The sequence below is a fragment of the Pogoniulus pusillus genome, chromosome 6, assembly GCF_015220805.1.
Source record: "Pogoniulus pusillus isolate bPogPus1 chromosome 6, bPogPus1.pri, whole genome shotgun sequence".
NCBI lineage: Eukaryota > Metazoa > Chordata > Aves > Piciformes > Lybiidae > Pogoniulus > Pogoniulus pusillus.
In genome coordinates this window covers 21,396,672-21,897,898 of record NC_087269.1, presented here as the reverse complement: position 1 = coordinate 21,897,898, position 501,227 = coordinate 21,396,672, and the positions used below count along the sequence as shown (strand labels likewise).

Sequence of the window (501,227 nt, the reverse complement as noted above, 5' to 3'; positions counted from 1 at the left end):
TGCTGTGCCTGTACAGGGAAAGTTGCTTCAAAGCACCAGCTGGATTGAGCTGTCAGTTGTAACTAATGGTGCGTGCCACAGCCTTCCACTCTGAATGCGATGCTGTAGAAGGTGTAATACTGAAGTTTTGGCAATGGATGCAGATAACATTGTTAGCCTTGCTAGAGATCAGCACCTGCCTGAGCAAGTGCTGGGAAAGGGAAATGCTTTAGAAGTCTCAAAGCTAAGTGATGCTTCCATGTGCTTTGACACTCCTAGGGAAAAGCTGCTCACTCAACAAGGTTTTGCATCCACTCTGCTGCTGTCCTGGTGTAAAGGAAACACTTCTGGAGCATGTAGGCCTTGTTTCCCCATACATTGCTGGTGTGGGTTCAGCTGTGGTTAGTGCTGGAGCTGAATTAGGATTTCCCCTCTGGCATGTGCTGTACCTATATGTTTGCCTTAAAACACTCTCTGGCATGCCTGTTCCCCTTTGTGCCATCCTTTCCACTTTGCTGTCTTGCCTGCTGGGTGTACAGCCCCCTGTCCTTACCCTCTCGCGGACCCCTCAGAGGGTCTAGCAGCGGTCCCTGGAGCGATGCTTTTGACACCCTTCAGACACGCTGTGCTGACAGAAAATACAAGTGAGAGCTACCTGGCTTTGTCCAGCGGCCGGAGCTGTTCTCCGCCGCGGCGTTCATTCTACCTGCGCGGCTGAGCGCATGGCTTGTCCAGGGAGGGACGGCGCCTGGGTGCGGCCCGTGGGCCGGGGCTGCCCCGCCCGGCCCCGCCCGCGCCCTCCGCCAGCCGGCCTGAAAGGAGAGGCGGGCGGCGGCTGCTCCGCTCCTGCCGCCGCCACTCCGGCCTCTCTCCCAGCCGGCAGGACTCGCTGCAGGTGGGTGCCGGCATCGCCGGCGGCGGGCGAGGGCGGTGGAGGGGTCCGGGACGGGTGGTCCGACAGCTGCGGTCGGAACTACTCACGTTTCGTCCCGCTGGGGCCAGTGCTGGGGAGCTTCCCGCTGCCGAGTCGAGTGCGGTCGAGGGTTGCGGCCCCTGCCTTGCCACCGCCGTCCTGCCTGGCTGCCGTGCGAGCAGGAGGGTGCTCTGCCTCTGGGTGCTGGCTACGGCAGCGGGGTTGGAAGGCTGCGCTGGAGAGTCGACGAGAGACGCGGGCGGTAGTCTGTCTCGGTTCGGGCGCACGCTGAGGGGGCCGACCGAACGTGGTCAGCTAATGGCACCTGGCTGCTTCTTTGCTGCAGACAATGAGAAGCGGTTTGAGCCCCCATCTGCCAGCTTGCCCCTGGCTCTGCCAGGACGCGTGGGAGCAGCCTGGATAACCAGCGGGGCTACTGAAGGGCACGAGTTAAGCATCTGCTCAGCTGCGCAGGATCGGAGTCTTGGCACCTGAACAAATGTTCAAAGCGCTTTTGTGTAACTTGCTTCATCGTCCTCTACGAGATTAGATCTCAGGAGTGTCTTCCTTCTGTGCTGCCCTCTCTTCCTATGCACCTCTCCTCACCCTTTGTTGTGGCACCTCAGCCAGGTCTCATTCCTCCATTGTTCTCAGAGCCAAGGAGCTGTGTGGTTTGGTGTTTAGTTTTTGGGTTTTACTGAAGATAAGACTTATCTCTAGCCTTTCTGCTTTAATTCTATCATATGCGATCAGACTTGACTGTCAGGACTTTATCAATCCCCAGTTCCTCCTACACAAGGTTTCACAACCTTCTGAGATGTTTAATGACTTTTCTTTTTATGTAGTGGTGCTTTACAGATAGAAGCTGGAATGACAGGGCAGTAAATGGAAGACTCTTTTCCTCCCCACTTCTCTTGACCACTTGTCTAAAGTTTAGTGCACTTGTGTTTTCCAGTTTTCTCTGCAGTCTCAAGAACTTCAAGTTGACAGTCATACAGGCATTGCCCTTTGTTAAAGCCAAAATGTGCACTGCACTGTCACGTGCTGTCACTTCAAGGTTTATGGCTCATATCGATATATGGGAATGACCCCAAGCCTTTCTGTTTCTTGCATCAAGGGGCTACGAGTAATATTGGCAAGAACTTCTATGCTGCAGATCTGACAGTGCTCAGATGGAGCACAGGTTCACATCAGCTGCTTCTGTCCTGCAACCCTCTTGCAGGCGAGGGTAAAGGCTCTCTGGAGAGCTTCTTGTTTCTGACCACCAAGGTGTAACAAATCGTTGTAGAAGACAACCAAGAAGCCCATGGATATGGGATAGGAGGAAAAACCAAAACAAATTTAATGAGAGACCAGACTGGGAAACAGATGTTTGACACTGTAATCCAGCTCAAGTTCAGGAAGATGTTTGTAGTTTCAAATGCATTCACAAGCTGAGATATAGATCTTTATTTCTTTTCTCAGTTGTTATAGGCAAGTATTTTCTTTATTACCATGATTTCCTGGCTGAGACCTATGAACTGTCAACCTCCTGCTGGTCCACAGATTCTCACCTTGCCTGCAGAACTTCCTCCATAAAACTCCAATGAGCCAAGAAGGATGCTGAAGATGGCTTAAAGTCCAAAAAGTTTTGAGCTGACTGGGGACTACATCGATCTTTGTCCAAAATGGGTGAAGATAAGTAGAGTGCTTCTGATGCCATCATGTAGAGGCAGTAGCACAGAGTGTTGTGCAAAGTATGAGTTGTTGTTCTGCTGACCTGGCCACTGCTGTGGTTGTTCCCTTCGGTCTTTTGAGCATCTGGGCTTTCTTTATTCTTTGTGTTTCATCACAATCACCATCAAGATGGCAAAAGAAAAATACTAGAAAGGTACCCCATTTTTAGCACTCTTCACTCTGTGTATAAACAGTATTTTAAAAAGCTCAGGGCTGTAGGCTGCTTAGGGAGGCCAATACTTTGGAGAGCTTACTCTTGCTTATTGTGTTGTGCACTAAAATACTAGTATTAGTATACTATAATACTAATATTAGCATATCATAATACTAATACTAGCACGTTAGTGTTATTTACACAGGTGACTCATGAAGCAGGAGACTGTGATAATCCAACACCTAAGTACAGAAGGCCACCAAGGGCTGAATTGGATGTAACTGATGATTAGACTTCCCTGCTTCAACATATGCTTTATTAAATTTACTTTGTACAGCATTGTATCTGTTAGGTTTTTACTCAAGACTCCCCTAAGAAGCTCCTGCTTGTAGTATGGCATCTTCCTGCAGGGCAGAATTACTCTGAGATGCAAAGCTGCCTGGTTGCCTTAGGTTTTGTCTTCCATAAATTAGTCACAACTGGATTGTCTGTCATCACCCTGATGGTAGCAGATGGGCCTGTTTTATTCTGGATCATAGCCAACAGATGAGGCAAACTTTAGTTTATTTCTTGGAAGAGTTTTGAGCATGCAGGTGAAGATGCTGATTCCTGCCTTCAAAAGAATTGTGCTGCTTTGTTAAGTCTTGATTAGTTTGCAATGAAAACATTTATTCTTACTGTAAGCAAAAACTCTATAGAGACTAGGATGCAGGAGGAGAAATAATTCAGCCCCACGGACACGGGCTTCCAAGTCTCAGACAGGAACTATATAATACAAAACACTGGAGGACGGGGAGGTGTAAGCAGGGGGGCTCTTGCACTTAAACTCTCTTCACTGCCCTTTCTTTATGGACTTGTTTGCCAAGGCTGCTTGCTGTCAAAGGCCTTAGTACTTTAACCTCATGAAAGGCATGCAGATTAAACATCTGTCTTCAGATCTGTAACTGTTCAGTTACTTAAGTGAAATTGATAAAATTTTCTGTTGATGTCATAGCCATGCCTTATCAAACAGGCTGTTCTCTCTCTGCTCCCTTTCTACTGCCTCCCATTTCAATTTCTGTGAGTTGCTGTGGCTTTGAAAGCAATCTCCCAGCAACTGAGAGTGGCTAGACATGCAAGACAGGGGCATGCTGCTCCTGCAGTGGCAGTCAGAGAAGACTTCCCCCTGCCCACTTCTGCAGCTGGCTTTGGTCATGACACTTACTGAAGGGCCAGCCCTGCCCTACCCTGCCTACTGCAGCAGTGAACTCTAAAGCCTCTGTGCCATAGGCTTTTTAAAAGAGTTTTCTTGAATGCAAACTTTTGGCTCTGTCAGCTGTGGTGTTAAGAGGATTGCTCTGCCTCTGGTAAATCTGCCAGTTGTCATGGCTTTACCAAGCGTTTGTCATGACAACAGTGATGGATCTTTTCTCTAAGAGCCTTCTCCTTGCAGTGGCACTGTTATTTCTTGCAGTAGTTATCTAACTTAGCCCCTAGCCCAGGATTTCTAGGCCATAAACAAGGAGGTGGTTCTGTCTGCTCTGGATCTTGTGTGGCATCTTTTGTTTACTTGGATTTCACACCTCTGCGGAGTACAGGCTGTGAATTCACCTCCCCACAGAATCTCATTCCTCTGCCCAGTGATTTGGAGGTTTCTCTTGATGTCTTCAAGAGAAACCTCCAAATGTGTGGCCAGCAGGGCAAGAGAGGTGATTCTCCCCATTTACTCTGCTCTCATGAGACTCCTGGAGTACTGTGTACAGTTCTGGAGACCCCAACACAAGAAGGCCATCAAACTGTTGGAGAGAGCCCAGAGGAGTGCCACAAAGATGCTCAGAGGGCTGGAGCACCTCTGCTATGAGGATAGGCTAAGAAAGTTGGGGCTCTTCAGCCTGCAGAAGAGAAGGCTTCGAGGAGACCTTATAGTAGCCTTCCAGTATCTGAAGAGGGCCCACAGGAAGGCTGGGGAGGGACTATTTACAAGGCCTTGTAATGACAGGATGAGGAGTAATGGGTTTGAACTGACAGAGGGGAGATTTAAACTAGGTGTTAGGAAGAAGTTCTTTACAGTGAGGGTGGTGAGACACTGGCTCACATTGCCCAGGGAGGTTGTGGATGCTCCCTCCCTGGAGGTGCTCAAGGCTAGGTTGGATGAGGCCTTGAGCGACCTGTTCTAGTAAGAAGTGTTCCTGCCTATGGCAGGGATTTGGAACTAGATGATCTTTGAGGTCCCTTCCAACCTAAACCATTCTATGATTCTATGACCACCTGCCTGGAACCTAACAGTGGGCGAGGGCAGCTCAGCTCCCTATGCTGCAGATGGTGTTGCACTGGCCACAGCACCTGCTCTTGCTGGAGGATCCTGCTGCAAAGCTCATCAGGAAACTTTGTTGTTGAGTATTGGCAAGAGGTAAAGCAGGGAGAAGGGATTCCTGAGCCAGCACCTTCAGGGATTGCTCCTTGTGTTGGAAGGGACGAAGCAGCCAAGGGCATTTTGCAGATCTCCTCTGTCAGCACCTGCCCCAGACCTGGGCTTGACAGATTAGTTGTCATTTGGATCTTAGTAGGTCCCAGAGGATTCCAGCAGAGCTGAGGGGCTCAGTAATGTGTGGCATGTGGGTTCTTGGCAGGATGTGGCCCTTGCTGAAGGTGGGTGACTAATTTTTTCATTGAATAACGATTCCTTTCGCCTGCACTGTTTCTTCACCTTTTACTTGTTGCCCAATGAGAAAACACTCCACCCCACAAATAAAACCACTCCTGCTCTTCGCAGTATATTCATGCATGTGTATGACCTACCAGGTGCCCCGGGACAAGCCTGTACCTGTTCCTGTCATGGAGTCTGTCCTGAGCTTCCCACAGTGCTAAAGAAGGCCAGTAATGGAGAGCTGCTGCCCCTCCCTCTGTTCTCTGGAAGCTTCATGTGCTCTGGATCTCCTGTGCAACATCAGCCAGATGCTTTAGCTTCTTAGGCAATGAGCAGGAAGCCCTTTGGGCTTCTCAAGTAGATTGAGAGCTAGACCAGCTTTGTGGACTGTAGCTCCATAGCAGCCAGTGCTTCTGGCATGAGCCAGCCTGTTCCCACTGGCAGGGAGGCAGAATGCTGGGTAGATTCTTACTTTTCTTGCAGCCCACCACCTTTGTATTCAGCCTCCTGGAGCTCTTGCTTTCTGGGTCCAGCCATCTTCTTGGTGTCTGCTAGCATTTTGTGTGCTATTCTTATTAACCTTGCAGGCCCAGCCACCTGGTTGGCCCTGAATTGGAGGAATGGGAGTCCAAGCACTAGTAGGAGTTGCTTTTGAAACAGGAGAGGGTCTCAGCCAGTGGCTTCTCTGTTTTTGTTTGGTTTTTTTTTCCCATGAGCCAGGAAAGCAATGGGTGTGGGAGGGTGGAATATGGCACTTCTACTCTGATGTCTGCGTTCCCACCTAGCTGCTGAGGGGAGTCTGAAGACTATATTTAGCAGGATGCTATCCGTGGCTTGCTTTCTTGCCTCTTAACTGATCAAGCAACAGTGGAGATGCTGGCAGAAAATCTTGTATCAAATTTTGCACTACTACCTCCCTGCAGTCCCCTTGGGGCTTAGCAGGTGGGGCCATCCAAACCCATCAGTAACTGCTCCTATTGTAATTTCTTGCCCCCTCCCTTCCTAGCATGTCTGAACGGAGTCCTCAGGACACAACTCTGCTTCTGATTATTCCCAAATAATTATCGCATAATTCTTCTCCCAAAATAACGTCAGGTGTGGGTGAGGCACGTTCGCATCTAGTGATGAGGCAACACCCCTTACACAACAGAAACATTGCACGTTTTACCAAACTAGAAATGGGGTGATTGCTGTAGGAGTGTGACTAAGGGGCATCAGTGTGTCACAGGTGTTGCACACAGTCTCAGGGCTGCTTGCTGGGTCTGCCACTTTCCAGTACATAAGTATCTTGGTGCCTGCTTTCCTTTCCCAACCCTTTCCCTGAAGACTCCCCATCCTCCTAAAGCTGATTCACAGCCGAGCAGCTCCCCATGCAGACCTCTGCTATGATTTCTGGGACTGTGTTTCCTTTTGGAGGGTCCTGTTATGACCTGGACTTTCTCCGGTTCTATCTGTTCTGAGCAAGGTGTCTTGCCGGCCTTGGAAGAATCAAAGCTGCAGCATGCCTCTCAGCATTCCTATCTGGCTCTGCAGACCCCCAGTGAGCCTGAACACTGATCCAGAGGGAGCCAGCCATTCTGTCTTGGCAGAATTAGAAATTAAATCCAGCTGCAGTGGTTCTGTAGTGGCAACTGGGAATTGAGCAGCAAGTGTCTGTGCTGGTGCTGTGACACAGCCAACCTCCTCTAGCTGCTCTAACTACAAGTTGGTCTGCTAGTTCTTGCACCTTCGGAGCACAGAGAAGAGGGTTTGAATTTCTGGAAAGCTCCCCTGATACACTCTCATATCTGTCTGTAGTTGTTTATTTTTTATTATTAGTTTTGTAACTTTTTTCCTTCCTGTTTTTGTGGTTTTTCTTTGTTTGGTTTTATTTGTGGGTTTTAGTTGGTTTTGTTGGGGGTTTGTTGTTGTTGTTGTTTTGTTTTGTTTTTCTGGTGTTAAGCTCTAAATTGTTCTTCTCTCCAAACTCAGGTGCTTGCAGCTACAATCCATGTTGTTAGTTGCCTATGTTCATGACAAAGCATTTTGTGCTATATTAATAGCTTGTTTCTTTCCTTGCAGCAATGAAAATGGCGAAGGTGCCACCATGCCCTGCTGCTTTTCTCTTCTTAGTGGCTGCATTCAGTGTGAAGTCATCTCACTGTGCCAAGGTGCTGATTATGCCCACCATAGTCTTTGACAGCCACTTGCGAGTCTTCATGCGAGTAGCAGAGGCACTGACTGACCAGGGCCATGATCCTGTGCTACTTCTTCATGAGGGTCGGGATATAGATATGCACCTGCCTGGCTTCCGCATGCAGAGGTACTGGGGTATCTTCAGCACAGAAAGCGCAGATGCCTGGGTGCAGGAGAAAATAAAACGTGTCTTCCAAGGGAAGATGACCTCTTTGGAGATCTTCTCCTTTTTGGAGAAGTACCTGGAAAACTGTGACCTAGTGCTGGGAAACTCCACCCTTCTGCAGAAACTTCAGCATGAGCACTTTGATCTGCTGTTGGTGGACCCAAATGAGATGTGTGGCTTTATCCTGGCCCATATTCTTCATGTCAAATATGCTGTGATCTCCACTGGTTTCTGGTTCCCAGCGGAAATTGGTGCCACTTCCCCTATCGCCTATGTCCCTGAGTTCAACTCCTTGATGACAGACAGGATGGGCTTCTTTGGTAGGACTTGGAATCTCCTAGTCTACATCATCACTCGCATTGCTACGAAGCTGGTCATCCTGCCCAAGTTTGAACGTCTCATGGAGAAACATAGGGTGGAACCCAAGACATCCATGTTGGACCTTGTCCATGGAACCAGTCTCTTCTTCCTCTGTAATGATGTGGTGTTGGACTTTCCCCGTCCAACACTCCCCCATGTCATTTTCACAGGCGGGATCCTTGCTGAGCCTGCAAAGCCCCTTCCAGTGGTAAGTGTGGAAGAGCTTTGAGCTGTGATTGCAGTTAATCTGGAGAGTTGTCCAGTGTAAATATTTTGAAGAACCTTGTAAGAACTCTGAAGCCCCATAAGCCTGGAAAGCTGCTGTGTTTTGGTGCAGAGAGACAAGGAACGCTGAGGACTGGATTGCAGCAAGAATATAGAATGAAGTTGGCCACTCTGAAGCAGGATTTAGCTTCATTGTCCATGTAAAATGGTGTGTGGAATTCCTAAATTGGCAGCTTTGTCCCTGGGTCTCTTTGTCCCTATGACTACTTTGTTCTGATACTGGAAGCAGAAATGAGAAGAACAATTCTTCTCCATTGCTTCATCACTGTCAGAACTTCCTCTGTAATCCTATTTCTCACAGGTCATTTCTGCCCTCAAGCTTATAGTCTAAAGTACCCATAGGGAGAGCCATGATTGTTCATTCATGAAATTCAATATGGAATCTCAAAGTGTACAAAACTGTGCATTGTCCCCTTTTTCTCAAGGTCCAGCCCCAAGGGAAACCTCTTCAGTCACCCCAGAAGCTTTCTCTGGCCTATATTTTGCTCTAACTAATAATAAATTCAGAGCTATCCCTAGCAAAAAATTCAGAGGGCACAAGCCCTTCAAGCCTCTAAGGGGAAATAAACCTGGATAATTACCCTTGGACAGTCAGGTCATCCTGGTGTCCTGACTAAGGGACTGAAATGGGTATAAAATTCAAGTTTCAGATTATTAAAGGCCTGTCAAGATCTTTGATGGTAGCTGTAACTAAAACAGTGGGTAACCTTTCTAGTCAAAAAGAAGCGAGGTCAGGTCCTTTAGAAGAGAAGTTGTCCAGATGTGTATATGGTGGCACATCACCCTTTGCCATGTGGCACAGCACGCAGGAAATGCGGTGCTTGTAGGGCGCTCCAAAAGCTGTGTCAGAATGGCTGCCTCACAGCTCTTGCCTAACACTGGCTTGGTCAATCCGGCCGCATACGTGCCTGGCTTGTAAAGAAGGAACTTGTTTGCTGGGACATTATTCATGTGCTTCACAGCTTCCAGAACAGGTGCCAGAGTGCCTAAGGGGAAACAATGGAGATAAGTCTGGAGTCCTACAGTAGTCAATGGGTGTCATGATAGCAGGTAGGCACATCTGTGTCCACTTTACAAGACACTAGCAGAAAAGAGGGCCCCTGTAAGTCTAGAGGTAGCTTAAAGAATCTCTCAGGTGAACTGGAGTAGAAATATGTAACTAAGCCATAGTTGAAACACTATGGTTTTTAATTCTTCTAATTAGGACTCGTGAAATACAGACATGTATTTGAGAGGTGGTGAGAACTTTTTGTCATCAGCCATACTTCCCTAGCAACTTTAATACTGTTTCAGAAAGACAAATGTTAAGATGCAATTGCAGATGATAATCATAGAATCATAGAATCAACCAGGTTGGAAGAGACCTCCAAGATCATCCAGTCCAACCTATCACCCTGCCCTATCCAATCAACTAGACCATGGCACTAAGTGCCTCATCCAGTCTTTTCTTGAAGACCCTCAGGGACGGTGCCTCCACCACCTCCCTGGGCAGCCCATTCCAATGGGAAATCACTCTCTCTGGGAAGAACTTCTTCCTAATATCCAGCCTATACCTACCCTGGCACAACTTGAGACTGTGTCCCCTTGTTCTATTGCTGGTTACCTGGGAGAAGAGGCCACCCCCCACCTGGCTACAATGTCCCTTCAGGTAGTTGTAGACAGTAATTATCTGTTTAGGATTTGTCATGTTTTTATTCAGGAAAGTAAAAGCAGCTCTTTCTCCAGTAGTTTTAGTGGTTGCATTGCTCAGAGGATGTGAAACTCAAGAAGATGAAAAAAAAACCACAAACCAAAAAAACCCACAAAGTTCCTTACTTGAATTTTTGATATTTACTTTTGGCTGTTGGTTTTTTAGGGCTCTCTAGGCATTCCTGCATAGATTGGTTTGAGTCTCTGAAGCATACAGCAAAGGACAAGCATTCCAAGAGAGTAAAATGGAGATGTGTTTTGTAACTCCTCTGTACCATAATCCTGCAACCTGTAGACCGCTACTATAAGATATTTGGAATTAATCATCCTATTTTTCTCCTTGAATAACATGCTCTTCTTTAGGTGTTTATTTCAAGGAAGTATGTGTATTCAAAGACAGATTTTATGAAACTTCCCTAAAATGCTCCTGATGTGATATATGGGAAACTTGAAGCAGGACAGAATCCATAATAAAAAATAGGCTCATTGCAGCCTGGCGTAGAAGAAAATAATCTGTGTTTGCTCCATAGCAACTGTGATGGCTGATTTCTTCTCCCTGCTGCCTTCTGGCTCTGGTTGAAAAATGTATGGATTCTGTTCTAGGTATTTAAGTTGTTTGTGTGACATTGCAGTAGCCTCTAAATGGAAGATAAGCAGTTGGGGGTTTTGATGGAGCTGTAGCTATCTCTCTGTGACATAATTAAAGACTAAATCTGTGACCTTCAAGTAGCTGTCAAGGATGAGTAGAGGTTTCCTGGCAAGATGGCAAAACATTTTGCTGCCTCCAGGAGCCTTCAACATTGGAGAGTTTGTGAAGAGTGTCCAGCAAGTTGTCCCCGCCTCTGCCTGCATGATGTTTCATCTGTTTTATCAGCCTACAGCTAGATACCCCAGCAGGTTGGCCTTCTGCTTTAGTGGTGATAGAAAATAGTCTTCCACTTTTTACTCCTATTGCCTTCTCTGCTCTGTCCACTCCTGTGTGGCGCCTATGCTTTCAGAGTCCTCCTTACCAAAGAGTGCAATGTCTCAGCAATGCAATTGTTGCCACCAAAGGAGGAGATAATGCTATGAGATGAAAGTTTTGGACACCTCCCTGCAAGCTCCCAAGCCCTGGAGGTTCTAAAGTAATTTCTGCCTAGATGGATGTAGAAATCCCAGTGCCCGGTGAAAACTATGTAGTTTTGTGCTTTTGGTGGATATGGTTTCATCCTCTCAGTAGACAACATTCTGCTGGCAGAGGCAACAGTGGGAAGGGCCTTCCTCCAACAAGACTTAAAGGCAGCTGTGTGTGTTTTTTCCCATAGGGTCTGCGTCTTTGGGTGGAGGCAGCAGATGCAGGTGTTGTTGTTGTCTCATTTGGCATTGGAATTCGAGCTCTCCCAAGTGATTTGGTAGAGAAGATGGCTGGGGCTTTTGCTCGTCTCCCGCAGAGAGTAGTGTGGAGGTAAGGAGGGAATGGGATTTCTCTTAACTCCAGTTTGGTGAAAATCACTGTTGAGTAGTGAATCTTCTCAAAACACAGAATTTACTTGCCATCTCTTGATCTGACTGGATTTATAATTATTCTGTGTGTTTCTTTTCCCTTTCTTCCCTCTCCTTCATCTCCTCCCACAGATACTTTGGGCAGAAGCCAAGAAACCTGGGTGAGAATACACTGATAATGGGGTGGCTGCCCCAGAATGACCTGCTAGGTAAGGCTGGGCTCTGTGTCTGTGTGTGCTGCTAGCAGCATCCCTGGAGTTTAGCCCAAACCACAGCAAAGGCATAAGAGGACAACAGGTCCTGTCTGTGCCTAGCTCTGTTGCTCATTGCGAGTTTCATCTGTACAAAGCATGGTCCTCACCTAACGCCTGCTTAAAAGTGCACCTTGGCTGCTGCCTCGCTCCTCCTTCGGGTGTTGTATTGCAAGTTCTGGGCTGCCAAAAGGAAGATGTGTTCGCAAAGGGTAGCATCCTCTCTGCTCAGCATGCCTGGTTTTCTCTAAACATATATCAGTGCTGGATGTTGAGGAAGCCACCAGTAGCCCTGGTTCAGTGTGGGAGATGCTGACCTGATGCTATTTCTTTGCCTGTAGGCCATCCCAACGTGAAAGCCTTTGTCAGCCACTGCGGGATGAATGGCATATTTGAGGCCATTTACCATGGTGTGCCAGTGGTGGGATTTCCTTTCTATGGGGACCAGTTCGACATCATGACCAGAGTGCAGGCAAAGGGTATGGGTATCATGATGGACTGGAGCAGAGTGAAAGAAGAGGATCTTTACCAGGCTGTTGTCACAGTTATCTCTGACCCCAGGTGAGGCATCCAGAAGCATCAGGCTCTTCCTTGGTGCAGGCTGTATGTAGGGACCGGTATGTCTTTGTACTGATCTCTACCATAGCCTGTGGCGGCTTCTGAATCAAGCAGAATTTAAAGTATTGCTCAGCTGATGAGACATATTAGTGCCCCAGTATTCTCAGATGTAGTCCTCACCTTGAGATCTCTCTGGACGTGTTCAAACAGCTTTCTGCAGAAGCACTTAATGTGGAGAGTGAGCTGCAGGTAGTGTTCCATCTGCTCACTCTGGCAGCCATATACTCAACTCTTCCCTAGATCTGCTGCAGTACAGTGACACAGGAATCCCTCTTTGTAACAGGAAAACTATAACTGCTGGCATTTGAAATGCTGTCTGAGAGCTTGATTTTTATTTTTATATGGTTGATACTTGTTAGAAGCTCTCAACTACTGACCTCATTGTAAGTTGTTAAGATGTTACAGATCAGCACCTTGAAGGATTTGGCCAGTCAACAAGTGTGCAGATGTGGCTTGATGCTGAGTGAGGCCTTTGGTTGCATACTGCCCTCAGAAAACCACAATGCGCATGAAACCACTGAGCACAGATTTGAGAGCTGTCAGATTAGCATTGCTAATAAAACATAAAGTAAAACGGGCTCTGGTGTGTGCTGCCATGGCTAACAATTGCTTTCAGAGGCATAGATGAAGAGAATCTTGGAAGAAATTTTGCATTCTCCCGAGGTGTCACTTGGAATTTGAAAGCAGCATTGGACTTCCCAAAACACTTCTTAGCTGTGAAGCTTCTGTCAGAAGGATAACTTCTTGTCTTCTTCCATTGCAGCTACAGCAAAGCAGCCAAGCTCATCTCAGCTCTGCACCTGGACAGACCAATGCATGCTCTCAATAGGACAGTGTATTGGCTGGAGTACATCCTTCGTTACGATGGGGCACCATATCTTCGCCCTGCTGTCTATGATCTCTCCTTGTATGAGTACTTCTGCCTGGACATATTGGCTCTTCTGTTGTTTTGTCTGGCCAGTACTGGATTTATGCTCTACAAGTCTGTGGTGTGGTGCAGAAGGAAGGGGGGCAGCCCTGTGTATCAGAACGGCAATTGCATGAAAGGCCACTTCACAGAAGAGAAGAAATTGCAGTAGTGGCTCAGCGTGTTCTGGGGCACATCCTGTCACTGTGAAATTAACTGCAGCTGTGCCAAGAAATGTACAGCATGCAGGCACGGAGAAAGGTGAAAGATCAGCAGGTCTAGATGAAAGGAGAGCTGGGAGGGAGTGGTATTGCAAAGGCCTGTGTGCACATCTCTGTGTGCAGAACCTGTGGGCGGGAACACGAATTCAGGCATGGGTGGAAGCATTTGGCCAGGTTACTGGGAATGGGGCATGGGTAGGTAGAATTCCAGGGAGGAGTGCAAGTTGTTCCCTTTTTATTGCACGTTGGTTTAGATGCTGGTGTTGCTCTTCTGTCTTTTTTTGATCTTCTGTAGAGGTTCTGGCAGTAAGAATAGCATTTCACGTACAGCACATACCATTTCTCCTCTGCCTTGTTAACGAGAGCCCCAGGAGTCAGGGACTCCATGTGCAGGTGAGGACCTGAAGTAGAGCTGTAGACAGGGAAGGGCACTGAAAATATCATCTACAAGGCAATGAAATTGGTCTGTTTAAAGTTCTGTGGGTAAATATTGTTCTTCCTGCTTGGATCAAACCTCTGCAATCCTGTTTGTTTGTGCTAAATTATTATTTTTTTTAAATAAAGTTATATTCTTTCCCTTGTGTGGCAGTTCTCCAGTCTTGGTTTAATGTGAACCCACAATCCTCGGAACAGGTTATTGTTCAAGCAAGATTAAAAAGATTTTTCCTTCTCATTACTGCCACAGTGGTTTCTGTGTACTTTTGGATCCCTATAAACACAGGATCACAGGTTGTTAGGGGTTGGAAGGGACTCAAGGAGATCGAGTTCAACCCCCTTGCCAGAGCAGGACAATACTATGTAACACAGATCACAGAGGAACACATCCAGACAGGCCTTGAAAGTCTACAGAGATGGAGACTCCACAACCTCTCTGGGAAGCCTATTCCAGTGCTCTGTGACCCTTACAGTAAAGAATTTCCCCTTGTATTGAGGTGGAACCTCCTTTCTGCAACTTACACCCATTGCTCCTTGTCCTGTCACAGGGAGCAAGTGAAAAGAGCCTGTCGCCCCCCTCCTGGCCAACCTTCAGATACTTATAAACATTTATCACATCCCCTCTAAGTCTTCTCTTCTTCAGTCTAAACCTCCATCAGCAATTGCTTTTGATCTTCCTACAGGGTTTCAGACAGTGCTTTTCCTCTTCTGCAAGGCATGTTACACATGTGCATGTCCGTGGAGCCTCCAAACTTGTGATAAAAGAAGAATTTGGGACAAGTGTGAGTGCCAGTACCACAGTAAGAGCAGCCAGTAGCTGGAAGAGCTAGTCACAGGCAATGGGCCATATAGCATGTTTATGGAAGCAACAACCTCTGCTCTTTCTGAAGAAAAGAGAAAAGCCTGCTTGTTTCATTGTGAACAGGGGCACTGTTGCCCCACCTGGGGACACGATATAGAGTGATACCTAGGTGCTTCTACTCAGTCTGGACTCTAAGGCAAAACACACCTGGGTGGAATTGCACAACCCACCTATAGCACTGGTTGATGGTCCAACTGGCAAGGCCCTACAGTGAGGGTTAAGAGCTCTGTTCTGTGCTCTCACCTGGGGCCACCACAGTGGTAGCACAAGCTGGAAAGTAACCTCATTACTACAGCTGCTGTGGCTGGTGTTTCCAGGCTGTTCCTGCTTGGTGTTGCATGTGTTTCTCTTTTCAGATGGAAGGTACGTTACCACATGCAACCTAATGAACAGCAGTTTGGTTGAGTTCCTGGGATGCTCTGGGATGGGGCAGTGACAAGCTCTGACTCGGTGGCTCCTCTGAAGCTGGGTAGTGCTGCCTTCCTTCTCCAGCCCTCAGCTTGCAAAGAGGCTGTGATGAAGAAGACTTTAGACAAGAATCTCATTTGCCAATAAGGATAGATGAGAGTAGCCCATAAACCTCAGATGGGACCTGTAACTGCCCCATGGCAGAAACTGCTCTTCCTGGAGCTTCTTGCTACCTCGTGGGAAGCCCAAGCCTGACCATGGCCAAACATGGGTAAGGCAACCCACTCTTCGTGCCAGCAGCCCCATGTGGCTTCATGCCCTCCAAGATGAGGATCTAGAGTTAATTGTCCCCGGTGGGAGGAAATCAGAACAAGGTGAGCTCCTAACAGGGAGTAGGGCAAAAGCAAGGATTGTAGGTAAGTGGTAGGAACAGTGGCAACCTGGCATTTTTCTGCCTATGAGTTGAAATTGAAAATTGGATGAGGTTTGGAGTTTTCAAGGGGGAAAAAAACCATACTGCCACAAGTTTTGCAGCATGCCTGCTTATTGCTAGTTGCACTGTGATGGCTTTGTTTTTATCTCCTAGGAGATAAGTGTGGACAGGGGGGTGGAGGTGGGGCATTTTGCTCAGTTCTTTGTCATCTCTGGGGTGGAAGAGGGAGATCATTATTGCTACCTACATGAGAGTTGGGTTATTTAGATTAGCTTGAATACAGCAAACAGGTTGGGAAACTTGTGGCTTGGTGATAGTGCTAGACTGCTTTGAACTTAAAGAGAAAAAAAAGTGAGAGGACAAATGTGCAACGTTTGCAGACTGATGTTCCAGTGGAGTGGCTTGTCTTTGTCTTCTGCAGCCCACCTATGTGGAAAAACATAGTGCAGGTGAGGGACTGCTTTGGTTTGGCTGTACCCCACAGCAGTCATCACTAGCTCTGGAGGAGCTGCAGGAGAGGGTACCATCATCAGCCTTACCCAGCAAAATCCTCCAGGCCAGATGCAGATCACCAGTGCTGGCAGCACAGAGGTAACAGTGGCACCGTGGCCCAATGGGACCAGAGACCTCCATGTTGTTTTGAAAACCTAGAAGCTCATGTGGGGTTACAAAAATCCCAGAATCACAGAACTTTAAAAGTGGGAAGGGACCTCCAGAGATCAAGTCCAACCTCCTTGCCAGGGCAGGATTCCCTAGGGTAGTTTGCACAGCAACACATCCAGGTGAGTTTTGAAAATCTCCAGAAAAGGAGACTCCACAACCTCTCTGGGCAGCCTGTTCCAGTGCTCTGTCATCCTCACTGTAAAGAAGTTTCTCCTCATGTTGAGGTGAAACCTCCTATGTTCTAGTTTGTAGTTGTTGCTCCTTGTTTTATTGCTGCTGACCAGAGAAAAGAGATCAGCCCCATCTGCTTGATACCCACTCCTCAGATATTTTCATACACTGATAAGATCTTCTCTCAACCTTCCCTTCTCCAGACAAAAAAGGCTCAGGGCTCTTAGTCTCTCTTTGTAGGGGAGATGCTCAAGTCCCCTAATCATTCTCGTGACTCTATGGAAAATGCAAGTCTATTTTCCACCTTCCTGAGAACATTGCCACCTTACTGTTCACAACTACAGGAAGAAGTTCAAGCCAGCACCACATAAAGCATTACCATGTTATCTCCTATCAGATATGTCCTTAACTCCTTGGGCTTTTCATGGTTACTTTCATGTCTAAATCATAGAATCAACCAGGTTGGAAGAGACCTCCAAGATCATCCAGTCCAACCTAGCACCCAGCCCTAGCCAGTCAACTAGACCATGGCACTAAGTGCCTCATCCAGACTTTTCTTGAACACCCCCAGTGATGGTGACTCCACCACCTCCCTGGGCAGCCCATTCCAATGGCAAATCACTCTCTCTATGAAGAACTTCCTCCTAACATCCAGCCTGTACTTCCCCTGGCACAACTTGAGACTGTGTCCCCTTGTTCTACTGCTGGTGTCCTGGGAGAAGAGGCCAACACCCACCTGGCTACAGCCTCCCTTCAGGTAGTTGTAGACAGCAATGAGGTCACTCCTGAGCCTCCTCTTCTCCAGGCTAAACAACCTCAGCTCCCTCAGCCTCTCCTCATAGGATTTGTGTTCCAAGCCCTTCACCAGCCTTGTTGCCCTTCTCTGGACAGGTTCCAGCACCTCAACATTTCTCTTGAATTGAGGGGCCCAGAACTGGACACAGTACTCAAGGTGTGGCCTGCCCAGTGTTGAGTACAGGGGAAGAATAACCTCCCTTGTCCTACTGGCCACACTGTTCCTGTGTAACAGTTAGGAGGTGTGCATGTCCAGGGACTCCCAATATATATATGTATACACATGGTATTTAAAAAATGATTCAATAATTTCTTGAGAACTACTTCTAATAGAGTAAAGCAGAAATCTGCCCAAGGATCCTGTGAGTAAGAGGTGGACATTCAAAAAGCACCCCCAAAGTGAGAAGAGTCTGTCAGGAACAGTTCTCTGAGTTGCAGGGTGCTTTTCTGGAAGTTATTGGATATACTCAATAAAGACTGTTCTTCCAGATTTTTCCAGCTTTATTGTCATCCTCCATAAATATTTTGTCTTCTTCTTAAGCCTATGCTTTATCTCTTTACTTTTCTACTTGTTATTCTTTCACTATTAAATACAGAAGGAAAGTATAACAGACTTAAGATAGTTATTAAGTTCAATTATGAATAATGAGTAGCCTGTTCCACACATTAAGAGCCTTAGTGGGGGAAGGGATGTAGGTGAGCATTATCCTTCAGGCAGCTCTGCCTTCAGCTTAGTACCTGATCCCTGGGCAAGGTGCTGCTCAGTTACCATGTGCCCTCCCATGTTGCAGGCAGGTAGGGCTGTGGTGAAACTTAGGAAAATAAAACTATAGTTTATGAGTGCATCAGGCAATGAATGAGCTTTTTTTTTTCCCCTCAAGGAAAAGTAGGACATGAGTCAATACTTTTTGGAGGACTGAAGAAGCCTCACCCAGGAGCTGCAATCCCAGCTGAGCCCTGCGCAGTGCCTTCTGCCTCTTCACCTTGCTCTTGGCAAGGCACGGGGAAGCCCGAGCGGGATGCTGAAACGTCAGCGTTCTGCATTCAGAACTCCTTGCAAGAGCCTCAAGCGGCTCTGTGGGCAGGAAGGTGTTTGGGGCACACATGAGCCAGCTTTTCAGGTTTGTCTGGCCCTGGCAGCTTCTCACAAGCCTGCTCTATGCATGAGGCACAGCAGCCCTTTGAGTGGGAGCCATCCCGACATTCGAGACGCCCTGGGTTTGCAAATGAGAGTGTTTTCCATGTGGTGTCCAGGCAGCTGTACCCAAACCCCGGGCTGGGAGGAATTTCTTGCTGGGAATAGGAAAGGAATGACACCACACACTTGTACCGCTCCTGTTGTGACCCCTCTCTAAGCCTAGCATCAGTGGCACTGCACTGTTTGAGCACAGATACAGGCACCTGGCACTGCCTCAAGTGCTGCTCTCCTGCAGGACTTTGCATAGAGCATAAGCTACTGCTGCTTCACTGCCAGTGCTTCTGCCTGTGGCAGGCTCCTCGCACGCCTGTTGGCAGCAGCCTTGCAGGCGCGCCGGGTGGCGAGCCACAGCAGCGCTACAGGAGCTCCGTGGATGGTTTTTCCGGCCTGGTAAGGTGGCGACCAACCAAACTGAGTCAACAAAATTTGGCTACTAAAGAGGAGCTGTCTCCCTCTGCGGGCAAGTGGGAAATTGCTCCGGCTGTTAAGAGAAAAGCCAAGAACGATTTGCCCCTCCTGCACCCATGTTGGCCTTTCCTGATCATGTGCTTCAGCTGACTTGTGACAGTCCCCAGGAGGATTTGTTCCATAACTTTCCCAAGGATTGCAATGAGGCTAACGGGTCTATAATTACCTGGGTCCTCTTGGGAACCCTTCTTGTAGATGGGGGTGACACTATCCTTTCTGCAGCCTCCAGGGACATCTCCTTATCTCTGTGATATCACATAGATTATGGATAGTGGCCCTGCAACAACATCAGCCAGCCCTCTTAGAACCTTTGTGTAGGTACTTCCCACAGAGAAATCAAGTCATCCCAGACTTCGTGGGTGTCCATTTCCCAGCAGTGGTCATTTGCCACTGAGACCATTATTAGAGTGGGCATATTCCCCTGTCACCACAGGGACTGTCTTGGGGCTGTGTTACAGCAGGTGGAGCTGTGCAGCAGGGCTTCTCATGATGCCTTTAACCACCCCTTCGCCCGGGAGCAGAGGATTATCAGACTGGTGTAAATGTCCCAAGCCTGGTTTATTTGAGCTGTATTTCAGTGGTGGGGATTACCTGGATCACCAGCTGTGTTGCAGAGGCCAGAGTCCTTTAGGCTGCTGGAGTTGCATGTAATCTCCAAGAAGTATCTGTTGCTATTCCTTGTTCCTGGCAGAGAAAAGCCAGCTGTTCAACCTGGCACAAGCTCCCAACAAGGTATGTAAGGGACAATGTGACACAAGACACCAGCAGTACCCAACAGTAGTATTCTCACTGTTTTACCTAGGTAGTGGTGTCAGGGAAAGGAGATGAAGGGGAGTTACAGAGCTGCAGTAAGCATGGCGGTATGGCAGGGATTCTCTGTGTTTGGCTTATGGCAGAAGCCTGCTTGGTCACACTGTGCAGGGACCATGCAGCAGCATGTCCTCAGGTGGCCTGTGCCCTCTCCTGGTACTGGAAGTCAGAAAAATTTCACCTGCAAATAGGGCAAAACTTGTTGACAGTGATGCAGTAAATGTTTGGTGGGCTTTAGTGGAAGCACTGACACTTTGGGGCTGGTAAATCAGATTCGGTGCCTTCTGAGGGGAGAGACAGCATAAGTTACAGGTCAAAACATGCATCATCCTAGGGGTGCAGAGGACTTTATGAATAGGCTACCCTTGTTGTAGTGCAGAAAGGAATGTCTGCTTTGTGAGGCTCAAGGAGCCTAGTGTGATGGCAAGGTTGGTGGGGCAGCACCACCCAACCCGGGCCAGCCAAACTGCAGGATGAGGGAAGGTGATGATTGACACTCATAGCAGTCCCTGTTTATCTGGAGAGTGAAGGAAGTGAGGCCTGAAGGCAGTGTAATGGAAGTCAGCTGTTTCCCAGGGTGCTGAGGCAATTCATGGCCTCAAACAACTGAAAGACCTGTGGTCCCTTGCAAGCTGCACTTCAGAAGGGCTTCTCAAAGGCCTGCAAGTGCCAGGGAGACATTACACAGCAAGAGTGCTCCTGTTTCACTCATCTGGCCAGGAGCCTGATACCATGCCTTTCAAGACAGCTGAAGGTGGCTGGTGGATTTGGTTTAGTTCACAAAGTTCCTTCTTCCTCTCTCAGCCTCTTCCCCTTTGCTCAGGGACTGTTGCTGGGTACAGTGCCTCTTGCCCTCCTGCTGAACCTGTTTACCTGTGGCAAGCCTACTCTGCCTGCTGCTGTATCTGATGCAGCTGAGGCTAGTGCCCTCTCAGTTTCTTACAGCCACCCTGGCTGGTGTCTGTAGCAGGAATGGCTGTGCAGCAATCTCCTTATGGAAAACTTTCAAATTATTATTTGGTAATAATTTTGTAACAGTGCTATGATAGGCATGCCATTGACTAACCTAGTCCCCATCTCCTTTGAATTCAGCTATGTGTCTCCCTGTAAGGCAAGGTCTTTCAAGACTGAACCATATGCTGATGTAAAATTCAGTAACCTCAGTAAAGAGTTTTGCAGTGCTGAGTTTTCTTCTGTTATTGGTGATCCTGGAAGACTATAGTGATCCTACTTCACTGCAAAGAGGTGAGTGTGCTCAATGGGACATGTGGAACCATTTAGTAGTTTAAAGGAAACAAGATGACTTTTTGTTTTTATGAAATCTGTGAGAAAAAGGAAGTTTGGAGGAGTTAATGAAAATAGAATGGTAGCACTCATGAGGGTAGGGGCAGCCCCATATATCTAATATTTGCTCTTAGAAAAGTATGTCAAGTAATAGAAGAGTAAGAGTTCAGCCATTCTCAGAAGTGCCATAGATTAAACTGTGTATCTTGACACCAAAAAAAGAGGGGGAAAAAAAAAAAGAAAAAGAAAAAAAAAAAAGAAACAGCATTACACATTCTGCAGGTGGTGAACTCAGCGTTGTACTCCCAATGATACAAGTTCAACTAAGGACTTAGACGGACCCAAACATCAGAGTCCTTCATGTAAAGCTTCAGGTCAGATATCTATCAGTTCAAGCAGTGTTAATGCTGGATTTTGGACTCTAAGGAAGCAAACATTAATGGTTGTGCCCTGAACCAATTATGTACTTAGACTGCTATTAGGGGTGATCTTTTAAAAATCTGAACTAACTGGGAAGAAGGGTTGAATAATTTTCATTAAAACTAAACTGACAAGAAGCTGAGGATCTCAGCAAGAACAAAATACAGAGATCAGTGAAAGATGATCTTAAAAATTAATTGTTTTGCTTTGTTTTCTCTTGTACTTGGTCCCTGGACTGACAGAGTGAAGGATGTGGCTAAAGATGTATTTTAGAAAGAGATGAATGAACAAAGCTGAGAATAACTACAGATGGCAAATTTGACTGAATTAGGATCATGTCTGGAGGTATCTCAGAGGAAGTCTGAAATAACTCTAAGCATGGGTAGGGTAGAAAGTTAGAAACAGGACAAGGCTAGGGCTGGAGCTGGAGAAGGGAGAGCCCTTCAAGCCATACAAGAGCCTATATGACATGCTGCTGCCACTGCCTAACTATAAAAATACCTCCCAGCTTGTCCCAGGTCTGTCTGAAGCAGCCTTCAGGGCCGTATTTTTGTTTCAAAAGAAATAATACCCTGCACTTTCAGACCTGTGTTCATTCCCTTGAGCCTCAGATCTGAATTTAAATCTACTTTCTCACAGAAGAAGCTTTAGTTTCTGTGAGTCAAATGGGCCATTTCTGCCTATAGTTTGGACTAGGAAGTGAGAAGAAGCCGAAAAAACAATTGCAGACCTTTCACGTGGCATGTAAACACATTTCACAGCTCAGTGTTTGGATTACAACCACTCCATGGTTTGTCAGAACTTCCCAGAAGCAAATGGAGCACTTACATTGTAAGAAGAGGTTGTGTGTGCTTAGGGAAGTTATATTACAGTAAGCTTTGTACAAAATGGGTTGAAAAAAACCCAGCAACAACCCAGATGTCATTCCAAAGGCTTGGAGACTGTCTTCCTTCATAGATCATAACGTGACAACCAAGGAACCAACAACCAAGGTTGTATCAATTCAGAGCTGAATAAAGGAGCTTGAGGTTTCATTAGCAGTACTTCCCAAAGACATTGCATGAGGGGTTCTCCAAAAAAATACAAAAAAGGAGACAAGTTTTTGGCAGCAGTGAACAAAGCTTTACCAGGGATTAAAATATCTCTGAGACAGAATCAAGTATGATAAACACTGCGTTTGTAATTTTGTTTCATTCTTTTGAAAGGGCAGACATGGCCACTTCCAGCTCTGTTTACAAGAACAGCATTGTAATTCCACTCCTGAAGCAGGTGAGTTTTACAAAGCTAAGTGATGAGCTGTCACTGTGTTCTCTCAATTTTGCCTGTGATTGGCAAATAGACCAAGACCAAGCCTCAGTAGACTTCTACTGGAGGAAAGAGGTGTGTGTGTGGTTTTTGTATAACTTCTATTCACTGTAAGTGCAGATGCCTTGATTGGGCATTGGAGCAGGAGAATGAAGTGAAGAGGGGCTGATACAGAGCTACTGCCAAGGTCTGCCTGGGCAAAGGACCTTGGGGCTATTCTGTTCAGCTTAGCAAGGAGAAGGTGATTCATATAGAATCATAGAATTAACCAGGTTGGAAGAGACCTCCAAGATCATCCAGTCCAACCTAGCACCCAGCCCTAGCCAGTCAACTAGACCATGGCACTAAGTGCCTCATCCAGTCTTTTCTTGAAGACCTCCAGGGACAGTGACTCCACCACCTCCCTGGGCAGCCCATTCCAATGGGAAATAACTCTCTCTGTGAATAACTTCTTCCTAATATCCAGCCTATACCTATCCTGGCACAACTTGAGACTATGTCCCCTTGTTCTATTGCTGGTTGCCTGGGACAAGAGGCCACCCCCCACCTGGCTACAATGTCCCTTCAGGTAGTTGTAGACAGCAATGAGGTCAGCCCTGAGCCTCCTCTTCTCCAGGCTAAACAACCCCAGCTCTCTCAGCCTCTCCTCATAGACTTTGTGTTCCAGGCCTTTCACCAGCTTTGTTGCCCTTCTCTGGACAGGTTCCAGCACCTCAACATTTCTCTTGAATTGAGGGGCCCAGAACTGGACACAGGACTCAAGGTGTGGCCTGACCAGTGCTGAGTACAGGGGAAGAATAACCTTCCTTGTCCTACTGGCCACACTGCTCCTGATGCAGACCAGGATGCCATTGGCTCTCTTGGCCACCTTGGCACATTGCTGGCTCATCTTCAGCTTACTATCTATCAGTACCCCCAGGTCCCTTTCCTCCTGGCTGCTCTCCAGCCACTCAGTCCCCAGCCTGTAGCGCTGCTTGGGGTTGTTGTGGCCAAAGTGCAGAACCCTGCACTTGGCCTTGTTAAATCTCATCCCATTGTCCTCTGCCCACCTATCCAGCCTGTCCAGGTCCCTCTGCAGGGCTCTCCTACCTTCCAACAGATCAACACCTGCTCCTAGCTTGCAGGGTGGAAGGTTCTTGCACACCATAACCAATATGGCCAACAGCTCACAATGGTCAATGCAATATTCTTGTTCTTGTGCTGTGGTTTATTTCACTCTGAGAAACTCTGAAAGTTGTTTTGTACAAAGTCTCTCTTTAATAAGCAGATCAGAAAACATAAGTACTTACATGAGTGCCTGTAGATGCTAGTAAATTCATCCTGAGCTTTGAGATTCTGTGATAAGATGCAGCTGATCAGGCTGCTCATAGGACACCTTCATTCTAAATCAAAAGGATTTTTTGGTCCATGGATTTGTTCAAGAAATTGTTAGGTAGTTAGATTGGTCTTCTTCAACCTCTAAACTTTAAATTGCAAACAGAAACACTGATTAATTTAATTAGATTGACAAATTGTCTGCTAATCTCAAATTCTCCAGATTCTGCATGTGCATTCAACTGTTGTTTTCAAACTGAAGTTTGAAGACAGAGCAACTCTAGCCAAAAGCCTGCCTGCTCAATGCAGTTGCCTTAATCACTGTTTCCAAACACCACTGGACCTACTTACAGGCTTTGAAAAACAAATGGATTATGGTACCACAAAACCAACAAGTAGGCAGCTGATTTTCATCATTAGGGTTTTATATGGGCTTTGTAACCTTTAGCTTGCAGCCATGATAGCTATCAGCCAAAGGTAATTGCATATTGTGACACCTTTTGGATTAATGGCTCTTGATGTTAGCATAATTTTGTTTCACTTTCAGGACATTAGCTAACTCTTACATTATTTTCCCTTTGGAGGTGTTCGAGTAAGAGCAACTAGGTCAGAGAGCAAGAAGTAATTTGAAGCACTAGTAAGGACTCCAATTAATCCCTTCTGAGAGGCTTTATCTTCTCATTAATTTGGTCTGCTTTGGTTTTTTCATGTTTGGGAAACAGCCTTGCATGGCAGAGAGAAGTCAGTCCCATACAGTGTGTTCCCTAGAAGCCATATTTTAGTGTATGTATGTATGGAAGGACAATACTCTAGCTAGTTCTTTGCAAAATTTCTTTCAACTGTCCTGTTTTCTTGATCATCACATGGAATGACCATGCCCAAATGTTGTATGGTGAGGTTCTGGTTCACACATGAGGGATGTATCTTGCCAGTGTAAAGAAGAGATACTATTGCTTAACTGCCTCTGAATGACTGCCAGTCAACCATTATTCAGGAAGCTACAAAGAGGGATGATTTTCTCTGGTGCAGATGTTAAATTCCATACTATTTGTATCAATCTATTGGGGTGCCTCCTGCAAAGCAATGTAGGCGACCTGAGACTGTGGAAGGAGAAGGGAGACTGATGGACTGCTCACAAGGAGCAGAGGACTTTCTCCCTGGGCCTGAGAGCTCTGCTACTTCAGGAAAGAACTGTTAACAGCTCAAGAGTCTCAGGAAAGTACAATAAGACTCCTGTCTGCTCTTGCTTTTGGAGAATGAACGGCTCTGCAGGCTTTTGCTCCCATCTAATGGCCAAAGAGCTGACAGACACTTTTCTGGAGACCGTGAAGGCTCTGGTAACTGGTGCCAGGGGGTGCCCATGTGCAGGTAGACCTGTGAGGCACCAAACTAACTTGAGCTCCAGGCAGGCTCACGGTTACCAAGCACTGCACTGGGCAAGAGACCAATTGGGTCTCCCCCAGCTCTTCCTGCAGCTCCTATTGCTGGGTTTTACTGTCCTTGTTTTTTGTTCCACCTTTCAGTAAACATACCTATGTCATCATGGCTGGGGGAAAGGGTTACAGATAAAACTGAGCAAGAGAAACAATGCAGACAAATCTGTAAATGTGCACAGATGTCCGAGTCCTCCCTGAGTCAACACCTCCTCCTGCCTGCACCAACAACTGAAGCTCTCTGGCTTGAATGCTTGCACTGAAGCTCTGCCCTCTCATTGGAACATGTTAGGCTCACTGCCTAGGTTTTACCCAAACCAACTATAACTGGTCTTTTATAGACTGGTGATTATAAAGCTTCAATCTGCACAAAAAATGTCTGTTTGTGTGCTTGAACTTCGGCTTTTGCACAGCTATGCTGTTTACTGTCCTGCATTACCTGCTGCTTCCTTTTTTGAATAAAGAACTCTTCACTTGAAGTGCCATAAAATGTAAATACCTCCTTTTGCATTTTACATCTGGGAATTATCACAGAATCACAGGTTAGGTTAGATCGAAAGGGACCTTTAAAGGTCATCCAGTCCCAACTCCCCTGCACTGAGCTGGGACACCTTCAACCAGATCAGGTTGCTCAGAGCCCCATGCAACCTAATCTGGAATGTTTCCATGGATGGGGCACCTACTGACTCTCTGACCAATCTGTTCCAGTCTTTTACCATGTATATGGTCATAAAGCTTTCAGTTAACTGAGCGTAAGCCTAACATTCCTGGGTAATTCCTCCAGCGTCTTCTGACAAGCTCTTTGCTGCAATATTTGTTAAACTTGGGTTGCTTTCCAAATTCAGGGAACCAGACAGGAGGGAGGTTTTGTTTCCTATCCTTACCATTTCTTCCCATCTCCAAACCAAACTGCAGTAACAAAATTATGGTTTACCTGCCATGCCACTTAGGTTGGTGTCAAAAGATATTTTGATCAAGAACAAAAAGATTGTTCTTTCTTTTTTAAGTGGAGTCAATGTGACTGCCCCTGGGAATATCCATATATGAAATCATATTGTCCACAGTCAAGAGAGATGTGTGGAGTTGGGGTATTATCCTAAGCTCTAATGACATCTTACAGTGCAAGGATATCTCTCAATGGCTTGCACTGTGCTCTGATGTGCAACCCACAAGTAGTGACCACAGGTTGTACAACAAGCTGATTTGGAGGTGTTTATGTGCCATCTTTGACCTGTTCACCTTTGGCTCCTGTGCAGAAAACTGGCTGTTCTCTGCACTTGAGGGGATAGCAGTGTAGCTCAAACCAGTGTGAGTCTGTTAAGACGAGGCTGGTTCTGCACGTGCTTCTGCAGAGACTTGCAGTCTTGTCCTGCAGAGACTGCCAAGGCTCTCTTATACCAGCTTGAACTGGTATATCCTACCTGGAATTTAAATTAATAAATAATTATTGGTTTAAACAATTAAACTATTCTGTCACATGTTTCCATGTCCCCATCAGTATGAATCGGCAAATGAAACTATAGGTGGTGCTCAGTCACAGTACCAGAAAATAGTCATAGAATCACAGAATCATAGAATGGTTTAGGTTGGAAGGGACCTCAAAGATTATCTAGTTCCAAACCCCCACCATAGGCAGGGACACCTTCCACTAAAACAGGTCACTCAAGGTCTCTTCCAACCCAGTCCTGAACACGTCCAGGGAGGGAGAATCCACAACCTTCCTGAGCAACCTGCTCCAATGCCTCACCACCCTCACTGTAAAGGACCTCCTACTAACATCTAGTTTAAATCTCCCCTCTTCCAGTTCAAACCCATTACTCCTCATCCTGTCATTACAAGACCTTATAAATAGTCCCTCCCCAGCCTTCCTGTGGGCTCCCTTCAGATACTGGAAGGCTACTACATGGTCTCCTTGAAGTCTTCACTTCTCCAGACTGAAAACACCCAGCTCTTGTAGCCTGTCCTCATAGTAGAGGTGTTCCAGCCCTCTGAGCCCTCATGGCCCTCCTCTGGACTTGCTCCAACAGTTTAATGGCCTTCTTGTGCTGGGGCCTCCAGAACTGTACACAGTACTCCAGGTGGGGTCTAATGAGAGCAAAGAGAGAGAATCACTTCCCTTGCCCTGCTGGCCACTCTTCTCTGGATGCAGCCTAGCACACAGTTGCTGTCTGGGCCATGTACACACACTGCCAGCTCATGTTGAGCTTTTCATCAACCCAGACTCCCAGATCTTTTTCTTCAGAGCTGCTCTCTAGACATTCACCACCCATCCTATATTTGTGCTTGGGATTGCACCGACCCAGGTGCAGGACCTTACACTTGGCCTTATTGTATTTCATGAGTTTGGCCTGGGCCCATCTCTCCAGCCTGTCCAGGTCCCTCTGGATGGCATCCCTGCCCTCTAGCAAGTAAACTGCCACACAGCTTGGTATCATCTGCAAACCTGCTGAAAGTGCACTTGATTCCTCTGTCCATATCACTGACAAAGATGTTAAACAGCACTGGTCCCAGCACTGACTCCTGAGGGACGCCACTTGTCATTGGTCTTCAGGTGGACATTGTGCTGTTGATCACCACTCTCCGCATGTGATCATCCAGCCAATTCCTTATCCAGCAGTGCTCCATCCATCAAGTCTGTGTTTTTCCAGTTTGGTGACCAGGATGTCATGTGAGGCAGAGTTAAATGCCTTACTCAGGTCCAGGCAGATGATTCCAATTGCCCTTCCCTTGCCCACTGTTGCTGTGACTTCATCATAAAAAGCCACTAAATTTGTCAGGCATGATTTGCCCTTGGTGCTGCCATGCTGGTTACCACCAATCACCTCTGCTTTGTTTTCCATTTGCCTTAGCAGAGTCTTCAGGAGGATCTGCTCCATGATCTTGCCAGGCACAGAGGTGAAACTGACTGGTCATCTTTTTTCCCTTCTTAAAGATGGGCATTATGTTTCCCCCTTTCCAGTCAGCAGGATCTTCATCATTCTGCCAGGACCCTTCAAACATGATGGGCAGTGGTTTAGCAACTTCATCTGCCAGCTTCCTCAGGACCCATGGGTGGATCTCATCAGGCCCCATGGACTTGTGCATATTCAGACTCTTTAGGTGCTCATGAACATGGTCTTCAATTATAGTGGGCAGATCTTCCTTCTGCCAGTCCTTTCTTTTACCCTCTGGGACTCGGACATCGTTGCAGCCCCTGCCATTGAAGACTGAGGCAAAGAAGTCATTGAGCACCTCAGCCTTATCTATATCTTTTGTTACGGGTTCTCCATTTCCCTTCTGCAAGGGTCCTACATTCTCCCTAGTCCTCCTTTTCTCACTAACATACCTGAAGAAATTCCCCTTTATGTCCCTAGCCAGATTCAATTCTAGCTGTGTTTTATCTTTCCTAACCTGACCTTTGGCTGCATGTCCCATATTACCTGTCCTTGTTCCATTCTCTGTAGGCTTTCTTCTTACATCTCTAAGTGTCCTTCCTCCACACAAAGTGAACTTTTACCTGAAAACTGAAACTCTTGATGCAAATAGCAATTTGACCTTTAGATGAACATTTGGGGCTACTGTGAACAAGATTTATTTCTGGAATGCAGTAGAAGCAATCTAACAGGAAACTGCCTCTCTCCAGGAGCATTCAGTCTTATATCATGATCCTTAGGAAACTGTCTTTTCTCTTTCAGGTCCTACCTAGCCAACATGAGCTCAGATTGAAGCATTGAGCCTTCCACTCCCCAGTAACCTGGAGGACAGAAAGGTAAAGTCCTCCTCTCGCACTGATTCAAGAATGCAGCCCTGATGTTCTTGAATGAGAATGGTTGTGTGCGAAGTGTTGCTGGGGCTCTGCCTCCTCACCTGCAGCAGCTGAGCTCTGTGTGGCTAGCTGTAACATGTGGAAATAAGCTCCGCTGTTTCATTGCAAATCACTTGGATGTCTAAACCATCCTAAGCCCAACAGTGGTTCTGAGAACAGTGCTAGTGAGAAGGTGCTGGAGTTGGCAGCTAACTGCATGCAGCCCGCTAAGAGCTCGGAGCTCAGGCAGGTGTGTTCTGCATGGAAAGAGGATAATAGAATGTCGTCGCTGTATCTGGGTTGCTCAGGAGAGTTTTCGGCCCGTCAAAGAGAAAGCCCTGCTTTACCAGGCAAGATAGGTATCTCGGAGGATGCTGATGGCCTCACCTCTGCTGACTGTTTCTGCTCTTTGTATGTTTCAAGGAGAGGGAGGCTCCCAGTCCCGCCTCCCAGTTGCGGTACCGGGGTGGAGCGCAGCGCCGTGGGTATGTCAGCCGGTGAGGGCAGAGGAGCGGCAGCTTCGGCGCGCTCCCGAGGATGCTCGATATGGAGCTGAGCTTAGACCCGTCGGAACTGCAGCCACTGGGGGAGTACGACTTTGAGAGGAACTTCAACGAGAGGGAAGCTAGAGAATGGATGCGAGAAAACTGGTAAGAGAAGATGTTGCACTTCTGCTGCATCCCGCATCCCCAGTAGCCCCGTGGGCTCCTGCTGTTTCTTGTGCAACAGGTACGAACTCCTCAGTCTCTAGGAAGAAGAGGTCGTAGGGCTCTGGCTGCACGGGAACGGCTGTGGTTGCATACGGGTCTGAGCAAATGGTTGTTGAAGTCGTGCTGCAACGTGGAGGGAGGCTGCAATGTGGCAAGGAGGAGCCCTGGCACTAGTAAACAGAGCCGTGCTGCCCTGAAGCTTTGCTAAGGAGTAGGACACAGCAAGCGGCCCTCGGGCCTCTAGCTTTATTTTTCTGTTGGAGCCATGCTGCAGCATGTAGGGAGGCTGCAATGTGGCAAGGAGCAGCCCTGGCACTGGTAAACAGAGTCATGATGCCATGAAGCCTTGCAGAGGAGTAGGACTTAACACATAGCACTTGAGCCGCTAGCTTTCTGGTGCAATTGGCCTATTTAAAGCATCCCCTGCCTGTAGACTCACATGTCTGACTGCATTGCCCTGTTTGCTCATGATCCTTCTCGCAGGTTAATAGGTCACATCTTGCCCCATCAAGGTTCTGTGGAAATCTTCACAATGTACCAACTCACTTTATTTTCAGCATGCCCCAGAGATTTTCCTCTCCAGTTCCACTCACTGTCAGGGTGGGCTTCTTGTGATGAAGCCCAGGCTTAACAAGAGAATGGGAGGTCTTTTTTGCCTGGTTGGAGCACTCTGCTGGGGCTACGGGATTTCAACTGGAAACAGGACAGTCTGAGGTTTCCCTGAATACTCCCTCTCCTCTGCCTTACAGGCACAAGTCTGTATTTTTTGCTGTGGCTTATCTGATGCTGGTCTTTGGAATCCAGCATTTCATGAAAAAACGGAGAGGCTACCAGCTGCGTACACCACTGATCCTGTGGTCCTTCAGTTTGGGCTTGTTCAGGTGAGAGCTTTTGTTGAAGTCGGGGACAGCTGTAGACCTTTCCTAAGAACTTGATTCATGGGAAGTCTTGGGTATGCAATATGTCATTAGAGAAATAAATGTGGGGGTTTCTTTTTCCCTTAGATGTCCCATCCTATAGGAAAATTGAAGTGCTCATATAGGTTGTTGGTTCTTCACCAGAAATACTTCAGCAAGTCAGAATAGTTCCAAAAGGAATTAGGAGGACTGTGCTTGAATATCATTAGTGGCTAGATTTGAGTGTGAAGTCTGCAAGAACAGAGATCTTCACTCCACAGGGTGCCTGACAACTATAGGTTTGATTTGAGGTCTGTTACTTTTTAAAATGTAGATGAGTGGATTTTTCCCCTATTTTTTTTTCTAATCATATTGTGTAGAGGTGGGAAAAATTCTAGTATACTCACAGAAGCACCCTTCTCATTGTAAATCCTAAGAGCATGAAAGAGGCTGGGAGGTCCTCTGTGGCTAGAAGCATAAACTGGTTGAATGTGTTAAAGTTGCTGACAATCACCAGCCCTTGGTTTGTCTTCTGGAGCATATGCTTTCATAAAAAAGAACAAAAAGGTGTGAGTAGTTTCAGTGGCAAGAGAATGAAGGTATAAAGGCAGATATATACTGCTGCCCATTTTTTACAGATATCTTTTAAGAACAGCCTGGTACTGTTGCCAAGTTCTAGCTCTGATATTTTTTTTTCCCCAGCCACACAGGATACGAAGATCAGCCTAAAATACCTTATTTTCAAACTATCCAGACTTACTGTACTGGTTTCCTGCAGTGACCATGAGAATGATTCATCTCATGCTCTGTAATTAAACAAGCAGATGTAAATTTTCCAACATTCCACTCATCTCCACACCTTTTCAGCATGTTTGGTGTGAGAGAGGAAAACTAGACTGCTACCTCTGCAACTCCAGAGGACTGTCTCTGTCTATGCACACAAGCTGGCTTTGGCCACGTCTAAGAGGTGCTGGTTGCCCACTGTGAGGATAGGCCAAGCTGTGGTCTGAAAAACCACAAGTTGTGGAAACATGATGGGATCAAGAGATGATCATTCTTGGAGACAAGATCATGCAAATGAAATGTATAGACTGATAACAAAGGAAAAGGGGTGCTTCTTCTCATAAGCTGGAGGAGCCTCCTGCCACAGGATGCTGTAAATGTACCCTGGGCGTGCACTGTTGGCCACTGTCAGGACATGGGACACGGGACACCAAGACAATTGTCACCCTTCTCTGACCAGACATGGCAGTTGTAACTCTTGAACGCTTCTTCAAACAGTGGGAGCGGAGGATTTAAGGAGGGAGCATTCTTCACTGCTCAGACCTTGGCTGCTGCCATCCTCCAGGAGCTGCTGCATGGAACCTTGCAAACTGAAGAACCATGCTGGTGGCTCACAGTCTACTTAATTCTTGTGTCTTACTGTTGTTCTGGCATGAGCAGCAGCATTTCCCTGCTCTGCCTTGCAGAAATGTATGTTTGGAAGGCTGGCCAAGAGGTCTTGGACAAACCCATGCCCAGCAAACAGGGGGCTGAAACCTGCTTGAAAATCTAAGATGACAACAGTTTCTTTAGATGTCTCTAAAACTTTCTTGGGCATTAAGATGGAGTTAGCAGAGTATTTTTGAGTGCAAAGCTGCTGGAGGCTTGGGTGAGGCCCTGGGCATAGAGTTCAGCTCTACTCTGGTTTCCTTGCAGTGCCATTGGGGCTCTTCGGATCTGGAAGCAAATGGCCTTGATCCTGTCTACCAAGGGACTTAAGCAATCAGTGTGTAGTCAATCTTTTTATGTGCACCCCATCTCCAAGCTTTGGATTTATTTATTTGTGCTGAGTAAACTCCTGGAACCAGGTGAGTCTGAAACTTCTCCTTATCCCACCTGTTCATAACTTCTGTGGTTTTATGAGGAGGTGGGTTTTTTTACAGGTCTCTGTCCAAGTGTTATCTGGAGAACAGGGCTGTCTAGCCTTGCACATGTCACTCATTTTCTGACTCCCTGTTGCTCAACTAAAAAACATGCCTGTGCTCTACAGGGTTGCAGCCTGATGTTACTGCCCTGTTTGATCCTCAGGCTAATGCCTGGACTAGGCAATTCTGCACTAGGATGAAGGTGGCAGGCAGGCAAGGGAGGGCTGTGCCTTCCAACCAGCTTCCATCCAAAGAAAGTACAGAAGAGCTGATCTGAAATGCTATGTAGGGAATGTTAGGTACGTAAGGCTGGAGCAAGCGGCTCATGTACCACCAACATGCCAGGAGGCAGATGCCTACATGGGCTTTAATGACACAGACAATTCCAGTGGGAACCTAAGTTTTGCTGGGACCAAGCTGCTAAATAGCTTCAGCATTGCAGCTTGCTTGCTCTGCCTCACATGAAAAATTGTGAAACTGTTGTGCTTTTACCTGACTGATGATGCACCTCTCCCACAACCAAAGGTGATACAATGTTCATCGTTCTCCGGAAAAAGAAGCTTATCTTCCTCAACTGGTACCACCACTCTACCACACTGATTGTCACCTGGTATGGCTATAAGGATATGGTAGCTGGCATTGGCTGGCCTGCAGCCTTGAACTTCAGTATCCATGCTATCATGTACTTGTACTACACTGTGCGAGCTGCAGGCTTCCGGGTACCCCGCTCCATTGCCATGGCAATCACCATTTCACAGGTGCTGCAGATGCTGGTATATGTAATAATGAACATCTTGATCATCTTCTGGATAGAGGATAAGGCCTGCCACACAACCTGGACAATTGTTTTCCTTACATCTGTTCTGTATGTCAGTTTCCTAGTGCTCTTCTGTAACTACTTCTTTCACACTTATCTGAGGACCACCCAAAAATCAAAGAGGGAATAAAAGCAGGGAGGGAAGAAGATTCTGGGGTGGAGGGAGTGGAGAAGCAAAGGAAGTACTTTCAACTTTTCTGGAGCTCAGGTGCCTGATGGCTCTGGTGGGGGTTAGGAGGTCACTCTGGATAGCAGCCTTCATATGAACTTGTGCATTGGCCTTTGGTGTGTCTGCTTCACAGTGAGCAGCATGCCAGATTGACATGCAGATGGTTGGAGGCTAACAGCAAGAGGAGAGGGGAGGTGGCTGGGATCTGGAGGTCTCAGGGCTTTGATTCTGCTTTCTTTTCTCTTTTTGCCTCATCTCCTTTCTGCTTGGATCATCCTACATGTGGCAAGTATCTCCTTGGGGAAAAAGTAGGGAAATCCCTCTCAAAATAGTACTGCACACTCTGTGGTCCCCAATTCCAGGGAACATCAGAGCCCAGTCTGTGGCTAATCTGTGTGTGGAACACCTCAAATATGTTGCTAGTGGAAGCAGCACCAAACTGGAAAATTCCTGATACTTTTTTAAAGTCATGCAGGGATGAGAATTGGGAATGTCTTTTTCATCCTGGAATGACACTTGTAAACCTCAACCAGAGCTGTTCTTCCCCTTCAAATCAGCGCCTGCTTCTGGCCAATACAATGCTACTTGGATTTAGGCTCATTTGGCTAATGTAGGGAAAGAAGGAACCTACTTCATCTGGTGCCCTTCTCAGTTATGTCCTGGGCTATGATAAGGATTCTGCTCTGCCTATGTATGCTGGTACTAGGAAGGCAGGATATGGGCCAAGGCACTCAAGTGTCCTGGAACCAACCTTACCACACGTTTGTATCTTAGCCTTGCACAAGTCCTTTCTTCCACCTCTGTGCCTCAGTGCCTTTCCTCTCGTATACTGAGTATGCCCCTTGCATGGTGTTAAACAACCTGTTTAACCTGGCTATCTACTGCCTCAGACTCTGGGAGCTGAGCAGGGGCTTGATGTCTCCTGAGGAGTGTGTGAGGTCTGGTCTATGGTCCCAGGCCAGAGCCAACCCTGTGGCCTGGTGGCAGAAGGGTCCCAGAGCCAGTTCCTCTCAGGATGCCTCTGCCTCTGTGTGGTGTGTAAAAGTGACTAATAAATGCTGTCACTTATGTACTGAATTATTTGATGCCTTTTTAATAGACTGCCTTAATTCTAAACCACGAGAAAAGTGTTGCATTCTCTGTCTAGATCCTGTCTCTTCCTGAGGACTAGTAACAGCAAGATACCTGGCAGGGTCTGTCCCTGAGTTCTTCGCCTTTCTGCAGCCAACCTCTGGTACTTCTGCCTGAGCTCCTTTGCTTGTCACCAAGAAACTAGAAATGAGAGTAAGATCTAAAAAACAGCATTCTTTAAACCATCCCAACCAAGTCTGTGGGCTGCACAAAGGCTTGACAAAGCGACAGTGAGCCTTGAAGCCTGAGTCTGGCCAGGATGACCCTAGTATCTAAGCTTCTGAGTAGATGCTGGCTCCTACCTGGTGAAAATGGGGTTTGGCCTCTCAAGGCAGGGGGCTGGAAAGCTGCCTCAGAGCTGTGAGCAGCAGGATGCACTTCCAACCCTAGCAGATAGCAGAAGCCAGTGCCCTGTGCAGACTACGTGGATGAGCAGGGCCTCTGCTCTAGACTCCCCAGTGTGGTGGGTAGGAGCAGAGCAGCACCTTCCCTGGCTTTGTGAAATGCAGGAGCTGAGGTGATGATGTTTGGGGAAGAGGAATAAAGTGACCTGCACCTTTGGGAGCTCTTATTAGAGACAAAGTGATGGTGAACACGTGGGAGCTGTGGGGTGACCTCTCTCTTGCATGGCACTATTTGGGGCACTTTCTCTGTCAGCTGTGGTCCTGGTGAGTCAGTCACTGGCTCCCTCCTCACACACACACCTGCAGCTGTTTCAGCAGCTCCCTCAGCGGCACCAGGCATCCCTGCACCTACAAGAGCACTGAAGAAGCGACGTGGGTCCACAGTTGCTCTTTCCTGCCTGAATTGCCTGACGTGCTTTTGGTACTTCAGAGGTGGTGCTCTGTGGAATGAGGTCAGCTGCCCCACTGCCCTTGCTTTGCCAGCACTGCCTCACTCAGCCCTGCACAGGCGGAGCAGGGGACACGCTGCAGAGAGGAAGACCTGAGAGGCAGGAGGAGACGAAGGCCCAGGCTGTAAGAAGCGGTGAAGCAGGGCTGGAGTGCCGTCGGGGACTAGGAGAGGAGAAGAATTTGCCCGAAGGCTTTTCCCGTCCTCCGGGCGCGGTTGGGAGTGCCCCGCGTTGCCCAAGCATTGCTGCCGGCGCAGCCACCACCTGCCCTGTGTGCTCTCAGCCGCTAGGTGGCACCACCGCTCTCCCTGTTCCCGCCGTGGACTCGCTCCTCCCGCCCAGCGAGGGGCGCTGGCCCCAGCGCCTTTGTGGGCCCAAGCCGGCGAGGCCAGCTGCGGCGTCTCCCGTGCCTGACATAACCAAGGCTTGAAAGGCAATCAAGGCAGAAGCTGAGTCCACAGCCATCTATCTACATCAGCCCACGTTTTAATTTCTCCAGCAGGCGTTTGGATATTCACATCACAGAATGATTTGGGCTGGAAAGGACCTTAAAGATCACTCAGTTCCAACATCCCTGCCATGAGCAAGGACATGGTTACCTAGGGTAGGTCGCTCAAAGCACCATGCAACGTGACTGTGAACAATTCCAGCGAGGGGGCACCCACAACTTCTCTGAGTAACCTGTACCAGCCTCTTCCAGTGCCTCACCATTCCCATGGTGAGGAAATGTGTTGCTTAGAACTAATCTAAATCTACTCTTCTTCGAAAGTTTAAAACCATTACTGTCTGGTAAAGAATCCCTCCTCATCTTTCCAGTAGGCCCCTTTTAAGTACTGGAGAGCCTTCTCCTCTCTACACTGAACAACCCCAACTCTCTTAGCCTAACTTCACAGGTGACAGCCCCCTGACTATGTCTGTGGCCTTCCTCTGAGCCTAATCAAGCAGTTTCATGGTTTTCTTGAGCTTGGGGGTCCTCAGGCTGGACACAGTACGCCAGGTGAGGTCTCACTAGAGGAAAAAAAGCAGAATCACCTTCCTCAGCCTGCTGAGAACACTTTCCTTGATGCAGGCCAGGATGCGATTGGCTTTCTGTGCTGACTCACAGTTTTTTCACCCACCAACACTCATAAGTCTCTCTCTTCTACTGGGCTGCTCTCAATCCATTTACTGACCAGTCTTCATCCATGTTTGGGATTGCTGCAACCCAGGTGTAGGACCTTGCACTTGGCTTTGTTGAACTTCATAAGATTTGCACTGGCCCACCTCCCAAGCCCAGAAAAGTCTCTCTGGATGGCATCCCTTCCCTCCAGTGTGTTGACCACGCCACACATGTTGTGTTACTTGCTGCAAATCTCAGTCTGTAGCTTGGAGCTCTAATGAGAGATGATAGTAAAAGCTATCATGCAGCAAGAAAGAGCAAATGTCTTTGTTGTATTAACCATAAGAGAGTAATCAAGGACAGTGTTGTGCTGCTTTTCAGCAGAAAGGGTAAACACTGATGGCAGCCACTGAGAAAACCCAACTGTTTGGTGCACTTCTCATTAGCCTTCACATAAAGACAGCTATGGGGAAAAGGATTACACAAGCCATGCTTATGATAGCAGCTGAAAGCCTGGCCTTGCATAAGGAAAGTGCAAGTAAAATAGTATTTAAATACATGGGAATTTTTCAGATGTGGTGATCTTCGTACAAAGCAATCCCAGAAATATTTGTTCTTATCTGTGAGAACTACAGTAAAATGCAAGTTTTGTACCTTTCCTTCAAAAGGGAGACTAGGGACAGAAGTCAGGAACTCCTGGTATTTAAATCCACTCACCCACCCACCACCCCCAAAATACTGGAACAAATAATCTCACTACTTGTAAGAAGTGAAGATGAGCAGGTGACAAATAGACCTGTCAAGAATAGAATCTGGTCAACAGAATTTAATTTTCCTCTATAGCAAGGTAAGGGCATGGCAAAGAAGAGCCTTGACTGCTATTTAAGTGGTTCTTAAGAATGGTGTAGATGAGATGTTGCGTAGGTACAAAACTAATTAGATAATTGTACTCATAGTGTTATCTACAGTTCACTGTAGAAAGGGAAGAGGCCTGTTGAGTAAAGTTCAGGGACATCTGTTCTGGTCCTGGTTTTACTCAGCATTCCCAGTAATGACCTGGATGATGGAGGAGGAGGTACACTTGCTAAATCTGCAGATTGGAAAGTATCCAGTGACAAAGCTAATGGCCTAACCGGTCTTTAAAATCATCTGCTAAAAATCACCTGCTTGGGTTGCAGTACCAAGGAGATACAGCTAGGGAGGTACTGGGGATTTGTGAGAGAGCTATGTCCTGAAGAAGATCGGTAGGACACCTGCTGTATTTGTGCTGGACCAAAGAGCATGATATCCTGTCCTGGCCCCATGGGGAGGGAGCCGGATGTGGGAGGCTGTATTGGCTCAGCTGCATCAGGAAGGTACGTAGCATTTAAAAAGTAGAGGACCTTTCCCAGAAGTCTCTGCTTCCCACTTCCTCACTTCATTATTTACTGTTGTCCACCTCTCGTGTCTGCAGATTTTTAGGCTTTCCTGGGGTTGTGTCCATTATTTGGTTGCATTGTACAAAGCAGTCTCAGTTCAGAGCTGGTGTGTGGTTTGCCATCTGATTTAGATCCTTCATGAGGCAATACCTCTGACTGTAGAAACAGACCTCGCCATCTTCTTGGTATAGGATTGAAAAGGAGAAACTTGAACCTACTTAGCCAGCCTGCAGAGCCACTGGCCACACACTTGCATGCATCAGTTGCCTCATGCGGGTACTGAGTGAGTCTGTCCTGCTCAGAAATAAGAATGATCTGGTGTAACATTAACTGAAATGCCTGTATGGAAAACCTCAGTCTGAAAAAACAGCACCTAAACTATGTCTTGACTATTTCCCACTATCTCAAATCATGAGAACCATGTACTGAATTTGGCCTTCTGCTTTGTGTATTTGGCTATATCTTTCATCATCTGAATGCTGCAACAGTCAGCAGCAACCTACCCCCAGCTGAGTCTCATCTTTTCTGGGAGACAAGTAGAGCATCTTCACAAGCATCATAGCAACACGGAGAACAACCAAAGCTGCACAAAAACTGCTCAAAGCAAAGAGCAGCTGCTAGAACAGGTTAGAAGGGAATGAGGAGCTCATGTTGCTTTTAGCTTCAGCTGGGGAGAAGGGAGAATTTGCATTCTCTCCACAGACACATCACCCAAGTTAAAGGAAAGCTGGGTCTCCCTTCATTTTTTAATTCAAACAAAGCCATGTCTTCATGAGAGATTCCTTTTCTGGCTTTGCCATGTTCTGAGCTGTGCTTAAGATCAGTGCCAGGTGGAGGAGCAGGGTGAGCAGAAAAGGTGTAGGGAAGTACCATGTGTTTGAAGAGCTCCGCTCTTTCATGAAAGAGGAGTAGAGGATTGTGGCACCCCCTGGCCTGGGTTATCAGGGAGAGGAGTTGAGCTCAGCTGTAAGCCATGCCCAGTGGAGAAGAGGATAGCAGAGAGGAGCTTGGGTCCTTCTTTCTTCCCTTATGGTAAAGAGCCATGATGGAGAAAGGAGTTAAGCACAGTAGTACCAAGATGAACTATGTGTTTGGTGGGAAGGCTGCTGGATGGAGGCTTTGTCTTAGAAGTGCTGGTTTAGATGTTTACACTTGATCTTTGAGTGTATGTTGTAGATAGGTTTGTGCTTCCAGTGGTAGCTGCTTCAGTGCAGGGTGACTTGGCTCCTTTGTTTTGGATTAGCTTGGAGCAAAGAATAATTTTGTTACAGTGAAGTTGGGCTGACACCTGTGACTGTTTTCAGCATCTGCTTACCAATACCTTCAGCAGCAGCTGCTCCCTGTGGAATAGGCTTTAGCAAAGACTGAGTGGGTCATATGTTTTGCTTGTGAGACTTCTTACTGTGACTTAGTGAGGGTCTGTTCTTAGCAAAGAACTTGCTTTCCCTCTGCATGCTAAGAACATTGCAGAAAAATTGTTTATGCCAAGTTTGCCTGTTCCATTCACCCAAGTAAGGTAGATTTTTGTGGTAATGTGGTTTGTTTACTATTTTTTCTAAGAGAAAACAAAATATTTGGATTGGGCTTTCCCCTTGGACCATGTGCCTGATGAAGGAAAAGGGAGCTGCACTAGGTAGTGATGTCCTGCTTACCTGCAGGACTTCCTTAGGCCCTTGCAGGATCTGCTGCACCCCTCTGCATTGGCAGAAGTAGATGTCCCCTTAATGCATGTACACATCAGGAGAGCTACCTCTGTTTTACAGCTTTTCCACCAGAAAGTGCCTGTAGGACAGACTGCTGCAGCTGGCTTCTCCTCTGGGGACCACTGTTGAGAGTGGGAGTGCTTGGAAAGGCTCCCCTGCTCTGGGCTGCTGGAAATCCAAAAGCATTGGCCCCATTCAGCAAGATGGGAAAGCCTGAGTTAACAGAAGCTTGACCTTCCTGCCACAGCAAGTGCATGCTGACAAGTGAGCAGGAAGGGGGCTTGTTTTCCCTGTCACACTATGCCTGTGGGCTTTTGCTGTCCTGAGAATCCAGGTGTTTGATTTGTTAAGTGAAGAAAAATGATGGCTCCCCCACGCTTCAGATCCCTGTTCAGACATAGACTACCTTGAGTGTTGGCATCGAAGGATGTTCACTTCTGCCTGAGCTGCTGATGCTTGATTTCTCAATATGCTCTCAATAACCAGACAGGCAGAAGCCTTAGAGGGATTGTGCCAACTTTTACTTTATTCTTTTTTGGGAACGAGATTTGGAGAAGGGAAGAGAAGGGAAAGAGATGTGCAAGGGGGAGCTGATTGTTGCAAAAGGAGATGCTGTGGGTGTACACTGGCAAAGGTGTTCCTGTCTGACTGGAAATGACTGAAGCAGTAAAGTGTGACAGGCAGGATGCCACCTCACTGGATGTGCTTGGTTTATGAGTTTTTTGCTTTTAAGGTCTACTTTGTAAGTTATTTCATGTACAAAACAAAAAAACATATTTTAGTGTCTACATATGTATTTGCATATATATAATATACATATATATATATACACACACATATTTTATATCCTTGCAACTCCCTGTTCCTAAAGGCTTCAAGTCTGAAGGTCCATTTATATATCCGCACTATAAAAAGAGAGACCAATCAACTGAGATGAGGCTTTCCTTACTGGCTGTGTGATAAGTCATTGGACAAGATGCCTTTAAATGAAATCTCACACATGTGCCTGGAGAAGGAGTCATCCAAGCCCTGAATGGCAGCCTCCTTATTGCCCTGTCCCTGGTTGTTACCTGCTAGGGTGGCATCTGACTGACCATACTGTCCTGGGGATATTGGGAGCTCACACTTGTGGGGCTCAGAGGGGCAGACTGAAACACATTTGGTTCTGCTGCCCCTAGGTCAGGAGCCACACATGTCAAGGCTCCTGTTTCCAGTAGACTGCTTTGGTTTCTTTATCATGAAGGAGGAGGTTTGGTGAGCAACAGGGGAAGGGTTTTAGGAGGGGAGAGACAGTCAAAATTCACCATACGATAGTTAGACAAATCTTCATAGAGGTCCGTCTGCCTGCTCACCACTTGCTCTCTTGCTGTCTAGTGTTGACTCCCATTCTCTGCAGGACGAACGCTGTTGTAGGGCTAAAGGTCTCCTTGTTTCAGGCTAAAGTCAAGTCCCTGGTTGGTGGAGGTGCAGCCCTTCATACAGGCCTGTCAACGGCATATTGGCAAGGGCTCAGATTGGAAGCAGCTGTCTGCACTGCTGGGTAGGTGAAGTTAGCATGCTGCTTGGCCTTCAGCCGCAGACTGGCCAGGCTGGAGTTGCACGTGTCCCTGTACATGTAGGGGCTGGCTGTTGAGGCATAAGGACAGGCACTAGATGAGACAGCAGAGTTGAGGCTCGGGCTGTTCAGATTATTGATATTTCCCAGGTTGTTGAGGCTGGAGGCTGGTACTCCAGTCACCGCAGAAGGGACCATGGAGGAAGGCATGGTCATTGAGGCGATAGAGCTGGGTGGGGAGAACATGGGCTGGGAAGAGAGGGGACTGACATTCATGGAGTTGAAGAATGGGAAGCTCTTGGCTGAGAGTGGGCTGGTGGTGAGCCCCTTGGTGGCCCAGTTGTTGTAGGAATAGCTGGAATACATGTCGTCATAAGGCTGCATCAGTCCATTGAACTGGGCTCCAAAGCTGTTCTTGCACAGTTCGGCCTGTTGGTTCCTCTCTCGCTTCCTCCACTTGGCTCTGCGGTTTTTGAACCAGACCTGCAACAGAGACAGGGAAGGGATGGGAATTACTCTGGGATTCCTGGAAAGGACCTTGCCACAGTGTCTTTCTCCAGCAAGGCAAGAGCTGTTGAAGGGCCAAGGGTGCTCCCCACAATGCAGGAAGCTGAGCATCAGGAAAAGGTTGCAGGAAAATGCCTGGGCTACAGGGTCACACTGCAGGAAGAATCACCACCTAGATCAAAAGCCAACCACTGCCATTTTGCAACACACAGAATAACCTAACTCACTCAAGAAAAGGACACCTTTTATATTGAGAAAAGGAGAGAAAATACTTGATGTATTCCCACGTGACCACAGCCCAGAGGAGGGCTCAGAATTCTGTGATTTGAGAGCAAAGTATTTGGAGATGTGATTTGAGAGATGTTGAGTGAAGGAAATAACCTCTATCAGTCTGACTTTACCTCAGGACCAGTTGGAAGTGGGGTGTTAGACATCTGTCTTCTAAGAGGAAAATCTGTTAGTGTTGGACGGACTCAAACAATCTAATTTCCTAGAGCATGGAAGCTGCTGGAAGGCTATTTAGAGTGCTGCTAACTCATATTTCTAGTAGCAGAGAGAAGCTCTCATTCCAGCTGGAGTGCTGCCACATTATGCCTGTGACTGCATAGTGGTCTGGGAACCCCAAAGACTGTCCTCCAGCAAGGCTAAGGCTGGGCAATGATGGCACTGCAAGCAAAGGGTCTGCTGGGTTGGGGCACTCAGCTGGTGGGGCAATCTGGAGCAGAGCCCAGGCTTTGTATCTCACTGTGTGACTGCAAGATGGAACTGGGTGGGGAAGGTACCACCAGCACAGGCTCTGTGTGTGTGTGTATGAGTGGATGTGTCAAATCTCGGATGTTGAACTGGTGAGGTGTTTTCAAGATGGAAATTTTCCTGATGCCCCTAATTCCTTCCTTGGTTTGAGGACAGCTCTGTGGCTTTTAGCACAGTCTGCTTCCTCCCCCAAGGGTTTGGCCTAGGAAGAAAGGTGGGCTGCTGTCCTACCCGGACTCGTGCCTCTGTTAGGTTGGTCCAGACTGCAATCTCTTCCCTGGTGCTCATGTCTGGGTAACGGTTTCTCTGGAAAGTAGCTTCCAGCTCCTGGAGCTGCTGGCTGGTGAAGTGTGTCCTCTGTCTTCGCTGCTTCTTCTTGAGTGAGCCTTCTTCAGTGTTGGAGTCATCTGTCTGATTTTGCTGGGACTTTTCAGTGTCTGTGCAAGAAATAGAAAGGTGGGAGAGATCCTTTGGTTAACTGGAGCACTTGGATGCATTTGGGGTGCCCATTCTTGAGGCAACCAGTATATGCTCATTGAGGTCCCCCTCCACCGCAGCCACCAGCAGCTCCAGCCACACCCACAGGTGTCTTCCTCACCCATGTGGATAAGCATCCACTCTGCACCAAAACAAACAGCCCCTTGATACAGCACAGCTTGCCTTTATTTAACTACTATAATGGATGTCAGCTTCCAAGTGACTGGATCTGGATTTTCTAAACTTCTGATCTCTAGTTTTCATTTGTCACAGTTAAGGTGGGTCATAGCCACTTAGTCATGCTGTCAGTTTCCTACTCAAAACTCTCTGCCTATTGGAAAAATGGAATGGAAATTGCCATTTACAGCACAGCAAGGGATCCAGTGGTGGCTTCATGGGCAAGTGGTGAAAAATGGAAAACTGCCAGTGACAACAATTAACTAAACATGAGTAGCACAATTTTTTATCCCTCCTATTTACTCCTTTACTGTCTTACTTAGGAGTATGTATTTTTATTTTTAAGAAGTAGGAAAAGACCTCTCTTAGACTTTGCCATGACAGCATCTCCCTATCCTTCTACCACTGCCCTCCTCTTCACTTGGAGATCCCTCTCCTAGAGGCAGTGTTTTTTCATTTTGTTGCCCCTTAAATGAACATCTTTAAATTCTCCAGTGTTCACAATGGTATCCAAATGAAAAGTAAAGCTCAGCCTCCTCCAAGACATTAAATTGAGGCCTTAATGCTGATCTCTGGGCTGCTGCGGATGGAATTGGGCAGCCAGGTACTTCCCTATGCCACAACCTTTCCTAGGGCTCTCAGTACTCTGAAAATGGGCAAAATGCAAATATAGCTACATAGTTTATATTACCAAAAGAAAACATCACATTTGAGCACTTGGGCAATCTATGTAGTATGTTAAATCAGAAACCTCTCCCTGCTGTTTCTGGGAAAACCTTCCTTGTGCCTGCCTTCCTCCAAGGAGAGCAATGCTGGAGTTATAGAAAGCAGCTGCAGGAAAGGCACTCACTCTTCATGGAGGAAGGCCCAAGTCTGTTCAGAAAAGGTTTCTTTCGCTTCACACTGACTGAAGTGCTGTGGGTTCCTCACAGGCTCCCCAACTCTGCTGCTGTGGCACAATTCACGCTATCTACCATCAGGAAAGCTAAGGCAAGGAGAGTGAGACGGCTATTGCTCATAACAACATAGTGCAAGCTGGTTCTGTTGAGCAGGAAGGTGCTGTCTCCCGTTCTCAGTGTTAGGACCAGGTTGTGTTTCTATCCAGGGTGTACCTACACAATATTTTTTTCCCGTGCACTCCTTACACAACCAAAGCCAGAGGATCTGAAAAGTGGAACCATAGGAGTTGGCTGTGGTCTCATGGTACTCTCTTCATTGCCATGAGTATCTTCATGTGGGGATCCCACATTCAAAGAACTCTTGGAAGCACACTCCTTATGTGGATCTTTTTAATAGAATTTCTTGCCAAGGAGATAAATCTGATTTCTCTAGCTCAGTGCTCTAAGCTGCTCTTAGAAGAGGGAGATTCCTGCATTATCCATCCTTAAAACAGAATGAAAAGGGAGACATGCCACTATGTCTGAGATAGTTATTAGGAATGGCTCAGTACAGAAGAAGGTACAACATTTGATTTGTTTGATCACCTGCTAAGTCTGGGTTAATTAAGAGTACAACACATACAGTGGATATGATCCTGCAGGAGCCCCTGACAAATGCATATTTCCAGAAGGGCTGCTGCCAGACAGGAGTCTGTGCCCTGACTAGGAGCTCCAGCTTGGGATTGCCCTTCTTCATGCAGGATGAAATTAGACTGAGAGAGAAGGAAGATGGAAGTAGCAGAAGCATATGCACTCTGTCTGGGTGGAGAAGCTCACCAAGTTGCTTGCTTTGGCATTCACCTTCTTAATCCCTTTTGGTGTAGAAATTCCCACGAATCTTATGAAGTCCAAGGAGATGTAGGAATCCAGACTTTGAACCTGTAAAAATCACTGCAGCTACATGTTCCGCTTACTGCCCTCCTTGTTTGAATGTTGGCTACCTGTGGACCTTCCTGAGAATTGCTTATAGGGAGTGTCATCTTCATTTGTGTTTCTTCCTTAGACAATGCCCTCTGTAAATGGTGCAGACCTTGGGCATTGCAATGAGGACCAAAAGCATAGCAATACTAGGAAACAAGGGACACTGCAGGAAGGACAAACCTTGTGGGTGCCCTGAATTCATTCTGAGAAGCAAAATACAGGGAGCTGCAGAGCAGTTCCTCAACCTCTTCCCTCCTCATCCTCACTCTCCCTCTGATTTGTGCTGCCTGATGAAACATAACAATTTAGGCTCGAGGTGAGGAGAAAGTTCTTCACTGAGAGAGTCATTGGACACTGGAATGGGCTGCCCGGGGAGGTGGTGGAGTCGTCGTCCCTGGGGCAGTTCAAGGCAAGGTTGGATGTGGCACTTGGTGCCATGGTCTAGCCTTGGGCACTGTGGTAAAGGGTTGGACTTGATGATCTGTGAGGTCTCTTCCAACCTTGGTGATACTGTGATACTGTGATACTGTGATAACAGAAAAGGGTGTCACAAACTATGCTACACCATCAGAAGACACTTGGGATCTCCAAGAACTGTGCCCAGATGAGCAAGGTTTGTGCTCCGTCTTTGGTATCTCTTACTCTGTGAGTGAAGGAAGCAGAGTCAGGGACGAGCAGGAAGGTATTCTCTTGAAGACAAACAAGTGCAGGAAGCGCAGCCCTGCCCCATCTTGGGCAGACCTCAGTGGTACATTCCACTCTGCCTGACACCAGTGATGTGTGGCTGTCATCAGCCTCTGTGGTGTGAATGTAGGAGCTGCCAGCCTCTTCATGCAGGTAGTGCAAACGCTACCTCCCAGAACCATTTTCTTTCTAGGTTGTTTAAGACAGCGGGGAGTGACGTAGCCAGGCACCCAGTGTTTATTGTCAACCCAAAATAGGTTGTGGAATATATCTCGTGCACGTTCTCCCACTCAATGAATGACTGCAGTCATAGCTGGAATTAGCTGCTCATGCCTAATGGAAAAAAAACTCAGCTCCTAAATTGGCAGTTCTGTGGCATGCCAGGGTGGGTTCAATCAGGAAAGCCACTTGAATGGAGATGACTGCTGTGCATCCAAAGCAGCTGAAAAGGAGCCACTGAGCTTGGGGATGTGCCCAACTAAGGGACGTGTGCAGTGGGGAATCTAGTGGGTGGATTCTCTGCCCATAGTTATCCCAGTGCAAGTCCCTTCATGATACTTTGGGGAATTTTAATCTGCAACATTATGCTTATTAGCTTTTACAGGTGGGTGAGTCTGGAGGCTTTACATGGGGAGCAGCAGGCTGTCTCCAGCTCTCACCTCTCTTCATGATAGCATTAGCAAGAGGCAGCTTTGCATTTGTCTGGCCACATCCAGAGCAACAAGGAATGGAGCAGTCAGAAGACAGATGTAAAATCCAGAGGAAATCATAGCACTGGAAGTTGGAAGGGACCTGTGAAGATCATTGGGTCAAATCCTCCTGCCAAAGCATTTGGTAGCTGACTTCTGAACAGGTTTAAATGGTGAAGTTTCTTCTTCAGAGCATGATAAAGAATGCAATAGGACTGGGAGTTGTACATCTTCTGGAAATGGTCAGAGGCACCTCCCTGGACAGGAGCAGCCCATTGTGGAGCCTTGCACCAAGGCAACAAGGCTTTTCCAGTTAAAGCATGGGCAAGACACTATTTCAATTCATTTTGGTTGCCTTAGCCTGGAAATTTCAGCCCAAGGTTAACCCATAGCATGGAAGTTTCAATCTAAGCAATTTGGGTTGTGGTATGAGAGGAAGCCCATTCTGTCCCCAGATGCATCACAGCTGCCTCCTGCAAACTGCAGGCCACTCATATCTGCCCACAAGAACAGGTTGGCAGTTCTCTTGCATCTTGAGACTTGTACTCACCACTGTGATCCTGCCCTTTGCAGCTGTGCTCATGTTGAGGAGTTCCAGAGTCCGAGAGAGACAAGTCTGGGCTGCGAGCTTCTGCGTCTGCCAGCAGGTTGAAATCCATGGGGCAGGGATGGGTGGCAGAGTAGGAGGAATCTGAAAAAGCAGCAGGCATAGGGTGATTAGGGAGATAAATCTGTGTGTTTGACCTCTCCCCACCCTCTCCAGGAGGGACTTGCCAACCCTTGATGGAATGTCTAGGAAAAGCAAAGGATCCCAGTGTGATCCTTGAACACTTAAGAGTTTTCTGGCTGGAAAATGAACATTCCAGGCCTTCTGCTGAGCTTCCCTATAAATCAAAAGTCATCTAGTGACACTTCTATTTGCAGCCTTCAGAGAAAGAGCCTCCAATTTATAGGTGACATTCAGACTGAAATAGCAACGCCAGGAGCATGCTGTGTAATGGAGATCTGAGGAAGTGGTTCTGGGCCAGCCAAGGGCTGTTAGCACCTTCCCCAGACATCCCACCTCTCCCATCCTAACTGACCAGTTTCCCTCCTCTTTTTCCCTTGTTTCTCAACAAACCAGTCAAGCTCAGGTAAACTTGCTCAGAGAGCACTAATGCAGATCCAGAAGCACATATTCTAGAAGAATAGCACTCCTGTGCATGGCATTTAAAGGAAAGCACATCTGCCTGCATGGTCACTGGCATAAGCAGCGACCCAGGCAGTGCAAGTGCACTCTTTCAAGGCATGTAAGGACCACTGGAGCCCAAATTAACATTTGGGTGCCTGCAAATGACCTTGACTGCAGCAACAGCTTATTTCCATCCTTAGGTCACCTGCAATGAAGGTTCCCCATGTCCCCTGAAATGACTATCCTGTGCTTGTAAGCAACTTCCCCAGCTGAAAGCATCCCAGCTGGGAAGCTGGAAGTGCCACTTTTCACCACTGGGACTCTACTACCATCTCTTTCCACACCTCATGAAGACGCAGGCATGAAGCATTGAGTGCTGCAAGCCCAGCCACATCACCTTATAAAACTGAGCTGACTCTGTGATACTGTTCTGAAGGCTGGCCCAGTTTGAGAGGACCACTGCAGCTCCTAAAACTCTGGTCATCTCAGCTAACACCTCACCTTCCCTGCTAGGGAGCCTGTCGCTCTAAAACACAACAGCAGATGATGCACTGTGCCAGGATCTGGGACCTCCAGGCTTAAAGGGGCTTGGATCAAATGTTTGGAACTTCTAAGCTGCAGGCGGAGGTCAGTTGTGAAGACTAGATTCTAGCTGGTGGACTGCCTGGCCCCTCAAATCTATGCATGTCAGAAAGGGAGCCTGCTGAAAGTAGTATTTTGTCCGGACTGTTTGCACATATAAACAAGAGATTAATCACATAGCTCTTGCACCTCCTTTGGAGATGGATGACAGTGACTAAGAATGTATTTTCAGAGCTGTCTAAAACCTCCTGTCAATTTGAGCAGGGCTGCTGCCAGGCCCCTTGGCAAGGCTGACACCCATACCTGCAGCATGCTTCCCAGGCCGTAGAGAGAGGGCAGGAAGCCATTTCTAACAGTTGTCTGCCTGGTTTCTGCAGCAGATCTTGCTCACAAAATCTCCAGCAGTTTCCCCTGATCTCTCCTTTGCCTGACCTCCATCCCCAGCCTTTCCCAGGCACTAATGAGTCTGACTCAATACTGGCCTAAATCAGTGCTCTCAAAAAGCAGCATCTAATGAAGAGACCTGGTGCTGGTTTCCCAGACCAGGGAAACCAGCACATCACTTCTCCTCTCCTGTGGGAGAGAACTGGTAGGGGCTCCATCTTTGCCATGAGGTTGGTTTCCATCTCCACCTGACCTTTGATGTCTGCTGGCTGTGTAAGCTCCTGGCAGCATCAGGGCACTGTCCTGTTGCTTTCTGCCATGTGTATATACAAGAAGTGATGTGACAGGGGCTGTGTTTTCTTTAATACCTTTGCATGGAGTTGGGGGAGTCCATCTGCTGCTGATATTGCCATGGCTTTTAGCATTACTCTTGGAATTATGCAGAAACGCGCAGTGAATTAATTCCACGGATTAAGTCTTGATTAAGATGTGTGTCACTTTGCTGTCTCAGAATTTATTAAGAGCCCTTCTTCAGGCTGCGGCAGATGGAATTTCTGCCCAATGTTTGTAGATGATAATTTCCCCTCTTCTACAGCCATTTGCATATGATTGCATCTGTCAAGCACAATTTCCTCTCTTCTAGGGCTTGACTCTCTACTGGACCAGATTTAAGGAGGAATTGCCTTGCTGTAACTAAAGGACAGGGTCCTTGTGTGCAAGGTCCTGTTTGCTTTGAGACTCTTTTTTGCACATCTTGCACTGCTTTAATTGGTGCAAACCAGAGTGGAGATGAGAAGGCCAGAGAGTATTTTACAGTTGGTTCCATAGGTATGAATAATAACACAAGCTACAAAGCTCAGGGGAACCCAGTCCCAGTAACTAAAATTCATGTCCCATGCTGAAGCACACCATTGCAGTGATTACAAGGTGGTCCAAGCTGCTGGCACAACATAATGTGCTTGACCTGCCTCAGATATACAGTAGGCACCCTAAATTAAAACCAGCTTTTAAGTTTGGTCCACATTCAAGGTGAAACCGGGATGTGCAGCTCCAAACAAGGTTGCTTTTTAACTGAATTTTAAACTAGGAGGATTTCAGAGAGGAGTAATGACATACCTACTGCATGTGCTCTTCATGGTGGCATAAAGACAGCCCTTCTTGGCTTGCTGTGAGCAGGTCATGGAGAAGCAAAAGCGAAGAGAGAGGGGAAATCTGCTCAACATGATTATGAAGAACCACAGGAAAAGTCTATGATGAAGACAGCATGAGAGCTCTGTACCAACATATTTACCTAAAGGCAACCCCATGCCACTGACACAAAAGGCTGGAGGTATTATTCTAGATTATACATCCCTTTTAGCTTTAATTAAAGAAGCCTTCTTCCACACTGCTGTAGGCAGAGACATTAAGAAAGCCAACACTAAATCTTCATGGCATTTCTGCTAAGTTGTTTGCCTGGTCTCAGGGAGTTACTGAAACTGGCATCTCAAAAAAGTGTTTAGACAGAATCTTCATCTAAGTATTCATCTCACTTTCTTTTAAAATAAAGGAGCTGTTTATTCTAAGGACAGCTCCTGTACTAGTACACCCAGCCAGGCTTGCTCAGAATTCAGCTCCTAGCTTGCTCTGGCACCTGTAACTCTTTCTACTAATGAATGTAATTGCTCTCAAGACAAAGGTTCCCAAATTTCTAATAAACCTGTCTTTTCTTCCAGTTGCTAACCTTGCTTACAGAAGAAATTTTTTCACAATGAGAACAGGTAGATGTTGGAATAATCTCCCAAGAGAAGCAGTGGATTCTCCTACACTGCTCAGTTTAAATACTCAGCTTGACAAGGTGCTAAGCCATCTCATTTAAATTACACTATCACCTAGAAAGGTTGGACCAGATGACCTTAGGGTTTCTTTCAACCTGGCACTCCATGATTCTAGGAAATGTGCATCTTCTCCCTGGCTCCTGTGCAAAGGTGCTAGCAGCCACCTGCTCAGGACCTTTCAACCAAACAGGAGCTGCTGTCCCTGCTGCACGGGCAGGGGAGAGAAAGGGGAAGACAGCAGTTTTGGCTCAAGGCTTTTTCTCCTTTCAAATTCACACCCTATTTCTCCATCACTGCCAGGCTGCCCAAGCCAGAGCCATTTAGGCAGGAGGAGGACAACCCTACACTAGGAGGGCAATGCTGTTTACAGAAAAAAGAGGAAGTGAAAGTCCCCGTGACCCCTCTCCTGGCTCTCAGCCACATACTGCTCCATCACTCAAGAGCAAAGATGCCTTTGCTTGTTTGGCTGTTTTTCAGTTGTTTGTTTGGGAGTTTTGGTGTGGTTTTGGTTTTGTTTGTTTTGAGGGACAGGAAAGAAACATAAAGGCTGATTGCAAGCTAAGTAAGGCAAATTACAGTGGTAGCTTTTCATAGAATGGCCCGGTTGGAAGTGACTTAGCCCAACTGCCCTGCTAATGCAGGTATGCCTCGACCAAACGGCACAGGAACGTGTCCAGGTGGGTTTTGAAAGTCTCTAGAGAAGGAGACTCCTCAGCCTCTCGGGGCAGCCTATTCCAGTGCTCTATCATCCTCAAAGCAAAAAAAAGTCTCCTTAACTGAAACATGTGTTACAGTTTGTCCCCACTGGCCACCATTGAGAAAAGCCCAGTCCCATCCTTATCACCTCCGCCCCTTGTAGATATTTATATGCATTTATTAGATTGCCTCTCGGTCTTCTCTTCCCCAGGCTTTCCCTCAGCCTTGCCTCATCAAAGACATGCTCCACTCAGTCATCCTTGTGGCCCTCTGCTGGACTCTCTCCAGTAGTTCTCTGTTCTTCTCTAACTGGGAAGCCCAGAACTATGTGATATGGATGTTACCTGCAGAGACCCGCTTTCAGATAGACAAATATGTGCTGCTTAGCACCCGGCACTACCATCAGAGAGTAGGCCAGTTGATCTGGAGAGGAAAAGCTGTCTCTTGAGTTGTTTTAATGTGTTTTTGCTCCCCAATGGAATGTAGACATTACTCAGAGGCAACCTGATAGTTGGGGTTCCTAGGCAACAGCACAGGGTAGGAGGGAAACCCAGGTAGTGAAGCTCGTCTCTGCATATTGGCACAGCCCTGGAGTTCTGTGAACTTCCCCTATTGCTTTTGCCTCCAGCCAAGGCTACAGTAGCTGCAGCCTGTGCTTGGGATTGCTGATCTCTACAAAGGATTCAGAGTTATCCCTTAGGCTGAAAAGCGCTCTGCAATCAATTGAGAGGGTGTCTTCATTCTTCCATCCCCTGAGGTGAAGGTATGATGTTACCTTGGGTGGCTTAGGGTCAGAGCTGTCTTCCTGCTCCATCAATCCCAGAAGTCAAAATGCTGAGAATAACTAGATTCACAATGGCAACTGGCCAGCTGCTTCACTCCTCTCAAGCTTGCATTCCCTGTGGGCTAGCTTGCTTTTAGCAAAGATAAACATTTGGGACTTCATTCAACTGTACACTTTCAGAAAGATGATCTGTCTTGGTATTCAGGTCCCCAGCAGGAGCTGAGCTAAGGTGGAGTAGCCTCTGCCTCTTCCTCTGCCCCATATCAAGGGGGAACTGGCTGAGGCTGTGCACCTGTACCCTCCTGGCAAGTGCTTTTTTCTCTGGATACATGTGTTTGTTCAGGGGTTGGTACCATCAGAATCCCTGTGGGCTGGGATTTCAGGTGCCACAGAGGACACAGCACACAAACTGCATGGCAAACCAAGAACCTTGCTCTCTTTGCCATCTGACAGGAGTGCTGCTTGTGAGGGGCTCTTTCTCTGTTACTAAAAAGCAAAAACGATGGGACACAAGACAAGAGTTAATCTTTGTTTTCTCAAGACTACAGAAGTACAATTATGGGGAGACCAGGGTCATCCACTGCTAAACATCTCAGTACAGCTTTAAGTCTCTAATCTTAATGGAATTGCAGCAGGAACCAAGAGCAACCATTAATCACTGGAAGATAAACAGCAGCAGCCAACCAGTGACCCAGAGCACACAGCCATTACAGGACAGGAGAGCAAGCTGCCTGCCTTTAAAAATTTCAGGCTGTGCACAGCCCCAGGCTGGCTAAGCAGCACTTTCGGGTGCATACTCAGACCTCCAGCAAGAGTTGAGTCACAGGTTATAATGAACTTTATTTCTCAATGTAGTCCTTGCAAGTTGGGCACTAACCCCTGAGCTCCATCACTGGGAGGTTTTGTGATGATGCTTGTTGTTTTGAAGCCTGGAACATGGTTTGGGGGCTTTGCCTCCAATCAACAGGAACTGCCAAAGCTCCCTTGGTCACTGTGACAATGCTGTCAGAGCAAGTTGCCTGTTTTGGCTGGCACTGCCCTGCACATGCTGTGGGCTGCAAGAGCATTGCTGGTAGTACATGCCAAGCTAACTGTAGCAGCCTGGGCCCTTGCTGCTGGGCTTCCTGCCTGCAGCCAGCAGCAAAGACTGCCTCTCTGAGGAGTGTGTCCAGGCTGTTTCCACTCTCTTCTCTTTCTATGCATGGCTCCACAGAGAAGTTCCTGATAACATGAAACAGGGAGAGATAAGACACTATGGGTGACTTGGTTTTACCTACATCATAAGCCATTCAGCTGTTCTGAGACTCCATCCTTCATCTCAGAAATGATGTTAATTACCCTATCTGAGCTGCTATGGGCAATGAAACAAAATTCCTTTAAGTGCTTCCAGATTGTTAGATAAGAGGTGCTAAGGAAATGCCCAGCATTTCTGGACACTACCTAATGCATTCCCCAGGGGCTGGTGGCAGCCTGCAAGGTGAACGTGAACCAGTCACTCTGCATTAACAGAAGCCTCCAGCCGCAGAGGGCAATGGCTGAAACTTCTGCTCTGGGCAGCAGAGAGTTAATAATTTGCCTGTATTCCAGAGGATTATCACAATGGAAATGTCCCAAGGATTGACAGCTACATACCCGTGTCCACAGCAAAAAATGCCTACAATAGAATGTGTCCTGTTCGCTTATTTGATGGGCTGCACCGTGCCCCTGCACCAGGGAAGCGCCCTGGTGTAACCATGATCTGTATATAATGCATTGTCCTCTTACATGGGTGCATACCCTGCTGGGCTGAAGCATGGGAGTCTGCACAGACAGTGCAATGCACTCGGTCTTGGCTTAAAGCAAGGTATCTGTGTTATCCCTCAATGCTGCCCTTAGTCTACCTGGATAGTTTTTTAAATGGTGCCAATGAAGAGTTAATCCTAACACAGAAGGAAAGTCCTGCCAGACTTTCTGCAGTTGCTTTTTTCCTAAACTAGATGTTCATGCTTCTTGCATTCTTGTAAGCATTGCACTGCCGGTCTTGCTGTGTTTCCGGTATCCCTTGGACACTGCTTCAGCAGGCTTTCAGCACCTTGGCTCCATCAGCCTGAACTGGGATTTTCTTTCCAACAGACTATGCAGTTATATTAATAAATCCATGCTTTGTTATAGCTTATTTTGTTTGTTAGGCATCTGGAACAAAATAAATCAGCAAAGGCTCAGTTTTGCCCAAACAAATTGCGATCACACAAAGCTGCTGGTGTGGTTGAGGCTTCATGGTGCATGAGTGCTGGGAGTTAAGAGTGTGGCCTGCAATTATGGGGAAGAAAAGTCCTTCAGGGAAATCAATCCCCTTGCTTGGAAGAGGGAGAAAAAGACTGATTTCAGAAAGAAATTCTACCTGTGAGAATACTGAAACCAAAACAAAGGACTTGCTAAAGCAGAGTGCTAACACTGGCCTGGGCTGCATGTACCAGCCCTGCTTGTCCCCAGCATTGCCTGCTTCAAAGGCACTCATGCCAGTGCTGCAAGATCTGCCTGCATGTGGGCAAAATACTTGCACAGCCACTGCATATTAAGGGACTGTAATGTCCCCTTGCACTCACAAGCTAAGCAGAAGCAGAGACACACGAGACAGTTGCAAATCAGGATCCCAGGCAAAAACAAGAGGCACAGGCAGCCTAGCTGCAGCTTGGGTACCCAGCATGCACTGCTTGAGCAGCAGCAAAGGGCAGCAGGGCTGCAGATCAGTATGTGTCACTGTATTTATTTGGGTGATAGTATGAATTTGACTAACTATTCCAGTAAAGGAAACTGGCCAGATTCCTGTGGCTACTGCACTTGCAACAGCATGGCAGGGTCATTTCTGTATCTCTGTGGCCATAAAGTTGGCCCATTTTTGGGAGGCTCAGATAACAAGATCAAGGACTGAAGCTCTGTGATTCCAGCTGCTGTCAGGAGTTCTGTATGCAGATAGAGGGCAATGGATGACTCAGACATTACCGAAGATGTAAATTACTCTCACAATTAGTAAACGAGCTCAAGAAAGCCCCTAATCAAGTGGGTGATGTAAAGGGTTGAAGGTCAGGAAGGATCCCGCCATGCCATCGGCATGTCACACCATTATGGCTGACTGACCTCAGTGCAGCGTAGAGCTGACCACATCCACCATCCGTCAGCACTTCTGCTAGAGATCCTTTCTGGAGAAGTTCAACTGGATCATAAACATTTGTTCTCTGTCAAAACTTGGCAAAGCCAGCAGCTAGAAAACTTTCTTTTTATTTTTTTGTTGTTGGGTGGAGGGAAGTGGGGAGAGGCGTAGTGGTGGTGATGAATCATTGTTTTAAAACAGCCTGGACAGGCAACTGCAGGGCAACAAATGGAAATATAGTGGCTGCTTAGGGTGCCCTGAGAGACCCACCAGCCACCACGGCCAAGAAGTGGCTAAGGCAACGAGAGCCCAGAAGCAGCCGGCTCACTCCAACGGATGTGTTGTCTCACAGTGCAAACCCCACAGTGCCGGAGGGAGCTGACTGTCTGCTGCGCCTTGCTAAGGTTTCCTGGTGATTTGCCTTTTTTTCCCCTCCAAGCAGTTTATGGGGGGGGGTGGTGGGGATGGTGGTGTTTGTGGGTTTTTTGTTTGTTTGTTTGTTTTTAAAGCTCTCTGGCAGAAAAACCCTTTCAGGACACAGGCTGCTATGAATAAAACAAGCGTATGACCTCAGCCCGCAGTATCTCTCCCTCTCCTCTTCCTTGGGATACTGCAGCTGGTAGGGCTGAAGCAGAGACAGTGGCTCCAAGAGGGATGCTGGAGCTCACTCTCCCCCACTCTGCTTTTTATGGACCTTGCAACATGCCCTGAAGGTCAACTTGTTTACCCAGACATTGTTTGAAGGGGGACGAGGGAGGCGATTAGCCTTCCCTCCCCGCTGCAAACACTGCCGGGCGCGACCCCGCAGCGTGTTGCAAGCCGCGTACGCCGGCAGGATCAGGCCCGCAAACTGCCTGGTTTTCGTGCGGCGCGCTCGCAGCGGACCGCGCAGTTGTGCGTACCGGGGGCAACGAGAAGCGAAGGCGGGTAGTCGAGCAGGGAAGGCTGGCAGCTCTCGCTCAGCTGCCCCGCTCTGAGCAGTGGCACAAGTCCTGACATTTGTGGGCACAACGGACATCGCAAGCAACAAGAGGTTTGAATTTCAAAATCCTGAAACGCTCTGTTACAAAATTTAGTAGGTGTACAAAATCTGCCTTACCTACACCTGCCCAAATTCTTCGTTTTTCCATCTACTAGAGGATGCATCCCAAGCAGAGCCTTGTGAGGTGGGCAGTTTGGGTGGGTAGCTAAGCAAGTTGCAGAGCCCTAATTACTTATCCAGCCTGGCCCTTAGGCCATCTCGTCGAAGTGGTTCCGAGAGAAAAGGGACAGGATACCTAGAACTGAGCTGTCCCAAAACACTGTCGCTTGGGTCACATCATCTCCCTTCAACCACACAGCCAGCCTGCCTGCTCTGGGGAGGGGCACCTGACACCCAGAAATACCTCTGCTTCACCCACACCCCTGCGACAGCCTGCAGCAAACTCCACCGGCAGATCCAGGGTGGTAGGAACAGCCTCCCACCATGGCCTAGGACTAGGGGCACTTCTAAGCTTAAGCACTGGATTTTTGAAAACACTGTTATTAAAACACAATCAACACAAATTAAGCTGAAACCCCCTTTTAAATGAGATGTGAAACTGCATATTATCACCTTGGAACTCTGTGGTTACTTATGGGTTCATATTCAGACTGACCTTTAAGTAAAGATTTTTTTTTTTTTTATTGTCCTGGTACACCCAGTCCTCTATAAAGTCCAACTACTTTCTTTTGGAGAAAAACTTCCATGAGCTTACTTCAAAAAATAATGTTGAAATAAATGCATACACCAAAAAAAACCAACGTAACCTCAACTTGTAGAACTGGAAATAGGGAATGTAGTGGCACCAAAAATGAAATTGATGGAACAAAAAGGGAATTTCATGTGGTTTTCATTGTCAAGTCTAAACTCTCAGAAACAAACAGGAAATAAAAATGGCTAAAACAAAAGAGATTTCTTTTAAAGTGTGTTCAAATCTAAGTGGGAAGCTGCTTTATTTTGGAGGGATTCTCTGATTATTTGTTTTTCAGAAAGAGAGGTAAATAAAAATGTTCACACAGGGACAGGTCAATCCCATTCACAGTTAAATCCTCATTCTTCTCAGTGGTCATTTATAAAAAGCTTTTAAAAGAAAATTAGGCTTGCATAATTGGCAGCACTGGGAAGGTTAGAAAAGGCAATAAGGTAGTGTGGGAAAATGCTTCTACCTGAGATGAAGTTGGGAGGGAAAAAAGGAATGTCAAGGAAAAAGAGAGGCAAACTCTCTGGGCATTCACTTTGTTTATTCTTTCAATTTTTGAAGGCAGCTCTGCAAGCGCTGAGGCTTCCAAGCCCATGCCATGTCACTGATGCTCCCCAAGTAGCAAATAAATGCATTTGTTTGGTAAGAGCAGTCTGCAGGATCAGGGCTCCAAGAAACAGAGCAGAATGTGTGCTGTATTCTGCAGATGGAAGTGTTTCCCAGATTTGAGATTGTGGAAGTTCTGTGACGGGGGTTTACAAACAGGTGTCTCAAACACAGTAGCAATTTTTAGGGGTTAATTTAATGCATGCAGGATTCAGCTCAATATGTCAGCTGAGATCCTCAGCAGCTACAGCCCTGTTAATACATCCCTAAGCACTTTGAACAGATGAAAAAAAATCATCATATAAAATTAATATTAGATTCTGCAAATACAGCTCTGTTTCCCCTCCTCTTTTGCACTAGTTAAAAGGGTTTAAATGTTTGTTTTCTGGCGGAGCTGGCATTTGGGAGATAGGCAAGAGCATCAGATTGAGGGTCAAAGAATAGCAGTTTCATTTTGGCTCAGACCAGGTAATTCTGTCAGAGCTTAGTTTCTCCTCAGCACAACAGGGATACTCCCCTTTGTGCTAAAGCATCCAGAGATTCACCTATAGAAACTCTAGGTAGCTCCCAAGAAGAAGTATCATAAGGTGCAGCTCTTCAGAAATGAGAGCTCTGACCTTGAAGTTGTACCCTGAAAATCAGCAGGAAATTTCCTATTCACTGTGCAGATGACTGGCCCTCTTCCCAAATCCACTGGACTTCACAGGTGGAGAGAGAAGAGGACCTCCCTTGCTCACTCCCTGTCTCCCTTTAAAACCTAATAACAACAGAATCATCTTTCAACTCTGGCCATCTAGATATCCTAATTTCTTCCTGAAAACAACTTTTAATATTTAATTGTTGCCAAAAAAGCAGAAGATACATCATTAACTATCCTGCAGGAATTTGTGGCTCTGGCTAGATTACCCTATCCATCTGCCTCTCAGGAGGGAGGGAGATGAGGATTTCAAGCAAATCCATTTCTACAGAAGCAAACCCCTCTGCACTGAGTCCAGCCCCAGTCCTTTATGCTGCCAACCCTTCAGGAACAGCCTGTGGACTCCCTTAAATGCCCCAAGGAAGCCCAGAGCTAATAACCAGCTTCATTCAATTCCCAGTCACATTATTATCCAATCTGCCAGAGGCATTAATATTCAGGTGTGAGGCAGGAGGAGGGCAGGGGTGCTGGTGAGGGGGAACAGTACACAAAGGGGAGGAAGGGAAGCACAGCAGGCTGGCCTCAGAAATCCTCTTTCTCTAACCAGTCCATTTCAGCCAGGCGTTGACAAGAGTTTTCCTACAGCCTCAGCACTAACTTTTATGACAGTTGATGGAGACTGTTCCCGTACCAACAGCAAATGTCCAGGCTTGGTGCAGCCTGATTCCCTTGCCCTCTGTGGCCCACAGCAAGAGGGTGAGCTTTGTACTCTCTGCCATCAGGCCCTAAGTAAATAGCCATCTCCCATTTTCAAACAGCTGAGCCTTCTCAGAGACACCACAGCCTTCCGTTTCTGATCCTCCTCCCTGTATAGCTCTACAATATCATGCCGCTGCCTTCCCAACACAAGGCACACAGCACGAAACCAACAGTTCTCCCCATCTGGGACTTCATTCGCAGCCCAGGTATGTCCCCTGTCCCTAGAGCCAGGGCACATGTGCCAGGTCACGAGACAGACCTCATGTCCCCAGCTCATCTCATCTTCCTTTTGGAGCGGTCTCCTAGATCAGGTTTCTGGCTTTTTCTTTTTGGCAGACTCCAAAGTCAGCCTCACCTCTCAATCTCAAGGTTTTGGGTAGCATCTGACAGAGATGCCACTCCTTGTTGCCAACTCTCTGCAAGGTATATTAACCAACACTTTTGCAATACAGTCACAATGTGCAGATCTATTAATTGCCTTAATTATGCCCTTATAGAAATGTAATAAATATTAAGTGAGGTTTGTGACAGTTTCTCTGGGAGAGATGCTTTTTTTCAAGCCAGTGCCTCACAGAGGAGACAACTCAGAAATACAGGTGAGCTTTCATAGGAAGAGTCTTGGCTGCAAGTTACTCAAGTCTAGTTAACACCAGTAACATCAGGAAAAATACCACTCTTATCCAGACCCCTTTCCAGGGTGTTGGGGAAATACATTTTCCCATGGGGGCTCCCTGTAGGGAGTATTGGGCATGGTGCAACCATTTGGCAATTTACAAAAAAATGTTCAAAAATCCAAAACCACACTAAAAAACCCTGCTCCATTTCTGCAGACATTTTTGGAGACTGAAAGCAGCTACCAGACTTTGCTGGTCCCCCAGGAGCCAGCATGCATCTCTTTGTCCCTCACAGCAAGGCACCGTTGAAGCCTGCACAAACACCCATCCCTCTGGCTGACCAAGGGGCTGGGAGCATGTAGAGGAAGCCAGGGAGGCCCTGATTCCACTGCTGGAAAGCCGTTTCTTTTCCTGCCTTTGGAAGGTGGGACAGGAACAGGGGTGGCAGTCTCGAAAGGCACCATCTTTGACTGTTGTTTTTAGCATCTTCCAAAACTGCAAAGCGCATAGAATCATTTCATCCCGAGCATTCTCCAGGCCACAGACCAAGCATGGAGGACCTGTGCCTGAGGGATGCCAAATTCCCATCTTTGCCTTCGGCGCTATTCTCCACTTTGGAAGTGCTCAAATCATAGGTCCATCAGTCAGGAGGCTGGTTCCCTAGTCTAAAGCAAAGGAACTGGCAGGCAGGAGAGAGACTGGTTCCTATTCCTTCACCACCAGCTCTGTGTCTCCTAAGTCGCCAACACGGGTGAGAAATGCACGTGGAGTCTGAAAGCTCGGGCCGTGGGGCTGCTACTCCGAGTTGCCCAGCCCTGGGAAGAGGCTGGGGCTGCACCAACCTCTGCCAGTGCCTCTACAGAGGCCTGCCACTGCTGGGAGGGGGGGGAGGGAGGTGAAGATGGGGGGTGACACCCACCCAGCCAATCTCCTCAGCTGTCCAGCCGCGGGGGCGCCGGCAGAGGGACTGACAGGTGTGCCCCGCTCAGCGGCACCGGGCCCGCCGCCCCCCCGCCTGGGGCCAGCAGCTGCGGCGGAGCGCGGGCGTCGGCCCCCCGCTCCGATCGCCCTCCCCAGCGAGAGCCACGGCGGAGCTGTCTCTCTTCTCTACCCCAAGGAAGAGGGTAGGGGGGAGAACGTGGGGGTGCCGCGGTGGAGCGGTAGCCCTTCCCCCAGGGCCACACTCGTTGAGCGGTAATAGCTGGAGAAGCTGCCTGTACCTGGCTCCGTCGGGCGCCCGCTGCAGTCGGCCGGGCTTCCCAGGCACCTGACGGGGTACTGGTTCGCAGGGTGCCCCCAGGGCCGGGGAGACAGCGGAGCCCGTGCAAGTGCCCGGAGTTCCAGCAGCCGGCTCTGACCACAGCCTCACGGCGCCGGACGGCCGCGCTCTGCCGGGGCGACTCGGAGCCCTCGGCAGAACGGCCGTAAGGGTCAGCGCTCCCGTCACTCCTCCACTCGCAGCCCGGCCAGGTCTGTTATTCCTGGCCCGGCCCCTGGGAGCCCAGACCGCTGGAGAGGAGCGGCCAGCGGCGTCCCGGGGCAGGTTCGCCCGGTCTGCAGCGGCCGGCTGGCCCTGTCCCCGGCGCTGCAGGGAGGTCGGCTCTACTGTAAACATGAGCCAGCCCGTTACATAAATATCATTTATCCAACTGTCCAAAACCCGTCGGGCTGCCTTCCTTTTCCTCAGCGACGGCTCCCCGTGCCCTTCTCCCCCGGACCCTGCAGACAGCTGAGCCGCAGCGCCGTTATTTACAGCGAGCCCCGGCTAATTTAAACAGCCCCGGCACCACTCGCCCGAGTGGAAAATGGCTAAGTTTAGCAACGGCGAGAGGCTCCGGCAGCGCTGGACGGGAGGGGCCCGTGACGGCCTCGAAGGGGCGACCGGTACTGCGGCACTCCCTCAGGGACCACGGGTCTTGTGAAGTCGAGAGCTGGGGAGGCGCCGCGCCCTGCCGCCGATCAAACGCCGGTGCTGCCGGCGCTATAGGGCATCTCCGCCACACATGGCCCCGGGAGCCCATATAGCCATCAGGGCAGGGCTCGATCCGCCCGCTCTCCCCCTGCCCCTGGCTGCTGCTACCCCTTGCCCCACAGGAGACGGCGGGCCCCAGGCGGGGGCGAAGCTGTCCCGCGCTGCCGGGCACCGCGCGCCTAAGCCGGGGATGCTCTTACCCTATGCCAGCGTCCAAAGGGCTGCGGACGGACGGCGCCGCCCGCCCGGGCTGCTGCCGAGGGGATCACGGGCAAACAAGGGGAAAACCTCGCCTAGGAGGCCGGGGACGGAGGGGCACTTACAGCGGCTCCAGATGCGGGCTTGGCTGGGCAGCCTTAATCCTGCGAGAGGGACGAAGCTGGCCCCCGCCCCGCGACCCGGCCTGCGCTGCAGCTGTCAGAAAGTAAATCCCCCCGGCACTCTGCGCCTCACTGCCGGCCCGAGGCTCACGGAGAGGGCGGAGGGCGCCGATCGACTGCCTCCCATTCACGCTGGCCATTCACTTTATGGCGGGTGGCCGGCGCCCCCCGCCAGCTGCACCGGGTGCCCCGCTCCCGCCCGCCCCATTCCAGCTGCGCGCCTGCCGTCGCCCGCCCCGTCCAGCGGTGCCCGCCCCGCACCCCGCCCCGCGCCCCGCTCGCCCAATGGCCGCACGCCTCGGTTACATCCCGCCTCACTCACGTCCCCGGACTCGCCGAGGAGGCCTGCAGGCCCCGCCCCGGCCGCGCTGGCCCTGCCCCGTCCCGCTGCAGCGTGGCCACCTCCCCGGCTGTATCTGGGCCACGCCGAGGCTGTGGAGCGGTGGTGGGGGTGCGTCCCGGGCGGTGGGCTTCCGCTCTGCCAGTCCTGAGGGCACGCAGAGAGTGTCTGTATGTGTTCAATATATTGTTACCGTAGCTTGGCCATCCGGTACCCTGAAGCCACCGTAATAGACATCCACCCTGCTCAGTGTCGGCGCGGCGAGCCTGTCCGGGCTTTACCAGCCGGGCACAGGTTTTTCAGGAGCCCGGTCTATAGTCGGTTGCTGGAGGCACACCCCTGCACGACGGAGAGGCAATTGCAGGGAACGCTAATACCGCACGCCCGCGTTCCGGCTCTCGGCCGTACCGGGAAGCGCTTCTCAGGAACACCGTGCCGCTTGTTTCTGTGGCACGGGGGCTGCCAGCTGCACGGCAAATGCCGCGCTCCCTCCCGCTGATGGTTCTCTGGGAACTCACATGCTACTTGTACTTGAGACTGCAGCCTGGCTCCAGATGAGTTCACGGCAAAATCGTGGTGCAGGGTGCGATCTCTCCCTGAAATGTCCCCAAATACTCGCCCCGCTGCAGCAAGCCCTGGACGTGTTTGCAGACACATTTCGGTCCCAAAGTCACGTCCTCTCTCTGTTAGCAGGGAGACGTCTGCAGAAGTCGGGCTTAGCCTCTCTTGCCCTGGGATACCAGAGCCTAGGGGAGAACGTTATCCCTGGCGGCTCTTTAGAAGTTGGATGCACGATTCTATGATCTGATTTTCTTGAAGTCATTTCCATGTCGACCTGCTTTCTGATTTATGATGCCAAAGGTCACCCTTAAGCTCTTCCACTGACATGTTTTAGAGATTAGGAAATAATGTTGTGAGAATAGGAGTGAATTGTACTCCTGAGTGATTTATGAGCCATATTTAGGGAGCCTGCTAAATGCATAGCCATGGCATATAGGTATGTATGGGAAGACAAATGTACACAAAGAAACATAAGATGTAAAAAGAGGTTAAGTAGACCGAGGCTTTATGGATTGCAGTTCAAAAAACATGAACAAATGTGTTAATTCAGTACAAATTAAGAGAGTTGAAAAGGAATCACAATGCCACACTTGTAAGAAATTATGGTATTTTTTCAGTGGTAGTTATCTGAGGGTTGTGTTTGCCTGTTTGTGTTTTTTTGCCTGCCAAAACTGACAGCAAGCTAGACCACATGTTTTTCCAGACCAAATTGTAATCTGTCCCGGCACAGGCTTGTCTCCATCACACAGTATAGCAGCACTAGCACTTTCCACAGGCAGGCAGTTTTTCTCACAGCATGTTGCAGGGAAGGTGAAAACCCTACTTACGGTCTGTAGCAGTGAAGGGACCACCTTATTTTAAGTTGCCTCTTTCTCCCTTCACCATGAGTAGCCTGCAACAAATACAGTTGTGCTTATGCTTTCAAGTAATAATGAAACAAAGGTAATTTAAGCTGTTTCCCTTGGGCAAAGAGAAATACGACCAGCGCTGTGTTCAAGAACAAGCTTGTTCCCTGTGAAGCGCAACATGAAGACTGCTGTATTAGACCATCCAGGGACCTGCACTAGGTGTCTTTCACTAGGACAACTGTAGTGTAACTGCTGGATTGACCCCTTGAAGGGTCTTTTTGGGAGGAAATGCTCTAGCGTTTGTGTTTGGAATATAGTAGCAGCTCTTGCTGGTTAATGCCAAGACCTTTTAATTATAGTGTGTCTTATCTTGCCATCTGGAGAATTAACTTCTGAGGAAGAGACCAAGACCTTTACCTGGGTTCAGGAGACAGATGTTATTAATTTACATAAAATAAACAAATAAAAACAAAAACAAAAGCAAAATAAACTCACAGTGAACTTGACTCACATCTTGTCAGAAAGATGGGATATGCGAAAGGAGGGAATTACTCAGCATCTTAGACATGTTTCACTTTTGACCAGCCAGGAGGAGTTTGTCCTAAGAGAAAACTCTGTGTCTGACACATGCTATATGGGTCCACTGCTCATGGAGAGTAGTTGAGTTGTTGATTGTTGATCATAGTTTCCATCTTTATGTCTTAACTGATCTTTTAGCCACGCTGTATCCATGCCATCAAATGCCTTGAAGATCAGGACTCAGGCTTGAATTCAGTTGGCTTCCAAGCCAAAAGGTGGTCCAGGGAGCAGAGGGCAGGTTTTGTGGGAGCCAGGCTCCCACTGCAGCATGCTCTTCTGGTTGGCATTTGCCAAGTGCTGTGGGCTTTGTGCCCAGGTGTATCACGTAGCTATAGTCTAGCCAAGAGTTGATGAGATATGACTAACTGCACACGGGATGTGCCTGCCAAAAAGGCATGGCTTGCCTCAGCCAAGAAAAGACAATGGAAAGCATTACATTGGGATGTTCACTGGAAGAGTTTCATGTCACTGGGAAGTGCGGGAGTGTTCCTGAGACATGGGCTAAGTAGAACAGCTGGCACAGTGCTGTAGACTAAGGAGGTTGCTCTGCAGTTTCAATATTGTACTTTGTATAGTTTCCAGAGAAGTATTTTGGTATTTCTGACCATCTCCATTTAGCTTTGTGGCTTCAATTGTAGGTCCTGGTCCGAGTGCACATTGCACCAGATGAAGCACATCGGTTTTCATTGGGAGAGCATTCAACTGGCTTTGGGCTAGCCTCTACCTGAGCTCGCTCTGAAAAGCAGCAGCTGTTTAAAACTACTGTGTTCAGCATTCAGTAGCATTTTTTGGATGCTCAGCTCTGGGGAGAGTGACTGCAAGTAGTATCTAGCTGTGACAGATGCTTGTACCTTCTGAGTCAACTCTTTCTATCTAAATTTTTTTCTGGAGACCTTACTAAGCCCCTGATAAATAGCAAAAGCTTGCAAGAAGAAAGGATGGAAACTTAACCTTTCTCAGACTAACCTCCTGGAAAAATTCTAGTTTGCAAGTGCCTGTGGATCTAATATCTGAGCTCTGTAGATGATCATGAACTGGCAGGGGCTGAGCAAGAGTAATGGACTGTGCAAAATTGGTCCCGTCCATTGGTGTAGATTGCAGAGGCACAAGTGTCTGGCAATATGGATTTGTGACAATTTCATTAAAAGCTTGTAGGAAGCAGGCTATTACACTGTCAGTCTGGACCCAAATGAAGGCAGTTGGTGTTCCCCATGAAGAAGTTGCTCTTTGCAAGGAGCTGGCTGCTCAGGTGGTTGGGTGAAAGCAGGTGAACTGACCAGGTTGCCTGGTCAAGACCTGAAGGAATAATTGTGAGTTTGCAGCCCCTCTATATGCTCCTTGTGGGTTAAGGAGGAATACTCAAGATGAAAACTTTGCTGAAAAGCTGCATCTTTGCAATGAGGATAAAGTCCAGCTTTCTTGACTAGCAGAAGGAACCTGAGGGATGTACATAGACTGTACTTATCTGATCTTTGATTTCATTGTACCATGCAGTGTATAAGAACTAGTGCATTATCTTAGGAATAAAGGGACAAGGGACTGTCCTGTGTCCTGGTCCTACTACCTGAATCCATTACTGTAAATAGAGTGCTCCAGCTTGCCTACACATGATCTCCACAGAGTTGTGCACTGCTCTGGCAAAGAAAGTGCTGCTGGATCAGGGAGTTCCGGCAGCCTGAGTTTACCGGGTGATGCTGAGCTGGGGGCGTTGGTGCCACACTGTCACATCAGCAGGATTTTCTGTGTGGCCAGGGTGGTGCTGGGCTGTCTGAGGGTTGATTAACACAGTGCTATAGTGTGAGTGAACTCTCCTCTCCTCAGGCAGTGCAAGGCTGTACTGTGTTGTTTTTCTGTCCAGACAATGCAGTACTGGATTGTAAGTAAAAATGCAAAGCACACTGCAATGTTTGCTCTTTATTAATGCACTAAGATGCATTTGGGTGAAGCAGAAGGCTCCTGGCTGGCTTGGTTTCAAGCTCCGTGACAAGCTTCCATAAATAACACCTTAGCAGGGTCTGATTCACCAGATCAGACTGAGTAGGGAGTCTGATCTGTGCAGCTGGCATAGGAAGGGGCAGGAAGACATGGAAAGGGCCCCAGCCCCTTCTCCAGGAGGGCAGGCAGGCTTCATTGACCTGGACTGAGCAGTGCTGTGTGCAGTAGCTTGAAGTCCCTTCCCTGACAGGGAGTGCATGAACAAAGTGGCAAAGGCAAACACCTGTAAATTTCCAAGTGCCTGGCAGGTACCAGAGGAGCTTTAGCAGCTGCTGGAACAGAACAGAAGGGGGGAAGTAAACACCAGCAACGAATCTGCTTGTTCTGTAACTTTCAATCATAGCTTAGGTGGCTTTTGCAGTCTTTCTGTGATAGGAACAAATTTCCTGTTTTACAGCTGAGGAACACAAGCTGTAAAGTGCATGTACCACAGCTGCAGCAGAGGCTGAGGTGATGCATCTTAGCTTGAGCTCACAGTTAAGCCACTGCAACATGCTGCTTCTTGTTCCACTGTTGGGGAATAAACGTGCCCACTTAATGCAATTACGGCTTCCTGAACATCAAGTAAAGCTCAGCTGAAGAAGATGCCCTCACCTCCAGCTGTCAGAGCTGGAAGATAAGGACACATTGATTATTGATTGGGAAATACTCAGGCAGCTATTTGTATAGAGAATGAAGAATATGGTGACCGCTGTCTCCAGAGTGTCCCATCTCACAATCACCTGTCTGTAAGTTGTGCCCTCAAAAGAGGGACATGATGATGTCTGGCTATCTTTTAGGGTGGCACTGGAGTCAGACTTAAGATTTGGGTTTGGCTGGCCTGGAAATAACCCTGCTGCATGTTTCTTTGGGCCCTTGTCCAAGAACTTTCCTCCTTCACATGTGCTGCAGCAGATGAAATTGCAGTTAGGACAGTGAATGGATCTGACTTTCACCTTTCCTTCACCTTCACTTTGTTTTCATTGCAGCAGACACTGCAAGATTTTGGGGTAGCTGCTGCTCTTATCACTGTGACACTTGCCGCAGTAGGTCCACAGGGTGACATGGCTACTCTACAAAGATGCTAATGCTGTAAAACTATTAGGTAACTGCAAGGACCTTTTGTCTTCTGCCTGAAGTTCAAAGGGCAAAAGAATAAACAAGCAGAGCGACCCCTGAAAATTACTTTCCTTAAAGTACATAGCATTGATACCATTACACAGAAAGTGACTGAGGGTTGGACCAGCACAAAGACTTGGTTTTGCTAAGTGCCACACAGTTGCAAAGCGGTAATAGCTTATGCTGCAAAGAACTGGCTAATAATCTGCCTTCAAAGAGGAGTTAAACCAAACTGTGGTCCCTGGCTGCTAGGTTAGCTGGGCTGGATGAAATATGGCTGTAGCATACAGCTTGTAGCCCAACTTGGGCAAGGCCTTCGTTGCATTTATTCATTTGAATTTTTCCACCAGCCCACTGAGAGCCTGGTCTCGGGAAGCTGTTCCAGCAATAAAAACAGTAAAACTGACCCAAGGATGCGTGCACGAAGAAAAAAGGCTCTTGCTGGGCACCACCTCATAGCTGGCTCCAGATTAGAAACTGGGAGAGGCTGTAGCAACAGGCTGGGAAATGCTTGCTAAGCATGGAGGAGAGGCACTGCTGCAGCCACCGCTTCACCTTTGCCACAAGAGACGTCTGGTCTTCACTCGCTGTTTCTCCTCCAGGGACGGGTCTGAAGGACCCCTTCGCGATCACCCGTCGTGCCCAGACAGCCGTCCAGGCGGGGTGGCTAGGAGCCGCACCCGCACAGACGCACACCAAGCGGCCGGGCTCAGAGGCATGGGAGCTTCCCCACCCAACACGCCCCGGACGCGCTGCAGACCGACAGCGCAGCCCACAATGCTTTGCGAGGACAGCCCTCACTCCGGCTTCCGCTCAACCACCCTCGCTGCGCCCGCTCCTGCGAGGCCTCACCCTGCGACCGGAGGACGCCTTCGCGACTGGTCAGCACTGCGCTACTTCTACCCTCTCTGCTCTGATTGGTCTTCTACCGCTTGTCACTGGAGGGGCCGCCTCCTCCGGTTCTAGAGCGTGGCCCCATTGGGCACCTCTGGAGACAGCTGGCCGCATCACGCCCGGGTTGGCTCTGCGGGCTGTCTGTCGGCGCAGTAAGCAGGTAGCGGGCTGTGGTGCGCATGTTTCCACGTCAGTGGGAACGGTGCGGAGCCGGTTTCTCTTGCCAGTGCCCGGGAGGACCCAGCGCTGCGAGGCCTCGCCGGGACTGTAACTGCCTCCCGCCGTCGCCGCCGCGGGGAGGGAGGGGCGGACACGGGGTGGGCCGAGCCCTCCCGCTCCTGGCGCCGCCCGCCTGACCGATATGTGAAGCGGCCACCGCCGTGGGGAGCAGGCGCCGCCATTTTGGATGCGGGGGTCAGTGTTGGGCGGCGAGCGCCTGTCGCGATACCGTTGCAATGTGGGGGCGGCGGGGAGGGAAATTGTGCCGGGGGGGCCTTGCGGTGCCGACGAGGAGCGTAGACAGAGCTTGGCAGTCCCAACGGCAACCCTTGGCGGGGGGTGCAGCAGCCCGCAGCGGGGAGGAGGTGGCGGAGGTTGGCTGCTTCCCTCTCCGCCCCTCGGCGGTGACGCGACACGCGTGACGTTCTGCCACGGGTGTCTGCAGGACGGGGGGCGGCCGGGCCGGGCCGTGGGGCTGCCCGGCGTTGGGCAACCTGGGCAGCGGGGTGGAGGCATAAGGAAACAGAACGGTCAGAGTTCGGAGCCCTGCGGCTTCTGGCCGCTCCGCAGCGTCCGGGGAGCCCGCGCTGAGAGATGCCATGTGTGCACTGCTGCACTGCTTCTACTCACGCATCTTCTTACCGTGTGGGAAGTTGGCTTGCTGAAAAAGCCATGGAAACAGGCTTTTCCCAGCATCTAGCCAGCTTCCTAGCTGTTGCAGAACAAGGGCTCAGATCTAACTTTGGGTGTATGTTGTGAGTTCAACTGGTACCACGTTTCTTAGTTTGAACAGTGTAAAGTAACGGAAAGAAAATCCCTCTCTCCATATTTACCCTAGATTTCACTCTGCATTTTGACTTATTAATGTCAGTTGCCTTCTCTTCGTTCTCAGGTTCACTGTTGCAACGAAGTGTGGAAGCTTGCAGAAAAGCCTATCACACCTTCCTTTCTGATGTGTCTCCACTGTCATGTCGTGTTACTGCTGCTTGCCTTTTAAAGAGTGTTTCTAATGCAGTCTGCACAGTTCCTTGCCATGCTTACTTAGTACTTCTTTTGTTATTTTTGTCCAGTCATTGGAAACTAGCCTTTGGAGAAACATCTTGAGTCCTCTGAACTTTTACTGTCTATAGTGTTAATTGCAGAGTAGTTATTACATGAAAAACTCAAGCAAGTTAATTTTTCTGGTAGAGTTTCATGTACCTTCTGTGTGTGTTTTAGAAGGGAGGAAATGAAATTTTTCATTGTCATCTAGATTTCTGGATAGGAACTGTTAGTGATTCATGAGCTGAAGTGAGGTGTGTGTTCTGTTTTGGTAGCAGATTATTGTATCAGGACTCGAGAGGCCAAATCTAGGTCAGAGACTATATAGATCATGCATTATCATAAATGATGCAAATTTAGGTCAATAGAAGCTTACTTTGAAGTGCTGCCTTTCTTGCATATTTAGTGATTATGTTGTTTATTATTTCTGTGTATTGCAGTAGTTTCACAGGATTTGAGTTAGTTAACCATAGCTAAAGGCTAAAGTTATTGATAGGAAGGAGTAATTTTATGAAAATCTGCCAGACTCTGTCACTTTTGATGATAACTCTTGCTTGTTTCCAGGAGAGTTGCAGATATTTCCCAACCAGGAAGGGAGTGTTTCCTTGAAGTGTACCTGACACTTGGAGTAGTACTCCAGGAAAATTTTGTGTTTCAGTGCACTGGGATGTGTCAGGGTAATGAGTTCCATGTTTGAGCAGCGATGTATTGTGTGCACGTTTGGTATAACATTGGCAGATGGATATTTTCTTAAGTGTTTTTATGTGAAAGTTTAACATCTGACACTATTTTGTCAGTCTCAGAATACTGATAATGACTGTCCACAGAAAATTACTGAAGGCTTTGAGAAGCACAGAAATGTTAGATTGTTCTTTTACGACATGCTTACGTGTCTGTCTTTTTCCATTCATAGCGTTCCTAACCTTGTTAGCAGTAAGGCTGTAAATGCTAACAGCATCCTTGTTTCTCATGGTTATCTGGACAGCTGTGTGGCCTTAGTTTGGAGCTGTCATTTTTATGAAGCTGTTCATCAAAGTTCTGCTCAGGTGTGAAATCTGAGGGCTGGTCTGCAGATCCAAACAAATGTATGAACATATTGTGAGGAACTAGAATTATGCTGTATTAATTGAAGAGATAAAGATCTGAAAAACTTCTGAAGTTTACTGGGTGCCTTTCCTGTTTTGTTTTGTTTTCTATTTCTGCATAACTCAAGACCTCAGAACTTAATCCATTTGTTTGTGTACTGACTCCACTATCTTGAGTTTGGTCAAAGATTGCTCTCAAGAAAGATATCCAGTCTTGACCTAAAGACATCAAGAGGTGTTGGAACCATGGCTTTGTGAGGGAGGTTATTTCAACTTTTATCTTTAGCATTATTAATTCTGTTAATCTGTCCAACCAATAGTTACATAATATCTCACTCTTCAAGCCACACCTGTGTAACATGAACTCAGGCTTCATGTTAGCAGTTTGGGTTTTTTTTTTTTTTGGTAACTTGAATAAGCATTTAATGGTTTTGCTTGACTGCCACCATGCTCTGGTAAAACCAACCAATCATTTAGTGCTGGTTTAGTAAATCTTGTAACTTTTTCTTTGCAGCTTTGGAGTGTTAATTTTGAACTTAAAATTCTTTCAGTTTATACTGAGCTCTAAAGTGATAGCAGTTGTTATGTGTGGCAAAGATACAGTTGAAGGAATTCATACTGAAATTACCTGATAGCTTAAAAGGGTTTGGGGAGTGTGGAGTTTAGAGAAGCTGTTTCTGTAGTTTGAAAGAAACTTTTACAGGGATGGACGGTGCTTCTGGTGAGTTTAGCTTTGGAAGTAGTTGATCTTTTCTAGCACTCAGTTGCAAAATTTCTGTGTGTGAATAAAGATAGTTGACTATGGTGTGCACTATTGCGTGGTTGGCTTCAAGCTTAAATGTAGAGCAGAATACCCTCCACTCGGTATCCAGTGTTTGTGGTGAAGGGGGCTTTTTGTGTGATGTTCAGAGATCTCAGTGTTAAGTTTCTGTCTCCAGCATGATAGGTTGTTTCACTTGCATTGGAGCAGTAATTTCTTTTACTTCTGAATAAAGTTACATTAGTGAAATCTGCAGTAAGGAAAGGAGTGCATTCTCATCCAGTCATCTCCAATAGTTAGTGTTGAAAGAGAGTAACTTCAAAAACGTTTGCAGGATTTTAATATGTTGGGAGAGCCCTGCCAAGCAGCATGTGTTTTTTGCACCCTTACTTGAAAGGATCAGCACATTCAGTTTCCCAGCACGTTAAAATGAAAGGGTGTGTTTTGGAGGTTTATGTCTGTCTTTGTATTTTGCTGTTTGGAGATAGGACCAGATCTGGGAATAGCTGAGCATTATAAGACACTCGTATTCATGAGGGACTGAATGGAATAAACATTTCTGTCTTGATTTTTTTGTTTTGTTAAAAGTAGAGGAGAAGAAATAGGAGTGCCACAGGCAGATCCAACAGTATGCAGAATAGCCTTTAAGCTTTGGCATCACTTTAATGGCAGAACTATTGAGTATCTGTGTATGTGCAAGGCATGCAATACTCTTTACATGCTTTTCCAAGTCAGGCTGGGGAGTCTTTGTTTCCACGTCAGTTTGCTAAATGCTTGGAATAGCACTACAGAATTTACATGCTCAATATTGTTTTGTAACAGTGAAGACAGGAAAAACGTGTTTACAGGTTTGAATGTATAGAGTATTTCCCCAGAAGTACTTCTGTGAATCAGTTTGATCCTTGAAACGGCATACACAGAAACATGGAAAACAGTGAAGTTACTGAAGGAATAAATAATGGGAGAATTTTCTCCTCTGTGTAAAGTTCTTCACTATTTAATGCCTTGTAGTAAAACAAAGGCAATACACTAAAGTAGGAAAATATTGTGACTGGGGTGTTTTTATTTTAACACATTCATATAAATATGCAATAAATTACTATTGAGAACAGGGGCGTCTCTCGAGCACTAAGCACGTGAGTAGGAAGAGTATCTGTGCTTCTGTTATATGCAGCTGTGGAGGGAGAATATAGTACTTTGTTCTTCAGGACAAGCTGCTTGGCAGAACTGTTTGTTTATTTTTTGAACCATTTAGTAGTGAATGAGATGAACTACTGATTGGATCTGTCATAGCAGTTCCTATATTATAAAATGTTTTGTCTTTGGCCCTAAATTATTTTATAGCAATTAGAAATACCGTATGTATAATTAATCCAATGAAGTTAGAAATAGTTTTGCCATAAGATTATTCGTTCTGTTGCAGACAAGAAAACCCTAAGCCAATAAATCTTGTTCTCCTTTGATAATATATTTTTTTATAATAGTTTGCCTTCTTTTCATTACTTACGGACCCCTGAAGGGAAATTAGTCTCTTGCACACAGAGGATATTTTTGTACTTGACGTGTTGTTGATAATTTAAACATGTTAATGCGAATATTGACAGATTCATGATGTATACTCTGAAATTTCTGTGCTGGTGTTTCTGAGGTTTGGAGTAACAAAACTGTTTCGTTACAGCTTTACTGTTGTTACATGGGCAAAAACCTCGTGTTCCCTGTGTTCTGGTGCTTTTTCTCCCTATATTCCATCCAGTTGTGTCTCTATTTTTGTTTACGTCTTTGTGGGGTCTTACCTATGACTCTTGCCTACTTTCAAGAAAGCTTTTTTCATGAAGCAAGTGTGAAACCAACGTCTGTTATAAATTACTTAATTTTGTCAGAGTTTAAAATCTGAGATTTGCTTCGGCCAGTTTATTCCGCCACTGATGCTTATTCGACAGAGTACAAGACTGACTGTGTTCTGTGTATAACTTTTTGATTTTGTGTAAGTGTTGGAGATAAGTGTGTTACTGCATTGTCATGGCTGCCTGTCCTGGTACCCTAGAGCTCATCTGTATGTGAACTTATATAGACTGGAAAAAAATGAGGAAGTGCCATAGCAAAGTTCTCTCTTGCTTGACAGATGCACTATCATTACTTTCCTCTCATCATCTTGAAAATACACTCTCTGGAAGAGTATCTTCATTTTGTCTTCCTTGTACCTAACCAAGAACTGAATGAGTTTCTTGTGTCCCTGTGGTCTTCCTGCTTGATTAGGGCCAACTTGATGTTGAGGAAGAATATAATTCTGAGATTAATTTGAATTACCTTTGTTTTCAGGATTGTCAAGATGGTGGATAAGAACATATACATTGTACAAGGTGAAATCAACTCAGTGGTGGGAGCCATAAAGCGTAATGCCCGATGGAGCACGCACACGCACTTGGTAAGTTACCTTGATTCGTTGCTACCTGTTCTTGCAATGGCAGAAACCACCTGATCTTAGAAAAGTATCTCTTTTTTTAGCACTCGTTGGAATAACTTTTTACATTTGTTTTATGCTGAGCAGCTTTGGCTTTTGTGTGCTAGTGACTGCAAGAGGTACAAAGCTGGAAATCTTCTACTTGTGTACCCTGTAAAAGCAAAACCCTCACATTGTATTCAAGATGGGAATCATCTTCTTTAGGCTTTTTTTTTTTTCCTGATTTGTCAGAGTTTTTGAATATATGCATTATTTTACATAGCACAATTATATATCTTTTGTGCCCTCTTGGAGGAGAAAGACTTCATCATGAAAGGCATAAAATAAAAATCTGGGAAGTCATTGCATTGGATATTTAAAAAAAGCATGTAGTACCTTTTTTTCAGCTCTGTTTTGTGACTGCTAGATGTGTTCCAAACTGAAACTTGTTAAAAGCCATTCATACGGTGTTTCCAAGTTTAATGATCCTAAGTCAGTTTGTGGCTTCCACAGTGTAAATGTGTGCATGTGGCATACTGTATCTGTGGTGCACTTTAGAATGTCACATGTATAGCAGGTGGCTGTCATCCAGCACAAATGGTGGCAGATTGTCAAAGGGCAGGGCTCTTTTTGTTTCTAACAGGCATTTCTTCATTAAAGCTCCCTACCACCTAGTAGGTGTGGCTGCTGGGTGTACTCAGCTTGGAGAAATAGCTGATTCTCCTTATTTTAATATTGTAAAGATAGGCTATACATTTTGCACTGTGATTCTTTCTTCAAGTTATTTTAATGGCACCAAATGTCATTGTATTTCTGTTCCCATTACAATCTGCATAGATTAACATTACAGCAAATCCAGATGAGCCATTTCAATATAGTATGAAGTAGATTTGCTCTGAAATTTATTGAATAGCAGAAGGCTAATCAGAAACACTTCTAAGGGCAATAAAACCAAACCAAAATGCTCAGTCTTGAACCTATGCTTTGACATTTGAGCTGTATGACATTGGGGAGCACTATCAGGGAAATAAAAATGCTTCTCTTGATTTTGATGAAGTAAACGTGGTGACAGTGATAAACTCAACCCAGTGTACTTATTTCATGTAAAGGTGAGGTCTTTACAGACCCATTATTAAGATTTGTCTTCAAGAGTGTGTTTGTCTCATTAATGTCTTCCTATGTACAACCTGTAGGATGAAGAAAGGGATCCCCTGCTGCATAGCTTTAGCCTCTTAAAAGAAGTGCTGAATAATATAACAGGTAAGCTTATACAGAAATCAACAGGTGTGTGTACCTGCTAGTATATATGCAAATAAATGTACAGGTCTACTTACTTGTCTTATTTACTACCCAGAGGTCATATATTGAATAACAAGAGAAGAGCAAATATATATATAAAAATATAAAATAAATTTAGACAAGTATTACCCATATAGCTCAGTACACAAATACCACTGCTGCCATTATCTGGATATGTATGTGTGTGTATGTAGATTTTTATATATGCTTGTATGCATACACACATCTTCATATATAAATATGTTTCTTCAATATACTGAAGCTTGTAATAATGTATAAAATCTGATGTATTGTTGTGCATAGTCTTTCTGTGCTTTATTTATGCTTCCTGTTCTGTGAATGATGGAAAAAAAAATCTGGTTAGAAAGTAGCCTCTTAATTATCTGTTTTCATATTCGCTGGTTTGTTGGTTGTTATCATCTGTTACCTGTAACAAGTGAAGTGCAAACTTCACTTTTCCGTTTGGGTCTCTTGAGTCTTGATGTGAAAGCCTTGCTTTGTGATTAATTGCACTGGAAAGAGATGAAAATCTATATTGATTACAGAAATAGAACACATGGCTGTGATGTATATTCTGACAGTTGACTTTTTCTTCCCAACCTGTCTTTCTTCCTTTCCCTCCACATTTGGTCTTTTTGTAGTTTCAGGAGTGGTTGAGTGTAAACTAAGTATCTGTTGAGAGTCTGGGAGTGAAGCTAATTCTAATATGCAAGTGGCATTCTGCTGGTTCTTCCCAAGATTTGTCTTCCTGATTGTAATATTTGAAAGGAAGCTTTATTTCTGATCCCTTTATTACAGCAAGTATTCAGAACTATGCTCAACCTAAGTTTGAAATGGACTTTTTTGTATTTCTAGTAGTGAGCTGTAACCTGTTCCTGTGCCACTACTGAACTGGGAATTCTATAAAATATGTGTTCCCTAGAAGTACAGTAGTACTGCTTCCAGGTGCTGATGAGAGGTACTGAGGACATGTGCACTTCTAAGCCCTCATTCCTTCCTTTTTGTGGCTTCTTGTAAGTGTTATGCTTCACTTTTCTTTGCCAAGTGAACTTACCTTGGTTGTGAGCAGGACTCTTCTGTCAGGTCATGACATCTTAAAGAATTCCTGCACAGCTTGCATTTCTGGATAGTGTCTTTGTTCTGGATGTTATGCTTGTACCCAGACTGCAGAGTGTTCTGGGTTTGTGTGTCTTTCATAAGTTCACTCTTCTATAGGATATTTGTGTAGTTACCACAAGTATTTTGAGAAGAAATTTTCCTTCCCTTTCTCCTATGTGGAAAAAAAATCTTTAGAATAAGAGTCTCAAAGTTCTTTGCCTTTATTACAAATACCTGTTCTCATCAAGAAGAGCAGGGCATGTCTGGATGCTCAAATAAATGCAGTGCAAGTAAATGTCAGAGACTGGTCATTTACCTAGAGTAGCTAGATACAATGTGCTGTTGACTTGTGGAAAAAATGCAAGCTCACTATCTGCTTGTGTTAGAGAAAGCAGTATTTAATGTACTGGGAGATTTAGGGGCTTCCTGAAGTCATCATGTAAGTGTGGTTCATGCTGAGATAATAACTGCTTGTATGATGATGATAGCATGTTGGTTGGACTACATGGGGCTCTCTTAAACATGTAATTTCAGCTTCAGTGGCTGCTGTTTGCTGGCCAGTGTCTTGAGATAGGACATCATTGCCGTGCTCCGCTTCTTCAGTTTTAGGCATGGACAGGTTCCCAATGATATGGTCTTCTGCCTCATCTTCCAGGCAATGGAAAGTCCAAGCTTAGTTTTTTTTGTGGGTCATGGGGTTTTTTATTTTATTTTTTCTTTTTAACTTAGACCTTCCTTTCATGTCTCTTTCATTAGCTCATGGAAACACATTGCTTTTATATTTAAATTTATTCAAGCTGTAATCTTTGACATTTGAGTTAGCTTTTAGTACAATTTTGCATTTATAGTAATATATATTATGTATTTTCTCAATCCCCCAAGAACCCATTTTAATCTGTTCCGGATGCAAATTTCAGGCTGCCTTGTCCCATCTCCCCTCTTGCTCTCGCCCTCCCTTCCCCTCCCCCATGGAGCATGTTTGATCAGGTGTGGCAGGAATATCCACTGTCAAGCTGCGCCCTTTATATTAGTCAATATTATCCTTCCTTCCCTCCCACTCCCTACATTCTCCTCTGGGCTTTACCAGTTGATTTATAATTTTGGAATTCTCATCGGAGTCTGTAATACAGTTTGTTCATTATTTAACCAAAACCTGTTTAATGAGCAAAGAGAGGCAATGTAAATGTTAGGCATGTTGCAGTGGAGTACCTTTTGTTCTCCTCTGAGCTAGTGGGTATTAACTCTGTCTTGACTGTGATGCTGAAATACCCTGGTCAAGGGTATAAAGATGCATTGTATGCCTCCAGTAGCTAATGATTCCTATTTCAAAGATTGCTCCTCAAGAGTAAATTATGTAACATAATTTTATTTGATTACCAAATAATGAAAGCTTACCTGCAACTAAATAGTGATATGCTATCCCATTGTAATGTCTAAATGGGTTCTTGAAGAAAGCATCTGGAGAAGATGCTCTTGATCAATGCAAACCAATCCATGATTATGATAAGAGTGCCTAGCTGAAGGGCTTGGACCTGATTTGTTTGGAATGGTGTTGATTTTTAAAATAACGATGGAGAAACTTAATTTGTGGCAATTCAGTGTAGACATAAAAGCAGTCTAATAGTTAGAAAATAGGAGCATGTCTGCATTCATTCACTGTCTTTAGTTTTATTCTATGCCGTTTTTACAGTTTTATGGGGCACATGTATTTTAATTTCGCTTGGTAATAGTTGCATGAGTAGCATAAAGGAAAAACAGGCATTCTGTTGTCTTGAGGGATGCCTAAGTTATTCCAGGATAAATTTAGTAGCTGGATGCAAGTTTCACTAAGACAAGCACTCTTAAGCCCAAGTTTGGTGTGGTGGCATGTCTTGCCAGTGCTTAGAAAAAGCAAAAATTGGTGTCCTGAGCTATGATCACAACAACTCCAAGCAGCACTACAGGCTGAGGACAGAGTGGCTGGAGAGCAGCCAGGAAGAAAGGGATCTGGGGGTGCTGGTAGATAGTTGGCTGAAGATGAGCCAGCATTGTGCCCAGGTGGCCAGGAGAGCCAGTGGCATCCTGGCCTGTATCAGGAACAGTGTGGCCAGTAGGACGAGGGAGGTTATTCTTCCCCTGTGCTCAGCACTGGTCGGGCCACACCTTGAGTACTGGTCCAGTTCTGGGTCCCTCAATTCAAGAGAGATGTTGTGGTGCTGGAAGGTGTCCAGAGAAGGGCAACGAAGCTGGTGAAAGGCCTGGAACACAAACCCTATGAAGAGAGGCTGAGGGAGCTGGGGTTGTTTAGCCTGGAGAAGAGGAGGCTCAGGGCTGACCTCATTGCTGTCTACATCTACCTGAAGGGAGGTTGTAGCCAGGTGGGGGTTGGTCTCCTAGGCAGCCAGCAACAGAACAAGGGGACACAGTCTCAAGTTGTGCCAGGGGAAGTCTAGGATGGATGTTAGGAGGAAGTTCTTCAGAGAGAGAGTGATTTGCCATTGGAATGGGCTGCCCAGGGAGGTGGTGGAGTCACCGTCCCTGGAGGTGTTGAAGAAGTGACTGTATGAGGCACTTAGTGCCATGGTGTAGTTGACTGGCTAGGGCTGGGTGCTAGGTTGGACTGTATGATCTTGGAGGTCTCTTCCAACCTGGTTGATTCTATGACTGTGTGGAAGCACTGATAATCAAACTTTGCCCATGCATACAAAGTTGAAATACAATTATATCTTCAGAAGTTATTTTAAAACTGGTGGAAGCCTTAGTGCAAATCTGTTCTAGGGTCATTCTCATCACAATTTCCATTTGACTGCTTTTTAAAGTAATCTGAATACCTAGAAAATGTGTCTGGATGTTGAAATATTTGTTCCTTTCCTCAGTTTTATTGCTGATTTAGGTCAACTATGCAGAGGGTTTATAACTATGGCTGGAAATAAAAGTTAATTGTATGCCTGCATTTCCATGATCTAATGAAGATTAGGTTTCATTAAACCTTGGTTGGTGTCTTCAGTTCATTCCAGTATGATGCAGAGGCAATGAGAAGGTACATCTGTAGTTGTTCTCACTGCATAATTTGTGCTTTGCTGTGACTGGGGGATGAGCTAGTAACCAGTATTTTTGTGACTGACGTACAGCTTAGTGGTGTGTAGGAAGGCTTTAGGAAAGAAAATGACTGAATACAACTGCCTTGTACAAATCAGTACTGTAGTGGGAGAAGCAGGTGTTTGTGGTAAGTGTGTGCATCAAAAGTCTATTTAAATAAGGTTTAAACTAGGTAAACACACCTGTGAAGAGGTGCTTGTGTATATTTTAGGTCCATGAGTGCCAGACTTGAAGGTTTGAGTCCTTTTATCCTCTGGTGGTTCAGAGTTAGTGCATTTAAACAGAAGCTGCAAAGTAAGCTGTTAGAAGCACTCTGATTTCATGCACATTCATGACATTTTAAATGAATACTTGTATAGTGGGTTCAGAAGAATCCTTTCCTGGCTTATTTCACACAAGGAGCTGCTGAAAATCTCCATCTTTAGAGGGTTGGCTGGGGCATTAAGAGCTGGCTAAAGGTCAAATGGCTGTAACTGTAAGAGAGCCTTTGCCCAGTGTACTGACTTAATATACTTGTTACTGTAGCCATCAGTTTTCTGGTGTGTAGATTTGATTGCATATTCATTTTCATGTGTCTGAGCTCTAGAAATTCAGTTATAAAACAACGAAGGAATTTTATCCTTATGTGGGGTTAGTGTCTGATTTTTTTTCTGAAAGATCTAGTTTTAAGAAGCGGTACATTTGTAGTAAATACAAATGTGTGGCCTGTTCTCAGTGCTGGTGGGTAGAATCTGAGATGTTTATTGTAGTCTTCTCAAGAAATCAGGAAAAAATATGTTGTGGGTTTTGTTTTGGTTTTTGGTTGGTGTTTGTTGTGGTTTTTTTTTTGTTAAAGGTTATTAATAATATATCAGGTTTCTGCAAGAAGTGCCTGGATTTACCATGAAATGACAAATACTAAAGATCTGTAATATGTGGTGCTTCTCCCTTTGTTTGCTTTGAAGGATTGGATGTTATCTAGAGCAAGCATTAAAAAAAGCCTAAGCTCTCTTCTATTGCCTATTAGCCTCTTATAAAAGATCTAGAAGAGTCACTGGTATTCTGGATGGTGTCTATTCCTGTATTTTGGAAGAGCAAGCAGCTTGAGCTAACATTTTGCTATTACTGCATTCTCTGTAAATTTTTCAAGAATAGAAAGGGTGTAAGAAAGGTTAGGAAATTGATAGAGTAAGTTTTCTTCCATAACTAACTCTAGAGCTTTGCTCTAATTAGTGAATGGCTATACAATTCTAGTCCATTTTAAGTAATTTGACACAGTGTACAGAAGTGCTCATTAATTTGTCTTAATTTCTGTCATCTTCTTACTATAAGAAATAAAAAAATGAAGGTGACAGTCTTAACTTGATGCTTTGCTTGTAGGCTGAATTCAGACTTTGTTTTTGCAGTTTTAGACAATGCAGTAGCAATCATTTTAAAAGCAAGTTCCAAGTCTTCATGAATCCAGGCATCCTTGCAAGTGCACACAAAATGTAAACTAATGTGCAGTATTTTTGCTTTGAAGCTGCAGGTGGTTCCAGATACTCTCTCTAAGAGAGATTTTTTAAAATCTCATCGTAGCATGAAACGTCTGTCTTATGGCTGAGGTCTTTGAATTTCCTTCTGGTAATAGGCTTTTATTGATAGTTTTGGCATATATTTTCTTGATGTTATTGGAGAAATAATAAACCAGACTTGTCCCAGGTGGTTGCTAATTTTGTACTTTCTAAATAGTTTTCCTGGAGTGACACTAATGTGCCCTAAAAATGGTAGCTGCACTGGGAGACCAAGGATGTAAACTTCTCAAGCCAAAAAACTAACAACAAAATTGTCCTAATTTTACTTAAGCTTTTGTTTATGCATAAAGGAATAAAGAGGAGGAATGTGCTTGATGAAGAATAACTTAATATTTGTGAAGCTTATAGATGCACCAAGACAAGCACTATAACCTTTTCCAAGGCTTTTCTGTTGTGTGCAGGACAGCATTTGTTCAGTGTATGAGGAATCAGTTATGGATGGGGTCACTCTCAACTCCTAACAGATTCTGTTGAATTGTTCATTGATCCCTTTGACATAGTTACTGCATGAACCCGGGACTTCAGATGTGGAGAAGCTTGTAATTGAGAGGTTGTGTAACTAAGCCTAAGCAGGCAGAAATGGCTAAGCTGTAGTTGTGCGTGGTCCTTAATTTGAGAACTCTTTAGTTTTAATGCTCATCTTCTATTTTGTATTTCTGAGTAGGAAGAACCTTACTGAATGAATCCAAAAGAACTGGAGTTACTGTAGGAAAATCTAGACAAAAAAACCCTCTCCACCCACTCAGTAAGATGATCTCCACACAAGGTATTTCTCTATTTCTCTTAAAGTCAGGACCCTTCTGCAGTCAAGCGCCACCATCCTTGCAATACCACCTAAGCATTGTTTTAATACAGTTCTTTGGGTGCAGCTTAAGGCTACAGCTTGGAGCTTAACAGTACTTACGGCTCTTGACTGGCAGGTACAGGCAGGAGGTGGTGCTGTTAGAAAGAATCGTTTCCTGACCCCTGAGCCGTAAGGACTCAAGGATTTAGATGGACAAGCACTCCTGGCTGTTGCTTGGCAGAGTTCCCACAGTGGACTTGTTCTGTAACACCAGCCTTCTGTTACCACTGTGGGGCTGGGCTCTGAAGAGCTGCCACATGTGCACTGCGTGCAACTGACTCTCTCTTGTTCCACGCTTGCTGAGCAATTACTTTCTCACTTGCTGAGTACTCCATTATTTCCTTCAGTTACTGCTTCTGTGTGAAGTGGAGCCATAAAGGAAATGGCCTAATGTACATACATTACAGGGCAATAAATTAAAGTTTGATTTGGTAGAAATGCAGTACCAGATGCTCTGTTGAAGCTAAGGTTCTTCCTAAGTCATCCATGGGGGGTGGTGTTTTGTTGATGGTGATGATTTTTTTTGCATCAAGACTAGCTTAAAGAATTGTGGCCAATTGAGAGACATTAAAGCTGTTTGCATTTTACCCTTCCAGAGGGTAAAATCCCTCTGGAAGTAGGAGTGTACATGAAATTGTTGAATTTCAGTAGAAGTTCAATAAATATGACTCTTCTGTTACTTTTCCTTCTTTTATCTTCTCCCCTCACTAAACTCTCCAACCTGTCAAGAAACCAATATCTCAGAGGTGTTATACTTCAAAGAAGCAGTACTTGTATCGGAAAGTGCAGGTGCATATTTCTGTAGTTTAGTGTTGCAAGACTACCAAGAAGTATTGGTTGTGTTAGGAAAAAAAATTCTCCCAAAATACTGTTGACCTCCTCATTGTAACTTCTTAAAAAAAGAAACTGATGGGTAGTTAAGATCTCGTTGGGTTGTGATGTCTGGGTTTTGGTGGGTTTCTGGGTCTTTTTGGTTTGTTGTTGTTGTTTTTTCCCCAGAAGAGTTTTGTATCTGTTGCTTATAATATAGTAGCTTAAAGGTAGGGTTTGAGGTTGTGTAATCTGATGGATTCTGAGGTGAAAGAGATGGAAATGTCATATCATGGCTGAGTTTGAAGTGCATTAGTTGTAGTGTTAGTGATATCAACAGATATTCTTGGGAAAAACTTTGGAATTGAATGGAAACCTGTGAATTTGTTAATAGGGTGAAGACCAGGCTAAATTGTGAGTGAATTTACATGTAAATCTAGGGACAGTGATCAGTGCATGTCATTACAAAATTGTGGGAAATACAGCTTTTCTTGAGAAGGAACATTTATCAACCAGTTAGAGCTTCCAATTTTCTGCACTAACTCTACGTTAATATTGTATGGTATACTGTATCCATGTGAAGTGCCATTGGAAGTGTTAAAACAACCCGCTCTTGTTTTGAACTCTCAGTTTTATGTGGACATTTCTTGTTTAGTTTAAGGACATGCATAGGCTTCTCATCCTTTGAACTAGGTAAAATGAATGTGTCCATGCATGGTGCAATTGTGAAGTTAAAACCTGTCATTTCAAGCAAAGGGGTGTATAGTTATGTGACAGTTGAGAAGCAGCATGAGACACTATGGAAAAAAAATCCCTCAACGTGAAATGGATAGAAATGTAAAAGTAAAACATGTTAGATGAAAGCTTGCAATAGAAATTTTGTGGTGATATGGCTTTAACTGCCTTCTTAAAATGGATAAACTATTTCCATGACAGCTTAGGCCTAGCGTGCTTTGCAATGTAATCACATTTACACAATTGTCATACCCCACAGCTACCCTTAATTCATATTTGTTATCCAAGTATATTAAAATTTTCAGTGATGATGACACTTTTTTGGATCCTCTATCTACCCTAATGTAAACACTAATTTCTAATTTCACTAAGTTCTAATTTCCGTTTCTGCCCTTGTAGCAGCAGTAAACTGAAACTTATTCCTAGCCATACTGAAACAGTGAGTTAGAATAGTCTTTCAGGAAGTTTGCTTTGTGCAGGAGTCTGAATGCTTGCATGACTGTAATTTTTGGGATGTACTGTTTAAATGAGAGACTTCAAAACAATGCTGTTCACTTTTGATTATGTTTAACTTAATTCTGGGAGGAAGATTTTATTAAAATCTTTGTGTCCTATTACTTTTCAGAAAATTGTTGTTTTTCTTGATACAGTGATGAAGTCTGGCAAATTGACTGTTGACAGATTTTGTTTACCTCTTGATTAATTGCTTTAAACAATTTAGGTGGCAAATTGTAAATATGAGGTAATACTGAAATAGGTCAAGATGTAGTTATTAGCTTGATCATGGCACTCTGAAGAACAGTCTATAAGGTCTGGCTATAGCCTAGGGAAGGGGCTTTATGCTAGAAATAAAATAAGTGGCAACAGTAAAATATGTTTGCTTATGTAAGCATCTTTAGTAACTGCACTTACGAACTTGGATGTTCTTCAAAGTGGGATTAAACAGTTTATAGCGGCCTACAATACTTTAGTAATAACTGTCATGGCAGCACGGGAGGAGACGTCATAAGCTGTTTTCCACTTCAATCTGAGATTTTCATATTTGTTGTTTAGATACACTATGTTTTTCTTCATGTACTCTGATCTTAGTTAAAACATTTATTTTTCCAGTATCCAAAGTGAAAAGACATTTGGACAGAGTGGAGATCTAACAAGCACTATCAAATTGTACTTCCGTGCTTCTCCTCTCTTAAATACATTCTCCCTCAGTTTGAAATTAGCATTTCAGATGTAATCAAACTGGTACAGGGAGAACACAGTCCTGGAAATACTTATGTTGGTGGCATTGTTCATGATGAACACAACTGTAGGAAATAATGTTTGCTCAAATATTTACCAGTCTGTTAAAATATGGTGAACAGGAAGACACTTATTCAATTGAAACAGGAGTATTAGAATGATGTAACAAAACTAGATTTTTGGGTTTGCAAAGAGAAGTTCTAACCCCCAAACTTTTCTGAAGGTGTATGACTTTTTTTTTCCTTATATATGATACAAGGGTTTGAACAATTTCACCATGAAGGCTTCTGTTACGTTACCAACATAGGGGGAAGAAAGAAATATATTTGATAAATAACAAAGTAAGTAACCTTTCTTGGGGAAAAGGCTTTGTCAAGTGTATTGGAAGTGTAGCAGAGGAAGAAAGCAATAGAGCAACTGTAACAGTAACTGAACAGTTGTTAAATAATTGAAAAAGATATTTTCTTCAGACAAAAAATAATGTTGAAGAAATATTTGGCGTGGGGAGGATATAAGCACAGGTATCCCTGAATGCTTAATTTAATGGTTGTTCGGTAATTGACTATTAAAGCTTTGTGTCAGAGGCAACGTGACTTTAACACTTGCAGGCTGTTTTCTTCCTTCTGTTTTTACTAAAAATCCATTAAATATCTGAAAGTAAAGTTTATTCACACTCAGCTGCCTTTAAATTGTACCTTCTTTTTGGATGGTGGTTCTTAATTCTGCTGAGTTTTGCAGCTCATACTGGTACTTGTTCACATGCATAAGACCCATGTGCTGCAGCGGAAGGTCACACGCTGCCTTTCACTCTGCTGGAACAGCAGGTGATGGTACCAGCTGTTCACATCCTGGTATTAGATGCCTGAATTTGAGCAGCTGTATGAGGCTGCTAATAAACTCTAACATGTAAGACAGTTCATGTTTTGCCCACATTTCACTTGATCATACTCGGCACTGGACAGTATTATTTCTTTTAAACATCTTTCAGTGCCACCAATAAGATGCTCATTTTTCTTTCTGCTGTGCTGGTCTCCCCACAATCTGACAATGTGCCATTTAGATGCTTGAAATGTGTTCCAGTGGGAAGGGGTACCAGAAAGCATGCAAAAATACAGGATTTAGGGAAGCAGGACTAATCTTTCTAGCAAAAAGTTTTAAACATTTTTAAATTGCAGTGCTGTATAATCTATGTAGAATAAAGGATGTACATCTAAAGGATGTACATGTCCTTAAGCAATACTAGTTTTGGATACAAAGATAGGTGGAGTTTTATTTGTTTGTTTGATTTAGAAAAAAGGATCAAAAGCGCTTTTGTTCTGAGGAACCTCTATCTGCATTCAGCCAGCCAAAGAGGTCTTATGTGATTCTGCTATTAAAAGAAGGTTGCAGTGGTTTTTAATTCTATCTTGAGTAATAAAATTGGCCTGACGATGAGTTTTGTTATATCCACAGATGATTTCAACTTGTGCTTTTTATTTAAAAAGCTTATTTGTGACCTGTTAGGACCCTCTGTTAAGCCAGTTAAATAAACGGTGGAAAGGTTGAAACTGTCTGTCTGCGCTTTCCAGAAAAGAGGAGGAGGGAGCCAAAGGAGGGATATTTACAATTTTAAACCCTTTCAGCTCCTCAGTTCACCTCTTCCTCCAGCATCGCTGATTTAGCTCCCATCTTCTCTGGAAGACTCGTAGTACCTAGAACTGAAAAATACCTTGATTCCACTGATGACTGCCAATGTGATGACAAAATTTTCTTCCTGATAAGATTTTGAGAGGTGGCTTAAGTATATTTTTTTTCATTATTTTTATTGGTCTAGTTGTTGTTTTTTTCTAATGCTGTAGTTTCAAAAATGCCATTTGGAGTAGAAGCCATATTAAGGTAGGAGCCGTGAAGAGTGTATTTAGGAGATTGAGGTGGGCAAGAGTTGATTTGGCCCTTTTCTCAAGGGCTCTCAGGGAAATCAGGAATTCAGTAAGAGTCAAGATAATTATCAGAAATCAAGTGTTGTCTTAGTTTCTTGTATTTTCATAATATTATATCTGTTCAGTTAGGATTAGAGGAGATAAACTAGTGTAAGAGACTTAGCTCAGAAGAAATAAAGCTGGCTTTTCATTAGATCCTGTTATTACTGCTCCACCACTCAACTTGGTCTAGCTGGTTCCATATTCTTAACATGATCTATTTGAAATTTAGAACTGATTTTCCTTGCTTGGTCTGTGTTGCAAAGATGCCACTTTTTCCCCCCTCCTTTCCCCCCCTCTCTCTCCCCCCCCCGCTTTTTTTCCCCTTCCCTGGATGAGGAATTGGCTTTCCCATGGCAGATTAGATCTGCGAGCTCCTTGTTTAGCATCTAGTCTTTTTTTCAGACAGCCTTACAGTTTCTTTCTAGACACTCAGTATTAAGTGGTTGAAACATCCAGTTATTTATAACTGCATGTTTCAGATGACTACTTTTTTCTTTTTTTACTGTTCAGGTGTCTTTGTCAGCCATAAAGAATGTACTTGAAGAAAATAGCTGTATCAAATGAACTACCTCTTGTTCCCACAACTGCTTCCAAAATAAACTGAGAATAACGCTTTACACATTTTGTGTCCTTTAACTCTAAAGGCAAGCAAGAAAGGAAGCATGGATTAACATGTAGTGATTTCTAGGAGCTGTTCTCTGCTCAGATTCCTCTCTGCTTGGGCTGACTGGCAGGGACATGTGGCTCAAGTGCATCTGGAAATATATCACTGACAAAATTTGGTTGGGTAAATATAGCAGGAGTAGGTTGTCAGGGCGGGAGACAGATTGTTCTGGGAAAGGAAGTTCTGTCTGTCTGTTGTCTGAATAACAATTTCCTGTATTTCTGAGACTTAACTATATCTTTCAGTGTGGCAAAGGTACCAGCCAGATCAAACACATTTGCTGTGGTGTTATATATTCTGTCGATGGAAGTATTACCAGAAATGGTAAAATAGTAGAAGTTGTTATAGAGAACTGATACCAATATGTCCCATGGTACTTAAACAGTAGTGGCAAACACTTTGTTCTTCTAGTTTAAGCTCTTTTAGAAAATAGGCAGGGACATCAAGTGTGAAAAGTTAACTCCTGGAGTTTCAGGTCATGGTCGTACTGAAGAATCCTGACTTTTGCTTAGGTGCATAATTGTTTCTAGGAAAAAAAACAACCAACCAAACAAAAAAACTATCCAGCCCATATTCTAAAATTACTTTATTTGCTTTGATAAATTAGTTTATTTGATAACAATGATAGAAAAAGCCATTAACAAGGAAGAGCTAGATAGGCAAAGACAAAGCTTCTTGAATAGTTGTGATACTGATTCAAGGCAACATAAACTATATTGCTTGTGGAAAAAAATGAGCCAATGGCATTGGAGTGGCCTACAGAAACCTATGCAATCATGGGAGGGTCTAGGCTATATTTAACGTAGAGAGATGTAATCATGGGCAATGACAACTGAAATCTTAACAGATGCAAACAGTACAAAATGGAACAATAGATTCGAAATTTCTGAAGTTTGTCAGGGGAAACTGGAGGTGACTACAGATTGGAAGAAAACAACTCCAACTAAAGCCCTACTTAAGCATTGGTAAGACATTGAGTACCTTCATCTATACCATTTGCAGCAGAATCTTGTTTCAGGAGCCTTTTTGTTTTCATCTGCTTGCTCCAGGATTTGTAGAGGTTGGAACTCCTGACAGTTTTGCATACGTGAGTTGCTGAGAGACTGCCCACTACTTTACACTGTAGTGAGCTCTCAGACTGCAGCCCTGTGATGTGGCTGTGTCTGGGGTGGGGTTTGCAACCGACAGGTGCACAGCATACCACATGAGTGTGGAGGCAGAGAATTTGTGTCCAAGGGCATTGGGGGTAAATAACTGTAGTTGTAAAAAGTGTTAGAAGAATGCTAACGTTTTCACTGAGCAATGAATCTAAAATCTGCCCCACAAACTTCTGTAAAATATTCAGTTTTTATTCTCAGAAGTCTGAAGAGCTAAACTGACATTGGAGTTTTCTTTAGAGTGTAGGAAAAAAATAAGCAGTTTTATGGGGTATGCAACTGATTCAGACTAGAGGTTGTTCAAAAACTCTCTGTAGTCACAAGCAGTAGGATAAAATAAGGGATTCTGTGGTTTTTGAGTAAAACCTGCATGACTGAGTAGAGAAAACTGTTTTGTCAATGTACATTGTTTTTGGAAACCCTCAGGATTACTTCATTATTTCTTCTGATTACACCAGTTCCAAATACGGTGCTGTTTGTCGTGACTTACAGGGATGAAACCCCATCTTTTCTCATTGACAGCGCCTAATCCAGACTTGGTACTCGGTTTATTATCTGTGTTACTTAGCACACCTGACTTGCCTTGTCTAGGCCTTTTGCAATGCAAAACTCATTAGAAGGAATGGTATATTTTTAATTTTTAAAACAATATGCCTCTTATCCCAGGTGTTCCAGCCTCCAGCAATTGAGATTTTAAGTGTATGTCTTAAGTTTTTGTTGTCTTTCTGACTGCCCAGATGCTGTTCCTTAAAGGCCTTTTAAATCTATTTCTTTATTTCAATTTTTTTTTGCATGGGTCACCCTGGAATAAAACTGAAAGAGCTGAACTTTGTGTTGCAGGTAAATTTCACATCAAAGGACACTTGTATTGTGTGATAGTCTGGTACTAGTAAACTGTTGTTTGTTTTTCTGTGCATCAACTTGTCAGTATGTATGGCAAATACTTTTTAATCTGGTATCTAATAAGAGAATTAAACATAGTAGGCATTCAGAATATATTATCTTCATATGTCTACCAGAATTTAATAGAAAGCTGTTGTTCCTTTCCCCAGTGTTTGTATTTTGTTTTGAAATGGTTTTAAAGTTCTGCTGTGAAGACAAGCTGAGATTTGTCTACAATGCATTAAAAGAATCAGGCTGCAGTATTAACAAGAAAATTTGAAAGAAATCTACAAGAACCAAAACATGAGATTATGTGTAGGGCTTTGAAATTGTATAGTATTGTAATTGTAAAGAAATTGTAAAAATGTGTAAATGTGGTGCTTAGGGACATGGCTTACTGGTGGACTTGTCAGTGCTGGGTTAATGGTTGGTCTTAAAAGACTTTTCCAGCCTAAATGATTCTATGATTCTATTACGTGCAATGAAATATGGAATAGTGATAAGAGGCATGTTAGTTTGAGGAAGAATAAGAAATGGGAAATCAGTGTATTAGCAGAGTTTAAATTTCCCACAGCGTTTCTGAACATTTTAAGTTGTGGACAGAAAGCCCAAGTATTCGTAGTCAGAGACAAGTAATCTATTTCCTTTGACTTGTTAATGAGCAAGTACAGATTTCTGTTGCTTAATTTTTATTTTTTACCTATCTCTTGAATGGAGTGCTCTGCAACGTTGCAAAGCAACCAAATATGGATTCAGAGTTAAAGCAGGAAGAATAATTTGTGCTAGATGAAATTGGAAGGGAAGGAAAGAGCTAAAGATTTGGTAATAACCAAAACCCAGAAAAATTCTCAGAGACTGCAGTTGTGAAGCAATTATAGAAGTTTTTGAACCTGATTCTGTAAGGAAAGTGACTAGAATAGTTAAACTACTTCTATAGGATCTTTCTCTGCAGGGATTCTGTCAGGATACTGTTCCACAGTAAGAACTGCCCTGGATGTGTCTGCGTCACAATTTGTTCAGGATGGCTGTAGAGTTACATGTAACTCTGATCTAGCTGTGTGGATAGGTGTTGTCAGATAAATATGAAGTATTTAATCTCTCTAAGTATAACTATTTTATGTTCTTCATCAGTTGCAACTATCAAGGTGAGATTGAAAGCTTATGGCATTCAAGCCTTGCTTACTGGCAGTAAATGCTGAATTGTTAACCTAATAATCTCAGCTGCTTATTTATAACATGAAGATAATTGTTTTATTTGGAACCTTTAAACTGTTTTACTGTTTTGGTTACTAATGCTGGGACAAGAATACGCAGAATAATATGATGAAAGAAACAAACAGGAACATATAGAATGTAAGTGAGAATGTAGTTATTTTTTTCCTGAACTGCTCTTGAACACCTTTGTAGGTGGTGAATTGTATGGGAATGAAGATGATCATTGCTTTGTGATACCTTATTGTCTGTTACTTTTTGAGCTGAAATTTCACTTTGTGAAAAGCACCTGAAGCATTACCTTTATTTCATCTTTCAATATGAACCCACAGACTCAAACTGCACAGAATGTTATTAGCTACAGTAGGCTACTGTAAAATATTTATGCTGTTACTTCATCTTTTGCTTTGAGAGAAGAGTCACCTGGAGATGGAGATGCAGTGAAAGTTTGGCAGGACATAGACCTTTCAGGTGCACTATATAAATGTGTAACTGAGGGTTTATGCCATCAGAAGTTGCCTGAATTTCTTTTACTTCCCAAATAGCCACTTAGGGCCAGATGTAAATGCCACAGAATCTGCTCTGCAAAAAGATAATGTGTTTCCAATTTTTTAAAAATTACTTTTCTGGTTGTTTTGTGGTTGTTGTTTTTGTGGTGGGTTTGGTGGTTTTCTTGTTTGTTTTTTTTTTTCGCGTGTGTGTGTGTGTGTGTTTGTTCCCATGTAAGCCCACTAAGACTCTAATCCTTCTGTCAAACTTTACAATCAATGTCATTTTTAGTAGGAAAACCTCTGTATTTGTCTGACAGTTCTTCTCACTTCCTATTCTTTATATCCCTTTGCACAGTCAGTGCTGAGATTTGGTAGGGCTTAATATAAAGGGGCTTAGAAAGGCAGGTGTTTCTGGATTTGAATTTATGAGACTTCCAGACATGGAGTGTCATATGTGCTTTATTTTTGCCCCCCCGTCATCTTCTGTAATGCTCTGTAGTCTGTACTAGGTTGAGTTGTAACATTCATTAAACCATTCCTCACATTCCCTACTTTGAAAGCTTATCAGGATCGCTTTGATTTAGTTATCTTAAAAAAAAAAAAAAAGCCATTTGTGAAGGGTGGAATGGAGCTCTGGAGCAGTAATATATTGGGAGTTCAGATTCAAGTCCCAGTTGTATTATTCCTAGGGATTTATTTGCCTGTGTACACATAGGAGCAGAGTGATGTGTATGGAAGGCTTGCAGGAATGCAAATTGGACACATTTTGTTGGGACCTGTAGGGGATTTTCAGTGCTTCATAATTTTTCAGAGGTTTGTTATACACCAAGCAGTCACTGCTTCTTTAAATCTTTAAATCCTCCCTATTTTTCATGTTCTAAAGGTCAGATTTTTTTGACAACTGTGTGCAGGAACAAGATTTGTTAAATCCCTTCATTTTTATTCATACAAATATCAGCATTTAGTGAGAAAGAGTCAGGATTCACACCAGGATTCAGAAGCACCTAAAGCTCAGTACAAGCCTTCTGAAACTGAGTTCAGTTTAGAGGTGCACCTCTTCAGGACTGAACCTGCAATCTAAGTGTTGAGCCTTGGGACAGCACTGAGAATGCACAATAGAAATTGCATTTCTTTGTGTCACTGAGTGGGATGGCTCCATAAGGTGACTGATATTGTCATAGCTGTGGAGCCATGTCCGAAATCTTGTCCTGGGTGCTTCCTGGATGTAGGGCTCAAGGCTGAAGAGCTGTCATATGGACATACCATATTTACTCATCTACTATTAGCGCTTTCTGGTGGTCCTTCATTTTGAGCCTTTTCTGTTCTGATCCAGCTAGTAAAGTAACAGTGTTAAGTCAGTTATATAGTCAAATACAACACAACGTTGAGAAAAGCTGTGTGATGTGCTTCTGATCTTTGGGATGTGAATAAAGACTATGCATCTCCTTTTCTTAGAGATGACTGGCAGTGATTTGCTTCCTGGAGAACTAGTCATAGGCACCATTAAGTAGTTGTGAAGTCCTCCTTGCCTTTCTGAAATGTAGGGGAAAATAAAAGTTTAGGAAAGAGAAGCTCCATTAGCTTCCCTTGACTAAGGTGGTTGACAGATGACACTTGGCAAGTCCTACTGTGATGTTTTATGCAATATTGTAAACCATTCTGTTGAGCAAAATGCAGTACTGGCAGGGTGGAGGGTTTGTTGTGTCATTGCTCATTAAAAAAAATCTGTTAATGTAGGGATAATGGTCAGGGGGTTTGCCTTTTTGTCATCTGATGGACTTCATACTGAGGTGGCCATGGAGTGGCTGTATGTTTCTTTTGTTTAAGCCTGCTGTAGCAGTTGATAATCTTGGTGGGAAGTGCAGTGGACAGCTGCAAAGGCTGGTCTGGACAGAATTCTAAGGGCTTATTTCATCACAAGAGGATTCTCCACAGCTAGCCTATATGCTCCTCAAGGTTACCTGTGATGTTTATGTCTCTTAGTACATCTGTGCTAGTTATAAATAAGAACTGTGTTCCCCAACTACTGTTGCTGTGTCTGTGTAAACTTAAGGATTGTTAGATGTGCATAAGTTATTCTGCTTACACAGCACATTTTGTGCAGAGTTGTGTACAAAACAGTTTTGTAGCTTTGGTATGCTAAAAGTTGCCAGTGTAATATACAACCTCAGGTAATGCAGATATGCAGTGTATCCAGAACCTTTTCTATTCAGAACCATTTCCATCACAAGTAGCAACATAGTACACTTCCACAGTAACTTCAGGGCTTTTTGTGTACTGATGCAAAAGCATGGAGTGGAGAAGATGGTTGTCAGAGCTGTTTTCATGACTTCCCACATTTAGCATACCTGAGATAACAGAAATTGTTAGGCTGTGAGCTGGCGTTAGGAAAAATAAAGAAAAAAATTAAATACTTTAGCACAGTTGACTGTCTTTTTTTTTCCCATTAATTATTGCAGAGACACTTCTGGAGATGTTTTGCATCAAGACAAGAGTTTCTCTGCTGCTCTAGATGTAAATTGGATAAGTAGGTGCAAACGTTGCTGGTTGCTTCTTGCAAAATTCTCAGCCCCGTAATAAGAGTGGCAAGGAGTTATTTTGGAGCCCTTGGAGCTGCTCTCTGAAGCTATGCTTACTCGTTCCTGTTCAGAGAAAGGTCTTGATTGTGACTGGCCTTAATGCCAGGATAACAGTTTCATTCTTGAGTGGGGTGTTCTGAAGCAGAAAAGTGATGGTGTGTTGTTTAAAAACCAGATAGATATAATTTTATTCCTCCATGAGAGTAAAATAAAATGCTCTCATGTTGGAGAGAAACAGATTCTAATCAAAAAGACACAGAAAAATACAGAACATGTGAATCCTTAACACCTAATACCTATACAGGAGATAAACCCCAAAACCTTCCCCCAACTCAACTGAACCACAAGCCCAAGTGCTCCTTTTCTCACCCCACTGCCTCTGCTGCCATTAGGCCTGAACAGGCCAAATTAGCCAGGCCTCTGCAGGCCATAAGCAGGCCTACTCCCCTGTGTTGCCAGATAAAGGGCTCTCCCCAGAGAGAGCAGATAGGAGAGAGAAAAGGAGACCAAGTTGGCCGTGCTGCCAGTTGATAAAGAGCAGAATTATGGGATCAAATAGCAAAATGACAATTTTCCTGGGCTGTATAGCCCCTGGAGGACATTTCAGATTTATGGTTCTTAAACCTACAGCGTGATCCAAAGTATTTTAGTATGCTGCCTGCTAGCCAAGTGAAGCCTGCTTAAAGGCTGGCTAATGAAGAACTATTTTGGCAAGCACATGTGATATGTGTGAACTCATCACCTCTCCTGTGGAGATGACTTCTGGCTGCTAAGTGACAAAACACGGTGGGCAAGGATGACTTGATCTTGATACCAGTACTGTGCTTAGTGTCTTACTGCTGTGTTTATACCTCTCATACCTGGATTGGGTAAAGTCTGTGTTGGGTTCCATATTGTCCAGGATGAGAAGGACTGGGTATGGGAGCTGAAGAAATGAACATAGTCTGCTTTCTCAAAATAACAGGACAACTAGCACCGCTTTGGAGAAAGACCTGATGAGTGGAGGAGATGTGTTCAGACGTTTCTGCTAGAACAGCTTGAACAGAGTATAAGGGAATCTGTTGAAGATTAACTTTAGTGATTTATAGACAACCCAGACCTTTAGAAGGGTTTGACTTGAGTAGCAGTTTTAAACACGAGGTCCTGGTTAATCAGTTAGAGTGAGAAGGAAATGGAGTGTATAAAGCATGGCCTTTTTTGGTGATTGCATTGAGAGACTTTGGTACCTTGCAGATTTTATTTTTTTTCTTCTCAATGAGCAGTTTAAATGTGTTCCACTCAACTTAGTGGAGCCTTAGAAAACCAGTAGGGAAGGCCTTTTGGTGAGCATTAAGGTAACAGCTAACTGAAAAGATATGAATAAAATTAAAACAGGAGGTAATTGCCTTTTGTGTAGATAACCTGGCCTGCAGAATCTTTATTGTGCTGATAATACATGCCAGATGTGACTTGAAATAAGCCATGAGAAAGAGATTTCTACTTGGATAATGAGCTGTCTGGAAGCATAAAGGATCAATCTGTTAATTTGTTAGAATGTGGGATGCAATTTATGTCAATGAGATGCATATTTTACTCTTGTCTTCACTGGAAAATATTTGGGATGACACCCCCACCCACTGCCTCTTGAGAGACCAATGGGAAGGTTTCCTTTGGATTTGTGTAGCAACCAAGACTGATAACAGCTGCCTGATTTGACTCATCTCCAGCTTCATCCTGGCCACTTCTCTTGCTTGGAGATGACGTACATCTATTGAAGGTGTTCACAGGTCATCTTGTCATTTTCTTTTCCTTTTTTTTTAAAATTTCAGTCGCATTGATGGATCCCTTATATTGTCAGCAACACATCTGTAAAGAAGAACCTGGGGTAAATTAGTACTTAAAGTCTGATGAGCAGGTAAATAACCAAGTGTAGAAAGGATAGTACTGAGTTTTCTTTTAAGCCATCCAAGGTCACACTTTTAAAGGTTGGGGTTTGGTCGTGTGTGTGTGTGTTTGTTTGTTTTTAATTAGGCTTTTTATGATCTCAAATTTTGATTTCTATATATAAATTATTGAAATGTCATAATCCCTGTTACTGCTTTTGTTACCAGAAACTGAGATAAATATGCATGGACTTGGGAGTGACTTTTAGGTAAGAGCAGAAAGGTAGTGTTTTGGGATGAAATGTTACCTTTGTATCCCAGACTGGAAGAAGCAGAAGACTGCAAGATACCATGTGACTTGGGGAAAATTGCAGTGATTAACAGAAGTCATTACAATAAGCTGCCTTGGAACAGCTGCTCAGAGGCTGTGAATCTGACCAGTTAATGGCACTTTAAACAGGGAATGACACATTTGGCTTATACCTGGTGTAAAGTAGTGTGCAACTGTTGTATTGCTTCAGCACCTTTTAGCAATATCCTGTGTGGATAGTGGGTCCTAGATAAATGGAATTAATCAGATTTGGGGTCTCTGAAGTGTTGACAGAAGCACTGTGTAAGATACAAAACCAGCTTCTGAACTGCAGCCACTGTATTGTTGGATTAACTTTAGCCAGTAGTTGCAAGAAACTAAATGGCAATTGGTCAGCTACAGGGGGTTTTGATAGTAGTATAAATCAGGTTGCAAGTAATTCCAGTTGTGGCTGGTGAAGCAGTGGTGAGACAAGGTCTCTGTTCTACTTCTGTGTATCAGAAAGGAGATAGGGTTGTGTGTTGTGTCTCCCAGATTCTGGATGGTTGGTAGTTACAGCAAACAAAAAATCAAGCGTTCGTGGAGGCTAGTAACTTCTAGGATACTCAAGTCTGACCTCATTGTTCTTTGCTCATGTTGAGTCTTCACTCACAATTTATGCTTAATCTTGTGATTGTTGAAGTAGTCAGTATTTGAAATAACAAGCATGGAAGCTTTCAAGCAGATTACATAGTGATTGGTTTTCTTTTTTACTTTGTTGTGATGGAGTTAGACTTGGTGGTAAGGAGAAGCACTGAACTGGCTAACCTAGAGAATTTCCTCTTTAACAAAATTGGGACAGTTTCCTTTTTAAATATTTAAAATTTTGAAGCTTGTGTATGAGCTGCCTTTGGGAGGGAGGAGTGAGGTGAGAGGCTTTGTTTGCTTTATAGGAAAATCCAGTTTAAAGTCTGAAAGATTGGATGTGTTTATGTTAGAAAAGTATTAAGTAAATATTGCTTTACCACTGCAAGTAAAAAATTGTCTCATCTACTAGTGCTACCTTCCTGTTCCACCTCAGATAACTGTAGTTTTAAACAGAAGGCAAGGATTTGATTATTTTCTGTCTGTCACAAGAAATTCAGCACATCCTCTGAATGTGTAGAGTGTTGAGTATAGAATGGATTTCAGAGATTTTTTTTTTGTAAAGTTCTTTACATCGAAATTAATTAAAAATGGAAATTTAGGAGTTTTGTCTTGAGATGAGTTGAGTTTTAATAGAAGATGACTTTTTCAGGCTTGGAAATGAGAGGGAATCTAGCTAGTCTAGGCACAAATGGCAAAAGCAGATTTTAATAAAGAAGTTGTCCTTTAGTAACTTAAAACTTCTGTAGCTCAAGATGTGGATGGTTACAGCTGTGGAAGTCACACTTCCAGACACACAATGGAGATAACCATTATATTCCTGTTCAGCAGACACCTATGCAGAAATTTCAAGTTAGTGTAAAGGAAAGTGTGAACTGGGTATAGCTCCTACTTAGCTTTGAGATTTTTGTGACCAATAAATAATGTTGCAATATGCAAGTCATTCTGCTCTTAGCTCTGCCTCTAACCTTTTCTAAACCAGGACATTATCATAGTATACAAAAGTTGATTAAAGTAACCTTCAAGATCTGCCAATAATTCAGTCATGTGATGTGGTCAGTGGAATGCAGCAAATAGCTGATGAGTTGCTCTGAGGGGCATTGGATATGGGCCTTGTGCCTCCAAAAATTAGCCCTATTAAAACAGTCATGCGTTAAATAACACATCACCAGGTCCTTTTGTGTTTCTTTATTCTCATCAGGTGTCAGAAACCATTAGGATCAAAGTTCTCCTTTTCAGTTAGATAATAGGCATGATAATAGGCATTATGAAGTGGAGGAGAGGTTGTGGCCAGCAGTCCTGGCACTGATTAAGGGTACCTTCCTAATTTCTTCCCCCCTCTCCCTCCCCCTTTGATTTCTGTCTAGCCAAAAAAGAAAAAAAAGAAGAAAAAAAAAAAAAAGAAGAGATTGTCCCTGTGCATCTTGCAGGCAATAGAATTAGGTGTTCATTCTAGTCTTGTAGTGTCAATAAGTTGTTTCTAGCACTAATTGTATATTGATAGGCAGACTGTGTAAATGAAGGGTCGAGTGTGAGATAAAGGTCAATATGTAAAACAAGACATGTGAATATAGTTTTGCTGCCAAATTATGATTCTACAGGTGGTGTTTTTTCCACTTTTCCTTCAGATTTTAAAGATTGGTAAATTAGACATTCAAATGCAAGACATGCAGAGTGCACTACAATAGTGTGTTTACTTATTCATGAAAATACTCGGTTTTCTACTATCTTTGTACAGTTCTTGTATTATGTGCAAGTAATACCCCCCCATCCCAAACACCTTCTGTAAGCAATCACTTTGCTTCCTGGTAAAAATTTATCTATAATTTGTTTTAAGAGAGAACGTGAATTTAAAGCTCAGTACCTTTTCTGCATATACCATGTATAGACTACCTTTCTCCTGTTTATCATAGTACATTTTTAAAGTTAGTATTGAATAATAATGTGTAAACAAAGCACTGATTAATGTCTCATTCCTATTCAGTAGGTTGTTTCTCTTCCTATCTCTTAGAGAAGAGATGAGGTAGCAGGTATTGGTGGGTCATCAACCTGTGCATTATTGCTGTCCTGTAATGTCCACTTGGTTTCAGAAAAGAACTGAATGCCTCTCTTTCTTGAATGGGTAGGTAGATCTAACATGAACTAGGATATTCTTTTCCTTCTCCCCATGCATCCAAGGAATTCTTCTGAGTCATGAGGTATTATTGCTCTGACTTTAGGTATTATTCCTCATACCATGTCAGTTGCAGTTATTTGTAGGATAACGGAAACAAAGTAATTGGGGAGTAATTTGACAGTCTCTCCTGTTATTGGGAGTTTACTTGGATGAAAGTAATGCACATGGAGAGGATAGGGGATTCCCCCCCCCCAACTTTTTTGGTTCATGTAATGACTTAAACTGTGTTTTCCTCATGAGAACAGTTATTCTCTGTATGTACCCTCAGAGGGAGAGTTGATATTGTAAGGACTTTATCTCCTGGGAGAAAAACCCTCATATACTACTGGAATTATAGAGCTATGATCAGTCTCCAATATTGTGCATTCAAGTAGTTCTCAGACTGTTGATTACAGAATGTTTGGAGTCTGCAAAGCCACACTTAGTGATTTGCAGTGAATACAGAATGGTATTCAACAGTGATTTCAGTGAAAATATGTTTCAGAAGTGTGGTGACTAATTGAATGCTATTGATCCAAAGAGTTTGCTACTGCTTTAATATATTTTAATAATATTATTTGTACTTTGGTAGTTCTCAGAAGCTCCAAGTGTAGTTAGACTACTTGTTTTTAAGTGTTGAGTGTGCATAAGTATTGAAGTTAAAAGTAGCACAAAGCAGGAGGGGAAGCATTGCTTCCACTTTACAGATGGGGAACTGAAGCACAGAATCAACTTTCTAGGATTCCTTGGGAATTCTGTTGTACACACCACAAGGAGTTCTATTTGTGTTTATTGTGGATTTAATCTGGTGTGAAACTGCAAAGATACCTCTTCATATGAGCATGTTGAAGTAAATTGAAATGAAATGGGATTTCTTTTACTGGCAGTTTTTACTTGTCACTTTTGCTGCATTTTCATTTAGCCAAATAGAGAGCTAAGAATAGGAGATTAAAATGAAATGTAGACATATGTGTTTCTCTATTCCCCTTGTCTCTTGAGATCGTAATATACTTCTTGCAGAAAAATTAAGTCAGTTGTGGGGAGAAGAATTTAGTAACTTTTTTTTTAGTATTGGCTAGAAAGACTCTTAATAACTTATTGATTTCAGTGGCATCAAGTTGTCATGGCAGTGTATGTTCGTAGGCCACCACTTCTGTCCTAAAATATTTCTTTTATAAAGAATAGTTACTGTTCAGTATTATTGTGGTGGACTGCACTGAAATTTTCTGAATCTCTTGGACTTTTGAACATGATTTGTTGTGAATGCATGATGCTAGAGAAGCAAGTCTCTAGATTTGAGCTCCTGAGCAGATGAATTGAAAAGTAACAGTTCTCTCCTTGACTTTCTCTGCTTTTAAAGTGGAGATATGATAGTGGAAATTTCTTCATTACTTGCAGATTTAGGGCACCATCCTTTATCAGTCATCGCGCATTTTGATCAAAGAAGGAAATAAAGTACTTCTCATGGCTGGAAGATGGAGACGGGATTCTGCAACAGCTGTGGCTTCTGGAGTCATTTCCTGCTGTCCGGCTTATGCTCTCTATTAGAAGATGACAGCACTGGGCAAAGCTGACTCATGAGCTAAAAAAAATCTAAGGTCATCCTGGCATAGGCTTTTTGCACTCGTGGTGGGAAGAAAAGTTTTCTGGAGCTTTGACATTATTACTGATAAACTTAGTACTGAAATGACTAGATGTGTTTTATTTGGGCTGTGATGCTTGTTTTGAAGTGATTGGTGTGAGCTAGAAATAGCACAGTGTAACACTTCCTTACCTGCATATGTTCGGTGCTGCCTTGGTGATGCATCGTGACAAGATGCCTGTGTCTTCTTCCTGATAGATAAACATGCTAGATGAATTATATGGAGCCCTAACTGACAAAGACAAAATCAACTAATATCACAAGATTTAACTTTCTAAATAAAAATTCTAAATTAATTTTCCTTCATTGATTCACATTTAGCCAAAGTCAGGGAGCAAGTGACAGGGAAAAAAACAAACATGAAAGATTTAAATTTCAGGCCTACCTTCTGAACCTCCAAAACCATGTATAAATAATGTTTTCTGAGCTGCTTAATGGTCTCTTTAGGGCAAATTGTGCCATTTTGTTTCTACTGTAATTTTTCAGTTTGTATATTGCATTTGGTGCAAAAATTAGTGCGTTTGGGAAGGGACCAGTCTTATTTTCAGAATGACTCTGTAATCTCTGATTTAAACTTTGTAGTGGGAATTCAAGATCTTTCTCCCTGGTGTGTTTTGGTTTGGTTTTTATTTTGTTTCCTCTGAGAGTCTGCAGAAGACTTTTGATCCTTTGACTGATTGCTTAGGGTTTTTGACTTGAATTGTTTACAGAAAAGGAGGTGATTGTTTTCGCAGTTATTGCTGTTCCCACTGGCCTGTTCTTAGTGTTTGCAAACATGATAGCACCTTTGTCATAAACAGTTAAAGCTGCCTTCTGCTAACACAGGCATGCATTTGTTAGGCTTCAGGGACTGATGCGTAGATTGGAGTCTAATCGTATCTGGTTGTCAGGAGGAAGCTCTATCTGATTTCTGTGCCTGATCAGTCACTGACTGATATGACAGCCCATGTGTCTGAAGTGTTGAGCAGCAGGTAAGTGCTGACACTTTGATTGGACAGGCCACAGTTTGGGGATTGACAGCAATGTCTGCAATGACGTTGGAAGAGCAGCCAAGAATTTACTTTCAGTGGACAAATGGGATTAGTTACTATGTTTAGCTGACATTAAGCTATAAGTTATCTGAAAGGTGGAAAGAGATTCTGCTCAGAGTTCATGCAGAATTTCCATTTACTGAACTGATTGCACTGGGTTTGACTGTTTACAAGGGTCTTCCTATGCCATGTTACATATATCTCTGATGGATGGTCTTAGTATTTGTTTCACTATTCAAAGAATCCAGTTAGGCCTGGTCATCCCAGGTGCTGTGTAAATCCATGAATTCAAGACTTGAGGAACATTATACTATGCTTGTTCTGAAAGCAGTCAGCTATTCGCTTAAAATTAGGCTGATAAATATTTGTGTTGCAGGTGATAGAGTTTCCATTTATTGATAATTTAATTTTTAATGTTTGTTTCATTGATTTTTTTCCCCCCCTTTGTTAAAGGTAGTCATACCCACATGTTTATTACAGTAATTTGTAGATTGTTTTCAGAAGTGACAAACAGTCTGGTTTGTTTAACTCTGAGAAGGTGAATGGCCATTGGTGCTGTATAGGCCTCTCCAGCCTTGAATATCAGCTTGTAGGAAATTCTCAGCACTGAGTCACTCTTTGTCTGTTAGTGCAGTAAACATTCTCAGCAATCCTCAGCTTGAGTTTTGGGGTTTTTTTAATTCCTAATATTCAGCCTCCTTCCTCAGCAAAATTAATTGTCTCTTCTTTTAAGATAAAATACGCAAAGCAAGTATAGCAGAGCTAACATCTTCTAGGTCTAATAAGAGTTTACCTTCAGGGAGATGTTTATCACAGTCCTTAGGTGACAACAACGTTTTTTCAGGTCATGGGGTTTTGCCTCTTAATTCACCTTTACACAATTAACAAGTGTAGATTTTTTTTCCTTGTCTAATAGGTTATATCTTAGTCACTAAAGTGACTTTAGTCATGGAAGTTTGCTGGTATTGCTTCTTAAATTTTATTTGTTTATAACTAGCTCTGTCAGGAAACAGAGGGAAGACCCAATCTCTGAAGAATAGGCAGTAAATGTAACTGTTAGCTTCAGTAAAAAAAAGTGGTTTGTGAATTAATTTCTGTTGGTTGTTGTCAGGAATTTGTTGAGTGGTTTGGTGTATTAAAATGTCAGAAATTTTGCTCCAAGATGTTGTATTTGATTACTTCATCAGCTATCTGTGAATTCTGCAGCCATAATTAATTTTTGAAGTGAACCTTAGGAGAAGGAGTTCAGTGTACTTGCTCTACAAGCTTTTCCTGGGTGTCCTTTTCTGTCCCAAAGTTTTTGTATCAGAAAAGGGACAGATTTTGAACATTGCTGTCGTACAGCTGCCAACTGTTCTGCACACGTCACATTTTCGAGTTGTCTGAACAGCTGATTTGAAGTGTTCTCTTTTCTTGCAGCTTTTTCTCTATTGCACTTTTTCTCAGACTTTGTCATCCAGATTTAATTTTGTGTCTGTGTTATTAAGGATGCCCCTTGGTTTGAGTGAGATTCTTTGAGGAGTTGGAGCAACTGAGTAGGAGAGAAAGGAAGAAAGGCTATTTGTTTTTACAGTGAGCAGATGGCAGTTCTTTACTGTATGCTTTTTGATGCATCTTTATTGGTGGTCCTGGTGAAAATTTATTTCAGGAAGAGTCTGTTAATGAACTACTTTTAAAATTGGCATGTTGCAGGTTGCAACAATTGTAGTTCAACTATTAGTGTACCAGATTTTGTAGAAATTTTTGATACGCTGTCTGATAATTTGGTATTCAAAATACTCCCTATTCTTGAGAAATACTGGAATTTTTCATTAATTTCTTTCCAGTTACTCGTCTAAACCTGTAGTTGTTCAGACTGACTTGAAGTCAGAAATTACCTATATATTTTTTGCTGTGCAGAATCTAGCAAGCCTATCTACAGAGAAGTAAAATCTCAGATCCCAAGAGTTGTCTTCACAAGTGTAAAGCAGTATTTGCTTTCCAGCCTCAAGCAAAGATTGTGATAAGTAGAAGAACAGAAGGCTAGACTAATCATTCCCATTCTAGAGCTGGTTCTATGCAGATGTTAGCTGTATCAGGGTTTCCCGTATTTTGACTTGATGACTTTCTGATTTCTTCCTTTTCCGTATGAAGTGCTTTCAATCACCATTATTTTTCTTAATTTCACATTAAACCATCTATTAAAAATCATGCTAACAATGTGTTGCAGTCCTTTGGCATTTTGAATCCATGTTTTCTGTTTTATTTGAGAGAAGTTGCTATGGCTAAATCTGTTTCTCAGAAACAGGAGTGAAAACCCTTTTATATATGAGTGAGGTGAACCAAACTTCCTGTTCATTGTCCTTTTTAAAATTCCTTTTATTTTTCAGCTCTAGCACTTGGGCAGTACTGCTTAAGAACAATCATTCATGCAAGTGCAGTCATTTAATACATGACTACTTAAAAGAACTTGCAAATCTAGATAATTGCAGGTGTAAGAGGCAAATATTTTCACTGAGTTAGCTTTTTTCTGCAGATATTTCTTACTTAAGCTGACATCCACAAGGCTCTTAGTCTGAGACAGTAGATGAGACTTAATATAATCTACTCATGTTAAGTGGTAAATTAGCAAGGGTCACTTGTATTTTTTTCTTTTAACGGACAAAGACTTCCCTCTGCAGTTAGTTTCACTCATTACCTCACGCTGACACTAAATAGCCTGCAAAAAATGTCATTTGCTGGGAGATTGTTTTTCTGTTTATTGGAGGTGACATGAGCAATGGGGCAACGGCAAAGAGGCTGTGTTGCCATTGCTAAATATACATCCCTGACAGTCTGATAATAGGTTCCAGGAAGTTCAGTGGAAAATTAAAACAAAGCAACATTTATAGCTGATTGAACTTGAAAAGCAGTTTTCATGTTGAATGGCAAATATGTGGACTTCAGCATTCCAGGAGACTGATGCAGCTCCACTGGATGGGCCTGACCTTGCGTGCAGAATGGACTGTGGACACAGCAGCAGGCAGAATGGCTTCATCTATAGAGGACTTCATGGGGAGGAAAAATTTGCTATCGTGCACAGAAATAGTTCTCACATATGCCTATATTTATACAGTGCTCACAGGTCTGAATAGCATCTTTCCTATGAGAGTTTTTCAGTGTGTTAGCACTACAAGAATGTCTGGTACTGGAATTGTCTTTGTGCCTTCCAAAGTGCTAAAAATACCCTGTCATCTACCCCCCTTCTGAAGCTGTAAGGAGAATTTGCTTTTATTGATTCTGTAAAGTAAGGTGGAAGTTGAAGAATACATTCTTAGAAGAAGTAGGGGACTTAAGTATAGAGGGTTTGATTTTCAGTGTCTTGCTTTCATCATTTAAAAGAATATCTTCCACCAAACCATAAAACCCTAGAAAACTGTGGTAGTTTGACCTAGGTCCCCTTAAGAAGGCCATAGAGGTTCCTTGTGAACCTGAGGAAGAATGTTTTCACTGTGAGGGTGACGGAGCACTGGAACAGACAGCCCAGGGAGATTGTAGAGTCTCCCTCTCTGGAGGTATTCAAGAACCATCTGGATGTGTTCCAGCGTGATCTGTTCTAGGTGATCCTGCTCTGGCAGGGGGCTGGACCAGATGATCTTTCGAGGTCCCTTCCAGCCCCGACATTCTATGATTCCTTTCAGCACTCCAGAGGGAGTCTTATCTGGGGAACTAATGGGGAAGTAAACTGCCTGTGGCCTTGAAGGCTGCAGTGAATTTCTAGCTGCGCATCAGACCTGTTTGGGTAACGGGAGACAATGTGGGGGGAGGGAAAATGAGTGCTGACGTTTTGGTGGTTTAGCTTGGTTGGCAGGAAAGGTTTTGGGGGAATTCTCATGTATCCTGTATCTGTATTAGGTGTTAAGGATTCATATATTCCGTATTTTTTTATTCCTGCACATCTTTACACTTTTCCATATTCCTCTCCAGTTCAGTTAGAGCATTTTTATTTCACTGCGTTTGAGACTGAAATGACTAAGTCTGTCTGCTCTGTAAACAAAACTGTAGACAAAACCAACTTAGATGATGTAACAGGGCTAGAAATGAAACTTAGAAGAAAACTAGTTTCTTGCTTACATCATAATCTACATTGCTACAGTTACAAGGAAATGGTGTCAGTTTGTCTCACTTGCATGTTAGTGTAACACAAGTTCAAGACGTTCTCCCTGTCCTATTTAAGGCAGGGATCCTTTTCTGTTCCATCGGTTGTGAACCACTTGCTTCCCAGCAGTTGTAGCCTGTTCAGCAATGTATTGTATCCCACACTGAATTTTTCAGGCTGCTGTTGTGTTTGGAGGACCTGCTGAGCTGTTAATAGCTTGTAACAGGCCCACACTCCAGTTTAACCTGATATATGACCCTTTTTTTTAGGGTCTAGAGATTTTCAGTGAAAGCAGGTATACTGCTGACTCAGCTTCCCCTCTTCCATCTAATGTTTTTCCCAGCCAATCTCCAGGATGCACCTGTTTGACTGACTTGTAGCTTCTGTGGTGCTGTGAATTAACTCTGAGCTCTAAAAGGCTACTCCTTTTTTCAGTGCTCAGCTACATCTAAGTTTGCTGTAGACCAAGACTGAATTCTGGAATTTTGCATTAATGGTTGCTACTCTTACATAGCAATGAATGTGAGGCCAGGGCTCCTCACTGGGATCTTTGCTGGTGCTACAATGAAATGTAGCATTCTCTCAGAAAATCAGTTTATTTAGTTCTGTCAGTCCTGGGTTTTATTTCAGTTTAATACCAACACTGTAAGATGAATTTTCCCTCTCTTTTTAACTACTTCTGCTCACAATAATCATTCTTGCCAAGAATGAAGCGGTTCAAATCTGTTGGAGTCTGACATCCTTTTTAACCTCAGTGCAATGTTACCCTTCCAGATTCCCCTGCTGCTCTCATCCTCTCTGAACACAGCTCACTTTAAATGAGTTTGTGGAACTAAGAGCTAAAATGAGTACTCTGTTATTAGTAATGAGGTGTGTGCTTTTATGTGAAAGAAAACAAATCAGCTGCTGTGCAAGCCTTTGAAATTCCTGAGTGTGCTTGGAGGTCTGGGTTACTGGCGATGCAGATAGTGAGTGAAAACTCTGTGCCGGGCTCAGCTGCTCAAAGTATTTGTGGTGTTGTGTGTTTATTTATGAGGCTGTCTTTGCTGGGGATTCACTGCCCTATGTCGTGGTAGGGAAGACTCGCAGGCAGAATGAGGAAGCCCTCATTAATCTTCATGCTCTTGTGTAGAATTTCTTGTGCTGCCTGCTGTGGCTTCTGTTGGAGTGAGGACTGGCCTCTTGCAGTGAATTGAAATGGCTAAGATTAATATTAATCCCTTTAATACTGCAGCTCATGATATAGTCATTAGGTGACTTGGAACTAATCCTGCCCACCTAACTAGTGTGATTTATTAAATACACATGGAGGATTTAGTGTGAATACAGCCTGGTGGAATAGGCATCAAATAAATACCACTGTGTATCTGTGTTAATGCTGGCAGATTGGGACACAATTGCAGGACAGGCTAGGAAGAAGCTGGAGTACAGGGATGCTTGCCATACACTTCAGTGGACTTTACCTTTTCTTTTTTTTTTCATTAGTAATGATTTTCCTGGCTGGACACAGCATGTACCAAGAGGTAACCACAACTTGAACAACGTTTAAAAATTAGAATTAAGACCTTAGGGACAGCATAATTACAGTCATACACTGAACTCAACGGCAGAAATTGCTGCGTTCCTTGCTTTATTGTGAGGAGGTGGCACATCCTCTGCTGTAATCCTCCCGGTGTGGTGTGTCCATTAACATACCATCTGCAAGCATTCAAGATATAGAATAGGAAGATGGTTAATTAGTACTAATTAAGATATTGACCATTAATCTGCTCTTTAAAAATACCAGAGTTTCCTCTTACAAGTGTTTGGAAAAATAGCTGGCCTTTTTCCTCACATGTATGATAGCGGTCTCTCTGGAGTTCTTTCTGATTGTTTACTGGTTCTTTACAGGTTTTAATTAAGAAAGATTTGTTTAAAAGGACAGTAAAAAGTAGTGGTCAGTGCATGTGTGTATCGCTCTGAAGAGAAGGCTTCCTGACAGCCCTTCTGGCATGCTCATTTTAGTATGGTAGCAAAGAGAGATAATGGGTATCAGTTTCTAGATGCTGGAGGTGGAAGATCGTGAGACTTCAGGAAATTATCTAAATTCAACTCTGATCAGTGCCTGTTAAAGCTGACAAGCTATGAGGTGCTGCATTGTGAACAGTACAGCATTACTCGCTTATCCTTGAAGAAACCTTAGCATGAGCTGAAAAGACTATGCAAAAGCGGACAAGGAAAGCTTAAGATTTTAAGGTCTCTATGTGTATCATTTGCTTTTTGCACTTTAAATCTTTTTAGTTGAAACCACAAAATGGTAAGCTTTTCTTGAGACTGTTTGTTTCTTTTAAGATGCTTTCAGTACCTTGTGCATGGAGAAAGGATAAATATGGACCCAACACAGCTGGACCAGTAGTATTTACCACAGTAAACCTGGTTGTGGCCAGATTAATCCTTCCCAAAATACGGTGCAGAGGGGCAGATTTATTAAACCAGACCTGCAGGCTGCAGAGACAGAGCTGGATGTCACAAATTCAGAAGTTATTTATTAGTAGACTTTATTTTTCACTCACATTTTTAGAAGAATTGGAGTCTGATGTCTAAAGAGTACTTGAACTAAAGAGGCATTATCTCTATGCAAGGAGGCCTTGCAGTTCATCCCATTGACTTCTTTAATGAAAACAGAAAGTTGCATTTCAAGTTGAAATGCTTACCTAGGCAGAGATTTGAAAGATGTCTGTTTATTATCACACTAGTGTTTAACAAATTATTATTTCTCTACAATGGCACAGATAATGCTGACCACTTGCTAAGTCTTGGCCAGTGTGTTGCTCAAAGTATCAAAGTCTGATACACTGGTCATGTTAACCATAAGTTCTTCCAAAAAGATACTTTTTTTTTTTTTCTCCTTCCTGCTACTTCTGGGCATTTTTAACCATATTTATTCTAACCATCTATTTTCTCCTTTCTTAAGGAAAAAACAGAGTTTCTGTACCTGGTATTTCTTCCCAGCTTCAAAGACTTCTGGTTTTGGACTGAATGTTGCTTGAGTCCTAATCTGGTTCTGACCTGTGTTCCTGCTACATTTGCTTTTAAAAGAAGGTGTATGACACTTCATGTTATTTTTTTTCCTTTTGTCACTTGGGATTGAAGTATGAAATTGTCTGGCACTTTAAGTGTGATCTGTTTTGTTCTTAGCCATCTAATAGAAATCTGAAAATGCTTCATTACAATGGCAGCAAATAAATTTTCAGTGAGATGAGTTAAAATGTCTGGTTTGTTTCAAAGAGAGGATGGGACTTTGCTTGCCTGTTCAGTTGTCTTTATCAGTCAATGTGGGAATACAGCTGTGACTTCTCATAAGAGATGCAAGGTCATGCACTAGTTCTTCAGAGACCATATACAATTTCTGATAGAATAAATCTGGTTGCAGCAAAGGAAATTCAAAGTATGCTAAATACGAAGCTTGCTGAAATGTATGTTTTGGTCTTGTGTGTTTGGCAGTTTTTGTTGTATATTGTCATTGGTTCTGAAATATGATTGCCTAATAGAAAATGCTAAGATTGTAACAATAATTGCTCTCCTGTTTATTTATCATTTTGCATTGTTTAATTTTGTATAGTTTGGAGGTTTTTTAATTTTACTGAGTAATAGGTCCCTGACTTTCTTTGAGGTACTTTCTCCCCAGCCTCACCCCAAGTCCCTTCCTTAGCACTGCTACAAGCTCTTCAGAGGCTAACAGGACAGTGCTAAAGCTTTGTTTGGATGTCCAGTATGTATAGGAGAATCCACCTATACTCTGAAGTCTCATCTCTTCTGGATTGATGAGATGTTCGTTATTCTGAAAACATACTAGAAAGCTAAGAAACTGCTAGGCCTTATTCCAGGAAATTAAAATGTTAATGTAGAGCAGAGCAAAATACATGATTATTCCTTCTAAAGCCTAATAATGAGGAGGTAGGGGGTTTTGTTAGCTTACATGGTGGCTACATTAAGCAACTATCTCAGAAATAATTTGACTAACTCAGTTAAGGTAAATTTCATCCTCTCCTTTCTAAGAGCTACTTTTAGTGCCTGAAATTCCTCAAATCCAAAAGAGCCAGACCCAAAATCAAATGTGCTTGAAGAGCATTCTGAGATGGTGTTGTTAATAATAACTATTAATATCTTGCATTATAAGTCAGTTTGTAATTTGTTCTGAAGTCCTTTTGCTAGACAGCCACACCGAGTCATGCCTAAAAGTGAAAGAATAAAAACTGCGGAGTCTGATACGCTGTTAAGTAATTTACTCCCTCCTCTGTGCGTATTATATGAGGTATCTTAAAAAGAGCAGCTGAATAAGCTCTCTAGTTTGCTTATGGGTTTGATAGCCTCAAGCATTGGAAGCCATGAGTAAAGCCTAAATCATGAGATCTTAATTTTAGAGTTATTTAAAGTAGTTTGAGATTTGCATCTTTGAGGTTTCATTTTTCCAAGTGTCTCTCTGTAAATCTAGAGGAGAGAAACCCTTAGCAGAAAATTAAGCTGCTGATAATCATGGGATTCACCTGAGAACTAAGCCCTTACGAAACATTTTCCAATAGCATGGCTGTCAAGGTAGAACTGTAAGTATTACAGAATGTCTGAGATGCCAAGGGAACTCTAGGGATCAGCAGGTCCACTTACCCTGCTTAAGCAGGTCCATAGAGAAGTGGTTGTTCAGGACCATAGTATTTCCAGGGTTGGGAACTGCACAACATAATTTGAATTACTGGGAGTTGCCTACCTGCACCACTGAATCTGAGCTTCTTCCAGTGACTCCTCATTATAATCAAGACTGTGACTGGCATTTAGTATTCTTTTAAAGGGTTTGTTTTTCCGTGGTGCATGGAAATGGAATTTATTTAGCCTGGGAGCGTCTGAGAGAGGCTTAGGGGTAGTCCTCCCCATCCTCTAAAGAAGGATCACAAAAAAGAGAGACAGACGTCTTAGAGAGGTCGTGAATTTGTAACAGGAGAAATTTCATTTGGGCATAGGGGGAAATTCTTTCTAAACAGAGTTAAATACTGGGGCATAGGAAGAGAGAGTGGAATCTCCAACCATAAAGACTTCTTAGAGAAGTTTGACTGAACAAGGTCTTAAGCAGCCTAATACAACTCTAGAGCTGTCCTTTGCATGAGGAGATTGAAGTAGGTGACCTCCAGAGACCTCTTCCAGTCTAGACCTTTCTGTTACTTTGCGCTAGTTGATCTTTGTAATTATTAATCTCCATTGTGTAGTTATCTCTGATCAGCTAAGCGCTACCTGTTTGTTTAAAATGTGATCAAGTTGATGTTTAGAAGCTATGTGTATGTGTGCACACACACGCTCTCCCCTCTTCACTCTGTACACTTTCTCTTTTTGTGTACTCAGAAGGTACAGGTATCTTCACTGCCCGCTCAGGTGACTTCTGTGCTGACAAGTTTAGTCTGAAATGGCAGAATCAATTCTGCCAGACTACAGGTTTGGTCTTTCAGTGTATTGCAAAAGGTGTGAGAGCAAGGAAGGGAAGGTTTCCTTCCTTTCCTTTTGATATCCCCTATCCTCCACTATGGCTCCTAATCTCTGCTTGAAAATGTGAAGTGAATCTGAAGGATTCTGCTGTTCCTAGAGCATGTCACTATCTGCTTGAAGGAACCTAGCAGGTGAAGCTAATATAAAAGGAGCATTTCTTTTTCTCTGACTCTCTCAAATGCACACAGTTGTGGATGTTTGTACTCAACAGAACCAGTGTGAAATTTAGTCACAGCCACAGCATGTGTTCCAATTTTCCAGGGAAAGTTTCTCCCAGCTGTGGGTTAACCCTTTCTCCACTCTTTCTGCTTCTCCAGCATTTTGTGAAATTGCAGTGACCAGTTTCTGTGACCAAATAAGCCTTGACAGCTAGAAGGATAAGATCTCAATGATCAACATCCTACTTATTCCATTCCCCAATATGATGTGATGTATGTAAAAGATTTATGTTCTCTAAAATAATCAAGACACTTGTACTTTTGCAGACTTATTGTACGATCACTGCACCCCTCCGTTTTATCCCTTTCCTAGTGACACATTTAAACTGAGGTTAGACTGCTGCCAGCAGTCTGCAAGTGCAGCTTACCGACTGTGTGCACTCCTGCCATACTGATGCAAATGTTCTTAGCCTAGTAAAGCTCCATTAATCTTAGAAGTTTTGCCATTCTAACTCCTAGCCTCAAATTATATTCCCAAGTGATGATATAGATGCTTCGTTGACCAGGGATAAAGGGAATACCGTTTTTTAAAGCAGTCTGTTTTGCTTAGAGTGAGGATTTCTTTTCTTTTTGTGAAAGGAATGTGCTTACAGGAATATTCTTGCTTCAGTTTTGCAATCACTTAAGAGGCCTATTGTAATGAGGGATAAATATGCTTGACTTTATTGAGAAAAAGTGTTGAATTACATTTTTGAGTTATCAGCGTATCCTTGTGGAAAAATGAAAGAAGCTTCGTATCAACATGCTGGTATAAAATGAATCTGCTGGCTTTCCTCTCAAGAGGAACGTATTCCGTATTTCTAGATATAAAATCCAAATGTTACTGTGGTAAACAGCCCTAGTTCTTAATGTCAAGTAATAAAACAATTCCAAATCACACAAAAGCATCGAGTTATTTTACACCATTCTGTGACAGGGTGTTGTCACAAATGTGGAACATAATGCATACTCAACACTGGCCATAGTAATCATCATGAGGCAGAGGATGAATAAGATAATTGTGGAGGAAACATACTGCTTAACACACTGTCGTCAGCTGCTCTTTGGCCATATGAAGTTATCTTGTGGCTTCATTTGCCTCCTGCTGCTTTCACTAATTTCTATATTGAGATTCTTTTCATGGTGCGATTCAGTATTTCTCAGAACGCAAAAATGACATCTTCAGGCTGCCTGCTGCCAGATCACAGCAGTTTCAATTGGAAACTTAAAAGCTGAAGCAGGTGCTGGAAACTCTATTCCCCCTTTGGTCTGATTCATTGAGTGCCAGCCTTCAAATAAGGAATGGCGAGGGGAAGAGAATTGATTTTATGACTAAAATCTTGGACTGATTAATATTTACAGTGCTTCAAACAGCAGCATGAAGCTCCATAAAGTAACTCTGAATTTAGTGGAATTTGAGGTGGTTGTAGTGCAACTGGAGGAATTGTTCTAGGTCTGAAATTGTTTGATGACCTTAGTATGTGCAGCAGATGCTTTTTTTTAAAGAGAAGACAGGAGCTGCATGCTCTATTTCTGTTAATTTTCTGCAAGTCCCCAAATTTGGTAAACTGGGTTTATTTGGTGTTCTTTCTTTGTTTTGGCTTGTGTGGGTGTGTTTGGTTTGATTGATTGTTTCAATTTGGTTTTGGTGTTGGTTTAGTTTTTGGGTCGGGTTTGGGTTGTTAGGTGTTTGTTTTTTGTTTTCTTTTTGTCTTTTGAGTTCATTTGCAGCCTGAATCTGCAGCTTTTGTTTAGAAAACTGATTTGGAAAATCATTAATGCTTTCTAGGGATGGTTCTGGAATGAGCTCTTGCTTTGTATTTAGGTGTTGCTGCTACTAACCAACGGAAGATCTGAGAAAGAGAAATGTCGTTCAGTGAAGTTAGAGTGATTACATTTGCAATCTACAGTATCAGAGATGTGGGTAGGGTAAAATTGCTTCTGCTGTGGAATTTTTCAAGGGCTAGCACTGATTTAAATAGAGCCTTGTAATCTCTGGGGTTTCTTAACCTCTGCTGTGTAACAACTGTAACACTTGTGGTGTAACAGCAGGCACTGAGTCTTGAATACGTTTATCAGCTGAATTTGGATGCTTGATTCCAGACCTTGACTGAGAAATAACATTTGAGTGCAGGTCATTTACTTCTCTGGTTTATCACTCAGCATTGACAGGTGAAAGCAGTACTAGGAGAAGACCCCACGGCTGATGAAGATTTGTCTGAGGAATGATTTTTTTAATGTTGAATGGGGATTAAAATATTTTGAAAGGTTTATCTTCAGACACTGCTTAGATATTAGCCTCAGCTTTTTCAGAAACCTAATTGTGCTGTTAAAAGGAGTTTTGCAGAAACCTCACTTTCTCATGCCTCCAGTAGTCTGGACCAGGACTTGTGTTCCAGTGTTTGCAGAGAAAATACTAGCTTATACATAATTTCCAAATATTATTGGAGAGCAGTGAAAGAGTTAAAGTGAAACATCAGTTCTCTTTTTTTAACCTCCCTTAACAGGAAGAACTTTTGCTTCTGCTCATCACTGATCCTCCTGTCTGTTGCCTTTTTTTTTTTGCCATTTTTTAATACAATGTGATAAAACATCCGTTATTTGTAAGTTGATTGAGCATAAAATATTTCATTATAAAATGGTCATCCATCATTGGAGGCTGGGAGCTGCAAAAAACATTAACTGTGCACTTTTGGCTGGAATGCAGCTTCTCCAGAATAATGCAGCTTCTGTGTAAAGTATGCAGCATAAAAAAATTGACTGTTCAGGAAAACAGGTGCTTGCCTTGCTCTCCCAGAGTTTTGGGAATTCATCCCAAGTTTTTGGAAAGGCCTTCAAAGTCCTTATGTTACCTAGAGTCACTTTCTGGTTTTAGGCACTGGCCTCAAAGCTGAGCAAAATGCTGCTCTGTCAAGCATTTTTATTCTGACAAGGCCGTGAGAATTTACTAGCTAACTGCTATGTGTTAGGAAATAATGTACATTTTCTTCCCCACACTTGTTAGGTCCTCTGAAAGTTAAGTTGCCTTTTTGGGTTTTTTATTTTTTTCAAAATATAGAATTCTTAGTGACACACCAAAAAGTGAGTGGATGAGCACTGCCAAGTTGTTTCTTGATGTGACTCCAGAATGTCCCCATTGATTTCTTTGACACTTCACAAACTGAACTACTGGTTTTCTGTGTAATAGATTAAGATTATTTTGATTTTAACTTGTGTTATACAATACTTGTCATATTTCCTTAACTCAAATACGAGCTTGAAAATTAGCTCCCTTCACAAAGAGTCTCAGTTAACTTTTGGTTTTTGAGGAAACAGGGGATGATAGGGCAGGAAGCCTTTATTGTATTGCTCTTGCAATGAGCTGCTGGTTAGGGTTTTTTTGTTGTTTGTTTTTTTTTTTTCCTGCTTATTTTCAGGTTAGTGTAATGGCATAGCACTTAAACAGGCCAAACATGCCCCCTTTTCTTAGGAGAAATTGAAGCAGAAAAACAAGTGACTTGTTGAAATAGATGAAGAGGAGACAAGTGGCAGAAGCAGAGATTTACCTTCCTGTAGTTAAGGACCTTGCTGTTAGGTGATGCTCAGTTCATTTGCACATATGCTTGTATCCTGTCAGAGCAAATTCTGTAGGTCTAGGCTTGAAAATCAAAAGAGTTTTTATGTCTTAGCCTTTTTACTAAATCTTGGGAACAAATGCTATTGAAGTATAATGGTTCCATCCCACTGGTCATGGCAGCAGAAATGCTAGAGTTCAGAGGTTAAAGCAGAGTTATGTCCACTGACCTCTTTGGTGTGTGTTCTATATTTCAGTCAGGGAGCCAGGCTGTGTTGTGCCCTAAGGGAAGGAGAGAGTAATTGAAGAGGTCTACGTGAGTGTGTGAACTGGGGACTGGCTTGAGCAAACAGCTTTGTTTATCTGAGTCAGTTGAAGTTTTGTGCTGTGCTGTCACTTTTAGATCACTCTTGCCGTACAGCATGCAGTCAGTGATGACCTTTATAAAGTTAGGATAGGATCACTTGTTTGAACTTCTGAAGCACATTAGTGGTCCTGTTTGTCATGGGCATGATCAAAAACTTTTGCAGCAGACTGAAGTAGATCTATTTGGCACTGCCTTACATGCTCTAACTAGTATTTACTTCTTAAAGTATAGTGCCAGTGGCCTACGTACCAAGATAGTCCTTTTGCAGGTCTACTGCTCAGGATACCTGTTACTTATCTATTAAATGACTGCTTTAGAGAAGCTGATGCATGACCATGGGGTTGCTAATGTCAAGCCATACGGTACGTGGTCTTTCCAGTCTTCCTAGAAGAGGTAGGAGCTGTCAGTATGCAAATGTCAGTTTATGCTCTAAAAAACTAAGTTGGGAATGTTAAGGATGTGAGCAGAAAAAAAATTTCCTGGATTGCAGCTGATCAATGGCCATAGATGTGGCACAGGAAGCTTTGACTCAGTGTGGTGCTTGAGAGTATCATGTCACATAGTTTAATTCATAGGCTAGCCATACTTGTTTGCATTGTGAAATAGTAGTGTAAGAAGGATTTGTAGTATTGTTTAGACCTCCTGAGATGACCATCAGCATCCCGAGTAAGATTTTAGAACTGGGTAGATCACAATATGAAATCCAAAATTCCTAGCATTCTTTAATTTCTATCACATCAGTTTCTTCAGACAGTGCAAGCAGAACAAAATCTGTAGTGTTTAACCATATAGGTTGCAGGAAAAAGTGAGTTTTGCAAGTTTTCTTGGACAAAACTGTGCTTTAAGAATGCCAGTTATGGACCTTACTTAGGAAGACCATGTCCAACAGCTAGTTTGGGTTGAACCCCAAATGACATCAAAGTCTTGCTGCTTGGGAGAGGAATCATTCCAAACTACCTGTACATTTTTTTTTCTGATGGAGGCATATAATTTCTGTTTAAATAAGTATAGATCCCTAGAGTCTGGAGGAGCAGACAGAATAGGAATGAAAAAATACTCCACCTTTCACCTGTTAATAAACTTTGCTCTTTCCTTTGGGTTGGTAGTTTGACCCTAGTAGTTAATGGAGTTTGTTAATGGAGGCTGAATTACTGTCTCCATATTTAGATATGGTTAAGTAGAATGTTTATTTTCCCAACTGGTAGAGAGGGTTACTGCATGTGTATTCCTCTGTCCAGGCTGCAGTAAGGGCAACTAACTTGTTTTACAAATGTGTGGAATCCCGTAGTTTCTTCACATAGGTTTGGTGGGGTTTTTTTAGGTCACTGATCCTTCACAGACATTTTACTGTATTACATCTGATGCATGATTCCAGGACATGAAAAAAAACAAACAAACCATGTTTAATGGAGTTGGGAGGAACTGCTACAATGTGGCTTCCATGATGCCTGTCTTAGGAACCAACTTGTTTGGTTGTCACTGAAGATGAATTGCATTCATAGATCTCGTCAGCTGCAAAAACTGTAAATGTGTGTTAAATCTCAGGCTTCTGCTTCCCTTCACAAACCATTGGCACCTTGTATGAGTAGATCACTGTGGCCAAAAATAATTTCTGTACCTGCTCCATTCTCAAGTACCTAATATTCACTTGCTTTCATCATTCTAGAAATCTGCCTTTTAATGGAGGCAGCCTGAATTTCTGCTTGTGAGTCTGCACTGATTGCTGATTGCTTCAACTGTTGCTGGAGGTGTGGGGAGGAACTGGCTATTGTTTTTGCTGTTGCAGAGTCTTAAGGCAACATCTAGATTGACTGCCACCAACCCAATCTCTTCTCCCTTTGCTTCTGCCCTCTTTCCACTCTTGTAGGTTTGAAACTAATACTCCCATGATGTTTCACTCCGATCTTTCCCCGAGGCTTCCATTTTGCATGTGTGGTAATTTAGCATGTTGGGTTTTTGAGCTCTGGACAGTTGTGTTTTGCCACTACACTTGAGAATTTAACTTTCTGACAATAACATGGTGAAGCACAATGTCTCCTAGATTGGCTCAGGTTGGATAGAACAATTTGTGTAAATCATAACAGCAAGGTACGTTAAGCCTTTGAGAAATTTTTGTCATTAAAGGGGTCTCTTTCCTCTAGAGCCATCAGAATTTTCTTCATTCTTTGAATTTTGTGTGACTCACTGACGCTTTTAAAGTTCTCTGGCAACACAAGAAATGTCTTGGCTTGTTTGAGATTTGTTTTTCTTCAATTTACTTTAATTTTTTCCCCTTGGCACTCATGAGTTTCCCTTGAGGAAGGGGTAAACAGAACAGGGTAACATACAGACAGCTAATTGATGATAAAACTATAATCTTTTTCTCAAGCCTCTTAGAAATAGTGAAGCTTTCCTTTCCACAACTTGGTGAATTTGCAATGAGAGAGTTGTAGACACACAAAGCTGTGGAGAATTGCTGTGCTTTAAAATACTGAGGAAGAAGTTTTAATTTCTCCTGGGCTTTTAAATTGCCTATTTAGTTTGGGCCTGGTACTGTGCAAGATGTGTAAAATACCACAGTGAAGCAAGTCCGCTGACTCAATGGAGTTCTGTAGAGTGTCACAGACTAATTGCTCTGCCTTCGACATATGCCGATTTCTTTTAGAGGAGAAAAAAAGTGCTTAAACTTGACATACATCAAACTTGTGCTGTCAGTAAGATGGACGGATCAGTCCATCCTCTGGACTTGCAATTCCCTATGGCTTTCATTTAGCCTAGTTGGCCTTGTTAGAGTGGCCATGCTTTCTTTCTCGTATTAGGAGAGAACCTTGGGAAACCTGGCCCTAATTCACAACAGCAGCAAGATCAATAACTATCAGCGTTTGGTCAAGGGTGGATGAATTTGTCATGGGATGACTGCTTTTTGCTTTGGTTTAGTTTGGTATAGTCATTTATTTTAGAGTTGAATGTCACAGGATCGCAGGAGTGCCTGAAATTCAGGGTTCATCAGAACTGCCCATTACTGTGTTTGCTGTGGTTTACTGTAAGAAATATTTCAAAACTATTTCACCTGGTTCTAAAGGAAGACAAGAGGTGAAGCTTACCTGCATTTTATTTGCCTTTTGTTGTGGGATGGTGAGTTGGCTTTGTGAGTCCCCTTTTCATGTTTTGTGGGTTTGGTTTCTTTTTGGGGGATTGGGTGTTGTTGTTGGGGGTTTTGTTTGTGTTCTTTTTTATTTTAACCTTCTAGGTAGTCATAGACTCACAGAATCATTTTGTTTAGAAGAGAACTTTTAAGATCAAGTCCAGCCATTAACCCAGCACTGACAAGCCAACTGCTAAACCACATCTCTAAGCACCACATCTACATGTCTTAAATACTTTTACAAATGGTGACTCCACCACTTCATAGAATCATAGAATCAGTCAGGGTTGGAAGGGTCCACAAGAATCATGTAGTTCCAACCCCCCTGCCATGGGCAGGGACACCCTACCCTAGATCAGGCTGCCCACAGCCTCATCCAGCCTGGCCTTAAAAACCTCCAGGCATGGGGCCTCAACCACCTCCCTGGACAACCCATTCCAGGCTCTCACCACTCTCATGCTGAAGAACTTCCTTCTCGTGTCCAGCCTGAACCTACCCATCTCCAGCTTGGCTCCATTCCCCCTAGTCCTGTCCCTCCCTGATATCCTGAAAAGTCCCTCCCCAGCTTTTTTGTAGGCCCCCTTTAGATTCTGAAAGGCCACAATAAAGTCACCTTGTAGCCTTCTCTTCTCCAGACTGAACAGCCCCAACTCTTTCAGTCTGTCCTCATAAAAGAGGTGCTCCAGCCCTCTGATCAACCCAGTGGCCCTTCTCTGGACATGCTCCAGCACGTCCACATCCTTCTTGTAATGGAGACTCCAGAATTGGATGCAGTACTCCAGGTGAGGTCTCACCACTTCCCTGGACAGCCTGTTCTAGTGCTTAACAGCCCTTCTGGGGAAGAAGTTTTCCTGATACCCAAATCTCTCTTGATGCAACATGAGTTACGTCAAGGGACCTGGACCTGAGTAAGGCATTTGACTCTGTCCCACAGGATATCCTGGTCATCAAACTGGAAAAATGTGGACTTGATGAGTGGAGCAGTTGCTGGATAAGGAATTGGCTGGATGATTGCACACAGAGAGTTGTGATTAATGACAAAATGTCCACCTGGAGACCAATGACAAGTGGCATTCCTCAGGGGTCAGTGCTGGGACCAGAGCTGTGTAACATCTTTGTCAGTGATATGGACAGAGGAATCAAGTGCACCCTCAGCAAGTTTGCAGATGATACCAAACTGTGTGGCTAGAGGGTGGGGATGCCATCCAAAGGGACCTGAATAGGCTGGAGGGGTAGGCCCAGGCCAAACTCATGAAATTCAACAAGGTCAGGTGTAAAATCCTGCACCTGAGTCGGTGCCATTCCAAGCACAACTCCAAGCTGGGCGATGAATGGACAGAGAGAAGCCTGGAGGAGAAGGATCCAGGGATCTGCATTAACAGTTTAGAGCAACAAAAATAGTTGTAGATTCTAGATATTAGAAGTAAATTGGGTCAGCTGTATTCCTCCATCTCCTTTGAGGAAAAACAAACAGCCTCTCTATTACAGAGATCAAAATTTATTTTAGTTCTGAATTTGCATACATGGCTGGGATAGGCTAGTATAACCAGGTGTTACTCTAGTGCTTCTCTGGTATAACATAGGAGGAAGAGTTTCTAGAAACAGGGATGGATTAACACTGGTATTACACTTAAAGGTAAATGAGTAGTATTGTTCACACTGGCAATAAACAAACTCATGGGAGGCCAGTCTGGAATAGGGTGGCTTGGAATAACAGTGAAGATACAGCTAGAATTTTTTTGGTTTAATTTTGGCTGAGTATCCTCTACCAAGTACCTACTTGTGAAAAATACCCAGGGAATTTTTAATAGGCAGTCAGAACAGCTGAAGTTGAAGAATGGCACCAGATGAAACGCCTGATAATTAAAGGCTTACACTGGTGGGACTGCCAGAGCTCCTGCATCACTGGTAGAAATGAAATATTTTCACAGGATGTTAGAGTTTGGAAGAGATCCAAGGAGATCATTAAGTCCAACCCCCCTGCCAGAACAGGACCACACAATCTAGCACAGATCACAGAGGAACGCATCCAGACAGGCTTTTAAAATCTCCAGAGAAGGAGACTCCAAAACCTCTCTGGGGAGCCTGTTCCAGTGCTCTGTGACCTTTACAGTAAAGAAGTTCCTCTTTGTATTGAGGTGGAACCTTTTGTCCTGCACCTTAAACCTGTTGGTCCTTGTCCTATCGCAGGGAGCAAGTGAGAAGAACCTGTCCCCGCATCCTGACCATCCCTCAGATGTTTATAAACATTTATTAAATCCCCTCTCAGTCCTCTCTTCTCCAGACTAAAAAATCCCATGTCCCTCAGCCTCTCATAAGGCAGTGCTCCAGTCCCCTAATCATCCTTATAGTATTCATCTGGACCCTCTCCAGCAGATCCCTGTCCCTCTTAAACTGGGGAGCCCAAAACTGAACACAGTATTCAAGATGAGGTCTCACCAGGGCAGTGTAGAGGAGGAGGAGGAGGAGGAGAACCTCCCTTGATCTGCTGGACATGCTCTTCTTAATACACTCCAGGATTCCGTTGGCCTTCTCGGCCACAAGGGCACATTGCTGTCCCATGGACAACTTGTTATCCGCCAGCACTCCCAAGTCCCTCTCCACAGGGCTGCTTTCCAGCAGATCACCTCCCAGCCTCTACTGGTGCAGTTTATTATTCCTCCCCAGGGGGAGGACTCTGCACTTGTTGAACCTTTTTTGGTTCCTCTGTGCCCATCTCTCCAGTCTGTCCAGGTCTTGCTGGATGACTACACAGCCTTCAGCTGTATCAGCCAAGCCTCCCAATTTGGTGTCATCAGCAAACTTGCTGAGCAGACTGTCTGTCTCTCTCTCGTCTTCAATGTCATTGATGAAGATGTTGAACAGGACTGGACCCAGCACTGATCCCTTGGGGGCTCCACTGGTTACAGCTCTCCATCTGGACCTAGCACCATTGATCACCACTCTCCTGAACTCTACCTTGTAACCAGTTCCTAATCTACCTCTCTGTCTGCCCTTCCTTCCCACACTTCCTGAGCTTGCTCACTAGAATGTCATGGGAGACAGTGTCCAAGGCCTTGGTAAGATCCAGGTAGACTACATCCGCTGGTCTCTTTGAATCTACCCATTCAGTTGTGTCATCACAGAATGCTATCAGGTTAGTTAAGCATGACTTCCCCTTGCTGACTACTGCTGATAACTACCTTCTCTTCCAAGTGCCTGAGATGCCCTCCAAAAGGAGCCCCTCTATCATTTTTCCAGGGATGGAGGTGAGCCTGACTGGTCCATAGTTCCCTGGAACTTCTTTCTTGCCCTTTTTGAAGATTGGAGTGACATTGGCTCTTCTCCAGTCCTCAGGCACCTCTCCTGTCCTCCACGATTTGGCAAAAATGGTGGAGAGTGGCAGAGCAATAACATCAGCCAGTTCTCTCAGCACCCTTGGGTGCATCCCATCAGGGCTCATGGACTTGTAAATGTTCAATTTGTGTTGCTGATCAGTCTGCACTGAGCAGTGGGGAGCATTTCCTCCAGGCTTCCTCTCCTTTATCCAGGGTCTGGAGTACATAGGGGAGCTCAGCCTTAGGTGAGGGAGTTCAGCCTTAGTTCAGCCTTTTCTCCTATAGGAAGTATTTAAATGAGTTTGTGCTGTACTGAGCAGAGAATATCAACAGTCAAGTGCTCAGTATGCGTTTGGTCATCCTTCCCCAAAATAACAATCTCAATTCTGAGGTGTGCATGAGATCTTGGCACTTTGGAACAATAATTTTGTTAAAGTCATGTTTATTGCAAGGGAGATAAACACATGAAGCTGGAGTGTGACAAATGAAAGAATTTGTACCATTGTAATTGAATTAGGCAAACAGAACAGGCTTGACGGCTCTGGGTTCCCCCTGTCAAACTGCATTTGTAATTCTAGCCTTGCATTCATGTGTGGCTGTGAATGGCACAATTTCCCTCTTGATACAGTGGGCTTGAGCCCCTGTATGACCACTTCAATTCACAGAGAAGTAGCTTTGAAGAGTAAATTTTACAAGCATACTGAAAAGGACTGCAGTTAAGTCTTGCTTCTCATTCATTGGCTTGACTGTCCGTAATTGTGAGCCTGTGTTTACTTCAATCATATGTAAAGCTTTTGATAACTTACAATCAGGTATTGATTTTAGCAACCTGCAACACTTGCATCCCCATATCCCCATAGCGATCTTGTATGCCATGTTGTGCAATTCCAGCAGCCTTTTAAAGTAGCTTGCAGTATTTATGCATTCTAGAAATTGAGATCTAGATTTACGGCTCCTTCACTTTTCCTTAGCTGTCAGAATCCAGTTCTCTTAATCTGCTAAAACCTTAGACTGGGATAAGGCAAAGATAGGTTAGGGATCCTGTAGGTAATGTCAGATGGTTACTGGTTTTGATGATCTCTTATTTGTCAGGTTCAGTGGACATTGTTATCATTGGCTTCAGAAAGTAGAGCTAGAGATTTCTCTGATGTTAGGTCAAACCATATGAAACAGTCTGTTCTCGTTTCAGCTAAGGAGATCTCCATAGATCTGCTATGCATTGCACCATATTGCAAGGGCTGATCTGGTCTGAATAAGACCAAAACAACTCCTCTAAGAGGGAGAGATGGAAGAGGATTATTTTTGCTTGAAACCTTGACTGTACTAGGGCTGTGCAGAGGGGAACGTGTTCAGGGACAAGTTAATTTGGACCATCTATCTTAGTTTTTTACACTTGCTACCCTACATCAGTTGGCCCTTACTAAACCAGAATTAAATGTTGGACTAAACTTCCATTCTGCAAGAAGCTGGGTCATGTCTTTTGTTCCAGGTGCAGAGTGGTATATGTTCCAGTCAGTCTGGAGAATTTTTTTGTGGAGTCATCAGACGTAGAGCTGCTGGAGTTGTAGTTTTGCTGAGGGTCCTAGAACCAATATGCATAGACTGTTCTGGACCTGTTACATGACTGACTCTATATAAAGCAAATTCGAATTTTAACGGAGCAAGTTACTGTAGTTCTGTTTGCAATATTTGTTAATCTCTAAATTTGTTAACAGAAAATCACAGGATTAGCAGAATCTAATGTCTCCTTTCCTAGTGATCCTTCATTATAAACTGGGTGAAATTAAGACAGAATTTAAGCAGTTCAGACTTCAGAAAGATTTTCAAAAATTTAGTGTGACTTACTTAGGACTTCTGGTGGTGGTTCTGCAGTTTCCCTCCCCACCTGGACTTGTAAAATTACCAAGCTAGCTCAGACAATTGGAAGGTAGGATGAAGCTATGTATTTACAGTGTAGCACACATTTACAAGCACATATATACAATATTTACAATTATATGCAAGTTTAAAAGTAATAGAGGAATTCAAAATCCCTCCCAAGCAGTGAGACTGCCCAGGAGGGCTCCCAAATAACCCCTCTTTTCCTTTCCACTCCACCCCGTGTCTCAGAAATAACCAGAAAAGCCCTGTATAGCTCATGTGATTAATTTGCAGAGATCTGAGGTGAGATGCCAAAAGCTGACAAGGGGTTAGAAGGAAATGATTAGATCAGGTTACAGAAGTTTCATGCAGAGGAGTGAAGGAAAGATGCATCCAGGCACACAGATCAAAGAAGAGAGAGACTTTGTTTATATTTTGACTATTTATGTCTCTCAGCAGAACCGATGAGTGATATAGACATGTCTATTATTTTCTTTTAACGGCCGATGATATAACTTCTCTCATTAAAATATTCTTATTAACCTCAAACCAGTACACTTTTCTTCTCTCTAACTTGCTGAGAGACTTCAAGGGCTTCTCGTCCTTGGGTGAAAAGATGAAATATTTAGCTGTTTGGTAGATGAACTGAGTTTGTATAAAGTCACAGAGGCCAGAAATGCAGTCTTTGCAGAAAGTGTGGTGGTGAGGCAGGAAGCTCTTGCTGGTACCTCAGTATTCTGTGGCATAGACTCACTGAGTTCCTAGGCAGGAGCTTCTGCCCTGTTAGAGTGTTATCTTTTTTTTTTTCCTCACTTTGAGAAGAAAAGAGAATGCCTATTCGTTATACAGTTCATCTTGCAAGCAGTGAATGTAACAGGACATGCTTGGAAGGGTGCTCTTGTCTGAGCTTGTCTGTGTTGGAGGTGCGTGGGATTCAACTGAGACAGCCTTTCTGAAGGCTGGGCGTCAAAGGCCAACAGCTGCTGCATAAGAGGAGTCCAGGTCATGTGGTTTGAGTTGCAGTTGCCTGTCCTGGGGACAAATGATGTTGAAATAACTTGTCATAAATAATTTTTTCTTGTTCATTTACTCTGATTCGGAACGCGTAGTCAGTCCTGATGAGAGTCATTCAGGAGTAAAGAGTTGAACTGCCAGAGAAAGCAGCTTACGTGAGCGTTTTAGATCAGGAATGTGCCAACAGTGTGCTAACACTAAGAAACCTCATCTGAGGGGAACCTGCTTCAGTACTTCAGGAGAAAGGGAATGCTGGAGGTTTAATGCAGCTTGTTTGCTGAAGTGTCAGAATGGCTGGATGGGATTGCTGAAATGAAAGTTAGGGGCTTCAACACAAATTAGTTGTTTAAATATCTTTATAGACATATGTGTCTAAGCATAAATAATCCATAGGATGAATGAAGAAAAGCACTGTGGTCCCAAAGGAATTCTGGCATGTTAAAATTGCTAGCCTGAAGATTTGGCTTTCTGATACGGTATTTAAGATACTCTTTCATTCTCAAGCTCTATACATTACTTTGGACTAACTGAGCATTTTTGGGTGTAGTGTTGGGGCCGGTCTCTGCTTCCCTAGGAGTTGGACTGTGTGATCTTTGGAGGTCCTGTGTAACCCCTACCATTCCGTGATGCTGAGATTTTGTTACAGGAAATTGTACAAAAAGAAAGGGAAGTGCTTTCCAGGTAGTCCCCAAAGCAGCCTAGGCTCTTCATGTAAGACTACATAATGTTTTAATATAGTTTTACCTAGCTTTGACTAGATGGAAAGCAAAGGCTGCTTAGAGTCCCTAGTGAAGTTTAGGTCTCTCTGTGTATGCTTGTTCACTTTTTCCCCTTCTAATACCTGAGGCTGAGGTCATGCTTGCAGGGCTGGTAGGTTTTAGGGTAGGTGTTCTGGTTGGCTGGTTTTTCTTGAGAGTTGAAATAGTCCTCTGCTTAAGTAACTGTCTGGTGTTTTCTAGTTCAAACACTGAGAAATGTCTCTCTTCCTAGAAAATATACCTGGAGAAACATCTCTATCAGCAGTTCTGAAATATCTCACTGGTTGTGGTGTCCTTGCTTGTAATGCCTGAACCTGAATCTGGCAAAGCAAGAACCAAAATGCTGAAAAATCAGAGCTGCTTTTTTTTGAAAGCTGTTGTAAAAGTTCAAGTATGTACTGTCAGGCATTCAGTATTGACTTTATAAAGCCTTTGTTTTGGCAGTGGGATTATTAAAGTTATAATTGATTTTACTGCACTTTCTGAGGTTTGTGGATATTTTCAGGAGAGCATTGCAGTGTTTTTGCTGGTAGGTGCCAAAATGTCATCAAGACTTAAGGTAGTGTCTCTTTCATGAAGATTTAACTTGCTACGCAAAACAATTTCCTGTAAAGATTATGATCCTGCCTTACCAAAATACTGTGAAAAGAGCATAATTGTGTTCTTACTATTCTGTGCTCTAGATAGAACTCAAGTTCTGGTAGTAAAAGCTAGCATGGAGTACACCTTGCTATTTTAGTTACTGCTCTGAAAGAGCTGGCAGGTTTGTTCTGGGCACTATCATGGTCAGTATATAAGGCTGTGAAACCTTTTTGAGACAGGGCTTCTGAAATAACTTCACTGAGCAAAATAAAATTGGAGGTAAAAGGACTAATCTTTGGTTCACTGACATGATTGCAAAATTTTTACTTGGTTAAAATCTTCCAAGTAGCTTTAATGCCATTTTCAAATGCTGAACTCGTGCTTCAGCCAATGAGAGTAATCTGCTTCAAGACAGAAGATATAGCAAGAACAGCTACAGCATGAGTGTTTTTCTGTGCTCCCAGTCTTCCTGTTGAAGCAAGTGCTGCTACTGAGATGGAGTTCTGCTTTGAAAAGGGAGCTGGTGACCCCAGTAATTTCTCAGTGCCTGCAATTGATTGTGGTAATGAGGTGAATACTCCTGAAATGCAGACAATTAGTGTGCTTGGTGTTTCACAGAAATTTAGATCGTTCAGACCCTAGTGCTTAGTGGGTACATCTTGCAGTAAAATTGTTATCATCTTGTTTAGTATGGGGATTTTACAGGTTTGTTTGTTTGTGGTGGGTTTGTGTTGTGGGGTTTGTTTTTGTTTGTTTGTTTGTTTTTTTAATGGCAGTGGGGGGTTTTGGTGGGGTTTTTTTGTGTGGTTGTTTTTTTTGTGGATTTTTTTTTTTTTATTAGCACAGCATCAACTACCCACTCTGAAACAGGTCTACAGCGTACACATTCAATTTGAAAGCTTAATATATATAAAGTGCTTTCTTACTGTAAGAGTCTGAATATCAGGGAAGCTAGCCAGAGTTGCTCTGTAATCAACAGTATGTACTTAAGTTAAGTCCTAATTATGACAGTCTGATTTGTGATTTTCATGTAACTTGGGAATTTCAGTTGAACTGAAACTGCAGAGGAACCTATTGTTTAATGACATCAAAATTCACAACTTTAATTGAAAGAAGAAACTTGGTAAAAGGAGTCTGTAAGAATTGACAAGATTGTAATAGTGATGACTGTTTTATAGAAAGGATCAATTTGAGTAAAGAAGAGCTCAAGTGTTGATCCCTATTTTTTTGCTGTATTTAATATGATCCAAGTGCTTGTAACTAGACAAATGTTCTGTAAAACACACTTAAATTAATATTGAAAGCATGTCTTATGACCCTCTGCATTTCCATGAGCTGTTGAGAGGTGATGTAATTGTAATGTCACACCAGAATATTATCTGATAAATTGAGAGAGATTGAATCATCACTTTCCTTTTAACCACTTGCAAGTTAGAAGTCTTGGCCTGATTTGAACTGGTGTCTGAAAGGTAAGAGACCACATAATGACTTGCAAGGTTCCTTTCTTTAACTGCAGTTTTGCTTTAGTTAAAGCAAAACTATTGCACTTTGATGGCAGTAACTATTTAAAATGGAAAAAAAACAACATAGCAATATTGTTCTTGCTTTGCAGCCTCACCATAATTTGTCACAGTTGTGACAAATGCTAGCTTGCTTTTTACTTTGTTACTCAAAGTACCAAATGCTTTTTACTTTGATACTCAAAACTTTTCATTAGAAACTGTGATGAAATGAAATTTCCCTTATATTAGATTCAGTAAGGTTTGCATACATTTATTTCGATGAGTTACACTGGTAGACAGAAAAGCAGCATTTTGTCTAAGGTTTCAGGAACTACAGGTTTTCTTTCTCCCCCACCTTAAAGAAACTCATACGACAGATAAGTGCAATATTGGATCATCAAGAACATAAATGCTGGTGTTTCTGTGACACTATTAACCATTAGACTTTTTACTTTTATTAGGAATAGAACATAGCTGTCAGCAGCTTGAGCCAAGTATTTGTACTTAAGTATTTCTGGTCTCAGGATTATTAAAGTTACTTTTAATACACACTTCTTTGCCAGTGTGCTGGCTGTGTTGTGGCTGCCTTCAACCGCTTCTTAATGAGTTTTCTCCTGAATTGCCCTCAGGACTCCTCTTAACTTGATTCCTTTATTCCCTGTTTTGGTGGTGGGTGTTTTTTTTTTTTGGTTTTTTTTTTTTTGTGTGTGTGTGTGTTGTTTGGGGATTTTTTTTTGTGGTGGTGGTTTTATTGTTGGTTTGGTTTTGGTTTCTGTTTGCTGTTCTGGTGGGGGGAGTGGAGGGGCAGTGGTGATGTTGTCACTTTCCATAGTTCTGACTATTCTTTTCTGTGGATTTTTTCATCCCCAAATCTTTCATTGATGATCCTTAGAAGTTTGGAGATCTCCTTTAAGTTGTTCTTTCACCAGCTTGGCAGCTCAGAGTATCTATCTTACTGTATTGCAGCTTTAGAGAGAATACTTGCTATACAAAGCAACAAGTAGTGAAGAGTGCCTGTTTTTCCACTTTGAGATGCTTATACAGATATTCTTAAAACTAGACAGAGAGATTTTTTTAATTTGTCTTGTGATTTTTTTCCCCTCTTTGCCAAACAGATTTCTAGTATTGCAGAAATACAGTCTGTATCCAAAGATCTACAAAAGATCCAACTTACCTGGTTGTATATTTATACTATGCATATAATTAGCATGAGGCCTTATGTGTAGTAGGATTACAGAAGTGAGGGAAGGTGGGCAATGTTTATGTAGTTAATGTAATCATACAATCCCAGGAGCACTGGGAAGGTGCAACTGTATCTGCCAGTTAATTAAAGCGTGAATTTAGGCAGCAGTTCCTCTGTGGTATTTATATAATGTTCTTTTGAAGATCATCAGAAACTGAACTTCACAAACCATTGTTTTCAAAAATATATACATGTATGTGTGTGTGTGCATGCATGTGTGTATATTTAAAAGCAACCTTGACCTTCCCATTAGCCTTCTGAGACTAAGCAGGCCTCATTCCTCTGAGATTAAGCTTGCTGTAGATTTTTGGAGAAAATGTATCCTAAAGATTGAAGTGTAATTTAATGGCTCTTTGAAATTATTTTTATTTTAACAGAGCTTTCTGAAATAGAACCCAACGTCTTTCTTCGGCCTTTCCTGGAAGTAATCCGTTCTGAAGACACTACAGGCCCCATAACTGGATTGGCCCTCACCTCTGTGAATAAGTTCCTGTCATATGCACTAATAGGTATGTCCTGTGGCATCCTGGGATTTGCCAAAATGCCAGACAAATGTGTCTTCATGAGATGTGTCTTTGGTCAGGATACACACATGCAGTTCTAATGAGGAGATTGTGGAAATAAGAAAGCTGTCATTAATACTGGGGAAATGGGCATCTGCATTTTGTTAGTATCATATCTCCTGGTCTTTCATGGTGCTACAGCAGTGGATGAAAACAAAACCAAAGCTTCTGGTCTGCCCTAACTGCCTTGTGTGCTTACGGCCTGCTGCTGAACTGTAGTGGTCGCCAACTAACTTTTTAATGCAGTCTGGTCAAAAAGGGAGGGGGGAGTCCTATCTTGGACTGTTCTAATGTACATAAACACAGCAGAATTTATTTAGTTTTGTGAACTAACGTTTCTGCTCTAGAGTGAGGATGTTTTTTGGCCTGGTCCCAGACCCTGTTCAGTGGTGTGCCAGTACCCTTTGCTTGTCACAATTGTTGTGGCAGAGACAATTTTGCTGTTGCCTAGACTTTCAAATGTGCGTGGTCTCCTTTATATTTGTGAAAGAACAATAATGTGCATGTGGTCAGTTCCCATGGCTCAGCTGGCTTGTAGTAACTCATTAGCTGGCTTGCTTTCTGCCTTCTCGGTTGTTACTGGTGCTTGACTTTTTTTTTCTCTCTTTTTTTTTTTTTTTTTTGGTGTAAATTCTGTTAATACTTTCTGATCATGCCTTTGTGAATTACAGAAATTGTTATCTATGTTTGTTTATACGGTCTCATTTGGAGAGAATTCTTTTCCCTGTCTTGTTCTCCCCCAAGTCCAGACTTCTCAGTTGTTTTTCTCCCTTACATTGTTAAGTGAGCACTGTTGAATTTTTGACACTATTGTTTTAAATATTTTGTTCATTGCAGTTAACATAAGCTGAGTTAGAAAAAGAAAGGGCTTGATGTAGGGCACTTCTGTGGGGAAGACCTCAAATTAAAATAAGCAAAATTGGAGACTTGTAGGAAAAAAAGTAGAGTTTGATGGAAGTGTTGTGTATGAAGACATCAATTAGTGGGTAGTATTTGGTATAATTAAGTGGCAAAAAATAATGAAAATGATGCACTGAATTGATGTCACTTCATAGGACAACAAAGAAATCTTAGTAAATAAGCCTGTAAAACATGTGCCTCTGAAGGACTAGGCAATGATGCAAAATATGTTAGTCTCAGCATAGAATGAGAGTTGAACTCTTCTTTTGTGGTTTGGATACGATCAGAACACCAGATAGATATCACGCATTCACACAAATGTCTCTGCAGGCAACTGACTAGAAATACTTGATCAGAGGCAGAAACAGGTAAAAATGTGGTTCAATGTTGTAGCCTTTCTCTACCTACTTGTTATTTAGAATATTGCTTAGGTCACTCCAGCAAGAGTGCGTCCATGTAATTGTTGGTGAGCGTGTGTCTGTGAGGTTGATAGAGGAAAAGATTCTTTGCTTGGTCTTTGTGGAGATGAATTTGTAATCTAAGATGTCTGTTGCTGCTTCAGGTGACATTCACATCGGCCTTGTCCTTTCTGCTGCTGCAGATACCAGTGAGGCTGGGATTAGTGATGCTGACTTGAACATCTGGCTAGGGTTGTGTTGTTAAATTAAAGCTTTTGGGTTGTATATTTCTACTTGTAATATAAGACTGAAAGTAGTCTAAAGACTGTTTGCCTAAAAATAGGAGACACTTAATGCTGTCCTTAATGTATTCATCTGTTTCAAACTTTATGGAACTAGCAAGGATGGACTCTGGAATAACTACAGTGGAGAAATTTCAGTGTGGTTGATATTTGTGGTGTGTTTTGGAACTGCATAATTGATAGGTGAAATCAGCACTTTTTCAAAAACATCATTATCTGTTTCTATTCTATGAGTGGATGGCTTTTGCTGTACACACTGGGTCAAAAACCAGTGGGCAGTGAAAGAGACACTTCTCTGATAATTATCTTTGCTTAAAATTGCTTTCTCTTGTTATTTCCAAAGCATTTATTTGCTAATCCTTAGGCTTTTTCACTGTTTTTCTTATTCTGTCATACATCAGCAGGTGGTTATCTGTCTACTTTTCAAGCCAGTATTGCTGACAAGTATATTTTAAAACCAGTTAGAAGATAGTAATTCTTGAGTAGCCGTGGAGACTTCTCATCTCTATTAGTCTGAAATGCAAAGATCTGTTCTGAGATTCTTTGGTGCAGCAGTCACTAATAGTATATTGTGCAATCACAGCTCAGTTAGACAAAATGACTTGGTATCCACGATGTGTGTGGTTTAGTTGGAAGAGTTTGCCTTACAGAGATTATCCTCTGCTCTGAAATAAGTACTACTGTTTCAAGAGCTACAGTCAATAAATTACACAGCAATTTCTGACATACAAGAAGACTGTGAAACAATGCTAAACTCTTGAGTTTTTTTATCCCTCAGATTAGTTATTTCATTATTCAGCAGTTTTACATTAGCTAGCTTGTCAGCTTTTTTGAGGAGCTCAAACCTTAGCTATAGAAGACTGGTAGCCAAATTTCAGAATTGTTTTTTTTGCCTTTTCTTCAGAAAAGGTGTGTGCTTTTCCTGCAGTTGCTGAAAACTATATTTGTATTTGAGTACCTGTTGTTCAGCTCCCAGCAAGAGGACTTGCTGTTTGAGGAGTTTGAAGCTTGTTCTTCCATCTAGCTCCACTGTCTCCTTAGTGATTTATTTTTGTTCCATTTAAGGCATTACTGAGCAGGCTTTTGGCTTTCTTGGTTTTCCCTGATTATGCAGGAGAAAAATTAGAGAGGCTAAGGCCCAGCTAGAACTTAGGCTGGCCACTTCCGTGAAAGATAACAAAAAGCACTTTTATAAATTTATCAATGCTAAAAGGAAGGGCAAGAAGAGCCTCCACTCCTTACTGGACCAGGAGGGGAACACTATAACTGATGACGAAGAAAAGGCTGAGGTCCTGAATGCCTTCTTCGCCTCAGTTTTCAACAGCAAGGAGGGAGGAGGAGGCAAGTGGCCTCTTGAACTGGGGGATGGGATCAGGGAGCGGTGTGTTCCCCTGGAAATTCATGAAGAATTAGTTCAGGACCTGATGAGCCATCTGGACACCCACAAGTCCATGGGACCAGATGGGATCCATCCTAGGGTGCTGAGAGATCTGATAGCTGAGCTGGCCAAGCCACTCTCCATCATTTTCCAGCAGTCCTGGCTCACCGGAGAGGTCCCAGGAGACTGGAAAATGGCCAACGTGGTCCCCATCCACAAGAGGGTCGGACGGAGGAACCTGGGAACTAGAGACCTGTCAGCCTGACCTCAGTGCCAGGGAAACTGATGGAGCAGGTTATCTTGGGGGTGATAAGAGCGCACCTGAGGGATGGCAAAGAGCTCAGGTCCAGCCAGCATGGGTTTAGGAAGGGCAGATCCTGCCTTTCTAACCTGATCTCCTTCTATGATCAGGTGAGCCGCTTGGTGGATGTGGGGAGGCCTGTGGATGTGGTCTGTCTGTACTTCAGCAAGGCCTTTGACACTGTCCCCCACAGCAAACTGCTGGCTAAGCTGTCAGCCCGCGGCTTGGATGGCAACACTCTGTGCTGGATTAGGAACTGGCTGGAGGGCCGGACCCAGAGAGTGGTGGTGAATGGTGCCACATCCAGCTGGTGTCCCTCAGGGATCAGTGCTGGGCCCCATCCTCTTTAACATCTTCATAGATGATCTGGATGAGGGCATCGAGTCAGTCATCAGCAAGTTTGCAGATGACACTAAGCTGGGGGCAGATGTGACTGGGTTGGAGGGCAGAAGGGCTCTGCAGCGGGACCTTGACCGCCTGGACAGATGGGCAGAGTCCAATGGGATGGGGTTCAATAGCTCCAGGTGCAGGGTGCTGCACTTTGGCCACAACAACCCCATGTAGAGATACAGGCTGGGGTCGGAGTGGCTGGAGAGCAGCCAAACAGAGCGGGATCTGGGGGTGCTGATTGATACCCGCCTGAACATGAGCCGGCAGTGTGCCCAGGTGGTCAAGAGAGCCAGTGGCATCCTGGCCTGCATCAGGAATGGTGTGGTCAGCAGGAGCAGGGAGGTCATTCTGCCCCTGGACTCTGCACTGGTTACACCACACCTTGAGTACTGTGTTCAGTTCTGGGCCCCCCAGTTTAGGAAGGACATTGAGATGCTTGAGCGTGTCCAGAGAAGGGCAACGAGGCTGGTGAGAGACCTCGAGCACAAGCCCTATGAGGAGAGGCTGAGGGAGCTGGGATTGTTTAGCCTGGAGAAGAGGAGGCTCAGGGGTGACCTTATTGCTGTCTACAACTACCTGAGGGGTGGTTGTGGCCAGGAGGAGGTTGCTCTCTTCTCTCAGGTGGCCAGCACCAGAACGAGAGGACACAGCCTCAGGCTGCGCCAGGAGAAATTTAGGCTTGAGGTGAGGAGAAAGTTCTTCACTGAGAGAGTCATTGGACACTGGAATGGGCTGCCCGGGGAGGTGGTGGAGTCGCCGTCCCTGGGGCTATTCAAGGCAGGATTGGACGTGGCACTTGGTGCCATGGTCTAGCCTTGAACTCTGTGGTAAAGGGTTGGACTTGATTTGTGAGGTCTCTTCCAACCCTGATAGTACTGTGATACTGTGATTGAGAGCCTGGATTTTCTGCTTTCTACCACTGGTTGTGAGATCACATCCCACATGGAATGTGTATCTCTAGAAGGGGTTTCCAAACCTTTGCATTGTAAGCAGCAATTTTCAAACTGATATTTTGCCTCATACAAACTTTTGGGTTTTTTTGTTAGCGATTCTGAGCAGGCATTGACACATCTTTTAATGGTGCTTACTCACAAGGGAAAAAAGAAGCAGGCTGATCTTTTCTGTATCTTGTTTCTGCAAAGAAGTGTCTTTGCTTTTAATTGAACTCAAGAGGCTTTATAAATTGACCGAATTTGTGGAGCTGTTCCAAGAAGGCAGGACTGAAGTAGTCAGGCATGATGTGTGTCAGGAGAGGTGTGCGTGATTTTTTAGATAGGGGCTAGAACAGCAAGAGAGTAGTCACATATCTGTCAAAGCAGCATAGGCAAAACTTGCATTTCCTTTTCACACAAATTATTTCTCTGTGACTATAACTAAATGTATTGCTGTCCTGGTTTCAGCTGGAGTACAGTTACTTTTTGTACTAATAGCTGCCACAGTGTTGTGTTTTGGATTTAGTAGAACCCTGGAGCAATTTACCTCCTCTAGAATAGGTGACAAAGGAATGAACTGTGTTCTACCTGTGGGAGTCTTTCCTCCAGCAAGTGTCTTTTTATGTACACTTAGCTGCTTTCCACTGTAGCTGTTTAGGTTAGTTAATATTAATGCTAATGTAGGTACTAGCGCTGTAACACCACTGACCCTTGCCAGGTTTAACTGAGGCAATTTAGAATAACCCTACATCATTACTGGTGGCTTTATAAGCTGTTATTTCCATTTGTGTGTGTATGGGGCATCAATATATGTTGGCTGATTATATTGCCTCTGTTTTTATTGCTTTTGATAAAAGAGTGGTTGCTTCCAACTGGGTTATGAACCAGACATCTGCCTTTGATAGCCAGGCCTCTTATCTAATGCTTCCCCATATCAAGAGTTTGGTATCCTGTTGAGTACTGCTACAATAGCAGGTAAAAACTGACCTACTGGTCTAAGAACAGAGTCCTGGACAGCTCAGTGAGCTATAACTAGTGAACCATAAGAGGAACTACTCTCAGATATGAAATATTATTTTGTGTGTGTGTCTGTCTGTGTGTGAGACAAAGAGAACTATGTCAGAAGTAGGCAAGCTCTCCTCTTACTGGGAATGTCTAACAGATGGTAAAAATGAAGTGCTGTTTCTACACAAATGTATAGGATTCTGAAGTACACCTATGGCATTTCATTTTTGTGCAACTGTGAGATGTTTCTTGTCCTCCAGCCTCTCAGAATTCCCACAATGTGATGGAGGCTACTGTGTTGGAACTACAGTGAGGCCAGCTTTCTTTATTGCCTAGAACTTTAGCCTCTTCTAGTTGTGAGCATAGTTGGAATCAGAGAGAGTCTGCAAAACTTCTCTGCAAAGTACACAAGGTCTTGCTTGATTCTTATGTCAGCTGCCTTCTTGCTGGAGTTCGAGACTCCACTGCTAATTAATGAGGTATTAGCCAGTGCTTAGGTTGTCTCTTTTCTTTCCTAATGACTGTTTAGGTAGGAAGGTAACAAGATTCTTGCCCAGTGATGTATTGTTTAAGTGAGAATGAAATCCAAGCTGGAGGCAGCTTTTCTGAAGCCGCTGTAATGTGGCACAAGATACAATTACTAGCAACAATCTCATCCTAAATGTTCTCTCAACTGCACCATTGTTTGTAGCTACAAAATTCTGAAACAGAAGGAAGGTTTCTTGATGAATGATTGAAGTGAGAGGCCTGCAACTCTGATGTCTGAACTGTGGTGTGTCTGTCCACTGTTTTCTCTGGGGAAAGCTACTGGTCCATTCCTTGGGAGGAGTACAGAACAAGAGACGATTTTTCCTTCTCAATCTAGTGGAACCTGCTTGGCATGTTCTCTTCGTGAGAGTAAATCTGAGGTTCCCTATTTTTAAGAGCTGTTTTTGCTTCATTCCCAGGGAGCAACTGAGTGCATTTAACAGATGATTGTGCTGAATTGTGCGGAGCAGGACAAAGTCTTACAAATTGACATGTAAAAACATACTGATCCAATAGGAGCTATAATTATTTTCTTTGATGAGTTGCATCTTTTACAAATGTAAATAGCCTCTTAGAATCAACCAGGTTGGAAGAGACCTCCAAGATCACCCAGTCTTACTTATTGCCCAGCACTATCCAATGAACTAGTCCATGACATTAAGTGCCTCTTCCACTCTTTTATTGAACATCTCCAGGGATGGCAACTCCACCACCTTCCCGGGCCGCCCATTCCAATGGCAAATCACTCTCTCTGTGAAGAACTTCCTCCTAATACCAGCCTACACTTGCTAAAGTGTTTCTGAAAGCTACCTCTTAAAAAAAAATTGGTTCTGTTACTGAAGGTTGAGTTTTACTCCTGCAGTGTCAACTCACTGTAATCACACAAATTAAGAAAGCAGATGGCAACAAAGTATCTCTGTGTAGATGTCTCCCCACAGAGGTGGTAGGCTGTAGGTGGCCTTTCTCTGTCATGTGTTTTTATTCTATTACTCAGATCCTAGCCATGAAGGCACAGCAGAGGGAATGGAGAACATGGCAGATGCTGTCACGCATGCCCGATTTGTGGGCACGGATCATGCAAGTGATGAGGTTGTCTTGATGAAAATTCTACAGGTAAGTGGATAGAAAATGGTAATTACCATAATGGTTGCTGCCCGTTGTGGAATATATCCTGTTACATGGAGATGAAGAGAAGGGAGCAATGTTTTGACTCTGTAGGAGCTTAGTGACAGACTTTATTTTTAAACAGATGGCTCATATACCTGTGGTAAAAGCTTTTCCAAATGAAAATAATTAAAAGCCTAAATGAAATTATTTTTAAATTAAGGGCTTGATAAAGTAGTAGTGCTGATAATCCTACCTTGTATGTGGTCTTCATTAGTGAGAAGTAAATTAAGCATATGGAGCTCTCAAATTCATTTTTCAGAAAAATCCTTTGTAGAGCAAGACCTATGAACTATGCATCTCTTTGGTCTGTGTACTTTTGACCAGTCAGCTAGTTACTGACCTTAAATATTGGATAGCATGCAGCATATTGGACCATTTTTAGAAGTGAGTTGGAAAATTGTTCTTATCTACTATCTCTGTTACTTGACGACAGCATTCAGTTTGAAATGACTCCTGGAAAACCTTTATGGCAATCCTTGAAGAAGTCAACCTTCTCTCAGAAATGCTTGCAAGTGTCATTGTACTTCTGGGACATATGTACACTGTTCTTTGCAGGTTTTGAGAACCTTGCTGCTCACTCCAGTGGGAGCCCACCTCACCAATGAGTCTGTTTGTGAGATCATGCAGTCCTGTTTCCGCATATGCTTTGAAATGAGACTCAGCGGTACGTTTGTTCATGCTTCCATAGCTAAGAAATGCTTGAGTTACCTCAGCGTTAACTGGTATTCTTGTACAACACACGGCCGTGGAAAGCTGCTGAGCTTGATATGATTGTGCATTTCTACAACTTTATGGAAGAAGATTCGTTAGTTCACTGCACAACTTTTGACTGCTCTTTTTCCCCAGCTTTGTGGCGCCACCGTGTGATTCCCAGGCCCTCTTGCAGTAATGTGGTGTTGGAACTGGTTTTAATAAATTTGCTGTAATCTCTGTAAACAAGGCTCGGAGGGGAGTCTGCTTGAAGAAGCCTCTTGATAATATCACACTGAGTAATGACACCTGTGTTATTTGTTTTTGTCTTCACAGAGTTATTGAGAAAATCTGCAGAGCACACTCTGGTCGACATGGTGCAGCTGCTCTTCACAAGGTAAACCTGCTTGTGTTTGCCTCAGCATTGCCGAGATGGCCCTCTAAGGACAGAAAGATTCCATGCTTCCACTTAAGGGCCCTCAGAAAAATCATCGAAAATGGTCATTATTTAGAGGTGGAAAGGGATGAAGGATTTGGTCCTTTTCTCTTGGGCTGACCCTGTCAGACTGCAGGGGGACTGAGGTAGGGATGGTTACCCAGTTTAAGATGTCCTTTGAGGAGAGATGGACAGCCAAGTAATGAAGAGCTTTAAGATAGGGAACCAGTTTGAGGACATAGAAGGCAAACTTCACTCTAGAAAAAAAAACAAGAAGTGCTCTAAAAATATAGCTCTCTTCAGGAGAGAGAGCAGAAATGGTGAATAGCCACATGTTGATTTCAACCTGAGAGCTTTGACCTCACATATCAAAGATAATTTTAAACTCTTGAGATCATATGTCTGGGACAAATGTTCTGCCCTTGTCATCACCCTTCAGGTAATTAAGATTTACTTCTTTTAAACTCGGCAAGTTATTTAACTTCAAAACACCTTCTCTAGGCAGTGAAATAATCATAGACTTTCTCTGGGTATTGCAGAAAGGAAATGTGCTGATAGAGAAATACTTTGAGTAGAAAAAGATCATAGTAAAACTGACGGTTTGTGAAACAGCTCTTGTAATAACTATTTTTCCCATTGTCACAACTCATTCTGTTATTTTTGTTTTCCTCTGTGTACCCTGTGTCCTGTAGTGCACTGGATGAGTATGGGACAAAGTCAGGATCAATCTATCCAAGGAAGAGAGGCTGCATTACTTTTTTTCTCTGAACATGTGTGAATTTTGCTTAGTTGATTCATTTTGATTCAATTGATTCACTTCTTACTGTGCATCCTCTTTTCTGTCCTTAATGATAAGCATTAGAGATGACATCACCATCCACGTTAATGGACATTTGGATAGAAAAGCAAGGCAAACACAACAGCAGCTGGTTTGGCCATTTTGCTTTCCAGAAAATGTGACAGCCAAAGCTATGCTGCAAGGCTTTTATTCCTTCAGCAAGACAGAACTGTAGTAAAAGTAACAGAAAAGAAAGCAGGGTGTATGAAGTTGTAGACCTGTATACTTTTGCCATTTTATAGCACAGATGAGGGCAGTCTACCTCCTTCTGAGACAGGAACTGCTTAGCTCAAAGTATTCAGTTTAAACTTAGATCCGTTGTGCACCATAATCGTTGTTTGTGTGATGCAGAATAGAAGATAACTATTGGGGTTTCTACAAATTCAATGAAATAGCTTGCCAAGACTAGTGATAATATGTACACTACAAGAGTCCTAGGGCAGATGACACTGGCTCAGAAATTGTTTTTAACAGCATCATAGAAACCTCTTTTGAACCAATCTAATTAGTTCACTGCTGAGAACATACTTGAAAGAAAAGGAGCTGTACTTTCATGACTAACTAACAATGAAAGTCAATATTGCAAAACTGCTATTAGCAGTAATAGCATGCAAAGCACCTGTCATTGATGCTTGGTTTTTTTCCTGTTAGCAGGTTTTGTCAAGAAGTTGAATTGAGAGCATCTCATTGTGGAGAAAACCTAATTTTGGGGTTCTAGTATTTGCAGCATGAGTGGAAAGACCTTTTTTCCCCTCTTCTTTCTTGCTAGCCTATAAAAGTTTATATATTTTGACTTGTTCTTTGTCTTTCAGATTGCCTCAGTTTAAAGAAGAGCCTAAAAGCTACATGGGAACAAACATGAAGAAGGTAAGACTCAGCTCTGTGGTGGCTATTCTGCTCTTGTCTCAGGCTTGCACTCATCATTTGTTTTCTCACTTGTGTTTCTTCATTCCTGCAAGTCCCTAGCTGACTGAAAGAGCATGTTTAACCGCCTGATTGAGAAAGCTTCATTAATTCTGTGAGATTAAGCCCACATAGTCTAGTAGTGAATCTTGTTAATGATATTGCTGCCTGAATCAGTCTGAATTCTGGGAACAGCCATCAGCTGCTGTGAGCCAGAAAACTCCAGCAAGTTATGGGACCTGATGGTGATGTCCTATGATCATTTGATGTTTTCTGCTCTCTCTCCAGGTTCTTTCTCATCTTTCTTCATTTGCTACAGGTCTAATACTTAGCTCTCAGGATGTATTTATCCAGTTCTCCTTATGTAAAAAAGAAACTTTTTGAGGCTGGTGAAACAGCATGAAAGCATTACGAAAGTGGACTGTTGTTGAAAAAGCTGTAGTGCCTTCTAGAAGGGGCAGAATTCTGTAGTGAAAACCTTAGTTCACAAGGACAATACCATCTCTGTTAGCATCCAAATCAAAAGTATACTAGTCATTTTCTCCCTTTCTCTAAATGCAGAGTTTTCTGAGGGTGGAAGGTCCAAGTTTGTTCAATGCCACCCTTTCCCTTTATACCACAAGGTATAGCATCTGGAATCACAATGGCAAATAACCAGAAACGTGACCTTACATGATTATTAATGAAACAGTTTCTTAGGTGGAGAGAGGACCATTTGAAGAACTCCATATATACTTCCATGCATGTGTATTCTTCATGGTCTCTGTATAAAGATTGTCAGTAAAGATGGAGGATTCTAATGTTAAGAGCAACAAGTCTGCAAGGGTGCTAGAGAAGAAATAACCACCTTTGAACTTATGCTGAATGTACTGTTTATAACATTATAACTTCCACTGTGTTGTGTTTTTTCCCTTTGAGTTGACAACATTGGTTAAATATACATTTCAGAACCAATATAGCAGTGTTTTGAGAGACTGAATGTTTACTTGTAGGAATCTGAAACTAGCTTGGGGCTTTACTACTTGTGTAGTAACTGCAGTATTGACTGGTAGTTTCCTTAGCTGTGGGAGAAAAGTGGCAAGATTTGTGATGATGGTAGGCTGGCATAAGGAAAGCTCCCTACTGTACTGCAGGTGTCAGAAATTGTCATGGTATGTGCACAGAAGGTGCAAAGTGAAGGTGAATTTGAATTTAGGAAGACTACCCTGATCAGGTGATGGCTGCTTCCAGCTTGGTTAAGTGATGCTCTGTCTTGTGTCTGATCTGTGCAGTTACTTTGTGACTGTCTCTTTGCTCTGCATGCTAGGAGTCTGCTGTCCAGTCTTGCACTCTGACAGGTTGTTACTCTCTTTGGGTTTATTTTGCTTTATTTAAACCATGCATTTGCCTATCTTTCACAGATGTCTTCATATCTCCTCAACAAACTGGAGCTAAGTAGTGGGGAACAGCCCAAAGCCCTGAAACAATTAGAGAGGGTATTGCTCTTTAAGAACCTGAAGGTCTCTCTCTCTCTTCTCCCTTTTTACCTTACTCCCCTTTTCCTTCTCTTGTAAACACCCCTGGAGAGATAGTTATGTTGTGTGCAGCAAATCTCCTTTCACTCATTTGACTCAGCATGGCTTTTGGGGACAGTGCATGCAGTGATTGCTTTGCAGTGTTGTGGCTGGAGCTGGGGCAGGCTTGGGAGGGAGAGAGACTCTTGGTTTACTGCAGCATTCAGTGTCTTGGTGAGTGCCACCTAAGACACTATCACAGCATCCTCTGAAGCAAGGAAGTGGGAGTAGGAGGGCAGGGCAAGATTTGAGTCCTCTATGACAGTGAAAAACTGAAGAAACACAAAAAAGTACGTTGTTCTCTGAAGGCCCAGGTGTTGTCTGTTGTAGCTGTTGATACTGGTTATAGCTGTAGCAGCATACCTCAGGGGTCTCTTGACCCAGCATGCCTTAAACAGTTTTACTCAAAATGAATTTCTGAGCTTTGTGACTTAGTAGAGTGACACAGAATTCAATGCTTGCTTAAGCTATTTGGGGACTGCTGCATGTTTTCGACATGTTTCTAATGAAATTAAATGCAGTACCCAATACAGTATTTACTAATGGAGCAATGAATTATGAAATGTGTTGGTTCCTGCTAGTTCCCCTAGAAATTTCTTGTAAAGAACCATTGTAGGCTTGCAGATGATTTTGGACTGGTTATAGAGATTCTTGGAAACTAGGTTGGATGGCACCCTTTTCAGTTTTCCATGCTGATTCTTTATGTAGCTTTAGTTTTTGTCTGTCATTAATGTTACTTGGTACAAAAGGAGCTGAACAGAACATTTAGAAACACATTTTGCAATCTTTTGTCCTGTGTCTGTGGTCAGGGTGGGTTGGAAAGACAGTGGCTATAGACTTACAGTATGAAATGTTTCCCTTTCCTATAGAAAACATTGTGGCTAAACGCTGAGTTCTGCAGTGGGAGTCAGGAGGAACCTAAATCAGAGTTTTCAGAGATTTTAGGGATATAGTATGTTCATAGTTGCCATAAATGTGTTTCACCAGGTTATCTTCGCTTAGTTGTTTCAGTACAGGCAGGTAGGTAAGTGAAATGACTGGACCGTATTAAGGTCTCCAGAACTTGGATCGTGGACTGTGTTCTCTCTGCATGCTTTTGTGTCTTGAACGCTACTTGGTGTGCTGACCAGTTCCATGCTGCATCTAGAATGAGCTCATATTTTAGTATAATCACTTTAGTTACTAATCATTGGCCCCTGACCTTTTCTCTTGAGGCTTACAGTATCTTATGGAAAAACAAACGAGTGCAGGTAAGGTGGCTTGTAGAAAGATGAGATCTCACAGACCCTTTAAAAAGAATCTTGTAGTATGTACACCTTCCTAGACTTAATTTTAATGTTAAAACCTCACTTATCAAAGGAAGCATTTGGAGTCTTCTAAGTATTTTCTTCTTCCACAATTTGGTGTGTGCATTTCTTTTTGCAAAGGTAACTCAGATAAGTGAAATGGAATTTGTACTGAGTTCCAAGATGAATGAACTATACCTCTGAGCTCCCTCTCTAGTCTGATTTCTAGAGTGTTTTTAAAATACTCTATGACGAACCAAACCCAACAAAACCCAAAACCAACCTAAAAAACCCACAGTCAAAAAGCCAATACCAAACCAACTAATCAGCTCACAAAAACAACCCCAAATAAATTTACTCTTTCCTGAATGTGGTGTACTTTGGCTAAATGTTTCAGATTCTTTAGAAATCAGCTGAATCTTTTTGCTTGCCTGACTAAATGTTGGAGGTTTTTTGACTCAACCTCTGAAAGACAGCACAGGTTTGTCAAAATGGTAACAGATGGGCACATACCTTACAAACCTCGGCAGGAGATGTATCAAGAGGGTTTGGAGCACCTCTCCTGTGGGGACAGGCTGAGAGTTGAGGCTGTTTGGCCTGGAGAATAGAAGACTTTGGGGACCTTATAGCAGCCTTCCAGTACCCAAAGGGTGCTTACAAGAAAACTGGGAAGGGACTTCTTTACAAGGGCCATTCTGGTAGGATGAGAGGCAATAGACTGAAGCTTGAAGAGAGTTGATTTAGAGTAGATGTTAGAAAGACATTCTTTAGAGTAAGGTTGGTGTGACAGTGGAATCAGGTTGCCCAGGGAGGTTGTGGATGCCCCCTCCCTGGAGGTGAGGTGTTCAAGACCAGGTTGAATGAGGAGCGATCTTATCTAGTGGAAAGTGTCCCTGGTCATGGTACGGAGGTTGGAACTAGATGATCTTTAAGGTCCCTTCCAAACCATTTCATGGATCTGAGAATACAAATAGAGAACATTAACTAAAAAATGGATACTGTCATAGGAAAAGTGCTTTTTTGAAAGGGCTAGTGTTGAAGTAAGCTGGTATTTGGCATTGTGTGAAAGGAGAAGACAGAAATAGTGTTTAAACTGTCCACTCTAGCCTTCTGATAGGGTGGTTCAAAAGTTACCTGTTTCTCAGGAGCATGACTTAGGGTAAAAGTAGGGGGACCAAAATGATTAGCTCATAGCACTATCTTGGCTCCATTTTGTAGTTCAGTTCTGGGCCCCACCCCAGTTTTTAGTAACTTTTTGAGGTTAGAAGTGAGGTCTGTTATTTTGAACTTATGAGAAATAAACCTTCTTGGGTTTAACACATAATGCTTCCAAGTTTCCTTCCTTCTTGAAGTAGTTTGGTACAAGGAACCATAAATTTTCAGATTCTATTTTTAAAGTTACTGAAAAGGGAGAAAAAGTAAATACAGCTATTTTTAGAATAGCTGGTAGGCAAAATTGCCTAATCCAGTTAGCAGGTTAAGTCTTTAATGAATAAAACTGTTGGTAATATTTAAAGGTCAGAAAGATTTTTAAATGGAAAGAGAAACTGGGAGACAGAACATTGGGAACCAGCAACACACACAAAAACCAACCAACTAAACCCAAACAAAAATCCAATAAACACAAATTTCATGTAACCCTATGAAGTAGTAAATGTGAAAGATGAGAATACTGACAATTTTTACACTAAATGATTGCATTCCATAAACATTTGTACATTTCAAAATGTTACTTCTGGCATGTGATTGTGACAAATTTTTGTCAGAAGCTATGACTTAGTAGATTATTGTTGCAAAATATGTAAGAAATAAAGAGAAAAGTAATTCTGAATCTGTTTTTAATTAACAAGATTAAGAAAACTGTAGCATGGGTAAAAGTTAAGGATTAGTCATTAAAGAGAATTTGTGCTGCAAATAAATGCAAGCAGTGTAGGGTGAGTTAGAATTCTATCTGGAAAGGGGAAACAGAAAAACAGTAGCAGAACCTAGAAGGGGTTGCCATTTAAGAAGAGTAGTATCTGGAAGGAGAGTAGCTGCAGAAAAAAAGGCACAAAAGAATATAGCTGTCTCCTAGAGAACTTGAATCTGATGCTAGGGATATAAGGAATATTACAGCCTAGAATGTAAATTCTTATTTAACTGTGATGTATTTATAAAGAATACCGTGTAGGGATAGATAAGGAGACTTGCTAACTGGTTTACACTACGTGCCAGATACCTGACCAGTGGTTAATTTTTTCACTCCAAATTGAAGAGGTCTGGCAGTATTGGAAAAATTGACTGCAGCTACCAAACCCAGAAGTGCAATCCTGCATTCAGAGGAGCTTTCTTTAGAAGGAAGCTGTTTTTAGGCCTGCTGTTGCCATTGTCTGTGTGACTAAATACCATATTCTTTTTAGGAAGTTCTGGAGCATATCTCCACACCTGCAATAATGTCACACTGCAGCAAGTGCCACACAGTCTCCATTGTTCCTGATGTGTTTCTTGTTTGCTCAAAGATCTGTATAGGATTCTGGTCAAGAAGGTTGTCAAGGGTTAGGCTGGACTTAGATCTGAAGAAGGGTAATGACAGAAAACAGGTGAAAGCAGAATGTGATTGGTTTCTACACCACTGGAATGATACCAGGAGTGAGTGAAGTCTTGGAAAACACAAATTAATAGTGAAAGATACTTTAAGGAACATGAACTATGAAGAGGCATAAGTGACGAACTGCAGACTGAAGTATGGGACTGGCTGCTGAGGCTTCACTCTCAGCCTTAGTATGTAGGTGTCGACATTTTAACTGAACATCAAATGTAACTAGTAGTTGCTTATATACTTTAATTCATGCCCTTTAGCAGTCTGGAAGCATTAATAAAAGGAAGGAGATTTGAGATGTGCCTTTGGGTCTGAGAGAATTCCTTGTCATGGAATCACTGGAAAAGACCTCCAAGGTTATTGAGTCCAACTATCAACTTAAGACCACCATAGTCATTAAACCTTGTCCATGCGTTTGTTGAATACTAGGATTATCCTAATGCAAAGTTGGTGGCATTGATAGGAAGCAGAGTAACTGCAGTAAATTGTCCCTTGATTTGCACAAGGATTTTTTGCTCGTCTGTGAGTAGTGGGGAGTCAGGGGCTGGTTTGCATGGTTTTGAGATGCTGAATAATTCTTGTGGTAAATTAAGTGCTGTTGCTGGAGTTTAAGGGTTTTGAGGCAGCCTTTGTGGGTTGGCTTGCATAATGCTTTATGCTGTGTAGTTTTGTTGTACTGATGTTCGTAATGGTTGTTGGTTTTCAGCTGAAAATGAGAGCAGGAGGAATGAGTGAATCCTCAAAATGGAAAAAGCAGAAGAGATCACCCAGGCCTCCTCGCCATGTAACTAAGGCATCTCCTGGAACAGAACAACCAGCAGCCAATGCTAGTAATGCTGCAGGTAAGCTGAAATCCGTTTCCACAGACCAGACTGCAGCTGTTCTAGAGCTTTTTTGGAAGCTGCCTTTAATTCCTCTTAACATGTTGTTTTGCATCAGATTTTTTTAATCTCAGTTATCAGTGAGTATAGCTGTAAAACTTAATGTAGCTTGTCAGGTCCAGGAGAAGGTTTGAAGGAGGTGGAATATGTATTGATGGAGGAAAGCATGGTCATGTGTTTAACATGATAGCAGTTTTCTGCCTTCAAGGTGCCTCACACGTTTATGGGGACCTAGAGAGATAGCTGAGGCTGTGGGCAGTGGAGGGGAGGAGTTGAAGGGTACAGCACAGATATGTGGAAGAGACTGAGAACAAGAACGCTTGACAAGAAGAGAGCTAAGGGGAATGGAGCTGAAGAAAAGGCTTCCTGCAGCAGGACATTGCTGTCTTAAGTGATATATTCTTTCCTATGTTCCTGAAGGATCTACCAAAGTGTGTGAAATTGGTGGTAATGAGGGAATAGCAAAGTGTGGCAGAACTGAGAGATATGCAGAAACCTAGGTATGAATGATGGGTGAGGGAATTCAGGTGTCTCACTAGAGTTGTAAAGACAGAAGGTGTGTGCCCATGATCCATAAAATTTGAATAGAAGTTTATATTCACTAAAGGCCAGGGAAATGTGGGATGCACTTACAACTGTTAAAGGGAGAACAGAGGCCTTGTTATGATTACAGGGCATGAAGAGTTTTGTGGGGAAAAAAGTAGAGGTAACAGCAGAAGTACCTGAAAAGGAATTGTGTATGGGAAACTAACAGATACACAATGAATCCTTCTTCACATGCTTTGATGCAGCCTGCAGAAGTGGTGTAGTATGTAATTAGTGCTGTAAGCTCAAGAATATAATTTTGGGGGCTTCCATATCCTATTGTTGTGTAGGAGTAGACTAAATAGTTACAACTGCAGTTAGCCTGCCCTCTGAATAAATGAGTCCATCTGGCTGCAAAGTATTTTGTGTCTTGTGCACTCTACATTTTGACAACTCAGACATAAACATTAACAGTGAAAGGAAGCAGAGAGGAAAACAGAAAGGAGCTGCATAAAATACACAGTTCTGACACTTTGTCACAGGAAACTATTCTGTGCAATGTAAGTGATTCCAAGTGTTATTTTTACACAACAGCGTGATTGTTGAAAACCAAGGAAACAGTAAATGTGGTCAAATTGCGTAGAACTCAGAACATCCACACAGATGAGAACCTACATAAATCACCATGGTATTTAAACTTTAAAGTAGATACTGAATTCTGTTAAACAGTATTATAAGTCCTGTAACATTTTAGGGAGAAAGTTGAATTGCATTACAAAGCGTTAACACTGACCTTGTACTAATGATTCATTTTAGGCCAAAATCCTGGTTTAGCAGGTGAAGACTGGTGGCCAGTCACTAGTGGTGTCCCTCAGGGGTCAGTGCTGGGCCCCATCCTCTTTAACATCTTCATAGATTATCTGGATGAGGGCATCGAGTCAGTCATCAGCAAGTTTGCAGATGACACTAAGCTGGGGGCAGATGTGACTGGGTTGGAGGGCAGAAGGGCTCTGCAGCGGGACCTTGACCGCCTGGACAGATGGGCAGAGGCCAATGGGATGGCGTTCAATAGCTCCAAGTGCATGGTGCTGCACTTTGGCCACAACAACCCCATGCAGAGATACAGGCTGGGGTCGGAGTGGCTGGAGAGCAGCCAAACAGAGAGGGATCTGGGGGTGCTGATTGATACCCGCCTGAACATGAGTCAGCAGTGTGCCCAGGTGGTCAAGAGAGCCAGTGGCATCCTGGCCTGCATCAGGAATGGTGTGGTCAGCAGGAGCAGGGAGGTCATTCTGCCCCTGGACTCTGCACTGGTTACACCACACCTTGAGTACTGTGTCCAGTTCTGGGCCCCCCAGTTTAGGAAGGACATTGAGATGCTTGAGCGTGTCCAGAGAAGGGCAACGAGGCTGGTGAGAGGCCTTGAGCACAAGCCCTATGAGGAGAGGCTGAGGGAGCTGGGATTGTTTAGCCTGGAGAAGAGGAGGCTCAGGGGTGACCTTATTGCTGTCTACAACTACCTGAGGGGTGGTTGTGGCCAGGAGGAGGTTGCTCTCTTCTCTCAGGTGGCCAGTGCCAGAATGAGAGGACATAGCCTCAGACTGCGCCAGGGGAAATTTAGGCTCGAGGTGAGGAGAAAGTTCTTCACTGAGAGAGTCATTGGACACTGGAATGGGCTGCCCGGGGAGGTGGTGGAGTCGCCGTCCCTGGGGCTGTTCAAGGCAAGATTGGACGTGGCACTTGGTGCCATGGTCTAGCCTTGAGCTCTGTGGTAAAGGGTTGGACTTGATGATCTGTGAGGTCTCTTCCAACCCTGATGATACTGTGATACTGTAATTGCAAAATGGATTGTATATTCCATTACATTTCTTAAAAAATCAAGTAATAATCTACTACTTGTTTAAGACACTTCCAAAATTCAGGTTAGAAATAAAATACCAGTGCAAAACCATACAAGTTTTTACATGTAAATTTATAACATAACTCTGGTTTGTGCCTTAACTACCATGCCCTGCAGTGCATCTTCTCTCTTAAAAATAATTTGGGTTACAGATTTTAAATTCTCAGAAGCATGAGAGTGGCATGTTTGTTTGTTTTTCTAAAGCAAAACTTAGATTCTTGGAGCATTATCTCATATTTAGAAATAGAGCAGTTAAGGATTATTACCGTTTCAGATCCATCTGAATCTATTGCAATTCCATTTTTTGAGGAAGAGTTAAAGAAATAGATCTTGCCTTACAGGCAAGTTAAAATTCTCACTTTGAAGGAATGACTGATTCTCAATGCACATCTTTAAAGTGGTTGTGCCAATTGTATCAAAGAGTAGAGTACACCTCTTTTCCCTGTTTTCAAAGTCCTTGCCTACAGAAACCCACTGCACCTTTAACTACCTTATTTGCTGAGTCTGTTAGATTCCAACTACGGTGTTTAATTTGTAGAACTGCTAGTATGTCACCTGGTCATCCATTTAATTCATTAATGCCTAGCAAAAGAGAGCTTAGTTTATCAATGTTCTCTATGTTAATGTGTAACTATCTGAGATAATTTGTAGTGTAAAGTAATGATCAAAGCAAATTCTGTTGCTATATTCAATGTATGATTTTTTTCTGAGGTATAGAATAGTACTGATCTGTTTGCTTGTGTTTCTCATCAGCAAGTGGAGTTACTTTCATAGATGCTCCTGCTCCCAGCTCTTCTGGAAGCTCAGAAAATGTTTCAGCTGTGGTTAGCCCTGCTACAGACAGTGGTTTGGAGTTGTCTTCACAGACTACCTCCAAGGAAGACCTCACAGACTTGGACCAAGTCACTTCTTTGGGACTTAATGCAGGAACACTTTCAAGTGAGGCCAGAGTCTCTGAAAGTCAGAATCAGCCTGAACTCCAGGTACATGGATGTAATTTATAAAGAAAAGTTCCAACTCCAGATATGGGTTCAATACAGTTACTCTTTTTCTGTCCCTCTTTCTAGACATAGAGTATATGTTCTATTTCAAGGCTTAGGGTCAGAATAAAACAATCTTTGCTGTAAATGATTTATAAATTCATAAACATAGATTCATTGTTTTCTCTTGAGACCATCCGCGTTACCTCAGAAATAATAACTGTGCCACACAATAATGCACCTACTAGCTAGCTGTATTCCTGCCAGTGGCATTAACCTTAACTAAAGCAGAAACATGGATGAAATCTGCAATACTCATTACCTTAATTTTACTTGAGTTTGTAGAAATTAATCTATTCGAATTTGTATGCATGTATTACTATTGTTGTGAAGTACAATGAACCTGAAATAAGGCCTTTATTAAGTTTTTCTCCTGCTATTTCCACTTTCCCTGCAATGATGGTGCTGTTGAGAAGGTGAATGAGAGCTGCAGGGAATCTTTCAGAGCTGCAGATATTTTGATGTGAGAAATGCTAAGAAGGGATATCTATTTCACATGCTGAAATGATGTACCATTTCAAACCAAAAATATGAGCAGAGTCTTAACCTCATGGGCAGGTTATAGGAGTATCTTTGAAGTAAAATCCTTAGTCTCATGACTTAGAGTTAGGTGAAATGGATAAGAACTAGATGGAAGTGAAAGGGCAGAGAGTGCTGTAGATTATCTAGAGGCACTATTCTAAGCTTTATTTTATTGCTCCCTTTGCATTAGTAACCTTTGTATTTTTAATAGTCCTAAAAGAATTGTGAAAAAATAACCCTTCCATTTAACTTGTCTAGTGCTTGTTAACTCTTGTTTTGCTTCTTTCATTCTTAAATGACTTGTATCAATGAAGAATGAAAGTCTGAGGGAGGAGAAGATCCAGTCAGCTTCTGTTGAGTCTATCCCTGAGGTCCTAGAGGAATGCACCTCTGTAGCAGAACATTCTGACTCTGCCTCAGTTCATGATATGGACTATGTAAATCCCCGAGGTGTACGTTTTACTCAGTCTTCCCAAAAAGAAGGTGAGAGTTGGGCAGTGTTTCTAGACTTTTCTTTTTTCCACTGTTCTTTTTCACTTTCTGCTGAGAAGGTGATAAGCTCCTTCCTACTCTTTAGTGGGTCTGTAACAGTTTCATTTGTAATGGTTGTTAGGCACCTGCAAAAGCGAAGTTAAGAGCAGTAATCTCTCTTTTTTTCTTTAGGAGCAGCACTACTCCCATATGGGCTACCGTGTATTAGAGAACTATTCCGCTTCCTTATCTCACTCACCAACCCTCATGACCGCCACAACTCTGAGGTGATGATTCACATGGGGTTGCAGCTGCTAACTGTTGCACTGGAGTCAGCATCTATTGCAAACTGCCAGTCCCTCTTGGGGCTTGTAAAGGAAGAGTTGTGCCGGCACCTATTTCAAGTGAGTCTGGCTTATGCTCATGTGGCATGCAGCAGTGGAGAGTCAGATCAAAGAATCTTTTGGAATTTAGTATTCTGAGTTTTGGCAGGTCTCAGTCTTCCACTGCATTGCAATGAGAATTATGAATTGCACCAGTGAAACAGTGTTGTTGCAAAGCTATTTTGCTATTTGTTGCCATGTGCTATTTTCTTCAGACCAGGACCAATAAGGATGAAGGTGATTTAAATTAACTGTTTCTGTGGAATACACTGTGCTTTGATATAATTGGCTTTGTGATAATTATGGATGTAATTTCCTAGTGTAATAGCAGGCAGAACCTTTGGTGTACCAAGCTATTAGTTGCAAAAGGGACATCTCAGGGGCAGGTCTTCTCCCAGGTTCCTTCTCCACCAAGCATCTGTGGGCTCAGCAGAAGAGAGAATTATTACCACACGGAGAAAGGACTTAAGTATATTCATCCTTGCTAGTTAAAATTGAGACTGGAGGTTGAAAAAGAGTTCATTTCTATGAGAGGCAGTGTGTGGATCTTGAGGGTGTTGCAGGAAGTGCTTGCAGAGGTACTGCTACTGAAAGCACATAATGGCTGGCTTTTGTAATTCTTAACATTTGGTTTTGTTTTTTGTGCAGTTGCTGAGTGTTGAGCGGCTCAATCTATATGCAGCCTCCCTCAGAGTGTGCTTTCTTCTCTTTGAGAGCATGAGAGAGCATTTGAAATTCCAGCTGGAAGTGAGTATTTTGAGTATCACTAAGTGGCTAGTAAAAGGTTTATTTGGCTTCCATTACATATAGCTCGGCAGTAAGATACATGTGAAATATCAATTCACTTTTGTGTAAATGACACAATGAGTTATAGGCAGGCCACGTAGACCTTTTCTTGTTGTGTGATGTCTTTGAAACTGGTGTGCTGTACTACCTGCCTTCATATTGTTATTTTAGAAAGGGAAATCCAGGTGCACTGAATAGTAGAACTATCTGAAACCTTTTTACAACCTCCTTCAGAATGAGACATCATTAAAGATGGAGTATCAAGTGGGAAAATGAAGCTTAAATCTATTTCTGTAGTCCTCAAAGCTATTCACTGTCCTGCTTTCTTTTTTCTTTTCTTAAACTGAGCTGCCATATGTTTCTGCCAGATGTACATCAAGAAACTGATGGAAATAATCACTGTGGAAAACCCAAAGATGCCCTATGAAATGAAGGAGATGGCTTTGGAAGCCATTGTTCAGCTGTGGAGGATTCCTAGTTTTGCGACTGAGCTGTACATTAACTACGACTGTGACTACTACTGCGCCAACCTCTTTGAGGAGCTCACCAAGCTGCTCTCCAAGGTGCTGAACAGAGGGAGGCTGGGTGGGGCAAGTCGCTCAGAACAAGAGTGAGCATAGATGCAGAATTTCCAAACGGGGAGTGGTCTAAAGATCTGGAATGAGTAGTCTGTAAAGATTAATAAAGCCATTTAACACTTGGAAGCAGAAGAGGAAAGAATAGCTATTGTGCTATAATAATGTCAGAGCAGATAAGCCACTGACTATACGCTAAAAAGCTTTGCGTGGAAAAAAATGAGGTGTTCTGTTGAATCCCTTAGGCTTCCCCAAACTGTTGGGGAAAATTTCTTCCCCTAAGTTAATGGGAAAGGCATGAAAGTTGACTAATACTTAACATTTTATTTCCCAGAATGCCTTCCCAGTTTCTGGACAGCTGTATACTGTCCATCTGCTGTCTCTGGAAGCGCTGCTGACAGTGATAGATAGCACTGAGGCACATTGCCAGGCCAAAGTGCTTAGTAACATACATCAGCAAGAGAAGGAAGCTGTCAAATCCAGCCCAGAAACCACAAACAGCACCAAAGAAACAAGTAGTGGTAAGACCCTTTTCTTTGATATTTCAATATTAAGCTTAGTCTTGTGCTAAACTTGCAGATTTTATTTTGGTAGCTAATGTCAGCAGCACTTTATATGTTTTCTGTTTTCCTGTTGCATATTTTATAGCTACACACTGATATTAAATACCTTGCTACTTGTAAAATTTACAGATATTAAAATGTGCCACTCACGTGAAGCTTTATACAAAGGTCGTGTCAAGTCCAGCCGTCACAACAGAAGGACACTGTGGAATTCATACAGAAAAAATTGAGTGTGCTGAGGAATCACAGTTCACAGGGGCACTTAATTTTGAATAAGCACACGCACAGTTTAGAGTCATCAGTTTATTGTTTCTCTGTTGCTAGCGTTTTGTGTGTGTGTGTTTTAACTTTGACGTTTTTTAATTTCTTCAGATAGTGAGAGAGTACTCAGCGAGGGACATTCTTCCACTGTAGTCCCTGACCCCGCAGGTGCACGTTCTCCCACCAGTGGATGCCTTGTGGCTGACCAGATGAAGGAGGGATCCATAGAATTGGAAGGAGGAAATGAAGCAGGTAATGATAGTCTCTGTGACACCTTGACACTCTTGAGAGCATCTATGCTGAGAATGGTCCTGAATGGCTGCACAGCCTTCAGATGTGTGGGAGGCTTGGCTGACACACCTGAAGGCTGTGTGGCCATTCAGTGAGACTTGGGCAGGCTGGAGAGCTAGGCAAAGAGGAACCTAATGAGGTTCAGCAAGGATAAGTGCAAAGTCCTGCACCTGGGAAGGAGTAATAAACTGTACCAGTACAGGCTGGGAGATGATCTGCTGAAAAACAGCCTTGGGGAGAGGGACCTGGGAGTGCTGGTGGACAACAAGCTATCCATGGGACTGCAATGTGCCCTTGTGGCCTGGAAGGCCAATGGGATCCTGGGGTGCATTAAAAGGAGTGTGACCAGCAGATCCAGGGAGGTTCTCCTTCCCCTTTACTCTGCCCTAGTGAGACTTCACCTGGAATATCGTGTTCAGTTTTGGGCTCCCCAGTTCAAGAGAGACAGGGATCTACTCAAAAGAATCCAATGGAGGGCCATGAAGATGATTAAGGGGCTGAAGCACTGCCCCATATGGAGAGGCTGAGGGACCTGGGGCTTTTTGGTCTGGTAAAGAGAAGACTTAAAAGGGGTCCAATCAATGTTTTTCAATATACGAGGGCTGGGTGTCAAGAGGGAGATGACAAACTCTTCTCAGTTGCACCCTGTGATAGGACAAGGTGTAATGGATATAAACTACAGCACAGGAAGTTCAACCTCAATGTGAGGAGGAACTTCTTTACTGTAAGGGTCATGGAGCACTGGAACAAGCTTCCCAGAGGGGTTCTGGAGTCTCCTTCTCTGGAGACTTTCAGGACCCATCTGAATGCGTTCCTGTGCAACCTGAGCTAAATTCTATGGTCCTGCTCTGGCAAGGGAGTTGGACTTGATCTATGGAGGTCCTTTCCAACCCCTAACATTCTGTGATCCTGTGATACTTGCTGACTGGTCCTGCACCTGTAGACCCCTGTGGTGAATATTTGTTCATTATGCGTGCTATGTGTGCTTACTGACTGTTGCATTTCTTCTGTGAGGGGATTAGATCTGCATTTCTTCTGTGAGGGGATTACTTTGAGGCAAAAATGTGTGAAATTCTTAAAAGTGCTTAGTATTTTTAAGGTAGTCTCAGGTTCTCCAGGGAATCATTAATACAGGTAGTCAGAATAGCCAAAGAATTAAATCTTGTGAATGTGTGGAATTGCCTATGACAAAAAGCTACTATGCTTTTATGCCAAGGAAAAAGTGGATGGTAGGAGTACAATAACTGAGTAGTAGGAGTGTGGCTATCAAATACAGGGCAGCACATTGTAGCAAGGCTCCATGACTGAAAGTTTTGATGGGACACCGTAGTGGGCTGAGTGCTGCTCTGGGGATAGGTTTGACAGTAATGATGCTTTGTCCTTCTAGCTGAGAAACATATCTCCAGGAAGCCTACTCGATTTTCCTGCATCCTTCCAAGCCCTCAGGAACTTATGCAGATTAAGAAAAAAAAGAAGGTATGATTTGGAATATACTGCAAGTGGATCATTGAGTGTTCTGCTTGTTTCCCATCCCACATGGGCTTTATATAACTCAGAAATGTTGAGTTCTAGTCCCTCCTGGTAGGAATTAAATAGCCACTGAAAAATCTGCTATGCTGCAGAGACAGCAGTCATTATTAGCTGTGCTGGTTTACTTGTCTTAAAAGTTGCAAGATGTTGTGGCACAATTTGTAAACTAGGTCCTGATTTCTGGGTGGGAAAGTTGCTGAATTTGCTTTGCCTTATAATGGAGATTATCAGGAACTTTCATCAAAAAGCACAGGTTCCCTACTCTTATCAAGGCTATAAATGGGGACTGTATCAAGAACAGAAATTAACAGTCTGGCCTGGTATTCTGATTTGTTTATTGCCCTGTTTACTTTGTCTCAAGGATAACTGAAAAGGTTGCCTTCATTGTGGCAAAGCCACAGATTGTCTAGGTGACTGTCTCTTTGAACCAAGTTATGGCCTAAACTTTGTACCATTCTCTGAGTGGTTCTGGTTTAGTTCCAGCGTTTACAAAGGTGCTGCATGCTGATGGCTTTGTATTTATCTGCTATCTTGTGTTCAGGTGTTGGCCTACAAGTTCACCTCCAGAGACAGCCAATGAACCTGATGGGTTACATGGGACTGTCTGGGGCTTTTTTTATGTTGGGTTTGTTTATTTTTTTTCATTCATGATGTTCTTTTTACAGATTCTTAGCTTTTTTGCATGACATATACATGAAGTAGTTAGGTTATTTAGGAAGAAAGAGACTACTAAATTTCAATATGAAAATGACAGATACTGTGTTTGAAATATCAAGGGCTATGGTAGTAGGAGCCAGCTGATGTCGTGGGAAAAGAAATTAATATCTTTGAATCACTCATTGGTGGTGAAAAAGGCTTTTGATTTGTGCTTGACTTCTCTTTCTTCAGTGTAGGTGTTTTTATTTTGCATGATTCTATAGGGAATAGTGCTCATCATGTTTGTTCATTAAAGAAAGTTTCAGGTGGTCTCAGAAAAAGAGCAGTGCCTTACACTACAGCAGAGGATGGAAGGATGTCCATGAATCCTGCTGGTTTGTCCAGAGAATGTCCTTTCCTGACCATAAATCTGCTAATGTTTTCATCTCAAGCACGTAAACAGGGCACACAGAACATTCAGCTTAAGTAATGTTGACCATGACATGACACCAGAACATTCTGCTTTCTTTAACCTCTGAAGTACTAAACATTGCCACAACTGGAAGGAAAAGAGATACATAAACCAAATTATACATCTAATGGAAAGTTTTCTTTGCTTCCAAAAGCAGTGGCCAGAAGCTCAGAAGCACAGGACTGATGTGATTATAAATGCAGTGCAAACTGCCAGCAGTCTGGTCTCCTTTCAGGTGGTCTTAAGAAATATAAGCAGTCCATAGAATACCCTAGGGCTTGGGTTACAGGGTTTGCAGCCAAAGAGAAATACTGCTAGAGTCATACAGTCCCTTCAGACATGTTATGCTGGTGCAGCACATGGTTATTACATTGTTATGTACTCACTGGCTCCTTGTGCGCTCCAGGCTATTTCAGAGTCTGTTTCACAGCATTTTGAGGATGCTCACAAAGGCAGGGGAAACAGAGAACAGAGGGCTGGTGGCTTCTGAGATACTGAGAAACTCAGGGGAGCTAGTAATCATGGTGGTCACGAATTTAGTTCACTAGGTCATCACCAGCAGTTTGATCGTGATAGGGAACTGACATTTATTCTGGTGCCTTTAGTAAAGTTCATACAGTTGTTTGTGCTTTTGGTTTTTCTGAACACCACCAAGCTCATTCAGTTAACCCTTTCTTAGGTGTTTTATTTTTCTGTGACGCTGGTCTAGTGTCCTAAAACAAGAATCACGGAAGGCACATAGGAGTTGACTTTGCTTCAAAACCAAAAATGCACATTCTCTTTCCAGCCTACCACCTTGTAATGCTGGAATGTTACATGTTCCTGGGACTGTGTCTCACTAGCAAAATTTTTTTCGGTTCTTAGTTTAAGCTTTTGTGGAACTTCTCCTTGCACCTGCTGAATAAGTGCCAAGGATTCTTGCTGCATGTCTTCTGGCAGTGAGGTAGAGTACCAGAGCCTGGGGCCAAAGGGGAAAGAAGAGGGCATGGAGCATTACCGCTGTTGTAACTGGCTAGAGGTGATCTTGCCCCATGTCTGAAGTTCCTAAGAAACCTTCCTCTGCTCTGTTCACATCTTGGAGCAGATGAGGTGTTTTAGTTAGCAAAGGTAATTGCTTGTTGAAATGTCAAAGCCTTTCAAAGATGGCAGCTCTGCTCGGTATAATTTGATAGCAAATCCTTGTGATAAATGCAGGTTTTCTGGCCTTGGTTAGCCTTCTTGCTGGATTATAGAGTGCAATGAGCTTGATAGCATTGAGGTTCATCTATTTTATACTTTGCTTTTGGTTCAATGCCAAGGACAATCTAAACTAAGAAATGAGCTTCAAGCTTGTAATTATCAAAATGTCTCCTTCAGCTCCTGATAACTGGCACAGAGCAGTTCAACCAAAAGCCAAAGAAAGGGATACAGTTTCTGCAGGAGAAGAACCTCCTTGCCACTCCTACTGACAACAATGAAGTGGCCAGGTGGCTACGGGAAAATCCTCGCCTGGACAAGAAGATGATTGGGGAATTTGTGAGTGACCGTAAGAACATAGACTTGCTGGAAAGCTTTGTTGGGTGAGTATCTTTCTGTCTCTCTTCAATCAGAAAGGAGTGGAAGTTCAAAGATTTCTCTGGTTTTAAAAAAAGCAGTAGAAGAGTAATCCCTGGAGGCACTGGATTTGTCTCGCTTGGTTCTCTGTGTACCACCATGCCTTAATTCTGTGCAACTCTTGCATATTGTAACACTTCAGGTACATATAAAAGTACAATACTTAAACTCCTTTAAGTCTATGTGAAGACTGGAGCGATGATTGCATACACCTATATTGCACCTATAGGATTGTTGACTCCGTTACTGTCTCTTGTCTATTCATCCTATATTTATTTTCTCCCAAATTTCCCCTCTTTACTGTCTGTTCTGTTTGAAATGTAGTACTCTGATGCTGAAGCAAACAAGATCATAGGCAGTAAGTTTATCCTATCTGTCCCATCCTGTTGCAGTTTCTCATTGTGGTTTTTTTTTATTCTTGCAGGACTTTCAGCTTCCAAGGTTTAAGGTTGGATGAAGCTTTAAGACTTTATCTAGAGGCCTTCAGATTACCAGGGGAGGCACCCGTAATCCAGAGACTGTTGGAAGCCTTCACTGAGCACTGGAGGGTGTGTAGTTGGTGGGCAGAAGGCTCACAACTATGTGTGTCAGTGTCAGATTAGACTGCCTGTGTAAGCATACTGTGCCCTGCAGGCAGCAGCTGTTGTTTTGTGGAGTATGGCAGTGACACGGATTTCCCATGTGCTTCTTGGAATTTGGAGCCAGAGCTTAGCATTTTTCTTTATCCAAGAGATGATTCAGTACCATGGGTAGGAAAATGGCTATTGTGGGTCACTGATATCACTGTTTCTGTAGAACTAATTTGTGCATATGTTTGCCTTTCAGAAATCAAATGGATCCCCATTTGCTAATAGTGATGCCTGCTTTGCCCTGGCCTACGCAGTCATTATGCTGAACACTGACCAGCACAACCATAATGTCCGCAAGCAGAATGTCCCAATGACTCTTGAGGTGGGTGTTACTGTTCTAGACACCTGTATTCCCTGGTTCTGATACTGTTGTAATATCTGGATTTATCTTGATGACATTTTTTGCCGCTGGCATTTGTCACTTGTTTACACAACAAGTTGATGTGCAGCACTGAGTTCAGTACAGCTGGAGAGGAGAGCTGTGGGCAAGAGGTAGTCTGAGGAAATAGGAGCTTAGGAGCCAACTTTCCAAGTTCATCAAGAGACTTCTGTGTGTGTGAGCAAAGTGTATTTTAAGACACAGTAAGAGTGAAAAGTTTGGTCTGCTGTGGGTTTATAGAGGATTCAAGTCTGTGAGTGTCTATGCAGTGGCGCAGACCTGTCATTCTGATGTTCCACCTGAATCAAGCATGTGTTAATGTGTCTCTGTTTTGTCCTTGTGAGCAGAGATGGGGGTTTGCTGCACACTACTGCTATTAAGAATAGCATTTGATCTTTGAACTTGGAGGCTGAATGTTGAAGAATGTAGGAAAATCTCCTTCTGGTTCCATGAGAAAAAAGTGGAGTACTGATCCTAGCCAAGCAGTTAAAGCTGGAGCTATTAGGAATAAATGTTGTAACTTTTAACAGGAATTTCGTAAGAACCTGAAAGGTGTGAATGGAGGCAAAGACTTTGAACAGGACATCTTGGAAGACATGTACCATGCCATCAAGTAAGAATCTACCTGTTGTTTCCTTGTATGTAGACAGCTACCTAGAGTTGTTTGGTCCATGACATCTCTGGAGGGTACAGGGAGAGAGAGAGACTATCCAGTCATGTGCCTTTTGCCTTCAGACCAACTTCCAGCTACATGTGGGGCTGTGGTAACAAGCCTGTGACAGTGAATGCCCTGGATTTGTATCTTTGAATTCTTGCCGTGGCATTTTAGTCCACGAAGTTAAAGCTAAAGTGAAAAAAAAAAACAAGAACAAACAAACCCCCAAACCAAAACACATTACTTCTATTAGTGAGCCAGACCAGCACACGTGAAATGCTGTATCTAAGAAGGCTTGATTCTCTAGATCATGCCTTTAGACTTATTTAGAAATGTAAGTGTAGTGCTGGAGATGGTATTTCATCCCCAGGACAGCACCAGTGCCTTGACATAACATGTCCAGGTCTTGATTTCACATGTTTGCTTTTGAGCTCTTCACAGGAGGCTACTGTCTGGGCCAATCTCTTCTGCCATCCTGAAGCTCTTGGCACTCTAACCAGTATTTGATGAGAATTCCTGGTGGCTGAGGCCCTTTTGTGCACAGACTAGCTCTGGGAAGGGAGCTTTAAAAATAGCTCTAAAGTCTAGCCTATCAGTAAATCCAGGCCCAGCCAATTCGAGTGTGAGAGAATTACATCTCCGAAGAGACAGGATATGTCTCTGACTCTCAGCTTGTTTCAGTATGCAGTGGCTTGGGCTGGAAGCAGGGCAGTGCAATTAGTTTGACCCTTCTCTGTTTTGGGCATTTTCTGGGAAGGTATGGGTGCTTCCTGTACTAAATATCTAGAAATTCTTCAAGAGGTAGCTCTGGCTTTCTAATAGAGAGCTGGGTTTGATTGATTTCTCTTCCCTGAGGGTATTTATAAAATTTTAAGTAGTTCCCTGAGAATGTCCTCATATCTTCCAGTAATCTGGTCCCTCTATCCCAGTCTATTCCCTTTTATCGTCCCTTCAGGAGATACTTCAGCTTTTTCAGTATATTCTATGAGTGAAACAATTGGTGTGTAATTTCAGTATCACTCCATCTCAGATTGCCCCAGTGTCATAGCTGAGATGGAGGAACTGTTGTTTGCCTTGTGTTATTAGAGGGGAAAAAAAAAACCAGACTGTGATCTGTACAAAGTAGTTCTCAGTTTTACTTTTGAGTACAGTTAATTTTCCGAGACTTTCCAAGTAAACTCATCACTTATTTCCCCTAATATTAATCGAATATGGGGTCTTAGAAAAAAATAAGCTCTTGGCTGCAATAATTTTCCTATGTAATCTCAGTTATGATTGCTCTTGTCAAAATGAGCGAAGAGTTTATTTCTTATGCATAAATAGGGTTTTTGTAGTTGTCATTAACACATGAAAATTGCTTCTCTGGCAACTGAAGCATGTTATTTTTTGATTGTTGCAGAAAGACCTCTGTTTTTCAGGTGGACTCAATCTGCTATTCTTAGTAGATTTTAGGCTGTTGTTCAATTAGTTGCTCATTTGCAGCAAGTTCTCTCTTGTGCTATGTTACCTATGTTTAGGGAATATGTATTTATAGTTGATATCTTTTAACCTGGAATTGCAAGTACTACTTGACATTAATTGCAATTGTATTATTGTATATCTTCCAAACAGTTAGGGTAAGAAGCTGTGATGGTCTGGTTATGAATCACTCATCATACATTTGGATTCTTGATTTGTCTTTAATTTGGTACTACTTGTTTTTTCTAATATTTTATTTTGGCATAATATGATTATTTGCATTATGCTTATACAAAGTACTTATACCCAGTGTTCACTGCAGTATAGTAACATTTTTTTTCAATTTTTTTTTTTATTTGGAGTAATGGGGTAAGTGGAGCACTCTAATAGGCTGAGAGGTGAAGCTATACTAGTGTACTGACCAAAATTTCCCCTCATTTAACTGCACTAAGTGTGGTGTTTTAACTTGTAGCATTGGGTAGCTGCTTCTTCAATGCTGTCCTTAACATGGCTGCTGTTAGGTGCTGCTGAGAGCCACCAGACCATATCCAGGATATAAAAGAGGAGCAGGGGAAGCATATAGGCCTAGGAAAATAGAATGTTTCATGAGGTGGCAAAATCACTCTAGGGAAGGTGTCATTTAGTTTCGCGGTCATGTATTTTCATGAAAGCACTGTGTAAATGTTAGATTTGGCCCAGAATGAAAAATTCACCCTTTCTGCCTTCCTCCCTTGTAGAAATGATGAGATAGTGATGCCAGAAGAACAGACAGGTCTGGTGAAGGAAAACTATATCTGGAATGTCCTGCTACATCGTGGTGCCACTGATGAGGGGATATTTCTCCATGTGCCTCCTGGAAGCTATGACCATGACCTCTTCACTATGACATGGGGGCCAACAATTGCAGCACTTTCTTATGTGTTTGACAAGAGCTTAGAAGAAACAATAATCCAGAAGGCTATCTCTGGTTTCAGGTAATTCTCGCACTCATGAAGACCCAGAAGAGTTACACTGTGGCTGTTTGGTCCTGTTACTCACTCAGGATATCACAGTGAATCTCTGGTGTCACTTTTTGTAGCAATTGAAGAGCATTTTATTGTGAACTATGGTTCTCTAGTTTTGTTTCCTCATTTGTATTGAACTATCCCACCTTGACCTCTTGGTTGCCACTCACTGTTTGGCTTGACTGCTATGTCGTAATAAAAGAAAGTGCCTAAAATATGTATTGTTAAGCTCCAACCGAGTTATATTTAAGACCTGGTGATACAGTTGTGCTGATTAGAAGTGAGGGGGAAAAGTCGCTCTTAACTTGCTCAGGGATGCTGGCAAAATCCCTGTAAATGAATAAAATCTCCATAGCTGTGGCTGAATGGGATGGGGCCTTTTTCTTTTCTACTTTTCTTTCCCAGATGATAGCAAGGTTCAAAAACCTTGCTATCTGTGAGAAGCTGTTTTGGGGTGATCTTTGGTCATGCTTAGTTTTGATTGAATGATACTTTGAGCATACTTCTAAAGCTCCGTTAATGTACTGCTATAGCCATGATCTCTTGGAAACTAGACCCACAATGCTACTGCCACTCTCAGCCACTCTTCAGTCAAGATAAGAGATTAGGTATTTTGGCTCAGGTGCAGTCTGTCTGTTTAGACTCACTTCTTTAAAGTGATCCTTGAATCATCACAGACTCTGTGAATGAGGATTAAGATTATTTGAGGAATAATAGTTGATTTTTATACATCAGCATTCATTGTAAGCTGGTGGGAAAAAAGATCTAGAAATTCAAAAGAGATGCTGTCTGATTTGTTGTCCTGTAGACAAATATGTCTGTGCTGACTTATTATAGTATTTTCTGTTTTCTTCCTTCCACAGGAAATGTGCCATGATTTCTGCTCACTATGGCCTTAGTGATGTGTTTGACAATCTCATAATTTCTCTCTGTAAATTTACAGCCCTCAGCAGTGAGGTAAGTTTGCAAGGAGGGAGAAGAAGCATGGTTTTTAGTATATCTTCCTCTGTTAAGCACTAATATTTGCTTATTCTGGTTATCACAGTGTCTGTATGTGTCTGTCAGCCTAGTTTTCTGGAGGAGGCAGTGAAAAGTGTGTTGTGAAGTAGGATTTCAGATACACAAATTTCCTCCTGTTCTCTCACAGAGCAGAATGCCATTAAGTGCCATTAAGTAGAAGAGTTTATTCCATCTACTTGATCTGAGGAGACTTAGATCTCCCTATGATCAAGACAGTGATCATCTGTGACCCCAAGAAAGTTTATGTATTTCAGCTGTTGAGTATTTAGTTACAGGGCTTGTGATGTGGTACTAAGATGGGCTGCTTTGTGAGCTGTTCTTCCAAAGTGTAGAGACTGTGCATCCACCCAGCATAAAAGGGTTAGAAAATAAAAATGCTTTGAATTATTAATTGCTATGTGGAGTCTGGTAATAAGGTCAGCTGTTAGCCACGCTTCTAGCAAACCCTAAAGACTAGTTTCATGGATTGTATTTTGATAATAAATTCAAGTTACAGAAGTTATTGCAAGCTTTTTTTCACCCAAATCTGTGTGTGTGTGTTTGTGACAGCACAAGCCTGTTTTTCCCCTGAGTGTGTGGCAAACAATGCTTTGTGCTAAGGAGAAGGCAAAAGCAACTCCTTTAAAGGGTTAGAACACACAAAGAATCTCACAGCATTGCTCTAAGAATGCAGAAGACCCACAGTCAGCAGGATAGAATTGCCATGCATACCAGAAGAGGAAACAAGATCATTCAGGACTGAAAACTTGGGAGTAAAAAGACCAAAACAGGTGGTTTTTTTCCAGTCCCTTGAAGGGATAGCAGAAAGGGTGTAGTCCTGAAAATTAATTTGGTTCATGGGGTTAGGCTGCATTGAAATTGGATTGTTTGAACTGCATGTTTTGTATCACTTGCATTCTGGCATTGGTGACAGAAAAACGTACTAGGCTGACTATTAAAAGACAAAAAAAAATCTCGAACTGTGAGGTTGCTTTAGATTCCCTCTTCTTTCACAGCTCACAACAGTAGAGATGAAATACTTGACACACTCCAGGCATACCAGACCTTGAGACTACCAGTAGATAACACAAGCAGAGGAATGTCTGCCATGAAACAAATGTTTGACACAGATTTCCGTAGTAGAAGTAACTAGACTAAGCCCTCAGAGGCACCAGCTCTTGCCAGCTGCATCCCATCTAGTTATGAGAGTGGAATCTGGAGCAGTCTGAGGTCTCTGTAAGTTAAGCAAGCTTGCCTTTAGGTGACGACATAGAATCGGGGACTTCTGGATTTGAGAAAGCTGTGAGTTCTTATCTTTGGCCAGATTCCAAGTACATCAATTACCTTCTGCTGTTCAAAATTCCTGTGAGCCTTGGAGACAGTAGTGGAATAGGACAACTGAATAAATACTTGAGAGTCTGGTGAAAAGGGAGAAGGAGGGCTCTCTTTAAGGGCTGAGGAGACAAAACAAAGAACAACTGTTGGAAAGCAAGGGAAGAACATCAAAGTGTCATTTAGCTGCTAGTCACTTCCCGGGTCAGATTGTCTTAGTCATCAGGCGTCCTCTCCAAGCACTGCAGTTGCTATGTGTGTCTGCTTTGGTAGAAAGAAGAGAAAGGGAGGGGACTCACACTGACTCAGTAGTAGCATCCAAACCCCCTGTATTTTTTTAATTGAGAAGCTGTGGCGGCTTGTCACAGTGTAAAACCAGGCATATTGCCCTTCGCACTCTGACACTTCAGAGATATATGTATTCATGTGGTTTCCCCATAGCAACAATGGCAGAAACAAACTGGTTGTCATGTTTCTGCCAGACTTCCAGCTTGGCACTTCTAATGGATTTCATTTCTAGATCAAAGACTGATTTTGAAAATAGTTTTGCCAACAGTCTGGCTGAAGCAAGACCTAGTTTTTTCTGAACTTCAGGTCTGAGATTGGAAGAGGCGCATTTTTCAGTCCACCTTATTGCCAGTCTTTCTCTCTCCTTTCTTGATGAATGAGTAAGTATGGATTTTGTCCACATAAGCAAGAGAGTAACAAAGCCCACTTCTTGTTAAAGGAACATTGTAGTGAGCTGAAGTAACTGCAGAAGCATGGAGCATGTTGGAGTGTGTGATAGTAGCTCACATGCTTGCTGAGTTGTTCCTTGTTTTGGCAGCATGGACTTGGTTCAAATGGACTTAGCACACTTTCTGTATTTTGAAAAGCTATAAGGGCATTGAACAGATTATAAGGAATCGTGATGCAGCAGCTCTTGGCAGAGATGTCTTGTCTTACCTTGAATCTTGCTGTTAAGTAATGGTAGGTGCAGCTTTGCAAGTCAGTACTGCTTTTGTCCAGTTTTCTTCTTTAAGAATGGAGTGGAGTAACCGCCACTTCTAGAGGAGATGTGTTGTAGAAAGCTTTGATCCTGGAGTGAGTTACTATAGCAGAATAAATTAATGCTAGTGAGGTTTCAGCAAGCACTTCCGAAATGCTCTGTATTGATGTTGGAAAGCTTACATCTAGGTGGTTCAGTGATCTGGCTTGTATCGGGTAAGCCGTCGTGTCCTTGTTTTTGTGCAGAGTGAATACGATCTGAGGAGGTACCCGAGCATTGTACACAGGATTGTTGTCTTTCCTGTAACCAGTTCTGAACAATCTGCCCTCATTTCTGTTGAAAAGAAAACATCTCTTGCTGACTGACTGCCACTCCCTCTTCTTTCCTGCAGTCTATTGAGAACTTGCCCACTGTTTTTGGAAGTAATCCCAAGGCCCATATTGCAGCAAAGACTGTGTTTCACTTGGCCCATCGCCATGGTGACATTCTGCGGGAGGGCTGGAAAAATATCATGGAGGCCATGCTACAGCTTTTCCGAGCAGAACTGCTGCCCAAGGCCATGGTGGAGGTAATAATAGCTGGGGGAAGGTGTTTTTTCATAGAATCAGTTGAAAGAGGAGGAGAGCTGTCTTGCAAAGGCCCAACTGATAAAGTCTGTGTAGAGCTAGAAAGGGTGTAGCTTTTGAGTTATGTGCCAGTTCCAGCCTCTTTGGTATAGTTGCCTTTTTTTCATTTTACTTCTTGTTGGCTTTAAGAAATTGCAGCATTCATCTTAATAGAACAGATTTTTTTCATATTGTGGAGAAGAGGAAAATACTTACAGGCACAAAATATTAGAGCACAGCATTGATATTGCCAGATGAGCATGATGTTTTTCTGAACAGGTGAGGGGTTGAAGAGCTGGGGTTGGTGGCTAACACATGGGTGGTTGGATGTAGTTCCTGAAACTTAGAGAGCTGGCAAATGATGGCTACAAAGCAGACAACTGATCCTGGAACATGTTTTGATCTGTCGTCCAGGTCGAAGACTTTGTGGATCCTAATGGCAAAATCTATCTGCAACGTGAGGAGACACCATCTAACCGGTGAGTGGTGTAGATGGCCTAGACAGTTGTCCTTCTACCAGAGCTGGAGAATAATAGGATTTCTCATTTTCTGACTGATGCTGGTGTCTTCTGGTTTGCAGTGGTGAATCTACAGTGCTGAGTTTTGTTAGTTGGCTCACCTTGAGTGGGACAGAGCAATCCAGTATGAGAGGGCCATCTACAGAGACACAGGAGGCAAAGCGAGCAGCTCTGGAATGCATAAAGGTAACATATGGACTGTTTGTCTGTCCCCTCATCAGTGTTATTGATGAAGATGTTGAACAGCACCGGACCCAGCACTGATCCTGGGGAACTCCACTAGTTACAGCTCTCCAGATGGACCTGGCACCATTGATCACAACTCTTGGATTTCTGTCTTGTAACCAGTTCCTAATCCACCTCACTGTCTGCTTTTCCATCCCACACTCCCTGAGCTTGCTCACTAGGATATCATGGGAGACAGTGTCAAAGGGCTTGCTAAGATCAAGGTAGACTACATCCACTACCCATTCAGTTTTGGCATCATAGAATGCTATCAGGTTAGTAAATCCATGCTGACTGCTCCTGATAATCTTCTCTTCCAAGTGCCTCAGTGTTTCAGGAGGATCTGTTTGTTTGCCTTTCCCATTCCCCACACACACACTTCTTTCCTCTCTCTTGCAGCAATGCGATCCTGAGAAGTTGATCACAGAAAGCAAATTCCTCCAACTTGAATCTCTCCAGGAGCTCATGAAGGTGAGAGAGATATTGTGCAAGGAATTGGACAAGTATGCTGTCATGCATATGTGCTGCAGATTTGCCTAGCTCCTATGTCCCCAGAACTGGCCTCATACCTATTTAGGATATGAAATCAATCATTACTTCATCTGTTCACATGTAACTTCTGTGCTGGCAGCCACAATTGTTTTAATAGCAGAGGAAGACATTAAATTATGTAATGCATTTTAATAGCCTTGAGCAGGTCACAGTGTTTGAAAATATATGTAGCTTTGTGTAGCATCATCAGCTTATGATTTTTCAACTTCTGGTATGCTGTGTGCCTGATGAGAACATTCTAAAAGGCCACTGTGGAGGGAAGAGCTGCACAGAATAATCAGTTGTGTGCCCCTAGGTAATGTGGTACCTATGTGTTTTGGGAGACATAATAAGGCTGGGCATGCTAGCCTTTGGACTAGAGAAGCTTATCTGCCTGGGTGAGGGTAGTTACTTCTCCGCTTCTTGTAGCGGTTTCTCAGGCTAGTATGGAGTTGGAGACCACTTCAGGGTGTGGAAAGAATCTGGCTGCTGCTCACTACTTTCAAAAGCAAATAGAGCACTTCAGTGCTTACAGGGATGTGCTGTGAGCTGCCAGTGTGTGTGCTAATTCTACTGCTCTTCAAGGTGCAAGTACCTTTACCTTCAGGCTGCTGGAATTGCGGTTCACTGGCTTCATCAATAGAGCATATGATACTGTTGAGACTTGTGCTGAAAAAAAAGGGAAAGGTTTATTTATCAAGGCTTACTGCAGAGGTTCAGAAATACTGAGTTTCACAGTAAAGATAAATGAGTAAACCATGAAGAACAATACTTAAAACAGCTGAAGCACAAGTTGCTGTTTGAATCACACAAAGACCCACATGGAGAAGCAACAACTTCGATCCAAGAAAGTATTTTGCTCTTAGTCCTATTATGTCAGGAATTCTCTCTTCAGTTGCAAGCTGATGGTTTGATACAAGTAGTTCCAATATTTATAGCAATTTCTAAGTATGTCTTGCTTTTTCTCTGCTTCTCTTATTTTTGGCAAGAAGCTGCTGGCTTTCAGAATTCTTCTCTACATGAGAGACTTCTTCAGAGCCTAACATCTTTTAAGTTCCTAGTGTATCTTGCATAATAAAATAACATAATTTTCCACATACTTAACATGACCTCTATACAGTGCATTTTTGTAGACTATGCATGTCCTCACCAGACAGCAAAGTGCAGTTTTGCCTAGACTCAAAGCATTCTGTTGGTCCTCACTTGTTGGTCTATCGTTTTCAGGGGCTTGTGACACACAAACATTTCCTGTCTTTTCTAGGCTCTAATCTCTGTGACTCCTGATGAGGATACATATGATGAAGAGGATGCTGCCTTCTGCTTGGAGATGCTTCTGAGGATTGTGCTAGAGAACAGGTATGACCTTGAAATATGTGAAGAGTCCCTCTTTGTGGCAGCTGTTGCCTGGGTCCAGGGAACAACTTCTGTATGTGTTTGGTTTGCCAGCTGAAGCAGCATGTGGCTGTAATTTCAAGGCTTAGCAATTCTAGTCTAGCATGTGCAAACAGAGGGGCTGTTCACCCATGAATTATTGCTTGGTATCCTGAGATGTGGAGAACGTAAACTAAACTCTGGAGGAAGATTGCCTGCTCCAGAATCCCACCTGATTGCTTTGCAAGTAATGAAGTAAATAAGAAATTTGACAGCTTTGTTGTCTCTCTGTGTCTGTTCTTATGTCTCCCATCTGGAGTGTTTCATTGAAATGAGGAAACACTGGGTTGCCTGGAGTTCTGGGAGAAGTAGCTGGGCTCCTCTTGTTTCATCTCCTTTCATCTTACCTTTCCCTCATCCTTGCTGTGTCTAGGGACCGTGTGACCTGTGTCTGGCAAACTGTGAGAGACCACCTCTATCATCTCTGTGTCCATGCAGTGGATTTCTGCTTCTTGGTGGAGAGGGCAGTGGTGGGGCTGCTGAGACTGGCAATTCGTCTCCTTCGCCGGGAAGAAATCAGTGTGCAGGTAAGGGGTTTCTGAAAGTCAGTTACTGGGCTTTTGTGGCTACACCTGGCAATGTAGAAAAACAATTGCTGTTGGATGGACCCACATTGTTACAGGTAACAGCAAACAGCAGTTCTAAGTAGCTCTAAATGAAGGGGTGCTTTGCTGGAGAGTGGATAGGATCTTTTTTTCTTACCTCCTTTTCTGGCCAGGTTCTCCTCTCATTGCGTATCCTGCTCATGATGAAGCCAAATGTGCTGTCCAGAGTTAGTCACGAGGTTGCCTATGGTCTTCATGAACTCCTGAAGACCAATGCTGCCAACATTCACTCTGGGGATGACTGGTATACGCTCTTCACCCTCCTGGAGTGCATTGGGTCTGGGGTGAAGCCGCCTGCAGCCCTGCAGGTTACAGCAAGGACAGATAACGACACAGGTAAGACAGGCCAGCTTTTGCTAGGAAATCTGATGCCTGCCTGCCAGATAAGCAGCTGCTTCCTCAAGCTTTTCAATTAGCAAAGGGGACTGCAAGAAAACAAAGCTGATATTAAACTACATTAGTGAGATTAAAGATGAGCACCTGCTGTTCACTCCTACCCCATGATCTGTCCCTGTCTCTACTCTGCCATCTCTTCCTACTCTGTGCGCAGCAGTCCAGGTGCTAGTCTCTGGGGGAGCAGTGGGAGGAAAACTGATATCAGTTGTGGCAGCTGTAGAAGGTCTTTGCTCTGCCCAAGGAGCGTTTTCTGCTGGTTGTGGTATGGTGCCTTGGGTAATATAGCCCTAATCTCTCATCTGGGCATGTAATGTAAACCCAGCTGCTGTTTCTGTCATACTTGCTTCTTTTGTGGGACTGACTCCTTTCTGTCCCCATTTGAAGCATCTCATAAAATCAGTTGTTCTTCAAAATTCTTTTTCCAAATCCATTTGTGCTCAGAATGCCTGACCAACATACTATTTTCCCTTTTCTCTTGACTGTTACAAAGTTGGCTGAAAAGATCATCTTTCTATTTCACTTTAGCCAGCTGGCAGTATATTTGAGGCTGACAGCTTCAGACTTTTAAAGCAAGGATCAAGAGGAGACTTTACCAGAAGCCTTCATTTTCATCTTTGCTTTTCTAGACTTCCTTCCTAGCTTCTAATACTTTGTACTAGATAAGTGGGAGAAACTTGATTTTGCAAATACCTATGGCCTTTATCTTATGGGCTGTCATCTTTTTTTTTTTTTAACTGCTTTTTTCTTTGTTTATTGAGCAAACTACTTGACTGTAGTACCTTGCATATCATAGCATTAGCTCTATTTACCTTCTCCCAAAATGCTCGGTGCACTGTGTCCGTAGCAAGTCTATCTCCTTGCTGGTGAGTTTCTAGGAAATGTTGAATGATGGAGAGAGTTAATTCTTGTTTCTAACTAACAGTATATTGGTAGCTTAAATTTAGCCCTTGCAGAGATTTCAGTGCTTGGGACACATCAACTGTAAGGCTATCCTAAAAGTCAGGGAAAGTAGATCTGACAGATGTGGATCATGCTAATGCACATTGCTGTTCATGAGAAGACTTGACCAGTGCTACTGTGGAGCTGAGTGAACCCAGAGGCACTATGTGATTCATGTCACTCTGTGTCTTGCTTTTGCAGTTGTGTTGTCTGAGTCTAGCACCTCCAGTAGATCCTACAGTGTGTGGTGCATCTGATTCTTCCAGGGGGACAAAGCATTGGACTTCTTGCCTTTTTAAAATTAATCTACAGTCAGGCAGACAAGTGACACAGCAGAGGAGGGAAAGCCCCTTCCCTTTGAAAGGGAAATTCAAACATAACCCCAGAAGAGAAATAGTGCAGAGATCTGTGTTTCCTGCTGTCTCCCGTCATGCTCCCCACAGTCTCTTCCAGAACATACTGGCGGTTCTTACCTGATGCTGATCTGACTGATATGGATTTCTGCTCCCTTAACTACAACTACTCTTTCAAGTTCTTGATTTGGCTTTGATCTGAAACCTATACCTTTGTTTTGAAGGTGCTCAGTCGGACAGTGAGGTTGTCTCCTCCTATCATCCAAGTGATATGAGCCTGGACCGTGGCTACACCTCTGATTCGGAGGTCTACACAGATCATGGAAAGCCAGGCAAGATGCATCGCTCAGTGACAGATGTGGATGTCATGAACAGTGGCTGGCTAGTGGTGAGTAGCCAATGAGTTTCTGGTACCTGGTGAAGACTGCTCCTAGCATGATTGTGGGCAGTGTGTGTAGTAGAGAGAGAAAGGATATGACAGTAGAAAAGAGAGCTAAGATGAACTGACAGTAGAAAGAGGGGATGCAGATGAACCTTGTAGGCAAGTTAGGAAGACAGGGAAATGGATCCTAGAAAAACTTTATCTGTTGGCTTCAGAAGAAAGGCCCTTTCAACCATATGCATAAGTTGCTGCTTGTTATGTTATCCCCTTTTGCTACCCTCTTGCTGTGCTTTGCAGGTGGGTAAAGATGACATTGACACCTCCAGATCTACTGCTGTTGTCAGCCGGCTGGGACCGTCTCCTCTTGTCAACCAGTACAGCCTGACTGTAGGGCTGGATTTGGGCCCACATGACACAAAGTCTCTCATGAAGTGTGTAGAGTCCCTGTCCTTCATTGTACGAGATGCTGCCCATGTTACACCAGAGAACTTCGAGCTCTGTGTCAAAACCATCCGCATCTTTGTGGAAGCGAGCTTGAATGGGGGTAAGATGGCCCTTGGATTGACAGTCAAGATTGGGTTTGGAGTAGCCAGTCACCAGAAATTGTGAAGTGTGCTGTCAGGAAAGGATCTCTAATGCCCAGAAAATGGTCTGCTGTGAGAAAATATCCTGGCTTCTACTTGAAACGGAGACTTTACTTTTACCCCTCTTTCTGGGCTGGAGGGAAGTTCTAGAGCTGATGTGGAGGTACCAGTATCAGCTGTTGCTGAAGGCTCTTCCTGAGGGATGCTGGGTACCTCTAGAACTAAGTAGCTGTCATTTCATAGGACATGGCTCTCCACTTGGGATATCAAAAAGTGTATGTTGAAAGGCAGAAGATTTTGTGGTGGAGTGCGTGGATGGTATGTTGCTGCATCTTGCTTTCTAGGCTATAAGTCCCAGGAGAAGAGGGGGAAGAGCCACAGGTATGACAGTAAATCCAGTCGATTAAAAAAGAAGCCAAAGGAGAGCTCCACGCGGCGATCGCGGGTCTTGAGCCAGCACCAGGTGCACACACACAGTGATGAGGATGAGGATGAGACCATCCCTGCTAGCTACCACACTGTGTCTTTACAGGTTAGTCAGGACGTAAGTATAGCAAGGATTTCCTCCTCTCATTCCCATACTCAGGGCCTTGCTAGGGACTGACTGGAATTCTTCATGGGGCAAGGGGGGGAGCTGCATCTTGGCCACTGGATGACAGAGGGTGGCTGTGGTGGTAGTGTGTGGTTCTGCAGTGAAAGAGGAAGACTGCAGTTTGGACAGGCAAAAGCAGAACAGTAGTGAAGATGGAAGTCCTCGGAAAAGTGAGGAGGGTGAGATCTGAAGCTGTGAGACACTATGGTAGGTAAGATGGATGTGGACCAAGGTTTGGAGGTGTAGGGTTCATGTAGGGTTAGTGGGGAGTCTGACTGGTCATCCAAGCTTGTGGAGAGGGGAAAGCGCTGTGGGCTGAGGCACTGTAGTTTCAAGTACAGAAGATGGGATGAGGGAGTAATGTCTCTTGCTGACTGCCTGGCTGCTGGGCCTCAGTTCAGTAGCAGAGTGACTGGAATGTGGTCATTTGCTCATCTGGAGCTGTTCTGAGAGAGCTTTGCATCTCCCTCCTGGTTTTTTTTTTCGTTCTGGAAAAAAAAAATGTTGCAGAGATCTGTCCCTGGACAGCACAGCTGAATCATTGCATTTCTCCATCTGCCTGGGAATATCAGTCACAGAAGACTTCATTCTGGCTTCTGCAAAGACTGGGATGTTGTTCCTCAAAAACAGGATTGACAATGGCTACTGAACCAACATAAATCCTCCTGAAGCTGCCTGCCACTTGGAAAGCAGACAGCAGGGCCTGACACCATCTCCATAGCTAAGCACAAACAAGAAGCAGACCTGGGTTGCCCATAGCCTTTCTGCATTGGTTTGGGGAAGAGCAGGGATCAGAGCTGCTTCAGAAATTTGTCCTGTGCGTTAGTTAACGTAATGTTTGACTTTGCAGCTCCTCGACCTCATGCATACCTTGCACACACGAGCAGCCACCATCTACAGCTCCTGGGCAGAGGAGCAGCGCCATCTAGAGACAGCAGGGAGGAAAATCGAAGCGGATTCCCGAACACTGTGGTCGAACTGCTGGTGTCCCTTGCTACAGGGTAAAGTCAACTCCTTATGATGAGTAAACAGACGCTCCCAAAATAATGGCAGCACTCAGAAAAGTTGAGGAGCCAAGAACTAACTGCAGAAAGCAGTCAGACATTGTTTCTAGGGTCTGTTGTAATTGAAAAAGAAGTTGAATTATGTATGGAAAGGTAGCTTTATCATGAAGTAGCAGCCATCTTGCTTCAGGAGCTGACTTTAGATTCCCTGTTTGTGGCCTAAAACAAGTGTAACCCTTTTTCCTTTCCTCCCTGCACACTTTTTTCCCTACCCACTCTCTTCTTTTTCTCCCTCATTCTTTTTTTTCCCTTCCTTTTTATTTTTTTCTCTTAAGACTGCATTTAACCTTCAATAACAGTTTTGCCCTAGACAGTGGAATTAGGGATATAACACATCCTGCATCCTTGTCTTGCAGGAATTGCCTGGTTGTGCTGTGATGCCCGGCGCCAGGTACGGATGCAGGCACTCACTTACTTACAGAGGGCTCTCCTGGTACATGACCTGCAGGCCCTGGATGCCCTGGAATGGGAGTCCTGCTTCAACAAGGTAACCTCTTAGCAGGCCTCAACATGCAGACAGGAGACCATTGTCATGAAGAGCAAAGCTGTATGCAGAAATGGTAGAATGGTGTCCTACTTCACCATCATCTCATTGAGCAGCTTGTGCACCACAACAGACAAGTCATTCCCTACTCTGATCCTGTGAAAAGTTCCTCTTTGCTTAAGCTTTTCACAGAGGTTTTTGGCTCCGAATCCACTTATTCCTACTTCCATTGCTTCTGCATTCCCTGCCTAGCAGCCACCAGTCCCAAAAGCTAGCTCCTTCCAGTAAGGCTATCTATACAAATGTTGTCAGTCATTTTTCATCTCTGGAATGTCAATGTATCTGATTCATCAGGTGCTGTTTCCTCTGCTAACCAAGCTACTTGAGAACATCAGTCCAGCTGATGTTGGTGGAATGGAAGAAACTAGGATGAGAGCCTCAACACTACTCTCAAAGGTGAGCATGCTGCTGCTGCCTGAAAGATCAGGGCAAGCCATGTGCCTGAAGAAAAAAAAGAATATTCTATTAGCTTCTCAGCATCTCTGATGTGGGTAGGTGTCAGCTTGCTAGTTTAGCTTTCTTCAGTGCTGGGCTTCTGCACCACCTTCTGCTGTTGGGAATTCTTTCCAGAATTGTCTCCATGTTCCTGACCTTTGGAAAAATTGTCGGGAAGAAGTTTGTGACTTAATGAAGGACAGAGAGAGCATTTCACTTGACATCAGCTGAAGACAATCTGTTCTAATGGAGAAATGAAGCATGTCACAAGCTGAGAGTACTATCAACACCTAAGGCAGAGAGTCTAAAAGGGCTGGAAGATGCAGTGATGTGCAGACTAAAGTGCAAGGGAGTCAAGATCCGCTCCTCTCCGTGTACAGCTCAGAGGAGTGGAGGCCTCCGGTGCAGTCAGTCTGGGCCTGTGCATGCTCCAGGCCTGCCTCAAGAGGGGGAATTCCAGATACACAATATTAGTGTGTCAAGCTGTAAGCAGCAGCCCTGATGCTATTTGTTGACAGTAGCTGTGTTTTTTTCTAGGTGTTCCTACAGCATCTCTCCCCACTGCTGTCACTGACCACTTTTGCTGCCCTGTGGCTGACAATCCTGGACTTCATGGACAAATATATGCATGCTGGTTCCAGTGACTTACTGGTAAGGTGCTGAAAGTGATGCTGCAGTGCTTTGAAAAAAACATTAGTTGATTTTAACCTTCTAAGCTTGAAAGGTGGTTTGTTGTTCTGTTGGTGGGGGTTTTTTTAACCTTTTAATCCTTGGAAATAAAAACTGTATTCCACAGTGTCTTCCCTTGGCCTCAGTTTCCAAGGCAGCCCATCAGCTAGTTTGAGCTTTTGTTCATTGCTATATGTCCATTCCTTGTGTCCTGAGGAGTATCTCTGATTACAGCTGGAGGCCATCCCAGAGTCTCTGAAGAATATGCTGCTTGTAATGGATACAGCTGGGATATTCCACAGTGCTGACTCAAGGACAGGATATTCAGATCTCTGGGAGATCACCTGGGAGCGGATTGACTGTTTTTTACCTAGGCTGCGGGATGAGCTCTTCAAACAGACAGTCATCCAAGGTACAGGGGGCTTAAGAAAATAAGTCTTAGACCCAGTGCTTCCCCCTTGTCCACTACCCAGTTGCCACTGTGCATGGATGCTGATGATATGGTAGACACATGAGACTGTGAAAATTTGGCATAAGGAGGGCAAACTGAAAGTGGACAAAAGGAATCGGCAAACTGATGCATGAGCTCACTGCTTGTTTTGTTTTCATAGATCCTGTCCCCAGCATACCAGTTGAGCAGCAGCATCAGAAGTCAGTAGTGTCTGCCTTGCCCCCTTCTCCTGTGGGGGATGTGAGACCAGCCACCCACCTGGTTCCTTTGGAGAAGTCCTGTGAAGTGGGTGTCAGTGGTGAGTCCTGTTTTCTTCTTCCTGGAATTGTTTTTCCAGCATGGTGACGTGGTTCTGCATCATCTACAGTGACCAGGCCTCTAGTGCTGTGGGACTGTTCTACTTCCAAATGGATAGACTGTGGCCTTCTTGCTGAAGTTATTGGGGTGGGCAGAAGTTGGGGCAGAATGCTTGTGATGAGTACCTGCTCCTTGGAGCCTTCCAAAAAGATATGCAGAAGGGACAAGTCTAACAAGGCCCCTGAGTTGACCTTCAGACCTACTTAGCTTCTAGCTGAAAGGAGACTTTGTCAGAGCCTGAGAAAGGATTTATTTTGTCTCTTTCTTTTTCCAGAGTCTGAGAGACCCACCGCATCTGCTTCACCCACTGTCAGCAACTCTACCCCTCCTTCCTTCCCAGCATCGGCTCAAATAAAGACAAGCCCCGTTACAGACATACCTCCTACAGCAGCACAGCCACCACTCATCCTGCAGCCTCTTGCCTCTCCACTGCAGGTTGGGGTGCCACCCATGACTCTGCCAATCATTCTCAACCCAGCTCTAATTGAAGCCACCTCTCCTGTTCCCCTGTTAGCTACTCAACGGCCCACTGATCCCATGACAACCTCTGAAGTCAATTAGTATGAGAATGTCCATCTGCTAAGGAAGTCCTGTGGGTGGAGGACGCTGGCCAAATGTTCTCTGGTAGTGGGCATGTTTGGTTTAGAAGATGATGCTAACCTGAGCAGAAGGGCTGCTGCCACAGTCTCCGTGGAGAGCATCACATTTTACTCCCTTCTTGTGGCAATCACCTAGAAATCCACATAGAGATCCTTGTCTTCTTGGAGGGGTGCCCAGTTCCACTGCCCAGTCTCCTTCCTGCCTTCACAATATCAGGGGCTGGGCAATGCCTGCAGCCAGCAGCCTGGGACCAAGTGGCCACCAGTTCATCTGGTGAAAAGGGAAAACTCTGTCACAGTAGAGGGACTGCAGTACAGGACTGCCTGTCAGACTGTTCAGTCCAGTCCCGGGACAATTCCCCAGACATTCCCTAGTTTCCCTGCCCATGCTTCTGGTCATGCTGCTTCGTTTGGGCTCTGGGCATGCCTGGGTTCAGCAGGTTGAGAATTCTGTGTAGAAACATTAGTTGCTTTACAGCACAGCTCCCAGCTTGCTACACAGAGCTTCTTGTCTGCTGCAGCCATCTGCTTTCCTTCTGCAGCAAGGGTCACAGCAATCTGCATGCCAGTTAGGAGGCAGGGGAGCCTGGCAGGAGCAGCCCAGCTTTCCTCTCTCCTCTTATGAAGGTAATCAGCCTTTCTGGTTGGAGGGAGCAAATTGATAAAGCTCTGGCTAGTTGAGCAGACAAGGAAGAAATGCAGCCTCATGAGCTGAGAGCAGAGCATCATGGCCATCTCCAAAACACTGCTTGGGGAGCCACAACACCGGGGTTCACAGCAGTGATATATTGTCCACCATTTGCTGCATTGACCTGTTGGTGTCCGGCTCCATTCCATAGGAGAACATCCTCTTGAGCTAGAGAAGATGTGGGGATCTGTGGCACCTGCTGACAGATGCCCAGCAAGTCTGCTGTGCTTTCTCTTGGAAGCTGTGCAGAGATGGCACCCTTCTGCACCTTCTAGTTGGGATCTCGCCGCCGCCTCCTCCACTGCAGCTGAGGCCCCAGTAGTCATTCTTATGCTTCTGCCTTGCAGCAGGGATGTCCCACTCTTCCACCCCCTCTTGCCCAAAACAGAGCTGGCTGCCTGGCATGTGCTGCATCTCCTTTCTGCCTCCTCTCGTGATTAGTTGGCTAAACTCTCAATATATCAATCTTGGAAATCCCACTGGTGACTGGGAGGAGTGTGGGCAGGACTCTGATCCAGTTTGTACTGTACTGAGAGGAACCTGCTTTTGGCATGAGAGTACAACCTGTGTACATACAGAGTAAATGGCTACAAATCCAATGGACTTTTTACAGTGTAATAAATACATCCTGTAAATGAGTGCTGCAGTGTTGTACTCTGTTTCTGTTATGGTTCTGTGGCTCGAGCTTCAGGAGGAATGAAATTTAGTTGTTAAGCTGCCAGCCCCCTGGCTCAATATACCAAGATCCTCCAACAGTGTGCTCTGTCTGCAGGGAGCATGGAGAAACTTGCCCTGACAAGTGGTCAACTGCTGTGGAGGCTTAGCCGTCAAGGGGCTAAGCAGAAATGGTTCCCATCATGGGCAAAAAGGAATGGGAACAGCTGGATTGCTCTTGCTTCTGGCAACAGTTCAGTGATGGCCAGGACTGAGGGCAGAGACAAAGGCTAAGGAGCAGGTGCCAGAACACAGACCTTAGAGACAACCTGGCTGACTTCAAAGAAATGAGCATTTTCTGTCTGATGAGGAAGAAATCTTCATTTCCACTGACAGGACTTAGGGTGTGAGAGATCCTGGGATGTTCCAAGGCTAATGCTTGCCACAGATGTGGACAACCACACGTTTCTCTCCATATTTTCTACTTTTTGTCTCGAGGCAAAGATCCATGCAGTGCCAGTGTCCTTAGAGCTGTGTGAGACACCAGTGCCTTCCTTATCACAAAGACTGCAAAAGAACTCTTCGTAAGGGAGTTAAAAACCTGATGTTTGTTTGAATTGGATGACCAAAGGTCCATACTGAGTAATGGAAGAATTATGTGCCTACTAAGAAAGTCACATTACTAAATTCTGGTGTCCTTACTCTAATTTCCACCATTCTTGGAATACTTTCACTGCTCACCCTCCACTGCTTCTAAGTCGGTTCCTTACAGCCCTTAAGATACTTTTGTTCAGGTATTTGAATTTTTGTGCTGCCCTTGACCCTTGTGTATCCAGCCTGTCTCTGTCTTGTATTTCAGAGTCTTTGCTCATACAGCTCTTTTCTGAGCTGTCTCCAAAATGGCCACTGAAACCTTCAGGTGGTTAACTCTTTATAAACCATTGCTCCTTTTTCAGGTTCCTTAATGTTACCCCTACTGCCCTCTGATCCCCAGATAGTCTTTTCGATGCTGAAACCAAGAGTATGATTGCAGGGTTTGATTCCTGGGTTTGGCATCACTTTGACTGTTTAGAGGAGTGTCAGCTAATGACAAAGCCCATTTTTTTTCCCCACTGCCTTCAGATAGCTGCTTGGGGGATGCTGTATTTTAGGCTGTATGTGCAAACCTAATTCCTACTGAGAGCATTATGTCTTAATTCAGACAATTGTTATGCAGAGCAAAAGCCACAGAGGAAACTGTTGGAAGTGGGACTGGAATGGAAAGAATGTAGGCTGGAAAAAGACAGACATAATTGCAGTTTAAACAGTTTTTAAACAGGTTTCTCTAGGCTGTAAATAGGAATGGACTGGAAAACCAGGAAAAAATTCTTTGAATGTGGTTTGGATTTTGCAACAATAAGGTTTCATGTTGATAGAGAAAAAAGTAACTGGGAAAGTATTCTCAAAAGGAGAGCAGATTGCAGTGATGGGTAGCATGCACTGTGATGCTAATAGTTATCACTAAGTCTCTTGCACTCTACTTGCAACAAATTGTGGAAGAGGCAATCATACACTGGCCATCAGGTCTTGTCCCAGTATATTCTTTCTATAGTCTTGGACCTGTCTAATTTTCACGGATCTGACTCCCTACTTTCCAGAGGAGGCTAGACAGGCGTCACCATAGATTAGGTTTACGTACCTCTCTGCTCCCATTTCCATTAGCAATTTCCACTGCTGAAACAGACTCATCATGGATTTACCATGTGTCCATAGGATGGGTTGCTGAAGAGCCAGTGCTTTCTTTATGGATGTGAAGCTTCCTAAGAAAAACAAATTTGGCACTGAAACTTGTGTAAGTGGAGCAATTATGCTTTTAGATTGAATCTGAAACTTGAATCTGTGCATATTTAGAACACTTGAGCCATAGGGAAGATGTCCATATTAACAGTTAACATGGCTTGTTTACTCCTAGAAATGCCAGCTCTTCAACTCCCTGGAAAAATCTACACCACTTACAGCACCTAGGTCACTCTGAAACCCCAGTGCCTGGCTCCGTCACCCCATCTGTGCCGAATGTAGTGTGGCAGGGTTTGTACCACTTGCCCTGCGGCCAGGAGCCCTGCCAAGGCTGCTGGAGGCAACAACAGCTGCATTGCTGGCTTGGTGCCATTGCTGCCATTGCCCTCTGTCCACACAGCCGTGGGGTTGCTGGGAAGAGGAGGGCCAGGCCCCTTGTCTCCAGCGGACAGATAGGAAGGGGTCAGTATGAGAGCACAGCCAGCTCTGGAGCAGAGCTCATTCTGCAGGAGGTCTGGGAACTGATGTGCTGAACAGATAGATGAAACCCTGGGCCTGCAAAGAGGCTACCTGGAGTGTGGTAAGAGCCTCCGAGCCTACAAGTCCCAGTATGCAATATTACTTCTCCAGTTGCATAACCTGCAGTCGGGCCTGTGTGAGGTAGTGGACAGCTGGAGCTCCTTCTGGTTCCTGATAGGGAAATGGGATTGCTGTGGCCTGCTGGCTGCTCTGCCGGGGGAAGCTGAACTTCCTCTTGCCAAGTTTTTCTCGTGAGAAAAATGGAAATGTCTCTGGACAGCAGGTGGGTGGGTGGCAAGCTTAATGCCAGTGGAGTGTCTTGAGAAAGGTCAGGCTAACCGGGGCAGAACAGTGCAGGAGGGTGGGTGGGGGCTTGCACAGTAGGAGGCTATTTGGTGAGAGTGCAAGTTCAGTCAGCGCTTTGTCCTTGGGAGGGACAACCCAATAACCGTGAGGAAGAAGAGAGGAGCAAGGTCCTCTGTGCCCACTTGTCACCTGATGCTGAAATGCAGTGCCTTTCGGGCCATGCTTGCTCGAGGAGCCCGCAGCCTTGGGGACCAAGGGCACAGGGGTGCTGGTGGTGGCAGACAGCACATCATCTGGGGCTGGGGGCGAGTGAATCCCCATAGCCCTGCAACCCAGCTGCTGCTGTCCACTTCAGCCTTCGTAAAAGTTGTTCCAGACCGCAGGTCCAGGGAGGGGGTGTTTGCTGCTGGGCGGTCCCGCGAAGGACCGGGCCCAGCGCTCGGAGCTCTGGGGGCCGGCCGCACTGCCTGCCCTGTTGAGCTGAGCGGCAGCGACTCCGTGCAGTTCCCCGCTCCCTGCCTCAGTCTGCCTTCCCCAGAGTTGCCTGGCCGGAGGGTGCCGCCGTATCCCCCTCCGGACCGGCAGCGCGGCCGCCACGTGGCGCCCGGGGCGCAGCCGAGCCGCCCCCACTCTTCGCCGGACGGGGCGGGCCCTGCCCGCCGAGCGGGGCCCGCGCTGCCCGCGGGGCGGGGCCGGCCTGGGTTGTCCTGGCACGGCTCGTCCCAGCTCTGCACGGCCGGATCTCGCTCCGCCCGCCCGGCCCGCCCCGGCCTCGACCTCAGCCCCGACCTCGGCCGCCCATGGGGAGTGCGCCCCGGGGGCGGCTCGGCAGTAGGAGGCAGCGGAGAGACTCCGACTCCCTTCGCGGCCCCACTCGCCCGTAGCCCGGCGGGGCATGCCCGGCCCAAGGATGCCGGCCTGGGGGATCCTGCCCATCACGCTGCCCGCCTTCACCATCACCGGCATGTGGATCGTGTGAGTGCTGCGGGACGGCCCAGAGCCGCCGCTAGCCCCTCGCCACCCCGGCGAGGGGGCCGAGGCCCCCCGGGCTGTGGGTAGGAATGCTGTGGGTTGCCGTAGGGCAGATGGCTGCGGGACGCCGGGGCCTGGAGGATGCTGTGCGCTGGAGTCTTGCGGGACACCTCTGGGCCCTCGTCGTTTTGGGGCGCCTCTGCACGCTCAGTTGCTTCCACACCTCCCCGTTCCCCCACAGCCACCATGTGTGGGAGCTGCGTCCCCTGCAGCAGCGCCGGTGCCCTCACACCCCTGGCACCTCGTGTGACCCTGACCAGATGTGAGTGCGGCTGGTGCTCAGGTGGCACGGGAGTGGCCCTAGGAGCAACGTCACCAGCCCAGGTCCTGTAGTGCCATAGGTATCCACCTTGTGTGGAGCGGATGGGAGGGACGAGGAACATTTGTCGCTCCTGCTGGAAGCAGTCAGTGTCATCTGGGTGAGCAATGTTAGCCCACCCTGCTAGTCCCTTCCCTGGGCCTTGACCCTGGGATCTCAGCTGGTCATGTAGGGCTGTCCGACTCTGGTCCGTTAGGCATCTAGTACCGCAGCCACAGCGGCAGTGAGTGCTGAAGGAGAGACTTTTCCCAAAGGCACAGGCATCCCCAGTGTAGGTGATGGGGCTTTGTGAGGTGCAGGGTGGAGCAAGCGAACCCCAGCCATGCAGGCCCCTCTGAGTGCTTCACCCCTGTGGAATCCCCTGTCCTCCTTCATGACAAAGCCATACGCTGACTCCAGTGCGGGGAACTCACGCTTCAGGTTTTTCTCTGGGATGCCTTGCAAAGCCCTCGGCTCCTGTGAGTGACCCTGGAACCCCTCCAGTCCTCATCAGCGCAGGTGGGAAGTTCGGATCATTGTCCTCAGAGCCAGAACTGTCCTAGAAACGGGAATCTTGGGTCCTTTTTGTAGCCACAAGCAAGTCCTGCAGCTGCCCCGGGGGTGCAGTGTCCCTTGTCAGCACAGTGGCAGGGTGAAGCCAGGCTGGGGCCGTGCTGGGATGCAGAGCACTGAGGCGGCGACACATCCTGCTGGAGGAGGACAGTGCTGTTTGTGCCTCTCTTAGCTTATTGCCCCTTTCCGGGAAGGTCGGGGATGGGGACTAAGTGCTTGGTGGACCATCCGGGATGTGGCTGGTTAAGGGATCAGGAGGAGGGTAGTGCTCTTTTTGGATGGCCTTCGGGTAGGCAGTGCTGCTGCTTGGTTCCCGCAAGCTGTTCCAGTGCCCTGACTCCTCTCTGCTGACATCATCCTTTTCTCAGACTGGATGTTACTTGGCTAGCAGAGGCAGGGAGGGGGTTTCTTACCGATGTTTGGGCCTGTTTTTAACCTGAACCGTTTACAGCCACAGTGGCAATTTGAACAGTGTGTTGCCAGCTGCTGCTGTAGCTGCTAGGCAGGAGAGCTCCTTACTGGCTGGACTGGACATGGGGCTGAGATCCCCCTAGAGCTGAGTGTAATGCATGTCCTGCACCCCTTGTCACACTGACGGAGGTGCAGGGGTGACTCCATAGAGAGCAACAGAGCTAATCTGACCAAAGTACCCTGCCAGTGTGCCAACTGTTTATCCAGACTTCTTTTAGCTCTAGGTGTTGGCCAGCCTGGGGCTGGGAGAAGCAAGGCAGAACCCAGTGGCTATAGGTTGACACCTTACACAATTGCAAACTGGTAGAGAGCCCCGGTGCTGGGGTGGAGGGCTTTGTGACACAGCAGCCCCTTGAGAAGGGTCATGGCAGCAGGATGTGGAGGAGGCTCACAGGAGCAGCTGCAGGCACACTGAACTGGAACAGGAGAGGGCTCTCGGCAGGGATGAGGGTATCAGGAAAGGGGGCATGGTAGTGGGAGCTCCCTGGAGTGTGGGCAGGGCTCATGCGTTTAGTTTTCTTTATTCTGCTTTGTAAAGCCAAGAGGTGCCACGGAGCAAGTGCTGACCCCTGGCAGGCAGCAAGGGCTTGTAATCCTGCTCCTGCAACTAGTCAAGTGCTAGCCAGGAATGGGGATACAGGGAGGTAGGTGGCTGCCTGCAGTAACCCTTGTTATTGTCTCCCTTAGGTATGCCATGGCCCTCTCCAACAACCACATTTGCCCTGTCCACAACTGGTAAGGCCTGGAGGGGCAGTAAGGGCTCTGTACCATGGACCAGCTCAGTTAAAGACCCTATAATGCCACATTCTCTTCCAGAACTGTCCTACTTGAACCATGCCACTGGGTAGCTTGTAGCCTTCCCTGCACCACCTGCATGCTGAAAGGGAGATTGGGGACCAGATTGACCCTGGGAAAGGGCCTGGGAATAATGGGAAAGATGGGAACATTGAAGGGAGCACAGAGCTCCCTTCTGTCCCAGCAGACACCTTAGTGACAGTGAGTTGACCAAGGGCATGTGTCTCCCATCTAGCGCAAAAGCCACTTTGGAGAGCAGAGCTGCTTGGAGACTAGCTGCTGGGAGGGTTGGAACCCATATTTGCAAAGCAGTGAGGATGCCAGGGCCAAGCAGGGCTATCAAAAGTCTCTCTCCCCCACCTGGGCTTGTGGGTGGTTATGGCTGCTCCAGCGAACAGTCTAGCCCTGCTATAAACCAGACTGGGAGAAGGAGGCTATTGAAAAAACACAGCATCGTGAAAGTATGAATTTAAGTGGTCAGGGAATTACAGAGGACTGTGTGTCTCCATGGGAAAGGTTGAAGCTTGCTTGCTTTCTTGAGGCTAAATCTGGCAGTACCAGGGGGACGCGATGGCCCCATAGCTTTCAGCCACCCCACAGGCAGAGCTGCCAACAGCACCCTGGGATAGGGGACAACATGCAGGAGAGGCAAGGGCTGGGAAAAAAAGCCCTGTTTGCTCTCTTGGCAACTTGTTCTGCAGGGTTTTTGGCTGCTTATGTCTCCTTAAAATTCTGCCCAGAAAAATCCATGTTAGTTTAATTCTTTCTGGAGTGTTTGAAGAAGAAGGGAAAAAAAAAATCTGCTGCCATTTCCTGCCTGATGGCTGCTTCTGCCCTGGGAAGAATGTGTGTGTTGGGTTGTCTCCTGCACAGCCAGCCCTTAATGATGAATAATGCTTCCTGGCCTTGGGCTGCTTGCTTTAAACAACATAATAATAAAAAAAAAACCTCCCAAACCAATCAGAGCCCCAAGAGCAGCCCTTGAGGAGGCCATGGGGCTCCATGCCTTACTGGAGTTTCATGGCTGGGAAACAAAGCCACCGGTAAAAGAGGAGACTGAAAAAACACCAGAGCCCAGACAGGACCTTTCCAAAAAGCCTCTTTAACCCTGCACTCGCCGAGCAGCTGGAGGCAATTGATGGACAGCCTGAGCCAGAGGCAGTGTGGCATTGTCCTCCCAGCATGGCTTCTGACCCTGCCATGAGGCTGGAATAGCCTGAGGGGGCCCTTTGTGAGCACAGGGATGGAGAGGAGGGATCCCTACCCGCGGGATGGGGAGGGAGCCCCATTCAGCCATGTCAGGCAGAGATGTTGGCTGCCTAGGTAATGCTGCAGGAAAGGGGAGCCCAAAAACCTGACAAAGTGTGTGCCAGCTCCCCTGTGAGCTGGACGAATGAGGAGGCAGGGACAAACGTGGTTGTGATTGCTGGCAGCAGCTGTGGCACGGGAAGGTGTCTCTGGCTGATAAGAGCTCTTAGTCCCTGGGCCCACTGGGTCTGTAGCTGCAGGAAGCACTTCTGGGGTACTGTGGTGGCTGTGGGCAGCAGGGCCTTGCCCCAGTCCATGTCACCTGCTAACAGGCCTCAGGGCAATGCTCTGTCCATGTGCCAGGCTCCTCAGGAAGTCTTGGGGACTTGCCATGCCCACACTCTCCTCCTAGGCAGGGTGGCGCTGCTTCCTTGTGCTTGTGGCCATGGGGGCCACTTCCTGCTCAACTCAGTGTTCTGCCTGTCCCATGCAAGCCTGGAGCTGTTGGTGGCAGTGTGCCTAGCTCCACCCTGGGAACATGTGTGGCAGGGCTGGCAGGTAGGTGCTTCCATTCCTGCCTGGGGCATGGGGCTGCAAGAACCCCTTGAGCCCAGTGCCCCAGCCCATGGACCTATCAGGTCCATATAGCCCCCTGCCTCATTGTGGCCTCTCCCTTGCAGGCACAGGGACTCTGGGTAGGCAGCAGAGGCAGAAGGTAGGGGACATGCTTCAAAACCCAGGTCTGTTGTTCCTGGAGGATGCCATTGGGTGGTGGGTTGCTCCCTAGAGGGGCTTGGGCCTGGGGCGTGGGCACATCTCTGGCATCAAGCTGCGTTCACTGGGGAGCAAATCTGCTGTTCTTGAAAAGCCTTTGAGCAGGAGGCAGGAGGATCCTGGGCAACAGCTCAGCTCTCCTAGCCTGCGCGTTTGCTCGTGGCAGGAATTACAACCAGTCGTGTGGTGTGGACGGCCCTGGCTCTTGCTGCACACTGGACCACATCCCCCTTGTCAGGTGAGCAGCCATGGGGTGGGAACGCAGGGCCGGCCAGGGGTTGAGGCTGCTCCAAGAGCTACCCTCAGGCAACCCAGGAGCATGTCCTTGGGCGTGGGGCAAGCAGTGCATCCCAGTGCCTCCCAGCTGAGTGCTCTCCGGGCCTTGTCTTGTCCCCTCAGCAAGTGTGGCACCCTGCCTCCTGAGAGCTGCTTCTTCAGCCTCATCTGTAGCCTGGACTCCTTCATGGGTAAGTGCCTGCCATGGCACCAGGAGTGGGCCCTGCAGAGCTCACCCCTCAGCAGGCAGGGGCAGGTGATAGGGGGGTGGCAGGCAGCAGAGCGTGACGGGGCTGTATCTCCTACAGTCATCCTGGTGGGGCTGCTGCGCTATGCCCACCTCCTGGAGCGCCTCGGGCCGTCCCTCCTCAACACCCTGGGGTTAGCTACTGGCTGGGTCTGTGCTGCCGGCCTCACCATGGTTGGCAACTTCCAGGTAAGTCATATCCTCAAGGGGTCCTGGGGGGTGTTGGGGTGAGAGGGGAACTTAGCTGGAGTGGGTCTAGGACAGTGCTTGGCAGTATAGGATTTGAGGTGCTTGTTTTGGTCCACCCAGCCAATCCTTTGCTTCTGCTGGGTACTGAGCAGGCACTGGGATGCTTCTTTGGTGATACATTCACAGTTTTCGGGTCCAGATTAAGCTACTGGGTTTGGTTGAACTCTTATCTGAGACCATCTGCGCAATCTGTCCCCTTCATATTTGTGCGGCAGGGATGTGCCGGCCAGGAAGAGAATGTTCTGGCCTGGCCAACCTGCTGATGTTCCTCCTGTTTGCTGCTCAGGGGGCAATGTCAGGAAACCTGTCTGGCCAGAGCTTGTGCTTCAGTGTCGGGAGCAGTCCAGGGCTTGGCAACAGAGAGCAGCTCACCTCTATGCCAGCACTGCCAGCACAAGGCTCCCGGCAGCTGCCTGCTCTCTGCCTGCCACAGCTGGTCACTTCCGCTTGGCCAGAGGCAGCTGCTGACACAGCTCTGCAGGAGAAGCTTCACTTGCCCTGATCTGCCATGTGCTTCAGTCACGGCTCAGCAGCTCTGCTGAAGGCAGGGCTCTGACCCCCAGAACGGGGTGCAGGCAGCCCCAGATGCTGCTCAGGTACAGCAGGATTGCTGGCCCAAGGGGCTTGAGAGCTACCACCCCAGAGAGGGGAGAAATAGAAGCGTTATGAAATTCCTGCTGTAAGAAGTGGGTCTAAATCTGCTCTTCTGCTGGGAGTTGGACACAGAGCAAGTTCCCTGGATCTGCTCTGGGCACTGCCTGCACCCCTGCCGGGACACAAGCTCACCCCCTCAGCAGAGCCATGCCAGCACCTGTGGTCTCTCCCTTGCAGGTGGATCGTGCCAAGGTGCTGCATTACATCGGGGCAGGGGTGGCCTTTCCTACCAGCATGCTGTTCCTGCTGCTTCAGTCCATCCTCACCTACCGCATGGCCAAAACCCGTGGACAGTACTGGACTGGCCACTTACGTAGCATCCTCACCGCTGTGGCCTTCCTCACCCTTGTCTTCAGTATCCTTCTGAAGAGTGTGGGGATGAGACCTGGGATAGGCTGGCAAAAGGTGGTCTTTATAGGGGGTATGCACCTCATGGTGTCCCTGCCTATGCTGGGGGGGTGGAACTTGATGATCTTTGAGGTTGCTTCCAACCTAAAACATTCTATGATTCTATGATCCTTTGGTCAGGCAGCAAGCTACAATGCCAGGAGAGAGATGGGCAGGGGACTGAGGGTGGGCAGCTTGATGGCTGGAGGGGCAGCAGTATTAGGGCTGTGCAGGGGCTGAGGAGTGGAGAGGGTGCTGGTGAGCATCTCTTGGGGCACTGGGATGTCCCATGTCAATCCTGCCCTGACTTGCTGCAGCCCAGCCCAACCACTGCTGCAGAGTAGAAGGACCAGTTAATTGTTTTTTTTTATGAGACAAAGGTATATTGAGCCCTTGGCACTGCAGAGTTCATCTGAGTTACTCTGTGAAACCCAATACAGAAGTTTCTCTGTGCAGGTGCCAGGTGGGTGCATGGCAGCACCTCTGCCAGCCAGGGCTCACCAGCACCTGCTGTCTGACCTGCACATGGGACAAGGGAGGGTTTGGTGAGCTGAAGTCTGCAAACACTGGACCAGGGAGAGAGGCAAAACAGAAGGGCTGGAAGAATGGTCCAGGTGTGTGGACAGGGAGCCAGGGGCTTATTTGAAGCTGAGGTTAGGGATAAATTTGGAAACAAGGTGTTGGTTACTGGGCAGGAAGGGAAAAAACATGCAGTGTACACAGGTCCCAGAGATGTTGGTGTGGGTCTGGCTGGGAGTGGGCAGCACAGAAGCCTGAGGGGGGTGTTGATGGGCCTGGGATGTGCCAGAGGGTCTGGCTGTGTCACTGCAGCAGGCAGGCAGGCTGGAAGGAGGCAGGGAGCTGGGAAGGGCAGGAGTGTCATGAGGCTGTGCCAGCTGGAAGGGGCAGGCAGGGCATGTAAGGACAAGAGAGAGAGGACTGGTGCTCATCTGCAGTGGTCGTGTTGCTCCATAAGTGCTGGGGACTAGGAGCAGGAAAGCAGCAAGCCATAGTAGGGATGGTGTGAGGAGTGGGCTGAGCCATCTCCTGGTGGGACTGGAGGAGTAAGCAGAAGACTCGACTCTATGCAGGTGAGGTCCCTGCCTTTTCAGCTTCCCCAAATCTTGGTCTTGCTGGCAGAAGGCAAGCAAGGTGGAGTCTTCACATGGAGGGGTAGGGGATGCACCTTTCTTCTCTCTCACCTATGGTGGCCCTGGAAGTAAGTTTCCCTAAAGATGCCCAGTGGGCATGAGAATGGGCATAAAGAAATGGGCATAAAGAAACTGATGCCAGTGGGCATAAAGAAACTCTGGCAGAGTAGGACTTGGTGGAGAGGGAGCAGGCACCCCTTCTGGGGTGAGCCAGCTGGCAGCACAGAGGGACAGGGAGTGCTGCAGGACTGGGATGCAGCAGCCCAAACCACCTTACTGAGAGGATGGAGGGACAAGGAGTTTTATCAACCTTGACTGCATGCCAAGGGAGGATGGGGATCATAAACCTGATTTTAGGAATGAGCACCCAGGATGAGGCATCTAGGCACCTAGCTTGCCCTGAGGACTGCAGCCTGAGTTCCCTCTGCCCCAGCCTCTTCAGAAAATCCCTTTCTGGCATCAGAACTGTAATTAACTGAGGCTGGGTTGGACATGTGTATCACCACCTCACCTGTGCCAGGGCCCTCCTCATGCTGGAGGAAGCATGTAGAGTTATTTGGGTTTAAGGGTAATGATGTGTTTCCTCTGGAGGAGGGCTGCTCATGGCCACCCCAGCATTCAGTGGTGGTGGAGCATGATCCTTCATGGGGTGATTTGGATCCATCTGTGCTTTCCTTGATGGGGATGCCCTCAGGTGGTGTGTTCTTCATCCAGGAGAGCTTCGTGCTGCAGCATGTGGCAGCCCTGTGCGAGTGGATGTTCATTATTGATGTCCTGGTCTTCTATGGCACCTTCACATTTGAGTTTGGGACCATCTCCACAAACACCTTCTTGGTCCTGCTGAAAGCCAGTCAGACCCCTAAAAGTTATAAGGGTGAGAGTGGCATGTCCAACACAGCCCAAATCCAGAGCCACTCAGAGTCCCTGGCCATGGCCTGACCCCATAGGAGACAAGCTCATGGTGGGGACCCCCAAACTAGGCTCTGCCAGTAGCTCCTCTGCCTTGACTGTCTCCAAGACCACAGCTGCCTTGGAGTGCATGTGTGCATACATACGGGCATGTAGTGCCCTCCCCTTCTGGTGACAGCTGCAGCTGGAGCTCCTCTGGCAGCGAGTGTTGCCTAAAGGAGCTACATCCTCCCTGCCTGCAGCGTTTGGGGCCTCTGTTGGGGCACAGGGATGCTGACCTGGTGCTGCTATTGGCAGAGCTGAGATTTGCCCCTGCACCTCCCTCTAGGCTTGCCTCATCTGAGTCAGCGACTATTCAGAGGCATCCTTCTGTAAGAGACATGGGGGAATGGGGGATCACCCTCCCTTCCCGCTCTCAGCCTGATGGGAAGATCACTGTGCCTCCCTCTTCTGTGGCCATGCACGGTGGGAAGGTTCAGCAGAACAAGCCTTCCAGACGGCTGCTGTGACTGTCAGAGGAGCCAGAAAACCAGAGTGCCTTTTGCCCTTTTCAGGGAGGTGATGGCAGTGCTAATCTGCACCCTCAGTGTCAGTAACAGTGAGGGGTCTCTCCATGCCTGCCTGCAGAAGTGCTTTCTGCTCCTGCAGGATGGCACCAGCAGCCCCGGCTGGGCCACACTGGCCCTTCTGGCCAGGGCTCTCACCGCTCAGGGCCTTCCATGCTTCCACCTGGTGACTTTACCGTATTTTTTCAGCTTCGAGAACTGCTGAGGCAGGTTTCAGCTCCTAGGCTACAGCGTTCCTGTGCTCCCTGGTGGTCGGTTAGGTTAGGGAATGTTACCTGCATTTACCGGCACACCTGTAAGCGGAGTGCTCACGAAGCAGCGGGGTTCTCCGTGGTGCTGCTAAGCTGAGGTGTTTGGCAGAAAGCCTGCACCCTCCAGCCCTGGCCTCCCAGCCCAAGGGTGGGCCACTAGGGAAGTGCGGGCACAGAAAGAGAAACCGTTTCTGCAGGGACCGAGGAAGCTCATGCCCTGCTTTGGTGATTCTTAAACTCCCAAGTCCGTCCTCCGGTGCCTGTCCCAGCACTCTGCCCAGCCTGACCTGGGGCGTCTTGGGCAAGGGCTGGAGTGGAGGCCTGGGGTGCAGCCAGCTGAAAGGTGTGTGTGCGTTTGTATGTGTGTATATATATAGACCTACATACATATACGTAAGATTTCTCTTGTCCCGGGAGAGGGACGTTTGCTGCTGCTGTGTGCATTGATCAGGTTGGGCTTCCTAGTTTGCCCACCTTCTCAAAACTGGCCTTTAAATCCACCAGTATACGTAGTTCTGACTTTTATATCTAATATATGTTTAAATGTATATATATATATAAAAAGAATAGTAAATTTACAATAATAAAGGCAAAAACCAGCGCAGGGCGAGGCAGATTGTCCTTACCCCAGTGCAGGGCTCAGGAGCGGACCAGCTTTGGGCCCACGGTCCAAAAGGATGTAGGGCAAAAGGTCCCGCGGCTCCCAGGCGACAGACGTGACCATGGAATGTGTTTCCCTGTCTCGAGTGTCAGGCAGGTGAAAGACAAGCGGTTTCACCTGGGTGCCGCAGCCTGAAGCTGCATGTCCTGTTCGGGCATCCCCTGGCGCCCCCACTCCGCTGTCCGCCGGGCGGAGCCGGGCCCGGGAAGCACCGGGAGGCGGAGCCGGGCCGGGACTTTCCCGGGGCCGGGGCCGCGGCTGGAGCGAGGGTGTCGCGCTGGGGTCGCGGCTCAAGGTAAGCGGCTAAGTCGGTGGGGGCCGGGTCGGGGGAGGGTGGCCTGTGGTGCTGGTGCCCCGGAGCTGGGGTGAGCGCTGCTGAGCCGTGCCGGTCGGGTAGCGAGCAAGGCTGGCTGCATCAGTGGGGAGGGCACCTCAGCCGAAAGCTCTGTGTGCCGGGCCCCGGCTCGGAGATGCTTCCGGGGAGCCGAGAACGAATACAGGGCATGGTCCTGTGCTGTGCCCCAGCCCCGCTTCTCAGCCCCCACCGTGGGCGCGCTGGCTGACCGCTGCAGAGGTATCCTGATTCCCAGCTCAGAGGGAGCCCAGCTGGTCGAAAGGCATGGTTTCAGTGGCAGGACTGCCCATCCTCGCTCAGCAACCTGTAGCAGTCCTTGGTAGCCGCTCGGCGGCTGCGGGGCTAGCGGGAGGAGATTGCAAGAAGGTGCCGGCTGGAGTCGTGTCTGTTAATGTGGGGAGGCGGAGGCAAGTGCCAGCGCTGATGCTAGCGTCCGTTTCCCTGCCGGCGGGGAAATGGCTTGTGTGCACGTGTCCGTATGGCCAGTAAATACTGGTGCGTACTGGTACCGTGCAGTGGTTCCCCGGCCGGCGTGGTCAGCATGGCCACGTCGTTACCTGCTCTGACGAGAAGGGGTCCGCGTCCGCAGGCTCAGCCGGCGCTGCCCCCAGAGGTGCCATGAAGGCCCACGCGGCAGCAATACCGCGGGCAGCGGGCACTGGGGAAAGCGAGAGACGGCGAAGGCCCGGACGGTGCGCAAGGGGTTCCTGAGTGCGCAGCGATACAGCCGGAGCTGCGGCGCGTAACACCACAGCAAAGCGGATTATTTGCATGCCCTAAAGGAGAAAAACAGATCAGTGGGTGGCTGGGGTTTGCTAAAACCGACCTGATAGCCACAGGGCGAGTAAAGGCATTTAATGCAGTGAGATACAAAAGGTTTCAGTGCTCGGGGGCAGGTTATAAGGAAGGGGATGGCTTAGCGTTCAGGGAGAGGGAATTTCTCTCTGCCGTGCTTGTATGTCAAGAACTCAGTTTCCAGGGAGGGAAAAAAACATTTAGAACAATGTCCCTGTGGATGCTGTGTGAGAGGGACTCGGCAGCCTCTTGCCAGACCCTTGCATGACTCCGTTATGGAACAAAGCAAGGTCAGGTATTTAGAGCAATTATTTGCAGGCACTAGCAGGCCGCAGAGAAAACAAAATGTGCAGGGAATAGTACCTTAAAGGGGCAGACAGCTAGGTAGCTGGAACATGTCAGCGGTACGCCAGCACAGTTCAGAGCAGAGATAGGCTTGTACCACCTCCTGCATTCTGGAGCACCTTTCCCCATAGCTGCTAAATGCTCCCACTGCAAACAGATGGATTGGACATTTCTCTCCTGCCTGCAGGGCATTGGCTCTGCAAGTTAGCCAGCTATCATGGGAGGAAAGAAAATAGCACCTGTATTACTAGGTCATGTTCAAGGAGCTGCAGGCATGGAAGAACAACTTTAACTTGTGTCACTGCTGGCAGCTAGCCCCTAATTGAAGCAGCCTGGCTGGCATAGGGACAGTATGCCATTCTGCAAGAGTGCTGTGGCAGTGCTGTGTTCTGGAGTAGCACAGCACAGCTGAATTGCTGGTTCCTTCCCAAGCCCTAGGAAGGTTCAAAGACAGGGAGGAATCAGACCAGCAAAGTGGAAGCTGCAGTGTGTGTGTGTAAACTCAGCGTCCAGGCCAGATGCACTGGGTATGACAGAGCAGGGGCTGCTGCTGATAGCAGGAGGGGCAGATGAGTCCTCTTCTGGGATGTGTCAGGGATAAAAGCCAGGTGTGCTGCACTCCTAGGGGGAACCCAGGGGCCTGGGGTCCTAAAAGACATGGACTATTCAGTACAAGAGGAGGGACTTACTCTGAAGGCAACTCTGAGGTTGCTCTTCCAGGAAGAAGGAAGTGAATGATGATGCTTGGTCTCCAATGAGCAAGGGGGGCTTCCTTTAGCGTGCGCTGTGCAAGGGTGCTGGTATACGGCCAGCAACCTCCCAGCTGAGCCAGAGCTGTGGATCAGGGAGATGCCAGTGCAACCCCATGATGTTCCTTAGTCATGCTGTTTGCTGCAACAAGTGGAAATGTGTGTGACAGTAAGGAGTGAGCAGTGAAAACCTCCCTAGAGAGGATAGAGATGATGGCACCGGAGAAGGGGAAGTATTCTCTTCTGTTTGTTCTCTAACATCTTCAAGTCTGGACTTGCCCACCTGCCAGGCTCAGTGGCAGAGTTCAAGCTGGCCATTCCCAGCACACTGAGGAAGGACAATTGTCCCCTCCTTCACCTCTCTGGGAAATTTGTGCCAGCAGATAAGGTGGATGGCTGGTAGTGGAGCGCTAAGACTGCCCAAGCAGGATGTCTGGTGATATCCCAACAGCAGGCAGTACATGCACCTTCCCACAGGCAAGTGGAGGGTTGTGTCCCTGCTCCTAGACTTTTGGAATCCCCTGTAGAACAGCAGGAGAAAGGTCCCACCTCATTTTGCAGTGCTGGATCTCTGCTTTCACCCTCCTTACACTCTCTGCTGCACGTGCAGATCCCTCAAACTCCCTACTGCACCAGTATGTGGGCTGCATCCCACAGGCAGGCTGGACCTGGATGCTGAAGCTCAACTGGGCTCCAGTGGCAGGTCAGCTGGGAAAAACCTCAGGCATGGCAGCACAAGGCAGCCTCTTTGGAAGACCTGAGTGGCTGGAAAGTCTCCTTGAAAAGGTTCTTTTCGGCTTCGGAAGAAGATGAGTCACATACAGGTTGAACAATCCCCTTCTTCCCTTCTCCCACACACACAAAATCCCCTGAATGGGACTTGCAGCAACCACTGATTCAGAAATTCATGGTATGAGGGCACTGTGGAGTCAGATATGTTTTAGTTGGTGTTGTGTTTTTTTTCTTTCCATTGCTTAATGAGAAGCAGCGTGGAGCAATAGAGCATGCCAGAGGCTCTGCTCTGAACCTGACCCTTTGCTAGAAGTCTCCAGTGGTTTCCTGTGGTTAGGCAGACCTTGATCCCAGCAGGAGGACTTTCATCTGTGATAGCCTGCAGACTCTGCATCGATGTTGAGGTTGGATGGGTTACTGAGACCAGCCTCTTCCTCCCCGGTGAGTAGGAGGGTATGAGTGCTGTAGGTGGCAGGGAAGGGGTCCTGCTGCTGGCCGTGCCTTGCCGGCGTCGTCAGGGAGCATGCCTGGGGGTGGCGAGAGGTGTTCCTACGGGGGTTCTGGGCTCCTGCTTTGAAACCAGGTGCTTCCTAGCAGGAAAGAGGGAATGGGAACATGGACTGCAGATGCCTCTCTCAGGCCACGCCTGCCGAAAGGATGCAGGGGCTGCCATGTAAGTGGAAACTGGAGGAGTGGGAAAACCCCCTCTGGGCTGCCCCGCTGGCTTTGGCTTGCGGAGCCCAGAGTGCTTCCACCAGGCAGCGGGGAGGCAGCGATGCTGGGGCAGCGCTCTGAGGGAGCTGCCGCGTTTGGGTCCAGAAGGGCTTGGAGGAGATACGCCTCTATGGGAGCTGAACTATCAAGGTGAAGTGCTGCAGGGCAGGGACCTGGGAGGCCCCTGGTGCTGGTGCCGGGCTTATGGCAGGGTTTCGGTGCTCCGCACGGCTTGAGAAGGGGTGCCATGGCTGCTCAGCGAGGACTGGTGCCCAAAGCGGGGCAGAGGCGGCGCAGAGGGGCAAACCCCTCTGTGCTCCCAGGGGAAATTCGGGACCTTGGGGCGGCCCGAGGGGGCCGGGATTTCCCGTTCGTCCGAAGCCCAGAAGTCCCAGGTGGCGGGGAGACGGCCGGGCCGGGGGAGCCGCCGGCGGGCGCGGGGTCGGCCGTGCGAGCGAAGCGGCGGAGCCCCGCGCAGAGCCCGCTCCGCGGCGGGGCGGGGCGGTGACGTGACGCGGTCCCGTCATTTCCCGGCTCGGCGGGGTTTCTAGGGACTTTCCGGAGCGGCGGTGCCTTCCTGCCGCCGCCGGACCCGCTCACCCCCGCGCTCTCCCCGCAGGCCGGCGCCCGGTCCCGCGCAGACATGGACGAGCATTTCCAGCCCGTGAGTGCCGCACGGATCTTGCTGCCCCGTGGCGGGGAGACTTGGCCTGGCTCCGGCCGGGCTGGAAGCAATGCCGGAGCTCACGGGTTGGGGAGAAGTGGGACTCTGTGTCCAGCCCCAGGGGGCTAACGGAGATCTGCAGGTTCCACTGGGAGGGGTTGTGGAGGAGGGATCTCTCTCCCCTCAAGGTGGGCGCAGGGGCTCAGCTGGTGTCTCTCGGGGTGGTCAGTGAGTAGTTTACCCCTGCCCAGCCTTCTTCCCTGTGAGAAATTTGAGATATGTGCGTGCTTCCCCCTCTGCCCTGCCAGGTGGGCAGTGGGGGTCTGTTCCAGACTGCTCACCCGGGGTGGGAGATGGAGGTCTGTACCTGCCCGCGAGAGCAGCTGAACATTCCAACCTAAACACACTCATCTCTCTCATCACCCAGTGCCTAGATGGGATTGACTACGATGACTTCAATTTCGGCTCCCACATGATGGAGCAGAAGGAGCCCCTGATGGAGACTGGTAAGGTCCCATCTGGCTTTGCCCCCCTCCCGGGGCAGTGGGGTTTCTCAGGAGGCTGACTTATGCTTCACAGTCCCCAGCAACACCATGGGCTGTATCCTGACTGGCCCACTGTGGGCTGCCTGGGAATCTCTGCCCCGTGCCACCAGGACAGGCAGGGACTGTTTGGTCTGGTCCCATTGTTCAGTATACCAGCGACCTGAGTTTGGACTGTGAAAGGTCCCCAGGAGTTCCTGGCTTCCTGAGTGCCAGAGCATCCTCTGGCTGATTTCTTTTCCCCCTGCCACTCTGACCTCTTCTCCCAGCTGGGCTTTAATGGCACAGAAGCTGGGGGCCCTGAGGAGCACCATGGGACAGAGGTCTGTGCTCCATCAGCACTGTCCCCATACCTCTAGCATCCTTGCTGGGAAGCACACACTTTGGTTATCCAGTCTTTCTTACCAGTGCCTCTCTGTTCTCCAGTGGAAGGTCCCTATCTTGTCATCATTGAGCAGCCAAAGCAGGTAAGGATGTCAATTGGGTAGGGGCAAGCATAGCTGTCACTTCCTGCTCTCATGGTGTACTGTTTGAGACACCTTTGGCTGACTCTGTCTTTGTCTCCACAGCGAGGGTTCCGTTTTCGGTACGGCTGTGAAGGCCCTTCACATGGGGGGCTACCGGGAGCATCCAGCGAGAAAGGGCGCAAGACCTATCCCACTGTCAAGGTGAGCTTTGCCCTGGGGAGAGGATGGGACAGCATCTTCATCTGATGTGCACAGACACTGGGAGGTTGTCTTAAAGGAAGGCGCTGTGACGCTGGAGGCATGGGAGGCTGTGGCAGGAGGGGTGGTAGCCATAGGGAGGGAAAGCAGGGGTTTGCAGGGAGTCCTCTATGCTTCTCAGCACTTGACTTCCATCTCGTTTCTTCCCACAGATCTGCAACTACACAGGGTTGGCCCGGATTGAGGTGGACCTGGTGACGCACAGTGACCCTCCCCGCGTGCATGCCCACAGCCTGGTGGGCAAGCAGTGCAATGAGGCTGGCAACTGCATCGTAGTTGTGGGACCTAAAGACATGACGGCTCAGTATGTGTGAGGGAGACCTGGGGTGGCCTTTTCTATGCAAAGTGGTTAAAGGGCTGGCCGCAGCTTACAGGCTGGTGAGAAGAGAGAGGAGCTGGGTTTGCTGACTGGGGCCAGGAGTGGGTTCAGGCCAGGTCGTTAATACAGCTCTGTCCCTTCAGCATTTCACCCAGTTCTGGATCCAGCACAGGCAGCTTGTTTTGGGCTTCTGTTTTTATGGTTGCAGCTCCCCAGCTTTGCAGATGCCTTCTGTAGCCAGCCTGAGACTGGTGTTATTTGGCAAGTGCTGCAGTCATGCTGCTGACTCATCCTGGTCCCCTGTGCTTCCAGCCCTCCTGGTCCTCTCCTTTGGTCTGCTCACTTGTGAGAGTCTGGAGTTACCCAGCCACTTCTTTCCTGGGCTCCTTTGCTCTCCTCTGTGATTTTTCCTCATATGTCCTGCACACATTGACACCTTACTGCCTGAGTGGCACTGCTCTGTGGTTTGCTCGGCTCCTTCCCAGTCATGGGAGTCCATGTGCTGCCCTAGGCTGTCTGCTTCCAGTCCTGGCACTCCCAGATCTCAGTGGGATCCCTCTTCTCCAGGTTCAGCAACCTAGGTGTGCTCCATGTCACCAAGAAAAATATGATGGAAATCATGAAAGAAAAGCTAAAGCAGCAGAAGATGCGCACCAGAAGCCATCTGCTGACGGGTGAGGGCAGCCTGGGGGCTTGGTATGGCTCATGGTACCCCATGCTAACCCCAGCGCCCCAGCATGGGGAAGGCAGGGGGACCGGGAGCCCCGTTCCCTCACCTAGCTTGTGCCTTGTGCTTTGGCAGAAGCGGAGCTGCGTGAGATTGAGTTGGAGGCAAAGGAGCTGAAGAAGGTGATGGATCTGAGCATTGTTCGGTTGCGCTTCACCGCCTACCTCCGTGACAGCAGTGGGAACTTCACACTGGCCCTCCAGCCTGTTATCTCTGACCCCATCCACGACAGCAGTAAGCGTGGGGCCAGGCTGGGGAGGGAACAGGACAGGACAGGGTAAGGAGACAAGGGATGCTCTGCCTGCCGCAATGGCTCTCAACACTTCCACTTCCTTTGCAGAGTCTCCAGGAGCTTCCAATCTTAAGATCTCAAGAATGGATAAGACAGCAGGCTCTGTGCGGGGAGGGGATGAGGTCTACTTGCTGTGTGATAAAGTTCAGAAAGGTAAAAGCTGTTCACTCTAGCAGGCTGCTGTGGGAGAGATCTGGGGCCACTGACTGGTCAGGGGTCCATCTTCTGGAGCCTGGCTGGGGCAGGGAGATAGGTGGTGCAAGCCTCCTTCTGTTACCAGATGACATCGAGGTGCGTTTCTATGAGGATGATGAGAATGGCTGGCAAGCCTTTGGGGACTTCTCCCCCACTGATGTACACAAGCAGGTATGAGGGAGGTAAGGGGGTGTCCCGCCATGCATTGAGGGTGGGGGGTCTCCTGTGGCGTCAGGGAGTCCCATCTCTTCCTCTGAGGAGGAGTGGGACTCCACGTCTGCCTGTGCTGCCCGCAGTATGCCATCGTCTTCCGCACACCCCCCTACCATAAGCCCAAGATCGACCGTCCAGTCACCGTCTTCCTGCAGCTGAAGCGGAAGCGGGGAGGCGATGTGAGTGACTCCAAGCAGTTCACCTACTACCCGGTGGTGGAAGGTGAGCACCCCCTGGGCAGGCCGGCATGCCCCCTGCTGCCTGGGCTGCTGCTCACCCTGCTGCCCCTCTCTCCCTGCAGATAAGGAAGAGGTGGAGAGGAAGCGCAAGAAAGTCCTGCCTCAATTTCCCCAGCACTTTGGCGGTGGCTCACACATGGGGGGTGCTGGGGGTGGTGCTGGGGGCTTTGGCTCTGGAGGAGGTGAGTGGGGACTTCTCTTCCCCCTCCCTGCTTGGTGGCCACAGACTGGGCCTGGGGGCTTCCCACTTCCTCAGGCCTCACCTATCCTCCTGTTTGCTCTGCAGGTGGGAACCTCAGCTTCCCCTACTCCCCTGGGCTGGCTTACAACAGCATCTACTCCCCTGGGCCCCATCCAGTGACAGGCTACCAGGGGGGTGTACAAATGAAGAGCCCTGAGGTGGAGGCACCCAGGAGCGACAGGCAGGCACCTGCAGAGAGGACAGAGGGCACATACTGCAAGGAGCTGCAGCAGCATGGTACGAGGGGGCTGGATTGGAGTGAAGGCTGGGAGACATTGCTCAGGAGAGGTGGCAGAGGTCTGAGAGTTTCAGGGCCAGGTGTGGCTCTCTTCCACACCTGGGGGGATTGCAGGAGGGTGGATGAAGCTGGGGGGACAGACCTGCTGCTCCTGGCAGTGACATCATGCTTCATTCTCCAGCCCAGCAGTGCCAGTTGTGGATGCTGTCACTGGCCCGTCGCAGTGCCCATGCCCTCCTTGACTACTCGGTCACTGCTGATCCCCGCATGCTGCTGGCAGTCCAGAGGCATCTGGCTGCATCGCAGGATGAGAATGGAGACACGTGAGTGCCCAGGGGGTTTGCAGGGAGAGTGTGGAAGCCTAGTTGACCATCAGAACCATTATAGGGGGTGGGAGGTGGCAAGGAGGACTTGGAGAAGTGTGGAACTAAGCCACGGGCCATCCTGCTCTCTCCTCAGGCCTTTGCACCTTGCTATTATCCACGAGCAGACAGCTGTGATCAAGCAGCTGATTGAGGTCATTGTGAGCATCCCCAGCCAGCAGATCATCAACATCTCCAACAACCTGCAGCAGGTATATGCCCCCCAGAGCAGCCAATTCTGCTGTACCCGAGACTTCCTCCTATTTCCTGACTACAGGCTCCCACATAAGGGGAGGCTGCAGGGCTCAGCATGATGCAGCCACACTGGCAAGGACAGTGGTGCAGAACTCAGCTCCTCTTGCAAGAGCTGCTGAGGGGGTGCTGCTGTCCTGCAGACACCACTCCATCTAGCAGTCATCACCAAGCAGCCCCAGGTGGTCCAAGTCCTGCTGCAAGCCCGTGCTGACCCCACTTTGCTGGACCGCTATGGCAATTCGCTGCTGCACCTGGCACTCCAGGCTGGTAATGAAGAGATGCTGAGGACACTGCTGGCCCACCTGGGCTCAGCTGCCCCTTACTTGCTCCGCCTCCCCAATTTCCACGGTGAGTGCAGCTGGGAGACAGTGAGCAGAAACTTGGTGCTACCATTGTGGCTGGATGGCTGCTGAGTCTCTTGCTGTTGCAGGCCTCCTGCCTGTGCACTTGGCTGTGAAGGCAAAGAGTTTGTCTTGCCTGGACCTGTTGGTCAGGAAAGGAGCAGATGTGAATGCAGTGGAGAGGCAGGGTGGGAGGACCCCACTGCACCTGGCTGTAGAGATGGAGAACCTGAACATGGCCACTCACCTGGTGAAGAAGGTATGAAGGGGACTGGTGGTTTGGTGGCTGTGGGACTGGGATGGTGTGCAGTGTCCTACAGGGCTCTGGCAGAAGCAGAACAGCCTTTGTGGTCTTAGGGTGACAGACAGTGGGGGAGGCAACATGTGGCAGACCATCCTCATTGTTTCATGTTTTTCTTCATAGCTGGGAGCAGATGTCAACAGCAGGACGTTTGCTGGCAACACACCCCTGCACCTGGCTGCCAGCCTGGGCTCCCCAACCCTCACCAAACTGCTCCTCAAAGCAGGTAAGATGCTGTCCTCCCTTCTCTTTCTGTCCCCACAGCCCTGGCTGCCTGCACCAGCGAGTGCCTGGGCACAGAGAGAGACCCCTGGGCCAACTTTTCATTTTAGGGGCTCAGTTCACTCTTCCCTGACAGGGGCAGATGTGCTGTGTGAGAATGATGAGCCTGTGAGCCCGTCCTCATCAGAGGCCAGCAGTGATACAGATGCTGACCCCGAGGAGCAGGAGCTGGCCATGCAGCTAGGGGAGCTGGCCACAGCAGTGGAGCACAGCATCAACCTCAAGCCCCGCGCACATGGGCAGTTGCAAACAGGGCACAGACAGCACCGCTGCCACACACCCCTGGACCTGACTCGCAGCCAGAAGGTGTGTGGCACAGCACAGGAACGTTACTGCAAATGCCACAGCACAGATGGGGCAGAGTTCCAGGAGATGCTCCTGCAAGCCTCTCTACGTCCCAGGAAGAGCTGTGGTATGGGGAAGTGAGGTAGAGTTGCTTTAGGGGATGCTCACATCTGTGTCTGTCTGCAGGTGCGGGAAATCCTGTTGCAGGCCTCCCAGCAGGGCCCTGAGGTGGAACTGCCTGCTGCCCCCCAACCAGGTGAGCAGCCCCTCTTCCCCTGACAGCACCATGGCCAGACATGGCACACCCTTCTGTGCCTGGGCACACCCAGCTCTTCTGGTGGTGAGGATGGGCAGCATGTGATGGCGGTACCTCTCCTGCACAGGGAAGGTCCTGACACTGGACAGTGAAGCGCTGCAGGGACTAGAGCAGCTGCTGAACCAGAACTGCAGTGGGTCAGACTGGATCGAGCTGGCCAAGCGCCTGGGGCTCTGTAGCCTGGTGGAGACCTACAAGGACACTCCATCACCCAGTGTCAGCCTCCTGCGCAGTTACGAGGTCAGTCCCTGGCCAGGGTGTCCCCATCCTCTCTGCCCATCCAGACACTGGCCCCGCTCAGTGCTCTCTCTCTGCAGCTAGCAGGGGGCACCATGGGGGGGCTGCTGGAGGCACTGGACTCCATGGGGCTCCACAAGGCCGTGAGGATGCTCCACAAAACGGAGGCACTGGAGAAGCTGCAAAGCACAGGTATGGGGAACGAGGGTCTGTGGGGAGCACCACTGCTGCCCTCAGCATCACTGACGGCACCCTGGGGCTTGCTTTGCAGAGCTGAAGGAAGACAGCGCCTATGGCAGTGAGTCAGTGGAGGAGGAGCAGGCACCCTGCTTGAAGCCAGGACAGGGAGGCGAGCTGCCACACAGCCAGCAGCCACAGGTGCACTGAGGAGTTGGCAGCCCCCCACCCTGCCCTGCCCACACAAGTGCCTTTGAGACTTAGGGTCTGTCTGCCTGGAGTCAGAGGGACAGGACACAGCCAGCTCCTGCCCTTCTCTGCTCTTATTTAATTGTCTCTCCTCTGAATAAAGGGACACTCTGTCCTTTAGCCTTTGCCCTCTCTCCAGCCCCAGCCCTGAGCCAGCAGGCACTAAGACCTCTGAGCTCTGCCTGGGGCTGGGAGTCCAGCAGGAAGAAAGAAGCTGCTGGCCCTCCTCAGCATCACTCCATGCTAGGGCTGTCCCCAGCCCTGGGGGAGAAACCACAGCACACAGAAGTGAAGAGCCAGTTTTACTTCAGTAACTGAGAGAAGAAGCTGTACAAAGGTTTTTTTCTCCCCGAGCCACCTCGGGCAAGGGTGGATTTTTTTTTTCTGAATATTTTTTTCTTTTCTTTTTTTTTTTCCCCAGTAGACTCAAAAGAGCAGAATAAAAAGTTTGACACATTCGCAAAGTCAGTGCTGAATCCAGCCAGGTCCAGGGTGGCCCCGTGCCTACAGCCCTTCTGTCATGCCTCCTTGCGCACCCTGGGCACTCCTGTGTCCCCTGTGCCACCTGCAGCACTGTGCTCTGGACACGCATCTTCCAGCCCACCCCAGTGATAAGGGCTGCCCTAGTCTGCCCCTTACCTTGGCAAGGAGGGAGCCCATGGCCAAGGAAGGACTGCACCACTGCTGCTGCAGACTGGGCTTTGCTGGCAGACTTCAAGGCCCTGGCCAAACACTAGAGAAGTGGCATGGAAAAGAAAGCTGGCTCTGGCCTGTGTCAGCCCTATAGAGCTGTGGGGAGCTCCAAGTCAACCCTGACTTCAGGGGTTCTCTCCTGGGAGTACTTACATGCTGCTGCCCGACATTCCCCAAGTAGGATGCTCACAAATAAGGCTGGTCCAGGCTGTGGGAGGGCAGGTGACACTGAAGCACCTCATGCAGCCAGAAGTGCAGCAATGGGTGCTGCCATCCCAGGGCTGCCTCCTTGGTGCCAGTGGCCACAAGGCTGTCTCTGGAGGGTTGGTTGCTGGTGCCAGAGCAAGGCTGGGGAGCTGGCAGCAGCACACACAGGAGCCCGTGTTCATCTTGCTGCAGGTGTGGGGAGCTTGGTCTCCCCGAGTCTGTAAAAAACACCTCCCCTCAGAGTGCAGTGCTTACGGGATATGGCTGAGTTTGTTGTTTTGTTAAACAGTTCCCAAAAAGCATCAAAAGTAGCCCCAAAAAACCTCCCTGGTGGGTCAGCTTCATCTGGTACTAAAAAGTGCAAAACCGTATCACAAAAACCGTTCAAAAGTTGTAAGAAAGCGGGGAAGGTGCAGAGGTGGCTCGGATGGCAGGGAGCGGGCCAGGTGCCATTGCCCTGGCTCCTCTAGCCACCAAGGGAAAGGGTCCAGGCCCCCTCCAGTCTGCCCCCATGGCACAATGGAGCTAGAGGAGAAGCGGCCACTGGCTTTGTTTTGCTGTGCCTGTTTTTTTTTAACTCACTGAAGAACTGAGCCCAGCGGCTGGGTTTCACTTGCTTCCCCTTCCCCTGAGTAGGGGAACTGTCTTGCAGCCAAGCGCAGGACAAATAGGGGAAGGAACGAGTCTGATTGGGCCAATGGTGAGGGCAGCTCCCGCGGGCAAGGACTGGGGCTCCTCCTGCTCTGACACTCGCCGGCAGAGGGGCCGCGGCCCTGCATGGCTGGTGCTGGCAGCTGGAGAAGGGCTGTCGCCCCCCCTCGGCTTGTGCCACAGACGGACGGACTCACGGAGGGTCTCGGCAGACATGTGGCCTCCATCCTGGCACCAGAGGGCAGGATCGGAGCTGCAGCACGGGCCGCTGATGCCCCTGGTTTACGACTTCTGGGGGTGGCCAGAGGAAGTGCGGCCAGTGCGCTCTGAGACGTTGCGCTTCACCTTGGTGGCCGCGCTGGAGGGCTCCACGTTGAGTGAGGGGCTGGAGCGAGATTTTTTCAGGCAATCATCCTCCCCGCCTGCTGCATCAAAGAGGGTGGACTCGAACGCTGCCAAGTCCTCAGAGCCGGCTTTCAGCTTGGCCCGCAGCAGTGTGGCATAGGTGCTGTACCGGGATTTCTGGGGGGGCACAGCGCAGCAGAGAGGTTGGTGAGCTGAGTCCTGCTCCTCAGCCAGCAAGCCAGCGTGGGAGGAAGATCGTGGTTCCTCCACCCCACCCAGCATCCCAGTGCCAGGGCAGATGGCCATGGTCCCAGACCACAGCGCTGGCGGAGTGTGGTTCAGCTGAGCGGGAGGGATGTCCCATCACTCAGGGTGGTGGGCAGAGGCAGAAGTCTCACAACTTACCTCAAATTCCAGGTATTCTTCCTTCTGCTTCAGCTCCTCATACTCCTTGCCCTTCACCTTTTTCTCGGGCAGTGAGGAGCGATGCTCCAGCAGCTCTGCTGACAATGTCTTGCACTTAGTCTCATGGCTTTTCACCTGCTCCTCCTAAGGAAGGGTGGCATCATATCAGCACCCAGCTGTGCTCTCTGCTCTGCCCTTAACTCCAGCAGTGTGAGCTGGTCAGGGCCAGAACAGGTTTTGCCCCTCTAGGTCCATCCAGGATCACTGCTTCTGCTCCTGTGTTTGTTTTCGCTTTGTTGTTTCTTAAACAGCAGGTAAAAGCACAGGCCTCTGGGGGCAATGTACTGCCTTGCCAGGGACTGGCTGCAGTCTTAAAGCAGAACAATTTAATCTCCTCTAAATCAAGGCTGGTGGGTTTTTTAATCCTTTCTGCTCTATGAATAACTGCTCTGGCATGTGTGAGTGCCAGCTAATCCCCCTGGCCAGTCTCCTTTCAAGGTCCTGGTAGGATCCTGCAAACTATGATGTGGGACTACATTCTTGTCCACAACCTGACCCCCACTGCCAGGAACAACACCTTGCTGTCCACCCCTAAGCTCAGCACTCACTTGCTCCCCATCTCCCTGGCCATGCTTCCTCAGCCCCATACCCTTCTTGGAAGGCAGGCTGCCATATGGCAACACATAGGCCCCTCCCGAGGGAACAGTGCCACCAACAGACCCAGCGGATGTGTCCCATGCTTCCCCACACCAAAGATCACCTGGGAAAGCCTGGTGCAGGAGCTGGGTAGCAATGGACGGCTGAACTTCTTCTGGGAGCCAATGGCTGCAGGGAAGGGTGGTGCAGAGAACATGGCTGCCACCACATTGATCCGTGTGATCCATGAGTGCATCTGTTCAGGGTTCCTGGAGGAAAAGGCCAAACCACAGATGGGCTCTAAGTAGCACTATCAGTGTCACAGGCAGAATGACCTGTCCTGCAGCCAAGATCTGGATCCCTTAGGCCTGGCCCTGGCAGCCATGGCACCTAGGGCTCTACCCACAGTGACTCGGGCCATGGGGGTGGGAACAAGAGGAGCTGTGCAAAGCACAGTGCTGACACTGGGTTGCTTTCCTTCCAGAGAGGCCTAGGACAGGAAAGAGCAATGTGCCCCTAAGCCCCATCCCACTCTCCACTTCAGTCAGACAAACGTCTGTGCCTCAGTATGGGGCCCAGTCAGTGATTCTGGGGGGCTCACTGTGCTTGGAAGAGGAAGACCCTCCAGTCAGCTGTCCTGAGGTAGAAGACGTTGGGTCGCTTGCTGTAGTCAGATGCCCGTGTAGCAAGCGAATGGTGGATGCTAATAGCGTTCTTCAGCTCCTCTTCTGCCAGTGCCTTCCCTGGCTTATACTCCTCCTGCAAATCACAGGCATTTCAGAGCCAGTTTAGGGATGCACCCTGCCATGAGTCAGTTTTGAGGTCACAGGAACTGCAGGGAAGTGCTAGCAATAATGGGGGTTAGAGATCACCCTGCATCAAACTGCTGCAGGCTCAGCCTCCAGTTCATGCTACACCCATGGGAGGATGCTGCACAACCTTGGGTGCATGAGCGCAGTGATAACACTGTGACTTTTCCACTGCCCCACAGCTGGACATCATGTGTGCCTGCAAGAGACTCGATGTGCCTCCCCTTCTCATCAGCCAAGCCTGTGCATGCAGGGCCCTTGGCTGGCAGCTGCTTTCACTGCCCAAGCACCCTGGAAACAGGGATGCCAGTAGGGTCCCATGCAACCACCACTCAAGCAGGCATGGTGCCGAGGCTGCTTAGGCCAGGCTTTGGAATGACAGACACTTGAGCACCTCCCTTGCTGTTGTGAGGACTTCCAGGACTTACCCCCTGGGATGGGGACAGTTCATCCCCTGGCAGGGATACAGGTGGCCCTGCTGCTGCCTACCTTCTGCAGGTAGAGAATCATCCCCTTCAGGATGGCATGGAAGGGCTTCCAGCCTCGCTTCCCTCGGGGTGCTGCCAGGGAGGAGAGAGCAGCCAAACATCAGCCCCAGAACCAAGCCAGGGAAAGGCATTCCACACCCCTGTCACATCCTCCTCCAGCCAGCCCTGCCACAATCCACATCACCCCACCCTGGGGACAGGCAGCATGCCAGGACTGTCCCTGTGCACCTGAGCCTGTGCTGGCCTCGTGGCTGGCAGATGGTATTGCTGGCAGGAGGGCTGCCTGCCGCCTCCTGGGGCTGGCACCACTGTGCTCCCTGCCTCGCTGTCTGCACTCGGCCTCCCTGCCTGGGGAGTGCTGCCTGCCAGGTAATACTGGCTTTGGAGGGCAGCTGCATCTAATCAGATCAAAGCAGCTTTAGATGGCCAGGGCTTAGAAGGGATTTCATGGTGGAAGCTGTGAACGTGCCTGGCAGCGTCCAACCAGCAGCAGCTGCCCACTATGCTGCTTGTTTGCCACATGACAGGGCACCTTCCTTCATCCCTGCCATCCAGTGGCAAGGGTGCATCCCCTGGGGAACTCACTCCACCTTCCTGCCTGCCCTCTTCCCAGCACTGTGACCAGGGACTGCACTGCCCACTGCTATCTTGACCTCTGCTTTGCCCTAATGGTGGGGGCAGATTGGCAGGGTGTGGCTTTCAGGCTCCCCAGCCTGAGGCCTGAATTATGCCTAACATAGACAGGGTCACAGGGGGCTGACACTGGGTGCTATAGTCAGATGTCATGTAGTGACACCAACAATGCTCCCCACTGGCCTCACGGAGCTTACTGATGCCCTTTTGTCCCAACACCCCCAGTGTGGGCACCTACTTTTCTTGCAGTCAGGATCAGCGTGGATCTTGCGAACTAACAGTCCATGCTTGTAGGTGGCAATGCTGGCATCTTGGGAGAAGTCCAGAAAAGGGTTACTGCAGCTGCTGATTCGCTTGATGGACTTCGGGTTGGGATCTGCCAGCTCTGAGAGGGACTTTCTCAACTCTTCCTCATCTCTGCCAGGCACAGATTTGGTTGGGGAAGGGTTTACTTTGCTATGGACAGAAGATACCAACAAGCCTCCCACTTGTGCTAGTGCCCCTTGAAGGCCTATCTTCTAAAACGGGAGTCCAAAGCAGCAGACCAGGCTGAGTCGTCTCCAAATACCATTGGTGAGCATCCCAAACCCAGCCATGCCTCTGTGCCCCTGCCCCTTTAGGCAGCTGTGGCACTGACTGAATCCTATAAAGACCCAGCTCAGGGTGGGGCCCTTGCCTATTCCATGAAGCTAGAAGCCCTTCTAGACAGGGCTAGGACTGATGCCAGCCAGGCCAGTGGGTCAGGTGCATGGGTTCACAGGTCCCCAGCTAGAAGTAGAGAGGGTCTAGAAAGGGAAATCTCCCCAGAGAGAGACCCACACTTTGTTCAGGTGGCCCATGGTGGGGAGGTCTCAAGTACCACTAGTGTGAGGCTGAATCATGTGTGGTCAAGGTCCAAGCAGCCCCAGAAGCTACAGAGAACAGACTCCTGCTTGTGCTATCCCTCCAAGTCATGGCCCCTCATGCTGTGGGCAGGCTGCTGCGGGCAGGCTGCATCAGTGCCACCACCCCCCTAGCCTGGTAGGAAGATGTGGGAGCCCAGAGCTACAGCTTCTCTCCCTCCTCAGAGCTGCTTGCTGCTAATTAAACCCCTCAGCATCTGCCAGCGTCTCCATGGCAGCAGCCCGAGTGCACTGGCTCAGCGCTGGCGGTACTGCTGGGCTGATTAATCCCCGCAGTGCGGGCGCTGCCACTCCTGCTGCTGGAGATGGCAGATGTGGGCGAGGGTGCAGGCACCCTGTAGGGCCCTGGCACCCTGTAGGGCCCTGGCATATCCACTGCCTCCCCACAGCCTGCCCACCTCCACCTTGGGCATGGCCACCAGGGCATGAAGCAACAGCAGTTTGAGGAAGCTGGCCTCAGGCAGTCTTTCCCCATGAGATGTCAGAGAAGGGGTTCCCATGGAGCTGCTGAGGGTGGCTGTGTGTGTGTTGCCTGCACCCCCCATCCTGGCCCATCCCAAGGTTTTCCCCACATCATCACAGGAGCATCTGCCCTACAGCATCACAGCGAGTGCAGGGCAATGCTCACATGGGGAGGACGGCAGGGGCAAGGAAGATCCCTGCCCCAGCAGAGTGGCCTCACTGCCTACCTAATGCCAGACAGCAGCATCCCCTGGGAAGGATACTCACATGGCCCACTGCAGCTTCTCATTCTTGATGGAGCCGTATAGTGTCTGCAGAAAGAAAAGCAGGCAGTCAGCAGGAGAGCAGTGCTGCAGGTCAGGAGGCTGCTCTTGGGAACGCAGAACACACACCAGGCTGGCCCAGAGGTGATGGAGTTTAAGACAACCTCAGGTCAGCTCATTCTGGTTCAGCCCTGTCTTGGCTGGGCAAGCCAGCTGACCTTGTCTCAGGGCTAAATACACCTCCTGGGCACCACAAGGCCTGCAACCCCACTCACACCCTTAACACAGTGCAAGGGACAGTTCTGGCTGCCTCACTTCTCCTCCCCTCCCTCTCTACCTACCTGTGATGGTGGCACAGCACTAGCAGCATGATGGCAAGCTACACCAAACATTTCCAAGTCCTTGAAAGCCACCTCTTGCTCCAAAGTGACCCAGACTAGCTAAAGGGACAGCTTTCAGGCCTGGGCCCTAGAATAGCAAGCCTTCAGGCTGGACTTCAGTGGTATATGCCCACACCCTGCTCAGTGGGACTTCAGCTGGCTCCAGGATCTCCAGCAGCTCCAAGCAACAATACACAACAGCCAGCAATCTCTTTGTTGTTGCCTGCCTGACCAGGGTTGGCAAAGACGGGCTCATGGCAGCTTCCAGTACTCCACAGTAATGCAATGCTCTTGCAAGAGCACACTTAGGCTCCAGGAGAGACATGCATGATGCTGGCCCAGCACTCACAAAGACACCAGTACGCTGTCATTTATGAGGCCTGTAAAGGACCTCGAGACTAATCAAAGCAGAATGGATGCTTGCCTACTGCTGGTCTGCTGCTGCTATTTAAGGTGCCCATAGACTGTCCCTAACCCCTCCCCAGCACCCTGCCCTCCCTGGGAACCCAAATGCTGCTGAGTTGAGCAAGGCAAGACCTGCTGTCTGCATCTCAGCACAGGAACGAACTAAGCCTGCCTGCAGCAGGATGTTCCAAGACCCCACTCCCAAGTGTTTGTCCAGTTTTAGCTGGATGCAAGCCAGAAGTACTCAGCACTGCTCTGCAGTCGGGATGTCTCCAGAGAGGACTTCAACACAGTGCTCACATAGGGCTTCAGAGAAAGATCTGGAAGGCATCATCCTCAGAAGGAAATAAGCTAGCCTCACACATGCTGATCAGACAGCTGTGAACATCCATCACTGGGCTGGAGACTGCTGCTTAGAGATTTTGCTGGTGGCTGAGAAAGTACAAGTGGAGACGTGCAGGGGCCTGGAAAAGCCAGCCAGACAACAGGCCCCAGCAGCACCTGGGGAAAGACATCCATTATTCCCTTGAGAGGCACATTGGCCAGGACAGAGCAGGGACCTGGTTCCTCCACTTGCCTCTTGGAGAAATGCTAGCAACATACTAGCTTGTTTCTCAGAAGAGGAAAGGGATTGCCCCTTTCTAGCAGATGGAAAATAGAGTTCCCTTGTATCCTGGAAAGACAGGAGGCTCATGGCAGGGGTACAGCCTCAGCACCCAAGAGATCTGACTCTAGCCCCATTGGTGCAACCCCAGCATTGAAGGGGAAAGGACAGTCAGGTATGATCAGGGTGTACCTGCCAGCAGGCTTGCAGCAAGGCAACCACAATGAGCACAAGTTACAAAGAGACTGAGAGCAGAGCCTGGGAAAAAAAAATCAACAATCCAAAGTCCTGCAGAACGTAACTTAACGAGCACAGCAGGAGGAGAAACCAGTATCTCAGAGCAATGTAGATGATAAGGACTCACTACAGGAAACAAAAGGGAAGGGAGCTTACTCACTGCTGCAGATGCAGCCAAGAAATGCTGAGAATGAACGGACACAAAAAGGATGACTGGAAAACCAGCACAGAAAAGTGAGGACAGCAAACTACAGAAAAGCGCCTTGGGAAGAGCGGGAAGACTTGGTTGCACGGCTTGACTTTCACTCAGCTATGAGGCCGTGCAGAGAGTGGGCAGCTCCCTGTCCCCAAGGGAGATGTGAGCCATTTGAGCTGGGATTTTGGAAGGCATGGCAAGGTAATGCACCAGAGAGGACTGCAGTCCCCAGCCCCACACAGGGATAGTGGGAGGATTGCTGTCAAACACTGACTGAATGAGCTGATGTCAGAAGATACTCAGGGAGTAATTCTAGATGGCACAGTGCCAGAGAACAGCCTGGCAGAGTACTGCACTACAAAAACCTGGACTCTGGGATGTCAGCAGACACTTCAAAGGCTGAAATACTTTATGGCTTGAAAAAGCTCCAGACACTCTGCTACAAGCCCTGACAGCATCACACAAGCCTGTTGCAGACAGGAGGTGCTAAGCACCCCCATCTCAAAGAGAAGTTGCTGCTCAGCAATTCACTGTGGGGGGACAGTGAAAGGCAAACAGGAGCACTGGGGAATTGAGAGGGCAATGCAAACCTTTATGCTTACACCTAAATCTTGCCAAGACTCAGCTTGGCTAAATGCTACCCCCAGATGACACCCATCTCAGGAACAAAGCTGGCAGACTCAGCCCAAGTCTCAGCTGAGAAGAAGATGCACTCCACCCACAAAACCTATCCTGCCTTTCTAGTCCCACTGCAGTACTGCCACGTTCCAGTCCACTAAACTTCAGGTTCTCTGGTGCGTGGACCATTTCCGCTGGGGAAGCACATGTGGTGCAGGCTCCCAAAGCCTAACTCACAACCATGTCAGTAGAGATCAGATAGACTAATTTCATTACTCAGCAGGTCTGTCTCTCTAAGCTGTCTTTAATTCATGTATTTGACAGAATCACAGAATGTCAGCGGCTGGAAGGGACCTCAAAAGATCTAGTCCAACATCACCGACAGAGCAAAATCACCTATACCAAATCATACAGGAACACGTCCAGGTGGGTTTGTTGTCACTGGGATGAAAGGATGGCACCTCTTGGCACCTCTGACCTTGCAAGTACTACCCTAAAGAAAGCATGGTCCTGGCCCCATGCCACTTCGGTCAACCCCAATGTGGCTGGGGTTTTGTCATTGGCTGGTTATGAGCTCACTGCTTCAGCATGCCAGGCCAGCCCTAGACATGCATGATGCTGAAGAGACCTAGGAATATGCTGTCCCATCAGGATTTCTAACTGAATCAATAACATCCCTCTTTGGTGACCTCACTCCCAAAAGCAGGCTGAGAGGACATCTCTCAGTCCTGCTTCAGCAAACATCTCCAAAAAGAATTGAGAGCTGCCCTGGGCAAGAAGCAGGTGGATCTGATGCTCCAGCCTAGCCTCAGTTCCAGCCCTACACGAGCAGGGCAGGGAGAACTTATCCTTCAGCTCCTCACTTGAGAGCAGACCGGAAGGTAGATCCAGTGCTGGTTCGGGGAGCTGAGCAGCAAGCTGACCTGAACATAACTTTGGCACAGACAAGCCTGTAGCAGGGGCTGCAACCTACAATTCAAGTAACAGAGGAGGGTTAAGGCAGAAATAGAGGCAAGTGCAAAGCTTTAATCCTTTCCAAGGTGCCTCTTATGAATCAAGACTCTTACAGACACATTCCTTTCCCATTCTGCTGGTTCCTGTGCTAAATAAGACAGTTCTCAGCTCTTGGCACTGCAAAATGTCCTGTGCAGGTCAAGGCTCCCCTTCCTCCTGCCAGCCCTGTGACCAGCCATGACTGTGTGATGTTCTGCAAGACAGACTTCACAACCACCAAGTGCCCTCCCTGCAGTCATTCTCCCTCTGTTTGTGCCTGCAGTCTTTCAACGTTAGAGCTTAATTGTTGCCTTTCCCCAAGTTTTTCTTAGCAAAATACCTTTCTCTACACCCAGTTACAAAGCTGTCAGGTTCCCTAGGCACCCAGAGTGCCAGTTGTGTGGATACAAATAACCTGGTCAGATCAGAGCTGTATATCAGATGGAACTGTATGTCAGGTCCCAGATTCACCTTGGCAGCTGCCCCTGCACCTCTGCTGCCTGCCTGGCACACGCCATCCATGTTTCAGAACAACTCATCACTTGTCACGCATTAACACTGCTGTACACACCTTGTGTCACCCCTCCACTGCAGAGTGGCTCTTGTGTGCATACACAGCAGTGACTTGGGGACAAGCTTGTTTCCCTATAGGATGGGCTGCCATGGGGACAGTGTCCTGTCATTTTCCACCCTGCTGCAGGCAGCATAGCAGGCACTACGGTATGACTACCCATCTCTGCCCCACACTTTCAAATCGTCAACATCATAAACTGCACATTCTTTGCCCAGTAAACTGCCACCCCCAGAACAACAGACTCCTCTAGTCCTCCCCGCGCAGCTCCATAGCGCGGGAAGCAGCGATCGAGCGAGCACCTCCCTTTCAACTGCATGTTTCCATCCGAGTGCGTCACAACTTAATGCTGCCCCCAGACCGTACTGCGCTAAGGCAGCATCGCCGCTTGGCACGGCCCTTATGTCCTCGCCGCGCTAGTTTTCACCACGGGGGCAACCCAGACAACTCTCGAGTACTCCTGTTTTGCCCCTAGCCTGCCTGCAAGGCTGGGACCGACGAGGCCTCTTACCTGGCTACTACACCGGACAGAGGTGGGACGCACCCAGATACACAGCCTAGATACACTTCTCCCTACCTAGGACTGATGAATACCTCCAGAACATCCCCAGAATGGACTGCGGCTCAGAGAGCAACCCCTTGGCAGTAATAAGCCCTTTTTTGTCCAGGTAGCCACTCCTTCCTCGGCTGGGAGCCGGGGTTGCGGCGTTGCTCCTCCACATTGCTTTACAGGTCTCCCTGTCGCCCCAGCCGGGCGCCAGGCTAACCTGGCCAGGCTGACACGGCTCGGCACAGCCCTTGGAGGGGAGCCCGCAGAGCTTGTCACTTATGCTAAGCCGGAGGGCAGGTCCCAGCGGTACGGCTCTGTCCTGGATTCTTCTCGCAGTGGTGTTTCCGAGCGAACGTTGTTGTCAAGCCATCGTAAGCGGTGCAATGTCATCCAGGTCTTGCCGCGCTACCCCCGCGTTCGGGGTGGGATGGGGGAAGGATGGCAGAGCTAGAGATGGAGACCCTCGGGCAGAGTGGGGCTTATGGGGACCCGGCTGCGCAGACAACAAACAACGGGAGAGAGAGAAGGCTGCTTGTTCGCTACAGCCATGCCAATGCTGAGGGTCTCACAACAGGCGCAGCAGCGGGTGTCCGGGCGTGTCTATCCGTCTGCCTGCCAGGGGTCCCGTCGGCGCTGCGTATACCCCCGCGGAGCCCGCCCTGCTCCCCAGCCCGCCGCTTACCGGCTTCTTCTTGCGGCGGTTCTGGAGGCGGCTCACCACCAGGTCGGTGTAGAGCACCGGCTTGAGGGTGCGGGAGCGCTGGGGCCAGCCGTAGCAAAAGGTCTCCACGCCGCGGTAGTTGCGTCCGTAGCGCACAGAGCACATGGAGCGGGACCGCATGCGCCCCGCGCTGCTGTTGATGCTGTTAACGCCGATCATCTTGCCGATGGCACAGACGGGGAGCGGCAAGGTGCCCGGCGGCAGTGCCCTATCTGCCGCGGCCCTAGCCGCCGCCGCCGCCGCCGCCGCCGCCTGTTGAAGCCGGGCCGGGCCGGGCAGGGCAGGGCTCGGCGGCGGCTGCCCGATTGAGGCGGGGCCCCGCCCCGCCCGCCACAGCCAATGGCGACCCGCGGCGCCCGGGCCGAGCCGAACCGAGCCGAGCCGAGCCGAGCCCGCGGAAGCAGCCGTCGGCACCTCGCACAGAGGACACCGGACCTGGCGCCGATGGACGCGGGTTGCTGAAGCTTCCCCCCGCTGTCCATCCTTGCCTGCTCTATGCCCCAGAAGGGAGGGTGGGAGCAAGTGACTCTCCTGAGCTCAAAGGACTGGAGGGCAGCGGTGGGGACACCTAGGCTCCAGCGGCCAGCTGGGCAGGTTTCAGAGCTGGTGCTGCAGCCCAGCCCACACAAGGGACCTCCAAAAAGGTTAGGAGCTACGAGGAGATGGGCCCAGTGGAGATATGCTCAGACCTTCCACCATCAGTGCTCACCTCATATTTAACTCTCCTGCTCATCCCTTCGAGGTTACGCCAGAAGAATCACCTCGCCACCTAGCTCCAGTACGCAGATACTCCAGTCAGCTAACTGCTGTGAAGGGCTGGGCACCCTTGCAAAAATCGTGAGGATCAATGTGTAATTTAGTTAGGCTTCAATGAGTAGAAGATGTGGCTAGTGGAGAATGGGAAATTTTCCATTCTGTTCTGCTTAGCACAGTGATCACTAGGCAAAACTTGTCAGGGAGGGGGCATAGGTATCTGGCACATCAGATGCACTGGGCTGCCCCTGCAATCGGGGGTTGGGAGAGCAGAGCCAAGGGAGAGAGAGAGCAGGGCAGCGTATCACTCCCAGGGGAAACAGGCAAAAAAAGAAGGAAAAAAAAAAAAGCCCAGAGGATTAGACTGAGCAAGCGTTCCTGTGATTATAGCTCAGAGGTGGGAGCTTGGGCTTTCTTCCCACATTACTAATCACTTACCCAGCACGCTGAGCGTCAGAGCCCTGCCATTGTGCCTCCAAGCTGAAAGGTGGGGGCCCATCCTACCTTCCTCCCCCGGGGACCCAAACTACATTGTCAGACTTAATTCATTAACATCTGCGAAGTGCTCTGGGCTCCTAGGCTGGAAGGCAGCACAGATTTGTCTCACTCCTGCAATCACTAGTGCTGGGGGAAAATGGGGTCTGATTTGGATATACTGTGTTGCTGCCAGCCAATAAAGCACATGGGCAAGCAGAAAGAGTAAGGAAGATGAGGAACTCCAGGCTCCATAAAGTGACCAATTACATGCAGGTCAAATTTACATCTGAAATGTAGCGGGCAATCAGTGAGTGAAATCCCAGGGGGCCCATGCTAAAATCACATAGGTAAGAGAAGAGCATCACCTCAAGAGCTAACCAAAATATCAGCAACTCCAGGATGTCCTGCTTCACCTCTTTCAACTGCAGTGTGGGCAGCTGCCCTCATTTGGCCGCAGGAGTTCAGGTCTAAGCCTGCAGATGTGAGCATCCTGGGGCATGGCATTATATAGGTTCTTACATCCCCAGCATGGCTCTCTGCCCCACTGGGGAGGACACCTGACTCAGAAAAGCTCGGCAGCCCTGCCTGTGGAGTGCAACTCTCCAGGCTAGCTTTCAGAGGTAGAGAAAACGGTAGCAGTAGCGCTGGTAAGACACAGCTGCATGCCAGCAGCACTGCCATGCAGGACACAGCAAGGCACTGTTAGTGAGGGGGATGTGGTGCTCAGCTGTGAAAGCACAAGCTTTCAAGTGTTTTCATTTCTTCTGCAGAAAACTGGGATTGTTTACATGTATTATCTAGTAGCAGATAAAGTTCTCGTCTGACTCAAGCTGCCAGTCCTTCTCAGACATCATGCTGTTAGACTTAGGACTCTCTGCAGCTATAGACAAGGGGAGTACCCAAACTCCACATAGGTGTATTCCTGATGCTGTCCCTGGAGTCACAGAGGTTGGTGGCCTTGTATCTCCTGCCCTGCTGTTGTCATTCCCCAGTTGTGAGTGCTGTAGGTGAGGGCCACATCCAGCTTTGAAGCCTGTGGGTTAGCAGCCTGCAACATCACCCCAAGCAGCCTTGGAAGAGCCCCCAGGACAATTCTGCAGTGCTGGAGCTAAAACATAGCCCTGAATTTTGGGAAGCTCCTGTGAAGCCTGCCAGTCCTTTCCCTCCCCTGTTACCCTTAGGAAACATATGTGCTCCCAAAGAGCTAAAATTAGCCAGCCAGCTGTGCAGTACACTTGCATGGAGCCTCAGTCCCAGGCATGGCCTGCCAGCCAGGTCTGCCAAGGAGAGAGCATTCTACCCAGGGTAACTGAGCTAGCACATGCTGACATAGGGAGGGCAGCAGGAGAGCCTTTCTTCATACCGCTGCCTCCTGAGACTCTGTGAGAACCAAAGCACCAAGCAGCTGAAGGCAGTGGGTAGAAAGGATAGAGTATCTTATCTTATCACTCCTGCAGGTGCTGTTCTTTGCCAGCTCCCTTCCTAGCACAGGCTGACAACACTTTTCCCATCTCACTCACTTTAGGACTCGGCTCCCCTTTGCATAGGCATGGGCCCCCTGAAGCAGAGCAGTGCTTTAGGCAAGGAGCTGCAGCCTGCTCTGTGCAGGGTTACTGACTCTACCTTTTGCTCTCCCTCCTCAGCATGGCTCCTGTACAGAGGCGGCTGAAAAGCGGCGGTGGGAAGCACCGCAGCTGCAGAGGGAACAGGCCATTTTTAGCAGAGCAGCTTCCCTGCTGCTGGGCCACCGGCAGAGCTGTGTGGGGCTGTGCTGCAGCACTGCAGCCTCCCTCCATTCCTTCACACCCAGCAAAGGCCATGGCCTTCACCCATGAGAGAAAGCTTGTAGCTTTATGGCATTTTCTTGCTGCCCTGTTTCTCACTGGCTGAGATCTCAGGGGATAACTTGCTCTCATGTGCTTAAACTGCTGGTATTTTAAGGGGGGAAGTTTAACAGGGATGAGGCAGTCCTCAATGTGCTGACACCCAACTATGGAGTGCCAAGGGCTGCAAAGAGGGCTTGCTAAGGAGCTTGCAGAGCTGAGATGGTCCAGAGCAGAGCAGCACTGAAGGGCAGCGAAGGTCCTCATCTTGGAGTTTCTGATCTTTTTTTTTGGGTTTTAAAGCCTTTTCTGAAGCTAGTTTTGAAATTAGAGGAGAATTCTTCCTAAGTCCTTTTATTGGTGAAGTGTGGGCTGAGAGGGAGGACAGCCCTATTGAGAACTACTGGTAACCCCTTAATGATGGGGTGTGCAACACAGTCAGGAATAGACCCACAGAGGCTGAAAAGGGAGCTCAGCTTTTCAAACTCCGTTGCCTTTTTTCTCCCCTCCTCGTGGCTCTAGCACCCTATGGGAACTCATCTTCCTCATCATGAATATTGCCAACTGTAGCACTTCACCGAAGGTGATGCCTTTTGTGAGGCAGGTCCTGTGGGACCTAAGCCTATTCCCAGGGCCCAAGATGGGAAAACAGCAGCTCAGAAAATCCTCTGAAGAACAGGCAATGCCAGAGAAGAGAGGCAGACCAAGGTCAGAGGTGTTCACTGAACACTGATCTCCCTGTTCAAGCCCTGCTGGGAACTGGGTCAGGCAGGGAGAAGACAGGAATCCCCAGCTCACACAAGTACAATGCATTCCCAGCTCCACAGCTTTAGCTACAACCTGAACCCCCACATTGTCATGCCTTGCCCATGTTGCTAGAAACATTCCCTCTGCCACTGGAGATGGATCCAGTCCCAGGGCCTGGCCATAGCTTTGGCCTCCAGTGCTCTAAAGTGCCAGAAAAGGTGCAATCCAGTGAAGTGAATATCATGAAGCCTCTGTCTGCAGCTGGGCAAAACAACCCCAGTAAGCTGCCTCAACATGTGTCCCCTTGCCTGTGATGCAGGCTCAGCAAGAGCAGCAAGGAAATCAGGACCTCAGCTGTCTTTCCAACATCCTCCTGGGGGAACAAGACAGCCCAGGTTCCCCTCAGCAAGGCAGGTCACAGAATCACAGAACTTTACAGGTTAGAAGAGATCCAGAGATCATTGAGACCAACCTCCCTGCCAAGGCAGGGAGGCAAACTGCAGGCCAAGGGACCACCACCATTTCTGCATGAGGATATGAGGATGGACACATTCATTACATCCCATGTAACCATCCATGTGACCCTGCCCACACCTCTCACTTCTGCTTCTGCTGCTTGGCTGGCCAGGGGTAGCAACTAAATTTACCTTAAGCAGCTCCTTGGGGAAGTCAGTACCTCCGTTGAGTCCCTCCAGATTGCCAATGAAGTCAGCACAGGACATTCGCTTCCCAATGTTCTGGGGCAGCCAGGAGGAGAGAAACGCAGGGGTTACCTTCAGGCCAGGGGCTGGTGCTGGCCTGAGAAGGTTGCACAGCCCTCATCTCTACTGTGGGGTGAGGGAGGCTGCTTGCAGGTGTGGGGAAGCTGCCAGCTTCACCTAGACTCTGGAAGCTTTAAATAACCATTTTCTAAGCTGAGTGCTACCTGCTCCAAATCACAGCTGATTTTTTTGTCTCACTCCTGCCTTTTCTCCCTGTCCACTCTTCTCTTCCATCCTCATCCCACCTCCATATCTTCCAGCTCAGTGTATCTCCTCCAAAGTCCCACTCTCTTCTTTGCCAGCCCCTCCTCCAGCTTTTCTCCCCTCTTCTGCCCTGACACATTAGGATTAACCAACTCTTACAGGCCCAGGGTTTCATGCTTCCTGCTCATGTGGATTTGTCCTTGCAAGTCCTCACTCCTTCCCCAGCATCTATGGTTCAGGGTGGTAAGGTCAGATAGATGGGACTGACGGGAGTGGGGACTTACATGTCCATGCAGATCTGTATTTAGCAGCATCAGGGCACAGGTGAGGGTGTGGGCTCCATCTGCAGCACAAGCACAGGACAGGAATGAAAGCCCCCAGGGTCAGCCTCTCAGCTGGTGCATCGTTCCCTTGGTATGTCAGGCAGGGTATGTGGGCTCTGAGCGCCCAGGACAGCCCCAAGCCCACTCCTCCCACTTCAGACACAAGGGGCACAGATCAGTCAATGTGGTGCTGGCAGCAGGCAGGCAATTAGGTAAGGAGGCCACCGAATTAAAGCTGTTCCCAAATTTGAGCATACACAAACTCCCTTACAAGCCTGCATCCCCTTCAGTCAGGCAGCAATGCTGCAGCTAACCCTGCAGAGCTTCTAGCACAGCAAGGTGGGACACACACAGCCTTCTGCCAGCCAGGCAGCCCAAACCTCAGCTGCTCCAGAGCCAGCCCAGAGCAGACCTAGCATGTGAACAACACACAGAGGAGAGGCACAAAGACATGAAACGGTACAAAGTGGGTATGTGTGCCGCCTGGAGTGCCAAGCACCCGAGTTTTCTCACTTGGCTATTCCCTGAGCCGACAGTCTGAGAGCTGGGGTGAATTTGGTGAGGAGGGCCTTCTCTTGCCTCTTGTGCTAATCTGCTCAAGGTCAGAATTAAGTATGGGTTGAGCCCTAATTATGCATGAGCCAACTGAAGCAGGCTTTTAAAAAAAATAAATTGTAAAGCATCTGTCATTTGAGGGAAATGACATCTCTGTAATCGGGGCTGCTTCCTAAGGCCTCAGTACAGGCTCAGTCTGCTCTCTGGTTTCTGTTTTGAGTACACTGACAGAGCTTCTGATGCATGGCCTTGCTTGAAATGCACACACACATGGACACATGTAGTTTCTTACCCTCAGAAGAGATAGCATTGGGATTACACTCATAATAGCGCTGGGAAAAATGAGCCAGCACTCGCTCTCGCTCTTGTGTCTCTCCCATCAAGGCCAGCTCCTTTAGAAAGGACCTGAAGAAGTAGCAACAGTGTTTGTCACATGTGAAACTCACAAGCAGCTTCTCCAACCCACCCTGCACAGGACTGGGGCGTTGCTTTCTGGTTTGGACACTCTTTGTGCTGGATGAAGTCCTGCAGGCACATCCTTCTCAAAAAGCTGAACAACTCTCCTCCAAGCCCACAACACCATACCCTGCCAGCACACTGCAGAGACTTACATCCACCACACACATGCACATGTGCATGCACTCAGCTCTGACCTGAGAGCCTGGTCCAGGCTCATCCCTGTGAAAACGAAGAACTTCAGATATTCCCCTGCCACCATCCTGCTGAACTCATTGCTGAAACAGAAAAGGGGGAGAGTGAGAGAGGGATAAACCAGACTGTGGGGACAAATGAAAGCACACAGGAGCAGGGATGCATTCTAGGAGGCTGGGAGCTTCCCAGACCTCTGGGAAGCATGATGAGAACACAAATATCTCACATTGCCATGAAACTCAGAGGAATCATTCATAGATCCAATGGGAATACTGGCATGTAAGAGAAACCGGAGAAGCTAGAGCTAGAAGTGCCCATGACAGGTCAGCTAGCTGTCCCCTTGCCCCAGCACTGTACTGAAGCATCCAAGATGCAGTCATGATAGGAAGGCATCCAAACCTGGATGTCTCCTAGGTTTCAAAACCTTTAGAAAGAACATCTGGATCAGATGTACCAGCCACAGGCAGTGGATTTTGGGTCTCTGACAGCTATTCCCTGCCAGCTTAGTGCCCTGCAAGGGCAGCAGCTGTGAGGGCACTGTAGGTGCAGGTGGGCCCCTTGCAGAATGGAACATTCCTTGCAAATACCCTCACACATACTTCTTCCCCAAGTGACGGGCCACGTCTGCTTTTTTAAAGCCATCCAGGTTGTACAGCCTCTTGGCCAGGCGTTTGGCAGCCTCCAGGTCAGCCTTGTGCCCGTTGGAGAGCGTGTCTGTGCTGCCCAGGGCCAGCTGCTCCACACTGTCCATCTCAGAGTCCAAGTCCGAAACTGGCTGGCTCAAGGGGTGGTTGCTGCAATGGGAAAGGACACTCCACATTAGCCTGCCTACAGATATTCTCATTCAGCTTCTCAGCAAATGCAAGTTCCTCACCTGCTTTAGGGACCAGCTACTCACTGCTGGGATCCTAGATAGCCCTGGGTCCACTGGTTATAGAGACACTCTGACGTCAGGTCTGGGAGCTAGGGAAAGGTTTGGGGATGTAGCTGGACAAAAGGTGGTGTGACAGGACAGCTTCAGTGACTCAGGATCAAGGCACACAAACATACAATCAAACTGGATGAGGAGAAACAGGACAACTACTCCAGTATGCCTCACCATGAGCCTCTGAAACTGCAAGTGTGCGCCCAGACTCTGCCAAGCTCAGCTGTAGTGGAGACTTGGAGCAGAAATGTGTGTGCAACATATACTGTCCAAAAGAGCCACACTCATTTTTTAACAAACTCTTCACGGTGCTCTCAAGTGCAGTTTCTACCTGAGACAAGATGACTATAACTCCTTTACTCTTTTGCTTGTCTTTTCCCACCCACTGACTTTAAAACACTTCACAAAATGGAAAACTGAGGCAGAGGACAAAGGAAAACTGCTCCAGCCTCCCCACTCACAGTGGGGTGTACCATCTCTTTCAGGCTGCCCGTCAGCTCTCAGCCTATCATGCCTTAAATGGCCAAGTTAGGAGATACTCTTGGCTCAGACCCCAAAGCAGTCTGACTCATCAGAGTAGAAGTTATCCCAACCAAAGTGCTGGTTGAGTCTAATCAACAACAAATGTTAAGCAACTTTGACCTCACCCAAATTTTCTGGCAGGCCTCACAATGTTCCAGTTGGATTTATTTTTAAAAGTCTCTAATTGACTTTAAAGAGGCCTGCTCTCCTGAACCAATTACTCAGGACAATCTCCTTGAGGCTCTGCTTCTTTCAAAAAGGACAAGCCTCCTTTCTGCTCAGTGCTGCCTATCCCAGGGGAGCCCTGTGCAGCACTGATAGGCGGCCCTGTGCCTTAGATGGCTCTTAGGCACCTTCCTCCCACCTCCCTGGCATCCCCATCTGGTTTGTTTCAGGGAAAGCTGCTCTGTGCTCAAACCCATGGGCCAGACACTTCCCTGCTGAAAGTGGTTCTGACAACCAGGGAAATGCACTTGGCTTGGACCACTGCTGAGCTTGGCAATACTAGGTGGTGATTGTAGTAAAACCTGGATGTGTGGTCCAGTACAGATGCATGCCCATTTGGCTCCAGCCCTCTTCAGGAAGCCTGCCCTTCACCCCATGATGCCCGGGTTATAGCAGCCATGAGAGTGGCCATAAGGTCACTAAGAGCTCACAAGCTCTGAATACAGCTGCTCTGGAAAGCAGTGCTGGGCAGACAGATTCCAACAACACTGTCCACATCCCTAGCATGCCCTGTTCTGTGGGCATCCCTCTGACCTGCCTAAAACCTCTCCTCTACCCAAAATAGGGTGGCCATAGCCAAATGGGCCCTGATGCCTGTTGCCCTCCAGTTGTGCCTGGCTATGCCTGCACTGGCTGGCAGGGCGAAAGCTGCCCCAAGGATGGGTGCTTCTGGGCCAGTGCTGGGCACATGCCTCAGCCTCACTTTAGCTCCTTGTGTGGCTGCAGATGCTGTGCCCTCAACCAAGGACAGGGGTCACAGGCTCTTTGCTTCCCAGCAGCAGTGCATATTAATCCACTCCAGCAACTGTCATCTGCCAGCTGTGGGCTGTGGTTACGGCTTTTTCACTAAGACTCTATCTGGTATCACAGTGCACAGGCACTATCCCCTTCCCAGCCCAGCAGTCCAAAACTGCTTTTCCAGTCATAGGCTGAGCTATAAAACAAAAAGCTAAAACAAAGAGCTACAACTCTACATGCTCCAACTGCACCTTCAGAGCAAGCACCTTTTCAGTAACCCTCTGAAGACCTTTTCATTCTTCTCAACCATCATCACTAAAAATTGATATCCTTCTGGACTTTGCCTGTACTGCTTGAGAGGTTGTCCTCCCTCACACAGACAGCTTCTGGAGCCTTCAGGGGCAAATCTAAAGTTCTGAGTTCCCCCACCTCTTCCCTGCCTAGCGCTGCGTAACTGCACATGGGGCCAGTTACAAAACTTGTCTTTGTCCTTCAGTATCTGTATCTCCCTGCAGACTCCCAGCCTGTGCCTGCAATTCTTGCCTTGCATTTTGAAGTACCTATGCAGGGTCTCAAAGCAGCTCTGTCAATTGTACCTGTTGTCCCACCCTTCACCAAGTCCCCACACTGATCTGGGGTTTTACATCAGCAAAGCATAATCTTGCTCTTAGGATGAGGGACTACCCACCATGCCATGAAATGCATTTTTGTCCAACACTCAAGCCACTCTCATGATGTTAAATATGGACCATCAGTCTTGATAGGCTGAGAGAGCCTCATTCATGGCACCTGTCTGTCAGCACTCAAGGCCCCAGTTTGCTTGGATAACATGCAGCTTAAAGAAAGGAAACCAAAAGCCCAATTCTCAAGCAAATGGAGAACAGAGCAAAAAGATGTGTCTGAGGCAACAGAGGTGATGCTAATTTTCTTGCCAATGTGCTAATATCTTGGGGAGGTATTTTGTAGTGCACTTTCTAAAGTGACATTTCAGCTTGGCTTGAAGAAACACTGAAATAATATTTTTTGCATCAGATACATTTTTGACACAAGAACTGGCCCATACTCAAGGAATAAAGATCAAATTTGGTATAGTGCAAGTATCCTCAGCGTGCCTGAAATGAGTCATCCCTGATCAGATCCAGTGCCTGCTCATCCCCCCTCCCTGTTGCCCACTTAAGACAGTCACTGCCACCCCAAACAGGTCCCTCTGCCACCTCAGAGGTGTTTGCTACAGAGCCCAGGTCCCCAGGGCCTCATCAGCAACAAGGTGCTTCTGGGGGTATCTGTGAGGAAAGTATGTGATCCAGGACAAGGCTCACCCTGGGACCCCTGCACCAACCACCTCTCATGGTAGCTCAGCACAAGTACCGCATTGAGCTTCCAGCCCTGGGCAGCTGCTACATGGCCATGGTCCCACTCAAGGCCACTGCACCAGACACTTGTCCAGGGCCAGATGCTTCTTCAGGGTCCATTTGTTCCTCTTCAGGGCCAAATGCTCCTTTCCTGGAGCACATCTCGACCCAATATTCCTCTACTGCCCAGAGCCTAGCAGAAGAGACTGCAGCACCTTCCCTCCCTGCAATGCAGCATATCACTGCAGGAGCCCTGACACCCTCTCCACCTTGCCATCACAAACCAAGCTCACTCAGACCCATGTTCTCTCTGTGGGTGACAGCAACCAGGAACAAATCTCTCCTGGATGTGGGGCACCAGTAAGGCACCAGATCAGCAAAGCCATTTCTAGATGACTGACCTCCAGCACTTAGCTGTCAGCTAGGATATATCTGCATGGTGAGACCTTTCCCATGGTGGGATCTTTCTTGCACCAGTGCCCTGCTCCCTGTGAAAAGTGAAGGAGCAAAATCCCTGGGGACAGGCTGGGCTGTGTGGCAACTGGTTTCAGCTATGGGTGCTTAGCTGAGCTCCTGGATTGTCCAAGTCTTGCCTGACACTTTTCCAGGTGAGACATCTGCTGTACGAAACTCAAAACCTCCAACCACAATGCAAGTGGCACTTGCTCCCCGTGGGAGGCTGGTTTGCATCCTGCACCACAGAAGAACAGGGCAGGAATCTGGTCTGAGCCCGAGGGACAGATGCACGGGGCAGAGCAGCACTCTGCCCTCAATTCCCCCCCACACGGCTAGATGCTAGATGCCTGATGTCTCCACCAAGTGAGCTCAGCCTGCCTAATATTGCTGCTAAGAATGTACCAGACTGGATCTTTGGCTGAGCTAAATAAACGCAGCTCCCTCCACTGGTCTCAGCAGAGTGACTTTGATTTATGACATCCAAGATCTGGGCTGGTTCATTCCTCACACAATTAAAGTCAGAGCTGGGAGGACACTTGAAGGTCAGCCAGGCCAGCCTCCAATCACAGGCAGTGCTGGTTCTGCTTTCTGGCAGCCTTGGAGTCCAACCTGGTCCTCAAATCACCCAGCCACAGAAGCACCGACCAGCGTTACTGCTGCCAGACCCAGACAGGACCAAACTTTGGGTTGCTATGGCCCTCCTCAGTCCTCTTTCTCTACAGACTTTCAAAGCCTCCCCTGCAATGCAAGCCCTCTTTGGAGATGCCTGTCTGTCATCCATCAACCCACCCCACCAGCCCCTCTTGTAGGGGACACAACCACTCCTGCAGAGAGAGCTGCTGGCTTTGCAATCCCACGACAAAATTTCTGGAGCTTTAAAACGTGGTTACTTACCTGCTGGTTGGACGGTTGTCTTCTTCAGAGACAGAGAAGCCATGGTGTCAGCACAGGGAAACCTGGGCCTCTTGGACCTTTGAGCAAAGTCCAATCTAGGGGTTCTGTGTCAGACCCATGCCTGGAATTAACACCTAAAACAAGGGGCTGCATTCCTGCCTCTGTGTGCAGCCCTGCCAGCCCTGGGACCCTGCCTGCTGCCCCAGACCTCCATGCTGCACAGCACTGATGTATCCTGTTTCCCACCTCTTGCTGCCCTTCATGGCTCGACATGGAAACCCTTGGGAGAAAATCCCCTCAGGCTTGTGCCCTATTTATTGCCATGCCAATGCTTGTAGAGAAATCTCTTCATCCTCCACCCCATATCTGTCCCACTCCTGTGCTCCCACTCTTCACTCCACCCCATCCCTCCCTTCCCTTATCTTTATCCCTTCCTCCTTGCCCTCCTTCCTCTGCTCAGCTCTCATCCACAAGCTCCTGCATCACACCCGGAATTCACCATACGGGGCCCCAAACTGGGAACAGCCCTCAGGGCATCATCTCACCAGTCTGCCCAGTGCCAAGTGGGAGCTCAGCTAGCTGACAGACCTGCGTTTGGCCTCGGGAAGGGGAGGGGCACAGGCTCACCGACTGCTGCAGTAACAAAAGGGACCTTATACAGAAACGCAGCAGAGCTGACTGGCAGGGCCCCGGCGCTCCAGCACACGCAGGCAGCAGCGCTCTGGCAGGGAAGGTTTCACTCCCTACCGGGCGGCTGCCAACCCAGGAGCTCCACGGGACTCCCACGCAGCCGCAGCTGAGGGCTGAGCTCTCCCTCTAGCGAGGCTCCGGCTGTGCTGCCCCTCGCTATGGTATCGTGTCCCCCCTCCTTTGCTGGTGCTTCTCCAGCCTGCCCTTCTTTCCGTCCCCCCTCGGGCGATGGCCCCGACTGCGGGTCCCGGCAGAGCTTCCGCGGGAGACAATTCCCATCTCTTCTCTCGGCTGGCCCTCATCTGGGACTGGAATGAGGAGGCAAGGGCAAGGAAGAGTGGGAAGGCAGGAGAAGCTGGGCGGCTTAATTTCAGGAGGCTTGCATCCTTAGGGAGCTGCAGGTTACCCACGTGCATCCCTGCAGCCCATAATGCCTGCCCATGGGCACAACACCTGCCCCTGCCAACCCGGTCTCTGTCAGCCCTACCTCTGCCAGCCCCGCCGGGACTCTGTCAGCCCTGGAGGGTCCTGCCCCCACATACGGGCACTGTCAGGGCCTCAGGGACAGGCTGCCTGAACTGCACCCTTCTCTCAGTGAGTGCAGGGGATCTGTCCTGTGCACCTTCACCTCTCACCCAGACAGTAGGATAACCTACTCACAGAGCCTCTGTCTCGTACTGGGGGTGCTACTGGGGGGTGTCCAGCTGTGGAGAGGTGGGGAAGAGGTCAACTCTTGGACCTTTGCTTTTCAGCCATTGTTTTCTTCCTTTCAGCCAAGGCCACCAGAGAAAGTACAGGCATCCCAGCATCCAGAGAGGCCTTGATGGCTCTGCATTTAGTCACGCTCCCCACATACAAGGTCAAGACAGAAGTGTGGTCTCAGACCTTCGTCTGCTAAGGGTCACCAGAGCCTTGATTTAAGTCACGAGACTGTGTCAATCAAGGCCACTGGGACAGGGCACAATGCATTTCCCCGGTAATGTAGGGGACATTACCAGCTTGGCCATCCCTGGCACCAAGAGATGGAAAGTCACAGTCTGCAGGACCATCCACAGCCCAGACCCCAACACCAGCCATTCCGATAATTAACACCAAGGGGTTTGGGGAGCACAAGGAGAATGGCCACAGAGCAGCACACACAGGCCTAGCCCTGATGGTGTTGCTCACCCTTTATGCCAAAGCCCTGCAGAGTGAGGTCATCTCTGACAACCCTGAGACTGAAAACACAGCCTCTACCAAAGAGGTCCCCTGCCTTTGGTCCCCATTCCATCTCAGCTGGTGCCAGTTGTGCTTGTGACTGCCAACAATGATGAATGCCCTGCTCTGGCCCTGTCTTGTATTGTGATGACTGCAGAAATTCCTTAGCTTCTTTCACCAGCTACCCCTTAGTGGAAGCATCACGAGAATACTCCCTGCTGAAGCAGATCAGCTTTACCAGGTACCAGAATCACAGAACAGTAGGGGTTAGAAGAGACTTCTGGAGGTCATCTAGTCCAACCCCTCTGCTAAAGCAGGTTCACCTAGGTCAGGCTGCACAGGAACATGTCCATGCAGATTTTGAATATCTCCAGAGAAAAACAGTCCATGACCCTCTCTGGGCAATCAGTTTCAGCATTCTGTCACACTCAAAGTAAGTTTTTTCTTATGTTCAGATGGAACAGGGGCTGCTGGTTCCATCTTGTAGGAATCTTGAAGCAATCAGTTCAGATACCTCTTTCTCAAACTACATGGCAAACCTTAGCTTCATGGCCAGCTACACTCAGTGTCTAGAAAGTTGGTAACACCAGTGATGGGGAAAGAGGAAACTTCTTGTACCTCTTCCTTGCCAGAAAGCCCTGCCGCCTGAGGACTGACCCTGTCTTAGCTTAGGGCTGTCTTAGTTCCTGGTACTTCATGACTTCTGTGCTGTCCTGTTGAGTTCCTGCTCCTAGTCCCAAATTTCCACTCTTCTGCACTGCACAAGGCAGCATATGTCAGCCACACCTGCCTCCCTGTCTGCTATCACCCACTGGGGCTGCAAGGGGAGGCTCACTCCATGCTGGTGAGCAAAGAACTGGGCTGCTGCCTGCCAGTAGCCTGTGGAAGGGCCCTGCCTACCCATCCCTCATTTCTCACTGTCTTTCCTGCAGCCTCCACTTCAGGTCACTACTGGAGCCAAAGCAACTGCTCTCAAACTTTGGGGCAGCATGGCAAGTCTGAATAGCCCTCACAGCCCAAGAGATGGGCAAGAAATGGGGCCTGAATCAACCAAAGAGCTGTGCAGAGACCTACCAATAATAAAAAAAAAAATGTTTTTTAAATAGAAAAGATAGTTGCTTGGGACATTTTGTGTGTATGTAATAGAGGGCAAGGTTGGTGCTTATGGGAAGCCCAAGCCTCAGCATCCCCAGGCTAGGGAGTGCTGTGATGGTTGCAGCTGGGTTTCCTCTGTGCTCCCCTGCCACCGAAGGAGAAATACACCTGCTTGTGAGGAGTGGAAGAGGCTCAGCAAAAATGGATTCAGCAAAGATCCAGGGCAATTTAGAAGGACACACAACAACCCTCCACGGCCTGTGCCACAGCCCAGCACAACTCTGAAAGCAAGCTAGGAGGGAAGAGCAGTACTACAGCACCCTCAGCACTGTGCTCTGTGCTCCACTGACTGTAAACCAGCCAGAAAAAAATCTCACCTCAGAAAAAAAGTCATCTCATTGCCATCTTGCCACCAGCTGCATCTCTTGACACCTTCCTGCGCCCCTGCAGTGGTGCTGCTGTGGTATAATGGCATCCTGTGGATGGTTAAGTCAGTCACTGTCCATTCAGTTTCTCCAGGCTGCTGTTTCAGGCCCTTGTCTTGGCAGTGGTCTAGGAAGCCAGTTCTTCCTGTAGAGATCACTTATCATGGCTGAATATTCCCACCATTCACTGCCTTTTGCCTCTCATGTATCACCAGTTTTACTGCACAAACCTTGCCTGGCCTCTGTGCCACCATGGCCCTGGCTTCAGTGTCCCAAAGAAAGAGAAGGCCTAACATGGGGTTTCTCTGTCCCAAAATGACCTTGGAGTGATCCAGGGACCACAGAGTAGATGTGATATCCCCTCTCTTGACTGCAGACACCAGAGACAACACAGAGCTCAGGTCCCCACCTGGCCACTCCAAGCTGAGCCTAAAAGAATGGCATGGGTTGCAAATGAAAGTGACATAAGTTTCACCTCAAAAAGACTAAACCCAAAAAGCTTGATGTGGAAAAGGTCAAAGCCTAGAAGGTGGGCAAAGGATACAAGAGCCTCTGGCATTGCACAGGTCACTGGGAGAAAAGATTTTTCAGGAGGGCAATGCAAACAGGAAGGTCAGCACTGGCATGACTGAGACACTAAGTTCTCTGAGAGTTGCCAACTCTGCAGCCAAACCACTGGACCGGATCTGGCATCCAGACCAAACCTGACCACAATCTGTATGAGTACCCTGCAAAAGAGAAAAGATGCAGCCTGCCAACCTGCCCCACCAGACCTTGCTGGAAGGGTAGTAGTGGTGCAGGATGGTAGCAGCATCTCAGCCTGGACACAGCCTCACACAGAGACTCATCAAAGTCTGTACAAAGAAAATCCAGCGCGCCCAGTCCTGACCCTTCCCCTCTTTCCCAGCAATACAAGGTAGGCTCTGGAGGCAAAACATGATGCATAGGGTCAGACTTTACACCCAGTCTTGGCTTAGCTGGACAGCAAGCAACTTTGGTCACTCACCTCACATTGGAGGCCAAGGGAGTACCAAAGCTTTCCTCTGAGCAGCAAGGGCTGTGCCGAGCACCCTTCCTTCGTTTGCCCCGTTCCTCCTCTCTCTCCATCCAGGGGGCATCTGTGGCTGAACTGGTCCCAGAGTCTGGCTCCAAGTGAGCCAGAGGAGCAAAGTTCTCCTCAATGAGCTTAGCACTGTCCCGGATCTGTCCTTGTATTTCTGGGGTGAGGGTTGGGAGGTCAAAAGTGAAAACGGTCCCATGCGTACAGGCTGGGGAGGAGAGAATGTCAATGGAGTCCAGGCTGGTGTAGGATGTGCCTTTGGCTCGATGGGACTCCATGATGCTCTCAAAATGCTTGCTGAAAGAATCCATACCATCCTTGGAGAGGCTATGCCCAAGGAGGAAGGGCACTGGAGACTTGAGCATACCCTGCGTGTCTCGGTCCATAATCCTAGAGGGGAAAAAAAGTGAGGAGAACTTGTCACTAAGGAGCAAGGGATCAAAGCCCTGAAATAAAAGCTCTTGTGCTGTTCCAGAAGGAAAATGGGAAGGGCAAAAATATCTGAACATCTTTAGACCTCCAAGGAGAGGCCTCATCTACCCAAGACATTATGGGAACAGGGACTGGGCTGGCCTCTCTCTAGACATATGCTTCTCCTTTAATGCGCCACAGATTTTTACTCCTTTAGTGGCTCATCTTCATAAGAAGCTTATGAGATGGCTACTGCTCCCAGTCACTTGATTTCAGCTTACATCCAATAAAGGGCTCAAGCAGGATGTGGTTCAGCTCCACATCCAACCAAATCTGGAAGTGCCTGAATTTTCTATGAGCCTTTAAAGCTCCCTGCACCCAGAAGGCTCCTCCTGTAGCTGCTCAGACTAGTGTTACACCTTCCTCCGTTAACACAGCACCATGGTCGCTGACCAGCGCACTCAGAGCATGATCAACAACCACCTGCAAGGCCTGCTGGCTACTCCCAGATGTCTGGGACCTAGCACAAGGTGATGCAGAGTCCCAGGAGATATAAAGGACCCAGAACAAGGTGATTCTGAGACACAGGTTTCCCAGACAGTACAGAAAGACCCTCACACCCAGCTCTGGGATCAGGGACCTGAGCTGGCCCACATCCTAGAACCCAGCCTTGGCAGTGGCTCTTCGTCTTGTTAAGGATCAGTCCATCAGGAAAGCCCAGCCTGTCCCATACATAGGTCTGGGTCCAGACCAACACAGGAGTTTCCAACCCTGAAGTCCTGAGTATTTTGTCCTGTAAATGAGGTTAAGTGTAGCCTGCCCATCCATCTGAAAATGTGACAACAGGGACACTACCAAGCCAGGGAACATCAAAGCTTCAGCTGTACAAGCATAAACACAGCCCTAAAAGCTTACTTTACTCATAAGCCACTATCATTTTATTAGCGTAGCAGAAAAGCACTTGTTATGCCACTCTCTCCTGTGATTAGAGAGGAACTGCTCCAGCTTGTCATAACATTTGTTATGAACAAACAGCTTTGCACAGAGGGCTCAGAAGATGTGTTGCTGTTACAAGTACCAAATAATTTTCATTCATTAGCCTTTGCATACTGCTCAAAAGTCTCACTGTGATTACTTCTTCAGGCCAAGAAGTGTCAGCTTGGTTCCCCCAGAGTGCTGGCTGGCTTCAAGGGCAGCACAGACACAGGTAAGCAAGGCAGGGTGGAGGCTACTCTCACCCATCCACCAGCGTTCCTCTGGCACTGCAGCACTGCTGCATGTTCTTACCATTGCCATAGAAGCCCCAGGATCAGCCACCTCTGGGGTGGCTTTCTGATGAGGACAAGGCAGAAAAGACCTCTTTAACATTTGCAGATGAGCTTTACAGATGCAAATGTGCATTCACTGTCCTTACTACCCAGCTGCTGCACACAATTAAAGCAAGCTAATGTTGACTTCATTTTGTGCCTCAAAATCCGTAAAGAGGGTAAGAGGCAGGACAACACCAGTTGATGGAAAGGACCTTGCTCCCAGGAGAGGGAGCTGGGCTCCATTTTATGATCAAGTATATTGTCACCAAGACACAAAAAAACCACAGTTGGTTTTGTCCACACCCTCTGAGTTCTGGAAGCAACCTCTCCACTGTGAAATACCAAGCACAAAGCCGCTCAGTTCCAGAAGGAACTAGTCGCAGCAGCACAGACGCAGTGTTGCCCGCACATACCACTGCTGCTTGGACCTAGATGCTGCGCTGCCCAGCCCCCTGTACGCAGCTGCACCCCCCCAGGAGGGGTCACCACACCATCACCAAGTCGAACGCAGCGGAGTGGAGTGGAGCAGAGGAGAAGAGGCAGAGGCTCTAATCAAGTATCTGCGCAGGGGTGACGGGCAGCGGGAAAGCAAATACATTTCTATCCTTGAGCTGGGGCGGGAGAGGAGCTGAACTTTCCTTGGGAGAGCCAAGTGCATCCCGGGAGCCGATGGCCACTCTGCATTGTATGTTAGTGCCAAAGCCAGCAGCACTTCAGAAGGGCTTTCTGCACGGACTTACAAGGGCTGTGCAGCTGGGCTTCTGCACTTGCTTCTGATGGCTGAGGGAGGGAAAGGGGCTCGCCTGGTTCTCCCCATCTGCTCTTGCAAAGACATGCTGTCCACAGTGCAGGGAGAAGAGGGGAAAGCCTCTCTCCTCAGGCCCTCAGCAGTTTTCTCTCTATCAAATACCCCTGTGCCCCTTCAGATCCTGACTGTCCCAGACATACCCCACATAGGTGCTGTGTGAAGATCCCAGCATGGCTCAAAGATGAGGCCCTACAGCACCACACAACAGCCCTTCACTGTATTCCTCTCTGAACAGAGCTTTTATAGCCCTCCCTGTTGAGCTGCAGGTGCCTCACCCAACTCACTGGCAGTTGCCTGTTGGTGTCACCTTGAGCATAGGTTCTCTAGCTCAAGCCTGTGTAGTGCAGGAGAATCACACTGAGCCGCAGCTTCATGGCCACGTTGGGCTCTGGGAGAGAGACTTATTTCAACACGCATCAGAAGCTTGAGACTACTGAGGCAGGTTAAGCACATGACAAAGCATTTGTGAAATTGGGGTGTAACCTGCAGTTTTCTTACATGAAGGCTCTGGAAAGGCTCCCCAGGTAGAAGATCCAAGGGCTTTCCTGAGCAAGAATGCCTTGCTTGAAGGGACAAAAGGCATCTCTGCCTCCTGACAGCCCTCTATGCTCTCAGGGGAGCAAAGCCTCTTCTCTCTTACCCGTCCAGGTACCATGCTGCAGGCCAAGCCAGGCCCAGGCTTCAGCTTAGCCAGCACATCTCCCAGTGCTTGTGGAGGAAGGGAATTGAGTCTATTCTTGCTGCCAGGTCTCAGCTCTCTAGGACTATTTGGGATAAAGGCAGTAAAAACTTAGACTAGAGCTGGTAGATCTGACTCTAAATATATTTAGGGTGTGAATTTGCTGGAAGAAGACACTCTTTCTTCCACTACTTTCCATGTCTTGTTTAAATTGGCGCTGGATGTTTTTAGCTAGCTCTTAGCATGCTCTCTCATTTTGGGAGGTTAAATTACCAAAGAAGATGCCCTTTGGACAGAATATGAAGAACAACAAGATAGCACCAAGCCAAAATATCCCTTGAAGAGGGTACTAAAACCTTGAGACTAGGTTTTCAAAGGGATTTACAAGTCTAAATGCTGCAAATTAGCATTCAAAGATGCTTCAGTAATTTTGTAGGGCTGATCCTTACCAGCTACCAAGATGGGCTGGGGATGCAATAGCAGCAGAGCAGAGCCAGCTCTGGGGAGCCCAGAAGGCTTCCTAATTACCCCTCCTGTGAGCAGGCAAAGCAGAAAGCTTGAAGCAGAAAACATCAATACTGGTGACTGGTAAACAGAGAGGACAACTGCAGCTGCAGAGCTGAGAAACAGCGCGTAAGCAAAAACTTAGGCTGTGATGGAAGGGCTAAACAAGCTTGTGGTTTGAGGCTTGTGATTTTCAAGATTCTATCAGCAGTGTCTGCACCTACCTGGGGAATATTCAGGGGTCCGCAAAGCAAAAAAACCCCAAACTTGTCATAGTGGCCATGGAAGCCACGTAAAACAAACATGAAGCCCCTATCAGCAATTATACCAGGAGCACCATCTTTAGGAGCAACAATGCATTTAAGGACACATTGAGGATTCAGTGCAGCCTAGGGAGATACAACAAGGTGTCTCAGAGGACAAAAAACAGGTCTAGGCTTAGAGCTCAAAGGATTCTTAGTGGCCTAGAACACACTTGAAAATACAGTACCTCTATGCAAGACAATAGTTACAATAACTTGAATTTGCTTGCAGTGAAAATAAACCTTGCATTACTATTAATCTGGGAAAAAAATATTAAAAATAGTTTTTCAGCTTTTCCCTAGAATCCAAAGCTTTTGAGAATAGGAAGTGATATATCCACTCCCTGTACTATAGATGCAAGGACTAGACAAACCGTCAGGAGCCCAGCTCCTCTTGGAATACCTTCCCTCTCATCAGCCCAGCACCTTCATGCTTCTTCCCAGCACAGGAACACCACTATGTTTTCATTGTATTTTCCTACCACTGCCATCAAAACCTCCCTTTTCATTTTCTTCCACCTAAATGCTCTCCCACCTGTCTTTTGCATGGCTAGGTGAGTATGTGCTGCCATGTGGCATCCCAGGCATTGCCCTGGCTTTGCACTTCCCAGGCAAGACCTCCTCACTTTTGTGGGCCACTTGTTGATGATGCTGAGCCCACTCATCTCACCCAAGACTCTCTGCTTGTACCCCTGTCAGAAGATGCCCTTGGCTGTTCTTGCCTGCACAGGCATCTCCTGCTCCTTCTCAGGGCCTTCCCCCTCCAGGCAGTTGTCCCACAAAGGTCTTTTTTAAATCCTTCCCTTCCTGGTGCCTCCTGCAGCAGGCAAAGGATGCCTGTCAAACCACCACTCCATAGGTCAGAGCCCTGTGCCACAAGACCAAAACACCATCTCAGTATGTCCTAACTGCCAGTGTCTGGCACAGAGCAGATGACAACCTCAGTTTCACATGCTCCCAGCACAGGGTGATTTTCCACACAAGTGAAAAATTACAAGAAAGACAACAAAAGGTTTTGTCCAACCCAGTATATCCCTTGCACTTTCCCAAACATGGCAAATACCTATCGAGGCCAAGAAAAATGGAAGCAGAGTCAACTGTGGAGGGGAAAGCAGCCTAGCAGCACCTATCAGCACACAGCAATTGCAGGTGCCCTGACACCATCACCCCAATGTCCAGCAGCACTGGGGCAAAGCATATTGGGATGCCTCAGATTAAGTGGGTGACCTGAGCCGCAGGCTCATCCCAGAGGACCAAGACCCATGGTGTGTTGTCTAGGGCTGGACCATTTGTTCTGGCCTACACTTTCTGCAGGGCAATGAGGGCCACCTCCTTGTTTCAGTCCCAGACCCAGCAGGGTGATCCGGAACGCCATCTGATCCACACACACAGCTTGCATGGAGATACTGAGATTTTTGATTCAGAAACTATTTCAGCAGAGCCCATTTTGCCATGCAGTGGACAATAAGAAAGGCAAGAGGAGCCTTTTGCCCTCATGCACAATGCCTCACCTTTCCCTGTTTTCCTTCCTCGTTGCCTCAAACACCTCATCATCTTCATTTGCGTCCCCATCCTGCAGCCCACCCTTTGGGAAGCTGGTGCCCAGGGTAGGGGGCTCTTCTGGTGTGCTGTTCCTCCTGCCTGGGGTGCCCCCAAAGCTTGGGTTACTCTCACTGTCCTTCTGGCTCTCAATTGCCGAATCCACCTCTTCCTTCTCAGCCAGGATATCATCGATGTTGGTTTCACGATAGCACCTCAGTGGCACAGTGTCCAGGTCTGTCTCAGAGTACTTCACAGTCCTCCTTATAATCCCAGTCTCGCAGGAACCAGGCATCTGGCTGCTTGGAGGAGACATCTCTATCTCCACCTCCACGTGGCTCAAGCTGTGCTCGGGCACTGACCTTGGTGGTTTAGTGGGTGGTGGGCAGACAGGCTTCTTGGGGGTCTCAGCCAGGAGAGAAGAGTCAGGGGCGGAGGGGCCTGCAAGGAAGTCCCAAGCACTCAGAGTTGCAGGGAGCTGCACTGGGGAGTGCTGGGGAGCTGCTCCTGCAGCATCACACACACACACACACACACCCCAACTGTGGGGTCACACATGTGATAGACAGCAGGGAATAGAGGAAGGAAGCCAGAAGGAAAAAGGGTAGGAGAGGCTGAAATAGGGTACTATCAGTGCTAGTGTACCCCACAGCCAGCCATGAGCCCCTGCGAGCCCTGGCGCCCTTCTGCAGACAGCCAGGGGCTGTCAGGGGGCAGAGCTCTGCGTTATCTATCCACTCTGCACAATGCTCTGCATGATCACAGAGAACGCCGGGGGGAAGCTGGTACATGCAGAACCTGGCTTCAGGAGGGCACAGACTGGCTGATTTAGGGGAGATGTCGGCTGTCCCATGGGATGAGCAGCCCCAGGGCAGTGGTTACACTTGCAAAGGAGACAGCAGTCCAGCCAAGAGCATCCCTCCCCAACTTCTTACCTGTCTTAAGAGCATCCGAGGAGCCGTAGAAGAATTCCCACTTGGCCCTGGCAATGCGCTGCGCATGGGCTGAGCTCTGACGAGGGTACAGCCAGGTGCTGCCCTGCAGAGAGAAGAGCAGTGAGTGTGCAAAGGACTCCAGTGCAGAGCCCATGCCCACTCAGGACACCTTGGCACCTACCTGGGGTCGGGGCTCTGGCTTCAGGGGCCTCCTGGTGAAGGTGGAGAAGTCTTCCGGCAGCCCGTTGGTGAGGGAGCGGCCCAGGCAGTCGGAATTGAAGGCGCAGGGCTCCTTCCCACAGGGAGGCATCACCCCTGAGGCCCTTCTCCCAGTTAGGAGGGGGTCAGAGGCTGAGGCCTCTAGCTTCAGTGTGCTCAGGAGCTGTTCCTGGGGCAGGAGCAGGGGCTGGGACCTGGGGGACTGCACGTCCCTGCCAAGCTCTAGGCTGCGGCTGAGGCTGCGGGGCCCGTTGTCCCTGTGGGGCTGGGGGGGGCGGCATGCCGCCCAGGGTCTGCACGCTGGCCTTCTCAATGAAGCGAAAGGTGACCACAGAGCTGTGTCCCTCCGGTGCAGCTGCCATCGGCGGGCTGCGGCTGCCGCTGCCCAGGGAAGAGAGGGCAGGCCCGGGCCGGCCCCGTCGCGGGGTGCAGGGAGCCGTCAGGCCACCTGCGCCAGGGCAGCTGCCATTGCCGAAGGAAGCTGCTTCCACCGGCTTGCGGGCCAAGGAGCCGGTGCTGTTGTAGAGGCCAAGGGGGCAGCGGCGGGCGTCGAGGGCCAGGCCCTTGCGCAGGAGGTGGAGGCGGCCGGCGTTGAGGTTGGGGGTGAGGCAGCGGGGGGGGCTGTGCCTGCCAGCCTTCGGGCTCTCTCCGGCCAGCCAGGGCCTCCGGTCAGCCCCACGGGCAAACGCTGGGGGTGAGGCAGCACAGCCCTCCTCGGGGTAGAAGCGGATGGGTCCCCCCGCCTGGGCCATCCCACCAGAGATGGCCACGAAGGCGTCAGGTCTGGAACCCAGCAAGGTGGCACAGGGACAGTGAGGCAGGCTCTTGGCACCCCTGAGATGATGGCCAGGTCGAGGGGCAACGCATCCTCAGGCAGCCCTGAAATAAGGGCAAGGAAAGCTGGTTAGGGGAGGGGGAACATGAGGAGTCTGGGGCCATGGGAAGGACAGGCAGTAAGTGCCCTGCCCTCGCAGGAGACAAGGAGCATCAGAATAAAGAGATGCTCCAGGTGAGACAGCCCCCTTTAATCTCCTGCTGCAAGAAGCAGGCAAGGTTCATTTTGAAACCACCCCACCCCACTGCAGGGACACTGGCAGCCCTTCGCTCAGTTTCCAGGCTCCCAGAGCATTTGCTTTCTTCCCAGGGTGCCAGGATGCTCAGGCATTAACCCCACAGACGAGCACCCAAGAGACAGCATGAGAGCACACTATGTGCTTTAAAATGAGTTTCATTCATCCTGCTTCAGGTTGAATACATTCACTACTCACACCCTACTAAAATCACTTCAGTAAGAGGAGAAAAAAAAAGATATACTGGATTGCTAAGACATCCTCCACTTACACTTGCTCAAGGAGTTTAACAAAAGCAGCATGGGCAAGGAGCCTCTCTCTTTGGAGGTCAGCCTGGGTTGAATGTGTGTCACGTTGGCACACACTGCATTCGCCACTGGTGGCACAGACAGAGCTGTCAACACCTGCAGACCCAAAAAAGCAATGCTGCCCTAGGGAAACAAATATGCCCACCCTGCACACAGCTCACCTGTCTGCCTGCCTCTGCCAGAAATGTTTATCCAAGTGAGACCAGCCACCCCTCAGCAGCAGGCAAGCAGGTGGCTGCAGGGGAAGGAAGGGCCTAGAGCCCTCACCAGCACTGCTGATAATTTTCTTTCTCCTAGTGGAGCTAAAACTTCCTCAAGTTTCTCTGAATTCCTAGTGTGCAAAGAAGATTCTGCCTTGGCTGCTTTTGCCTATTGACTGGTGCCAAAATGCTAAGTCCTTCACTTAGATCTCATAATTTGAAGGTAAAAAACCACATGCCAGTAGTGAAAAAAGAGGAAAGCATAATTTCTTCTTCCTGTTTCCAAGTATGAACCAGATTAAATTCTGAAGGATGTGGGGCTAGATTTTCAATGGTGTTTAGGCTTCAGAGATGCAGAGACACAACGCTTAATAAAATAGCCCAAATTATCCCTGTGAGGCAGGAGCCCATCTATCTGCACTATCACACTTCTAAAAAAATCTGGCTCCTGCTGAGCAGCAACAATCTGTAATTCACTCACCACAAAAATACACTTTTCTGTTTAACAGGTCAGTTACTGTCTTTTTTTTTTTCCTGTTGCAGTTGTTTTCACGCTTAAAGTTGCTGAAGTTAACTGATAAATAATAAAGATGTGGGGTTTATATATTTGAAATTAAATTCCACTTATTATCTCAACACAGACTGACACCCATGCCAAGGAAAAAAAATATCACTAGGAATAGTTGGCATTTGCTGTAACACAACAAATCTACAAAAAACAGTCTGTCTCAATACATGTGAGTTATTGCTAAAATAAATGGGATAAGCACAGTGTGTCCTCCTGGTTATCAAAGGAGAATTATCAAATTCAGAGTAAAGGCCATGCCCATCTGCAAGCCACTGAAGCCAGATGGCTACACTATCCAGCAGAGTGAGCTTTTCTTTAATAATAAAAGGTAAAAAGCACAAATGCAACACAGATGAAAAATCAATGATGGAACTAAGGCTTCCTGCTTGCTGATTTAAGTCATGAATCAAACCAACGCTTTTTAAATCACTGTGATGAATGGGCTGGGCTGTAAGGCACTGGTGGGATGGAGGGAGCCTTGCTGGTCCCATTGCCTGAAGGCGGGAGAAATCCTGCAATGTAAAGCTCAGAGGGATACTGCCTGGTCAGCCCATGGCACATGTTCAAAGAGAAAAACTCAAGAGCTACAGTTTGATAGCCGAGAGCTGCACACCAACTGGGGATTTAATTTATTCAAGAAAATATACAGCTAGAAACTGGCTTCTCCTGGCTGGCCCTTCTTAGTGGCCAAAGGAATATCCAGGGATTTTCCCTGTGGCCTTGTTTTGAGCTGTACCCCGTGCAACAGGGAATGGCTACTCCCTGGGCAGGCACTTGCCTGGCTGAGCAGGGCGATGTAGGGTGAAGGCAGCAGACAGCAGGCGCTGCTTACGTTGCGGGGGAAGCAGGCACCCACGCCAGAAGCGTGTGGGGACAACACATAGGAGCCGGAGAAGCATGCAAGCAGAATGAGCAAAGAACGGGACCTGGATGGGAGGGAAGCAAGGCGTGCAGGACTGGTGGCTGAATTCACACAAGGGGCTGTATTTGTGTGCCAGACACGATACTGCTGTCAGGACTGGTGGCAGAGAATGGGGGAAACCAGACAGTGGGTGCCAGAGTAGGATGGCCCCCAGAAGGTGCCACTGCACCCAGGAGGGACACAGAGCAGTTTCAGAGGGTGCCCTGGTGACTGAGGAGGGATGCCCGGTGGCCCTGAGGCTGTGGGACAAAACAGAGGATCCCTTTCAGAGGGGGTATCAAAGCAGGCAGGGGACGTGCCACCCCCATCCAGCCGGTGCCGATCCTGCCCTTTCCTCCCCGCTCCTCTCCAACCTGGCCTCCTTCGTCAGGCACCTCCCGTCTCGGAGGGATCAGACCTAAGTGGATGTGACATTCATCCGGATGAGCAGGGAGCCCCCTTGGCCAGAAGGGCGGACAGAATAGCCCACTCCCACCGCGGAGCCCTCCGCCTCTCCCCCGCCGAGCTCCTCCGGTCCGAGCAGGGGCCCCGTGCCCGTCGCTCATTACACCGACACACTGAGGCCGCTGCAGCTACGAGCAGGTGGCGGCACCGCCAGGCATCCACTGTTGCCACTACAACACGGCGCCGCCGCCCTCTGGTCACCGCCGCCGAGAGGACGCAGAGCCGCCTCGTCCCCCGCAGCAACTGCTGCAACTTTCCCCGCCGATCCGCTCTGGCCCCCCGCCGCGCCCCGCTCCGCTCCCCGAGCCTTACCGGCAGTGCCACAGCCGTAGCCGCATCTTCTGCGCCGCTGTTCCGCGCTGCCGCGGCACGGCACGGCTCGGCTCTGTCCGTCCCGTCGGGCACGGCACAACGCGGCGTGCCGTGGCGCGGTGCGGTACGGTACAGTACGCTACAGTGCGACTGGCCCCAGCCCGCCGCTCCCCGCCGCGCTAATCCCGGCCCGGAGCTGTCACTCCGCTCCGCTGACACGCCCGGCAGCCAATGGAAAACCCCCGCCGGGGGCTGCGCCCCACCCAGTGGCACCGGTACGCCCTCAGTGAGGAGCGGCCGGACCCACGCCGGCCTCCGGGTGCACGTTCACGTGTGCGAGCGGGCGTCTCCCGTGGTAGCACCCTTCGGGTCGTGGTGCACTGTGGACATGCAGAAGCATGTCCGCGGGGTAGCACCGTGCAGGTCCTGGTCTCCCGTTGTGCACATCCTCACGTCCCTCTGTGAACTTGGCCTCATGCACCGGCATCGTGACCCCGTGTGCTGGTGTGCATGTCCCAGTGTAACACTACACAGATCCCCATGTCCTGGTGTGTACACCTCCATTTGTCACCGTGCACACTGCCATGCGTGACAGGTCTGCTCAAACGCATGTGTGACTGTGGGCATGACCATGTATAGCCTTGCCTATTGTGCCTTGTGGTGCAGGGTATAGGCTGCTCCCATGTCCCACCACCGCTAGGAGACCACAAGGACAAGAAGACAAAAGCTCCTGTGTTGCCTGGACCACTGGCCACCCTCAGTGGGCTGTGGGCTCTTGCTTTAGGGTACAGACCTCATGCTGGGACTCACCTCTCAGCTGGCCTTCACCCTAGGCACACCATAGCCACAGATGCCAAGGTATCCAGGCCAACAGAGACATGACATCACTGTGTCACCAGTCACCTGAAGGATGGCAAATGCCATCTCAGGAAACGACTTTGTGCTATGAGAAGAGCAACATCCATCCTTTGTGTCCTGTGCAGGCATGGGAAGCTTTGCTGCACCAGAGGCATGTGCTTGCTCAAATGTAGCAGCTGGGTGCCCAAGGCCATCAGTGCACTAGCAATACCCTGGCCTTTATGCTGCCACCACACCAGGTCTGCACATGGCAGCTGCTGGAGCTGGCAACCAGCACTCCCTGCCTGCTCAGGCTGCCAGATCAATTCACTATTAAGCAGCACTTTATTACCCAGCCCAGCAATCGTTATTAAAAGTGTGTGCGAAGAGAGGCCCAGGGGAGGTAGGGCCTCATGTGCATGCCGTGCCTGCAAGAGGAATTTGGGCAGAGCTGCCCCTCCTTGATGCTTTCCCTGCCTGCAGTGAGCCCAGCTCCATGCCTGCCTGCTCTCAGTGTCACTCCTTCCAGGCATGGGGACATGAGGAGAAAATAGGTGGCTGAGCAGCCTCTCTTCATATTTAATGCATTGAGGGCTTGTAGTTTTCTCCCTCCTTCTCCATGCTCCTGCTTGTGCTGGGCCCCACTCCCCCACGCCAGAGACTGTGGGTCCCTGAGCTGCCTTACACGCAGCCAGCTTTCCTGTCAGACTTCAAGAAGCTGGGCTAATTAGGGGCCTTGTTGCTGCAGGATCAACGACCTGATTCCTTCAGCAGCTTCTTGATGCCAGGAGGGTGGGGAGGAGGAAGGCTTTTCTCTAAGCTGGAGCTGGAGTGACAAATTTAACCAAGTGGAAGAGCCCAGAGCTTTCCCAGTGTGTACTGGGACTAGCCATGCCTTGTGCCTTCCCAGCACCTGCCCACAGCTGTGCTGAGAGATGTAGAGGGTGAGGGAGGCATCCTTTCCTGTCACCTACCCTGAAGATCCAGACCATTTACAGAAAATGTTTCCTTCCAAACAATGTCTGTTTCCCTGACAGTAACTGTTGCTCACCCTACCACACTCTGCTCCATATCCCACTTGTCTTCCCACAGGATGTGTGCCATGTAAGTGAGTCCAGGGAACACTGATATAAGCCCCTCTCCAACTGATGCAGAGCAGGAGGGAGTAGGAAATCCCTTGGCCAGATGACAGAAGGGGACAAGACAGTTCCCCATGCTCTAATCCACAGCCGAAATGCACTGGGTTTAGCTAGAGAAGTAGGAGTCCAGTGTATTGGGAACCCTCTTTACTGTCACTTTGGCACTGCAGCACTTCCAGTCTTTTCCCACAGATAATCACATTATTCCTGTGTGAGGGTCCACCTAACTCAATGTCATCCCTTTCAGCTTCTTGGGCTCTGACAGTTTCTTAAGCTCAGTCATAGGCAGCTTCCAATTTTCTAACTATTGCCAGCATTCCCCTTGCTTTTCTTCACAAACCTGCAATGCAGCTCTCACTCCTGAGACCAGAAGAGTGTGGGTGTTGCCAGGGCAGTACAATGATGAACTTGTAGCTTGGAAGAGACAAAGATCACGATATTCGGGTTAGGAGTGGGTAGACAGGAGCTCCTTTCCCCAGCTGGCTCCAGGAGGGGCTGATGCTCAGCCTTTCCTGAGGGACACAACTCAGTCTCTAGAAAGGCACTTCTGCAGCTGCAGCTCCACTTGGAGTAAACACTCTGGTTCATGTTCAGGCTGCTCCCCTGAACACAGAGGGGCTGTCAGAGCTATTTCCTTTGGAACTGCTTGTGCATAAGGCACTGCAAATATGGTACTGCCATATTCTGTCTCATTGCTGCCAAAGTCAGCTGGGCTGTGCTTTGGACTCAGGCACATTTGCAGTGTAGCTCTGCAAGTAGGTATAGCCACTCCTTCAGCAGATGGGTGCTTCTCATCTATCTCACTGGAAGTTCTGTGGAAAGAGTAACTCCAACCCCAAAGGAGATGGGTCTCAGTGAGGGCAAGGGAAACTGAACATTTCTTCTGTTTTCATTGAGGGCACCGGGGCAACCAACTAGGTTGCATGTGTTCCCTCAGGGCCTAGACTTAACTACAGGGCTCTAATTAATGCCCTTTGCCTCCAGTGCCAATACTCAATCAGATCCTAGCTATATATTAAAAAAGCCACTGCAGTATGAGCAAGTCTTCAATGGGGTGATCCACTTCTCTGTTATTCCACCAGGCTGGCAGTTATGGACAAATGGTGAAAATAGCCTCCCTTGACAGTTCATGATACAAATGCTGCTTTACAGCTTACTCGTGACAAAAAGGCAATGCTGGAGTTTCTGCTCACTCCCTGCTGAAACCTCAGGCTTCTGCCTAGACCTGGATCAGGGGAGAGCACACCTGCACCACCCTGTGCCTCTTGCAGCTGCCTTGTGTGGGGCAGGCACAAGGGACCATGACAGGATTTTCCAGGGTAAAAGGTGCTCTGGGAGAAGATAGACTGTAAAATGTCTTACTAGAAAGAAAAAACAGTGCAGACTGCATTGTATGTGAGGGATAGCTGCTGCCTGCCTGCCCCCCACCCACAGGAGGGACAGAGGTTGGAAGAGCAGAGGTGTAGAGAGGAAGTAGAAAAAGCTGCTTGCTGGGACTCAGAGGGAGCTGTAACAAAATATTTGGGCTATGCCCTAGGAACACTGTCTGTTACAAGAAGCCCCTCAGACTCCATTCCAGCCTTAGGCAGCACCTGCACAGTAAGTGGGCTTTCCCCTGCATTGCTCAGTTAAGATGAAGGTAGAAATGCCTGTGTGGTAAAACTTGTCCTGGGGATGTGGGAGGTGTGGCCTCATCACAGCTTGAGCCATAAATAATCTCCCTACACAGCAGTTAGGGGAACAATTGTGTGGGAGTATCTCTTGGTAGAAAGATGCTCAGTGAAAAGATAGTCTTGAAGGAAAGCAGAAGATTTGTGGATGGTGGGATGCACTCTCCACTGGGGGCAGAGCTTCTTAGGTGCCAGCAGGTCACTCATCAGACCCACCTCAGCACAGTGAGTGTGCACCAAAGAGACAAATTCAGTCTGAAGCAACCAAATCACCAGTAAATCACCAGTTCTCTGATTTAGTCTCCCAAGGCATGGTTTGTGCTTCAGCACAGATCTCTGGAGCTACTCTCCAGATGATCTCTGAAACAGTAAGTTGTGATGTCTTCCCCCACCTTCAGCCTTAGGATTCACATGTGGAAAGGTGAAAGGTGTAAGAAGGACTAAAGACAGTGAATATAGGGAGTACCTTATGCAGAAAAGAAACGGCAAGCTCCAGGCACACAGCCTGGCCCAGGAAAGGGGAACATAGATACATAGAGAATTGTATAAATGGTGTGGAAACTCTATGAGGTCAGTTAAAAAGGAGTTCTTTCGAGCACGGCACAACTGAGCAAACCCTGCTACCATGAAGATTTATGAAGACACACGCAAAGGATATACTGTAAGCTTGTAAGCAGTAGATTCATGAGGGGGATGCTGCAGAACAGCCCTGCATTAGTCTGTAGGTGGGCATTCCTCATGCACGTTTCTCTTCCAACCCTGAGTTGCACAATTTGGCCTTGCTTTACTTCTATTTATTTTTTCTTCTATTTTTTTTAAGCCCTGACTGTATAGTTAGATCCCATTCTCAGTAAGAGAAAGAGGAATGTGATGTGTACATGGAAGAACTGAACAGAAGGCATCACAGGTTCCTGTTTCACCATTTTAAAAATGGCTTGTGGTGGCACTGTGCAGTCTCAGCACAAACTGAATGCCTGTGGGCTCAACACCTCCTCCCACGCAACCAAGAAGTCCAGCTACAGTCCACTCCAACCCTAAGAGCGATAATGGGTGTCAGGCTTATCCTGCAGCCAGGGAGAATGTGGAGCCAGATCCTTTGAAAGAACATGGTGAGAATCCAAGGGAAGCCAGTGTTGAGATACTCCTGGGGTGCTGCATACACTCATCTTAAGAATCTTACATCTTAAGCAGTGAACACTGCAGAACTACTGGTATTCTTGAAAAGACTTTTTCTGTTGCCCTACTTGAGACCAGTGAAATCTGTAAAGCAAATGCTCCCTGTATCTTTGCAAGGCTAATGGTGTCTAGCCAGAAAGGTGCCAAGACATCTTATGAGATGATAGATCTTGGGACAGCAGGTTAGTGTTTGCTTGGCACCATACCAATCTCCTAAAAGTAAGTTGTACCTTCCCATGGCACCAGCCTCAGGGAACCCTGCAGGAAATGCGCTGCCAAACCTCTTAATATGCTTTTGATGTGGAAATAACTGCATTTTCAATGGAAGTGAAAAGTCAAGGGCCACGGGTAGGAAAACTTGCCTAAGATCAGCCAATAAATCAGAACCACCTCTGGAAACAAAAGCCTGGGATTCCTGACTTGAGGTTAGCCCTTATAACTACAAGAGACCCTCCCTTCAGCTCCAGATTCCCTAAACCTCACCCCTACTTTCCATAGGATGAAGTCAAGACCAAACTGCTCCTCTAGACTCTTCAAAAGTAGTACAGATAGGCACCAGCACTGTTTGTCAGCAGTGGAACTGTGTGAAGTCTCTCTTCACTTCAGAGGAATGTTCATGAAGATGAAGGTGCCAGCAGGATCAGACATGAGGCCAAGCCCTGTTTCTGAGATCAAGCCAGCACCATATGTTTCTAAAGAAGACACAAGAAAGCTGCAGCAGCAGTTGGGAGCTAATCTGCTTCCTCCCCCCAGGGCTCAGCTTGGTCTCTCATCATTATGGATCAAGGCCTGATGCAAGAGCCCTGCTTTCTCTCACAGGACATCAGTAGCCGCTGGAATAACAGAATAGCCATGAGATTGACCAGTGTCCCTGCCTGTTGAAAGTACCTGTGCACTTCTCCAGCTGCCCTGCAAGCACTGTAGGTGTCACAATCCAGCATTGCTTCTGGGAACAGGCAGCTTGAGACACACTTTGTCCAAAAGAGTGTCTTAAGGAGGGAACAAACTAGAAGTGATTGGCACGTGCCTAGTGAGTCATGACAGATGCAGCTCCCCCTTGAAGGGAAAACACATTCAAGCTCACCTCACTGATCTTGCAGCAGGCACCCTCTTTAAGCCAGGAGCTGGGGCTGCCTGAATAACACCAGGCACACAGTGTGCCATGGAACTAACAAGGCATATGTTGAAACCATGCCATCTGGGTTAACTTAAACACTTCTCAGCTCCATTTCCCCATCTCTTATGTTCTGTCTCCAGCAGGCTTACCACTGAACTCATAGGACTTATGGACACCAGTAGACAGGGCTGGGTGATAGGTTGGACTGGATGATCTCAGAGGTCTCTTCCAACCTAGTTGATTCTATGATGCAGCCCTTTTATTTCTCTTTCAACATAAATTATGGGAATTAACTGGTCTTCCAGGAGCAGTTGCAATTATCTTTCCCACATCCTCTTTAAAATCTAGAAGCTGGCAGTTCTCCAAGCTTAAACAAGGAAGTTTTTAGCCCAGGCTCTGCCCTCATCCTTTTTCTTGACTAGCAAGGTGAATCTCCCCGGTCTTAAGGGAACTTAAGAGACTGTTTTGCCAGACCAGTTTGTAGTAACAGGGCTCTACTAGAAATGTGCATCTAGCTGAAGCTTAGGAAGGAGACTTACAGCTACTTGTCAAGAAAAATCCAGACACATCTTAGGCGAAGCAAATGCCACCAGAAAGGCAGAAGCTTGCTGCAAGTTTTGACTGAGTTGAGTGGAACAAAAGTCTGGTCCTTCAAACTCATTTGCTTTGAGTTATTCCTTCACTGCTAAGTTATACTACCCAATCCTGTACTGCAGTGCTGTACAGCCATACCACAACCACTCTACATACAGGAAAACTTTACAGACTCTAGTATGAAACTACTGATTTGGGATCCTTACCATTGGTGTAGTTCTGGGTTGCTAGCTCCACTGGACATCCTGATGGTGTAAATCTGTGTTTCAGTACACAACCCAGCAATGCAGTAACAGGCTATGATGCTCTTTATCTGCAATCAACTATGGAGAAGAAAGAGAACAGTCTTGAGCATTTCACAGATGCAAACAGTCCATAATTTGTAGTACATGGCACATGTTACATTTCAGTAACCATAGCCTCAAGCCAACATATTGATCTACTAAAACCACCACAGATGAACAGATGTCTGGTTGCCTGACCCTGGTTGCCCTCACTGGCCAGGTACTGAGTGGCTGGACTCTGACTGGGGAGATCCATGCCCTTCCAAAGGCAGCCACCTTTGTTGTGTCCCAATACAACTGGCACGTTCAGCTGTCTTTTCCCCATCTTGCTTGCACTCCCCTAAATACTAAGACAGCAAACTCAGAGCTCCACTGGTGTCAGGGGCTAAAGAGGTTTGTTGTGGCTAAAGTGCAGAACCCTGCACTGGAACGTGTTAAAACTCATGGCATCGGACTGTGTCCATCTATCCGATCTGTCCTGGGCCCTCTGCAGAACCCTTCTACCCTCTAACAGATCGACACATGCCCTGAACTTGGTGCCATCTGCAAACTTACTGATGGTGGACTCAAACCCCTCATCCAGATCATCAGTGGAGATATTAAACAGGACTGGGCCCAGCACTGATCCCTGAGGCACACCACAAGTGACTGGCTGCCAACTGGATGTAGCTCCATTCACCACCACTCTCTGGGCCCAGCCATCCAGCCTGTTCTTAAGCCAGCACAGTGTCCCTGGGTTTTCCAAGGCAATGCTGACCATGCCAACCCTGAGAGCTTCATCTGGAAAACAGACAGTACTGCCTGAGAGGCTACAGTGCTCCAGCCCTGGCACAGTGACTGCTGCCCACAAGCAGCAAGTAAGCTGAAGTGATTCCTGAATGATGCTCTGTGTGGCTTCTTAGAGGTGGTCCTGCACTAACCAGCTCTTGAGGCTCTGCCTTAGCATCATATATTAAGGAAAGTAGGAAAGTCTTCACCTTCTCCACGTGCAGCACAAGACAGGAAAAGGTTGGGATGCAATGAAGGACAGATAAACAAAACTGCGTCTTACTTTTGCCTCTATTTTGACAGTGCTTCTGTGCCTCCCTGTGGTACCAAATTCTGTCTGGGCTGACTTTCAGCCCTTCTCTGCACCCTGCTACCAGCAGTCTCCTAGGGAAGTGACTCAGACAATCCAGCTAGATCAGATAAAATGAAAAACATAAAGAGGCTGGTGTGGGAGCAGAGCAGGTCCCACTTGCAAGCCCAGCAGACATGTTGTTCAGGAAGGATAACAAGCAATCCACAGCACAGCTTCCTCAAGCAAGGACTCGACACAAGCTGGGGGCTCTCAGCCAGGACTGGCTTGGCACAGGAAGGCCAAATGTAATTGAGCATTGAAATTTCTTGTTCACTCTTGCTTCCTCACCTCCTATTCAGACCAAGATTACTATTTCAAAAAGCCTCCTTGTAGTCAACTTCAGTCACAATCATTCACTTACAGGGGCAATGTTAAGGGACTCTGTTACAGATGCCACACTTCTATTCTGCAGCAGACTGAACACAGCATTGAAACCTCCTGAAAGCAAAAACAAACCTCCTGGTCTAGAAGCAGGATCAGCACTCCCAGACCTTTCTGTGTCTCCATCACAGGAGAAGGAAGGACTAGCCATTGCTGGGGACCTCGGCATCTCCTTTAATAAACTGAAAATTCCTGCTTCACATGTCCTTATGTAAATGAGATAGGAACTGTGCTAACTCAGGTAGCACAGGGACCCTCAAAGGACAGGTGCTACATGTTCAGAGGCAGACAGGTAGCATCAGCAGCTACCTTCAGAGAACAGGGACTGGGGTAGGAAGACTTTTCCCCAAACTAGCTCAACTGTGGGAGACAATGAGCAGACCAGGGTCTGTAGGAAGGTCATTCTTTCCCAGGGAATCTGGGACCAGGGATCTGGGACTTGCTCAACTCTTTGTGGGCTCTGGTCTCCTGCCAGGTGGATCTTGTTATAGTTTCTATTGCCAGCACTGATCAGCAGCTTGGCAGGGCTTAGATATGAACCAGACATGGGGTCATCTGTCCAGAGCCACCTCCAAGGTGTGGAGTTCCATGTCCGCAAGGGGTACAGGTCCTGCACACTGGCAGCAGGGAGGAGAGCAGCAGGGAAATCGCACTGTATTTTTCTGCCGGATCCCTGCCTGGAGTTGTTATGGCAACTGTGCCGGCAGAACCTGGGTCGCTTCTCCGCAGGGGCTGCCAGCAAGGGGACGGATTCTGGGTGATCCCCGGGCCTAGAGGAGTAGGTGGGTAACCGTAGGAGACGAAAGGCTTGAGGAGCTTGTCGGCAGGGTAGGGGGATGCATGCTCGGGGCGGCGGGCGTCGGCAGACAGTGCCGTACCAACCCGGGCCTCGGTAGGGTGTTGGGACGCCCGGTACCGGCGGAGGAGCGGGGCCTGCCGGGTGCGGATCAGCGTGCTGTGCGAACTGTGAGCTTCAGGGACTGGCCTTTCCCGGGGGTGCCTCAGCTCCGGCGGGAGGGGATGGGGCGGCAGAGACCGCTAGGAGAGCAGCGGGGGAGGACAAGGGGCTTAGGGGGCCAGGCCGGGGGGATCTGGCGGAGCCTGAGGGCAGCTCCGTCGCTCACCGGCAGTGGCGGGTCCCGACGGGTCCCGTCTCCGCGTGGTGCTGAACGGACAGCGCCGCGGCGCCGCGCATGCGCGGGGCCTCCCGCGGGGCAGGGGCGTGCGCCGGGGACCGGGCGGCTGGGGCGCATGGCGTGCGCTGGGGAACTGAGGTAGCCAAGGGACTGGTGCCCTGGGGACCCAGGATCCTGGGGAACTGAGCTGACTAATGAGCACTGAGGACCTGATGTGCGCTGGGGAATAGGGATAGCTGGAGAAAAGGGACAGGCGGCATGCACTACGCAGCTTAGCGCACACGGGGAGTCGGAGTACTGGGGCCGGGGTAATGGAGGCGCTGGTAGCAGCTTGCAGGAGCCGGTGGGCATTAGTGAGACCTGTGCCCGCCGGGCCCCGCTGGACCATGCGCAGCGCTCTCTTCTGCCCAGTGCCTCCGCCTGGCACGGCCGAGCACCCCACGCCGCCCTGAGGGCTGCCGCTACCGTATCCCCCAGCGCCTCCCAGCCAGCCTCCCAGCCAGCCTCCCGCCACCTACGCGCCGCCGCCGGGCGAGGGGAAGGGGCGGGGCAGCGGCGCTGGCGCACTTCCGCTCGCCGGCGTGGCGTCACTCTGCTGTCGGTGCCGCGGTGAGGCGCAGCTGATGGAGCGGCTCAGGGAGCTCCGGTGTGGTGGCAGGTACCGGTCTGGGAGCGGCGGGCGGAGGCTGCGGCAGGACTGTCTTTTCGCCGTGGAAATCAGCGGCATTGGAGGGTGGGGTGTGCCCACTCCGGCGGGGCTTCCGGGGCCCCCTCCAGCGGCGGTGGGGCAGTCCGGGAGCCGGGCCCGGAGGTGGCTCTGGGGCCGAGTGGGGCTCCATGGGGTGGGAAGGGGGTGTAGTAGCCGCGGGCGAGCCCTCTAGGCTGTAATTGATGCTGGGGCTGAGTCGAGCTGCGGCCTCCGGCTCGGGAGCCTCTGTGAAGCCGAGACCACTTTGCTCTTCCTCAGCTCCCGTTCTTCTCGCGGCCCGAGGCTGAAACCTCTGCAGCGGCCTCCTTTCCGAAGAGGTGCTATGTTCCCGCTCCCCGGAGGGTCACCTCTTTGGAGGGAGTCTGGAGCCTTGTTGCCTTCTGTGGGAAGGAGCAGGTGCCCATCCTGTTCTCCTCACAAGGTGCCCTAATGTCTTGGCACTGCATGCAGAGTAGTAATTGCCAGGTAGAATAATGCTTATACTTGAAAGCAAAGTCCAGCTGACTTGTGGATGGTGTGGTAACACTGGAGCAGGCACTTGCTGCTTCACTGAGAGACAGGGAATCCTTAAGCAGATGCTGGAAAGCCTCACCCTGCAGGGCAGTTCAGGCGGGTGGACTTGGATGCCTAAGCAGTGAATGTCTGAGGCTGGGGAGGAGGTGACGTGGGTGGCAGGTGTGTGTCCCACTGACGGCTAGCCAAGCCATCCTGTGGGGTAACTATGGGAGACATTGCTGAGTCTTTCTTTTTGGCTGTTCCTCCTAGAGGCACCCAGCAGTAGGTGTGAGGTGATCTAGCCTGGCTGTCACTGTAGCCTGGCTCCCTGGCATCTGATGATGAGTCTGACCCCCTCCAGGGGATGTCTCCTGGACCTGCCCTGGGAAGACATCTTGGTTCCACATATCCTCTGTCATCTGCCGCTGCAGCAGCTCCTGAGCCTGCAGAGGGTCAGCAAGTCGTTCCAGTCTCTCATACAGCTGTACCTGGCCAACATGCGCTGCTTCGACTCAAGCCAGGTACTAGATGGCTCTGAAGCAGGGGGAGACACAGATGTCCTACTGCTCTGGAGCTAGAAAGGGAGCATCTGACTGTATGGAGAGGAAGAAACCCTGGGAAAGAGGCTGGCTTCTGATCAAGGATATGGGTTAACATCTTGGGTGTCAGACTGGACAGATGTAGCTCAGGGAGGAGAGGCAGTGAGTCAGGGCCAAACAATGCCAGTGTCTTTAGCAAAAGGCGTTGGGAGGAATGAAGCTGGAAGCCCCACCCAGGCCATCATAGGGCACTTGGCTGGCAGAAACACAAGTCATCTTTGGAGTGGCATGACCTGTTGGTACCTCAGAGAGGTTGTGCAATAGGGTGAATCTGACAGGCAGTAACTCTCTGCCTCGTCTTCAGGGAAGACACTGCCTGGAACTTGGAATGACAGGAGTAGCTACTGTTCTGAGGACACAGAGTGGTCTTGCAGAATTTTTGGAGGGCAGAGGTATGGAGCTAATCACAAATATGTAAGTGCAGGGGTGATGATGGGGACTGGGGAAGCCAGAGTGTCTTCTAGCTTGTCGCAGTAGTTTTGATATGAGAGGAGGAGAACATAACGGCAGATTTGCACTGGAATGAGGAGTTGAGGTGGCTTTGGTCACCAATGTCACAGTGGAAGAGAGATTATTTGGTGAGGATCAGGCTGATCAGAAACCCTGGTGGATGTCTCATTCTTTCTGGGTTCCCCCATGCAGATTGGGCCTGCCATCCCTCGAGCTGCATTTGTTAACCTGCTGAAAGACAATGAAGTACTGCAGCAGCTGGCTCTCCAAAACTGCTGTGACTGGCTGACAGATAGGGAACTGCTCCCAGTCATCGGGCAGAATCACCAACTGCACCAGATCCAGCTGAAGGGCTGTGCTCAGCTCAGCCGCCATGCACTGGTGGCCATCTCGCTGAGCTGCCCCAACCTGCGCCAGCTCTCCCTGGCTCACTGCGAGTGGGTGGACAGCCTGTCTCTGCGCAGCCTGGCTGACCACTGCAAGGCACTGGAGGCTGTGGACCTGACAGCCTGTCGCCAGCTGAAGGACGAGGCCATCTGCTACCTAGTGCAGAAGTGCAGCAGGCTCAAGTCTCTGTCACTGGCTGTCAATGCCAATGTGGGTGATGTGGCAGTTGAGGAGATTGCCAGGTGTTGCCCTGAGCTGGAGCACCTGGACCTCACTGGGTGTCTGCGAGTCAAGAATGATTCCATAAGGTACCAAGCAATGTGTGGAGCTGGGGTGGGGCAATAGCAGGTGTCTGGGGTGGGAAGAAGAGACCTGGAAAGAAAAGTCAGATTCCCTCATGCTTGACAGCATAGAGAGCTCAGTGCTGGGGAGAAGCCAGCAGCAGGCCCTTCAGGAGAGCCACTGTGGGCTAACAGCAAATTTTCATTGGTAGAGGTAGGTCTGGGATCTGACTACGTCCTCTTGAGTTCCTCTCAGATCACCAGGGTACTGCTTCAAAAGGATGCTACATATGTTACACAGTGCTGGACTGCTGGGAGTAGAGAAAATGATGAGTGGTACACTTAGGAGTCCTTGCAACTTGCATGTGATCTTTTTTTGCAGGGTTTTGGCTGAGTACTGTCCCAAGCTGCGCTCGCTGAAGGTGAAGCATTGCCACAATGTGGCCGAGTCCATCCTGAGCATCCTCCGAAACCGTGGGGTGGAGCTGGATGTGGAGCCTCCACTGCAGGGGGCTCTAATTCTCTTGCAGGATGTCGTTGGCTTTGCTCCTTTCATCAACCTTCAGATCTAGAACTGCTGCTGCTAGGGAGGAGGAACTGATGTGACACTGGGATCCTGGGAGGATGCTGGAACTGGCTGCTGTGGAGATGTGCAGAGGGAGAGGTTGGTTCTCTTGACAAGGCTGGCCCAAGTGGGGCTCATTCTCTTCTGGGGCTGTTCAGCAGCCACTGGGTGTTCACAAGTGGGCTTCATTGGTGTCTGTGGAAAAGTAACTTCCTCTGCAGTGGTGTGAAATGAGTGAGTGATGTGGGAACACCGTGGTGCTGAACAGACCTTGACTAGGCCAACTAACAGATAGGATTTATTATTTATTGTATTTTAAGTCTCCAAGTGGCAGCTGTCCAGTGAACAGGAGAGTGTTTGATGAGGACTGTCTCCTGGGGTGGGTGTGCAGGGCATACCAGCAGGCCATCTGAAGAAAGGAGAAAAGCCACTAGTCCTCCTCCAGGGAGAGGGCAGGTTCCTACTGGTCTCAGGAGGAGGACAGAGTGAGCCCAGTTCCAGCCTGGCACTAAAGGACTAGCATGCCTGTGGTGCTGGCAATGTATCTGTCCAGGCCTAGGGGCTGGTTTAAGCTGGTGCAAGGCAGCAGTTGTTTTCAGGGGTAACATGTTCCTAAATGCAGTTTCACTGACAGAAAAATGCCAAACTTAGCTTTGCTGTCCCTGAAAGCAGCTGGTCATTGCCACTGATTTCTTCCAGCTTCTGATTTAACATTTCATTAGCACTCAGGCCCACTCGGGTATCCTGCTCTGTGTCATATGGCTCCAGCTTTGGTGCTCAACAGTGGTGAGAAACGACAGGAGCCCTGGCTGTGCTGTCAGCTGAAGTTTATGGAGTGCTGCAGGTTGCGTTGGCATGGAGAGCCTAGCTCTGGTTTAGGAGTTCAGTGTCACCCCTTGTATCTGCTAGGCAGTTAACCAGAGAGCCCCATCTTGTGAACACGATGAAGGAAGGATGACCCTGCTTCAGACTCTGGCCCTAGGAGGGACTGAAGACTGTAAAGAATGTGCATGCTCCAGCTGAACTACACACAAAGTCACATCATCTTTATTAATACTGGCCCTCCATTTAAAGCAACAGTACACACAGACCTGTAAAAAGCTTGCTGCAAAAACACAAGCCACATCTTAGATCTAAAGATGTCCCATGCAAAGAATAGCAGAGAATGCCCAGGCCCTGGAGAGCTACTGTGGTGTTCCCCTGGGGACAGCTACACAAGGAAAGAAGTCTCCTCCTTTGTCATCTGGGTTAGCTGAGGAAGCTGAAGGCTATGTTTGGGCTCCCAGGTTAGTTCCAGTTAGTGAGACGTGGAGGAGTCCCCTCACCCCTGGTGCCACATGTCCATCCTGCCATACCTGGCTGGCGAGGTGGAGGATGAATAGCAGGAGGACCTGGTTGTCAGTGGAACTTGTACTTCCTCGCTGGTTTGAGGCTGATGTAGGTTCTCTTCATCTCCTCACTCTCAGGCTTCTTGATGTCTTTGTACCTCTCTCCCTTGGTACTCACCACCTGGTTATCAATATAACGGATCAACTTCTTGGGAGCCTGGAGAAAAAAGACATTAACACCAAGATGATGGACAGCCACACTGCTACAGAAAGGGAAGGGACAAACAGAAGAGACCTATGCTTTGGGGGGAAGGTTGAGGAAGATTAGGGTGGGCTCCTTTACCCATCCTTTGTGTTGGCAGTCTTGGCTACAACTGCAAAAGGAAGCTATCTGATGGAGGGGAGCAGGAACCATGCTAGTCAGGAATGGTAGGAACTGACATACACTGCAGTACCTTAGCTAAGCTAATCTTCCCTCTTTGCTGACAAGTGTGCTCTGTGAATGGTCCTGCCTTTGGTCTGCCCTGTTAATTTTTGACTTGCAGCTTGGTTTTTAAACCTTGTAGCTAAAGGGCATTCAAACTGCTTGTGAGCTGGAACTCCTCCTCTTACCTCTTTGGGTGGAGCTGGCCGATGTGTTTTCTGATCATCTGCACTATCCACCATCATGTATCTGAAATACAAGAAACATTTAGTGAATACTGTAACATGCATTATGTGGGGCTATTCACAACCTGTGTCCTTTCTTAACTGGCTGCTTTGTGGCTATGCAATGTGTGCTACTTGCCTAGACTGCATCTAGGATCACTTGATGTTCCCCTCTGGATAAACGGACAAGAAGTGTATGATCCTTCTGGTGAGAGGAGGCTGTATGTGAAAGGTACTGAAAACCTGGGCTGCTGAGAATGCTGATAGCCTTCACAGAATGTCAGGGGCTGGAAGGGACCTTTTAAGTTCATCTAGTCCAACACCCCTGCCTGAGAGAAAAACTGAGTTAAATGCCAAGCTCTGGTGTGCTCTGCTGTTGGGGCAGCTTTGCTTCTCCTGAGCCCAAATGATGGCAGCTAAAGGAGACAGGTGAGAATATAGGACCAAGCCGGCTGCTTCTGACCTGAAAAGATGGTGTTCTTTTCACACTTTACCTACTACCTGACTATGAAACAGGTCTGTGCTGGAAGCAACTTCATAAAAACATCACCTCATTCCCAACATGACTGAAACATCAGGGCCCAAGCATCTGCTTGCTGTACTGCTGAAAGAATTACTACTTTTGAGACTTTGGTGCTGGTTTAGCAGATGGACAGCACAGCTGACCTTAACTTCTCCCTCAGTAGTTAGCTGTGAATCTTCAGCTATGGTGATCTGCTCTCTGTACCTGTGCTTGAGTGATGTTTAAAACACAGGATGTTGCCAAAATTAAAACAAAGTTCCCAGAAAGATAACCAGCATATGATGCTTTTTCATTCCCTTGCATATCACTCTGAAACAAGCCTGCACAGGAGACAAGCAAGGATAGGGATTTCTGATTCTGCCTTGCTTTACCTTCCCTAGCCCATCGACTGTTTATTCTGTCAGTGGGGAGGATATGAAGTGGTGGAAAAGATGTGGCTAGACAGACACGTGGAATCTGCAAGCCTCCTAGGATCTCAGAGCAGATCAATGAAACCACAGTGTGGGTTCTCCTATGGACAATTCGGTGCTTTTGGAAATGAATGAAGGTAAACCAATCTAAAACCACTTTGATTACCACAAAATCCATAGGGGACTTCAGAGAGGTTTCTTTAAAGGCACTGAATTCACTTTTAGCAACTGAGATTTAATCTTCCCAGCCTTGCTGTACAGGCAGTCTCTTAAAAGTATCTTTAGCCTTGTTTGGACTGTCTCCAAGGATGGAGATAGGAGTTTCTGTAGTTCTGCAAGTCACTATGTGTTACCTGAGCTGCAGCATGATGTCTCTGCCTTGAACCTTTAAAGTGGCCTCAGCTGATAGTATTCCTGTCAGAGGCTGAAACCTCATGCACAGCCAGTCCTGTGACCTGGCTGGTGCATGTAACCTGTTTCTGTGCCAGAGTTCTAAAAAAAGTTAAAAAAGACCTTTTTTTTTTTTTTTTTTCTTTCCCACCTGATGATTTTATTTGTGCTTGGATGTATTCAGCTACACCCAGATCTGCTTCATGGCATCCTTACTATATGTTGTACACCTCAAGTTCTTCACAGACCACATGGCTGTTCTGACCTTCCCCAGATTGTCACCTCTTCCATTACTGGGAGCAGGATAAGGAGTTCTTTGCTGCTTGGTACTTACTTCTGTAGGATAACCTGTTTTAGTTCCTCGTGGTTGGGCGCTCTGCGGGGCCGTGCCAGTTCCTGGGACGAGACAGGGCAAGGTGTAAGTAGCACAACATGTGGGGTGTACCCCAGTAGCCTTGTGAACTCTGCTGCTAATGGAACACTCCAACCTCTGTGCCAGGGGTTGACAGGAAGCAGAGTGCCAGACAGCTCTTCTGGCATGTTGGCTCAGCTGTGAGCACAGCCAACAAGGGAGGGAGACAGGCTGTTGCTGTAAGTGACCCTCCTTGCTCATTGTGCAGAAAGTTTCTGTGGTCCCAGCTTTTGCTTACAGCAGACAGATGAGACACCTGTGTGTCCCTGAGTTCTGCCCTGCTTCTTGGCCCACTGCCACCTAGCTCAGAGTACAGTACCTTCACGCTCACACCTGCTGGGCCAATTTCCACCTTCTCCTCCACGATTAACTGCACTGCCTCCTCCAAGTTCCCCAAGGCCATGGCAAGTGCCTTCTCTGCCTGGCCCATGGTACAGGCTGGGAACATCTCCAGTAGCAGCTCCACTCCATCCTTCAAGTCATCGCCTTCCTAGTTGGGTCAAGAGGCAAATGTGAGTTTGGGGATACAGTGAGAAGAGTGCTACAGAAAAGGGTTGTACATTGTCAGTAAATTCAGCTTGCCCTTAGCTGATGAGACTAAATGCAATTAATGAAGCTAACAGGGGAAACTGCATCTTTGCAAGGACAAAGCATCACTCTTTCTCAGTCTCCTTTGTGTATTTCAGCTTTCTTTAAAGTAGGGCTGCTATGAACTGGCTCATCTGCATGGCTGTACTATGCATCTCTTCAGGAGTCAGTGTTCTGGATGCTCTGGTGAGAATGCCTGAAATCCTGCTCACCTTGTGAAGTTGTATGTGCTTTGATCAGAAAGGGAACGGACTGCTCAACAGTGACCTGTGGCTACATCAGAAGGAAGTGCAGCAGCAGCAGCATTTGCTAGGTTGTGGACAAAATTTTACTGCAGAGCAGGAAGAGATCAGTACTGGAGAAATGGCTAGCAGAGCATGAGGGAAGGAGTGGATCTGCCAGGTGCTGTGATGCCTGCAGCATGGGTCATGCTGAATGGTGCTGCAGGATCAGGCCTGTTAGGCCTCTTACTCAAGTGCCATTATACCCTAAGTTAGTGCACAGCACAGAAGGTCACTGAGGGTAGGACTGGTGTCTTTGAGACTGACACTCAAATGTGACTGCTTCCCATTCAGATACTGCATGATAGCTGGGGAGTAAAATGGTGATCTAGGTCAAAATGTGGAGTGAGGCTAGGGGAACAGGGTGAAGCAGGCTGGAGCCTGGCTAGCACTACAAAGGTATTCTGATGTTGCTGCTGTGGGATCTTTGAGGGCACTGGCACAGGCTCTCTCAATCACCCCCGTGCCTCATCCTACCCAGTAGCTGGAAAGGATGAGCCACAGCGATGGCTCATACTCTTCTGTCAGCACATAATTGTCTTTTTCTGCTTACTGACAGGCCATACAATGCAGGAGATCACAGACACCTGTGATGCTGTGTCAGAGCCTATGCTGTGGTTAGTTCTAGCGCCAGAAAATGCCCTCAGGTAGTGCTGGCAGCACAGTTGTGGGTAACTGTCCCCAGTGCTCCTGTTTCTCTGAAGGCTGCTCATACCTTGGCCTCGGCTCCGTCTCTTAGAGTGCACAGCCTTTCACCGTTGCAGGCTCCAGCTCCAGGCTCCTGTCCCTTGGCCAGGTCTTCAGAGGGTGCTTCACTCCTGCTTTCCACAACCTTTTTGCCAGGCTTTTCTTAAAGACATAGTGATATCTACTGAGGAACAGCCCCACTAAGGCTAGAGCTTTTTGTTGGCATCACATTGCTACTGCATCATGTGCGAAAGCAAATCCCTTCTATGTGACAAAGCACTACTCTTTCTTCTGCCTTTAGCAGGAACGGCTGCAGCTTTACTCACACTGACCTGCAGGAAGGCAGTGCTGGAATGCCCAAGCACTTAATTTCCAGGCCTTACCAGGCATGGGCACATTGCAAGTTCAATTCTACCTGTCAGTTCTTGGTCCTCTAGCACTGTGGCTGTGGATACTCACAGTATTTTTATTACATTTCTAAGAACTCCCTGTTATTTGCTGTAACTTTGAACTAAGATGTGGGTTTGATTTTGAATTTGGCAATACACTCCGATAGTCTCCAGGCTGCATGTGAGCCAGCACACCCTGTGATCAGGTTACTTTGATGCATCTCTCGTTACAAACTCTTTCTGTGTCACTGTAAGTATCATCACCTTTGTTCTATCCTCTCTACAGCTGGGATCCTTCCACACTCTGTCTACAACAGGATCCTCAAATGGTACGATTCAGGGGACCAGAGCAGAGCAGTAGATTTTGTCAAGTTCAAGAAAGCAGCAAGTAAGAGAAAATATAGGACTGTTCTACACTGTGTAGCCTTCTGACAAGACAGCAGTGATGTTGCTAGGTATGAAAAGCTCAGACTGGTGGTCTTGAAAGGTGCAGTATCTAGGAACCTCACTTTTCCTTTAGTGGGAAGTACCTCTGGGGTTAACTAATACAGCAATCCACCTGATATGTGAATGCTGAGGTTAGAAAGGGACACTGGGATAGTGTAGTCTTCTGCAGTCCTGTATAATGCAAATTGGAGCCCATCACTGCTGATGTTCATGGGTCAGTGGAAAGTGAGCTTCGAGGATGCTCAAAGTCTAGCAGTAATGCACATAATCAGCTGGATTCTTTACTTGATGATGCGCCTGATATGGGCTGCCCAGTGGTAGATGGCTATGAGAAGCAGGCAGAAGTCCTCACTTTCACAACTAACCAACAGTAGAATTTCAACAAGCAGCCCTGTATCTGGTATTTCTTTGTTATTATTCTGGATTTGATTTCAACAGACGTATGTGGATACCTGATGAAGTGTTTTCACCCCAGTATTCACAAGTCTTGCGCAGTATTCCACATGACTCAAACCTTCCATGTGTTGATATAAAAAGCCCAAGTGAGTATCAAAAACCTCATCAGTTAATTCTGGCTACTGTATAAGAAACTAACTGGCAAACAGATTGTATTTTATCCTGTGACATTGTTCAACCCCAAACACTAAGGCTCAAAATGTGCAAAATACACCTTCTTGTGCTAAAAATGTCTGTGTAACTCACCTTTACTGCGAGCTTCACTAAGCCTTTCTGAGAGTGAGAACATCATTTCACAAACATCCCCACTGCAAGAGACAGAACCTGTATAATTAGTGTGAGGAATAAAACCAGTAGCCTATCCTACTTGGCTACTTCTGCTTGATGAGAAGATCAACAAAATAAACTGGTATTTCAGATGCAAACTACTGGGATTAGCATCTGTATTTGGGCAAGGACTGACTTAATCACAGTGGCACAGGTTTGGTACTAATACATCTTCAACAGGGTATAATAAAAGAATTTATGGTACTGAAGGGTTCAGGTCCAGCCCCACAGTGCACATACAAACCAGTAACACTCACATACCTGTGGATTTCTGCAAAACCAGGAATATATGCCTCCATCATTTCCACAAAGGTGTCCATGTCAAAAGTCTCCTCAGAGGACTCTGGTGAGCCCAGCTCTTCCAAGACACCCGTGATATAAGAGAAGAAAACATCATCCATCCCACTGGAGGTAGAGAACATAGGACACGGCAGCAGCATTAACAGGCCCATTTTTCCTCTTTTTCTCTCCAAACCCATTCTCTCTAGCCTCGTGTCTTTCTAATAGGGCAGCAGAAGGACCTTAACGGGCTGTATCTTACAGGCAGATCCCACCAGTAAAGCCTGGTAGCAGGGGTTGAGTAGGAAGCATTTTACAGATAAAATAATGCATGCTGTCCTGCTTCCTGGGCAGCACTGAACAAAAGCCCCAGGGTGTGCCCAGGGGCTGTGCTCCTGCAGATGCTTCACCTGAGCTAACCAAAATACTCCAAGTGCTCAAACTCTGACTCTTCGATGCTGACTGGTATTTCAGGTGAGGTCATCACGTTCTGACAACTGCGATTTCTGTGGGCTGCAGTGTTCTCTGCTTGATGCTTTCCACACTTATGTCACTGCTGCCACCGTCTGGAAAACTAGCTGCTGTATTTCAGCCTCAAGGTGACTGTAACTCTGTATGCAGGCAGAGTTAAAGAAACAGAGCCTTCACACACCATTATGCTGCTCAGAAAGCCCACCGGGAGCACTGTGGAATGAAGGGAATCCCATATTTTAAGGTGTATTAACTGGACAGGAAATTAATCATCTTGGCTGTCAACAAAATGACATTGCTCGACTGCAGTGCTAAAGGAGAATTGTTTGAGTATTCCCATAAGAGCCTTTGTAAATTATCTGCATCCTGGATCTGACTTAAGGAAAACGAACACAAAGTACAGGAACACTATGCAGTTCACTACAGTATATAGAGAGACAATTAATGTGGAGTTCAAGCCAGGTATTGGATTTTTCTTTCTCAACATACCTGAGGTCTGCAGCAGGGAGGTGGGACTGGATAAAGTGTGTCAGTGTGTCCTGAATGATTCTTTCAAGCTCCATGTCTCTGTAAACCTTTTTCTCTGAAAAAGAGGAGGAAAAAAGAAAACTCCATGTAATTTCTAAGGCAGCAAGAAGTTAAATCAAAATATCTGCAAGATCAAAAGGGAGGCATGGCATAGGCAAGTGCACTCTTCCCATCAGAACAATCCACAAACTCCTCCAATATGTCATCATCCCTGGGTAACAGCAGGCAAAGACATCCACAAAAAGCAGCAGTACAAGGACCCACTGGAAACACCAGCCCAAAGCAGACTAGAATCTTGAGCCTCTCCTGCTCATGTTGATGTTGTCAGTATGTAGTTGTACAGTACATCAAAAATGTTCACTCCAGGAAGCAAAGCTGGAAACAGATTTGTCCAGCAGCAGGATCTCAGAGCTGCCTCCTGAGCAGGAATGACATGCTCTCCAGTGATGAAGCAGTGGGTAGTGGGTTTTCACATTCAGTGGAGAAAAGGGTGGGCCTTCCAGCTAAGAGCACTCAACAGTGATGCTTAGACTCAGGAACAAGTGGGAGGAAGGGTAATGTCTCCTAAAGAAAGACAACCTAGAGTGTATTTGACAGAAGAATACCAAGCAGGGCACAGACAACTAGTCTGCCAGCCAAAATATCAAAGGTCTCCAGGTCAGTGACAGACTGCCAGTGGAATCCTGCCCAAACAGGAGCTCGTTGTTGTGCTTAGTAAATGAGCCATTCTGCAGTTCATGCAGCTGAAAACAAGGGGTGCTTAATAACGCAAAACTTAGGGGCGTTCTAAGAATCACAGAGCTCCTACAGAAGTGATGGCAGAAGGGGGCTGCCCACAGTCCTCCTTCAGCTACCAGGACCAGGCCTGGACTGAATTGGGCAGAGAAAGCCAATCCTTAACCATTTGTTCCTCTGGGGTTTACAAAGCTGTTGTGTTAATAAACTCCTGATGTAAGCACTATGTTTTTCCAAGGAAGGAAACTAACCCTGCACACAGAGAAACTTACATAGTCATTGGCCAGAGAGCTTCCAAAGGCCATCGATGATCTGTATGATGGAATTGAGTGCACCCTCTTTAAGTGTGCAGACAACACTAAGCTGAGTGGGAGTGCTTATCTGCTGCAGGGAAGTAAGGCTCTACAGAGGGATCTGGACAGACTCGATCGATGGGTCAAGGTTTATCAAGGCCAAGTGCTAGGTCCTGCACTTAAGTAATAATTCCATGCAGTGCTACTGGCTTGAGGAAAAATGACTGGAAAGCTGCCCAGCAGAAAAGGACCCAGAGGTGTTAGTTGACAACTGGCTGAATATGTGCCAGTAGTGTGCCAAGAAGGCCAACAGCATCCTGGCTTGTATCAGAAATGATGTGGCTAGCAGTAGGGAAGTGATTGTCCCTCTGTACTCAGCACTGGTGAGGGTGCACCTTGAATACTGTGTTCAGTTTTGGGCCTCTCACTGCAAGAAAGAATCAAAGTGCTGCAGCAATGAAGCTGGTCTAGAGAAGTATTATGAAGAGTGGCTGAGGGAACTGGGGTTTAGCCTGAAGAAAAGAAGGTTCAAGTGTGACCTTATGTCTCTCTACAACTACCTGAAATGAGTTTGTAGTAAGGTGGGGTCAGTCTCTTCTCTCAAGTAATGACTATTAGGACAAAGAGGAAAGGTCTCAAGTCATGCCAGGGGAGACTTAGATGGGATATTAGGAAAAGTTTCTTCATTGAAAGGGTTGTTAAGCACGGGAATGGGCTGCCTAGGGTGATGACTGAGTCACCATTCTTGGACGTATTTAAAAGACGTTTAAATGCGGTGCTTAGCGACATGCTTTAGTGGTGCACTTGGCATTGTTGCATTAAGGGTTGGACTGCACTGCGCTTGGCCACTCCTGCAAGTGCCAAGAGCACACAGGCACTCCTCTGTTTGGGGCTGGCCACAGGAACACACTGAAGCCTGCCAGGGACCTGCCTCTTGCTCTGGTCACATTGAGGCTCGAGGGTTTTGACTATTGCTACTGAAGGAGAAAGCTGTGACACAGGTTAACACAGAAGTGCTCTGTCAGGTATAGAGTATACCACATCTCCCTGCAGCGATTCCCTATCAAATATTCCTAGTCTGTGCTCTTCTCTTTTCAGGGCTTTGAACAAATGCAGGTTTTGTTACGTAAAAGACCATCTTTTACTGAATCTCTGTATCGGTGCCATTCCCTTGGGGCAGTAAGGACATGAATATGGAGAAAACCTTGGAAATGTGGACTTGAACAGTGAGACGTAGTCATACAACAGACCTACTCCAATCTTCACTGTGTTCAAAGATAAACACGTAAGCCATTTAATCAACAGGCACTATTAGTATTGCCCCTCTCTCTGATCTAAAGCCAGTAACTAAAAAGGAAATCAAATCATACATGTGCTTCTCACTTGTGGAAATTGACTGACTTAAAACTGTCATACCACTCTATGACAAACCTACATGTTTTCAAACAGCACATGCAGAAACAGCCGGAGAAAGGCATCATCAGAGAAGAGTACCTGTTTGTTCTTTCTTTCTGTCTTAAGAGAAAACCTTCTGTAATTTCAAATGGAAAATTCCCATTTCACAGCATTAGGGGAAAGCAAGTTTATTTACATTTTTTCAGGTGTCATTTCACATAAGGCCCTGAAGTGAGCTCCTGCTTTTATTTTTCAGCCTCACATGGGTACTTCGTTTGCATTTTTCTCACTTTTACAGATGTCACAGGATCACTGGATGTTGGCGGTTGGAAGGGACCCAGAGAGATCATTGAGTCCAACCCCCCTGCCACAGCAGGACCATACAATCTAGCTCAGGTCACACAGGAACACAAATAGATGGGCCTTGAAAGTCTCCAGAGAAGGAGACTTCACAACCTCTCTGGGGAGCCTGTTCCAGTGGTCTGTGACCCTTTGTGTTGAGGTGGAACCTCCTGTGCTGCAGCTGACATCCATTGCTCCTTGTCCTATCACAGGGAGCAAGTGAGAAGAGCCTGTCACCCCCCTCCTGACACCCAGCCCTCAGATATTTACAAACATTTTGTAAATCTCCTCTCAGTGCTCTCTTTCACAGACTGAAAATCCCCGGATCCCTCAGCCTCTCCCCATAAGGCAGTGCTCCAGTCCCCTAATCATCCTTTGTAGCCCTCTGCTGGATCTTCTCCAGCAGATCCCTGTCCCTCTTAAACTGGAGAGCTCAAAACTGAAGGCAATATTCAAGATGAGGTCTCACCTGGGCAGAGTAGAGGGGTAGGAGAACCTTCTTGACCTGCTGGATACGCTCTTCTTAATATGCGCTAGGATCCCATTGGCCTTCTTGGCCACAAGGGCACATTGCTGTCCCATGGACAACTTGTTATCTACCAACACTCCCAAGTCCCTCTCCACAGGGCTGCCCTCCAGCAGATCACCTCCCAGCCTCTACTGGTGCAGTTTATTATTCCTTCCCAGGTGTAGGACTCTACACTTGTCCTTGTTGAACCTCATCTGGTTGCCCTGTGCCCAGCTCTCCAGCCTGTCCAAATCTTGCTGCATGGCTGCACAGCCTTCAGCTGTATCAGCCAAGCCTCCCAGTTTGGTGTCATAAGCAAACTTGCTGAGCAGACTGTCTGCTGTCCCCTCATCAGTGCAATTGATGAAGATGTTGAACAGGACTGGACCCAGCACTGATCCCTGGGGGACTCCACTTAGTTACAGCTCTCCAGCTGGACTTGACACCATCGATCACCACTCTTTGAACTCTGTCTTATAACCAGTTCTTAATCCACCTGTCTGCTTTTCCATCCCACACTTCCTGAGCTTGCTCACTATGATGTCATGGGAGATGGAGTCAAAGGCCTTGCTAAGGTCGACTACATCGACTGGTCTCCCCAAATCTAACCATTCAGTTATGGCATCACAGAATGCTATTGTGTTAGTCAAGTATGATTCCCCCTTGGTAAATCCACGCTGACTACTCCTGATAACCTTATTCTCTTCTAAGTGCCTTCAAATGCACTCCAGAAGGAGCCACTCCATCATTTTTCCAGGGATGGAGGTGAGGCTGACTGGTCCATAGTTCCCTGGAACCTCTTTCTTGCCCTTTTTGAAGACTGGAGTGACACTGGCTGTCCTCCAGTCCTCAGGCACCTCTCCTGTCTGCCATGATTTGGCAAAAATGTCATGGTGTGCAAGTGTGGCAAGCGGCTGTAAAAACATCATTGTCTTTGTGTTCTCCAGTGGTGTGACAGAAACAAGTTTATCTTTGTAATCTGTCCTGTTTTTTCTGTGATAGAATCATAGGTCAGCCATGGTCTGTAGGCCACTAGCAGTTTTGAGTCAGCCAGTTTAGGCTGGGAGAGACAAAAGCCAGAGCAGATGACCCTAGATGGCTAACAGGTGTATCCCATACCATAAACATCATGCTCACTGTAGAGGGGGAAGCTAGCTGAAGATAGGCACTCTTTCTGCTTGTCTGCATCCCTGGAGGGCCCAACTCATCCTGCTCCTGAGGACTACTTTCCTATCTATTGCAACCACTGTACCTTCACTGGGATGAGTACAACTTGGTACATTTAATGCTGGCATTAGCATCAACATTAGTTTTGCTGTTTCACTGAGTCTGTTTTCATTTCAACCCATGGGTCTCCTCTCCTTTCCTGAACGCCCTTCTCCACCAGGGAGGAGTAATCAGATGACAGAGCTGAAGTTTATCCCTGGATACAGGCTAAACATGGACATCATCTTTGACATACCCAAAAAAAACATGAGTTTTGTTCCATCTTTCTCAGATATCAAAAAGCCAGTTATAAAATTCTGAATCTCACCACTGGCAAGAATACTGTCCTAAGCAGCATGACTTTTTTTCCTGATTTTAAGATTAATCTGAAAATGCTGGCCCCTTGAAATTCCAAATGCAAAATTTTCTCTTTTACAGAAATAAGGGATGGGAAATCAACACAGAGCAGTCAAAATGTTCTTACTACAGTCACTACTATGAAGATGAACGCTTATTTCCTTCTTACTCAATCTTCATATCATCCTGGATACTGGAATCTAAAAGATTTTGTCCTTTTCGATGAAACAGGCCAATATTCTACAAGAGATAATGGTATAGTAACCAGTAACATTTCCTGACAACCCAATTACATGAACAACAAAGCACAATCCACCATGTCAAAAGCACTTTCAGAAGGTCCATAAATTAGCTACTGGTAATTTATTCTGATCAGTAGAACAGGCAAAGTGACTCAATTCCTTAATCACAGGCAAATGTCTGGCTAGGACAAGAGAAAGAGGACAAAAACGTTCAGCAACAGGAATACTGTAGCTGTGTCCAGTCACTAACTGGTCTCAAATCCGTTCCCCAATCTCTGACAGCCACAAGAAAAGCTGGTGTGAAGTGTCTGAAAATATCTGGGTATTTTCCTGTGGCATTACCATGCTGTATGTAAACAAGAGCTATTTCCTCATGTCTGTGAAAGGCGGCAGGTTTTAATCATTGGATGTAAATTCTGTCATCTCACTAGCACACTTGGATTTAAGGTTTACATCCAGAGAAAGCAAGCTGCTACCTTTAGCCTGACTGTGAAGAAAGGAAACCCATTAAATGACAAAAGCACAGCCTTATACTGAAGAACAGAAGGCAGCTAGGTGATCAAGTATTTCTTCAAGTGTTAGCCATTGTCCTCTCACCTGAAGAACCCATCTCTGCACCCATAAAATCAGAGGCAGCATGAAAGACAAATGCACTTGCATTTGATCATTTTACTGCCACAAGGGATTTTATTGCCCGGCAAAGTTGTCATGAAACTCAGCATGTGGGGTGTCTGTAATGCACAATGGTCTTGGCTGAATGATGCTTGTGAAGACAGCTCCTGAAGGTCCTCTGGCCTTCCAAATTTGGTGGGTAGTTTCTTGAAATAGAGTGGAAACCGATTAAAACCTATGCAAAAATATTCTAAAATTAATTCTTTTAGTAGCAAAATGATGTTGCTGCTCCCTGCACAGCCAAGTTTAGAAAACAGTCAGCACACCAAAACCCCTTATGCATACCTTCAAATGTCTTTTTCCTCGTGGCAATAATTAAAGGGGGAGATTTACTAGAAGGGCTCATCCTACATGCACTGTTTTGTGGAGGAGTGACTCACAATGCACAGAATGATCTAAAACCCAAAGGCAGGGGAAATCACTCACTTGAAAGCTCAATTTTACTGAAAAGATGTTAATATCATTTTAAACTTCCAGCCATGATTGCAATGTGGATTTTAAGATCACCTCAGTAGTTGCTAGCTGGTTCAAACATACCCATGGAAGTCTTTCTGCGTTTTTTTGCCACTGTAACGTAGGCTCTGCCTAACATGTTGTACAGAATCTGTTTTTTAAAACACATAGTCAAGAAATGGTATTCCTATTGTTCTGCCCTCAGCTAGCGCCTCACACTTTTGCATTGTGAGAACAAGAGACCTTCAGGCCTTGGGAATTCCTGTCACTTAAACACTGAAGTATACTATTGATCAGTGAGAAATAAAGCACTATATGCAATCTCATTAAGACAGGCTTGGTTTGAAAGATCAGGGAGTAGTCACTTGATCCATGTGTCACATGGCATATGTATTCCCTCACCTCAGCCAGAGGAAAGTGGTATCAGTTCTCAAAGTGTGTGATTTTTTTTTCATTTCCTATATTACTTTGCCCAGAAGCTCAACAGATTCTGCCACCCTACTGTCTTGAGAGCCTAGTAATCACCATCACCCTTGCATTTTCCTTTCTAACACATAACCTCAAATTTGCAGTTTTTTTCTTTTTAATAACTGCAGATATTATACTGGTGCCTAGAATATCTACTTATGCCATGTTCAAAAAAAGTTGGCATCTTCTGTACAATTTGTACGAAGCCACCTTCCTTACAGAAAAAAGGTGGGGAGAGTGGACTGAAAATCTGAAATGTTTGCATATGGCTGGATCATTTCCAAAGACTCTTTCACCCTAAATTTCAGTAATCATTCTCAAATGGTCAGTGTGATGAGATGGGAATGATTGATTGTGCCTTGGACTTTAGATTAACAAGATAGACTTGAGGACAGGAATTTAGGAAAATGTTTTTGAGCTAAGAGAAGCTGCCATTTGGATGTACATCAACTTTTATGAGATCATAAATTTGCCTACCAATGGCTTGGGATGTCTGCAACTGGGAAGAGATGGGTGTTGTATGCCTTAAATGTTTCTCTCCAGAGCTTAAAGAAAGCATATGTAATTCTGGTCTGGCTGAAGGATTGATTAAAACACCTTGAGAAGGTTCCTTTAGCTCAAGTTTCAGTAATTATTCTTAAGTAATCAGACAGGGATGGTTCACTGTGCTCTCTTTGAAAACTTGTTATGAGAAAGCAGTGCGCGTCTCATGCAGCTGTGTGACATACAGCCTCAGAGTAAATATCTGAAAAGCCAGATCTGCATGACAGAGAGAATGGATCTGCTTTACCTCCTGAACCTTTGATGGCTTAAAATAAAACTTTCCAGGCTAACACCTCACAGATGTAATTTCAGTGCTATTTTTTGTTGCTAACTAAAGGAGTTCCTGAAAGGACTTTCGTAGTGTGGTTGCTACGGGAAAGCACACTGAGGTCATTGTGTATGTTAACAGAATTAAAAAACAACTTAGTCCCACTAAATTACAATAATAAGAGATAGTAATGTCAGTGGCCAGACTTCTACCTTCCCCTTAGATCTACGCTGCACTTGGGTGGTGGTGCTCTGCTGACATGACGTGTTTACCTGAGCAGAAATACTGCTGTGCAAGGACCTTGGCTCACAGACGGTGTTTATGAAGCCACTTCAGTGCCTGCAGATGAGTTGTGGTCCATCCTATGACTGCTCGGTCCAAGCCATGGATGAGGGGGTCCTTCACCGAAAAAGAACGTGGAGTTAGTTGGGAGTAGGAGCACACCAACATCATTCTCTGCATACTGGTGTTTATGTCACTTGCAACCGTTTGCCCTAATGCTAAGGGCACAAGATTATCTTTTTGGAATAAAACGTACAACGTAAAAAGCTAACTCAGATATGAAAATAACATGCCTGTCAGCTTTTGAGTTCATTGCCACGTTGGGATGTTTTTCAACATCTGCTGTTCCTGTAGCAAGGCCTGCAGTGGTCTGTGAACATCAGCGATGCACTCCTAAAGCACTGCCGGCTTTATCGCCACTGTGAAGCAGAACTCGTTCGGTTCTTTAAGGAGCCGGAGCAGAAAGACAGCGCCACGTTCCACTGCTGCTTCTCCCTGCTTGTGGCTAAGCCATCTCGACACTGACACCGCACTGCCCCGCGCTGCATGGAGACTCATCATCCTCATCCCTTAACATCGCATCTACCGGCTCGGGGTTCTTTTTACACTAGCAGTGCCCCTTCGCCAGCAAAAGGGAATTGTGCTGGGGGGTTCAGTTTAGCAAGACTGCTCAAAACAGCCCACAAGCGGTCTGACCCCGCCCGACCATCGTGCCCCCCCGCGCTACTAGTTCTGCCAGGTTTCCGGCACGGGCACAGCACCGCTGCCCCTGCCGCAGCCCTCGGCCTGCAGCCGGCTCTGCTCCCGCTCCCCGGGGAGCAGCTGGCTCCTCGCACCCACTGGCGCGTCCCTCCCTGCGGACTGCGGCGTTACGCCGAACACCCGGATGTCTCGGGCCCTCGCGCTCCCCAGGACGCAGCAGGGACACCAGCGGCGGCGACGACAAGGGGGCTGCAGGCTGACTCCTCTTGAAGCCGCCGGCCCTCGCCTAGCCCGCCCGGTCACCCCCGGTCACCCCCGTTCACCCCGGCCCGGGGCCCCGCGCGCCGCCCTGGCCGCACGGCGGAAGGGCCCAAGCAGGGCAGGGGGCAGGGGTCACCTGATCGCTCACGCGCCCCCGCCGCGGCCTCGCTCCCTCCCGGCACAGGTCCCGCGCGGCCCGGTTGAACGCGTCACGTGGTTGCGCCGCCGCCAGCCATAGAGGCGGGCGCAAGAGGCTAGAGTGGGGTCGTGCTGGCGCGCTGCCGGTGCCGCCATCTTGGTTGTGGGTAGGAGGGGCCGAGGCCGCCCTCCCCGGCAGCCGGGAGCCCTGGCGTGCCGCTGGAGCGCCGGTGTGTGCTGCAGTGCAGCTGCTGGCGTCTGGGCTGCGGCCCGGCGCAAGCAGCGCAGGACCTCGGGCAAAGGCAGTGAGGAAAGAAAGCGCGGCACGGGGCAGCAGCCGGGGGTACCCGGGCATTGGTAGTACAGAAGTAGTCCCGTGAGGCTCGGGCATGTAGCAGTGCTTTGCGGGGACACCCTCATGAAGAGTGACATTTTCTTCCTGTGAAGTGCTAGAACTCTGGTGAAAATAGTGCGTGTGCTCTGATGAAAACAGCACATTTTAAAACGTTTGTGCAAAGCTGCTCTGCTCTTTGGGGTGCTTGTCCCTAGCTGAAACTCTTGACAGATTGGAGCACCAGTTGTGGGAAGGATCCCTAAGGCACTGTCTGCAAAAGTTGGGAACTGCATGAAGAGTCTCCTGGCTCTCTCTTCTGTAAAGAAACCTCATTGCCCTGCTCCATGCATCACAAGCTGCTGCTTATTCCTTTATTCTGGCAGTTTGCAGAGGCTACTGTGTACTAAGGCAGCCTCAGCTTCTTAGAAGGAGCAGAGCCATGCCGTGGGCATCATGAGATTTGATGAAGTGAAGTGCAAGGTTAGGGCAATCCTCAGTATAAACTGAGGGATGATGAAATTTAGAGCAGCCTCGCAGAAAAGGACTTGGTGGATGAGAAACAGCTGTGTGCACTTGCAGCCCAGAGGGAAAAATCATACCCTGGTCTGCATCAACAGAGTCAGAGTCATGGCCCAGGTCAGGAGAGGTGATTCTGCCACTCTGCTCTGGTAAGACCTCACTTGGAGTACTGTGTCTGTCTCTGGAGTTCTCAACACAGGGCATGGACCTGCTGGAGACGGTCCAAAGGAGGGCCATGAAAAGGATCAGAGGGCTGAAGCACCTCTCCTACAAAAAGAGAGTGGGAGAGCTGAGGTTGCTCAGCCTGGAAAAGAAAAGGTTCTGAGAAGATGTTACAGCAATATTTCAATATGTGAAGGGGACCTACAGAAAGGCTGTGGAAGGGCTGTTTAGCAATAGCAATAGAAGGACGGACAATGGTATGAAACTAGAGCAGAGTAGATTTAAGTTAGACATAAGGAGGAACTGAAACTAATCAGCTATGCTGCATTATCCATCCTCTGATCTGTGGGGTTACCTTAATTTGGGAAATAGTTTGAAAATCCCTCAACAAGCCTGCTCTTTCTCGGATGGGTTTTAACTTGTGTGACTATACAAAGGGCATGCTGAAAATGCAGCTGCTCCTGGGGTAGCTACTCATTGGAAACTGGATTTCATCATAGTGAAGGGTTAGGGGAAATTTTGAAGAAAATTGAGCAACACATGTAAATGCCCTAGAAATTAACACATTTAAAGCTAAGAAATAGTTGCAAGCAGTTACAGTGTTCAACCTAACTCTCTTCACTGCTTGATGGAACTAGACCAGAACTTCTAAACTAATTTGTTGTGAGAGAGCATATGAGGTTCTAGAAACTTTTTCCACAGGTAGTTCGCAGTGTCATATTCATCAGCAGAATTTAAGATTTTATTTCATTGAATCATAGAATGTCAGGGGCTGGAAGGGACCTCAAAAGATCATCTGGTCCAGCCCCCCTGCCAGAGCAGGGTCACCTAGAACAGATCACACTGGAATGCATCCAGACTGTTCTTTAAGATCTTCAGAGAGAGACACTTCACAACCTCCCTGGACAGCCTGCTCCAGTGCTCTGACACCCTCACAGTGAAAAAATTCTTCCTCAGGTTCCCATGGATCCTCTTATGCCTCAACTTCCACTCATTGCCCCTTGTCACTGAGCATCACTGAGGAGAGACTGGCTCCATCCTCCTGGCACTTGTGCCTTACATATTTATAAACATGAATGGAGTCACCCCTTAGTCTTCTCCTCTCCAAGCTAAAAAGCCCCAGCTCCCTCAGGCTCTCCTCATAAGGAAAATGTTCAAATCCCTTTATCATTTTTGTGGCTCTGTACTGGACTCTCTCCCTGTCCCTTAACTGTGGGGCCCAGAACTGGAGACAAAACTCCATATGAGGCCTCACCAGGGCAGAGTAGAGGGGATGGAGAACCTCCCTCGACCTAATAACCACACTCCTCCTAATACACCCCAGAATGGCATTGGCCTTCCTGGCCACAAGAGCACACTGCTGGCTCATGGCCATCCTTCCATCCACCAGGACTCCCAAGTCCTTCTTCCCTTCACTGCTCTCCAGCAGGTCAGTCCCCAGTCTACTTTGTAGTTTCCTTGACTTGCTTGGAAGTCTTGAGGCCCATGAAAGATTTGGAGAGTTCTTAAATGTCATCAGTTCAGATAATTTGAAAATCCTTGTGAATCCTGTGGTTTGTAAATCATAGGTTTCAGACATGGCTTTTGTTGGTGTGTTTTCAACGATAGATACTTTGAAGTTGACCATCAAACTGGCTGAGGATCAGAGCAGCCTGTCATGAGGGTAATGAAGGGAGGAGAAAACCACACTGGGTTGCAAAGCAAAGGTCTGAGAAAATAAAACTTTAAAATGTTACTAAAATTCACCTGAGACTACTTGAACTTCTCTTTTAGCATGCTTTGCTACAATTCGATATTTCACCTTCTCACCTTACACACCTTACCCTAATCCAAAATGATATGAAATAGCAGTTCCTTTTCTTCCCCCATCTTATCCCCCCTTTTCTCTAGCCCCACCCTTTACTCTCCCCCTTTTTTTTTACCTTTTTTTTTTTTCCCCCACACTAATGGAAGATGACCAGCACTGTGGCATTAGTAATAAATGCCAAAACAAATATGACATCTAATAGCTCCCAAATTTGAAGTTAAATTCAGAGGTTTTTGACCTAAAGCTCAACAAAAACTCCACAGGGATTCCCTATACAAACACTTAAAACACACCCTTTACTGAGGGTCCAAGCAGGAAGGAGCAACACTGCAGGAAATTGTCTTTGGAGAGCCTTTCTACTTGTCAGTCACAGGCTGTTGCAAAGCAGGGATGCTAACACACCATCTAATTATTTGATGGGATTCATATTCTCACACAAATGTGATGAATAATGCAAGTATGTTGAATGAAGCCAGAGGAAAACTCTGTCTTCTCCAGCTTATTATCAGCTAACTTCTTCTTGTATAATGCACTAGAAATAAGTTTGTTCTGTGGCATTTTAATATGTGGGTGGATGATATTTGTATGTGAATAGTTTTAATGTATGTCTCTCTTTTCTATTTGAATTTAAATTAGAGAGCAAAAAAAGTATCTTTGCCACCTGTTGTTGTCCTTAATGCAGGCACATTTCCTATAGTAGGTGTTCTGCAGTTTTTATCTACTCTGGTTTTGAAAGGCTCCCATGATGGAGTTTAATCTGAAGAAAGGAACTGATTATTCTGATAAGTTTCCTGATACTACTGCTTATTTTCCTTTTTTTTAAGTTAATCCTAACACATATCCATATGTGTCCTTGAGGCTGTTCAAAATATTTTCTCCTCCCTGCTGTTAAGCATAGAATATTGGTGCATATGTTAAATTGTTGTCCATGACTTTTATTCTTACTAAACCAAACTGCATTTTGTGATTTATCCTCAGTCCTCTCCAGCAACCCAGGTCTGTGGTTCAGGTTAAGTGTATTTTGAGAACGAAGTACTTGAAACAAACAAACAAAACCACCACCACCAACAACAACAAAAAAAAAAATCCCTAAACAAACCAGGAAAAGCAATGAGTGTTCAATCTCCGAGCAACTTCTGCACACTCCTTCGAAAGCACACACGGCACCTACATTTTCTGCTTCAGCCGAAGGAGATTCCAGATCTCCCTAGTTTTGCAGGCGCTGCCTATTGCTGCTTCTCAGCGCAAGGAGCAAGATTGGGGTCCTGGAGCCCTCTGCTGGGTGTGCTGTAGAAGGCGACAACCGAAAACGAGTCAAGAAACTCGAAATGCATTTGCCGTGCTCCGGTTATTTCTTTCACAGTTGATTACAAATGTGCCTATTTTGGAATACAAAACGTTTTTTTCCGTTGCTCCTGGGAAAACACGTGTTAAAATTTCAGAGTCTATCAGCCAAATTAATCTGCATCTCGAGGTTACAGTTAGATTTATTAGAGCCTTTTTGTCTTTACTCTTCCTTGGTAACAGGATATTTCCCTAGTTGTTTTTGTCATTCTGCCTCATTTTATTTCACAGTATCACAGTATCACCAAGGTTGGAAGAGACCTCATAGATCATCAAGTCCAACCCTTTACCACAGAGCTCAAAGCTAGACCATGGCACCAAGTGCCATGTCCAATCCTGCCTTAAACAGCTCCAGGGACGGCTCCAGGAACAGCTCCCCGGGCAGCCCATTCCAGTGTCCAGTGACTCTCTCAGTGAAGAACTTTCTCCTCACCTCGAGCCTAAACCTCCCCTGATGCAGCTTGAGGCTGTGTCCTCTCGTTCTGGTGCTGGCCACCTGAGAGAAGAGAGCAACCTCCTCCTGGCCACAACCACCCCTCAGGTAGTTGTAGACAGCAATAAGGTCTCCCCTGAGCCTCCTCTTCTCCAGGCTAAACAATCCCAGCTCCCTCAGCCTCTCCTCGTAGGGCCTGTGCTCAAGGTCTCTCACCAGCCTCGTCGCCCTTCTCTGGACATGCTCAAGCATCTCAATGTCCCTCCTAAACTGAGGGGCCCAGAACTGAACATGCAGTACTGCTGCATGTACATCATGTACATCTTATCAGAGTTACGGAGGTCTGGTAGTCAAAGGGCAGACAATTCTGAGGTTGTCTGTAACTAATGAATCTGTTTCATTCCTCTATTGTGACTTATTTAGCTTTCTAGTATTCACAGTTACAAAACTTTTTTTTCCCTCTGGTGACAGAGAAATGAGCAATTTATCTAAAAATAAATGGCAAAGTACTTGAATAATAAGTAAATGAATAATTTTTCTGTCATCTTTCTGTCAGGGAACTCACAGTTCTTTACATTTGTGTCATATAACCTTACATACAGTAGGCTGAAGCACAGAAAGATGACATATATTTCCAGAAGTCTCAGTATGAGCCTGTGGGAGAGCCAGAAAAAGAAATCAGGAATCTGACTCATGCTATAGTTGGAAGCATGCTACTTAGGAGCATTTTTGAGGATGTGAAAAAAGGCAAAATCATTTGGCAACAGTGCTACTTCAGTCTCTGAAGACAGCATTTTGAGTAAAGATAGTCTATAAGGGACCAGCATATCTGGAGCTGCTCTTTTGGTCAGCTATAAAGGAACAGTATGAAGATGATACTGAAGAGCTCTGAAGAGGCTTTTGTTCTTGAAAAAGGCCCTTGGTGTTGTTGTATAGGATGGTGATGTACTTAAGCCAGTGGAAAAAGTTATTTTAAAGTTGGTGATAATTGCTGCAAACAGAACTTCCCAGCTAACAATGTCATATGATCTCACAGCTAGTAGGAGCTTTTACATTACAGAGTTATTTGCACAGTGTTCTGGGTTCGATCCTTTAAGTGCTGTGTGCTCCACATTGGACAGTTTTTCTGACCTTCTTATGGGTGTAGCTAGCTAGAGTTTAGTAAGAGGCTGGGTCTTAGTCACTGTGTATGACTTTGACAGCTTTGGCAACCGTGGTACAGGGCTTGCTCAGAGCTGTTCCTAGTCTTGGACAGTGGTCTGCTACCGGTGGCTGCTGTGTTGTTTTGAGCAGCTGACATTTGCATCATTGAGACTTGTGATTTATTGCATTCTACCTGTGGATGCAGGCCCTAGTGCCAAGAAGAACTTTCTGACCCAGCCATATGCCATTGTGGACAGTGTGAACCCAGCCAATTGGACAGTTTGCCAAGGCTGAAGCCAAACTGTTTTAATTTATTGTTAGTTTGCCACATATATTACAGATAAAATACTGACAGAATCTGTTCAATTGCATTCATTATGTGAAAGTAATTTTTGTCTTCTCTTTTTTGTATCACCTAGGTTAGCCAGAATTGAAGCATGAGGGCTTTCCCTAATTTAGAGGGATTTTAAGAAGTGGAAAATTATGCTACCTATCTAGCTATATTTGAACGTGTCTCTAATTTTACGTAATAATGTCTGACTTTTAGAGTTGGCAGAGCTAAAATATGGAGAGGATCAGAACATGGTTTAAGGACTGTATTCTGCTATCTCTAGTTTATTTTGTTCATATGCATTCCTTTTGTTTGGATGTGATGGGAAAAACCTAACTATATCTGTGTTGTAAAGAGGTCAACACATGTGAATTCTGATTCTTGCCTCCCTGTTTTTAGGTATTATCCTCCTTTCACAGATGGACAAAGTAAGGTGAGCAAGGTTTTAACCTTTTTTTTCTTCTTAAAACACTTTTAAGATCTGCTATTGAAAAGTGTATCAAAACCCTATGTGCTTCATATATAATTATGTCACTTTTCTTTAACTTATTCAAGTTAACATCTCAGGCAGACTGAAAAGTGGAAACGTACTTAGCTGGGATAATGTTCCTGCTTTCAGAGTGTTCTGATTAAATTATACACAAGTAAATAACATAATAATGTAAGAAAGTGAGAAAGTATTAAAAAAAAAATGCTGTCTTCAGGAGTTCCTTCAACAGCTCCAGGAAATTAGTGTGGCTTTGATTTTTTTGATGTCTATTATTTCTAGAAAATACTCCCTAGATGTACATCTAATTTCTTGTCCCTTTTCATGTCCTGCTCTTGGAGGGTTCAGCTTTTTTAGATTTGATTGGCACATGGAAGAAAGAGGAAAACTGAGTATGAAAAATGAAGATTAGGAGACAAATTTATTCTGAGCAACCAATAGTTGCAGTACCTGAGAACAGCCATGGCCTTTGAAGCAGTGTTTTGTAGTTTCAATCGGATTTCAACGGGGACGTGTCAATAAAACCACTGTAGGAGGTGTGTCATGGAAGGTGAGTATTTTTTAAACAGAACTTGTCATCTTCTAGTTTTGTATGGAGATCATCAACTTCACACGGCACAGTCTGGTTAACCAGAATGAAAAGTTTACTCCCTTTTTTAATTTACTATTGATTGCTTCCTGTGGAATCAATTAACCCTGCGGTTTATGAGACACGCACTCATTCCTGGAACTGGTCCAGTTATGTTGCTTGTTGTCCAAGACAGAATCCGTAACCCCGGTTTTTGGGTAGCGGGTGGGCTGCTCTGTGCGAGACCCGTATTAGGGCGGAGGGATGCTGGTGAAGTGCAGTGCAGCAGCTGAGCACTAGATGCCACTCTGAGGCCGCAGTAGCTCCCGCTTCGCAAGCTGGCAGCATCCCAGTGGAGGCGGCTGGAAGCCTTAGCTGTCAGGAGCCTGGGTGGGAGGGAGGCAGCCCATGCTCCTTGCATAGCGCTCCGGTGACGCTAGCAGAACAAACAGCGAAAAGGTGAATCAGGGGGCACCGGTGGTGGATGCAGCCTCCGTGTGAGTCAGGGCCAGCAGCAGGTGCTTCAGGTGGGAACTAAACTCCAGAGTTAGAAAATAATCTCCCATTTTCAATGGCTTTGTGCACAGGTGTCCTCACTTCTGACCTATTTGCCAGATGGGCTCAGAAGGAAGGAGGAAGAGCAAGGTGAAAGGGCAGTTAGAGCTCACTGGATGGAATTCCGTGAGGAATTAAAAATGATCTGAAGAGCTGTGGCTCATACAGCATTTCTGCTGGCACAGTCCCTCTGCAGGTAGATCATAAAAAATCTGTGAGCAATAGAAATGCCATTAGCAACCACCTCTTTCACCATTCCCGTATGTGTCCTAAACATTGCATCATTGTACTGAGGACCAGATAACAAAACTTTCTGTAATTTGACTACATTAATAATAGACGTGAGTCACAAACCTCACCAGGATTTGGTGCCGCTTGGGAAATGCAGAAGTATCCAAAGAAAGGTTTGGCTTATGAAGCTAAAGGCTAGCTGTGAAGTTTGGTTTCACATCAAGGCTGAAATGTGAACTGAAGTTTTGATGAGGCAGTGAGTCAGCTTTACTGGACAAATTGAAAGTGAACACTTCCTGTGAATGACCCACACTATACATCCTGTAAAAAATACTGTCTGTTCATACAATGTAACCTTAGCAATGTGAACACATTGCTTCAGAGTCCTGAAGAAGCTTTCTGAATAGTAATGAAAACAGATTAAAAAAAAATATATATGCCTTTATGTAGAAGGATTTACCAATGCATCATCAGAGTTTTAAGTTAATGTGTGGCTTGTAGTCCTCAGCCTTGCAGATAAATACATGTCAATCTGGAAGAAACAGGAAGGGATAAATCCTGGTAAAAATCCTAGTCATTGATGCGTATTACTTCTCTTCAATTACTTGGTATTCCTACATAATCATGGATAGTGTGCAATGCATTACTAAGTAAGTTAGTTTGCCTCAAATAGCTGGCTTATAGAGAAAATAAGATCTACACTGCTATTAGCTACAGGAGTTTTGTAGGCAGGAATGGTAGTTATGTGTCTCACAGCTGAGTGTTTTGGAGTGCTAACTTCCTGGGGAAGTTAGGATTGCTTTGGTGGCTTGTAGTCTTTTACAGCCCTTCCATGTGAATTGTGGTTAGATCCTATATTGTTATGGTAGAGGTGTGTGGAGGGAATTGGATGTTAACAGAGTTAAGTATTAAACAAGAATTAGTCTTTCAAAGTGCAAGTATCATGCGTTTTCTGGCTGTCTTATTCTCTGTACCACATAGAAATAAAATAAATGTTGGTTACAGTAAATACCTGTTTAAGTTAGCTGATGTAGAGGACTACTTTTGGTGCTGAAGCTCCTTGCTGACCAGTTTAAACATCTGTTAAATGGGAATCATAAAATTTACTAGTGAAACATAGCCAGCATGAGCTAGGAATTTTGTGGTGCTTTAGCAGCCCAGCAGAGTGGTTTACTGTAAAAAGGAGCAGAAGTATTTTGTCTCTCCAGCCACCACCTACCTTCTGGAAAAATAACTTTCTGGTAGAGTGACATGTGGAAAGCTCCATATGTAAAAAAACCTCTCTGTTTTTCTCTGTATCTATGAGTGTGTGAAGATATGTTGTTTTATGGTTGCCTAGCCCCACCAGGTAATCTGCCTGGAGTCCTCTAGCTGTGTGGACTAAAGCCTGTGCACTTACCTATATTGAGTCCATTTCTGCTTTCCTTAACTTTATTTAAATGCAGAGGTGACTACTTCGAAGTAGAGCCTTCTCTGGTATTAAGGGAAGAGTTTAGTCTTTCATATTTAAATTACACTGCCATTACACACACACTCTATTATCTGTGAAGCCACCCAAGTCCTAACCTGGACTTTCAAGGTTTTTTGTCGGCAACATCCATCTTCTGTGGCCCTCCTCGTATTAGCATTGATCTACAGGGGAAATGGAGAACATGGCTGTGTTATTATATACCCGGCTGCAATTTCTGTTCTAGTGATTGAGTGTACATAGAGAATTTTTGAAACATGGCCATTCTAACTTATTTTGTCTTCCTGTCAATAGCATGGCACTTGTCCAAATTATGGATCGATATCAGCTGATCTTTTTATGTTAAACTGTAATGAAGTTGCCTCTTTTATTGGAGATGTGATCTTGCTTCAGGCAATGCTTTTGACTGAAAACTTTTTGAATGGAAATGGGGAAAAGGGGAAACAGAACCAGAGGAAAGACATGGGGAAGAATGAGCAAAAGCCAGGGTAGGGAGAGTAGCGGCAGAAAATTACAGACTCAGGAACAGAGGAAGACGAGGACTGCGCTATGAGGAGAGCTGACTTGTTAGGACTTGTGCTGGCATGGGTAAGAACTGTTAGCCACTGCTCTGTGGTTTGAAATACTGTCAAAAAGCCAGTGGTGGATACTGAGAGCAATAGCCTGGCTGTCTTGAAATTTCAGGCATTGCCTTTAAATTCCATTTGTGGTTGGTTGCCTCACCTTTTTTTCACATAATTAGTAAAATAAAATAACAGAGGAAATATGGGATGAGTGAAAAAGTGGGGAATGAGAGATCTAAGAGGGGATATTAGATCAGCCATTCTTTCCCTTGCAGGGAAGTATCACAGGATCATCTCTACGGTGACTTTTCCAAGTCTTTGTCTAGCCCTGAAGAATTTCAGGCTGTTAGTACTGTGCTCTAGCTGTAGCACAGAGTAAGTGTATGCCTGTCATTTTATAGTGCTGCTCCTGTTTTTGCTTTACTCAATTTCTTGGACAAAATACAGAGGTAAACTTTCATAATCCCAGTTCTAGGGTAAAAGGTTGGTGGAAGAAAGAGGTAGTATGTCAGGCTTCAATTTGAAGAAGAGTCTGTGAGAGGTTATATTCATTTCATTTTGTAGGGAAAAACATTGAAGAGGGAAATTGCATGGATTTGGAACTGATAGTCAGTGTCTGAAGTTAACAGACACTTTCCTGGGGCAAAGTGCTGCTGGTATTTGGTGTGGGGTATTTAAAAAACATTTAACAATAAGCTGGTTTCTCTTGTGGCCTCTCCTACAACTGTCTCTGAGCCACTCTGTTAAAGCTTATATTCGGTTGCTATGAATGTGTGCAAACTGCAGAACTCAAAAATGCTTCAGAGTTTAAGTGTATCTCTTTTGTGTCCTCGTCCTATACAAGAAGGGGGAAAGGCCAAGCATACACCAGTTCCCCCTACTTTCTCTGTCAAGGCTGATAGGCACTTCAGTGAGACTGGAGCTGTGGGATGCATTACCCTGGTCCCTGAGCTGGCTGACAGGAAGATAGCAATTCTGGGGGGTATTGCAGCAGGAACCCCTTGCTCAGAGTAAACACAGCCAGTCTTGTGTTCTAGCTCTCCCCTTCAGAGTGCGTGGAGTTCTTTGGGGGTATTCTTCTACTGGACCTCCTATTGATCTGTAGTCCTAACTAGCAGAGCTTTACTTCTATCTGGTTGTATGTAAGAGATTGTTAGCTGCTTCTACAGTTTCTACTTTTTCTTCCTCTTACCCTAGTCTTTATTAGTCCTATTCAGCAGGGTAGGAAAAACAGCTAAAACACCAAAACACACCCATGTGTGCATTTTTTTTCTGCAATGATTTTCTCTAATACTTTTTCATTTCCTTATCTCAGCTTCTTCTGTTAAAAAGGATATTTCACTGCTGTTTTGTCTTAACACATCCATAGGTTGTGTTGAACTATATGAATGCATTATTAGAAAAAACATTCTCAACTGTCTTACCCTAGGATGACTCATATGTCCTGGTCAACAGTTTTGAGAGTTGAGGAGCACTGGGCTGGTTAAAAAAACCCTGAGATAAGTAAGGAAAAATGAGGTACAAAGAAAATTGTTTCTTTACTGTCAGAGATCTGTAAGTGAGTTTGGAATTGAATTTATATTGCAGTCTCATATAGGTACCTTTAATCTCAAGTGTACATATTCCCTTCTTGGAGATTCAAGCAAAGAATACCTAAGCAAGACCTCTCCATTTCAGGATAGTGCTAGAGTGAACAAAGAAAAGATTATGTGGTTATGGTAGTCCAGATGATTTTGAAGTTTTAGTCAAGCTCTGGTATCCAGTTCGATTTTAGTCTATTACACTATTGGGCCCCTATAATTTAATTAGTGAATTTGTGCACTTTTTTCTCTTATCCCCAAATGCTACAGATTGGCTGGCTGTACCTTTGGGGATCACTTTACAGTGCCTCCAAGCCTATAATATGTAAATAGCTAAAGAAACTTTCCTGGTTTTTTTTGGCGTTGGTATGTGAAGACAGTGTTATTCCAGTTCTACACATTAAGAACTGAGGTGCAAAGATAATAATGATGGAGTGGGAATAATTGTGGAAATTTTTGATGAGAATTTTTTTTCGTGTTCTATGGGAAACACTCTAAATTCTGATAAATTGTTTCTTCCTGAGCAAGAGGGAAAAACTAAAGTTCTGAGTACTTTTTATGAGCTACAATGAGAGAAAACCTCAAATGCTGGGTTTTGTCTGTGGAGAGAATTAAGATTTTGATGATCTTAAACTGTCAAAGGGAAATAAAGACCTTTAAAAAATCAATATGGGGAATAATTTTTTATATGAAAACTGAATTTTTGTAAGGTTTTTTTTAATAGTGTAGTTTGTCAAAAGTGATTGCTCTCTGAAAAAAACTTCATTGTGCTACATCTACATTTTCAGTGTGATAAAACATGTCAAAAAATTCAAGTAGCTGCACTCCCTGGCAAAGAAGGGATGGGAAAGCCACAGCTTTTTCAGCTAGATCTTTTGCAGCCTATACTACTGCTTTAATCACTTCGGTAATATAGGGGGAAAAGAACTAAGACTTGTACTCAGCTTTTCAAAGAGTTTCATAACCTGTTTGTGTGAATCAGCATAGCTGCACTGAGGTGAGTGACATCTGGCTGGCAACCCGCTCCTAACTGTGACACCAAGCTACATTTTTTTTCTAAAATGAGAAATGCACAGCAAATATGCTCAGGTTAGTACATTGTACAGACAGATCTGGTGTTTCACTCAAACTTCAAAGGAAGGTGGAAGAAACAAGACACAAAGCTGGAAGACATGCAAAAAAACACCCCAGCCCCAAACCCAGTGAAGAATTAACATGACCTTGCTGCTAAAATCTCGGGTTAGGAGACTCAGCACCAGTGATGAAGCAGATGCTGGCAATGCTTCTACTCATCAGGAGACTATACGCATGCATCCCAAGTCCTATGCTTTACGTGCCTATGCAAGCATGTAGTAAATGGATCTGGTTATCCTTATTAACTGGTACTCATCAGCACACAGGTTCCACTCCTTTGCTTTAGTGTCAGGAGAAGAGGAGTGTGGATGAGCAAAGCTTAGACAATTCAGCTCAAGGAAAACTAGGTGGATTATTTGATGTTGAAACAGGATATTCACAATAATCGATCTGCTGATTCACGTGCAGCACCAGAAAATGGAGGATAAGTCCTTTAGCTTAAAACAGGCCTCTTTTTTTCCTTAGGTCTGAAATGTTTCTCTTTAGTGTCATCAGTCTGTCTTCTTAGTAATAATATTTTTTTTTCAAAGTAGACATGAACTACATGTTAAGAAAGCATTATAGGTTGTGTTTAAAGGGGTGCACATTTCATATTCAGCGTATCAAATTGAATGGTTTGGATTTTCTGAAAATTAATTCAGGCTGAAACAGGCATTTCTGAAAGAAATTTTTAGTCAGTGTAAATCCATTTTAAATGCTTGCTCAGTCCTTCCTTCTTAAATAATGTCTTCGTATTTCTGTGTTCTTATTTCTGAACTGTTTCATGTGCAGAATACTTGTCAGTTTGGACCATTATGCACAACTGTTGAATAAAGACAGATTGTGAAACTCGAAGGGGGCTGCACTTTAGCTTTACTAATAGCAAGAGAATTACACCACGAATGAATTTGCCCCATTACTTTTGAAAGTACTAGTCAGACCTAAGAGTGTAAAAAGAGGAGAGGCAGTCATGACTCTGGAAACATGTGAGAGAATTGTGTGCATTACAAAGGAGTAAAAACTGTAGTTCAGGGCTCTGTCAGTCTTCTGTTAGCAAACAAGTTACCATAACTGCTTTAAACCCATTCCTGGTAAAATTCAGTTGATTCCAGTAGCTTTACATCAGAGATTAATCTTCAGTTTCATAGTTTCCACACCCAGAAAGACTGTTAGCTTGTACGCTGTGGGCAGCTGCATTACCAGAGGCTGCAGAATTTGCCTGGTTATTCAAGATCAAACCTAAAAATTAGCATGTTTTGAGAGGAGGCACCTTTCTGTGGCAAAAGGTCTCAAGAAATGGAAGAAGCACTGTTGGAAGTTTACTGGAGTGACTTTTTTTTTCTTCAAACAGGACTGAGAATGTTGAGGCTAGTTCTGATCCTAATTCAGTAAGACTTCCTCTCTGTGCCTTAATCTTCCTGCCTGTAACTTGGATAGGATATTTAATCTCATCTGGAAAGAAACTTAAAAATCACAGAAGACTGATAAATGACATTAAAAAAGAACTCTCTGACTGGAGTCTTCTCTCTTCTGTAGCATTTTTGTTCTGCTTTTCCCATCTATAGATCTCTGATGTTTTCACTGAAAGCACTAAATGATCTGCTGATCTTCTACTGTGTCCTGATTGCAACTACTAAAAAGGATTTATATTTTCTTCAAAATAGAAATTAAAACAAATTTAGAGAAAATTGTATGCATTTTAATAGGTAAAATACTAAGCTAACCTTTCCTTTGTCATAATCCAGCATTTCAATAATATGTGTTGTTGCTCTTATTTACATAGCTGTGTAATGAGACAGGAGGTTCACAAGAGTTTTTTGTTTCATGTTACATTTCAGCTTTGATTTAATAATTTTTGGAAAATCATGGTAATGCTAAAGTTGAAATTCAGATTTTGTATCTCAAAACTCATGGTTTGAAGTGTCCAGATACAGTGGTATATAGGGCTTGCATTATGTTTCTATCCAGGAGAGGCTGTGGCCTGCAGCCTAGGGACTGAGCTCTGGATTGTCTTCTGCTTCGGGCTGAACATTTGTAGCTCTTGGTGCAAGTATAAAAGAGAACTGACTGATGTTTTCCTTGTTGATACGTTTTAAGGGCAGGGACTGACAGCTGCAGGCTCTGTAAAGAAAGGACCCGTAACCAAATGGACCCATGGGACATGGGCGCTTCATTAGAGTTCAATATTACAGTGACAGGTACCTTAGAAGTGAGATCTAAAGATTAGATTTTACAGCAAATAGAAGTCCCAGTTTCCAAGTGTGATTTGCTGTCAGTAATGGTGTCATGGGCATGAATGTCTTGACCAATATATACACTGCTAAGAGGAAAGGCTCAGGAAGAGGGTGCAACCTTTACACTTCTTATCTTGGTTTGGTATTTATTAGATGCTAGCAACAGTATAGTCCCTGTTGTTTCCACAAACAGTATAAGGCTCCTGCCTGCAGACTGCTTTATGAAGGATCAGGCCCTGTGAAGCCCTACCAGCAAGGGCTCTGTAGTTTCTCCTACTCCTGTTACTTGCCAACTGAAAGATGCAACACCATCACAGTCTTCTTTGCCTCTGTAGGTTTTGAAGACTCATGGTTTCTGTTTCCGCTGTATTTCCTCAGTGCTCTTCCTGTTCTCTCTTCAGCTGCCACTCCTAGATCCTCCTCTCCTGTTCCTGATGGTTTGGAAGGCTTGGTCCTGGGAGCTTGTCCAGCCTCTCCAGCATTCCCATTGCATGGTGCTGCCTTCTCGCAGCCTTGGCCCCATGGGGCTTGTGTGTTCTGCCTCTCCAGCGTTTGCCTTCCCTGATGCAACATTCAAGCGACACCTTAATAAAAAGCTTTCCTCCCTTATCTCCTCTCTGCCGCTGTGCCACTGGGCTGGGGATCGGGTTCCCATCTCTTTCACACGCACACCTGGTCATAAAACACTGGGTTTGTTTTTAACCTCAAACCAGGGAGCTTTAATTAAAGAGACAGTGACCTCTTTTATGTGTTTGCTCGCATAGGGTTTCAGGGCTATTGTCACATACAGCTCACATAACAGAGCACCATTGCACAAAGCTCCATTTACACATCCTTCCCCTGCTTTTTTCCTCTCTTTTTGTTTTCCAAGCGCAGAAGGAGGTTGTTTTCTTGTTTACCCCTAGGCAAAGTTGTCTCTCATGTTAGTAGCCTATGGCTAAGTCTCTTTGAAGAAAACCCACTTTTCTTACTAAGAACACATAGAGGTCATTAGACTTCGAGAAATGTTATTCTTTAGTCTATGCAGGAAATCATCTTCCTGTCTCTGAATTTGCCAGATGTGAATGACTGATCTTCAGCAATGTTCTTAGCTAGTTCTCCTACCTATATCATGGAATTTCTGTGTTTCACTTGACAAATACTTCTCAGCATTCACTGGCATACTTACCTATATTCATTAATTTTCAGGTGCAGTAAGTAGCCAATAGCAACAAATAGATTTCTTAATGTATACTCACAAATTATACGCACAGGATGTGGCAGCAAAACTTGTCACAGTTTTGCAAATGCAACGTGCAAAGTTTACATGTAATTTACAGAAACATAAAAAAACCCCAGACAGTTATCCCCATGCACGTATATTCAAAGATACACAAGCAGAAAGGCACACAGGAGCACTTACACAGATCAGACCTTATTTGAGGTATACAAACTACTGGAAAAGGCACTCATGCACAGAAGAGACACAGCTGGGACACAGAAAAGCAGCCACATAATTGGTGGAATACAGAAACACACACAGAGGAGATGAATACAGAAGAAAAAAAAATGTGCAAGAGTGTCGATGCCCTCAGAGAATGCCCTGTAAACTTCTGTAAACCTTCAGAAACAGGTGCAAGGGTAAGTCTGCAGGAAAACATATGTAGAAGCTTACATATGTCCAGTAACTCTGCAAGTCAAATAGAAGTTACTGTGGATGCATCCAGCATGTTCAGGTGCTGGAACTTTCAATGAATTGTGCAAGGTCATTTCTTTCAGCAAAAGCTCACTATTATGAACAGAAATTAGATGCTTTAGCTGCAAAGACTGTAGATATGAGAACACATGCCCTTGCATATATGGATGTGTAGATATTGATGCAAATACAGATACATTAAAAATTTATATATTAATACAGATTTACATAGACACAAACATACCACACACACAGACCCTTAGACACACAGATATACCCACGTCTATGTTCATTGAGAGAGACTCACTCAATATCTGTGTATGTGTGTGTTGTTGGAAGAGGGTCATAACCTCCTCCATTCTTCTCCTGAAGGGGTTTGGATAATGAAGGGAAAAGAAATGAGGCCTGGGGCTAATTTGTAGTGGCATTTCCTGGCCTCTCTTCTGCCAATGAAGCTCCGTTTCATCTTTAGCCTTATCAATTCTGCAGTCATGTGGCTTTCCGCTTGGACGCCTCTGTCTCTTCACCCTCCTCCCCAATCTCCGATGCTAATGGAAACTTCGTTAATGCCATTAATCTGCTGACTGGGACAAGTCAAAAACATATCCACACAATCCAAGCCAGGGCTGCAAGTGTCCTGGGGCTGCCAAACAGAGGCACCCCCTGTGCTCATTGCATTCCTGAAAGAACTTCATACTGATTTATTTTTTTTCTTCGCTTCTCTGCTTTTTTTCCATGAAGACATTGCATCCTTCAGAACAGGCACCAAGTAGATGGCCTTTTTGTCCTGAGCCCTCATAATGATCATTCTGCAAGAAACCTCTCCCTACTCTTTCCCTAGTTGCAGTGCTAGTGCCTTCTTTCAGTGTCCCCTCATGGCAGCCTGTTTTTTTCTTATGCTGTCTTTAGTGACAGGCTTGTTGCTGGTGGTTTTTCCTCTGGCCTAGTAGAATTTAATAACTAACCAAATGTTATGAGAACCTGCCTGAAATGAGCTAAAATAAAAAGTATTCCACTGTACTTTGACAACCACCGTTGTGTGTTGATTGTGGAGTTTCCACTAGTTCTGTACTTGAGGGGCTGTGCTGTTGGGATACCCTGTCCTCTGAAATGGTCTCAGCTCCCCTAAATCACTTCTGAGGAGCAAGGACATGTCATTGCTTTGCATTTGACTACTGTGCTGGGTTTTGTAATGCTTCACTATTGTTTTGTGCACAATTGAGTATCATTTTTGGTAGCATTCCATTCTCTTAGCTATGACTTCAACTTCCCCTGTGAGCACAGCACACCTGCAGGAATTTGCAGCTCTGAGGGATGACTCACCACCTCCTTATGCCATGGTATTGTCCAGTGGCTGAGCATGTGGAAGTTCCAATGTCAGGATTATTCTGGCTGGGGTCTTATTGAGAAGAGAACATAGACTTTGTTTGATATTTGGTTTAGGTGAAGTTTTCTGTGATAATCAGAGTTCATAGCCAGTTCTTCAGAATGTCAGCATGTTGAGTGATCTGTATTTGATCTAAGAATCTTTGTATACATAAATGAAATAGTGACAGTGGAGGAGGAAAAGACAGCTAGGAAAGGCATGCCATCAGACTTGTGACATATGGATATGTTTAGAAAAAATGTATCAAATTGATGAAAACAAGGAGAGAAGTTGGCAGTTCAGCATGAGCTTTGATGATGTCAGCCTAAATCTGGAATAATATAGGCCATGACAGAAGGCTGAGCCTTAGCTGCCACCTTCAAGCAGGCATCACAGCAAAAAGGGATTGTTTTATCAGAAGAGGAGACAAAAGTTTCAAGTTCTTCGGTCTTGGCAAGGGTTGAAGTCAAAAGTTCATCCTCAGTAGTTTTGGGTACAGAGAGTGCATGTCACTTCTCACCAGCCATGAGATGCTCCACTGAACAGAGCATCTTCCCGCTGCAGACAGTTTTGGGATGAGATGTACCTTTTCATCTTCAGGGAAGATGAATGCATTGCACTGCCTGGTATAGAAGGATTCATGCTCATTGGTACCATGCTTACCTTTTGGGCATCATTGAAGCAGGGAGGTAAAGGAGGAAGGAGAGAGAGTGTTACATCTTGGTATGAAAGAAAAAAAAAAGCAGCTGAGATAATCAGTGCTCCAAAATTCCCAGTTAGATGACTGGGACAGTATCTGTAGACCTAAGACGAGCACCTGCTAGGTTGCTTTCAGAGGCAGGAGGTTTTAAACCTTTTTTTTTAACTGAATATGCCTTCAGGAAACTACCAGTATCTAAGTGAATTTCTTATCTGACATAGCACAGCAATAATACACAGCCTGTGAGGCTGCAGTGATTATAATGTGCCAGTTCTGGAGTCTGTGCCACCTGCACGGATGGAATGCTTGTGCCACACTGTCCTGTACTTAATCTATTACTGGGAAAAAGATCTTCAAGGGAGTGAGTAGTTTGTGTTCACCAAGATGCTCCATTCCAGGAGATGCCTTAATATGGAAGCAAAAGCACCAGCAAGTAAGCCCTTTTCTAGATATAACACTATCCTTGTCCAGTGGCAAATAATTTCATGTCTGTCTTTGTCTAGACTTCTCTTGTTTAGTCCACTCATAACACAAAATTAATGAGTAAGAAGTGTTTCTTCCTAGGTGTGCATCAAGTAAGGGAGCACATCTTGGTTCTCATCCTCGCTAAAGTCTCTCAGTACTATAGTAATAGAACAACCTATGCTTCCCTATGGCAGAACTTGTGCACTAGACTGAGAAGTAACTGTGCTTTGGTCTTCTGAATGGTGCCAAAAAATAAATCAATTCAGCAAAGTCTGCATTAGCTACCTGAGGTACTGGGAGCATCCCAGCTGTGGCAGCACAGAGCCTATCGAGGTTAAATTTGGATCATGTTGTGATGCAGCCTTCATGCTCAGAAAAAGGTTTAAACTGTCAGTGCTGAATATCTTTGCACAATCCCTACTTGAATGTCACAAACTTCTGCTGCCTATGGTCTGCTCAGATCCATCTTTTACTCAGTCTTTTCTGACTGCTGGCATCATAGGAGGTTGTCATGCTGCTTTGCAGATTTCTGTCCCACGTTCAGAATGCAGAATTTCAGTGAAACAGTATTATGTTGCAGTCATGATGTGATAAAGATGTGGAGTAGATGAAGTTTGTAGGTTGAAATAATGTCAATATATGCATTGATCTAAACCCAGGCTTTTTTCTAATCTTCTCCTTTTTCTTCATTACAAGATTTAATTTTCTTTTTTGTTTTGGTGGGTTTTTTTGCTTATTGGTTTGGTTTGTTAATGAAGTGAGTAGGGTGGTAGTCAGGCCATGCAGATATTTGTTTCATTCTGTTGATAAGCATTCTGTGAATAATCCTTAAGCTTTCCTGAGGGGAAAAAAAAACAGTATTGTGATGAGTACAGTTGTTTCTGTTGGTAACTGCAGGAAAGAGCTGAAGGCTTTATAGCTCTAAATACAACAGTGATGTAACAAAACCTGGGGAGTTCCCTTATCTGAAAAAATTTGGGCCTACAGTTAATGACATGTGAAAACTCATCTAACTTATCACTAAACATAGTGCATTTTTTAATATAGAGGGCAGAGAATAGGAAATTCTCACAAACACATCTATGTTTTAAAATCCTTGCATCCAGCAAGGGAAGAAGCCTCTTTGATTTAACAAAAACACAATAAAACATAATACTTGCAGAGTTTATTTAATTCAAAGATGCCAGGCTTATTAGGCAACTGATGGTAGAAGATGAACCCATCTCTGATTTATATGTAAGAATTATGTTTACCACTTCTGAAATGCAATCACTTCTAGAATAGGATGTTGGAGGTAATTAACCTTAAAAAAATTACTAATAGCGGGGAACAAATTAGGACAGGAAAAATAGAAGAGAAGGGATACAACAGAGGAAAAAAGACATCATCGTTACAACCTATGCCAGAAAGAAAAGTCTTGCAACAAAAATGATGCAAGAACCTCTGGTTTATGGCCTTAGTGGAAGATAACTTTGAGTTCTGCAGCATGGTGCCTCCTACCACCAACTAGGGACAACAGCTCACTGCTTTAGCAGTGGTGCTGTTAGTAGCACTACTCTTTGGAGCAGCAGTGAGCCCACCAGTCTTACTTCACTTTTGAAAGCTGACAGGATCACAGCACAACTACAACTCCAAACCACTCTGCCTGGCCTGTAGGTGTTTAAATGGGGGCACAATCCTGCCCATTGTTTCCCCAGAAAGGTAATAAGTGAATGTCACTGACTTGAAAGAAAACAAGTTTATGCTCTACTTTTGCAGTAGGTGTAAGTGGTGGTTGTTTCTAAGCACTTACAAAAGCTCTTTACTTTCATGTAAGGAAGCTGACAAAATCAGGTACTGAGTGCTTAAAAGTACAGTAGAAATCTTCCCCCTGAAAAACCTGTAGTCCACATTGTTGGTTTTGAATTGGAGTCATGAAGCCGTGATAGGCAATCTGCACCTAATCCTTGGTATCTCCTTCAGCTGCAACATTCACCAACTTGTTAGTTCTTGTCTCTGTGCTGGAATGTAAAAGTAAAGTTTGAGAGCTCTTAGTAGACCAAATTTCCAAATTTTCAGGAAGTCCTAATTTAAGAAGGCAAAGAAAATGTTGTTACATGTGGTTTATAGAGTGTATAAATGTCCTTGTTAGATCACAATTTGTCGTTGATTTTCCTGCAACACACAGGAACTCATCTCCTCACTGAAATTTCAAGTGACATCTTCCTCAGAGGTGCATCTCTCTTGTGGTTGAGACTGAATAAAATTTCTGAAAAGATGTTTGGTTTTTTTTTCCAGCACTGAAAGAAGGGCTTATAGGAGAAGCTGGAGGTTGGTATTGTAGCAGTTGGTGATATAGGGTACTGCTCTGGCTTTGGTGCTAACAAGGAACAAAAAGACGTTTGTTTGTTGTTGCTCCTTATAACACAGTTGAGGGCATGGCACCATCTCTGTTCTGCTAAACTCCATACAGCCTGAGTTGCTTGAAAGCCACTGTGTTTGGCTGCCTATATGAAATAAATGTGCTGGTCTCGGCCAATTTCCTCAGCCAGCCCTATGAGTGACAATAACGGTAATTTCGTTGTTTATTTTGGGTTCTTCTGAAGTGGGGTCATTAAAGAAGGTTTGGTGTATTGCTGCACTTATTTTCTGATCTCTTTAAAAGACAGAGAAGGATCAGGACTTGGGATAAAGACTTAAGACTGACCTTGATGTCCAGTGCTCCAGTCCAACCTTAAATCCACACGGGGAGCAGCTGCTAGACACTTTATGAGTCTGGGCTCTACATTTCATCTGACAGAGCAGCAGTTTAGGACTCAGCACTCTGTTTGCCCTACTTACCCCGGCAGCAGCTTCTAACACAGGAAAGCTGTTGGCACAGGCACCAGACTGTCACTTTTGTGCCCAAGGAAGGAAAGAGAGGAGTCCTAACCCCATCTTCCTTTTCAGACAGTCTCCAGGAGTTTTAGAAGGAGCTTTTTACAAGCCCTCTTCTATTGTTGGCCAGGAGACAAAGGATGGAGGAGCTGGATTTAAGCATAATGACGTGAGCTCCTCCATGCAGAAAAACCCAGCTGAGAGACCCCCCCGGCTCCACACACACACAAAAAAAGGAAGAAAGGGGGAGAAAATCTTTGAAAATAACTAATTAAAGTTGTTTTAGCCTCTCTCTTTCCCCTCCAAGGGCGCCTAATCTCACAGGGGGCAGAGGGGGAGAGAGGCAAGAAGAACAATGAGAACCATCCCCCACTTCTCTACACTCCACCTCCTGGTCGCTGAGGTTTTAAAACAAGAGGCCACTTTAAGTTAATGAGCTATCAGCTGACTGGGAGAAGTCTCTAATGAAGCCTGATGTTCACACATTCCCCAGCTTGCTGAATAGGCCTCTGCCAACCCCATAACTGTCAGAAAGTTTCATTCATAAAATCCGCATGCTGGGGGTGCCAGTGACTGGGGGAGGGAATTGGGTGGAGGTGGAAGTCGGGGAGTGTGAGGTGGAGGTCTCCATATGGAGCAGTCAGCCTCAGAGGCCAAATAGGAACATGCATGGCTGGGACTGGCAGGCTGGAGAATCCCAGGGACCTGACTCCACTCTCCATTGTCTGTCTGATAATTAGGAAGATCTTCCAAATGGTTCTGGAGGACATTGAAGTCTGTGGGGATAATTAGTGAAGATTTGGGGGATGTTCCAGCTGTTATGTCACCAGCTTTGCTAGGGCCACAGGGGCAGGTAATGGTGGGATGAATCTTAGGAGTCATTCTAGGGCTTTGCTGTGTGAGCCAGGCTTTGCTGACCCTCAAGTCTCCTGGCAGGACTTTATGAGCTATATTTGTGGGAGTCACGGGGGGAAGGAGAATGGGAGAAGGACAATTCTGGAGAAAAAGGTATAACACTGGGGAGGAAGGAAAAGTCATAAACTTAGTGGTAGTGCTGGAGCTAATTCTCCTTGGTTAGTACAAGATACAGGGTCAAAACCTGGTTTTCTCCAAAGGCTGGACTATAGTTTGAGTAGTGAGTTGGCACTGTAATCAACAGTAAGCAAAGACCACTGTAGTTTTGTGTCTTGAAGTTTTGGTATAATATGTTTCCAGGTCTTTCCTGAAGTTCTGAAAAACATTGTTGATCCTAGATTTCAGTTTCTTTTGGGAAGTTGTTCAATCTAATGACCTGAGCACAAGAGTAAGATCTCAGAGCACTGGACTTCGGTTTTTCTCCTTGGAACTTGCTTCTCTGATGTGTTTCTTCAATCAGTTACAACCCCCCCAAAAAACCCACACAAAACAAAACAAAAACCCCACAACCAACCAAACAAAAAAAAAAAAAAAAACTATAGTAAGGCTATATCACTCAAAGCAGAAAAAGTACTGAAGATCTTGGGTCTTCTTTTTGGTTTATTCCCATTCCTCTCCTACTGCAGGAGAACCAGGGCATAAGTTAAGTATTGCTTAAATTTCAGTTATGCCAAAAGGGTACAACTGTCTCTCTTAAATGAGGGGCAGTGTCTGCCTCAGGGAGTTTACAGTATAAATACACAATTCATACTGATTGGAAAAAAACACTTAAGAGTCTCATTCATAAACCACTGAAATAATAGTAGGATGTCTGTTAACTGATGAGCTTTGAAACATGATCATCTATCTGCTATCACACAGAATGTCTGAATCCAGGGCTCTGAATTAAAATCTTACCCAGGACATAATTACAAGGTTCATACATTTCTTGTATATACTATAAAGATAAAGGGATGAGATTTTGCAACTGATACTAAAAAAATAGAGGTGAGACCATGAGCAGGTGGCACAGGTAGCACAGGTGGCACAGGTAGCATAAAGAGCATTGGATTCAGTGAAAAGAGGAACGCATTGCGAAAGCAGTGATCTTTAGAGTTTTCAATGGACTGGAGTGCTAAAATGAGTCATGAGTCAATGCCATAATATTTCATTCAATAAAACATCTGGCCTTCCATATATTTTGTCCTATCTAGAGTTGTGTGGGGAACCATGTGTTTCTTTGGATATGGCAGAGGCAGTGCTGGAGAGGATATAACTGACATTTGAGAGTAAGATGCAAAGGCTGTGGGAGAGATGAAGAATTTAGAAGTATCCTTCCTTGAACTGCTTTTATAGGCATTTTAATTTTTACTTCCTTAAACTTGGTAACTCAATGACTGAGTTTCAGTGCATCATAAAAGCACTCAAACTCTTTGCCATCTTTGTTTACTCCTATTCTTATTTCAGAGAAGGGGGACTAAACTAGGAATTTTAGGGGCAGAATTCACAAAAGAGCTTAGACCTTGAGCTGCTTGATTTCCAGTTTGAAGTGAAATTCAAACAGCTGAGTTAAATATGGAGATATGTAGGTGCCAGCGGGTGGTAGATGGGAATGAGAAGCCGTGTAAGCTAGTGAGTGAGAAGTGCTGAGGAGCAAAGTGGGATATGTAGTCTGGCAGCTAGGCACTTGCAAGAGCAAGAGCTTGGGAAGAGAGACACCTGTCTTTATGTGATGTTCGTAGCTGTGAGTATCTCCTTGTTTAGGTCTGTTCTCCCTGTCTGAATACAGGACTGAGATTGGATGCAGGCCAGTAGTACTAGTCTGTTGAGTTCATCCATGGTGAATATCCTTAAATTGGTTCTGCTGAAGGTCTTTCATTTTTTATACATAATGAAATATTGTGGATGAGAAAGAAGTAGAATTGCACTGTAGGCAAAAGGCTGCAGAAGTTACTGGGCTGAAGGGAAGGCCAACTCACAGGAGAGGAGAAATCTCTGGTGGACAGAGATTTACACACTATATAGCAGATAATGGACTCTACATTATGTTGTCTTACCTGCTCCCTGTGCTGAGCAAGGAGCATCCTGACAATGAAGGCATGTTCAGTTCTACCTGTATCTCATTCATTTTGAGATGGGCTCGAAGCTGTGAGGTTTTGTTATTGTGGTACCATTCATAGGATTAGATGCTGACTAGTTCTTCACCTTGACTTTTCTCCTGCTCTGGCTTTTCTTGCTCTGGTTCAGGAATGCAGAACTAACCAGACATAACACAGGCGAAGCCTGGATGGTCTCTACTTGTGTTTGCTTTCGTAATTTTTTGTTCAATCTCTCAGCCACTATTTCCTGTCATCAGTTATTTCTTTGGTGGCTAGCATACAAACGACTGACAGAGAAGAAGCAAATTCAATATTATTAGATCTCTGTTCATGCCAACTTTTGCCCCTTCAGTGCTGGCTTGCCTCTCAGTGGTACCATTGCTTACCCTTGGCATTTCCTTGACCCTTATTAATAGTTTCTTTCCTCCTCAGGATAATATTGCTCTTGCTGGTATGAAGTTTTTTTTGCAAATCCCATAACAATTTTGTTGAGTGCTGGTTTTCTGTCACTGCTGCTTTTATTTATTTAGCAGCTGGAGGATGGATGGGCTTTCTGTGGTTGAAGGGCCCTCCTATATGCTTTAAACTCACTTGGATGGATTCAGCCTGATCTAAGGGCTCTCCAACAAGAAGCCTACCAACCTGCCTCTCGGGAAGTTAGGGAAACAGCTGCTGAAGGGTTTGTTCCAATCAGATGAGAGACTTGCTCACAAATTGGTAAAGTAAGACAGTGAGCAGTTCCAGGTACAGAATAAGCTCTGCATCTTGTGCTGCATCATGGGTTGTGTTTCCTCTGTACATGAGCCAAGAGGAACCACTTGCTTTACCTGCCTCTCATGTGAGCACTCAACCGACACAAGAGGCTTTGCTCCTTTTCCCTTGGGGGAAGCTGGAGGCAAGAGCTCTTGAGGACTAAGGAAAACAAAACAACGTTTACTTAGCTGGAGAGTAAAGTGTGCCCTTCTTAAATTCTACCAGGGCCTAAAAGTGCTTCAGAAATGAAGTGCCTCTGAAGTTGGCTCCACAAGGTAAATGTAAGGTAGGATGGTGCCATTTCACCAGCTGATGGGATGTCCTATTGACTCATTTAAAAAGGTCAGATTTTTACTACTCTGGACCTCAGCTCCAGGAAAAAAAAATTCACAAAGAATGAATTTTTCACAAAGAAAAAGAGTTTCTCCCATAGTTCTGCCAGTCACGCATCCTGTGGATGGCCAACAAAAGTTTAACCTATGAGTCCCACTCACAGGACAAGGATTTTACTTGTGGGGAGAGGGAGAATGTTGTTCTAAGAGCTCCCCGTTAGCATGATACAGCAACCTGTGGATGAGGTATGGGGTCACATACAGTCTTTGCTACCAGTGGCTAGATTCAAAGGTTTGGAAGAGGTAAGGGTACTTGCCATATCATGGGATGTGTTTCAAATGGGACAGAGAATAATTTGTGTTTCTGTGTCCCCTTGGTGTGTTAAAATATTTCCCCCACCCCCCTATGGACTTGATCCATGAGGAATACAGGTCCTGTTTCCAATTCTAGATAACCTTGGTTCAGTCACAGGTGTGCAGGCCAAGCTGACTATTTTCAGTGTATTTGTTGAACACGTAGCACCCAGCCTTGCATATATTTTGTACTCTGCCAAAACCAAAATTATGAAAATACAATGTTCCTAGAATGAACTACAGGATCAGAAGACTGTTTCCTGCCATGTACAAAACTCCTTTAGCTATTTTTTTACCTTGTGGCTGGATGACTGCAATATATCATCTGTGTACACAGAAGTGTCTTGTCATGCACAGGTGGATGTCACTTCTGGCATACAGTTCATTGTAGCAGTCAATTTCCAGACCTCTTTCCCCTCCACAGTCACTTTGGTGATGTCCTATATTTCTATGAGTACCTTATTTCTCATCATATATATTTTTTCAGGTGAATTTGAAATGTGTCCATGGTGGCTGTTGATTATTGGCATCCTGAATTGTTAGTGATCCTTATGGAAATAGGGGTATCAGACTAAGTGGTTTTCTCTTCATATTCTCCTTTCTCTGTGATAGGAGGCCTGACACTACAGTAGAAGCTCAATCCTATCATGTAGGAAGGCACATTATTTGACCTCAATGCTAAATCAATCATCTAATGTTTCCAACAATTCAATTTGTAGAGTGAAGATGTCATAAAAATGATTAGGCTGAAGAAAAAAACAAAACTTCTTTTGTATCCAAATCTCCAAATCTCTCTCTCTCTTTCTATTTTTTTTCCACATTTTTGAGCCCTGCAGTGTATTTTCTGGACTCATGACATGAGTTTTTACTATGTGATGCATTAGAGCCCTTGTGAAAAATAAAACATGTGATGTGGAAAGTCTCTAGTAAAGAGTGACTCAGGAAAAGGGAAACAAAACCCTTTAGTCTAACGAAAGAACAGTCTATGTGAAAGTAGCTTGGTATTTAATTGGAAATTGCAGTCAGTCTGCAGATGAACAACCTTGCTGGCGTCTGCAGGTGGGTGTTTTGCTTATGCTTTACAGTTCTCCTTCCTGCTTGTGCTTGTGAATGTGTTCTGCCTGTCAGCTCAGAGGTGCAGAGATGGCTGCAATTTGTGGCTGTTCTTATTCCAGAAGTATCAGCAGTTCCCAATATCACATAAATGAGTGTTGTAAAAGTGTGTTAGTAAGAAATAGACCCTGCAAAAATAGCTTACAGTCCAAATGGGTGTGACAGCCCTTGTTTTAGAGATGGAGAAAGCCTTTAGAGGTCATCAGAGATCAAGTGATGCGACCAAGATCATGCAGGGCTTTTTGCACTCTAAATTATATCTGGGACTTCTACCTCACAGGTTCAAAGCTCACGAGGGTGTTTTAATAAAGATTTTTTGGAGATGCACTGACATACATTCATTCAAGGCAAATGTGATCTGCCATTTTGGGTCCAACCCCAGATTTGCTTTCATCAAGTCTAATTATGATAATGGTTCATTTAACCTCTCTGCCTCCCCCTAACTTCCGCTTTAAAGCAAAGGCACTGGCTGGGAAACCTTGGACTGCACAGTTCCATTTTTAGCTCTGTCTGACTCATTTAATGATTTGGTCAGGTTAGTTTGTCCTTGACTCAGTTTCCCCACTGTCAAAATGGAACTAATAACATTGTCCTGCTTTTTGAGGAAGGGTTATGAAGATAAATTAGTTTTGGCTGGAAATCATCCTGAAGGGCTAGCAAAATTAGTTGCAAGTATTATCTATCACTTATGTTTCTCACAGCCCTCCTTGACTCTCACTGACTGTGTAGTCTTTCTTTTCTTGCAAATCACCAATGTCTATGTTGATCAGCAGTATCTCTTGCACAGATTGCAGGGCCATCTCTCCATCAGGTTCTCTGCCCTTTCAGAGGCAGATGGTTTTACAGTTGTGATAGCAAAATCCTGGCCTCACCAATGTCAACAAAGGTGGGGTCTTACCCCTGGTTTTCCACCAGACGAGTGCTTCCTTTTCCGTACAAAGGCTTGGCTATAGGGATAGCTACTGCAGTCTTTTTCTAGGGCTTCTCAAAGGAAGCACAATCCCCTCCAAAAATGGTTTCAGAGGCAGACATACTGATGAGGAGTGAAGGGATGGTTGGAGAGGAAAAAGCCAGCCCCACAACAATCTGACTTCTTCTAGAGAGGGTTAAGTACTAAATGCCTCTTACTGGGTCACTTAATGATGGATGGTAGTTAGTGGGGGTGGGGTAAAGCTGACTTCCAGCCCTGCATCACTAAACCGTTCATTAGGAAAAACACACACAATGGAAAATGGCAGAGGGGCTCAAGTGTCCAATTTCTCTCTTGAACTCTCTGAACAGGAGGCTCCAGTCAGGGGAATCCCTGCCACCCTTTCTCCCCCTCCTTCTCTGGCAGTTTCTTTATTAATTAACGGAGTTGGCTGGGGACGGAAACGGAGGACAATAATCAACATAGATGGGTCTGCAGACCTATTTTTAATAATGTGCTTTGCATCTGTCCTAATTGGTATGGAAACAGTGACCTGATTGGAACGACCGAGAGCCTCTTGGGGCCTTTCTTTCTTCCTTTCTCTCCCTCTGTTTTCTTTTTTGTTTGGTTGAAGTTTGACTTGGTGGGAGTGGAGGGGCCAGCGGGTAAGAAATATAAAACCTAACCTTAGGGGCTGTTCACAGGCCGGGGAGCGGAGCGGGGTGAGGTGACGTACTGGGGAACACACGGGATGTGGGGGCAGGGAGGCCCGGAGGCCTGCACTGGAAAGTCGGCATTAATGCCTCTGGGGCACAGAATCCGACTGCCCTGAGGAGCTGAGGCGAATATGGGGAGGAAGGGGCAGCACCTCTCCTGCTTTAGCTTTATGATGAGGAGTGTGGCAGCTTTTCTGGGTGAGCTGAGAAGAAAGCCACAAGAGACAGCTGATGGCCAGACTCTGCCCTGCTCTGCAGCAAATGTGTGTGCAGTGAGAGACAGCTCCTGTCTGCAAGAGTTTTTTTGGCCTGAAATAGGCAGTGGGAAGAAATGGACAGTGTGAGATCAGAAGGTTGCTTGGGAACAAAGTGTGGCCTAGAACCCTGGCTCCCCAGAGCTGCCAGACACAGCTACCATAATGGCTTAGATACTGCACTGGGAAACTCAGAACAAATGCTATGTGGTAAGACATACACAGAGACTGTGCCTGCTTGGAGAGAGGAAAGAAAACTTTGACTGTAGAATTGTGATTATGTTCTGTAGTGCTGGAATATTTGCCTTTTGCAGCTGGGGCCATTCTCAATGTTCACATGTTTGTTCAGGGTGCCTCCTAAGGTGGGATCACAGGTTGCACATAAGTGGCAATTTGTCTGTGTGTCCTCTCAGTTCAGACATGCTGTCTGTCTCCTGGCTGCCTGGGGAAGCTGCTAGGGGACAACTTTCTTCATTCTCTCTTTCATTTAAATAGCAAGCAGTAGACTTTTTCAAGCTGTGCTGTGTTTCTCCGGGCTACTTTCCAACGTCTTCCCTGTTTTTGGAGGGTTGCTCATAAACCTTGAGTGTTGGGAACAGCACCTCTCTTGATAAAGCTGTAGTCTCCAGCAGAGCATGGGAACTGGGAACCAGTCATCATAGTATCATATCATCATAGTATCATAGTATCATCAGGGTTGGAAGAGACCTCACAGATCATCGAGTCCAACCCTTTACCTGGACTTGTGTGCCCACGCTGAGGGAATTGCCACCCAGTCAAGTACCTATGGTGGGTGTTTCATGCATCACAATCTCAATGTCAAATTATTGCCTCGCAGCTTCACTTTCTATCAAAAGTTTGCCTATACTCACACCATCAAACAATAAGGCTAGAAAAAAAATAGATCAGTCATTATTTAAAATAAAATAAAACGGGTGGTTAGATGGACAGAATGATTGGCTCAAACAGCGATTTCCGTGTCTGGCCATTAGCTTGAGTATCACAGCAGCTGTTTTTTTTCTCTGTAAGCCCCAGGTACTGGTACGAAGCGTTATAGAAAAGAATTTTAGTTTTCTTTTGAGGGAGCTTGCTGCTCTCATGCTTGCTGTGTAAAACTTGAAGAAATAGTCTTGTTGCCCTCAAAAGGATTAGAAATAGAGACTGAAAACAAGATGTCACAAGTAGAGTGTGCTTAATAATAAATCTTTGGTGTTTTCTCCAGTCTTCATTGTTTGGGGCCTTGCTCATTAATTTAGGCTATTTCAGCAGCCATGGAGAGATTGCTAAATTCAGGCTCTGCTTATGGATAGCAAGTCTGAGCGTATGTGAGATGTATATATTTCTGGTGAGGAAGAGGAAGGAAATGAAGACAGAATGGAAATGTGGAGGGAGCAGGCAGTGAGCTCCTGCCACTGTGATGTGTGAGAAGCTGGCCAGGTCCCATGTAAATCAAGGACAAAGTTGACTAATTTCCTGGGTCGGTCATGGTGAAAATATCACATTTCATGGTTTGTTGCCGATTCATAGAAAAATCCTATTAAAACTGGGCAGATTACTTATACAATTTAAACAAATGATGATCAAAGATTATAACATGTTCTGTGAAGAATGAAGAGGAATAGAAATGAATGTGCATCTGGTGAAATGGGGCCAGGTGGGGCTCTGCATGCGGACTCGCTATTTTAGCACGGCGGGAACGTGGGGGCAGGGGGAGGAGGCAAGGGGATGCAGGCAGTTTTGGGGGATCCTGACCCTCTTTGACCAGGCCTTCTCTGCAGACCCTCCTGATCTTCTCTCGTTGGCAGATGGGCGAACTGGGCCAGGCTTCGGGCGCGGGCCCCGCGGGGCGACGGGAGGGGCTGGCGGGGGCAGGGCGCGGAGGCTGGGCGAGCGGCAGGGGGCGCCGCAGGCTGCGGTTTGCGGCGGGAGGCTCCCGGGGCTCCCGGCCCTGGCCTGACGGCGGCGGAGCAGCGCGGCGGCGGCGGCCCTGCAGGGTACGGGGCCGTGGCGGCGGAGACGGGTATGAGGCCCTGCGGACGGCTGGTGTCAGGCCGTGCGCTCGGGGAGATTGGCAGCCCGGTGCCGAGAGGCGGTGTCCGGGGAGCGGGAGGGTGTGGCGGGCTTGGTGCCGTCTCAGCCCGAGCGGCGTGCGCTCTCTGCTCATACTCGAGAAGTCCGGCAGCTTGCGATGCCCTGTTATGCACTAACGTACGGGCGAGTTGCTCGGAAGAAAACGCCTAACCCCGAACCCAACAACATTTGTGATGCGAGATAAAACCGAGGTAGATGTCTCAACAAGACAAGAAGATCTGGACTAGCCGTAAGCCAGACTGCTATTGATCCCTGAATAGATCTGTCCTCTAATGCCTCATCGGAGTGAAGTGTGTGAAACCTTCACAGGACCTTCACCCCGCAGGATCCCACCCAAAGTGCGAAATGCAACTGCTGTAGACCCAAGAAGAGGGTGCAGAAGCATAAACATATGTTCTGTTGTAATGAGAACTCATTTAGTGATTGCAAAGATGAAGATGAAACTGGTAAATAGAAATTAATATTTAAAAAAGAGAAAGGTAGAATTTTTGGCAAGTACAACGAAACAACTGTCAGGGTCTGGATTTTTGGTTTTGTTTTGTTAGTTTTAAGGCAGATTTCCATACTTCACTGTGCAATTGCCTCAGCAGATGAGGCAGAATTTAGTAATTTCCTGTGCACCCCAGAGCATCCTATCCCAAACAGTATGAACCCCATTATAGTGTTATTTAGAGTCCCAATGGTTTGGAAATTAAGCCTAATAGTCAGATCTGCTGACCTCAACAGTAACTTCTTCAAGCTAAATGTATCATAGCAGTGCATACTGAAGCTCCTATCATAAGGCTTCTTTCGCATACCTGCCTGTCCAAATAGTGGTGAAGCTTTTCCAAACACTAATGTCTGATAGAATAGGTAGGACTAAATGATATTAAAGGTCTTTTTCAACCTAAATGATTCTCTGATAATGCGGGAATTCAGCTGCACCTCAAGTTCAAGGATGAGGCATATGAATTCACTGGCACCTGCTTTTCTTTTTAGTCTATTGATCTAGGAAAATGTAGGAATAAACCTGCTCTGCATGGCCTTCAGCTCCAAATCTAAGCTCTAGCGCGACTGCTAACCGTAGGATTGTTCAGAGCCTGAGTATCCATATCTTCCTATTAACTCAGCATAACATAGTTAAGCATTCTGGCAGCTGCCCTTACTTTTTCTTCAAAGACCAGACAAAACTAAGCACCAAACCCTCTCTTTGTGAATCCTGAGGCCAAGCCATAACCTTACTGACCGTAGTAACACAGGGATACAGTGCTGCCCAGAAATAAAATGCAAATATTTTAGGAGTATCAACCTTTTATCACCTGAGGACCTGGGGGACAGTTCTGTAGTTGAGATACGATGGTACAGAGCCTCCTGTCCCAAGCCCTGGACATGAGCTACTCACAGCATCGTTTATGGCTAAGAACCTGTTGCTCTCTGAACATTAACTATGAAAAATTTAAATCCACTGAGGCAGGCTACAATCCTACCACAGGCTGGACAGAATTAATCAGTAAACCTGACTGCACAGAACTGCATGCTAAATCTTAGTTTTAGTCCTCACTTTATTGCTGGCACGGGTGATGGCCTAGAAATTCAGTTATGTCCAAAAGTTAATCGGAAGATGTTTAAATATGCTGATACTGATTTTACCACTTATCTTACCTCAAGCAATGATGCCATTCCGGCTCCAGCGTTGATCATGGCTCAGTAACCCCATTCTGTCTGACAATTAAAAATGATACATTTTAATCTACTTATCCCTGAACAGGTTTGGCAGAATTGAGCAACAAAAATTGTTTAGCAGAGCCTCATTTCTGGAATGCTAAGCTAAAGCCTAATTGTAATCCTAACCCTGCCTTGACCTCTGCCCAGACACTTGCCATCAGTGGAAAATTAGGAATAAATATTTGACTGTAGCAACACCAACTTTCATCCAGTTTTGTGAGTCTTAAAGATTTAGACAATTAATTTGCCCTTCTAATCTCCCTTGTTCCAGACTCTATCCCCAACTCTAATCCTACTTTTGACCACAGCTTAGAAACCCAGAATTTGGCATTCTCATCTAGTGGTATCAGACCTTGGCTTTACTCCACAGGTCTGACAGAGGTCAGTAATAAATTTGGCTCTTCACACCCTGCTGTTTTAAAACTCAAATCCCAAGTGTACCAGAATTATACACAATACTCTCACTGCCACCAATGTGAATTTGCTTGTTCTGGCCTTATCTTACCTTGCAGAATTTAACAAATATCTAGCTCTCTGTCCACATCTCTTCAATCCTGTTCCTAAAATGTCAGCCTTTATGACAGACCAAACATTTTCCCTTTGCTTCAAAATTATGAATAAGACATTTGAGTCTACTGACACCAGAGTGCTGTGTTTGCATGGTCAAGGGAGAACCTTACACCTGAGATATGACTCTACTTAACCTGAGCTGTCTGAGTGACTCTGGTAGAGATAATCTATGCTTTGAGTGATTTGGCTACAGGGAACTGAACATTCAGTTTTCCAAAACAAGTGATCTCAGCCCTTGAGTGGTGAGTAGATAGTGTAATTTTTTTTTATTCAAAGGGATTGATGCTGATTTATGCCAACTGATAGATATGATCTGGTACATATAGATCCTTACAATAGAAAGTCCCTAATGTGGCATTCTGATAAGAGCTAAAGGATCTTTATGCTTTTATACCAGAGTGTATTCATATTCAAGCCTTGCTGAGTAAAAATGGGACACTGATCTATAAACAATGTGAGCTGTTGGCTGTATTCCTCTGCTTCCATTTGGCTCCTATAGCCAGAGGGTGTGAACTAGTATGTGGTACTAGCATGAGGAGAAGGTGGTGGGAGTCATGGTGCTTGGAGAAGTTGAAGGAATGACTGCAAGACTCTCTGGTTTTAATTCAGTATCACATTATAGTGGCACTGACATGCCTGATGTCCAGAGCTGCTGATTACATTTATGACATGGATGGTCATAGCAAGGAATTTGGTACACTTGAGTTAGGTTTTGCAGAGGACTCTGGTTGTCCATTTTGGTGATTGACTGTCATCTTTCTGGAGAAAATGCCACCTGCTGTACAAGAAATTTGTAATATTTTTGTTTGGACCAAAATGCTGAACTGGATATTGATTTGCTTGTTTGCTTTTGGGGAGTGAAAAGCTTTCAACTTTGTTTTCAAGTAGTGGCTTGAGTGGGAGAAGCTATTTGTCACCAACATAGTGTGGAGAGAGGGCAACCCTGTGTGCAGCTGGTGTAACTGGAAGGTAAAATAACGGAAAATGAATGTTAAATTGGAAGCCACAGATTATGAATAAGCATCTTCCACCAACAATGTCTTAGCATTACAATGCAATCTTCAAAGACTTGCTTGTGCAGTGCTTAGAGAACATGATAATGACCTCTTACTTGGTGTAGCCAGCTCACCACCATGGCTGTTTTGATTCAACATTTTGTAGCCTTAGTATTGTGTTCATTTCACGTTAATGGTGAGTAAAACTGATTAGCTGCTGTTTTAACCGCAGGTAACTTGTCGTTATTGGCAGGAAACATGTTTCATCTGCATAACAGTTTCATGTGAGCAGTGGGGAACATTTTCTATTAGCGTTTGTTGATGTGAAACATGTTTCTTAGTGGAATTATGTTTGGAACTGCAGAAGAACTTGATTTCATCCTTACCTCCAACACAAAAAAATGAATTGCAAAAAATAAGGGCAATGGTACTTTTGATATCACTTCTCATGTGTCCAAGATTAGTCTCTAACCTGCTGTTTGCTCTACACACATAGCTACAGAAGGTAGGATCAACCTCTTAATTCTACCCAAAATAGTTAAATGTCAGTTGCATACATGGTCTGGAGTAAGGGAAGAGGAGAATTAGTTCCAGAAAGGCGATGTTGTGCTGTGATCCATTACTGTCATGTTCAGGTGGGAGCTTGAGGTCTGTACGGCCCCAGTGGGGAGCTGAGGCAGGTACAGGTAAGATGTGTGTGTGCGTTTCTAATCCTGTAAGTGTAACATTCCTCTTCTTCCCTTTTATACCACAATTCTGTTGATGACTCATTAAAAAAAAAAAAAGTATAGACATATATTTACTGTAGTAATACTTGCCAAAGCTCTATTTAGTCAGAGGCATGAGTTCTGAAAGTAGTAGAGAAGCCAACACTTGATTTATTAGGAAATGTTTGGCTTCCTTTCTTCACACATGTTTTCCAGATAGTGGAGCCTTGTATTGTGCTGTGTATGTTTTACAAGAAGCTGTGCTTGAGTCAGTATCTTTCCAAAATGTCATCTGTCATGTTAAGAACCAACTACATTACCATTGTGGTGCCTGCCATTCTGAAAGATCTCAAAGCACACAGTCAGCCATGAATTACAAGAACAAATGCATGACTTCAAATACTGTAGCATCAGTCGGCCTCAAAGGTGGAAGTTACTTAAGAGTTTGCATCAGAATTGCCCAAATATTTTAGTGAGTGAGCAGAGAATAATTCTCTTTGTTGGAAAGACAGTTACCTTGCAACTTGGTAATTCTAAAGAAAAAGTCTCTGATTGCCCCAGGCTATACAAATTATAGAAGGGCATGGCTTTATTAGTTATTTGACAGAGGTGGCTTCTTGGTTCTTGTCAGTCTAGAAGCTGAATTTTTTCCAAGTATTCATTTATACCAAGGGATCTCCTTGCGCTTAAGGGTCTTGCAATCATAAAAATCAGTCTCAAAGAGAGTTGAGTCCAAGTATGACTTGGGGACAAATAATTAATTTTTATTTTGCTGACTTAAATCAGGGAAACCACCCCCTGCATATGCTGCTACAAGCCTTACTTACTAGTATTTATTATTCATACTGCTGGAATGCTGAAGATTCTATTATCTACAAAGACATTGCTGTGCTAGGCAACATATGAATGCAGAACAAGCAAAAGATGATTCCTTGCTTCAGAGCTCTAGCAGTCAAGACAGAAGATTCTGACCTGATCAGATGATTATAACTGACATCAGAGAAGTCAGTGCTTGAATTTGGTTAAAAACAAACAAAACTTTCCAAAAAACCCAGGCCAGAGCACTTGCCCACTTAATTTATTTGGAGAGCAGGAAGAGTTACGGACAAAAAGCACATGGAAAAATCTAAAATCTTTTTATCTTCAAATGGTCTCAAGTGTAGAGGGAGGAAAGAAAGGAGAAGCAAAACAAAACAGAGATTTTGAAGCTTGGACTGCTTTATTTTTCAATCATTTCTCCAAGATATGTTGGAGATTTTTATGCATTAGCACAGTGTTTGGGAATGAATATTTCTTCAGTGAGATATGACTCTCCTATGGCAGAGCAGTGAAATATAGGATATTGTGCTTGTTGGCAGCAGATTTCTGGCTGTCTACATTTTTATTAGTGCATGTTTTTCTATATGAGTATAGCTATTTATCTAGCAAGCAGGGTCAGCAGATAGAAAGTTGAAAAGGGAGCCAGCACAGTCCTGAGCTATGTTGGAGAGATAAAACTCCTTAAGGCAAAATAGCTGCAGGATTGGGCCATGTGCCTGAATTAGGGGAAATGCTGTTACATTTTCAGTCACTTCAGTATCCTCCAATTCTTGCACTTCCATAAACACAATTTATAATGCAGCTAATACAATGTCATATCAGGGGTGTGTTGTTAGTTGCCTGGGTTTGGTCTTGGATCCTTTAATTAATGAGCTAGAAGATGGAGCTTTATCATAGATGTTGTAACAGGTTCATGACCTTTAGTGTTTTGCCCAGTTACCAACAGAGATGGTCACTTACTGCAAGGGGCTTTGAATTATGGCAGCATCAGAAGTTTGGTAGTCTGCTCAGGTCTGGTCTGACAGCATGGTGACAGTGGAGGTATAAGAATCCAAATAGGCAGTTTGATTCTTAGGAGTAATAACTTGAGTGTGATTGTTGGAATTCAATGACACACTGGGGTGTTCTATGATGATAGTGGGAATTTTGCTTGAGTTATCAGCTGGATCAGACTTGTGGGACCTGATCTTTAATTCATAATACTTCACACATGTGATAAATGCTCTTGAAGGTAAGCAGACCTTTTACTAGAGAGGGAGGCAAAGACAAAGGTTACCAAGTGAAACAGCAGAGTCAGAAACCAACTGTAGGCCTATAATTTCTAAGTTCATTCCCTGAACTCTGGATGTTTTTCTTGAATAGCTGCTGAAAACAGAGAAGAAAAGGCAGTCTTTGCTCTAGAGATTCAGAAAGAAACTGTAAGATAAAAGACAAGCAGTGATGAGAATAAGACATGGCTTGGGGAATGTGTGAGTATTGTCTGAAGTACCCTTAGTAGTAAGAGGTAAAGTAGCCTTAGCAGCATAACCTGAAGGTGGTTCATCTTGTATTTTGGTACAATTGTTTTTTTCTTTATCTTTCCTATTTTACGTATTTAAGCAAGATTTATATTGTTTAGAAACTTAGACTTGGGTTCTTTAAGAAGAAGACCTTTTCTGAAACTCCAGGTTCCTGATTTGTATTTATTGTCTCCAGTCCTGAGAGGAACTGTTTTTTGATTTTTATTTTTTTTTTAAATGTACTTAGTTTGATTTCAGAATAATTGTGTAGATACATAAAATAGAATGCAGAAATAAATCTGTGCAGATCGAGAGCACTTACTAATCAATATAACTTTTTTTTTGGACTGTTTTTTTTCTTACCTATTTCCAGAGTTGTAAATATAGAGTGTTTTAGTTTGAAATATTTTGTGTGACTTCTACAGCAAAGGGATTTATTTTATGAGAATAAAGTTGCAGCAATAATGACAATTACAGTCTTAATGGACAACTTTACAAATGACAGCTTTCATTCACATCTAAAGCACTTCTAACAACACCTGATCATTGAAATTCACGTTTCTTTGGGTAGACTAAAACAGCTGTATGCCAGTGCACACCAATACAGAAACAACACATAAATTTAAGAGCAGGCAATAAAAATCAGCAAAGCTAGTGAATCATTCAGAGCTACTTCAGTGACTGGCTAACGTGCTTTGTGCTGGAGTGTGAAGAATCGGATGCTCCAACATCACAATCCTTGTGCAGTGTCCAAGGTTTTTAAAGACCACAGATGGTCAAGTTTGTCATCGCAGATCAGAGCCCACAAGTTCTGTCATGGTTATGTGGAACTGAGGCTTGTATGGAATGGAGGCTGGTTTTGTGCTTAAGTCACTTGAAAAGGGCTCAGAAGGACTGTTCTGTGACCTGGACAAAAGAAGTATTTATTTCATGGTTCCATGATATGGGAGAATTATACTGGCACGGAGGCCTATACAGGGAGTCATGAACTTGATTGTCATTTAAGTTAGCTTGCAAGATCTTTTCCTGACAGCTTCTGCCCTGGTTTCTCCCATTATTGTAGCAGTTTTTAGTAGTCTGGGCAGCCTGTTTCTTGATTTCTTGTGTAGCAGTCTGATTCAGAGGGGACAGACTTGGTGCACTTCAGCAGGGCTGCTGGCAAGTCTCCTGCTTTCTGGTTTAAGGTTAGAAAGAGAACCTTGTGGAAGGGAAGAACCATGGCACTGAAAGGGGACTTCATGTCAGAAGGAAATGAGGATTCTGCTTTCAGCAACCCTAACATCCAGTAAAGTTATAGGAATTGATCTTCATTTATGTAAAGGTCAGAGCCTGAGTCTTTTACAGTAAGGTTTGCCTAGGAAACAGCCTGTAACTTCAGCTGAGTATCAGAAATGGGAATTTTATTCTTCTTGAAGCAATTTTAAGTGAAGAAATGTGAATGCCTTTGTGGGAATTCTCATCTGAGTATACCAGTGACTGTGCAGGCATGCCAGTGCCCACTGAGTCTCTGAAAATACGTATATTGATGTGAGACTACAACCTGTGTGCTGTGTGTAGCCTAGTGTGAGAATGCACACAGATACTTGCCTGTCTGACACTGAGGACTGTTTGGATACCTGGGTGGTACATGGGTTGACATGACTGTACAAGGTGTGCAATGTCCAAATATTAGGCCCATCTGTGTCAGTGCACAAACATGTAAGTGAGCATGTATGTGAATGTGTGTGTTGCTACAGAGGAGAACGCAGCTGTGGTGAATGCAAACATGAGTGTGAGTATTAGCATATCTGTAAGTGAAGAACGTAGGAATACATGAAAGTCAATGAATGTGTATGTTACCAGGTGGTCTTAGAGGGAGAGATCCTGTTCCAGACACAGCACTCTGCTGTGTCCTGTCCATTTCTGTACATGTATTAGTTTTAAAGATGAAAAGCACCCCAGCTTGTCTTTAGCTTGGACATCACCCCTGAGTGCACAGTTGCTATGCCAGCTCAGTGTGTTTGTGTGCTCTTGTGAGAGTTGGTAATTGTGAGTGCTCCCTAAGAGAATCTCTGGGGCCAGGGTATACAATAGGCAAGGGTCTAGGGTCTGAAACTGTAGACTTTAATAAAGCCACTGACAGCAAATAAGAGCCTGACATGTGAGTCACATTACTGACAACAAGGGCTGCTTTGTAGTCCCATCTGCACCCCGATCGGGTCCTGTACAGTAACTGAAAGGACAGAACAAACTGCTGCTGCCTTCAATAAATACAACAGTGCCACAAAGGCAGCCGAACAGACCAACTTTGTGTGGATTTACTGCAGCTGAGCTACTCTCTTAGCTCATTTCTTGCCCCCCCTACCAGTGGAAATGACTGACATTACGCTGTAAGGGCTGCTTGAGACCCCTGGCTATATGCTTGGCCCAATGGCAGTCATTACATGCAGCTCTGGAACATCTCTCTTCCTTGCCACCTCCTGTGCTCCCATCCTTAGCAGCCTTTCTGCTTCTCTGACCCCAGGGACTGGGAAAGCCTCGGAGCTTCTACCTTGTAAGACGTGTTCCTTGGACCTCCTGTCATCGCCTGGGCTAGCCAGCACTGGGAGCTTAACAAAGTCTTGCATCAGGGTATAAGCAAAGTTACTTGAAATTTTTGTGATCAGATTCCCACTGGAGTGGTCACAATGAAAACACTGGACTTTCCAGCACAGTAACTTGAAGACCTTTCAGAGCCTTAGTGATTGGTCACCTCCCTAGCCCAGGTAGCACCCAGGGATGACAACATTTGCTATTTATGCAGGTGTCACCTAGCAGAGGCAGAAGCATTTTTCCCTGACTGCCCTTATAGCCTCTTGCTCTTCCCTCCCTCTGAGCCTCTCCTCTTTGGCTTGGAGACTTTCCCAGTGAAGCTTTTTTCACATGGAGGAAAAAAACCCTTGCAGATCAATCCCTCTTCAGTGGGGATTTGTGTCGCTGTCTTGTCTTTCTCAGTACTTTCCTGACAACTCTTTTGTAGTTTGACCCAGTGCCCCTCAGGTCCTTGCTGGACCTGGCATTTTGTGCTGTCCTGTCAGGTATTGAAAGAGTGGTGTAAGCCCTGGGAAAGATCACTGGGTTATAAATAAAAATATAAGCCTGTTGTTGCCAAAGGGGTGATGTTCACTATCAGGATAATGTTGTTTATGACAGTGCCAGTGTGCCTGTGTTGTCTATCCTAGCATGCAGCATGTCAGCCCACCTAGCAAAAGTCTGAATTCTTGTCTGCCTGAAAAAAAAAAGGAACATCAGACTCAACAGTTTATGCCTAGCAGATACTCATCTTCCTTCTGTGTTATGTAGTGCACACAGAGCTGAATTCTCTCAAGGTTAGGGCTTATCCCATGTGAGACATACACCATTTGCCCTCTGCGTATGGTGAGTAATAGAACCTGCAGCCTGCCCTGTTGGTGTACATGTGCACAGTCTAGTTGTCATTGTCTTGAGCCAAGATTATCTCACCCACAGTGATTTATTCCTAAAATATAAGCCTTACCTACCCTAAAGGTCAGATTTTCATCTGGCAAATAGTGTATTGCAGATTGTAGGGACAAAATACAGCAGAGGTGAGATGCAGCAGATCTTTCCTTGGAGAGGAGATAACACTTTAGGAAGCAGATGAATCTAGTTTCTGAGCATCTTGTAGGATTTCCTAAAGACAGTCTTCTGTGAAAAATCCTCCATGTGACTTCACATCCCCTTCTGCTCAAGCAACCATTCCAAATAACATTAAGCAAAGGGAAGTAGACTAGCATAAAACAAACCAGCTAAGACAAATTAGAAAGCAGTAAGTGCATCATACAGAGTTGTATGCAGAAGAGAGAGAATGATCTCACTGGTGTCACAGAAAATCCACAGATCCTGTAGTGGAAGGTAGTACATGAAATTTATAGGAGCAACTTGTGATAGTTTTGCATAACACTGCAGTATGTCTGATAGTTTAATGTGTGGACCTTCTGCTAGTACGCCCTATTATCTCTGTATCAATAATGTACAAAGGACTAAACAGCACTGTTCTGATACACCCTACAACACTAAGAAGCAGCCCAGAAACCTTAAGTCCTGTAGCAAGTGCAGTCTCTGCTTTTCAAGGAAAAGTCTGGATTTTTTTGAAAGAAATTTGAAGTGTCTTACATCACTGTTCAAAGAGAATGCGGGTTCCTCAAATCCTAGTCCAGTGCTTTGATCCCATCTGATAGTGTCAGTCCCCTCAGACCTCATCTGTTATAATCATTTGTAGAAGCTTCAATAGAGCTGAAGCAGGTGGCTGAAGTGGAAGAGGACTCTCAAGCATGGCATCTACTGCAACAGCATACGCGCCTTCCTCTGAAGCATCTTCATCTCTTGAATCAGCAAGGCCTCAGGAATCCTGTTTCTGGTAGCTCGATACCTCAAGAAGTGTTTTCTTGAAGGAAATAGAAGCATGGAACCTAAAGAAGAGGAACATCCTGTTGTCATGTGGTAGGGAGAAAGGAAAGTCTTCTGTGTGCAGTTCTGGTGCAGCTTTATCCTGCTTTTATGTTTTCTTGTATTTGAATTCATTTCTGCTGTCAAAACTAGGGGAAATCGTGTAGTTGTAACACTGGGTATAGAATCATAGAATCATAGAATCAACCAGGTTGGAAGAGACCTCCAAGATCATCCAGTCCAACCTAGCACGCAGCCCTATCCAATCAAAGCAATTGTGTGAGTGTCTTACTCTAAACTCAAGTTTAGAATGCAAAAGTATTTAAGTATTTAAGAAATAATCTGGTTTAAAAGTCTTTTTCAGACAATAAGGAAAGTTTGTGAAGTGCATGTTATGATACACATGTTGAGTTAGAGAATTCACACAAATGAGGAAGCAGCAAGTATGAGCAACTGATGAGAAGAACAGTGGCTAAGCAGACATGACAAGTGGGGACAATGACAAACAACACTATCTTGGGAAGAAAGAGTATGTGAGAGAAGTGGGTGGCTGTGTGGCAACAAGTCCTGTAGGTGAGGTAGCAGCCTGGTTCTACCTTACTATCTGGGAGAACAGAAGACAGTCCTGAGATTTGGCACAGGTAGGTTAGATTATGTGTTACTGCAGGTAGTAGGAAGCAGCTCACTGCCTCAGCTGTTGTTGCACCAGGAAAAAGGAGAGGAGAGCTTTAAACTGTTCTTGCTGCTCTTTGAGAAATGTGCAGCTGGCAATTATTTGAACTCATATTTTAATTTATTTCTTTGCTCCCATCATTGAAGAAGAACTGATTGGTTAGGTCATTGGAGTCATCATTTGTGGGGAAGCATAGCTCATTGAGTGCCCAAGTAGTTTAGTTTAATTTCCCCAGATTTCTGAGTGGATTTTCAGAGTGTTCTTTGCTAATGACCCCTAAAAATTGAACCTGGTTCTCAGGTTGTTAAGCAAAACCTAGCAGAAGGGCTATCATAAAATAAAATGAATAAGCCAAGTGCAGACGCAGAAAAAAGTCTTAAGGCCAACAAAACTTTTTTTTGTAAAGAAAATGCAATGGAAGTCATTGGAAGCTGTCAGCTCTTCTGTTACTTTTGCTTTGTGATCTTAGTTTTTGCAGGCCCTAGCCAAATCTTGGACCTTGGTTAAGACTGGGTTCTAGCAAAATCTCAGATTGTGAGCAGTTCTGACCAAATAAAGTTATTTCTTATGGTTGAGGTCCAGTTCCTTTCAAGATAAGTTATTTAGGTCAAAGAGACTTTGGAAATGGAGTAACCTTCTGGTAATGAGACTTTGGTCCTCAACTGTTAGCCATTGAAATCAAAAGACTTTTGCCAGCTGAACAGGAGAAGCTACTTCCAATAAAGCCAATCAAAAGCAATTTCCCTGCTGAAAGGTGGCCTACCTGAGACAGAGCAGCCCGCACCAGCTGCACGCCACTGCTGTCAGACTTGGACGGGTCTGTCAATTAAGGGAACACAGAGCAATCTGTGAGTGCTGAAAGGGATCCCTTCAGAGCCCTCCGTGGCTGAGAGACAGGCCCATTGTCTGCATGCATGTCTCACATAGTTTCAGAGTCCAGATAAGCAGGCATGCCATGAAAAACTGCATTATATGGTGAGGTCGGGAATACTTTGACTGGGGCTTGATGAGGTGGGGGAGTGGGAGAAGAGGTAACACTGCACCTTTGCATTGTGGGAGGTGGGGCAATGAAAGATTTCACGTTTGGTGGTCCCCCAATATAACCTTCTTTCTCACAAACTCTTGTTGAATGATGAAGTCCTGGTTTCCTTCCCCTCCTCCACTCCATCCTTGTCCTTTCTTCTGGAGTTCAGAAATCAGCAAGGAAATTACTGCAGCACTAAGAAGACAAACAGCTTAACCACCTTCAACTGCTGCTCTGCCACGTGTTGAAAGTCTTTTTTGCCTGGGAATTCAGTACCTCCAGGGTCTGTAGGTCTGTAGTTAGGGAAGAAGGAAAGCTTCAGATTTACACACACATGTAGAGACCATAGAATAGGATCATCTTAGCACCCAGGGGAAGGAATGAATGGGATTTCCTCACCAGCTGCTTACCAACGTTTGTTTTCATCTTCCTCATCTTATAGCCTGGCGCCTGGATCCCCTGGTACATATGGGCCTGTGTGCTTCCTAGCTACAGGCCCAGAAGGGCTTCTGTTCTTCAGTGGACTTTCTGAGACTCAGTACATGCTAAAATGTTAGCATTACAAAGAAAATATAATCAAGCTCTGTGTTGCTTTTATATTACCTTTCTGGGCTATTTTGCATCGTGAAAGAAGGTTATAGCAGAACTTCCTCTTTGAAATAAAGTAGCCACAATGTAAGGTTGACCTTTCACATGCTTGGAGGATATAGAATCTGTATATTGTGCAATAGGAAGTGAGAGAATGTATTCATGGGAGCTAGGAAGTCTGTTACTAATGATGGGGTATGTAGCTAAGAAGAACCAATGTTGTGGTAACCGGGAAACAAATGTCACCACCCAGAACATGAAGGATGTGTTGCAAGTGCCCTTTCCTAACACTTTTCCTTTCTCCTTCTGACTGGTAACTCTGTTTTTCTGCACTCACTGCAAGCTGACAATCTTTGTGTTTGATTTTAGTTAAAGGCATCCTAGATGATCTCCATTCAGGGTGTGAGCCAAAGTTTGTTGTAAGCCATGCCCATTTCTGACTCGCCAACAGTGGACCAAAGCCATATATAAGTCAGTTAAATTCTGTGGACCTACCAGGGGACAAGTCTGGCCCATACACTTCAGCTTTCACATCCATTTTCTACAGTGCAGTCACCAGCCAAAGAAAGGGCTGGAAAGGTTGTAGTGCTGACTATAGTTGACCTACTTTCAGAGATTTATTCTTGTATTTACCCTTTATTTTATTTTTTTCTGTTCATCTGTACACACTGAAGTTGACTAGAGAGACTAACTGCTTTGCTCTCTGTTCCTCAGTTCTGCAGACCAGACATCTCACTCAGGGAAATTAATGACCTTTCTCACCCTCAAATGCAGGTAGTCCCTTCTCTGAAGCACACCAGAATCCCACAGCATCCACTCAATCACACTGTGGGCTCTAGAGAGCACCTTGAAGAACCTTGTCTTATCCTTTCACTTCTCTGTCTTGGTGTCTTTTTAGGCCTGTTGAATCCGAGTCATTCTTGATGAGGGAAAGATAAGTTGAGGCATCCCTACAACTGCCAGCTCTCTTTTCAACAAAATGAACTGTCTCTTTGACTAGATGATATAAAGATAGTCCTAGCACAGTCTTCACATTGCATTTTTACTTGCTTCAAGGAACAGTGAGCTAATTAAGTGAAGATATTTAGCAGATTGTCATTAGGAGGCAAGTGAGCCACTCAGAGAGATGAATGGGGCAGTCTGTGCCTCTCAGAACTTTATTTCAGTATCTTGTCAGACTTGTGCAGGTACCAGTGGTTCAAGAAAGGTACACACTGAATTTTTATGTTTGTGGTAGAGATGAGCTGCTTCATTGTAAAATGGAAGCTGAAGTTAAAGAGCAAAAGTGGCATTAAAATGTGTCCTGTTAGGTTTTGCTTTTCAAGGTACAGCAGCAAGCTTCTCAGCCTTGTTTGACTGTTTGTACCCTATTTCTAAGCCAGTGCTTCGTGTTGGAGCTGTGTATCACTAGCTCTGTGTGACAGTCCTCACGTCCTCTCCTCAGTTTCTGCTCTGCCTCCCTGCAGGCAGATGGAAGTAACTGGGTAGTTTTGTGTATCTCAGATAAGTACCTAGAGTATCTATGGGGAAATGTTTTCCCTTCTACTGTATATTGCAGACTGCACAGTCCTGTATGTGTGTGTCTAGCAGAAAGTGAACTGCTTGATATCTGCTTCTTGGGGCCCCTGGGACTTCTCTGTGGTTTGGAAAGGGGAGGCCTTTGACCTGTGGTTTGTGTGGGAGAGGTAGATAATACTGTGGTTTGTAAACAGCCAATGGTTCTTTCCTTCAAAGAAAAAGAATACTGTTGATCTGTGATAATGCAGGACACTGCATGAGCAACTGGGAATGGACAGAATGGCACAGTTTGCTCTGCAGGTCGCAGTTCACTTGTGTCATGATATAAGCTTAAGAAAAGATGACCGCCTTGGAGGTATCTTCAGGCCACAAGTCTCCTTTAGGGATGGCAGAGAATGGCTCAAACCCTGCAATAAAACCCCATGAGTTCCATCTGCATCTCTCTAGGGCATGTAGCCATTGTTCATCCCAGGCAGAAGTGCTGTAGAAGGGCATCTACCCCATCAGGGGTCCAGTGGCATTGCCTAGTTCAGTTCTAGAGTTCAAAGGAGTATGGCTGCTATTATCCCTCAGGACCCTGGAAGTTATGTTCAGCACTTTGGGTGAAGAGTTCTGAGAAAATGTTGAGTTCGATGAGGAGCTGCTGTGAATGTGTCCGGCTGAGGACAGAGGCACTCAGAGTAAGCAACTCTAAAGCAGCAGGGTGGGGATGTGTTTGTGCTTCTGCGATTTTAGGAAAATTCTGCTATGCAAGAGTCCACTGCTTAGAATATAAAATCTGGTGCCCTGAACCAAACCAAAGAACTATCTTCCATGAGATCCTGTTTCCCTGTAAAGTGAATATTTAATGAAAGTAATCAGAACAGGATGGCTATGTAGCGATCTTTCTGATACATTGCATCTAGCAATCAAGGTCGAGAGATTTCCTGAAATGGATAATATATTGGACTTGTTATGACCAGTAGTCACCACTGGATTAATATCAATCCCTCGGGCTCTCATGTCATGATTGCTTTGGACAGCAGATTTGGCAGCATTTAAAGGACTAGGAAGCTGTGTTGGCAGAGGAGGGACTAGTGCTGAGAACTGTAACAGTGTGACTGCTGCCAGGCATCGCAAGCTGGGATATTTCCAACTGGAAAGGAGTAAGAAGTGGAAGCATGTAAGTGGACTACATTCAAGATGTTCTAAATACATCAGAGCAAAGTCACACAACTGTGGTACTGGAAGCATGTGATTTACTGGCTGTGGAGCAAGTTTTTCTTAGAGGTGTCACTTTGGATTTTGCCTCAGTGCTTAAAACCTGATCAATTTACCTCTCACCTCTTGTACCCTGTGGTCTGGTTGGACTGGCCTTGCTCACAGCAGCTTAGAATGGCTCTGGGCAATATTCCACCACTCCTCAGTAGTGGGCTATTGAGTAGTGCTGCTGTAGTGCTTTAAGTGGTCACCTGTGCCCAGGACACTTCAGTACTGAGGACATATCTGGTATAGCCATCTGACATCCACACAGTCCTGTGTGTGCCTCAAGACCTAGACAGTTCCACAGCCTGCTAGAGCAGACTGCTACAGCTCACCTGTAGCTTCTGTGGGAGAGGCCTGTCTTCTGGGATTTAGTGCCTGAATTAGATCCCTCTTGGAGACATCACCACAATTTATGAGGAACACAGTTCTTAAAAGAACTTAGCAACACTTTCATTCTTCTTTTTAAACCAATGGTGTGCTGTAAAATTCCACTCTTGGGACTTATGTATCTTAGCATGAGTGAAACCCTGAAATTTTTGAATGTGTTTTTTTTCTGAAGTCCTTAATAGCTAGGTGACTCCTACTTATCACTGCTTCTTCAGAGCTGCTGACATTTCCAAGGAACACTGGCAGGTCAGAAAGTCAGCTTGGAGTAGCTGAGCGGCTTCTTTATCACATTGCACTCACCTAGCATAGTGCTTTATAACTCTGTCTTTAATGATTTTCTCAGCTATTTTTCCTAGTCCTGGCGTAAGGCTCACTGAGGTCTATAATTCCCCTGATTGCCCTTAGCACCTCTTCTAAAAGAATCGCAGGATGTTGGCTCCCCTCCAGCCCGGTGGGAGAGTGGCTATTTTTAATGATAACTGGAGTATTTTTGTTAGTAACTTCATTACACTTTGATTTCTTTAGAGCATTTGCATAAACCCCAGATGATACTGGGGGTTTTAACGTATTAGGTTATGCTATTGTATCTTTTGTTCTCCTTTTGAGTTGATATATGTCTATTTCCAATATATCTGGCTTTGTCAGTCCTCTGCTACTATTATTGCCATTTGTGGTTACAGGGTTAATGTAATGTGGTCAAGGTACCCAGATCTCAGACCCAGTTCTTATCTTGAGGAGCTTGTGGCCAGGCTTTTTCAGTCAAACTAAGCCTTTATCTAATTTTCTCCCATGGGACAAATAGGAAAAGTTTACTGGATCAGCTAGGTCAAGAATAACCTTGTGCAAATGTGTCTGAGTTCAAGAACATTGCCTGCTGGTGGCAGTCCAGAGCAGAGAGGCCACAAGCCTAGGTAACTACAGCTTGACATTCTCGTGTTCTGGTCCTGTGTTTTAATTGCAGTGTGTTAAGGGTTAAGGCTTATCTGGCCACTAAACGAGTGGCAGACACTCTCTATTAACCCCTCTCCTTTTCCAAAGGGAAGAGAAATGAAATAAGGAAGAGAGATTTATTATTTGGAAAAGAGATCTAAGCCTACTTTAATTATAATAATAATTTAAGAATGAAATATTTACAAATACAAAACCAATATCAAACCCATTGCCCATGATGGCAATTGGTCATTGTCACCACTGATGCTGTGGCAGAAGTCCGCAACTGGACTCAGCAGCAGACAGGAACCAGATTCAGGAACTGGGTTCTGGGACTGGATTCAGGAACCCCTGGATTATAATTGAAGACAGAACCAACAGAATCCTCCTCAGACACTGGCTATTGAATAAAAGAATTTGACCCTCATGAGCCCTCAGGTTTATACTGAATATGATGTATATGAAATGGAATCCCTTGTTGGTCAGTTTAGGGTCACCTGAATTGTCCACTCCTTGCAGGTGTAGGCTTTTACTCTGCATCCCCAATACAGCTGAGAAGATTTAATGGTGCCCTTGGCCTGCATTCCAGTCCCTGTTACTAAGTAGAAACATGGAGTGTGATCACTGCTGGACACAGACACTGTCTGAGAAACATGCCACTAATTTCAGAAAGTGCAGTTACATAGAAGAGAATGAGCTGAAAAGTAAAATCACTGAACAGAACTTTGTTCTAACTCAAACCACAACACACTGCCACATTTCCCAGACTCATCCTGTTTCCTGTATGTTTTGAAAATCCCTGTTCTTGGTGACTCGTAGAACATCCCTATAAGAGGTACTCCCTTCACAGTCCTGTATTTCTGACTGTGTGAGAACAATAGGGTATCCAGAACTCCAGTTCACCTTGTTTAACAACCCACTGTCATTACTTGGGATAACTCCACAGTCTGTCCTCTTACATAGCTCCTGCCTTCTCCCATCACCTCACTCCTACTGTCAGCATCTTTCTGAATGGAGTTTGCTGAAAGAGAATGAGCCCAACCCTTTTCCCCTCCCTTCCCCACTCCCAGCAGGCAGGCAATATGGCACAGTGCAGTCTCCAATGTCCCTTTAGTCACTTTTCTGCTGTCAGTGTCATAGGGCTAGTGTTTAAGCATTTTCACGCTGGATTTGAAATGAGATTATAGACTGGTCCACTCAATTGACTTAATGGATTTTAAGAGACTAGATCCTATTAATGCAGTCAGTGCCCCAGGGTGCCTCTCCTACTGCAGACAAGATAATCTGCCATGCAAATTAAATCCTGCCTCAAGATGCAGGGCCTGCTTAATGTGATCCATTACACAGTTTACTTGTTTATATCTAATATTGTAACAGGAATAGGCTTACGAGCAGCAGGACTCAACTGAATAGAAGAGTAAATTACCAGGAAAATGAGGTTTTAGAGCCTCTCTCTCTTCCTTTCTCTCAATCTCCTATTTTCTTCTCTCTGTCTTTCACTTGTGAAAACACATTGCTCTTCTGCTTTTTGCATGTAGGGAACAATCAAGGAAAATAATATATCTGCAAATGATGGATTCTGCTTTTGTTTACAGAGGTGTAAATTGGGAATTTATCCTGAAGAAGGAGCTCAAGGTGTTCAAGAAAATGGTTATGGAGAAGTGAAGCTTTTTCTTTAGCCCTTGCTGTCCAGTCTGCATGGGGTTCTGGAATGAAATATTCTGACTATACCTTTTTACCACAGAAACTCTTATGGGTGAGATTTCTTCTCTCCTATAAAGTCACAAGATCAGGCATTCCTGTCCAATGATAGACAGAGTCTAGTCTAATTTGAGAACCAGGCTGGAATTCATGAAAGAAAAACCAAGAATATCCAGTGTGGGTAGCTTAGAGGGAAAGAGGTTAAAGTTCAAGGAGATGTGGTTCAGCAAGGTCATGAGCTTCCAACAGAAGCGATCCAGGTCCATGCAGCAATACGTGTCATGGAAGATGCTTTTATAAGTGAGCCTTCCAAGGGCAGGAGGATGGATTATCTGGTCTGTCACTTTAATGATACTGTAGCTTATGTTAAGGATCCACAAATTTAGGAACACTGACTTCCAGGTGAAGAGATGCCTCTTCATACATGACAGATTCAGCGGCTTGTCCTGGAGTTCCTGGGATGAGATGTTGATGATCAAAGGAGTGGGGCAGGATCCACAGCAAGAATAACAAATATAAAATGGATGAAAAAGACTGCTCTCAAACGTTTAAAGTTGTAAGTGACTAGTATTAGGAATAGATGAAGGTCTGGTTTTGCTTTGGTTTTGCCCTGGTATAGGCGAGGTCTCGGTTTGTTTCCGTAACTAAGGCAATTGCCTGGTAGGGAAATGAAAATACACTGTACCAGCAGGCTGCTCTCAGCACATACAAACCTGTACATCCTTGTACCAACACGATCTGAGTGCCATGCACACAGTGCAGACATGCTGCTCAAGGGCTGTAGGCACAGTGGTGGGATGGCCCTTCTTCACACTCCCAAATGAAATGGCTAGCTGTGATTTGCACAACTTCCATCTTGGATCCTGAGATCTACAGGGATTTTTGAGTGAAGAAAGAGTCAAAGTCAAAGGCAGGAGCATATATAGAGGGATTTCTTAGGACTTGACACAGTCTCTAGCTGTAGAGTTGTCACTGTGACCAGACCCAAAGCCTGCCCATTGCAAAGGAAGAGGGTAGGACCATCAGACTACTTCACATTCATGGTATCTTACTGGATCCATCTTGGCCTTCAGAAAAGAGGACTTAGAAGAGGCCTTATCACCGTGTTCCAGCATTAAAAAGGTGGCTACAAAGGAGGAACTTTATACTCTTTTTGACAAAGAATCTCATGGGAAATATGAGTGGTAATGAGTACAAGTTACTCTTGGGGAGATTCTGATTGGACATAAGGAAATTTTTTCACAGTGAGAGCAATCACCCATGAGAATAATCTTTCCCATATGGACATGTTTAAAATTTGGCTGGGTGGGATTCTGGGTCATCTTGTCTAGACCATGATTTTTTCAAGAGAGGTTGGATCATATGATTCTTGAGGTCCTTTTCAACCTGGTAGCCTATGACTGATTCTATGAATGATGTATATCACAGCAGTAATGCTATATACATTACAGCTTGGGCCCTGCATAACTACTGAAAGGGGGTTTATTCCCACTGATGGCAGGGAGGTTGATGAGCCCCAATAGTGGTATCCAGTGTTGGCTGATCCAGGCCTTGTGAGTGGTGCTGACTTCAGAAAAAGTCTCTCTGCCAGGTAACAACACTACCTTGAACCAATACTTCTGTCATCTCTGCTGATGGCATCTCATGCAGGAAGAGAGGTGCGAGGAGGAGGAGGGAAGGGAACTGTTTTTTTAACTTAATTTAAAGGTTTTTATGAGATTTTCACAACTGTGATCTTATCAGGGTTTGGCTATAGAAATTAAAGCTGCAATTATATTTTCCCCTTCCTGGAATGTAAAATAAAGTCTAGAGCAAAATGCATTAAAAACTGGAATGTAGAAGTGTAATTAATGTGGAGCAAAAAGCACATTGCGTCATTAACTTTTTTATTAATATTCTCACGCAGTGCAATTTCAAAGCTCAGTGCCACTCCATTTCCCCCAGTGAAATATCTCCCACTCTTTCATTGTGGCTACCTTTAACCTTGTCTCTAGTGGGATGACAGCAGCTTTCCTCTGGAATTACATGTCTGCTCATCCATCTGTCCCACTACATCCTTTCTCCTTACACTTAGGGTTTCCACCATTCTAGGATGCAATTCTGTTCCTACTGGCAAGAGAGTGGGACAAACTCGTGAAGCATTCATTTGGTATCTGCACAGCAAAACTGGGATGACTCCTCCAGAGGAAGGCAAAGGGGTAGGGTTAATTCTTCTGTTGAGGTGGAGGAGCAAAATTTCATCTTTGAAAGGCATCACAAAATGTCTTACTGGCAACCTGCATCTCTAGACTTTGTGTATGTAAGCAATGCTCGTTCTAGATCTGTTTACTCTCGCTGTGTTAAGGCCTAATCCTATAAGTAGTAGTTGGTAGGCACCATCTGGGTACTGACTTAATTTCCCTTATTTTGTTGTCTCTGCATGCAGCAAGTATTTTTCAGTTGCTGCTGTGTAAACAGAGGACCCCTGCTTTCTGTGAGATGTTATCCCAGGCTCTTTGCACTACCCCAGTAGCATTGATGGGAAGGCTAATGTATAGTTCTATTCAGCATGGTTCATTTACCCAATGTCAGCCAGTGCCACAGAAGGAAGAATGCGCCAGAATAAATTCTTGCTGAAATCAGGGTGGTTTGAGTGATGGAACTGTAGTCCAATATGCAGAAAGAAGACTAAAAGGTATACTGCAGTAAAATCAAATGCTCAGCAGTCTTGGTGTAGTACGTGCCCTGCATTGTTTTACAAGAGAGGCCAAGGGATAAAGAGGATCTAGATTCCCATCTCAATTCTTTCTAATTTCCAAGTGTCAATTTTTCTGGACTCCATTCAGGTCTGAAATGGGCAGACACCACTCAAACTTGTTTTATGAAGACCTCTAGCAGCTTGTCTATCACAGAATGGCAGGTGATTTTGTTCCCTGGTTCCTAAGCTTAGCTCATAGATTCCTCAAATTTCATTATTATTTGATACCAAATTACAGTTCATGATCTGAAATTTAGGTCATACAGTTAATCTCAGGCTCAAAGTAGAAGCAAGGCTTTGAGAGTTACCAGCTATTTGCTTAGTTTTGAAATGGCTGTGAATCTAGCCCACAGTATGTGTTCACTGCATGTGCCCAGGTATGTGTATTCACAGGTGGTCCACAGTATCAGATAGGATTCCACTTCGATTTTTAGCAGATGCAGCAAAACCTAGACTGTATGGGGAAGGGTGGGACATTTATCAGATCTCTGATGGATATTGTAGAAGAGTATTATCTGTTCATCCACCCATCTGTGCAGAGTATCAAGAGCTTGCAAGTTGTTTAGATCTTACACTGCTCCTGCAAGGTGGCTGAAAGTTTGCTTGTATCTCACCCAAAGTATTTACAGCTTGATCATGGCACTTGGGTAGTTAGATCATGACCAGTAGAACCAGAGGTGTAACTAGAGGTGTATGAATCACCTTAAGTCAGGAAGAAGAGTATCAATCTGTAGAAAGGAATGTGTGACTCTACAAGTCAGGAGAGGTCATTTGGATGCCATGGCTCTGATGAGTCTTCCAAAGCATTCTTACTCATGCTTATGAGAAAGGCTATTTGACTTACAGAGCCTTGGTCATGGATTCCTAGCACCAGTAATGTATAGAAGGAAATAAAAGGCAACCTTATCCCAGAGAGCTTATAGTTAAAGTGCTCTGGGGAAAATTTCCTTTAAGTATGTGATCAATTCCTTACTGTTAACTGGACTTTCTCCAAGGATCTGAAGTAGCTAACAATGAAGAAAGGTTGCCCGTATTTGTCTGCCTAGGACAGAATCCTAAAATCGACTGAGTGTGTGCTGGTATTTGTTGTGATCTGCTGTTTGTCTGAAGAAGATATCTAATAGTGTCAATCAAACTTTCCATTTATTGATTTTTCAGCTGCTTGCTTAACAAACCCAATGCATTTCACAATACATTGCCAATGATATCAGCATTTTTGCAGGAGCTGTTGTTCACATTTTAACTGAAATTATTATTGCAATTGCTGTGAAATTATAAAAAAATTAATTTAATGAAAACCATCTCCCTGGAAATCATACTGAGTTTCAGAATAATTATAGGTGTATTTCACACATCTGTGATTCAGAGATCCTGTTGTATCAATTTCATCATCCCTTTTCTTAAGGCTTTATTCTGAGTAGAATGTCAGGAGGTAAAATGGGAATGTTTAGCAGTGCTATCCAGTAACAAAGCAAAGTTGAAATCGGGATGGTGTCTGGCTCTTCACTCTTTTCAATGGGTGCTTGAATAACTTGATGTCCTTTTCCAGCACCCTGGGGCAGGAGGGGACTGGACTTGAGGAGGACGATGCATTGTGTCACTTGCCTGGTACTTTACCGCATAGTGCTTGAATTCTTGTAATCCTCTCTCAGTGAATGCCAGATACCTGTCAGCTGTTACTACGTTTGGTACACCAGGATTAGAAAAAATACTTCCAACATGTGAGTTTACCTTCACCACGTTCTCATAAAACTAACCTGGGGAAGTGGAAATATTTGGCTTCAAATGCACAATACTTTCTGAAAGTGATTATGTTCTTCTGTATCATCCACATGAGCTCTTCTGCTTGTCATAGCATTTTATTTTATCCTCACTGGAATTCTACTCACCTGTGGCTGATATAAAATAATTAGAGGAGGTTTTACAATTTCTCAATTCCAAAGTGACCAGTATAAACCTGACATTGTAAAGACAGCATAGCATCTTGGGAATCACCATTTTTTGTGTATCCCTTCTAGTACTGGAAATGCTCTGCCTTGAACTGTGCTAATTGTTGGAAGTGTGCTATTCCAAACTGTGTGTTGATTATCTCAGTCAAAATGCAGCCTTTCCTTCTGGAAATCATTGTCCAAAAATGGAGACAAAGTTATGAATTTTAAAATTAGATGGATATGCACACAATTAAGCTATGGGCTTCCATTAAATGCCCTGGAGATCAGGTTTTGGTGGCCAGGGGAACTCTCCACTGCTTTATTTGAAAGTGTGCTGTTATTGTTAAAGACTTGTCTGGGCAATGACAAAATAGAACTCGTGGTTACTTCACAGAACACACAGTTATATTAAAAAGGGGGAAATTAATCAAGAGTGCACCCTGTCCCCTTGTCTTCTTTTTGTGTCCATCTAGTTTTTGTTAGTGCCAAAGAGGCATATGCTGCTCCTTTTTATATTCCGTGCTGTGCTATAAAATGATAATGTTGCTACCCTCTTTGAAATGTCCACTGACAGATTAATTCTGTTTACTGTCCCAGTGCCTACAGAGGCATTTCTTTTAGCGCTCTCAATTTCTCACCATTTTTACTGAGATCTTTATCCTGTGGTCTTTGGACAATTTTGCAGAGTGGTGGTGTAGGTGGTTATGGCTAATGCAGCTAGTTTGGGCACGTAGTCCTTGCACAGTTTGCCCCTTTGGGGTTATGTTGGTGCCCCTTTGTATGTTGAAGGATGGATATTGATGGAGATTCCAACTTTATCGTGATCTACCTGCATGCTTTTCTGCTTTCGCTGGAGGGTATGTTATCTCTCTTAAATGAGATTTACATATTTCATGCCCACTCGGTCCAGCAGCTTTTGTTCTTTTCACAATTGCCTTGAGCCTTTGATCATTTTCTTCTGCTGTTTTACCCCAGCTTAAAATGCCATCTGTATCCATACCATCAACAGTTTGTTGTTCTAGTAACAACCCAAATGGCAGTCTGCAGAAACAGCATTTCTCTAAAGGAATGTGCAGTCTGTACAAATGAGAGCGCTGTTTTTTGAATCCTGCTGATGTATCCACTGCAGGAAAAAGATCTAGCAATCCTTCTCCAATATTTCTCTTCTTGTAGACAATAAATTATGCTGCTTTTTACATTCTTAGTTACCTTCTAGCTCTATATATTAGTAAAAGACTCTTCATCTTTTTCCCACAGTAGTCAAGGAGTTTGCTTATTCTGATGATCCTTCTGTTTACATTATGATTCCCAGTTTATTTTAAAGTTTGATTTAGCATTTGTGGAATCTGAAACAGCTTGGCTTTTCCACTTACATTTCTTACTGTGCTCACTCTGACTCCTTGTAATATATCTTTGATTTTGAATACATTTGCTTGATCTCATCCAGGACATAACATGCTTCTTTTTTTTTTTTTTTTTTTGATTTTTTTTTTTTTTTTTTTTTGCAGAATCTGATGCTTTTCCCCAGATACTATTAGAAAAATTATGGAAATTTGTATTATTGTATCCCTTCCAGTTTGTGATTTTTCTATATGATCTTGACTTCACTTCCCCTCCTCACCCTCTCCACTAATTCTGTCTCATAAAAGGAGCTAATTGTGGTGCTTTTGACAACATACTGGCCTAAGCCCAGATACCCAGCTGAAGACTAATAAACATCCCCATTTTCTCAATGCATTAATCTTAAATCTCATGGTGCCCATAGCTCTTCAGAGGAATTTGTTACTTTGGTGGAGCTATCCTCTCCCTACCTGTTGCTGGCAGCTGCTTTCTCTGCTGCAAGGACTGATGCAGAGCCATACAATGGTTCTGCACTACTAGAGGAAGGCTGAAATCTAACCAGCTGTTCTGTTTAGTGTGGGCTTTGAGTACAAGGCTGGTGTCACTTGCAGGAAAGCATAGCTGATAGAGCTCATTGCAGCAATAAGGCACAGCAAAACTCTTGCTTCTTGTACTAGGAATCAGTGGTGACCAGCCACTCTGCCATTCCCTCTTCTCTCTCCTGCTAACCCTCATTGGAAATTAGACTTTTGGGCAGAGAGCTACCTGCATTAGCTGACTATTAACATCTCTGCTGACAGCTATACCTAGCAGACATAAAAGCTGTAAGAAGGGGCCCATGTGTTCAGGTCAGTAGCTAGGGATGTGCTGGCAGAGAGATGGCCTCTTAGAAAAAGTAATCAAATGCTTATTAGATTAAAATGACTACCTTGAAATGCACTTGGGAACAGATGGGAAGCTAGTACAGTACCCAGAGGACAGGTGGGCTGTATTTGTGCCAGCTTGCTCTTATAAGCAGGTGAATTTCCATCTCTGGACTAGCTGAGGCTCTTCAGGGGTCTTTGAGGTCTTCCACTGTTTCTCTTCTGCAAAGAAGGAAATACAGCCATGCACATGCAACGCAAAGCTGCAACAACACCTAGCAGACAGCTGCCTGTGCTCAGTGTAGATCTGGCCTGAACATACCAGTATCCTGGGCTTTGAGCAGAGCAGCTGGGCATAGAAGACTTGATGCTGCCAAGTGCTGAGAACCTCCTTGGTAGACCTGGGTATCTGTACTTCCTCAGTTGAGAGGTAAGACAAAACTAGCAATGGCCTTGGAAAGGCAGGAGCTCCTGTTTATTGGTATGGGCATGGGGTATAATTATGAGCTGCCAGCATGTAGGGGCTTATTCAAAAGCCATTAGAACTGTAGGAATCTCTTGAGCATTTTAAAGTAGGTTTTTATTTTTCCCTGTTCACGTGAAGTTTCCCAGGACAGAAGCAGCAGTGGATGACCCTTACTGTGTGCCAGGGTAGTTCATATGCTGGAATTACGCTGGTCAGATGGCTGGGAGGTATTAAATATAGCACTGTCAGTTGTGACTGAAACCAAGATAAAGGGGATACTGTATGGGCAGATCACTTTGTGGCTAAACCTACCCACTGCCTAGGGAATAAATAAACTTTTGAGGCCAAGTGCCGGCTTCTCAGTAAAACCTCTGCTCCAGACACTTGAAAATGCCTGGCCACTGTCTTCTCATTCGTAATGGAAGCATAAGCCCTTCCCACATGCACCATACTGAAAGAGATGATCGGCTCAGTAGCTCTGTGAATAAGGATGGGAGACATAGAGAGTGCAAAGAGATTTGTGTTTTCTTTTTCTAACACTTCTCCTCTGAAGAACCCTCAAATGACTGAAATTGTGAGGGAGAGAGAAGAAATCACAGAGAAGGAGATGGCTTTCTTTACAGGTTGTACTGTAGACTAGGTTTTGTAAGGGAAGAAGAAAACTAAATGTCCCTACCCACCTGTCACATTCAGAATTACAAAGAAAATTACTGACATCATTTTGCCCCAAAACTAGGACATCTGGAAAGGATATGCTGTTACATCAGTTAATGAAAGAAGATAGCACTAAAGTTGTTTAAAATAGTTACCAGTCTGTCTGGCTAAAACGTTGAAGGTATTTTCCTTACTTAGCTGCCAATACCCTCTTAAACTCAGGAGGTAGCCTTTAAGAACAGACTTGATATGTTGGCCTACCTTTGGCTCAGGCATAGTCAATGCCTTATTTTCTCAGTGGTCATCATAAAGGCTCAGTGCATCATCTGCATGGCCAGTGATGTGGATGAAGGAGACTTGTGTTTAAAAAGTGGTGCAAATGGGGGAATTATTTTGATGAGTCCTTGAGAGAAAGCATCATGCTGGATCTTCTGTTTGTTCTGGCTAGATCAGTAGAGATGGCTGCTTCTCCACTTTGACCACATATGTTCTCTTTGATATCCTATAGTTTCCTCAAAACAAACTTAAAACTGAGGAATAAATTCAGTACACAGGATGGGGAACTTTTTATGTTTTCATCCTGTGCTATGCTTGCTAAGAATTTACTAGAGAAGCAGGAACTTTAATCAGTACCTTCACATTCCTACAGAGCAGGATGGCTAAGGGGTCACTGGGTCAGTTTGCAGTCTGTCACAGACACCAGATCTACCTACCTTGAAATAGACTGTGGACCACTTGAAGACACAGGAGAAAGTAAAATGAAGCAGAAAGCTCAGAAGAGCGAAGCATTGGCATAGTCTGTTCTTCTCCTGCCCCTCCCCTGTCCCAGCTGAGGGCCCACAGATAGCACTCATCTGCTGACCACCACTTGTTTCCTCATCTCTTCCTCTCCTTCCTACTCTTCTGATCTAATATTTCTTAATTTGTTTGAATAGACATGAACTTGAACAGAATCTGAGGGCAAGACAGCACACCTCATTCTCTGAGGCAACCTCCTTGATTATGGTGGAGTGGTTTCCTTTGAATCTGTGCTAGAGTGAAAGAGAAGATCTATCCGTGGCCAGACTCCAAGACCAGGTCCCTGATGAATACAGATAGACATTGAGAAAGGGAGGACAGAATAAGAGAAAGAGGAAAAAGGGAGGCACTGTGACCCCTATGCTGAAGCCTTGTGAGCATGGCAGAGACTTCTGTGTGTTTGTGTGGAACAGGGACTGTTTAGATAAACAGATGGCAACAAATGGCATAAAATTATATACCCATAATGTCAGTTCATAACATTTTGTTCGACATACTTGATTTAATCGCTTAGCTGACGATTTTGCTTTTGGGCCCATATGGTGGCAAATGGCAAATGAACCCTCTTTACACAGCAACTCCAATCTGGCACTTTTATCACCGAGACTTAGGGAAGAATCCGGGAGGAGAGGGATGCAGATGGAAAATGAATGAGCAAGCAGGGTGGGGTGCATGTGTGGGAAGAGGAGGTTTTGAAGGTGAGGCCAGGGGAGATGGAATTGGAGTATGGGGTTGAAATGAGGAAGTGAGAGCTGGGACAAAAGAAATTTGAAAGTGCTATTTTTGTGAGCATCTAAGAGATGAAACAGGGAATTTCTTAGCAGGGAGAATAGAAGAGAAAAACTGTGGAGATGAAAACCATAAAAAGTAAGGGGAACGGTGCTGAGAGGAAGGGAAAGAAAGAATGGCACCAGTAGGCAAGGTGGAGATAGTAGCAGATTTTTAAGAAGTGAATTCATAATCTACAAACATGGGGGGAGTGGGGGTGATAGTGGTGATAAAAGTATGGAATCAAGAAAACATATAATTTGACTGGATTCTTCAAAGGGCCCAGGAACAAAGTCATGGACAAAGTTCCAGGTGAAACCAGGTTCACCTGTGCTCTCTTACCAGTGTGGAACTCCTGATAAAAGGGGTATATTGAGAAGAGCAATATGAAGATAATGACCAAATTCCTATGGCAGATGACTTTACTGTCACCAAAATTGTGGTAGCATCTGACAGGCCATTCCAGCTGTGAAATGGCTTTCTACAACCTAGCTTTTCCTAAATTTGGGAGGAGGATGGACTTTCGTTGTGGATGGGTTTTTTTTTCAGCTATAGTATGATACTATAAAATGTTGAGGCCCCTAAATTTGCCTGGCAGTTGGTAAGCAGGGCAGTTCCCCATGGCATATCAAGAGTACTTCCATGGACTAACTCTGTCATGGGAATCTTCCTTTGCATGTGCATAGAAAAGGCAGCTTCTGGAGGATGCTCCCTCAGTGACTCGGACAGTGGTGGTCCTCAGTATAATGGAGGTGATATAATACCATAGTGCCATGCTGAGGACATTTCTTGTCATTTCATAAGACATTTCTCCTAACACAACATCAGCATCTTCATCACAGAGTTTGAAAAAAAAAAAAAAAACAAAAAAACAAAAAAACAAACACCAAAATCAGTAAGTAAAAAAACCTGGTAGGTAGGACTGCAGAGGTGTATCTCCTGTGATTCTGAGGAAGTATGCAGCTAGTGAAATATCATGACAAGACAGCCTCAGAATAATGACACTAAGTCAGAACATCAGAAATAAATTTGTCATAATTTAGGTGAGCTTTTTCCAACACCTCTTCCTCTTCTACATTCTCCCTTTTCTGTATTTTTGTTGCACTGTTCAGTAGGGGAATGCCAGGCTGGTTACTCTCATCTCACTGTGTTGAATAACAGCTGACACGAATCTCATGTGCACTGTAGTTAGGGTAGTGAAGATTACCACAAAGAGTGCTAGATACTAAGGACTTTATAGCTTTTTGTGGGAAAGTTGGACCCTTCTAACCTGGATCTCTCTCACTCAATGTTGTATATCTCTAATCGCCAGAAGATTTAGCTATAGAAACTGAACTAGTTTGAATTTTCCTCTAGGATGTCCTATGTATGCCTCTGAGCATACTGAGCCCTCAGTTTCAGTGTTTTTTTCCTGAATATTACAGCTTAGCATACAGCTGTGGCTGGGACCTCCCCACTGTGTGGCTGCCTAGTTTGTGACCAGTACCAGTTAAAGACTGATGGTGTGATTGAAACTTATAGCTAAGTCTAGATGGGCTCAGGTCTGTTAAAAGTTTTTTATGGTTCTACTAGTTGTGGTACCTAGAAATAGTTCCTTTATGACAAACATTACTGCTGTTCCTTCTTTCCAGCTTTCCTTCCTTCTGAGCAACTGAAGCTGCCTCCCCAGTAATGCAGCCCAGCAGGCAACCATGTGGTTAACAGTTGACTACTACAGACTGCCGTTCCTGGCATTGTGATCCCACTGACTGGTGGTGAGGGGTGCTAGGTAGGTCCCAGGTTTGCTGCCAGAATCTACAAATGGGTTTCCAGTGTAAACCCTAGGAGTTGGTGTGTCTCTCCCTTCCCTATCAAAGCTGAGTTCAATTTCGAAGTCTCTGCTTCATGAAAGTTGTTTGACACAGCTCCCTCCTCCTTCTCCTCCCCCATTCACACCCCCCAGGCTCTTTACAACTAAACAGTTTGTCCTTTTGCCGACGACGTTTGGGAGAATCTGGGAACGTAAGTGCTCCAATAACTCATGTCTGAGCTCTCATTTACCCCCTGCCGGCATGGGGATGCTGCACACCAGCCTCTCAGAATGCCAAATGAGTCGTGGCTGCCGCCTTGTCCCTTGCACTCCCCGAGGCCAGCGAGCAGGACCCTCAGCCTCTGCTGGAGCTGCTCAGAGGGAGCTAGCTGGGCAGCCTCAACAGTTCCTGAGTGTGACATCTCTGGCAAGCCACTGGAGCCACAAACTCCCTTGTTGCAGCTTTTTTGAGATAGTAAGGGAAGGGAGAAGGTTAGGCCCCAGAGCTTAAGGAAGGAGAGTTTTGTAGCTTGGATCATAAAGAGTGGCTTCATGGGGTAAATCAACCTTTTAAACTTTGCCTCTGCCACAAATATGTCACATTGTCTTGTCTGGGTCACTTAGCTTCTGCCTGTCTCAGTGTCTCCTGTTTGAAGAAGAGAAAGGCCTTTTCCCACAGTCTGTACCCAGCTGGAAGTTCACACTGAGAACTGATGTAAAATGTTTTGAGATCCTTGGTTTGAGTAGAGTAGATTGTGATGAAAACCAGAATGGAGGAAGGGATCATCAATTCAAGCCTTTGGAAGAGTGGGGATGCTTTTCAGGCTCTAGGCTTGGCATTTGATGGGCTAGTTGTCTCCAAAACGTCCTTTCACAACAGATGAGGATGATTTAGGCTTCAACTCCAGCCATGGTGGGGCCTGTTTCTAAGCTGCAGAGAAAGTTTGGAAAGTTGTGGTGGGTTTTATCCTGTGCCTCTTCCCTCCTCTGGCTTGGACTATGTCAGCTCCTTTTCATTTGCATTCATCTGCTGTCCCTTCCCCTTGATCCTCTTTTTCTGCAGAACAGTTGTCTCCTCTTCACTGTTCTCAGAGGACTCTGGTGTCCTCCCAGAGTGGTTGGTTTGGCTTTCTTTTTTCTTTTTTTCAGTATAACTGGCACAGGTTTCACTACCCACCCAGCTCAGGAGGCTCTGTATCTCTGTGTAAGGGGTACTAATCATATTTTGCAGAAGGGACTGCAGCATAAAGGGGTCTGGGGCATCAGTCTTCTCTGGTCCCAGCTCAGAGAAATTATTTGATCCACAGTTCTCATTCTGGTGGAGCTAGAAGCTCGTTGTGATGTCACCAACATGAACAACTGGTTGTTCAGCTGTATGGTACCTGGATGCCAGGCTATTGTGTTCTGTCATCCTATGATCAGGATAGCTGGTTAGGTTGGACCCCTCACCCCGACCTGCGGAGCAAGAGAACAGTGCAAGCAATAAGCGCTGACCCTTCAGCTGAGGTTTCCTGCTACCATGAAGAAGCGACTCCAGGTCCGGCCCTGCCACGTCGTCTCCTGCACTGCCCGCAGCCCTGGAAGTGCCGGCTGGGTTGCTCTGGTGGGCGGCGGCAGCGGCGAGGAGGGTCTCCCGGAGCCGGGCTGAAGCTGGCTCTTCTGGGAGCTTTGGGAGCGAGCGGATCACGGGCGGCTCCCTCTGGTGCCCTCGTTCACGCTCCTCCCTGCCCTCCCAGGGCTGCCTTGGCGGCGCGGATGTGCCCGGAGCGTGGGGGTGCCCGGCTCGGCCCCAGCAGCCTTCTCGCAGGCTTTGCCGCTCCTGGTCCTTCCCCCTCCGCTCCCTGCCTGTGGCCCTGGCAGGCGGCGGGAAGTGCCGAGTGTGAGAGCAGGTCCCTGGTGTCTCCTTTAGCTGCCATTGCAGTTAAATTAGAACGGAGACCTGCAAATAAAGCACCCCCTCCCTGGCCCCCCTCCCCGCTGCCAGAAGCTCTGCATTTCACTGAAGTGCCCACCGGGGAATTTGCCCATTTACTCTTGTTATTTGCATGATAAAGGCTGTTCTGCCTTTTCTGCAGCCTGCCTTAAAAAGGCAGGGACGCTGGAGCGGACAGGCTGGCAGGAGAGCCGGAGGGGTCAGGGCACCCAGCCCGAGCCCTCCCCCGGGCCGAGCCGCCGAGGGTGCCGCTCTAGCCGCCAGGCGCGGGGGGAGGCGGAAAGCGCTCCCAGCCCGGGGTTTCGCTTTCCAGTTTTGTTCTCATTAGCGGCTGCGTGCATTCCCTTCGCTCCTCACAAAGAGGCTTATTCTGGCACGGAAATGTGCCCTCTGGGATTTACTGAGAGAAAAAGAAAGGGAGGGGAAAGAGGGAGATGCACGGAGAGAAAATAGACACTGATCCTGAGCTGCATCTAGGCTGTCTTTAACTGAGACTAGGGATGGGAGTGCAAAGCGAGCCGTAAACCTTTTTGGTTGCAGCTCATCAGCGTGATCCTGGATTAATCACGTGGAGCAGGCTTGGGGTTCCTCTCTTTGGCAGGCTTGGGGTTTCTCTCTTTGGCCAGGCTTCCTCTGCCTAGGGCTAATCTGGGCAACGCTGATTCGATATAACTTCCTTGAAATAAACTAAAGTGGAGGTATTCTGCAGTGACCTGCCACTTTCACTCCAGTTATCATCCCGGTCCTAATTCAGATTAAGAGCCCTGTGTACTCTCTTACTAAGGAAAATTCACCTAAGTGAAAATGCTATTTTTTCTTTCAGTGACAAGTCCCCAAAAGTCACATTCAAGCGATTTTATTTTCATTTCTGTGGAGAAGAAGCACAAATTTGAAGACCTAAATGATTCTTTGACTAGATTGGTTTATGTCACCAAGTGGTGCTTGGCTAGACAAGGGTGCCTGGTGATCAACACATGATGGTATGGTGAAGATCTCCATGCCACTAATAAGAAATAGGTGACCACACAGGAGCTGCAGTAGTGATGCTTTACCTCCCAGGGCATTCATGTGTGCCACGCGAATCGCCTGCCTGCTAAGCTGACACTGGATGTACTTTGCAGCTGTGGAGCTGTCTGTAGCCAGGCCCAGGTTGTGTACAACAGTATACCTGCATCTGTAATAGTCTTTGCTCTCTAAAATGCCTTGTTGCAGCACAGTGTATTTACCTCCTTGTCAGCAAGCATAACCGAAGGCTTAGCATTCTAGCCTGCTCCCATAGGCTGCAGAGTCTGGGGGCTCAGCCTTTATGAGCATCAGGAAACTAGAAATAGTATAGAGGGAGTAAGGGGAAAACGCTTGGAGAGGAAGCCCTCTCCTGTCTTAGACACTGAACTGTATCAGGGGGATGTTATTTTCCTTTGCTGTGTACTGTGCATACAGTGTGTGTGTAAGGGTGAAGAACTGACATGAAGTGTAAGTAGGCACAAGCAGCAGTGGTGGGTACTGCATCAGTACCCCAACTGTGGTTTAGAAGAGCCAGTGACAAAAAATTGGAATCCATCCCCATTTGTTTTGCTTCCCAGGCCTGGATGGATTATTACTTGCTGGAGGAGAGCATATAGGATGAGGTACAGGAGCTGTTATGGCTGATGTTGGCCTGGCTGGGTGTGCAGAAAGAGAGAGAGTATTTGGTGTTCTGACATAAAAATGCATCTCCGTGAGATACTACACAGTACATTTTTGTTTCTGTTGTACTTTCTCTTCCTCTTATCCTTCCTTTTGCATGATGCTCTTTTTTTCCCTAGTACATGTATCAAAGAGAAACCAATGACCACAGAGTGACAGGCCACAATCCTCTGAGGACTTCTGATCTGTACACAGGCTCTTTTTTAATAGACTTACACCTCATTTGGACTCTAAAGCCTATTGAAGAGGCCCCAAGGGTTGGCAGCCGGGTAAAACCCGGACTGGTGCTGTCTGTTTTTCTTTTCTTTAAGCAGATTTAAAGAGGCAGGTGCAGACGTGTGTGTGTGGATCTGCTTTCTAGTCCTCAGCTAGAACTCTCTGCTAAAGAAAGAGTCACTGGATCTCTAGATTTTGTACTTTAACATTAACAGTAATAAGGTTGGTGGGAAAAAAAATGTACTTCTGTGCACTGCAGCCTCCTAAAAATTCTTGGAAACATCTAGAGATTGGCTTCACGATAATGTTTTTACTGAATGTTGATGTCTATGGTAGGCCTGGAGAGATTTACTGATGCACAGCTTCATGAGCAGAATTTGATCAGTAGTTCTATGCTTCCCAACAGATCACACTCTGACTGCATCCACAGTGGGCTCAAGAACCAGGATGCTGGTTTGTGGTCATGCTAGAACATGGAGTGAGACAATACTATCACAGAGCCTCTGGCCCTGTTGCAGCTCCTGGCTGCTGCTCAGGATGGGTTCCAGAAACAAAACTCAACAAGCTTGCATTAAATTAGGGAAGCAGGTTTCTGCAAGCATGTGGCAGGCTGCACAGCCAGGATTCTGGCGTCTAAAGTGGGTTCTGGAGCCAGCCAGTCTTGGAGCTTGTGGCAGCTCCTGGCTAGTGCTTGGGAAGGGTTCCAGCATGAGGACTTAGTGGCATCCTATTTTTTCCAGACTTTTGATCAACAAGTTCAGGTGGTCTGTTTTCATATCTGAGCTCCTCTGTCTCTGAGAGACTTTTTGCATTTTCAGCAAGAGTAATGATACCAATCCCATCCTCTCTTCTTGTCTGACAGGAATTGGATTTGCAGCCCTGCCTGTTGACTGAGACACTGCTTCTCAGCTGCAAGCTGTGAATCTTCTGTCAGTCTTGAAATGTCTGTGTTCATGGTCGTTAGTAGTATCTCTGTTTGGGTTAGACTTTCTGGCATGTTGATGCCCGTTCTGCATGTGAGAATAAATATTTCTTCTGAGATTTGCAACTTATTTTTTGATATCTGCTGCACTGTTGAGGCATTTGGTTTAACAAGCAACTCTTGACTAGCAGGCTTCTGGGAGTCCTGTCAGTCTCTTTTGATGGCTTTCATCTTGTACTATTTGTAGATTAAAATTCATTTGAGATGGGTAAGCAGGGACTTTAATCACTCTGAAACGTCATGGTTTACTTACTTGCCTCCCTTAGCATCAAGAATGAAGAAGACTGGACATACAGAGAGCTTGGCTGTGACTGTTTCATGAACTTAAAAGGTGCCAGGGGGATGTTGGGGTATGTTTAGTAATACTTCTGGACAAACTCAAGTAGTCTGTCTGAGGATGGCACTACTGAGGGATCAGGCAGATCTGGCTGACTAGTGACATTCAAAGGATGGAATCATAATGCAGGGATAGTGTTCAAGAAAAGACTGGATGAGGCCCTTAGTGCCATGGGCTAGTTGACTGGATAGGGCTGGGTGCTAGGTTGGACTGGATGATCTTGGAGATCTCTTCCAAACTGGTTGATTCTGTGATTGTACAACTAAAACTCCTGGCACCTCCCACCACATGCTGGCATCAAAACCAGGTTAGCTGTGGCCAGGATGCTGCCTTCAGGTAAGGAGAAAAAAATATCTACTTGAGCATGGACTTCCTGTGTGATTCTTAGTAAACCTTTTAAGGCAGGGTTTGTCTCACCTTGCTTTAGATGCTGGGAGTCTTCTCATTCTAGTATATTTGCCTACATTATATAGAGTGAGTTACCATCAGAATGTGTTTATGCTCTTTCCATTGCCAGTAGAGGGGAGCCTCTGTAGACAGGACTATAACTTGGTTTTACGTGGCACAAACCTGATGAGATGAGTCCCTCTGAACCTCAGTTCTTCATATGCAAAGTGGAAATAGCAGCATTGTGTGATGAGATGATCACAGTGAAGGGCATAATGTGCGAGCCTTCTTCATTGGTGGAAGAGGGAGGAGAGGAGCAGAAGCAGGTGTCCGTGGAGTAGTTCACCTGCCAATATGTTGAGCTCTTCTGGAATTTAGCCCTACACAAGTGGAAAGGTGTGTAGATTATTCTGATAAGCTTAAAAAATTCTTTTGAATGTTATTTTCTCACACAGCCACATTATGTTGCTTAAATTACATTATCCCAGACTATCCTATGGGTTTTCCTGAGTGATAGGCAGACAAGGGAGAACAGAGTGTTTCTATCATCTCCTTGAAAAACAGCATCAGAGGTACCTTGGATGGTGTTTTATTAAAATCTCTAGACTATTCTTTTAGGTTTATTTCTGGTCTCTAGGTCATCTCCTGAAGTTTTCGCTGCACAGATATAACCGTTCTGTACTTCTCATCTCTGCTTTTGCCTGTTCATATGGGAAATGTAAAAAAAGTAGGATGAAGAAAGAATGAAAGCACTTCTAAGAGACTCTTCCTCACTGCATTAAGAGGCCGAAGGTTATGCAAGGGGAGTTTATGCTGAAGAGATTCTTTGCAAGCCTTCTGAAGCAAGTGTTCTGCTTTTTATTACTGGTTTGAATTAAGATTGATTTTCCTGGGATTCCTGGTCTTCCCCTTGGGACCAGCTCAAAAAAAAACCTGAGGCTCAAATGAAAATGGAAGGTGCTAATTAAAAGCACCATTTATCTCTCTTTGAAAATAGACCCCAAGAGTACATGGGGATTGGCGGGGGGCACTTCTGGAAATAAGCTGCTCTCCTGCTTGATGTTGCAGGTGTTCAATGCCAACAGGGCTGTTAAGAGCTGTAACTCAGTGGCAGAGATATATAAAATATTAGCTGTGAGCTCTAGTTCTGTCCTAGCTCAGCCAGACATTTGATGCCTGAAGCACGTATGACCTTTGGCCTCTGTTGGGCAGGAATTGCAAGTATTGTCTGTGTATGTATCCAGGACTTGAGCGTATGTTACATGTTCCCTACTGCACCTGATGTATTGAGTGTCAGAGTTGAACTGGGTACTTTTAGCCCTGAAGGTCTTGAATTCATTTTCTGGGGTATTGGTCAAATGAAACTGTCACATTCTGATACCTTAGAACTGAGACCATGCTCTGGCTGCTTGCCTTGTTCTCTCTTTCTGTCCCCCACCCCAACATGCCTTGGAGTAAGTTGGGTTGGTGTGAAGTGTGAGGAGGAGATGGAGCAGCCAGGGATAGATAATGGGGAACTGATAAACTTCTCTTCTCTTGAACTCAGCTGAGTGCAACCAAAATGGTCAGTACACTTATTCCCCATCAGGTAGGCCTGATCCAAACCACTGATTTGGATTATGCTGCTATTGCTGCACAAGGAACATAGCTCCAGGGCTGTGCTAACTCCTCATTAATAACAGGACTGGAAAGTTTGCCATGTACTGTGGAAGATGTGTGGGAAACTGATACAAATCAGAGCAAGAATAATATTTTCTTTTTTGCTAACTCTAATGCACATTCTAGATGCCTAGTATTAAAGGGTAAGGGGATAGTTATAAGTTAGTTAGTTAAAGCAGGGAAGTCTTAACAGTAGTCTCTCAAATAGAAATGGCACCTCAGAGGTGAAACTGTGATGCCATATGCCTATTGTTGATTATCAGGCTACAGTCACCACTCTAGAATGCTGGTGCCTGTATTTCCCAGGTCTCTGCTGGCAATGTCTGTGATGTATGTACCCTGTACCAGCCCCATTGCTGCCAGCTTCATGTCTTTCCAGGAGACAGGCATGTTATCTAGTAGTTTTAGTAAGAGACCTGACTTCCTAGCTCATTGTCAGATTTCAAAGTAATCCCCTTGTTTTACGCAGTTTATTTTCCCTCCTAGAGAAGCAGGGATAAAGTCATTGTTACTCTCTTTGCAAAGCTTTTTCTTGTCTTGTGGTGGAAGTAGCCTTCCAAGAGCATCAGGGAGAGACAGGTATTGGATGCAGGAAAATGCATTAGAGAGTCACCAACAACCCAGGTGACATGGGTAGCATCCAGGAGACTTCCCTGGCTCGTTCCAGTAGGAGACACAGGTGGCACCTCAGTAAATATTTCACAGAAACTTGGCATGGAGCAATACAGGAGAGCAGTTGACTTGGGTGCACTGATTGCTGTGTGTGTCTGAGACCCCTGTGCAGCATCTTTGGCTGTTAAAAAACAAGCCTGGGCAGCGTCAAGCAGCCAGACAGGAGGTGGCGAGGGCAGGAGTAGATGGGCACATGTGGAGTGCCCGTGGGGCTGCCAGGCACCTCTCATTAGAATGTATTTGTTCCACAATATTACAGCCGGCTGGTTCATCTCTCAGTCTCTTTCTTTGCAAGGCTGTTGCTTACAGAAGGTAGAGGCAGGGACTTGGGCTGGGTCCAAACTCTGGTGCAGCTCTGCCTCTCCTCTCCGTGGTCTCTCGCTGTGCACAGAGCCGGGCTCCCTGCTGTGCCCTCGCCAGCTTTTACAGCCGCCCTGCCTGTCAGAACAAATGGTATGGCTCAGAAAATAAACTCATCTCATTTGTATGACAACACGGCCCCTCCGGTTAGAATGCTGCACCATTGCTTTTAACAAGGCTTTAAGCTGTTCAGTTCAGAGAGTGTTACAGCTTTGGTTTATTGAAATACAAACCACCTCCTGCTCAGTCATCCCAGGCGCGTTCCCTAATGCCTAACCTAGGCTATGGTGCCCCTAGTGCCCCGTGCCCTGATTAAGGCTGCCCAAGCTGAGTAATGTCACTCTTCTTCCTGCATCGTAGTCCTGGGTCATGCCTCCCATGTACTGTTCCCTACAGTGGAGAAAGGGAGAATGGAAAAGGCCTTTATTGCTAGGCAGCGGAAGTGGCTGTGAATGTCTTACTAAGCTACATTGTGAGCTGGCCAGGCTGTGTGCCAGGCAGTGTCTGGATATGTATGTGTGTGTGAGTGCAGATACCTCTCTTTCTGTGTCTCTTCCAGTCTGAGAGTCTGTATGTGTGCATGAAGGGTCAAGTTTGTGTTCCTGTTTGTGTGTGTATCCATCTGCCATTAACTTTGTGTGTTCATGTCTTGTTTCTGAGTGTTTGATGTTGAATTGGTTGTGGCAATTAACGAGCCAGGAATTCTAAACTATGTAGTTAATTTTATTTCTGGAAAGCCCTGCCCACAACTATATACAAATTGGTTAAATTTGGGTTCTAATTCGGTCAGGAAAGTCTTTGCAAGGATGCTTATTGGCAATTCATTCATTAAGGAAAACCAGAACAAACGGAAAAGGTTTGACCGCAAAATGGCTTTGCCCCACTTACAAATAAAAGGCAGCCCAGAGCCCTAGGGAAAGTCTGTTCTGCTCACTGTGATGGAGTAGAAATTTCAAGATAGTTCCTGGCTCCTTTGAGGCAGTGTTGGAACTGCTCAGCCTTTGAGAGGCTTCTAGATCTTCCCAGGGTGCTGGGAAAGAGGCAGACAATCTCTGACCTGATTCTGGCTCCTCTTGGCACAGAGGTTTGCAGAGATGCAGGCAGGATCTCTTGCAGATGTGCAGAGAACATGATGTCAGTGGCACTTAAGTTGTGAGGCACTTAAATGCCTTCTCCTGGGAGACTTGAGGCACTTAAGTTTCCACATAGTTCAAGCCCAGGGCTAAGTTGGTCCAAAGCACAAGGCAGAGCAGAACACGTTGTCCAAGAGCAGTGAGGCAGAGGCAGCAAGGCTGAAGCAGCACAACTGCTTGCAGCTTAGCTCAGTTTATATTATTTGCTTGAGTGCACTGGCTCCTTTGGCCACAGAGATTCACCAATCAAAATGGCATTTGCAAAACTGACCGTATTAGCTGAACTCAGGGCTTGCTCACCCTTATTTGGGCAAGACACCAACAAGTACCTAAACACCTGTGGGTACCGGTTTATCACTTTGGGAGAGGACATAATGGCCCAAGCCTTTGTTTTCATCTTGCCCTTGCTTCCCCCATCAGCAGAAGGGTGGGGCAAGCCAAGATATCTAATAGGCCTATTAACCTTCTAGGACAGATGCATTGGATTTTATGGGTACTTCTATCTGTGCCTGTCTTCATGCAGACAGTGATTGTGTGCATTTGTGCCTTAGTCATGTCTGTGCATTCCAGTAACCATTCTTTCATATCTCTTACTTACTAGTATAATGGGGTGGAAAGGTCTCATTGTGTTGTGTGTTTCTTCTTAGTAGGACAGACTCCTGCAGTTCACAGGCAGGAAATTGACTGTGTCTATTTCTTCTGTGCTGCTTGGAGCAGAGTGGCCCACCAATTCTAGGAGAAGCTAAAGGGTTCATTGTTAATAAACAGGGAAAAAATTACAGAGAGAGAAAAAAAAACATTCAGCATGCACCTGGTGACATACATACAGCTCTTTCTAAGGCATGCTGTATGGTTTTGGGTTTTTTGCAGTGATAAACAGAGATCCTCTACTGTCAGTCAGTGGTAGCTTTTATTGGGGAAATGGGTGCAGAATCACATATGCAGAATAAAGGTAACTCTGCACCAGATAGAGGTGCACACATGTGCCTGTAGACATTTCTATTGTTCTCCTATTTCAGCAGCCTCACTACAGTATACCTGTTTAGAGTTTTTCTGTCTTACCTTGTTTAACTTGTGTGTAACTATTTCATTTTGTTGGCATAAGTACTTAGAATCAAGACATCTAAATCCTTACTTTGCCACTGGTTTCTTATGTGACCTTGACAAATTGTGTGCTTGTGCCTCCCTTGTTTGCAGGAAGAGCAGCTGATAGTGAAGTACCTTTCAGAGATGCCAAAGAGCTGATATTGCTAACATATTTAGAGATCCTTGGATTAAAATGCTCCTGACAATCATAAAGTATTAATTCTTTAGTATTATTAGCATTGCTGATAACCAAACATGCAGTTCATCCTTAAGTGTGTGATGGATTTCCCTTAGATGATGGAGTGTCTCTGGGAATGTTAAAAGCAAAATACTGGCTGTCAGTAAGGCGTGGAGTCTAACAGGACAGACCTGACCACAAAGGTCTGCTTTCTTGACTGGATGATAGGCAGCGGCTGCTGCTCTGCTGGCGAGTTGGGCTTTGTCAACCCGAGCCTCTGTCCCCGTTTGTTTGGCACAGGGTCAGAGGCTGGCCCCCTGCATATCTTCTCATGCCTGTGAGCAGGGATCTCCACAGCAGAGAGCAAGCACCAGTGGAGTGTACAGCAATTTGTTAGCTAAGGGCTTGGGATTCGCAGAGCTGCATGCATTCCTGGTGATGAGTGCATAGGCAGAGGAGTAAACAACAGCCACCAGACTTACTGCTGCAACGAAAAGGAACCATTTGTTAAAGAGAGAATAACACAAGGATGACAACAGCTCGAGGCCATGCCACCCTGGGATGTGGTCTAGTTAGGGGTCACAGACCAAGCAGGGTGGGACAGAAGTTCCACAGGGATATGGCTTGGAGTCTGTTCAGAAGTATGGTCTCTAGGGCTGGTGGGGAAAGTGCTGGGATGACAACATGGAGTGTACAGAATATTTCTTTAGACAATGTTAAGAGGTCCTGGCAAATACCCGACTAAGTAACAACCAGTACTAGTCTAAGCTCTGTGCTTTGGAGTATTTCTGTCCTATGAATCAGCTGCTCCCAATTACAGTGCCAAGGGAAGTCTCTTTTCAGTATACACAAAGATGGTCTCAAGGCTTTGCTGGTAATTCTGTACTATTTGAAGAGTACAGTACAGCAGCACTGGTCAGAGCATTTGTAGTAATTAAAAATCCCAGGGCAAGTTTCATCAGGGACAGGTGACAGGTCAGTTAATTATTTTTAGGAAGCAAAATACCCTCTTCATTCTGAACAATTTGAAATCTTTCCTTTCTACAGAAAAAAGTAGCAGCAAATGATCTTTTTCCCTGGGGTGATATGGTATTGTCACTAATATTAATAGAATATACTTCACTTTATATTTGCCAAATTTTAGCAAATGGCAATATATGGAATATCTTAATTACATATTTGGTAAAAATTGTCAAGAATTAGTAAAGAGTTATTTAACCTGGAAAACCAAAGCTAATTTATGACAAAGGGAGTGTGAATTTAACCTGAAGCACAGTTTTTAGTTGCAGGAATATGTCTGGAAAGTAGCATTGATAGAGATTAGCATAGTGGGGAGTTAGATGCCCATGTGTACCAAGATGTATTCTGAACAGAGGAGGACAGTGCACCCATTCTCCTCCCCTTATACATGTGTAATATTTTATTTATAAAGTGGTACAATACTGAAGAAGATAGATTTGTCTAATTTTCATTGGAGTTACTGACTTCCACATAAGGGAATAAGGCCTGGTGAAGGACCAGGCTGTGCCTAGAGAATTGTCATGCTGCAGAGTACTGACACAATGACCTCCTGTTGTATGGGTCTTTGGACACCCAACTTGAAATACTTCACTTGTATGAGATTCACATCTAGGGTGTTTGTCCTGGAGGCAGGGGAAAGGTGATTCTGCTTGGATGTTGAATTGTGACTAGATGTAGGATAATGTAAGTTACTTTGGTACCAGAGGACTTGCACCAAGAGTAGCATGCTAAGAGAAAGGCAGAAACTAATCTTATGTGAACTGACATCTGAAAGAGTGAAAGAATGAAAAGATGCACACTTAGATCTGAGAGAGCATTCAGCTCCTGACAGAAGGGAAGCAGCAAGGAGCAAACATCCAAATCCTGAGAAGTGGTCTAAGAAGATGGAGTGTGTGGCTCTAAAGATCCATATCTACTTGTTTTCCATGTCTAAAAATTAAAAGGAATTGAGTGTCTAATGTGAAGCTGCTGGCTTTTTGCTACATCAGGAATTTAACAAATGAATCCCAGAGCTAAAATTTGAAAGTGCTGTAGCTGTTACAAATGGATTTGGCCTTGAGTAGCCTTCACATGGGCTGGGCACAGGGTAGACCTGAAAGCTAGTGACAAGAAGGTTATCCTGAGAGATTAAGAGCAAGCACCACGGCACATTCTACTCTACATAACAGAACTTACTTGTGTTTAGCCCTTCAAGAGGCTCTAATATGATTCATGCACCCAGTTGTCTGTCATGTCCAAGGAAGCTATGTATATCACTAGAGCATCCCCTGTCTTATACTGGCAACCTACCACCTCTACCAAAAACAAGAAGGAAAAAAAGCCTAAAAGGGTGAAGAAGGATTTTCATTATGAAGTTAATTAGCTTCTGAGCCAAGCTGCACCTTTTCAAGAGGAGGAATTAGAGGGATTTAATTGCTTTATCAGCCTTCTCTTTGATTTTCAGCAATCAGGCCGATTCCATTTAATTTAACTGCCACAGATGAGAAGAAAATTGATGCACTCACCTGCCTTGGAGCAGAAAGAGAGAGTGAGAAAGAAAAGTTGGAGAAATTGGCAAATATAGTGTCTGCAGATTAATGAAAACCAACAGCATTTGCTCACAATTGGAAATGATGTGCCTGCCCTGAGGTGTTTGGAGCTGTGTGTATGTCGCTGTGCATGGTGATGTGAGACCCATCTTAATGGCACAGAATAGGGAAAAGAGGGTGGACTCGCCCTGAGGAAAGAGGGAAATATATTTGTGAGATGATCAGGGATCAATTAATGAATGGATGTGCAGAGAGGGTAGAGAAGAAAGGGAGGGGAAGCGGTCAAAACCTTATGCTAACACATAAGCAGGCAGAGGTCAATGTGCTGAGTGAGGTTGATGTGGTAGCTGTTGTTATTCCCTACCAGTAGGTTGAATCCTGCACTTGCTAGGTGGATGGGTTCATCATATTGGTAACTGATGGCAAGTTCCTTTTGCTGAGGTAGAGGGGAGAGATCAGGAATTGCAGTGTAGGCTTTTGATATATAGTGTTCCTTTGCCAAAATGCCTTTCTGTCAGAATGAGATTTACTGTTGCTTCTTTCCATGTTCTTGGAGGTATTTAATGCAGAGATGAATGAGACAAAAAACACATGTGTTGAAGAGGAAGAAGGGAATTAGAAGTGACAGGAATAGCAGAGGATGGTCTGTAAGAGTGTGACAAAGCAAAAGAGGTGAGAGGGAGATGAGACCTGTAGACTTGGGATTCATAGAATGAGAACTGATTTCCTCCAGCTAAGGTGTGCCTTTGCAGAGGGCATGCTGGGTTCCAGTCTGTTAAACACAGCAGCCACTGGCTGCCATCTGTAGCCACAATAGGAGTCTGGGAAAGTTTTGTGATTCTCAGCCCCTCAGTCCTCAAAAATCAGAACTGCTGAAGGTGTCTAGAGACTGTCTTTCAAAAATGGCTCCTAGTCACTTTAGAAAATCATGAGCCAAAATCACAGTGTGACTGTACTGGAAATCCTGATTCTGTAGAGGATGGTAACTGGATTCCATATCACATTGCTTTGGGAATACACATCCAGTTTCTTTACCATTGCTGGCCTCCAGTTTGAGGAGGGCTGTTCCCTCACTTTAACAATGTTGGACAAGCGTCTTGGTTGGGGAGCTACGTCGATCTGTTTAGTGAAGGTCAGTCTTCCTCTTGAGTCCCCAGCCAAGTCTTAATTTGAGGTAAAATGGTATGAGGAAGATAGCATTTTATTTTATTCATGTCTCCTCAAAAAAAGAGATGATACAGGGAATTGTTTGGTTTTAACAGAGTGGGTTTTTTTCCACCACAGAGCATTATTTAACTGAAAACAGAAACATTACTGAAATGTAATTTTCACTGAGATTTTGTTTTACACAAGACTGACATATTTCATTTCACTCCTTTGGAAGCAAAAAACTTTTTAAACTTCAAGGTAACTTTTTATTTTTAAAAAATGTTTGTGATTCTATAAAGAAGATTCTTTAAATATGAACACATCTTTTTTCCTTTTTTTTTCCCCTTGGAATAAAACACTTTAATTGACCCAAAGTTATTTATTTCAGGAAGTTTATTTTATGACAGATTCCTTTTTGTGTGGATTATTTACAGTCCTAAATTAAACAAATTTCAAAACAGAAACCTTTCAATAAGATGAGAATTTCTTCATAGATACCATAAGTGGGAGTCTGTCTTGCTCCGGGGTTCTGAGTCTGATTCCTGATTCAGGTCTCCATAGTGAAGTTAACAAATCTCTTACCAAATGATACTTTCCCCATTTTTTAGATTCCATACTATCTTTGGTGCAACCTGACTATGAAAACAAATTTTAAGTATTTATAGAAGGCTGCACTGAGGTTTGTCCAGATTAGCTATATTATTGTAGGTACTACTGGTGCTGCATGTTAAGTAATGGACTTTTTGCAGGGAAAAGAGAGAGGATGGGCAGAAGCAAGGAAAGGAAAGAAAAGGTACAGAGGACTGAGTGACCTGGCCAAGTATCAGGGGTCAGACTCAGGAACACAGCCTGTGTCTACAGACCTGCAGGGAAGTGCTGAAACTGGTGGCCTATGCTGCCTTTTACAGAATCGAAGAATGCACTGGATTGGAGTGAACCTCTAGAGGTCATCTAATCCAACCCCCTTGCAGTAAGCAGGGACAATCCTCACTAGATCAGGTTGCTCATAACCCTGTCCAGCCTGACCTTTGCGTCAGCCCATCTCTGAGCTGCATTCCAGTGGTCATTCTGGAGTTAGAAGAAGGAGCATTTAAGAGCCGTCAACACCCTTATGAGTCAGTCTATAGATCCCGTGAGTTGGAGATGGTCCTTTGCTAGAACCTAACACCTTCAGTGATAGACCTAAAGGAGCAGCTTTGTGGGCTGTAATTAAGACTCTGGAAGAGACTTCTTTTCTGGTGATTTTTTGTGCTCACCCACAGCAGGTTAGATGAAGGGGTTAATAAGGTATTATTTCCCCACAAAAGCCCTGACAGTGCGTTTCCTCACAGCTTGCCTGCCAGGCTTGGCCTAGCTCTGTGGATCAAAGGCTGGTTATCACTAATATTGAGCTGTTGTAACCTCTGTCCCCTTTGATTAAAGTGGCGCTGCTGTGAATTTCTCAGTTAATCACACCTTGGCTCGCAGGGTCAGCTTGCAACTTGGCAAGTTCAGAAAACTACAGTGGAGCAGAGAAAGGGTAAAATGTATTATGCAAATGGCAATTATGATTGAGCCAACTCCATCCGGCTCAGGCCTTGGTGCTGCAGGAGAAGCTGCAGGGAGAGGAATCAATAGCCCATCTTCGACGGGAGCTTCTCAGCTGTGAAGGGGGAAGTTAAAAGGAAGCTCTTCTTTCTTTTCCTCTGAACTTTCCATACCACTAAGGAAGGGCTGAGTTTTGGGGGCTCTTAAGCTGTTTGCAAGGGTGTAATGTGTCCAGAGGAGATGTCACCTCCTAGGTGTTTTCCATCCCTGGGAGCTTTGATTTAACAGTTTTTCCTTAGACTACATTTAAATGGGAGCTTTCACCAATGAGTTCAGGACCACTAACTTTGCTTCCACTCCACATCACTTCCATGAGCCTCAGGATGAGAGGAAATCAGCAGGCATCATGGCAATGTGGATCTAATTTCAAAGCACACAGTAAGACAGACAGGTGTGTAAGTCACAAAGTGTGTGTGTAAGGGCTGGAGGTGAAGGGTTTGAGCCCCAGGAAGGCTGTAGTATTGAGATGTGAAAATCATCAGTGAATTAGGTTAGTGAACACAGCAACCTTAATCGTATTTTGAGGATGTTGAAGGATAGGACTGCTAAACAGAAAGATGAGAGAATCACTCTTTCCTGTTCTGTATTTAGTTTTCCTTACCTGCCTTGAGTGTGATGGTATTGTCCTGCCTTATGAAGGTGGTAGAGTTTCTTGGTGCTCAGGATATGGGATTACCTAGGAAGGCACTCTATTCTTATAGTATTTCAGTAGCCCATAGAATGGGCCTGTCAAGAACTGGGGCTATCTGCAGGCATATGGTAAAGCTATATGGACATGCAGAAATTTTAATGGTGTAAAATGCAAGTATAAACATACCAGTGAAGCATTTCTACTGTGGTTGCAAAACTGAGGTGGAGTATCTTCCTACTGAATCCAGTGAAACAAGCTATGGCTGTAACTCTCCATTTTTGCCATGTTACTGCATCTTCAAGTGTGGTTTTGCTAACCATCTGTTGATCAAGGTGTAAGTCCTAGCTATTGGAATTACTCTGCAAGAGGCTTGCAGTGTATGAAGGAGAGACTTAGACCAACATAGGTGTGGCAGAGTGACTGAGACAAGCTTGCAAACAGTACATCCAGGAGATGAACCCGTGCCCAGAGCTCTGCTCCCCTGTGGCCAAAATTACTGCTTATCCTAGCCCTGGGTTGACTTAGAGTAGTGATTCTCAGACTCAGGAGGTTGCCTGTAGACAAAGGGAATTTGCTTTTTCCACAGGCCTGGCAGAATCTTTCCTTATCAGTTCATATTCAGTTTGAATCACAAATTACTTTGCCAAGTAATCATGTTCGCTTCTTCCCACTTTTAGGGGGAAAAGGTTGTTTTCCTATCATTGCTGCAACCCTAACCCTGGCTGTGATGCAGCTGGAGGGAAGGAAAAAGATGAGATGTTTTCTAGGAAGACTGGTATTCAGGAGTGTGGGTTAAGGTGGGCACAGAAGGATGTGTTGGGTCCTAGCTGTTGCTGCAAAGCAGATCTGAACTGGTGAGCAGAGTGAGGGGAGAAGGCAGCACCGGGGCCTTGCCTCTGCTGGCTGCATTGCAAGGTCTGAGCACGGAGGGGGCGAGAAGGGAGTGCTGGGGGAAGAATGAGCATGGCGGGGTAGTCTTCATCAGACCCACTAATTAACTGCTTCTCTTATTTTATTTACTCCAGTCTTTCTATTTTTGCATCACTTGTTTCTCTGATCAAGCGAAACAGCAAGGAACTTTTTAAAATTTAAATTCAGAAGTGCTGGAACTGAGCTCCTGCTGGGGAGAAAGTCCTGGAGCTCTGCTCCTTGTGACTTTTGGGAATGGATGGCAATGTTTCATTGTCTCTCATTGCCTTCCAAAGGCAGGCACCATTCTGCTCTACTGGTGCACACGGCTCTCATTATGTTACCAAACTCACAGGCATGAGAACAGAACCACCTGCTGCTGTTTGAAAGGACCCCTAAGCTTGAATTTTAGTAGGTAGCACATCTTAGTAGGTAACATCTTACCACTCTGGGCTTTTCCTCACTTTACATCTGTTTTCCCCTTGTGTGTTCCTTAAAGCCTTTGCAACATTTTGTTGCTTCAAATTCCTAAGATGCAGTTTTTCTGTATTTTTAGGAGATATTAAAGATATTATCTGGATGGCTCAAGGGATGTATTCCTGAGTGGGATTTAGTTAGTAACAGTTACATGGCTACAATCTCCTCTTTATTAGAAATAAAAGAGAAGAAAAAGGAGGGAAAAAGGCTACTTACAGCTCTTTTGTCAAAGTGCTTTGGGAAGATAGTGCAGCACTGCCGTGCCCATTGTTTAAGTCATGGCTGGGAAGAAATGGTGTATTTTCCTACAGAAAGTGGGTTTTCCTCCAGCTTCCATTTTCCCATGTTCTGGATCTTCCTCTGCTTTCTTGATCAATCTTTCAGGAGAAGAAACTGGTATGGTGCTGTGAGCTCCGCATTAACAGGGCTAGTGCCTTCTGTGATTCAGTTTAGGGACACTCATAGAGGTAATCGTGACAAATCACAGTTGGTGAGACTTCTCCTGTGTCAGGACTTAGCAGGGATCTGTAGAACAGGAGCTGCACCTTCTTGAAATTCTTCTGTAAACTGTGAACTAGTGTAACTGTGAAAGAAAGATATGATTGGACCAGAGCCAAAATTCTGCAGTTTCATTATCTTAGCACACACATGCATTCTATTTCCTCTGCCCAGAGTGAGGGAACTTCAGCCCAGATGATCCTTGCAAATATCCTTTCTGTGATTTCCTTTGCATATCTGGATCACTAGATCTGTAGAGGGAGCTAAACGCAATCAGATTCTTCAGACCTTTTGAAATCCAGTGGAAGCTGGGCCTCTCTCACCTTCACTCATTTTATAAACCTCTAGCAGTGACATACAAAGTGCTCATCAGAGCAGTCTTCTTTAGAATTCTTGGTTTGAATAATTTCTTTCAGTTATTGATATCTGATCTGTGCACAAGTGGATCCCTCAGTGGGTTTGAATGCAATTGCTTCAGCCGCAGGGTACGGTGGAATTTCTGTGCAGAACACTGAGCACTTGGTAGGGATTTTAGGGCATGCAGTGTTATTATGTGCTATGGGGATGTGTGGAAGAGTTATGCCTGGGCAGTCAGAAATGTGAGTGGGGTGGGGTCTGCAGTCTGGAAACATACTGCTATGGACAGTCCTTACCATAAAATATAGCACTTTGGAGGGCTGCTCAGATTTACATATTTCCCCCTGCAACAGCCAAAGGTAGAGTAAATACTAAATCCCCTTTAACGTCAGAGATACAACATAAAAGCTTATTCCTTATTTATCACAGTAAATTCTTTCAGTGGTGTCATCTCTGTAATACTCTGCTGCTTTCTCTCCTAGCATCTTCTATTTTTCCTTCTTTTATTCCACTTTTCTTCCTTCTGTTGCCCATATTTTCCCTCCTTTCTTCCCCTCAGCCCTGTGCAAGTTTGCTGCCTCTTGATTAAAATGTTGACTTTAACTTGGAATTAACCTGATTAATGTAATTGAAAGTAAAAGTCCACTGCTCAGCACTTTGGGTGATGAGTGGAGATGGATTGAGAAAGAAAGCTTTCAGATTGAATACACTTCTCTCCTCTGGCTGTTAATTGCACCGTTTACTGGTACCTGACTCACTGACCGTCAGTGTTTAGTCCAGTTAATGATGATACACAGGTCCATACTTTCCAGAGATAATTAAAAAACATTCCAGCAGACACTGTGCTGCAGAGAGCTTCCTATCTGTCGCAGTCAGGCAGGCCCAGGGGTTGGAGGGTGTAGTAGCAGGGTTACAAAAGGCTGTTCTCCTGGGGCGCAGAGTTGGGCTGGCCTTGGTTATGCAGATGTTTCAAAGAGAAGAGGGACAGTAACTGCTTCACATTGTTTGGCTTTAGTGTGCCTGTGTCTCGACTGTGGCGATATTGTGTGTGGGTGAGCAAGAAAGTTCTCAGCAGTTTGCGACCTGTTTTTTCTGCTTCCAAGGCGCTTTGGCTCAAAGACAAGATGCTCCAAATACAAGATTTAGCAAGGGATCTGGTAGGAGCTCAAATTGCTGAAAGGGAGTATTCAGGAAAAATAGGCAATCTGTACCCGTGCCATTGGTTATTATATTTACTAATGATCTGACAAAGGAGTGAATAAAGGAAAGAGGAAGTTGTAGGATGACAAAGGTAGATATGCTCATCAAGGTCCAGGACAGATACAAAGAACTTGTGAGACCTGACCTCAGTGAGTGAGTAGGGTTAGAGAAACAGTAGATGTACATGTATGATAATCCTGAAATAATTTACTTTTCCCTCCTGAGTAGGGCACATGTGCCAGATAAAATGGAGAAAATAAGATCTCTCTATTTCCATTGGCGCTTTGTTCCAGCAGCTAATCAGTGTAAGTTAAAAACTGTGGGCTGTATTGTTTCGTGTGAGTTTTGTGTTCTAACTTCCAAGGCCACTGGTTCTCTGCTAGATTAAAAAGCCCCTTTTATATTTTCCATTTTAGATGCTTCTGTTTTAGATTCTGTAATAGATTGCACACTGAGAAGCTATGATTTACATTTCGTACAGTGTCTTATGCTATCAACTCAGGAAAAAAAAAAAGCTAGCTATCACTGTGACCTGCCTCATCAAACGGAAGTACTCAGCAGTAGTCTCATCCACTCTCTCTTGTCCTGCTGCCTTTCCCTTTACACATGGGCTATGTGCAGTGACCTGACTAGGAGCAGTGTTGGAACTCTAGGGAAGAGAAAGTGAGATTTTAATGAGAGGAGTGGGGTTAGTGTTTATATTACAGTAGCAATCAAAAGCTCTCATGAATCAGAGCCTTTGGCATGATAATACTGTTTTTTTTGTGAGGGAGGGTTGTTTTGTATGTATGTGTTTTGCTTGTTTGCCCTTTTTTTGTTTTTATATTGTAGATTGTATCCCAGAGGCTTTATAAACCAGTTGGGAATACTGTATCCTCTCATGCAGGGGAAATCAAGGGTCTGGATTTTGAGACCACAGAGGGGAGCAAAATGAGAACTGCAGCCCTTACCTTTTGATCCTTAGTAGTCCAGCACTGGGAGTGTTAAGAGCCTTCTGCATTTTGGGTAACTTTTTTATTTGATACTGCTCTGCACAAAAAAAGGAGTGAAAAAAAATTCCTTCCTTTCCCTCGCCTCGTCCTCTCCGCCTCTCCGCCCCCTTCCTTCCCCTCTCCCCTCCCTTCTCCCCCTTCCCTCTTCCCCCCTCCTCTCCTCTCCTCTCCTCTCCTCTCCTCTCCTCTCCTCTCCTCTCCTCTCCTCTCCTCTCCTCTCCTCTCCTCTCCTCTCCTCTCCTCTCCCTCTCCTCTCCTCTCCTCTCCTCTCCTCGTCTCTCCTCTCCTCTCCTCTCCTCTCCTCTCCTCTCCTCTCCTCTCCTCTCCTCTCCTCTCCTCTCCTCTCCTCTCCTCTCCTCTCCTCTCCTCTCCTCTCCTCTCCTCTCCCTCGTCCTCTCCTCTCCTCTCCTCTCCTCTCCTCTCCTCTCCTCTCCAAAATAGCCTTCTCTTCCCAAGTCTGACTGTAGTTGTGGTGTTTTTTCCATACACCAAAGTAAAACTTAGTGATAATATAACATTTCTGGGGGATCAAGGCTCCTTTCCTCTGAGAAGATAACTCCTGTAGGGGATTTTCAAGCACTTAAATGTGGCCCATAACAGACACAGTACCTCATCAGGTATTTATGGTCAGGGTGCCTAGCAAAAACATACTAAAATACAGAATTCAAGAAAATGGTTTCACATCTTATTTATCTGACTAAACACATGGACTTGTGCTAGTTTGAGGCTAATTGGAATATTTTAATAAGATAAATTAAATCATTGATTGTGAAAAAAAAATGATGACATCTGTATCATTCATTGGTTTGCTGAGAGGGATAAAAAGCTAAAATGTCGAGAGTTTGTCTCACTCTGGTCTGTGATGCTGGATTTCTTAGCTCCTCCTTCACTCCACTCTAATCTCTCCACTAACAAATAACAACATAAGCTGTGCTGGTTGTTTTTGTTTGTCTGTCTGGGAAAATAGAAAAGGAGAGGGTGGTAGCTTTGACCCCCTTCTGGGCAGTTTCCTTTGGGAGGGAGTTTGGATTTCTGTATTTCTAATTTGTATGTAATTGTCAATACTTCTATGTATATTATGTATATATGCTTGTAAAGTTTGTGTTGCTGTACATGTAGTTTCGTCTTACTTCCAAGCTGTCTGAGCTAGTCTGTTAAATTTCAGTAGTGGGGAGGGGAAGTTCCTAACCCACCACAGGACTTTTTGTTTTGTTTTGGTGGTTCTTCGATTTTAAGTAGAAAATTTGACAATATCTGATACATTTCAACTTAAAAGGTGGGGGGCAAAAACTGGGCTATGAATGAAGAGCTGTGTCCTGGTTCTGCTTCACAATGCTCTTTTCCATGGTTAACCTATCTTCACTGAATTTTCTCTCTGCACTGTACCACATCTGCTTGTACCCTCCCACACCAGCCATTATGTCCCTTAGCTTTTCCATAGTCCCAGTCTGTCATTGTCAGGTTTGCTCTCATGGCTGTTCCATTTAGTACACAAGCACTTTTACCTCTATTCAGCAGCAAAAAACAAGCCATAGGAGAGCACAGAGCAGTGCCAGCTATCAAGTCTTTGTTACAGCTTGGGCTGACCAGCCTGTAAGACCAGGGGTAAGTCAACTAAGAGCTTGATAACCTTCCTCTAGATTTTCAGTTGAATTTTTTTCATTGAAAATTTTTCACATCATAGTGAAAGGGCTATGACCTAAGAAGAGAGGCCATTTCCTCGTGGTCCCTTCCCTTGGCTGACTTGTACCTCTGAAAGTGGGATATCAGTGCACCTGGGGGCATAACTAGGATCCTTGAGACCTCGCCTGCAAGTTATTGGATGAGTTCCCAAGTGACATATTAGGAGGAAGTTCTTCACAGAGAGAGTGAATTGCCATTAGAATGGGCTGCCCAGGGAGGTGGTGGAGTCACCGTTCCTCGACATGTTCAAGGAAAGACTGGAGGAGGCACTTAGTGCCGTGGTCTAGTTGATTGGACAGGGCTGGGTGCTAGGTTGGACTGGATGATCTTGGAGGTCTCTTCCAATCTAGTTGGTTCTATGATGATGATTATGTGATGACATTGACCCATCACAGTAGAGAATGGCCCTGCTATGAGTTGCCTTGGGCTTGACCTTGGTGCTGCAGTGAGTCTTTGACGGTGCCTAAATGTAGCTGGTGGATGAGGCTCACCGAGGCAGATCACAAATAACGGCAGGAGGATGCTGTTGTGGGACCAATTGTGCTGGCACCTGCAATGAAGCCAGTCTGGCTCTTGTTTGCTATTCCCTGCACACACACTGGGAGCCTCGTGCACTAAGTGACATCAAGGCTCATTATTTTCATCAGATGCCACATTTGTAACCTGTTACCGAGTAAATAGTGATAAAATAGACTGGAGCAGCCCAGAGCCTGACTCTGTGCTGCGAGGGCTGCTGTGAGAAGAGCAGGCAGGTACAACACCTTAAAGGAACAGGGAGCTATCATGGATAGCAGAGGGCTTGGGCCAGAAGATGCTTACAACGTCTTTTAGGTGAATACTGTGCTTAGGATGAGGGTGAGCTGAGTCTTTCCAATGTCCCCAGGAGGTAGGTAATTGACCTCCTTCCCTCTCTATTTTGCTACTGGGAAACTGAGACACAGGGAAAGGAAAGTGACTCATTCGGCGTTACATCTGCTTCCACAGTTTCATCTTCTAGTTTTGTGCCCTGTGTATGGAGCCAAGAACAGGTCCCTCACAAGTTACAGTCCAAATGTCAGAGTGGACCTGCAGTTTCCACATTTTCTTTCTTCCCTCTTACAGTGCAGATGATGTGTGTGACTTGCAGTGGCAGTTGAGAGCACCGGAAAAAAGCCCAGCTCTTTGGTGGGAATTACGTTTTTGTTTTTAAAGATTCTCTAAGTCTGCCTATGTCATTCAGATGTTTTGGGAGGAACTGCATTTATTTCTGTACTAGGAGGTATCAACTCTCTCTCAATTTCTTTGTGCCTCCCTTCCAAGCTTCTCTCTGCCCCACAGATACAAATGTGTTTGCAACATCCTGTGAAGCTGTATTAAATATTTCAGTTTGGCAGGGCACTGGGTCATCTCATTTAAACTCCACTATCACCTAGAAAGGTTAGACCAGATGATTCTTCAGGTTCCTCCCGACCTGGCATTCTGTGATTTCTTCAGTTTGTGAAGAAACTGAGGCAGTGAGAAACAAGGAAGTTACTGCAAGGACTCTTGTGTCTTTGAGAATTAGAAAACTGAGATCAGGAGTCTCTCCAGAGCATTCTCCCCTGAGATTCCTAGTCTGTGTTTCTGACACATGGAAGTACCTGCTGTGGTTCTAAGCAGCAAATAGGACCTTTAATGGCATTCAGGTCTTCCAGTGCTGTGCATGTCTGTAACTGAACTGTACACCATAGCGCACTTTATTTGGCTTCCAAACAAATACGTTTTTATAGGATTAATAGATGTCAATAGCAAACACAAAAGTGTTTCACGTGTGAACAGTGGATGTTACCTGTGGTGCTGCAGTGGAGGTGGTTGCAATGGTGGTTGTAGACACAGAGTTTCTTAGAAATTTGAATACAGCAAAAAATGTGCTGCAATCCAGAACAAGAAGAGTTTTATACAAGTTTTAGAAGTTTGACTGAACAGAATGAAGCCACTTTAAGAGCAGTGTAGCTGTTTCACTTTTGGGGGAAAAAATAGTGCAGATACTTTTGTGATGTTTAAATCTTTGTTGTGCTCTGATATCTTACAAATAGGAGAAAATGTTGCAGTGGAAATGATTACAATAAAAGTACAAACACTTATCAGAAAATAAGCTGATAATATTAACTTACAGGATTTTAGTTTAAAAATACCTTTGACAGTGAAATTACAAAAGACTTTATTGATAGGAGAGGTGCAGTGTGGGGAGGAGGGAGTGCATAAGTGTTTTTTCTAAGTTCAACTACATGCATCTGGACTCTGGTTACCAGGCAGCTAGCTCCATTTTGCAGCACTTCTGCAACGTTTACTGATCCTTTATAAATATAATGGAAAGTGTGCTCTACTCTCTGCCCCAAAGGTCTTACAATTTAAATTGGCAGTTCAGAAGAAATATCTCCCTATTTCAGGAACTGGAGCATAGCAAGATCAGTGATTTGCTCAAGGTGACATAGAAAATATATTTAAAAAGCACCAACTCATTCCACTGTTTGGATAAAATCCACTCTCCAAGTTACTTCTCGTTTTGGGAGCACTCCATGACTTCCAAAGTGGCCTGCTTTATTGCCCCAATATCTTGAGGTGGGGAAGATGGTGAGTGGCTGGGGACAGGAGTGGCTGGGCAGCTCTGCTGCAGCTGTCACTGTTCTTTGCTGACAGTTGCTGTAATCCATGGTGCCTGCTTTTATGGTGCTAATTAATCTCTTTTAATTAATTAAATCCTACTACCTCACATTCCTCCCCTTCCTTTCCTCTTTGCCTTTCTTCACCTTCCACGGCTGAAACCTGCAGTCCTCCTTGAGCGGGGGCTGATAAAATCTCCAGCCTTTAAGCATCTCTGCTTGCTCGTCTGTGGCAGTGCTGGTGGCTCCATCTGCTTTTCTGCTTTGGTGCGGTAGCAGCTTAATCTTCATGGCCTGTTATCTTCAAAGCACACTTGATTTCTCAAAAGAAAAACAGCTAAGCATTTTAGCACCCGCTGCTTTCCTTCATAGGCTGCTACATGTCATTGCTGTTTAATCATGGCCTGAGTTTGCAAACACTGTATATGTAATGGTACTCCTTAGAATAGAATTATGGGCTCAATTGGGACAACACATTCAGATAATATTGCTTGCCAGCATCTTTTCACTCCAGGACTGTTTATCTTCCTTAATTCCATTCCTTAACTCCTACTCATAACCTTCTCCCACTTCTTGGGGCACAGAGTCTAATTCTTGTCCTTATGCTATGAAACTTGTCATTCCATGATGGGTAAATTGAGGAGCAGAAAAGAGGCTTGGGAATTGCAAGACTGAAAGTACCCAATCTGTCCACCCCCACTCCAAGTTATCACTTCTGGTGTTCCTAAAAAAGCAAGAACCTGCTGCACAAGCAATGTACGCACAACAAAAATACTGAAGAACATTCAGTTCTTGGGACAAAGAGCTCATTTCTGGATTTGCAGATACTTGTCACTGCTAGGCTGAAAGGTGATAGGGAATTATAGGGAGCAGAGCCTTACAAGGGGAAGTTTCTGTGCCTTCAGCTATTAATAACAGCACATTTCCCCCCTTTGCAAACCCTGCTAGATATGTTGTTCTCTTTGCTATGTTTTTTCTCAGCAGTTTCTTCCCTTCTCTCAATATCTAACTTTACAGTGCCTTTTCTCCAGCTCTAGTGGCTGATTTACATACAAAAGGGTGATCAGCTGTGGGAAGAACAGTCTAGCGGATCAAATACTAAGTGACATTAAGTGGCATCTAAATGACATTACTTCGATTCTCTGCTGAGCTATGTGTTGCAGTGTGACCATGCACACAGTAATTAATTCCTATGCCTCCCAGCTGTAAAATGGGCAACGGAGTTCCTGGGAAGTTCTGTGCTCATCTGAGGCCAAAGTGAGTGAGTCAGAGCTGAGAAACTGCAGTGGTAAGGTAGATTCAAACATGTCCTTAGAATGCTGCTAGAAAGGTAATTACTGTGAGTGGGAGAAACTGTTTTGTGTCTTGTTTATATGACAGAGCCATGTTTTTACATGACACAAGAAATGCCTAGGGACCCTCTAGTTATCTTAATTCCTGCTTTTGTGTGTTCATCCCTATGCCTTTGGGTCAGAACATGCATACCATAGAGTGGAAGGTACAGCTGAAGGCTGGCTCCTTAGCACAGTGAAGGTCCACACATTTAAATCAATATAGGGAGATATACTGACATCAAAAAACCTTTTGTGGCTTATACAGTAGTTTATAGTTTAGTCAGAGAGAAAAGTGTGCTTTAAAGAGTGGTCATAGGAAAGTGACTGTTACCAAAAAACAAAAAAAAAAAAAAAAAAAAAAAGGGGGGGGGTGGGGGGAGGAGGAGCAGAAAAAAGCTCTGTCTTGCTGAATTCTGCTCACATTTGCTCTGGTTGTCACTGTCCTCATGACTCTGTAAATCCTGAATTAATCAGTTAAAATCAATGTGAATAAACTAATTATAATGTATGTTCTCCATGTCATTGTTACATCAGCAACCATAAACGCATTATCAAAAGCATATATACCTTTAGCCTTAAAGAACCTCCCATGCTTTTCCTGGTTGGGCTAATGATGATCCTGTTCCAGTCAGGGTGGACCCTGACAGGCTGAATAAAGCCTAACACAAGATGCAAAATTACCTGAAAAAGGAAGGGAGCAACATGGAGTCCAGAGACTTGACTTAGTAAAAGCTTTTGTTGTCATCTTCTCTCATGGCTGCGTAGAAAAGGTCTATCCAGCTTTGATTCTCTCCCAGCTCAAAAACAGACTCTGAATGTCCGTTGCAGAGACCTTTGCCTCTAGATTGGAGGTAATTTCATCCAAGCAGTGTTGTGGATGTGCTGACCTTTTCTCCCCAAAGGGCAATCTTATCCATCCTTGAAAGGAGACCTGTGGAGCAATGTGTGCTCTTGCGTCCCACCATACTTCTCAGGTGGTAAATGATGTACTGAGAGAGGGACTGGGGACTGAGAACTCTGTGGAGTTTTCACTGACACCAAACATGTCACTAAGCTGCCAATACAGTTAGAGCTAGGAGAGCTGCTGGCCTAGGATCAGATGTCGAGGGGAAGTGGCAGAAGGTGAGAAGTGCCGGGAACACTGCTTCCCAGCTGGCTCTGAAAACAGTTTATGCCTGTATCTGTCTGCACTCAGATCAAAGTCTCCCTGAATTATTTAGGTGCTCTTTGAAAACTCTCATGATGCAGAAAGCGAAGGCAGCTTGGTTTTACCTGCTGGAAAATAAGCACTCATTGTAAGCTCCAGGGCCAAAGTGAGGTTCCTCTGGACACACTGACAGTGGCTCCTGCCACTTTTATTGCAAGAATTCTGTTTTCTTGATATGGGCCTTCAGTAGGTACTTTGCATCTGTTTGGGCCCATTGGGCACTAATGTATTGATATTTCCTGCCTCAGTGTTTTGGCCATGTGGAAATAGGTACATTTAAGAATAACTGCTGGCAAAGCCACCTGAATGGTGTTGAGTGGCTCCAGCTGTGTTGATGGGAAGAACATTCAGTTTGGCTTCAAGGAATCAAATAAGATATCACAAACTTCAGATTTCTAAGAGGATGAGGGCAGTGTGTCTGCTCTTCTGTGCCATGACGCTGCAGACACTCTGTTGAAATGATGGGGCTGCATCACTGATGCCTGCACTTGGAGAGCAGCAGCTCACAGCAGACAGTGCCACACAGCAGCTTGAAAGTAAAAAAAAATAGTCTAAGAAGGGTAAATGAGGCAGGGTCTGCGCGTTCTACTCTCTTTTAAGCTACTGTTAGATTCCTCTTCTGGGGAGTGAGTCCAGCAATCCCCATGTTAGAAGACCTGTTTTGGTATCATGGACAGATACAGTGTCTTCCAAGGAACAACTACATGAAGACTTTGTACCACTTCCTGCATATTAAGCATATCCAAGGCTGGGATGACTCAGTCCAGCATTATCAACTATGATGTCTCTGTAATGCTTTAGTTGTATGTTTTCTGTAAAGTCCCAATGTCAAGAGACAAATAATTACATTAAAAAGTAACTTTATTTTTTAGAGCAGCCATTTACTAGCCCTGTGGCCAAGAAGATGAAACGATTAAAAAGCAGAAGGAAACTCTCAATCATCCCAAATATTTTTTGCTTCTGAGATTTTAAGGCAGTTTTCTGAGTTGCTGAACACTTGCAGCTAGCAGCCCCCATTACTAGAAAGTTCATCAACCAAATCCCACTTTTCATCGTCTGCTGCTAAGTCAACAGCCTTCAGCTTTACAGTCAGGCAGTTCCTCCAAGAAAAAAGTGCCAGCAGCTGTAGTGCTTATGATAGTCCACATTGATCTAGAATCACATGACTTTTTCCCTCCTTCTCAGTGCCGGTTGTATTGCAAGGCCTGAGACCTTGATGTGTGTAGCTGTGGATGATGGTAGTCTGCACCCCCTCACAGACTCCTCATAAAGAATTATCAACTGCATCACAGAGTATCTCCCCAACAGACAGTGGTTTGATAGTGTCACACTAGGAACTGATGACCTCTTGCATTCTAGCGTAGGCTGGTAAGCTGCCACACACTGCCAGGAGAGGATGCTTTGAGAAAAATGCAGGCTTCAGAGAGGAGGTGATTGTATGCAGTGATGCCCGCAGCAGAGCTGCAATGCAGGGACCTGCTGCTAACTGAGTTCTTCAGCCTGCAGAGCTGCTTGAGGACAGAGTATTGAACGAGCTTGTAACAGCAGACTACAGGGTGCTGCTGTAATGGAGATAAGCAAATGGAAGCCCAAAATATTCTTTCATTCCACAGAGTGGGTTTTCTCTTTTATGCTTGTCTTTTTGGGCAGTAAGGGAAATCTGACCAAAGACAAAGGCAAATTTTCTGACCTGATGGATGTTAGGTCCCCACTATTAAAACTATTTTACATGTGATTTCTGCTGTCATGCTTGCTCTGTGAAGGGGTAGTTTATTTCTGGTACCAAGTAGGAACATTTGAAAATATTTCTTTATCTGTTCTTTTGGTTATTTATAGTATGACCATAACATCTGAGTGAGCTCAGCATTACTTGTGGTTTTTAGGTATTCATGGTTCTTCTTACAAAGAAGTTATAATCTAGTGAAAATTATGATAATTGGATGTTCTGTTCTGAATGTTAATTGTAACTTGAGAGAATTAACTTGTTATATGATTCTCATCCTGAATATCTTGAATAGGAGGGCTTTAAAGGCCAACAAAGTACAAATATGTACCTAAGTTTCACTTCTTAAATTCATTCTTTTCCCCATCACTTTTAAGATCCAATGCAGGAATTAAATAAACGTAACTAGCAGGGGTCTCTGGATTTACTTAGTCTGTTTGCTTTTTTTTTCCCATGAGAAAATAACTGGGTTTTTTTGACTAGTACTAGCTTGTAATAATTACAAAAAGTGAAGTGGTTACTATTTTTGCTTGCATGCTAATACTCACATTGCAGAAAGTTACCTAAGCCATTGGTAGAACGATTACTGCAGCCTGTACATCCTGCAGATCAGCTAAAACCATCTTTGCCCATATACATTACTCATCAGCTGAAATAAAAGATGTTCTTCCTCTCCTCTTATGAAACAAAGGAACAGAAAACATTTTTCATCTAAATTTCCCTATGAAATATTGGTTGCTAGCTAGAAATGAATGCTTAAAAAGAATGCACTTAAAGCCTGATCAGGAAGCAGTACTGACGTTGATATTGGAAGGGATTTGCAAGTATCCCATGTGACTTAAATAGTCCTTTGTCAATTGACTTTCCTGATCAGGCTATATCTTCCATAACACACTAAGATTTATCCACTACTACATAAGTACTGAGAGAGTGGAGCCATAAGGAGATCTATAGATGTATGGATAAAGACATAAATATAGACTGTCATTGGATGACATGTTCATTTCTGGCTTTTGCTGTTCAAGACATGCTCTTTAGAGATACCTTTCAGTTTTGAGGACAAGATGGATAGCTCCCTCTGTCTTCTACAAAAGATCTCATTTTTAAGGAAACTGGCAGAATTATTCCAGTTTGTCAGCTGGCTTGTGGTGCTGTAAGGTGGTTGTGGAGCTGTGATCTTGCAAGGTTGCTTCTGGGGTAGGGATGGGAACAAGACAGCAGTCTAGGATATCTCTCCAAGGTGTCTTCCAAGCTCTAGAAGGATCTGACTGGTAGCTCCATAATCAGGAGTTGATGTTAAACTGAAATCTAATGTGCCCTCTGTTGTACTAGTTTTGTTGTTCCCACTGTATATCATGATAGGCAGGGCAAGAATTTCTTGCCTTTTTGAAGTGGACATTGGTGGAGTCAGGAGAGGTAAAGGCAACAGCTTTTTGTCAAGACAGAACTGCAGTGATTCACCAGCTCAGACTTCTGCTGTAGTTTATGTGCACTTGTGGTGATAAGCATGGCTGGACAGGTGTGTATTTAGAGAGGCATCTGCAGAAGGAATGTGCTTAAGCCCCATATTTGAACACTCTCAAACATTGGGAAGATACAGACCAGGAACCCAAAACTTTGAAGTGCAGCTCTAGGTCTCCAGACATCAGAGTAAACAATGCGTGGACTGGAAACGCTCCAACACTGCAGTTTTCCCCTGAACACCAGTAGTCATATACGGATGAGAAGATGTTTCTTCTTCAGTAGACCACTTCAGTCAGAAGATTTGCTTCTGGGAGGTCTAAGCTCTGCAGTGCCAGTGCAATATCACCATTCTTGGGGTTTCATGTGGTTTTCAGCTTTCATATGGAGGATGGGGTTTGGTTCTGTTGACCCAGGTGGAAAATACATCTCATACACAGGATGCATCCCATTGTTTTCCTACTAAGCAAGTGAATGTGAAGCAGCCCATCCATCATTTGTAAATCTCTATCATATGGTAGAGACATATCTCTCTCTCTTGTTTAAAGGTGGAAATACATCTCAGGGTCTGGATTGATGTTTCCTGTGAGGGAGGTGAGTGTTTTCAGATCTTAAAGCCAGAGCAGGGTGGAAAGGAGCATTAGGGTAGTGGAGCACTGGAGTGGACTGCTTTGGGGAGGTTGTGTAACCTTTTGTGTTGTTCTTAAAAACAGGTTAGACAAATAAGTTTAGAAGTACTTTAATGGTGGTTGATCCAGCCTCAGTAGAGGCGTGGTTTTGACAATCCCCTAATGTCACCTCCAGCCTTCCTTCTATGATTCTATAGAAGGATAGGATTATTGTTGTGGTGGTGGTTAATGATAATGATAATGATGATAATCATTCCTGTTACAACTGTTTGAGGACCACTTCTTGGAGATCAGAATCTGGCATTGCCTGGTGCTGTACTCTCATGCTGGAGAAAGATGGTCCTGCCCTCAGCGAGCTTATAAATATATGAGTCGAGAAGCACCAGCTAGTATAGACAGCTGAGGGAATACAGTGAGGAGCAATGAGATGCTATTGATCAGCAGGATAGGCAGTACTCATAATACATCAGCAGCCTAACTGCTGTCAGATTTTTGCAGGCATCATGGCTAAGGAGAATCTGAAGGAAGATAATGAGGAAGCTTTGTAAATGAAATCTCCAGGCTCCCACCACCTCTGCTCTGCAGCTGGGCAGCAGCAGAATAATGGTTTGCCTTCTACTTCTGACTGTTCTTGTGCCCCTGCCCACCACTGCCCGTTCTCAAAGGGCACAGGTGGTGTTCCTGCAAACTTGCTTCTAGCCTGTATTATGGCAGGATGGCAGGAGACAGAGTCAGGATAAGGCCTGGCCCTCTATCCCACATGCTGTGGGATCTCTTTCAGTGACAAGAAGTAAAGTTGATGAGTCTGTATGGAGACAGTGAAGTGACCCCCGTGCTGCTCCACATAATTAATAAATAAAGCACTGGGGGAGTTTTTGCCATGCTGGCTGCTATGACAGGGCTGTCTACGGTGCACTTAAGCATTAAATGACCAATTTCTGTCAGACTAACTTCCCAAGCCTCTCTCTCTCTCTCTCACTCACAAAGCTAGCTTCCTCGCTCCCTGCACTTGGAGTTTTTTAGCAACTGATGGCTCCTGGTTCATTTCTGTGGAATTAATTGGTCCCTGAATGAATTCTGTTGACAGGGCAATTTATCATGTGTTTGGGTTGACAGTGTTGGATACTGGTAAAGGGGGGGAGTGGTGTGTGAGCAGGATGAGGGGAGATGGACAGGGTGGGGGTGGGTGGGAAGATGAAGAAGAGGAGGAGTAGTAGAAAGACGAGGTAGAGGAGGAGACTGCTTTAAAAAATAAAATGAGAGGAAAAATTCTCGTCCTCTTTGGCTCCCTCCAGTCCAACTCAGTGTGAAGGATGATGCAGAAGAGAAATAAGGAGAAGAAGCAAGGAGGAATAGAGTGCCATTTACCTCATGACAGAAGTCAAGATGCTGCTCTTCCAATTTGCACCATGGCTTGAGAAACAAAAATCCATACCAATCATCCAACCAACCAAAACCACACACACACAAACCACAAAAACGAACCAATCAAACAAAAAAAAAAAAAAACAAACCTAAGAGCCCCCTCCAAACCAACAAACCTCAAAACAATAAATCCACCCAAGAATAAAATCTAGTAGTTGTGTGGTATCTCTGGGGTTCAGCCAGAAGCCACCATATGTAATGCCTTCATCTCTACTTCTCCCTCATACCAAAGTAAGTGGAAAGCTAGGAATAAATCTGATTAAATCTTAAAATGCTGATACATATCTAGTACCTTGCAATGTGTTGGTATCTACCATCACATCTACTAGTCAGGGACATCCAAAAAGAAATCACATCTTAAAAACCAACATCACCCATTTGGATTCCCAGTTTCCCTTTGGAATGGGTCAGAAAGAATGCTTCATATTGCTTTCAACAACTTCAATTCTGTCATTTCACGTTGTCCAAGATAGGGACAATGAGAAATTTCCCAGTGTAATTCAGATTACTTTACAACTGTATTATCATTAAAATGTTGTGCCTCAGATTTAGGGATTCAATTTCTAGTCAGCACAGTCTAAATGATCATTTTTTGTCCCTATGATTCTGAATTTAGAAGTGTAGATGTGTGCATATGCATGTGCTGAAGCATTCAGAATGTTAAAACCAAGCAGAGCCAGAAGAAAATTCAATTTGGATAAAACAGAAGTATTTGAATAGACATGAAACAGATTTTTTTTAATTATGTCTTTTCTAGGAATCTTTGAGAGACCTAAAGAGGTGTACTAAAGACTTGATCAGAGGGAGGCATGTCTGTGAAATGTTGGTTGCATGCAAGTGCAGAGGATAAAGCTCCATTAGTGTCATCTTTACCTCTGTTTCCTCCTCCTCCCCCAGCTTTCACTGAGAGTGGGATGTTCCAAAATAATCAATGCTGAGATCAGTGAAAAAGTTACCAGTAGCTTTCCTGCTGATCTCACTGGGAGCAGCATTAAATCAGAGCTCAGCATTTCTGAAACTGCCATCTGGAGCCTTTAGTTGAAGGTTAGTGGGACCTGCCTTTGTTTCTTGGGGCACTGTGGCTGAGTTTACTAACATTCAGTCATCATCTTTGTCTTGGCACCAAAGGTTTCATCAATCCAACTGACAAAACAAGTGTCCACATTGTAAACAGCCTGGAGACTGAGCTGAATTTGAGTGGCAAGCTCATGGGTTCATGAAACACAAGTCATGTGGTGGCAGATAGTCTCTCTCTTATTTTGTTCAGTCAGATATAATGCAGATGCAAATATGATTCTCATCTGCATTTGTGGTGCTAACAGATGTGGTCTAGTGGTAGCAGCTTAGCAGTATTGGTGGGATTGTGAGTTCTAAGTGAGCAGTTAGACTTAATCTCAAAGGTCTCATCCAGCCTCAACAGTTCTATAATTTATGATATGGTAAAAATGGTGCAACTGAGCATCAGGGAGACTGACTGTTTGTTTACAGTTGCCTTCATGTTACTGCTTTTACCCTGGATTGGGTCAATCCTCTCACCTGAATCCTACCTGAGAACATCTGAGCATAAGGTCCTCTGAAGTGCTAAAATGGAGCAGGTAGGTGAGCAGATGTAGGAAGCAAGGAGCTGCACAGTTGAACTGCAGAGGATTTAAGAGAGACTTCTTGTAGGGCCTCTGGGTTTCCAGGCAGTTAGGAAGCCAGTTAAAATGGATGTGATAAGAGCACATGTACAGGGGGAGACAGGCATGCAAAGGCTTAATGCATAGAGGGAAGTTTTATTTCAAACCATTTTTATTTTCCTTCTCTTGTTATGAGCACTCCAAGGAAAAGGTGCAGGAAGCTCCTTGTCCTGGCTTTTGTTACAAGATTCCATTGTAGCTGCTGAGCTAAATAAAGCTGAGATTCCTCTGTAGTGCAGAGGGTCAAGCCTGGAAATATTTCCATTGATAGGCAGACCCAAAATAACAGTTATGGCTTAAGATACCACATTTAAGGAGGAAACACATGAGTGTAGCAGGTTTTTTAATGTGGGATCTTGAAGTATGAGTTGTTTGGAATCCTCATTCTTTGTTGTAGTTTAAGACAACCACAAAGATATATACAGAAACTAACATACACAAACTGACAATGGTGGTGATAGTAACCGAGCAGTGGTTTTTCTGCAGAGGTGTCTCGGTTCTAATTTATATTTCCAGAGACTCAGATAAATTTGATAGAATCAATAACAATTTTATAAAGTGCCCTTCCCTTTCCCCCTTCTTTCCCCCAAAAAAGGGATTAGATAGAGAGAGAAGTAAGCACACCCAAATAAATGAAATCTCACTCGATTTGGAAGTTAAAAAGAAAAGTTTAACAATAACTTAAAAGAGGTATCTGAGGTAGGGAAGTTACAAAGGATAGGGAAGGAAAAATAGCAGATACCAAATGGTATAAATACAACTTGCTTGTGATGGTGATGACTTTGTCCCCCTCGTGGGTGATTGCCATGTGGTAGAACAAAGAGAAACCAGGAACAGATGGTAATGCCGGGATGCAGGGAGATGCAGAGAGTGAGGCAGAGAGTGAAACAGGAAGTCCCCCTGTGTTTATGGGACAGGAAGCAGGAGTGGGCTAACCATCACCTGGTGGTGTTCAGACCCACCCCTGGGGAGTGGTCAAGACCATCTAGGATCAGGTTCAGGGTTACTCCCCCTGGAGGGTTAGCCCTATACAGGAGGTCATACTAAAACAGGCAGAGCTTTTTCAGAGAACTTGGGAAATGCATATGGTGCTTGGGAAGGACCAGTTGGAATCGAGGGTACCTGTGAAGAGAGAAACTGGTTGTTTACAATCTCACAGAATAGAAGCATTGTTGACTGCTACTCAGAAGGCCCTCTTACAGGAGTGAGTGTCTGTATAAAGAGGGCCTCCACACAGAGATTCCAAGCCTAAAGACAGGTTATTTATAACTGTTTTTTTCAAAAACAAACAACCCCCTGAAAACCCAACCAAGATTCCTAGTACTGCACTTTATAAACATGAACCAAAATGAAGAACATACAGATTGGTAGCAAAGGCTACCGCAATTTGACAACTCCCAGCAGCTTTAAATTGATAGTAGGTAAATTCAACCAGAAATAATGTGTGTATTTCTAACAGTGCAGGTAATAATCACCTGTCAAAATATTTTACCTTGGATTCAGTGTGTTTTCCAGCACTTGAACCTTTACACTTGGTGGCAAATGTTCCTCAGAAGCAGATTTCCCCTAACTCAGCCCCAGCTATTGGACCTGTAGCTGCAATTACTTCGAAGCAGCCCTATGGTTATGTTGTATCAGAGGGCAGCCAAGATGATCACAGCGCCCTAGGGATCTCCTCTGGGGTAGCTGTGGCAATGAACTTGAAAACAGCTATCCAAGAAGTCGGTGTTTATATTCCAGTTCCACTTGCACACTGTTTACATGAGTGTAACTCTTTAGAGTTCAGCCTTCTGACTGACAGTGATGGAGAGAGAAGGCAAATCAAGCTTCTGGGAAAAATGTTTTTGAAATGGGCAGTCCTGAGCCAGTCAGTGAACATGATACAGGACACATTCATAGAGTAAATGGATGTATTTTCACTGGTGTCACTGACCCTTTGGGACAGAAACACAAGCATTTTTATTAAAAAAAATCCCTAATAATTGAAAGGAGAGAGTAAACTCTGAAGCAATATGAATCTTTCTGTGTTGTGAAATGGAAATGTAAAACCTCCTGTGGCTGAAAAGGCAATGATTCAAAACCGAGGTCTGCATAAAATAGCAGAGACAAAAATGGACCAAAGTAAGCTCCAAACAGATTGCATTGGGAACTAACCAGGATACAACAGCTGGCTAGCTAAGGTGTCAAGACAGACAACTTAAAAATTGTTCAATATGCAGCTCTTGCAGTAGTGGTTATGATCAGAAATGTGAAATCTGTGGATTTAGGAGTATAGGATTTGTCAGACAGGACAAGGTTCATGTTTTGTCTGGTCTGCCATCTCTAGCAGGAGTCTTAACAGATTCTTAAGAGGAGGGCAGAATAACAATGCAATGAGCAGACAGAGGAAGCATCTGCAGTTTGTTGGGAGCTGAAGTAATCTGTGGATTGGCTTAATCTCAGAAATGTTCGTGTCTTTTCGGAGTGCTTGTTGAATGCTCAGAACTCTGGCCTGGTTGTTTAATCTATAAACCTGTCCAATCTTTTCTGGAATCTCAGTAACTTTCTGTGACTCCAAATACAGTTGTCCAGAATGCAATCTGTTGAGGAAAAATCTTGATCAGCTTTTAATACACCTCTTTGTAATCTAATCAAGTGTCCTCTTTTTCTTGTGTTCTTGTGACCTTCAGGGTCTGATTCTGCTAAAGAAGCCTCTTGCTTGCCTTTTGGAGTATGCTCAGGAACCGTTCTGATGAATTCCAATTAAGACTCTTCTTGACACCAGGACACTCAGAGGTCAAAGAATGCCCCGAACAGCACAGCAACAAACCACATGGAGCACAGATAAAGGTAAGATATTGGCACAATGGTAAAACCAAATAGAAAATTCCTGAAGGCATGAAAGGATTTGATTTTGAAGGGTACTTGAGCGAATCTTTCAGATGACATTTCTGTCTGGATCGCAGAAGGTCTCGATAAAGATTCTTGTATACTTGGTGGAGAAAATAACAGTGATGATAATGCTTCGCTTCATTATGTAGTGATTAATTTGGAATGGAAGTTTACAGAGAATTATAGACAAGTTTTTGTAGTCATGTGAGACCTGTAAGGAAGAATTATTGCAGTCAGTTGAAGATAAGAGATCCCTAAATGCTTTCTGTGCGCTCACTTTTCCAGTTGAAGCTGTGGTGAATCTGTTGCTGTTAAAGATTCTAACAGAGGTGTTCTAAGGCACAACACCAATGCCTGATCTTAGGAGAGAAGCAGGAGACTTCAATATATTGCTAGGAATGCCACTAGTCTGTATAACAATTTGTCTTTAACCAACTCTATCTAAAAGGAAATTCAGGGAACTGTCCTCCCAGCCAAGTGGATACTCGGTCATGAGCAGAGCTGACAGATTCTCCCTGACGCTTGCAGAGTTGGTCTGTGTCTTTAGGACAGCACAAGTAACTTGTCATACCAGCATTGTAGCATTAACTGAGCTAGATAGGAGCTCTCCAGTGAGTCTGAGGAACTTACTTAATGTAAAATAAAATCCATCTGTCTGCAGGACTCAGAAAAGGCAGTGATCTTAGACAGAAAGAGAAAATCTCATGGCTCAAGTCAAGGACCATAACTGATTGTCTAAATAAGTTCGTAGCTGTTAGTATTGTATATTTTCAAACACTGGAGTCATGCTGAAAGTCACATCAGAAACTACTCTGTCTACTCAGGCAGCTCAAAGAGTAGCATAAAGGAGCTCTTTTGCACCATGTCTGTTCCAGAGATATGAGCTTCTCCATGTAGGAGGTAGGGGTCATATTCACAAAAAGGTGATAACTTATGTTTTTGCTTTAATTTTCAGACTGTCTCCTTCTAATGTCTACTTTATTATTTCTTTGACCTCTTCACTCTAGGCTGTATCTTAGGTGACCTGTTCAACATGTGACTGAGAGATGGCTAAGAAAAGCTCACTGGGGGGGCAAGGAATATGATATAATAGGGATAGATGGCAGAAACAATAGTTGTTATTATTTTGGCCCTGCTAACAGAGACTGGAATCCTGCCATTTTCTTCCAAGCTTGATCTGTTTAGGAGCATGTTAGACCATTGGCTAATTTTGGGTGCCTAGGGAGAAAGAGTGTTAGGAAGAGCATTCCTCTATCTTTGCTTAACAAGCCAGGTGATCAGTGGCTTTGCCACTTTGAAATTGAGTTAATGGGACAAAGTGAGAGGACTAATGTCTGAAAAGAAGGAGCATAAGGAGCTTTGCAGCAGTATGATTTTTGTTGGTGTCTATCTCCTCTGTTAGCAGCATGGGGAATTTCAAACTGACAAGTGTCTGTTGTGGCAAATTAAGAGCATGAGAACCCTTCTGCTGCTCTTGAACATAAATCAAAGTCAGCAGTAAGATTCCAGTTGCCTTTTGAGGTTTTTGATTGGCCATTTAATGTGAGTTCTGGTGTTCACAGTTACAGTGCATGGATACATGCTGCACAAAACCCATGTGCGCAGTTCTGTGCATATGGAACAAAATAATTCAGGTTCTACTTCTCTGTATTCTGAATGGCTGTGCAAGGGAAGAGATGCATCAAAGGTATTGTTTTTCCTGTATTAAAGCCCTTTTAGATCAGAGATTACACAAATCTGGACCTTTGTTGATGTATAACTCACTCAGAAGGAAGGGCTCCCAAAAGATTTGCCTTCTTTCCTCCTAGTCTCTTCTGAAAGGAATACAAAAATTATGAAACCCAGCACTATGATATAACCACATCAGCATCTGTCTGCCCCTGCCACATTCTTCACCATGGGTCCCAAATGTTCTGGATTCTCACTCTCTTCTGAGAGAATAGCTGATGTGCATGTTCAGTCTCTGTTTGTGAAGGCAAACAGGTCTGAGAGAAAATAAAAATGTTACTGATTTTTTTGCATTTTTTGTATCAGCCAAGCAAAAATACACATGAAGAGGTAAACCCCATGAATAAACAAATAATAATGGGTCCAAATAGACAGTCCATACTCAAACATAGACACACAGGACAATATTGGAGATATTCTCAGAGACTGTGCCAGGTTTCCATAATCAAATACTGTTCTGAGTTGCCTTCAGTTTTGTTTCCACTCCTCCTTTTGGTGGGAACTTCTCACATGGCATCTTGACCTGGAACATGACTTTCTGGCAAGCCAGTAGTGGCAGAGAAGTTGCCTCCAAGGAGAAAAAATTGTTCAATATCACCAAGGTTGTAGCTAGGTGGGGGGTGGTCTCTTCTCCCAGACAACCAGCAATAGAACAAGGGGACACAGTCTCAAGTTGTGCCGGGGTAGGTATAGGTTGGATGTTAGGAGGAAGTTCTTCCCAGAGAGGGTGATTTGCCATTGAATGGGCTGCCCAGGGAGGTGGTGGAGGCACCGTCCCTGGAGGTGTTCAAGAAAAGACTGGATGAGGCACTTAGTGCCATGGTCTAGTTGACTGGATAGGGCTGAGTGCTAGGTTGGACTGGATGATCTTGGAGGTCTCTTCCAACCTGGTTGATTCTATGATTCTAAGGTGTTTCCCAGAAATGGTACTTTGTGGCCTTATAAAAAAAAAGAAAAGAAAGAAACAAATATTTTGCCATTTACAGTTTATTTTGAGGTAGCACTCTCAGCTCTCTGGTGTGGGGCAGGAGTCCACTTTATGAACTGCTTTGCAAACAAAGCTGTAAGAGAATTCTACTACAGACAGTAGTGACCTCAATCTAGTAAGTGTGATCGGCTGATACAGACAGGACGGGGGTCACAATCAAATGGTTGGAGCAAAGAGTATCGTTTAAGTCCCTTCTGATTTGTAGTAAAAGTTAAAAATCAGATGGATGGTGAATATGTGTCCTAGCTGGTAGAAGAGTAGGGAAAGATTTTCATCATGACTTAGAGAAAAGAATTTTCAAAGAAGAGTAAATTAAAAAACAAACAAACAAACAAACAAAACCAAACTATTAAAGCCCTGACCTGATTAGACACAGAAAAAATGATGGATCGTTTTTCAGGATCATTTGTTGTTGCAAAAAATGTCAGAAAAGCTCAGTGTGCAATGTACAGCAGAATGTTCTGAACACTCCTCAGTTTCCTAGTCAAAATACTGATCAGTGCATATTGCCATGCCTAGCTCACATTTGAACCCTTTTGAGGAGTTTGGTCACAACTGTAGAAACTGAGTCTTTGGAATATTCTGAAAAAGGTGAAATGAGAAAATGCTAGAATGCTGGCAGGTTCCTTATGGTTACAGGCCAGTGAATCCTCACATAGAACACTGGAGTGGAAGGAAAATCTCACTGCCCTTCTGAGTGCATCGATGATGAGTGCAGATGACTCATGAACTCGGAAAGGGCTGGGCTGCTGGTGATTCAGGAAAGTTGTGGTGTTTGGTAGGGGCTGCTTTTGAGACCCTTGTCCAAGGATCAGTCTTCATTGATAGCTTTATGGCTGTTGTTTGGATTACCAGTGTACTTCTGTGAGCTGTCTCTGAGCACCTTCTTTCCACTGTGTGACATCCTAACATTTCTGTTTTGTCACAGCATTTCCCAACTGAAAACAGTGAATACATCAGTGAGGTGGATCTTGGAGGTCTCTTCCAACCTGGTTGATTCTATGATTCTAAGTTCTTCACAGAGACAGTGATTTCCCATTGGAATGGGCTGCCCAGGGAGGTGGTGGAGGCACCGTCCCTGAAGGTGTTCAAGAAAAGACTGGATGAGGCACTTAGTGCCATGGTCTAGTTGACTGGATAGGGCTGGGTGCTAGGTTGGACTGGATGATCTTGGAGATCTCTTCCAACCTGGTTGATTCTATGATTCTATGACAATGTGATTGTTTCCTAGCATCCTTCTGCTGAAACTGATTAATGGTGACCACCTTTGCCTTTATTCATACCTACATAAAGGGTAGAAGAATCTAGCTTGCTGGTGTGGCTGGTGAGATTTGTGTATCATGCCCCTTCCAGCATTGATCAGGTGAGCAGCACTGAATGATTCACTTTCTCTGTTAATGGCAAGCAGGTTGGTCAAGACAGGAACGATGTCTTACTTTGTACAGTACGTAATGCACAGAGTCATTGTCTTGGTATCTCTAGGTGATATTTTAATATGGTTCATAATCACAATACATAAGGACTGTAATGTGTCTTTGCTTGACTGTAGCCTGTGGCTATGCTAGTTCATGCACTCATTTGGTACCCTCTAAGCTGGCTGCTACAAGCAGTATTTTAGCAGTCTTCTCAAGAGCCTAAACAGTGATATATAGATTATATTTTGACTTTATACACATAGCCCAACAAATGTGTATATGAATGTAAATTTGCATCATCTGCTCCATTTTTTACCAGATTTATCTCTCAGATGAAAACGAGTACTTTGTAGGCCTAGTTTTGCAATTCTCAAATGCTTGGTAAGCAAGGATTGCTTTCCTCCACCTGCAAGAGCAGAGTTTAAATGTCACAAAGAGGGTTTTTTTTTGCTGTTTGTTTTCAAGCTCTTTGTCATGTGTTTGTGAGCCTGTAAGAGAAGCAAGACCCACATGGACTGACAACTGTTTTAGGAAGGCTGAGATTTTCATCTTGTATCGCATATCCTGTAACTGCCGTGAAAGCACAAAGCTTTCATGAGACTAGTGAGGCAACTGTGAGAATTAGCAATGTACCATATTCAGGTTTTGAGAGAACTGGCTGACTGCTGCACTGCCAAGACAGTTGTACTGATACCTTCAAACAATACAAGTGACATGCAGTAGCAGAGCTGCTATGAGCAAAACAAACTAGAAAGAGAAGATGCAGGTGCCTGAGTTGATGTTTGTGATGGAGTGCTTAAGAGGCAACATAAATCCATCACCAAGCAGCAGCCCTGTAGAAGCACAAGTTTCGTGAATTGTTCAGTAGCAACCTAATGCAAGTAAGTAAATGATTACACTTTGAAGAATTAGGTGAAACTCTGAGTGCAAAAGAAACAATTTTTTCAAAGTCACCCTTTTGTGGGGTATACAGCAGAGTTCAGAGCTCTCCAGTGAAACATAGCAAGTTGAGATGTCCCCTGAAGTGTGGTTTCTCTAGGGATCGTTCCCACAAGTATCATCATCTTATAAGTGCCCCAGCTCCTCTCAAGCACCTCTTAGCTCACATATAGTGTGAGTGATTGCTCTTCGCTGCTATTTTTCTTCCTCTTTTATGCCTTTATAAAAAATGCTTCCCTTGACATGCAAGGCCTCATTCAATCAGCCTGTGATGCCTTCCTTTCCTAGCAGAGAGGCAGAAGTACTCTGCTTCTCCTCCTCAGTGGGTGACTGGATAAAATGCACACAGCGGCACTTGGGAAAGGGTTTGGAATATGTCCTCTCTCTCCTCTGTGGTATCGTGGCTCAGTTCCCAGAACCTCAGAGATGTAGCACGTCACATTTACTGCTCCTGCTACATCCTTTTAGCCACCAGAAAATATGCATAGTTTAAGTAATCAAAGCTTTCATTTAAGATGTGGAAAAACCACATCTGGAACAAAAGGTGATGTGAGTTCCTTACTTCTCACCAGAGCCATGAGGGAAGAGCCAAGCTGAGGACTGTATTGAAAGTGAGGAGGGTAAACTCCCCCATCCTCCTTTCCCATCCCAATCCCAACCCAGCCCCCAATAAGGCTCCATCTCTCCGTGAATGGAGTCCCTCTGAGCACACTGCTGAGCTGGAGGAGTGACAGGTGCCTCCTGATATGCCTAAATGAGAAGAACCAATCAGAGGAGCTTGCCCAGCTTTTGTTGTCATCTGGCTTTGCTCACGAAAGATGAGTTTGATTGACAGATGCATCAAGGTTCACAGTTTATTGGTTTTTGCAAAAGAGCCAGATCTGCCAATTTAGACAGGGGAGTGACACAAAACTTTCCATCTAAATGGACTAATTTTACCACAGGGAATTCCCAGGCAGAGCGCGCCAAGGCAGGCGCAGTCCTGGTTTATTTTTTAACAAGGACTGAATGACAAATATAAACGACAGTTCGAGGCTGACGGAACATCAGCATTTGACACTTCACAGGGGAGCAGTGAAATAAACAATAGGCAGAGAAATTGAATTAGAATCAGATGAGAGTCAGCTAGAGAGGGAAAGGAGGGCCTGATTCTCTACCAAATCATTAATAAGACCGAACACTGAGTATGTATAACGTGCTTACATTCTGGTTTATTAGCAGATTTAACCTACTAGCCTATTACACTGGCATGATGTAAATGGACAAAGGTGAATGGTAGGGCTTGCACAGGAAGTGGGAGTGTTCGAGGGCTTTCTGTTCATGGTACTGTGAACCTCTTGTGATAATTTTACCCTATGTTACTAATAGACCCTACAAAGTTTGACAGGAAAAAGAGAAGTTCTTTTAGTTTCTCGCCTGCTCCCTCTGGCATGTTGCCAGCAAAGTTCTGTCCAGCCTTGCTGACTTTTGAGTAACTTAGCTGTCTAATTCTTGTACCACCTTTTTTTTTCCTCTAGGACGTCTAAATTTAAAGCAGGTGATCCATGATATTTAGGGAGAACGATTCTGGGCAGAGTCTGGGACTCCTGAGTGTGGACTGTCTGCTTGAGATAAGAGATTGTCTTAGCTGATGACATTAGCAAGCTATTATCCTTGTTCTACTCATCTTTAAGGAGTGAATAGGATTATATGAACTTGCCTGCTAGCTAGACATTGCTTGGCAGAAATTTCAATTCCTGGATTTTTATATCATGCTCTGACATATAAAGTGTGTCTAGATAAGTGATTTTTCAATCTTTTTACAGTCAGCAAATAATAAGAGCAAAAAACAATTGGTAGAAGAATTACTGCTGGTATAGTGCATCTATGTCCATAAGCCTACTTTTCCCAGTTACATTATAAACAGTTTGCTTAAAAATAAACTAGAGATTTAAAAAGCAGAACTTAAAAACTACTGGTCTTGATGTTAGAGCAAGGGGCATGAAACTAAGGGACTTTACATCGATTTGCTTGTTAATGATGATTTGGCTTTCATATATGAGTCTGAAAATGGAAGCTGCCTTATTATCTAGGTGCTAGAACTAACCCTTGCTGACATATTGAGGATGTGCCAAATGCAGGTCTGTAGTTAATACTTTACTCTGATGGAGGCTAACATGGACAGAAAAAGTCTTCTTTCTTATGTACACAGAGGTACTTTATCTGTGTGAAATTTGTATAACCCTTTGGGTTTTCTGTGCAGATTTTTTTTTCTCCCTTTCATAAGAGGGTGTTTGAAGTAAGTCCCAGGCTGAAAGTCGTGTTTGTAATACTTTGTTGCTGGTGTGCCTCTTTAAAGCAGAACAATTTGTCTCCTTTTAAAAAGCAAAGCCAGAGTAATCCTGATACAAATAATGTGTTTTGAAAGAAGGTAGTTTAGAATTTGAGCCATTTTTTGTTGCATTTCATAATGGAAAGCCCATCGTTCAGCAAAGACTGAGGTGTAGTTCTTGGTGTAGCCGTGTGTTGCTTTGCATCACCATGGTCCCTGACGTTGTTTTCCTAGGGACAGAAGTCACAGGTGATTTCAGCTTCAACTGGTCAGTATTTACTTACAGACAGAAGAAATTTAGGCTGCCTGTAGTAAAGATAGATGGTGTCTCTGTCTTGAAACCTATCAAAGTAGTAAAGAGGATTGCAGAGAGCAGCAGAAAACAGTGATAATAGAGAAGATCCTCTGAATGTATGTGCCAGGGCACATGTGGAGAAGTCAACAATGCCTGTGCAGAGAATGGGAGAAGCGGAATGGTCTTCCCAGTGTGTACAAGAAGGAACATGGGAGGGTTTATACGTGGGAGGGTAGGGGGCAGAGAAGGTGGAAGGGGAACTGCAGAGAATCTGTTTTCCACATGAGCAGAGTTCAGGAACAACATGCCTGGGGCAGGAGAGGTGGCAAGGTACTGAAAGGGATCTTCAAGGAAAGCGCAGAAGAGGGGTACAGGAAGCAAGGGTTGCAAGAAGCAGTCAATGGAAGAAGGTCCTCTCTGAGCAGCTAGTACAGTAAATTTGCAGGTAGAGTTTTGAACCTGAAATGATCAAACATACATATTTTGGATGGGCAGCTCACACCAAAATGTCACACAAGAGAAGGCAGGAAAAACCTCAAGCCTTTGACAAGCTTTGGTATCAGACCAGCTCTGTCAGCCTTGCCAGAAGTTACCCGGCCATTTCCAGGTCTTGTGACATTTGAGCTGCTCCTGGAAGTGCTAGACCACAAGGTCCTGGCAGTGCAGTGAGACACTTGTCACTGAAAGCAGTGAAATTCACAGTGACGCTCACAGTAGAAGAGGCACAATTAATAATGTAGCTACAGGCATGTTGAGAGCATTAAAGTGAGAAGTCCAATAAAAGTTCTTTCATTTTTATTTTATATACATGTATATAAATATACATATATACAAAATGGTATCTGCTGTTATGTATAAATCTGATGGCTTCCAGGTCAGTCTTGTGATTTTTGTGTGTACTTGGTTATGATTTTCAGGTATGAGGGACTGGCATTACAGGCTCTAACCAACTTCCTTTGCTTTGCTGCAGACAGCTCCTAAATCACAGAAATTAACTGTCCTGGGGAAATTCCTAGCTTTTTTTTTCTAAAGTACTCAACAATTTATGGACAGACTGTTTACTGTGCATGTCTTCATGAACTACTGCTTATTTAGTGATCTGATCCTACCCTTAATGTTTCCAAATGTATTCCTTTAGACACAAGCATCGTTGTGTAACTTTACTCACTGATGGTTTTCATGATCACTTTTGTCCTTTAAAGAGTCAATACTGGTTTTGCTCTTCTTCCATTTCTGCCATTTCCCCAAGTCCTTACAGTTTCTCAGTACTGATTGTGTCCAGTAAGTTCATCTGATACCTTGATCAATACCTTCAGATATATATTGTCTTCCTTTGCCTACACCTTGTCAAAAATGTACTTCTTTTTTTAAAAGTTGTCATCATCTCAGAATGTTCAAAAATTTCTTTATTTTTCACGTCAGAGTAATTATAAGGAGGATTTTTTAACTTAGTGTTGTATAATGTCTTACAATATCATTTTCCTCATTAGGAGACAGACTGTGGTGCTCTTAGTTTTATCACACAACATTTTAACACTGAGAACTCTCATTGATTATGCAGGATTATTAAAGGAACATAATACTAGTTGGGATGGTAGAAATAGCTTTTCATGCAGATACTTGCTTTTGCAAGATATACCACTACATGAGAATGACAGAGTACAGTGTTCTGAGCTGTATTAAGTGTGACACAAATGAGATGATGATGCTAGCTTCTAAATCTTTCTTCTAAGATTATTTTGTTTGCTTCTGGCACATCTGTCTGTTGATTCTTAGCCTGTCTTTCACATCTGACAGTGAATGCACATTACTAATTTGGTTTGATTCTGGTCATTTTAGCATCTTGGATCTCATCTAGTAATCCAATATTTAATTCTTATCACCTAAACTGTGGTAGAGAAAGGTTATTCTGATGTAGAAAAGATTTCAGAATCTTGGAATCCGATTTTGTTCTGAGTTCAAGCTCATGCCTATCCCTGCATCACATCCCAGGCCTGTCTGTCTCAAGGTCTCCAATTTCAAGGTAGTTGCCAGGCAGTTTTGGTGCTGTGTTGTGAAAACAGATTTGCTTTTGCAGACTGCTTGGATTTTAATTAATTGACTTGCACTTATGGAATATGCCTTGTTGGAGGATTTTCAGCGTATTCAATTAATACTGCAAAAGGAAAATAGAAACTGAAACAAAAGGAAATATTTTAACTCTGTGATGAGCAAAAGCTTTATCCAGCGTTTGATTTCATGATAACACTGCACAGGCTTTCCTTAAGATACACATGCACCAGCAGAAAATGTGGCCCACTGGCTTTCATGAGCTACTGTGAAAATATTTTTAAATGACTAACCATTGAAGAAGCAAAATTGATTTAGCCTAGCCTGACTTCTTGCTACATTTCCACTCCACCTCTGTGACCTTAAACTGCATTTGACTTCCTGGTGAATTAATGATTGACCGAGGAAAAAATGAGTGAATACTCAGTATTTGGTATGTTTATAGCATACCTTAATGTAATGCCTAGCTGTTTGTTAGGCAGACAATGAATAGCTTGGAGAACGGGTTATTAATGGCTCTGCATTTGGTTTTGCCCCCCGGTTGACCAAGATGGAGATGAAGAGAGAGCAAGCTATAATAAAACTTCAAGCTACTATTATTCCTCTTGTGAAACTAAAACCAGGGTAGCACACAACTGGGTTAAATTCTGAGAGTTCCTTCCTTTATTGAAACCTTGCATGCAGCCCCCACTGTGATCTGGTGGAGCATCAGGGCTGATTTTGGGAGACTTAAAATCCTCCTAGGGGCACGTTGAGCAGGTATTGCTCATTGTCTGTTGGGGCCATGAGGAAGCAGGCATAGAGAGGAAGGGGTTACCCCACATCTTTCTGATGTTGCAGTTTTGATTTTTCTGAACTATCTGGGGACACTTCATGTGTTATGGAGTCAGTTGAGTGACATCAATAAAACAGGGACTTCTGCTAGCAGCGAATAGGAGTGGGGTAGTGGTTGGTGGGAGCACAGAGTCTGTTTTGCATTGCAGGGTGAAGCAAGCATGTGTGGTGCTTTCCATCACACAGAGTGGTGATTGCTGGCAATCATAGTGTTGTGGAGATATTCAAGACCCACCTAGATATGTTCCTGTGTGATCTGGTATAGGTGATCCTGTTCTGTGATTCTGTGTGTATGGTGCCCAACAGATGATAGGTGCAACAAATAAAACATCTTGGAGACCTCAAGGGGAGTCCACCTGAGAGGGAAGCATTGAGGGGGAGAGAGAGGAGGGAGGGAAGGAGAAACTAGCCAGAAGCCACAAAAATGACATACCAAAAAAAAAAAAAAAATATTTCTCATGTGCACAAAAAGGGAAAAGAAAAGAGTCAAACAGAACTGAAGCGATGAGGAAAAGCCAAGAGTGGCTGCAGCAGCCTAGAATGGATATGACCCTGTGCCTGGCACTGCCCCCCTCCCTTCTGCAGTCTCATGTCTAGTTTAGCCTGGAGAGCATCAGCAGAGCTGCTTACAGTTGGACTTGTCAATTCCGTAATTGTCGTTGTTTGGTCCCTCCTTCCTGCATTGCAAGTTTGCCACGGTCCTGGGCCCAGCCAAGGAGCATGCTGTGGTGTTTGTGGAGTCCCTCAGAAGCCCTCATTCTGATCAGTGCCAAACAGGGCAGCTATGATTCTTATTTCTTTTCCCAGAGGAGTTGTTTTCCTTAAGGATAAAAGGGTAGGGGCTTTCCAACAGTTCAGTAAACCAAAAACTCATTCAGGAGTGCTGTTTATGTGCATATATAATTACATACTCAAGGGGAGAAAGAAATGCAGGTTTTTTTTGTTTTCCTTTTGTTTGTTGCACATCCTCACATTCATGTTGTGATTAATTCCAAAGTCTTAGCCTGGCTTTGAATCATTACTCCCAATGGGTCAGAAGGCATGCAGACTTCTCCCAGTTTCCTCTGCAGGGCTCACTGCCACCAACCCTCCCCAAGAGATTTATAGGTCACAGGAGTGTCACCTTTAATGCTTCCACCCTGTGCAACCCTCCCTCCATGTTATGCCACATCCATTGGGCCAAAAGGATGTAGGAGCTTCAGAGAAGAGGACTCAGAAGTTCTGCCCAATTTTAAATGCCGTGGTCCCTGTTGCTTCCAGTGAAGCATGGCATTTAAGAACTCAGGATATTCTTCCCCTGTGAAAAATTGGTTACAGAAGGAGATCCAATCACACAACATTTCTGCTTGGTCCATTAGATAAAGCAAACATAACAGCAAGGCTAAGAATGACAGGAGAAGAAAGAAGTGAAGGGAGAGGTAAGGAAGAAAAATAAAGAAACACAAAATGATTTGAGAGAAAAAAGAAAAGAGAGAAATGTAATGGAAACATTAATTATTATTCAGAATAATACTGAACACTTTGATAGAATTTTCTTTCCAGGATCTCAAAGCACTGAGCCGGTGCTAATTAATTCAGCTGCGCAATCCCCCTGTGAACTAGGAACTATTGTTATTCCCATTTTACAGAAGATTGGAATTGAGGCATAGGGAGGAAATTGGACTTGACAACGGTTCTCTAGAGCCATGGGGAGAACTGGGGAATTTGAGGTCCCAGATACCTGCTTTCAGATCAGTAATGCTGTTCCCTCTCTGGATAGAAAAGTGCATTGGGAATGAAGAATAATAAAAGAGAGGGATAGAAATGGGGTGGAAAGTGGGCCTGAGAAGGAAATGGAAAAAAGGGAGGAGACAGAATGGAGGGAAGAGATGTGAGTCATGGATTTTGCTGGATTTTGCATAGTGATTTCTTCCTCCAATTATTTGTCATTTTTTCTCCTGTAAAGCCTTTTTAAAGAAAAAAAAAAACAAACCAAACCCAAAACAACCCAAACCCAGCAAAACCTATTTTCCTATAACAAAGCAACTGTTGGCCTGTTGGGGAAGGTTGGGCTGTTCCCTCAGGTTCTGGATTTGTGCTGTGCTTTATTGAACACATTGTTTTGTTTTCAGTGAGCACAACGAGACTTGCACAGTACAGACAGCGTGTTCCTTATCTACAGGATGAGGCGAGGCTGTTTTAATAACTACCATGATGAAGATGGAGATGAACTTATATACAAGAGGAATTGCCTTCACATCACACACATTATCTTCCTACAAAGCAGCAACTGTTTTTGCAAATAACATAATATTAAATAATTGGTAGATTTTTTGCGTTTCCTGCATAGTCCAGTCTAATGGAATCTATATGAATATTGATGGTTTTCTTCTGCATATCACCACATAAATCCCCATGTCAGCTACTCAACTTCAGCTATAATACTGCTTTACAATGCATCCACCAACTGTAAATCAAAACAACCAACACCAGAAAGTCTTTGGCAAATGTAATTCAGTACATTCGCTTGGGGAGTCTACAGATGGCGGTGTAGAGGATTAGACTGCCCAGTTCTTTGCATAATTCTGCTTTCCTTTTCATTTTCCTGCTCAAACTACATGCCATGCTTATGAACTTTCTAGACCAATCCAGTGCCTGGTGGAAATCCTCTTTTATCAGTGGAGTTACACCCACAATCGATTTGACCCTCTGAGGATCAAATCAAGACAGCCATGGTGAGCCAACCAAATCCTGCTTTCATACCCTAGCTTGCGTCTCAAGTTTAGTGAAACACTGGTTTTAAAATAAGCTTTTCTGAGCTGATAGCTTCTCTTGAGGGGCCCCTGGACTGTAAGTTGCCGAGCAGGAGGTGTAACAGCCGCCTCAAGAGGTTCTCCTTGCTGGTCCTTGGATTTACTGCCTCTGCCTTGACCACCTGCTGAGCAAAAGTGGGTGGTGCGCAAGCAGAGCAAAGGCTGTATTGAGAGAGTAAAAAGTAGAGTTTGCTGACAGGGTCCAGCATCTATCTGCTGTCTGTGGAGGAAAACAGAAGGAGTGGTGAAAGTAATTTTTTTTTAAATCACTCTGAATTTTCTTCTCTTATAGAATAAGATGAGATAACAGGCCAAACTCTGGTCTGGGTGACAGTGTAGTAACTCTGCTATTTGCAGCAGGTTACTCAGAGGTAAGATGTGCAGAATGACACAGATCAGGAGTACCCTCTTTGATTTTATTCTGTACAGGAAAAGATTTTAGCTCTATATCTTCTATGTAAACATCCCTCCCCAAACACCCTTATCATTTGGGCACCCCATTAAAGAAGACACAGACCTATAATCAGCTAGAGCCATGCAAGGGCTAAAAGTGTTAGGTGAAAGGGGCCTTTGGGATCAACACAGCTGTTTACTGGTGATGAATTTAATACATACAAGTTAAACTTGGAGACAGAATACCAAGAGTCCACAACCACATCTCCTCTGAGGCTTGGAAATCTGGATTTTATACATCATATTGGCTGTACAGATTGTTCACTTTTATGCCCTTTCAGGGGTTTGATTCTCAATCCTGTCTTTGTCCATGGACAGTAGCCCACAAGTTTTATTTGAAACCTCTCTAAAACAATAAGGATCTACTTTGGCAGACTCGATGCCCTAGGGACAGGCTGTAGCTGCCTTCATGTTTTCTTTGAGTATTTTTTAGGAAGTGTCAGTGCAAGGAACAGTTTATGAGTTTGTTGATGATACAGGAATAATAAGCATTTCTATTGACAGTTAGCCTTTTGCAGAACAGTGTTTGCCAGCCGTGTGGGAACAAAAAAGAGCAGATAATCCCTAGAGAAGCATCAGGTGAGCAATTGGGATAAGAAGTAAATATTAGGGTGCACAATATTGGATTGAAGATGAAAAGATGGGGCTGTATGTTGAAGCTGGCTTTTGGGATGCAGGCATATGGATTTGAATGGAAGCCTATAAATTAGTAGGTGTATGAGCAGATGGGCTGGGAATCAAAGAGGGCACATATAGCAAGGCTATAGTGGTAGGAAATTAGGTGTTGGACACAGATAATGAAGCTGTTGTCATCAGCACTGGGAATCTGGCGAATGGGTTTTGGGCATGTCTAAAATTGCCAGAGTTGGGATGTGGGTGAACTGAAGTCATCACAGGTACAGGGTTTAAGAACAGAGGCTAAAGGCTAGGGAACCAAGCAATAATCCCAGCCAATCCTGAATTTGTCCATCTCAGTCTCAGCTGTCCAGAGGGCAATCAGATGGGCCCACGTGAAGCCCCATGCTTTCCACCAACAACACTGTTAGAGCACAGCTGGGCTTGTTTTCTTTGTTTGCCAACCAGTGACATGGAAAACATTTGTTGACTCAGAGTGCTTTTTTGTCAACTGATGTGTTTGGTAACTTTGTCAGATGTGACTTGTCCACACTGGTCCCCAGAGACAGGATTTGGGAAAGGGGGAGGAGGCGACTGTGGGTGGAGCTGGCATCCAATCCTCTCCAATACCACCATCCCATTGTAGTGCAAAACAGAAAGGAAACAAAACCCTGGAGTGAAAGAGGAGCATCAAATGTTAGAGGAACTCGTCTGCCATTCAGGTGGTGGGGAGGGACAGGACTTGGAGGTTTATTTTTGTAGGGTTTTTTAATTATTATTTTGGGGTTTTTTTGTTGGTTTTGTTTGCTTGGGTTTTTTAGAAAATTGGGGATTTGTTCCTTTTTTTTTTTTTTTTCCTTTTTACAGACCTTCATGACAAAGCATAAAAACACAGTTATATTTATATATCTATTTATATATTTCTTCATTTTGTCAGTTGGTTTGTATATGTTGCTCCATCCTCCTGTCTGAGCTGATTGTGTGTCACAGATATTGTGGGTGTATGTGTGAGGTTCCTCCCGACTCTGGCCTGCAATGTCACCACGTGTGAGGTGCAGCCAACCATGGGGGAAGCCATGCTGGAGAGTGGGAATGAGGTGCACAGAGAACCCCTCACGAGGTGCAGATAGTTACTTGGTCCTTTTCTCCACTGTGAGATGGGTCAGATCTCTACTGCCATCTCTGCTCTAGCCCAGACCGTTCCCCCTGTCCTGGGAAATAGGGTGAGTGGCACAGGTTACACGTGCTGAAGAGTCCACCACAGAAGCACATATCTTTGGGGAACAGTGTTTCACAAGCAGTGTCCTTCTCTGCTTCCCCTGGCCCTTACCGCTCCCAGAAGGGGGTCCTGAAAGGCAGTGGTCACCAGCTGTGTTGCTTCCCAGTCCCCCTAAAGTCCTGGAAGTCAAGAGGACTCCATGTGGCTGAGTTTTGCCCAGGCGAGGTGGAGGACTCCCTCAGGAGAAGCCACTTGGTTGCAGGCTCTTCCTGGAGCGGAGGGAACAGTCTGGACGAAGGGCAGGGGGTGGGCTGGAGGGTCTCAGTCTCGGGTGGTGAGAGCTTGGTCCGGAGCCTTCATAGTGAGGAGGAAGGTACTGGACTGTGGGGAGGAACGGAGAAGGTCTCTTCACCCTTCCCAGGGATGTAGGGATGTGATCAGACAGGTACAATGTGGAGGCCTAAGCTGTCGCCCTGCAGTTTCATGTGGTTTCCATGGTAACTAGTGGCGGTCATAGGCAGCGGCAGCAGTGGGAGGTGCGGAGCCCCGGGATGTGGCACTATAATAATAAGGGGAACCTGAAAGTTAACACAGGAGAAGAATGGACTGGTTGAAAGGACAAACAGTAAAAAAATAAAATAAAATAAAAAATAAAACAATCAAACAAAGAAAATAAACAGAAGGAGAACTGAAAAGGAAAGGAGGAAAGAAAAGGAAAACAACCAACAGAATGAACTTGGGGACTCAGCTCTTAATGGGGTTAAGGAAAGGCAATCAGTGGAAACCAGCCAAGGGGTGCGTTTCAGTAAAGAGAAGCTACTGTGGTCTCTGTCTCTGAACCCCCCTCTACAGGAAGGAGATTCTTTTGTTTCTTCTGTCCATCAATAAGTTTCGGGGAGAGAAATCCTTGAGCATTGCAGCACAAAAAACACCACACCTGACCTACAGCCACACGGAAAGTGTCAGGGCCAGATGTTCTGAGCATACCTGACAAAGTGTAATGGGTCAGTTTTAAAACCAGGAGGGGAAAAATGAAACAATTTTGCAATGTTTTATTGCCTACGATTTTGGTCATATTTGGTGTAAAAGCTCTCTAGGTAGTTATTGAATGTGTTTTAAATAGTGATTGATTATTAAGATCACATTTACTGAGGTTTAACAACACTGGAATAAAATGTGCCTCAGTAAATACGTAAGTAATAATCACACATGATTTCTTTTACCTATAATTACTCTCTTCCTATCTCCTTGCAAAGGAATGTTGTGTTAGAAGGTATGTTCATATGGTAAGTTTTTTTCGCCTCTGAAAAAATGCCTGCTTCTAGGCATATTAGTCACTGGAGATTACTGCCCCTATTATAAACTTAGTGATACAGCCTGTCTCCCACTCTGGACACTGGTCCAGATGGTCTGATAGGAAGAAATTACCTGAGATTTCCTTATCCCCAGGAACTGATTCCAGGTTTAGCTTGGAAGAGCAGTGAAACCTCATCTGGATTTTTAAACAGACCTTGAGTGGATGCTGAATGCAGCCTCAGAGAGTAGCAGAACCTGAATTTAACTTCTGATCTAATCTGGAAAAAATTGCGAATGCAGCCTATGGAGAAGCCCGAGTTGAAATGGAATTCTGAACTATCTCATGAAATGTGAATCAGCTTCAGAACAGATACAAAACATTTGTGAGGTATATACCCATCTAGGCACTGGACTGGAGATTGAGGAATAAGGCCTCTCTTCTGCCCAAGTACTTGAAATAAATGAAAAAAAAAAAAAAAAAAAAGAGGGTGGGGGAAGAAAAGGAAAAAAAAAAAGGAAAAACAACAACAACAAAGGGAGGAAAAAAGAACCCAACAGTAAAAAAAGAAAACAAAAAGACAAACATAAGGAGAGCGAGGCTGGGGGTGTGCTCTGGGAAAGAGGTACTCACTTAGTAATGCAGGGTTGCTGAACCGCCAGGCCTCGTTGTAAGTTGTATACTGAGGGTGGCTGTAGGGGTTCCCTGAGAACTCGCTCCCTGGAAGAAACCAAGGAAGGTGTGAGGCACAGTTAGGAATGAAGATTGATGTCTGCTATTCCACCAAGACAGTGTTCATGATGAATCTGTATGCCAGGGGGAAAACTCTAGTGTATGTAGCTTCCCTGCCCAGCTGGGACTGTGCCCTTCAGGACACTATAGTGTTTGTTCAGCACAGTGTTGCTTACCCATACAATTAAAAGTCAAAAGATTGACCTCTTCAGAATCAAGAAATTAATTTAAAATAATGAAATTCAATAATGCAAATAAAAAGTTAAACTGGTTTAACATTTGTTGCCTTTTAATTTCTGATTCTCTGGTTGCAATAGGATTGCATATGCAAGTTTTTCCTTCAATTATTTGTCAGCTTTCTTTTACATAACATCTAAGTTTTCCAGTAATGTCAAGGGAGCAGGCACAGGAGCTTGATGGGACAAGCTCACAATTAACTCATTGGAGCTAGCAGTGCTAGGTTTTGTTTGTAGGGTACTGTGGGTGTTGATTACATACTTGTGGAGAAACACATAGTTTCTTTTTGGAAATGTTCTCGGGGTAGGGTGGACTTCAGTTTAAAATAAAATAAAGTTGAGAACATGAGTCACTCTTTCTTACTCTATATGGTGGTGATAGCCAGAAAAGTAATTCAGATACGATTAGCCCCACCTTTGTGCTTAGTTGGTGAGCTCCAGAGGAAAAGTGCTACATGCTAGTTCAAGAGAATAATTTTCTAATAATTAGAACTTCAGGTCCTGTTCTGAGACTAAAAGACAATCTGGGCTACAGCTTCCTTTTTCACATTCAGTAAAATGGGCCCGGACAAAACACTTGTGAGCTTTGTTGATTGAGTAAGACTCTGAGTGGAATTTTGAACATTGCAGAGTCTTCTTATATATTCAGTTTTATTGTGCATAAGGAGCTGAGTCTCCTTGCTTTATAGAAGGCTATGCATGGCTAAGGGAATTACATTTAATGACTGAGGAGGTATGGTGCTATGTTCCAAATAAATAAACCTCCTGGAACTTAAAAATGTATGATTTTGTTAAGTAAAAACATACTATTATCTGATCATAACCTCAATTTAATGCAGTACTACTAACAGACTGGGGAATATTAGTGCTGTCTGAAAGGCATTACGTGCTTAAAAGAGAGTGGAAGAAGAGCCTGATTATTAGCTTGTAGTCTGTGGTGAGGCAGGGGTGGAGGGGTTACAACAGAAGTGTTTGGAAAGCACCTGGGGTTCCTGTTAGATACCGTGGAATAGGGGAAGAAGGCAATGCAAGACACGCTTACCAAAGAAATGTCAATTAATTACACTGCAATCTCTGCAAATCTCCCCTCGCTGGAGAGTTAAAGCTCAAACCGTGGGTTCTTAGATGGTGGAAATGAAGTCTGTTGAAGTCTTGGGATTTGCACTGGTTTAAACTGAGGAAAATCTGTCCAGACAGGTTTTTTAAGGACAGTCAGGATAATAATCAAAGTAGTCAGTACCTAAGTGTGTATGTATCTAAACCAGTCACCATTCAAAGGTATTTTAGTTACAGTAGCTTTTACTTTCAGCATAAACCCTAACTTAGTATGACAGACCTTGCTAAATGCTATTTTAATGGTAATAACTCAGCATATTTCCATATCCAGAAACATTCTGCGCTGTCAATCCTTACAGCTAGCTTGGGAGGAATAGGCGAAACTTGCTAAGGTGGCCAAGATACTCTGGGATCCAATACAAAGGCAAAAAAGCAATGCATTCTCCAGGTGTATCTCTACTGAAGTAACTTACCTGTGGGATATACTGCAATGAGTTTACCTCCCAAGGAAGTTTAAAAAACTATCCAGGTGAGAATTTATGCTTTGAAATGCCTCATATAAACATCACTTCTCTTCACAGAGAGTTCTGATATTTCAAGGCTTCTCTCTCACCCTCTACTGAGTTGTCACCCTAAACTGTTCCTAAAGCACAGGTTAAGTAGAGGAGAAAGAGCCCCAGCTATGGAGAGATGGGGAGGAGGGAGGGCAGCCACTGGAAACACTGTTTATTGACGAGGAGTGAAAGCATGCATGCAGCAGGATAATGAGCTTTTGAGCTCAACTGTGACCAAGAGGAACTGAGCTATCGCCTTCCCCGATCACTAATGAAACAAGTGTAATTTCCTCATCAACATTGGATTCTGTTTAACGACTCCCTGCCGCTGCCATCACCAGCCCTCTGCGGGCTTTGCACTGCTCTGTGTAAACTGCCGTTCCCTTCAGTGGATGTTCACTTCAAAACAGCCTGCAGAAACTCGATGGCCTTTCTGGGAAAGAGGAGGAATGGAGGCAGAGATCAAAGTTACTCTGTTACCCATGCAGGAAACATCTCTCAGATGTATAGGTTAAGTGTAGCACAATACCTGATTCATCCTTCTGAGACCAACTAACCCCTGCTTTTTCAAGTGTGTGCTCAGGGACTACAGGGTTTCATCCATGTCTACAGCCTGGAACCTGTAGTTATAGATGAGGGCAAATACAGGATATAGACCTTGCCACATTACCAGCATTAACTTCAGAGGTATTTGCGTTCATGAGTGACCATGTTGCATGGATGTACTGCAGGTAGAGACAAGATTTTCTCTAGACTATGCAAGTACAAGTGTAGTGAAAGGTTGTCACAGATAGAACAGAGCAGCTGTGGTTAGCACTGGTCAAGCAGTCTTCTCAGAGATGGTTTTCCACTGGAAAATGCTGTCTCATTGAAGTGGAAATGTTTTGCCTGAGCTTGTCAGGTTCAGTGGAGTTTTGGAAACAAAAGTTCTGAAATCATTGCAAATTGAAACAAAGTATTATGTTTTGACTTTCTTGTTTTGTTTCATTTTGCCTTTCTCATCTCATTTAATTTCCTTTCAATTCTTTTATTATTTTAATACATCTTGACATCTAGAACATGTTGACATTGCTGAAATGTTTTATTCTGATGTTTGCAAATTGAACTGTTTCAAGACTTTGCTTCCTCATAGCAATGCAAGATGAAAACAAGCATCAAAATATCAGAGTTCTGTATGGGTTGAAAATTCTGGTTTCTAATCAGTTCTATTTTTAGATGTGCACATTTCTTCAGAGAAGGCAGAGCCTCTTTCTCCTATGCACTCACATCTGGACAATAAGGTTTGCTTCCTTGTCAGTGTGTTTCTTAAAGATACTCCCTGAGCTTCTTGTTTCCAGTGTAGTTAAAGCACTGACCCTTGATCTTTCTTGGCCTGGGGGGCATGTAACGAACCATTGGCAGTATCATATTTGTTTTCTCTGTTTAACCTGGGACTTTTAACAGAGGTTGCAAGCAAGCACAGATGATCGATCTCATGAGGCCTATATTCTGTGCAATCTGCGCTCTGGGAACCTTTACTAGTAGTATTTCTTGGTATCTGTATTTAAATCTTGGCATGTTTAGACTTCTAATACAGAGACCATGAGGCATGAAGTGAGCTTAGCAGGTGGCAGGTTCACAACAAGTAGGAGAGGTAGTTTGGTAGTTTTCATACAATATGTAGGAAAGCTACAGAACTTCTTGACATAGGTTGCTACAAAAGTTAAAAGCTTTTAAGGGTTCAAGATTGTTAAAGTTTGTGGATGGAAAACATGTCAAGATTATTTAATAGATACTAAGTCTGGTGTAGGAAGTCTTTGAGCTGCAGCTTGCTGGAGGCTGGGAGATTTTTTGAGAGTGTACCTGTACAAGCTTGTTCTATTCTTACACCATTTCCCAGGCATTCACTTTTGGCCCCTCACAGAGAGTAGTGGCTGCAGAGATCTGCAGTGTGACCCATTAAGGCCAGTTCTTATGTTACTTCCCAGGAAGCCACTTCATCTCCAGCTTGTTGACTTCAGTCACATTAAAAGACAGGAATAGAAGGGCTGTCAGGCTGGGTCTGACCAGTGGAGTATGACTGAAACAGCCAGAATTTGGTGCTCTGTGGAAAGATGCTGTACCTACTGCAGGATGCCCAAGTAGGCCACCGGAAAAAAATTCCTCTAATTGAATGTTGACATCAGATTTTATGTAAAGATAGTGAATTAACTGGAATAATCTTTTCTTCTTTGAAGCATCTTAATTTTTTCCTTCATCATCCTGCTTCTTTTAGGGAATATTTCTGTGTTTTGGTGGACACTGGACACTGCTGCCTTATTGATAAGAAACCTCCACATCAATGAGCTGAAATATCCTATTATTGGATAAATGATCCTCATGATTAGTGGTCTTAAATTTTTGGTCCCAGTTTGGGTGTCAGAATCATCCTAGTAATGAGAGTGACAGTAGTCTTTGAACAGTTAAGAGGCTGAGAACAGTTAGAAGTTGAGAAAACTCTGATTTTCAAAAGCACTTATTCAAAGAGCCAGCTGTTTCAATGTTATTAATCATTTCTATATGCCATGACCTTCTGTAATTTCTGACATATAACTGACTTAAATGTTGACCGAGTCTACTTACTGTTATTGAGTGCTGGCTTTTAATTAAATTACATTTTCTTAGTGCTTCTCTGATTCTGGAAACAAGAATATACTGTGGAAGGAGACACCCTAAAATTTTTCAGCTCTGCATCAGCCCAGAAGTTCAACAAGCTGTCCAACTATAGCAAGGGGCAAAAGTGAGGCTGAGGTGGGACAAATCCACTATCTTTTCCTGATCTGGAGGACCATCGCTTTGTTTTCACAGCATAGATTGAGATTTTGTGGTGCCTTAGGATCATGAGTGGTAGGCAGCTTGTTAGCTCTGGAATGTGATCACAGGCATTAGCCAATACTTCATGGCATATAAGCTGTGATTTCTAATTTAAGGATGTTAAAACTTTGACCTGCAAACATTTCCTACCAGTGGTATTTTCACTATCCTCACTGCAATGTATGTTCATTTGCATGGCTGTTCTGAGATTTGGATGAGGGTTAAGTTAGGCTTTTCACTCATAAGCCTTGGCAAATTGTATTGCAGTTACCTAAGAGATTTCTGTCCTCAGCCTTTTTGCCATTTCAGTTCTGGAGTCATCTCTTCAGTAGCAGAGGTTGCCATCGTGAGTCACAACCCAGAGCAGTAACAAAACCAGAAGTAAGTGGCAGATGAAGTTCTGAGCTAATGTGGCTGAGAAATTAAAATCCTGCCTCTTCATTTATCTTCAGGGGATTAATGTCATCAGAGGAGTGGGAAATAAAGCCTTGGGTAATAAACTCTTCAGTTACCTTAGGGTAAATTGTTCTCTATTCTCCCTAAATAGGGAAGGTATTTCTCCAGAAGGCATTGGGTAGCAAAGAAAGTTTGCCTTTGGATGTAGGATTAGGTGGGTGGTTTCTTGGATCGGAGACGCTATCTTAGAAACAGGAGATGGACAAGTAGTTGGTTGCTAAATGTGAATATTAGTTTCTCCTGAAATGCTGTTAATCATTGCTGAGTCTTTAGCTAGTTTTTAGGCTATGGTCAGTAAGTCTCCAAAATCTGCAGGTGTTAAATTACCATGGATGATTTTCAGTTTGATGCCCTGGCTTTAGATAGAAGGTAAGTTGTTACTCTATGTTAGTGGATAGCTGAATATCTTAAGCCACAAGCCATATATAATAGTCTGCATGGGTCATTGGGAAATAATTACATTAGTTAATGAATACTAAGGTTAATTAATTACCAATTAATTGCCACAGGTTACAGATAGCTAGTTGCTCATAGCAGCAGTGAATCAGTTACTAGATAAAACCAGGTAAGTTACAAAAGGGGTTGTGGGCACCTTCTTTTTGAAAATAATAGCCCTTAATATCAGCAAAGCAATAGCAAAGCCAGCTGTGAAAGCTCTTGCAATGCCATTGCAATACCATTCAAATGCCTGCACCGTTACTGAACTCTGGGGGCTAACTTACCAGGAACCATTCCTGCAAGAGTTGAGGTTGGGTAGCTGCCTTGTCCAGTTGGGGGGACATGGGGTGGGTAGCCAGGCAAGGTGGTGCTTGCCATATCACGACCTAGAAGGGGAAAGAATCAGGGCAGGAGATCAATAGGGATAAGATCTTTCAATATTGATTTGATATCAGTTTTTGTCCCACTGTCACATGACTAGCAGCTTGACAGGCAAGTGCTGTGCAGCCTTCTCTTACATAAGTGCTGTCCATCCACTGAAAATTTTGAGTGAAGCTTGTGGCACTTTTTATGTTGCACTGTAAGAGTGGATGTTAACACTTAGCTTTGTGAGGCTCAAAATAATTTGTTTGTTTCACTGTAGATTTTGTATCTATTTTAACTAAATCAAAATGGCTCCGAGCTGCACAGAGAATGCAGCATATTCACTGGCAGAGTAGCTGAAGGCCTATCTATATGCAGTGTACGCAGTTCCAAAACTGTGGTAATGTTGCTTTGGGCATGATCAATGTACAAGGCATTGGAGAGGAATCCAGGAGTTTTCTGTGCCTGTCTCTCTTCCCACCTCTGCCATTCACCTTCTGATGATTTTAGGCAAGTCACTTCACCTCTCTGTGATTGTTTTTACACTGCAATCTCTTTGGTGCAAGGGTACACCCTGAGTACATTTGCACAATACTTAACATGAGATGGATTCCTTCCAGGTGCTGGTGTAATACATAAGAGTAACAGGGTCATGCAGATTAGTTTGTCCCCCACTTCATTTTTATCACAGGTACAAGTTTCATTAGTAATACTTAAAATTGTGATATCTTCTCTCCACCAAAGAAGTAGAGAGGGGTGTGGGCTGGGTGGATAATTGCATCTAATTTTTCATCTCTTAGGAAGTGCAGCTGGAGGCTTCTTGCTTGATGCCAGAGGCATTTCCTCATTTGGACTGGTTAGCCTGAAAATGGGCCAGCCAGAAGGGCATTTGCTGTTAGTGCTTATTGCATTTAAATGAACTAAAATCATCTCAGAAACTGCTGGGAGTTGCAAGCCAAAACCCAAAAATGAAAAAAAATAAAGGCTAAATAAATTAAGATAATCTTTCCCCCACAGCTGCTGGGAGATTTACAGTTCAACCTGCACTGCTGCCTACTGAGATCTCAGCCTGTTCCAGGCAACCAGAACTTTTCACATTCCCTAAGTGAACTGTGGCTCACCAAGAAGTTTGTGTCTTTTGTTAGTCCTTTGTGAAATTTTGTCTCTCCTGTCTGTTCTTACTGGAGGGCTGAAGTCTGAATTACATTTAGAAACAACATGTTAAGTAGGGCAAATTAGCAGTGCTGTAGTCACTAGAACTGTATTGGGATGTGCCAATGAAAGAAGAGTAAGTGTTGGTTTAGCTCTTCTAGTGATGAATGGTAACTGATAAAGCAGCCCCTGGAACAAGCATGAACCTTGGCTGAGGAATCAGAAATAATTAACAGTTACACAACAAAGCAAAAACTAATCAACATGGAGCATTAACCCGAAGGGAGGAAGTTTCTCTGGGATAAAGATAAACCAATGTCATTGCTTTCATAGGTCTTGACTAAAGATGCTGAGGTGATTTGCTCAAGAAAAAAAGAAATGGAACTTCTCCCTGAAAAGGTTCCTAATCGGTGGCTGATGTTCCTAGCTCACCTTGTCTTAGGTAGTGATGCAGAACTACCAGACAAAGACTGAGCCATTTTCCAGCCGCTCCCTAATATTGGTAAAAATAAATATAATGCCTCAAGGATTTATATTCTGCACTCTTCTGCTCTTTTATTACCATCATTCTTCAGTGATTTGTAGTTGTGTGTTAAGCAATATGTTCTTTTTCTACCCTCACGTTCTCTTAAGGCAAGAAAGTTTTACGCTTAAAATTCATGTTCTTTTGGTTTCATTCATTGACCAGCCTGAGAAATAACAACAGGTGATGAGTGAGAAAACAGTGTCACTGAAAAGTTAGAGAGAACATTATGTGGCGAAATTAATTCATTTTGACACTTCCATTCAGGTGGGAACACATACACACTCACACTGCTACTCGATCTACGCACATATGCCCCTGTGTTTTTATTCAGACATGAGTGCGCAGAGGATGATGTTCAAAACTCAGTGTGGAAAATTCTTTGGCAAGTGATCATCTGTCAAAATACCAGCCTTCAAAAAGACGACAGCAAACAGTACCAGCAACATGAATGAGAGTCCCACAGAGAGACTCTTAAAATGCTGTTACTTGTAAGCAGGCTCCTTCCATTACCTCTTCTTGCTACCAACAGGTAGACAGGATTATTAAATTCCTGCACTCCAGGGCTATGGCAAAGCTCACACCTATCCTGCCCATGACACGCTTCTAACTCCAGCAATTCTTCCTTTCCCAAGGAGCCTTCTGAATGAGGAACAGCACCTTCATCATTGAGACACTGAGTTTTGGAACACTTTCTAAGGCAGATGGCTCTCGTGAAACACAGTGCCTTCTAGGCTAGAAGGTGATCATATGTGAATGTATCCTCAAAGAACTGTATTGTTGGAGAGAGTCTGGCAGGAGACTTTGTCTTAGAAAGTGTTGCAAGCTCAGTAGCTCTTATTTGCTGCACTTATGTTTGACCAAGAATATGAAAGTCTTCTCCGTCTTACTTGCTGCCTTCCTACAGGGGTGAAATGTGAATCTCACCTGACAAGACGAAGGGAGGATGTTATGTCAAAAGAGAAAAATAATATAGGAACATGATGGAGGCAGAGGTAAGATGTGTTTCTGGAGGATTAGGAATTGGAGCCTGAACTAAGCTTTTGTTCTAAAAAATCCCAAACTACATTCTTTGGCAGTGGATTAACAACAGCCACAGTGGTCACACACTATTTCACCCAAGCCACTCCTGAGCTTCTGTAGCAATGTTCCTTCAGTCAGCTTGCACAGGAGTTTTCCCAGGTGTCTACCTGAAACTTGTCCTTCCTCTCCATCCTCCCCTCCAGCGTGTTCCTCCCAAGTACTGCCATCTTTTGCAGTACTTCTCTCCTTCCCTTAAAAGCTACCTACCTCAGATTTGCATTCCTTTCTCTTCAAGACATTATGGTCTCTCAACCCACCATTCATTGTCTCGACATTCAGATGTGATTCCCTGATCCTTAACTATTTGTTCTGTACCAGCTCACACTGACATTCACAAACTAGTTGACTCAGATATTGCTCATAGCATAACTTTAGCAGTGCTCACTAACCACCTATGTATTTATCTGACTTAGTAGTTTGTACAACCCAGCCTGAATGACCTTGCCAGTCCCAGAGCTGGCTAGGTTATTGAATCTGCCATTACCTACCCTTGCTAGTACACATTACCCTTGCTGGGCCTGCAGTACTCAGGAGCATTATGGCTATTGAGGCTACACAGGATTTTGCTGAACAAGCGTTTCTGTGTAAGTCCCAGACTCATCCAGCTGGGACACCCAGTCACTTCTAGGTAGTTACAGCTTCTTTTCCCATTTTATTCTAAAAAAATTAAGGACGGGCATGAAATCTTCTTGTCATTCTCCACCGAGTTGAGAACACCTGCTGCATACACAGAACTGAGCCATAGTTGCTCTCATTCCCACTTGCACTCAAAGAGCTTGCAGCATTTACTGGTCTCCCCATCAGATGAAACTGAACCCCTTGCCTGCAGCATCCCCACTGAGTTTGTGGCCAAGGTCGGTTACCTGCTATCAGAGGCTGGCTGCTGGACTGCCCAAAGTGGGCACCATGATGAAGGAAGGCACTGTAGCAAGGCGTGGACGCATCATCTGAAAGGGCCATGTGGAAGGGCTGAAGATCAGCCTGCCCAGAGCCGACCGGCGTGGTGGGGGTGAAAGGGGTGAGAGAGGCTCCATGAGGCTCTTGCTTTATACTGAGGGGAGAGGAGAGGTTTTCTGTGGTAGGGTAAGGGATGGACACAGACAGACAAAGGGAACAGGGGGAGGAAGAGGAGGGTAGGGAAGGGAGGAGAGGAAGAACAAAATGGGTAAATGAAAATGGAGTGGTTAAAATCTACAGGGAAATTAATTTTAAAACAAAAATAAAAATAAAAAGGTTAGGAGTAGATCAGAGGAGCCAGTGCTGAGAAAACAGCTGTAAATGTACCCGGGGGCTAGGCTCTGACTGCAGGGATGCCTCTGCAGGGGCAGCAGGAGATGAGGAGAATGGAGTGCAGTGGCTGGTGGGAGGAATGGAATGCTGGAAAAGGAGAGGTGAGGGAGGGAACATGCAGGAGAAGAGAGGACAGGAAGAAGCGTAGGGTTGGGAAGGAGAAGAATGCTCTGAAGCTTCTGTGCTCCCTTTCCTGCTGCTTTCTCTTGCTGGCTGATGGAATATGAAGATGCTACACTTACATGGTTTGGCCCAGGGAATTATACCACTTTGTCTTTTCAAACCCAAGGTAAACCTTCCCCAGGAGACCAGCATCATCATTAGCATCTATTAAACAGGATGCTCAGTGTAATAGCCAAGCTCCATAAAAGCTTTGACAAAAAAGCTAGAACTTGAGATGGTTAAAAAACAAATGAGACTGTGCAGTTAATAGGTGGATAGACCTATAGCTCAGTCAGTTGATCTTGTTCACAGTGGCACACTTTGGAGCTTTAACCATAAATCAGGCAGTACTGACTCTGGTTGTTCTCAGAGTACAGTGTTGCCACACAGGTACCTTGACAGAAAGATTTAATAGCGGAGTGGAAGTGTGAGTGACTTATAAAAGGTTTCATGTTCATTGTTGTTTGCTTTGAACCTCCATTTCTTTTGTGCAGATTTGCATAGGCACAAGAGATACAACTTTGCAACTGTTCCTGACTTGGCTGCCAATTGAGAGTTTTGGGAGTTGGAGAATTCTGTGACCTAAAGCATCAGTACCTCAAAACACTCACTGTTGTTTGGGTCAGCAGTAATAGAGTCCTGAATTTAAACACCTGAAAGCAAAGTATGGATGACGTTATCAGATCTGATCCAAATCATGTAGCAAACCATCCACCCTCAGGTAAACAAAGACAATAAATTAAACCCGTCTCTCCACTGTGATGGCAAGGGTTGCCAATGGCCTATGAAATAAGTTAATTCTGGTGTGTTTGATTTACACAGAGAAATAGAAATGAAATGTATAATTAGTCCATAAATCTGACTTCGTTAATGTAGAACTGGTTTAATTAACTCTAGCCACCTTATTGTGAGGCTGCAATGCTCACCTAGACAATAAAGGGCTGAGCAGTTTCTATCTGTGAATGCTGTTTATCCTGAGGCATTAGTTTCCTAAAGGTTTCCTACCTGGCAAAAATTATAGTCTGCCATCTGTGTTCTCCCTGAAGTACCTCTAACTTCAATGGCCAACAAAGTCCTCTGATAACTGAGACTCCTTTGCAGCAAAGACCTCTGCTCATGGTCAAATTGATTGGAAAGGATCAGTGCTGACCAAAAGTTGTACAGTTCCTCCTTATTTAGTTTACTTAGATGAAGTCTCTGGTATACAAAGTGAGGATTGTCATTGTTTTCTGATTTTGCTATGTGGAGCTCTGTTTGGCAAAGATTTTGTGGAGGATATGGGGAATAGAAGCTGGAGTATGTGGTTATTGTTGCATAGTTAATTAAAGTCTACAGAGTAGGTAGTACGTGAGTGCCCAGCTTCTGCTTTTTACAACTATATACTGTCCTGCAATCCTGTCAGTGAGCTTTCACATGCCAGTACCAGTCTCTGCAAATGGGGAGCCACCAAAGCTACTTTTCCCCTGCATCCTGTGTCATCAGATGGCAAGGAGCACACAGATTTACCTTAGGCAGACAGCAGTCTGGGAGTGCTGAATCCTTTATCCAAATAATGTTGCTACAAGATAATTTGGATGAATAGATCTATGCACAGACAGAGGCCCAGAAATCTTCTGGCTTTCAGGGCCTTCAAGTGAAGTGATATTTTTTGAGGAAGCCATTTGAGAATCATACCTAAATAAATTAGGGACAGTTTGGTCCTGGTCATTTCCCAGGCTCTTTTTCCAGCTCTCTGTATTGTGCAAGAGAGAGCAGGTGTGGGGAGCCACTGAGGAGGAAAGGGCAGAGAAGAAAGTGGACACAGGAAGCGTGGGTGGGCAGAAGCAAGAGGTGCTATGGGCAGAGGTTAATCCTGTTTGCACAGCCCCCAGGCACGTTGGGTTTTCTAGTCCCTCCCCTGCTTTATTTCTCTTTTAAAGCATGGAATTTTCAGCTATAATCCTTCCTAAACCACAGCATTTTTCAGGCGCTCTGTGTAAGTGAAACCATAATCTCTGGTAAAACAGACTGCTTAAGCTGCTGTAGCATTAGGCCAATCTGATCCAGCCCCTGGATTTCCGCTCTGCCCAGCCACCACAGAGAGGATTTCAGCCTGAAAGACTATCTAAAGCCCTTGCAATGGGAACAACAGTGCTAGGCCTTGCCTTGAAAAGCTGAGAAGGGTTAAGGGACCAGGAGCTATTTGTCCCGGTGTTGTGAGGCTGTTAAAGCCCCTGTCAGACTCACAGCACAGATGAGCCCAGCCCTCCCTTGAACACATCAGGCTTATGAAGAAAGATTCCTCGCACCTTCCAGAGGCAGCACCACTTACTCAGCATGGGGGGATAAAGAAGTCAACAGTAACACAGCAAAGAGACTGGGACAAAATAATCCTAAATGCTTTTCTCTCTTCGAGTAGTGGAGAGGAAGCAAGGATAAGATTAGACAGCAAATGACTGCACAACCAAAACTCAGCCTTTTATGTGTCTATTTACCCATCTGTCTGTCTTTTCCTCTACTCTCTGTAACTGCACAAGCATAACTTATATCCCATGTATCTTTACTGGTGGATGGCATTTACCAATTTTTACTTCTTTATTGCCCAACTTTCCCCTAAAGAAAAGCACCTGAATTTGGTATCAGATATAACTCCTGACACTTCTATGCTGGAATAATCGCCCCAGTAGTGAATTATATCTTCCAAAATGTGTCAGAGCAGACAAGAGCAATTGATTGATCTATGCACCTGTGAATGGCTCAGCCCCATTTTTCATTTTAACCACCTCAAACTTTAGCTGCACTTTATTTTCCTCCCCCCCCCTTTTTTTTTTTTCACTTCTGATTCTTCCATTTTTGGCTGACTTGCCTCTTCCTATTCCAAGTCCTGCTAGTGCCAGCAAGCTGTGGAACACTGCTGTACTGGCCTGTCTGGGTCTTAGTGGATGTCCTTCAGTAAGATTGCATCAGGGAGCCCCAAGATGTCTGTCAGCGTCTTACTCGGAAGGCTAGAATACTGACCTATAGTTGAATGGGGGACAGAATAAGTTTGCAACATCTTCCCAAAGCAATAGAATGTATTCATGTCTCAGACTCCTTTCTTCTCCTAAATGGCAAATTGTTTATAAGAGGAAAAAGAAGTGCCACACAATATTGTGGTAAGGGAAATCTGAAAGGCTCAGTAAGGTGAGGACGCAGAGAGAGGACTACATATTCTGTACATCTCCTACTCTCCTCTTTCTGACTGTACTTGCTGAATTATGGCTGGTTTTCTTCCTTTCAAACCCTCTCTTCTGTTATTCTGGTGGAGAGCTAGAACTGGTGATCTCTGGCCTAAATTCCTTCTGTGAATGAAGGGATTTGGCCAGACAGTGCAAGAGAAAGATTCACAGCTTTGGGTTCCTACAGAGACTCATCTTAGCTTTTATCATGCTGTCTGCTGCTGAAGTGAAGCAGAGGGGTTTGCAGAACTAGAGAAGCTGCTTCTTTTTAATTGCTGGCTTCCTGGAGATTAAGCTACCTGCGTCCAGTGCTCCTTTTCAGTAAGCAAAGAATATTAAGACGGCACATTGCTATGTAAGGGATGATTTGTACACCCCCACTTAACAGTACTGCTCACCATCTCGACAATGCTTGGTGTGCATCATTTCCTGGGTCTCTATCAAATATTTGTGTGACCTCAGTGCCTTACTCTTTAGACCACATATCCTTACAACGTTCCTTAGGCATCACTGCTTTACCTGTGAGGAGCTGAGTCCAGAGAAGACAAACCCAAGTTTATGTAGGAACCCTGCGCAAAAGCTGAATCTTATCTCAAGTATTTGTACCCATCATTGGAAGATCTTTTTCCATTTTTGTATTCTCCGTTGTGGCAAACAGAATGGGACTGGATCCTCAGCATTCATGAGCCAGTAGAGTCAGATCATTTCACCGCATGTGAGAATCTTGTCTCAAATTCTGGATGTCGTGCAAAGGACCAAATTGGACTGACACAGCAGATGTTTTACTGTCATCTCAGAAGAACCACTTTTTCCTTCATGTCTTACTTTCCTAGCTTTTCTTCTGCAAGAGCATTACGCAAGTGCCATGGTCTTGTTGATTGGACAGGGCTGGATGATAGGTTGGACTGAATGATATTGGAGGTCTCTCCCAACCTGGTTGATTCTACGATTCTAAGTTGCACTGAAGATAAGATCATCCTATTTTTACTCCCTGCTCTATAATCATAGCAGACCTTTTGCTAGAACAACTGAAAAGTGTGCAAAAACGTATCTGCTTCTCATTGTACCTTTCCATTTTCTCTTTGTATTTCTGCTAACTGAAAAAATAAGCCTTGCATGTTCACATTTCTTTTCCATCTCTGTCAGATCCATCCATGTTCCTAGCCCAATACTTTACATGTGGGTTGTTGAAATACATGTTTTAAGAAACAATCTTTATGACATCACTGATGTCAAGTTTTGAAATCTGTTTGTCCTGGCTTTTTATAAAACTGAGTATTATAAATCCAGGTGTTGTATTTGATCTGGTTAACTGCTGCTCTCCAAGAAAACTGACCTGCTAACTCTTTATATTACTATGGAGAAAAAAGGCTTTACAGTCTTTGTACAGAGTGAAACATGGAGTTTCCAGATCTGTGATCGGATTTACTCTTTGAAATACTATTAGTGTTAATCACTTGAGAACTGCACTGACATCAACTTCATGTGGCTCATGAAGTAGGATGTGCTTTAATGTCTTACAGAGGAAAAAAGATGTGCAACTTCTGCACTTGGCATATGGAGAAGATCAGTGGAGTTCATATTGTTGTTCCCTTTCTAGAGTCCCAGGCCATGAGGATGGGCAATTATTTCCTGCCTGAAAGAGTAGCATATGTTTATTCCTTGGAGGGTTGGGACTTGAATTTTACCTCTTAAACAAGATGCTTTTGAAATATATGCTGAGAAATGTAATTAGAACATGTTAGTTTTTCACACAGTCTTTATTATAAGTATATCCAATGTTTCATCATAGTGATATTCTACTGATCCTAGGACAGGATAGATCTTCCTGAATAGCCCCAAGCAATCCTAAATCTACAAAGAAGGGCCAGGGAGTGTCATAAGCTCTCCAGTTCTCTGATGGACTGCAGTGGGCAATTTCCATGATACAAGCAGCTGGCCTGGTTAAAGCCAGTAAAGGTGATGGAGATCAGAAGTTATTAACACCTACTGACAGTATTGCTTACCTCAGATATAAAGCACTGCCATTGCTGTCAGTGGGCAAATGTCTACATCACAAAAAAATTCCACCACAGTGATACGTATTAGATCCTTCATGTAGCCTCAAGAGAAAAGGAAAACCTGAATAGTTTGGAAGACAATATTTTCTCTAAAGAAGTCCCTTTTTGTTTGGTGGTACAGAGTGTGCTAGCCTGCAATGCTGTCCCTGTGCTGAGGGAAATCGGACTGGGAATGCCAATCCACTGCTATTGTCATTACATGACATTATTGTAATTCACTGCTATTGTTCATTTAAATGCTAATTTAAGGAAGCCAGAGACATTACTTCTTTCCAGCCCATCCATTCTGGGTTCCTCACTTCAATATGCCTTTCAGGTCCACAAGCTGACTTCTTCAGCATCATAAAGTTATTATCCGTGAAAATCCCATTGGGTGCATGGAAATAGTTTGTGATTCCCTTTTGCCTCACTATTCCTGCCTTTTCCAGAGATCATCCATCTGACTGTCTATCACCCTCAGCCATTTGGTCCTGGAGAAAAGTTGTAACACCTTTTGCCTTTCCAAATTCTTTGGGTCTCTAAGAAGATATTATCTCTCCTTAGAGATGTGAAACAGTTGATGAAATTTGGAGGTACTGTAGACTTCTACTTTTGCTCATTCCTCATCTTAAATTGAGCAGAGGCTTGGCCACAGAAAATACCTGCTTCATTTTGATGAGGCAGTATAGCAACAACCCGGTAGCATCCGTGTAAATGATTATCATATTCCATTTCCAGGGCATTGGGACAGAGATGTGCCCACCAGAGATGTATTTGCCTGCTGGTGGCTGCAGCCATGGTGCTGTGTTGCAGCACATGCGCCTGCACCTGTAGGTTTTGCCATCACCAAAGCCAAATTTGGGCCACTACCAGCTTCTTAAGTTAGCTCAGTCAAGCGCTGACCAGGGCCTTTGTGCACTGATGTCAGAGGCTAAAGTAGATGGGAGCGGGACAGGAAACTTTCACCAGTACAAACAAAAATGGAGAAAGGAAATGTTCCACCTCCCAGCAGAATGATCTAAGTACAACCAAAGGTAATGGTCAGTTTTAATCATGATTTAAAACAGCAAGCTGGATCTACTTGTTTTACATTTGCTCTATGAAACTGTTTTCTAAAAGGCTGAGTTTTATGGGTGGTAACAAGTATTGTGACAAATAAGAAATGTACACTAAAGGTGGTTACTTCAATTTTTGCTAAGTAGATGAACTGCATCTGTACACATTTATTTAAGCAATTATGTTGCTTAATATAATTTGTCTTTACATATTATTGTATGAGAAAATAGTGAACGATGAGCCCATATTATTATTTTATTACATTATTAACTTTTTACTTGTGATCTGTGTCAAGTTATATTTGGAAGGAAATTAGAATTAAATTAAAAGCAGTATTTGTAATTATTCATGCTAATTAAATAAAATGACCACAAGCTCCTTGGCTTCCTAAATATACCAGAACAGAAAAAGCAAGCTTTTCTAAGCAGATTTTGCATTAAAAATGACTAGTAAATGAAGGAAAGGATGTGTATGTGTGTGTGTGTGTATATACACACATACACAACATATATATATATATATTCCTTTAATGGGCATATAGGCATATATACACACAAGAAGGAATCTGAACTGATTTCAGAACTAATAGATCTCATACTTTCACACCAAGCTTAATTCACTCACTGACAGCGGAAAACAAATGTTCCTGCTTTTTCAAATCCTAGTTTGTTTCTTAGTTTTGAATGACTTGGTTATTGAACTGAGTGGAATTCTCTTCAGTTCGCTCACTAAGCTGAAATGAAGGAAATAATATCTTTTCACCTAGCAGGAGGCTGAAGTTCTCAAAAGGTTGTTTATAATTTCAGAAAAACTTTGGCTCCAGATGCCTAGCCACTGGTTTCTCTATGCTTAACGTTACAATTTTCTTGAAAACATTCACAGAAATCAGATGCTATTTCAGTCTTTCAGATACAGCAAGTAGCCTTTCTGTTGGTTAATTTCTAGCATGCATTAATGTATGAATTAAAAAAAAAATTAACTAAACTGAAAAAAATCTGAACCCACATCAGAAAGGGGAGGTCTGGAGGAAAGTGAGATCAATGGAGTTTGTGTGGTTTTCATGCCTTTGTTGGACATATGGTGGGATTGCTGTCAGGTTTTCTCACCCTAGGTCATAGAATTGTTTCAGTTGGAGAAGACCTTTAAGATCAAGTCCAACCAACTAACCAGCTGACTCTTGTAAGTCTGGCATTAAACCTTGTCCCTTAACACCACATCTACAGTGTCTCAAACACATCCAGGGATGGTGATTCAACCACCTCCCTGGGGAGCTTATTCCAGTGTTTGCTAACTCTTTTCAGTGAAGAAGTTTCTTCTAATATCCAATCTAAACTTCCCCTGGTACACCTTGAAGCCATTTCTTCTCATCCTATTACCTATAACTAAGCGTAAGAGACTGGCCCCACTTCACTGCAACGGTCATTCAAGTAGTTGTAGAGAGCAGCCACTCCCTCAGCCACTCCTTGCAAGGCCTGTTTTCTAGACTCTTCCCCAGCTTTGTTACTTGTTAGTTTATGGAAAAAATATATTTTTCAGAGCAAAGGAAACGTTTTCTATACAGGACATGGTAGCTGCTTTGCTGGGTGGTGATGATTTCTAAATAAGCTGCTTCTGTTAGTAGGTGCCAACTATAGTACAGAAGCACTCAGAAACATCCTTGCAGGAAGGGAAGGGGTCACACACCCCCATTTCAGTCAACTGTAGAAATTCCTGAAGAGCTTTTTTTGCCCCATTTTTCTTGAGCCTGTCCTATGTCTTTACATTTCTTTGTAGATTTCAATGTTTGTAGTGGGCTGGCAGGATTCAATTGAGGGAAGTTTTTCTTTACATTTGCTGTCATTTTATGATCCATCTAGTAGGTAACCTGTCCTTTAGTAGTTTGTTAATAAGTAAGTTTCAAACCATACATGTAAAGTCCATTGTGCTGCCTCTCTGTTGGATAACTTCTGGATTAGACAACTGGACTCTGCTCTCAAGCTATTAATCTAAATCCCTAGAACTCAGAACTTGTTTTGGAGACATCTTACTTCTTTCATGCTTGCCTGCTCAAAAATGTGTGACTTCTGCTAGTGCTTAAAAAAGATCTTAACCTTTATTCTCAAGGGACTCAAGGTCTGTGAATAACCTTGTGCTTTTAAAGTACTTCTGTTGCTAGAACCAAAATCTTGAAGTTCTCCTCCACTCAACTCTGGGGTGTTAGTTACTGAATACCTTGTGAATTCAAAGATCTCTGGAAACTACTGGAAAAAAGCTATAGAGGTTTTCTATGTTCACTTAGCCTTGCACAGATTTATACTCATCTGCCTGGACTTTTTGCCTTCAACAGAAATAACTGAAGTAGAACATCTCTGAACAACAGAATTCTTGTCTTGGTGTTCAGCTGCATGTACTCACCTTGACATGTTCAAGGCTGAATCTTTGCTTCTAGGAAATCTGATAGATGTCCAAAGATACCATCCAAGAGACTGTCAGGGATCTACACCAATCTAGCTATGATGACCATACAATATCAAAGCAAGATGTAGCTTGCCTAGTGGCCTGTGTGCGAAGGAAGAGGTGAGGTGGAGCTCCTAAGAGATTTCTCTCTCTGATGCTTCATGCAGGAGTTGAAACTTTCTGCATTGTCTTTTCTATATGAAGGACAGCAGGAACATGTTTCCTAGCCTAGTGCCTGCCTAGCCCCAACATGTCAGCTTGCTCATGAAAATTCTTTGCAGATACTTAGTGAAGAAAAATAAGGATGACCTATCTGCTCCATAGTTAACAAATGTGTTTGTTTACTTGCTTAAGGAGGTGCAAGTAATAAATGGACCATCTAAGATGTGTTGGATAGAATAATTGTCTGAAAATGAGTGTTTGATATTGCAGTGCAAGGCTGTGCTGCATGAAGCTGTGGTGCTAAGCTGTGTCTTTGAATAGATGCCCAGGACTTCAGGGGAGGCCTTCCTGCATGCTGGGGAGGTGGCTGCATGTTCTGCAGCATTTCTAGCCCTTCAGTTCTAGGAAGCTCACAGACACAAAATGAGACTTCAGCAATATTTGTACTTAGCTATCTCACTACATTCCAAGATTTTAGATAGTTACATCAAAACAGTGTAATCTGAAAGATCTTGCAGAGGAAAACTAGTCATGAGCCAGAGAAAGGAGAAGGGTTTTCTCTGAAGTCTTCAGAAAGGGTAAGAGTCCAGTGCCAGACAGCTTTGTTGTGAAAAGACCTAGTGATATATTTTTCTACCCAGAAGGACTGAGCTGGGGAGACTTTCTTGTAGATTGAAGCTAAATCTAAGTGACTGCATGCAGAGTTTGTACCCTGCGCACGTGGATTTGTTTCACGTTTGTTTCAGCTATCACCTGGGTTCACAAACTGCCCTGGGGCAAGAGCAAAGAGGCCTTTCAAAGATGACTCTATAGCAACAAAACAGGTAGCCAGCAATTCAATACTCACTATTATTCCAGTGTTCCTTCTTGGGAGAGGGATCAGGGTAATACCAAAGAAATCTGCTTGCTCCCAACCACTTTCTTAATTTCATAGCCAGGATAGATCAGGAGGCAGCACTGAGTTCCTCACCTGTCTAGTCCTTCCTGAAAGCACTGCCCAGCCACATAGCAAACATATCATGAATCATTCATCTTTAATAGATTATGCAAATTGAGGACATCAGATCAATGAAGATCGATAACTGCAACCATTTAATTGCCAGCAAAAACATTTTAAGAATGAGTATTATCTGAACTCCTTTCTTGGATAATGGCACCATTAATCCAAACATTGGATCCTGGCCTAAGCGTAGAGGAAAAATTCTCTACCCCTCTTTCCCTGCTGCTTTTCAGGGTGTTGAGGATTTTTTTCCCCTTTTCATTTCCAGTTTTTGAGTTTCTCCATCATTACCACCAGTGAACAGCTCCCAACGCTAATGGTTCTGGTTTTGTTACTCTGCACTGATTGAAATGTCGCATACAGATTGAGATGTTAGTGCTAAGTTGCCACCTGGGAATGTCAAGCTGGGTCTGAAATGAACTTTTCTCACTCTTGGATCCAGATGGATCAGATGGGAATGTTCCTGAGTTGTGCTGAGAGTGTTGCAGAGAACAGAGTAAGGATGGCACAGGGTGTGAGGCACATGAAGATTTTCTGCCTCAGCCAGCAGCCTCTTCTGTATGGCCAAATCTGTCTCCGCTTCTGAGAGACATGTCCAAAGTTCATGCAATGTTCCCATACACAGGGAATTTTGCTGTCAAATTAGGCTGGAATTCACCATCTTCACTTAGGCAAAAAACCTAAGGAGAATTATTTTTAATGACCCCTTTGAGTCTTAAACTCTGATTTTAGGAGCCTCACCTTTACATCCAGCTGTGGGGATCTGTCTTCCATGAAGGAAGGACAGTACTGCTCTCCTACTGGCTTTGATCCCCAAAGACAGGAAAGTATTTCCTGTAAGAGATGACAAAACCAGCTGACTTTTGCCTTGTATAATCAAATACAAAGTAAGGCAGATCAATTTTGCCACACCTGCACAATTTTTTTTCCTGGCTGGCTCAGAAATTGCATGGCTGTAAGGATCCTGGACCGGGTCTGGTGCCAGTAAAAAACATGAAAAAAGTCTGGGGATGTCATGCTTTCTAGACACTCTCTAGAGTCACAGTTCACCTCTCTGTGGCTCTCCATGACATTTTGCACACCTCACACTGGATCTTCTCTCTATTTGGAGTGACTTTTACCAATCCTATCCAGTTTCAATGTTCCTGGTAGCCAAAGATTGCACGCAACGATGTGCCTTTGCTCAGTGTTTGCTGAACAAGCAATCACTGCCTGCTTCAGCTATGAGCTGCTTTGGCCTCAGGGATTACTAGCTGGGGCTTCTGCAAGAAAAAGCTGAGATATGGATTCCAATACTCTTGATTTGGTGTCACCAGAGGACAGCTTTGTGGACAAGAGACAACAGCTCCTTCCCTTGATTAAGAGGACATACACCTCTTTGTCTTGAGTTCTTTTTCAGCTTGTACGGCAAGCTTTCCAGAGAGGCCACAGCAGTTGCAGGGAAAGAGGAATATACCAAACAGGGGAGAGTCACTCAGGCCTTGCCAGCTGCGTTAAGCTACCCAGGAGTGGATGTGTAAGTCTGTGGTAGCTGTGTGAGTAGGGATCAATGGCAACTAAAGCCTGAGAAGGGCGGCTGTGGCACCAGAATATCTCCTTATGGCTTTAGATGCAGGGCAAACAGTCTAACGCTGCAGCCTCAGGAAAGCACTGTGCTGCTCAGATCCTGCACAAGCAACCAGCAAAGAGGAAGATTCTGTGGAGCAGCTGCTGCAGAAATTGCCTCCTATTTCTGTGCATCCCAATTCTGCTGCTCTTGTGCACTGGCACTCATTTCCTACTCTCCCAGACACACCTGAGTTTAATGTGCCCACATGTGAGGAAAGGGGGAAGGCTATGAACAAGTTTCTTTTACCGTCTGCTCTTCAAGACTTGTGGACTTAAGGAAGGGGGAGTTGAACTGTTGCAGTTCAGCAGATCTCAGTATTTAGTTTGTGAGCACCTGTTCCAAATGCTGGGGCTGAATGAAACTTAATTATTTCTCTTCAAGAAAACCAAATGCAGATCATGGATAAGCCATGACCCTCTTGTTCTCAGGCAAAAAGCAAAAACTCACAGTGTATGTTTGGACATATCTGGCCTCCACCAACATCCGTCCCTGAGCCCCATCAGGGCACACAACTTTCCGAGTCACACCTGTGTTTGCCTGTCTTTGAATTACACTTGGGCACCTCTAGGAGTACCCAAAGCTGCCAATACTCTGGATTTCAAGCTTCACTTGAGCCCTTACGTCCTCCACAGTCTTTCTATCTTTTTCCATGTTTGCTGCAGAAGGATATCTTGCATTAGCAGAAAAAGCAGAAGCTAATGGTGATGAGGGAAATAAATAAAAAGCTTGGTTCTGCTGTTTGGTCAAGCAGCTTACCGGTCACCACAGGGTACGTCTGGGGTCCTGACACATTTGTCCCCAGGTCTGGGTTAGCAGAGGTGGATAGACTTGATTTGACTTCATCGAGACCAGGGGTCAGAGCTGGGAGGGAGTACTCATTACCCTGGGGAAGAGAGGAGAAAGACAGCTCGCTATTGATGTGCTGGGAGAAAGAGAAGGGTGTACAGATGGGGGGGAGGAAGAGGAAAGATGCAAACCCCTGCACAGATGGAAGAGGAGGAGGAGGAAACAGAGAAGATGAGAGCTGGGGGGGGGGGGGGGGGGGGGGCATCCTAGGATGAACTATCCCACCCATGTGTGTGCCACTGAAGGGGAAAAGGGAAGAGGGATTTGGCCCATTATCTGTGGTGTGACTGATATTGACTGAGGTTCTGCGCTAAGGGGATGGTTGCCTGTGGCAGTCCGGGAAGAAGAAAGGGCTGAACAGAGGTGGGAGGTGTTTGCCTTAGCGACAAGACAACCAGGGCAGAGGACTGCAATGACATGACTGAGACAGCAGGCTGTAGGAAGCAGCCAGTGTTGGCCCACTGTAGCCAGGGTTTCTGCTGAGTTCTCTGCTTCCCCTCTGCTGTTACCTCTGTCCTAGCTCTTTAAAAACAAACAAAGAAGCCTCATCCCTTGCCTCTGTCACTCTGTGCATTGGGGTATGAAATTGGGGAGGGGGGAGCCACATGGCTAACAGAAGGGTGGGAGGGGGAGAGCCATTGAATCTGAAAGGGTGTCCTGTCCGAAAGGCTCTGGTAATTGCCTTTTTATTGTGGCAGCCTTCGGACCAGACGCAGGAGCTGGAGAAACTGGGAAGGCTACAAAACAGCAGGGAAAGTTGCTCTGATTAATATTTCGTTAAATTAAAACTGATTTTCTGCTCTTTCTGCTCTGTTTTTTTTTTCATACACTTCCCCAACCCCCTCCCCACATCTCCCCCTCCTCCAGCGGGCTCCCTGCATGCTGCCCCCTCCCCACCCCTGTCCCTGCTTGACTAGGACTGCCTAGTCATTTCCAATTCCTTCTCGTATTGATCTTCCTGTAGAAATCAGTTTTGTAATTAGCTGCAAATTAGGCCTTCTACTGGGGGTGAGCCTGCCCCCTGATTTATCACCAGAGTAATTCACTGTGATCGGAGAGAAATTAAAATGAACTCAATTAGGCTTCGGATTTGCTTTATGGGCCCTGCTCAGAGTTTCAGGGGGAAAAATGACTGTGCTGGTGCTTAATAGTCTAATGAAAGTAAATAAAGGTTATTCATTGTAATAAACCCAGGGACTCTGGGATGAAGGGAGTCCACAGCCAGCCTCTCCTTCTCTTCCTTTGTTGGTTTATGGCTTGGGGCGGTTTAAAAAGACTTTTGATTTTCATTTTATTAAGACAAACAGCTTTTGGGATAAAAGGCCAAGTGAGTCAGGAAAAGGGGGGCAGTGCTGCAGAAGTGCAGAAAAGTAGGTTGGAGATGGGATTCAAGTCTCAGCTTTGGGCCACAAAGGAAAATGCTCCGTCGAAGCTCGACTCAGTGACTCGCTGTTCACTGGCATGATCTAAGAGCATAGGAGTATCCATGCAGAGCTGTGTGCCAATGAACACTCACGGTAGTGTTTGTGTGTTCATGGCAAGAATGTGCCCACATACCTGCAGGTGTGCATGTAGAGGGAAAGGCAGACATGAGGCTCTGCGGAGAGCACAGTGTGCATGTATATGGCAAGTTCACAAGAGGAGGCAGAGCTCACATATACGCAGGCACAGGGATGTATTTACAACTAGGAAGTGCTAGTAAATGTGAATGTGGTACATGTGCAATAATAAGTCAGTTACTGTGACTGTGTAAGTGAGAGCAAGGGCTGAAGAGCAGTAGAGTGATTTTGGTGAGAGAATCTCCCTGCCGTCATCCTACAGGTGCCTGTGGGTACCCGTTACCAGGCCAGGCCCTCACCTGCTCAGATTTGATGTGCTCTGATGTTTGAAAGACGTCAGGGTAAGAAGGACGCTCAAAAACTCGATCTAAAGCTTCCAGCTGCTGCTGGGTGAAAGTGTCGCCACGAAGGTGCTTCCGCAAACTGTCCACGCTGTTCTGGGAATCTCCGTTGGGAACTGAGCCCTCGGATACATCTGCAGGGCACAGACAGAGAAAAAAGGGAGTTAGCACCACCCTGGCTTGGATCAGCAAGGGATGCAGGACAAGGACAGAGTGGGAAACAGCGGGGCCCTCTGCCTCCACTTAGGGAACTGTGCCAATCCTGTGGGAAGGGGAGGCTGCAAGGATCCAAGGGAAGCCCCCTTCCTGTCTGCTGGAGCAGCCAAGTTGCTTCTGCAGGCTCTGTGGGATTCTGCTGCTCGGGATGAGTGAGGCTATGGAGAATGGTGCTCATCTCAGAGCTGAGTTTCAGTTCCGCTGATTTTCAGTGTCAAAAATTGCCAAATCTCCATTGCCGAGCAGAAAATGGGAGCAGAGCAGAGCGATTAGCATCGCTGGAAGGCTACAGCAGAGGCAGCTCACAGAGAAATCAGAGTGCTGAAGATGGGCCTGTAGTGGAAAGGGCTGAGGAAGCCTAGAATGGAGAAAAGACTCTCTTACAGCTTCAAAGGGAGTCAGTCTCTGTTGTAGCTCTCCAGGTCCAATAGAAATTATATCTCTGTTATAACTTCCTTCTCATCTGAGCTTGTCCTTTTGTACCCTAGATGAGTCTTTCACCCCCTCAGATGAAAGGAATGATCCTGCTTCTGACTCGCTGTTTCACCAGACAAACATCTTTCCCAGTGGAACATGTCTCCCATCCACCACACATTGGTTTCTGCTATGATATCTGTCCCATTCTCCTACACGTAGCTCATGATTGATCACAACCCATGTCTAGATTATAAAATTCTCTCCAAAATGAGGTGAATCTTTGTCTTCATTAGTCTCCCTTCCTATCCAAAATGACTTATTGTATTACAAAACCCAGTCCTACTCAGCAAGACTTGCCTTTCCTGGTATTACTTTGTTCTGACTAGGAAGAAAAAAGAAAAACCTTTTTATGATATGAGTATCACCAGATCTCTGCTCTTGCAAAAGGCCTCTGACTTAATCCAACCTCACTGTGATGCCTGCTGCCATGTTCCAGGTGTCTCTACCTCTGTTGAGTCATCCCAAGTGTCTTAAAGCCCACTTATACCCCTTCAGAGGTGAGTCCATTATAAATGTCCTGCCCTGTCCAAAGTGAATCCTTCCCTGTGTTAAGCTGTCTTATCACCCACCTGTGTTTGGTTTGGTTTTTGGTTTTTTCCCTGTTATGCCTCAAGTCAAACGAAGTGCATTTATCTTGGTTATAACCCCTTTTAATCTGAAGTGAGTGAGTCTCCTGCTATTAGCATCTGTCACATCCAAGGTGAGTCTCTGTTATAACCCCCTGTCCCAGCTGAAGTGAATCTTCCTGTGTCATAATCCCTTATCTCACCTGAGCCATGGCTGCTCATTATAATCTTCTCCAACTGTGCTGAGTATCTTTCTGCTGTCACCTCTCAACCTGATTTTGGTGAGACTGGTTATAATCCTCTGCCTCATCCATGCTGATATACCTCCATGCCAGATCTCTACCTACTGTGCTTCAGACACAAGTCTCACTATCTTATCACTTTGTCAAACATAACAGCAGGTTCTCCCTAAAGCTCTGCAATTACCTTCCTGCTTTTCCACTGCTGTTCCTCATACTTGAGCCTTTTTTGGTGGCTTCCAATCTGTGATTCTCAGAAATTTCCTGTCTGTCAGGGAAGTGGTTGAGGGATCTGTATAGGCCTTTTATCACCCCCATATGATTGCAAGATGCATTGGGCAGACAGTGCTCCCAGGAGCCTGAAGGGGCATTCACTGTGCAATGGCCAGAACCATGCCACTCTGCTGCTTCCTCTTTTAGCTTGTGGATGGTGCCAAGATCTGGGTGTTTTCCTGGCACAATTAATGCCCAGCTGGTGGCCCAGAGTTATAACTGAGCCTGCTGCCTTCTGGCTATGAGATATATCCGTTTATAGGTGATTATACAATATGATATAATCAATAGTACATTATATACAGTAACGTAGTACAGTAGCACTCGCAAGACCATAGAAAATATTACATATTGATTTGTCCCAGGCAGCAGCCTTCCCTTGAGCAGCCCCTTCTCTCTTTTCCACCTCTAGCCAGAGCAGGAATGTTTACTGGCACTGATCCCTGGCATTTTCTCCTCTTCTTAGGCTTATTTGCACGAGGGAAAATTCTCAAGTTTTTGAAAGCTGGAGTTCATGGCAGATTTGACTAAAAGAAAACAAAGCAAAAACCAGGACTGCACACCATGTGTGTCAGTGCAGTTTTCATGTTTTAGATGGATGGTGCTGTTACTGCAGGGAGTGGCTTTCAGAAGCACTATAGTAGCTCAAGGCTCATGCTTCCAATTCCAGTAGGCACTTCTCTCGGGTTACCCCTGCAGAAAGCTGGCACAGAACTCCTGGGTCCAGGCTCAGAAAAAACCCACGTGTCTGTATCAGCGCTTGTCTCAATATGTCTGCAGCCTGTGAAGCTGTTTGCCTTTAAGGGTTTTTCCACACGTCAGTCAGTGTGCATGACTGTGCACACCATGATGCTAATTCACGTGGGTATTTTTGCAGCAGATCATTATTCTGGGTATTCTTCAGATTCTGCACCACTGTACATGCCTGAGAAGCTGTTTGTCTGCAGTGCCAGGCTTAGGCTTTATTTGATTTTCAAGGATGGCAGCCCTACACTATGCATGGTGTTTGGTGCGACTGAATGGTTGCTCTGGTTTTGGCTGGAACAGGGTTAATTTTCTTCCTAGTAGCTGGCACTTAGTTGCTGGTTGAGGTTAAACCATACCAAAGGTAAAACTTCCATTGATCGTCATTAAAGCAGTGGATTTTACCCTTTCTGAGCTGCCCTGAGCAGTTGCACAGACTAGTGCACGCACACTCATGTTTGCAGTTCCTGTCTGCCTGCAGAGTCCTGTGTACGTGTCTCCCATGTGTGCACAAGCCATGCCTTTGTGTAAGAAGGTGAAACCACAGCTTTCCCAAGTCGCTGTAGGAGTCTCTTTTCCTTCATTTATTCAGGGGCCCTTCAGATCTTGACAAATCTGTCACTCTAAATTTGCGAGAGATTATGGTGCTCTCTCCCTAGCACGGAGAGAGGTGATATATGATATCTGCTGCCCCTATTGATTGCCTGATCTGGTGGCAGAGGGCTGGCGAAATGAACTTGAAATGAACATCATGCCTCAACTCATTGTGCGTATAATACACTGCTTAATCCCACATTTTTCAGCCGCTATGGAATTCAATTGATCAATCATGTCCCTCTGATAGTACTGTTTTAGGGGTTATTGCTGCTCTGCTCACTGACCTTTTTATTTATTTATTTATTTGTGTCAGCGTATGTGCATGTGCACGCACCTAAGTGCCTATGTGTACTTGGTAAACTCAGGACCAGCTGGTAAGAAAGGACATGTACAGACATGGGGAAATGAAAGAAAGGGGTGAAGGGAGGAAAAAGGGAAGAAACAGGTTTAGATAAGAAATCAGAATGATGAAAGCAGTAAGATAGAAAGAGGTGGAAAAATAAGGAGAAAGGCAATGCTGTAGTTTAGGTGAAACTTCTGGATGGGGGTAGGGGAGGCATTCTGCCATGGCCTAGACTTTAAATATCACACAAGAAAATAAACTTTTAATAGAGGCCTGTAGGCTGCCTCAAGGCAAACCTTGTCTAAACAGCTTGCAGTAGTTCTGGACTTAATAATGGTAGGGCACACAAATACCAGACTTCACGGAGCAGTAACATGAACTGTGCATATGCATTTTACTTATGAAGAAAGTTTCACAGGTATGATCCTGAAAGACAGATTTATATGTCTTGTGTTGCTAAGACTGAGACATTCACAGTCATGGTTCATTACGTTTTCTTTAAAACTAAAGGACTATAAATACTCTGTGTTTGTTTTCTGGTGTCAAAACCTACAGAGGATGCATTTTCATTTTTTTTCCCCTGAAACTGCAAGGAACAGATGCTTATGTCTGCATTTTGATCAAAGTTGCAGTTCTCATCTAAGCCTATGACTTTGTGAGCTGGACTATGAGGAGAAGCCTCAAATATCATAATATACAAAGTATGGGAGCTGCCAACTGCATGGATATGAGCAAAAGTGGCAGTAAGGTGCAGAGAGGATTCTGGACAAGAAATGGGGTCCATTTCCTACATATCTGTAGGTCAAAGTTAAGGGAGGGTTCATGGGGAAAATTTGGACTGGGACATCCCATGAGGACTGGCACTGTGATGGGCATCATTTCCACTGATGAAGACCAGTGCTAGAAGTAAAAGATCAAGGGATGGGGCTTTGCCAGGAAATCAGGTCTTACAAGGGTGCTGTGGTGAAACAAGACTTCAGCTGCAGGATGAATCTGGGGATGCCACCTAGGTTAACTGCACAAGCTGTGCTATTAGGAAGCATCATCACCTTTCCCAGTTATATTTTCACTGGTGAGGAAACTGTGGTCCTGTAACATTGGGATGCATCTCTCCTAAATCAGAAGGATCTTAACAAATAGCTTGAGAGGTGAACCATGGCCTTGGTCACTGTGTCCCTCAAAAGAGCACACAGTTGCTGTCACCATGATCAGAACTGGCCTTGCACATGTGACAGGAAACATCTCTTCTCCCAAAAGGCTGCTGAAGGAGCACATACAGCCCATGTTCAGTGTAAACCTTTGACACAAGATACAGAAATGTTCCACAGATGTCACAGAAGTATCCTGACAGATAACAAGGAAATGCTATGCCAATGGACACAAGAACAACATTAACTACACCTGACACAGGGAATATGCTCATTAAATAGCTCCAAAACAAAGAGATGTTCCCAGGTCTGGAAGCCACGAACATATCATCATGTACAAGTAGCACAAAGCAGCATAATACAGTTACTGCCCTGGATACAAGTGACAGCATCCTTGCCTAGGATGGGATGGGGCTATCTCAACAAATAATTTCGCACTGCTGACATAGGAAGACCTTTGTGGCGCAGAAACACTGAGGAGGGTCATGAGAATCTGTGCAACTGGCACACAAAGATGGGATTACTTCTTTTGGGGTGGGGACTATTACTACCTGCTGCCTTGTGGAGCCACGGTCTCAGCTGGGGCCACCAAGTGCCACCAATAAAAATCACAGTCATACTAAAAGTGAATGTGACTGTCATAAGAACTGCCAGCCAGGTGACACAGCAGAACCCATCTAATTGCCAAAGCCTCCAAGGGAAATGCATCTGTCTAACGCTGCAGTGCTGAGCCAGCTGCTGAAATACCATCCCTCTGCCCCAGCCAGGAGACCCTGTCCTTCCCTGCAGCCTGCTTTTGTCACTGTCTCCTCTGAGGTGCTTAACCCAGAGCAGGTCTGTCCCACTCTCTGGGCATTCACAGTTACATGTGCCGCTCTTTCCCAAGTCACCCTTTGTGTTGAGACTACTCTTTGCCTTTATCTGATTTCCCTTCTCTTTTTTTCGCGGCTCTGATGTGTTCCTGCGTCCCTGTGCAGCCTGGGTCTGTCAGACAGCTTTCCTGGGCGTCCCGAGGGGCCTTTCCCCACACTGCCAGTTGTTGCAGTTTCAAACTCAATTGTTCTCCTCGGTACTGAGGCAAATGGAGTCATTAATTACCTTCTATCGGCTGGGCCGAGTTCAGAACGCGATCGATAGCCAGTGCTTGTCATTCACAGCAGCCAGCCCTGCACAGACCCTCACTCTGCATTCGGCACGGGTCCAGGAAGGAGCCCAGTGCTATCAGACCTGGGCTTCAAACTCTGGCACCAAGCTCCTCTTGGGAATAGCAGACCTGCATCTGTGTCTGAGCTGACCCTTAACCAAGGAAGAGATCAAGGACAAAGCTCTTGGCTGAGGGAATGGATTGCACTTTTGCACATAGTCAGAAGTGTCTGATATTCGTGTCCTGGTCTTCATAAGCTGATGACAAAGTTTCTAAAGACTCTGTTAGCGTCCCCAGTGATTATTAAACTAATACAGCACTCCTCACAGCATGGCCAAGAGCAAGGATTAGTAGCCTTAAAGTAATTTTCTTGCCCTATGCAGTAGGGTTTGGAAAAGAAAAGCTGTAAATTCTGATTTAAACTTCCTTCTAAAAGAAATTTTTGCAGCCTCTTGGAAAGCATCAAAGAAGGTGTCTTCTCTACATCGGTCAGTTCTGCACTTCAGCACATAGCAGTGCTGTAAGAATTGTCAAGGCTTTAACTGTCATAACTGATCTGGTGGGGAGACTTCAGATTCAGATGAAAAGGATCCTAAATGAGTACAGAATAGCAATGACAGAGCACAGAAGGTTCATCAGTTCACAGAGAAATGATGTTAGGGATCTACACTGTGATGGTGAAAGAAGCTATGGTGCAAGTTCAGGTTATGTACAGTATCCTGCAGAAATAGGGATAGTGGGAGATGAGTGCTGGAGGAACAGCACCCCAGGAAAGTGTGAACTCAGCCTTTGTTAACTGCAGCTTTTCAAATTCCTGTGTGTCCATTTGCCTGCAGGGAACAAAATCTGTGTTTTCCACAATCCTGAATCTGAGTATGCAAATTGTATCTGTAATTTAAGCATGCCTGTGACACATAAACTGTGTGTATTTGTTACATGCTCAGGCTCAGAGCAGAAGGGCTCAGAAACAAAGAGATTCTGTTTTGAAATGAGAGTGTATCTTAGATGAGGAATCAGTGAGCAAGGAAGGCTGCTCATGCAGGGAAGTGAGAGTGCCTGACCAAGGAAGAGTGAGATGTGTGTTGGTGCCTGACAGGAGGGGGGCTGCAGTGCTTTTATCACAGGGGTTCTGTATGACAGAATACCTCAGATGAAGCAGGGACAGGCAGTGCAGCCTAACGCAGGGCTTACACGAACAAAATGGCAATGCTCAATGAGAAGGTAAATTAAATGAATTGTGTGTGCAAATGTGTAATGAAGTGTACTCATATCTGTCTTGGATTATCATGGGAGCATGCAAATGTGCATTTAAAGAAGTTAGTGTGTATATGCATATGAAAATCATATGTATTTACTCCAGCATTTGAGTGTATGATTGCAAATTTGTCCCAGAGTAGCTGCGAAACTAGGTCTATACAGCCTTGGATTTGTGTGTTAGGTGATAATCAGCATAACCAACCTTGCTGAATACACCAGTAAAGGCCTTTCCAGGTGTTAGGCTGCAAGCAGCTGCCTCAAATGTGTGTACAACATGTGTGAGTGTGCAGATGAGACATGTTAGCCTGGGTAATCAAAGCTGCTGGCTTCTGTGCAAGCAGTCACCGCAGCTTTGTGACGTTTGGGTATGCTGGAGGTGAGTGGACATACACCGCTCTCAGTCAGGTTGCAAATCCACGGCAATTCCCTTACCTCGGAAGAGTCAGTAGGGATTTATACCTTTGTAATGAGGGACAAAGTGTGAGTCTAGTATCTCTTACTAGCATTATTAGGCTTGACTGCTAGCCACATAGAAATGCAGCTGCCTGCAGGATCAGTACACTGGCTTTGTTTATGTTGGCAGAGTAGCATGCAGCAGTATCACACAGCAGGCAAGTTCCTCTAGTCAGTGCAAATCTATAAATCTTGTGTTCAGTGTTTATACTGATTTACACATCCTGAAAGTTATCAGAAGGGTTATCCTGATTTATGCTGTTGTGTGTCCATCACATTGCCTTTAGCCCAGAGCCTTCAGGGAGAGCTGCTGCTGTGAAAAAGTGTGACACAGGGAGCTATGCTATCCCCTCTGCCAGGGCAGAAGATGTTCTTAACACTATTGGCATGACCTTAGCTCTCTCCTGTCATCTCCCTAAGCCCATTTGTTGGGGAGCTATTTCTTTGTGGGATGCCCCTTGGTGAGCACATAAAAAAGGGTGACTTTTGTTAGCTCCAAAGGACAGAAGCAACGCAAAAAATTACATTGCATGCAGCCCTAACTATGCTTGTTTAGAGAAACTGCTTGCATTTATGAAGTCTTTGGTGCGGAAAGCAGGGTTGCAAATGACTGCATCAGAGCGACAGTAAAGGCCATTAATTTCCTGTTATGTTTTCCTGTGTTGGGGGCTTTATTAATTTAATTTTACACTGTCGAACAACAGCGAGCACTGACACTGCCGCACTCGGAGGGTTTTTTTCCTCAAGCAGTGCTTTGCCTGACATGCAAATAAACACTGCTATCAGGACTGCTAGAGACAAGGAAAAGAGCACATCCAGCCCATCTAGTTTCTGGGACATCCTTGAGGTTCCAGTGAAGCACATTGGTGCTGAAGAGGCCACCAGTGCTAGAGCTCAGCAAATCAGAACCAAGCTATGGACACCTCTAATGTGCAGTTTAGAAAACAGGAATTACTTTGTAGCCTGCTGGTTTCCGTTGGCTTGATCCCTCAATAACATGCTTCTTAATACCTCTTTTTCTCCTGTTTCCCTTGCTTTAGACTTTCATTTTCTTTCATTCCACCTTATTTTCCCCTCATACACACTTTTACTATAACCTCACAAGTCCAAGAAGGCTGTACCTGCCCCTGGGCCAGATACTAGTGAATCATGTTATTGGAAGCTCTTCTGAGTCAGCACCAAACCAGTGCTTAAGCAGAATGTTTTCAGAGCTGCCGTTTTTGACATGCCATGAAGCAAAGGCTCAGATCACTCAGAGTCATTAAAATTCCCATGGCATTTTTTTGCAAGAGTGCAGACATTAACCTGACTGTCCTGAGCAAAATTCAGCCTGAGTGATTACCCACAGCATATCTTAATCTCTTGTGGTTTCATTTGGCCATGGCACAGCAAAATTTCACTGTTGATGCTCTGTATTGTTCAGCATCTGCCATGGTCCACCTGAGGGTCAGCCACAGTTCAGTGATAGATGAGATCTTAGGAGTGGGCAAGAGAGCTACAGGCTTGTGATATGCAGCAATCTTGGACTATCACCATGCAAACTCTTTTTTTTTCCCAGGAATGTTCATTCCTGTAATAACTGTAAAGCATTAGTAATTTGGAATCTTTCTGCATAAGCTCATGTAAAGGTCTTTACTGGTAAATGAAGGAACCTGTACTGATATGACCTCTGTAATAGGTATGTCAGAGATTTCTTCCAAACTGTAAGAGGTAGTCCTCAAACAAGAGAGTGCCCGGTCATGGATAGCAGTCAGTTTCTCAAATAAGAGAGGGCTGTACAGAGAAGCCATAATTATCTCTAAGGATTAGCTAGTGAGGTATTTTTTTAATCTAGCAAAATTGTCCCAAACTCTAGGATAGTTCCAATCTGCTTGCAAGGGCAGCTCTTCTGGTCAAGGGCTACCTCTTTCCACACCAAATGCCAAACACCAAAGGAAAAAAAAAAAAAAAAAAAAAAAAAAGAACCAACAGCTCTTTTGGGGAAACCAAGCATGGAAATGTGCCTGTCCTTTATAACAGCCTTTTCTAAAGCATCTGAGAGAGGACTAGAAAGCACTGGATGGACATTTCGCACACCTCATTCAGGTTTTATCAGTTACCCACAAACCCGTTCTGATGCATATCCCCTAGTTTAAAAGCAGAATAACACCTCTGAGCTTCCAAAAAAAAGCACAGCCAAAGAGATAAATTAATCCTCACCTACTCCACATCTACGGAGTAGGAATGGAAACTGATAACCTATGGCCCAGCTTCTGTTCTGGTACTGTGGTTCTGTCTGTTTTTCTGTAGCTGTTCTTCTGTGTGGGAAGAGGAAATGTACCTTGAATCTTATGTGATGTAAGCAATATGATGCTTAGATGGATGAAGGAAAATAAAAGGAGAAATGTGGACTTAAGTGTTCATTTAAGGCCTCTTGTCAAAGCTCTGACATTTTAAAGGACCTTAAAATAGGCATGAATTGCATTTGACAATCCTTTAAAGTGACTTTTGTTTTATCTGATTGATGTATGGAAAAAACATCCTCAAAGAATTATGGATGAAGACAGACAGAAGACAGACAGAAGACAGACAGACATGTCTACTATGTCTCAATAGATACATATTGTAACTGCTTCTTTTAGGCCACCTACAGTTAACAGATTTGTCCCCCATGTGCAACATCTTAGATCTTAGCCTAGCCTCTGCAGGCCAACACAAAATGCTGTTTGTTTCAAGCATGGCTTGGCAGTCACAGAGGTAGCTGGAAGAAAACCTGTACTCTTTGAAAGGATCTTAAAAGTGTGCACCAAATGCATTTTTTCTTTAAAGCAAGTTCTTGTGAAGAAAGTAAGCACAGTTCTCTCTCTCTCTCTTCCTTCCACTTAAGCCACTTCCCTACCCCTCAGCTATTGAGCCAGGATTCTCATGGCCTAATCAACTTGGTGAGATCTTGCTGCTTCACCCTGAGATCCAGTGAAACACATCTGGAGGAAGTGATGCTATCACTTAGGGAAGCAAAGAGCTCCTGCTTTCCTTTCAAGCAGCAGCAACCCCCATTTGGGGAGGAGGAGGGATTTCTCTTTGGCCCTAACTGAGAGCAAGGTGCTTAGTGTTTTCCTTTAGCACAAGACATCCCTCTCTATAGGAATGATTTACATCTATGAAAGACAAACAAAGCTTAACATTACATTGATGTAGACTTAGGAGTGCAGAGATAGCCAGATTAGGAGCTAATTGGTGCACTGGGGATTGTCTGTTGGGCCCCTTGGCTGCTGGGATGTGATTGGAAAGAGATAGAGAGAAAGAAAGGCAGAGAGCAAAAGCTGTCCTCTGCTGACGCCTCTCTAAAGGTTGGGATTCCTGAGGCTGCTGCTGTCTAGTGCTGTCAAGGTCAGCAGGTTCAGGTTCACTGAACGGTCAGGATGGTTTGAATTACTGGCACTGCCTGCCGATTCCTCCGCTGATCGTGATCTGTCTTCCAGCACCAGCTGCGGGATGTTGCTCCCCAGCCATGTACTGTGCGTAGTGTGGGGTGCAGGGAATGTCAGAGAGGTGGATGGGATTGTTAAGAGATAAGATTTTAGGGAGATTTGAGGAGCCAAGACAATGCCACAAGGAGGCACATAGTCCATGCGCTGAGCACATGGAGACCAGGCTTCCAGAAAGAGTAGTTCTCATCTGCTTTCTTCTGCCTGGATAATTGCCCCTTGCAAGCTTCTGCCTTTTATGAAAGTTAGGAGACTGGCTTTAACAGGGCCTATCAAACCCATATGAGGTGAAAAACCTGTTGATGAGGCCAGTTCTATATAGGTAGAGTGCTTTGTGAGCAAAGACTGATATGCAAGTGTTTATATAACCCACACTGCTAGGGCATTTTCTCCCCAAACACACATAGCTGTGTCAGCAGGCTAAAGGGCAGAAAGAGCCAGGTGCCCTCCTACAAATTTGTCTGCAAAGAGGAGCAGAAGATGCTCAGAAAGCTGCCTGCCACTGTGCATTCCAGCAGACAGGCTTGGAGCCATGGAGAGGGGCCTCACCAGAGCAGGTGAGGAGAAGCTGTATCTGCAGGGACATGAGGATGCACAGGCATCCTAGTATCATGGATGTGTGCTTGGGATGGCAACAGCATGCAGATGAGTGCCTATGTCTGTTTGCATATGCTGTACATATGTGCTGTCCAAGCATCCATAGCGTCAGTGATAGCAGAACTAAGCATGTGAGAAAGAGCATGACAGCAGAGAGCAGCAAACAGGCAATCAGAAGAGGACTGGGGCCTGTGTGGTAGTAGTGCCCAGTGTTTGTCTTTGGCAAGAATATCTCTATAGGCATCACTGACTGGCTTTCACTGGAGTTGCACCATAAAAAAATCTGGCCCTCTAAGGCCGTGAGCTAAAGTACATGTTTTTGTTTCTGATTCTGAGGTCTGTCGTGAAGCTATGTTAGTTAGCTCTGGGTGCAGCCAGCTACATCTGCCTAAAGATATGTACATGCAGCTTTTGTACTCACACCTCTGAATTTGCTTACCACACACATTTCTATACCTGGAGGAAACTCAGAGTAATGCTGAGAATGAGGCTGCGAGGGGCTGCCCATAACTGGTGCCCATAGATGAGGCCTGTTGAGCAGCACTCTCAGTGCTCACCAAGACAAGGAAGACATTAGGGTTAACATCATGCAATCTCCTCTGTAACAGGGAAGTGCATGTCTCTGCTAAGCTCAGCACAGGTATTCTAAGCAGGTTCTCTGTGTGGCCTGGTCTCTGTGCATTAGGAAGCGTGTGTGCCTACCACCACCTCTGCTCTTGACTCCTCTCTCAGTTCCCTCTTCCACTGCAAGGCAATGGGCTCTGGCAAGAAGGGTCAGGGACAGTGCCCAGTATCGTGCTGCTTTACATTAATGAGATACACACAGTGTAATCCAGCAATGGAGTCAGCTCTACAAAAGGAGGTAATAGCAGGCTGCCATGAACAGAGCAGCTCAGGTAATTGGTTTATCTATCTAGAAAGCAGTAGTAGCAATCTCTGCACAGACAGAGTAGCAGTAAAGTCTCTTCCTTAAGGCTATTTCCTTTGTCTTTTCAATTGCTTGCACATCCATGTGAGAGAGAGAGAGGAAGAGAGAGAGAGCTAGAGAGAGAGGGAGAAATGTTAATTTGTGAATTAATGGCTTTTCTCAGCGGAATTGTAAATTCAAATGTCACCTCACAGGGTGACACTATGCTGGGCTGCTGAAGAAGCAATGATAAGATCCCCCCCATCCCCATGCCGACATATACCCATGCCCCTCCTCTGCCTGAAAGATAGCTACGGAGTGGAACATGCTACTTTTAATTTGCAATAACACCACAGCAGAGGGATGCAAGAATGACTGCTTTCTGACCCTCCCTTCCACAACAAGCCGGGCCACATCTTTCTCTTTCCACCTCTATCTCCTTCCACCTCCTCTTCAACCCCTCCCATTTTAAACCGAGTCCAAGACAACACATTATCTCAGCTCCCCCCACCCCAAACTAATCAAAGGATGAGCTAAGGGAGGGCTCTTTAGAACGGATGCATCTGCAACCCTCTCCTCTCCTGCAATAATCAGGTGAATTAATGACCCTGAAGTTAAAGTGAGCGCTGATACCCAGGCGTTGTGCAGTGTAGGGGAGAAAGCCTTCATTGTTTTCGAGCAGGAGGCGGGCAGCAGCAAGGGAGATTCATGGATGGAGATTGAATATGCAATTTTCTTTCACCTTGCCAAGAGCTGCCCCTGGGCTGTGCCTGGCCTAAATTTTTTTTTCCTCTTGCCATCTCTGCCTTATCCGGCCCTCCCACCTCCCTTTCATTCTTTCCAGAAAATTACCTTCAAAATTGATTTCCACTTTTACAAACAAATATAATGGGAACATGAGGGGGAAAAAAAAATCTTGGGCTGTGATGAATTAGGGCTGTCAGGTGCTTCCAAGTCTCCTTTGTTTTTGTTTTACTGCCCGTTAGGTTCTTTGTTTTTCCAGCAACTGGGAATAGTGCCCCTGTCCACATGGTCTCTATAGTCCATGGCTACCATCACAGGTCATGTCCATCACTTGATGTCATCACTGTGTTATCCCTGCTCTCCATCACTGTGATGCAAACAGCCACTGCTCACAGACTGCCCAAGCCATTCACACCATCATGCAACTGATCTGCTTGTGGAGATACTGCATGTCCCACACCGCTGGTGAACTGGCTGCTACAGCTGGGTCCTACAGTACAGGTCCATTGATTTGCTTCCAATCTTCCACACCCTGCTCCTCCTGTTCTCCTTTGCTTTATTCTGTTGATTCTTGATGGAGGTTTCCCAGCCCTCCCTGTTCTGATAGATCAGCCTGGGTCATTGACATGTTACCTTGATCTCTGGTATGCCTCACTGCTCTCTCAACCTTGATTCCATAGTAGTTTTACACTTCTCTCATTGTCATGAACTTGACCCTTATACAGTGTCATTATTATCTCCCACTGTCATGGTACCTTAATCCACTTATACCATTCACCAACAGTCCTCTACAATACCATTTGCCTGCAATTTCCCAGCTATTCCTGATCCCTTTTGCATTTTATTTTGCCATACACTGTGCTTTAACACATGATCCTCATGGATCCAAACACCATGGTCTCTCTGACTCCCCTACTCTTTATAACCATAAAAAAACTGAATTAATCTCCCTGAATGTGGATAGGACACAAGAAGAGCCAGAGAAATAGGCACCAGTAAAGCTAGGGAGCAGCCTCTGCACAAGTGGATACGTCGAGCAGTCAGAGACACTGGGAGGAGTCATAACTGCTTGACTCCTGCTAACACATTAGCTGCAACAACCAACCCTCCCAAGAATGAGTCCAAAAGTGGAAGAAAAAGATCTAACCACAAACAAAATACCCATAAACAGTCAGACAGGCACATTTCTATGGCACTCACACACATGAACTTGGGAAAAAAAAACCTCTGTGCATAAGTATGACTCACAAAACATAGCCAATAACATTAAAAGACACAAGAATGCAAACTGGGACACGAGGAAGTACAAATACAGGTACATATCAAATGTAATTTCTGAATAAATAAGTAATTTACACCAATATGCAGACACTAACTAAACCTGGAACTCTACAAAGTAATTTGCTTATGTTCACATATACAAAATTAATTCATGTACACAAATACAAATGATTTACCCAAATAAACAACCTTCACACAGAAAAGAACAAACTATATGCACAAACATATAACCCCTATGCAAGTAGACATCTGTACAAACTATATACAGAAGTGCGCAGCACTAACGGGCTGCATATTCATATCCAACGACCGTGGAGATACAGTGGTAACTCCAAGTAGGTAACGACACGTACACACGGAATAGACATACAAATATGCAACACTCACATATATGCTCAAAATGTGAATACAAATGCCAGGCATTCGTAGAAATACATAGCACTAACACCAAGCCATACATGCCCAGAAATCTGTATCATCCACAATATGCATTCTCCTACTAGGCAATATTATATACAACTCAACATACACATTTTCCAGGTCTCCATCGGCATGCACATAAATACGGGTCCAACCTGCCACTCACCCCAGTACATAAGCACAGATAGGCAGAAACCAGAGATCCTAACACAGAAATACAAAAACCAAACAGGAGTGCATTCCTAGAGACACAAATACACAAGCAGAGATGCACACGAATACAGCTGAAGGCAGACCAGCTTGTCTTCAGGTAGTGCCAAACCCTGCCAAAGCAAGCATCACTATAAGCTTTAGAAGCAGAGCATTCTGTCCAAACTGCTTTCTGTGATGTAAGCTGTTAACTCTCCCTTACCTGGAGTCCTCCTGAGCAATGTGTACCCCCAAAACTCCCAGGGTGCGTGCAGCCATACACAACACACTGTTTCTCTTGCTTATAGACTGACGTCCAAATTCATGGTGCAATAGCCCGCATTTCTGACAGTGCTGTGCTGCTTATTCATCGTCTTCTCCTTTATCCAATTTTCCCCTCCTCTCTTTTTCCACATATACTCTCCCTTCTCTGACCATCCTCTCTTTTTCCACATATACTCTCCCTTCTCTGACCATCCTCTCTTTTTCCACATATACTCTCCCTTCTCTGACCATCCTCCTCAATTTATTTAGAGAGGTGCAGAATGAGTAGCAGATGCCTTTCTTATATCCTCTAAGGAATCTCAACAGCAAAAGTCCCTCAGGATGAAGAAGTGGGTGGCTGCTGAGAATAAAGTCCCTCTTCAATGTATATTTTCATCTCAAATGGAAGAGCATGTTATCCACACTTATATGTAGAGACACAACAAGTTTGGACATCCCCTGTGACCACTGCTGTTTGCAGTGACACAACATTGCTGCAAGCTGACAGCTGTTGGAAACTCAGCCACACTTTATGAAATTACACAGTCCCAGGAAATGTAGGAGGAAGCACCGTGACAGTGTGAAACAATTTAGAAACTGCTCCCTCCATGTGCACAGCTATAAACTGCCGGTTGCACACCTCACAACTGTGTGTGATGGTTGGAACATGAGGTTGCCACCCGAGGCAATGTAACTGCATCTATCTCTGGTGTCATTTAGACTAATGCTGACCTGCAATAAAGTAATAATATAGAATAATGCAGACACATCAGCTGTGGTGACAAGAAATCACAGCATGAAATAGTGCAGCCACACCACAGACAGTGGTGCTGTTTTGTCACCTGCAGGGGTCCAAATACACCTTGTTCTCTTCAACAACACAGCTGTTCTGTGAGAACAGAAGTGCTCCTGGTATGCCCAGGGATTAACATACATCAGGTGCCATGATACAGCCATGATAAAGTCTCTCTCACTCTTTGCAAACATAGGCAGGTAGCAGAGGAAAATGAAGGTATTTCCCTACAGGACAGATAAGACCTAGATTTCTCCACAGTAGTACATCTACAGCACTGCTAAAGCGTCATCCTTTTTCTACAGATGACCACATAAGTATGCTGCATGTCCTAAAACAACCCCAGTGAGCTCTGGAACAATATGGTCATACTTAATGAAAGCACACAAATCTCAATGCAGTGCTGCACTGACGTAGCCCTATTAGCTTCACTCTCATGGTACAGTGATGGTCTGTTGTTGGTCAGCATATCACATCAGCTGCAGTAACAACTATATGAATTGCAGTGACGGCACAGTGCTGCCTACACCAGTTGGTACACATTGAAACAACTTTAGTGCATGCAGTGATGAAGGCACACCATCAGGAACAATTCACAGCCTCTCTGTGAAGAGTGTAATGGCCTTGTGTGTAATGGTGCAGCATGGCAAGCAGTGACACAGTTAATCTCATCATTAGTGTCACAAGCCCGCAACTGATATAGTTACAACAACATGATAGCCATAGACACACTGCCTACAAGCACACACTGATGCCACTGACAATGACACAAAGTCACCTGAAATGTCACAACTCCCAAATTATATTATCATTGCCATCTCCCAAATTATATTATCATTGCCACTCTGAATGAAGCAAATGGGATCACACTTGCAGTGGCATAATTCAGCTGCTGGTGTGTGTGCTCAAAAACTCAGACTTAAACATATTACATATCTCTCCTCTCTGTGCTATTTCCCCCTTTGACAGTTTGGTTTAAGATGTTCTTTAAGACAGTCTTTGTCTTGAGGCAGTACCTAAAACAACTTTCAGGACTGGGACTGTTGCAGATCTTTCTGCCTCATGCTCCAGCTGAAGGAAGCATTTCTACTTTCACAGTAGGAAAACGAGATTATGAACAGGTAGGAAAATCCCCAATCTGAACACTGTCAAAACCCTGCCCTGCAGTCAGAGACTGGAAGAGAAAACCACCATAATGCTTCTCAGTAGAGGTTGTCATTGTAATAATAGTCAAAAAGGTATGTGTGCAGCACCCAAATAAAGTGCAGTGACACTGCCCACCCCACAGCAGAAAGGCTAAGTGCAAATGTGCCTGCTGCTATCAGGCAGCTCGTTGTTCTGTGTAGCTCAACCCCGTTTTGAAGAGTACAGTAAACCACCTGCACTGCTGCACCTAATGCTTTTCAGAAGACACCACCAGACCCACCAAAATGTTGGTGACCTTTGACTGTCCTCCTGCACTGACACCTGCCTGCATCAGTTACTTCACTGTAAATCATTCTAATCATCAAAATCACAGAGGAAGAAAGGAAAAGAGAAACTTCTTACTTCTTGGGTTTACTCACTCATCTCCATTGGGGATTCCTTTACTGCAGGCAGTCCAAGTATTATTGCAGTAGCAACCACTCTGTCCCCTCCTCTCCCACAAATGTACTGCTGATATTAGCACTGACCATACTAACAAGGCTGTGAGTTTTATAACTACTGATACTAATAATATCAGACACATTATGTCTGCTCCCACCAATAACAGGCTGCAGATATGATCCCTGCTAATGTTGATAATACTGGGGGATATTACCTCTGCCATTGTCAGCACTGCAGATATTATTGCCAGTAATGCTGTCAAATACTAAGATATTGTCAAGGACCAAGTTTAATAATGCTGAGAATGTTACCAGCCTCACTGGAAGACAAACTCCAAGTGAGAACCCGGGTTTATAGAGGAAGTCCGTTTGTGGCCTGCTATTAGAGCTATAAGAGTAGTTAGAGCTATAAGAGTAGTTTTGTAAAGATCCCAAAACTTTCACCCAGATGGAGATGCTATGGTGAACAAGGAATGGTTTGAAATACTGTATTCATATTATCTAATGATCTGTCTATCTATCCACCCCTCCCTTTCTCCTCATCTCTCCCTTTTTCTCCTAGTATAGTTCTTAAGACTACAGTATAAGTGCTAATAATTTTTTGCTAATGCATCTGAGTCACCCCAATTCACACCCTTTCAGCTATCAATCAGGGGGGTTATGGAACAACAGAAAAATTTACCTACTTTTTTACCCTTTTATCCTTCTGGACTTCTTACTGCTTCTCCTTAGTCTGAAATTTACCCTACTGAGCTTGGCCTGCCATCACAGCACAGCACAGCAGAGCACTAGGATTGTGAAGAGCCAGAAATTCCTGCTTTCAGCTGCAGCCTGATACTGCAAGATTCTTCAGTGTTCTTATGAAAGTCATTAGATGCTGCAGGGCCACTTCTGCCTCTGGAAGATGGTGAGTGTAAGAGGTGGAGAAGGTCAGAGAGAAATTACAGCACATTGGTAGAGCCTGCAGACTGCAAGAAATGTCACACACTGTACTATACAAGTGTTGGTGAATTTTTTTAGCCAAATGAATCTAAAGATCCTAGAAGACAAAAACTCTGCTTTGTCTAATCTGTTGTGACAGTCAGAGGGTTTGCAATCACTGGTCAAAAACTAACAAAAATAATATGTGGTCTTAACAGGACAAATCCTGGCTATCTTTCCTAGGCACTTGTCTGAAGAAGACAGACTCAGTGTTAAGGAAAGACTTGTGATCTGATAGTTCCTTGCTGTGGCTGGTAGATACTCAGAACTACTTTCCTGCTAGCTCTCTTTCAATGCCATAGTCTTCCCAGGCCACCTTTGCAGTTGATAGGTTGAGGTTTCCTCTTTTCCCTCTAACTCTCTGTGAGGGACACACCTGGCTGTCAGCATCCATTGCTGAGCCCACCTAGTGCATCCGTCTAGCTGCTTCTGTCCAACTCGGGAGTTCTGCTACATCATCTTGACACATAATTATCTCTCCTCTTCTTAATCATCTGTGCTACTGTCTAATGTAAGCACCAGCTGCAGCCAGGAAGACCTGGGGGAGGGGGTGTGTACAGAGAGAGGCTCCTCTGTGTTTCTCCCACTGTGTTCCCCCCCAGTCATCACGGAGGTTGCTAACAAGGTTTTCAGAACTCAGGTTTCAGAAGCAGCTTGGTACTTCCTCCTTCCTACTGAGCTGTATTCCTCACAGAGGAATCCTTGCAGCAGAGATGGTCCAACAGAGCAGAAAGAAAGAGAGAGCAGTGCTGCTTCTTCTGCCTCCTTTAGAGAAGAGCCACTCCCAAAATGCTGGGAAAGTAGATGTGCACTGGGAGCCCATGAGGGCTTTTCAACGCAAGAATAAACCCTGCAATTAAGAGGCTGCAACAAAACTGTGCTTAGAAGCTCTGGGAAATACTGACTGAGAGGGTGTATGCATCCAGTATGAGCATGAAAGAAATACCTGCACTGAATTTCTTGCCAGGCTTTCCTAATCCCTATTTCAGCTAAGAACAATCAAAGCTCTTAGAGCTACAGGGGAGGTAGCCCAGGAATCAAGGCAGGTCGCTGGCAGTGCAAGACCTCCCCTTGGACTCTTCTAGCCTTAGGACCCAGCCCTGCAAAGTGATTATGTCTGCCAGCATTTCTTAAGGCCATTGTGAGCCTAGATAACTCTTGGCTATGGGTATTCACCAGCTGGCAGGCAGTCCCATGGAAGGTTTTTCTGGGACAGAAGCATGGCATCTCCCTGTGGCAGCTATCTGGGGTGGTAAGATTAAGGCTGTTCTCCAAGGCTGTTGCAGCTGTGCCATGTAACTGCCACCTAAAACGCTGAGAGCTAAAACCAAGCAACTTCTTCAGGACTGTCTTGTACCTTTTGCATTCCTAGGGCGGTATCTGGACTCTTGGGCAACAACAGGGATGTTCAGAGGGTTCCTTGCCATTCATAAATCTAATCTGGGATGAATTAAGGATGGACACAGAGAATTGTTCTTAATACATTATTGTGAAGTATCACAATCTTAGATGACTGCTTGGTTGTTTCTGTGTTTAACTGTGCTGCTCAAAAGAAGCTCAGGTTCTGAGGCTAGAAGTGACTGGGTGGCTGCATCTGAAGTGGAATGATCTTCTCAGGTGTTTGAAAGAATAGCTGCTAAAGCCAGACTGAACCATGTCATTTCAAAACAAGTCATGGAGGCACCATGTTGAGAGCTGTTGATCACCATGCTGGACTGAATCAGGACAGGGCTTCACAAAACCCCCAAATAATTTGCAAGAACATTAGAGAAACCATCATAACCATTAGAGAAACTTGTCACTTGGCTTGAAATGTCACTATTCCCAGGATATGTTATGATGGAAAATGCTGGAGGAGTTTGCAATGTTTGCGGTCTCTTATTCCTGACATTTTTTGACTTTGAGGCATTGGCTCAGCCCTTCCATCACTACACTTTTCTCTTAGCTAGGCCCTACTGCCATCTAGCTGGGAAATGGATCTTCCTCTGGGGGTCTGATCCAATTTCCAGTGACATCAGTTAGGAGCTAGGTTGGGTCCTTGCCTCTAGTTTTACTTTTCTATTAGGGAGGAAGGGATCATATGACTGCCTTTTTTTTCCCTTGGGATTATTCTGTTTATTTGAATGCAAAACTTTCAGATGTGTATCTCACCAGAACCAATACTGGGAAAATTACTACCAACCCCCTAAAATGTAGCATCTCTCTGAGGAGAGCTTTCTCTTCTCACTATGTGTCACAGAGAAACCTCATATTCTCTTGCACCACACAGCCTTGGAGTTACAGTACACACAGCATACTGAGTCACCTATACTGCTAAGATGTCCTCCCATGCAACAGGCAACAGTGGAAAACAACATAGTGAAGGCAGGACTGTACCAAACAAACTGGTCAGGCACTACTCTTAGAATAAAACTTCACCTCCTGGCTCTCAGTTTTTTAATGCATCACATTTAAAATTCAAGATTTAAGGAAAAAAGTTTTAAAAGGCACTATAAGAGCACCAAGACCTTATCTACCCCTCCTGACTCATTCTGTCTAGACCTGAGACTCTAGCTTTTGGCTCATTTCAGGATTCACTTTGCCCTAAATGCTTCCCAGCAGGTAGGAGGGAAAAGGTAATAGCTTAATCCTAATCACTTTGAACTCAAGTGGAAGGCTTAGATAACAACTGTAGGGCTACAGTACTCAGAAGACCTCCTTTTCTGCTTCCAGACTGTTGTAAGCATGGCATTTCTGCTGTAGAATGCTACCCATTGAAAAGTAGGCCTTTATGATCACCAACTAATGTAGCTCACAGCACATCACAGGGCAGGAATTAGTTTGCAAGGGGAACAAAAGGTTAAGTCCTACATTGCTGGTGCTTCTCTGAGGTGCCATTTTGTTTGAAAATGAGGGAGTTGGGGAAACCATGTTTACCCACAGTTCAAAGTCTGGGCACCTGCTGGCACCTGGGGAGTTCAGTTCTAGCCATTTCCAGCAGTGAATGAACTTGGGATCAGCTCCAGCAATGGAGATGACTCTCTGCCTGCTGAGCAGATGTCTGGAGATGCAGCCTGTCATGAAAGCGCCTCGGAAGAAGAGCATTTCAAGCCAGCAGGGCAGTGGCGGGGAACTGGTCTCTCTTGCTAAAACTGATCTAGCCCCTGGAGCAGCTGCAAACCTTGGCCTGAAATTGGAGCCTGTACATGGGGACAAAGAATATAAAAGGGAGGATGAGCTTCTCCCCTCCCCCTACCTTCATCACGTTTCCTCTTCTCGCCATTCGACCGAGGAATCCCCAGGATCCCGTTAATGGAGTAAGAGCCCACCGGATCATTGGAGGCACTGGAGACGGGAGGGGATGCTGTGCTGGGCACTGGACAAAAGGAAAAGGGAAAAAGGGCCATGAGGAGAGCAGCACAGCACTCTGGGTGCCCCCAGCTGAAAGCTATTTATGCCACTTTTCTCATAGGAAAGCCTGGGCACTAAGCAGACTCCCAGTCCCTCACACTGAAGGACTCCTATTTGCTCTACTGCTAAAACTGTTGCATCCCAACTTTGCCAGCCTTTTCCTATCATAGCTCCATAGCCTTCCAGTACAGGACCATCAATGACAAGCAAGCATATTCTGTCAAGAAGCTAAGTCTTATAATCATATCCTAGCTCCGAGCAGGCTTCCTAACACATGCCATGGTAACTGAGTGCAGCCCTGCACAGGCCTTATTCTCCAGTGACTTCCCAGTCCATCCATACTTTGCCAGATTATTTCCTGTCAGCATTTTCTGACCAGGAGTGCACATGTTCTGTCTTAGCCAGACCAGCCTCTTACATGCACACTCGAAACACTCATTGAAATACTGCACTCCTAGTGTGGGTTACAAGCACTTCAGCACTGGGCCAATGCATTCAGCTCCCTAGTAGAAGAAATACTGAGTTGGGAGTACGTCCTCCAACCCGAATTAGTAAGAATCTAGTGTCTTCTTTTTGCCCTGACCGATGTCAATAGGCAGACACCTCCTGCATCTGTGTGAGTTCCTGATATGTCATCCAAATTAGAAATGATCGCTGCAGGGTAATCAGGGTTTTACAGTATAGAGCAAGTAGGACTATGTATCTAGCAGGCATGCCCATTATGACCCAGTGTGTCCCAAACATGGAGAGAATGTCCCAATTCTCTTTTATGCCACTACCTGTCATTCAGCTCATGAAGCACTGAACTGAAGCAATCACTATCTCAAATAAGAGTCTTCCTGGATTGAGCAGAACCTGTCGACACCATCCAGTGTAGATCCATACATCCCAGAGCAATGAGAGGCTCCAGTAGCAGCACTCACAGTCACTGTCCCAACTCAGACAATGCATTCCCTAGATGTTGCACTAGTTTTCCACGAAGGAATAGTATCTGCCAACTCCATCTGTTGTGGTCAGTGATTCCCAGTTCATTGAAAAAGTTCAGACTAAAAGAGCATCCAGAAATGCTCTTCCATACTGGCCCATTAATTCCACTGTTCTCCTGAGCACAATTCATGTGCAGGATTAGACCAGCACTTTAGAGTAAATCTTTGTGTAGCAGTTGATTCTCAGTAACCAACAGTATGTAAGATGGTGTCTTAGGCCACAAATACATTTCACACTATCCCAGAATACTGCACGTTTTCTCCTGTTTTTAACTGTTACTGGATAAAGCTATACTAGCAACAGCAGACATATGCACCGCAGAGCCCACAGAGTAAAAAGTATCCCACATCTGGCACAGTATCCTTAGACACAGCAGACTAGAAGACATTTGGTCACTTTTTTACAGACTCTGTCCTCTGCTCACCTCGATGAACCCATCTTCCCTAGCAGAAAATGCTTTTTGTCAGTGAAATATACCCATAAGATACCTGATTGCAGAGCCAGGATAATGAAGAACTTGGTTGTGAAGCATCACAATATCTTACCTATGTCTGTGTATTACTAACTCTAAGAAATGGACCAGTTTCAGCAAAGGGAGGGAGAAGAAAGTGGGGGAGAGAGGGGAAAATAGAGTCAAAGTAAGGAGACAAAAGGTGAAGATGGTGCTTAGACTTGATAGTGGTAAATACTTCTCTCTAGGGAGGCAAAGGAGAGAGCATGAACGTGAAATGGATGTTAAGATAGAATCACTTCAGGCGAGCCCCTGCCTTAGGCCACTTTCTCTGCCACAATTCCCTTCTCTGCAGTACAGAACAGAAACAAAGAACAGAAATCATTGAGATTTCTTTTCCCCCACTCCCTCTGCTCTGCTTGGCATCTACTTCTCAGACTTTGTTCCCTCAGCTAGGCTTCATTTTCATTCATTTCCACTTGTTGTGTCACTGCCCCTCATGCCAGTCTTCTTACCAATAGTATGTCCTGGTGCAGTCACACCTGTCCCACTCCCGTCTGGTGTTGGGTGAAAAGGCTGTTGAACTTTGGTTCTGATGATCCTGGAAGAGAGCAAAACATGTTCAGAACTTAGTGCAGCTTCTCTGTGTGTCTACGTACCCGCAATCCTAGCTATCAGATCCTGGAGGCCTGATCTGAGCTCTGGAGGCAGCAGAGTGGTGGCTCTGCCAGTAGCAAATGCTGGGTGTCTGTGACTTGGAAACAGTCTCACCAAAGAACTCAGAGGAACTGTGGGAGGGCAAATCCCTTTCTGAAGCCCCTCTAATTAGGAAAAAGGCTACAGATGCTCTTCAACCTGAGTTTCTAGAACTCTCAGCCCTGCATTATATTAGCTTTAACTTCTCCCCAAAATTCTCTCCAGAAAGTGAGAGCAAATAACACACTTTCCCTGCCCACACAAGAGCTTCCCTTAAAGATTTGTTCCAAAAAATAAGCTGGCAAAACTTCAAAGAGCAAATGTGTGGCCAGTGGGTGGTATGGCATGGATAGAGACAGGCAGAGATACAGAGAGGGCGTTTTTGAAAAAGCACAACTCCTGAGAGTGAAAGCTGCTTAGGGAAAGAAAGGTATTTCAGACAATATTGCCTCAGCACCTTAGGAAACCTATATACACACACTATGAGGCCTGGGCCCCAACTGGAGTAGAGGAGAGGCTGACTGGGTTGTAGCTGGAGGCAGGGACTGTCAAGGTTCTCTCTGGGGATAGAGATGCAGATCCACTCCATACAGGTCATTGGTACTAGAGGCCCAGATCTCCTGAGGACCTGTTCAGGTGTCTGAGGACCTCAGGGTCATATTCTGAGGTCATGCTAATTTGAACTAGTTGAAGAACTGATCTGAGAAGTCTGTGGTAGGGCAAATAATAGAACTTTTTTCTTTCTTTTTTTTTTTTCCTTTCTTTTCTCTTCTCTCACATTTCCCCTAAAACCCCCTGAAGTGCCACTCCGGTTGTGTGAGTTTATTGATTTCCCCCAACCTAGAGAAACAGAAAGAGGGGATGGGGTGCAGGCAAAGGGATGGAAATAGAAAGCTATAAATTATTTGTGACAGGAAAGCAATAGTGCCAGAGTGCTGAGCACAAGTCCCGTGTCACTATTAGATTCCTTTTAGCCTGATGACACTGTAAAAGAGGTTAAGTGTCTGATGGAATCGTACACCTTGGGGGCAGGGGCAGTCCAGGAGCAGAACAAGCCACAGAGAGCAGGTATATCAATTCTCCAGGCCAATAATATTCCCCTCATTGATCGCAACACGAAGTTCAAAAATCTCATTATAGCCAGGCAGACCTGGAACTTTTTAAAAATCAATAGAATGATATAATGTATGTATACTTTGTATAAATGTATCTATCCATCCATTCATCTGTCTATCCAAAATCTGCCTGAAGGGGTCTAAGTTAACTTACACATTATACTGCGTTATATTCTATTGTAGTGTAGCACAGTGAATGGATTAGAAGATTTCCCCTGCAGCCTTAGATGACTTATTATAAAATATCCCTTTAGCATTGAGATGACATCACACAGTTCCATTCATACTGAGATATGACATCAGGTTTGACATTCATACTGGGAGGTGGCATCAGACAGCTCAGCTTCTACTGAGGGGAACCATAAGATGATCTTAATTACACTGGTGTGGCTGATGAGGCTGTGCTGAATCATGCTGCATGAAAATTGTGAAGTTTCAAAAAGCCGTTTAGAGTAAAAACATCCTGGAAATGATGGTGGTATAAAATGGCTGTCCATAATGCTTCAAAAACTCAGGCAAGGGATGAAGAGGAAAGCTCAATTTCCTTCTCCATTCAGTTCATGGTCTCTGGGCTGAGAATGCCAGTTAGTGCCAGTTGTGACTATGTTTCCTGAGATGTGTCCATTAGGAACTGGAATGAGACTCACCAGTTCATTTCAGCAAGTAGCTGTCAGCTGATAATGATTTTTGGTCACTACCAACCAGGGACAGATTTCATCTAGTAACCCTGAGGTGAAAGGCTCTGTTTGAAAACGTCCCCCTCTTAAAAATGAAACTGCTTTTATGACAAGAGAAAGTTCCTGAAAACAACAAGTAAAGCAGAGCAGTTTCAGTTGTGCAACCTCCCAGTGGCTTGAGCCAAACAATTCTCAGCATCTATTGCATAACAATTCTAGAAGTTATTTTCAATGGCTAACAGAAGTGATAAGTCATGAAGAGGCTTTCCTTCACAGTGCTGCTTTGCCCTACAGTCACAACTGAATTCTAGTGTTGTAAGGAAAGAGGAGAAACTTCAGGACCCTAACACTCAGTACAGAATATGGCAGTGCATCCCCCTGGGTCGATTTCTTTAGGGACAGTGATAAACAGCAGGATAGCTAGGCATCACTGCTGCTGCTGTCAGAGGCTCTGAGTGAGTCTGTCCTACATGAGACCACTTAATGAAACAGCAGATGAAAGATGAACAGAGCTGACCTGGTCCTGTAGCAACAGATGCAGAACGGTAATACTGTCTTTAAACTTTGAGTCTGATGAAAGCTTCTCACTCTTACCAGAGACTAAAATACACACTAAGCCATCTCTGCTGCCTCAAACCTAGGATTTCTGGATTACTGCTTTGTGAGAGAGAACAAACCCTTGATCACCTCTTGCTGCCTTTGATGGCTTGCTCTTGCCTCTAGACACTGTAAAAAAACCAAGCCTTTTTGCAGAACAATTCCTGAGCCTTTCTCAAATGCAGAAGGGACACAGATCCTGGCACAGCAGTAAAGCAGTGCTGATTTCTTGACGTGAATGCTGATATTTTCAAATATCTTTCTTTCCTCCTAAAGAAATTGTCACTTTGGACTAAACTCATCCCTGCTCTAATTCCATCATAGTCACTGATTCCAGTAACAACATTTGTGTTTAATTAGGGGCATAAACTGGTACTTACTCTAAATTCCCAGATTTCCAGTGGGAGGAGTTTTTGTACCAGTTGCCTACTTTGAGTTCTGAAGAAAATGCAGATTTAATTCATAACCTTCTGAAGTTTCAGCAACAGGACATTTATAGATCTTTGATTGCAGTAAAGCAACTGAACCTCATTTCACAATCGGAATTTAATATGCTATATTATCTTAAGTGATGGCATATAATGTCATTACAGTGCATAGCATCACACTGTGAATTATACATCCATTCCTGGAATTCATGAGTTGCCATAGTTGGCTTGTAGTAACTCCTTCTAGAGTTAATACTGCATACAGCTCCAGCTGAAACCAACTGCCTGTTTCCAAATGCCTTTGATTTTCTTAAACGTTCAGCATTAGATAATGAATTCCCAGTGTTTGAGTTCTATTTGATTATTTTCAGCAGTTTCAATGCAATTCCATTCAGTGACTCTGAATACAGATGGACAGACAAAAGTCATCTCTCCTAGTTTACAGTTGTAACAAGCTCTAATCAAATTTGGCTAAGATCATAGAGAGCAATATTAAGGGTTAAAAGTAGCTGAGCCCTAGTTCTTTCTGAGAAGCAGAACTTCCTTTCACTCCTTGTAAATAAACAAGTTTAAAAAAATCACTTCTAAATTTCTCCAGAAATTCTTTGCTAAAAGAATGATGGACTACAGGAAACATCCCTCATTCCTCTGAAGTTTCTATTCAAACTCTCTTACAGCCTAACATGTTCTGTGGTTTCTCCTTTCTTACTATTGCTAGCAAAGTCTTTAGACAGTATCCCAAATTAAAGAAGTCATACTAGAGCTGATCAGAGGGAGATGAGGAAGGTCGGAATTGTCTGGAGTACCAGTCTAGCAATTCCTGGAAGAACAGAGTGCAGTTGCACTAAGGCGAAAGGTAATGTGTGCTGCTGCCCTAAAGACACCCTGGCAGATTTCAGAAAGCTCTAATATCTTCACTTAGATAATATTCCTTTGTCATGGATTATTTTTCAGAGTGGAAGGATACACTCAGTAGAGCACCAAAGTCCTTGTAATTGTTTTGGAGCATTCGTATTTTAAATGCTCCATATTAGAAGCACATTACAAGACCCCAGGGTGTGCATTACTGGGCAATTAAAGCGGTTCTTGGAAGGCTAACATTGTGAAACTTCAGCCTTTTCTCTGCAGTGTGTCCAAGGGAGGCTGTGATGGCCAAGGAACACACACCCTGCTGTGCCGCGCTGCTTAATTAGTGCTGGGCTGCAGTGCTGAGCCACAGGCTGTGCTGGCGGTGTGGACAAGTCAGCCTGCAGGGGACTTGGTGCAAAGCTAAGCGAGACAGTGATGCCTTCCCTGCATCAGATTGCTTCCCACAAACGGGCTCGGAACATCCCAGCAACACTGGTATCAAAAAATGCCAGAGGCAAAGAGGGAGAACGTGGAGTGGGCAGAGGTTCCTTAGCGATAGCCTCCATGGAGCCAACAATAGCCCACCTGCAGATTGGTGCTGCACAGGCACGGTGAGCTCTGAACATGGCTTTAGTTCAAATAGGAGAGAGTCTTATATTTCTGTGCATGGGTCAAGATACAGTTCAAGTCACAGCTAAGCAAAAGCAAAACTGAAAAAAACAAGTCTAATTTGCACAAAGTTCAAAATGGAAAGCCAGTTTCATAGCATGGTGAGGAAGAATAACCAAGGGACTTGGGGGGTGAAGGTGAGGAAATAAAAAGTCTGATACGTAGAGTCTAATCCGACTTAGGGAAAGGGCTTCAGTTCCTTGCTCTGTCATGGACCTCTCATCAAGACTTGGGACAAATGGCACTTCTCTCTGTGCTCTGTTTCCTGCCTGAAGTGTGAAGATAGGAGCATTGCCGTGCCACCTGGGGCACAGTGAGGACAGCTGAAAGGAGGAGTGAAGGGCTCAGACTCTCTAATAACAGGGGCCAAGTAAGTGCTTCAGCGAGCTGTAGCACAGTATTGGCTTCGTTCCCCTGCTTGAAGCAGAAGTGACATGTACCCTGCTGACAGTGGCTGTATGTGAAGAGCAGGAAGGTAGGGAAAGGCAACAGGAGCTGTATTTCAGCAGTACTGGCTTGGGTGAATGGGTTTGAATTTGAAGCAGATTCAGTTGGGAAAATCAGATCTGCAGTTGCCCTCCCCCCCAGACCACAAGATAATTTCCATTAGGATGAGGGGGGAGGCAGTAGATTCTCCTACTGCTCTCAATCTACTTCAACACTTGCAACCCCCAAAACAACAGCTGACATTGGCAGGAGCAGCACACTCAGCTTCCTTGCTAGCTGGCCTGAGGCTCTGGCACTCCCTGCCAAGACAGCAGAATGCCTTCAAACTCTGCCATATTCAGGGGCCACAGCAACATTCACACATTCAAACTCGATCCTGCCATGAAAATTGCATTTCTTTCTCCTTAACTTTCGAAAGGGAGAGAGGATGACCATGTACATTAGTATATAAGCACAAATATGGCAGATTAATTAGACTGATTAGATCAATTGCTGGTCATGTAAGGTGAATGAAGAGTGACAGATTATCTATTTTCTAGAAGCTTCCAAATAGATGAGAGGTCAAAATTAAGAACTCTCACATATCTCGAAACACAATCCAACCCTCCCTGAGAAGATTTGACTTCTTATCTGCTGTTAATCTGTGTAGGTCCATCAACTTCACTGATGCTACACTTACGTCATGCCTAAAGATGCAGGGAAAAAAGTTCTGCTTTGTTCCAGGTTAGCCTGATCACGCAAGAGAAATCTGCTCTATGCTCTCACTGCATTTCTTGTCTGCACTCTGAGGAGAGGTGAAATTCACAGCAGCAGTTTTACTATCTGAAGGGCTTAGAGAGGAGCCAGGATTTTTTTGTTGTTTTAAATCAGTGACCCATGATGACACCATATGGTTTTATTTCATTTAATTTGAGCAGAGCATTAGCGTTCAGCTTCTAGCAGATCTGTACCCATTCCAGTTCTGCTGTGCTACACGGTACAAGTCCAGGCATAAGGAAGAAGGGTGGAAGGAAAGAAAGATGAGGCTGCCTGCCTTTTGGAGAGGGGGAGATTTGCCATGCAGGGGGCTGGCCTGGCAGCTCATTCTGCTGAGTACTTGCACACAACTTCATGTCACCGGTACTGATGGAGTTGACAGTGATCAGCCCCATGCATATAGGCTGCCTAGTCTGACCTTCCAGAACAAATTACTGCATCAGTCTTTAAGAAACATTTTCCCATTAATGCAAGTGGATTTGTGTTAAGGTGCAAAATCCACCTGAAAAACAGAAAATGTGCTTCAAGAGTTGCTGTGTTGTGCAAAGCTGTGGCTAGTAGAGCCATCAGGACCTAGGCCTGCTGACTTACAGCTGGCTAAACTATATCTACATGAGCCACAGTCAAGCAGTCACTGCAACATAGAAATGTCCTCAGGCAGGTGTTTCTGCTTTTATTACACTCAGTTCTTGTTTGGAAGGCTTTCTTCACAGTCAGGAAAGCCAGAAATTCATTAAAATCCAAACATCTAGAAGATGTCATACAGTGTACAAAATATTGGAAGTAAAGCTGATTCTTTGCATAGATGTTTGCTGGCCTAGGTTTAAGGTGAATCTGAGAAATCTTAACAGAGTTCTGCTGATCTCAGACAGAGAAACAGGCCTACAAGGAACCACCTGCGTCATCAAGTCCAAACTCAGCACCCATGAAAACGTCCATCCCAGCAGCTACAGACCCATCATTCACCCTCAACACACTCATAATCTGCCGCAAAAAAAACCCAAAAAGTTCAAACTTGACAAGCCACAGGAAGACAGCAGCAGAAAAGCATTGCTGGTATCTGGGTCCCCTTCACTAGCACAAAATTTCTGCCATGAAAATACTTGTAGAAATGAATCATTTTCTAAGAGTATATCTACACTGCAGTAACTGCAGTTCAAAACAACATCCTCTGTTATCTACAGGCTGGCAGGCTTGGGTCCTGCTAGCAGCAATGCTGCAGCAGCATGGAGCTGGAGTAGGGCAGAGCTCCACGAGCTGCCAACACACTGATGACTGCCACACAGCACGGGCTGAAGCTGACAGAACAGCAGCTGTGCCAGCAAGTGAGTTAAGAAGACCTACAGAAACACATGGGCTTGCCAAAGTTAAATATCTTAATCTGAAGCATGGGAACTTTTAATTGAAAGCTTTGCTTTGAGCCCATTTCCAGTTATTAAAATTCAGGAGTCTGTGCTGAATTCCTTGTGGACATTCATTTTGATTAACCGAAGACATGTGTGTACAGGGAAAGGAGTCTTGAACTGGGAGGAATTGGATAAATGTAGATAACATTCTCAACTCTCTTGCAAGCTGTGCCATATCTGGTATTTTGTGTAAAACCTCAGATCTTGAAGATAAGCAATTATTTCAGCTTTCATTTAACACCAAGGTATTTCTGGCTTTCATGGCCACAAAGACCAGGTGGAAGTGGGCCCTGGCTGCCTCCCAAGGGGCCAGAACTGGAGGCAAAGGGAAAGAAAACCAATATGTTCTTATTTGCAGCCTCGTGAATTTTCTGCCAGTCTTTTTGTTTTGGAGGGTATTGAATCAGGGCTTTTTAACTCCTGGGCTTGGCAGCACTGTGTATTAGCTGTGTGTTATCACTATTCTGTAGAGTGCTCCACGGCAGTGCGTGTTTGCATGTGCCGGGTAAGTGGATGATTCCCTGTGCAGCAGCGTCATTGCGTGTGTGCTGCCCTTACATTTGTTGGAACTAGAGAGAATTTCATGGTGGACCCCTTACTAGTAGAAGGTCTTTGCCTCAAATCAAAACCAAAACAAAAACAGTGCTGAAAACTTCTCAGTTTAGGTCTAATATTATTATTACCTTGAGTTTTAAATAAATAAATGAAATTCTGAGAAAAATTTAAACCTTATCAGAATGAGGGGGAAAAAAACCCAACCAATTTTACAATTACTTTTTTAGGGCGAATGAGAGCCTATACATTAAAAAAATATAGAATGACGTATTTATCAAATCAGCAGATTCCAACTACTGATACATAGCTGCAGAAGCTAATTGAAGTTCTGATTCAAAACCACATTGAAAAGCTAAAAATTTCCACAGAGAACCAGAATCTTTTCCTTCCTGTTCTAGTCTTCAATTTTCATGGTATTATTTATTCCTTGCTTTGTCATGGCACCCAAAGCAGTCAGGCACTAGCAAGCACTTCAGGGTGCAGGCGCTAGATAAGCTCCCAGTGTAAAGCTGGTGTCCATCTCCATAGAAGATAGTTTTTGTATTTATAGAATAAAGCCATCTTTTTATAATTAACAGACCAATGTGTAGCCAATCTGCTTGGCTCATGTAAGTCACTATCAGCACAAGTGTATAGAGAATAGGACCTGTATGTTTATCTATCTGCACTGTGTTCTCAGATGCAGGAGTATTTACCTCTCTCGTATGTTTTGATTTACCACACGGTGTGCATACTTGTTTGTGTTTGCCTATAGGCCTGCATTTGTAACTGTAGCTATGTAGAGTTAGACATTTGGGTCACATATTATATATTTGGACCCCATGAAAGAATTAATAAACATTTATCCAGCCATTACAGTTTTTAACAGAGTTTAATGGGCAGCTAGGCTGTTCAGATCTGTGGCTTGTAACCATCACCAGCTAGCTATATGGGTATTTTTGTGCAGTGCCACGCACAGTTATTACAAATAGTAAGTCACTAACCACCTATAACTCGTCTGTAACAAGGCTATAATACCCATGATGTAATATCTAAAGTGTCTGAATACTGATGCATAATTAATGTGGAACCTTGCAGTACTACATGGCCCATACATATGTGTACATTTGCATAGCTGTGCAAGTTTGTGAATGCAGATCTGCCCTGTTTCTAAAATGCACATCTGGTATCCACTCAATTAACTGCAGAGCTATGGCTTGCTGTGAGCCTTCAGCTACAGATTAATTCTAACCTTTTCTGTGAAACTGTGATGGCTGATAGAGTACACTGGACTTTTGGGTCCCTTTTTATGGCACCTGCATGAACACGGTCTCTGTCCATAGATGTCTGTAGTCTTTAAGTTTTACCTACTATGGCTGTGCAAGACAGCTAAGTTAAATTAACTGAATGTGTGAGATTGAACTAGTCTAGTTAAACTACATTACACCTCTGACTCCCTGGTTTAGAATTATAGCACCTTTAATTTAGTTTAGTTTAATTCACTTCGGAAATGAAGTAAACTAAATTCAATTTAGGACACTCAGATTTTGAATGAGCATCTGAACAGTATTTTAATGCTTTTAACAGTGCACATGAAAGTTAATTCAGATTTATTTTTTCACTTTCTCCTGTGTAAACATGCCTATTGCCTAACCCCTGCCAATGAAACCATCTCAGCTGAGACTCCTTCAACAACTCCAAATTGACAAACAGCCTCCCAAAAGCAGCAGTTTACATGATCCTCCCACATGCACAAGTGTTTCCTCATCCCTACATGCCTATGCTGGCAACTTCTCTCCCTGTGAGCTTTAGTAATCTCTAAGACTGGTATGTCCAGAGCTTGACACATGGAGACAGGCACTGACAGGGGTAAACATGGAAGTACAACATTTGTTTAGTGCTATCTGAAGACCTGAGTTACAGATATCTAATTATTCAAATTTTACAGTTTAAGCTTCTGCAGTAGAATACTCTATTGCAAATTACAAGATATTCTTCCTGAAAATCACTACATTCTAGAGATCTTTAGTGATTTTATCTAGTTACATTATTCCAAAATGGTCCCCTTAAGTACCTGTTCACCTAATGGATCAGAATCTGTAAACTATCTGTAAACTAGCATCTATTTAATTCTTTGATCTAACTTTAACAGAACAAGATCAGATGCTATCAGGATTCATAGGTAGGAATACAGAGGAACACAGGCAGTGGTTATTTGCAAAACTATACTACCTTTACATTTTTTTCTTTAATATATTGTAGTATAAGATGACAGGAGGTAGCATAAGATGGCCCAAAGATTCTCTCTTGCCAGATTTAAGGGGCAGGTGTAAAATCAATCATCAACTAAACAATCCTAGAAATTACACAGAACTGTGCATTTAATGCACAAATATGAATCTTTTATAAGTTTCACCATGGAAATTTTCATCACCTTGCTTAATTTTTAAAATGAAACTGTATATTTGATCAAAAGACTTCCTAGGAAGAAAATGTTGTCAGACATCTTATCACAATGTAAAAATGCCCTTGAAAATGTGCAATTTGAAACATCTCAACCTGCCCTAAGTCTTTCCTAAGTCAAATAAACTAACAAAAATTTGGGTTTGAGTTGCCATCCCTGGAGGTGTTTGAGTTGTCATCCCTGGAGGGGTTAAAGAAAAGACTGGATGGGGCACTTAGTGCCATGGTCTAGTTGATTGGACAGGGTTGGGTGATAGGTTGGACTGGATGATCGTGAAGGTCTCTTCGAACCTGGTTGATTGTAAGAAAAGGCAAAGAATGCCTCCTTAAATATCCCAAGCCACAAAGTACTATCTGATTGGATGGTAAAGCTATAATATGTGCTTGATTTTTTTAAGTTAGTGCTAATGAATAAATGTTGTCTGATGATTACTACTGTCTCAGATCTTGGGTAGAGAACTGGCAGTTTCACTGAACCAGTTATGACTGTAATATAATAAGGAGATGGTCCTGTGTATTAGTATGCTTGTGCAGAATGCATTTGAGTGTGTATGGGCATCTGTTTATGCGCAGCTAGCTAAAAAGATACCGCTGTAAGTAAAATCTACATTGCAGCAACACATCAGTTTGCATAACTTTTTGGTGTGGATATACAGAAGTGCAAGACTACACAGGTGTATCAGTGTGTGCTGGTGTATTTGCACAGTCATTGCATGTGTGTCAGTCTGCAGTTATGTTTCTACTTCTGGGTGTAACCTGGCAGTGGTGCTTTCTGAATAGCAATGAGCTCAGTAAAACCATGTATGTATTTGTATCTGTGTGTGCACCTATCTGCATATGGATGGGCTTACGTGGTGTCTGTGGAAGCATTTCTCCTTGTATGGTTCGTGCATCTCTTCTGTGAGATGGATGCCTTCTCAGTCTGATCTTTGTCACTGTGTGTGATATCACTACCCTGTAGGACTGCATCTTTCAGCTCTGAAAACACAAACCGGGCAAAGGAGACCTGGATCGTGATCCACCCACTCTGCTGATAGGCTCTGCTGATCAGACTCTTTTTTTCACATATTTTTTTGGTTTCTTTGATGTTTTAATTTTTTTCCACACATACTGTGGACGTAGGCTATCTGTTACTACATGGGCATATGTAATGCTGTACATGATGGACTCTGTTGCTTAGTCCCGACCTCGAGTCCTAACAGTATCTTCTGATGCTATGGCACTGCCTTACAGTAACATTTGCCTATGCACCTGCTGTCTTCATGGATTGGTGTTTAGGTGTCTATCTGTGTACTCAGTGGCTTTCTATTTGTAGTTTTGTTGAAGAGTTTATCTCCCCTATGCACATACCCAGCAGAGGGAGGTGGAAAGGAAGGAGTTATTAAATGCCAAGTGGATATGCAATAAATCCCATTGATTTTACAAATTCCAACTTGTCTTTAATCTCTTTCCATTCTTTATCCTGGGGGCACTGCAACAAAACCATATTTTAAATACCTTTTCTTTCCCTTCCCCCTCCTCCCACTCCCCAAAAAAGTGTCAATATTTTATTTGGATTTTTAACTTCGCTCCATAACAGTTGTTTGACCTCCTGACTCATGTGAGTCACATAAATTCTGGGACTTTATTCAGGAGCCATGTTCCTGCTATTGAATAAGCAATTTGGGAGGGTGAATTAATGACTTGTGCTGTTGCTGGAAAGTCCCTGAAGAAATATTAAAATTGCTTGCAGACTGAATCAATACTCACTGAACACCCAGCATGAGGACCTGGGCTTTTTAATGGCTACAAAGAGCGGCACTTGGCAGAGGAAGGGGAATTCCTGTACACAAAATGCGCACAGGCACACAGAGACGACAGCAGTCTTCCCCTAGCCTTGTTGGCTTTTTCAATAATGGCACATTCTTGTGCATGCAACCTGCTATGAGTTGATGCCTGCTGTGCCAAGGAAAGGACTTAGAGTCCAGTTCCCCTGTCTCACTCCCAAGAAGATCATGCAGGATTTGCAAAAGCCAGCTGTTCAGGCTGTGTGTCAAGTGCTTGGGTTAGCATGCTCTGGCGCAGTCTGCAAGGCACAAAGAAGGTCCATTATTTGTGGCGTTATGGGCATGTTTTATGTGGGCACTTTGCTTTTTTCCTCTCTGAAAGGGAAGGAGACTAGTGCCATGATAGATTCAGATCTGCTGCTGTTGTATGGGAAAAGGCTATTTTACAGAAGCATCTGTGAGATGATTTTGTCATTTTGTGGAACAGCATTTGCATCTGTCCAGTGTGGATGCGTTGTGCTTCTGATGTTCAGTAGGTTTTCCTTTCTTCTTTTGGCTGGTATTATGATGAATCTTGAAAGGCATGCATCCCTGCTTGTCTTAATATTTTTGGTCATTGAGCAATGATGCTACTTCAATGGGCCAGTTTATTTCAATGGTGGTGTGTGCAACCCTGTGTGGCCCTGGCTGCCCTGTGAGTTTGCCAGCCTAACTAGGACACGAATGTGCTCAGAGTGCTGCTTGCTGGGGCTTTTACTGTTTGTTACTTGCTAGGCTGACAACAGACAGATTTTGCCCATGCACTCAGTTTTCCTTCAAGCCCCTTCTGGCAAGGGTGGGTTTTGTCACCAGAGTTTTCAAGTCTCCTTTGAGAATGCAGCCCCGTGTTTTGCCATTGTAGTAGTGAATGGCTGTTTTGTATTCGCTTGTTGGGCAGCTGTTATTGTGTATTAACACTAGGGTGGGTGCGCTTTGTATGACCGCATGTCTGTCTCATTGATTCCATCAGTATTATTTTGTAATCGTGTGTCTCTGTGATTGAGTTAGTGTGCATTTCAGGGCTCCTGTGTATTGAATAATGATGTCAGGGATTGGGTTGTTTGACTGGGTAATGGCCTCTTTTCAGTGTTGTAAGTGAATGTGTCCTTCTCTTGTTTCCCTGTCTCGGCTGGGGCAGGATCGTTTACACTAGGTGATTCCTTAAGATGCTCACATGCACTAAAAGAGTATCCCTTCAGCTCCCGAGCAATCCTTGCCAGCAGGGTGTGCCGAGGGTGCACTGCTCACCTGTGTGTGACACACAGGGTTGTACATCTGGCTGACTCTCAGCTGTATGCTTCAAGGTCTGTGACCACTTACGTGGGAATAACTCTGTGTGGGTGTGTTTCAGCATGTTTCTAAGGCTGTTAATATGTTTACTTGTATATTCACCTTCTGGTGCACGCAAGGGTTTTGGTAAGACTTTTCAGTTATGGTTTTGGACAAGTCTCTATATCATAAATGTCTTCATGAATATATGCAAGACTCTATTGTGCAGTTTCAAATAGATTTGACCGAGTCTGTGAAGGCATCTATAAATGACTACATACACCTACACTTGCCTTTGCGAGACTCTTCTTCTGTGACTTTCTGTATTAATACATAGAAGGACATCCATGTCAGGTAGCAGATGCCTCTGATGTGTGCTTGACTGCCTGGCAATGTTCTCATGTCTGACCTGGCCTGGGTGTCTCATGTATATCAGAAAGAATGGGATTCTATGTCAGCAGCATTTAGCAGTAAATATATGTGTTGAGAAATTTTTAAAGTACAGTGAATTCTTGGGTTTGTGCAACATCTTCCAACTTAGGTGAATATGGTGTGCTAATGCCCTAAGCAAGTGTAGCCACATTTGGTCCCTTGGAAATGAATGAGAGAGTTCAGTTATTTTTCAGCTGATGATTACATGTCATTGCTGCGTGGATTTATTTGCTCTGCATGGGTAACATGCCTGGCATTGGGCCTGTTCTGTGCATCCTCAGCCATCAGGATTTGGCCCAGCAGCAGCCACACCCAAAGTCTACAAAAAAGGCTTTGAAAGATCCAGAAAACTTCCAGAGAGAGCTCTCAGCAGTGCCTTCTCACCAAAATACCCCATTAGGGAAAGACCCATTACCCCTCCCAGTCTGGCCATCTATGTGGCTGGGATTTTGCAAGCCAGTGAGTTTACCTTATATTTTTCAGTGAAGTTGCAAGCAGGTAACTCCTTACTCCTCCTTGCATTATCTTAAGCCTTGTTGCTTCCCCTACCTCCTGGTTTGTGCTCTCCCACTCTTTTTCCCCCTTTCTCATCTATATTCCTGCCTGCATTTGACCTTGAACAGGCCATATCATCCTTAGCCCACCCACTGCTTTACCAGCTCCCACCCCTCACACTGGGGTAGTAGCATCAGAGTAATAGGGGGAGGGGGAAAATGAGGGAGAGTGGGGGGAGAGAGGGAGAGAGAGACCTGTTTGAAAATAATTGGAGGCTGTTAAACAGAGGAGCCCAGCATATCACTCTAGTAATGGAAATAAATTCCATTGTATTTGCATTTTAATTTTCCACATAAACAAAGGCCTGGAGTGTGCTGGCTTCGCCAGAATCACCGGCCAGAATTTAATTAGAAATGAAAAGTTTATAGGGTCCTCTTTAATGCGATTAATGCACAGTTAACATTTATCACATACATATGCTGGAATCGCCTTTTTTAAGCAACCACCGGCCATGAAATGAATTTCTTTTCAACTTTTTTAACGTGCATGAGGAAGGCTGTCTCTGGTGAGGCGGTCCAGTGAGCACACTCCTGACAGCTTGGTAAACTGCAGCCCACAGAGGCTTAGTAGCCCCCATCCTCACTGAGGAAAGTTCAAGGTGGCTTAGAGGGAAGCATGGTCTAGTGGTTAAAGCCTGAGGTTGGGAGTCGGGGGATCTGGGTTGTATTCCCAACTCTGCCACATGCTTACTGCATGACTGACTTGCTCTCAGCATCTGTTTCTCTGGGTGTTAAAAATAAAAGAGAAATCAGCTGGAAGAAGATATCTCAGCCCCAGACCCCTCTGTGCCTCAGGCTCTCCAGAAAATTGCCCAGCCCTGTTCTATGAGATCTAGATTGGATCCTGCACTGTGGTGACTTCTCAGCTTGTCTTCCCATGCCCAAGTATCCCTACACCAGCCACAGGGACAGGGCAGCACCCACAGTGCTTGCCTGATGCAAGAGGCTGGGCCTCCTGAACTTCCTTTGCACTGCCCCAGCCAGGCGTTGCTGAGCCCTGTGCTTTAGGTTTGCACAGATCTCACGTTGCTTGCATGAGATAGACATCTTCCTGCCAAGGAGCATGAGCCAGGCATGGAATAAACTCCACCTGTGCGGCATGGGAGCCCTGGCATCCCTGCTGTGAAGAGACCTGTATTCACTGCTGAGGTAGCTCAATGTTTCTTAAGGGGATTCTCTGGTGCTGTTTTGGTAAAAAAAAAAGCTAAAAATAACTTGTGAGATACCAGGACCATCTAGCCTGAACGTCAGATCCTAACACAAACCTAATCAGGAGCAGCTACCAGCCATCCTTGTGGGAGGAGTAGTATACCCCCCCCTCACCCTGAGAGGCCCTGAGGGGTTGCCCTGTAAGCACTTATAAAAATCTTTGCACTTGTCTGCAGGAGGACACCAGGAAAAACAAGTCTAAATCCAGACAAATTATCAATATCCTTCCCTTGCAGAGCACAACACCAAGATAAAAGGTCAAAGGTGAACACCCCCCCTGTGAGACTGAACCCCTGCCAGAGCCAGGAGGGCATCAGGCTTGTCACCTCCCTGCCTCCTCCTGGCTCCTAGAGGGGACTGTATCTCCTGTAGTGTCCCCTTTGTCCCTTCCTTATGCCCCCTTCCCTGCTCTGGCTGTGTGACAGATTGAGCCTACAGCACCCTCCCCACCCCCACTACTCCCACCCTTCCTTTCCAGGCTTGCAGACAAGCAGAGTAAATAAACCAGGCCCATGGACACAGAGCGTTAGCGTGTTAGGGACACAGCAGGGGAAGGAGGAACATGAAACCTCTATTGATCCCTTGAGGAATGATGTCCCTTCCTTATCTTATCAGATTCTCTTCACTCTTCAATTATAGTCTGTTGAAATTGGCCTCTTAACCCAAACAAGATAACCTGGGTAATGAGGAGAAGAGTGTGAGGGGAGGGGAGAGAAAAGAAGAGGAGAGTCTAGTGCATTAAATTATGACTATCATTAGAGATATCTCCTTCAGCGTAACCCCTTCTGCCACCACTATTCCCAGGTATCCCCTTCTTGCATCCTGATCAGATAAACTAGCACACATTCACTGCCTGACAGATATATCATGCCATATATATTCCTCATTCTCAGTTGCATTTGGTACTCCCAGCAGACAGTGTCCTGCTTGTACATAGCATCTCTGTGCATATATGTGCCTGCCCTGCCATACGCCTTCTGTGCTCACACATCTCAGCAGATGCCACTCTGTTGTACATGCACTCACACATTTGTGCTACTGATGCTGCCAATCTCACCAGCTGCATTCTCTTCAGCACTTTGGTGATATGGCTGCTGTATCACCTTATCCCCAGGTCTACCCAAATGAGCTGCTGATGAAGATGAGTGCTGCTAGGATCTCTGCCACACATCTGTTCAGAGTTCATGCAGACACAGTTCACAGCTGCCTTGCCATTAGGAATCAGTCACAATGAATCCTGTGGAGAGCCCCACAAAACTAGAGAGGCTCCTCAAGATGTGTATCGCTGGGCTTTTGCTTGCCCCTATAACTTGCTGCATGTAACTACAGAGTTATGACATTGTTTCCATGGATAAGACTATTAGTTTTTTCACAGGCCAGTAATATCTATTGGCTATAAGTCTGTGCTCCCTGCTGGACATGTTACCCTGGTGATATCCTCACACTCCTCCTTGTACACATGTCATGGGGTACAGTGCATGTCTCACCCAAATACCCATTACAGGGAAGATTATCTGGTGGAACAATAGAAACTCGGTGGGCTATCTGCACAAATGCACACAGGTTTCCATGCTCAAATTACTTCACTGTGCACTGAATGATCCAGGACCACATTCAAACATTGCAGAAGGTACTTTCATTTTGGAAAGGCAGTGCTCTAAGTGATACAAAGGCTGGCACCCTCCTCTTGCAATCTTCTAAAGACCGTTCCCCAGGATCACATTATCCTGGGCCTTTCACTGTGCAAGGGGCATCTCCATGTATGCACATCCACCTGAAATGGGCCGCATTTTCTCCCATTTCATCTCTCCCAGACCACCAGCTCTGCCAATTTTGCCTGCTGGGCACCAAAAGTCTTAGGGAGGGGCACCCATAGGCATGTGTTTTTCTTTAAATATTGGCAGGCAACAAGCAGCCATGTAATCCACAAAACTGGAGTCACAGGATTCATCTTTTTACAAATGCTCTCCCTGCCCTCCTGCTTGTGCACCTGCCCCCATCCTGACTGCCATTGTATGCAAAAACCCACACAAGTAGACTGAAATAATTAAAGTCACATAAGGGAGTTGGATGTCAGTACTAAGTGACCCTCTGCATCTTGTTTGGCACAGTAGCCAAGACTGCCTTCTGTAAGGCCACAGAAGATCTGATTTTGACACTGTCTGAGTCAGATCTGCCTTAGCCTTTCACTCCATCCTTAACTGTAGCCTTTTCCTCCCTCAAGCCTACTCAGCTGTGCTCTCCATCCACTCTGGTAGCATCCTGTTGTGGTTGTCTGTTTGCCAGAGGCAGCACCACAACAATGTGTCTTTAAAACAATTGTTTAAAATCATTAACTTTCTTTTTAGTTTGTTCCACAGGGTGAGGGATAAGACACCACACATTTGCCACTCTGCCTCTACTTGCCCACTCTTGGACCATTTGAACATAGCACATCCCAGAAATACACTTCCCTTATGCACTCAGCATGCAAACATGATCTCCCTTTCTTCAGAAATATTTTTTTTCTTCTACATCTTCTCTCTTCCAGGTTTATTTTATAAATATGTGTATATTTTTTTGTATATATGATTTATATATTAATTTGTAAATTTTCAAGTTAAAAAGTCTACATTTAAACAGCTAAGAAAGGGTCTACATTTAGACAAATATAGTTGCAGCCACTACTGCATAGCTTCATTGTGTTGTGGCCTTTCTTTTCAAAGGCAGATGACCAAAATTTTTTTGTGAAAGAATTTTTAGAGAAACATGAGAGTGTTGAAAGGCAATAGTCCCTTTTTAAGAAGTGCCCAAATGTTAGTGACCAAAGACTTTATCATAGTTTTAAAGTGAGAGATTGAAAATTGGCAGTGTGGTAAAGAGGTTGCCCTCTTATTACAGCTCAGCCTGAAGAAAACAAGGTCTAGTTCCAGGAATCAAAGGGCTGTGATATTAAGCTTCCCTGACCAAAGAAATAGATGCTATTATTGTTGCCAGAACCGTCCAAACTGCCCTGAAACTAGAGGCGGTGCAGGGCATCCTGTCTGACAGATATGTTCAGGTTTCTTTTGTGACTTTGTCACCTGGCTGCAGTCTCTGCTTTTCCTTTTATAAATTAACTAATAGATATCAATGTGCCTTACAAAGCATGGGTACCACTTCTCTCAGCTGAAATATAGTGATGGGCAGTTTGAGCAAGGCTGATGACTATTGGTGCAATCTGCTTCCCAGCCAGCACAAATGTTCAACCCTGTGCCTTGGACCCTTCAGAGAGGTGAAGATGCTCACCTTGGAAGTAGGAGGAACTGTCCAAAATTAAGTCAAAGAAATAAAAACTAAATTTGCCTTCAGGAGGGGACAAATAATAGTGGAAAACTCCAGCATATCTCTGTGTGTCTGTGTGTCTCTCTCTCTGTGTGTGTGTGTGTGTGTGTGTGTGTGTGTGTGTGTAAATTGGGGCAGTTGCTAGAAGCTTGGGGAGCAACATAGTGGGCAGAATCTAGGAACTGCAGGAACTGCAGAGGTAGGAGATGACACCAGCAAGAAATGTCCTGTTTCTATTTTTCACACAGGCAGAGACAAGCCACCAGAATCTCCCTTCCAGATTTAATAGTGGGGTTTGGGTAAATATTTTGTGCATAGTGTTTTCTGGGAATCCTGTCTGTGAGCTTATAGTCCTTTAGCTCAGGCTTTTGGCACATCACTCTTCCTCCTCTATGTCAAAACTAGTACACACATAAGTACCAAGCCAGACAGAGGACGCAGGAATATCTTTCCTCAACCACATCAGACTCCCACATATGCTTTCTTTAGCCTACCAGCATTTTGTGTCACTATCTATGTGCCTGCCCAGAAATACGTTCTCTGCCCTACACCATACACCCATATATAGCATCCAACCAGTGGGTGTGTTTCCTCAAAGGTACCTGCACTGCACTCAGTCCCTGTATAGATGTCCTAGAAAAAAAATAGTATAACTCTGCTTTTTCCTTCCTCATACCCACCTCTTATCACATCAACCTTTCAAATTTGCCTATAATATATATATAAAAATACCCTTTATGCTCCTTCTGTCTCATCACTTCACAATATCTATATGCACAAATATATTCTGTCACAAACCACTTTGTGCATACATCCTGTCATTCTTCACACCCCAACCACAGCTATTCCTCTCCTGTGGCTCCAGGATTGAACTATTGTGTTGTCCATTTCCCAGCGACAAAGAGTCTAGTTACAACGTTATTGATTGGTTTTCATGCAGACATATGGATCTGCCTTTGGTCTCCCTACCAAAATCCACCTCTGTATGGGTTGATTGTCACTGCTCCAGGGATAAGATTTCACCAGGAGACCACCCTCCATGCAAACATTCTTCACCCAGGCCACGGATGGTAATAAATGGAGTCAGGCTGAGCCATAATAAAAGCAATTGAGTGGGTTACCTGTGCAGACATGAGATTTATACCTCCTCATATTTGATGTGATTGTTTTATTGAGTTCTCAGTGCAGTTAGGATGCCATTTATTTATTTATTTATATGCCTACTTATCGTGGAAGAGGGGGGAGGCTGTCACAGTCCAGCTAGTGTTTGGCCTCTGTCTTGTCAGAGGTGGACCTGAAGAAGAGGGCTCCCCAGTTTTGCTTTGCCTTTTACATACACTTGGGCTTGGTGGATGAGCCCTGGCCAAATATCTCATTTCCAATAACAGATAAAGATGTTTGTTTCAGGCTCCCTGAAACCTTGAGGACTATCTGAATTATGATCCTAGCAAAAGTTAAGGGAATGGTGTGAAGAAAGATGTGTATGTACTAATTTTCTAAAAGAACTCTCAAAAGATATTCCTGTTTATGCTGTGCCTGTTTTGGACAATGGGCTGTGATCTATGCACAGAGCCTCTTTATGCTACTGAAATAGAAATTGTAAGCACTTGCATTGCTTCTGACTCTGTCATCACTTGTGAGCACTGAGAAATATTAGCAGGTGCAAATTGATTGGAAATGAATATTTGTAAGTGCACTCTGAGGAGTTTGGAAACCAAGCGATTAGATTTGTGATTTTCAGCTGGGTAGATAGCCATATAAGTACTACAAAATCAGCTCTCAGTTACTGGCACTAGAGAAAATTGGAGGCTAGTGCTGAATATCATATTGTCTAGTATTTCATCACAAACCTAACGGTGTTTGCCCTGGGTTTTCCAGCTCCTCCAGTCAAGTGATATCATGAGAATTTCCGTCCTCATTTAATAAAGCACGTTTCCCTTGCTTGTGGAAGCTTGGAAAAGGGGCCTTTGGCTCTTTGAAGACTCAAAGGACTGTATTGTTAAGGTATTTTTAAAGTTGCTTAATGGGAGTCAGATATCTAAATCCCTTTAAAAATTCAGGGTCAAAAAGAGAAAACAAATGAAAACAACCCCATGTCATATTACAAGTACTCATGATTTTTATGCCAATTGCATGATTTAGGCTCTACCTTGGCATTGTTAAGCAGTTGGGGCTGGTAAATATGGCCATGCATGTTTAGGCTCCAATAGATTAATTGGGTCTGCAGTGGGAAAACCCTCACTCACATTAGCTTTCTGTGTAAAGAATTATTGTTTTGGAGAAAAACTCGAACATTTCTGATCCTTTCATGAGTAGAGAGCCATCTACACACAGATGGGATTTCCTAAAGCCATAGTTAGCTGCATGGTTGTCAGACCAATGACAAATGATTTTGGAAGTCTCTACTTTTACAAACACCCTCCTCAAAAATAGGTTCCCTAAATGTTTTGCTGATTGTAAGTAGAGAACCTAAACTCCCTTTTAATTGCAACATGCCTTAATTAAAGGCCATGGAATCTAAGTGAAGCTCAGCCTTGTTCAGCTGTTTTGAAGTCATATCTTTTTATTCAAGCAATGGGGAAATCTTGTGTTTGAAAGGGCTTTAGGGTCAGAGACAGATTTTTTTTGATATTTGGTATACAGCTGAAAACATTACTTTGTTTTGTATGCATCGTGTCATCATATCATAAATGGTCCAGCTGCCCTGCTAGAGCATTATCTATCTCTTTAGCCAACGCAAGATTATTTCTTATTATATGTTTGCTTGATATTAATGCCATCTAGTTATGTATATTACAAGAAATCAGGGATTCCTATGGGATGCAATTCCACCACTTAATGGACCTCCCTATCAGGAGATACCTTCTGCTACCATTTAAATGTTTCTTTTCTTATTTCTCTCCCTTCATTCCTGGCTATATTGCTTTGTTTAAACATGAATAATTCCTTTCCAGTTGGAAGGACTGTGCCCTTCAGATCACTATATTGTTCTCACCACTTTGTCATTGCTTGGCCAAGACATTTATATTTTGTCCTCTTTTCTCCCAAAGTCAAATGAGTTTTTTCACATAATAGTGATTCTGGTAAATGGAGTTTAGCTCTGTAAGACTCACTCACCCAGCACTGAAATGCAGCTACCTCTATGGCAGAATGTAGCAATCATTCCCTAGATGCAAAAGCTTTAAAATGTTTAACTTCCAACAAAAAAAAAAAAAAAAAAATCAAGATTGCTGTACATCTACACAAGAAGAAAGAGATGGGATTTTTAGGTAATAAAGGGATCAGTGTGGTTCCGTACTTGGGGTTTCACAGAATGGGGATCTCAAAACTTCCCAGGCACAACTAATTTTACTTGGTAAGCTGCCTCTGTTGAGCTAATATCTTTGCAATATGAAAACTAGAAAAAATGTGGGTAGCATATTGTGGTTCTCACCATACAACCTTCCAGTGGCCAGATATGAGGAATAAGACAAAGAGAAATGCTATGAGCATTCATTTACTCTTTCAGCTGCAGTAACATTGTCTGTAACCTCTGCTTTATGAGCCTGTCCTTTATTTGCAGTGATAAAAAGAAGATAATGCCAGGTTTGTGTCTGATGGAAAAGAATCTGAATTTAAAGGAGCATATCACCCGTAATGAAACCCTGTGTGACCTGACTGCTTTCTTTGCTCAGCTGAAAGCACCTGGCAGTAGAAGTCTTCTACCTTGAGAGCATAGCCTGTTGTAGGAAAATGCATTGGAACAGTAGACTTGGCATCGACTGAGGGAGAGGATCCCTGCTAGGATACAGAGTTTCTTCACTGAGCACTAAGAAGTGACAGGTTATGAGACCTGGTAATCTCCGTTGGATGCTGTCAGACAAAACTTGTCCCATACTGGCACTTCACTCCTGCATTGCACCAACAAGGGAGATGTTAGCTAGTGCTTGGACTCAGTGATCTTAAGGTCTCTTCCAGCCAGGTGAATCTACAATTCTGCGAACACATTGTCAGTCAGAGGCTAATCCAGTCTACTCAGCCAGTCTGACTTCGGACAGGGTGTCCTGTGGGGAAATTCTCAACAAAAGCCAGTGAGAGTGATTCAGAAAGCTCCATTTGTCTAACACTGATTTCTTCTGCCTATGACACAGCCCCTGCCCTAGTACGCCTGCCTTTTGTCATTCTCAATTGCTTGTCTTGAGACATCACATTTACCTCGATCAAGATTCTGTTCAGTTCTATCTCTCCTGCATGGGCTAAAGCCTCAGTTGATGTAAAACAGCCTGACTCAAGTTTTGAACAACCTTTTCTTATGTGTTGAACTCTCTGGCCATAATAAGACCACTCCACATAAGAAGTCCGTGTGACTTACCCAAGATCATCTAGAAAGTTAATGGCAGAACTCATAAGAAAAATACGATTTTTAATACACCAGTCTCTGTTCTAAACTACAGGCCTGTCCACGTGCACTGAAATTGACAACATGCTCAATAATATTTCGGTGTACAAGATATTTCGCCGGTCATTTTAGCATGAATCAATGTCTCTGTCTTTCAATATGTACTTTTAAAAAGTACAGTGTTATTGCACACTTTAAATAAGAATCATTTTCCCATATAACCAATTGGGAAACCAAGTGCTTAACACTGGAAATTGACATTAAGAGAAGAATAAAAAAACCATCTAACAACTTGACTGAGGTAATACATCTGAACTCTGTTCCCTGCCATGGGGTGTCAGCTAGATCCACTCTCAGGAACTCAGGGTCCAAAGTGTATCTGGAAGGCTCACTGAACTTTGTAACACCTTGGTTTCAGCTCTACTTAGGTAAAGAGTAGCATGGAGTCCCTAGTACTGAACGCAGCCAGAAGAGAGCTGGGATAGACAGATAAATATAGGGGATGTTTTGTCATTCTGGATCTGTAAGGAATTGATTAATTTAAAAGAAGCAGGAAATAATGCTTAAACTGCAATGTCCATTGCATCACTTGCTACATAATCATGAACATATTTCCGTGTTGCGAACCATCCTGTTCCTATTAAAGGGCACTAATTCAAAAGATTTTTCTGGAGTGATTGTTATCTCATGAAACGTGCATTCTTAGACTAACTGTATGTGCCACAAAGCAAAGAAAAAGTTCTCAGCAGTGTCTGCTTCCAAGCTCATACAGTTGAAATACTTTGACCTGGAGTGGCCAGAGATAAGTCATTTATAGACATGCAGTATGCAGTAGATGGAAAAGTTTGGGCCTGGCAGGGTGCTCAAGAAGCAAGGTGCTTGAGTGATTTAAAGTAAGAATTAGTTGCTTACCAGAGAACTAAGAGCCTCTGTTACTTGTGATGTGTGTGTGTGTTTACACATATGTATGTGTGTATATATATGTATGTATATATTGTGCATGTGTACCTATACATACGCAATGGGTTCATACTCTATAGTGCCTAATACATGAAGAGGGAACAGGGAAGCTCCTGCTGCAGAGGTAACTGCTCTGCTTGATCCTTTCACTTCTGTTGCACTTTGCTTATTAACTAGTATACTCTCTAGGCTTTTCTGCTATTATTAAAGGAAAACTACCACAGAACAGAAGTTCTTAATTTTTTCCTGAATCTTGACATAGTAGTTAATTCATATTTTTTACCAGAGTTTGTATCTAGCCTTTATCTGCCCAAGTTTGGTATGAACAAGTTTCTGATAAATCTCAATACTAAACTGCATCCCAGTATAATCGCAGATACATCCTGATTTCAGTACTCTCTGGATACTGACAGATCAGTGCAATGCAGGAATACAGAATTTATGTATCTAAAAAAAAAAAAAACAAGCAAAGGAAAATAGATGTTTAAAATATTTTAGGGAGACTTTGAAAATGGAACTGAAATTGAGTTGTTTTACAGTCTCTCACCCTAAAAAACTTCGTTAATGTTAGACTAATCCTTGGAAAGAAAGAAAATAGAATTTAATTAATGAATTTTCAGAAAATCTTATAATAACCAAAAGGAAACTTTTTACCATATACAAGGAGGTCTCCATTTTGAAGTACAGTGTTCACAATCTATTTAGGGACATAAGTAAATTCTGTTTCTGTAAATGTGTTGTTTATAGTCTCAAAATGTTACACCAGTCATGGATGTAGCTCTAACAGTTCTGGACACTGGGCCAGTGCAGATTTTGCTTTGTGAAGTTCATATTTTGTAAAACTAAGAAGACAGATATTTCTAGGATTTTTTTTTTTTTAAATTTCCATCTATCTGAAGCTGCTCAGAGACTCAGACTGTTAGATTAACTCCAACTGGTGATCACAACACAGATGAGGGATGGGCTTTTACAAAGGATTGGCCAAATTCTATATGTGTATTTTGACAATGAGAGAGACAAAAATGTGTATTTTGATTGTGAACTTAGTGCCTTATTTTGATGAGTTTTGTGAGCTGGAGGCACAAAAGTCCTGGAGTCATGAAGCTTACGCTACTCTCCATGTCACCGGGATTGGGCTCTTATATGCTTGCTATTTCGCTGCATTTTTTCCCCGTTTCGCTGTGCTGTTCTTGCTTAGCACAGACTTGTAAATTTTGTGACCTATGCTGTGATGGGCGCAGATGTGAATCTTGGTAAGTCTCATACAAAGGTGAACAGTGGGAAGTTGGGACTGAATTTTTAGAAGTATTAGGGAAAAACTTAATCATACAGAGTCAAAATGCTCTTGTGCCTTGGTGGATACACACTCAAATGTCATCACAGTATGAATCAAACATAGTGGGTCACAGCTGAGCCCCTTTAATATAATAGTGCATTGCAGCTACTAAGTACTTGTCCTTCTCAGAGCATTTTTACAAGCACAAGTCTAACCGACTGACTTATTTCTGAGATGGTTCAGTTTTCATTTCCAAGGTGGGGAAACTGAGGTACAAAACACGTAAATCCCTGCCACAAACTAGTAGCAAAGGTAGAAGCACAACCTGGCTCTTAGAACTTCTGCCTGGGACATTGCAACCCAGGGATGAGACATTGAGTCCTGCAGGCACAAGGATGAGTAACATATGGAAAATAACGTCCCTTGTGCTGACTGAAGTACACATATGTGTGTCGGGTCCATACATGCGATTCCTCTGAAGAGCCCAGAGCCATTCCTCTGGACTTCTGTACCACCAGCTTAATTCCTCCCAGGAATAGCTGGCTGTCCTTCCACAGCTGCCTTTGTAAGGTGTCTGAATGTCAAACTGTTATTATTTCAATACCTGACTGAGAGAGTAACAGAGACCTGGAGGTTTTTTAGGAGGGTGTATAATTAGCCGATCAGTATTATGTTACCCTGTTCATAACTTAATAACCATTTTAATACAGATGGCACACACAGGGATAATTTCCTAGGGTAGCCTAGCAGTATATTACAGAGACAGTGTGTCTGAGGGAATCTTTCTTTGCCAAGGTACATTCCACCAGCTAATTCTACCTGCTGTTTTCAAGATGATTTGGGATAATTCCATATCATTTGCAAAATATTAAAACCCATTTATATAGGATGGCAGATTTAGAAATACACAGTCTGAAATATTAGACATATTTTGATAAATCTGCCATGAAAAGTGCAAGTCAAAAAAACACCGCCATGTTTTCCCTGATATTTATTTTTTGTTTCCCTTACTATAAATACACTGGGTTGAAAAAAAAATCAGAATGAACTTGTAATACATCAAAAAGGCAAATATACTGACTTGTGTGTTTGTTACCTATGTAGACACAACAAAAGCCTGTACGTATATATACTATAGACATTTAGTTGTGTGGGGAGCACTGAATGTTTGGGATTGTGTGGGAAACGTACCATATTCTTAATCCGTCCGTGAGGTATTTCATGCCTATGTAGGTACCTGTGTTACTGTTTCTGGGGGTTGCGTTTCTGTGGGCATTGTCATAGTACCTTTACATACATTACACTGCATAATTACTTTTACTGTGCGCTAAGAGTGTTGTGTGCTGCCAAAGTGTGAAGCCCTGATGTATGTTGCATTTGAACATTCAAACATGGGAACAGGCTGAATGCTCTGCAGTGTTACCATTTGATTACATCTACCGCTGGCTTCTTTTCTCCTGCATCGATTCTTTCTTTCTTTCTTTTCTTTTCTTCCCTTCTCCCCCACCTCCCGGACGATTATTTTTGTCACCTCAAACTTGAAACCAGATCTGAGTCCCTCCACCAATAAAAGTCGCACCCTTAGAAGCCTGGGGCGGAAATGGGGGACATTCGTTCGCTGGCGTGAACTGGTCCCGGTGCTCTGCAGCCAAAGCAGGGTCAGCGCAGGGGCCTCAGTGAGTAGCGCTGCCCAGCCAGGGAAGGCACCGCCTTACAAATTCAGCCGTTCCCTTGGGCTAGCGATGAGGAGTGAACCGGGGGAGTGGGTGCAAAGGAAGCCTTTCTCCAGCGCACAGCTGCTGGAGGCTGCAAGCCCGGCTTGGCAAAGGGAGCAGTAGCTTCTCGGCTCAGAGCCTTCATATCCTGCCAAGGTTGGCGGTCATTTACACCTCGGGAGAGGTGTTGGAGGGACTGGGGAAAACCTGGCTTCGTCGCCTGTAATCCCGCCGGCCCGAACACTCACCAAACCTTGCCACTCATCTGACCCTGCAGCAGCGCTGCCCGCCCCAGGCCGAGTGGCCGGCACAGGCTGCAGCCCCGCAGCGTACGGCAGCGACCCTCGGGGCAGATCTACTCCTTGCCCCGGGGTGGGTGGGCAGCCGGCTCCGGCCCCACTGCCAGGGCCTGAGCTCGGAGGTCAGGGCGGGTGCAGGGAGCGCCGACTGGGCTGGGAGCGAGGGCTGGCGGTCCGCGCGCAGGGGTCCGGCTGTGGGTGGATGGCTGGAGCGGGCTGGGTCTAACCCGACCGAGGGAGGATCGGGATGGCCGCGCTGTTGAGAGGGTTTTATGGGGCCGTAAAGAGGCGACTGGGCCGCGAGCAGTGCCGCGGCGCTGCTCTTACCTGTTTATGGAGGAGACGCTGGGAACTGTGTCATTGTCGCAGATGCCCTCGGCCAGTAGCCTGTCGCGGATCTCCCAGGCGAACATCGTCGGGTTTTGTCTTTTGTACTCGGCGATTTTATCCACTACTTTTGGGGTCGCCACTTTGGGTTTGGAGCCGCCGATAACGCCGGGCTTGATGCTCCCAGTCTCGTAATACCTGCACAAAGGACTCTCATTGACATGCCGCGCCCAGAGCAGTCCCTCCATACCCGACCTCCCGGTGCCCGGCTGCCGCTTGGGACGCCTCTCGGCCCCTGGCCCCGCATCCCACCTCAGCTGCGGCCTGCCTGTGTGCGAGCTCGGGCCGCGGCAGCTCGGGCCCTGCATGGCGCAGCTTCGCAGGACGCCGGCCCGGCCGGGGCTGGGGCAGCCCCTTCTCCCCAAGGCTCGGTCCCCTTCTCCTTCCCCACCCCACCTTTTCTTTTCTTTCTTTCTTTCTTTCTTTCTTTCTTTCTTTCTTTCTTTCTTTCTTTCTTTCTTTCTTTCTTTCTTTCTTTCTTTCTTTCTTTCTTTCTTTCTTTCTTTCTTTCTTTCTTTCTTTCTTTCTTTCTTTCTTTCTTTCTTTCTTTCTTTCTTTCTTTCTTTCTTTCTTTTTTTTTTTTTTTTTTTTTTTTTTTTTTTTTTTAAATGTGTGAGAAGCGAGGGGCACTATGCTGCTGCCCCCTTCCCCCGCCTTATACTAATACATTCGGTTCAGCCCCGGTGATCGGGAAACAAAAACAAATCCTTGCCTCGATGTGGCCGGCCAGGCAGTCGGGGAGAGGGCGCACGGAGCGGGCAGTGCCAGACTCACCCACAGCGACCCCAGCCCGGGAGTGCTGGCAGGGCTGGGGGCGCGGGAGCTCGGCTCATTTACTCCGGGTCCCTCGGCAGCGGGTGCTCATTGCGGGCAGCTCCAGCCCCTCTCCCCGATGGCCATCAGACCCGTCCCTCGCAGAGGGCACGGCAGCAGGCATACCGCATGCACAAGGCGCTCCGGGCCTGAGGGCCCCGAGCCCCCCCCCGGCTTGCGTCTGGAGGTTGACATCACATTTCGCGGCGATCGGTTACCTCGGGCATGTGTTTATTTATTTATTTGCCCTGTTGTTTGCTTATTTACTAAAGCCGCTCACGATTGTTGAGGGTTGTGGTGGTGGGTTTTGTTGATTTTGGTGGTTCTCTCTCTCTCTCTCTCGTTCTTTCGGGTTTTCTCCGCCCGTCCCTTCTCTTTCCTGCCCGCCCACTCCTCGCAAATTGTTTGTCTTCCCAGGAGTTTCCAAACATCACGAGGAGGGGGGAATAGAATAGAAGGGTGGCAGCACGTCCTCGCCGGCTGGAGGCGGGGGCCCTGCTCAACCGCGGGCTCCCGCGGCGCAGAGGTGCCGGGGCCGTTCGAGGGGGTGGCGGGGAAAGCCCGGAGTCGCGGGAAGGGCGGAAGGTCACCCCGGCTCGGGTAAGAGATGCTCAGTTACTATCCCAGGGAAAGGGAAGGAGCTACCTCTTTCCTTACCTGCCCAGGATCTTGCTGACACAACCGTGGCTGACCCGCAGCTGCCTGGAAATGTCACAGGGTCGCACCCCTTGGTGAGCCAGCTCCACTATCCTTTGTCTCACCACGTCAGGTAGGGGCCTGCCGTTCACAAACACCCCCCCGAGCTGGTTCACACCCCCGTGCCCTGCTGGGGAAAGAGAAATAAAAAAAAAAAAAAAACCAAACACAACAACCCACGCACACAAGAAACACACCGTTAGTTGTGGATTCTTTGCCATTCGTACTGGAAAATCTCCAGTGACTACAGACGGATGGAGATGATGTTAGGAGGTCAAGGGGGGGGGGGGGGGGACGACAAAACGTTGGAGGAGAGAGAGAGAAGAGTAAAAGGGAGAAAGAGAGAAAGGAAGATTAAAAAACATCGAGAGAGACAAGACAGAGAAGGAAAGGAAAGGAAAGGAAAGGAAAGGAAAGGAAAGGAAAGGAAAGGAAAGGAAAGGAAAGGAAAGGAAAGGAAAGGAAAGGAAAGGAAAGGAAAGGAAAGGAAAGGAAAGGGAAAGGAAAGAAAAGAAAAGAAAAGAAAAGAAAAGAAAAGAAAAGAAAAGAAAAGAAAAGAAAAGAAAAGAAAAGAAAAGAAAAGAAAAGAAAAGAAAAGAAAAGAAAAGAAAAGAAAACCACGAGAAAGGGTAAAAGAAGAAAGAGAGAGAAAGAAGACAGGAGGAAATAAGTGAAGGAAAAAGAAGACAGAGGAATTTTCCCGACGGGGCTAGCCGACACTGTCCCCCAGTGCCGCATCCCCGCGCGGGGTCTTTAGCACTTCTCTCCCCACGGCCCGGGACGCCAAAGTGGCGACTCGTCAAGGCCAGGATGGAGGCAAGTCCCCGCGCCATCTCCTCTCCCAGGAGTTGGGGAGAGATGCCTTTCCAGACTCCGGGGGTCAGGGGCTTAGCCGCTCCGGATGAACCCTGCCGCAGTGCCCCTTCTCTCTTCTCTTGGGTTTTCTACCTCGCCTTCAATTTTCTTCCCACGATTTTCTATCTCATTGTCAATTACAGTTACTCGAGAACCCCGCCCTCCTTCACCCGTGGTGTATGCCCCATGCAACGGATTCTCTCCCTTTATTTTCGATTGGGAGTTGAAAGGACTCAGAGAGGGGAGGAAATTTAGAGAGTAGAAAGAGAAAAAAAAACCCCAACAACCCTGTGTGTTCTGCAGCCAGTGTTCATTTACAGAAAGACACTCTCCTCAGTTTTCAATCTTCAAAGCAAAAATTCTCTAGTTAAAAAAAAAAAACAACCAACTATATATCTGTCAGACTCACATGATTCCGTCTATTTTTTATTATTTTTCCCCTACAGATCTAACTTAGAAAGAATTTAGAATGCTCCATTTTCCTCCGTTCCCCTCTTTCCAGGCAACTCCTGTGCTCTCAGATAGGACTGCTAAGGTTGTCTTTTTCCGATGGGTCTTTCTGCATTTGGAGAAATAACTGGGGGAAGGAAAATCAGTATGCACCTGCTAAGCGTGGGCAGGAAGAACGGAGTGACGGGAATAAAGGGACATCTCTGATTTGGGAACTAAGGCAGTGGCGAGCCTCTGGCATCTGGGATTTCCGCGCTGGAGCAGTTGGGCTGCGCCCGGCCGTGCGGGAAGATGCGCGCTGCCGGCCAGTGATGCCTACGTGTCTCTATCTCCAGAACATCCAGCTGATATAGCTGTGGAGTTCACTCTGTATTAAAGCTTTCCTTTCACACAGTCATAACCTTCTGTATCTTCTTCGCCAGGAGATCTTAGTTCGTTTTGCAGTTTTCTGAAAAATGATCTGTTTGTATTTTCGCTGAGGTTTTTTTTCCCTCCCCTGCTTCTGACACTGACTTATTGGCTCTGAACTTAGTGGAAACTCTCATTGCCCTGCGATCGATCCAAGTCTTTTCGTACAAATAGAGTTTTTTCCATCTCCCCCACCCCGTCAGTAACACCTCTACGCGTCCCCTCCCAGCCAACTCGGCCAGGGCGCCGACTGGCTTCCCCATCCCTTCCCCGATGAGCCAGGGCTGTTTGTGGCATTCTTTTGTTAGTCTTTCTTGAAACATGTTTAGGGGTTCAGAGAGGGAGGGTAATACTTAACTCCCTTCACTAAAACTTGTAGGTATATGTTGCTGTGTGTTTTCTTCATCTGCTCAGAACCCCTTCTGCACATGTTGCCTCTAAAGTTACAGGACAGCAATTTCTGCGGCAACTCCAATTATAAATAATTCAAAGCACCTTTTATAACTCGCATTACAATGTATTAAAAGGCAACAGATGCAAAAAAGATTAAAAATTAATAATTCAAATTGTTTCAGCCGGGGTATTTTTCTCACGAGTTTGTTTTGCTCTGTCCCGTGGTTTTCTAAGGTTATTTCAGAGCAGTACGTGTGTTTATCTGCTTATAAGTGCCATCCTCTGTTTATACATCCATCAGTAGTACGGCTTTGCTACCGACTGCACTTGGCTGTCCCTGCGTCAGGAGCCTGCGCCCATTCCCGTTGTAATTACTTAGTAATATCTGGGTCTGAAACTATGGAAATACATTTTATGGGGCAACACAAATATTGAGGGGGGCGGGGGTGGGGGTGGTGTGTGGTTTTGTTTGTTTCTTTATGTATTGGATTGGCGGTGGTTTTGTTTGTTAATTTCGAATTGGAAGCCAAAAATGTTTACGAATCTCACTGGCGTTTTTAAAACAACGCGATGCCTCCTTCGGCTGCAACGTGTTCCAGATTGTACCGGAGACAGAACTGCTGCAGCCGCCTCTGGAAGCAGGTCGCGCTGCCGAACAGTGAAAATAGTGTCTAACGCGCAGATTGTTGTCTGCTAAATGTCTTCCAAAATTAAATTCAAATTAAATCCAAAATTAAATTTTAAGTAATGTATCCTGGAAATCATGAATTTGGAAACAGGAAGACCTACATCTACGTTTGGGGATCTGATCGTTGGTTTCTGTCTGCGGCTTTATTCTCACGGCAAAATCAGGGTGTTTAAACTTCAATCATTTCCATTTTATATCTTTTTGGTTTGGTTTTATGCAGCGGGCAGGGCGTGTCTTCAAAAGTTTCGGTGTCAGAAGTTACAAATTGCTCTTAATTATTCATTTCCTGACTCAAGATGCTCTCAATCTCGGCTTTCTATTTGTATTTTATTTCTTTTGATTTAAATCACGGAATTCTTTTTCCTCCGTGCGGTGAAATTAAAATCCCTGAAGATTCCTTGTTACAGTCTCTGGTAAAGGGGTCTTTTCGCTTTCCTTCAACACGCTCTTATAGAAGGGTTATTTTAAGTGAAAATGTATCAATAATGCACCTTCCTCTGTGTTGGGAATGCATTTAAAATGCACACTGGAGATCTAGTAAATAAACCAGGAAATTCCTGGGAGCCTCCGAAGCTGCCAAATCTCCCAGCCATATAATTGTCCTATTTTCCCCGCAGTCCAGCCTTTCGCCAAACCAAACCAAAGCACAGGAGAGCCACCGACCAACCCGCCATTAATTTGAAACTGGCGTCTCTCCTTTCTGCCACTGAAATCCGAAATCAAAGCAGACAGCATCACATAGGGAAGAGGGGGGGAAATGCGGGTTCAGAGTCACGCAAGGTTGTGAGAAGCACTGACTCGGTGGGGCAGGGACGGTGAGAGGGTCCAGCCCGGGAGCTGACATGAGTCGGAATAAACTCGTGTTGTATGATGGGCAGTGGGGAAAGTGCCTTTGAGAAGAGGTCTGCTTCGGGCGGTGTTTCATTTCTCACACACAGAGCACGCAGCACAGACACAGTCGCATACAGCCCACTGCTCCCCGGCTGTGGGTCCTGGCCCCCGCCCCACTGCCGGCACAGAGCTATGTTCCCACTGGGCCCGGGGCTGCCCGGGACCCTCACTGTGCCGCTGGGGCCGGCCATGTACCCGTCCTGCCTCCTGGACACCACTCTGAGCCTTGTTTTGGCTAGGGGAGGAGAGGCCGGCAGAGAAAGGATTGACCTAGAGGTGGATCAGGTGAGGGAGAATGTTTGGGGAAGGAGGAATGGAGGGATGAGAAAGAGGAAGAGAAGCGGAAGGAGCCGGGCTCCAGTACTCACGGTGCATTGCTGAGAAGGGATCTGCCTTGCAGTGCATATCCATGGGGAGGCAAAGGAAGGGGAAGAAATCGGCTGAAGCCGCCGTGTCGCCTCTAAGACTCAACTTCAAGACTCAGGGGAGAAAAATAAAATAACAAAAAAACCCCAAACCAACAAACAAAAAAACAAACAAACAAAACCAAACCAAAACGAAACAAACCAACCAAACAAAACCCCAAAACAGCAACCAAACCGAAACAAGAGGGGGGGTAAAAGAAGGAGGGGGGAACCAAACCAAACCAAACAAAAAAAAACCAAAACAAAAAAAACCCCCAACCAACCACAACAAAACAACAAAACCCCACACGCGCACACACAGGCACACAAAAATGAAAAAAAAAAAAAAAAGAAAGAAAGAAAAGGAAAAAACCTCCCAACACCCCAAAAAAAAAAACCCAAAACAACAACACACAAGGAGAGGAAAGGAGAAGAGTGGCGGGGTGCGCTGGCCCTCCTGCCCGGCCGAGCAGGAAGCGAAGTACTTTCCGGGGGGCTGGAGGGCTGCACCGGCTCTGGGGGCCGGGACGGCGGGGCCGATGGAGTCAGCAGAGTCCGTGGGAGCGAGGGGCTGGCGGCGCTGGGGGGCAAATGGGTGTCATGGCTAGGAGGGCTCAGAGCATCCCCGGCGGCGAGGAGGGGGGTGCCGGAGCAAGGTGCGGCCGGCGGCCCGGCGGCGGAAGGCTTTCTCCTCCTCCTCCTTTCGCGGTCCGGGGCTAGTTCATTTAAGTTCAAAGCAGAGTAGCAATTCCCGGGAAAGCTGCGAGCGGCGGGCGCGCCCCCTCGTCTCGGCCGGGCGGACGATCCGGCGCCCGGCGGACTTTCGCCCGAGGTGGGAAGTGCTTGCGAAGAGCCGGGGCCGGAGACTGGAGCCTCCGCTCCCGGTGTGTGTCTCTCTAAAAGCCGCAGCGCCCTCAGCCCCCCGCCCGCCTCCCCGGAGATGGATGACTTGTCAGACAAAGGCAATAGATTCCGACACTCTCTGATTCGCCAGCGCGCCGAGCCGAGCGCGGCCAGGAGAGGAGAGGGGAGAGGAGAGAGGAGAGAGGAGTGAGAAGAGGAGAGAGGAGAGAGGAGAGCAGAGAAGAGGACAGGAGAGGAGGGTCGGGCCGGCCGAGCTCTGCGGGGGGGCCGCAGCTTGCGGGACCTGGCGACGGGGGAGCCCCGGGGCGCCCCGGGCCACGCGTGTGCAGGGCGGCAGCCCCTGTCCGACCCGCGGGGAGGGACGCGAGCCCCGCTTTGTTGTCACTCGCGTCTCTGGGTCTTTAACTCCCTTATTTAACACACGCACAGACGCACGCAGCACACGGCTTGGTAGTTTCATATCCCTTCTCACGCCCCGCTCTTTTTTACCGGAGGCTTTACTCGAGGTGAAACGGAAAGGGGGGATTCGATACACATCAGGAATTCAGTGGTGTGCGGCTGGGAATGGGAGAGAGATGGAGAAAGAAAGGGACAACGGAGGTGACAGAGAGGGAGAAAGGAAAGGGAAAAGGGGAGCGATGCAGACAGGGGAAAAAATTAAGACAGACGTGAAGAAGAAAAAGGAAGAAAAATAAATAGAAGGGAGAGGGACAAAGGAAGAGAAGAGAGACAGAGAGAAAGAAAGCGAGAATGAAAGCAAGAAGAGTTCGGTTCTTGCACCCTTTTGAGCCAGTAGGTTGGGCCCATTTCAGTCACTGCAAAGTTTCCCCTCACGTGCATTTGGGGAAATAATAGGAAATCCAGCCTCCCCCTTGCCCTGCTGCTATTTTCTTTTCTAAATACTAGAGTGGTATGTAAAAATTAATTTACAAATAAATCTATGGTTAAAATAGACATGGCTCTAGGAAGCAAGAGAGAAACGCCTTTTTACTGTAATATCCAGGGGTAAAAAGACAAGACAGCAATTGCTGTGAGCTCAGTTTTGATTTTCAAACTGCGAATTCATCATCACCTGAAATATACTTTCTTCTCCTCTTTTCCACTTTCATTCTTCCCCGTCCTTCTGCTTCTCTGTCACGGAACAGCCCCTTTGTTTTCTAACACGTTTAAGTAAAGAATCTCTGAGAGATCTTTATGAAATATTTTTCACTGTCTCATAAATCATTTTGGCACTTCAGCTGATGTTTTATCTTTCTCTCCCTCCACTCCTCTCTCCCTTTCCCTTGTGTTCAAAAAGGATGATTTGGGGGGGGGGGGGAAAACACTACTAATAACAAGGACAACCCCCTCCCCCCCACACCAAAACCCAAACCCACCACCAAACCAAATCTATTTTGTTTTCCACCACCGAGGGTTACACTTGAGACTGGATAGCGAACGGCTCCCGGCTTTGCCCCCCGGGGTGACAAGGCGGGCGCAGCTGAAAGGCGAGTGGCAGCCCCTGGCAGCCCCTACGCGCAGGTGAATGTCCCACCGGAAGAGGGGCTCAGCTGCCCGGTTAAAGCTTCTCGTTGCTGCCGGTCTGGAGCAGGAGCCCCTGCTACCCGCTCGGGGAACTCCTCGTAGACACATTGACGAAAGCGCTGGGCCGGGAGTGCCCCCTTCACCACCTCCCGGTCGCAGTATCGTCCAGCCGCGCCCAGCTGCCAGCTCCCTCATCGGCCGCTCCCTGCCGGGCAGCGGGGCCCGTAGCCGGTGGGGGGCTGCTCCGCGCTCAGGGGCGGAGGGGGCGCACGGGTGCAAGTGCGGGGAGGCGGCTCTCCCCGTTGCGGCCCCTAGATGGCGCCCTCTGGTCGGCTTGTAGCCGGGGCGGTGGTGGTGCCGGTCCCACCGCTATCCCCGGCCCCACGCACCCACCTGCCGGCAGGGGCCCTGAGGTTATTCAGTCTTTCTAAACAACAGCAACTCCCGTTGGTGGCAGGGCTGGGAGCGCGCCGATCGCCGCTGCCGCTAGTCCCTTCCTCTACCCGCGCTGTTCCTTAGCCAAGAGGTCTGGGGCACTTCTCTCCTGCAAGCATTTTCCCTTCCATTCTTCTCCTCCGCTCCAAGCAACCCCCATTGCCCCACAGCCCTCGGGCCGGGCTCAGACATACAGCCAAGCCCGACGGAAGAGACTGGGAGGAGAGGGCAGGAGACCCAGCAACGCCAGGGAGAAGTGTACATACTGTGACATTGTACGTGCTCTACCTAATTGCTCCATCTCCATGGCCTCTGTTTTCAGAGAATCTCTTGGTCACCTCCAACTATGCCTTCATAAAGACTTAGGGAGTTCGTTTTTGTCTCTCACAGAGGTGCTCCGGGCCTTTGTTAACTGTTGATTGTATGGTGAAGAGGTAACAGCTTGATGATAGGACGGGGGAAGCCAGCAGACCCCAAATTTCCTCCTGGACATGTGTTTTGCTGTGATTTCCTCACTCCACATTGCTGTTTCCTCGTCTCAGAGAGGAAAAAGGCAGGATCACAACACTTGAGAAGTACCCAAAAGTGAGTGCTCTCTGAGATGAAGCTTGAGTCCCACAGAACAGATGTAATATGTGCAAACACGGGAGCCTTGAGGCTGGTATTGCAAGAAGGAACGGGAAGAGGAACGGGAAGGGGACAGGAAAGGAAAGGAAAGGAAAGGAAAGGAAAGGAAAGGAAAGGAAAGGAAAGGAAAGGAAAGGAAAGGAAAGGAAAGGAAAGGAAAGGAAAGGAAAGGAAAGGAAAGGAAAGGAAAGGAAAAATCACAAGCACCCGGGACTGATGAAATGGGAATAATTTGAGATGTTTGTGAAGCCATGGGGATGGGAAGAGGCCTGTGATCTGGTTGTGCCTGAAATGTAGTGGGGGAAGAGGACAGTAAACAAACACCCTCTCCTCTCCTCTCCTCTCCTCTCCTCTCCTCTCCTCTCCTCTCCTCTCCTCTCCTCTCCTCTCCTCTCCTCTCCTCTCCTCTCCTCTCCTCTCCTCTCCTCTCCTCTCCTCTCCTCTCCTCTCCTCTCCTCTCCTCTCCTCTCCTCTCCTCTCCTCTCCTCTCCTCTCCTCTCCTCTCCTCTCCTCTCCTCTCCTCTCCTCTCCTCTCCTCTCCTCTCCTCTCCTCTCCTCTCCTCTCCTCTCCTCTCCTCTCCTCTCCTCTCCTCTCCTCTCCTCTCCTCTCCTCTCCTCTCCTCTCCTTTTTTCCCCTTCTTTTACTGTTTCTCAAAGAGGATCCGAGGATCTCCTCTTTCTTAGCTAGCCCACCTCCCCAAGCTAGAAATATTTACACTTCAAAAGAGGCGCCCGCCTCCCTGCGGAAATTTCAAGAAAAATAAACTTTTGGGAAGAGTTGCGGCGATAGTTATCTCTCGACCTGCTTCATTAACTTTTTTCTCTAGCTGATCAAGTCGAAATCTTCTCCACTGATCCTATTTCCCATCCCCGGCTCCAATACACATAACGACGAAGCCTCCGTCGACTCCCCTCCAGTCTTTTTTTTGTTTCCCCGCTTCGCAACTCTCCGAGTTCGCCGTGTCCTCGGGAACCGGGTTCCTAGCTGTTGCCTTTTTCTCCTCGCCATCGCGGACGGGCGCTCCGCCCGGGAACCACGGAGGTGGGCGGTAGGAGAAGCCAGGCCTGGGGCAAATTCGGTATGTCGTAGTCTTCAGAGCCAGCGCTTGCACCAGCTTTGGCTCCCAGTGCTTTACGGGCTGTCTCTGATTACTGTGGAAACCGGTTAAATGCGACCTAAGGCCAGCGCGACAGTGTGTTGCAGGGCAGAAGTTTTATATTTATGCCACAACGAGGTGAGACTAACTCCTCGACTCTACACACAGCCTGCCTTCCTCCCCTGGCCAAGTGAGTCACCGTTTATAGCCTGTGTGTTGGTAGTTCGGAGGTGCTTTGGCTCTACCCTTAATATTTCCCAGCACGAGGTTTACTCATGTACAGGATAAATTTGTGCTGACCACTCGTACGTATTTTTCAGATCTGAGGCAACTGATCTAACTCGCGTGAGAAAGTCGGGGGTGAAATCTCTGACTATAGGGAAGGGAAGGAAAAACAAACAAACACCCAAAGATGTGAGCATTTAAGGAAAAGAGTCAGGATGTGTAAGCGGTCTTCAAGGCTTTGATAAAACCTTCCCGAAGTACTTCTAGGGGGTAGCTATCTGCTTTGTCTAAGAACAAGGTAATTTCTGGCCTGAGGAGACATTCCACTGCCTCTCCTCAGCTAGTCCACAGGGAAAAGTGGTTTCTAGACCAGGGATCACTACTTCTTTGTAGATGTAATGGAGTCTGATCTTCCTGGCACGGGGGTAGGGCAATGGAGCAGGGCCGGGGTGCCCGGCAGCAGCCTGGAGATGAGGGAGTGGGATCAGATCTGTCTGGGAAGTTTTCCCCGAGCCGGGAAGGGTGACGAAGAGGCAGGCAGGGCCCTGCTACCCCTCCCCGCCCTTCTCCCCCCACACCCCAGTTGCTCTGCTCAGAAGATCCAAGATTGCTCTTGATGTCCGAGGTTAACAAATAAACACAAAGTTAGGCTTTAAACGAACGATTCATAAGAAAGAGAGTACGAAACGAATAGAAGACCCCCGTTCTTCCCCTCCCCCTGTGTCTCTGAGCCCCGCTGCTCTCCCTCTCTCTCCCCCTCTAAGCACCTCTGGTCACGTTGGAGGATGAGTTTTTGGAGAGCTTCTGGTACAATATGGAGCACCACGGGCTGCAATTTCACACTCGACAGCACATTCCCCCTAAAGCTACTTTCTTTTTTTCCCATCTAAGACCCCCTCATGTCTCCCCCTCTCTCTTTCTCTCGCTCTTTTGTGAGCCATGGGTGGGTTGCATGTCTGGGGGACGCCGGGGCCGGCGGACGGGCCCTGCCAGTGGGGCGGGTGCGTGTGTGCGCCGGGGGGGCCGCACTCCCCCTCGCCCAGCCTGCTGCTAGCTTTTCCCTTCTCTGCATTTGTTTGCCCTGAATGGTAATAGCCCACGTGTGCTGCTCTTTATTCAGTCACCGACACTTTAACCTCTCCTCTTTACAAGAGAGCGTTTGCCACAAAAACGAGACAAGCCGGAGACCTTTTGCAGCCTCATTGAGGGGAGGGGAAGGGGGGAAAAAAAAAAAAAAAAAAAAAAAAGGAGAGAGAGAGAGAGAGAGAGAGAGAGAGAGAGAGAGAGAGAGAGAGAGAGAAAGAGAGAGAAGGGGGAGAAAAAGCCAACAATGTGAAGAGACACTTCTACAACAAAGCCGCCTCTTAGCGCAGCGGGCCGGCCGGGGCTGGGGCGAATCTCCAAGCCTCCCGGGCCGCAAACATACGGGGATGAGGACAGTCTCGGCGCACACCAGCCGGGTTTGCCTCCTTCCTCCATTGGCAGGTAGGCAGGAAGTGGGCACATGGCTTCTGGCGCCTGGCCAAGGCCTCGATCCTTCTCCTGCTCCTAAGTCTTGCACCCGGCCCTGGGATGGGGGAAACCTCGCTGCAGATAGGGTCTCTGCATCTGGCTCCCAGTGAGGAGGCCTCCATTGGCTTACCACAGAGCCTCTGCTATCAATCTTTGGTTTTGCCTGTCCCCGGGTCCCCAAGCCCTCTACTGCTCTGCCTGGTTCTTTCTTTGCCCTGGAGAGGCAAAGTGGAGGCAAGGGGTGAGGGCAAGGAGGTCCATGCTGCTCTTCCAACCCAAAAGAACTGGCCCAGATGTGTACCCTCCTGCTCCTCTCATGATGGAAGAGCTAGGCACTTCATGTCTAAGCTAGGCACTGGCAAGGCCTAGCTGCCTCATCCTTTTGCCCTGGGCTGCCTCTGGGGTAGAGGTGTAAGACCCCTGCTCTGCTGCCTCCTCATCCTCCACTATAGATGTCTTTTTGTTTGTCCTTCTCTAATCCCTCCATAAAACTCCCGATGAGTGGATTAGACGCTTATTAAAGTCTCCTTTTAATCAGCAATAGTGAGAGACCCTCCCTCTCTCTGCCTGTCCAAGGTTAGTTTGCCTCTGGGCCATTTGCAAATGTTAGGATTTACAGTTATCACACGCAAAAACATTTATATAACCCCTAACTATAATACACCCATAAAAACGGGGAGGGAGCGAAAACTGCTGCGGATCAGCAAAAAACCCTATGGCTTGCCCATTACAGTCCCCGGAAAGGGTAATTCCAGCAGTCAGAGGGGCCAAAGTGTGGTAATGACTGCCTGGGATTCACATCTCCAAAAATGATCGCACAAAGAGACTTGCCGGGGAGAGGGGCGGCTGCTCCCTCAGCGGGAAGGACCGGCAGGGGAAGTTGGGAGACGACTTCTCCGCACAGGCATGACAAAGTGATAGATATGCCTAGAGACTATATGCCTTTCTTTCTTTCTTTCTTTCTTTCTTTCTTTCTTTCTTTCTTTCTTTCTTTCTTTCTTTCTTTCTTTCTTTCTTTCTTTCTTTCTTTCTTTCTTTCTTTCTTTCTTTCTTTCTTTCTTTCTTTCTTTCTTTCTTTCTTTCTTTCTTTCTTTCTTTCTTTCTTTCTTTCTTTCTTTCTTTCTTTCTTTCTTTCTTTCTTTCTTTCTTTCTTTCTTTCTTTCTTTCTTTCTTTCTTTCTTTCTTTCTTTCTTTCTTTCTTTCTTTCTTTCCATTCATCTTCCTCCTTCTTTCTTCTTTCTCCTTTCCTTCTTTATCTTTCTTCTCCCCTTCTTTCTGTTTCTTTATGGTGTTTTTTAGTTGGCTTTTTCCCCCTCCCTCTTTCCATGTTTCTTACTTTCTTCCTCCTTCCTTCTTTTCTTTCATTTATTTCTAGCCAAGATGAGCCCAGACAATTTCTATACACACATGAATCCACCTCCCCAGAGAAAGTTGCCCTGGTCTTATTTCTGGCAGCGCTTCCCCGTTCAGAGCCCTGCCTCTGCCTCCACTTCCCTTCGCCACGGACGGCTCTCCGGTCCGGGGGAATGCAACGGTAGCTCGGTTAGGGTAGACAGGCTGGTTTCCAGCGCTAAACAAAGACTGGAAATGCACCAACAAAGGATCTGGCGCGGCACCTCCGCCCCGTGCGAGAGCCGCAGGTGAGGGCTGGGGCTTGCCCAGCCGGGTTCGGGGGTCCTACTTGGGAAGCGGTGCTTCAGGCGGCACGGCGGAGGCGGGGGTCTTCAGGGCTTCAGGAGAAACTGCTCGTAAATTGGTGAGGAAACTTTCTCCCTCCTCCCCTCTTCCTGAGAAAGGAGGGAAACAGGGCGATTTCAGTTCTTTCTCCGCCTGTCGTTGCACAGAGGGGTTCGCTCCTTCCCTTCTCTGTCTGGGGGCCGCGAAAGCCCAAGTTCGGCGTCTAATTAAAAAGAGTGGCAGGAAGAGTCATTCCTCTTTAACATCAGCTGTTAATGGCCTCGGAGTTTAGTGCATCTGATGAGGAAGACAGAGACGAGAGGCAGGGGGATGGAGTATGGAGTGTGCTGGAAACGGAGGGGCTGAGAGAAGGGGTATCTCTAAGCGTGGTGGAAGAAGAGAAGGACAGATTAAAGGAAGGATGGAAAGGGATAATTTTAACTCAAAAAGAGGAACTGAAAGGTGGAGGGGGCGGGGAAGGACTGAACTGTGATCCGACAACACATCTTCCCCTCCACCTGCCCTGGCTGCCGCAGCTCGGCAGACTCGGGAGATGAACGGAGCCGGGGAGCAACTGAGCGGGCAAGGGGCAACAACGCGCAGCTGAGGAGAGAGGACGAGCGGATCCGGGATGGAGGGATGGAAAAAGAGAGCTCTTCTGAGCAGCGAAGCGCTTTCCTGGATGCCTGTCTTGCCTTCTCTCTCGCACCCTGATCCTTTCCCTCCTTCCTCTCCTCTCTGAGGTTTGCAAACCAAACGTCACCAATCAATACTAACCCCGGCTCTAGAGTGGGGGGTGGTGGGGGTGGTGGTGTGGGGTGTGTGCGTGTGTGTGCGTATGTGTGAGCGTGTTTGTTGATCCTGACCCGATGGACTTCAAAAATCTGCCGCTTCCGACTCCCTCACAGCCTGTAAGTTCAGAATTACAACCTTCTACATCTATGCAAACTTTTATTTATCCGAGAGTTCCTTTCTCTAGGAGAAAGAGAAACTGTCACTATGACACGCGGGGCTTTACCCCTCCCCCAGCGTGGGGAAAAAGAATTATCTCCCGTGGATCTCTTTGAACTGTGCACAATCCATAACTTTGGCAGTGTATATACAGTGTTGTTTCTGCAAGGCAGTTTTCCAGGGTTAGGGGAGGTGGTTGCATTCTGCTAAATGGATCCTTTGTGGTGAGTGCAAATTTATGCCCAGTTTTGATTTATAATTAAATTAGCTTCTAATTTGCAATATGTGTGTCTGTGTTTAAAATATATCTAATCTATGAAATTGAGGACTGGGGCACTTTAAATGAAAATCTACCTTTCGCCTCAAGGGTTTCTTTATGAAGGAATAGCCGGGAGGGCAGCGTGCAGCAGGAAAGCGGGGCTGTAATTTCCATTAGAAGATGTCAATCAATCCTTCTTTTCAATACATCAATTAATAAATCCGATTGCTGCTGCGGGCTGCTCCCCTCGGGCACTCTTTCTGCCCGGATGGGGAAGTATGAGGGAAAGACGAACTTTGGTGACAGGGACGTCCCCGCAGGCAGCGCTGGGCCCGGCCCCCACCCACACCCCCTTCCGCTGCTCTGGCCCTGCGCTTGGCTCCGGGAGCGGCTCCAGTCCCGGAGCCTGGCCTCGGCCCGGCCCGGTGCTGCGCGGCGGGACTCTTCCCCCCCCCCCCCCCCCCCGGTCTCTCGAGCTCTGGCAGTGCTAAGTTAACACAACCTGGTGGGATAAGGCCTATTTTTCCGCCCCACGTGCGTGCCAGAGACACCGGGAGGTGATGGAGGTGTTCACACGCGGTCAGAGCCGAGCCTGGGACTCCTTATCCTAATTGATTTATATTTAGGCTTCACTTATTTAAATTACACACGCACACACACACTCCATCCTACCCCACGCATCTCTAACACGGGCAATAAACATCGTCGTTTTGTTCGGTTATTTTCCAGCGGAGCCGTAGCACCTAGCTTTCATTTTTCACAATTAAAAGGGGGCCAGTATGGTGGAGAACTCCTCCAACTTGACAGCTCGTCCTTACTCTGCCTGCGGCCGGCGTGCGCTTCGCACCTACAAATCAACGGGAACATGAGGGTGAAAGGGTATTTCTTTATTAATGTTTGGGGTTTTCTAACGAGCAAATGTAGGGACTCCATGGTGTCTCTCTGATTTAGCAGTGACAGCAGTTCTTCTCTTTTAAGCGGCGCTTAATGGCAGTTGAGGAGCACACGGCTGCGATGGGTAGGCGGGTGGCCGTAGGGAAACCGAGGACAGCCCGGCACAGGGTTGCCCAGTGCTCTCCTGGGCAACGCTGACCCGGCGGGGACAGAGAGGTGGCACCAAGGTCCTCCCATTTGGTGTCTGCCCTTGGAGTTTCGCAGAGTGATCAAAAAAAACCCTCAAACCAAACTAACTCAATGTGTCGCCTCTCCCTGCCAGCACCCAGACGGTGTTTTGCAGAAATCCGACTACTGAATGGCAGGCTTTCCTGACAGTCCGACCGATGTAACAAGACGCTTAGAGGAAGGGAGAGCATCCTCCAACACTTCATATCACTACCATCATCATCAAGCCTGTCCGTTTCATTTTAAAACAGCACGATAGCGAACACGCTGTCATTGAACGCTTTCTCCTCAGCTTCCCCTTTTGAAATACACCCCACCCCCCCCCTCACCCAACAACAACAACACGGCTTTTTACCCTCGGATTTTCGGGCTGCTGCGGTCGGTTTGAGTTGCTCTGCACAAGCGTCTTTAACGTGTCTCCAGCGCGGGGAATAACGCTGGGTAGACAGGGGGCTGCGAGTGGAAGTAAGGGCAGGCTGGGTGTGCAGGACTGAACTTCGGAAAGGGAAAGAAGTAAAAAGAAGAGAGAGATTGAGAGAGAATCTCCCAGGCAGCTTGATCCCATTAGCTCCGTCCTTGGGTTGCATATTTATACGGTCTAGGAGGTGAACAGATGGACTATCAATTTAATTCCATCTTCAACACCATCAGAGATTGATTTTCTACTCGCTTTTAATTTTGCCATAATTAATTAGATCATTACAACTGTTTTCTATTGATCTCCCTATTTAAACCTCAGATGCAAAGGGACTTCGGCAGATCCTTTAAAAACACAGAAGGGAAAAGGAACAGAGGGGTTGAAAACTTTCTCAGTTTTGTTTTTTGTTTGTTTGTTTGTTTCCCCCAATTTCGATTTAGAAGATTTTTGGTGCAGAACAGCAGGAAAAAATACACTGTGCTTTTATTTCAGGAAGCCTTTTTCATTGCTTTATATTTTCAATGTATGTTTTAATTATTCCTTGTCATATTTCTATACAATATACAGCATATAAATAGATTTGTTTCGATCATGAGAATAGACGCTTGCACTTATATGTGTGTGTATGCGTGCACATATATATGCACATACAGCGTATTTAATATTAGATTTACTGAGGTGGTGTACATACATTTATTTGTGAGAGTCTATCGACAGAAAAGAGATGTGATTTGGTTTTGTGAAGGGCCGTTATTTTATTTGCCTTCCGTACACATTTCTCTGTTTGAGCGCCTGGATCACTCTCTAGACAGGGGGTATTTCGCCCTGTGACTCCACCAAAAATGACAAAAGAAAACGGGAGCTGGCAGCCCCAGCTCTCAACGCCCGCCGAGTCTTTCTTTCTGAGCCTTCCCTCCAGCAAGCGCCTGGCATCCGGGGCAGCAGAGCGGCTCTATGCTGACAGTTGGCGAGGTTTACATTTTCAACCTCTAAGTCCTCTCCCCCCCCTAAAATTCCTGCTTTAAAATCTCCGTTATATAAACGTGATCTGAGGGAACCAAACCACGTAATTGTGCTTTTACCGCGAGCGGCAGCGCCGAGGAAAGCCTCTCATCCCCGGCGGGGTTTGTTTGAAGCTTTGTTTGCGAATCATAAAACTGACGACGGGGAGAGGGGGGCGATCCGGAGACCCGACCGCCGGCGGGGCAGGTTTCAGAGGGCGCAGAGCTAGCGGCCCCCGCCCCAGCCCCCGCGGGGGCGATGCTGCCCCGGCCCCCGCCCGCCGCAGCCCCGCTCTCGGGGCGGAGCTGCTTCGCGCTCCGGCCCCGCGGAGACCGGCCAGGCGCTGGGCTGCGAAAAGCCCCGAGATGGGGACAGCGCAGGTCTAGACTCCAAAGACCCACCACAGCGTGCGAAGTTTCACGGAGTGGGGAGAGAGTCGGTGGCGGACGAGTTTAGGCGAGGCCCTGAACTTTCTACGGACGCGAGGGACCTCCAGGACCAGCACAAATCGCCAAAACTAGAGTGTAAAAATAGGCCGGGGGCTGAGGGCGGGCGGCGGGGGCTTGCATGGCAGGCGCCGCGGGGACAGAGAGGCTGGGAGCGCCGGACCGGGCCAGGCGGAGACAGGGTCCGTCTCCTACTCGCGTCTGCGGGGCCCGCTTAAATGGGGAGCTTGCCAAGCTCTCGCGGTAAACGCGGTGCGAACCCAGCCTTTCTAGAAGGGCTGGAGCGGGCACTCCTTAGGAGGGGAGGACATTTAGCAGGTGAGGTGGCAAGTGTTGGAGGGGAATCTGGCGAGGCAACGAGGATGTGTGTGGAGGAGAGCAGAGGGAGGCTGCCTTTTGCCAAAGGAGGGAGTTGGGGTGACGGTCTCATCCCTCCCTGCTGAATATTCAGCGCCCCCCTCCCCCCCTTACCTGCTCTCGCTGAGCTCTGAGCCATGGCTCCTCTGCCTAATGGCCCGTCTCCCCGGGACGGCTGCAAACCAGTAGATCCGCTGCGGCCTTTTCTTCGCTTCTCTCCTCCCCGCTTGGGTGTCTTGCTTTCCCCCGCTGACTTTCGAGATCTAGGCGCAACCACCCAAAACTAAACGGTTTAGATAACAACACACACACCCACACCAGAGCACTACCACCACCAAAAAAAAAAAAAAAAAAAGCCAGCCGCAGAGAAAGAAACGCCGCTCTACTGAGCCGGGACAGGCTAAAAGGAGGGGAAAATAAATAACAATCAAAGCAAATGCAGCGCTGATGCTTATAAGAGTAGAGAGAGAGACTCACCTGCTCCAGTGTAGCAGAGCTGTGCATCCGGGGACGAAAGGGGCTGGGGGGTCCTGCGAGGGGGCCAGCGCCTGGACTTTGAATCTGCTTTCCCTTACCCTCTTCCTGCAAAGTGGCTACCTGTAGTGAAGCCTTGTTGCAACAGCAGATTAATTTGTTGTCTTATTACCATAAAAATGTGCTCGGAGAGGGGCTGGCGGGGAGAGGGGACGTGGGACAGAGAAGGAACTTCCTCCAAGTTGAAAAGGGAGGCGGTGAGCTCGGGGAACGGAGGGGGCGCGCCGGGACTGGGATGGGAGCAGGGAGCGGTGGGGGGGCGAGCCCACCCGCGAGCGGGCAGTGCTCAACTCGTGGGCCCGGTAGCCCCCAAGTGGGGTGGCAGGGCACGGGGACAGGGATTTTGCCATTTACTTTGGAGGCAGTGGAAGGCAGTGCTGTTAAATTTGCCCCTGTGAGCGCCTGACTTTACTGCTCAAAGATTCTCTGTCTGCCCGTCTACCCATCCGTCCATCCATTTGTCTGTCCACTTGTCTCTGATTTTCTTCTACTGCTGCATTTTGGTAAAGGCTTTGCGACTGAAATAAATAATAAATAAAACAAAGCTCCAAAGAAAAGAAGAAAAATTCCCAGTGCTAAAGACATCACTGAGCGTATATTTTTCTGTCTCTCCTTCTACACCCCCCCCCCTTCCATCTCCTCGTTGATTGAAAGTCTCTCTCAACTCCAACAAGGAGTCCCAGGAAAAATGATCCATCCTGCTATCGATTCTTCATTAAAATTACATTTCTGCATTTGCTAAATTGGTTTTAAAAAGCTTCCCCTGTTATTATTGTCTTGTCAGACCCGGCGGTGCTGGGCAAACAGTATTTAAAAGCTTGGGACCTCTCCAAGAAGGACTGTTGGGGATTTTGTCTGTGCCTGCGTTTCTTTTTCTAAACTGTTTAGGAAAACGTTAACACCATGGACTGGCGAATAGCATGCCTCAGACAAGTGGATCATTGTAAAAATAAAGAAGGTGGAGGGAGCTCTTCATAGCACTTAAAAATCATCGATTGTCGCTTCAAGCAAGGAAAAAAAGTTTTATTTTAAATCTTAAAATAGGACACCAGAAGTCAATAATGGCAGCAGAGAGTATTTTTCTCAGACGTCGTCTCCAGCTAGATCTGAAGCAGCCTCAAAATCCGTCTGGAGCGGTTCCTCACCTCGCTGCAGCCGCAGCCTCGCTCGCAGCCGCACACCCCTGACTCTATGAAACGTGTTTCCACGGAGAGATGTGTAAATAAGTCCATCTAACCCTCACATAGGCACTGGATTTCTCCGACCTTACCCCAACAAACCCCATGGAATCCTCCTCCTCCCTCCCCAGACTGGTGTGGGAAAAACCCAGGAGGGACTCCAGGAGATTTACTTTGAATTCTGCAAATCTCTCTTGAAAGAGCAGGGAAGCAGAAATGTCTTCCTGATGTGTTTATCCCCTAATCAGTTCATTAGTTATAAACAACATGACATTAGAAGTTAGGAGGCAGTTGATATTAATTTTTATTTAACTAGTTGATGTTTAATCCGTCACGCCAGGCTGCTTAGAGAGAGCTGCCTGACACAAACCAGTTAGAACTTCATACACCGCGATGATCGTTCGGGCACCGGGACAAACAAACTGCGGCGGGGGGGCGAGGGGCAGGGAGACGGGGGAGGGGAAAAGGGGGCGAAGAGAAGACAGACAAACTCGGGAAAGAGGGAAAAGCAACAAAGAAGGCTGGAAAAGTCCCCCTCGGTGGAATAAAGAGAGGGAAAACCAAACCAAACAAAAAATAGCCCCCTCCCCCCCCAAAAAACCCACAACACAACAAACAAACAAAAAGAGAGAGAGAGAAAACAAAACAAAACGATGAAAACTGGCAGAGAGAGAAGGGGAAATAAGCATGAAAAATGCCGCCAGAAGGCTGAGCCTAGAGAGCCGGGAGGAGCAGGTGCCCGTCCTAGGCACCTTTGCAAGGCGAGCGGGCAACCAGGCAGGCCGGGCAACTGGGCCAGGACCACTTGAGCGTCCTCCCAAGTCGGGGGCGGCGTGGGGCTGAAAGCCACCGGGCAGAGCGCGGGTCGCTGCCTGGAGCGTCCTTCTCTTTTAATAAAGAGCTGAAAGCTAATTAAAACAGGACTGGCTAAGGGAGAACAGCAACGGAATAACAGGGGACTAGGCTTCTCCTTACTTTCAGGGATATCACATTTCTCGTTGATGTCAAACTGCGATCCTTAACCAAGGAGCACAAGTGCTACTGTAAATAAAAAGGTGTGAACGATGGAGGATGGAAGACTCGTGGGTACGTTTATGGACACAGGTCTCTTCCTACCTCAAAGCCATGCTGAAGTATTGTCTAACTCGAGTCTAGAATGACAGGCTTCCCTGATGTAATTTCTGGTTTCCCATTGCAGCAAACGGGTACTTTACAAGCGGGCATAGGGTACCTATTTGGCTATACATCATCTTCACATACGCTGAATATTATCTTCATATATGCTGGTATGAATCTCTGCTCCCTACTCACTGACTCTGCCAGCGTTTGGGACCTCTGCCCCCGCCTTTGCTCCCGAGGTGACCACCAAGCATTATCTCAGCACCTCTGAGCTCCTGTTGCGGGACTCCCGGCGCTTCTTCCCCCTTGAGAAAGCTGCTGTGCTCCTTCGGTGTGCCTTTTCTCTCGGTACGGCTAGGCGTGCATTCACGCGAACTGTTAAAGCTACATCCTCATGTCTTTCACAACTCAGGCATTTCTTGACGAACCAGGAAAGCTCTCGGCAGTAGCTCGGTGCCTTGCTTGGTCCGGGACGCCGGTTCTGCCGTGCGGCTGTGAATTCAGGGGAAGTGTTCCTGCTTGCGACCCATATTTTAATATCAATTTCCATATTAATCAATCACCCCATCTATCTACTGGATAAAGGAAATAGTTCGCATTCCGAAGAAAATTGCCTGCTTTCCTACAGTTAATAGTTAACTCCAAAATAGAGAGTTCCCAGGGAAATGCGGAGGCAGAGGGAGAACGGCTCTTCCCGCTCCCACTGAGCCCCGGCCGCCGCTCTCCCCGGGCCGCGGGAGCGTGGTGCTTCATAACACCCTCAAGAACCTCCCGCTCCTTCGCGGCAGGCCCGGGGCTCCGGCTGCCTCTACCTTTCGGGAGGGAACCCGACACTGAATGCTTTAAAGAATGAGCTCCAGTTGAGGGTGTGGGATGCGAGAGGGACGCAAATTCTTTCCCCATAGATGGAAACAAAGTGGCTGCAACAGGTAACAGGGCAGGCACCATCGACACGCGGAGCTTGTCAGTGGTGGAGGACATCCTCCCCATTTGCCCCTTTAGCTTGAGAGCATCATAAAGAAACAGAGTCCTTTCCTTTTGTCCGGAGTCTCCTCTCCCTGTCTCTGAGGCAGAGTAGGCTCTGAGGGACAGGAAAGATATTAAGGAGGGGACCTGTTGAGGAACTTGCCAGAGAGACTCAGGGGCAGAGGCGAAGCTTGACCCCGACCGAGGACTGCAGCACTCGGAGGCCGCTCCCTGCGGTCCACCTGGCCTGTAGCCGCGCCCGGACAGACTCGGCTCTTTGCCAAGAGTTTCGGGGTAACTTCAGAGGTGCGAAAATTCGCTGCCGCTCTGTCCCACCCACTTGCGTTAGTGCTGGTTTGGCCACCTGGTGCCTTTTGGCAGTGATGGTGAAGCTGGGGAGAACGTAGAGTAGGGGAAGAGAAGCAGGGAAAAGAGCGGGCCTTCTCTCCAGTTCGAAGTTGTCTGCAGAGGCTGTGGGATGAGTGGGAACTCTTAGAGCTACCAAAGTTGGAAGGACACTGCTGGCACAGGGAGAGACTGCCCTTCCAGGGGCTGGGCTGGTGGCAGGGCAATTGAGTGGGAAGAGAATTAACGGAGGTGTGGGGTGGGTGTGCCTGAGGAGGCAGTGTATTAGGACTGCCGTGGGCTGGAACCCTGCCGACCGCCCTCCAGATGCACCCTCAGTGGCTCTCAGCTGCCTTCAGTTCTCTCCGTCGGGGAACAGGGGTGCTGGCTCGGGGCACGGGCGGATGGGAGCCGGCGGAGCTGCGGCAGGAAGCACTAGAGCGCGGTCTAGGTGTAGAACTGCCGTCCGGGACCGGGGGCCGCGCCGTGGCGCGAGGGGAAGCGGGTTAGGCAGGCGTTACCCGTCCGTGCGAGCACCTGCGCGTCCCGCCAGAGGGGGCAGTGTAGATCGGCGGCTCTGGTCCCCTCTCTGCGTGCTCCAGGCATCCCGTTCCGGCCTCGGCCTCGGAATGGGACGAGGAGTTTTAACCCCTCGCTGCACTGTAGTTGAGGCTCAGCTTGAAGAGCGCTTCCCAAACTGTTTCCGCATTCCGGTCCCCCCACCCGAAGACGGCGGTTGGCAGAAGCGGTCGAAGTCTTCCGCAGTCCGAGCAGGCTCACACCCTGTACCGGGTGTACTCGTAGCCGGGAGCGCAATCCTGGGGTTTTGGGAGACGTCGATGTGACTGGTTGTCCCTTTTCTAGGAAGTTCAGCGCAAGTTTCTACCCTGAGGAATGGAACCGGCAGCCTGGCGGCCTGGTCTGCCAGGGCCCGGAGAGCTGCTCCGCGGCTCGGGACGTAGCGGGGTAAATTGCGTGGATTAGAAATGTGAAGAGGACACGCAGACGGGAGACGGTTGCCGAAACTGAAGGGAAAAATTGAAGATCTGTCAGAAATCTCGAGTGTTACAGAGCATGCCTTGTACTACTGTGCAAAGAAAGGGGGGCATAAAACAGGGATGGAAACAAATGAGAGGACGGAAATCAGGATGGATGGATGAACAGAGAAACAGACATTGATTTTTACTAATATTAGAGAAAAAAGGGCTGGATAAAGAAGGAGAGTTTTAATTTGAGGATGACAGGAGAGTGTATGGATAGGCAAACCAGGGATAAAGTTGTGATGCAGAACACAGAAAATATGAGAAAGGGGAAACAGAAAGTGTGGGGAAAAAAATCTACAGGACAGAGAGGATGGAATGGGAAAGGAAAGGAAAGAGAAAGAAGGGAAGAGAAAAGTGGTAAAGAGTAGAGACTTTTAAGAACCTTCAAACGGTAGGTATCAGAATTAGAACAGGAAACCAGAAACATTAATGGCAGCTCGCGCCAAGGCGATTTCTCCATTGGCGTTTTATGGAACTCCTAAATCTGAACTTAACACTATTTTGAGCGGCAAGAATTATTTCCCCGTCACTTTTCTGTTTTAAGTTCACTTCCAATTTTCATGGCGGGTCCTTGAGAGCAGAGGGTCTCAGGGGAAAGCAGGGGAAGCAGTGGGAAGCACAGGGAGCAGGCGCGCCCTGCCGCCCCGCAGCCCTCACACCCGGGAGGACGCGGCAGCTCCCGAGCCTCCCTCCCCGGCGTCCCTCAGTAGCCCGGGGGTCCTGCGGGGTAGTAGCAGGAGCCGTGTGGATCCGCGGGCAAAAGCAACAGTTCCCTACACGGCGAAAAAGGGAAAGGACCTGCTCTTCCCCTGGGTGAGGAGGGAAAAAGCCGGCTCGCAGCGGGGTGGCGGCACGGAGTCTGCCTGGCTCCGCAGCTCTGTCCGAGCTGGGATAGAGTGGCGAGAGTTGAAGAACGGCTAGGCAAACAACAAAAGCAAGACCTCAAGGTCCGGAGAACTGAGGAAAGGAAGTGGGTGTCCCTTCCCAGACAGCCTGTCTTTGCACTTCGCCTCTATGCCGGTGGAAAACTCCAAGCCTAGTTGGAAAACTCCAATATTCCAGTCTCTAAAAATGATAAGAGGAACAATAATGACAACAATGATAATACGTTTCCGTATATTAAAACCCATGAAATAAATGTTCTCCTACACCCACTGTCTCTCCGGCCCCCGGATCTCTGGGACACTGAGTTTTCAGAGTATTTCTGGGATTGGAGCAGGTTTGGGAGAGTAATACTAACGGCAAGAGTAAAAGCCAGAGAGGATGTAACTCGTGTGCCTTTCACCTTATCCTGGGAACGCAATCATTGTTCTCATGACAAGAATCTCTGCTATGGTCTGAGAGCTGCAGAGAAAAGGGAAGTTTGCAGGTCTGTCTCCTATCTCCGCTGCGGCCAGCTCCCCCCCGCCTCCCCCAGCCTGCCTCGCCACCCCCGGCAGCCTCGGGGCTCTGAACCAGTTGATATAAAAGTGTGTGCGAGGAGGATAAAAGTTCCAGTCTCTCATGAGGGGAGAAGGCTGCAGGGGCAGAAGCAAGTTAATTTCCAGCCGATTTCTCATTACTCTTCTTAACGCCTATAAGGGAGAGAAAATTAGGCACACAGCACACGTTTTGGCCACTTCATAAAAAATGCAGATTTGAGAGATGATGTGAAATGTGCCCTCGAGTCAATGATTAAAGATAGCTGACTAAATTTTTTTTCCTGTTTGGAGTTGAGATGAGAAATGCCCCTGAGCTTTGAAAGTCCAGGAAGAGTCCTCTAATAACTGATAAATTGGCCCAAAAACTCCTTCGCCCCCGCCCTACCCACTCCGCCATCACACACCGCAGCCGTTGCAGGGAGATGCGATCGGCTGCTCTTCGCATGGCGATCGATAGGAAGCGTTCTCGAGGGGTGATTTCCGAGCAGTTCCTGTGTACACGACCGTGTCACTCAGCGAGTGGGTCCAGAGAGCTGCGGCTTGCTGTTGCCTTCTCCCACTCGTGTCGGTCTCTTTCCCTCCCCACTAACTGCTTAGCTCGTCAGCTTTGCCCTCGAGCCAGTTGAGGGATGGAGATTCTGGTTCAACAGAATTAAATATTTGCACTTAAAAATAATGGAGAGAGGAGATGACCAGCCTGGAAATAGGCATAATCACATTTGTTTTGGAAGTGGAGAAGGGGACGAAGGGCAGTTGGTAATGGGCATCTCTGTCAGCTGCCACCTTTCCTCTGGTTGCCAAGAGTTGGGGCTTCCCCTAAGTTTTTAAAGAAAGTTTTGTCATCGACGAGTGTCCATGTAACGGGAGAACACTCACCACCCCCGCCACAGCCGCTCCTAAGCGGATAAAGAAGCATTTCCCCAATCCTGCTAGGGAGAAGTTTAAAGACACAATGAAGGAAAACTGTCAGGAAGACCCCAGACCTGTCCCTTTTCCCTGCCTGTCATTGGAGGGTGCAGAACTCCCCGGCTGCTGGCTTCCAGGGCTCTGGGATCATCTGTGGAAAACGGAGTCATGAGTCCTGAGGGCGAGGCTAAGAAGAACGGTCCCCTCCCAAAAAAGTGCTTCGGTTCCTCACTTTCTCAAATGCCCCCTTCTCTGCGGCCTCCATCACAAACTTTGGAGAAAGGAAAAACGGGAAGGGAAGGAAAGATAAGAAGAGGGGAAATAAAATCTAAGCTTTCCAGTCCGCTGGAAGAAGAAATGTGTATTTCTTTTCACTAAACACTCCTAATTTTTCAATTCAATTGAAAATAATAAAATGTATAAAGAAAGCAGGGATGCAGTTTTCCAGAGCTCAGCTGCTGAATAACTCCTCATCAGCTGCATCCCGATTAATCCCGAGATCTGAAGTAGAAGCATTTCCAGTGTGACACCTTACACGCCAAGCTGCTTCTGATTCTCTACTTTGTTAGACTCCTTTGTGGGCATTTTTTTTTCTCCCCCCACCAATCGTACTTGCTTTCTAATTGCCCCGAGTGAATGCCTTTTCCCTATCTCCTGCATCCCAAACCCGTCAGCACCCTGGTGGGAGGAAGTCGCAGGCACCAGGTGGGCAGACTGGACCACTCGAGCTCCTGGCAATTTTCTCTTGCTCCGTAGTCAGGAACTTGTAATTGTGAATCTCTGTGCGAAACAGTGCAGATCCGCACTCACACTCTTCATGGGACTTGATGTAACTGTACACGGTCCTTTATGCAACCATATATCTGACGAGTTCTCTTATTGCCAGACGGATTGACAATTCTCAGATTCTCTGCATAGCTCTACGAATACGTGTTATATTCACAATTATGCTCATATACCCAAAATATGTTCGTCTGTGGAGCGGGATGTGTGCCAATAAATGTCTTTGGAGAGGGATGTGTGCCAATAAATATGAAACGTATAATATAAAACCGAATCTCTATATCAAAATGAAGAGACTTTAATTTATATGTATTTTATTGCATATAACCCTTCTTGGGAGACAGCTAGGGAGCATTTAACCTGTGGGGAGAGGCACTTGCGCAGGGATGTGACAGAGGCCGCTCCTCTCTGCTGGCACAGCCGGTGTTCACGCACATCTATCACACCTATTTCTCTCCCCTCTTGTGCACGTATGAAGTATCAACGTGATGCTTTAGAAAAGCTGTGAGAGCTGCGCAGTTCTTTACCCTTTTGCCAGATGATGCTGCTGTTTATAGAATCCCGCTTCTCCGCGAGGCGCTTTGCACCCTCCGCACTCATTTACACTAGCGAGTCATTTATCCAGCTCGCTTTCCTCCGTGCATTACCCGACTCGGAGTCAACCAGAAGTACCAAATTCCTGCCTTTCTGATGAATGGGCAATATCGTCTGCCTCTTTCAGGGCGGGAGAAAAATGACTCGGGCAAACGAGACCGAAGTCGGGGTTGCTCAGCGGATACCCCGACGGGAGTGAAGCGAGGCCAGTCCCTACTTCGCCGGGCGCGGGGGCAGTGGCCGGACCGTGTCGGGTCGGGCCGAACCAAGCCGAGCCATCCCCTCCTGCTTTTCCTCGCCGCGTGTGGGAGGATGGGAGAGGCTGGAGCCGGCTTTCCGGCGCGGGGATCGGCTCAGTCCGCCGGGGTGCTCTCGGACTCCGCTCCCATCCCCGTGTGCTTGCACTGGGCTGTTATTTCCCTGGGCTGGCCCTGGGCTGCTTCGCGGGAGGTGCTAATTAGAGTGTAACTGCCAGGTCATTGATTTCGTGTTACCAGAGTTGCTGCGGTTCTTTTTTTTTTTCCTTTAAAAAAAAATAAAATGAAATATCAGCCCCTATCAGAGGCAGTATGAACTGGATCTGGGGTAGTTTCCTGTGAGATCCCTCGAACCCACAAAACCCAATCAACCTAACACACACACACTGCTGGCTTGGGAGTTTCAACCTCCAGACCCGAAGATCTGTCTGTTTTCTCTTTGTTGCTTTGTTGAAAGTCTCCTCCTGAAGCCGAGATCTGAATGCAGGGAGCATTATCAATGACTTTTAAATAATAACAAAGGGGGAAAATAAAAATAATTAGCCCCGCCTCTTCTAGTTTCAATTACTCTAATTAAAAACCCGAAAGGCAATTCCTAGGCAATATCTAATAATAGAATTAGCAATCGGATCCATCATTTCACACGGGGATTTACTTGCAGGGGTACTGTGCGAGCTCTATTAATAATAATAAAAAATCCTGCTAACCCTCTTTTTAAAATTAATAACTCTGTAATTATAATAATTTTATGTGCCTTTTTATAAGAAGAGGTTAATGTTGCCACAGTCTGGGGATGGGAAGGATGAAGTGAAGCGAAATACTGCTGCTTAAACTGACACCTTCCTATTTTATTAGAAGACATTATTATTATCAGACATCTGCAGGTAGAGAATTAAAATTAAAATCGCTTTCAACAATTCAATACACTTTTTATCAGCCATCTATCTGAAAATCATGAACATTCATCATCGGAGGCATTCTCCCTGAAAACAAGAACCCATTCAAATTTTATACAAATTATCATATTTATCATAGTCTGAAACTCTGGAGTAACATCTCCACAAACTGTCTGCTAACTCCCCAGGGAACTGAATTCCACTCCGCAGTCGCTCAGAGCAATTCTCGCTCCCTCTCCCTCTCTCTCGGCCCTTTCACACTCCCTGCTTCCCGCGACTCCGCAGCCCCAGACCGGAGAGAGCGAGGGCGCAGAGAGTGGGGTAGAACGATGTGACGAGAAACCACACTAAAATAAGGCACAACAAGGCGAAATGCCATCCCCATCTCGGCGAGGGAAGGAAGTTTCGCCTGCTGCAGCGGGCCTTTGGAACTAGCCACTCTCCCTGCCGATTTTGGACGGGTGGCGTCGGCTTGTCCGTGAGGCGAAGGTCTTTGCATGAGAACGTTATTCTGAGGAGCAGCGATAAATAGCAGTAGTTACAACAGTACTAAGAACAGTAATATTCGATTCCCCTCCACCTTTTTGTTGTTGTTGTTGTTTGTTTTTTATTGATTTGAAAACGCTGCCAGTGTTTTGCCGTGCAGAATCCAAAGCGGTGCAGGGAAGTATATTGGCTGTTATTTATATGGACATTTGGTGCTGGTGACAAATGACACGAACCGGTGCTTCCCGTTTGCGGGTCTGGATGAGACAAATCACTTCCCACGCTTTGCTAATGATAAAAAGTTCATCAGCGCTGAATCAGGGGCTGGAGTCTCACCAGTTCGCTCCTGTATTGATCCCCCCCTTAAGATCGTGTTTCTCTTTGGCAGGGGCCACAGACGCAGAGGGGCTCTGCTCTCCTTACCCTGGGGTGGCCCCGGCTCCTGGCCCCGCCGCCCCCCAGCCCCGCACTCCCCAGCACCATGGAAAAAAAAGTAGTTCCAATACAATGTTTGTTAACTAGGTTATCTAGGCTGTAGAAGATTTTAATGTTGAATTTTATAGCTTTACCACGCTCTACCGTCCTTGTGAATATTGTAATATTGCATTTTTTACAAGTTACTCTTCTGTTAATGTTCCAGCTAGTAACTTTTATAATCCTCCTCAATGAAATTTTTTTGTATTCTTCCGCACCGTTAACCTCAATGGCGGCACCTCAGCCCCTGGCAGGAGGCAAAGATGAAATGAATTCCTCTTTAATCAGAAATAATAATAATAAAAACACACACAAGACTCCCTCTGCCTTCTATTTCAGCTTCCCTTTTCAGGGAGGGGGTGTCACCTCAGGAGTCTCCATTTCCCTACTCTGTCCTGCACCTCTGGCATATACCTCTGGCAGAGATGGAGGTGGGCCAGAAACGGTGCTTGTCCAGTCCTGGTCATTCCACTGGGGATGGGTGGTTCATAACCTTCTCAGGCCTGGTCTGTCTACGCCCCCAGACTTTGCTGCTGCTTTTTGCTGACAGTCTGGAAGTTGGCTGTGCTGCAGACATGAGCTGTCAGCCTTCACAGAGCTGCCTACCAGAAGTTGGGCATTTGTTTTCCTTCTTCTGTACTTCTGTCTGTGGTTTGACTGAAGTGCCCCACAGAGCAGCATCTTTAAAGCAAGTCCTACTGGCATCAGTCAGCTGAGCTCAGCTCACTAGTTTCTGTTGACCTCAGCTGGGCTGGAGGTGCCGAAGCCCTGGCTGTTTTGCTGAGTGGTCGGAGATGGATGTCAAAAAGGTACATATGCAGGAGATACACTCAGATGGACTTGTAATAAAATATAACCCTTCAGATGTACATAAGGCTAGAAATCATGTTCCTCCCCCTTTCAAACTCCCCAACCTCTAGATGCCCTTACAGCTGAATTAGACTTGCAAGTGCAAATGATCAACACCCAGAAGCAGAAGGAATCATACAGCAGTAATGAACTGAGTGCCCTTTAGCCCAGAGAGTGTATTTTGAGCAAGGATTGGATGTTGTTATTTCCCTTGGTCGCTGTTAGTATTTAAGAACTTTGTTCTCAGACTCAGCCTGAGTCTTGTGTGAATGAAATATTGGAGAGGTTTGTGTATGCATTGGCATGGATGAGGGCTGCCTCTGAACCTTGTCTACCAGCTAACTTCCAGAAGCTGCATGAACAGCTCTTGGGATATTGTCCCCATGGTTATCCCAATAGCAAATTTTCTCAGTTCCTGGATTATATACAACTCCCAGCTTTCGTGTATTTTTAGGCTAATATTGTCACAAGGTAAGACTTAGTTCAAACCTTAGCAATCAAATGAGAAGGATGTAAAGTTTATTGTTTGTTTGCTCATATCTCAAACTTTAACTGATTCATGATTGATACAACGTTTGGAGATGACAATGGGACACTCTTACAGTTTATCAATCAGAACAGCTTACTTCTTTAAAAACATACAACAAGCTTTCTGGTCATTCCACAATATAAACAATTTTGCTCTCCTAGCAGTCTACAACTGAGCAATCACAATAGTTCATATGGTCCAGGGTTAAATAGTAACTTGAAACTAAAACACACATATGCAAAACAACTAATTGTTTTGATTTTTCAGTTGAACTATTTAAACAAGTGTTGTGACTTCATTTCTGTGTTACTTTTTTTTTTTTTTAAGGTGAACAGGTACAACAGGTGCAAGTATCTCTAAAAGAAGTGAAACAGTGTGGGAAGGTTGGATTATTTTCACAGAGTTTTTTACTATATAGTTAATATTCTGCCTCATAAGGCAAAAACATAATACAGACTAGTCTTTGCTCTAGAATCTTGATTTGGGGAAGAATGACTACTCTTCAGATTGCTTTTGTAGAACCTCACGGGATGCTTTTCAGAGTTAGTGCTGAGCAGATAAATAGGAAAGCAGTATTTCTGTGTTACTGGTAAGGAGAAAAGGCAAACTAGGTGGAAAACACAAAGGAAAACAAAAACAAAGCTGGGAGCGAGGTCATTGCTAATTTAGCGAAGAAATGTTAAGCAAAATGACTAAGCTGTTCTCTCAGGCCTGAACAAAATCAACAGCAAGTTTGATCTTCTTGTCTGGAGATCAGCAATGCACACCAGACTTCCAGCGTCCTAACCAGACTCTTCTGCAGCTCCTCCTGTAGGCATGCTCCAGTGGTCTCAGGGTACTTTTCTTAAGATGTGGCACAGGATACACAGCACTCTGTTCTGAGCACTACTTGGATGTTATGCTAATCACATAGTATTTGGACAAAATGACCTTTCCCACGAGAAAAGGGCCCAAAAGGACCCATCAGGCTTTAATGGTCTTAATCTGAAGTCTCCACATGTCCCACATCCTCTAACCCACTGGCTGGGGTCTCAGAGCTGATTTTGAGCTTTGACTTGGGATTTGCTTTGTCAACTTTGTAGATGTACCATCTTCCCCTGGTCCTTTGGATAGACTTTGGACTTGCATTGTAGATAGCTTTTCTCCTGCATGCCTCATCTTACATATGTGTTACAGTTTGTCTCTAGTCATATCTTTTAGGCATGACTTTTGCATTGCCTCTGAATCCATTCTGCAGCATTTTTTTCAGTCCTATCTGACATTGTCTCTTCTTGCTTCCCAGCTGGCCTCCTCTGGGTGTGCCTTAGAGGTGGTTCATTGCTTACTTTGCTTGGGTCTGATGATGGAGCCCGTTGCTGGCTTCTGTCTCTGCTTGCTGTACTCAGTCACTATTCAACCCTGCCCCACCACCATGTGCCTGCTTTGGGGCTGCTCTTGGCTTCTGGTTTATCTGTGCTGAGAGAACAGCTGGCTCTTGTCCCTCCCTTCTCTGCTTGTTCCACAGAGCTGCTGCAGCTCTTCATGCTTCCACTTGTTATCGAGAGCTGCAAACAGAGGCCAGGAGACTGCTGTGTTAAGGAATTATTTGGGGTTCTTGCTGCTGTTTATTCATGCTCTGGCTGCAAGTGGAAAATCAAAAGGCTGACTGAAAGACCATGCTCTGCAGTGTTTTTCACTGTCAGAGCTCAATGAATACTTGCAAGATAAGGGTTTACTGTTTTGTGAGTTGGTGGTAGAGGGGCATCTGTCCCTCTTTACTTCATCTGTCTGTGAAACAAATATTTCAAACTGATTTTCTGGAGTCGGTGCAGACTTCTGGGTCAGATAAAATCTGATTAAAAGATTAAGAATAGTCCCATTCTCCTTCTCTTTTCCTCTTCAGCTTGTATACTTCTTTTGGGTCAAAAACCTTGGCAGTCTCTGTTTATTCCTTATAGGGACCTTAAATCTTTTTACCCTCCTCTATCCTATTTAACATACATGTTAGGATATCTTAGTTCCAGTACCATTTATTCATGAAGCCTTGGAGAAAAGTCTGAGAATGCATTGCTAGATGCTCTTATGATCCCTTATATCCAAAATCTGGTGTGAAAATTTGCATGCCGTGGCTCTAAATTTAGTGTTCTCATAGCCTGGGATGCTGCTCCCGTGTATTTGCTATTGGTGTGCAGTAAAAAGTTAAGTCCTTAATTTTAACAGCTAAATTATAGCAGGGAATTTTCCTCAGAATTCCATCCACCCTCCTCACCAAACCCACTGTTTCTGTTCTGAAAACATTTATACTTAGTTTGAAGCTAGTCCATGACTGCTGAAGGAAAATAATACTCTAAGCAGGTGAAAATTCAAATCAATATCAGTGATGATGATGTAAATGCATGTCATATGGACATGCCTGGTCTGGCTTTAAACTTGCTATTTTGAGTATTGTTCATAGGCCATAATTAGTTCAAGATGGACTCTGTGCTTAATACTTGCTTCAGTTTCACAGCGCTCGCTGAGCTTCACATTGTCACGGCTGTGCTGCTGCCTGTTTCAGAGCTTGCACAAATCTGTTCTCTGCACTGCTCTGCTCTGCAGAGGCTGGTGGGAACTGGATGCCTATTGGTGAGGAAAGATGAATGTGCTTGCCAGGAAGCTGGCCACATCGAGGTGTGTGGTGGGAAAGTGAGTTCAGGGTGGGAAAGAGGAGAGAGTGCGAAGAGGTACTGCTCATCCAGGCTCTGCTAGTGTGCTCAGCTGTCATGCTGCATGTGATATAGAGAACTTCAGATGTTAGTTGTAAACTGTCCAAAGTCAGGATCACTCTGTACAGCTACAAGCACTGTGGGCTCCTGATCCCTCACCTGGGTGGGACCTGGTACTACTGCAGTACATGTAGCTGTGGTGGCATTGGAACTGAATGTATGTCAGGCACAGGGAATAGGGCAGAAATTTTTACTCTCTTAAACTGCTTTGTGAGGAATCTTTAATGTTAACTATGGTAATAACTGTCTGTGGTTTAAAACCACTCCATGTTTCTGAAACAATAATGAACTGTAAATAGAAAAAAAAAAGATCTTTAGTAAAGAGCAACTCTTCCCCTTACAGAACTATCAGCAACTCACTTCTCAGCAAGGCTGTTTGACACACACATACATGAATTAAACTTAAAAGAATTTCTTTCCATAGGTTTGCAATATGTTTATGCTCCTTTGCAAGTGCATTCAAATATGCATGTTGCATGTATATGTCTTGTAAGCAAGTATCGATTTATATCTTAGCATGTCTGAAGGGTATGAGATTTGCATATGGTATCGGGGCTGATATGTTTGCAAATTCTTAGGTGGTGAATGTATAGGAGAAGGAATGTATCCTTTTAAGTGAAGATGTTTTCAAACACGCACACACCTTTATATTGACATGATCGTGCCTGAGAAGGAGGTGAGCAAGTGTGCGTCACCTTGTTCAGGAAGGATAGACCAGCAAGACGAGGTGGGGGAGTTGCCCTCTATGTGAGAGAGCAACTGAAATGTGATGAGTTCTGTCCAAGGCAGGTGGCAGAACAAGTTGAAAGCTTGTGCGTAAGGATTAGGGGATGTGGAAAAGGAGATGAAATTGTTGTAGGGGTCTACTATAGACCACCAGGCCAAGAGGAGGATGTTGATGAGGCCTTCTACAGAGAGCTGGTGGTAGCCTCTAGAGCTAAGTCCTTGGTGCTCACGGGAGAATTCAATCACCCTGATATTTGCTGGGAAGATCACACAGCCAGGCACAGACAGTACAAAAGGCTCTTGCAGTGTATCAATGATAACTTCTTGATGCAGGTAGTGGAGGAACCAACAAGGAGAAGTGCACTGCTGGACCTTATATTAACTAATGAAGAGGGACTGGTTGAGGACATTAAGGTTTGGAACAGCCCTGGGGACAGTGATCATGACATGGCAAAGTTTAGTATTCTAAAGGGTAGAATCAGAGCAACAAGTAGAATTGCAACCCTGGACTTCTGCAGAGCTAACGTTGTGCTCTTCAGGGACATGCTTGCAGAAATCCCATGGGCTAAGGCTCTGGAGGGTAAAGGAGCCCAAGAAAGTTGGCTAATTTTTAAAGACCACTTCCTCCAAGCCCAAGATAGGTGTGTTCCCCTGAATAAAAAACCAGGTACATGTGCTAGGAGACCTGCATGGTTGAACAAGGAGCTCCTGAAGGAAATCTCAGGGAAGAAGGAATCTTACAATTCGGGGAAGAAGGGATTGGTCACTTGGGAGAACTATAGAGAAGTAGTCAGGGCTTGTAGGAAAGCAACAAGGAAGGCCAAAGCACACTTGGAACTGAAGCTGGCAAAGGAAGTAAAACAGAACAAGGGCTTCTTCAAATACATCAGTAGGAAAAGGAAGAACAAGGAAGGTGTGGGGACTCTACTGAATGAGGAGGCAGCTTTGATAACTGAGGATGCAGAGAAGGCAGAGTTGCTGAATGCCTTCTTTGCTTCAGTCTTTACACCTGAGGCTGAGCTCTCCCATGTACTCCAGACCCCGGATGAAGGAGGGGAAGCCTGAAGGAGGGAATGCACCTGACTGGTCAGTGCAGACTGGGTTAGGGATCAGTTATACAAATTAAACATCAACAAGTCCATGGGCCCTGATGAGATGCACCCAAGGGTGCTGAGAGAACTGGCTGATATTATTGCTCTACCACTCTCCATCATCTTTGCCAAATTGTGGCAGACAGGAGAGGTGCCTGAGTACTGTAGGAGAGCCAGTGTCACTCCAATCTTCAAAAAGGGCAAGAAAGAGGTTCCAGGAAACTACAGACCAGTCTGCCTCACCTCCATCCCTGGAAAAATGATGGAGCGGCTCCTGTTGAAGGGCATCTCAGGGCACCTGGAAGAGAAGAAGGTTATCAGGAGTAGTCAGCATGGATTTACCAAGGGGAAGTCATGCTTAACTAACCTGATAGCATTCTATGATGCCATAACCGAATGGGTAGATTCAGGGAAACCAGTGGATGTAGTCTGCCTTGACCTTAGCAAGGCCTTTGCCATTGTCTCCCATGAAATTTTAGTGAGCAAGCTGAGGAAGTGTGGGATGGGAGAGCGGACAGTGAGGTGCGTTAGGAACTGGTTGCAAGATAGAGTTCAGAGGGTGCTGATCAATGGTGCCAGGTCCATCTGGAGAGCTGTGACAAGTTGTGTTCCACAGGGATCAGTGCTGGGGCCAGTCCTGTTCAACATCTTCATCAATGACATTGATGAGGTCACAGAGTGTCTGCTCAGCAAGTTTGCTGACGACACCAAGCTGGGAGACCTGGACAGACTGGAGAGCTGGGCACAGAGGAAGCAGATGAAGTTCAACAAGGACAAGTGCAGAGTCCTGCATCTGGGGAGGGATAATAAATTGCACCAGTAGAGGCTGGGAGGTGATCTGCTGGAAAGCAGCCCTGTGGAGAAGGACTTGGGGGTCCTGGTGGCTAACAAGTTAACCATGGCACAGCAAGGTGCCCTTGTGACCAAGGAGGCCAATGGGATCCTGGGGTGTATGAGGAGTGTGTCCAGCAGATCAAGGGAGTTTCTCCTGCTCCTCTACTCTGCCCTGGTGAGACCTCATCTTGAATGCTGTGTTCAGTTTTGGGCTCCCCAGTTTAAGAGGGACAGGGATCTGCTGGAGAAGGTCCAACAGAGGGTTACGAGGATGATTAGGGGACTGCAGGGCATGGCTTATGAGGAGAGGCAGAGGGACCTGGGCCTTTTTAGTCTGGAGAAAAGAAGACTTAGAGGGGATTTGATAAATGTTTATAAGTATCTGAAGGTTGGCCAGGAGGGAGATGACAGGCTCTTCTCAATTGCTCCCTGGGATAGGACAAGGAGCAATAGGTGTAAGTTGCAGCAAAAGAGGTTGTGCCTCAACACAAGGGGGAACTTCTTTACTGTAAGGGTCACAGAGCACTGGAACAGGTTCTCCAGAGAGGTTGTGGAGTCTCCTTCTCTGGAGACTTTCTAGGCCTGTCTGGATGTGTTCCTCTGTGAACTGTGTTAGATAGTATTGTCCTGCTCGTGCAGGGGGGTTGGACTTGATGTCCTCTTTGGGTCTCTTCCAACCCCTAACATCCTATGATCCTATGAACCTATGATTCTGTATGTCACAGTACAGGCACACCTGTGTATCCTTGAGTGGATGCCCATATGCAGGTAGCCTGGCAACTCTGGTATGTGAACATGTGCATGGTATTCCATCCACGCATGTGAATGTGTGAGTCTGCACGTGGCTGGACACGTGTATGTGGGAAAGGCAGTGTGAGTGAGCCTCCTATGGAGTATAGGCATAAAACTGCAGTATCAGGAAGACCTTGGCTGACAGTCTGGCAGTATCAGGCATGTTTGCAGAAGATGAAGCAGAATAGACAACATGAAAGTTATTTTTGTCTATCAGCTGAAGCATTATAGAGACATCAACAAGCTCTTGTCTCATGCCAGCTTAATTCCTAGTTAATCAGCAGTCTGCTTGGGCAAAGGAAAGAACTCACATCAGGGGCTGATGATGAGCCAAACTTCCCAATACTGATTCGGAAGCCTGCAAGAAGCTCTCAGTATTGCTCTGCCTGCATTTGGCTGCATTGCTACCTGCTGGGCAATGCTCTGGGATAGCTGAATGCTTCATCAGCTGCATAGGGAATATGGGTTGGTTCTTCAGCTGTCCCTTGCCAGGCAGTCATCAGAGGTTTATTTTTCACAGTGTATGATCAAATGTCATATCCAGGCAAGTTTCAAGTGACTTATATAATTACAGGTCTTCCATTCTCTCTTGGGGCACTTCCATGTAACCTGCAGGTTGACTCTTGTTTGCTTCACTTCTGTTACATCTAGTGAGACCTTCCCTCTGTCCCTGGTGCTGTGTAGAGATGTTGCTTCTTCCTTTTCTCATTAATGAACTAAACCCCTCTTTGCTTATTGGAATTGTATGTCACAGCAAAGGGCCATCTCCCTTCGTTTTCTAACCTGTCTTTCCCATCTGCTTGCTGAAAAGCCACCTTCTTCCTTGCTTCTCTTCTGGTGGGTTTCTGTGATGCCACGAGAGCAGCGTGGGAGGGTACCTGTCTGCTCTGTGACTGGCATGTGTTTATTGCAGACCTACAGCCAAACTAATTAAAGTGCTGATTACACAGAGCCTGGCAACCAGCCTGAAAGTCACTTTCTTGGAGCAACTGGCATGGTGTGTCCTATTGTACAAGTGTCCACAGAGAGTAACAGGAAACAGCAAATTCTCATATGTGGCTGCTTGGGATTCAACCAAACAAGTTACCATGGGGTGGAATGAGCTTCAGTGTTGGCTGTTTCAGGCAGTTTCTGTGCATGTCCTTGTCCTGCAGCACTCTATACCAAGGACAAAGTCATCATGGACAAACACCTCCTATATTCTACCCTCTACTTGTCCCCCTTTGCTCCCCCAAATCAAGGCTAAGCTACCATGAATTTCCTAGGTATCAGGAAGCACCCATGGGCAGTTGTTACAGTATAGGTGGTGTTCATGCTCTATCTGCTTTCATACTGGGATTTTATCATGATTAAGTATATCACGATTCATCTGTCAAGCACTCATGTAACCCCTTGCACATGAACTTGCCTTCAGCTTTACTGGACAGACTGATCCCTTATCCTTTTGAATGCCAAGCAGGCTGAGATTTATTTCCTTCTTGAAAGGGAAGAGAACAATGAATTGTCGGTGCTGTGGCCACAGCTGTGGTAGAAGACTTTATATGTGTTAGACCATAGGCATAAAATGAGTGGAGAGCTTCATATGGCCCTGTCTTAGCAGCTGAGCTGACAAATATCAGAATTTAGTATAATTCACTATAGTATATGATATGCTTTGCTCTATAGCATTAATAAACTTGTGAATTGGCCTGACACAAAACTCACCTATACCCTTCCATCAGCTGATCATTGTCATGTTACCTTACCTTTGCTTTATGGGTCATCAGCCAGGTTTCAGTCCATGTGATGTTGTGCAAGCCCATCTGATGTTGCTTTCCTGCTAGGGTTTTGCCAGACCCTTTTCTCAAGGCTACTATTCTGGACTTCTCAAACTCCCCTTGTGTACTGATACTAATTCATTTGTGTTCCAGACCTTCCTCAGTTCTCTCAGTGGATTGTCTGCCAATAGAGTTTATCATTATTACTACTGTGAGGCCAGGCAGTCCTGCAGAGGCCAACATAGCTGTATGCATGGTGCTGTACAAACACACAGAGCACATGCATCTAAAGACACTGGACTGGGGGGGCATGAAATGTTGGAGGGAAAAAGCTGAGGAGATGAAAGAAGACACTGAAGTGGCCTGTACTGCTTCCTCTAGCACACACTGATCAGGTTGGTTTTGGTCTCCATTTGCTAGAAGGGCCAGGTTAAACATGTCTGAGTGTTTTCTTACCTCATTTTTTTTCCTACCAAGAGCTCCAGCATCAAAGACTCCATTGCTGTTGGAAGGTCTTAAGCAGTATGTTGCTCACTTTGGGATCTTCTCATTTAACCCCAGCTACTTTGGCCTTGGAAAAATCCTGATAATAGTTTTGATGGGAAGCACCTAGCCAAAGGCTGACAACTTGGAACAGCTGAGGCTGTCAGGAGGACAGCTCCTGTTCTCTTCAATAGTGTGATTGATCTCCCTGCTGGGTTGCTGGCCTAGGGCAGGTATTCGTCCTGACAGAGCCAGGCTAGCCAAGTTGTTTCCATGGCAGTCATCTGGGC

General features: G+C 45.6%; 10 protein-coding genes and 2 long non-coding RNA genes across 32 annotated transcripts; 6 read left to right on the top strand and 6 right to left on the bottom strand.

Annotated features, from left to right (window-relative positions):
- The first annotated feature begins 7,451 nt into the window (after window positions 1-7,451).
- On the top strand, window positions 7,452-14,123 carry LOC135176503 (2-hydroxyacylsphingosine 1-beta-galactosyltransferase-like). Its single transcript, XM_064145643.1, has 5 exons — window positions 7,452-8,297; window positions 11,368-11,507; window positions 11,678-11,754; window positions 12,138-12,357; window positions 13,178-14,123. The coding sequence occupies exons 1-5, from the start codon at window positions 7,452-7,454 to the stop codon at window positions 13,491-13,493; spliced, it is 1,599 nt and encodes a 532-aa protein (XP_064001713.1). The 3' UTR covers window positions 13,494-14,123.
- Window positions 14,124-29,822: 15,699 nt separating this feature from the next.
- Window positions 29,823-34,065, top strand: ELOVL3 (ELOVL fatty acid elongase 3). 2 transcript variants are annotated; one of them, XM_064145641.1, is made up of 4 exons: window positions 29,823-29,975; window positions 30,785-30,916; window positions 32,630-32,781; window positions 33,364-34,065. In XM_064145641.1, exons 1-4 carry the CDS (start codon window positions 29,863-29,865, stop codon window positions 33,783-33,785), a joined length of 819 nt encoding a protein of 272 aa, XP_064001711.1. In that variant the 5' UTR covers window positions 29,823-29,862; the 3' UTR covers window positions 33,786-34,065. The 2 variants fall into 2 exon arrangements, with proteins under 2 accessions (XP_064001711.1, XP_064001712.1); XM_064145642.1 differs by having other exon boundaries at window positions 29,972-30,054.
- Window positions 34,066-40,546: 6,481 nt separating this feature from the next.
- PITX3 (paired like homeodomain 3) lies at window positions 40,547-47,388 on the bottom strand. Its single transcript, XM_064144836.1, has 3 exons — window positions 47,280-47,388; window positions 43,075-43,280; window positions 40,547-42,066 (listed from the first exon to the last, which is right to left on the bottom strand). Exons 1-3 carry the CDS (start codon window positions 47,386-47,388, stop codon window positions 41,503-41,505), a joined length of 879 nt encoding a protein of 292 aa, XP_064000906.1. The 3' UTR covers window positions 40,547-41,502.
- Window positions 47,389-52,679: 5,291 nt separating this feature from the next.
- On the bottom strand, window positions 52,680-62,151 carry LOC135176144 (uncharacterized). Its single transcript, XR_010302563.1, has 2 exons — window positions 61,926-62,151; window positions 52,680-53,384 (listed from the first exon to the last, which is right to left on the bottom strand). It is a non-coding gene; the product is annotated as an uncharacterized LOC135176144 (long non-coding RNA).
- Window positions 62,152-68,358: 6,207 nt separating this feature from the next.
- GBF1 (golgi brefeldin A resistant guanine nucleotide exchange factor 1) lies at window positions 68,359-176,840 on the top strand. Of its 5 annotated transcripts, none has more exons than XM_064144816.1 (41): window positions 68,359-68,457; window positions 73,722-73,827; window positions 75,036-75,102; window positions 128,591-128,722; window positions 135,905-136,023; window positions 136,633-136,741; window positions 137,104-137,164; window positions 138,854-138,908; window positions 141,712-141,747; window positions 145,068-145,203; window positions 148,421-148,650; window positions 149,544-149,712; window positions 149,893-150,104; window positions 150,732-150,830; window positions 151,238-151,432; window positions 151,779-151,965; window positions 152,380-152,520; window positions 153,947-154,035; window positions 156,554-156,756; window positions 157,215-157,338; window positions 157,616-157,741; window positions 158,329-158,411; window positions 160,649-160,885; window positions 161,779-161,872; window positions 164,626-164,802; window positions 165,254-165,318; window positions 165,420-165,543; window positions 165,982-166,053; window positions 167,375-167,469; window positions 167,918-168,071; window positions 168,263-168,485; window positions 170,062-170,225; window positions 170,517-170,763; window positions 171,148-171,347; window positions 172,246-172,396; window positions 172,816-172,946; window positions 173,298-173,399; window positions 173,976-174,089; window positions 174,342-174,519; window positions 174,719-174,856; window positions 175,190-176,840. In XM_064144816.1, exons 2-41 carry the CDS (start codon window positions 73,732-73,734, stop codon window positions 175,474-175,476), a joined length of 5,622 nt encoding a protein of 1,873 aa, XP_064000886.1. In that variant the 5' UTR covers window positions 68,359-68,457; window positions 73,722-73,731; the 3' UTR covers window positions 175,477-176,840. The 5 variants fall into 5 exon arrangements, with proteins under 5 accessions (XP_064000886.1, XP_064000885.1, XP_064000884.1 ...); XM_064144815.1 differs by lacking the exon at window positions 68,359-68,457 and adding an exon at window positions 68,468-68,711 and having other exon boundaries at window positions 171,148-171,335; XM_064144814.1 differs by lacking the exon at window positions 68,359-68,457 and adding an exon at window positions 68,468-68,711.
- Window positions 176,841-180,223: 3,383 nt separating this feature from the next.
- TMEM150A (transmembrane protein 150A) lies at window positions 180,224-189,942 on the top strand. Of its 2 annotated transcripts, XM_064144842.1 has the most exons (7): window positions 180,224-180,432; window positions 182,519-182,566; window positions 184,815-184,886; window positions 185,048-185,115; window positions 185,233-185,360; window positions 186,252-186,429; window positions 188,307-189,942. In XM_064144842.1, the coding sequence occupies exons 1-7, from the start codon at window positions 180,353-180,355 to the stop codon at window positions 188,549-188,551; spliced, it is 819 nt and encodes a 272-aa protein (XP_064000912.1). In that variant the 5' UTR covers window positions 180,224-180,352; the 3' UTR covers window positions 188,552-189,942. The 2 variants fall into 2 exon arrangements, with proteins under 2 accessions (XP_064000912.1, XP_064000913.1); XM_064144843.1 differs by lacking the exon at window positions 182,519-182,566.
- Window positions 189,943-190,173: 231 nt separating this feature from the next.
- NFKB2 (nuclear factor kappa B subunit 2) lies at window positions 190,174-201,345 on the top strand. Of its 6 annotated transcripts, none has more exons than XM_064144823.1 (24): window positions 190,174-190,294; window positions 193,232-193,416; window positions 194,309-194,353; window positions 194,781-194,859; window positions 195,322-195,362; window positions 195,465-195,563; window positions 195,773-195,924; window positions 196,507-196,613; window positions 196,742-196,900; window positions 197,007-197,111; window positions 197,239-197,324; window positions 197,450-197,588; window positions 197,668-197,787; window positions 197,892-198,083; window positions 198,266-198,407; window positions 198,544-198,658; window positions 198,842-199,049; window positions 199,132-199,301; window positions 199,467-199,569; window positions 199,702-199,931; window positions 200,097-200,166; window positions 200,294-200,466; window positions 200,544-200,655; window positions 200,735-201,345. In XM_064144823.1, the coding sequence occupies exons 2-24, from the start codon at window positions 193,372-193,374 to the stop codon at window positions 200,848-200,850; spliced, it is 2,808 nt and encodes a 935-aa protein (XP_064000893.1). In that variant the 5' UTR covers window positions 190,174-190,294; window positions 193,232-193,371; the 3' UTR covers window positions 200,851-201,345. The 6 variants fall into 6 exon arrangements, with proteins under 6 accessions (XP_064000893.1, XP_064000892.1, XP_064000891.1 ...); XM_064144822.1 differs by having other exon boundaries at window positions 193,229-193,416; XM_064144821.1 differs by having other exon boundaries at window positions 193,226-193,416.
- PSD (pleckstrin and Sec7 domain containing) lies at window positions 201,179-248,562 on the bottom strand. The gene is given in 19 exon segments (XM_064144844.1): window positions 201,179-202,962; window positions 203,191-203,334; window positions 203,951-204,095; window positions 204,428-204,585; window positions 205,125-205,195; window positions 205,995-206,173; window positions 207,388-207,431; window positions 217,106-217,195; window positions 217,708-217,766; window positions 218,594-218,706; window positions 218,955-219,035; window positions 219,552-219,746; window positions 228,478-228,921; window positions 234,057-234,525; window positions 235,020-235,122; window positions 235,201-235,521; window positions 235,523-236,117; window positions 245,802-245,918; window positions 248,505-248,562. Coding segments are annotated over 17 exon segments (3,324 nt in total). The 5' UTR covers window positions 235,991-236,117; window positions 245,802-245,918; window positions 248,505-248,562; the 3' UTR covers window positions 201,179-202,722.
- FBXL15 (F-box and leucine rich repeat protein 15) lies at window positions 248,125-254,772 on the top strand. Of its 4 annotated transcripts, none has more exons than XM_064144835.1 (4): window positions 248,125-248,162; window positions 249,991-250,241; window positions 250,962-251,464; window positions 251,820-254,772. In XM_064144835.1, exons 2-4 carry the CDS (start codon window positions 250,059-250,061, stop codon window positions 252,007-252,009), a joined length of 876 nt encoding a protein of 291 aa, XP_064000905.1. In that variant the 5' UTR covers window positions 248,125-248,162; window positions 249,991-250,058; the 3' UTR covers window positions 252,010-254,772. The 4 variants fall into 4 exon arrangements, with proteins under 4 accessions (XP_064000905.1, XP_064000903.1, XP_064000902.1 ...); XM_064144833.1 differs by lacking the exon at window positions 248,125-248,162 and adding an exon at window positions 249,098-249,174; XM_064144832.1 differs by lacking the exon at window positions 248,125-248,162 and adding an exon at window positions 249,106-249,174 and having other exon boundaries at window positions 250,082-250,241.
- On the bottom strand, window positions 253,023-269,160 carry CUEDC2 (CUE domain containing 2). 4 transcript variants are annotated; one of them, XM_064144838.1, is made up of 10 exons: window positions 269,030-269,160; window positions 267,921-268,047; window positions 260,128-260,221; window positions 259,150-259,293; window positions 258,808-258,869; window positions 257,298-257,431; window positions 256,033-256,203; window positions 255,636-255,697; window positions 253,943-254,003; window positions 253,023-253,547 (listed from the first exon to the last, which is right to left on the bottom strand). In XM_064144838.1, the coding sequence occupies exons 3-10, from the start codon at window positions 260,199-260,201 to the stop codon at window positions 253,401-253,403; spliced, it is 855 nt and encodes a 284-aa protein (XP_064000908.1). In that variant the 5' UTR covers window positions 260,202-260,221; window positions 267,921-268,047; window positions 269,030-269,160; the 3' UTR covers window positions 253,023-253,400. The 4 variants fall into 4 exon arrangements, with proteins under 4 accessions (XP_064000908.1, XP_064000909.1, XP_064000911.1 ...); XM_064144839.1 differs by lacking the exon at window positions 269,030-269,160 and adding an exon at window positions 268,767-268,989; XM_064144841.1 differs by lacking the exon at window positions 269,030-269,160 and adding an exon at window positions 268,813-268,989.
- Window positions 269,161-288,870: 19,710 nt separating this feature from the next.
- On the bottom strand, window positions 288,871-290,912 carry LOC135176143 (uncharacterized). The gene is made up of 3 exons (XR_010302562.1): window positions 290,796-290,912; window positions 289,902-290,109; window positions 288,871-288,947 (listed from the first exon to the last, which is right to left on the bottom strand). It is a non-coding gene; the product is annotated as an uncharacterized LOC135176143 (long non-coding RNA).
- An 89,935-nt stretch (window positions 290,913-380,847) lies between these two features.
- PAX2 (paired box 2) lies at window positions 380,848-467,821 on the bottom strand. Of its 4 annotated transcripts, none has more exons than XM_064144827.1 (11): window positions 467,579-467,821; window positions 463,487-463,652; window positions 461,957-462,154; window positions 434,308-434,393; window positions 432,200-432,319; window positions 410,237-410,412; window positions 408,289-408,415; window positions 395,445-395,654; window positions 391,745-391,846; window positions 385,790-385,876; window positions 380,848-384,440 (listed from the first exon to the last, which is right to left on the bottom strand). In XM_064144827.1, exons 1-11 carry the CDS (start codon window positions 467,619-467,621, stop codon window positions 384,364-384,366), a joined length of 1,392 nt encoding a protein of 463 aa, XP_064000897.1. In that variant the 5' UTR covers window positions 467,622-467,821; the 3' UTR covers window positions 380,848-384,363. The 4 variants fall into 4 exon arrangements, with proteins under 4 accessions (XP_064000897.1, XP_064000896.1, XP_064000899.1 ...); XM_064144826.1 differs by having other exon boundaries at window positions 380,848-384,421; XM_064144829.1 differs by lacking the exon at window positions 395,445-395,654 and having other exon boundaries at window positions 380,848-384,421.
- Between the last annotated feature and the right edge of the window lie 33,406 nt (window positions 467,822-501,227).

Bases quoted from the DNA above. Each gene is read 5' to 3' on its own strand.
- LOC135176503 (XM_064145643.1), top strand. From the start codon at position 7,452: ATGAAAATGGCGAAGGTGCCACCATGCCCTGCTGCTTTTCTCTTCTTA. The intron at 11,508-11,677 runs GTAAGGAGGGAA...CTCCTCCCACAG, and splicing joins CCGCAGAGAGTAGTGTGGAG to ATACTTTGGGCAGAAGCCAA. The intron at 11,755-12,137 runs GTAAGGCTGGGC...CTTTGCCTGTAG, and splicing joins GCCCCAGAATGACCTGCTAG to GCCATCCCAACGTGAAAGCC.
- ELOVL3 (XM_064145641.1), top strand. From the start codon at position 29,863: ATGCTCGATATGGAGCTGAGCTTAGACCCGTCGGAACTGCAGCCACTG. The intron at 29,976-30,784 runs GTAAGAGAAGAT...TCTGCCTTACAG, and splicing joins GAATGGATGCGAGAAAACTG to GCACAAGTCTGTATTTTTTG. The intron at 32,782-33,363 runs GTGAGTCTGAAA...CCACAACCAAAG, and splicing joins GAGTAAACTCCTGGAACCAG to GTGATACAATGTTCATCGTT.
- PITX3 (XM_064144836.1), bottom strand. From the start codon at position 47,388: ATGGATTTCAACCTGCTGGCAGACGCAGAAGCTCGCAGCCCAGACTTG. The intron at 43,281-47,279 runs GTGAGTACAAGT...TTTCTTGCACAG, and splicing joins CAAAGGGCAGGATCACAGTG to ACACTGAAAAGTCCCAGCAA. The intron at 42,067-43,074 runs GTAGGACAGCAG...TCTCTGTTGCAG, and splicing joins TAACAGAGGCACGAGTCCGG to GTCTGGTTCAAAAACCGCAG.
- GBF1 (XM_064144814.1), top strand. The intron at 149,713-149,892 runs GTGAGAGTTGGG...TTTTTTCTTTAG, and splicing joins TCAGTCTTCCCAAAAAGAAG to GAGCAGCACTACTCCCATAT. The intron at 151,433-151,778 runs GTGCTGAACAGA...TTTATTTCCCAG, and splicing joins TCACCAAGCTGCTCTCCAAG to AATGCCTTCCCAGTTTCTGG.
- TMEM150A (XM_064144842.1), top strand. From the start codon at position 180,353: ATGCCCGGCCCAAGGATGCCGGCCTGGGGGATCCTGCCCATCACGCTG. The intron at 182,567-184,814 runs GTAAGGCCTGGA...TGCTCGTGGCAG, and splicing joins ATTTGCCCTGTCCACAACTG to GAATTACAACCAGTCGTGTG. The intron at 185,361-186,251 runs GTAAGTCATATC...TCTCCCTTGCAG, and splicing joins CCATGGTTGGCAACTTCCAG to GTGGATCGTGCCAAGGTGCT.
- NFKB2 (XM_064144823.1), top strand. From the start codon at position 193,372: ATGTTGAGGTTGGATGGGTTACTGAGACCAGCCTCTTCCTCCCCG. The intron at 193,417-194,308 runs GTGAGTAGGAGG...CTCTCCCCGCAG, and splicing joins GACCAGCCTCTTCCTCCCCG to GCCGGCGCCCGGTCCCGCGC. The intron at 197,589-197,667 runs GTGAGCACCCCC...CTCTCCCTGCAG, and splicing joins CTACTACCCGGTGGTGGAAG to ATAAGGAAGAGGTGGAGAGG.
- FBXL15 (XM_064144832.1), top strand. From the start codon at position 249,140: ATGGAGCGGCTCAGGGAGCTCCGGTGTGGTGGCAG. The intron at 249,175-250,081 runs GTACCGGTCTGG...GACCCCCTCCAG, and splicing joins GAGCTCCGGTGTGGTGGCAG to GGGATGTCTCCTGGACCTGC. The intron at 251,465-251,819 runs GTACCAAGCAAT...CTTTTTTTGCAG, and splicing joins GTCAAGAATGATTCCATAAG to GGTTTTGGCTGAGTACTGTC.
- CUEDC2 (XM_064144838.1), bottom strand. From the start codon at position 260,201: ATGGAGCTTGAAAGAATCATTCAGGACACACTGACACACTTTATCCAG. The intron at 257,432-258,807 runs GTGAGTTACACA...TATGTCTTTAAG, and splicing joins TAGTGAAGCTCGCAGTAAAG to AAAAGCCTGGCAAAAAGGTT. The intron at 254,004-255,635 runs GTAAGTACCAAG...CTTGTATTTCAG, and splicing joins AAACAGGTTATCCTACAGAA to ATACATGATGGTGGATAGTG.
- PAX2 (XM_064144826.1), bottom strand. From the start codon at position 467,621: ATGGATATGCACTGCAAGGCAGATCCCTTCTCAGCAATGCACC. The intron at 463,653-467,578 runs GTGAGTACTGGA...TTTCCCCAGCAG, and splicing joins TCCCTTCTCAGCAATGCACC to GGCACGGGGGTGTGAACCAG. The intron at 408,416-410,236 runs GTGAGGGCCTGG...TCTCTTCCCCAG, and splicing joins AGCACATCAAATCTGAGCAG to GGTAATGAGTACTCCCTCCC.